We start from the raw sequence: 576,716 nt of genomic DNA on the forward strand, positions 1-576,716 counted from the left end.
TCCAATGTACAGAGCAGAAGGACATTGTTGGCACATGAGGGCATATATCAGATTGGAGGATGAGCAGCTGTAAGAGCCAGAGACAGTGTAGTTGATGCCATTGGGTCCTGTAATTGTATTCCCTGGGTAGATATAGGGGCAGAGCTGGCATCTGGGTCTGTTGCAGGGCCTGGTACCTGTGCTGGTGACTCTGCTGGCTGATTAATGATTGTGGGTGAGAAGTCGTTTAAGGTTGGGGGGGTTGTCTGTAGGCAAGGAAAGGTCTTCCACCCAGGGCTTCTGAGAGAGAGGTATCATTTTCCAGGATGGGTTGTAGCTCACTGATGATACGTTGGATGGGTTTGAGCTGGGAGCTATAGGTGACAACCAGTGGTGTTCTGTTGTTAGTTCCTTTAGGTTTGTCCTGGAGCAGACTGTTTCTGGGTACTAGTCTGGCCCTGTTGATTTGTTTCTTCACTTCATTTGGTGGGTACTGTAGTCCCAAAAATGCTTGTTGTAAATCTCTTAAGTGTGAGTCTCGGTCGAGAGCATTGGAGCAGATACGGTTGTAATGTAAGGCTTGGCTGTAGACAATAGACCGAGTGGTATGTTTAGGGTGGTAGCTGGAGGCATGTAGATATGAGTATCGGTCTGTTGGTTTCCGGTATAAGGTGGTATTTATCCGTGCATTATGTAGTTGTACAGTGGTGTCCAGGAAATGTACCTGTTGTGTAGAGTGGTCCAGGCTTAGGTTGATAGTAGGGTGAAAGTTATTGAAGTCCTGATGAAATCTCTCAGGGGCTTCTTTCCCATGGGTCCCAATGATGAAGATGTCATTCTGTTGGAGAGCCAGTGTAGTATAGCACACTATGTTGGGGATCACTAGTGTAGACAATACTGAGCCAGATGGACCAATGGGTCTAACTTGATATAAGGTAGCTTCATATGTTCCCACAATTTTCAAAGTACCAAAAGGATGTGGAGTCTGATCAGGAAATAAACAGCAGGAGAAGTACTGAAATCTTTATAACAAACACGGAGAAGTGTAAAAATGGCAAGATTTGCGATGCAGGAAAGGATTCAGACCCATTTGTGTTTAACGGCATTTACAACACAAATCTATCTTGTTACCAACAGAGCTGCAAATTTCAAGGCAAATGTAAATTACAGCATTTGCTGCCATTCACTTGCCAAGCAGTGAGAGAACTGGCTGGGGACTGCAGAGGGGAAAGGGAGGAGCAGAGGAGCTGCTAGTCATTGAGAAAGGATCTCTCTCAAGGGAACCATAAAAAGCCTCCCTTTGACAGCTGGGCTGAAAAGGTGGGTGCAAAATAAACAGTGCTGTTAACAGGAGCTGTCGCTGTGATTAATGCTGATGAGCTGTAATGAATGTGGATGCTTTCAGGCACAGCCCTTAGCTTCCAATTCAGTGATCAAATGTTCATAGAGAGAAAGAATGGGTGATAATTTTATTAGGGAAAGGGTGGGTGTTGAATGAGATTTCAGAAGAGCCCCTTGTTTCATTTTTTAGATACAATCCAGCAGTAACTTTACAACTGTGCTTTTATAGGGAGATGACCAGCATGTAGATCCTTCTGATTGCATTCTTGTCCTCGGAGCTTGTCTTTGTGTCATGGTGCTCCATTTTGGAATAAATCAAAGGGCTACATTAGCAGTTAATCTAAGACACCATTCTGGTGAAAGAGCTTCCTCAGAACAGAACCTTAGATCTGGTTGGTTTAAGATGATGTTCTTTGAATTCTGTTGGGACCAGTGTGTGTCACTAGTTTAATGCTTACTTAATGAGCAATGGTAATGTTTTCTGGCCCTTCTCTGCATTCTTACAACAGCCCTGTTCACATGTTACAGTGAGCCCATTTGCATCCTGCATGTGTAATTGTTTGCAAGGAAGAGCCAGCATGTGTTCACCAAGAATCTGTACCTATAACAACAACAACAAGAAAAAACTGCACTTATACAACACTCTTCTAAATACATTAGTGCCTCACCCAGAGTGGTGAACAAGTTAGTGTTTTATTATCCCCACAATACAGCTGGGGAGCTAGATCTGAGAGGAATGGCTTACCCAAGGCCACCTACTGAGCTCATGGTAGTAGTGGGATTTGAACCAGTAGCGTGCTGATTTGTAGCTGAACCACTTAACCACTGTGCTACAGCAGCTCTCAATAATAAACAACAAGAGCAAAACTGTGCTTATATACCTGTTTGCTAGATAGATTAGTGCCCTACTCAGAGGGGTGAACAAAGTCAGTGTTATTATTATCCTCACAATGCAGCTGGGGAGCTGGGGTTGAGAGGAGTGGCTTACCCAAGGCCAACTGCTGAGCTCATGGCAGTGGGGGAATTTGAACTAGCAGAGTGCTGATTCATAGCCCAATAACTTAACCACTATGCTACATTTAAATCACATGGTCAGTTGCACATATGTGAAATGTGGCATGATAATTATTCAATGCATATTATATATAAAGGAAAATCAGCTATACACACGTTGTATGTGAGTTCACTGTAACTTGTGAACAGAGCTAGTATAGGCTGGGAGGAATGAGAAGGAATATACATCACTGTCCTGAGGCCATGGACCAAGACAAGTTTTTCCAGAGCAACTGATGGCAGGGATACAAATAACACCCCCACCCTGCTGTGCTCCAAGCCCTAAGGAGATATACTTGCCCTCCTCATAGGTGAGGGAAGAATAAAATTAAATAGGTTCCTTTAGCCACATTGTAGATCCTTTGAGTGCTTTCAACTTGAGGTCATAATTTATCCTAATCTTGCCTGTCATTTCCCTCTTTCATAGTAAGAAAAACTACAGTAGCAGTTTCTAGGTTCAGCCACTAATGATGAAAATATAATGTGTGTCCATAAGGTGTAAAACAAATCAGAATTCCCACATGACTGCAAAATATTTTTGTGTATGGAAAAATATACCAATTTGTGGTTTGGGAAATTGTCTGAGAATTATCTGAGTTATAGTAGATAGCTAATCCTTTTATATGAATTTCTGAATAAGGATTTTGAAGAGATTTACAACCTCTTACAGGCTAAAGTAATGTTATTGGGGAAAGGGCAATATATTTCCTAGTACTTTATGGAATAAATAATAAACACAGGAGGGCCCTCAAGATGAAAAAAAAATCAATATGGAATGCTCTACCTACAGGAGATGCCACATACGAGGCATTTTAGTGCTGATTTAACTGGAAAATCCAATTACAAAGCCATAAGCCAATCACAATATCATGCCGTCCACCTAACAATCCTAAGGGTGTTTTTAACAAGTGATGCTAAAGATGCTATTTAGTTTGTATGTGTCACTTGTGAATTTCCTAATGCCAGACTGAAAGCCGCTTCAACATCCAGTATTCATTCTAGCCAATATAACCTGTTCATTTAATTTACAGATGTGGGAAATGCAAATAAACAAACAAATAAATATATTAAACTGATTTAGCTTTCACTAAGGGCCAATTTATACAAATGGTAGGATCAAATAGCAGAGGTTTTCCTTAGACTGAACCAAATCAGAAGGCAGGTTTCATACATGGACATATGAAACTGCCTTATCCTGAATTAGACCATTGGTGCATCATGGTCAGTATTATCCACTCAGATTGGAAGAGTGCTGTTAGAGTCCTATGTTGTCTGAGCCCTAAAGCACCTTATTTCATATGCTTCTTCTAGAATTTTATGATCTGTCAACAGGGGCCTGTCTCAATTCCATTCTCTAATGAAGTAAAATTATCAGATATCTGCCGGGGGCAGGGCCTTCTCTGTCATAGCCCTGGAGGAAGATCTTAAACTTTAATACTACTTAATGTTTTTTCTGGACCATTTAGCTAATCAAGCATTTGAGAACTGCAGATTTTACTATTTGCATTAGTTTTACCCCTGCTATTATTGGATGGGGTATATATTTAAATTTTGTGTGTTATGTTATTATGTTAACTGCCTTGCGAAACGATATTCAAAGTTGCTTTATAACTATAGTTTGGGTCCTACAACTCCCTTCTGCAAAGTGGGGAGTCTTGACTCTGCGAAGGATCCTTTATTCTTCAGGTGGAAGATTTGTCTCACAGCAGGGCTCCTTCCACTGGAACAAGAGTTCTCACTTAGCAGAAAGAATAATTAGATCCAACCCATGGTGAATAAATAAATGAATGGAATGCTCTACAGAGTTAATGTAATTGATTATTGGAAATGAGTTCTCCCAGGAATAAGGGTTGTCTGAATTGGGTCCTTGGACAGTGTTTCCAGTACAATCTTGAAGTTTGAGTTAGTCATCTGAATGCTTCAACAACACCCTTTCCCCTCAGAGATTAATATCAAGTTTTCAGTTAGATTCCAAATGTCAGTTTTGGCTTATTTATTTATTTGATTTCTATTCTGCTCTGCCCGCAAGTGGGCTCAGAGCTGATCACAACATTTTAAAATATACAATGGAATATTTTTTTTGCAATATAAACATTAAAAGCGTATCAATTATAACACAGCCATGCACATTTTGTTCTACCCCTCAGACTAAATAACCTATAGGGCAGGTGGCCAGTCATAGATGTTACAGAACCTGGGGGGGTGGCATATACTCCCCCCATGGCAGGAGGCTGATACAATACCTTAGGTGGCCCAACCGCCTCAACCACCAGATGCTTGGCAGAACATCTCGATCTTGCAGGCCCGATGAAAGGATAAGTCTGAATGAGCCTGCCTTGATACAGACAGAGAGTCCCACCAGGTTTTAGAATACTGAGCCTTTCTGTACATTTTAAAGAATCTATGCAACGTGAAGAATATTTTTGGTCCTCTTTATATTGTTCAAATGCCATTTAAATTGTTTAACATCTCTGACATGAAGAACGTTGCAGTGCAATCCAGTGGGTCCTTGCCTTGGCCCCTTGGGAGAACTGCTTTTTAGGGAGCAAGGCAAAGCTTTCTTATGCTGAGTCCACCTTTTTTCTCTCCTCTATTTGTTCTAAACAACAACAAAATCAAACCCTACTCAAGCATCTCAAATCCCTCGGTGGATTAGCAATGGTAATAAGCATTTGTAGTGAAGTGGCTCTTTCCGACTGTAAAGTGGAACTTCTCACTCTCTCAGTTTAATGAGTTTAATAAAACTTAATGAAACATTTTTAAACTTAATGAAGTACTTGGAAAATGCATGGAAAAGGGATGTGTGTTCCACTTAAAAAGGAAAGAGGCCATCTCACTTGAAGCAACTGAGGTCCTCTTAAGCATTTAATGTTCCTCTGAGGTTAATTTGTGTATTTTCAATGTCTTGCAAAGATAAGTGTACCCTAGAAAATCTTGTTAGAGTAATTTAGAAAAATAAAAACATCCTGCTTTCATTACATTGGCATCCGTGGAAGCTCAAGGGGCTTTTAAAATGATTTGTTAATTATTTACAGCACCTCCATATTAATATAAAAGAGGGTGACATCACAGGGAAACTCAAGAAATGAAGAGCTAATTTGTTCTTATGACCACTGTCTCACAGAATTCGATGAATCAGGGAATGAGAATGAGGGGTGGATATTTCAATACTAACATAAAATAGGAGCTGAAAATCTGTTTTCATTGAAGTAGTTGTTATAACAAATCTGAATTAATTACAAATTACAATGATAGGTAATATTTGCCAATGTTCTACTCTCTTAATTCAACTGCTTCACATTCTGTTATAATTCATAATTTCATAAGGAGAGGAGATAATGTAAATATATCCTTCCCTTGTCCCCGGTTACTGTGTTGAACATGGACCTACCTTATACTGACTTACTGCACGCAAAGCACATATACTCTTCTACTGAGCCATGACCCCTCTCCTGTATAGTTGCGGTGCTTGTGTTGGGATTGCAGTAGTTAGCCAAGAGTTGACATAGATACACATTTCACAGAGAGAGAGAGAGAGAGAGAGAGAGAGAGAGAGAGAGAGAGAGAGAGAGAGATGCCATGCCTTGGTAGTCAGTACAACTTGGGAAATGTAGTCCCAAAGGCCTGACCTTAATATTCATCAATAATCTTATTAATATTTTTACATTGACCCTCATGTAAAAACATGGACTTGTCAGCTAGGCTGTTTCCACATGTTGTTAAAGCAACTGGCTACTAACTGAATGCCGGCATTTTTTTTTACAGATTCCAGATGCCTCCGATTTCAAAGTGGAAGCAGGCAGTTTGTCTTTCGCCTGATCAGCATCCTTGACCTGGCACAGGAAAGAGTGGGGAAATCCCGGTCTCAGAAAAGACGCTGATCAGACGAAAGACAAACTGCCTGCTTCCACTCTGAAATCGGAGGCATCTGGAATCTGTAAAAAAAAACGTCAGCATTCAGTAAGTAGCCCGTTGCTTTAACAGCATGTGGAAATGGCCATTGAGTCTCATGTAGATGATGTGCCTAAAGTAAGCTACCTTCTAGTAAATAGGCTGGATCCAGCCAACTTTTCAGCAGGTGAAATAGAGTAGACAGTGTACCCTTTGATAACAACAAAAGGCTATGCTGGGGATCATGGGACCAGTATGAACAAAATCAATGAGGGCTGCAGCAAGAAGAGGAATTGAAATACCTTGAAAAAACCTGGCTGGATCTGACCCAATCCATTGAGCTAGCTATACGTAGTGATGCACACATATTTAAAACATATAGTTTTCTTTCAAAAAACTTGCTTCAGTTTCATTATATTTGTCACTAAACTAACCTGATGTCAAAATTCAAGATTCACTTTTGTTTGTTTGTTTTCAATTTTATGGGTTGCAGGGTGGCTAGTTTTCATAGATTTAAATAGTAAAATATTACTGGCTGAAATATTTAACCAAGATGAATTTTTCAGGGATTGTAGCCCTCGCCCAAGGGATCATCCCTTCAGACAAATATCCCTACTTTATAGAAAATTAAAATTCTTGTTTGCAGAGTCAGCATATAGAGCTATTTGGCAAACCAAGAAACCTAGGCCGATTCCAGATGACTAACCTTAAGTCGCTTCATGCCGCCCTCTTCCGGATCGCGACGGGGAAAATGCGAAATATCGCGTTTCCTCGCGCGAGTTTTGCGCGACGACGCGCAAAACTCGCGCGAGGAAACGCGATATTTCGCATTTTCCCCGTCGCGATCCGGAAGAGGGCGGCATGAAGCGACTTAAGGTTAGTCATCTGGAATCGGCCCTAGTAGCATGACACAGTGAGCATAAATAACACATTAATAATAAGTCAAGCAGGCAACAGGATGCTGAGACATTACCCAAACCCCGTACCTGCCCTGTGGCATTGGTACATGAGATTTTCTTGAAGGGGATCTGTTTTGAAACAAAAATTGCCAAGAAGGCAGAAATGTACCACACATCCCAGGAGACCTTGTGATGGCGGGAAGACTTATACCAATACCTACCATTTTCCAGTGTTCAAACAGACATATTTCCATTTGTTTGTGAAATATAAATATTGAATGGCAGTGAAGCTCCCACTTTGTTTTTCTTATAGTGCCATATAAATGTTTCTCTGTTCATTCATCTGCTTTGTTCCTCTGTTCTGTGCTAAAAAGAAAGCCATTTGATTTCTGATACTGTCAAACTAGCATCTTTTAGTACAGCTGACTTCACTTCAAACTCTCTAATACCTAAGAGAAATGAACTCGGTGAAATTCTGTGGAACAAAGACTATAAATACTCCCCAGAATGAAGTTTTCCTTCACAACAGTAGTTGACAATAAAAATGTGGCTGTGTGTGAGAGAAATGTCAGTGCTTTTCTTGCAACAGGAAAGGCTAAAACTGCTCCAGTCAGAGGCAAGTCTCTCAAATATCCTTTTTTTTAAAAAAAAAAATGAAGTCAGCAGCACTTCAGCTTCAGGCACCAGTTCTTAATGAAGTGTACATACACACTCACCTTTGGCTTCCTCACGAATAGGTCTTGTGGCACCAAGACTGGCTTGAGATTCACAGGTCAGATGGAATAATTATAGGAGCATGTATTGTCTGAGGATGCTATTTGTTTATAATTGTTATGGATTGTTAATATTTTTGTCTGTGCTCTGTAGAAAACATATCATTAACAGAATTTGTCTATACTTTCTCTAAAGGCAGAATTATGTGCCCAAGGAAACTCCCATCTTTAGTTTTCAAAAATGTCTTTAAAAGGGTATTTTCTAGAGGCACCAAAGCACAATAGCAAACTGGTTGTTGGGTGATTTAGGCTTACGGATCCTTAGGAAAAATAACAAGGGGCAAAACAATGAATCAGGGTAGCATTATCAATTAAATATTGCCTAAAATAAAATACAAAGTGAATTTGGGGGGTCCCTATTGGGAAAGTGAAGAATTCCTAGAGAAGCCAAAAGTGTTCTGTCATTCCTTGGAAGTAAGGTGAGGTGACATATCTCGGTTTGTCACTGGGGATAATTTCAAGAACATTTAAAGATTCTTTCTCATGCCAAAGCAACTGAAGAATTCTTTAAAAACTGAAGAGATTAAATAAGACCAATGAACATTCTCTGTCTTCATGTGATCATGTGAAATGTTAGTTAGAATGGTATGTTACATAGACAAAGATGCATGATTATACCAGATGGAAAAAAATACATATTTGATTGGGGAAATAGTTATGGGCTGTCTCTTTGTTCAAATTAATTATCCATTATTTTACATCAATGTTTCTTGAGGCAATCATGTATCCATATACGTAACCATGGGCACAAAATTAATTAAGCTTGCTTGTTTGCACTACCATCTTATTAGTTTATTTAGAAAATATCTATGCCACCTCCCTAAGGAACATGCCAGAGGCAGAATCTGCCTAAGGTGTACACTTAATAAAGTAGTAATATCTTCTGAGTAGACAATACCCCCCTAATGAGATTCTCTGGACATGCAGACATATTAGATTGGATTGAAAGATGATGTTATGCTGGTAGTTAGCTGGCACAATAGCAGTTCTGCTGGTGTAGAAAGGGAGGATGATTTCCTCCTGCTGCTGAGAAAATTGGAGGTGGGGGCTCAGAGGGTTGCAGTAAGTGTACGGTGTTAAGAAAGTCCCATGCCACCAGCTTCACTATGCTGGAAGTGGTTTGGTTCCAACCCATTGGCTATTTTCAGTCCGTCCTTCTTCCACAATTGGCCAAGTGTCTACTTTGCTCTGGAAAAATCGAGAGGCAACTTTATCCCTCACTCCTGTTGCCATCTTATCTCATGTTAATCGGTTGCATGGAACATCAAAATTACTTCATTACTGGCAGGAAATAGTGAAGATTTGAACTGACTATTGATAAAGATTAAAGAAGAAAGTGCAAAAGCAGGATTACAGCTGAACATCAAGGAGATAAAAGTAATGACTACTGAGGAATTACACAATTTTAAGGTTGACAATGAAGAAATTGACATTGTTAAAAATTTTCTATCCCTTGGCTCAATTTCAAAAGGGAGATTGCACTCTAGAAATCAGAAGGAGATTGATATTTGGAAGAGCAGCTATGAAGGAATCAGAAAAGATCCTTAAGGTAAGGATGTGTTGCTGAGACCAAGCTCAAGATAGTCCACATTATGGTATTCCCCATTACTACATAAGAATGTGAAAGTTGGACCCTGAAGAAAGCGGACAGGAAGAAAGCTTATTCACTTGCAAACATGGTGCTGGAGGAGAATTTTAGGGATACCATGGACAGCCAAAAAGACAAATAAGTGGGTTCTAGAACAAATCAGACAGTAAGAAAAGAGGAAGACCCAAAATGAGATGACTTGACTCAAAAAGGAGGCCAAGTGCTCCAGTTTGCAAGATCTGAGCAAGGCTGTTAATGATAGGATATTTTGGAGGTCTTGCATTCATGGTGTCACCATAAGTCAGAAACGACTTGATGGCACATAACACACACAACACCAAAATAGTATATTGGGATCCTTTTGTGGGCCAACCTGGAACAGGTATTTTTCTGATATCTGTCAGTAACCAAAGGGAAATTTCTCTACTGGGGTCTTGATAGAGATGACCTGTTAACTGAATATAAGCAGCCAGTGATCAATTACCTTTTACTTATCATGGTGGGTATGTAATTTTGTGAGAATCTAGCCATCTGCAGCATCTGGCAGTGACTAAAAAGAATTTTGCTATTGGTTCACACTTCAGATGAGTTGATTTTCCCCATTCCATTCTCATATTGGTCCAGAAGTTCTCTCTCGACTGTGTTTCAGACCTCCTAAATTCCAACTTACCTGCAAGAAGATCTAAAATGAATCATAGAACCAAAGGATATACAATTTGCTACAGTTTCCAGTTCTCATACCTTTCCCATTCTTTTATTTTATTCCTGCACATGTGCATATGGGTAAAACACTGCAAGAAAAAATTGATGAAAATTTATATATAATTGAATCAAGATTCCGTAGCATTCTACTGATGCTAACATGAACTCCTGTATTCCCCCACTCCACAAAAAAAAATACTGATTAGCAATCCAGTTCCAAGGCAATGATACCATTCACTCAGTTAAATAGTATCCCAGAGTAACAAAATATGAGGCTCTCTATTCTTTTATTAAGTGAGTAAATTCTAAGTTAGATAGAAGCAGCATATAGGAATGAATAGAAAATTTGTATACGCAGATAAGCATGAAAATAGTCAATAAAGAAATTTCCTACTAAATAAGGAATGGGAGACTCAAGATAGGGGAATCACACACTTAACTGCTTATTTTGCACAAAACAGGTAAGAGACCAAGTTTTACAGGCTTACTGGTTTGGTTTGAATATCCCCACTCCGCCCCCCTTGTTAGAAATGAACCCACTTAATTGTTGCATCCTTGTCCCATATTTACTCTGTGAAAATTATAGTTATTTAATTTACAAGATGTATAGCCTGCCTTTCTGCCTTTTCAGAGCCACCAAGATAGCTAATTGATCAAAAAATACTGATAAAAATATATCTTAAAAACTGTTAAAAACAAGCAAACCTACATCATAAAAAGATCCATGTGTTTTGTACACATGTACAAAAACATAAAAACAACAATTAAAACATGGGGCAGGAAGGAGGGATAACTGAGGAAATGTCAGAAGAAACAAAAACTTCTTCATCTGTTGGTAGAAGGTGGCAGCAGAAGGGGACAGATGTGTCTCCCTGGGAAGAGAGTTCCAGAGTTTTGGTGCCATGACTAAAAAGGCCCTCTCTTGGGTTACCACCTGCCAACTATTAGAAAGTGGGGGCATCCAAAGCAGGTCTTTGGAGGAAGACCATAGCAGTCAGGTAGAATCATAAGGGAATAGTTACACTTCAGTTATGCTGCTCCCAAGCTATATATGACTTTAAAGGTCAGCACTAGTAACTTGAATTGTGCCTGGACACAGATTAGCAGCCAGCCAATGCAGATGGGTCAAGACTGGAGTGATATGGTTCCTATGACCCAGTCCGCTCAACATCCTGGCTATAGCATTCTGCCCCAATTGAAGTTTCCAAACACTTCTCCATTATCATATCAGTTGCATATACATGGCAGAAGTGTGGTGCAGTGGTTACAGTGCCCAATTAGGATTAGGGAAACCCAGTTTCAAATCCCCAGTCTGCCATGATGCTCACTTGGTGACACTGAACCAGTCACTCTGAGCCAAGCTAAAAGAGATGAATTACATGCAGAGGAGCATGTGAGTGAAGTTGCAATGTTAGCTGGGAAGCAGAGTTTTAAAAGAGATTGGAAGGCTTTGTCAATTTCTCCTCTCTACAGAGCCAGGGAGATTGCTGCTCAGAGGGTTTGTTCATTTCCTCTTCTCCTCTTAGAAGGGGAAGTGAAACTGACAGAGCCTTGTGGGGGGGAGGCAAAGAGGAAATTAACAAACTCTCTGCCCAGGGATCTCTCTGGCTCTATAGAGAGGAGAAATTGACAAAGCCTTAGGATCTCTTTTAAAACTCAGCTTCCCTGCTAACATTGCGACTCCATGTGCTCCGCCTCGTGTAATTCATCTCTTGTAGCTTGGCTCTCTGTCTCTCAGCCTAAACTCAACAGTTTCCTGGGATAAAAAGGGGAAGGGAGAAGCATACTTGAGGATGGAACCATGGCTCAGTGGCTGAGCCTTTGATTTGCATGCAGAAAACCCTGGCATTTCCAGTTTAAAGGTGACGTGAAAGACCTCTGCCTGAGACACTGGAGAAATGTTGCCACTCAGAGTAGAAAATACTGACCTTGACAGAACAATAGTCTGACTCAGTAAAAGGGAACATCAAATGTTCATGTGTGTGTTCATGTACAACACCCTGAACTCCTTTGAAGAAGGGAGAGAAAAAAATGTAATTGATAGACAGATAATAGAAAAGGAGCGTCAATGACAGTAAGATAAATAAGGCAGACCAAAATGGACAACTATAAGAGAAAAAGATAAAAGAATGATGCATGGGCATATTGGCTCCTTCCCAATAGAAACTCCTGGCATATAGAAAAACTAATGTCAAACAGAAGGATTCTAACCCAGACCAGTTTTCTCTTTGTATGATTTTTTAAAGCCCATTGTCTTTTGTCAGAAAAGGTACATAAGGGGATTTGCCATCTGGGTCTAGGCAAATCTTAGCTTTAGGCCAGATGCAAACCTCTTATTGATCTCTTCTAGTGAGCTTCGTGACCAGGAAGAGGATATATTATGATTTTATGCTTTAGGGGAGACATATTATAATTTTATATCTTTATAAGGTTTGAGGGCATTGATTTGGATGACATCAGAAATCTGAATATGACATGATTAAATAGACAAGATGACAACACAAGAATATGGTGGCATATTTAATTATTCCTGACCTGGATGGCCCAGGCTAGCCTGGTTGTTGGACTTTTTGCAAGTGTCCTACGCTCAGTCATGAAAGAGTTAAATTATTATTCTGTTTGTTTAGTCAGATAGCTAGTTAGAATAGGACCACTTAGGCTTCAAGAGAAGTTCCCGCCAGAGAATGTGTGAGTCTTTAGTCTCAATGAGGGGATCCAGGATTGTCTATTGGATGAGCCAGTTTATTGGGGGGCAATTAGCTAACAACATATACTAAAGTTTTATTGCTCTTTGTTCACTTGTCTGCTACTACAGTCCACTTCTACTACTTCACTTGATCATGCAGTCTAAGCTTTTCTCTTTCTAGGACCTAGTGGATAATATCAAGATGTAGTCAGAAACTGTTTGTTGTTTTTCCTACCAAATGTACCCTTTTTAAAGTATTTTATAGAGCTAGAATCACAGAAGTCTGTCTACTTATTTCCATTGCGCTGTTATCAAACTCTGCAACTCTGCAAACTTATATCTAATTGCTGTGCAGCCGCCAACACCGGTCTCTCCAGATCTTGGAAGTTAAGCTAGGTTGGCTCTATTCAGTATTTGGATAAGAGACCACCAAAGAAAGCTACAGTTGCTACACAGAGGCAAGCAATGGCAAACCACCTCTGATAGTCTTTTGCCTTGAAACCCCTATGGAGGTGCAATAAGTCAGCTGCAACATGATGGCACACACAACCCTAATTACAACCATGTTTGATTTTTTTTGGATGAAATATAAGCTTGGAATTTCTACAAGATACAGGACAATAGTGATTTCCCCTTTCCTCACAAGTTATTTTATATTTTCTCAAACTGAGTAATCCTTGTAAATAGCATGTTTCTAATGACACAGCAATTTCGGATCTGCCTTTTAAAGCTAGAGCTAATTAAAGCTAATTTCTGGCTTCCGGTGTGCAAAAGTCCAGTGAATCAGAGTAAAGTTGTTTCTCATAGAAGCACTCAAATAACCACAATCATTTTTGCATCCTTGCAAATGAAGGTGTTCAGATAGAAGGCTTTGTCTCATCTAATTTGCTTCTATGAAGGCTCTTAAAATGGGAACCTGCATTTTCTGTGCCTCTTCTTATCCATGCATGTGCATCTTCCTTAAGATGCATGTGTTAAGCAGATACATTAGATGATTTGACCCATAATATATATGAACATATGAAACTGTCTTACGTTGAGTCAGACCACTGGTCCACCTAACTCAGTGTTGTCTATTTTGACTGGCCGTGGCTCTCTGATGACTCAAGGTCATCAGAAAGGTCTACTTGATGACTCAAGCAGAGAAAGGTCCACAACTACATGAGATTATTTAAGTGGAGATGCTGGGATAGGAACACAGGCCTTTCTGTTTATGTCCTACCACTGAGCCATGAATTCAAGAAGTTCTGATGGACAGGAAAAAGTCAGAGATATGAAACTGACATCCAAGCTTTCCTGTTCCTCCTCCCTTTTTCTCTTTATTGTGCTGTATGAAGGCCAGGGAGAGACTGGGGCTGTATTTTCCAGAGTTCCCGAAGGCGTAGCACCTCGTACGCATCACAAACAGCATCTCTAGTGCCAGGAAAGACACTCTCTTCCTGCTCTCACTAGCTCCCTTACAGGCTTCACCAGCAACAGCAGTAGCAGAACCACCACTAATCTCAGCTTGAATGAACGCAATACCATAAGCATCGTGAGAAAAGGAGATGGAGAAAAGGGGAGGTACGAAACCAGTTTTATTAAAAACAGAAATTTAGAAACCTGCGCAAGTTTTAGTTTAATTATATGATTAAATGTTGCTCCTTGAACATAGAAAGTGAGATGTCAAAGAGAATTATTCTAGCCTAGCTTTTTTATATGTAAGGCTTTTTTTTAACCTTCAGACAGGCAAGTGCTACTCTCCCACATATATGGCTGCTATCTGAACAGAAGGGCAAATTCCAGATCTCTATTTTGGTGTCGTGTATACACATAATTCTCATTGACATGATAAGCCTGTTTCTGAGCTGTTCCACTTCAAAGTGCAGCCAGTGGCTCACATGACGGAATGCTCATTTAAGAACTTCTCCTGCAGAGATAGATTTCTATGCAGAAGGAAACCAGTGGGAGCTCATATGCAAGTGTTGGAGCCTAGCTTCTATAGATGTGCTAGTCTTCTATATATGTAGTACGTTTTAAACAGAAAGAGCATTCCATCATATGAGCTGTATATAGGGTTACAAACATTCAGGTGGAGTATGGAGTTCTCCTGGATTTTAAATTGACCTCTAGACTGCAGAATCAGTTCATCTACAAAAAGAGGCAACTTCTGAGGGACAACTATATGGCATTACACGCCTGCTGAGCTCCCTCCCCTCCTCAGACTCCACCATCCCCAGCACTGCCCCTCAAACTCCAGGAATTTCTTGAGCTGGATTTGGCAACCCTAGCAGTATGAAACTGTACAACCTAGACACACATTTATCACCTCAGTGCAAAACTGAGATCTGGGAATTCCGATCTTCCTAATGCTTTTAAAAGAGAAATAGCAACAATGCAAGGTCGTGATCCCATGCTTGAGAGAGAAGGTTTAACACACACACACACACACCCCATAAGGTAAGAGCCATGAAGTAAAATCTATAGTAGAGGAAGAAAGGGGACTTAATCCTTCCTCCCTAGTGCAGAGCTAATTATGGCCTAGGATTGCTTTGATCTAGGAAACTGCACTGAGGAGGAAGGACTGAAATGTTGGACAGTTCCATTCACAGACCTTACTTTAAAAGAATAAAATAATAGAATTCAGCAGAGAAGAATGCAATCTTCTACAGAAAACCATAAAATGTGTAAGCAAGGGGGTACGTAGTGTCTCAATAATATATGTAAAAAGGATATTGGGATTGCAGTCAAGTAAGCTGAACATAGGGATGCTAGGTCCCATCAATGCCTGGCCGGGGGGGTGGGGGGAGAACTGGTGCTTACCTTTTGCCACTTCCTGGGTGCTCCTTGCAATGCAGGAAGTGATATTATCACACAGGCTTGGGAACTCACGCACACTTTGCTGTGGGCTGCTTTAGGCCCCAAACAGGCCCAGTTTGGCCCATTTGTGGCCCAAATTGGCCCACAGCAAAGCATGGGAGCACTGTCGAGGTGGCATGATGATGTAATTCCTGAGAAGTTATGTCACTGCACTGCCCTGGGAGGCCCATTTCCACACCTTTCATCCCTGCTGGCCAGGTAAGTGATGTTGGGGGGGGGGAGGCTGGAAGCGGAGGATCTCCTGCCCCCTCCAGGGGAATGGGATACTTAGTGGAAAATGAGCACTAGGATTTCATGAAGGTAGCTTTCATGCAAAGAAAATATTTAATAGTGAGAGCAATTTGACAATGGAACCACCTACAAGTGTGTGTATATGTGTGTATGGGGTGGGTGGGGAATCTCTTCACTGGAAGTATTTATATAGGAGTTGGATAGGCATCTGTCCAGAATTCTCTGGCTTTGAATGTAGCATGATGAAGTGGTTGGTGTCAGACTAGATACCCAGATTCAAATCCCCACTCTGCCGTGAAAGCTTGCTGGGTGACCCTGGGTCACTCAGTGTCTCTCAGCCTCACTTATTTCACAGGGTTGCTATGCACATAAAATGGAGGAGGTCACAATATTGTAAGCCACTCCTCATTGGGAGGAAAAGTTATGAATGAATGAATGAATGAATGAATGAATGAATGAATACTTCCTACATTGAGCTGGGAGTAGGACTTCTTAACCTGTAAATTTCCTTCCAATTCTATGATTTTATGATTGCAATGCCTAGTTTTGCCTCAATGAGAACTAAGGCAAAATAGGTACAGTTTGATCTTTAATAAAGGCAATATTTGATTCCTTGCCTAAAGCATACTGTTAACAATATATTTGAGAACTATGTTTAGAATTAAAGACACATTGTGTTTAGACCCTACAGTCATTTCTCTATTGTTCTATATAACCACTATCAATCTAAGTAAACTGGTGCATACGTACTGCAGGTGGGCATGCAGAATGAGTTTCCTTGTGTTTCAAATTCACTTATTTATGTCTAATGTCAGCCCTAGAATTGCTTATGTTCTGTTTTAGCATTTCTTCAATTCTGTATTGGATTCCTGCTACTGCTGTGACTTTGTAAACCTGTGTTTATCTACCTTATGGCATTGTTTATGGAATTGTCCTTGATATTGACTGTACTAATCTCACACTGTGCAATCTACCTTGAGTCTCAGTGAGAAAGGTGGACTACAAATGACATAAATAAAAAGTAAATAGATGGTAGGTAAACCTGATTCGTTATGTTCTTGAATGTTCTTAGGTATATAAAAAAGTCATGAAATATTAGACACTAATAGTGAAATCCTAAGCAGAGTTACTCCTGCCTAAGCCTGTTGATTTCAATGAGCTTAGACTGGAGTAACTCTGTTTAGAATTTCACAGTAAGTTCATGTTGGATAAAGCAATATTCATTATAGTGGCCCTACTAAAAATGGATTAAATAACTATGAAAACGTGCCAGTGAATCCAGCTTGAAAAGACAAATCTATCTGGAGTTGGTATGAGACCCTGAGAGTTGAGCTGTAAAGGTAGATAAAATCCTAAACCAGTGACCCCTAATATAGAAATAAGGACCATCCACAGCAACAGGGATCACATTCAACATACAATTTAAGCCTCCCAATATTCATTTTGAGGCATCGAGGAAGAGGATTATTCAAATGAGGAAGTGTACATGCCAATTGATGCTGCACAGGATTCCTAGTCAATCCAGAGCTTCACGTTGTTCCTTTCAGCCAATCAGCCGTGTTATTAATCATGAAGATAAGCAGGAAGTTGGACTTGAATCCCCGCAAATAACTAGTCAACACTATCACCAGTTCATCTCATGGGCTATGAAGTATGCATGAGGCAACCCTGACTGCTCCATGAACCAAAAGCCAGATTGGGGCAGTTGTTTAAAAACATCTTCCCTTAGTCCCTCCATCTCTGAACTCATCAATACTGTTTGGCCTGCAGAAATAGTTTGCCTCAAGTCACAGTGTTCTACTGGGAACTGACATTTTCTTTGAAGAAGCAGCTAGTCTCAAACTGAGAATGACTGTTCATACTCCCGAGGCTCTTTATGCATGGCTCACCCCCACGGCAAACGGAATGCTCACATCTCTGCTGATTCTGCATTGTCTAGTCAGAAACACCCCGCTTTGAACCTGCCATCTGCTATTAAATTTGTTTCTTTTACTGGTCTATTGTAATTGGGGGGTTTTTTTGTAGAGAAATTTTTTTAGACGGCACCTATCAGCTCTTCCATTGGGATTGAAGGACAAGGGACCCTTCCTGTAACTGAAAAAGCTATATCCAGGACTGTGAGATCCACATAAATAACAGCCAGGATGACAGTAAGGAGGAGAATCAGGTACAATCAAGCAGAAAAGCTGATTGATTCTGACTATATTTTCTGATCATTGCGGGAAATTGTTGAAGCAAAATTCTCACAGATAGATGACATCCCTGATTTTTGCTTAATTTTCAGTGAAATTTTTGCAAGCAGAAAAAAAAGTCCCGTTTCCATTGACTAATGAATAACAGCAAAAAGTGTGATAGAATTTCTTGCAGGCACACAAGGTAACCCATTACATGACATATCTGTGATATACACTCACACATATGTTTGCCTCTGATGTAAACATAGTCGTGAATAAATACAAACTGCTGCATTCAGTTCATTTAAAAAAATGCTCTGTGTATGGCATTCCACATGAAAAGTGTCCCCTGATCCTGAATAGAAAGGGAGAGTTCAAGACCCATAGTTCAAAGTCTTCTATGTATTCAGTGAGACTACAAAGACAGTGTGAGATCACTGTAAATCAGTAGGATATCACAAAAACCTAAATGTAATTGGTTGACTCTAAATAGACATTAGTTGTGGGGTCCAAAGAATGATAAGCAGAGCTCTGTTTGCAGGACAGATCTTTCTTGCCTCTGTCTTCTATAGCCCCCTTCAACTACCCATGTCACCCCCGACAGGTGGGGAAGTCTCTGGAACAATGTGGGGTGTTGTACGGGAGTGATACATCCTGAGGGAAAAGAGGAAAATCCAGACACCCCCCCCAAACACACACACACACAGTTTGAGTGAGCAGAAATATCTTTTGTTTGCACGAGGAATTTTGAGCTCAGCCTAGTACTTTTGTTGAGTACCCAAGTCTTTGTCTGTCATCCCCTTTTCTTTGCTCTGATTCTTATTGAGCAGTCAAACAGACTACTAGCTGTACATTTATTTCTTCTTTGTCCATGAATAAAAAGGCTAGAATTGTATGGCATTATCCATCCCCTGGAAGGTGCAAATGACTGTACTCAAAAAGTGGAATGTTCTAATGAGAGGTTAACAGCTGTGTGTCTCTCTCTGATGTCTTATCTAGCCCCTTACTTTTCATGGATTGAATTTGCACTATTGAGCCACCTGCCAATCCTTCCATGGTAGGGGGCTATGACTATGCAGGGGCAGACTGTGAAATTATTCTGTGAAATAAATAAATAAATAAATAAATAAAACTGACATTTAGAGAAGTAGCCTTAAACAACTCTAAAAGGGTCAGACTCACAACTCTATCCCATCAAGTCTATGGCTCTGGGCTTGTCCACAGTACCATAATAGGGAGGCCACGTCTCCCACCTCCTGCTAATTCTGCAGTTAGTTGTCTATGGATAAACCATAGAGTTTTGGCTGAATGCTAGAGTGTTGCTCCTACACGATGACATCACTTCTGAGTTATGTCAGAAGTGATGTCACAAAATTGCTCGAAGGATCCTCCTCCCCCATCTACCCAGGTTAGTCCCACACTGGTTGCCAGCTTCGGACTGGCAACCCTATACTATAGACACAATCCAGTCAAGAGTTAAGTGTGAAGAACCTGATTTTACTGAGCATGCATCCTTTGCACTAGATTGTGGCTCACAGGTACATCAGAGGCTCTTCGTGGTCACCAAAGTCACTACGTTAAGGTATTTCTTTCTAGAAGACAACTGAGTCTCCAAAATGCCTAGAAAATCTTAGTTACTTTTTACCTTCTTTATATGACAGCCATGGCAGATTTCTTTATATCCCACCAGACATTAAAACACTAGCTTTCAGTCCTCCCTATAATGGACAATATAATAATGTCTGACACACATAGGGCATGTCATTTTGCATCAACAGGAATGCTCTCATTTAGGACTCAAGAATGACAGGAAAAAACTTTTTTAAGTTGCTTTTTTTAAACCTTATCTATACCATATATCACCCCCTTCCCCTTCCTGCCAAAAAACAGCATGCAACATCAAGGATGTTATTCATTTTTAGAGAGGGGGAAAGAATGAATCCCACAGCATTTCTTTTTAATAACTGTTCAGCTACAAAATTTTATTGGTATCCTTTTATGTTCCCTCTAGAGGATGTAATGCACAAAAGCATTGCCACGGAACATATAAAATTACAAATGAAATTTATTGTAAAAAGTAGAATGTCTTCTAGACGGGTGTCAGTATTTATTTTCATTCGTAAAACAAAACCAAAAAAAAAATTGCAGGTATAATATATTCATTTGTCAGCAAGTTCATGGGTGTAAATTGCCATCCAACGTTATTGACTGATATAAGACAGATATTGAAAAGACAATTTAAATTTACTCTTCCAAACATAAACTGTTCCACAAAAGCACTGTAAAAACTCCGTCATGGTTTTTCTTTTTCTTTTTTTCCAGTTGTGCTTCACACTTATGGTTAACTACATAATTTGGTTGTGTCATAATCCACTGTGTTTGGCAATTTGGCATTGAAGGCCTGCAAAGCAGATTGAATTCTCACCACCTCACTGGTAGATAGCTTGAGTCTATGACGCAGCAGGCATGAGAAAAGGTCTAGACGACGTTGGCCAGGTGGAGAGAGTTTATTTACACGGTCCCGTATCTCTAACAGCTGCAAGAGTGCAGAGTCCTGGGATCCCTGAGTATAGGGGTAGTCCAGTTGCAAAATCAAGTCCCGGATTGCTTCCGGGTCAAAGTGCATGCTGTAGCCGAACACTTGGATGTTGTTGATTTTCATATAGCCCAGGTTCCGGGAGGGATCAATAAACTCCAGGGGTTCATAGTAAATGCTCTCGTTGCCATTGGGACCATTTGACTTAATGCGACTCCTCAAGTAGATGTGTACCGTTTCAAAAAACGTCTTCCACTTGTTTCCTAGAGTCAGCGTCCAGTTATAACACTGAAGGGGTAAGTCCAGTTTAGTCCGCTCCCAGTCTGGGAAACTGTTTTCATTGACAGGCATAAACCAACTCTCAGAGTGGCTACCTCCAAAAGGGTTGACGTAAACAGCCAGGACAGGCTCCAAGGTGCTGTTCTTAGTTAGGCAAATTTGAAGAGAGAGACCCAATATCATATGGACCAAGCTAGATTTGTACTTGTTACTCTTAAGGGTAAGGAGCATCCGTTTGCGCCAGGAAGGATCAAACCAACTGTTAAGACGCATGTCATTGCTGATGAAGATTGCGTGGACCTCAATCCGGCGGTCTGTTTTCTGCAATAAATACTTCATCTCCAAATCCTGGAGATCAGTCTCAAACCCAATGTAGTGCTCTGTTGAGTCTGCCACTTCAGGCTTGCAGAGCCCTTGGCTCAGCATGTACCCAGTATTGCAGGTCCCACAGCGGGTACGGTTATCAGGTGCACAAGTTAAGCAGGCAGAGCCATCTCCTACAATGCACGGTAAAGAGCCAAGGCAGGCAACCTGGTCATTAGGGCACGTGCATGAGTGAGTCTCTTCAGAAAAGCTGCCCAGAAGGCCATTTTCATTGCAGTACAGAAAGGACTGGATGCGGTTCAGCCAATAGGTTGAAGACCTGTGAAGGAAACAAGAAACTGATTAATACCAAATAAGATGGAAATATGACCAAACTTTTTAAAAACATCACTTTGAAGAAGAAAAATAGCATTTGAGATGCAACCTGGGAATTTCCACATTCAAAGCCAAGGTGTAGGGAATTCTTAGGCACTGTTTCCACTGTTTCTGAGCTGCTGCCAGCAGTGGCTCATGAGGTCATTCATGAAATAAAAAGAGACTTCTGCCTCTGAAAACTGAGGTAAAACTGAATATTAACTCCCTGACTGGAGAGACAGGGGCTGATGGTTCAGAACCATGTAGATGTGATATAGGGGGCCCATAATGGTGTTACTAGTCACAGGTCATGAGCTAAGTTAGCAGCTCCCATGCCTCTGCTGCTATGCAATGCCCTCCAGCACTGGCTCTGAGTTCCTGTCCCCTGGATTGCCATTCAGTGACAGAAGTTTAATATCCTCTGGTGAGCTACCTCACAAACCATCACCGATCTCAGTCCCATATACAACAGGAAGACAATGCTACTACTGGCCATGTCTAACAAGTTTGCTGTAAGGATAAGGAATTAACATACATGAAATGCTCTGAGGCCTTGATATGTACTATCTACATATTATCATGGTGTCTAGAATGAATAATCTTACACATTTTTCCTTAGGTGTGACAAATTACTCAATTCAAATTTCCACCGTAACTCTGTATCTGAAGAAAGAAGCTTTGACCCTCAAAAGCTTACACTCTAAAAATCTTATTGGTCTCCACTGGACTCAAATCCTGCTGCTCACCATAACTCTGTTTATAGATTGATACAATAGCATTGTTTGCTTGATGCATCTCTCCTACCTATTTGTATCACTAACTTCTGACATGACAGTACCAACCACAAGCCAACAAAACCTGCAGCCCAGATTTTGGCTGCTTACAAAACCAAACAAATAATAACAACAACATTCTATTTATATACCGTCCTTCAGATCAACTTAACGCCCACTCAGAGCAGTTTTCAAAGTATGTTGTTATTATCTCCACAGCAACAATCACCTGTTGAGGTGGGTGGGGCTGAGAGAGCTCTGGAAGAGCCGTGACCGATCCAAGGTCACCAGCTGGCTTCAAGCAGAGGAGTGGGGAATCAAATCCAGTTTTCCAGATTACAGTCCTGCTGCTCTTTACCACTACACCAACCTGGCTCTTGTATAAAATACAAAAAATACAAAAACAACTTGTGGGGATGCCTCTTTTCTCACTATTCCCTTAAGCTGCGTTATGGTAGTGGAAGTGCTGTCAAGTTGCAGCTGACTATAGGATTGCCAAGGCAAGAGACACTGGTTGGGTGGGTTGCCACTGCCTTCCTCTGTGTAGCAACCCTGGTTTTCCTTGGTGGTCTCTCATCCAACTACTAACCAGGACTGACCATGCGTAGCTTCTGAGATATGACAAGACTGGGCTAGCAAGGCCATCCAGGTTGCAGCAATGTATGTTTTAATAACAGGCAAATTCATGAATAGTCTATCAATGGCCATTAAATGCAACAGCTATATCAAACCTTCCTGTATATAGCAGGGAACGACCATTACCATTGTGAGAGCCAGTGTGGTGCAGTGTTATAGTGCTAGACTAGTGCTGGGAGATCCCACAGTGTCATAGATGTTCGCTAGGTGAGCTTGGGCCTGTCACACACTCCCAACATAATCTATGTCACAGGGTTGTTGTGAGGATAAAATGGAAGAAATGAGAACTATGTAAGCCACTTTGGGTCCCAATTTGGGAGAAAGGCAGGGTAAAAATGAAGCAAGCAACTAAACAATCAAACTATTTAACTGTTTATTAGTTGATGTTTGGTAAATTGTGACGGCCTATGGCTATAGACAATAAACTTTTTGGAACAATCAAACATTCCTGCTCTTTTTGTTAGTGTTCCTAGAAACATCTGCCAGGCCAGTGTTAGGGTGTTGGAACAGACCAACTTTGGTTTGATCCAATTAGCAATTCGTATGTCCTTGTGGGTCTACTGGGACAGAATTTAAGAGCCTTTCTACTCCAAGACAATCCCCCCCCCCCGCACTTTTTCAGTCTCACTGAGCACCTTGATATATCACTGGTAGTCTCTTCTTCAAGTTGGATTGTGAGGCCATACAAGTCAGGTGTTTTGTTTTTAAATAAATGAGTTTTTAATTTAATGAATTGGTTGGTAGAGACAGCATAGAAGTCAAGCGCAAAACATAAGCTGTTCAGGAAGGGACAATTTTCGACTCTAGGTTAGAGGCACGTGCCTTCTAATTTGGTGCAGCAATCTTTTCAGTTTGTCACAACTTCAGCTGCTACAATTTGCAAGTCATTGGTCTGACAGGAAACCAGCCTTTTGTTTCCCTTGGAACAGTAAGAAGTATTGAAGTTGTTCCAGGCATAATTCTCTGAATGGATTGTAGCACAATGTTCCTATTGTTGACTGGATGAACATTCTCTGTGCATTTTTTCTATCATGTGCAAAACAGATTAATTAAGATATTCCTTTATATTTGTGCCATCTCATTTCCCCCTTTCAGGTCCAAAATCAGCCAACAATGGGAGCGTACAATGGAATCTGGAAACTGGATTGGCTGAGCAGAGCTTCCAAGAAACAGACAATGCAGAAATGACAAGACTCTGAAACAGTGCAGAGAAATAGATCATCACTGTGTTGTTGCATATTCCAGATGCTTTTTTCAACCCTAGAGTGGCATGGATTGAACTGCAAATTTTGGCAGAGGCTGAACCAGATACTATTTAATATTGATGAGGAGTTTTGCATAGTCGTATGTTGTACAAAACCTGCCACGATGCAGAAAATACAAGAAGCCAAATTGCATTTGATTTAACAGACAGGTAAGTCAGCACTTAATGACTCCAGTGATCTACATTAAAGAATTGTAGATTTTCCTCTGAACTATAAACAGGATCTTAATAAGGAATCACAGAAGAATGCAAACAAATGCCAAAAAAAAAACCCCAACCCCCCCAAGGAGGTTTAAAAACATTAGGCCCCATTCAGACATTTATTGGTGTGGTAACAGGCTTTGTGATGAGGAAGACATGAGTTCATATCTCTCTCCTTCTCATGTATCTAAAGTAATGTGCGATGTGAGCATTCTCTCTATAGGCTCATATATAATTCTATTGTCTTCTGAGGTGGGAAAATCTTGTAAAATCAAATGACGGTATGTATGTACTCCCTCATGGAGTCACCGTCTCACACATTAACAACAAAAACAACAACTTTTGATTTATATACCGCCCTTCAGGATGAATTAACACCCACTCAGAGCGGTTTATGAAATATGTTATTACTATCCCCACAATAGCAATCACCCAGTGAGGTGAGTGGAGCTGAACAAGCTCCTACAAGCTGTAACTGACCCAAGGTCACCCAGCTGGCTTCAAGTGGAGGAGCGGGGAATCAAACCTGGTTCTCCATATTAGAGTCCCATGCTCTTAACCACTACACCAAACTGGCTGTTTACCTTACCTTACCTTACCTTACCTTACCTTACCTTACCTTACCTTACCTTACCTTAAGCTCACAGTTATTGTCTACAGGAACCCATGAAGATACTGGTCTTTGGTCCATCTAGCCTAGTTTTATCTATGCTAAATGGCTGTGGTTGTCCAGGGTCTCAGAAAGAAGTCTTTCAAACTAGTTGGTATTAGATCCCTCAATTGGAAACATCAGCAATTTTTACCTGTACTTGAACTAGGGCATAGTTAGGTCAATCTCTCCTATATATATACATTCTGGATACTTTGTTTCTTTACTATGCTATATTGAAATTGTATATCTCTAAATTAATGTAGATCTATATTGTATGTCTTCTGATTTGAAATCCTTGCATAACCAAAACAACAGTTTGAGTGTGTCTGAATAGCACATATTTCATGAAGTAATAGAATATGTTACAAGTGACTAGAGTAGTTCCTTGCTGGAACCAGGGACAACTATGAGAGAAACACTGGACACAAGAATATCCTTACCAGACAACTCAAAGAGTTTTACCAGAATCTCAAAGACCTCATTTTGAGTCATCTTAATGTTAGAAGGGGCAAGTGGTCATTGATAAAACCAACTCCCTATCTCTCTATAAAATCAAAACAAACAAAAATTCATGACTTGCCATCAGCAAAAGGCAAAATAGGGCACTGTGGTGTAGTGGACTGGGATCTGGGTGCCTGGATTCAAATCTCAAGTCATCCATGAAGCTCACAAGTCTAGTTGTTCCCTAAGAACCCAAACTGCTTCTTGGGGTAGTTGTGAGGATAGAATGAGGAAAGGAGACCACCTACGTTGTCCAGAGTGCCTTGGACACAGAGTGTGATAAAACATAGATTGACACTGTTAGTTCCTATACATGCAAGTGGGGGGAAATGAAGTAGAATAAGGACAGAGAAACTCAAAATGTCACACATTTTGTCACACTCATTTCCCACAGAAAACTGATACCCCCAAGACAACCCTGTACAAGGGAGAAAAGAGAACAATATATTATTGTGTCTATATACTGTTGTTAATTACTTCAAGAATAGCAGAGGCAGATACCAAAAAAATCATTAAAAGTACAATCAAAGAAATAAAGAATTTTTTTTGTACATACACAAGAGTGTGTGTGTACAGATACTTTGAGTGACTGTGACAGTGCACCGTCTATACAGATAAAATCCTAAGGCTTTGCTTTGAATAACACAATGTGGAATAAGCATTTTACCACAGGGAAACTGATACCCCAAAGGCAACCTTACTAACATGGATTCTGGGGTACCCAGTGGATGCCCCCCCAACCCACACATCACAAGGGCTAAGTTCAGCCCAGGCCCAAAGACCAAGATATTGGGGGTGAGATTTTGTGCCCTCCCGCCCAATGACATCTCACATCTTTATATGGTTGCTGTAAACTGCTCTATGGACAATGATAGGTGAATGTATAACGTGCTGCTATGTTTTTTATTGTTATAGCTGTATTTATATGGTGGTAATATATGTTTTAAATGAATGATATGTATTATTTATATTTTAATGGCTACTGCTGATGAATTGTGTAGTGTGTTTAAATTGTTGTGATCCGCCCTGAGCCCACCTGGTTGGGGAGGGTGGATTATAAATGTACGTAAATAAATAAATAAATACTGGAACTGCAGGACTGTGGAGGAATCCAGTGCTCCGGAAGCACAACTTCAGGCTACCCTGTCCCCCAGTGCATGGGGGAAAGTACCAAGGTTTGAGAACAAATGGATTGTGCTGGTCTCACTCTCTCCCCTTCCAAGCGTTATGGGCATGGCAATTACACTTGCTGTTCAGTATAGTTAGCCAAATCACTTTTAAATCACTTCAACAGGATGGGCTTCCATGCAAACCCTCAAATTTGATAAGAATCACAGCTCCTTGCCACTTATACCGATGTATATTGTATTGCTCTGATTTTATACCTCAAACCTACAGAGGGGCAATAAATTGCTATCAGGTTACAGACTTCCTTCCCTTAGAACTCGTTCAGGATATCATAGCCAACCAAGTTTAGCTGAGTCCTGTCACTAGCAAATATTCACATTCAGAGAATCCACCTACCCTAAGCCCCAGATAACCAGACTTCTATCTTCTCTTAGCTCCAGTACCTAATTAATCACCCATCTCTTGGTTTCCTGGTGCATAGTCAAGGAGCCAAACTTCCAATCCTAGCCTAAATTCATCCATATTGTCCTATCTGATTGAAGACACGTACCAAGTGTCCATATTAATGAGCTTCATTGGCATCTTGTATAGGTGACATATAGTATAAAGGTAGAAAGGTACTGTTCGCTTATCCTCCATGCCACAGGTATTTTTCATGCATCCTTTTTGTGTATTTTTAATCCACTCCGTCAGTGCCCTATGTACTTCATATACGCTTATATCAGGCACCCCTTTCGACCAGCCAGTACTGTCCTTTGCGATCCCTCGCAATAACTTTTTTGGAGTTCCACTTGCAAGTTTTCCACCTTGGATCCTTCACTTTTCACGACAGGCAGTAGGCGTTATCATCACACCTACACTTACACATACCCTAACATATTTTGGAACATCTAGAAACATGAGATCAATCATAAAATCTGCAGCATCCTGTTAGTCATGGCTGTGTATGATTTGTAATCATGTATGATGAGGGGTGTATACAAGCGAATATTCTTTTGTTTTATTATGTGTTCTTCATTGTATTCTTTTTAGTTTGTGCCTTAGTAGTGATTTCATTGTTTGTCTATTTGGTAGTAGTAATGCCCCATTATCTTGCTTGAGTGGTGAGTCTACATTTCATGATAGCATAAAGGAGGTAGTCCAACCTGCCCCCCTCCACTCTTCTCAGTCAGCTCTCCTTGCTTATGAATTGCAGTGCTTGTTAGGACTACTCATGGAACCCAATGGAGCTTGGTTGATATGTTAACCCTTCTGGTGCCAATCTGCTCTTTATATGTCATCAGAGGAACACCTCTGAGGGTTAGAGGACTGACACATGGTTTGGTACAAAATAGTTCTCTTCTAACCATAGCTCACATGCTTTCTTCACACCATGGTTCCAATCCCACATTTACGAAGGAATCCTGACTTATATTAAGTACAGTGTGTCCATGCACATAAGTTTGAACAAGGAGGAAAGGAAAGGAAGGGTGGAAACTGCCCTGAAGAGATGATGAGGAATGTGGATGGAGCACGCATAACTCATTTGTAAACAGAAGTTTGGACAATATAGCATTACACCTGCACCAACTCTATATATACTGTATTCTCCATGGAGATGGGCTATGGCAAAATTTCTACCCTCGGCTTGTAATGTCAGCCATTTTTTACTGTGTGAAATGGAGCTTGCAATTATGAGTTTTCTCTTACAGCATTTATCTGTGGCATCCTTTTGCTTGGTTGTTTTAGAATGCATCCCACACAGAAAACTATCACCCAAATTGCTTTTCTGCCATATATTTCAGGTCATTCAGTGACATTCTGCATATTGATCTTCTGGACTTGGTTAAATATTGGATGCATTAAAAATACATGGGAAAATAATGCTAGAAAAGATCACCTTGTGGTCATTCCTTTCTCCATCGAATATCACTGCATACATTCAAACTCAGTGGTTTTTCTTTACAACAAGTGTATCAAAATAGCCAACAACAAGTATGATGCTTGACCTGCCAATAAGTCATAGACAGAGCAATATCACATACCACAGGCACTCCTGGACTATCTCATCATAAATAACAATTCATATAGATAACAATTCATACAAATATTGCATCTCCAATTCAGAGGTATCATAACAATAAATCCGGGAAAAAGAAAACAGGTAAGTCTCTTATTACAAATACATTTCTATTAGTTGCATATATCTCCTTTATTTTTTGCAGATATTCCTGTGGACAGCGGACGATATTCAAAGCATTCCAAGCCCAAACTGGGGCCGTCTATCAGATGATGCAGATTTCGTCTCAAAGGACTTCCTTAGGGGCATGGATCTTGTCCACCGCAAAATTTACTATAAATACAAGACATACTTCTTAACCAATAAATAATTAATAAATAATTAATTTAAATGACCATGTCTACGGCATATTTTTTTACAAAACTCACCCATATTTAGTACAAAATATTTATATAACCTGGAAACAGCACTGATTCCTGCAACGGTGTGTGTCCCTGTGCACATAACACTCCCTCTTAACCCTCCTTCAATTAGTTCATTAAGAAAATTTAAAGAGACTTTATCATAAATGTGTACTATACCATCCAGAAATCATAGAAAACGGCTCAAGACTAATTCATTGTTCAAGCCACGCGATTTTAAGGTGTCTAGTGCATGGATCATTTGTGCCTCTTTCCATAGCAAAAGCTTCTGTGTATTTACATACAAACCCTTCTTTGCCACAAAAAGAGCTGCAGCTTTGATGCCATGTTCCTTATGCTGAAGTGCCATAAAGTGTTCAGTCAGAGGGGCTTCCAACATGTTATTCTGCATTCTAGATTGGTGCTCCAAAATACAAGTACAGAGAGATCTGATCGTACTCCCGACATACAACTTCTGACAAGGGCACATGATTTGGTAAACAACCCCGACAGTTTGACAGGTGGAAAAATGGTTGAATTGCAAATGTTTAACAGGAGATTTTAAGCTGATATGGTCACCCTCAATAATTAATGGGCAAATACTGCAGTGCCTGCACTTGTAATTCCTCTTAGGGGAAGATCTCAATTCCGTATCAAGGTGCATATCAGAATGGACCAAAAAGTCATTATAACTCCTGGTCCTCCTGTATCCAATGGTCAGATAATTCTCACAGCCCTTAATATCCATAAGTAGTCACCAATGATGCGAAACAATCCTCTTAATAGAGTTGGATAACGGGTTATATTCCATTGCCCATTTACCCTATCTACCTTGGGCACCTGTCTAGATACAAACAGACTTTCTCTGGAGACTACCGCAGCCCTTTGATCTTAACAAGGAGGACAGCATTTTTATCAAGCCTGCAGATAAGGGGGAGGAGCTGCAATTTAATATTGGAATATTAAAGTGTTAGATGGGCTCCTGTACACCACCACATCCAAGAAATTAATTTGGTCTAAATCAAAATTCCACGTATACTGGATATTTTCATCTACTGTATTAAGCCATTTACAGAATTCTATAACCAGCTCTGGACCTTGAAATAAAAAGAACAGATCGTCTTTGTACTGCCTGAAAAAAATGATATTAGTGAAAAAGGGATTACTCTGATTGCAGATATGTTGTTTCTCCCACTGTGCCATGAATAGGTTGGCAATGCTGGGAGCAGCCACACAACCCATCGCTACCCCTCTTATCTGAAAGAAAAAGGAATCTCTAAACCTAAAATAATTTTTCTCCTATATTAATTCAAGTAATTGCAACAAAATTCTGTTGATGGGGAGTGTTCCTCGTGTTCCAATAATATTAATTGGACCACTTCCCAAGCCGCCTCGTGCAGAATGGATGTATACAGAGAATTGATATCCATTGTTAAGAGGACCTGATTTTTAGCTATTGGAAAGCCTTCGACTAAGTTAACAAAATCCCTAGTGTCCTTTTTGTATGATGGCACTTTGACTACTGATGCCTGTAAGAACGAATCAAGGTAGATGGCCAGTGGTTCCAGAATGGATCCACAACCCGAGACAATCAGCCTGCCTGGCGGGGGATAGACATTCTTGTGTAACTTGGGGAGAATGTAAAACACCGGTACTCGAGGAGTTTCATTAATAAGTGCCTGAAATACAGCGTCACTAATTTCCCCCATAGCTACAGATTCATTGAGGACTACTTTGATCAGCCATCCAATATGTGCAGTGGGATCTGATGGAATATTTACATAGCTAGACTGATCACTGACTTGTCTCTCTGCTTCTATATATATCTGCTTGTCCAACACGGCAACTCCTCCCCCCTTGTCTGCAGGCTTGATAATAATGGTGTCATCCTTGTTAAGATCATTTAACACAAGAAAGGGCTGCCATTTTTCCACCTGTCAAACTGTCGGGGTTATTTACCTAATCATGTGCCCTTGTCAGAAGTTGTATGTCGGGAGTACGATCAAATCTCTCTGTACTTGTATTTTGGAGCACCAATCTAGAATACGGAATAACGTGTTGGAAGCCCCTCTGACTGAACACTTTATGGCACTTCAGCATAAGGAACATGACATCAAAGCTGCAGCTCTTTTTGTGGCAAAGAAGGGTTTGTGTGTAAATACACAGAAACTTTTGCTACGGAAAGAGGCACAAATGATCAGTGCACTAGACACTTTAAAACTGCATGGCTTGAACAATGAATTAGTCTTGAGCCATTTTCTGTGATTGTTGGATAGTATAGTACATGTTTATGATGAGGTCCCTTTAAATTTTCTTAATGAACTAATTGAAGGAGGGTTAAGAGGGAGTGTTATGTGAACAGGGAAGCGCGTCGTTACAGGAATCAGTGCTGTTTCCGGGTTATATAAATGTTTTGTACTAAATACGGGTGAGTTTTGTAAAAAAATATGCCGTAGACATGGTCATTTAAATTAATTATTTATTAATTATTTATTGGTTAAGAAGTATGTCTTGTATTTATAGTAAATTTTGCGGTGGACAAGATCCATGCCCCTAAGGAAGTCCTTTGAGACGAAATCTGCATCATCTGATAGACGGCCCCAGTTTGGGCTTGGAATGCTTTGAATATCGTCCGCTGTCCACAGGAATATCTGCAAAAAATAAAGGAGATATATGCAACTAATAGAACTGTATTTGTAATAAGAGACTTACCTGTTTTCCTTTTCCTGAATTTATTGTTATGATACCTCTGAATTGAAGATGCAATATTTGTATGAATTGTTATCTGTAAGAATTGTTATTTATGTTGAGATAGTTTGTATCACTTGAGAACTTGTATATTCATGTATTTAATGACATTGTTGCAATTAGCACTTTAACATTCTAGAACCTTAAATTTGATAAATATTCCTTTGAGGTTTACTCCGTAGAATTACTATTGGTGTGTTTTTCCCCTGGCAAGGGTTTTCCTCTCTAATAGTCCGATAAGTCATAGACAGCTAAACTTCATTTGTTCAAGGTTGGGGTGGGTAGGATTTTAATGGATAAGTCCAGGCCTTAGCTCAGAGGGCCTGAGAGTTTAATTTGCTGCTGCAAACTAAAACAGCTATTTATCTGGATAATACTTTAAAAACAAAAGGATAAGATTATTCATAAGTACAGTTGTGTTAATCTGTAGCAGTAAAATTAAACAGGAATCCAGTGGAATTTATTCTAGAATAAACTTTTGTGAGTCAGGACTTGCATCTGATGAAGTGAGATTTGGCTCAAGAAGGCTGCTATAGATACTGCAGTGTATACAGAAATACATATTATCCAGGACTCCAGTGGCACCTTGAAGAAGGGATGTGCATGTAACTGCCTTAAACTGAATAATACCATAGGTCCATAAAGGTCAGTGTTGTCTACTCAAACTCACAGCAGCACTCCAAGCTCTTGAGTAGAAGTCTTTCATATGACCTATTTTTCTAGACCTTTTAACTGGAGATGCCAGGAACTTAGTCTGGGATCTCTTTGCATGCCAAGCAGAGGCTGTACCATTGAGCTGCAGTTCTTCCAGAGCCCCTATAAAATTGGCCTTTCTTTCTAACAAGATGTGGTGGTAGCTTTGTTTATTAAACTGCAAATTATCTCTAGACAATGCACATATGTGAAGTTGTAAGGATATGTGAATTTACGTAAATGCAATTAATGATTTTAATTGGTTAAAAGATAAATGAACTAAAGTTCTTTAAGCAGAAGGTAGGACCAGCTAAAGCAAACAAACAAACATTCTTCTTGGTAACTAATTCCTCTGACAATCCATGGAAGATGTCCCTGGTCAGCTTCCATGGACCTTGGGTTCCGCAGGTCCATAACAAAGCACCTGCCTTAATTAGCCTGTGACCTTCATATTATTATCTTGTGCTGATCTTCTGCCCCTTATCTGAGGTCTGGCAGATAATGCCTTATGCTTCCCCTGGATCTCAGAGCAAAAAAAGAGACAGTTTAACCTTTAAAAAGGTAGTTTTCATTATTTTTAATTAAGCTCATCAAACTTAAGTACCATATCAGTCAGATAAGGAGCAGCTGTTTGCCAAGCTATCATGGTGTGCTCTTATCTTCTTAACAACAGATTTGCCCTCCTTGGTTGCTTATTGATTAAACAAAGTCACATACAATTTGTGAACCTCCTAGAAAGTTCATCATTCCTCCTTCTGGGGGATTTGGCATTTAACAGCAACACCACTGCTGGAATGTTCACAATGCAAATGTTCTTCCTTAAAATGCACTTTAAAACTACACACATAAAATATACAGTAGATATATCTTGCATCATCATATGTGGGCTCTGGACTCAGGGACTAGAGGCCCTCCTCCAATAGCATGGAAACTGTTAAAGTGATTCCTTCCCCAAGTTTTTTGGTAATAATAATTGTAGGAGGCCACAGTGCATGTCTGTATTGCCCTTCCTAGAAGCCAAAGCAATGCTTACTTGGGAAGGAGATCTGGCCTATACTTTGCTCATACAACCTTGGATTTCTGAGCTGACAGAATTGCAAGTGAAAAGGCTATACTGCAGTTGCTTCCAAGATCACAAAGTACACATGGAGTCAAACATTTTAAACCCACGCTAATCAACAGGTTTAAGTACACCTGGTTCTAGGCTGAACGGTGGCCAGCCACTATTTATAGAGCTAGACATTTCTCGGCAACCTCTATGATACATTGCTATATTCTGTAGACTCTATCATGAAATTACATCTTCTGTCACCTGTATTTCTACTATATTCTGCTCTTAAAAACTCGGCTTCTTGAAACGCTGCTCAAGTGTCATCTTGCATAGAGTCCACTGGATACAACCAACAAAAGAGAGTATCGTGGTGATAAGTTACTGAGCAGCAAGTTGAAACCATGAAATCTTAGTATGTAACACCTTACTATGTGACTTGCTGCTTGGTTAGAATCCACTGGATGCCTGGAAAATTCCCACTGATCGAATTTTAGTCTATTCCTCCTTCCTGTGGTGGATCTCTGATTTCCCACTCAGGCTGTGCGGGTACCCTATTCCTTGGGATCAGCATTTGGGGGGCATTTGGGGCCAAGAGGGAGGGGGAACACTGAGATGTTTCGCTCCTCTGATTAAAATTTTGCATGGGATTCAGCCTACCGTGATGAGCGCTAATGCGGTGCAAGGGCTGAATTAGCTCAACCCTATTTACGTAACTATTTCAGCTTAACCTGAGACTGGAATGTTACTCTGGGATTTTGGGGAGGTTTTCATTGCCATGATGGACAAACAACCTGGATTCACCATACATGATCAGTAGCATTCAAGGTACTTTTGCATCCATTATAGCTCCAGACATACACAAACCATCTTTGCCACCCTCACTCCTCAGTAGTACCAAATGAAAAACTATCCTATAATATTGCCCGTCACAAGTGCTGACCTACCACAGAGTCAACTAATCCTGTTAGTACCATAACTGTGTTTGCAAAAATGGACATGAAATGGGACTTCTCCACCTCCTCCCTCTTACTGTAGTCCCAAATCCCCTCCAAGTTCTACTCCAAAGGGGAGGAGAGAGGCATCCTTAGGTACACTTGAGGGAGAGCTGAAGCTCACAGAGAGAAGAGGGAATTGGAGACACTGCCAACCCTCCCTTCACAGAAGTTTGATACTTACCAGTGGTAGAATCACCTTTTAACATACCAGGATAGTTCCCTTTGAGGGTATAGTCCTGGAAGGCAGCTGGCATCCAGGAGCAAGATATGCTGAATTCTAATGCTGTTAGCTATTCCACAAGGGCTGCTCAACTCAGACCTGATAAATAGTGATAATAACTGACACATGTCCAGCCACAGCCTTCTCCTACCCTTGACTTGCACCTGGCCATAGATAGCAACTATGGACATAAGTTTGTCCATCATCTCCTCCCATATATGCCAATGTCCAGATGTGAGCTGAACATGGAAGGAGGCAATGCTTGAGTGACAGCCAGAAGGCAAGTTCAACTATACAGGAAATATTGCAGACTTCACAAACGATCACTAGTATTTGCAATGAGAAATTCACATAACATTGTGCAGATACAGTCATTTTCCTAGCCCATTCTGCTTTTAGTAGGAATACATGATTGCTGTAAATAAGGATTTAATCTTCTAGGAGTTGCATTTGATGCAAATACATAGCCATTCACATTTCCCAATGAACCTAGATAATAAATGATTCATTTTTACTCAGGTGCCATGAACATCACTTACATATAAACCACTGCATGACTTTTCTAAACTTGTCTTCATTTCACTTTCAAGGAATTTTTTTTTTATATCCTAACCTGCATAGCATACTGAAAGCAATAGACAAAACCTGTTCTGTTCTAACTTTCTCATTCTGAACTTTAAATCTTAACATATTTATCCTACTGGTATCAACAGAATTTATGTATACTTTCTGGTTCATCTAGTTCCTAAGACTTGGCTCAGAACAGTTTAAAATTATTGCATATATCCAGATTTAAAAGGGGAGGAGGAATCAACCAAAAGGCATCAGGTACTTGATCACCAACCAAGGGCCAAGTAAAGGCAATTAGCAACATCACTTCTCTGAGCCTTCTATTGAACTTTGACTGCTCACTTTCACTCACTTCCTTTCAGAACATCAGGAAGCAAAAAGCAACTCCCAGCATCTGAGAGGGTGATTCCTATTAGCTGAGAATGTTTCAGCTAGAATAGTCAAGGCCAGCATGGCAACCAGCAGAAGACTGGGGGGTGGGGGACAAGAGGGTGCGACAATGCAATGTCATTTTCTGAAAAAACCTAGAAGTGATGTCATATCTTTCTAGGAATCACCAGGAACTCTATGGTAAAACCACTGAGGTTTTGGTGATTCTTACAGAGTATTTTTTTTCTCCTGGAAGCAATGTCAGTCGTCTATAGGAATCACTGAAAACTGCAAGGTCATCATGCGATATCACTTCTGTTTTTTCCCAATAGTGATATTATGCATTTGGCATTTTTTCTCCCATCGCTGCTCTAATAGGAAATAGGATCTGGGGACCTGGAATCTGCCACCCTGAATGGGGATGGGGGGCACTGGAAGGCTTAGCTTCTGCTGCTGTCACTAACGGTTCTGATTGCTTGAATATCCTGTAAAGTCCTTCGGTGTTCCGTTCAGGACGGACTCTGTGAGGCTTTCAGACAATCAGAAGCATTGTTTGCAGTGGCCAAAGCCAGAGCCAGATCGAGGGGGGCAGGGGGGGTAGCCTGCCCCCAGTGCTGCCAAAGAGGGGGCACCAGGCATGGCTGTCAGCTGCCAAGAGCGTGCCGCAGCTTGCCATGCAGGAGGCTGAGTGTAGAGTTGGGAAGCCCTTGCCTGCCCTGTCAATGGGGTGGCTGGCTTGCCACACATGCAGGAGCTCCCAGCCCTGTGTTCAACCACCCGCGTGACAAGCCAGCTGCCCCAGCGTATGCCCGCACTGCCGCCGCCACCACTGCCGCTGCCACTGCCAGCTCCGCAGCGCACAGTGTGCTGGGGCAGCCAGCTTGCCGTGTGGGTGGCACAGGGCAGGTGAACCACGCGGAGGGCCTCCTAGCCCTGCACTCAGCTGCCCACACAGCAAGCTGGCTGCCCCAGCGCATGCTCATGCTCTCGCTGCTGTCAGCTCCACGGTGCACCATGCGCTGGGGTGGCTGGCTTGCCACATGGGCAGCACGGGGCAGGCGAACCATGCAAAGGGCCTCCTAGCCCTCTGCTCAGCTGCCCATATGGCAAGCTGGCTGCCCCAGCACACGCTCGCACCGCCACCAGCTCTGCAGCACACCAGGCACTTGGGTGGCTGGCTTGCCACATGGGCTCCAGGCTGGCCTGTGCGTGCACACAGGGAGGCCCAGCGTGATGATGTCATGAGAGTGACATCATCACACAGTGCTGGGAGTGCATGCATGCTGTGTGCTCGCACAGGCAGCCAGACAAGGATTGCACCGGGCACCAGCAACCCTAGATCCAGCCCTGGCCAAAGCATCTGGACACTCCCTAGGAGATCAAGAAAAAGTCCCATTAGGTTGTAAGGTGGCAGAGTTAGTGTTAAAAGGTAATTTAAAAAACCTTGGAGATTATTTAATTATTATCACATTTCCCAATGAACCTAGATAATAAATGATTCATTTTTCCTTTATTATATTACCATCACATTGCTGCTACTCAGATTTTCTGCATGAGGTACTAAGAAGTCTAGGACCATCCATGCTACTTTTAGACAATCTTGCATTCATTTGTCTAGTTTACAAGGGTCTGTTATGAATATGTTACCACTGAAAGGGGACTCAACACCGTAATCAATAAATACATTACATAGACTCAAAATGGCAGCTTTTCATTTGAAAAGAAATATATTACTTTTGACAATCATTTGGAAAAAAGCTCATGGATTCTGTTTTTTTCCATGAAGAATATTATCTATTCATTATCATTTGTTTCTGTTGACTAATACTGTAGAGGGTAAAGCTTAACTGGTCCCCCAAAGCTGTGTTAATAGGATTTTGCTTTTACTTAGCACATTTTATTGACTGTAGGTGTAATCCTTAAAAAAAGGCAGCCCATGAACTCCCTTTAAATGTCTCCTTGGTGAGAAGCAACAAACAGCTCTTGAAAGGATTAAATGAGTGCATCTGCTTTTCATAGTGATTTCTTAAAAGCTACCATTAATAATGGGAAAATGGATTCTAGAAGTCAACATTTGCCACTTTGAAAAAAGAAATTCCATTAAAGAATATGTTGTTCTGACAAGTGAAAATATGGAAACAACCGTTCAAATTTTTCTGAGGCAAATACTAATGTGTTGAGTAGGAGCACGCCCCGCACACACACACATTTGAAGGAATCTCAGCAAAATTGTTTTTAGTGGTTCTTGAGTACTTTTGACTATATGCTGCAGTCAGTTCCTTGGAAGAAATGAACAGCCGTAAACATGATCTTTTTTTTTTTTTTTTTGCTATGCTGATGATTTATTATTTGCATTAAAGTTCTCAGATAAGGCATCCCTGGTTGTGAAGATAACAAGACTGGAGTCCTGCCCACCAGCACTTTTTGAAGTCAAATTAATGTCTCTGTAAGGGAGATCCAGGATGTAACTGTTAATTGTTTCCACATAAAAAGTTCTATGATCTGTTCAGGACATGATATGAAGAATATAAGGAACTGGATTATAAAAAGTCAGACCATCAAGCACTATGACTTACATTCTACTGAAATGCATTGTGGTACCTTAGAGTGCAGATTTTATGGGGCCAAATCCCACTTTATCAGAAGCATAGAGTGGTCTTCTGAACTATATCCATGTGCAGAAGAAGCACCTTTCTACCCAAATAGTGGCAGAGGCCACCATTTCGCAGCCATTCACTTCCAAGAACTGGACGCATCAAACACTGGAGTGAGGAAGAAAGGGCTGCCTCATACAGCACAGCCAACAAGCCATCCCCTTCTCATTTAGCATTTCTTTCTTTCTTTCTTTCTTTCTTTCTTTCTTTCTTTCTTTCTTTCTCCGTCCGTCCGTCCGTCCGTCCGTCCGTCCGTCCGTCCGTCTGTCTGTCTTGGTAACTTCAGGGCCAAGCAGGAATTTTTTGGATCCCTATCTGATTGGCCATGATAATGGACTTTTTAAAAACCTGCTTCACATTTTATTGTTGTGGGCTTGGGTTATACAAGTAGGTCTGATCTGGAAGGGTTGGTGAGGTTCTGACTAAAGTTGGCAAGATTTATGTGGCTGAAGTGCGCTCTGACAAGCACCTTGAGATGTTCAAGGATGGGGGAAGCAACCAAACCAGCTACTGATGATCCCTGAGGTCTGGAGGGGGTTAACCCCCCTCCACATCAGCTCTCGAACCTTTGCCCAGCATGGTGTGAAGAGATGGGGTTGATGGGCAACTTCTCTCTGTAAAGTTTGGCACAGATGAAGAAAGGCAACAGTACAGCCTGTGGCCATGTCAAACTCGGAATCAGCGTGGTTTGTCCAAACATTGGCAAAACCAATGCTGCAGCATCTTAGGGAACCTGCAGAATGGAGGGGATTCAATTTATTGCACAGCTCTTATTGTAATTAGTAAACACTAATTTAACCCATGTATTTTATCTGGTGGCTTCATTTCAGGGTAGGAGGCCAATTGACTAGGGGCGAGGAATAAAGTCTGAAGTTCAGCTAAATACAAGTGATCACAGAAGACGGGTAATATTTCGAGGCTGAACTCGAATCAAGACAAAAGTTCTTGAATACAATACCAATTCGGAAGGTGATAATAAAATATTAACTCCAAAATGATTTTTAAAAAATTCCCTTGGTGTGATAAGGTCGCCCAAATAGTTAAAAGGTTAAGAAGGCAATGATGGACTGGAGGTGGATAATTGCAAACTCTTGTTGAAGAACCACGTCCTAAAACTACAGTTCTCGAGCTTTAAATACTTCCTCTGCCCTTCTGAGGATTTCCTGCTGGTAAGACTCAATGGCAATGAATCCCTGCAAAAAGGTTACATCTTCAGGCATGAATCTCATGCCCATTAACTTGCCAGTCAGAAATCCAATTTATCCAACTTCTTTGATGTCCTTCTTACACTGTCTTTGGTGAAGAATGGCTTTCTTGCATTTTCGTTTAATGAACATTTAAAGTTGCACAAAAGGTTTCAATTTAGGAACTTTTCTGCCAACTGCCACTTAAGATATTTTCTTTCAAGGGTGTAATCTCTTCTCTGCATGCCCAGCAGTTACCATGTTGGGCTGCTGGGATTTATGACAAGTTGAGAAGCTTTGCTAGTGGATAATAAAATAGACAAGCTTTGACAGCTTTACATACACTGTTGCTCTGCCTCTGCAACACATCCTTTCTCAACTGGCTACAGAACGGGAAGACCAATTCCATCTGTAATCTTATATTTTCCACAAGTCAACCTTAAAGTTATAGAACTGAAGGTTCAAAAAGATCCTTATCAAACTTCATGTTTAGATGAGCATGTTTAGGTGGCTTACTTCAGCTACCTTCCATCTGGGTTTCTTGTCCCTTGTCTTCCCTATCTCCTAGAGGGTTTTTTTTAAAAAAATAAAAAATCCATAGTCTGTCTCATGAAGTCACAGTTGTCCATAGGTGTTGCCAAGTAGGCCCCCTCCCCTGCTTTGAAGCCTGCTATGAACTGTGTTAGAGTTTCCTGCATCACTGTTTTACTGCTGCACCAAAGACTGCTTTGCACGTGTGTGCTCTGATACACGTGTCAGTTTCCTGCCTGCGCGTCAATTACCCTGCTGCTGCAATAGACTGTGTAGTTTACTGACTCCATGTTTGGTTAACTGCACAAAAGGACTCTCTTTCTGGGCAACCCTGCCCTGACCTGTATCTGGAATTCCCCGTGTGTGTTTGGACTCTGTTACAAGTGTGCCCCGTGCCTGCACTGCCATCTACCACGGACCGTGCCTGTTCCCTGCTTTGGACTGTGTTTTAAAGTGTTGTTCCCGCTGCCTCCATGGAAGCCTGCCTCATATGGGCCCAAGCCGCTGCTAGCAGCCGGGCGCCTGCCGGGGAAACCTCCAGCGAGCCTGGCTAGGCGCTCCCTGGTCAGTTCCCGTCTGGAGCCTCCCGCGAGCCGGTCGCCAAGCTTGCCCTTGCTACCGGGCAGCCTGCTATCCAGCCCCAGCTATGCCCAGCCGGCATCCATGTTCTCAGGCAGCCAGAAGACCCTGGGAAGAAGACTGCTTTGAGAAGCCATTTCGGCGAAGCGGGCACACCACGTCCGCAGCGAGAGCCCCTCGCCCCGCTCTGCATATCTTAGGAGCCGCCCCGGAGAAGGAACTAAGTGCCGACCATCCCAAGCACTTAGAGAATGCATCTCAAAGAAACCTCCGCATTCCAAAGCTGATGACATCAGGACAAGCCCTGTCCGCTGGAACATCCTTTCAGCCCACTTGGATTTCCCCCTCCCTCTTTTGTCCCCTCTTCCTGAGGTGTCACTTATCACAATCTGATTACCAAAGTGGCCCATCCAAGCCATTCAGTAGCCCATTAGACCCTTTGTTTTAATCTGTGAGAACCACCAAGTACAGCACCAGCACCAGGGTACGTTTTGGGGTATTTAAGCTGGTCTCTCAGACCACTCGGTGCTTAGGCCATTCCTATCCAGACTTCCTTGCTGTCCGTCTGTGGTCCCAGTGCTGGCATTGGGCCACCTCGCTGCCGTGTCTCTGCTTCGCTCCAGGATTGTGAGTATTTCCCTTACCATCGTTGGGAACCAGCTAATGCGAACGTCTCTGTATTTCCTACGCTATATTTCTTAGACCTTGTATGTTCTTTGTATGATTGTGCAAGCTAGGCTTACGCTACACTCAATACACGTGTTTGGACCTTACTCCTTGTCTGCCTCTTTTTCACTAGAGTGTCTGGGATCGGGACCTCCGTAAACATAGGTTATGATCCTCGCTTAATATTAATAGTTACAGACTGCTGCAGCTAATTCCCCATTATAATAAAGAGCAGTTCTGGTAACAGTTTACTGGTGGAGAATGCGGGCATAACCCAGTTCGTGTGAATACACGTGAGTCGACACGCGTGTCTTCAGCGAACTGACTTAGAGGAAAATTTTCCAGACCTCAGTGTAAAGAGCGCAATTTAGCTCAGGGAATTAAAAGTGTGAATGTGTGTGGCTCTAGCGAGCATTTCTATCTTGTGGGTTGGCTTTTTCCCCCATTTCCTCCTTCAGCCAGCTTTGGACTACTTGCCTTTTGTGGTGCACCGCGAGGCCCTCCAGCCGTTATAACCGGTGTACTGTGGGTGAGGACCTCTGAACTGGTGAAGTTCCTGGCCACATTCCGGGCCGCTTAAACGCGTCTATGTGGGTGGGATCCCAGAAGTAGGCTCTAGATATATACGCATATATATACTTCCTGAAGCAGCACATATAAAATTCTTTTCCGCCCTCCCCCGTCTCTCCTAAGTCCGTCCAAACCCCCATTCCTGCCAGCACTTAGGCTTCAATCCCCGCTCCGGAGGAAACGTGAAGGGATCGGTAGTCCGTTTGGTTAGTTAGCTTTGGGAATCTAAAGCCAGGTTCCTGAAGCCCCGCGGCAGCCGGCCGCACCGTGCTTGAGAGTTTTAAGGTAGACTCTTGGGCGCCTTTCCGCTTGCGAGTTTTAAGTTAGACTCGTGGGCGCACCTCGCTTGGGAGTCAGTGGGACTCTTGGGCACACTTTTGCTTGGGAGTTGTTAGAACTCTTGAGCGCTTTTCCACTTGGGAGTACAGTAAGCTTTACTCCTGAGCAATTTTGCTTGGGGACGTGCAGAGGCAGTCCTTGAGCGCTGTAGTCTTTTGGTCGAGGCTTGGAGACAGTTTAACCGTTTGTCTCTGAGCGCGAGGCCTGGGGACACTTTGAGTATAGTTCTTGAGCAGAGAGCTTGAGAGCAGTTGTGGCTTCTGAGCAGAGGCTTGGGAGCATTTCTGGTTGCCTGAGCAGAGGCTTAGGAGACCCCTTAGTTGCAGTTTCCGGGCAGAGGCTTGGGAACACTTTTTGGTTTTCTGAGCAGAGGCTTGGGGACACTTTTTGGTTTTCCGAGTAGAGGCTTGGGAGACCCCTGAGCTTTGGCTTCTGAGCAGAGGCTTGGAAGCACTGAGCGTTTTTGGTTCTTGGGCTTAGAGAGCTTGAGAGCACCCTCTGAGCCAGTAAACTTTTCCTGGTCCCGTGGCTTGTAGGCAAGCTTGAAACGGGAATAGGAATTTTCCCTTCTCCCCCGGTGGAGAAGAACCGAGTGTAGGACCCTGAAATACCCTTTAACCCTAAAAGTAGGACCTTAAAACCCCGTGGTAAAAACCCTTGAGGACCTGAGGGAAGGATAAACCTCCCAAAAGGGACATAGAGAGGAAGAAGTTGTTAAAACCCTTGAGCAGCTTTAATTGCCCCACCCCTGGTGTCGCTGATCCACTCTTTAACCTCCCCCGAGATCAGCCTTAAACTAAAAGGAAAAATGTACCGGGCAGCCCCCACTGTGCCCCGCCTGGAGAAGTGGCTAGTTAAGAAGGGAGATTGCCCCTGGGAAGCCGGTTCCTTCAAGGGACCCGACCCGCTCCAAATAGTTAGAAGCGCCTTCCAGGATTTTTGCGAGAAGGAGAAACCCAGGTCAAGTAAAAAGGATAGGTATGGAGCTTGGGCACTTTTCACCGCCCTACAGGACAGCGTGTCCCTAATTAATAAGCTACAGGTAGCTCAGGAAGAGCAGGAACAGGAGATAGAAAAGCTAAGGAGAGAAAAGAAGGAACATGAGGAAAAAGCAGCCGAGTGGCGTTCAGAACGCGTTAACTTCATGCTGGAGAAGCAGGGACTAGCCGCTGCCCTCCAGGACGCCCAGCACAAGGCTGAGGTAGCCACCGCTCGTGCCGATATGGCTGAGCACGCAGTAATTGAAGGTCAGGAGAAAATTGCAAAGTTAACCCATGCTGCCCAGTTCATGGCAGAGCAGAAAGTCGCAAAGATAGCCGCAGCAGACCACTCCGCTTGTAAGAGGGAGCTAGAGGCCCTAAAACAGCACCTGGGAATGCAGCAGGCCGTAATTTCCGCCGTGCATCCCGCAGCCCTCTTGGCCCTCCCCGAAGGTAGTACCGACAGTTGGTCACCTCCTTCGCCCCAGCCCGAGGAAGCTCCACAGCCCCTCCATCCGATAGCTACCAAAGAAATTGTCACCACAGACGATGATGGCAGGAAGACAGACCGAATAGTTAAGGAGACCCGCAATTGGAGGCCCAATGAGCTCCAAGCCATAGCGGACCGCATGGGACCCCTGAACCGAGATTCAGCTATACAATGGTTTGCACACGTGACCATGTCCCAGCCCTCCGCCAGTGGCTCCGATGTAGCTCAGCTGGCTCGCCATTGTGCCAGCCCCGAAATAGTCACCTCCCTCAACGCATATATTTCTAACCGAAGACTAGCCACTCGCAGTCAGTATGGTGCCATGAAAGAGTTGTGCGCCTTCCTGTGGCCCACCAAGAGTTTAAAAGCCCTGTATATTGCAGAGTCTCAAAAACCCGGAGAGGATCCAGAGGCATATTTAGCCAGGAAACAGCTCCTAGCCGAACTAGCAGACGAGGTAGATTTAGATTTGAGCGACATGCCGGACTTCGACGACTTAGAATTCAGGAGGGCAGTCATAGATGGACTCAACAGCACCACTCGCCTAGCCCTAGCAGGAGTCGAGCCCGGGAGCATTACATGGGGAGAGCTGGAATCCCGCATCAGGAGCATTGCTGGCCTGTTGCGAGAGACCGGCGCCATCCGCCATGTGAAGTCCCCGGCCTCTCGTAGGAAGGAAAGCGAGCCGATAAGTGCAGTTACCTATGCCAATCATGGCCCCCACTCTCAGTACCGACCACAGGGACGCAGCCCGTATCCGGAGGCAAGGGGAGGAATCCTGAGGGGAAGGAGCAGTAACTTTAGCCCGGGAAGGGGACCGAGGGACTACCGTCCGGGAGTTTCCTTTGCGCCTACCCCGAGTTACAGTTCCTCCTCCCAGCAAGGACCCCACGAGCCCCGACTACAGGATGCACCCATAGCCCCTTCTCACTCGCGAGCATCACACCCGTACAATCATCAGGTCTACCCGCCTCCAGATCAGTCTAATGCTTGGGAAGCATCGCAGGGCGACCACGAGGGCTACCGGGACCGCGGCAGCACGCCCCAGTCCAGGGACTCCCTCCGTTGGGAACTTTGGATGCGCCTCAAGAACATTGGAGCGAACATGGAGCTATTCGATGGAAAGCCCACGTCCGTTCTAATGAAAGCGATCATGGAGTGGGAAGACCAGCAGCAGCCCCCAGTACCTCCGTCGGCGCCCCCTTTGCCGCCAGACCCTCCCTTCTCGAGTCCCCCAATAGCTGCGGTTCGGGAACGCCCGAGCCCCAACAACCCCTTTAGAGGAAGCGCCGCTTCCACCGATCAGGGTGCAGGATCAGAATAGGGTTGCCCCGAGTCCCAGTCTCCCTCCGTGGGCATAGTTGCCAAACTAAAGCCGGACACATGGGGGAGACCGACAGTGAAGGCAGGGATCGGGACTCCCGGGGAAAAGAAGAAGCCTGCCACCCTTCTCATAGATACCGGAGCTTCACTTAATATACTCCGGCCCACCTTAGTCACAAAGGGCACCCAGACCCCCACTACCATGCAGCTCGCCGGTTTTGGAGGCGGCATGCAGGAATCCCCGGTCTGGCAGGATATCCCCCTTTCCGTTGGGAACCTGACCACCCGGATTTCGGCATGCGCAAACCGGGGAGAAGACGATGGACTTTTGGGCATGCCATTTTTCCGTGCCGAGGGACTGACCATTGACCTAGCGAACGGGCTCCTGTGGCGCATCCCGGGAGGCCCAGACTTTGTTAATGCAGTCCATCGATGCGCAGCCCTCAAGGCCCCCCTTCCTCTCGCCCCCATCACAGGAGACCCCTGGGTTCAGGACTTTCCCGAAGTGTGGGTGACAGACAAGGCCGAGTGTGGGATAGTGAAGGGCGCCTGCGTCCTGATTGAAGGAAAGGACCCCCCTCCCCAAAGACAGTACAAGTACCCAGCAGAAGCTGAGGCAGGGATAGCCAAGACCATAGAGGGACTCCTTGAGTGGGACGTCATACTCCCGATGCAGTCCATCTGCAACGCCCCATTGTGGCCAGTTCTGAAAGCAGATGGAGTGACCTGGAGAATGACGGTCGACTTCCGTGCCCTGAATGCCACCACCCCTCCAGTTGCCCCGGTTGTGGCCAAGTATAATGAGATCCTAACAGCCATTGCCGCTGGGTCCCGGTTCTACTCGGTCATAGACCTGGCCAATTCTTTCCACTCCATCCGGTTGCATGAGTCTTGCTGGTACAAGTTCGCGTTCACTTTCCGCGGCCAGCAATACGCATTCAAGCGGACCCCCCAGGGATTCCACTCCAGCCCCAGCATTTGTCATGCCCATGTAGTTCAGATGTGGGAACGCCTCCAACCCTCCTCGAGGCCCCACGTACTGAGCTACGTGGATGACATTTTAGTCCACGCCCCCACGGAAGAATTAGCCCGCCAAATCACCAGGGAAGTCCTGGAACTCCTCCGCGAGACTGGGTTCAAGGCTAGCAGGGAAAAGGCCCAATTGGTTCAGACCAGCGTCAAGTACCTGGGTCTGACCCTGGGACCCGAGGGTCGCACCCCGGACGCCCAGCGAATGGAGGTCATTTCCAAGCTGCCTGCACCCACCGATGTCCCCTCCCTCAGAGCCCTTCTAGGAACTTTTAACTTTTCCCGAGACTTCATCGAGTCCTTTGCAGACAAAGCTCGCCCCCTTTATGCTCTCCTCAAGAAGAACACTCCCTGGGAGTGGGGACCGGAGCAACAGACAGCCTTAGCCGAGCTAAAGCGCAGTCTAGCCGCAGCCCCAGCCCTAGCCCATCCAGATGTTACCCAGCCCTTCTTTATCCAGTTAGCAGTATCAGACAAGAGCATAGGAGCCACGCTCACCCAGCAGCAAGCAGGAACCGCTAGAGTAGTAGCCTATGCCTCTCGCAACCTAACCGCAGTAGAAACTAAGTTTAGCCCATGCGAAAAGACATGCCTTGCTCTGGTTTGGAGTCTGACCCATTGGGAATTTATCATAAGAGGTTCACGTACAATAGTTCAAACCACTCACACGCCCCTCAAATATATCCTGTCGGGAAAGATACAAGACGGACAAGTTTCAAACGCTCGCATAGCCCAGTGGACCCTGGCCCTGGTCAACCGCGGAGTAGAATTCAAAAAGGAAACCACTGAGCCACCAGCCCCCTATGGCCTATTGGTAACCGGGACCGAGCACGAGTGCCCCCTGGACCCGCCACCACAGGTTGTCTGGCCAGTCACTTGGGGAGTCCCGCTAGAGGAAGCCCGACAGAACGGCTTCACATGCTGGTTCTGTGACGGCTCCTCCTTTCACGTTGGAGGCTCCCCTCGGACAGGCTACGGCGCCGTGCGAGTGAGCGACGCCCATACCCTCAAAGGTCCAGCCCGCCCCCATTCCAGCCAAGCGGCTGAGGTGCAAGCGCTTCTGGCGGTGCTTGAGTTTGAGCCCCCAGAAAGCCCACTTGCCATTTACACAGACTCGGATTGGACGGCCAAAGCCGCCACGGTCTGGCTCCCGGTGTGGCAGAATCAGGGGTGGAGAGCCAGCGATGGGAAACCCGTAGCCCACCTACAGCTATGGCAGCAAGTAGCAGCACTCCTCCAGTCTCGCTCAGGCCCAACGCAGGTGACCCATGTCAAGGGACACCAGAAGACGAACTCAGAGACCGCTTATTGGAATGACCAGGCAGACCTTGCAGCCAAGGCAGCCGCCACTGAAAGTGCTCCCCCACCGGAACTAGCCACCGATTGTCCCCTCCGCCCTGTCACCACTCGGGCACAAGCCCGCAGCCAAGCTCAGGGGACCGCAGGAACACTAGACCTAGCACAACTGCAGCGATCTGACCCAGAAATAACTGACCTCCTAGCCGCAGGAAGGGATCAGACAGGGAGACTCATGATCAGAGAAGAGGAAGGCCTAGTTTGGGCAGTAGATGCAGCCGGCGAACGCCATTGGGTAGTGCCATTGGAAGTTAGGGCTGACTTAATTCAGTTTGTCCACGAGCAGGGACACCGAGGCAAGGATCTGACTCTGGAAAGGGTAAAAGAGGTTGGTTGGTGGCCTGGCATGCGCACCGAAGTAGCGCAATGGGTAGACAACTGTCTGTCCTGCGCTATGGTTAATGCAGACCCCACCGGACCTAGAGCTCCCCTCCAGCATCAGAGAATTGATGGACCCTGGGCTCGCATACAGATTGACTTTATCGGCCCCCTTCCCCCCACTGCTCGCGGCAATCGCTACTGCCTCACTGTCATAGACCCCTTTAGCAAATGGGTCGAAGCGTTTCCGTGCAAGCGCAACAATGCAGCCACCACCGCCAAACTACTGTTCAACAATGTCTTTTCAAGATGGGGCATTGTGCGAGTCATGGACTCCGATTTAGGCTCACACTTTATCGGAGAAGTTACACAGGAGCTTTGTAAAGCACTAGGCATCCAGCAACGGTTCCACATAGCCGGCCACCCTCAAGCTTCAGGCGCCATAGAAAGAACCAACCGGACCCTCAAGGAGGCTCTCCGCAAGATGGTTCGCTCCTCCGGGAGAGACTGGGATGAAAAACTCCCCATAATCCTAATGGCCATTAGAGGCACTACTGCAGTTCATGGGCTCACACCCCATATGGTAATGACAGGGCGAAGAATGCAGCTCCCGGAGGCCTTCTGACTAGATACGCAGCTCCCTTCCGATATGCAGCCCGTAGTGATTAATGACGCTTGGGTCCAAGACCTGCTCTCATCCATACACGCCGTCCACATGCAAGTGGCCCAGAAGTTGGGCACAGCTCAGAAAGATATGGACCGCAAATTAGGATGGGTCAGGAACCCCAGGCAGTGGGAAGAAGGGCAACTCGTTCTGTACAGGAAGTTTTCACAAAAGGCGCATTCACTAGCAGCCAAGTGGCAAGGCCCAGTCCCTATCACAAAAAGAGTCTCCCCAGCTGTCTATCAGGTAGCCATCCAGAGAAGGACAGGAGGAACGTGGCTAAAATACTTTCATGCCTCTCAATTAAAAGAATGGAAAGGGAAGCCGCTGCAAACCGCCCCTCCTGTGTACGACCCTGGGGGAACCTCCACCAGTCCAGCCCCCCTCTGCCCAGTGATTCGCCAGATATCCCTCCACCCTGGGCCAGAGATACCGTGTGTCCCCTTAGACCAGACCTTTGTAGCTTTAGAATAAAAGAAATAGTAGAATATGTAGATATCGGTGTAAATGTTAAAAGTTTTTCCAGTTCTATTCTTTGACCTCATTAGGCGGGCCCCACAGTTGGGACCCTTAGGAGAAGACACGGCAATCAAAGCCAAATAGGACCACCACCGAAAGTGATTCTTAATTGGATTTTAAGCCGCATGTTCGGGAAAAAAATTGCACAGGCAAAAGAGATTTGCTGTGTGTGAAAGTGGTTGGAGAGGCGTTAGCCCAGAGGTGCATACATTCTTTCGAACATAGTGGAATCACCAAATAAGGTGATCCCTGTATTCGAAAATATATCACCCGCCGTGCTGGTGAAGATCCCGCATCTACGTAGATTCGGGGTCTCACCTGCCAGACCCACGCTTTCGCATGATGGTCGGCTTTGGCTTTGAGGGCCGTGCCTCCCCTGGAAAAGGTCCCCCAGATAGCCCAACACCTCTCTTTTACTAATGTTCATATCCGTCATGGTGAGTTGCTATACGGCGCCACCACTTAGTACGCTTTAGTGCAAAGGTAAAAGACCCGCCAGTATTTTGTAAATATGTGCCCTCTGGAATGTGTTATTGAGGTGCGTTCGCCACGCACAAGGGGCAGCGTGCCTCATTTACATAGCCAGAATCCCCCGCGCCAAGATGACCCCCAAATAACCCAGACCCAGTGGCGCCGACAGATCTCGGCCGCCTCCGCCGCTTTTCGATAAACGCCGCCGAGCGCCCTCGGCTCCACTTCGGCCCTTTCCGCCAGCAGCCGCCCGCCCCACGTAATCTTTTCCCTTGCCCGTGCCGTACAAGGGAAAAGAAGGGGGGGGGAGACATATTGAAGTTTTATTAAGCCCTGCCAGGCCTTCCAAGTGAGGGCAACCCAAAAGCACCCCACACCCGTATGCTTCTTGCTCCGTGTGTTTTTCTTTTTGGCTCAGTGCATTTTTCTTTTGCTCAGTGTATTTTTCTTTTTGCCCAGTGTACCTTTTTTTTTGAAACCAGAAGATGGGGCCTCCCGAGGGAGTCCCCCCCAAAAATTGGTTGTCCTGCAAACATATGACGAAGGCCTATTTTTGAAAAATTAAAGCGAGGGCCCCCGTCTGCAGCAACCCTTATAGTTAATGGAAGCCGCTCTTTAGTTTTTTTCGCTTTAAAACGGCAAGGCCAGGCCGAGCCGGACCGATAGCTCTCAGCCCGCAAAATAAAAATAGCCCGCCGCCAAGCAAGGGGCACCTGAAGGCCACATAGCCTAGGCACCCAGGGACCCCTGGGGCGAGTTTGCATAATCTCGCCTAATGCACAGCCGACCCTTGCCCGACGTAAAGACATTACCCTCTGAAATATACACGCTTTAGAAAGAAACCTTCGCACAGGAGCTCCCCAGAGCAACAAGCTGGAAGGCTCGCTTAGTGCCCCTGGGACTTCTCGTTCGAGCCCCGCTTAACATACAGTGCTGGCAGAAAAACACCCTTCTTTTTCCCTGCTTTACTTCATTTATTTTGCTGCAAGAAACTCAGGGAGCCTGTACTTATATCCGCAGGTCTCCCCAGGATATTTTCACCACAAAAGGAAAAAGAAGGCCAGGAGATGAGGCACCTGGCTACTCTGTGTTTGCTCGTACTGGCAGGCACCCTAATAGAGGGACGCCCGTCCAAATTAATGCCCTACCCCCACTGGAGATGTATTAATACCCTGGCAGGAAATGAAATGATGGTCTGCAAAGTTGTGCAGCAGAGCAATATGACCACCCCCACGGATCGCACTAACTTCCGCAGCTGTGAAGAACAGTGGATCCGACCCCCAGAGCTTGTTATTTTATGTGTGGGAGTAAAAACCATGTCCCAAGAATTAGTATGTTACTCGCCTACTGACACAGTGTCACCACTTGCTCCGATTCCATGTATGTTTCTTCCCCGTATCAGGCCTGCCCCCACCGCAGTCCCGGTGGTAGACAAAAATACCACCCCTGCCAACTTCGAAACCTCGCCATTTGTCACTGAGGCTTTCGGACCATACTGTGAAGTTATTTTAGTGTCGGCCGCAGTATGGAAGGCAGGAGACCCCTTTAGAATGACCATCCTACTAGGCACTACTACCACTGAATCTGCATCAGTCACTATCACGCCCCCTTCAGGCACAGCTCTCTCCTTCGCTATAGAACGCTGGGAGAACTTGACCTGGATTGTAAAAGAGGAAGACCTAGCCAAACATGGCCCACCCGATTGGATACTGGTTCAACAGACGCCCGAATGCCAAACCAAGCCCCTAGTAGAGAAATTTCACCGGCTTGGGCTGCTCTTTGTAAATTTGACTCATGAACCAGGCAATTATTCCCTGCTGATCCGGACCCAGGAGACCCACACCATCCAAATTGACCCTTTGATTGCTAGCAATGAACAATTAAGCCAAGGCGGCACGCATATAGTGGGCTCCCATGTTTTGAAGACTGACATTCGAGAGAGAGTTCTAGTCCGCCCGCAAATGTCTCTAAAAGAGATCCGCATAGACTTAGCTGAACTAAATGCAACCCAGAGGCTGCCGCAGTGCGCTCCCTATCTGGAGGCCGGTAGCAAGGGTTGGAATGCATGGCTACAACTGTGGATCGATCCCTCTCCTTCTCTCTCGCGTGCCAGACGAAGCATTGCCGACTGGACTGCTCCTGCAGCCGGAGGCTTAGCAATCATGGATTCGGTCAACATAGAGACTCTCGCTAATAAGTTTGCCCATGTCACGACTAGCATCTCCGACTTAGGTAAACCGGTGGTGCAGTCCCTAAATTCCATTTCAAATGGGCAACACGAGATCAGCTCCATTTTAGTTAACTGGGAGAGTCAAATTGAAAGAGATTTTTCTCTGCTGCTCAAAGGAACACAGTCTTTGGAACGCAACATGTCAATAGCCATGGCATGTATGCAAGCCCAACAATTAAACCAGGCTGTGGCCATGGGGCTAATTCGGCAAGCCACGGACGGACATTTGCCCCTGGAAATTAAAAGATTGATTATGCCCAAATTGTCACCCATAGAACTGGAGCTTGAATCCTGGTGGTCTCTTGTAAATTCCTCATTCTCACCGACCACCCAGGAGCTTAAATTATTTTTATTAACGGCCAGTGCGCACGAGTCATTCCATGTGTATCCAGTCGTGCCTCTGGGACTCCAAGTCAGCGACACCGAAGTCCTCTACGCTCGCCACCCCGACCATTGGGCCCGTTTCACCCCGACCGGATGGCAGCTTGTCAGCCTCCAAGGGTGCCAGCATCGAGACCAGACCGGCTTCATCTGCCAGGACCAAGCCTTTGCACCTCATCACCCCTGTGTAACCCCGCAAGTAGACGCCCTCAATGAGTGCCCTTTCGAGGTCGTCCGGGAGAACAGCTCCGCTGTCGTCTACCTTGGGAAAGGATGTGCCTGCGTGCGGACGGCCTGCGACTTTGTGATCCTGAACTCGTTCCAGCTCAAGCCCGTGATCCCGGGAGTCAATCGCTGCTTTTGCAACCTGTCTTCGGTGGCAGCCTGCGACTTCACCTACACGGTACCGGTCTGGACCCAAGAAGAGATCCTGGTGGCACCCTCCATCTATCGTTATGTGAAGCCTGTCGCCCTTGGCATCGGTCTGGAGCTAATCCACGAGCTTCTGGCCCACCCGCAGCTCCACCGCACCCTCCAGAGCATCCAGAGGGACGGGGACACAACTGCTTTGGTTGTGTCCCACAACGGCAAGGAGATTTTGGATCTTGTCCAGCGGATTAAGACCACTGGTGAGCATTCGTGGTGGGAAACCCTCTTTGGCTGGAGCCCCACTGCCACTGGAATTTACAATTTGGCTCTGCACCCGATCGTTGTGATTTTGGCCTTTCAGGTTTTATTATGTGCCTCATTACTTTATTTGGGCTGTTGGAGCCGCCGACAGCTCCAGCAACTCCAACTATCCTACCGTCTGGACCATTACAATCCAGACCCACTCTTGCCCTAATGGTGATTCTTGGCGCCCTCCTTTAACCCTTGTTTGTTTTATTGCTTGTGCTGGTATGAACTATGCTTGTATTTTATTATGTGTACGGATCCTGAACCAGCCCCATGGACGCTCTGCTGCCGGACACCGCTCCGAGGCCCTCTTGTGGACTAGGGGGGGACATGTTTCTCTGCCTCCCAGCCCACGGCCCGTCTCCAAACGACCGCCAGCAGCGCCACCTCCATGAGGACTAGAACTGTGTGCCTGAAGCCCTTCTCGCCGCTCACCGACCCTGCTCTGCGGATTGTCGCAGACAGCAAGGGGGGGTGGAAGTGTGTTTTGGAACACATGGACTAAGTTTGCCTGTTTCTGTAAATATGCAACCCAGTCCAGCAGCTGTACTGCGGACTGAGCCGTCTGTGATCTTCGTTGCTCTATTGTCTTATGAATTTCTTGCCATTGCTTCTTATGAATTTTACTCCCATGAATTTAGCCCCGAACTAGTCCCTCCTTCTATCTACTGCAAGTGTGCCCATTAACTTTATCCCTATGAATTTGATTTTAACCTTTTGAATTGCCTTTTTAACCTGACTCCCTCCGCCGAGGTAATTCTAGCCTATTTATCGTTTTATGAATTTGGTTTTAAATGAGACCCCTCCTGAACGGTCTCTTTTACTGGGTATTTAAACATTGGTTTTAGACTGTCTGAATTTGGTTTTAATTTGACTGTATGAATTGGTCTTTTAATTGCAGAGTTTATTTTTCTGTCCCCTATGAGCCCTTCCGTCGCTCCCCCCCCCTCATGAATTATTTCCCCGCACTTGCTTTTATTATTGCTGCTTTTGTCTATGAAATCGGTTTTAACTTCCTGAATTATCATTTTAAACCCTATGTATCTATGTATTTATGATTTTAACCAGTTATGAAATAGCCTACCCTCAATGAATTATGCCATGCTTACACCTCTCACTTTACCCTATATGAATTATCCCTGCTTTTAATCCTATGTATCTATTTATGATTTTAACTATCCATGAATTGATCCATGTATATTAATTGCTCCTGGTTTTTAACGCTTTTAACCCACCATGAATTCCGTATAAATTACCTCCCGCCATGAATTGATCAATGTACCCAAACATGAATTGTTGTTGTTTATATGCATGAATTGATCATTGCTGCCTATTACTATGAATTACTATTGCTATGAATTATTGCTATTTATTCTGACGATTGCACTTAGCACACCCCCTGGTGTGAACCCAGAGACCTGCAGCCCATTGGCTGATCTAAATTGCACTTATTCGGTTAGGTGGTTCTCCAAACTAAATTTTTGAGTGACGCCTCCCCCTCCTTCCCTTCCCACTCCTTCTTCGCTCGAAGCTCGACCACCGGACATTGCCGACCACCTCACCTTTGAAGTCAAGTTCGGAGACCCGCGCGCCTGACGTCCCGGGGTCTCCGAGGGGGGGAATTGTTGCCAAGTAGGCCCCTTCCCCTGCTTTGAAGCCTGCTATGAACTGTGTTAGAGTTTCCTGCATCACTGTTTTACTGCTGCACCAAAGACTGCTTTGCACGTGTGTGCTCTGATACACGTGTCAGTTTCCTGCCTGCGCGTCAATTACCCTGCTGCTGCAATAGACTGTGTAGTTTACTGACTCCATGTTTGGTTAACTGCACAAAAGGACTCTCTTTCTGGGCAACCCTGCCCTGACCTGTATCTGGAATTCCCCGTGTGTGTTTGGACTCTGTTACAAGTGTGCCCCGTGCCTGCACTGCCATCTACCACGGACCGTGCCTGTTCCCTGCTTTGGACTGTGTTTTAAAGTGTTGTTCCCGCTGCCTCCATGGAAGCCTGCCTCATATGGGCCCAAGCCGCTGCTAGCAGCCGGGCGCCTGCCGGGGAAACCTCCAGCGAGCCTGGCTAGGCGCTCCCTGGTCAGTTCCCGTCTGGAGCCTCCCGCGAGCCGGTCGCCAAGCTTGCCCTTGCTACCGGGCAGCCTGCTATCCAGCCCCAGCTATGCCCAGCCGGCATCCATGTTCTCAGGCAGCCAGAAGACCCTGGGAAGAAGACTGCTTTGAGAAGCCATTTCGGCGAAGCGGGCACACCACGTCCGCAGCGAGAGCCCCTCGCCCCGCTCTGCATATCTTAGGAGCCGCCCCGGAGAAGGAACTAAGTGCCGACCATCCCAAGCACTTAGAGAATGCATCTCAAAGAAACCTCCGCATTCCAAAGCTGATGACATCAGGACAAGCCCTGTTCGCTGGAACATCCTTTCAGCCCACTTGGATTTCCCCCTCCCTCTTTTGTCCCCTCTTCCTGAGGTGTCACTTATCACAATCTGATTACCAAAGTGGCCCATCCAAGCCATTCAGTAGCCCATTAGACCCTTTGTTTTAATCTGTGAGAACCACCAAGTACAGCACCAGCCCCAGGGTACGTTTTGGGGTATTTAAGCTGGTCTCTCAGACCACTCGGTGCTTAGGCCATTCCTATCCAGACTTCCTTGCTGTCCGTCTGTGGTCCCAGTGCTGGCATTGGGCCACCTCGCTGCCGTGTCTCTGCTTCGCTCCAGGATTGTGAGTATTTCCCTTACCATCGTTGGGAACCAGCTAATGCGAACGTCTCTGTATTTCCTACGCTATATTTCTTAGACCTTGTATGTTCTTTGTATGATTGTGCAAGCTAGGCTTACGCTACACTCAATACACGTGTTTGGACCTTACTCCTTGTCTGCCTCTTTTTCACTAGAGTGTCTGGGATCGGGACCTCCGTAAACATAGGTTATGATCCTCGCTTAATATTAATAGTTACAGACTGCTGCAGCTAATTCCCCATTATAATAAAGAGCAGTTCTGGTAACATAGGGCTTCTGAAAAGTTTTAATCTCAGCCAAACTGACAAGTTTATCTTGCCTCAGAAGAATTGAACAACAAACATTTCTGATAGCTTTGTTATTTGAGAAGTTGGAATGTAGTTCACACTCAGTTTCATAGCACAATTGTAATAGGTGATGAGAGATCATCTTATTGTGTTTTCTTTGCCGTACATATGGTAACCAATAGTAATGAACTGTGTCAGAGGAACACACAGCTTCATGATATTATACAAAGTGTTTTAATTTACTAGACAATGCTTTGTGGGAGAGGAGGAAACATGAACATTGGTGCTTTCAGCCAGAGGTATTTTTAAATAATGCCATAAGGTTTTTCAGAAAAGGCAGATCCAGCATCAACTTAAGCCAAAGACAAACTGAATTGTGATTGAAAGGTTTACTCGCTGGAAAAAAAATCTTTTTCTGTACTCTTCCATTTTCTTTTCAGGTTGATATGACAATATAACAATATGTACGTAGTCTGGTTTCTAAATACCATATCTGTGCAAGACTGAAATAGACTTTTTCCCCAAAGGTGGACAGCTACACTGATTGGAAAGAAAGGGATAGTATGTCATTAAAGGTAAAAATAATACTGCAAAGGCTTAAAAATAATGAGAAAGACTAAATGTCATTCAGGAACTTAAGAATTCTTTGTTCTATTCACTTGTCTGATCAAATGGGCAGAAAAATGGAAAGAAAAGACAACCAGTCACAGGGAATGCTAGTTTGCACACACGATGAGTTCATTCTAATGTATTCCCCTTTCAAAACACCTTTCTGCCAACACTTGTGAATCTTGAGATGGATTCCATGCATCATTCTACATATATAAGTAATGCTTCTGCATACAAGATTTCCACTGACTCCCATCCTTTCCCACTTCAGACCCTTTATAGGCCCCCCACAACCTCCCTGAGAGTCTACCAGCCCCAAAGAATAGGATTTGGGAGAACATAGTAGGCCATACATGGAGGGGGGAAATTTTGGTTTCATAAGCATAATTGCATGTGCAGTGCCTAAGATCCCATCCCTTTACCACCTTTCCTACATTGTGCAACAACAAAGCGACAAAAAGTTGTGATGCTGCTTTTCCATTTACACAGCTAGTATTTATAAACTCTACATGGCAAATGGTGTGTTTCATTAGATTATGGTCGTTTCCACATGCTGTTAAAGTGATGGGCTACTTAGTGAATGCTGGCGTCTTTTTTCACAGATTCCAGATGCCTCTTATTTCAAAGCGGAAGCAGGCAGTTTGGCTTCCATGTGTTCAGCATCCTTTACCCGGCACAGGAAAGAGTGGGAAATCCTGTTCTCACAAAAGACTCTGAACAAACGAAAGTGAAACTGCCTGCTTCCTCTTTGAAATTGGAGGCATCTGGAATCTGTGAAAAAATGACAGCATTCAGTAAGTAGCCCGTCGCTTTAACAGCATGTGGAAATGGCCAATGTTAAAAACATGGATACTTGATTGGGTTTCAAATGAGTTAAAAATATAACAACATACTTGCAAATACTGGAAAGAGTACGGCATGCTCTAGGAAGCACTCTTAATTCTTGCAGAAGTATAAACATGGCCCGTGTCCTTTTGACTAAACATACACTCTACTGCACTTCCCAGAATCCTGTGCATGGATTCCATGGCAGACATGCAACTCTTCCATTGCATACAAGTTTATGTGGAAAGGGGGGGTTCCTGAAACTGGAACTTTTGGGAGAAAACACTCCAATAGGAAAGCAAGGATTGCCAACCAGCCCAAAGCTTACTAGCCCACAGTGGATGGAGAAGTTCTCTTCCCTACCTGTTGGCAGACAAGGGAGGGGAAAGCCAACTCTCAGCTTGTTTCCCAAACGTTTTAAAATGTTAAATATGTATCAGTGTAGTCCTAAATAGAGCTACTCCAGTCTAAGCCCATTGATTTCAAAGGAGTAAATCTTTTTAGGATTGCAATGTATATTTATGAAGAGAACACAAGATTCCTTGGAGCAGGGTAGGAGGATTAAGAAGTGAGTGTGTGGCTCTGCATATGGATTGGATGGCAGCAAAAATTCAGATCACATCCACCACATGTTCCTTCCCACTGTGAGTAGCAATGTCCTAGCTGTCTGCTGCCTTTCTTGCTCTTTTAAAAAATCCAAAAGAAAATTCCTTTTAGGTACAAGTAAAACAACAACAACAACAACAACAACAACAACAACAACAACAACAACAACAACAACAACAACAACAACAGTAGATTTATATCCCACCCTTCAGAACAACTTATCACACACTCTAAGCAGTTTACAAAGCATGCTATTATTATCCCTACAACAGTCACCCTGTGAGGTGGGTGGGGCTGAGAGACCTCTGGGAGAGCTGTGACTGACCTAAGGTCACCCAACTGGCTTCAAGCTGAGGAGTAGGGAATCAAATCTGGTTCTCCAGATTAGAGTCTCGCTGTTCTTAGCCACTACACTGAACTTGCTCTTCAAATGTTTTGTGCATTTGGATTCTAGTCTACATATATAGTCACAGCAGCCCTGACCTGGATAGCCCAGGTAAGCTTGATCTCATCAGATTTCAGAAGGTAAGCAGGGTCAGCATTGGTTAGTAACTGGATGAGAGACCTCCCATCCAGAGACCAGAGCTGCAGAGGCAGGCAATGGTAAACCACCTCTGATAGTCTCTTGCCATGAAAACCTCGCCAGGGGATGCCATGTCAGCTATGTCTTGAGGGCACACATACACACACACAGATAAGGTCAGAAAACTAGGTATTCCATGGATCAAGTTCATATTCCTGGCCAATGTACAAAATGTTCTTAAACTCTGAGTGAAAGTTTTGCTTTCAAAGTTGGACAGTCACCTTTGGGATGCAGGCTGAATTGTAATGACTTGCATCTAGCTGATGAATACTTGGCTTCATTGATCAATATAGGCTGCTACATGTAAGCATGCATGATTAATGATCACCAGATACAGAAACACTTCATGAATTTTCTAGAGTAGATAAAGACCACAAGTAGCTATGTTGTTCCACTGGAAAAAATTAACTAAAGGGATAGAAAAGCAATAAAGGTCATGTTTTTCTCACCCACTATTCAGGAATTTTATTTTGGATAGTTTTAGAGTTTAAGTTTTAGAGTATAAGTAGTTTTAGAGGTATAAGAAGGTGACATCCATCAAAGGCCTCAGGCACTGCTGCTCAAAGGGAGAGCAGCTGAGAGCCAAACTACAAAAGACACGTTACGTGGGACATGTCCATGCAAGTTTACCTGGGAAGTGTAATGGGAGACTGAAAATGTATTGAAAGTGCATTATTCAACATGTGTGAAAGCATCTTTAGAAGACATATAAACTTGTAAGTCAAGGAGAACACTTTAAACTATCTTATGCATAGAGTACAAACAGAAGGAACTGCAAATGTTAAGATTCTCCATGACAAGACTGTTCCCAGAATAAGGTTAACAATTTAAAAAGTAGACGTGTTGCAAATGCTTCTCTAGGTTTCTGACAAAGGGAGCTTTGACTCTTGAAATCTTATACTCTGAAAATCTTGTTGGTCTTTAAGGTGCTACTAGACTCATGTCTTGCTATGCTTCTCTAGTGTAAGAGATCAATCATCAGGACAAAACACATTTTATACTGAAGTTTGGGGACCAGCAGTTCTCTTCCCCCAAGGGAGAAGGCTAGGGAAATAGCTAACAGGCAACATTTTGCACAAACTACTGTCTATTAGGTTGAGAAGCTTCCTAGAGCTCGTGCAGCCAAGCTCAAGGTACAAACGCTTAATAGCATCCACGAGAGAGCTTTTGTTGTACCTTAATATTGCAAGCTAGGCAACTTTGTGTTCCAAATTAGATAAGTGCAAATTTTGACAGCATTGTGATTCTCTCGAAAGGTCTCCACGCCACATGGCTTTTGAGTTTATAAAGCAAATTTATGATGTAGTTCTGAGGGCAGCTGTTGGCACAGGACATGCCCATATCTTTGGTCACAACTGTTTCTTTTGTCCAGCAGGTTATCTTTATCCAGAACTGAGAATACAATTCTCATTCCACAGGAGAAAAACACTTTATTTTTGTGTGTTCTCTTGACCATTGTAATTAACAGCACCAAAGATTTATATGAAGTGCCATGTCATCAGTTTTTCCAATACTATTGGCTTCATTTATCTAGAATATCTGTAGGGCTCTATACCCAAATAACTAAGCTATTCAGGGGGGAGAAAGAGCAAGCTGTCTATGAAATCATTTTTTTCTCTTTGCCAAGATTTGCAGGTGGCTCTTTTAGAGAGATCTTTTATTACACTTCACTACTCCCCTTCAGGACAGTAATCTCTATTCACCAGAGATTTAACAGAGAGGGGGAATCTCTGTCTTGCCTTCTTTTTGTTCCTGTGTTTGAAGTTCACTATACCGTGAATAGCAACAGCAATTACGCATCATTTTTTTTTAAAAAAAATCAGGGCTGCAGAAATTTTGCATAGAATTTTTTTCCAGTTGGCATGGATGGAAATCTTTAACATAGAAAGGCTCTCTCTCTCATATTTCAGCCCTTACTGATTAGATCACCACAAACAAAATGGTGTCTTTTTTCTGTGTGCTTGAGATGATAGTCTAATAGCATTCTGGGACTGACACATCTTTACAGGGGGGGGGAAAGCTTTTTTTCCTCCTGTGGTGAGCAATTTTATGCTCCAGGTGAAGTTTCTCAGCTACTAAATACTGCTTATGTCTTCAGCTTGCAGTCAATCAATTAAGAAGAAAACAGTTCTAAAGGCTTTTAAAGCATTTAGAACAGATTTTTTAGACAATGAACAAACAGACCACACATTTCAAAACATGCTGTCAGGGCAATCCACTGGCACATTGGTGCAAATAGATAAGGAGTAAAGCTAACAATAAAGAGATAGGAAGCAACAAATGTTTGTGCTGTAACAGTGAACCTGCGTTCAGATCCCCAGGCATGAAAATGAGCTATAAAAAGCAGCCAGAAGGCCTACTGAGGAGATATCTATAGTCATGAAGACACATTAGCATTCTTTTTATCATGTATTTATTTATTTAGAAAATATCTACACCATCATTCCAGAGGTGCCTGCACAAAACAAAAGCTCAAAAAAACACAATTAATTTATTGAAATATTTATACCCCATGGTTGTTGTGGGGTTTCCGGGCTGTATTGCCGTGGTCTTGGCATTGTAGTTCCTGACGTTTCGCCAGCAGCTGTGGCTGGCATCTTCAGAGGTGTAGCACCAAAAGACAGAGATCTCTCAGTGTCACACTGAGAGATGTCTCAGTGGGGTTTATACCCCACTTTTCAGCCCACTTGGGACCTGTCACATCCTTCCTCACCTCAGCTGCCAGGTGAGGCTCTCTTGTTCTCTCCATGGTATGATGCCCCTGCCAGGGAAGCTGAGGTAAGGAAGGAGTGTACTCTATTCTTTTCCCAGTGGATTTGCAAAGTAGGTGCTGGAGTCTCTCTGTGTAGTGTGCCACCACCCCTGGATGTGTGACTCTGTACCTTAAAGACCTCCTTGTGCCAGGCCAGTTGCCTAGGGATACAACTGCCCCTAAGGAGTACTCACTTTAGGGTCTGGTCATGTGAGAAGACTTGTTGCACTGATCTCTATTAAATCACTTTATTACTACATGCTACAACTCTTAGATAAATAAAAGCAGAGACCAATGTTACAGGATAATGAAAATAAAGACAAAAATAGAAAACTTCTTGGAAAACTCTAGCACTCTAGATTCTAGTGCTAGACTTCTTGGAAAACTCTAGTGCTCTAGAACTGGCAGCCCAGGTCAAGCCAAGGGGTCACCCTGGACCTCTGCCTTGACCTGTCTGGGTGAGCCCTACTGCCCCAGGTGTGATCCAATATTGGAATGGTTTTGACCCAGCCGGCCAGGCAAAGGGTTCCCCCCCTTCAAGCTCCTAAAGCCTCAGCTGTACAGCATGAGGGAAGGACTTGCTCCTGGGGTTCCCTGGAGGTGGTCTGCCAGGTGGTGGTATACCCTCTGCCCTTGGCTGACCCCATTTCCCCACCGATGGCAAATTGCCAAGGGGGTGCTCACTGGCCCACTCCCTATTCCCAAACTCTCTCCTGCCCGTGACCACCTATTCAGCACCACCCTGGCCAAATATCTCAAACCTCGGCTGTCAGTGCAAGGTGGGCGAAAAAAAACTCTGCTTCTCCTTGGCCAATGTGAGGGAAAAATCCTATCTGGCTCTGTACCAGCAGCCAGCTAATGCTGCTCTGAAACAGGGTGAGGTACGTGGACCGATCGTGTGGAGCAACTGCCGAGCCTGGAGACCGGAGCAGCCTTTTCAGGTGTCCATCTCCGCACCCCTCCGGGTCATTCCCCAGATGCCCGGGAAGGCAGCCTGCCTGCCTCCTTCATCTGGGGAGGCAAATTCCAGCCCCTGGCTCAAGCCATGGTGCGGCTGCCAGGAGGAGACCACATTCTCATCATTCAGTTGTTCCTTTCTTTCATGGCAGGACCCAAAGCAGCTTATATCATGCACATCATCATTCACCCAACTTATCATCACAACTCTGTGAGGTTGGTTAGGCTGACTGAGAAAAAGGTGACTGGCTGAAGGTCACCAGCTAAGATTCATAAAAACAACAGGCTTAAAAGTTTTCAAGATTTTTAGACAGACTTAAATCTGTAAGCCATAAAATGCTCCAGGCTAGAAACAGATCTTAAAAACACCTTTCCAAGATGGAATCTTTCAGCACAAAATCTGAATAAAGATAAGCTTTTTGATCTGGTGGCTAACAGATAATAGGTACCAGGCAAGCTTCAATGGAGGAGGGTATTCCAAGCGTGAGGATCCACCAAGAAAAAGGCTTTGTCTTTGGCAGGAGCCAATTAGGAGGGAGGAACAGCTCTGGAAAAGGTCCAGAGTAGAGCTGATGGGCAGGAACAGCAGTACGAACTTAAAAAAGCCACGAACAGCCCAATCTACTGTTTGTGAACAAGCTATTTGTGCAGCCCCATTCTAAACGAACAGGTGGTCGTTGCAAGTCTTGTTTGTTGCTGTTTGTCAAGCCAGACAGTCTGGCACCTGCAATCAATTCCCATGGCAACTCAGGCAGGGATTGTCTGAACTCTGTCTGAACTTCTGCTGTTGCCCTGGAAACCCCAATCTAAGCCCAATTTAGCTTGATAGACAGGTCTTCCTGCCAAGTGTGGATTAGAGCTCCAAATTTGTTACAAGAGGAAAAGACCAGGGGGGAAGGGGGGCTCCCAGCTCTGGCTTTCAGGGAGAGACAGCTGCTGTTAGAGAGAGGGTAAGTGCATTGGAGCTTGAATTTTCTTTGTGTGTGGTGCAGTAGTGTGGTGCCTTCAAGTTCCAGAGCTGCTTCCAGGCTCTGGGGCCAAGCTATTATTTATTATTGGTACATTTCCTGCTGCCTGCTCAGGTAGGGTTTCTGGGAGTGGTGCAGTAGGGATCTTGATGGCTGGAGGAGATTCTGCTGGCTCCCACAAACAATGAACAATGAACATGTTCATGACAGGATCATGTTTGTTGTTCGTTGTTCGTGGATGGCAATGAACAACGAACACTGTGTTAGGTTTTTTTCTGTTCATGCCGATGTCTACTTATGAGCACCCCAAAATGCTACAGAATGGTTAATATCACCCACTGCACAGGTGCAAAAGCAGAACATACTCTCTAATGTAACCAAGTTCAAATGAATCATAATCAAGAAGCCCACGATAACCAAGAGGCATAACTAGACCAAGCAAATTATGAGCATCCATCTACAGTGGCTACCCAGCTGGGCTCAAATACCAAAAAATGCAGCTTGATTTGAATTGCAAGCAAAATTGCTGACGGGCTCATATGAGAGGCTCAGTTCAACAACAAACGTGCATCGAGAAGAAGCAGGTTCATGTTTTCGAAATGATATTTTGCAAACATTGAATCATCCCTAGAGCTTATCTGTGCGGATGCACCTATTGTGCTGCAGCAAAGAGGAGCCTGGAAAGTACCTCACATTTTAAGTGTTATTTCTGAAACTGCCACTGAATTTCCTTCCAAAGTAAAAGTTGATACAAGATTTTGGGTGGTGGTGGGAGGACCTGAGAAATTTCAAGAGAAAATAAAGATAAAAGTAGCAAAATTTCTCAGAGGCAAAACTGGAGGGGGGCAAGGAGACAGAATTCTAGGGGTACTTGTCATGTTAGCAGTTACCACAAATTTTGTTAGTCCTATAGGCGCTACTGGACTCTTGCTCTTTTCTACTGCTATAGACAGACTAACATGGATACCCATCTTGATCTATGGTCATGTTAGAGTCATATGATTTGCCTCGTTGTGCTGTTTCTGAGCGATATGGTGGGGTGGCTCAGCAGGAATCTCTGTCTGAGGGTTCATGGAAGCTCTCAGCAGCCCTGCTTAGAAGCAAGTTTCCGCATACCCCTTGTTATTTATTTTGACATAGCACATTCAGAATTTATTAGATCATGATTAATTCAACCCTTTAGATTTCTGTAACAACTAATTGGTTCTAACATCCACTGCCCTTTAACAATTACTCTAGAAGATGTCTAAAAACCATAGCCAGGGGTTTTGCAGACAATATGCTGATGACAGCAATCCAAACTGTAACAGATGGAAATCTTTCAGCTTAAATTTGGACAACCATCAGTTCTTGTCTCAGTTTCTTTTTAAAAAGAAAGAAAGATGGAGATGCCAAATAATATCTTCCATTGCTCAAGGTTATGGTCCCCTACCTCCACCTCCCAGTATGCTATGAAATTCATGAGCATTTAATTCAGCATATTACTCTGAATAGTTGTGCTTAATTTGAGTACAGAAACCAAAACCTCATTGTGAGCAATTATAATTTGGTCACCACACCAACATTGGCTCAGTTCAGACATAACAGAAAACCACGGGTAATTTGAATTATATCAGAACTTGGCTTGCATACCATAAAAAATTCCCAGATTGTCTTTCTATAGGCAGAAAGTACGGTAATGGAAAACAAATCAGAATGTGCAGCAGGGAAGTGGGGAAAGAAATGTATCACACATCCTAGGTGTTATCTTTGGAATTGCCAATAAAAATATTCACAAAATGAAATTTCATACAAATTCACACATGATATGAACCATAACTCACCATGATCAGCAGAATGGACCACATTTGGACAGGCACCCCAACCACAGTTGGATTGTGTTTTATGTCTGAAAAAAGCCAATGAGGCATAAACATGATACTATGGCCACCATATACCCTGACCTGGATAGCCCAGGTGAGCCTGATCTTGTCAAATCTCCGAAGCTAAGAAGGGTTGGCCTTGGTTAGTAATTGGATGGGAGACCTCCAGTGAAGATCAGGGATGCAGAAGCAGGCAATGGCAAAACACCTCTGGTAGTCTCTTGCCGTGAAAACCCCACCAGGGGTCACTATAAGTCAACTATAAGACTTGAGGGCACTCACCACCATATGACCCCCATATGGATCTACGGTAGGCTGTGTCAAGCCTCCTTATAGTTTCCCTCCTCTTTTATAAAATATCTGTTCTCCCCAGAATCTAGTGAAACAAAATATGTAACTGAGATTAGATGGCCAAAGATAATTCCTCCAGAAGAATATTCTTTAAAAAATTATTTTTGATAGAAAAAAATTGGCAAGTGAAGCACTGAAGATCCTCTCACAATGGCAGTGCAAGGGGAACTGAGGGAAGGGTGCACTCCTCACTCACAGTGCATGATGATTTCAGTAGAATAGCTATTGCCACATGTCCCAGGGGGAGGGGCACCCCTTCAGTCCACAGCAGCTAGAAATTTCTTTCTCTGGGACACACCTGTGCACATGCAGTCCCATTGTGGGACTGCATAAAAGGCCAAATATGAACAACTTCTTCTAGCCCAAGACAATTTGTGAATAATATTATCAAGAAAACGGAATTTCTTTTTCCAAAATTCACTTTTTTTAGATATAACCACAGATTCTTCTTAATCTCCTTTTCTGTTTTGAAAGAATAATTTCTCTCTGATTTCTATTTGTAGGTTTCTGCTACACCTTTATGGATCTTTTGTAACGTAAGCCCTTCCAGGTTTTTTTTTAAAATGTTACACACCACAGAGTGTTCTCACAGGAGGGTTAGGAAAGTTTCAGAAGACATTGCCTGCTTCTTCACATTTGCAAAATGAAGTTCAGAATTTTTATAGAACCTCCCTTCCTATCCCACCTCTTAACAACACTATTTGTGAATTGCTGTGTGACAAGAAAACAGGAAATCTTCAGTTCATTCAAAATTTATTTGGTTGCATAAAGGATTAAGATCATGGATGCCTACAATGGGGTGATAATTTGATTGACATTTTAAAAATGTGAAAAATGGCAACTGATTTTATTATATGAGAGGGGGGGAAATCATGTCCACCTAGCTGTACATGTTCTATAAAGACAGCCTCTTTACAAAATCAATTCTGTACTATTTTAATGGGAATCAATTGATAAAACGTCAATAATGGAAAATGATTAACTAAAGCCTAATGTTAAGTGAACATTATGATCCACACTTTCAATTGTCTACATACTTTATAAAAATGTATATGTTAAAATATCTAAATGACTCATAAAATATCACAGGAGTATTGTTGACTTCTTAAGAATCAGAGATTCACTGGAAAAAATATGGTTTCTCAAACCATATTGTTCACATCAGCAAAGTTTTAATGAGATTGACTCTTCCATGGTTGAGATGGAGACTCCATTTCAAACATGGGGGAAATTCAGTCATCTAAGACCTGTGCAGACATTTAAAGTGTACAAAAAAATTCAAGGGTGTATCGAGAGTCAGAATAATGCATTTTACTAACCTATATCGCTTTTATTAATTGACCACATTCTGTTCCACCTTTTAAATCAATTGGAAAAAGTAAATACAAGGTGAAAAATATAACAATCATTTAAAATTATTCAAGGATAGCCTTGTGGATCTTTACAGAAAATATTAGACAAATCATGTTGTGCCTTTAAAAACTGGCACGGTCTACAAAAACTCATCTTTATCTTCAAAGGTATAACTGGATCTTATTAAAAATTAATTATCCAATACATTAAAACATCACATTAAACCATAAAAACAAGATACAGCAAAAAAGGCCATAAAAAGCCAAGGATAATGGCCTAACCCTGCCTGACCTTCATACATTTGAGGCCCTGTCTTTAAAGGGAACTGCATGTATGTACCCAAATGAACATGACCCTACACAAACCATTAAGAAACTGGTTACAAATTCAAGATTAATATAGCAATCCATGAGTTCAAGCAGTTAAATGAATCCTCAGAAGGGCTGTCCCAGATGCCTTGCCATCAAAATCCCTCTTTTTTGAGAGAGGGATTTTTTTACATGGAGCAGCATTAAGCACCAGAATTTACCCCTAGCAGCCTGAAGTAGTGCAGTCTGTTCTACCTTCACATAATTCTACAGTTTAATTCATACCTAGGGTTGCCAAGCAAGGGGAGGGGGGTGGATGACATTGGGGGGATTTCTACAGAACTTCCTGGAAAATCACAGAAATGATGTAAGGCAGCTCTAGGAATCACTGGAAACTCCATGGCAAAAATTCCTAGAGTTATCCTGTTTCCCTTCTGGGTTTCACCAGAAGTGGTGTAGCAAAGTGGCTGAGTTCGCCATTTTAAAATTTTTTCTCCCACCACAGCTCCAAACAATAGCTGGCAAGTAGGGCTCCCAAAGGGAGGTCTCCTGCCATAGCAGGTGGCCTGGTAGCTCTATTCCTACTTCTTTCTCCTGTATGCATAGACCAGGCCTTAAATTTGCTGGTGTTCATGTGACCTTCAGAGTCACATGGTTGAAAGGAGTGTTATAGGCCATTTAGGACAGCCCTCTACTCAGTGTAATAAATCTAAAGCTAGTCCATCTTCCTCCATACCCCGTGCCCAGATTCGCAAAACTCTCTTTCAAAGACTCTGATTAATAATTCCTGCTGGCTACTAACCAGTATGGTCTTGGGAAAATATTTGGTTCTAATTAATTGAATTAATCATTATAAAAAAGTTAAGAGTAAATATCTACATTGATATTTATATCAAAATAAACACTAAATATGTATCAATGATGATATACATATTCAAATCTTTAGAGCATTCAGATCTAAGAAACTATCAGTATGACATAACCTTTGCTATCACCTTTCATCAAAAACTAAGCCATGTTAATAAGTTTAATTAGAGGCATGACCTTAAAGTTCATTATTATTGTTATTATTTCCTTCCTAGACTCTACATGGAAACTCTTTTTGGTGTGAACAGAACAACCACAGAGGAATTGACCTTTGCCTTATCGCTCATTCTTTCATCTTATCAACATTCACTTTGGTTGGAATTGGCTTTCTGATGTGTACCTGCTCTCTGAGATAGAAGGCTTTGATTTACAATGGTGAACTCCTTTGCATTTAAACCTGTAAACTCATGTTAAACTCCCACATGCACCAAAGGTAATGAAATGGATCAAAAAGCGTTTTATGGTGTGATTCAAAGTGATGCACATCTGAGGTGTAGTTGGCTTTGTTCAAGCCGGAGGCAAATTGTATTTTACAACTAATGTACGTTCCATGAAAAGAACACTTGCTAAACAAAGTGCAGCTTCGTTTTATTGTGACCATTTCCACAAGAGATGAGCAAATATTCCATATTTGTTTTCTATTTTAGATTCCTTTCTGTTTTTTGTCAACTCTTTTGGTTCTCTGATTTTTGTGATTGGTTTTCCAGATTCATTTGTATGAACACAATTCCTATGGCACTGGTAAGTACAATTTACATTGTTATCACTATATCTATAGCCAGAGGATGTCCCCCATGTAAATAACTAAATCAGTGGAACGTGGCCAAGCATGGCTAACATTTTGGGTTCTGTAACCTGGGGGAGGGGGATCCCAAGGTTTGCAGAAATAGCTTTAAAAACTAATATGGGAGTGTGACTGGCTGCACTTGAAAGCAGGTTTACTAAGTGCAGCAATCAGACAGCTGGGAGGGAAAGAGTTAACTCTTGCTTGGAACAGAGAGCTTGAGTGACAGACTGCTCCCTCCTCTCTGATTGATCACATAGAATGGTAGAAGGGCTGGGAGTTGGTTTCTGAGGGGTTGTTTAGAGAGAGAGTTTGTGAATGAGTCTGACAGGGAAGGTCAGACTGTTTCCCCGCTGGATTGAAGGAAGAGGAAACTCTTGCCTTAACTGTAACATCACTGTCCTGAAGAAGAATTCAATTTAAGAATTCTTAGTATAAGTGTCAGCAGATGCTGAAACCTGCTTGATACAGACACCATAGATCTGGGAGTGCGTTTTGGCAATAGTGATTGGGTAGTAGGTTAGATTCCCTTTCAAGACAAAAGAAGAAAGTTTATATCTTCTTAGGAGAAGATTAATTCCTGCCCCATTTCTAAAGAAGGGTTGATTCTGAGGAGGACCCTGGGTGTCTTGTGAAAATAGTTTTAAACTAACTTCAGGAAACCTGAGTTGTCATAGAAAAATCTGTGAAGAAACATTGTTGCTGTAACCAAAGTATTAAGTAAAATGCCACTCACTGCTAAGAACTAAGAATATAAGTTTCAAGAAAACATTTTTTCCAGTTTTTCAAAGTGTATTCTGTACTACCAACAAAAATTTTCCTCAGCACTTTCATTCCCTGACTGCCCTTATCCAATCCCTTCCTGTTAAATAAAGTTATTTCCTTTTGAACATTATACAGTCTCCAGTGCCATTTCCAACAAAAAGGAAGAGGGCTCCTGCTTCTCCCCATAAAGTTCCCAGGCTGGGCTAAAAAGCCAAAATTATATCTGCATGTCAGGGTGGGACAAACAGACTTTCAAACCACAAAGATTAAGAAGCTACTTGGGGCTGCTGAGCAAAAGCAGGCAAACTACATTTTGGCAGGAAAATCTGCCTCAGAGTGGGGGAGTAAAGTAGGTTCTGTCATAGGGAGTTACCAAAAAAATCCTCCATAAAAGATAAGCAAAAAAACCCCAAACTAAATTGCTGTAGTCTGAGTGGTATGTTCATTTGTTGTAGCAAATAAAAATGCTGCACAAATGATGGTGATATCCAGGAAGAGAAGATGGACACAAGTTGGTAGTCGTCACGTTCTGGAGGACCAGATGAGCTAGAGCTTAGCCAGAGGGGAGGGGGAAACCGGGATTTCTCTCTCTCTCTCTCTCTCTCTCACACACACACACACACACACACACACACACACTGCAAGTCCTTGTGGGCAGCCTCTTGTAAGTGAACTTTTTGTATGATGCAAATTTATTGATGCATATATAATACTGAAAAAAATATGTGCATATAATGAAGGGGGAGGGGAAACTGGTGCATGAAAACAACATGATGGGAAAGTAAAGGCACATAGATTTGATTCACACAAGGGGAAAACAAATCAACATCAGGATTGTCAGTTTGAAATGGCAGGGATGAGAAATTTGAAATTGTCCTTAATTTCTATTTCAATCTGTTGCATATGATAGCTCTTAATAAAGTGCAAGGGTCAGTTCCCCATCTCTCTTGCTGTCTTCTTCTTTTTTTTTTTTAGTTCTATAAAAATACTTTACTACATAACAGGGGAAAGGGTACATTTGGTAAGAAAGTAAAAAATAGCTAACTAACTGCAATTCTTCTTTAAAAACATCTGAGGCCTGGTTTAAATGTGATGCTGACAAGGCAAAATAACCTGTGTGGTGTTGTATACACTCAGTGTCTGGTTTAAACTGAGCTGCTGCTACCCATGAAAACCAGCCACATGGGCTTAGTTAGCACACTGGACATTTGTGGTCTGGGAAGGTGTTGCACAGTCATGCGGACTAAGCACAGGAAACCACTTTGCAGTAGAAACAGCCAAGTTCTTTTGCATTGTCATAGGCAGGCCAATATCTACAGGCAATTCACAGTTGGACACGCAGAGTGACTATCATAAACAAAAGGAAGTGAGATTTTTTTTTTTTTTACAAAAGCCATGCTCACAACTGCCCTGCCTGGAAAAGTGGACTTGTGAGAGTATGTTCCGTAACTCTTACAGCTCAATTCGATCTCTGCGTGAAGACAGAAATAGCACATGAATGGTGGGGAGAGGTGCTTCAACAGCAGTGCTGTTGTTCTGTAACAAACACTTATCTCCCCTGGGGTCAGCTCTAGAAACACTGATTCTGAAGGCTAGTAGAATGTGGTTCTGCCTGAACAGGGAAAAGGAGAACATTTCTTGGCTGTGCCCAAGACTGCACTTCTACTTCCCATGCTCAAAGAGATCTCCACATACGTTAAAATGTTTCTAAATTTTTAATTACTGAAGGATATTACTTGTATTTAATTCTGAACATGGCCTATGGGAACAGATAAAATAAATTAATACAACAGAGTCAGGTTCAGAAATGGGAGGTGTTTCTACAAACATGGGGTGATCCTCAGGTTTGCAGAACAATCCCAAAAGTAAAATTTGCAAAGACATGCTCATTCATACCCAGCTTTGACAATCTGCTACAACTAAAAATCCTATGACTATTTTTGTCACACATTTCCCTGGAATTATTCCATTATTTCAATGAGTCTTACTTCTAGGTAAATGCAGCCACGGAGATAAGATCGTACATGTTGAAATAATTACACACAGCTATATTTTGTTTTAATGGCTATTACTGAAAGCTGTTGACCATATAATGAACTTTGGTTTTGACTTACTTTGAGGTAACTTTGACTTACTTTGACTTACTTTGACATCGTGCAAATTTTGAGCGAGAAAACGCGATGTTCCGCATTTTTTGCGCGATATTTCACGTTGTTGCGGCAGCAGGTAAGCAGTGTGAAAAGAGCCTATGAGTCTCTCTACACAGGACTTCTGACAAGTGTTCTTCATGTCTCAAGAGATGCAATGTTAGCTGGGAAGTATAGTTTTAATTGACTGCCAAAGGAGATCGCTCCGGAGGGGACAGATTCTCTCACAGCCCTCCACTGCCTCTGGTGTGGCAAAGGGTCCGGCAAAGGCTCCGGAAGGAGAGACAGTCTGGCTCAGTTAATTCAAAGTTTATAGCAGCGAAGGCAGCAGGCCAAAGGCTCCGGAAGGGGAGACAGTCTGGCATGCTAGAGGCAGCAGTGGGCTGTGAGAGAATTGGTCCTCTCCTGGGCAATCTCTTCCGGCTTTGTCTCTTAAAACTACACTTCCCAACTAACATTGCATCTCCTGGCACTTGATGAACATGTGCCCAGGCGTTTCATATAGAGAGACTCTCTGAATCAGAGTCCTAAGCACTAAGCACATTTATCCTGAGCTAAAATTTCAGAGGGTCAGAAAGGGGGGAAACATTCACTTTATCTTACTCTTTTAATTTCCTCCAGGGACAATAGGGAAGCATTTTTCAATCCTCTAAATCCCGGCCATTTTGTTCAAGCTAATGGACTCATAAAACCTGTTTTCTGACTCATGCTGCAATTTCCAAGCACCACCACAAGAACTGAGCATGTGCATTTCAAATTGGTTCCCTTTACTGAGAGCCAAATTGAATGCTCTCAAAAATCCAAATGCTGGTGTTTGCTGAATTGAACATGGTTTGTTTGTGAACTTTGTTTAACAAACATCATCCTTTATATTCACTTGTTTTGAAATATATTCATTTTGGATTATTTGAACATGAGCAATTAATTGCTAAGATAGCTCCATTTTGCAAACATGCCAGGGGAAAATACTATTTGATCCAGTATTTTCTTGTCACATTTGCATTGTTTCTATAAAAATATATTTTGCTTGCATTTTTAATTAATCCACAAATCGTGCCGCTTAGACTTGGCACTGACTGATGCCTCTCATTGGCGACTGATTTAAACAGCATACTAATTAGTCTTATGCAGATATTTCCCAATGATATAGCACTGAATTCAGCAATGCACCAAACTCATCCTACAAACCATGGAATATCTCTCAGGCTAGCACTATAAAGCATGTGCAGATGCTTTGTAAATAAATATATGCAAGCACTATATAAAAAGAAAAACATTATATTGGTGGGGGTGGGGGGACTTGGAAATTCTTCTTAGTGTGATTCTGTGGGGAAATTGCTTTTTGAAGCCTTTTAATTTATCTGAAGTTATACCTTCTTTTACTGATATTACAGACCTACCTCCAATGCAATTTGCTATGCAACTATGTACAAATATGAAAATTTGGAGGCGGGGGGTGCTTTTACATTCATTATGTTTTCTTCCCATCCATTTCCTTTTAAACTTCCCCCCATTTCTACACTTTCATTCACAACTGTATTAATGCCTCTTTTAGGACAATCTAAGGTCTGTTTTTATGACATGGATGTGAAGGAGAGGATAGTGTGTGAGTTACCCTTTTCTGCTATTGTTCTTATAACTACTATATAAAAGGCTAAGTGTATTCAAGACAACTCATTTTCTACCCTGGTGTGCCACTAGAGGGTGCTGTTGTGGAAGGAAGCCCAGAAGAGGCAGCCAGACCTATAGAGAGCACACTATGGTGGGAAACCCAGGCTAGGATCAGGCGTGGAGCAGTTGGCAATGCCCGCACCCCTGCCTTCACCCAGCTGGGATCAGGAGTGGAGCAGGTGGCAATGCTGCCCCCGCCACCTTCAACCAACTGGGATCAGGAGCAGGGCGGAGGCAATGCCATCCCCCGTTCACCCAGCTGGGATCAGGAGCAAAGCAGGTGGCAATGCCCGTTTCCTCTTCACTCAGCCAAGATCAGGAGTTGAGCAGGTGGTAATGCCTGCCCCCCACCTTCACCCAGCTGGGATCAGGAGCAAAGCTGGTGGCAATGCCTGCACCCTGCCTTCACCCAGTGGGGATCAGATGCAGAACAGGTGGCAATGTCCATTCCCCACCTTCACCCATCGGAGATTAGGAGAAAAGCAGGTGGCAATTCCTGGTCTCTCCTTCCCGCAGCCGAGATCAGGAATGGACAGGAGGAAATGCCTGCCCCCTTCACCTACCTGGGATCAGAAGCAGAATAGGTGACAATTCCCAGCCCCCTTCACCCAGCGAGGATCAAGCGAGGAGCATGTGAAAATGCCTGGCCCCTTTACACTGCCAGGGTCAGGAGCATAGTATGAGGCAATACCTGTTCCCCCTTCACCCAGCCAAAATCACAAGTTGAGCAGGTGGCAATACATGCCCCTGTCTCCACCCAGCTGGGATCAGGAGTGGAACCGAAAGAAAAAGCTACTCCAAGGACAAAAGATCTAAGCCAAGAAAAAATCCTAGCGGTCATAACAATCTAATTATTGTAAAGTTTTATAAACCTTTTTAAAGTGCTACAAGTGCAACAGTGCCTAGCTTAGCAGTGATTATTAATAAATACAATAAATAACAGTAGGTAACAACACATATACCACTCTTTGCAAAGCCTTTACATGAATATCCAAATGGTGGGAAGAATCTACAATAATTTATCAGTTTCTTTAAACCAGTTCATTTATGTTGGTGCACACAGGCACTCAAGCAAGATGGTTAAACACTTGAGCCAGGAATGTAGACTTGCTAGATGGAATCAGAGAAGCAACAAGGCTGAAAATGCCACATCTATGGGTTTTGCCAACATAATTAGTCCAATCCCGTTTCGTGTTGACACTTCTTCACAGGCAAGTTTTTATAGCAAATGCTTCTAACAGTTTCACGCCACCACGTCAGTGTTTTGCACGACGGTCGCCAGAATCAGGTCCGGAGCAGGCAACAATGCCTCCCCCCCCACTTCACTGAGCCAGAATCAGGTGCAGAGTAGGAGGCGCAGAGTAGTAGGTAAAGAAGTCCTTTGCCTTCTTCACTCAGCTGGGATCAGGAGCAAAGCAGGAGGCAATGCCCATTTCCCCTTCACCCAGCCAAGATCAGGAGTTGAGCAGGTGGCAATACCTGCCTCTGCTTTCACCCAGCTGGGATCAGGAGCGAAGCTGGTAGCAATGCTTTCCCCCTGCCTTCACCCAGCTAGGACCAGGTGCAGAACAAGTGGCAATGTCCATTCCCCACCTTCACCCATCTGGGATCGGGAAAAAAGCAGGTGGCAATGCCCAGTCTTGCCTTCCCCCAGTCGAGATCAGGAATGGACAGGAGGAAATGCCCATCCCCTTCACCTAGCTGGGATCAGAAGTGGAGCAAGTGACAATGCCCGCCCCCATTCACCCAGCTGGGATGAGATGAGGAGCAGGTGAAAATGCCCGGCCCCTTCACACTACCAGGATCAGGAGCATAGTATGAGGCAATGCCTGTTCCCCCTTTACCCAGCCAAGATCACAAGTTGAGCAGGTGGGCAATACCTGTCCCTACCTTCACCAAGCTGGGATCAGGAGTGGAGCAGGTGGCAATGCCCACCCCCGCCTTCACGCATTTGGGATCAGGAGCAGAGCATGTGGCAATGCCCGCCCTCCACCTTCACCCAGCTGGGATCAGGAGCAAATCTGAGGGCAATGCCTGCTCCCTGCCTTTACCCAGTTGGGATCAGGTGCAGAACAGGTGGCGATGCCCATTCCCTACCTTCACTCATCTGGGATCAGGGGAAAAGCAGGTGGCAATGCCCACTCTCCCCTTCCCCAATTGAGATCAGGAGTGGACAGGAGGAAATGCCCGCCCCCTTCACCCAGCCGGGATCAGATGAGGAGCAGGTGAAAATGCCTGGCCCCTTCATCCTGCCAGGATCAGGAGCGTAGCATGAGTCAATGTCCATCCTCCTTCACCCAGCCTGGTTCAGGCTCAGAGCAGGAGGCAATGCCCAACCCCTTTCAACCTGCCAGAATCAGGCACCGAGCACGCAACAATGCCCCCCCCCACTTCACCAAGCCAGAATCAGGTGCAGAGTAGGAGGCAATGCCTTTGCCTTCTTCATTCAGCTGGGATCAGGAGCAGAGTAGGTGGCAATGCCCACCCCCACTTCACCCAGCTGGGATCAGGTGCAGAGCAGGCAGCAAGGCCCACCTCTTCTCCCAGTCAGGATCAGGAGTGGAGCTGGTGGCAATGCCTGCCCCCTGCCTTCACCCAGCTGGGATCAGGAGCAAAGCAGGTGGCAATGCCTTCCCCCCGCCTTTACCCAGCTGGAATCAGGAGTGGAGCAGGTGGCAAGGTCCTCCCCTTCACCCAGCCGGGATCAGGCACAGAGCAAATGGCAATGCCCACTCCTTCACTTGGCAGAGATGTTGGCCATGCCCACCCCACTGCCATCAACTGGCTGAGATCAGTGATGGAGAAGGGAATGCCCACCTGCCCCCTCCTCTTTGTAGAGCCAGTTGTATTTTTCCCATAACAAGCTTTGTTGCTAGTCCATTATATTTACTGTTCAAACCTCTGAGTCATTTGAATTATGAACTTGTTTCAATAAAACCATTTCTCCAGAGTGTGGAGAAACCACAACAGAAATCTCAGCTTTGAAACTGAGCCAACATAGTCTCAGAATTCAGTTCTATGCCAGTAACTTATGCCCATTGCATAGATATGACAAGGCAATGCCTTGGTCTTTTTATTTATGCATGTGTACATACATGCATCAGAGTCCTATGTTACTACTTACAATCTGTACAGCAACCGTCCCCCAAATTGTGTTTTCAGAATAGTGTAACAAAAATCACTAGGAAGTTCCAAGGGACAATTTAAATGATGCAAACAAATTACAAAATGCTTACCTATTTCCAGCTTTTACTGGTTTGCCTAACTCGGCTTGTATCCTTCAGATGAAAAAGCACCTGGCTAGAGCTACTGACAGTAAAGCATTGTCTCTCAGAGCTTTTTTTTTCCACTTGATTTTTGCTGCAGCTCAGCTTCTTAACTATATTGTCTTTTCCCAACTCTTACACACTGTCATTTGCCACGAGTCTCAAAAACTACAGGGGAAACCCTCCTTTAAAAAAAAAAAAAATTCCCTGTGTTTTATCAAACCACCATGAGTCTGAAAAAAATACCACAAAAGCTCAAATTAAAAAAGGGAAAGGAACATCCAACAAATTTTCCTATGTGTAAAGCAGATGAAAAAACCATGTAGTTAAGAAACTGAGCTACCACAAAAAAAACTTACAGTACAATCAGTTGTACCAGTCTAAGCTAATTAATTTAAATGAGCTTAAACTGGAGTAACTAGAACTGCACTATGTGTATAGAAAAGCCCTAAATTATTCAGTTAGAGATGAATTTATTCCAAGTGAGTAACAGGAAACTAAGTGAAAACTAACTAAGAAATAAAATGAACCGTTGTTTGTTAATTGTGTTATATACCATAATAAGGCTTTAAAAAAAAACCCTGTTGTAAAGATGGACATGAACCAGAAAAAAACCAAACCATGCAGTTCGTGGTTCATCACATTTCACGAACCAAGAACCGTGAACTTTCAGGAACCTGCCCTGGTTTGCGAACTGGTTCGTTTGGCTCATGAAAACATCACAGCCAGATCAGCAAATCGTCACTTCCGGGTCAGGAGAAGGTCTACGGAAGTCCATCTCCTGTTGCCTAGGAAACTGATTGATCAGGACCAGGCTGTCTGCAGTGACGAACCAAAAAACGAAGCAAGCAAACCAGCCTAAAGTTCATGGCGGTTCATCAGAAATAGGCTCTGATAAACTGCCAGTTCGCAAACCATGAACCAGCCCAGCTCGTCACGAACTTCGGTTCATATTTCAGTTCATGCCCATCTCTACCCTGTAGTGTATTATTCAATAATAATTACAGTACTATTTGGTACAACAGTATATTCACGTTATTGATAGATTTGTGAATATACTGTTGTACTAAATATTATTGTAAAGATTCCGGCTTAATGGTAACACACTAGCCACTTATCCTGACTCACAAGTAACCCAAATAATTAATAAAGTGCACATGCACTTTATTCCATATCTCTACAGTTAAATTCATCCTAAATTATTGCACTAGCCCAATCTGGTACATTCTAATCTCCACACAATTTATAATAGCAGGAATAGCAGTAAAAGTGTCTTGTGCATATAAATCTTTTATAAAGTTAGTCCGTGCATAAATATCCAGTAGTTACTGTAACCACTATTCCTGCTGGTGCTGGATTCTTCCTGCTTTCCTCCCCCCTCCCCCTTTTCCTTGCCCTCTTTCTCCCTCCCAGCCAGTCACAATCTACTTCTGCAGTAGCTAAATTAAGGTGGGCTTGGAGAGTGTGGAACCCCTATGGTGATTCTGATTACATCATAGGAAGCACCACAGGCTTCCTTGCTTTTTGAATTGGGCTTGTTATTCACAGATTGATCAGCAAATAGCTGCCAAGCTTGATTGCAATGTAAGCCCACCAGGGGGAAGGGGATCTGCCATTTTTAATAACGGTCTGGGAGGGGAATGGATATAAAACATAACGCTGGAGAATGCAGCAAGACACAATGCAAGCTAATTAGCATGCTTCATTATCTATGAAAATTTTCTCATTAAGTATGTAATTGTTAAGTCAAGTTTCTGGGTACAATGTAAAGATATTACATGTGCCTAACTCTCCCTCAGCTCAATAGCTTGGATCCGCAGTAATCTTCTACTGTCAGAAAGGATTTCCATGAGCAGAGCTGGACTTTCTTGCCTCCCTCCCCCCACTACAGCCCACTCTCTCAAAATGCAGCCCCAATAGAGAAGGGAACCCCACAAATAGCAGGAGGGGGAGACAGAAGTCTGCAGCAGGAGAGGAGATTGACAAAAACTGCCTCGATTTCTGTAAGAGGAAATTTTCCATAAGTTCCAACCAAATGTGACTTGCAACGTTTCGTATGAAGGCCAAAACATTCATGATATGAAAAAATCCATTATTTGGATTTTCCTTTTTTAAAAGCTAATTAGCAATCCCAGGTGGCCACTTTGCAGACTGGAGAAGGGTCAACAGGTGGGATGGTGTTTAAACGCTTCCTCCCATGCTTCTTCTATAATTTAAAACATTCTTCTAAAACTGCAGTCCTTACTGTCTGCAGAAAAAGACAGGCACACATGCCCAAACTTGTCTTTCCCCCCATAAAGCCTGAATTGTAGCACTGGAGGGACATTTTAAATGGGAGGTTTAACCAACACCTACTCACCCAATTGCCATTTCCACATGTTGTTAAAGCAACGGGCTACTTACTCAATGTTGGTGGTTTTTTTTTACAGATTCCACATGCCTCCGATTTCAAAGCGGAAGCAGGCAGTAAGGTTGCTTCCACACACATTGGATAATGCACTTTCAGTGCTATTTAGTGATCATTTGAAACTGGGTTTTCATGTGTAGAACACAAAATCCACTTCTAAAGGATAAATAAAGTGCATTGAAAGTGCATTATTCAACATGTGTAGAAACGGCCTTTGTCTTTCGTCTGATCAGCGTCTTTTCTGAGATCGGGATTTCCCGTTCTTTCCTGTGCCGGGTCAAGGACGCTGATCAGATGAAAGACGAACTTCCTGCTTCCGCTCTGAAATCGGAGGCATCTGGAATCTGTAAAAAAAACCCGCCAGCATTGAGTAAGTAGCCCGTTGCTTTAACAACATGTGGAAATGGCCAATGTGTGTGTGTAAAGTGCCATCACACTTATAGCAACTCCAGCAAGGGGCTTTCAAGGCAAGTGAGAAGCAGAAGTGGTTTTCCATTGCCATCCTCTGCAGAGTCTTCCCTAGTAGTCTCCTATCCAAATATTGACCCTGTTTAGCTTCCAAAATCTGACAAGATCAGAGATCTGACACGCTCAGGCTATACCATGGTGCTTTCCCTCCCACTCACCCAATGACCTTTCCCTTAAAACAAACAAACAAACAAAAAAACCCATGGAAGATCGTAATCATGAAACTTTCATGTCACCTCTGTTTGATCCTGAAAGTAGGTGTATAATAGGTATTGAACCTGTGACTTGTGAGCCAGGAAGCCCCTGTTCCAAACCTCAGATCAACTGTGAGCTCACCAGCAGGTCTCAGGCAACCCATTTTCCTTTTTTTTTTTTTTTGAAAATTTTTTTATTGGGTTAGAACATTTTTATTTTTACATTACAGTCAATTTTCCCCTAATTTTTCGTTTCTAACCCCCTCCCTTTCCCCCCCTTTTGTTGACTTCCAACAGCTTTCCCACCCTCTGTCCCTTTTCCCTTACTTCTATTAAATTCCTCTGTCTAAAACAGATATACATTCTCCATTATATTAAGCAGTACATCTTTAACTCCTTTACTTATTATACACCCAAACTATACGTCTTTAGATAAACAATTTATCCCATTTTCCAGTTTTGAATATTTCTATATAAACCTATATATCATAAACCATAAAAATTTCCCACATTTAAATCAAACAATTTGATTTGTTCTCTATATATTACTCATTTCAACTTTTTATGGTAATTCTATATAACTCCTCGCATAATCAATCAATTTAACTCTTCTGTACATTCAGTTTGGTACATATAAATCTTATCAAAGAAAGAAAATATTGTTATTTACTCAATCCTCATGTTTAAACCTTATCATTAATTATTCTCTATCAATGTTCTATCAGTTAACCTATACATATCTATATATATCTCAATCAATTAATCTAACTGCTTATAAATTCACCTTTCTCTTCCTCCCCCGGTAAAGTCACCCCTCTCTTTTATACTTTTATTATACTTCAGTAGTTCTCAAACTGCCACAGTTTTCCTCCCACCTCCCATTTCTTCTCCAGATATTGTTTCAGCTTCTCCCAGTCTGTGTTAAACTGCCCTGAGTCCAGATCTCTCAGTTTTCTTGTCATCTTGTCCATTTCAGCCATATACAGCAATTTGTAGATCCAATCTTCAATAGTTGGCACTTCTTGTACTTTCCATTTCTGCGCATACAAAAGTCTAGCTGCTGCAGTCATATAAAAAATCAACGTCCTATGATGGGCTGGAATTCCCTCCATTCCCAAGTTTAGCAGCAGGAGTTCTGGGTTCTTATTTATTTGAAACTGTAAAATTTCACTCATTTCTCTTATTATTTCCCCCCAGAACTGCCTAGCTACCTCACACGACCACCACATATGATAGAGGGAGCCCTCATGTTTCTTACATTTCCAGCATTTATTAGAAGTATTCAAGTTCCCTAGCGCAATCTTCTTTGGTGTCATGTACCAACGATAGATCATTTTGAAAATGTTCTCTTTAATATTAATGCATGTCGTTGTCTTCATTGTAGTTTTCCACAAGTATTCCCATGCCTCCATTGTTATTTCTTTATTGAAATTTATAGCCCATTTCACCATCTGTGTTTTAACTATCTCATCCTCTGTATACCATTTCAACAGTACTTGGTATACCTTGGATATTCTTTTCTTGTCTTCTTTAAGAAGGGTCTGCTCTAGTTCCGAGTTCTCTGTTCGTATGCCCCCTTTTGCAAAGTCCGAGTTGTATAAGTCTCTAATCTGTCTATACTGGAACCAATCATAGTTAGGTGATAGTTCCTCTTGCGTCTTTATTCTAAGTTTAGATACTTCAATCTTAGTTATTTCTTTGTACGTTAAACATTGTTGTTCATTATCCACAGCTCTCGGATCTATCACCTCATATGGAACCACCCACAAGGGGGTTCCTTCTTGTAGGTAAGTTCTGTACTTCTTCCAGATTGTATATAGACTTCTCCTTACAAAATGATGCAGGAACATCGAGTTGACCTTTACTTTGTCATGCCATAGGTATGCGTGCCATCCAAAAAATTTTTTATATCCCTCTAGGGCTAATAGTTTCTTATTCTTTAATGTCATCCACTCTTTTAGCCAAACTAGGCAGATTGCATCATGGTAAAGTCTCAGATTGGGCAGTTGCATTCCGCCTCTCTCCTTTGCATCTTGTAGAACTTTTACTTTCACTCGAGGCTTCTTGCCTGCCCAAACAAAATCTGATATTTTCCTCTGCCATTTTTCAAATTGTTTAGAGTCTCTGATGATTGGTATTGTCTGTAACAAAAACATTACTCTTGGTAACACATTCATCTTAACTGCTGCAATCCTGCCCAACCATGACAAATTCAGTCTATTCCATTTGATCAAGTCTCTCTCTATCTGAGTCCATAATTTTTCATAATTATTCTTGAACAAATCTATATTTTTTGCAGTCAGCTCAACTCCCAAATATTTCACCTTACTAGTTACTTCACAGTCCGTTGTTTCCATTAACAATTGTTGTTTCTGCTTAGTCATGTTTTTACATAGTATCTTTGACTTCTTTTTATTAATGAAGAAACCTGCCAAGTCACCAAACTCCTTAATCTTATCTATCACTTTTGGCATGTTCTCCAATGGATCTTCTACAATTAACATTATGTCATCTGCAAATGCTCTAACCTTGTATGAATAGTCCTTTATTTTTATTCCTCGTATTTCCTCGTCTTGTCGTATTTGTATCATCAGAATCTCCAATACTAATATGAACAACAATGGAGATAACGGGCAACCTTGTCTTGTTCCTTTACTAATCGTCAATTTCTTGGTCAGTTCATCATTCACTACAATTGCTGCAGTCTGGTCCCTATATATTTCTTTAATTGCTCTGATGAATCTTTCTCCCAATTGTAGCTTTTCCATAGTGGCAAACAAAAAATCCCAGTTTAAATTGTCAAACGCTTTTTCAGCGTCTACAAAGAAGAAGCCAACCTCTTTATCACAACGCTTGTCATAGTATTCAATAGCATTGATCACTGTCCTTAAATTGTCTCTTATTTGTCTGTCCGGCAAAAAACCTGCTTGTTCTTCCTCTATAACTTCCGAGAGCCACCCCTTCAGTCTCTCCGCCAATATCTTTGCAAAAATTTTATAATCATTGTTAAGTAATGATATAGGCCTGTAATTTTTCACGCTAGTCAAATCTTGGCCCTCTTTTGGGATCAATGATATATTCGCTTCACTCCAAGTGTCTGGAATTCTTTGATCCCTAAAAACTCCGTTCATCACCTCTTTTAGGAATGGTGCCAGTTCGTTGGCCATTGTCTTATAAAATTTAGCCGTAAGTCCATCTGGCCCTGGCGCCTTTCCTAGATTTGCGGATTGTATTGCCATACTTATTTCCTCGTCAGTTACTTCACTGTTCAACTTATTTCTCCAAGCTTCCGAGATCTCTGGAAGTTTGGTTTTCTCCAAGTATGATGCTATTGATTCTTTGTTTACTTCTTTTTTATTATACAGCTTAGCGTAAAATTTATAAAAGGCTCTGCTAATGGTAGTCTGCTCCAAATACGTTTTGTTTTCTTCACAAATTTTATTTATTATTTTCTTTTCCCTTTTCTTCTTTAATTGCCATGCCAAATATTTCCCAGGTTTATTAGCACCCTCAAAAGCTTTTTGATTCAGTCTTTTAAGGTTCCACTCCAATTCTTTATTACTCATTGCTGTTAACTGTTCTTGAAGAATTTTAATTTCCTGATGTATTTTCTTTTTCCCTGGTCTCTTTTTTAACTGTACTTCTTTGGCCTTTATTTTCTCCTCAATCTCTTGTCTTTTCTCCTCTTTCTTTTTCCTTGCTCTACCATTTAAGTCCATTAGTATGCCCCTTACAACCGCCTTATACGCGTCCCAAACTTTACTGGTTGGTACTTCTTTATTCACGTTGTATTGTATAAAAAACTTAGTCTCTCTTCTCAATGTTTCCATATTCTCACTTTCCTGTAACAAGTCCTCATTTATTCTCCAGGCTTTCCTTTTTCTCCTTTTTCCAAATTTCCACATAATTGGGTTGTGATCTGAGCCTACCATCGGCATTATTTCTACCTCCTTAGTCCATAACGCTAAGTCCTTTGAGGCCCAGATCATATCAATTCTTGATAATGTAAGATGCCTTGCAGAATAAAAAGTAAACTGTCTGGTTTTAGGATATTCTCTCCTCCATACGTCTTCGAGAGTCTCTTGTTGAATCAACTCAAAAAAAAGCTTTGGCAATAGTCCTCTTTTCTTTTGTGCTTTTGTAGTCTTTTTGTCTAGTTCCAAATCTGTCACTCCATTGAAATCTCCAGCAAGAATTATCTGGTCATATACAAGATCGTCTAAGTACTTCCTTAAGTCCTCAAAGAAGCTTTCCTTTGCACCGTTAGGTGCATAAAGTCCGACTACCAACACTCTCTTTAAGTTCCAATTACATTCCACTGCTACAAATCTAGCTTCCACATCTCTCATAACAAATTTTGGCTGCAGCTCCTCTTTTATATACAACACCACTCCTCTTTTTTTCTTGTTGGAAGCCGCTACAAATTCTTTGCCCAATTTTCCAGATTTTAAATATTTTACATCCTGTTTTCTAATATGGGTCTCCTGCAAACAAACAATATCACATTTTTGTTTTAGTAGCCAATGAAAAATATTTTTTCTCTTATTCGGTGAGTTTAGTCCATTTACATTCCAAGATAATACTTTACACTCCATATTCATGGTTTTGTTGGTAAGTCTTTTTCATTGTCCTTAATAAATCTCTCCATCTCCCGCTCAGATCTGATACGCTTTTTTGCCCCTCCAAACTCAAAGGACACTCCTTCCGGTAACTCCCATCTGTACCTAATGTTCATGTCCTTCAAAGTCTGAATTAACACTCTATATTTTTTCCTGTCCAGTAACACTGATCTGGGCAATTCCTTCATTATGATAATCGTCTTGCCATCAATCTCCAATGGATCTTGAAATTGTTTTGTCACAATCCTCTCTTTCATATTTCTAGTTGTAAACTGCACGATCACATCCCTTGGTAGTTTCCTCTGGGTTGCAATTCTCGAGTTCACACGATACGCCACATCTAGGATAGCCACAATTTCCTCCTCCTCCTTCCCCAGGTATTCAGCCAACACCTCAGTCATCTGTTCTTGCGCTGACTTCCCTTCAACTTCTGGCAGACCACGAAAACGAAGCTGCTTCTCCATGTGTTTAGTTTCTGCAACTGACATCCTCCCCTTTACCAATCTCATCTCTGTTTGTTGCGTTTCTATTAAATTCTCCATCGCGTCTTCTACTGTTTTGACTCTCTGTTTCGTTCCTTGTAATTCACTGCTAATCGTTTCCACGCCTTTTTTCACTTCTGACAGCTCCGACTTTACTGTCTGTGTAACTTCTTTGACCTCTTTAATAAGCTCCAATTTCGTATCCTTAAGTTCTTTCATCATGTCTATAAGTTTTTTGTCCAAATTTTCTATTGCCGATTGCCACTCTTTTTTCGACATCGTGGGGCTTGCTTTAGCTCGCTCCCACGAATCTGCTCTCTTCCTCAACTCCGTGGCGTATAATTAAACGTTTTCCTTTTTTTCAAATGTCCCAATCTTTGCCAAAATTAATTTTTTATATCCAAAATGTCGGGCGTCTTTTCTCTATGGTTTCTCTATGTTATTATAATCCAAGATGGCCTACTTCCTCTTCCGCTGAAGCCACGACCCTTCCACTTTCAAAAATGGCGATTCCCCACTTCCTGTCCTTGGCAAGGGCCGCTTCCCTCCAGCCACTCTATTGTTGTTACGCACTTCCTGTCTCCCGTCTTCCCACAGCAGGTCTCGCGATGGTGTCTTTTTCCCACAGCTCCAAAACCACAGGTATTCAAAACAATAGTCCGATTTTTGTAATAACTTCTTTAAACTTAGTCTCTTTTAAAATACAACTCCTGCCGAGTCTTCACCTCCTTTTCACTAGTCTGTTGCAGTTTAAAAATCTACTTTCTTTCCTCTCTGTTTTTGTCAATCTGTCCCGTTTCAAGAGATAGCGATCTTTACCTTCTCTTCAACTTTCTCGGGTTGTAATCGCTGTTTCGATCTTAAATTCTCCTCTCGACTTCCCTCCCCGATCGAAGCTTGGGTATGTAGGTCTTATGCCAGCCGAATTGGCCCCAAAATTGCCGCAGAGATTATAGCCGACCCGTCGCAAGGTGGGACCTCAAGGATCGGGGGGGAGACTCCTTGTGTAGAGCCCCCCCTCGTCCGAGATCTAGCTCACCCTAGGGTCTTGAGCGTTCTTTGCCTGCTCCCCACCTGAGAGCAGTCGGCCGCGGGTTATTTTCACCCCTCCGGCCGGTTAAAACGGCAATCCGGTCAGCTCCGCAAATGGAGCTGCGTTAGACCTCCATGAATCCCAAACCGGAAGTCGGCAACCCATTTTCCTCTCTGCTTCCCCTTCCTTCTCACCATCTGCAAAATGCCAACCTATTTTGTAAGACTTTCAAGGATTCCTAAGATGGAAGCAAATCATTTGGACACTTCAGCACTATATAAATGCTAATTATTATTGCTTTTATTCATTTCAATGGAACTTGTTAATGCCTAATGGGTGGTCTTTACGCCACATGCTCTAAGTTGCCTTCATTTTGATAGCTTCTGGTTTGCTTGCACAGATAAAGCTTGCTGTGATTAAAATTCCACACAATTGACAAATCAGAAGCAAACTTAAACCATTTTCATTCTCTGTTTGCTATGCCTTTGTGTTTTTTAAACTGATTAAATAAGACTTTTTGACAATATGCATTCATGAGATGAGCATGATAGGAAAGACCCAAATGCCTTTACAGATGCATTTTTGTTTTAAAGAAATATTTGAAGTTCTTTTCAAAAATAATTAACTAAGGCACATTCAGATTCACAAAACCAAGATATTCCAAATAACGCAACAGTATTTTTTTGATGATGCAGCCATTGCTTAGCTTAGCACTCTAATAATTCAATATGCATATTTGATAAACTTACCAAACATTACTAGAATGTAACAAAAATAACCAACAAAATGCCTGGAAAATGTGAGGAATGGTTGTGCTGGTAGTCTTTCAGCCCACATATGATTTTTTTTTTACATCCAGACCTCTTAAGAATTGTACACTTTGCCCCTTTCCTTAGTGTGAGGGGCCTCTGGAGTTGCCAACTCTGATTTGGGAAATTCCTGGAAAGGAAGGTGCTTGGGCAGGGGACGGAGTTCAGCAAAAATGTGCACTCTAGCGTCCACCTCATGAAGATGTCGTTTCTTCCAGGAGAACTGATCTCCATAGTTTGGAGATCAGTTGTAATTCCAGGAGAACTTCAGGCCCCACCTGGAGGCTGGTGACTCTATGCCTAATAGTGCAATCCTTAGCAGTTACTCAATTATAAATACACTGAGAGCAAAACTGAACATGACAGCAAATGCATCATAGCCTGCGCCATCCACTATATTATACCACTTTTTTGCTTTTGGGAAGAAGGCCAGCTCTGCCCAACATGCAAATTAGAGAGAGACTGGATAGATTTCCTAAATCAAAGAAGCAAAGTAATTACTCTAGAATTTCTGTCTTTGTTCATTTCCATACTCTACATCATAATCCTGCCTCAAACATCAATGATCAATGTTATTTCTCATTGGCTATCAGTAGTCATGTACACCAGCAACTCTACTAAGGAACTCTTCTTCTTCCAGTTATCAAATATTTGGGCTGGAATTTTTGGTCCTTCACCGATTTGGATTTTATCCAAGAATCTAGGAGTCAATGAGGTATTGTCTTAGTATGTGACATGTTCCAAGTAGTGTGGCTATTTGCAACTGTCCAGTTGTTAACCTGTCTATGTTGATATCACCTAGATGTTTAGTTAGCTCTTTTGGAATTGTACCTAGTGCTCCTATCAGTATTGGAATAACTTGTATATTTCTCCCAGAGACGTTGAACTTCAAATCTCAGATCCTAATATTTTGTTAACTTTTCAGTATCTTTTTCTTCTATTCAACTGTCACTTGAGTTTGCTATATAAGTTTGACTTTCTTATTTTCAACTATAGTAATATCTGGAGTATTATGGTCTAACTTTTTATTTATTTGGATTTTTAAGGGAAATTTTATTTTAAAAAGAAAAGATATAACAATAGAAAGTGCATAAAAAACTTACACAAACACTACATTTGAAATTAGTTTGAAACTTATACAAGCACTACATTTGAAATGAGATTAAAGTAATAGATACAATCAGAATTTATAAAAACAAAATTCAATTGAGTAATAACTCTTGTTCCCTCTCCTTGGTTATTTATACAAACTTTTAATATCAACTGTTTTGGTTAATCATGTCCCCATGTTTTATCTTCTTATCTTTATACTGAGTAACCTTAATTAATCTTAATCATGGCCTAAGTAGTCAAAGAAATCCTTCCATTTCCCCCCCAAATCAGCTATTGGTCTATTACATACGTAAGTAGTTAATTTGGCCATTGATGCATATTCATAAATCTTATCAATCCACTCTGACACATCAGGGCACATATCTGCTTTCCATTTTGCTGTGTATAGCACTCTTGCTGCTGTCACCATTAGAGATGGGCACGAAGAACAATATGAACTTTAAAAAGCCACGAATACCCCAATCAGCTGTTCGCGAACAAACTGTTCACGAGGCCCCATTCTAAACAAACAGGTGGTCATTGCAAGCCTTGTTCATTGCTGTTTGTTGCCGTTCGTCAAGCCAGACAATCTGGCACCTGCAATCCCCTTGGCAACCTGAGGCAGGGACTGCCTGATCTCTGTCTGACCTCCTGCTGTTGCTCTCAAATCCCTAAACTAAGCCCAATTTAGCTTGACAGGCAGATCTTCCTTTCAAGTGTGGAGCTCCAAATTTATTACAAGGAAGTAAAGAGCAGGGGGGAGGGGAGCACCCAGCTCTGACTTTGCAGACAGTGAGGGAGAGTCAGTTGCTGTTGGCATTTTGAGAGAGAGACAGGGAGAGTACATTGGAGCTTGAATTTTCTTTGTGTGTGGTGGGATAGGGATCTACCTCTTCAAGTTCCAGGGCTGCTGCCAGGCTCTGGGCCAAGCTATTATTTATTACTGGTACCTTTCCTGATGCTTACTCAGGTAAGGTTTCTGGGAGTGGTGTGGTAGGGATCTACCTCTTCAGGTTCCAGGGCTGCTGCCAGGCTCTGGGGCCAAGCATTATTTATTATTGGTACATTTCCTGCTGCCTGCTCAGATAGGGTTTCTGGGAGTAGTGTGGTAAGGATCTTCATGGCTGGAGAAGAGCCTGCTGGCCCCCATGAACAACGAACTATGAACATGTTCGTGAACAGGTCATATTCATCAATGTTCGTTGTTCATTGTTCCTGGATGGCAACAAACAACGAACACCATATTTGTATTTTTTTTCCTGTTCATGCCCATGTCTAGTCACCATTGTAACTGAAAAGGTCTCCCTGTTCTCTTCTGACATTATTTGGTAGGATGTATAATAGCATTTTTTTTTATTTAGCTCAAATTTGAGTTTTAAAATCTTCTGCAACTCTTCATGTATCTTTATATATGATAAAATGGGTGGAAATTTTTGGAGAAACTATCCCAATGAACTTATGGGAAGATCTAAGGACTAAAGATATAAAATTTACAGGCTGACAGTTACTACGAGAGAATTAGTACAAAATGTTTTTCAGGTAGTACACTACTCCTGAAGACATTGCGAGAATCAGTAAGGGTTATAGTGGACACAGACAGTGTTGGAAATGTCAATGCACGGATGCAACATTTTATCATATGTGGTGGACATGTAAGAAAGCGCAAAAATATTTGTTCGGATTTTGAAATCCCATAAGATCTTAGCTTTCTTATTTTCAACAACTTCTTTAGGCTTAGTGTTAGAGAATTTTTGTGGTGCTCTATTGTTTTCTATATGTGACTCTTGTGGTCTGAATTGACTATAGAACTTTTAAATAAACTCTTCTCTTTGTGTGCTTATCACCCCTCATTCCATCCTGATTTTGGTGGTAATAACATAAAAATCTTTCTGTGTATGGTCTGAGAACAAATGAAGGCTACATTTCCTTCCTGTCCTGTTCTCAGCCTTGAGTATGTTCTTCCTCAGCAATGAAGAGATAATCACTGAGTATTTCTGTTACATGACCTGAAAGGATACATAATCTTAACATCAATCTATCATGTTCCAACCATTATGAGACATTCATTTGATTGTTTATATATTCTTGTAACAATCCTCGGTACTATAAGCAATTGATGTTTATTTGCATTGTGCCTGTGTGATGGTATAAATGTAGGTGCTGCCTGTTTGTTGGCATGCACTCTGCTGTAATAGTATGTATATCAAGTTGATTTGAGAATGCACATCAGGTTGATTTGAGAATCAACTTAAGGAGTGCAACAAGCATATACCCATGTCTGGAAAAGTTTCCGGACTCTCAAAACTGGATGGAACCGGACTTCCGGTTTGGGATCCATGGAGGTCTAACACAGCTCCATTCGCGGAGCTGACCGGACTGCCGTTTTAACCGGCTGGAGGGGTGAAAATAGCCCGCGGCCGACTGCTCTCAGGCGGGGAGCAGGCAAAGAACGCTCAAGACCCTAGGATGAGCTAGATCTCGGACGAGGGGGGGCTCTACACAACGAGTCTCCTCCCAATCCTTGAGGTCCCACCTTGCGACGGGTCGGCTACAATCTCTGCGGCAGTTTTGGGGCCAATTTGGCTGGCATAAGACCTACATACCCAAGCTTTGATTGGGGGAAGAAGCTGAGAGGAGAACTTAAAATCGAAACAGCGATTACAACCCGAGAAAAGTGAAGAGAAGGTAAAGATCGTTATCTTTCGATACGGGACAGATTGACAAAAACAGAAAGGAAAAAAAGTAGATTTTTAAACTGCAACAGACTAGTGAAAAGGAGGGGAAGATTCGGCAGGAGTTGTATTTGAAAAGAGACTAAGTTTAAAGAAGTTATTAAAGAAATCGGACTATTGTTTTGAATACCTGTGGCTTTGGAGCTGTGAGAAAAAGACACCATCGCGAGACCTGCTGTGGGAAGACGGGAGACAGGAAATGCATAATAACAATAGAGCGGCTGGAGAGAAGCGGCCCTTGCTGGAGGGCAGGAAGTAGGGAATCGCCATTTTTGAAAAGGGAAGGGTCGCGGCTTCAGCGGAAAAGGAAGTAGGCCATTTTGGATTATAAAATTATAGAGAAACCATAGAGAAAAGACGCCCGACATTTTGGACACTTTAAAATTTAATTTTGGCAAGAAGATTGGGATATTTGAAAAAGAAAAACGTTTAATTTTACGCCACGGAGTTAAGGAAGAGAGCAGAGTCGTGGGAGCGAGCCAAAGCAAGCCCCACAATGTCGAAAAAAGAGTGGCAATCGGCAATAGAAAACCTGGATAAAAATCTGGACAAAAAACTTTTAGATATGATTAAAGAGCTTAAGGACACGAAATTGGAGCTGATTAAAGAGGTTAAAGAGGTTACACAGACAGTAAAGTCAGAGCTGTCAGAAGTGAAAAAAGGCATGGAAACGATACGAAGTGAATTACAAGGAACGCAGCAGAGAGTTAAAACAGTAGAAGACGCGATGGAGAATTTAATAGACACGCAACAAACAGAGATGAGATTGGTGAAGGGGAGAATGTCAGTTGCAGAAACTAAACATATGGAGAAGCAGCTACGTTTTCGTGGTTTGCCAGAAGTGGATGGAAAGTCAGCGCAAGAACAGATGACTGAGGTGTTGGCTGAATACCTGGGGAAGGAGGAGGAGGAAATTGTGGCTATCCTAGATGTGGCATACCGTGTGAATTCGAGAATTGCAACCCAGAGGAAATTACCAAGAGATGTGATTGTGCAGTTTACAACACGAAATGTGAAAGAGATGATTGTGACAAAACAGTTTCAAGATCCATTGGAGATTGATGGCAAGACGATTATCATAATGAAGGAATTGCCCAGATCAGTGTTATTAGACCGGAAAAAATATAAAGTGCTAATTCAGATTTTGAAGGACATGAAAATCAGGTACAGATGGGAGTTACCGGAAGGAGTGTCCTTTGAGTTTGGAGGGGCCAAAAAACGCATCAGATCTGAGCGAGAGATGGAGCGATTTATTAAGGACAATGAAAAAGACTTACCAACAAGACCATGAGTATGGAGTGTAAAGTACTATCTTGGAATGTAAATGGACTAAACTCACCGAATAAGAGGAAAAACATTTTTCACTGGCTACTAAAACAAAAATGTGACATTGTGTGTTTGCAAGAGACCCATATTAGAAAACAGGATGTAAAATATTTAAAATCTGGAAAACTGGGCAAAGAATTTGTAGCGGCCTCTAATAAGAAAAAAAGAGGAGTGGTGCTGTACTTAAAAGAGGAGCTACAGCCAAAATTTGTTATGAGAGATGTGGAAGCTAGATTTGTAGCAGTGGAATGTATTTGGAATTTAAAGAAAGTGTTGGTAGTCGGACTCTATGCACCTAATGGTGCAAAAGAAAGCTTCTTTGAGGAAGCATTTAGATGATTTTGTATATGACCAGATAATTCTTGCTGGAGACTTCAATGGAGTGACAGACTTGGAACTAGATAAAAAAACTACAACGGCACAAAAGAAAAAAGGACTTTTACCAAAGCTTTTTTTTGAGTTGATTCAACAAGAGACTCTTGAAGATGTATGGAGGAGAGAATATCCTAAAAGCAGACAGTTTACTTTTTATTCTGCAAGGCATTCTACATTATCAAGAATTGATATGATCTGGGCCTCAAAAGACTTAGCGTTATGGACTAAAGAGGTGGAAATAATGCCGATGGTAGGCTCAGATCATAATCCAATTATGTGGAAACTAGGAAAAAGGAGAAAAAGGAAAGCATGGAGAATAAATGAGGACTTGTTACAGGAAAATGAGAATATGGAAATATTGAGAAGAGAGACAAAGTTTTTTATACAATACAACGTGAATAAAGAAGTACCAACCAATAAAGTTTGGGATGCTTACAAGGCGGTTGTAAGGGGCATACTAATGGATTTAAATGGTAGAGCAAGAAAGAAGAAAGAGGAGAAAAGACAAGAGATTGAGGAGAAAATAAAAGCCAAAGAAACACAGCTAAAAAAGAGACCAGGGAAAAAGAAAATATACCAGGAAATTAAAATACTTCAAGAACAGCTAACAGCAATGAGTAATAAAGAATTGGAATGGAATCTTAAAAGACTGAATCAAAAAGCGTTTGAGGGCGCTAATAAACCTGGGAAGTACCTGGCATGGCAATTGAAGAAGAAAAGGGAAAAGAAAATAATAAATAAAATTTGTGAAGATAACAAAACGTATTTGGAGCAGACTACCATTAGTAGAGCCTTTTATAAATTCTACGCTAAGTTGTATAATAAGAAAGAAGTGAATAAAGAATCAATAGCGTCATATTTGGAGAAGATCAAACTTCCAGAAATCTCGGAAGCTTGGAGAAACAAGCTGAACAGTGAAGTAACTGACGAGGAAATAAGTAAGGCAATACAATCTGCAAATCTAGGAAAGGCGCCAGGGCCAGATGGACTTACGGCTAAATTTTATAAGGTAATGGCTAATGAACTGGCACCATTCCTAAAAGAGGTGATAAATGGAATTTTAAGGGATCAAAGGATTCCAGCTACTTGGAGTGAAGCGAACATATCATTGATCCCAAAAGAGGGCCAAGACCTGACTAACGTGAAAAATTACAGACCCATATCGCTACTTAACAATGACTATAAAATTTTTGCGAAGATATTGGCGGAGAGATTGAAGGGGTGGCTCTCGGAAGTTATAGAGGAGGAACAAGCAGGCTTTTTGCCAGACAGACAAATAAGAGACAATCTAAGGACAGTGATCAATGCTATTGAATACTACGATAAGCGTTGTGACAAAGAGGTTGGTTTCTTCTTTGTAGATGCTGAAAAAGTGTTTGACAATTTAAACTGGGACTTTATGTTTGCCACTATGGAAAAGCTACAACTGGGAGAAAGATTCATCAGAGCAATTAAGGAAATCTACAGAGACCAGACTGCAGCAATTGTGGTGAATGATGAATTGACTAAGAAATTGACGATAAGTAAAGGAACAAGACAAGGTTGCCCGTTGTCTCCATTGTTGTTCATTTTAGTGTTGGAGGTTCTGATGATACAAATACGTCAAGATGAGGAAATTCGGGGAATCAAAATAAAGGACTATTCATATAAGGTCAGAGCATTTGCGGACGACATAATGTTAATTGTAGAGGACCCACTGGAGAATATGCCAAGAGTGATAGATAAGATTAAGGAGTTTGGAGACTTGGCAGGTTTTTATATCAACAAAAAGAAGTCAAAGATACTATGCAAAAACATGACCAAGCAGAAACTGTCCGGGGTCTGAGCCCCAGCCCCCAGACTTGACAAGAGGGAACAGCAGGTCAACTGGTCAGCCAGCAGACAATAGGTCAACCGGTCTGACTGGCAAGCAGAGGGGGCAGCCGGGGGACAGCAGGTCAACCCCTCCCATGGGCAAATGGAGCCAGAACCTGCCTGTGCCAGGGGCAAGGGGCAAAGGCCCAGAGCCTCAGGAGGCAGGGGGAGACAGAAGGAGGCCAGTGAGTCCCACTCCCCTGGGGAAGGAAAGGGGACTAAGCAAGGCAGAAGGGGGCAAGGGCAGAGGGATTGGGGGCCCAGCAGTCACCCACCCAAAAACCTTACCTGAGGAGGAGAAGCAGCAGCAGCCCCAACAACCCAAAGCCACGCCCCAGCTAGAAAATAGTAGCCTGGCCCAGGAGTTGCCAAAAGCCAAGCCACTCCAGGTGGGGCTATTGGAGGCACTCTGCAGGAAGCCCTGGGCAACCAGCCAAGGAGCCGCAGCTGGACCCACCTTCAGCCATCAGCTCAGCCAGGCAGGCCGGGCTGCTAGCCAGGGGACTGCAGCTGGACAGGCCTGCAGCAATCAGCCAAGGCAGGGAGGCTGGGCAGCCAGGGAACAAGGCACAGCTGGTGCTGGTCAGTGGGGCCAGATCAGCTACCCCAGCTGCGACTGCTTGGTGCAGCCCAAGACCAGGCTGGAAGAGGGGTGGGACAGTAGAAGGAAGCCCTATAAAAGCTGGCTGGGAAGAGCCCTGGGGTGGTGGGTGTGAGTAGAGGGTGATGATGTGGAGTGAGAGCGGTGCGATGCAAGCGTGGAGGTTTGGAGGAGAGCTCTGGGAGGAAGAAGTGAAAGAGGACGCAGAGGGTAAGCAGGCCAGGTTGAGCAGGCCAGCGAGTGGACTGAGAGGGAGTCTGGGTGAGGTATACCGCCCCTCCTTCCACAGAGCAGGGTCCTGCAGAATCCCTGGCCCCCCTATGACGTCAGGAGCAGACCGCCCAGTGCCACGCCCAGTGGCAGCGGTGGCAAGCCCTGACAGAAACAACAACTATTAATAGAAACGACGGACTGTGAAGTAACAAGCAAAGTGAAATATTTGGGAGTCGAATTAACTGCAAAGAATATAGATTTGTTCAAAAACAATTATGAAAAACTATGGACTCAGATAGAGAGAGACTTGATTAAATGGAACAGATTGAATTTGTCATGGTTGGGTAGGATTGCAGCAGTTAAGATGAATGTGTTACCAAGAGTAATGTTTTTGCTACAGACAATACCAATCATCAGAGACTCTAAACAATTTGAAAAATGGCAGAGGAAAATATCAGATTTTGTTTGGGCAGGCAAGAAGCCTCGAGTGAAAGTGAAAGTTCTACAAGATGCAAAGGAAAGAGGCGGAATGCAACTGCCCAATCTGAGACTTTATCATGATGCAATCTGCCTAGTTTGGTTGAAAGAATGGATGACATTAAAGAACAAGAAACTACTAGCCCTAGAGGGATATAAAAAAATATTTGGATGGCACGCATATCTATGGCATGACAAAGTAAAGGTCAACTCGATGTTCCTGCATCATTTTGTACGGAGAAGTTTATATACAATCTGGAAGAAGTACAGAATTTATCTACAAGAAGGAACTCCCTTGTGGGTGGTTCCGTATGAGGTGATAGACCCGAGAGCTGTTGATAATGAACAACAATGTTTAACATACAAAGAAATAACTAAAACTGAAGCATCTAAACTTAGAATAAAGACGCAAGAGGAACTATGACCTAACTACGACTGGTTCCAGTACAGACAGATTAGAGACTTATATAACTCGGACTCTGTAAAGGGAGGTATACGAATAGAAAATTCGGAACTAGAGCAGACCCTTCTTAAAGAGGACAAGAAAAGAATATCCAAGGTATACCAAGTACTGTTGAAATGGTATACCGAGGATGAGATAGTTAAAACACAAATGGTGAAATGGGCTATAAACTTTAATAAAGAAATAACAATGGAGGCATGGGAATACTTGTGGAAAACTACAATGAAGATAACGACATGTACTAATATTAAAGAGAACATTTACAAAATGATTTATCGTTGGTACATGACACCAAAGAAGATTGCGCTAGGGAATTTGAATACTTCTAATAAATGCTGGAAATGTAAGAAGCATGAGGGCTCCCTCTATCACATGTGGTGGACGTGTGAGGTAGCTAGGCAGTACTGGGGGGAGGTAATAAGAGAAATGAGTGAAATTTTACAATTTCAAATAAATAAGAACCCAGAACTCCTGCTACTAAACTTGGGAATGGAGGGAATTCCAGCCCATCATAGGACGTTGATATTTTATATGACAGCAGCAGCCAGACTTTTGTATGCGCAAAAATGGAAAGTTCAAGAAGTGCCAACTATTGAAGATTGGATCTACAAATTGCTGTACATGGCAGAAATGGATAAGATGACAAGAAAACTGAGAAATCTGGACTCAGGGCAGTTTAACACAGACTGGGAGAAGCTGAAACAATATCTGGAGAAGAAATGGGAGGTGGGAGGAAAACTGTGGCAGTTTGAGAACTACTGAAGTATAATAAAAGTATAATAGAGGGGGGTGACTTTACCGAGGGAGGAAGAGATAAATGTGAATTAATAAGCAGTTAACAGATTGATATATAAATAGATATATATAGGTTAATAGATAGAATATTGATAGAAAATAATTAATGATAAGGTTTAAATATAAGGAGTGAATAACTAACAATATTTTCTTTCTTTGATAAGATTTATATGCACCAAACTGAATGTACAGAAGAGTCAAATTGATTGACTATGTGATGTGCTATATAGAACTACCATAAAAAGATAGAATGAGGAATATATAGAGAATAAGTCAAATTGTTTGATTTGAATGTAAGATTTTTATGGTTCATGATATATAGAAATATTTGAAACTGGAAAATGGGATAAATTGTTTATCTAAGATGGAAACAAAGACTTACAGTTTGGGTATATAACGAGAAAGGTAGTTAAGGATGTACTGCTTAATATAATAGAGAATGTATATCTGTTTTAGATAGAGGAATTTAACAGAAGTAAGGGAAAAGGGACAAAGGGTGGGAAAGCTGTTGGAAGTCAACAAAAGGGGGGGAAAGGGAGGGGGTTAGGAATGAAAAATTTGGGGAAAATTGAATGTAATGTAAAAATAATGGATTCTAACCCAATAAAAAATTTTTCAAAAAAAAAAAAAAACTGGATGGAACCAAATCTTTGAACTGTAACCAAGAGGCTTTGAACTCAAGATTTGTCTAGCTATTCCATTCAACGTGTGAATTCACCATTTTTTACTTCAGTGTTCCTCTTTCCCTGTTTTTCTTGCTTCTCAAATTCTTCCCACCTTTTGCTACTTTTTTATTGCCACCTTCTTCTGGCTTAGGAACCTGATCCTTCTTCCCTCCTTGTTCCCTTGGCTCTTCTGTCCTGCACTGCTTTTGAATTGGAGCAGCTCAGCCAATGACAGTCTTTCTGCACACTTCACCCACTGTGACAACAGGGCAGCTCAGCTAAACACTACTGGAGGTTTCAACACAATCACAGCTCAATCATTTTGTGGAACATTATATATAGGGATGCCTTTAAAAAAGATACCATGGGAATTTAGTGCTCAGGCACTAGCATGCACATATGTATCTTAAAACAACAAAACTGGGACATACAGAGAGGATTTTATGCTGCTTACTTATGCCTTTCTCCCATTAATACTCAAGATGGAATTTATGCTTGCATGATCACTGTCAGATATAAAATTGTATTTGATTGCAAATCTTCCTCCTGATCTGACAGCCCACAAATGTTACTTTGGCATATACAATGTAAAATGAAAATGAAAAGCCTGAAGATTGAATGAATATAAATTGTGTGATGCTTGGCTGCTATTAAACAGTGGAAAACTTTCCAGTCAATTCAAGATTATTATTTTTTTCAATAGAGCTTGATTTTTGATGCATAAAGTGACCATACAAATTCTGTCTATGATATGAAGACAATGGGAGGCTAAGAAGTTGCTTTACATGGGACTGAATTGGGACTGAATGCACCTGTTTGCATACAAGGCTTACTTCTGAGCCTTTGGGAAATATTAAGAATCTTTGCTATTGAAGAAAAGAAATTTATTCTGTACTTTTGAGGAGCTTTTCCTTTTCTTATATGAGTGGCCCTGAATTGTATTTCCACCTAGAAAGAATTTCATCCTTTTGAGCTGGAAGCTGACACAATTTTCACTCAGATAGTCCAGTATTTTCTTGGACTGTCCAGGGGAAACGGAATCAAAATACTGGACTCCTGGCAACTCTAGCTGTGAGGGAAAGAGGTGTCACCACAACCTGGGCTACACCTTGCTCTGCCGCTCGGCCCCTCATTGAGGCTGGACCAGGCCCTGGCCCAGAGGCTCCAAGTCAGTGTTCGTCTTCAAGCAAGAGGTGCTGTGATGGGACAGCTTGGGCAGCACTCAGCTGGCAGGATGGGCTCAGTGGTGTGGGATGCCATGATGGTGCTGACCCACTTCCTCAACAAGAGAGTGACTCACTGTGCTGCCTTCTGTGCCTCCTATTCCATTGCAAGGCCTTGCTCGAGCTGGGCACTGGCCCTGGCCTCATGGGCTTCATGACTGTCAGCCTCAGGTGCATTGCAGGTAAGCAGCAGAGGACCAGGTGGAGGTCTGGAGCACAGCAAGGGGAAAACGGTCAGGAAAGGGGCTGATCTGGGGGTAAAGTGAGGATCATGCACATTCTGTTCCACTGAGAATTGGGATCTGCATAGTGAAACCTGTGTGTAGGAGAAGCAGCTGGCCAGCCCAGCCTGGCGAGACTGCCTCAAGCCTTGCAGTGCATCTAGAGTGTGGCACCACACAATCCTTTGCTCTGTTGCTTACTTGTTTGCCCACCCCGCCCACCTGGTCTCCTATGCACCAGAAGAGAGGCCAGCCAGCCCTGCCACTTTGCTCCACAAATGAGCCAGCAAGACTATTGCAGTGGCAGTGGCTCTCCAGGGCTGGATGGGTAGGGGTGTCCCAGGAGGGTGAGCTCAAGGGAGTGCACTGCAGCTGGGCCCTCAGGAAGCAGTGCCCCCTGTACAAGCCACCCACGTGTGCTGGGTCCACCCTGTAAAAGCCACCCAGGTGCAGTGGGCCCAGAAAAAATCTACTCTGGTGAATCCACTATTTTTAAGATATCATCTGGCAACCCTAGTAGTGCTAGAAAAAAATATACTAACCAAGCCGTTCCTGCTGTTACTGTGCATACTCACATTGCCATCCTGCAAATCCATGAACTAAGGCACCATAAAGGAATGGTGTTTGAATTTGTAATGTGTAGATTATGTGCCATGCATACAAACTCACATGAAGTTCTGCACATTAAAGAAGACTGCAGAATGGGCCAGCATTGTTTTACTGGACAACTTTGGGAGAATGCACAGATGTGTGCTGTTCTCTTGCCCATGATGCAGGCAAACTGGTCACCACAAAGTGAAGCCTGATCCTCTTGTAACTTAAGCTCCTGCCTGTCATCTTACTTCAGGAAGGGAAGTGCCTGAAGGCCAGCAACATTTAGAAAAAATTACACTACTGAATAACTCCAAATCATTTTCATAGCAACAACACCTAATAGCATATCATTGGTCCCAGTTCAGGATTGAAGAAATGAAGCTTTGGCTCGAGTTCTGGCTTCTACACAGGAATTTTGAGCTTCTCTACCTGAGGGCCAAGCTACAAGTGATGAATGACACTTGAACAGCAAGTGGATTGAGTGGAGGGCAAGTGAACAGGGAGAAATACACTTGTCGTTCAAGTGTCATTCGTCACTTGTAGCTTGGCCCTGAGGCTCACTGGCTACAGAGAGAAGACAGTTTCTTAAATATATATAAGTATCTTGACTTTAAAAAAACAGCATAGCATTGCAGCAAATAGAATGTGAAACAAAATAAACTGGGCATCTCAATGAATCTAAACTTGTTGTCCTCTAAGGTTTTGGGTTTTGTACTCTGTGTTCCCCAGGATGGCTTCCTACCACACAGCAACAAAACAAACTCATCCATTCCTACTGTGAGCCTCCATTACTACATAAAAAGATCTTGCTTCAGCCATTGCAATCCTATTGCCATTGCATCTATAAGCAGCAGCACAAGGCAACCATGTGCCAGTATGGTGCAGAGGTTAAGAGCAGCAGGACTCTAATCTGGAGAACTGGGTTTGATTCCCCACTCTTCCACTTTAAGCCAGCTGGGTGACCTTGGGTCAGTCACAGCTTCTAGCTCTCTCAGCCCCACCTACCTCACAGAGTGTTTTGTTATGGGGATAATAATGGCATAGTTTGTAAACCACTCTGAGTGGGTGTTAAGTCATCCTGAAGGGCGGTATATAAATCAAATGTTTTTATTACATTTAACCATTTGGGTAACATTCAGAGGCAGTGCACATGCCCTACATGCAGACGGTCTCCAGTTCAGTCCCTGGTATCTCCAGAAAGAAGCTTAGGTAGCAGAAACCTTGCACAATCCATGGTGGAGAGACCCTGTCCCAATCAGAAAAGGCAGTATTTGGCCAGATTGACTAATGATCATATAAGGCAACTTTCTATAATCATTTACTGCTGGACTACTTGGGTAATGCACAGGGCAATACTATGCAGCTTTAACATACCTAACATTGCATAAGATTAGGCTTCTAATGACCAGAGGTGTAGGTAAACTGAGTATGAGCATATTCTCAGATTCTTATAAAGTCTATATGATTTATAGTAGACATTTAAAACGTTCTCAGCTTTCCATAAGAAAAATTATGCTCTTGATTTGGATTTATGGTTGCCATAAGACAGCAATCTGTCCCTCTACTGAATCACTATTGGTGTAGTGAATCATACTTTCTCTTGGCAAAGTTTCAGTGAATATTCTATCTACTATGACTCTCCTTGGCTTCAATGGATGCTGGATAGAATCCTAATGACAGCAAAGTTGTAAAATGGAGGACAGGCTAGGTAGTTAAGGGGATTGGGGGGGTCTTGTTTTTTAAAAAAACTATATTTGGAAAATGGCCAACCGAATCTGGGAAATCTGCACTACAGATAATTTAGGAGAAATGCAGTATCTAAGATTTATGGACCTTCCTTCAAAGAGCAAAATGCTTTTGGAGAGGAGGATCTGTCACTTCATCATAATGCATTTTTAAAGTCACCTCTTCATAACATAAAAGCTATTGTCATTCTTCTCTTTGGAGATAAAGTATAATTAGAGGGATCCATTTGGAATATATTACACACTGAAATTTCAGTAGGGGAGCCTGGGATGTATTTTACTTAGAGCCAAGCTACAAGTGACGAATTACACTTGCCTGGCAAGTGAACAGACGTGTATTCCTCCCTGTTCACTTGCTATTCACTTGCTCTCCACTTGATCAAGTGGAGCGCAAGTGAATGGCAAGTGAACACGGAGGAATACACGTGAATCTGTTTACTTGCCAGGCAAGTGTAATTCGTCACTTGTAGCTTGGCGCTTAGTTCTCAAAGAAATACAGACACATCTTTGGGGACACATAAACCTGAAAATGCTGGGTGTATTGATTAAATCAAAACACAATTTTTAAAATTAGCTCTTTGAGGATCACTTTCTGTTCATCATACATGTTCATCAATCACAAAATGACAGAAGAATCAAGTGATAAGTCAAATATGTGAACAAGCCCTCAAAGCTGGAACAACAACAACAACAACAAACCAAGTGCTTGTGTCTTTTTGGAGATATATACCTTATATATACCTTATAGAATGCTATGGATCCATTGGAGTGTTTTGTCCGGGGTCAGCAGCCCAGCCCCCGGACTTGCTGGCAGACAGCGGCAGGGGGCAGCCGGGAGACAGCAGTTCAGCTGCTCTGTCTGGCAAACAGAGCCAGACCCTGCCTACTCCAGGGGGAAGGGGCAAAAGGCCAAAGCCTCAGAAGGCTGGAGGGAGCAGGGAGAAGCCAGCTAGTCCCACCCACCATGGGGGAGAAAGGGGGCTAAGCAGGCTAGAGGAAAAGGGCCAAGGCAAGGGGAACAGGGACACAGCAACAGCCCAGACAGAGCCCTTACCTTCCAAGGAGGAGAAGCAGCCACCACAGCCCAGAGCCACACCCCGGCTAGAGGACAGCAGCCTGGCTCAGGAGGTGCTAGGAGCCAAGCCCCTCCAGGTGGAGCTGCCACAGACATTCTGGGGGAGGAGATGGGTAGCCCCTCCCAGCATCAGTGAACAGGCAGCACAGAAGCTGGCCAGGGCAGCTCCTCGCGAGCAAGGCCAGACAGGCTCAGCAGCACAAAAGCTGGCCAGGGCAGCTCCTCGCGAGCAAGGCCAGGCAGGCTCAGCAGCACGGAAGCCGGCTGGGGCAGCTCCTCGTGAGCAAGGCCAAGGAGACCTCAGCTGGGGATGGCTCGCATTCAACCCCACCCTGCCAGCAAGGCAAGGAAGCCAAGAAGGGATTAGTGGTAGGAGGGAAACACCTGAGGGAAGGCACAGCTGGGCCAAGTCAGGAGAGGGAACAAGCCTAGAAGGAGGGCGGGGCGGGGAAAGGAAGCCCTATATAAGGTGGCTAGGAAGAGCTCTGAGGTGGTGGGTGTGAGTGAGGAGTGATGATGTGGAGTGAGAGCAGTAGGATGCAAGGGTGGAGGCTTGGAGGAGAGTTCTGGAAGGAGGAGATGGAGGACACAGAGGGTAAGCAGGCCAGGTTGAGCAGGCCAGCGAGTGGACTGAGAGGGAGTCTGGGTGAGGTATACCGCCCCTCCTTCCACAGAGCAGGGTCCTGCAGAGTCCCTGGCCCCCCTGTGACGTCAGGAGCAGACTGCCCAGTGCCACGCCCAGTGGCAGCCGCAGCAAGCCCTGACAAGTTGGTGGCCCGTACGGGGAAGGTCGTTCCAACGCAGGCGCCAGGCGAGGGGATGCATCCCAATGCCACTGCAGAGCTCAGACCATGGCTAGAGGCACACCTGGACGAGGTGTGGAGGAAGCTGGAGGCAACCTTCCAAGCAGCTCAGGTGAAGCTAGCACAGGCGGTGGAACACCAGATACAAGCCTGCACCCCCACAGCCACTCCACCAGTGGTATGCGCATTCGCGTGGGAAATTAACCCACCAGCCGGCAAGGCGGTGCAGGGGCTGTGCGCCACCGTGAGAATAGGACGGCAGACCCTACAAGCCCTATTGGACTCAGGGAGCGCAGTATCAGCAATTCGTTCCCAACTTATCCCAGCTGACACCCCAGTGCATCGCTGGGTCCCGGTGACAGACGTGATGGGCCGCACCCAGCCGTACCCTATGGTCTGGATCACAGTGGAATACCTGGGAGCGCTCCGCCGCCTGGAAGTGGCCAAGGTAGCCCACTTACCGCTCCCTATGCTGCTGGGGAGAGATGCCCCGGGGTTCTCCAGGCTACTTAGGGAGGCAGCCGAGGGACTGGCAAACCCACAGGTTGCCCCAGCGCTGCAAGTGGAGGAGGCCCCCGACCCGGATGAGGGTCCCTCTACCAGACCAGGAGCAGGCCCGCAGGCCAAGGAACCAGCGGGACCCCTGGCCGACCGCCCCTTCCGCGAGGCCCAAGGGGCAGATGAGTCCTTACAGCGCTTGCGGGAGACAGCAGTTCGTGAAGAGGACCGAGTGCAGGATGAGCGGAGGTCCCAACGGCTTCCCCGCATTGAGAAGCAAGGAGGGGTGTGGGTCCGCCTAGCCCGTGCCCCAAACGGCCAGGGAGAGATCCGCCAGCTACTGGTGCCGGCAGCTTACCGGGCAGAAGTCCTCCGCACGGCCCATGAACACGCTTGGGCCGGGCATCTGGGGCACCACAAGACCCTGAAGAAGATCCTCGAGCAGTTCTTCTGGCCCTCTGTGAACGCGGACGTGAAGGCCCACTGCCGCTCGTGCCCCACCTGTCAGCGGGTGGCAGCCCGGCGCCCACCAAAGGCCCCCCTCTCCCCGCTGCCCGTCATGGAGACGCCCTTCCAGCGCATCGCGATGGACTTTATCGGCCCATTGCCACGCACGCCCCGGGGCCACCGCTTTGCCCTGGTGATTGTGGACTATGCTACACGATTCCCTGAGGTCATCCCGCTTAAGACGATGCAGACCCCGGGGATGATACGAGCCCTGTCCAAGCTTTTTGCCATGGTGGGACTGCCTGATGAAATCTTGACAGACTGGGGGGGGCCGTTCCGGGCCAAAGCCATGCGTCAACTCTGCCAGAATTTGGGGATCCGGCAGGTGTTCACCTCGGCATATCACCCTCAGACTGACGGTTTGGCAGAGCGTCTGAACCAGACCGTCAAGGAAGCCTTGAGGAAGATGACACGGGACAAGCCTCGACAGTGGGACCTATACATCGACCCCCTCATGTTCGCCCTTAGGGATACCCCGCAGGCGTCCACTGGCTTTAGCCCCTTTGAACTGCTGTACGGGCGCAAGCCGTGGGGGATGCTCTCTCGGCTGGCAGAACAGTGGGGTCCCCGCACCAGCAGCCCTGCTCCCCCCATACCGGAGTACATGAGCCAGCTCCGTGGGCGGCTGCAGCAGTCCCAGGCTGAGGCCAACCGCCAGCTGACCCACGCCCAGACAAAGCAGAAGGCGGCCTATGACCGGGGCGCAAGGATGAGGACCTTCCAAGTCGGAGAGAAGGTCCTGGTACACCACTCGGTGTTCCCACGGGAGGAGGGGGACCCATGGAGGGGCCCTTACCAAATTCGGAGGGTGCTGGGCCCCACCACCTATGAGCTGCAGTGCGGGCCAGGCCGACGCCGACGGAGAACCCTGCATGTGAACCTGCTCAAGCGGTGGCATGAGCGGCCAGAGGATGGGTGCGCCTTGGCCGAAGACCCCTTAGACCTCCCAGACAGCGAGCTGCCATGGACCGCTGACGCCCCGGAGTTCGAGGAGCCGAAGGTGGATCCACAGCTCAACCCTGCACAGAAGGCCCAGCTACAGGCCCTGTGGGAGCAAGCGCCCGGGGTCTTTTCAAGACGCCCCGGGGTCACGAACCTGGTGCACCATGCCATCCCCACCCAGCCAGGGCAATCTGCAAGGGCAACCTGGCGACCCATCCCCCGGAAGCAGTGGGAGGCGGTGGATCGGGAGACGGAGGAAATGCTGCGCCTGGGGGTGATTGAACCGTCCCGAAGTGAATGGCGCAGCCCCATCGTGTTGGTGCCAAAGCCAGACGGGTCGACTCGCTTCTGCATCGACTACCGGGAACTGAACAAAGTGGCCAAGTTCGACGCATGCCCCATGCCGCGGGCGGACGTCCTAGTGGGGCAACTGGGGCCGGCCCGGTACTTGTCCGCCCTCGACCTGACGAAAGGGTACTGGCAGGTACCAGTGCGCCTGGAGGACCGGGAGAAGACGGCCTTCGCCACCCCCCGGGGCCTCTTCCAGTTCCGCCGCATGCCCTTTGGCCTCCACGGGGCAGCGGCTACCTTCCAGCGGCTGGTGGATCAAGTCCTGGGGGACTGTCGGGACTTTGCAATGGCTTACATTGATGACATCGTCATCTTCAGTCCCGACTGGCCCTCCCACCTACAGCACCTGGAGAAAGTCCTCACCGCACTCCAAAAGGCAGGGCTGAAGGCCAACCCCAAGAAGAGCCACTTGGGATTCCAGGAGCTCAAGTACCTGGGATTTGTCATCGGAGGTGGACAGATCCGACCCCCGCCTGAAAAGGTGGCCTCCATAGGGGATGTGCCCCAACCACAGACCAAGCGTCAGCTCAGGAGGTTTCTGGGGCTTCTTGGCTACTACGGGCGCTTCATCCCCCATTTTGCGACCCGCTCAGCCCCCCTGACGGACTGTCTGAAGAAGGGCAGCCCTAGTCGCCTCAGCTGGACGCCGGAGCGGGAGGCTGCCTTCCAGGACTTACGCACTGCACTATCGGACACCACCAAGCTCTGGAATCCGGACTTTGAGAAACCCTTCGTACTGGCAACTGACGCATCGGCCTCAGGCCTGGGGGCGGTCCTGATGCAGGAGCAAGATGGAGGGAGGGTGCCCGTCTTGTTCCTGAGCCGCAAGCTCCAGCCAGCGGAGCAGAAGTATGCCACCATTGAGAGGGAGGCCCTTGCCATCAAATGGGCCGTGGGGGCTTTGCGGTATTATCTGGCGAATAACCCCTTTACATTGGTGACAGACCATGCACCCCTCCAATGGATGCACCGGATGAAAGAGCACAACCCTCGCATCCTGAGGTGGTACCTGTCTCTACTGCCATACCGGTTCACCATTACCTACCGCCGGGGGACCAGCCATAGGGATGCGGACTTTATGTCACGGCTCTTCGAGCCAGACCCCCCCGAGCCAGCGTCCAGGCTAAGAGGGGGGGTGTGTCCGGGGTCAGCAGCCCAGCCCCCGGACTTGCTGGCAGACAGCGGCAGGGGGCAGCCGGGAGACAGCAGTTCAGCTGCTCTGTCTGGCAAACAGAGCCAGACCCTGCCTACTCCAGGGGGAAGGGGCAAAAGGCCAAAGCCTCAGAAGGCTGGAGGGAGCAGGGAGAAGCCAGCTAGTCCCACCCACCATGGGGGAGAAAGGGGGCTAAGCAGGCTAGAGGAAAAGGGCCAAGGCAAGGGGAACAGGGACACAGCAACAGCCCAGACAGAGCCCTTACCTTCCAAGGAGGAGAAGCAGCCACCACAGCCCAGAGCCACACCCCGGCTAGAGGACAGCAGCCTGGCTCAGGAGGTGCTAGGAGCCAAGCCCCTCCAGGTGGAGCTGCCACAGACATTCTGGGGGAGGAGATGGGTAGCCCCTCCCAGCATCAGTGAACAGGCAGCACAGAAGCTGGCCAGGGCAGCTCCTCGCGAGCAAGGCCAGACAGGCTCAGCAGCACAAAAGCTGGCCAGGGCAGCTCCTCGCGAGCAAGGCCAGGCAGGCTCAGCAGCACGGAAGCCGGCTGGGGCAGCTCCTCGTGAGCAAGGCCAAGGAGACCTCAGCTGGGGATGGCTCGCATTCAACCCCACCCTGCCAGCAAGGCAAGGAAGCCAAGAAGGGATTAGTGGTAGGAGGGAAACACCTGAGGGAAGGCACAGCTGGGCCAAGTCAGGAGAGGGAACAAGCCTAGAAGGAGGGCGGGGCGGGGAAAGGAAGCCCTATATAAGGTGGCTAGGAAGAGCTCTGAGGTGGTGGGTGTGAGTGAGGAGTGATGATGTGGAGTGAGAGCAGTAGGATGCAAGGGTGGAGGCTTGGAGGAGAGTTCTGGAAGGAGGAGATGGAGGACACAGAGGGTAAGCAGGCCAGGTTGAGCAGGCCAGCGAGTGGACTGAGAGGGAGTCTGGGTGAGGTATACCGCCCCTCCTTCCACAGAGCAGGGTCCTGCAGAGTCCCTGGCCCCCCTGTGACGTCAGGAGCAGACTGCCCAGTGCCACGCCCAGTGGCAGCCGCAGCAAGCCCTGACATGTTTCATCATTATCATTAGCAATACCATCAACAACTTTTCCCATTGGCTATATTAGGACAACTGAGATTCTTCTACCAGTCTAACTTCCATTTGGCCCCCTACCCTTATCAGCAGTCATTTCACCAGGCAGCATAATTTGTCTAAGTGTTCTCTAATACTTAGTGCCCAAATTTGTTTCTTTTCCTCTCCTTTTTTTGGTCCCCTGTTCCATTTATGTGGTATGTATCACATTACATGTGTTATTCTGAAAGGCAATATGTAAATGTATCAAAAACGCCTCCTCTCACGATATTAAATGTTGCCAGGTGTCTTCTACTACTGGAAGAGCTGCTTCTCTGCTTCATCTGAGCAAGGGAGGACTGTTTTCAGATTGCATAACATGTTCCAGATGATAATATCCCATACTATATGGTCATTGTATTTCTCCCGGCATGAAGGCTAACTTCAATGCTGACAAAAATTCCTCACCAGTGAATTGCCACAGTCAGCCTCCACCTACCTCAGGCGTGAGGCCAAGGACCAGCACTTCCAAGACAGGGTAATTCTTCACAGCCAGGCTTAATTTTTGTTAAATTAAGCATTGTTTTTAGGTGGAAAAGTGTTAATGTGCTATCCATGCTTCCTGCTGAACTGAAAGGAGGAATTCAGAATTGCAAAGGATAAAATAAAGAAGAAAACCCCACAAAATCCAGGAACAGCTGAGAAGCCGAAGTCAAAATGCTGCAAACATTGTTCCCATTTCCTCTATGCCATTTTGTACATACTTATGAATCTAGGAAATATCTATATGTAGACTAAATAATTAGTCCTCCCTGGACATTCAGTAACCAATCTGAAAGTTGTCATACAACAGCAGCAGCAGCAGCAGAAGCAAAGTATTACAGGAAGGCTGGAGCAGGAAGCTCCTAAGCTGAAATTCATATGCATATCTGGCACTACTAGGATCAGGTTCAACAGGTCCTGGGAATGACAAACTAAGTACATAAAATAATAGCCCCTGAGTAGAGGTTGAAAGTATTTGCTAGAAGTTATCATCTATACTTGTCATAAGTTTGACACCTATAGTTGCTTTGATGGGATTCTCGACCCTTTTCTTAAAAAAAAATATTTTTTCAGCTGTTATCATATACAAATATAGGAGTAAAACCAGCTGTTTCAAAATGCATTAACAGTGTTAGTAATATTATATGGATCTTTTGATGTTCATGTTGTGAGGGTTCTGCAGGTTGTTGATAACTCGTAAATCATGGAGCTTTGGTGTATCTAATGAGTTTTCAGGAAGTTCAAAAGCTAAATGATATCCCTATTGTCATGATCAATATCATGTTATTTCCAAATGGATATTGTGCACTTCCATTACTGGGGCGGGGGGTATTTCTCTTACTGGCCAGGAGACAAGTTTCCAGGAGTAAGATGAACATCCTCTCCATGGCCCTTTTCTATCTGAGCACACGTGCTCAGGAGCACACACGAATCATTTTGAAGGTGAGTGTGGTCACAAGTCAAATGCAAGTTGGGGTAGAGGAAACCAACTTGTATTCACCATCTCATGTAATCTGGCCTGGACCTTCTTTTTACTGTAAAAGTCTTTCTTTTCCGTAAATTTCTGCAACACCTATATCATGGAATGTTGGATTCTCTGCCCTCTCTTGGCAATAACATTCTCTCCCTTCTCCTCATAGCATTCTTCAGTTTGTATCCATTTGTACGTTTCCTCCAACAAAGTAACACTTCTTCCATCTGACAAACCGTCTCATGAAAGTGTATGCCAGTAAATCTGTCTTTAATGTGCCACAATGCAGAATGATATTCTCCTAAATCTATTGTAGTAGAAGGGTGTAACTCTGTTTAGGATCACATTGCAAGTGATGCAGAAGTTGTTGTGCATGTTTTAGTTTTATAAAACAATAAATTGACTTTTGTGTCATTTTGATTTAGTTGTCTGACACAACACTGAAACAATAAAAATGGCATTTTTTCCTCTGATTCTAACAAAGCCTTTGTTTCAAAGTCAAAGTAAGCCTTTTTTTCACTTGGAATTGGATGACTGATGCTTCGCACTGCCAATCACTATAGACAATACTGAACTAGATAGACCAATGGTCTGAATTAGAGGCAGGCACAAACCAAAATACGAACCAAAATTCATCACAAACCAGGCAGATCATGGTTTGTGAACCAGCAGTTCATCAGAGCCCATTTCTAACAAATCACAACAAACTTTAGGTCAGTTTGTTTGGTTCATTTTTTGGTTCATCACTGCAGACAGCCTGATGCTGATCGATCAGTTTCCTAGGCAATGGGAGGGATGGGCGTTCTGCAGCCCCAGAAGTGACTTTCTTCTGCCCCAGAAGTGACATTTTCATGAACCAAGTGAACCGGTTCATGAAATGAGGCAAGTTCATGGAAGTTCATGGTTCGTGAAATGCAATGAACCATGAACCGCACAGTTCAGATTTTTCCTGGTTCATGCTCACCTCTAGTCTGAATCAATATAAGCTTAGTTCTTCAATAACATCCAGATTTAAGCATGTTGTGTCTGTCTGTTCATTTACATGATCCATTGTGTTACAGAGTAAATATTCTGGTTTCACAGGAGAAACTGAGACAGCCAACAAATCTCAAGAGACAAAACATGTCAAAGGTTCAAATAGGATGATGGAAGACATTTATCACCATTTTGGGTGATCTTTGAAAATTTTAACAGGGAATTGTCCAAGGTTAGGCGGTTGGCTAAAACCACACTAACTGGGACTTACAGTCGTATCTTACTGCTTTAAAACCAAGTCATAACAAACAACATACCTGCTAACACTATTTCCCCAGATTTCTTCATTCGTATAGCATTTTGCTTAATTTATTTTCAATCAATGTGCTGTTCTTGCTAAGCCAAAATGATCCTTTAACAAGTTTAATTGTTAAAAAATCCTGAACAAGTAATAGAAACAAATCAACTCAAGGAGCACAACCGGTGATGATATTTTCTAAAATTATATCTTGTTTGCTTCAAGATATGCTATATTCTTGAGTGTGTATGGCTGTATTAAATACACGTCTTAAGATGCTAGCTGCCCTTCAGTTATGTTTTTGTAGTGAAAGAGTAACAGTGGAAAACCTATTAACACACCTTAGGATATTAAATCTCTTTAAATGTCAAAATAGTCTCCTAGGTCAGTGATGCCAAAATGTTTTAAGACAGTTGTTTGTAATTTAGGTTTCCACTACTGACATCCCAGCCCTTGTTTGCCACCATTTTATTAATCTGCTTAAAACCCTCATTTAAAAATCACTGTTCTAGGTTGCTTGTTGTATTGTTCTTACCTTTGCCTTGGCAAGCTGATGAGTGGCTGCTTATGGCACCTCTTACTAAGGCTAAAGAGCTTGTAAACAATTTTCTGTGCCTTAAAGAACAGTTGTTTCGTGCTGGTTTCTAGTTGCTCGTAACGATGCTGGAAATTTGAATCCATTGTCCACAAGTGCATAATGGCAGATGTGTTGAGGAAATAGTTCATGGGCAGCCTTTTCATAAAGAACTTGAATTCATCTGCAAAATGGCAAAATTCAACACTCTTCAGTTATGCTTCAGACTTTTGTACAGCAAGACACCATTTATGCTGATTTTTTTTGCCACCATTAATGGATGACAGTACATGTGCAGGCAAATGCAATATTATCTGCTTTATATATCAGGTAAATATTAATGTGACATGAACACTCAAGAAATCCATGGCTCAGATTATCAATGCGACTTGCTGCACCATTTGATTTGTTAAAGATTCTCAAATTTATTTTAATTAAGGTTGCATTCTCATGCACACTAACTGGGACTTACCTCCAAACAAGACTGCCTAAAGCTGGATCCATATATCATTGCACTATCATAATCATTCACTTCCTGATTGCTATGTCCACACAGCAAGATGCAGTAAGTGAACAATTATGATAACACGACGACAATTCAGTCCCTGGCTAGGAGAAAAACATCCTGTCCCTTTAATAGAGCCTTAATATGTGGAAATGGGCAGGCAAAGCTTTTCATGGTTTGGAGCTAAATAAAATCACCTGCTATCAAGCAGATCAAACTGATATTAAAGGGCCAGCCAGAGGGAGTACCTTAAATGCTGGCAACCTTACACTCAACAATGCATGGATCTAGCCTAAGACCCCATTCTTTAGAGTGGAGATCCAATATAACAGAGTCTGTAAGAAATTTCAGCTGAGAAGTCCCATGTTTAAATCTCAATAAAGCCACAAATTAAATTAGTTCAGTTTGAGGGTAAGACAATTTAACAGCTTACTCTAAGGTTCACTCTAAGGATTTAATTATTTGAATTCATATAACACATTCACTGTTCAGAGTGATTCACATTCTTTAACTTTCAAATCCCTTCAAAAGCCATATAAAGTAGGTTTGTATTATGGGTGGGGGTGTGGGCAGGCTCAGAGAGGCTGGGTTGCCTAAGGATACTCCATGAGTTCTTGGGAGAAGTGAAATTTGAATCAGGAACTCCTGGAATCACAGCTCATTCTCTTAGCCTACTACTTCACACCATTTCTACAAGTATATATATATACAGACCTTTAAACTACAGAATGTGTTCTTTAAATGCAAATTATCTCATTAATTCACACTTCTATGAGCTAAAGAATAGAAATTTCCCGTTTACAGTGATCTCCTCTTCCAAATATTTAAACAAAAGGTTTCACCAGGATTCCCTCCCTCAGTTCTATTTTAACACAAAAAGACTTGCCTAGTGAATGTATTCACTATTGCACTTAGCTGCCTCATCACCCTTTCTATTTTTATTTGGTTTTGGTTTTGTATGATCATCACTTTGAGCTTTTTTGTTCCATTCATTTTGTTCCTAATTTGTTTCTTTTTCACAATTTTATGCCATTATCCAGTATATGCCATTCATAAGCAACCAACACAAAAATAATGTTGAAAAATGTGTTATTTAATGGGAAACAGTATGGAAATGAAGTCTCCTTGGTCTAACTCACACAACCCAGAAGCGAAATCAAAATAAGGATTTTTTGAGCTGAACTGGCAAGGATGAGAAATTCAATATATATCTATGTATATAAAGACAAGCGTCCTGACTGACTCATCAACAGCAAGCCCAAACCCCTGGACCTAGAAGCGTGAAATTTGGGGTGTAGAAGTGTAGTGGTGTAGAGGCTCATTATGAAGGGATTTAAAGAAATTTGCCCCCTAAGGGGGTAAAAAAGGGGTAAAATGTGTTTTTCCATAGGGATAAAGCTTCCCTGTATGACTGGGAGGCTGCTCATCCCCCTCTCCCCACCAACTGCCAACTCAGCCACTCTGCCCTGAGGTCATTTGCATATGTGGCCTTGATTGGTCATCATCCCAACATTCTAAACAGTATGCAGGACACATGCAGTACTCAGGACACATTCAATGACTCCCAGTCATTGAATGTGTCCTGAGGTAAAAATGCACCTCCCCTCTAGGTTTGCCAATCTCTCTGTGGGGCCTGGCTTTCCTGTGTGGCTGGCAGGCTGATGGGTCAGCTGTGGAACTCTGTTTTCTGAGGTAAAAATCAGGCAAAGGAAACTGCAGGTAGTTGAAGAAAGACAGTACAAGACTCCTGAATAGGGATTTTATATAAAAGTCAGTATGACAACTCAGTTTTTAAATTTCATGGGGAGATGGTGCACAAACTTTCTAGGGGCCATTTAAATGTGAACCTCTCACATGAACCTGCTGAAGTGCCCACCACACCACCTCTCCCTCAGTCCAACTCCACCTCACACTCTGACCCCCAAGAAAGACAAGGCTGCCATCATTAATGAAACACAACTTAACTCCCTCGAAGGGGCAGAAATGGAGTACAGATCTGTCGACTCAATGGTGCAAATGGATGATGCGGTCCACTACCCTGTGGAGTTCCTCAACATGCTCAACCCTCCTGGCTTCCATGTCCACAAGCTTCTCCTCAAAGTGGGGGATCCAAAGTGGGGGGAAAACCACCAATGAGGTCTACAAAGAAGTCCTTCATTAGAAAAATAAAGTTGTATGTATTTTTCACTTTATTTCTTGCACTATAATCTTTCCTTTTAAAAATCTCTTCAATAAATGTTACTTTTCAAAATTCACTTCATCAGTTGTAGGCATCAACAGGCTTCACTTTATTCGAACGCTTTTGTGAAGCTCAGGTACTATGCTATTATACTACAAACCAACTCAACCTGTCCACCCTAACCAAAAATGTTACTTACCCATAAATATTATAACTAGATATAAAGTAGTTAAATACTGTAGCGAAGCACGAGCATCAAGCTAGTCCTATTATATAAAAAGCTACGCGTATTCAAGACAACTCACTTCTTACCCTGGTGGGCCACCAGAGGGTGCTGCTGTGGGAAGCCCAGATGAGGCAACCAGATCTCTACAGAACATGCCACAGTGGGAAGTCCAGGCTGGGAAGAGGAGCGGAGCAGGTGGCAATGCCCGCTCCTGCCTTCACTCAGCTGAGATCAGGAGCAGAGCAGGTGGCATCCCCTGCTTTCACCCAGCTGGGACCAGGAGCAGAGGAGGTGGCAATGCCCTTCCCCAACTTAACCTAGCTGGCATCAGGAGTGGAGCAGTGGCAATGCCTGCCCTCCGCCTTCACCAATCTGGGATCAGGAGGTGACAATGCCTGCCCCCCACATTCACTCTGCTGGGATAAGGCATAGAGCAGGTGGCAATGGCCACCCACCCTTTACTCAGCTAGGATCTGGTATAGAGAAGGGGACAACGGCCATCCTCTGCCTTCACCAGACTGGGATCAGGAGTGGAGTAGATGGCAATGCCCACCCCCGCCATGTGGGATCAAGCTGGGGTCAGGAGCAGAATAGTTGCCCATCCGCTCTTCACCTAGCTTGGATCAGGAGCAAAGCAGGTGGGAATGCCTGGTCCCTCCTTCACCCAGCCGAGATCAGGAGTGGAGTAGGTGGCAATGCCACACCCCACCTTCACCCAGCTGGGATCAGGAGCGGAGCAGGTGGCAATTCCCACCCCTGCTTCACCCAGCAGGGATCATGCGCAGAGCACGTGGCAATGACTGCCTCCACTTCACTTGACCGGGATCAGGTACAGAGGAGGTGACCATGATTTCCCCTCTGCCTTCACCCAGCTGGGATCAGTGATGGAGGAGGAGGGAATGCCCACCTGCCTGCCCTCCCCTTTCTAGAGCCCGTTGTATTTTTTTCCCACAACGGGCTTTGTTGCTAGTTGTGTAATAATCCTCATATCAATCCTGAAAGTATTACCTATTGCTGAATAGATATTCTTTAATGGCAGTAAGGCTGAGAAATCATGGCTTGTCTAAGGCTGCTGGTGAGGTCCATGCAAAGCAGAAGTTTGCTTGTCTTCGTTCAGTTTCTTAGCCATTGCACTGCAGAAAGAACCAACCAGCCAGCCAGCCAGCCAGCCAACCAATCAAGTTGTTTTGTCCCATCTCTGTGTTAAGCTGTTCTTCTATCAAGCTGTCATAGAATGAACAACAAATGCAGGTATCATCCTGCTTCTAGAATGTCACAATCTTTCACTTTTATTGCTTATCTGGAAGTGTTTATAAAAAAAATAGCATCTCAATTTCAGTGTGGAATGGTTTTGAACCAGAGAAAGCTCCATTTATTTCAATGAATCTGGGGAGCAAAGCACACAATGTATCATCCCATGGCTTGTATCCTACCACTCTGCTCAGTTGAGTATGTAACTTTTCTCTGGCAGAGATTTCCTTCAGGGCAGGAGGCTCTTCCTCTCCATGAATGCTCCTTCTGCCACAAGGGTGGCTCCACACTTAGCTGAGCGGTAGATGCAGACCTACTTTTTTATCCTGTCTTTCCTCCAAGGTACTCAGGGCAGTTTAATGGATAACACACCTTCTTGCCAGAACCACAGAATCATTCCATCTCCTCTCTTCTGCACTGCTCCTCCCCTCCAATGTGGTCAAAGCTGTGCGTATGCATTGCCCTGTGAAGGAGATGGACTGGATCATTCCCTTCGAGTTTGTTTGCACAGAGTTTAGATTATATGTGTGTCAGGTGTGTGTGTGGGGGGGTATTTCCCATCAATACAAATGCAGCAACATTTATATAGATTTATATATGACATTTTTACCCCATCCTTCAAGCAGAGAGCCAGTCCACTACTCCATTTTGTCCTCGCTACAATATGTGAGGTAGGTTACACTGAGGGCGAAGCTACAAGTGACGAATGATACTTGAACGGCAAGTGTATTTCTCCCTGTTCACTTGCGCTCCACTCAATCCACTTGCCGTTCAAGTGTCATTCGTCACTTGTACCTTGGCCCTGAGAAGGGCGACTGGCCCAAGAGATCACTCAGGCTGCATCCACACACCATTGAATATTGTGCTATTGTTGCACTACAGCAATCATTCACATCTTGCATTTTCTTGTTCACACAGGACAATCCAGTTGCAAGTGACTGGCTAATATAACAATACTACAATATCCAATTATGTGTGGATGTGGCCAGCGATCTTCATGGTTAATTGAGAATTTGAACTTTGGTCTCTCTGGTCCTAGTTCAATGACTGCAGCACACAGCGTACCCCAGGCTACAGAACTATCACTCCCAAAGGAGTACACTGAAGAAACCTTTACTATCTGCAGGTATTTGTTTAAGGATAGCATACCTGCTATCAACATGACATGCTGTTTATAAGTGATAAGTAAGGTTTGTATTAAACTCATTTCCAATGCAAAACTGAAATGGGGCGGGGAGACTTTTGCCGAGAATAGAGCTTGTTAACGCTTAATGAAATCGTGTCCTGTATTCTTTCCTAATGAATATCACATTGTATCCAGAGTAATGAGAGATAAGGCTAATGTGAAGCCATAGTGCTTTGCAAATAAAAAGACACAGAAGAAAGGAAAGAAGTAGTATTTGCTTCATATCTTAAACTGACACATTTCATGAGCTGTGAAACTGCAACAGGGGCGCTTACTGCTCAAGGGTTATTAAATTTATTGTACCCTAATCAGCAAAATGCACAGGTACTTTTGGAATGTGATTAAGGGCACAGGAAGGAATTTGGACAAGAGGGGAACTTAACCATCCCATAACTACCTATCAATTAGAGTTACCAGGGACATTTTGCCTGAAGTGAGTTTGGAGGTTCCTTCTCTGATGAGTCATTTGAGCAATTTAAAGGGAAGCCAAAAAAGTTCAGATAAGATTACTGAGGAGTGTCACACTCACACATGCCTTTTACCTACTCATGTACTGCCAGCCTTCTTGGACAGATCTGTTTTTTGTGGATTCAGTGTCTGGGGTCAGGAAAAAGAGACTTAGAGATGGGAAACATTTAAATTTACACTATTAACTATTATAAATGTTGATTCCACTCCCTAGTCTCCTCCCCGCGAAACATACAACAAAGAGAAACTCATTTTAAATATAGAAGTGAGAGACCCCAAAGGACTCAGAGCAAAGGGGAAATCACTTCCTCCCTGATAATTGCTACCCTCTGCCTCCTCTCTAACCACCAGGTATACTTTCCACCCCTTTCCTCCCCGACCTTTTATTGTGTGCTTGCCCCTCCCAACTCTTCCTATCATGTACTTCCCTCAGTTTCCATCATATACTTTTCTCCTTCCTTTTCTTGAAACATCCTATACCGTCTCTCCTTTTTCTGCTTTTTTCTTTCCTTCCCACCCACCAGCCAGCCTACCTTTATCCACCCCTCTCTCTTCAGTTTTCCCCCATTCCCTCCTACTGGCAGCTAGGAAAACTGGCCTAGTCACATGGTGCCAGCCACAAGTGCCAGTGTAAAAACTTGTCCCCCCACAATATTTCCTCTTTTCCTCCTCTTAGCAACCCCAATATCCTCTACCTCTACCTCTACCTCTACCTCTACCTCCTTTCTTCTCTTCTTCCCACCAACCAATGCCCCTAAACTTCAGCCATATTATTTATTTATTTATTCACTTCATTTTTACCCTGCCTTTCTCCCCAATGGGATCCCAAAGCAAGTTATATCATTGTCCTCCATTTTATCTTCTCAACAACTCTGTGAGGCAGGTTAGGCTGAGTGTGTGTGACTGGTCCAAAGTCACCAGCAAGCTTCCATGACAGAGCGGGGATTTGCACCTGGGTCTCTCAAACCATGTCTGAAACACTAACCACTATACTGCAGTGGTTTTCTTGGGGTGGCTGTTGTTGAACAGTAGTGAGCAGCTGGGCCAAGGTGAGCCAAGGAAGTCGTGGGGCAGCAAGTCACCTAGTGTTTGCTGGCAGGCCTGCCCCAATGAGTCCTCTAAAGGAGGACCCTTCCCCCTCCCCGTGCCCTTTACTGACAGAAACCAAGGCTTGCACTTTGGCCTTACTGTTGTGGTTGCCCTGCAACAGCCACAGAGGCCATTTGTTTCTTAAAGTTACAGGTACTGCTTCTGTTATTTATTTTAAACAGTGCCTCCAAGCTCTGGATTTAAGTATCCACAGATGGAGCCACATTGAGAATTAGATATATTTATCTCTCTCTCCCTCCTCCCTTCCCCCCTCTGGGGCAGGGCTGTGGCTCATTGGTCCCAGGTTCAGTCCCTGACATCTCCAGTTAAAAGAATCAAGTGAGAGGTGACGTGAAAGTCCCCTGTCTAAGATCCTGGAAAGCCACTGCCAATCTGAGTAGACAGTACTGATCTTGATGGACTAATGGTCTGATGTGGGTGGTATAAACCAGTTTTGTGTGTGTGTGCTCTCTCCCACCCACCCAATTTTACAGTTGGACTCAGACCCGGAAAATCTGGTTCTAATTCTTGTTCTGCCATGGAAGTTTTCTGGGTGATCATGGTTTGTCGTATATGCTCAGCCTTACCTACCTCACAGGGTTTCTGTGAGGATAAAATGAGGAAAGGCTAAGAGAAGATTGGAAAAAACAAAGATAAAAATATACTAAACAGACAGATTACAAACACCAAGAGCATATCAATCAAAGTTTCTGAACCAGCTGGGGAGACATTTGGTGTTCCCTAATGATCCCATTCTGGAACCTTTAAAGCTTCTTTCAATTAAGTCAGGCCTTCATCCAGCTATCCAATTGTTACCTGCTCTAAGTGGCAGCAGCAATTTGAGGTCTCAGGCAAAGATTTTCCCCATCAGAGAGGATGAATTTAAATCACAAAAAGCACTGCGTAGAGTTGCCAGTTCCATGTAAGGTATTCCTGGAGTTTGAGGGATGTAGCCTGGAGAAGGCAGAATTTGGGGAGGGGTCTTACCAGGGTATTAAACCATAGAATCTGACCTCCAAAGCAATCATTTTTTCAGGGGGAACATATTTCTTTCAGCTGGCTATCAGTTCCAGGAGATCTCCAGCCGCCACCTGGAGGCTGGGAACCTTTTGCGGCCAGAATTTTGATTACTTTTCAATATCTGGAAAAGGTTTGAGAGAGTCTAAACATTGCTAAATTTGACTGGTCAGTGGCCTACATCTAATAATTAACTGGCCAGCATTCCAACACTGAAAAAAGGGACATAATACCAAAGTTTTAGGGAAAACTCGACAGCTTCCAGTGAAGACTAGCAGTGCAATAAGAGTTACTCCAGTCGAAGCCAATTGATTTCAATGGGCTTTGATTGGAGTAACTCTGTTTAGGATTGCATTGCAAGTGGTGAATTACTGTTCTTGCATTTAACAACCAGCAGCATAAGCAGTTCTTTACATTATCCCTGTCAAAATCAACATTTAAAAGTGTCTGCCTAGGTGGTCTTTTTAAATGGTCTTGTCTTGTCATTTTGTACAATACTCAGAACACTCCAGTGACACTATTTTTCTGCCTTGTTATTCACAGACAAGAAAACAAAAGAAAACAACAACAACAAAGAAACATTGACAGAAAACGGAGCTTGTTGAACACAAAAAATGTCCACTTGGGAATTTAATTGCTTTGTTTTTTAAAAAAATGTGCATCAAATTGTGTTGCATCTTATCACTTCTCTCAATGAAGCCTGTAGCTTTCAGTGCAAGGAACATGTTTCTAGAGAAACAACTTCTTTCATTGGAGGAAAAATGCTCTTCTGTTGAAGGACAGACCTTTTTTAAAAAAATGAACAAATGAACTTTGTTTATACCCTGCCCTTCTCCCCAATGAGGACTCAAGTGGTTCACATCATTCTGTATTTTTTCCTCATAACAAACCCTGTGAGGTGGGTTAAGTTGAGAATTTGTGCTTGGCCCATGGTATCCCATCAGGCTTCCATGGCAGAATGGAGAACTGAACCTAGGTTAGCCCAATCCCTTGTCTATTACTCTAGCCATTAAACTACACTATACCTTGTAGAGGGGTCCATCTGGCTGAGTAGAATGATAGGATGCAACCCCAAGTTTACTGGCCTGACCATGAAAGTGAATAGATGTTGCACATATTGGTCAGGAATGGCCTTGCTAAATTTGTCCAGACAGACCCCAAATGGAGGTTGATGCTTGCAGATCTGCAGAAACTCAACACAATCCCATAGGCTGTTTTCACACTGCTTACCGGCCATGGAACATTGTGCCAAGCTCCTGAAATGACAGCATCTTCCTGGTGCAATTTCCCATCATAACTCCAGTTCTCGCGCGAAATCACGCCAGGAAGACACTGTTGTTCCGGGAGCTTGGCACGATGTTCTGTGGCTGGTAAGCAGTGTGAAAACGGCCATAGTCCACCTTTCTTGCAGCAATTAAAGACGAAATACAATGTTTAAAAACAATGCAATAAAACAGTACATACCTCCAATAAATGCAATAAAACTGCCTAATTTTTTTCACAGACCTTAAAAACTATAACACTATTCTCTTTCTAAAAATTCTCTCCTAAAAACCCTTGGTTTTACAATTCTATCGAAGCCTTCCTGGTCTGACCTTTGGTGTCAGATGTGTGAGTTAAGGTATAGCAGCAGACCTTTAAGAAGAAGACCACCCCTTCCAACATGCCATATCATACATTTCTTTTGAAATTCATCTTTTTATTAAATGGGATTTGCCCCTTCTTAAGGTTACCTGTCAAAGTTCAAAACCATCTTCTGTGCAAAGAATTGCATGGGTTCTCTGGATATTGATCACTCTTTCTACGTGGAGGAAATTCTTCCCCAGTACAAGGGGGAGTAGGTGGGAGAGAAGGTGTGAGAGAAGACAGCTACCTGTGATTTCAGCTGTTCCCAGAACTATCAGTGAATTGGGACAAGATGGGACAGAGTTGCCAAAGTATGTGCTCTTATGATTAAAGTATCTGACTGCAAGAAGACAACAATACCACTCAGATATGGATGGCAAAGAGGTTTATTACATCATCATGCCAATATATCCAAATGGATATAGAAACAGAGAGACCTGTCACCCCATAGCCAACCTCCATAAACCTGTGGCTACAAATGTTAAGAATACCCGGGGTGTGTGTGTGTGTGTGAACTATCTTATTTTTAAGTACCTGTAAATAATCTTCTCCTATGCTAATTATCATTGTAAAATTTTAACACATTCAGGATAAAAAATTCATGTTTATGTGTTCACACATTGCTTCACAGAGTTGAGATTATAATTACGAACTGCTACAAATAATATTGCAATCAACTCAGCTCAACTGTAGGTTGAGGTTTTCATCTGTCTTGTAAATCTCTCTCACATTCTATTTCAGTCCTCTCTCATTCTCAGGACAGGAGATAACAATCCCCAAATACAAATTATACTAGATATTAAAAAAATGCATCTACAATATGCTAAAACACAGAGAAAAGCACGATAAACATGTTTAAATAAATAAATGAAACGGTGAGCATGTTTATTAAGAAATAACTCTCAATAGGCTTACTTCCAAATAAAGATCATAGTCTAAGTATTCACCCCTCAGTCCTCCTGGGAGAAAAAAAATGGAATCATTTCTGGAAGGTACTGAGGCTCAGACTTTGGCATTTCTCCAAGAAAACAAAACAGAGGGCTCTGTATGCCCTTGAAATTTTGTACTTGATTTAAGGAATTGTTTATGAGGTAATTCTAAACAGAGTTACATCCTTCTAAGCCTATTGATTTCAGTAGGTATAGAAAACTGTACCTTTGTTCTGGATTGCACTGATAAAATCTCAGCAGAGATTTCCCTGGATCACAAGGGAAGAGACCATGTTGAGATGTATAGCCTCCAGGGTATGCACCAAAGATCCCCCCTTTTATCTAAAGACCCCTAAATATCAAGCAGATTGAAAAAAGAGATTTGATTTTAGTAACCTCCAAAGTAGGTTTCTCTTGGTGCAGATACTTTTCTCTCTCTACTTATTCCTAAAACAGCACTCAAGTACTGGAGTATCCGCTGGTCATCAGCATTTTTTTAAAAAAAATCTTATCAGCATTCATTTCATTTTTCTGCCCTTACAGTGACTGACAGTTCTGTTTTACCTTTCCATTTAAAACTCCAGTGTGGTGGACTGTTGTTGAGTCCTTTCAAAAAGTGAGGAAGTCTTTCCTTACAGACCCATTGCATCCTGCTCCATCAATCTGCCATTATTCCCTATAGCGGTCTTTTTTGGGGAGGGCCGATGGAGTGGCTGTTTTTCAACCGAAGGACATCAAACTTGCAGTGGACGTCATGCTGCCCATCCACTAAAGAACTCCCAAATTTCAAGGGTCTTGGAGCAAGGAGTCCAATTCTATGGGCCCTTGAGCAAGGTATCCCCAGCCATCCTACATGCCGAGGGAAAAAAGGGCCCTGCTCCCACAAAGGAGAGAGAGGAGGACAAGAAGCAGGCCAGAAATTCAGATATGCTGGGCTCTGCATCTGGTTTGCACTGTCTGAGAGCCACTGGGCCACTGCCTTGGAAATCAGCAGAATCAATGAAAAACAAGATGCCTGATGCATTGCTGATGGTAAGCATCTGAACACAAAAAACAAAATGTATTTTTCAGCAAGGGAGTTTCATAATTCCCAAACATCCTGGATTGGAGTTACCATTCCAGAAAATCATGGTAACAACCCAAAGCAGAGATTTTTGTGTATATTTTTTGGCTGTAATGCACACCCCTAGTAGCCATGCTTTTTTAAAATTTATTTTTATTTATTTTTTCAATGTATATACCGCCCATCCCCAGGGGCTCTGGGCGGTGAACAGTTAAAATCAATAAAAACAAAAACTAAAATCAATATACAAATAATAAAACAAATTAACAAGGTGCAGTGGTGGGGAGAACCTTCCCCACCCCAAAGGTGGGAGGCCGACATGGCACCGCCCCCTTCAATTACCAAACGCCTGGCTCTTATCCTTGCTCTTTGTGAAAGTTCAAACTTTTACGAAGTCCCTCCCTTCGTAAAATTCCTGGCATAACAAACATGCCAAACCAAGCATCTCTCACCAGTTATGTATGGAAGCCTGCTATGGTCTTGATAAACTGGGTTTTTTCAGCCTGTTCTAGTTTGCAAAGCCAGTGGGGTTGTCAAACATTTGGCTGGTCACATTGCCCATCTGGTAGGTTACACTCAGCTTAGTGCACCATAAGCTATGCATGCCTGCAATCCTCAGATAAAAGCACACATTATCCCTTCCATTCTCATAGCTATGACTTTAATTGTAATCAGAGCAATAAAAGTTACAGAGGTCAAGTACCAGTTGCAGCAGCAAATTGAAATCCCAAACCCCAAAGCTTCTGAAATTTTATCTGCAATGAAAGCATCTTTTTCCAGTGGTCTCGAACTACACATGCTCAATCAAATGCCATCTTAATATTTTTCAGGCATCGTTACTTAGATTTAGGAAATATATACAGCTTTAAGAAATGCAGACTCTCACATTTCCGAAGGGCTGGGAAAACATAGCTATAAAATGCTGTATATTAGTTTTTATGTTGCGATGAGTTTCAGTTTCCGTGATGCATTATTGAAGTCATCCAAAGACAGAGGGGCCGGCTCTGAGAAGTGTGCATGTTTATTTGAAAAGAAACAAAGAAATAGCCTCCATTTGAGAAATGGTTTATTGTTTGATAGGAAAATGCAGTGAAGCTAAACTTTGAACTTGTGTTAATAAATCATTTAGACCCTCCGCTCTTAATACGTTTATTATCTAACTCTGTCGGAGGGCTGTGTATACGAATCAATGCATACTCTCTAGCGTGGATTTTTCCAGAGCTGAATCCAGTTGAGAAAGTCACTGTGGGACAAAAATGCCGTACATCATTAACGTGGCAGGAAAATGACATGACTTCCATGAATCATGGAGCTGTTTTCTGCATTTGGAATCCCTCCATACAGACAGCATGCTTCTGGAGGCAGCCATGTGGAGAGAGAGGAGCGGCTGGCCCATTGCATCCACAAATTCAGGTGCCAGTTACTCACAGAGATTTGCATGAGCACAGCAGGAACTATTTCTCAGCTGTCAAGCCACGGTGGCGTATTTCCAGCTGCAGCTGCCTCCCTGGTGTATCAGTGTGGTCACTCTGCATTATTTAGTATTTTTAAAAGAAAATTGTGTTTCGTCTTCCCATCCAGGGAATGAAATATTTAAAAACACATGTTTAACCTTAAATGGCATTACATGAAAACATAAAACAGCAAAAAAAAATGTTTTATAAAGGATAAGCATGTTTCTTCCAAGATAGTGGCAGGCATGGTTCTGAAACCATCCGCTTAAGAGAACTGGAGGCACCAGAATTTGGAGGTGTGGAAAGGGGAAAGTCTGTTTCGTGCAATGTAGTCAAGGAGAGGGCTGAAATTAGAAGCTGATCACTCTTTGTTTAACATGCTTTTTCCCCTGTAGAGCTCCTCACCCTTCCCTCCCTTTGGAAAGACTGTGGGGCAAACTAGCAGCTTTGAGGCCAAACAGGAATTTGTTATGTCTCTATCTAGGAATGCCAGTCCCCCACTGGGGGCGGGGGATCCCCTGCTCCCACCCTCCACCCCCCACATCCACATACCTGGCCGGTGGGGGGGGGGGTGAAACACAACTTCTAGGGTGGAGGGTAAGGCGCGCTTCTGCGCAGCGCAGCGTGTTCCCGGGCAGTGCAGTGGCCTGAATTGTGACCTGCGTGATGGCATCACTTCCCAGAAGTGATGTCATTGAGCAAGCCAGGAGAAGGATAAGGATAAGGTAGGATCCAGGTCCCAGATCTCTTGCCAGGGGGGTTGGGGGACCAGGCCACCCTATCCCTATCTGATCCCTATTTTTTTACCTCGCGTTTGTTGTTGTGGGGTTGGGTTTTATAAACAGTCTTGATACTGATGGGTTGGTGAGGGCCTAACTTGTGTTTGCAGGATTTGTGCAACTGAAGTGCATTCTGGCAAGCACCACATGGCTTTTAGGGATAAGGGAGGCGCTGATGGCTACACAGTCCCAGAGAGCTAGAGAGGGTTAATCCCTCAAAGCTGCCCATCAGCCCTTGAACCTTTGTCCTGCATGGTGTGAGGGGATGAAGTTGATGGGCAACATCTCTCTGTACAAGTTTAGTGCAGGTGAGGAAAAACAGACATGGCCTGTAGCCATGTTGAGCTTGCTGCCAGAGTGGGTTGCCCCTCATGTGGGCAATCCCAGAGCCTCTCTACACAATAATTATAACCACGTGTTCTTTATGTGTTGGGAGACTCAACATTAGCTGGGAAGTGTAGTTTTAAATGACAGAGCCAGCAAAGATTGCTCAGGAGGGGACAGATTCTCTCATAGCCCTCCACCACCTCTGGCGTCTCCCCTTCCAGAGGCTTTGCCCTGCTGAGGCTCAATTAATTCAAAGTTTTAAGCAGCAAGGGCAGGAGACTAAAAGCTTTGGAAGGGGAGACAGTCTGGCATGCGAGAGGTGGCAGAGGGTTGTGAGAGAATCCATCCCTTCTGGAGTGATCTATGCTGGCTCTGTCTTTCAAAACTACACTTCACAGCTAACGTTGCATCTCCTGACACTTGACGGACATGCACCTCTTTGTTTCATAGAGAGAGACTCCCAGTGAGCAGCCTTTTAGGCAGCTCACACAATGGACAGGGAGGGGAAGGGCATGCATTTAATGCACAATTCATACTGCCATTAATAAAACCTAGTTTAACAAATACATTTTGTATGATGTCCTTAGAAGCTGCCTTTTCTCCTCCTTTTCCACTTGTGGGAGGAGCTGTGGCTCAGGGACAGAGATCATGAGATTCATGACGAAAATTCCAGGTTTAGTTCCTGGTACCTCCAGCTCATTGGCCAGTGTTGGGAAATATCTGGCTATGCCTAAGACCCCTGAGAGGAACGGTTGGTCCTTTAATTGATGAGGCTTCGCCTGCTCAGGTCATAACCTTATGCAACACACGTTTTATCTGTGAATTGTTACTCCCAGATTTTCCTCAACTGTTTCAAGAGCAACTGCAAATGACTGATAATCAGCTGTTTTTCAATTGTAATGTGAGTGGCCAGCCCAAAAAAGGGAGGGGATAATAGAACTGTTTTTAATATTTTAATTTCTGTCTAAGGCAGGAGGTACCATGACCTGGATGGCCCAGGCTAGCTCAATCTCGTCAGATATTGGAAACTAAGTAGGTTCACCCTTGGTTAATACTTGAAAGGGAGACCATGAAGGAAATCCAGGGTAGCTAGTTGGATCCAGGTATCAGGAAGATTATAAATATTGGTATTCCCCTATATCCAGATCCTCCCATACCAATTTGGTATTTGGATCTAGTTTTTTTTCTGGAATTCCAAAATTAACCAGATCCATTACTTTCTATGGGAGAATTTTTCCAGAGGTCTGGTGTGGCTGTGTTTGAAGCAAATGATACCAAAAATGCAGCAAAGTGAGGGCTGCCTGTCCTCTAAAGACAGCCCCCTGGGCTTCAAGAAGAATGGGTCAAGGGATCTAAATCTATGGGCCCCTGAACAAGGCGGTGCCAGGTACTGTCCATGGTTTCCCAGGGGTGGGGGAATCCAATGCTGTTTCCAGGGTAAAGAAGGCTTATTCAAACACTTAAGAAAAACTACTGACCAAAAGCCTCCCAATGCAATGTGAACCAAAAAGCTCAACAGAACCAATACCAAGCCAGAGAATTCCAGCAGAACCAACCTTGCATAAGGCAGCAGAAGTAAAACATAGATAGAAAAACATGCACTTCAAAAAAATCTTGTTCTGAAGCTGCCTGCAGCCAGGCCTTTTATGTAAGCTACTAGCAACAAAGCCCATTGTGGGGGGAAAATACAACAGGCTCTAGAAAGGAGAGGGCAGGCAGGCAGACATTTGCCCCTTCCCCATCACTGATTCCAGCTGGTGAAGGAGAGGGGGTGGGCATTGTCATCTGCTCCACACCTGATCTGCCTGTTCTTGGCCATATGAAGGGGTGGTGGGCTTTGCTACCTGCTCTGTGCATGATACATGCCAGATAAAGGGGGGGCATTGTCTCCTGTTCTGCATCTGACTACGGCTGGGTAAAGTTGAGCAGGCATTGCCGCCAGCTCCGAGCCTGACCCCAGCTGGGTGAAGGGGGGTGGGCATTGCCACCTTCTCCTTGTTGGGTGAGGAGAGGAACAGGCATTGCCTCCTGCTCTGCACCTGATCCTGACAGGTGAAGGGCTTTACTACCTGTTCTGCTCCTGATCCCAGCTGAATGAAGGGGGTGCAGACATTGCCACCTGCTCTGCTCCTGATTCCGGCAGGTTGAAGGGGGGGGACAGGCATTGCTTTATGCTTGGCTCCTGAAGACGGGTGGGCATTGCCGACTGCTCAGTGGCGTATTCCAGCAGGTTTAAGAGGGTGAGCATTGCCACCTGCTATGCTCTTTATCCTAGTTGGGCGAAGGGAAGAATGGCATTGCCTCCTGCTCTGCTCCTTATCCCAGCCAGGTGAAGGTGTGAGATGGGCATCGCCACCTGATCCTCTCCTGATCCCAAATAGGTGATGGCAGGGGATAGTCATTGCCACCTGCTCCACTTCTAATACCAGCTGGGTTAAGGCAGGGGGGCAATGTCATCTGCTCCACTCCTGATCCCAATTGGGTGAAGGAGGGCAGGCATTGCCATCTGATCTGCTTCTGATCCCAGCTGGGTTAAGGTGGGGGTGGGCATTGCCACCTGTTCCTTTCCTAATATCAGCTGGATTAAGGAAGTGGGTGGACATTGCCTCCTGCTCCACTTCTAATACCAGCCGTGTTAAGGTAGGAGGGGAAATTCCACCTGCTTCGCTTCTAATACGAGCTGGGTTAAGACAGATGGTGGGTATTGCCACCTTCTCCCCTCCTAATATACCCTGAGTTAAGGCAGGGAGTGGGCTTTGCCATCTGTTCTGCTCCTAATAGCAGCTGAATTAAGGCAGGGGGAGGGTATTGTCACCTACTCCGCTCCTTATACCAGCTGAGTTAAGTTGGGGATGGGCATTGTCACCTGCTCCTCTCCTAATACCAGCTGGGTTAAGTATGAGGGTGGTCATTGCCACCTGCTCCGTTCCTAATAACAGCTGTGTTAAGGTGGGAGGGGAAATTCCACCTGCTCTGCTCCTAATACCAGCTGGGTTAAGGCATGGGGAGGGCATTACCACCTACTCCGCTCCTAATAGCAACTGGGTTAAGGCAGGGGGGTGGGCATTGCTATCTGTTCCACTGCTATTACCAGCTGGGTTAAGGCAGATGGTGGGCATTGCCACCTGCCTTACTCCTAATACCAGTTGGATTAGGGAGGGACATAGTGCCTTGCCTAGGCTTCCCTCCATGGCAGTGCCCTCTGGTGGTGCACCAGGATATAAAGTGAGTTGTCTGAAATACACTTACTCAATTATATAGCAAGATAAGACAATCACTGTGACTGAACAGAGAGTTAATAATAACATAACATAATAATAACATTTGAATTGTATACCTCCCTTTAGGACAACTTAACACCTACTCAGAATGGTTTAGAAAGTATGTTATTATTAAATTATATCCCTACAACAATTACCCTGTGAGGCGGGTGGGGCTGAGAGAGCTCTGGGAGGCTGTAACTGACCCAAGGTCACCCAGCTGGTGAGGAATCAAACTCAGCTCTCCAGATTAGAATCCTGCCGCTCTTAACCACTACACCAAACTGGCTATTCCATAATGTTGAGCTTCCCATAATGTGCAATACCATTTGCCTTTGAGACTCACCTCTTTCCACAGGCCCTTTATGCGCCTGTGAAAACTTCCATAGCAAAAAAATCTCTAAAACTCCTGCAACCTTTAAAATAATTGTCCCAGTTATATCTGAAATATTTTCGGGAATAATCAGGATTAGTATACTGATATAGATCTGGATTCCCAAATACACCCTGGGAATTCTGATATGGTATTTTAAACCTGGAAATACCAAATGGTATGTCCCTAGTTGTTATGCAGAGGTAAGCCACCTCTAAAGTCTCTTCCTCGAAAACCCTTGAGGGTTGCTATTAGCTCACTACAACAACAAAAGAAGCAGGAAGGACAGACTGTAGACTCATGAAGAACTACCCTGTACATGGTGGATATAACTGGATTCTATTTGGTCTCTTTATTACAATCTCATCAAAACTGTTTCACGTATCTTAATGCACAACAATTTGTGTGACTTTTAATAAGTAGATTTGCCAGGTGCAGCATTAGCAGGTGGCCCCTAATGCTTTTAGGGCTGAAAATGAAGTGATTACATTACGCATCATGGATTGGTTGTGCCTTTGCATTTGGTTACAGGACAAGAACAATTTAAATATTGGCTCTGTGAAGGAATTATGTATGTTGCACCTGTTTGTTTCTATAAAACAGAGCCACCTCCATGAGGAGGGGGAGAGGAGGAGGGAAATTGTAGCCATGGAAGCCGTGACAGCTTGGTAAATTTGTGGGGGGGGTTTCCCCCTCTTATTGATTAAATTTCTTGACAACCACATGGGGGAGTTAATTGCTGGAAGGCAAATTAACACCCCCATAAGATAATAGAGAAAACAATAATTATATTAAGGACATGAGGCGGGGGTGTCGCTGAGATTTTTCAAAGCCTAGTATGAAAAGAAGACCATTAGTTCGGAGGAGGGGGCAAATGGAATGAACTGTATTGATTAATGTCTTTCCTCTCTGTGATTATAAAGTATCTTCGGTTGCCAGTGAATCTTCTCATGACTTTTTCACAAGGAGTCTTTCAATTAGGACCTGGAATGAAACAGCCTTTGCATACAAAGTAGCCACCACTCCCAAGCTACTCATTGGTTCTCTTATAGTCAGAACAGTGATTAAAATGCACTGAATATACAAGACAGTTGCTCCTCTCTATGAAGGAAGAAAGACCGTGTTCAATTTCCCATATGTCCATATGAACTTGCAATTTTGTTTGAGTGTAAGTGTATTTAAAATGTTGTAAGTCGGTATGATCATATTTTCTTGTTTACCATCCTGATAGAAAGAAAAGAGAACCAGGCGGATTTTAAAACATCAAAACAGTCCTAAAAACTGATCTGAGTCATCTTCCCACAAATGCATTTCCAGTGTAAGAGAGTTCAAACTATATTGCACTATACACTGTACAAAGTCTTCAAACCATTGTAATGGGGGAAAGCCTCCGGACATTTAAGATTTATTTATTTATTTTGAATTATTTGGTTCTGATGCACTTTACCTGGAAGTTTGGGTCAAAATACAATTTAAAATATACTTTTTTGAAAAAAAACCCTATGAAATCAAATAAAGGGGAAACACATGAAAAGTTTCTTTATATTTAAACCTTACCTATAGTCACTAAAAACCACCTACACCATCTTAAAGCTTTTTGAAAGACATTCAATACAGATGCAAGAAATTCCAAAAGAACAAAGCTCAATCGGCAATTATGACGTTTTCGATCCTAACAAGTTCTGTGTTGTTAACTCTGACTGGCACCAGCTCCAAATCCCCAAGGTCTTGGGACAACTAAGATCCTTCCCAACACTCACTTCATGAGATCTTTTAACTAGAGACCCTGGTGTTGAGTCTTTTCTCTTCTGCATGCAAAACATGTACCTTTGAGATACCACCACTCTCCAAGAGGCAGAGAAACAAAGAGGATGAAAAGTTGTGAGCCCAACAGGAAGACACCGATGTGACTAACCTCTTTTTTCTGACTGAGATCAAGGGGACTTTTTGCTTGCCCCACCACCATTTCTCACAAACAACCGTGGCTTGCACCGAAGGGCAACAAACAAGCTCTAGAGGGAGTTTCATAAAGGCAACATCTAAAAATACTTAAACATTTCTCCTACATGGCTTGGTACAAGACACTGTGGAGGAAGGTTAGTGTTAAATTGGTAGCATATGCAGTGAGTTGATATAATCCCCATGAGCTAGTTGGTTTAACCCAGTAGGGCAGAATCAGCATCTAGAGTTGAGCAACTGAGGAAGAGGTTGGTTGCTGGTGAACTTAATAAAATTATATGTGATCTTATCACCTTGAATAAGGTAACTGGAATGTGAAAACTAATAAGTAAAATTGTGTGTGTTGGAAGGGGGTGTTATATTTAGTTTGGTATTATTATTGGAATCATGTTATTGAAGCCTGAGTTCCAGTTTGTTCCTTTAATCAAGAGGATATTATCAAAAGATTCTGGCACTTTGTGGACCAGAAAAGCTAGACTTTTACAAAGAAACAACCAGTTTCTTAAATGAATACAGAGACACCATTTGCTGTAAGTTCTGTTCTCTGTTACGCTTATATGTTCAGCTATAAAAATCTAGTTGTATTGTTCTGACTGCTGAAAGGTATCTTAACTTATAATTATCTTGCAAGTTTGGTTCCTAATTTAGCTCCATAGAACCTGTGCTGAAAGAGGCTACACTGGCAGCAATCTCAGAAATCACATCTGATGGGCAATTGTGCCTCAGTTCAGATGTAATGTTTATCCTATCCAAGGTTAGTTTGTGAAACTGCAATGGGGCATACAATCATTCAAGTTCTGGTTTACCTGGCTGGTATCTGGGCCTACAATGTAGTAAGAAATATGCCAGAGAATAGGTTTGCCAAGTCAGGCCTGATAACCAGCAGGAGACTGGGGAAGCATACAAATGGGGGGGGGGGGTCATTATCCAGTGGTTTTACCATAGAATTTTGGTCAGTTCCTAGAGAGGCATGACATCACTTCCAGGTTTTCCCAGAAGTTATATCAGACCATCAGCCAACATTTTATTTTATTTTTCTCCTAATTGGAGTAGTGGCAGGAAATGCCAGTTCGGGATCCCACCACCATTATGGAAGTTTGGCAACCCAACCAGAGATTGAGCAACAATGTTTATATCACATATATGTCTATATCACATTTTTAAACTGGTTTATTAACCAGTTAGTCTTAACTTTTATTTTGTTAAAATTAAGTGTAGTTCAAAGACCAACTTTGAGCCATTGTTTCAGATTTAAGTTTGATGAACTTTAACTTAGCTGAGTGGCTCACATTCCAAAAAAAAATAACCACAGCAGTTTTCATAAATGCAAAGTTTTTCATGACCTCTGAACTGAACCTGTAAGGCTTGTAGTTAGGGAAAGGAAATACTTGCAAGAAAACTTTGTAGGCAGCTTCTTTTGAGAAATGTAAAATGAGATTATTAATCATAAAACTATCGCCCCAGTTTCAGACAAAGCTCGTTGTGATTTGTTGAGCAGTTTTGCTATGGAGAATTATTTTCTTCCCCCAGCTGAATAGTTTTCAACTGTTTGGATTTGAAGTATCATCTTCATTCATAACTTCTCTCTTTAAAATTTTATATGGCAATAAGAAGAAAAAAAACTTCAGCGAGTTTCAAAAGTACACCCAGCAAATATAAAATGGAAACTGTAAATATTTTGTGGTTGATGGATAATCTATAAGAGTCGTTTGCACATCACTATGGTTAAATGGCCAATCTTGGAATCCAGTCTGAAGTGAGTGACTGGAAACATCAGAATCATTCTCTTCTGCTGAGCAGTAGGGAGGCTTTAATGAAGAAAAAAAGTTTAATAACACCCAAACGGGCCATGAAAAAGGGAAAGGAATGCAAGATGTGTTCTACCTCTAAATCCTTTGATATAATATTCAGTCAATGGCTGTAGCAAATTGTCTTTCCTAGTAGAACTTCCTTATGAATTTTCTTTATTGCTTTAAATCCCATCAGCTTAGTCAAGCAGTTTTTGGCAAGAGAATGTTAATAATTCAATCTCAGTGAAGAAGTGAAAAATAAAGAATGCAAACGGGAGCAAAAAAGGTAAGGCTATATAAATAGAGATTTCCAGCTGAGCACACTGATGAGGAGTCAAAGAATTCAAAGGGGAATTAAGCAGATTTCAGCCAGAGTTCAGATGTTTGGTGCTGTGTTCCAGGTAAACCTCATAGTGTCTGGATGGATCTGATGACAGCACATTGTTGAAAGCAAAAAGCACCCAGATTCAGCAGCAGGACACCCATCTGTTATTAAGGAGTTAGATATTGCAACCAATAAATACAGGGGCCATTTCCACATGGCTTACCTTATTCTGCAAAATAGCAAAATCTCATGCGAAATCTCACGAGAAGATGCTGTTATCGCGTCTTCTTGCAAGATAACAGCATCTTCTCGTGCAATAACAGCATCTTTGCACAAGATTTTGCATGAGATTTCACTATTTTGCAGAATAATGTAAGCCGTGTGGAAACAGCCAGGGACTCGGAGATAATTCACACAGAAAGCCAGTGCCAGTTCAATGGATGTACTTTATTCACAGCTATGGAAAAAGTTCAAAGTCAAACATGATTTTGGCAAAAATATTAGTATAAAGGGATTACTCAGCATGGCAATAAATGAGGGATTGCCAGCAGGAATGGCAATCCCATGTTGTTCCCCTTTCTTGGACACTAAGGGCCAAGCTAGAAATGATGAATTACACTTGAATGGCAAGTGAATAGACTCACATGTATTTTCCCCTGTTCACTTGCACTCCACTTGCACTCTACTTGCACTCCTCGTAATTGTGTGGAGCGCAAATAAACAGGGAGGAATACATGTGAGTCTGTTCACTTACCATTCAAGTGTAATTCGTCACGTCTAGCTTGGCTCATAGAGTGCAATCCTAAGAAGAGTTTCTCTAGTCTAAGGCCAATGAAGTCAGGCTTAGACTGGAGTAACTCTGCTTAGGATTGTGTTGATAGTTATGGAAATGTGTGTTAGATGGCATCACTACATTGTGTGGTCAACCCCATCCCCATTACAGCCAACAATACAGAGTACAGAAGTACATCACATGGTTGAATCGTATCTGTTACCAGCAAAGGATGAAGGTTGTCATTTTGGGAGGTAAATTCACCTTTGTCATCACACCAAATTTTGCTATTAATATATGATATTTCAGTTAGCCTAAGGTCGCTTCCACACATCCTTAATGAGACAGCCTGCCAACAGAACTTTGGCGGGCTATATCACTCATTACACACTTCATCGTTTCCCATGCGCAAGCAAGTCCTGACGATCCTGCTTTTTAAGCATTTTTTGTGAAACTTTTTTTAGTTCATTTTCATTTTTGATGCCAGTTTTTCCACTCAATTATCTAGCATATCAATGCATGTGAACACTTTTTTGTGCTTTTGAAGTGCCCTCCCACAAATCTCCAACCCCTCCTCTCGCCATTACCCCTCCCACACATGCGGCTGATTCACATGCACAATTGTATAAGCCCCCCCTTTTACTTTTTTAAATGGTCCTTGTGCTATTACAATATCTATATATACAAAGGGAATCATACTGCAGTGATTGCTACATTGGATCACTCAGCAATCAGACTTTCACTCTAGGAACAACATTGGGATTATAATGACATTTCTGATTTTATGTCAAACTAGCAATAAGGGTTGTTGTTTTGGAAAATACAATGGGCCCTAGCAGTGCTCCCCCTCTGCATGCCTCTCCCCATGGCATCAGTCAAGGGGGGGAATGGAGAAGAAAGCAAGGGCTCCCTCCTCCTCCAACCCCTTGGCTGCCGCTTGGCTTGTTCACGGCCCTCCCAAGGCCCCACAGAGGTGGCAGGGAACCCTGTCCTCACTGTTGTGGGACTTTGGGAGAGCCTCACCATGTGCTGAGCCTTCCTGCAGCCACGCTGGGTCCTTCTGGGCCTCTGGAGTCCCCAAGGAGGCAGCAGGGAGGCAAACCATTTTGCCCCCCACTTGCTTCTATCTCTGCATTCTGTGCCTCTGAGGGGATGAGTGAATGGTGAGCAACACAGTTTGCCTTTTATATAGTAGGATATGGAATTCTGCAATCGCACTACTCTAGAGTTTGCATATTTATTAAAAGCATTTAAAACTTTGAGTGGGAAATCAACGGTAGAGAATGGAGTACAGTTCATGCCCAGTTTCTATTGAAGATGAAAGACAGGACAATGGTATAGCGCAATTCCGCATGTGCTCCCCCCCACACACAAAAGGAAAGTTGGGTGAGAATGCATCAACAGCATTTGTGATGAGGCGCAGATAAAGAACACGTTTTCTGTTTTGCGACCTTTTTTCCCCCACGACAAATACCCACAAGCATGAGGATGATGCATGAGGAAGGTGAGCTCTTGAAGCAGAATGGGAAGACGTGGCTTTGGAACAGGGAAAACCCCCAAAAAATGGAGCACATGGAAGCGACCTAAACCATTTCTTGACCAGACACAGCAGTGCTCCTACAAGTCAGTCTGAGGATTTAAGAGTAAGAGCTCTAGAAGAAACTGTTAAAAGTAAAGTACAATTTCTGAGGCCCCCAAAGTTTCCCCTACCTAGAGAACCATTTGCACCCATTTCTGAACATGCTACATTCCATTAACTATGTATGCAGGAGAGCTGAATTGGCTGCCACCACTCTATGAAATCAGAAAGCATTGCTTGGTGGAGGAAGGACAAGCTGGAGTTCACAGGACTGGTGCATAGTGCAGGTTCTTTGCCTGGATAGGCTAGCAATGCCAAGCCTGCACCTCCCGGCGGCTGCACAGCCGGGTACAGAAGTTTGCTGGGCCGGAAGAAGGACGTGACAGACTGCCTTTTCCCGGGCATCCAGGCTTTGGCCAGGGGGTGGAGACAAGAGCCGTTTCAGGCATTTCCGCCCCAAAGGCTCCAGTTGCTCCATGCGATCGGCCCACCCTCCTCGCCCTGTTTCAGTACAGGATTAGCCGGCTGCCATTCCCGGGGCCAGGTAGGAATTTTTTGCTCTTTCTCTCAAATTGGCAAATGGGGGAAGGGTTTTTTCGCCTACCTTGTACTGGAGCTGGGGTTCAAGGTGATTTATGGCATGGAGCCTGGTAGGTTGTCCTGGCAGGAGAAAGTTGGAGAATAGGGAGCGGGCCGGTGAGCCCCCCTTTGGCAATTCCCCAGTGGTGGGGAAATGGGGTCTGTCAGGAGGAATGGTATGCTTCATGGCTACCATCACCTGTGCAGACTGCCTCCAGGGAACCCCAGGTACAAGTCCTTCCCTCATGCTGTATGGCTGAGGCTTTAGGAGCTTGATGGGGAGAACCCTTTACCTGGCCGGCCGGGTTTAGGCCATTCCATGAATGGCTCATGCCCGGGGCAGTGGGGCTCACCCAGGCAGGTCAAGGCGGAGGTCCTGGAGTGACCCTGTGGCTTGACCTGTACCGCCAGTTTGCCTTTGCCACAGTTTAGAGTTTTTGTTGTATTTAATAAAGCAGCCCTTTATTCCAATGCCTTGTGTCTGTCTCGTTCTTCTGACTGGGGTGGCAAGCATGGATAGATCACATCATTTGAAGTATTGCTGGCAATGTAATGTAGTATGTTTTTATCCTGCCTATGTTAAGCTAAGAGTCAGTGACTGGTTTGAGGTCAGCTAGCAAAACTTCAGAGCAGAGTGGGAATTTCAACTTGTCCAACACTGTCACTACTATACCACACTGGCTTTCATACTTAATTAATATGAAAGTATATGAACATCTACAGATAGTGAAAAAGGAAGTTAAACTCATCACAGATTTCATAAACCAGAAAGTGATATCTTTCACCTAGTGTTTAGATGAATCAGCTTAAAAAAATATATTGCTGTTCCTCAGCACAGTTTTTCCTCTTCCCCGAGGAGAAAATTAAGTGTTTTAATTCAGCCAGGATCCTTGAGACACTAATGAAGCATGCTAATTTGGGGTGAACAGCATCAGTATGGATTTTTGATAAAACAGCTGTTCATTTTGCAGAGCAAGTAACTAAATCCGAAGGCTACAAGACACAAGACTGAACACAGAAGATATGATAAGGAACAAACAGATGGATCTGAGCAAACAGTCCTGAAAGAACTGCTGTTTCCCTCAGCATGGAAGGAAGAGGCTAAGAAGTTTACAGGAAATACACAAACCTATGCCTGGGTAGGAGAGGTGTTAGGATCACTCCTGCTGTCTCCTGATCTCCATGAATTTTCAAATGTTAGCATCCACCAAGGCTGGGAGCAGGGACAGTGGGTGTGAACCTAACTCCTCTTCCACACATTCTCTGAATATGTGAAAAGAGCTTTCAATGTAAAAAAAAAATGCATCTCAGGTGAAAAAAACACAAAAGCAAGGAGAAAAGGGAGGACTCAATGGCCTCATTCAAACATCACATGACCTGTTTCTTTAATAAATTTGTAGTTCACCTTATTTCCCAGCTAAAAAAGTGAGAACAATTTGCAAGGTCACAAAAACAGTATTGATGGGTCCATCAACAAGATAAAAATCAACACACCGGTTACATTTGCAGCCAGATCTGCCAAAGTCATTTACCCTCCACCAAAGGCCCTCTGAAATAAAACCCTCTTACATACCTTCCTCTTGTACAGCAAGTGAAGGCAGGAAGTGAAAGCAGCTTCTTCCACACCCATGGTCATTTTAGAGCACTAGATTTACTACAGAAAAACATCCATGCATGTGATGAAGAGAACTATGGTTCTTGAAAGCTTATACTACAATAAAGTTGGTTAGTCTTAAAGGTGCTATTGGACTCTTTACTATTTTGCAACTACAGACTAACATGGCTAACTCCTCTGGATCTACAGGAAAAACCCTGAGACTTGACTGTTGTCATATGGACAGTCTTAAAAGGATACAACAAAAAGAATGTAGTCTGAAGAACACAGCTATCCAGTGAGAATATACTGGGAGACACAGTTTAAGCATGAGGGTCCCAGGTCATGAAGAGATTTAAAGGTAGGGTTGCCAACTCTGGGTTGAGAAATACCTGGAAATTTGGGGGTGGAGCCTGGGGAAGGTTAAGGGAGGGGAAGAAACTCAGTTGGGTATACTGCAAAAAGGCCACACTCCAAAGCAGCCATTTTCTCCAGAAGAACTAATCTCTGTTGTCTAGAGATCATTTGTAATTCTGGGAGATCTCCAGACCCTCACCTGGATGTTAGCAAACCAATTTAAAGGTAGTAACTGGAACTCTGGATAGGTCCAAGAGGCAAATAGGTAATAATAAATATGTTTGCCCACAATGGCTAGAAATGCAGCTTGTATTAATAATTACATGCTTCCTCCTACATCTTCAGTGTGACTGAAGGCTTCCTGATTGAGAAGCGTTGAACTGGACCAAATGAGCATTTTGATGTATTGTATGTCAGAGGACAGTTTACAAAATTTTATAAATACACGCAATCCTTTATGAAAAATGTGCTCAAAATATATTTGGTCTTGTATGATTTATAATAGAAATGTTCCACTGGCAAATGAAATTTTGTTCATTTATTAAAAGATACTTAATTTCTTTAGATTATTTTGATTCAGTAGCTGGTTTGTGTGTTGCTTGCAAGTTTACTTTCTCCCTTTCAGAAGCCTTGAATCAACATCCAGTTTGCTGCGACATCTGAATGCAGACAGCTGGGCAATCAGGAGTTTGTTTCCACCCAACAAAATGGGTTTTTAAATGCAGGGAGGAAACAAATTCCCATTTGCCTAGGTACCTGCATTTGGACTGCATAGTAAATTGGAGCTTGAATCAAGAGTTCCCACACCAGGAAGCCTTCAGCTGCATTCCACGCATGAGGGGAGGAGAGAGGCAGGAGGAAATGCCTGAACATAAGAACATGCTTTGGTTCTGCCTGTTTTGGATAAAGTTCCCTGTAATGTCTGAATGTGTTCATTCTGATTTTGAAATTTTATTAACTGATTGTTACAACATGCTTCTTCTTTTTTTCAAATTATGATGCAGGTTTTAGTTTCAACTGTATCTGTGTCGAATCAACTTATTAAATAGATTTCAGTTTTCAAGGCAGATTTTTTTTTCAAACTTGAAATCTATCAAGTTTTGAATTCCATGCCACTTGCACCTACCATTAAGGGTCAGTTTGGACAACTGAAACAGGTGACGGGTGGATCTTTGCAGAGTTCTGCACAAAAAGAAACAATTGTAGGATTGTTTCTCAACTCAGTTCATATATTTTCCATTATTAAAATATAGTATAGACAAAGCCTGGCCTCCCTGCAGATGCCTCAAGAGTAGAGATGGACATGAAATGGGAAAAAAAGAAATAAGAGTTTCACATTTTGTTGCATTCCACGAATCAAGAAACACGAACTTCCATGAAATTCTCCCATTTTGCAATATGATTCGTTAGCTTCACGATTCATCAGAACCTGGGTCACTTCAACGGCCCCCTTCAGACCCAGAGATGCCAAACTCACAGAGATACTTCAGCAGGATCTCTTCCACCCACCCTCCCAGTTTGGCCAAGATTGCAAAATGTTGACTGAAACCCACAAACCTGGGCCCCAGAGCCAAGCAGTAGCCCTGAGACTGGGCTTGGGGGGAGGGCCCCAAAACCACCACACAGACACCTGCCTAGGCGGGAGAAGTGCGCAAAATAAAATCAAAGGAAACAACAAGAGTGTGAGCCCTCAAAAGAGCAGAGAAAGAATTAAGAAGAAACAAAGACAAGCTAAGAAAAAATAAGGGAGGGCTCAGTCAAGCTAGGCCCCAGAGCCAGGCAAAGGCCTGAGACTAGGGTGGGGTGGGGTGGAGGAGAAAAGGCACCCACACCCAAAGACCTTCCCAGCAAGGACAAATAAGGAAAATAAGAAAGAGGCTTTTCAGTCTCTTTTGAAGCAGCCAAAACAACCAAAAGGGCACACTGGATACAGAACTGTCAACAACACAAAGCAATACCGGTGTAGAGAAACAATTCAAAACAATTTTAGAAATGCATACAAAATTTTTTACTAGTTATATTAGCTAAACAGCTAAAGTGCACAGACAAATGTATAGAATAGATATCAAAGTGATCCTATATATACGCTCAAATACAATATAGCAGTGTAATATAGTCCTCTGATACATGCAAAGAGTTCATAAATCAATAGTTTCCTTTTGCTTCAATCATATAGTGTGTGGGTCAATAGACTCTCATTTCTTCAGTCATATTCCAGTGACTCAGCTACGGGTTGCAGTCACCGGCACTGCTCTGTACTTACTGATTTGTTTGCGTCGTGGATGTGAATTATTGGTGTGGTGAACATCCAGATTACACATTACTGCCTGATGAAGTTTTGACCACGAAACGGGTATTGGAAATATTGCTGGCTGCAACCCGTAGCTGAGGAATATGCCCAGCTATACATTTGAATAAGTGTTCTGGATTTAATACCACCCTTCTGGCCATTGTGCAATATGACTGAAGAAATAAGAGTCTATTGACCCACGCACTATATGATTGAAGCAAAAGGAAACAATTGATTTATGAACTCTTTGCATGTATCAGAGGATTATATTACACCGCTATATTGTATTTGAGCGTATATATAGGATCACTTTGATATCTATTCTATACATTTGTCTGTGCACTTTAGCTGTTTAGCTAATATAACTAGTAAAAAGTTTTGTATGCATTTCTAAAAGTCTTTTGAAGCAGCAGCAAATCCAGCCAAAAGTTCCCAACTCCACTCTCATTCCAGATACCAGCAACAGATTCCCCCCCCCCCTTTCTCTTTGAGAAACATGAATTGGCCTGATTCGTCAAGAAATTTGATTCATATTTCAGTTCGTGCCCATGTCTACTCAACTAAAATTAAAAGCACGAGGCAGAGAGAGGTACTTTATATAACAAACGATCACATAGAGCAGAACAGGAGGTCTGTGGTTGGTAGACAGACCTGCCTAATAGGGTTTGGAGGGATACGATTAGTGTTCCCCTGGCTACAGAAGGGCCATTCCTCAGTTGCCTAGGGGATTAATCCCCCCCCCCACTCCTTGTTGTATAGGACAGAATGGAAGCTCTCCCGTTGGCAAGAGAGCTGCCTATCAAGGTTACATGAGCTAAGATTTGGGTTTCCAATGGCAACAAAAGTTCTGCAGACATTCCGGGCCTATGTTGCCTAAGGAAACAAAGGATCGGCACCAGCCCGTCTGGCATCATTAATTGTTCACAAATCAAACAAATCAGGCCAAAAGTCATCAATTTTGTGAAAACCACAGCCCCACAAAACACATTTTGTGAAACATGAATCAGTTCGAGTCATCACGAAATTTGATTCATATTTCAATTCATGCCCTTTATCTACTCAAGAGTATGTGGGAGACACTATGCTTATACCTTGGCAGCACTCACAAGTATATTCGCTTTGTGAAAATTGCAGCCTGCATGAGGCTGCACAGTACAAAACACAAGCCATTAAAAACATAAGCAGCATAAAAACTACCCACAAAACAGAGCAGATCAATAAAAAACTGAGATAAATCTTCTAATTAAAAGCATAAGTTAAAAGACATGTTTTAGTTTGGCATCTAAAAGAGTAAAGTATGCACCAGGCTAGCCTCAAAGGGGAGGGCATTCCAAACACAAGATGCCACCACAGAAAATGCCTTGTCTCTAGTCTCTACCTGCCTCAGAGTTGGAAGGCAGGGGCAGAGAGCAGGGTTTGAGAGGCAGATCTTAACTGGCAAGCTGGACAGTATGGGATGAGATGGTTCTTCAGGTTCCCTGACCCCAAGACATTTAGGTAACAACCAGCACTTTGAATTGCACTTGGAAATAGATGGGTAGCCAGTGGTTGCAAGTGGTGGCACAATGATGCAATCTCATGATTGCTTCATTGCATATAAACTCTTCATCAGCTCCTCTGATCTCCATTAACTGTTCTGGTCATGCCTTTCAAGAACCAGCCCTGACTGTCATTGGTCTTCAATGTTCCTGTCTGTGAAAGATGATCCATTGGACCCAAGACAGTACAGTGGCTCACAAATAAGAAATCAACATTTTAAGAAACCAAGCATTATAAGAAATCAACTTCAGACAAGTTTTAAAGACAACATTTATTCTGGGGGTAAAATATAACAAAAGAAGTCAAAAAAGGTGATGAAGTTGGTTTGCTTGCTTACAATGGAAACGATAGATAGTTCTAGAATGCTGCTGGCTCACCCTTTCTACACTTCTCTTGCTGCAGAAAATCCTCCAAAACATTTCTTATATTTACGAGAGAGAAAGAGATCATTCTGCTCAGAATAATGCAGGAATAATGGACAAGTACTCAATAAAGAGTAATAGGTATGGCTGTATAACTGCAGGCAAAAATCTGTCTCTCTTTCAGCCCCCTGTCAAATCCTTTACATAGCCTTGGTGAGGGATTGTAAACAGCTATGAGGAGTGAGAGCATGACAAGTTCCCTTAGAGGTATAACTTAGCCATAAAGGTCATAATAGTCTAGTGTGGTTAGATAGCAAGGTTTTTAAAGGTTGCTCTCTTCAAGACGTGAGCCTTGAAAGGGCAAAGTGGAGACAGCAGGAGGAGACCTTCATTCACCAAAGAACTGCTGTAGACTAACAAATGATGACTTACAGTCAGCCTTCCCCCGCCGGAAGCTCAGCAGCTTGGCTGGGGGCTGCTTTTGCCATACCAGAGGAAGGAAAGGCAGTTGGAGCCTTTCCTGGGCATCCAGATCTTTGAGGGCTGGGCGGAGCAAAAGGCATATAAGCCTGTTTTGCCCTCCCTCAAGGTGCAGTTGCTTCATTTGCTTGGCCCACCCACCCTCCCTATCGTAGTGCAGGAATACCCAGTCACTGTTTATCAAGGCCAGGTAGGACTTTTTTCTCTTTTCGCAATTGGCATACAAGGGAAGGGTTTTTTGCCTGCCTTGCACTGCGGGGTGTATTTAGGTAATTGGTATGGTGGAGCTGTAAATAGTTTGGCCACTGGCAGGTTACGAAGGGAAAACGAGCGGGCTGGTGGCCCCCTTGGCACATCCTCATTGGTAAGGAATTGGGGTCTCAGGAGCGGCTGGTAGGAACCATTTGCCTGGCCGCCAGGTGCAGCCATGTGTTTGGATGGCTCACCCCTGGGGCAGCAAGGGCTTGCCCAGACAGGTCAAGGAGGAGGTCCAGTGTGACACCAGGTCTTGACCTGTACCACTAGTTAGCTAGATCCCTTGCCATAGTGACAAGTTATGTTGTATTTAATAAAGTGACCCAATTTTATACCCAAGCTTTGTGTCTGTGCTTTTTTATTTCGACTGGGGGGGGGGTGCAATCTAATCCTGCTTCCCTGGGTCATTCCTTATTTCACATGGTCATCTTCTGCTGCTTTTTTTGTATGTTATTACAGCACCTTTAGTGGAAACATCTCATTTACTCTGTTGTTGCTGTCAACTGGACTGCTCAATCCAGTACACAGTGAACTGGGCTGAAGGATGGGGGTGAAAATGTGGGGATATTCAGGGAAGGGTGCAGGTAGCATATAATTCTCTTCCATGCAGCCTCCAGCCCTCCTTGTGCAAAACACTACAAATTGCAATTCTCCAGGGAGCCTGGGAGAAATGTCATCTCTGCCTTAGTGTCTTATCTAGTCATTAAACATTTTCCGAAAGGCTCCCCAATATTCTAAATGGCCAAATCCTATGCAAACATTTGTATGGAAACCTCCTAGCATGTGTTGACTTTCAATTTCATCATTCATTTTTCTGATGGAGCTGTGCAGTAGCTGTTTTCTCCTGCTTGTTCTGATCCTAACAATTATGCTCACAACTAATCCATCTCAGAAGATGACAGTCTAAGGATATGATATTTCATGAGTCTGCTTTTGCCTGTCTAGGTTTCTTTGAATTTCACTTCAGGCAAGATTATGCCAGAACTATACCTAAAGGCCTGGCTGCAAGCCTTCCAAAAGCCACTGGGAACTAGAGTTGCCATCTTTGGGTTGGGGAGATTCCTGGAGATGTGTGGGGGGGTCAAGCTTGAGTATGGTGGAGTCTTTGAAGAGGGAGCTCAGCAGTGATGTGAAGCCACAGAATTCTGCCGAGGGTGTGGTTTGTGGAAGGGAGGGAGCTCAGCATGGTGCAATGCCGTAGAGTACACCTTCCGAATTTGCCATTTTCTCCAAGCCCTGCTTGGAAGTTAGCAAACCTCCCAGAACCTCCCAGGGAAAGCTTTCATTTGGGCATCGATAATGCTGCCCAAATATCACATGAAATCACATGACATGTCTGGTTCCACAGGCCCTGAGGGTGACTAGCGTCCCCAGAATGTTGTCGCCCTTGTCCCCATCCATCAAAGGCCCTGCCCAATTGTCCCCTTTATACTCACTGCCCCTCGTGGCCTCCCTAAGGCGCCATTATCTCTGCAAGCCATGGTCCCTGTGCAACAGAATTATACTTGAAGCAAGAGAGAAGTAAAGAAAAAGCAACTTCAAACAAGCTATCCTCAGAGAAAAATAAACTAAGCTTTTGCCATTTGGCTTCCTCTTTTGTTCTTAAATCACTAACATCATGCATCAATGTTGTACAAAGAAGACAAAGTACAGAGGAACATAACTGTACGTTGCTAGAAGTAAGATTATAATCATGTTAATCTTGCTTATAGTAAGAAAGTATAGGTTTTCTCAAAACAGAAAAATGCATGAAATCTAACAGAGAATTTCCAGTTGTAGCTGGTGCTCAGAAATTCCTGTGTGCATGCAAGGAACTTTGAGTCTCTTATGAAATTCTACACTGGTTGGTTCCTATCACTCACCAAGTACAAAGCCCCCATGTTAGGATGCTATGTCAACCAACCCTAAGAGTTTCTCTTTGAATGAGCTTTACATAAACCAAAGTTATTCCAAATTATCCAAAGTCTTTTGCAACTTCCTCTTCACTTTTCACTAAATGTTTCTTTATCTGTATCTGCAACTCCTATCATCCCAGCCTTCAGTTATATTCACATTTCCTGCCAAACATTTATTCCATATTTCCCATCCTCACGCCTCCCACACATCTTCCCATTTCTCTTGCTGTTTCTCCTCAGGTCTGATCAGCACTTCTTGTTTTTTTCCTACCATATGGTCAGGCAGCTGGTCATGAAACTTATAAACAAAAGCATGGTAGAAGCAGTTCTTTATATGCCAGTATCCACTTCTTCCCCCATCCCAAATTCCCATTCTCTACGGAACAAGAAATCAAAAAGAAAGAGAGAGAACTACATTTCTCAAACATTTCAGGTCTGTGTGCAGCTGTTTCCAATAGCATAAGAGGGTTCCAGAGAACACAACAGCAAGATCTATTTCAAATCTGCCCATGCCTTTGTTGGGCAGGGGGTCAATCCAGAATGGATCCAGGATGAGCTAAAATAAAGCATGTAACCTCAGCCCCCCGTGACTAGTGTTAGCCACGAATCATTATCAATGTGCAGCTTGCTGTTATCCAAAATTAAGTGAAAGAAATTGAAATTTGCAGAAGTGTACTATCAACAGAAATATTGGGCAGGATCATGATGACTCTCTCCTGCATTTTATCATGTCCTTACTCCAAAGACCTCAGAGCAGTGCACATGGAACTGTCATCCTCACAACAACCTATGAGAACAGTTAGTCTGAGAAGTGACTGGCTCATGGTCATGCAGTCAGCTTCATGGCAGGATGGGAATGGAACCTGATTCTCCTAGGTACTTTTCACACTCAGATTTTAAAGCCTGTCCGTATCTGTTCCATGTGCCATGTTTGCAGGGGTTTCACACTTGCAAGCTAGCCCGGGAGGGCTGCGGAAACGGGAGAGGCTGCTGCAGCTGAGCCCCTTCTCAGCGCATCTCAGCTAAGACGGGGCTGGGTACGAGTCTGCTCACCCCTTTTTGCAAATGGAAGTTCTACCTTATCTATGAGAACAGTGGGGTGGGTGGTTGACATGAGGGTGGGCATGGCGGGGCCTTGTCAGTCAGCTGCAATGCCCTGAAAGCCCAAAACTGAGCAGAGGCTTCGAGGCTGGTGTGACGGACTCAGCTTCAGAAGCTGAGATTTCCAGTCAGTGAGCTATGATTGACATGCCCCCCCCCCAATGTGGCTAGCCTGAAATGGCAGTTGGGGATGGAATGTTGGGGAAGCTGTCAGTTAGGGTTGGAGAGTAAACAAGAGAGTGAAAGAGAGTTGGAGCCTGGCTTTAGACCAGAGAGGGTCAGCCAGAGAATCCTCTGTGAGAGGAAATAATGTTTGTAAAACACTTTTAGTCCTAGGACTAAAGTGGGGAGAACCAGCACTAACTCCTACTTAGACTCAAGAGATCTGGGAATTATAGAGGGGGCCAAGGAAGTGAGTAGAGAGGAGTCTCCCCTTCAGTGCCAGGAACAGGGTTATAGCTCATAACTATAATGCCTGCCCAGTATCTAGAAAGGGTTTGTCTCAGTGAAGCACCCTAAGGTCTGGAAAGGAGAGAAAGTTGTGCTGTATTTGTGTTTGAGTATATAGAGTGTAACATCTGAGAAGCAGTGTCAACCTCTGAATGAAACCAGCAAACTAGTGTTTGTTCTAAGTGTTTTGTGTCTCACACCAGTAAAGATCCTGTACAAAATTCTTTCTGTTTCTTCAGTTCAAACACCTGCCTACCTTGCCTTCTGTAAATAAACCTTCTGTTACCTTTTGAACCTCCCCAAGCCTTGGGTGCCAGTTTCTGCTAAAGGGAAGCACAAACCCCTGATCTGTTCCCTACTAAGACTTACCTGGGTAACCATTTTTAATAATTCTTAAGGGTGGGACAAGAAGGAAAGTTGAAGATTAACATCAACCATGCTACCAGAGGCTTCTCAGCCCAGTATACAACTTCATAGGCTTAAAGAGGAGAAGTTTTACCTCAGGGTAGGGGAAGGTCAGCCTAAGCATGAGTTGCACGTGGGTTTGTGGCAGCTGGTCTGTAAGGAATTACAAGAGGCCAAATCAAAACTGCTGGGAACAGCGTGAAAGGAACACATGCCAAGCCAAAGCCATTGACATCACCCCGACTTCTCAGAAATAGCAAAAGTGAGAAAGGGGTCGTAGTTTAAGATTCCATCACTCTGATTCTTACTAAGGAACTTTGCTCTAGCAGATCAAGTCCTCCTGCACCAAAACAAAGTACCTCACTTAGCAGAAGGTAACTGTAGGTGGTATCCTATACACACTGGTAGAAAAAGTTGCATAAATGTCATACCTGAGTCTTCAAATTCACTGTTGTAGGCATTCCAGGTCTCGCTTATGCGAAGCAAGTTCTCCTCCATAGCTTGAATATCCATGTATGGACAGTTGCATTCTGGGAATTTGGGGCCACACTGACACCAACAATCGTTGTCCTTGCAGATAAATTCCCCCTCTGAATTGCAGGCAATATAGCTCAGGGCTGCCTGCACGAACCGTTCTTGTAAATATTCAGGCAGGATGAGCTGAAGACCTTAAAGGGGTGGGGGGAGAGGAAACAATCTTACTAAGTCTTATGGTTTCCTTCAAACCATCGTTATAATCCTGATGATACTTGTAAAACAACCTTACACAGAAACGTACAAAAGTTACTAGCCCACATTTTTTGTACTTCTCCCACTGTTCTCAGATAATTATAACAGCCTGAGGTGGGGTAGAGCCTGTTCATTAGCGATTTACAAAAACCTTTCCTTTTACCTTGCTTTCTCCTCCAGTGCTATAACAACCCAACTAAAGGGGTATGCACACACATCAATTTTAAGTTTTGGGTGTTTTACCCCCTCCCCTACATTTTAAATAAGATTTTTCTGCAAACCTCAAAATTTCTGAATTCTAAGTACAGCCATGGTTGGCCTTTAATTATGCAGATTTTTCCATCTGCATGGAGGCTATTAGATAGCAGGATGCAGAAGGATATAGGCTTTCCCATGTGGAGAGCATCATACATCCCTCTAGGATGTTGAGAGTGTGGAACACGCCCATGTTGTTAGCCTCACCAACATTATTTGATTCAAGCACACTTCCTAGAGTCATGGCATTGCACCATGAAGAAACAGTTCTATGCTACTGGGACTTTGTATGAAGGAGGCCCAAGTCAAAGACTGAAATGAGTTCATGGTTTGTTATCTGTTGATAATAGTGTCAGCTAGTTACATATCTATATATGCTCCACATATCAACCTAAATCAGTAATGCTAATCAGGTAAAGGTTTTTTATGAAGTCAGCCAGAAATGGGAAGACAGGTTCAAAATTAACTGTGGGGCGTAAGGGTTATAGATACAGTTATAGAAGAGCTTCACTATGCAGCAGAATTCCAGTTATGCTCCTAGCATTCAAGGTAGACTTGGGAAGCTGTACTGCAGGAAAACCCACCACAGAGAGACAGCAAAAACTAAACAGAAGGGAAAGCAATCCAATCAAGTGCATGGTCTATATTAGCAGGTGTCATCTTGCTAGCCCTTCTAAGACCAATTTGCAGTTGGTTATGAATGAGTGACAGCTAATCTTCAAGCCGATAAGAGTAAAGTATTTGGTTCAAAATGCATTAGCTCCATTTAACTATATCAATCCTACAACCCCCCCTCCCTCCACCTACCCCCAGATCTGGTTCTAATATAATCTAAGGGCTCAAGGAAAGATGAAAATCATGGACTTTGTTCCATCCATAAAATGCAATTTGCATTTGAAAGGGGAAAAGTGTGGTTTTAATGGGCATGGTACTTCTCATTTTAATAAAGCAAGGAACCTAGTTTAAATGGCAAAACTGAACGGATGTTGAAAAGTTTCAAATAGCAAAACTGAATGGATGTTGAAAAGTTCTCTCTCTCTCTCTCTCTCTCTCTCTCTCTCTCATTCACACAGACACACACACAAACTTCCCCTGCATACTCTGCAGGCAAACTGAGCAGCAATTTGCATTTCATGTACAGAACCAGGACAAACAAATGATCATCTCATCTGACTGAGCCCCAAGGTGAGGAACAGGAATGTTTTACTCCCTAGACTGTCCTTCTAGGACTGAACCGCTTCAAAATAGAAGTGAAGGTATTTCAGGTATGAATGCTTCTCCCATAAAAAGTTAGCAGATCAAGGAAAAGGATAAGCTGGAAACCATGTCTCCGGGGTGCTAGTTTGCCATATGGGCAGAATGGTTCAGTTCAGACATCAAAGAAAACCATACTTAGCATGATTGCCTACAATCAGAGCACTCCAAAAATTAAAGTTAGGGTTCCTCACACAAAGGTGGGCTTAGTGATTCTGGGCCCTGGACAAAAGTCCAGATGGTGCCTCAGAATCTCTGCCTCCTTAACCCCAAGCACTGAGCAACCTTCGCTTCATTAGAGTAGAATGGATGCGGCCACAAGCCAGTAGCCAAAGTGGCTGGATATGAGCAGTTGATGCTGCAGCAAGTAAGCATGAGCAGCCATTGCCATAAGCTGGTGGCCTCAGCCCCATGGGAGCCTGCTCATCCAGAGGCCCCTCCACCCTCTTACTGCCGAATACCTCAATTGCTGCCCTGAAGCCACCATCACCCACCACAGCTTGAGAGGCCAGCAATGGTGGTGCCACAGAAGCTGATGGTTGAGGTACCTGCAGCCTGTATCTCCCCAGCATGGGGTCCGGGACAGCTGCCTTGTTTGTCCTGTGGCTAAGACAACCCCTGCAACCAAGCCAGGATCTGAAACTATTCTTTGAAATGATTTATTAACCACAATGAGTCTTTGCTCTGACCTGAATAGCCCAGGCAAGCCCAATCTTGTTGGATCTCTGAAGCTAAGCAGGGTTGACCTTGTTTAGTAATTGGATGGGAGGCCTCCAAAGACGACCAGGGTCGCAAAAGAAGGCAATAGCAAACCACCTTTGTTAGTCTCTTGCCTTGAAAACCTTAGCAGGGATTGTCCTAAATTGGCTACAACTTGACAGCACTTTCCACCACCACCAGTCTTAACTTTGGTTTCTTACAATGTAGAAATTTAGACATTCTATCTTAATCCTGACTCATTCCCCAGTGCTAGAACAAAAGTAATGAAGCCAAAATTTGGTGAGGCAAAGCAGGATTTGAGAGATCATCTGCAAGCTGAAATAAAATAACCATAAGTAAAATAAATCATGGTCTTCTATTGCACTAGAACCTAGTTAATATTTGGTGAGAGGTGTATTCAGATAGATGATCTCATCACTGCATTCTGAAAAGGTATAATGAATAAGTTAAGGGTTTCCCCCCCCCCCCTGGACTTCTGAATAACCACTTTGATAATAAGCCAAAGAACTGAATCAAAGATCATTCATACTTTTTGTTTTCCTGAAGAAAAGATGTTTCCTTATTTGTGAAAGCATATGATGCAAAATAGTGAAAGGAATTGCTTGCTTGCTGACAGTTGCTATTTGTTAAATTATAATATTATCAGTAAGCAGTTCTCTTGTTTGAACGATGTATAAAATGTGTTTTCACTGGTGTCCAGTTGACAGGCCTGTACACTCCAGGCAGCAGAAATGGATGTCTGCTGAGAGGAGAATTCTAAGGTCACCATGCTTAGTGGAGAAACACAATGGTTCCCTCTCTACCCAGATCCTAAAAGTACTATGGTCTAGCATCTGGTACAGTTGTGTTCCATCCCCACCTGCAATAGTTTTCCCTAACGCCTTATCTTTGTCCTTGACAAATGAATGGAGAGATGGCTTCCTTTTATTTTCTGGTGCATTGATCAGGGGCTCCAATTAGGAAGAGTAAGGGCCAAGCTACAAGTGACGAATGACACTTGAACGGCAAGTGTATTTCTCCCTGTTCACTTGCCCTCCACTCAATCCACTTGCCGTTCAAGTGTCATTTGTCACTTGTAGCTTGGCCCCAAGATTCAAGTGTAGCAATACCTGAAAACCAAAATTTCTAGTGCAGTGTCAAAGCTACCTTCATCAGGGGTATCTAATGAAGAAAGCTTTGACTCTTGAAAGCTTATACTATGGAAATCTTGTTGGTCTTTAAGGTGCTGCCAGACTCGGATCTTGCTCTTCTATGGGCCAAGCTACAAGTGACGAATGACACTTGAATGACAAGTGGATTGAGTGGAGGGCAAGTGAACAGGGAGAAATACACTTGCCATTCAAGTGTCATTCGTCACTTGTAGCTTGGCCCTGAGTCAGACCAGCATGGCTACCCACTTAAAACTAACAGCAAACAGGAAAGCCTTCAAGGCTCAACTAGACTGTACATGTAACAGTCAGGAATCCCTGACCTTACACGTGTCACATGTATCGTATACTTGAGTCTTGTCAAATAGGAAACAAAATTGTTCTCCCAGCAACAGGAGAGAAGAAAGAACAGTCTGACTGATAGTTGTGAGAATTGATAGTCATTTTGTAATTTGCACATATGCTGCTTGCACAGGTAACAATCCTGACTTTGCTGATAGGGTGTGCCGACAATGTAGAATCAGATTCTGGTGCTTTTAACTCATGCTGAATAGTAAAAAATATATAAGCCATGGTATAATTATAGGAATCTAATCAAGGTAGATGAAAAAAAATCTTTTTATATGGATTTTTATCATTTTGCATTGGGAAGGCACAGAATGGATCCTATGCCTTTTGCATTGATTCAAACAAGGCTTTTGCAGAAGAAACGTTCCATAGAATACTTCCTTAGCTGGAGAAAAAAGGTACCTCCCCCACAGAGGAGTTGAAAGTGGCACAATAGAGCATTTGTTGTAAAAATAACCAGGTAGACTGAGCTTACTCTTTAAAGTAATTAGGCGCATGCTACGATCATCTCTGCTCACCATTTTTGCATTTCTGTTTTTTAAAAGTCTTATTAGATGGTACATTACCAATAGATTATGTTTATGTCTGCTGCCATGGTTGGCAGGATATAAACAATTCAATGAATAAACAATATAAATATATATAATTGCACACAATGGAAAATGAATGCCACTTCTACTCTACTGCCTTCAGTTCAGCTCACAAGAAAATAAAGTGTAAGTTGCCTGTGTAATAAACATATTGTGATCTTGAAAGGCAGCAGTATTTGGTAAGGAGGGAAGCCACTGTGTGGTGATCAACGGGAAAGGGAAAATCCTGGTTTTTAACAAGCAACTGTGGGAAAGTAAAACACTAATGCCCTGCACCCACACTGAGGGCTGCTAGTCCCATTGCAGTCATGTACTTGCAATGGTGACTGAGATACTTCCATCTTTTCATCACTGTCTCCCAATGAGTGCTGATGAAGATCTTGTCCCAGAGGTAGAATTCTGACACAAAAAAGAAAGTAACCCGAATCTACCACAATAAAGACAAATACAATATGCCATAAAGACAAATCAAGAATCTTTTGAGTAAAATAATTTTTAAAGAAATGACCGGAGATGTAATGTTCTGAGCTATTAATTTCTTTTTTAATGTTAGGTCAACATAAATAAATGGTTTAATGAGCCCCCCCCTACAACAACAACAACAACAACAACAACAACAACAACAACAACAACAACAACAACAACAACAACAACAACAACAACAACAACAAGGTAGATTGGGTTTATTAATTAAAATAAGAAGGTTAGGAAGGCCCAACCTGGAATTTTCCTAAGAACATTTTCTTGGGATTAAGCTCAACTGACTACAGTGAGATTTACTTCTGAGAAGACCTGCTCATAATTTCAACAAGCCGTTTCCCACCCACAAAGCATCTCACCAGCCACTACTGTGTAAAGCTTCAAAGATACATGGTGATAGCTGATGAAAAACACCGTCAAAAAAACTTTCATTTTCTCTCTGTGTGTATTTTTAGCTGTTTTAGACTGTACTCCTGCTTTGTAATTTAACTTTTTTAAAAGCCTGTCTCTGTCAAATTTTTGATATACATTAAACTGATTTTAAAAAAGAAGAAGAGAAACAACTTCATTTGGATGCCAAAACATGTAAACTTCATTGGTGATTTAGGCACGTATCTAAATGTAATTTGGAATTTTTGAAAACTTTGGTTCGTGTGGAGCTCTTTATTCAAGAAGATAGGATTGACTCTGAAATCTTTTTATGAAAAACAACTCTTGAGCTGTGTTTTTGACTTTGACTGGGAATCCAACGGCACGTATCAAAACAGTCCTGTGATTGATGTAACAACCAATTTCCTAAACATTTTACTGACAAATATTATGTCGAGCACTGAGAGAGCAGCTTCTGAATAGCAAATAATTTCCATAAACATAGTGGAGATACGGGCCCCAATGAAAATGACAGGATCATCTATCAAACTGTTACATGCCCACAAATATGAGGCTTATAATGTGATATTCATGATAGGTTGCCCTATTACAGAAGGAAGGGGAGAGGGAATCTTGAATTTGGTATGTCAGTTCCATGGAAAGATGTTTCTCATTGCCTGATCTCATTGCCTGATCTCATTGCCTAGAGCACCCCCTCCCCATATTATTTTCAGAAATCCCACACCCTCCGTTTAATCTTGCAAATACTTCAGTATCTTGAAGAGCTTAATTAGGAGATGTGCCACTGTTGCCATGGGAAGGTGTTTCACTAAATGGTTCCATCAAATATTTCAAAGGCAAGAACCCAAGTGAACTTTAATGTAGCAACACCTGACCTTGCATCACTCGTGGGTGGGTTTTGTTTCATTTGTATTCAGTTATTTTGCTTTACTATTGCTCTTCTGTATTTTTAAATTTGAAACTGTAGGCTGATCATGGTATTCCAAATTAAAAGCCAAAGAGAAGAACTTATTGAAACTCTCTAGGCTTCCCTCAAAATTCCTTATCGGGCTCATGATCAGGAAGAACTAAATATGCCTCAAACGGTGCCTCAAACTGTTTTCCTTGACAACCTGGGCATGATTAGAACTGAGTTAATTAAAAAAAAAAAAAGCAATTCTAGTGTCTTTCCTTGAAACACCTCAGATGGTTTATCTAAGTAGGAACCTCTATGCAAATCTACAGTAGTTCACAGAAAAAGGTACGTTGTCTCCTTACTGGAGGACATCAGGAGGCACTGGTGAAAGGTCCTATGGCCACAGAACAGCACATTTGGCATGGCTGCGTTATCATCAGGTACCAGGTTCTGCTGTCCTTTTCATAGCTGTACATTGCACGATGCTGCAGCTGTGCCTTCAGCATCTCTGTCACTGCTTCCTGATGCCCTATAGTAAAGTCCCAACATCCTTCAAGTGAGGTGAGGACCCTCCCTGTGCCCCATCAAGGGATCTACTACTGGCATTAGGGTTGCTGGCCCCCGATGGGGGTGGGGGATCCCCTGCTCCCAGCCTCCTCTCCCCACCACCAATCACCTGGCTGGTGGGGGAAAAGGCACGGGAACGGGTCTCCCAGGGCACGCTCCCAGCATGGCACAACAACATCATTCTCAGGAGTGACACCATCACACAGGCCTTGGGAGTATTCCTGGGCTTTGTGCCAGGCTGATTCAGCCTGTTTGAGGGCCTAAATTGGCCCAGTGTGAAACCCAGGAGTACTCCGAGGGCCTGCTTGATGATGTCACTCCTAGAAGTTACATCATCATGCCGTGCCTGCAGCATACATTTGCTTTGCATGCACAAGGATATCCAACAGGTAAGTGCCACCACACACACCCCACTGGGAGGGTAAGGGGACCTGGCAACTCTAGCTGACATTGATGCTGACCTAGTGCATGTTCTTTCATAAAACATCTGTAAAATTTGTCAAAATGACTAACATGATTAAAAATTCATTTCTACATTTTTTAACTATCTGGCAAATGTTTATTTGAAACATGTATGCTGGAGCTACATCTGATCACCATTTTAAACTGGTTGCCCTGTGATTAACCAAATATTTTTGTTGAATGAAGCAGCACAACTGACTGACCTCAAGAGTGTCCTTAATTGGAAATACATGAATTTACTGTCTACCTGCCTAAAAAAACAGCATAAAACTTCTACTTGCATGCATGCAGACTATAAATTAAATTATAATGAAAAAGTCTGATGGTGTGACATATATATATATATGAAGCAATAATGAAAATAGACTTTGATATATTCATTTTAGGAGTATCTCATTTCTCAGATATGAAATTTATGCTGATTCAGTCCATCTGTCCAGTTAGCTCAGTAAGCCTACTCTGAACAGGAACAGCACTCTAGAGTCTCAAGCAAGAAGCTTGCATTCTACTCCTCACTAATTCCAGTTAAACTAAGAGAATTTCTAGAGTTAGTTCTGGAATTGGATCATATGCAGTTTGCCACAAGTTTCAGTTCTTTCAATTCACTTCTTCCTTTCAACGTTACCAACATTCATGTGCATATTTCTAAAACATTGCAAAAAAGTAAGTAACCTTGCTGTGATTTCAAATAAGATTACATCAGGATTCTCATTGCATCATGTTTTGCTAACATACACATGTTCTCCTGTACATTGTTAAATAATACACACAAAAAACCCTTTATACCACTGTACTAATAATTATGTCATCTTTTTTTTTTGCAATGTTTTATCATTGTGCATATCAGTAACACAGAGGCAGGGCCAGTTCAGTTTCATTTTGAGCAAGGTGTACCCATTGTCTCTGATATCTTCTGCTGGCTGGGTCTAAGTGAGTTACATTATGAGCCCAGAAGTGATGCTCATTGCCTCCCCACATTGATGTTTGCTAAGAGTGAGCATGAACCCCTGTGGTTCTCACTGTGATATCCCAAGCAATTGCTTGATTGGCAAGCTGGAGAACTAGCCCTGTATAGAGGAGAAAAAGATAAATATAAATGGAAGGGAAAGCTGTAGCAAACTGCAGAATGTACAACATTTTGAAACCAGTTTTAAAAACTGTAGTATATGTAAGTTTCACTTTGTAAAGAAGAACAGATCATTTGAAATTCCAGAAAGAAATCTGGACAAGGAGAACTTTGGAAGGTTACTACCACTGCAGCAAGCTTAGGATGTAGACTGGCCCTAGCAGACCTGCTTAGAGTGCCAGCGGCTTTGCATGCCTGAACTTTCCAGCAGAGCCAACAGAAGCTAAATTTCTACTCTCTTGTTTAAAGAAAGATTAGGGAAATTAGACATGTGAACTGCCCCTTGAAATGTACCATTCAGACAGAAGTTTACAGAAAATTACAAAGAACACTATAAATGTTTTCCTTCTCTGTAAGAAATTTGAACAAAATTCCACCCACGTACCTTGCAACTGAATCTTATTTTCCGGACTCTGTACCAGAACAGAACTGACAGAATCTAGGTTGTCATAGTTACTGCAGCCAAGAGGACCAGTCCGGGTTTCTGTTACCTAGTGAGCAAGGGAATGGAAAACCATTTGCTGCATTATACTGAATATGTTGAGTTTGCTGTACAAAAGACCAGGTATAGTGCAGTAGCAGAGCTCATTTTCACAGACAGATAAAAGTGAAATGGCATTTTCCCTGTGCAGATGTATTTTTAGCAATCTCTACCAAAACTAGCTGAGGCTTGTTTGTCAGATCTTATGACTGCTTTACGGAGCTGAGACACACATTTCAGCAAAATCTCAGAATTCATTGAATTTCTCACCTTTTTGTGTTTACTTTGGACATTCGTTGTTTAGTAACACTTTTAAAAAAAACTTTTAAAAGCTAAGCATAGGAAGTAAAGCATTTTAAAGTCCTATATGATAGGCAATTTACATTTTACTCTTCCAAAGAAGATTTAAAGGTGTTTTTGTTTAGCTGGATCATATCATTGAATCTTTTAGATGAATTTCAAAACAGTCTTATTAAGCTTCAGCTTGCCAATTTCAATGTTTTGATTTTTTTTAAAAAAATACTCTACCACATTCCAACAAGACTCACATGGGAAATGGGAGGAGCAGAGCTGTTTAAGAAGCTATACATTTTTTGCAAGCAAATTCAAATTAGGATTTAACTCAGAACTATTGACAACCTGGCCCCTCTCCACAAATAGGCCTGTTCATATTCAGTGGGAAAGCTGAAACGTAAAAGAGTTTAATAATACATAAATAAATAAACTCCACCTCTTAATGACCGAGTTGCAGTGGACTATGATCTAGGATGTGAGCCACAGATCTCCCTTCCACTTTCTAATCTCTTGTGGGCACCTTTGTGCCCATCCCTTCCACAGGATGCCATGCAATTTCATTTAATGTTCATCTTACAGAAATGGATAAGAACCACATAGGACGACTGTATAGGGTCATCACCACCTGAAATATACCGGCAATGTACTTTCCAGCCCCCACCATCCTTCACTTGCAATTGAGAATTGCAAGAACAAGCTGGCACAGGTGAGGAAGACATTCAAAAGTTTCTGAGGAAGCCCAGGCTTCCCTGAACAGAGTTTGAAAATCAGTGCACAAGAAAAAAAATCAATTATATGCTTTTAGATAATAGGTACTATATTTAAGCAACAGCTTTTTGCTTTTAAGAGTTACAATTCAATACGAGAAAATTTTCTACATCTGCTTTTCTTGCCTAGCTTATTTCACAATAAATCTGATAATCCAATATAGATGCCTCATAATATTCTCCCATTTGCAAGCAAAAAATGAAAATCAAGACATGACAATGGAATTTAATAATTTAAAAAGTAACCTAAAAGGAGTAGGAGAGAACAGAGCTGAGAAATCAGAGGCAAGTAAAAGTAAAGTGGAGTTTAATCCAGAATTCTCTGCTATAACGATTGATTGATTGATTGATTGATTGATTGATTGATTGATTGATTGATTGATTGATTGATTGATTGATTGATTGATTGATTGATTGATTGATTGATTGATTGATTGATTGACTCAGCTTTTCTCCCCAATGGGGTCCCAAAATGGGTGTCCCCCCAAAAAAACTATCTTCACAACAACCACCTTGTGAGGTAGTTTAGGCTGAGAGAGAGCCCCAAGGTTGCCCAGCAAATTTCAATAAGCAAATCCAAGGAAGGACCCTCTCAAATACAATCACCAAATAGAGAATACACATGAGTGAGGTAATAATCACACAGTATAAGGATATCCTTTGATATCCTTATACTGTATGATTATTACCCCACTCACATATATTCTCTGTTTAGTGACAGCGAATTTCAATGGCAGAGAGGGTTTTCAAACCTGGTTCTCCCAGGGCCAAACTAGACGTGCAGGTTTTTAAAGACTTGGGTCCAGGTTCCCCCCTAGACCCAACTTGGGTTCCCTGCAGCTATTAAGCAGCTGTGGGGAATGTCTGTTAAAAAATAAAAGAGAGCTCAAAAGGCCTCAGAACACTGCTGCTCGGGGAGGAGGGGCTCTTCCTTTCCCATCTCAAACCATTTTCCAAAATCGTAAGTGGGAGGGGTCTCTGATTTTGCTTCTCCACGTGGAGCATTCTGTGCATGCGGAACAGTAAAACCAGGGAAATATCTTCCCCTCGCGCTATTTTGACATGGGGAAATGGCAGTGGCATTCTTAGGCCATTTTGGCTCCCCTTTATTTTTTAACAACCATTCCCAACAGCTGCTGTGTGGCTATGGGGGAACCTGAGTTGGTCTGGGAACCCACCCAAAAAGATTCACCTAATCCAGCCGCCATTCGGCTAGCAGTAGCATTTTTCACTGGGGCAAGCAGCTTTCCTGATGTAAGGGGCTCGGCTCTTTGCATCACAGGAAGGCTCCTTGACCCAGAGGAAAGTGGCACTGTTACTGGGACTCGGGTTGCCAACTCTGGTTGGGAAATTCTTAGAGATTTGGGGTCAGAGCTTGGGGAAGGTAGAGTTTGAGGAGAAGAGGGAGGTCAGTAGGCATTTGATGCCATACAGTCCACTCATCCTCAGAAACCACCATTTTCTCCAAGGGAACTTATTCCTGTAATCTGGAGATCAGTTTTAATTCCAAGAGAACTCCACGCCCTCCCCTCCACAACTGGAGGTTGGCAACTGACTCATCAAACCCTCATTTATGACACTGGCCAACCAGATGCCTCTGGGAACAAGGGCCATTGGACTGACTGCTCTGTGGAACAGGGGGCTGGATTAGATGGACCTTTGATCCCACCCAGCAAGGCAAGTTCTTAAAACCTCTTCTTTTATTTGCCTTTAATGTCATAGGAACCCAGAACGTTGGTTTATAATGAGGATTTATGTGATCATATTTGTGCTTCCCATTCATTCTCATTACATCTTGTAACTTCCAAGGTAACCAAATAAGGGAAGCGTGGTCATTAGCATAATCATTACATGCTCTGCTTTTGCATATTCATGTTCATCCTTCATTCAGAGAGGCCATTCAAGACAATTGAATATAGGCACTGATTGCCACTGATTTATTATTTGGGGAGCAGAGAGACATCCTTGAAAAACTGTCCAATGGCTGCGAGTTAATGTGAGGGATAGGGAAAAAAGGATCTCAGTTTGCTGTGAAACACATCAGCCAGTTTGCCAACAAAAGCACTTTTAACATTTCATGGGACTATGACAAGACTATGTCCATACAAATGATACAATTGAAACTTAGATTGTGGACTTTTTCCATGCCTTCATTCATGCTGCCAATACTTTATGGATGTGTCCCAGTTGGGCAGTTGGGTTGCCAACCTCCAGGCAGGACTACAGAGAGCAGGTCACTTGGAGGAAATGCTGTATTGGAGGGTGGATTCTATGGCATTACATTCCACTGTGGTCCCGCCCCCACCCCAAACCCTGCCCTCCTTAGGCTCCACTCAAAATTTCCAGGAATTTCCCAAGCTGGAGTTGGCAACCCTATCGGGTGGTTAATCATCTCTGTACACCAATAAAAATATTCTTCTGTGCCACTGTTTTGTACCTGTGCCAGAGATTGCCTACCTGTGCTCTACACCATTACTGTATACTTGAAGACTGGCAGCTGAATGTGACCTAATTCCACTGGAAAATGTTGAGTTGTGGGGAAAGTCGAGACTAGATGCTCATGAAGCATCTAGTGTTCCTGGGAAACCCATTCCCCCACTTTTCCCCCTCACCAGCCAATTGAATGTTGGTGGGGGGAAGAGGGTGGGAGTGGGGGATTCTCCACCCCCACCAGGGGACCTGGGATCTCTCTGTTCTAGCTGTGATGGCCCTTACATATACAAAGTCAGCAGGTGGTGTTGAGTTCCTCCAATGATGAACACTGATGCATGGACTAGCTCTCAGGATGGAACAGTCCCAATTTAATATCATGGCTACAATCCAAAACAGAGTTTAAGATGCTTTTGCCCATAAATAACCATGTGCAAAGCTTTAACAAACCAGCAAGTGGGTCAGGCTAAGCCTGAAATTATAATGAGAATGACTTCCAGAGTGCCATCTCTGTCCTTCCTACCTTGGGGTTCCTAATAGTAGAAATGGAGACGGCACAGAGATGAGTAAATATAAAGTTTTTAAAATTACAAATCTTGGCTTTGACTGTCAAAAAGCAAGAACTAATTTATTTAATATCCACCTACCCCCTAAGTACCAATAACAGAAGAGGTGTAAAACAGACTGGTGTGAGACTGCTGCACTAATTCTCAAGGAGGCTTTTCCCAAAGATTGTCATAAATTAGTTTTTTCTGGAGGAGCAGTGTTTACTGTTCCCAGAAATAAGCTCTTAACTTTTGGAATTAATGAAAAAAGCCTACAGTTCTTACTCAGGGCCAAGTATTTCTCCCTGTTCACTTGCCCTCCACTCAATCCACTTGCTGTTCAAGTGTCATTCGTCATGTGTAGCTTGGCCCTCAGTTAAGGCTCAGACTCATGATGATGATGACCCGATTAGATGCGCAGTAAGTATTTGCCTCTCAGCCATGGGGCAGGACTGAGTATATGCTACATCAGCAGGCATTCACCCTTGGAAATGGTGGAGTTTTTTGCAGGTTTTCCAGCCCAACTGGTAATTAAATGTGCAGTAAGATTTAGATGTTGAAAGGATGAGAAAACATATTGCCGTAGATGTTCTAGTCACTGGTAACATTAACAATAGCAAAATCCACTGATTTCCCCTTCTTGGTCCCTTTCCAAGCTCAATGACACTTCAGAGGGGTTTATTTAATTTCTTTACTGTTATGCTCACTATTTCTATCACAAAATGCAGCAACATATGACAAATGGATGTTTGACCTGCAAAAAAAAAATGTTTCTGGGTTTCTGTCACGGTTTTGCATACTGGAACATAAGTGGGCCGGCCCACATTCACATAGCACTGAATGTTGTGCTGTTGTTGTACTAAAGCAATCATTTGCAACTACACTATCTTGTCCATACAGGAAAATACAGTTGCAAATAAATGATACAGTACAAAGTTAGGACAATATCCAACAATGTGTGGGTGTAGCTTGGGTCAGCCCAGTGATACCATAAGCTTTAGTGGAGAAGAGAAAATACAGATTGGCAAGGAAGAAGGTGGCCAAAGAGAGACAACAGATTTAACACAAGGGGAGGAGGCAGGATCAGCTACTAACTCATTTTAGCATTTGGTTGCCTACCTACAGGTTATGGCTGGAGATCTCCTGGAACTACAACTGATCTCCAGATGACATAGACAATTCCCCTGAAGAATATGGCTCCTTTGGAAGGTAGACTCTATGACATTATAGCCTGCTGAGGTCCCTCCTCTCCTAAACCCTGCTCCAAGCTCCACCCTCAAAATCTTCAAGAATTTCACAACCTGGAGCTGGCAACTCTACAAGCATATCTATCATTTCTTCCCTATAAGCCTATGGTGCTTAGGGTAACCAGCCCTGTGGTAGAGAGTAAAGATGGGGGATCCCCTGCTTCCAGCCTCTGTCTCCTGTCACCTCACACTTGGCCAACAGGAACAAAGCATGGGAATGATACAATGGACAAGTTCAGCTATAATAATTAACAATTAATTGTATGCCTAATATAAGCAGTGATTTCTTATGTGTTTGCAATAAGTAGTTCACAATTGCTTAGTAACTTCGAGAAACTGTGTTTCGTTACATTGAGTACTGAAAGCAAGAATTCAGAGATTTGTCTCAGAAGATAACGGTGTAATATCATTATTTGTTTGTCAGGTACATTTAGTCAGAAAGGGATTCTTAAAAGGTAACATACTCAAGACAATGGCTTATTCTGTAGGATCACACATGCACAAATGTGATATGAGCAGACTTTGCACAAAAATAGTGACATGCATGCTGAAATTTCTAACTGTGACATATACTATGAACCAATCATATTATAATTAAGTACACTGATATTGTGATGTCAAAAATGCTATTAAAACTCTGCTGCTCCAGGGAGGAGCCAGAGGACAACTATTTGGGGGGGCTTCTAATGCCTGATTTCCTCCCACTGTTGCAACAATGAAATAAATTTAACCTTCTTCTTATTGCTGGCCTCCAGTGTCTTATTGGGTGGGGCACTGGAGGAGATAGCCTTTTCGGGCATAACAAGAATGGAACTGGAAGCTCCTGTGTCATACTGGGAATGATGTCATTCCCAACATGATGTGGGAGTATTCCAGCACACATGTATTGTGTATATGCGCAAGGTAAGGCCACACCAGCACACAACCCAGTGAAGCCCCCCCCCCCATCCCTCAAATTCAGTACCAGGGGACACGGTAATCCCTTGTACATTTTACTGGAGTACAGAAAGGCCCAGCCCAGACTGCAATCCTCATTGCCATGAGGAAAAAAAATGAAGATAAACTGTAGATCATGCCTAAGGATATTTATAGAAACTTATGTCCTTGTATCTGTTTTCACGATCTTGTGAGATTTAGTGAAGCCAATTGGAAGCAGTATTAGATCAGCAATCTCAAGTAATATACTAAACTTCTGGGCCTCCTGGATCTATCATGTCAAGTACTACCAGTCCCAGAGTTCCATTTGTATAGGCAGGAGAGTGGGAGGAACACTTGGTGGAAGGGCAAAGAAAAGTACCATAAGACAATGGGAGCAAGCACAGCTGCTGCTTTTGGTAGGATTTGTAGGCCCAAAATATATGTGAGTAAGGGTCTAATTTACTCATAGTCACAAAGACACAAACTCCTTGCTGCCATGTCTGGTAATGCCTCTAAATACAAATCAGGCAGCCAGAAATGTAAGAAGATAAAAGAGAGGGAACAAAATAGAAGCTAAAGGATACTAGTCTATGCTCCAGTTTCTCTAATCAGTCATGGCCTTTCTGCAGTCAGGCAACAATGCAGTCATGAGTAGAGATGGGCACAAACAGAAAAAAAATGAAAATGATGTTTGTTGTTCACTGCTATCCACGAACACGGACTCACAAACAACCATGAACATGGTGCTGTTCACGAATATGTTTGTTGTTCGTTGTTTGTGGGGGCCAGCAGGCTCTCCTCCAGCCATCATCCAAGTCAAGATCCCTACTGCACCACTCCCAGAAACCTTACCTGAGCAGGCAGCAGGAAAGGTACCAATAATAAATAATAGCTTAGCCCCAGAGTCTGGGAGCAGCCCTGGAACTTGAAGGGGTAGGTCCCTATCCCACCACACACAAAGAAAATTCAAGCTCCAATGCACTCTCTCTATCAAAATGCCAACAGCAACTGTCTCTCCACTGTCTGCAAAGTCAGAGCTGGAAGCCCCCCTCCCCCCTGGTCTTTGCTCCCTTGTTGTAACAAATTCGGAGCTCCACACTTGAAAGGAAGACCTGCCTGTTAAGCTAAATTGGGCTTAGATTGTGTTTCCAGGGCAACAGCAGGAGTTCAGACAGAGTTCAGACAATCCCTGCCTAAGTTGCCAAGGGAATTGATTGCAGGTGCCAGATTGTCTGGCTTGATGAACAGCAATGAACGAGGCTTGCAATGATCACCTGTTTGTTTAGAATGGGGCCTCATGAACAGCTTGTTCACAAACAGCAGATTGGGCTGTTCGTGGCTTTTTTTTGTTCATATTGCTGTTCATACCCATCTCTAGTCATCATGAGATAAACTAACAAAGAAAATCAGTGAAGTGTGCATAGCCTTACAGATTATTTGAACACTGCCAGTGATTGTAGGAGAAGCTGAAGGACGTTTCAACAAGCTAGCACTCATCAGAAACTGCAGGTGTTCTACAGTGGGGCAAGAGGGGTTTAAGCCACCTAGTCATTTTGTCTATTGAGTGTGAACTTGCAAGAGCAATTGAATTTGGGAGGCTAGTTCATGATTTTACAACAGAAAAGGCCAAAAAAAGAAAGCATTGATTGGCCTAATTTTTGTAGCCACATTGGTCCATTACATGTTTGTTTATTTTTTTTAAAAAAAATAAAACATTGACAGGCTAATCCTTCGTTAGTGACCAAAAAGTTACAAAATAGTTAGAAATGTGTAGGTCTCTTAGGCTGGGTGTTATTATTATTATTAAACAAAAATTGCAAAACCAGGAATTTTTCAGACGTGTATTAAGTGTAACAGTAATTTCATCACTAAAACATGTTCATGGTTTTTGAGAATTTATGTATGGGATGAGGGGTTGGGGGGGGTACATTTTATAAGTCTGGACTTGAAAAAAGGAATGCTTAGGCCCTGGATGTAATTGTAATAAGAATTAGCTTTGACTTTCTTTCAATTCTTGACCTAGAGAAGTAGGTGGAAGTAGACATAACATAAATGTGTGGCTATCACCAAAAACAGCAGCGGAGATTCTGTAATTTCAGTCAAACATCAATTATACTCCAGATAATTTGATTCACAGAGAACTACACACCAGATAATTAGTACAATTATTGGTGTTGTTCCAGAAAAAATGACTTGAAAACCTAATCAAACCAAGGTAACAGAAGAAGCCAATTTTATTAGTGAAGAAGCATAGGAAGGAGGTGTGGAAAGCCCCTGAAATTATTCCAAACCCTTCCTTGCGTTAAGATTGTATCCGGTGAAGAAGGCAGAGTAATCAGAAGCAAGTCCGTGCTGCTCTTTTTTGTGTTATGCCTTGATTTGGACCTGTCTTCTTTGACACAATGGCAATTTGCCTTATTTACTGCTTTATATTTTAATTTGCTTTCAACTTGAGATAAATGGGTTTATAACTTTCAACTATGAGCCGTAAGGGGAAAGATAGAAAGAAGGCTCCTCTTTTTTACCCTGGAGCTGGTGTTGAATCTCAGGAAGAAGTAATTTCTCTGTTGAAAAATATAGGGGCTCAGCTGGAAAAAACAATCTGAGCAACTAAAACAACTTTCTGCTAACAATAAGGCAATTCATAAGTCGATTCAACAACTCTGGGAGTTTACTGAGGCTATTTGTATATGAGTTTAACAAATGAAAATTAAAAATGCTGCCATGGAAGACCGAACCATCGCTCATGAGATGGCTGTCTCGGCTTCACATAATGTTCTTTCTAATTGAATCTCTCATCTAGAGACTTATGTCCAGCAGCTAAATATTCATGTTCATGGATTATCAGAAGAGTCTGAAAAGACAGGACAGAAGAGGCTGATTGAACTCATGGAGGCACCACTTTGTGAGGTTCTGCAGCTTCCTACCAGTTTCAGATTGAACAAGTTAACAAGATTCCTCGGGCACCAAGCAGCATAAACAAACCAGCTCCTATAATAGTTCAGTTTCTATGAGTGGGGGTAAGAGATCACCTTTTAGCAAGAGAGAAACAGGTCTTATATTGAGGTTCTAATAAAGAGTGGATCATGCTTTATCCAGATTATACTGAAGATGTCTCAATATGACATCATCAAATCTCAATATTACATCAAAAGCAAAAGCTCTTGCAAGAGAGTTGAAACTGCAATCCTGAGTCACATATCCAGCCATCTTTTGTATCCAGTATCAAGATCAAATTAAGTTTTACAACCCTAAGGTGGCAGAAGCTTACGCCATCCATCTAAAAATATGAAGTGTTTGGCTGACTGAGGAAATATAAAAGGAATTATACGTATACAAATGAATCTGGAAACAAACAGCCTCCTCTCAATCCTTTCTCTTTCTTTTTTAAGAAGTTTTTTCCTTCATGTTTTGACTATGGGATCTAAGCATAACTTCAGCCTAGAGATTATAACTTTGCTTTTTGCTTTGTGTGTGTGTGTGTGTGTACATGTCTATCTTTTTCTTCTTTCCCGAAGTTTAGACAGAAATATGGTCCATAAAAATTATATCTCTATTTATATTTATAAAGAGGGGAAAGGTCAGTACCATGGAGATCTCTGGCATCATATCTGGGAGCAGAGATTTTTATTTTTTTATTTTCCCCCCTTCACTTTTGCTATGAGGTGGAAACTTTTGTAGTGGGCAGTTGCTGGATGATTTATAGAATTACGGATATACTTATTTTGTTTACATTAGTAATTATTTTGCCATGTGCACTTTTTTGCTATTTTTTGATAAATATTTTACTTATAATAAGTTTCTATATGTGACATCTTGCATTTATTCACCGATAAGAAAAGAGAGATTTATTGGTTGGATATACTATTTTATGGATTTATGTTCAACGTGATATCATGGAATTTTAAGGGCATGAGAGAAGCTACCAAATGCAAAAAAATTATCTCCAAATTGAAAAATCGTAATGCTGACATTGCTTTTTTGCAAGAAACTCATATAATGGCAAATGATAAAAACAAGCTGTGCTGAGACTAGGTGGGAGAGGTAAATGTTATATATTTGTCTACTCTATCTAAGAGCATGGCTATATTAATACATAAACATCTCTTTTTCAGGTTCAAGAAGTAATAAACTAAAGGGTCCCTTTATGATTTTGGTACTGAAAAGCTTTGGTGCTGTTATGGTTATGAATAAAGTATGTGGTCTAAATGTGAATTCTTCAGATATGTTTCATCAATGTTTCAGTAACTTGGTAGATCTTAGATATTATTATTTGTTAATAGGGGGAGATTTTAATGAAATACTAAATATAGCTTTAGATTGACATACACCTCCACAAAAAAAAGTTCATTGGTGAGATCTACAATTAAAAGCTAAATGGTTGAAATTGATTTGATTGAGCCTTGGCACATGTTACAACCAAAGGAAAGAAACTATACCTTTATTTCTTCTGTACATCATAACTGTTTTTGATTAGATTATTTTCTTGTTTTCACCTGTGTTGATACCGCAGAATAATTGTTATTTCTGATTATGCTCCTATTTCATTAGTTCTCCCCCTTCCTGATTGGGACAGAGCACCTAGCTTCTGAAATTTTAAGGTCTCTTTGCTCAATGATGAAACTTTTAAAACCCAGATGACAGATGAGCTTGCAGAATATTTTAATATAAACTAAAGAACTGTGAATACTTGTGCTATTGAATGGGAAACAGGAAGGATTATTCCTTATCAGAGGAAGGATTATTACATATGCATCTCACAAAACGAAGCTTAGAGAACGGGAAGAAATGAACATGAAAAATAAGTTGAAATATTTGTTAACTCATTTGCTACATCTCCTAATCCAGATCTTTACTGAGAGTTGCAAAAAGTTAGTATGAGTTAAATAATATATTGTCAATGAAAGCAGAATATGCTTTGATGTGCTTACGCCAGTCAGATTGGGAATGAGGAGAGCAAGCAGACAGATTATTGGCCCATCGTTAAAGGCAGTGAAAAACCAAGAATTATATTCCTACTAGCAACAAAGCCCATTGTGGGAAAACAATACAATGGGATCTAGAAAGGGGAGGACAGGCAGGCAGGCATTTGTGTCTCCTCCATCACTGATTCCAGCTGGTGAAGGAGCGGGGTAGGCATTGTCATCTTCTCCACACCTGATCTGTCTGATCTTGGCCATGTGAAGGGGTGGTGGGCTTTGCTACCTGCTCCATCTGTGATACATGCTGAGTAAAGGGGGCATTGCCTTCTGTTCTGCGCCTGACTATGACTGGGTAAAGGGGGGGTGGTCATTGCCACCTGGTCCCCGCTAGGTGAGGGGAGGAACAGGCATTGCTTCCTGCTCTGCGCCTGATCCTGATCCCAGCTGGGTGAGCTTTACTACCTGCTCTGCTCCTGATCTCAGCTGGGTGAAGGGGGGTAGGGATTGCTACATCCTTGGCTCTTGACTCCGGCAGGGTGAAGACATGGTGGGCATTGCTACCTGCTCAATGGCTTATTCCAGTAGGTTGAAGAGGGTGGGCATTGCCTCCTGTTCTGCACCTATCCCAGCTAGGTGAAGGCATGAGGTGGGCATTGCCACCTGCTCAACTCCTGATCCCAAATGGGTGATGGTGGGGGGTGGGTATTGCCACCTGCTCTGCCATTAATACCAGCTGGATTAAGGCAGGGGAGGGCATTGCCACCTGCTCCTAATACCAGCTGGGTTAAGGCAGGGGGGCATTGTAACCTGCTCAACTCCTGATCCCAGTTGGGTGAAGTAGGATGGGCATTGCCATCTGATCTGCTCCTGATCCCAGCTGAGTGAAGGGGGGTGGGCATTGCCAAGTGCTCCGATCCTAATACCAGCTGGGTTAAGGTTGGGAGTAGCATTGCCACCTGCTCTGCTCCTAATAACAGCTGTGTTAAGGTGGGAGGGAAAATTCCACTTGCTCCGCTCATAATACCAGATGTGTTAAGACAAGGGGCAGGCATTGCTACTTGCTTTGCTCCTGATCCCAGCTGGCTGAAGGGGGGTGGGCATTGCCACCTGCTCCACTCTTAATATCAGCTGGGTTAAGGCAGGGGATGGGCATTTCCACCTGCTCCACTCCTAATACCAGCTGTGTGAAGGCAGGGGGGCATTGCCACCTGCTCTCCTGATATCAGCTGGGTTAAGTTGGGTGGTGGGCATTGTCACCTGCCTCACTCCTAATACCAGCTGGGTGAAAGCAGGAGGCGGGCATTGCCACCTACTCCCATCCTGCTCCCGGCATGAGCTTCCTACCATGGCATGTTTTTTGGAGGGACATGGTGCCTTGCCTAAGCTTTCCTCCATGGCAGCACCCTCTGGTGGTGCACTAGGGTATAAAGTGAATTCCCTGAAATATGCTTACTCAATTATATAGTAAGATGATTGGGGATGATGACAATGTAATGCATACTATCTCAACTGAAATAAATTTGTAGTTTCAAAAGATTTACTCTGAATTGTATAGTAAGGGGAGGAAACCATCAGAAGAATACTTGGAAACATTTTTCTCTCTCTTAGATCTTCCATATTTAGATATGATCCAGCAAAAGCTACTTGCTGAGCCTTTGCATATGGAGGAAACTGAGGCTGTGATAATGAGTATGAGCACTGATAAATATTGTACAATTGATATAATTTTGGAATTCAAAAATATCAAAATGTTTTATACCATTCAATAGGGAACCTGTCCGGTCCTGAAGATTATTCACCCCAGGCCTTCAGTTCAGTGGTTTTGTTTTCCTCTATTGACTTACAGTGCAATCGTAAGAAAAGTTACTCCAGTCTAAGCCCATTGATTTCAATGGGCTTAGAATGGAATAACTCTTCTTAGGATTGCACTGTTAATGTATTAGTGTATTGGGCTGGATTCCAGTCAAAGAACCTTGTGAGGTCTGTGCAAGGAGCTGCAATTTTTCTGTCTCTCCCCTTTCCCCAGCAGCCATTTCTGATCCTGGCTCATTTATTTCCAGTGTTGCAGGGCTCGTATGGAATAATAATCATGTGAGATGGAAGGCTGCAGTGGGGATAGAAAGGGGGAAAAATTGCTCCCTGCTGCCCCTTCCATCAGTGGCACTCCACTTGTGCACGAGACAGGAGGAAGTGGTTTTGCCCTCTTTCCCTGTGCCAACCTCCCACCCACATGGCTATCACTCCAGGCGGGTCCCATGATCTCGGAAGGAAATTTTCCTGGCATTGGAAATGGCTGTGGGTCGGGGGAGGACAGCAGCTAAGACCTGCATCAGCACTTTCTCCTAATGGACTGGAGTATCCCACTCACTGTCTACGGTGGATTAGTTAATTAATCTCATGTGTGTTTTTTTCTTGCTCTGGTATTCTGCTTTTGTTGAATCATGCTGCTTTCATTTTGTATGTTTTATATGGCTTAAGGAATTTATTTTATTTATTTATTCATACCTCTCAGTTTCAAAGACGCTAACTAATCAGCAAAAACTATAAAGACACATAAGCAGCATAAGTGCTCAGAATTTTTTTAAAAAACAATACACAATTCATACATTTAGTTAACACAGCTAAATCCTCACAACAGTTTGCCTCCCACCAAATGCCCTCTGGAATAAAACCATCTTGCATGCCTTCTGGTCTGCATCAAGTTAGGGCACCCTCTTAACCCGCTCTGGTAGGCCTTTCCAGAGGAATAGGCCTATCAAAGACAAAGCCCAGGATCTGTGTGGGCAAACAGACAATCTTAGGCCAGGGTGCCACCAGAAGAAGACTGTCTAAGAAGATACAGTTTTACAATAGCCCTAATGATCTTTACTGTGGCTATGCTGTAGGTCAGATTGTGCTTTCGAAGGAGGGTCTTCACAATTTATTATATCAATTATATTTAATTTATTGTAAGCCATTTTGAGCCTTCAGGTTGAAGGGCAGGGTATTTTCCATAAACAAACAAATGAAAATTTTAGTTGCATTTCCCATTACAAATAAGAACTTTTCAGAGTGCATGACTGGCAGCAAAACCACCATGTTTTGTGCATAAGACATGCTTGTTGGCAAATGAGTACCACTGATAGTACATTTTCATGACACATCATGAATATCAAGGGTGTTATGAAACCTGTCCTGGAGGACTTACATTTAAAATATTAACTAATATAACCCATGTAATGTTTTGTGCCGCAGTTAGAGTGTCAGACTATGATCCTGGAGACATGGGTTCAACTGCCTATTCTGACATGAACCTTGCTCAATGACTATTCATACTCTCTTAGTCTGACCTACTTCATAGGGCTGTTGTGATGGTAAACAGAGAACCAAATCTACTGTCTTGCGATCCTTGGAGGTATAGTGGCATAAAATAATGTATAGGCACAGTTTTCCAGAAGGATCTTCTAAAGAAGGAATACAGCTCTTCAAATTGTTCTGGGAAATTATGGGGCTACTCAGAGCCAGTGTAATGTGGTGGTTAGTGTGTTAAGAGTAGGATTTGGGCAACCCAGGCTTCAATCCTCACTCTGTCAAGGAATCTGACTGGACCACCTTGGGTCAGTCACCTTCTCTCAGCCTAACCTACCTCGCAAGGCTGTTATGGGGATAAAATGGAGGAAGGGAGAATAATGTGAGGTGCTTTCCTGTTGGGCAGAAAAGAGTGATATATGCATCTAAATAAATAAGAAGAATTCTTAATGTCAAGGTCAGTCATGATACTTCATATTCAGCCCTTGTGTTCAGCTTGTTTGCAACTACCACAATTCACCTACAATGCCCAGTTGCCAACAAGCGTTCCAAGACACTCCCTCAGTTCATGTGAGGCAACAGTGAAATTCAGCAGGGATAGTGCTTGTGGAGCAGCAGGATAAGATACTGCCTTGCACAAACTAAGAGCATCCACTAGAATTAACTCCCAGACTCCTCTGCAGCTCTCAGGAATTTTGTAGCAGATTCAAAGGGATTCCTCAGCAGCCAAGTCAATGTTCCCTGAAGGCAGGTGATCTGGAAACCCATCCAGGTGGCTCCAGCAAGTGAACTGTTGCCTCCTGGGCTTGATGTTAGGCTGTGAGTAATTTCATGTACTTCAGTCAGACAAATTGCACACAGTGCACATGATTAGGCTCCTGGAGAAGCTTGCAATTTGTAACGTTCCCCCCCCCCTTTTTTCTTTTGCTACAAAAGCCTTCCAAGATTAAATGAAAGTGGAGATTTTAAATGACAGCTTGCCATTAGAGCTGCAAGTGGTCTTGAGCAAGGCACGGTCTCTCAGCCTAACTTACTTCACAGGGTGCTTTTGATAAAAAAAGGGGATAACTCCATGTGTGCATCCCTAAGCTCTTTGGAAGAATAGTAAAATAGTGATGTGATAAATACAATAACTGTGTGCGTCTGTCTGTGTCAGCAGCTGGATCAAGTGTTTGTGTTCAGCTCTACAGAATGCATGAGGTAGCACCACATTCATCACAGGGAACAAAAGGAAAAGGGGACAAAGGACAAGGGATTCACAAATAATACGATTATCTCCGTCCTACGGCTCTCGGTCTCCTCCAGCTAGGAAATAACAGGTACTCGAGACTGCAGTAGCACAGGGGGAGGAGGGCTCGTCCTCGTTTTGCTCACTCCACATTTCTCTTGCTTCCTGCCTTGTTTCACATGGTAGGGAGGGGAGGGAAAGAGGTTTGTCTACCACCAACCACAATCCATGGGTTAAAAAAAAAAATTGGCATGCTGTTTCTGTAAAGGAATGGCATTTCCATTTGCAGAAGAAGGACTGTTATTTTTGCGTATCCTCTCGTCTATCTAAAGGTTCACGCTTTGCCCCTATGCAACTCCTGAAGGTTCACTGCACCCCCACCCCTGAACAAAACTTCAGGAGGGCTCAGTGGGCTACAGTAGGGGGAGGAAGCTAGAAAGTTCCACTCCACAGAGTCCATAGATTGTTGAATGCACACCATTGCTATCAAAGGGTTTCTTCAATCCTGGATTGTTTTTATTATTGAAGGTTGAGAAGATGATAACTACAGTTTAATTAGGTGGTGCATGCATAATGAAATAGACTTCCACGAGAATATCATGGGCTAAATGAAGAATTGCCAGCATATTGCCAGCTAGGCACTTACCATGCCGAGACCACCCTGAGAACAAGGAGAGTTCTCTGAGAAAAAAATCAGACCTTTGATGGATGTGTGTGTTTTTACCGTGATTGCTGATTTTCGTGTAGGATGTTACTGGTTTGGAATACAAATCCATGTGGTTTTGAGGTTTTTGGAGTTTGGGACAATTATTTTCAATTGTCTGGGGCAGCTGTTTATAAAGATAATAGCACTAAAGTTGCACAGAACATAGTCAAGCAGGTTGAACAAAGTAATTTGATTTCACAGACTCCTAAAGTAGGTGTATTTCAGTGCAGAAGCACTTCATTCTACTGATTCCGGGGGGCGGGCGGGAGAGATGTGATGGTCAAGCATTGGCCTACAAGAGAGCGCCGGCTAGCCACTGACATTTTTTTTAAAAAAAACTATCTGCATTCATTTTATTTTCCTACTCTTACAATTACTGTCAATTTTTTTTAAAAAGATGTAAAGGTTTGAGTTTGCCATCCTTCTTTGTTGTTAGTTTCCTTTCCCAAAGTGAGGAGGGGGGGAGAGAGGGAGAACTACAGCTCTGCCATTATTCTCTATGGGAGACTTTTCTAGGGGTGGCTGGAGTGGCTGTTTTTCAACAAAATGACACCAGTTTTGACACCAAAATTGCAGAGAATCTACTCTGCCTATCCAATAAAGAACCTCAAGTTTCAAGCAAACTGGACCAAGGGGTACAATCCTATCAGTCCCTGAACAAGGTGCCACAAACCATTCTATCTGCAAAAGAAAAATAAATGGCCCTGGCCCCAACAAATGAGGGAGGGAAGGAGAAGGAGCAAGCCAGAACCACAGCTCTGCCAGGCTCTGTGTTTGGCTTGTGCCAGCCGGGATGAGCCATCTTTCCTTGGCCACTTCCTGGGAAATTCAGAGAATTAAAGAAAAACATCTGTTGCTGCTGATGGTAAACATCCAAACACAAAAAAATGTCATGGATTTTTGGGGGAGATAATTTTTTTTAGTAAGAATCTTGGATTTGTTTGACTGTTCCAGAAAATTATAGCAATGGCCCAAAACCAGAGATTTTCATGTATAATTTCAGTTCAGGAATTCTGGAATGCACACGCCTACTGAGAACCTGTAGCTATGATTGTTTAGTCCTGGATTAATCATATCAATAGTGATGCATAAGCCTTTGGCTTGGGAATGATAGCAAGGAGGTGAATTTTTTCTCAAATGATTCTCACCAACGTGGATTATCTAGCTGGGGGTACATACATAAGTCCCCCTCCCTATCAGTTGTGTGTAGTGACTCTTGGGCATGGATGGAGATTGAACAAATCTAGTTGTATAAGAGTAAAAAATCAGGATGACACACAAAAAACCTTCAGCTTCAGTGGGGAAATGGAGTTCTTCAATATCCAGGAGTTGCTCTGCTCTGAGAACAAAGGTTACTGCATAGATCAATGACAATTGAATCACATTCACAGTTCAATTGACTTTACCCACAGAAACAATGACTTTTAGTTTAGGCATTTTAAGGGATGTAGGAAATTTTTTTTTAAATGATGGAATTAATTGAAATGTCTCATGAATACTTTGTGAAAAAGTTATCTCTGACACTTATTGTTTCAGTCGATGGCTAAGAGATTGCATATATTGTGAGCTACATGGCCAGATAGCACAAGGATAGAGAACAATGGATGCTTTATATTTATTACTTGAGAATTATACCTCTGTTATACCTCTGTCTGATTTACCATTGGGTAAGGGCACAGTTGTTGATCTACCACTAAGAATCATTTGATGATCACATCCTGTTGTGTTCTGGACATTGTAGTCCAGAGGAGACATGGGCACGAACCACAAAAAAACTGAACCACGGGGTTCATAGTTCGTAGCTTTTTCACAAACCAGAAACCATGAACCCCCACGAAATGGGGCAAGTTCATGAACCAGTTCATGGTTCATGGGATTTAAATGCCCCGGCTGCATTTAAGCCCCACAAAAAGGGGCATTTGATAGTTTAAAGGGCCCTTTCCTGCCGCTTGCAAGCGCCAGGCCCCTTTAAACTATCAGCTGGCAGCCGGCAGGGGGAGATTCCCCCCCCCCTGCTGCCTGCCAGCTGATAGTTTAAAGGGACCTGCTGCTTGCAAGTGGCAGGGCCCTTTAAATGGCCCAAAGCCCACAAACCCCAGCCCCAGCCCGTCACTTACCTTGGCTCTGCTGCTGGGGTGGTGGAGGCTGCAGCCCAGCAGCAGTGGCTCTGGCCTTCTCCACCGCCCTGTGGGCCCGCAGCCTCTTCCCCCTCTTACTGTGAGGAGTAGGAAGGGCATTTTGGGCCTCTTCCACTGCTGCGCAGGCCTGCAGGACAGTGGAGGAAACCAAAAATGCCCTTCCTGCCACTCAAATGGCTGCTGTTGCAGGCGGCAGGAGGTTCCCTCCTTGCCATCTGCCAGCTGATAGTTTAAAAGAACCTGCTGTGGCAGGAAAAGTTTAAATGGCCATTTACCCGCCGCTCCAGTTCCGTGGAAGTTCATGAAAACAAGCTTCCACAAACCACTGGTTCGTGAACCATGAACCGGGCCGGTTTGTGGATTTTTTTGGTTTGTATTCAGGTTTGTGCCCATCTCTAGTCCAGAACTGGATCTACACATCATTGTCCTATTATTGTACTGCATTAAGTCACCTCCCAATAGCCTTATCCCCAAACGAAAATCCAGGAGGTGATTATAATAGCTCAATGATAGCACAATAATAAATAAGATGTGGATTCAGCCTCAGACAATACTTCAATCTAGCTAAGAGACTGACAGTTCAATCCTACTTATAGTCAGAAATAAGTCCCACTGAGGCCAATGGTACTCGTAAGTACATTTAGGTTGTTAGAATTTAATTCCAAGGAAGCATGTGCAGAACTGCAGCCAAAGCTATAATTCAGGATCTTCTCAGTTCAGGTCATGTCTCTGCTATGACTTAGGCCACTTCAGCTCTCTCTGATCTTTCCTACTGTGGGAATAATAATGCTAACCTACCTTACAGAGATTTTGTAAACATTTCTTATACATTGAAGCACTTTGAATATGATCAAAAGGTGTATGATTATCCATAGAGAACTAAGCCAATACTGTATACCAAGCCAATACAGTAAGCCTCTTTATCTCCAAACTACAGCTACAGATGAATATTTCTGATTTCTCTATTTAAGAGTAGAAATCATATAGCCAGTCAGTAGAAATGTTCCTCAGGTTCTCACCCAACAGTGAGAATTAGGAAACTAGTCTGGAGCATTCAGAAGAACAAGGATAAACAACAGGAAAAGCTGCTAACTCCTTTGCAAAGGAACAGGGACATACATCAAGCTGTAGCAAGCCACTTGGGGAAGGAAACTCACAAACCACTCAGAAAATGCTGCTCTTGTGTTAAGTACAGAATGAGATGTAGCTCTGTGGAAGAACATCTTCCTTCCATGCTGAAGGTTCCATGTGCCAACCAGTTCAAAAAAGAGGTCTTGACTGTAACAGGCATTGGGCCATTTTTTTCATTCATCTGGGGCTCAATATATTCCAGCCACCATTAAACTCTTCAATGCCAAGGTGGCCATGCAAAGTTTATATGGGGCTGGTATTTGGATGGATAAAATAGGGATGCCCTTTGATTCAATTCACCTTGAATGCCTACATTCCATCTCTGGAATTCTGAATTGTGTAGCAGGGGTGGCTCTCTGAGCCAACTTGGACAATCATCCATTGAGGCGCACGCTTGAAAGAAGGTTTTTTCTCTTAAAAGTTAAAATTGTACACTCTGACATCCAAGAAGGCTATTTCTGCTTGATCAGAGAGGACGCTTAACATTTCCTATTGGGATAAACATGTAGAGCAATGACTTCAGTTCCTCAATCTTTCCTCTGACTTCCTCCATTCATTCACTAGACAGGAAGCTATGAGCATGATCAAGAACCGCTTATTTAAGTATGATTATAATAGCATGATTTGTAGAGCATGATGTGTTTGCTCTGTTCAGTTTTGCTATTCTTCCATCTAATCAGCTTCCTGACTATCATTCATATCCGGCTGTTTCTCGGTATAGGCGTGCCTTTATGTTGGCATGCCTAAATGCCTTACCATTTACATGCCTTACAGTTGCATACTCTGGTACCCTACAATACCTCCCTTGCAATACTCTAGTATCGCAAGGGAGGTATTGTAGGGTACCAGAGTATGCAACTGTGGTGTAGGTAGTGAGAACACTCTACATCATGTGACTTTTGAACGCAGCTATTTTTCTGAGGCTAGAAATCTTTAAATATTTCCTTTTCTCCAAAATATAGATCATATGGAGACAATACCTCTTTTATTAGAAGATAATAGTAGACCCATCACTCAGTTACGAAATTTTATTTGCATGTGATTGATTTTCACAGCCTTTTAAATGCGGTCTAGGAGGAAAGGAGAAAAGGGGGTCTTGGGTAACAGGCATTAGGAAAACCTTTCTCATTCCTGGAGAACTTCAGCCAGTTAGAGTAGAAACCACTGAACTAAGCATGGCAATGTTCCTACTTAGTAACTTTATGTACAAATTACACATTCCCATTTGCAAATAAATGTCCCAAACTTGCAAAAGCAAGGCAGACACTCCCCAGCCATACACTTTTTCCTATGTTTAAAGGCTTACATATTAAAAATATAAAATGAATTTTGTGGGATAGGGATGGTGGAAGAGAGCTTGGTTCTCAGAAGTAGTGTTTTTTGGGGGGGCAGCTTCTTAAAAAAATACAAAGTACATGAGTAAAGAGTTATTTTTTTTAAAAAAAAATGCCAATTCCCTTGTCCTTGTAACATACAAAAGCAGCCATCCCATTCTTTCTCCTTTGCCAGTGCTCTGCTAAAAAAATAAATAAATAAACCATCCTCCCAGCTGCAAAATCCTGGATTAATTTTAACCAGTATATCAATATAGGATTTAGAATCCTTTAAAAGCTGCAAAGCCTCCAAATTATTAGAAGGGCATTTAGTTTCCTTTGTGGATCCGTGAGGCTTACAATTACACAGTGACTGAGGATGTAAATTATGATGTTTGAATTAATGTTCTTTATTTATTTCTTCTACCCAGCATGCCAAGATCAATATAGTGCCGAATGTCATATTTCAGCAGGAAAATTTTAGTCTGAATAAATTCCTCATAAATAGACTAATATATAAAGGGAACGAAGGAGGGGGAATAAAATGGAGCTCTTTAGACTATTTTCTGTGTTACCTGCGATGTCCGAGTCATTGAGTATTTGTTACAAATTAAGTACGAATGCAGCATTGAAAAGTCAAGTTGGAAAAATTTTTTTTAGCAAGGTTCCAGTGGTTTCCTCAAAGGTTTTGGGGAGGAAAATACCTAGGTATACACTGCATATGAAATAGGAGAGCTTCCATAACTACGTGTTGTGTTTTCAGGGCCCTGGAGGGAAAGGCCAAGGCTGTAACAACACACTGGTATAGAACAGTAATCTGTGTACGTAGTGCTTATGCTTTGCTGCTTTAAATTTCATTTAGAAGACTATCAGTGCCATTCTAAGCCGAATTACTCCAGTTTAAGACCATTGATTTCAAAGGGCGTATACTGGAGTAACTCTGCTTAAAATTGCACTGTATATTTATTTATTTTTATTTTATTTATATTTCAATTTATATACCGCCCATCCTCAGGGGCTCTGGGTGGTGAACAAGTTTAAATCAATAAAAACAAGAAAACAGCAATACTAAAATCAACATACAAAACTATAATGAAATAAATTAACCAAGTGCAATGGTGGGGAGAACCCCCCCATCCACCCCAAAGGTGGGAGGCCAACATGGGACTGCCCCCTTCAACCACCGAACGCCTGGCGGAACAGCTCTGTCTTACAGGCCCGGCGGAACAATAATATGTCCCGCTGGTCCCGGGTCTCCATTGACAGAGCGTTCCACCAGGCTGGGGCCAGGACTGAAAAGGCCCTGGCCCTGGTTGAAGCAAGGCGGGCTTCCTTAGGGCTGGGGACCACCAGTAAACATTTATCCTCTGATTGAAGTGGTCTCAGGGGAACATACAGGGAGAGGCGGTCCCGAAGATATGCCGGTCCCAACCCACTCAGGGCTTTAAAGGTAAGAACCTTGAACCTGATTCGGAATTCAACCAGAAGCTAGTGCAGCTGGCGCAGGACAGGTGTGATATGTGACTGGTAGGATATACCAGTCAGGACCCGCGCCGCTGCATTCTAGACCAGTTGTAGTTTCCGGATCAGGCCCAGGGGTAGCCCAGCGTAGAGTGAGTTACAGTAATCTAGCCTGGAGGTGACCATTGCATGGGTCACTGTCGCCAGGTCCTGGGGTGTCAGGTAGGGGGCAAGCTGCCTGGTCTGACGAAGATGGGAAAATGCAGACTTGGCAACCGCCATGACCTGGGCCTCCATCGATGGGGAGGCATCCAGGAACATGCCCAGACTCTTCACCACTGGCAAAGTTGCCAGTGGTGTCCCATCCAGGGCAGGGAGCTGGATCCCAACATCTGGCAGCCCCCATCTCAGCTGCAGGACCTCTGTCTTCACCGGGTTCAGTTTCAGCCTGCTGTTTCAACCATGCCGTCACAGCCTCCAAAGCTCTGGCCAGATTGTCTGGGGCCATGTCTGGCCAGCCGTCCTTCAACAGAAAAAGCTGGGTGTCATCCGCATATATAGTAAGAGACCTGATCCACTCCTGTGACCTCTAGGTTGGACTACTGTAACTCACTCTATAGGGCACTACTTTCGAAGACATCTCAGAAGCTTCAGTTGGTACAACTTTTAAAGCCCTTCACTGTCTTCGGACCTCATACCTCTAAAATGGCATCTTCCAGTATACTCCCATCCTCCAGTTATCTGTATGTCTCTCAGACATCCTTCTCTTTAGTGTTTCAAGTCTGTGCATTGTTTTTCAACTGTGTGTTTTAACAGTGTATTGAGTTTAATTTGTTTTTAGATGCTTATGATGTCTGTCCTTGTAATTCTGGAAAATAAGGTAGAGTATACATATATTTTAATAAATAAATGTTCTCAGAACTAAGGATCTGACAACAACAATACAGATTTTTTTTACTGCACAAATGTTCTTTTGGAACTATATTTTCCCTCAGGGACTGCACATTCCTTCCCTGCATCCCTGCTCTCACCTCTGGAACTTCTGGAAGCTCTGAGCTTCACGAAATCCAGTTTATATGGGATCTTCCATCAACAACAGAGCAATCCTAAGCAGAGTTGATTTCAATAGGCTTAGACAGGAGTAACTCGGTTTAGGACTGTGCTGCAAGTAACCTAAATGCCACCCTATTTATTCCACAGTTTCTAGGCTTTAGGCAAGAATGACTTTAGGCTTTAGAGCTCATAAAGATGAGCTTTACTTCTATGGTGTTATCCATACATAGTGACTCAGAATATCCTTTGTAACCCTGGGTTGACAACCTCGGTTGGACCCAGCTTTTCTTTGGACAGAGCTTGATGAATGGATCTTCGCCACTATTTCCTTCAAAATTCAGTGTACCACAATGTTCCCGCATTACTGAGTGTACAGCAATCACCACCAATCACAACCAGCTCCACCCAAAATATTCTGCCTCTGCACATGCCAAACGGTGCACTGAAAAGGAAGTATTGTACTTCTGAGTTTTTAAAAGTATCTGTGAATTATTTTTCATTTCTCTAGATTTATTTGCCTGCCAGTAGCAGTCTAGCTCTTTTTAAAATCCCTTGCTCCCTTCCTCCTTTTTTATTGGAAGTACTTTACTAAAGTATGCAATACTTTAAAGTATGCAATGAAGTATGCAAAGTATGCAATACCATGATTTTGAAATACCCAACATTCTTGTGGAACTGCTTAATGGAGTAGCTATGCTAGCATTAATAATTATACCTAGTATCAGCATCAAGCTCTGGTTTGGGTGGCCCATGCCAGCCTGATCTACCAAATCTCAGAGGCTAAGCAAGGTCAGGCCTGTTTAGTACTTGGATGGGAGCTGCTTGGATGGGAGACCACCAAGGAAGTCCAGGGTCACTATGCAAAAGCAGGCAATTGCAAACCACCTCTGTTCATCTCTTGCCTTGAAAAACCTATAGGGTTGCCATACGTTGGCTTTGACTTGATGGCTCTTTACACACACATCAGCACCAAAATTAAACTAGATGTTACATGGGAGATGCATGGATTTTATTTAAACCTAAAGACTATGGAAGGGTGACGGACTGAGCGGAGAACCAGCAGGGGAAGAGTGTGATTTCACCTCCTGTTATTACGTAGTCAGGCCAACAACACAATGTTAGTTCTCAGGGAAACTTGGAAGTGATGTCAGTTCTTTCTAGGAATCACTGGAAACTCTATGGTTGCCAGTGGTCCCCCCACCCCCAACTCCTGCTGGTTGCCAGTCCATGACATGCAGCCTTAAGAAGGTCCTAGCATCAATTCCAGATAAAAGATCTCTGGTAAAGGATCCCTGTCTGAGTTAAAGTAAACAAGATGGGCCAATCCACTGATTCAGTATAAAGCTAATTAAGAAGCTTGCACTGAGGAGACAATTACTTCACTTTGCCTGACAAAACACTACGTTCCTTATCCTTTTTTCATAGAGTACCCCAACCAAAAAGGATTACTTAAATACTAAATTGGTAAAAAAAATGTCACCAATAAAAAAGGAGGAAGGGAGCAAGGGATTTAAAAAAGAGCTAGACTGCTACTGGCAGGCAAATAAATCTAGAGAAATGAAAAATAATTAACAGATACTTCATCAAGCTCTGTCCAAAGAAAAGCTGGGTCCAACCCAATCTATGCTCACAGCTAAAATAATGCATGAAATGACTCTCCACAATTTCAAACCTGTGGAAAAGCCGCAGAAGATACCTTTCACTTTGTCTATATTATCCATACACTCTAGATTATTATCAAGAAATTGTTCTTGGCAGACTGTGTCAGTCAAGTTAAGGCAGAGAAGAGGTGACAACATGTCAGGGCTGCAGAAGCTAACCAATTTAGGGTTTTAGAGGTCAATATCAGAACCTTCATTTCCGCTTGGAAAGTTATCATATAGTCATTAGAGTTCCTAGGATGCCACGGTAAATGATCTCTTCATGCTCCCACTCCCTTTGTATTCTCTCTCCAGCAAATAATTTCAGATCAATTACCTGTGGCAGGTTAAAATTGATACTCTCAATATCTAGAAGTTGCAGGACAGACACCCGAAACATGAAGTTGCACAGAAAGTCATGTCTAGAGATGCACAAAACTCCCTAAATGAATTCTGCAGTGGAATTTGTTACCTTGGCAACCGATCTCTGCCAAAAATATGAGTGACCTGTCAGATCCTAGCTTACCTGTTTCTGCTGCTGCTGGTTTTCTGTGCACTGCCCTGCTTGCTCTTTTTAACATCACACATTCTCAATGCATGCATGTGTGACTGAGCTGCACCAGGGTATGCGCTTTTTATTCTATATGCAGCAAATAATCCTCACAGTATGTAACATAAGCATGCACAAGAATGACACTAATTGAGCATGCAACAAAAATAGATTGCAAAGTGGGACTTAAGATGACATGTACATGTACAATGTTATCAAGGCAATGCAAAAGAAAGAAAAAAAATAAACCTACAGCCAAAAATGTCACGGGCTGCAATTACTTCTTCTGTTTTAGATTTTAATGATATATTTAAATGACATCACTGAACATTCCTTATATTGCTTTTTATTAACAGCGCCTCTTATACATTGCAAAAGAAAAGACAATGTCAAGCATGAGTACGCAGACAAAAGGTTGGATCCAGAAATACAACACAAAAGGTTGGACCCATCAATACAAACACAAACTCTGTACTCTTTCGCTTGCACAAGCAAACTCACTGGGATATAATACAAGACATGTAATTACTTGCAAAATGTCTTGTGCCAGCTGAGATACAAATGAGGATACAATAAGTTTAACTTTGAGCAAGCTGCCAAAGCAGTCATTTTAGTGCATTTCCTCAGAGCTTCTGTTTGCCTGTGGAGAGAGACAGTCTGGTCCGGGAACCCAGACTAAATTCTTTTAAAAACATCATGTCTAGGCTGGCCCTAAGGATTTCTTCAGACTGGGATAGATGGACTGCAAAACCTAAACCAAATGAACAAACGGCTGTGCCTGCTACACAATACTGTGGCTTAATCTACTTCTTAACTAGCCAAAAGACTGCAATCTACAGGTTCAACATTTTTCCAGCAGTCAACACGAGGAAGAGCTTCCTTCTTACTATGGAAATAGCTGCATTTTCTATGCTTAAAAGCTTCTGAAGTGGGCAGGGAAGCTTAGCTACATTAGATCTTTCAAGTTTTCAAAACGACAGGTTGCCCGTTCACGTTAATGTATCTGTAAACTGAATATAGCCCTCAGGCGTCTGGCAAGTTGCCAGTGAGCTCCCCCGAGGCACCATAAGCATTGATTTAGAAAACAAACCTAACCACTTCAAACAGGGAAATGCATACATTAAAAAGTCTACTGAACCACTATTAGGGTATTTCATATAAGACAGTAATTGAGGCAGGCTTCCTGTCACATACTTGCATTTGGTCTGGAGTGGAAAATAACACCAAGTGCAAACAGTTCCTGTTTGCTTAGACCTTTCCCAATGTCAAGTCTGCCATGTTTTAAAGTGGCGATCTGAAGATTTGACTTGAGCACCACTCAGTTCTGACTAAAGGATGGGGCTTCAGGGAGACCAGGTGTGCCAAGGACCAGGGAGACCAAGGATGCCAGGCCAGGACAGGTGGCTACTGCAAGCCTATGAAGGTTTCTAAGTCAGTCTTGCTTGCTGGGAATGATTGGTCTCCTCTTTGCTACCCTGTTCTGCCCCCTCACCTGAGCTCAGTCTGAGATCTGGACCTCGGTCTCACACATGCAATGATGGGGAACACCCATGTCGAATCCCCTCCCAGCTTTTGTAGTCATGGATATCTGGATGTATGATGGAGGGTAAGACATGATATATGGAAAACAGAATGGAAAACTTGGAGAATGTAAGAGTCATCTTGCTGAATCATGCTGAACATCCAAATAGTCCAAGCGTCTATAAGCAACAGACTCCTACCAAAGCAGAGGAAAGCTCACACAAGCAAGATATACGTGTTGTTGTGTCCAGAGCTTTTTTCCGGCTGGAACGCGGTGGAATGGAGTTCTGGCACCTCTTGAAAATGGTTGCATGGCCAGTGGCCCTGCCCCCTGATCTCCAGACAGAAGGGAATATAGATTTCCTTCCATGCTGCTCCAGACAGAGGGGAGTGTAGATTGCCCTCCACGCCACTCCAGCGGCATGGAGGGCAATCTAAACTCCCTTCTGTCTGGAGATCAGGGGGTGGGGCCACCGGCCATGTGACCATTTTCACTGATGGCAATTTAAACTTTAAAAAACTCCCCCCTTGTTCCAGCTGACCCAAAGTGACATCATTGTGCGGTCCTAGGAGCACGCACGCACTTTGTGCACATGCATGTGGTACCAGAGGCACCACCTCCTGCCAGGAGTTGGCCCCTGCGCTGGCAACCCACTGAGTTCCACCACCTCTTTTCCCAGAAAAAAGCCCTGGTTGTGTCCATTGGAGAGACACCATAACAAGTTAGCTGTGATGTAACACATCAATATTTTTGCCATAATCTGGAAATATTTAATAATGGAAAAGATTGCAGACCAAATAAAAATGACAGAAAACACTATTTATGACTCCACCTTTCTCAAAACTTGGCAGCACATACTGGAATATATAGAGAAACAACATTCATCTATAGATAGTCAGATACATACCTCGTTCTATGAGTGGTTTGGATACTAAGAGAGTGCAATTCTCTCTTTTTTTTTTTTTGATCTAATGTCTAGTCACTTACACAATTCTCCATATGATTATTTGGCATAACTTCTAGTTGTTGTTTAGTCTGAAAGCTTACTGTTAATGTACAAATTGTTATTGTTTACTTGTTGTAGTTACATATGGCAACTGATTAAATAAAAATTTTAAAAAAATATTTTTGCCATGTTTTATCAATGCATCACTGCATGTGCATATCAGCACACAGCAGGGGAAGGGTGCAAATGGTTTATAGAAATTAAAAGCTGTGGCAAACTGCATGCGTACAACATTCTGTACAACATTCAGATTGAAAAAGCAGAATAGAATAGAATTCCTAATGCACTGGGTTCCACTTTGGGAACATGAGTGGGTAATTTGGAATGCCAAAATCCAGGGAGCAGTTCAAATGAGGAGAATGTTCAGAAGTATCTCTCAGCTTCAAGCACAGTGCTGTGACTCATAGTATAATGCCTGAAAATAGGAGAGTTGTCCAATTGCTAAGGAATTGGGTAACCCTCTCTATCTTCCTGTGCAGTTCTGGGAGGAACAGGCTTGCTGAAGAATCTGTCAAAATTTCCTCTCTTCTTGGTAGTTTGCAGTGCATCACAGGAAAGCAGGGAGAGCTTCATGACAGGACAGTAGTAAAAGGTAAAGGTAGTCCCCTGTGCAAGCACCGAGTCATTACTGGCCCATGGGGGGATGTCACATCATGACGTTTTCTTGGCAGACTTTTTACGAGGAGGTTTGCCATTGTCTTCCCTAGTCGTCTACACTTTACCCCCAGGAAACTGGGTACTCATTTTACCAACTTTGGAAGGATGGAAGGCTGAGTCAACCTTGAGCCAGCTACGTGAACCACCAGGATCGAACTTGGGTCATAAGCAGAGCTTGGGCTGCAGTACTGCAGCTTACCACTCTGTGCCACAGGGCACAGGACAGTAATTGTTAAGAAACATCCCAACATTGCTTAGGCAATCAAATGTTTCTGCTGCAAAACTTGAGAACAGCCATAGAAGGATGAGTTTCAACCATTATTTCAATAGCTAGGTTCTTATGTAACAGTTTGCGGTGATGAACAGTGATTTTACCAGCTGTTAGGAGCGGGCTCATCTTAACCAAGCTAACTTGGCCTTGATTCAGGTAGGCCTCAAATGAGTTAATGAAAGCTCAACCCCATACCAAGCTAAAGCCCCATCCCATGTCTGAGGATGTTACCAGGAAAATAAGTAAGTCCCCCTCCACACAAATTTATCCTGGGATATTTGGGATGGGAAGGGTACATTATGAACCAACACAGCTTCTTCATCTTTGGTGCTTTCAGGAATGGAGCAGAGACCTGGCTGGGTGTCTCATGTACCACAGCCATCCATAAGAGGCCTTGGATGCTTATGTCCTCAAACTCCCCACAGCACTCTTTGGCCCCCTTCTGTGCTCTGGGCAATGTTGACTTATTAGCTAGTTGCTTCAAGGACAACACAAAATATTTTGAGCTGCTACTCAGATCATCGTTGTATGGCTGGAGAGGAGGGGGTAGCCTAGCTTGGTCAGGTCACATAATTGGCTAGTTAGATTCTACCTAGAATTAGTGACAGAACAGTGAGAGTTTGGATAAGGTAAATTGGCAAGTGCCCTGAGGCATCCAGAGATGAACAGACACTTACCCCAATCTCTCCTAACTAGAGTTGTTGCCCAGTGGCTGGCAATTGGCATGAGTCTGGAGGACAGAGACAGGGACATGGGGAACAATGTTGCCATGAGTTTTCCCTAGAAGTGGCATTGTACTTTTCTAGGAATCATAGGGAAATCTATGGTTTTATTTAGAGTTTCTAGCAATTCCTAGAGGGCCATGACTTCCAGTTTTTCCACAGAAATGATATGTAACATCATTGTTATCAACAGTGATTTTTAATTTCATTTTTCTCCTGCTGGACACCCAAGCGGCAGTGAACAATAGGATATCGCCCACCCCCAATGGGTACCTGGCAACCCTACTCATAACTTATCAACCAACAGGAATTGATGAAAGGACTCTCTGGGTGCCAGGAAGCATCACTGGAACTCAAATGGTGACCAGAAGAAGGGGGATGTTGATGAGGTTGGGCCTGTCTTGGAAAATAATTTGGTGTACAGGCTATGAGAAACAAACCAAAGCACACTGCAGTGCTAGGGTTGCCAGGTCCCTTTAGTTCCCTGGTGGGAGACAGGGAGCCTGGCATTTGCCCAGACCCAGCTTCCAAGTCTTCACACACGCACTGCGCATGCGTGCCCATCAAGCATGATGATGTCACTTCCAGGAAGTGACATCATCATGCTGGGCTGAATTCCCCATGGGCCTGATTTGGCCCGAAACAGGCCCATTGCGGGGTGCAGGAGCATGCCACGGTGGGGTGCGGGAGCACGCTGCACCACCAGAAGTGTGCTGCACCACTGGGGGGGGGCACCCCAGAGGGCGTGCCCTCCTGGCCAGGTAAGTGGGGGCGGGGGGAGGAGGTGGGAGCAGGGGATTCTCTGGCTTCAGCAGGGGAATGGCAAGCCTATGCAATGCTGAGGTTTTAACAGGGGTGCACTTGCAGCTGAAGGCTTCCAGTTAGTTAGGCAGTGAAGGGTAAAAAAAGTTCTTGCTGTAAATCTTCCATTAAGAAAAATCCATTTTAGCCCCACCAGTTTGTTTCATGTCCTAATTCTGGGGGCAATAGGCTTGGGAGTGGTTACCATATGCACGTTCTTCTCTTAAGTGTAAATCACCATAGTAAATGTTTCGTTGTCACAGGAGAACCACCACAAAAAGAAATGCTGAAACATTACGAAAAGAACTTTCATATTCCTTCAAGTCATCTCAAATGTGTAGCTCAGTTGACATTAGGTGGTGATAATGATGATACAAATTAGATGCTAGATGTCAGACAGCAAAAAGAGAACATGAGGGTTTTAAAAATATATGAATAATGGAAAACCGTACAAAAGAACTTTCAATGGAATTTCCACTATCATAAATCAAACAGCTCGAGAAACCATTATCCATGAATCCCCATACAGTCTTGAAATGTATTTTTTTAATGAAGAAGGTTGTTAGTTTAAAATGAAACAGTATGTTATATAACTAGTAAGCTAGACTTTGAAATAAAGCATCCAGGTTTATTGCTGGCTGAAAAAAGCTGCATCGAAGCCCCACTTCTTCATTTCATTTTCAGGAAGTATTAAAAGTGTACTTGAACAATGTAAAGTGTGTGATTATGACAAGTGCATCACAAGAGTATATGCATCTGGAAACCATGACTGACTGCAGTTTTGTAGTGAGTGTGAACACTAAGTGGCAGACTTGGGTTTGCCCCAGGCATGCCAGGCCACAGGCTGACACCATCAGGAAGATTTGGGAGGAAGGGACAGAAACACCAGTGTCACACCCATGTGTACTGTCACTTCAGGTGAAAAACGTGAAGGGATTTGCCAAAACTTTATGGTTTGACAAATCCTAGAGCATTGCCACCAACATCATGACATCACTGCATGTTTAGACAGAATTGACATTGCACGCCAGTGTGATGCCGCAGTGCCCACCCCATTTTTTCTCCCCAAAGCCTTTGAGGCACCAGCAGGCAAAATGAGGGATTGCTGGAGACCTGGCATCTCTAAAGTTGCTTATGCACAGTGTGTGAAGTAGCAGCCTTGGCTATCTTGCTTGATCAACCAAGCTCAACTCCTAACTCAAAGGTTCATTGTCAACAATACTGGTAAATCCAGGACAGACAACATGAAGGAAACAATATAACAAATGCTTAACTAAGGTTTTTCCTGGTTCCTGTCAATCTAAGTCCAGAATTGTCCTGCCCTGGATTTAAACAGCTTGTGCAGGTCCACTATGCAAACAAGCTACCAGCTACTAAAGTAAAGCTGTTTTTTATTTCCTTTCTTCTCACACAAAGCCTGCTTATACTTAGAATGTATGGATTAGCCTCTTAAGGCAATACTGTATATCCTGATCTAGATAGCCAGGCTAGCCTGGTCTCATCAGATATTGGAAGCTAAACATGGTCAGCCCTGGTTAGTACTTTGATGGGGGACTACCAAGGAAGTCTTGGTACAAAGATGCAGGTGATGGCAAACCATGTCTGAATGTCTCTTGCCTTGAAAACACTATGAAATCACCATAAGTCGGCCGTGAGTTGATGGCAACACGCGCCCCCCCCCCCCCAAAAAAAACCCCAGGAAACAGGCAAAGGACCCAGGAAGAACAAATGATAGGGAAGAGCAGTAAGGTTTCCAAAACCATGTTAGGAAATCCCTGGAGATTTGGCGGGTGAAGTCTGCAGAGGGTAAGGTTTCAGAAGGAGAGGAACTTCAGCAGGGTATGATTCCATAGAGTCCACGCTCCAAAGCAGCTGTTTTCTCCAGAGGAACTGATCTCTGTAGTCTGAAGATCAATTGTAATTCTGGATTATTTCCAGGCCCTGCCTGGAGGTTGGCAACCTTTTGCAAGTGAGAATGAATTTGGGCAGGAATGGGGTTAATTGACTGATCTTCAGCCTCTTTTCAGCCTCTTACAGCTTTTCTTCTCTCATACTTTCCTAGCAAACCACAGAAAAACTGATAGCACATTTTCTCTTATATCTCTGCAATGTAAAGGGGTAGAGAAACGTCTTAAAATGAAATGTGAGAATTCAGAGGCAGATATGACTTATTTGGGATGGCACATTGTCCATACACACATGTGTGTATGTGAATATCTATAACAAGTAAGAACACAGTATTTATGGGGTGATACTGGAGAACTTTCCCATACCTTTATGGCAGTGGAGGCAATTTGAATATGGTGAAGCCGGCGCAAGGTGCTGTCCCTGTCGATGAAATAAGAAGCTGCAAGTTGGTGCAGAGTCTCTAGCGTCACCGTGGTACTGTTAATGCTGGGATCACTTGTTTCTGATCTTTTACTCAGCTTCCGCTTGTCCACGAAAATTGTGAGCGATTCCTCTCCTGCACAAGTGAAATACAAAAAGAATCAGAGAATCACTATTCCTTTGCTTTCACCTTATTTACGTGCATTTTTTCCAGCTCTCTGGCGAGGGAGTGGCTGGGATGCTAGCTTCAAGGCAGAGCATATGATCAGCATTCAAAAAGTCCCAGGATTAGTCCCTGATTCTCCAAACAAACGGAGCCTAGGCAACAGAGCTGAGAAAAAGCACTGATTGAGAACTGTGCAAGAGCCACTTTCAGTCGTATCAGTCAGTTCTGAGCTATGTGGACCAATGATCTGAGTCGGTGTAAGGCAGATTCATGTGCTCATATGTTCATAATCTCATTTCTACGCTCAAGCGTGTTATACATAAAAGGAAACCAGGCAAAGGCCAATCAGTAAGTGTGAAAGATAAAACAGTGATATCATTACCATAGAAATTAATGTGGGAGAAAACTGGGGAGTAATTCTTGCAAACACAGCCTTAATTTACAATTGCAAATAGATGCTTCTGCCACAGTTGATGAATCTTTCCTTGCCAGCTGTAGTCCACAACCATGAAATAGGCTTAGAAGACGGTCTAAACATTAGCTAACAAATGGATGTGATTTGGAAAACTATTCAAGGTTGTGAGTCTTACAGACTAAAAAGGATTAATCACACTGCTCAGCAAAAGGACAGAGGGAAGGGGAGATTGCTCAGTACCAGAATACACAGCTGTGAGCCTTACAACTCTATAAAAAAAAAAAAGAATATCTGCAAAAAATTCCAGAGGCAATTTTAATTCAATTGCCCCAGGCAAAATAAGGAGTGTGAAAATACAGTTTTGTTCCCTGCTCACATGGGGGAAAAGCTTCATATAATCCAATAATTGATTCATCGGATTAGCCAACCTTTTGGATTGATGCTTTTTGTTCCTTCCAGTAATGCCACTGTCTCAGCATTCATCAGTGCTCAAAGAGTGACATTCACTGCATAGACTGACCTTCGTGGACTATTTCCCAATGTCCTGGCTAGCTTTGGCATGTACAAACTGCTCTTAAGTGTAGATTTAATTCTTCTTTGATATATCGGTATATATTTTATTTCCTAAGATTTAGAGTAGCATCTATTTATGACAGGTTCTTTTTGTTGTGGTTCTGCTATTTCTGGGCAGAACTTGATGGCCCTCAAAACACATGAAAACAGCAGCCCTATGTCTAGTTCCGTACCTCTCTCTGCAATATGTAGATAGATCAAGATGGGTAGTCATGTTAATCTGTTTTTAGCAGTAGAAAAGAGCAAGAGTCCAGTAGCACCTATAAGACTAACAAAATTTGTGGTAGGGTATGAGCGTTGGTGAGTAGAGATGGTCACGAACAGCAATACGAATTTAAAAAAAGCCACGAACAGCTCAATCAGCTGTTCATGAACAAACTGTTTGTGAGGCCTCATTCTAAATGAACAGGTGGTCATTGCAAGCCTCCTTCGTTGCTGTTCATCAAGCCAGACAATCTGGCACCTGCAATCAATTCCCTTGGCAACTGGAGACAGGGACTACCTGAACTCTGCCTGAACTCCTGCTGTTGCCCTGGAAACCCCAATCTAAGCCCAATTTAGCTTGATAGGCAGGTCTTCCTTTCAAGTGTGGAGCTCCAAATTTGTTACAAGGAAGCAAAGAGCGGGGGGGAGGGGGGCTCCCAGCTCTGGTTTTGCAGACAGTGAGGGAGAGACAGTTGCTGTTGGCATTTTGAGAGAGACAGGGAAAGCACATTGGAGCTTGAATTTTCTTTGTGTGTGGTGAGATAGGGATCTACCTCTTCAAGTTCCAGGCCTGCTGCCAGGCTCCGGGCCAAACTATTATTTATTACTGGTACCTTTCCTGCTGCCTGCTCAGGTAAGGTTTCTGGGAGTGGTGCAATAGGGATCTACCCCTTCAGGTTTCAGGGCTGCTGCCAGGCTCTGGGGCCAAGCTACTATTTATTATTGGTACATTTCCTGCTGCCTGCTCAGGTAGGGTTTCTGGGAGTGGTGTGGTAGGGATCTTGATGGCTGGAGGAGAGCCCGCTGGCCCACATGAACCATGAACATGTTCATGAACAGGTAATGTTTGTCAATGTTTGTTGTTCGTTGTTCATGGATGGTAATGAACAACAAACACCATGTTCATTTTTTTTCTGTTCCTGTCCATGTCTATTCGTAAGTCACAGCTCACTTCTTCAGATACAGCTAGAATGTGATTCCATCTGTCCTTATATCTTGGAGAGGGGAGTGATTTCAGATGCCGAATGACAAAAGCTAGTAAATGACAATCCAATCACACCTCCTATTGTCATTCACCAGCTTTTGTCATTGGGCATCTGAAATCACTCCACTCTCCAAGATATAAGGACAGATGGAATCGCATTCTGTTCTCTCCTATCTCTCAAAGGTGCCTGAAAATATAGGAAGTTGATGTTTCAAAAATATAGAACCCCACTGTGGCCACTTCAACAAGGAGTAGGTTGCACAATAGTTTGGAAATGGCAGGCAGAAATAATGAATTAAATCCATGTGGGTCTTAGGAGCAACTCCGGGAATTATTTAAATAGAAATGCAAATCACCAGATCCCAATACTGCAGGCATTAGAATAGTACTGTAACAGCTTTCACTAAATGTACATAAATATGGCTTGAGAACATGTATTTTTATAATGTGTAATAATAGATGTTCCTATGATTAAAATGCTCAGAGCTGTTTTCTGCCTCAAGGCATATTTTTCTGCAGACATGTTTTAAAAGCCTGGCTTCCAATTTTCCTGTCTTATTAGTAATGAAAGGAACATAAACCTTCAATTTTTAAACCATGCAGAACTATTGTGAGATGTCACATGAAGGATGATGGTATATTTTAAGAAAGCAGCTGGCAAAATATATTGCCCATAATTCAGGACTTCTTCTGTGCACTGGGGCTTCTTAACTTTTGCCTGTAATGGCAAATAAAGCTTCATCATGAGTGTGAAAGGGTCTGCTTGTATACCCCAGAGCAAACTCCTGAAGTGTGGCTTGGCAATGAAGTCCCATTCCATTAAAAGAAACGAATGGCAGTTATGTCAATGGAATGCCATTTCTTTATATCATTGTCCACAGTTTGCCCGTACTGAGCTCCAGAAGAACTCTACTTTTATTTCAATGAAAAGGGGAGCTCTGCATGCCAACTGGAACCCCTGCACAGAGCTGCCCTATGATTCAGGTGAATGGAAAAGCCTTTTGCACATAGTCAGTGGCAGCACTGCCTCTAAAACACCCTCCTTGAAGCTTATGTAGTGCCTTCCCTGCTGTCTTTATGGCAGGTCTTAATTGAATTTTTATCCTACTTGATCTAGCATATTTTTGGCCTGTTGATTCAGATGTGTTTATGACCTGCTTTATTTAAGGTTATTTAATACTGCTTTGGCATTTATGACATCTTTGGGGTTGTTTTATTGCTGGAAATGTTTTCACTTTTTTAAAAGAATGTTGGCCATCTTGAGCAGGTTTCTGGAGAAGCAGCATAAAAATTCTGCAAATACCTAAATAAATATCTCTAGTAATATTAGTAGAAAACAATACCTCTGCCAGAGATCCTGAAGAATTGCTGTTAGTCAGAGGAGACCATTCTATGCTCAATGGATCAAAGGTCTGATGCAACAGAAAGCAAGAGTGTGCTCCAGAATTCTCATGCATGGAAAGAACTATAGAATCAAGTATATCATGCATGGTTTTGATCATTTTGTGATCACAGCTTTGTTAACATCCTGAATAAGTGTATCTGATGTTTGTCCTGTTTAGGGTTACTATTCCCCCAGTAGGGGTGGGGGATGCCCTGCTCCCAGCTTCTGCTCCCCCCCTCCACTTCTCACTGGCTAGCAGGGAAAAGGGCATGGAAATGGTCCAAAAAAAGCCTGAAACATGCTCCGGAACATTCCAGAACATGCAAATGCGGGGTTGTGCCAGGGGCCAATCTGAAAAATAATCAGCCTCAAATGCTAGATTTTTACCAAATTGGCCCACGGTGCAACCCATCACACCTGGAATGATGTTGCACATGAGAGGGGTGTGCATTATGAAATTCCTGAGCTTAAGATATACATAGAAATCATTGGTTCAGAGTGCTACAGTGATTTTCCAGAAAGTTAATCAAAATTTGGGATTCCAGGATTATGACCCCCTGCCCTTTCCTTGAACAATTCATGTTGCTTTTCCTCTTTGGGTGCTGCTACAGCAGGTGCTTGTGTTTGTCTTTGATTCCACTAATTTCCTGGGCAATGGCATTTCTCCATTCCAATCAGATCCTTGCAAGAATAATAATAAAAATGAATAATAACATTTGATTTATATACTGCCCTTCAGGATGACTTAACACCCACTCAGAGCAGTTTACAAAGTATGCTATTATTATCCCCACAACAAAACTCCTAGAAGCTGTGACTGACTCAAGGTCACCCAGCTGGCTTCAAGTGGAGGAGTGGGGAATCAAACCCAGTTCTCCAGATTAGAGTCTCTCCACTCTTAACTACTACACCAAAATGGCTCCAGCCAATCACCTTTGACGACAAGCCCCAGAGAACCACAGTTCTCCTTCCTCTGTCCTTTGTGGTAGAGGAGCCCTTTTTTTCTTTGCAACTATGATGGCTGGAGGCACCTTGTTCTGTGGTCCATAGACCTGGACTTTGTTGCTCAATTTGCTTCAATCTGGGGCGGGGGGGGGGGGTATTTAGTGAACAGGCAGAACTGGCTCCCCTGCAATTTTAATAGCATTTGGTTGAAAAACAGCCAATAAATCCCACCCCACCCCCCATGAGACAAGCCCAAGTGAGGTCTGCAAAGGAAGCTTTCCTCATTTTGTGAAAGGAAAGAAACAATACACAACAAGGAAGTTTGGCAAACACATTGTTTTCAGCAGAAAAGTAAAACAATATTGACATTCCATCAATATTACAACAGGAAAGTGAAATGAATTCAAACAGGTGTTTTTTGTTGTTGTCTTAATGCTTGGACGCTCCTGCAGGGCTGCTGCTTGTTCACCATTTTAGAAATCAGCATAAAGATGTGCCCCCATTCACATGCAGAGAGGCATCTACTGTTCAATATGCTTGAAACTTATGGTGTCATTAGATTTTAATTGCAACAATACATCATATAAAAACAGGAGGAAATCATCATCCAGAATAGAGGGCAAAATGAGATGTGAGGGTGGTAAATGTGTATGTTTCATCCCAGATCTGCCACAAGAATGTAGACAGTGCAATTTTTTAAGACCTGCTGGCAGTAGCTCTCCAAGGTCTGAGACAGAATGTCCCAGCTCTGCTTTCCACCCGAAATGCCCACTACCATAACATGGTCTAACCCAACATCCTGAGATTCTTTAAGAAGAGATGTCAGGAATGAATCTGGAAGGGAGGGACTGTCAGAAGGCAAATGATAAGGTAAGGAAAGATTCCTCACTGCACTCATCTCTGTGTCCCTGGGGCTCCTCACATTAGAGCTACATCTCCTTATTTTCTACAGTGTTACAACAGTTCTGAATGTATTCAGCCACAGTTGTGCCTAGTTGGTCCCTGAGATGGAAATCTATAATCAAGGATGAGGTATGGAAACTACATACTCACTGCTCTTTCGTAGGGCATGTATAACACGTAGACAGCTTAGTGCTTTCCCCTTCCCTTCCTTCCTCCAAGAAGCTTAGGGCACCATGCATGAGATTCACACTCTTTCCCCCCTCATCTTCTCAGTGCCTACCAATATAACAAGCAGTGAAGAAAATACTTCGGATTTTTAAGTTGTTAGCATGCATTTCTGCAATATCTGGATTCTGAAATCACTGGCAAAGTGCGCTCAGGTATTTTCCAACACAAGAGTTCTCATTATTTGCGAAGTGTGAAAACCACATGGAAGGAAAAAAAGATCCTTGGGTGTGCATCTCTGCAATTCAGAAATCACTGTAACAGCACACACTCATCCTCAGTAAAGTTCTCTAATGAGAACAAAGTGAATTCTTGAATGTCATATTAAAGCATATATCATGAGAATCCACCTATATCAATCACAAGAAGTAACCAATATCACATTACAGAACATTACTGAAGACATGAGTGATTTTTTTTGCTCTTCCCGATGGTCACTAAATGACAAAAATACATGCCCATGAAATTGCAAACAACAACAACAGATTTCCCCCCTTTGGTATTCCCATTCTCTGAAGACACCAGGGAAATTACTTTTGAAATTTTAGTCCGTGAAGATTCATTGCATTCAAAAGGAGATTATCAGACTGAAACCCAAAGAATGGCCAGAGAACAGAACAGAGTTGGGACACAATGGGGAGGGGCTGTGTTCAACCCTACTCAGAACAGACTCTACATGTGAACAGATTGTATGCACATTGCTCATCACATGATCAGAAAGCCTAAATTTTATAGGATTTTTACCACGTGTACATATAAAACCTATGTACATGTAACATATATGTATGCATTGTGATTCCTGAATGAATACAAGGTGTCAGAGACAGTCTAGGGTATACAATCCTGCTCCCTCCTCTGTTCATTCATTTTATGGGCATTTGTTGCATGAAGAAAGCTGGAACAATTTTAATATAACTCAAAATCTAGGGTGGGAGATCAAGAAATTATTATTATCTTCAAGAAATCTACTAGGGACTTCATTAAAAATGTATCTCGTATTGAAAGACATTAAAGCAAAGAACTGTAAATGTAAGAGCAACTTAGAAAAGATGTATGCAAACACCAGCATCAGAATTCAGTAAAGTTATATTTGAAAAGTAAAGCTATAGTAGTCATTGGATACCTCATTGAAATACAATTTTGATAAAATTTTAGGCCAAAGGCAACCAGAACTATAACACACCACCCAGAATTATGAATATGAAAACATATCAGACTGTCAGTTGTTGCCATTGCAATATGGTGTGGGCAAACTCTTCACATATGTGATGGAGTTGCAAGTATGCTGTTCCATATTGGAAAAAATGTTGTTGGAAAATCTGACTGTTCTGTTGATAATGAAACTCTATTACAATTCATGATTTTTCTGTATAATCTGAAATGAAGTGTTACAATGAAACAGAGTTAAATTACCTGCTATGTTGGATATCTATGATAGGGGAAGCAGGTGTCTCACTATAGCAGGAAACATTCCCCCCCCCCTCTACTCCCTGCTGCTGCCTGTTGCAGCAGAAGGAGAAATGGGGGGGGGGAGTACCAGTGTCACTTTTGGACATGTAACAAGTAGTAACGTCATGCATTGCCATGGTACTCCACAATCCCCCAAATCTTTATGATTTTACCAGAGAGTTGCAGAAGGAATTTGCAAGAGCATTGTAGTGGTGTGAAGTCACTTGTTACACAACCAGAAGTGGCATCACAATTTCATGCAGCCCTTAGCCCACTCCTAAAATCAGACATCCTAATGAGATTTTTGACCCTACAAAGCAGCTATGGAGAGTCGAATTTATATCAAAGTTACAGGGCTGAGCAGGAGGAAGTTTAACTCACTCAGTAAGATAACTTGCAAGTTGCAACTTCAGGTCAGTGAAAGCTAGTTGCTTGATAAGAATCCAGGAACTTGGAGTTGGTGTCAGCATGAATTGCTGCCAAATTGCTCAAGTAAACAGGTTAATCATATTATGACCATTTTTTTTTAAGTTGCTACATATTTTATTGCTTACGTAGCTAATAGTTATGTAAAACTATTTGCTTGTATGGTTTTCTGGGATCGCTATATGTCTGCCAGAAATGGCTCCAGTTTGTTTGTCTTTATCTTGTTCTCAGAGATGGTTTTTTAATTAAATCGATCATGTTTGTAACATCAAAAACATGGGGGAACCAGAAACACACAGTTTCCCTCTGCAGAAGTTTTGCAGAGTTTTAACCACTAAAATTCTGACGTATATTGTGGCAACTCAGGCTTTTGAAGTTCACTACACTCCTGCAAAAGGGGTGGTGGCAATGCTAACTGTGCTCTCATTGAAGCTGTATTGGGTTTTGGAGCTGTAGAGCACTGCGACTCCTTGGGGGTACCACATGATCGGAATCCCTACACTGATGCAACAAGAGAATGATTAAGATACAACCCTTATTCTGCACCCAAGTTGTTGGGGATGTTTACTGGGCATCTAGTACAATTCAGACAGTAGTATTTTACCCTCACTTCCTATCTCAGTGGCTCTGGAATGCAGCAATGGGCCCTTGTTTTATATACATACATGCCATCAAGTCACAACTGACTTATGGCGACCCCAGCAGGGGGCTTTCAAGGCAAATGAGAAGCAGAGGTGGTTTGCCATAGCTCTCCTCTACAGAGTCCCCTATCCAGGTACTGACTCTGCTTGGCTTCTGAGATCTGATAAGAAGGGGCTATACTATACCACCTTCCCTCTTGCCCGTTTCAACCCCCACCGCAATTCAGACATATTGGAATGCACAGCACTAGCAAGATCCAGGGACATGGAGAGGGAGAAAAAAGTCCCCGGAAGATTCTTCCCTCTTTCCCTACCACAACCCTCAGCTGTTCCAACGTCTACTAAAAAGCAGCAGGTTCAGAAATGGTTCTCTACCACTACTGGGTGGCCTTGCTCTTGCTACAATTTCTCCCATCCTTAATCTAAAGTCTCTCTAACTTTGTGCCTAGCTTTGTATTTGTTCTTTTGGAACAGCATTCTTCAGCCTTTGCAGACCCATGAACATTCTTCAAACCACAAGTGGCAAAATGAGCCCCGTAAGCAAGTGGCAGGAAGTCATATGACATCACAGCCTTATGACAGGAATAGGAGAAACCAGAGTTATAACCTGGCTTATGCAGAATGGGACTGTGCATGCACATTGCATTGGAGGACCAACTGGAGAGGGGAAAGAGAGGGAAGACAGGGGAGAGCTTTGGCAAGGCGGATATCTCTGACTTTCCCTGTGATAATGAGAATTCTCTCCATCAAGAAGTGTCCTTGCCTTACTGTTGTTCCTCTCAACATGCATGCAGAAAAAGGCAGGAAGCATTGGCATGCTAGTTCTCTACACATGCACCTGACAAATCTGTGCTTCCCAAACTGGCAAAAACAGGCAGCTCTATTTGGGCATGTGACTCAGCATATAGGGCCCTGTAACACAGTTGAACATGGGTTGAAGTTCACTGTTCTAGAACAAGTGGACCCTGTGGCTGCAATGGACAGCAGGACTCATTCTGACTTTTTGAACACCATTTGGCAATTTTATTAAACCCCAGGGGAAATGTTATTACCTCCATTAGAAGGCCTAAGATTGCAGGCCTTGTGCTGGCACCTGCTGGGAGACTGATGGAGGCAGGACCTAACTTATTGGCATTGTACAAATGCTGTGACACTCCAGGATTTACCATATACTCTATGGTTTAACCAAATTGGTCCCCCATTTCCCCCCACAGTTTTCTGGAGCAAGGGTGGACAATGGAAGGGTGTGAGTGCCCCTCCCTCAGGGGAATGACAACCGTAAAGCCACACAAAGAAACTACAGCCTGCAATGCTGATAACACAGTAACATATCACAGATGTCTTTGATTCATGAGGGACAATATGGTCGAATCCACATTCACCCATTACCCGCATGTTTATCGGATATCTTCCGTTTGCCTCCAATCCGCGATTTTTTCCTCTTCGTTCACATTCCTGCTTCCAATCCATCTTTCTCGCGCGTCCCTCTGGTCACACGGCCGCTCGAAAACCGCTTTTTTGGGCGGGACCTTTTTTCCCGCCCATTTTTTTATTTTTTTGAGCGCACTTTTCCGTTATTTCGATCTTGCCTTATAAAGAAACATCATTGAAGATAATAATGCCTCTCTTTCCCCCACTGACAGCACTGATGGCTCTCTCCCGTTTCTTTTTTTGGAAATTTGGAAGCATGTGGGAAGCTTTCGTGGGCATTTCCTATACAGGACAGTTCAGTGCCTGAATTTTACTGAAGTTTCACTTCCTTGGAGTGTCATTATTTCAATATTTCATAATTTCGATATTACAGTAATATAAAATAAAAAAATAAAAAACAGTTAAAAAGGAAGTTTCACGAGTCCGTTCTGAGGATGGATTCACCCCAAAATGATTTTTCAAACTACCAGATTTGATTCGGAAACAGCATAATCAATAAATCCAATGCTATGAAGTCAAAAACAGTCTTTTGTAGACTACGGAGCACTTGCAAGTTGAATCAGCCAATAGGAACTCTCGGAACAGTCGGAGAGGCAGGAAGGGGGGTGGTTTTTAAAAAAAAACGCGTAAATTGCGCATTGGCCCGTTCACGGCCACCGTGAAACTCCAGTTGAAAACCTGTGACCACATATTCGGGAGAAATGCGAATGAAATGCGTCTGTTTAATGAGGTAATGTGACCGGCACTCGAGATTGCGTGGGGAATGCGGGGAACAGGCGACTTAGAATGAATAATGTGGATTTGACCTATTAAAACAAAGGATTGCAACCTTTACTGGGTCCTGTTAGATGATAACCTTTGACAAATACTATCTGTGGCTTAAAGATATACCTCTCTGCTTTTTTTTTCTATGAAAGATTGTTGGTTAATGTTTGAATAATGTTACATTTTAATATAACTGTAATAGGAAAAAACTTAGCACTTTGAAGCCACAATTTCCACAGGATAAACCAACTAGAAACACCGCTAACCATATTATCTGACAATGGCATAAAAAATATTGCTGAGCTCCACTTCAGAACACCCAAGGGAAGTGTATTTTCTGGGCTTGTGAACAGAGTCTTGAGAACATTTCAAAGAGGGCCACGTGTAGGAGTTTCCTTTATGGTCCAAAGGGGATAGTCTTGACAGCCAATAGGTTGCAAAGGCACACAAAAGTCTCACCGCAAAGTCATTTATTTGCCAACTTTGCTTTCCCGCACAGTGAGTACAAATGTTTGGCAGCCCTATTAAGGAATCGAGAAGGGCACATTTTTCTCGCACCATGTAGACACAACAGAAATTAAAAGGAAATGTAGATGTAATTAATGGGAAAGAAAAGCAATTCTACTGGAAAGCAAAAAGACATGATTTTCGTACTACAGTATAATGCTTCATATAAATGAATTATCAGAATGGAATCTTACAACAGGCAAAGACAGCATGAGGGTTGAATGCCAACAGTTTATTTCAAAGGTCAGTCTACAGCTGGAAATGAACATGTACCCTGCTCTGACTGTACTCATTTCAAGACAACTAAATGTTACATGGATTTCTGGGTAGCTTTTCCTTGTTTTTTTTTTTAAAAAACCTGAAATGCAGCTTCTGTATGCTGCAATCAGAAACAAAGGGTGAGTAGGGAAGAGTGCTGCTTAACCTGCTCCCTGCCTACACACAACAATCCATACAAACCATGCGACAACCCAAGGCTGCTGTGATTGATAGAATGGCTTACAATACTAGAGATGAGCACGAACTGAAATATGAATCAAAATTAAGCACGAACCAGGCCGGTTCGTGGTTTGCGAACCGCGGTTCGTCAGATCCCATTTCTGATTAACCATCATGAACTTTAGGCTGGTTTGTTTGGTTCATTTTTTGGTTCATGACTGCAGACAGCCTGGTGCCAATCAGTTTCCTAGGCAACAGGGGATAGACCTCCTGCAGACCTTCTGCTAACCCGGAAGTGATGATTTTCTGACCTAGATGTGACGTTTTCACGAACCGGTTCGCAAACAAGGGGCAGGTTTGTGAAAGTTCATGGTTCATGAAATTTGATGAACCACGAACCACATGGTTTGGGTTTTTTCCAGTTCATGCCCATCTCTATACAATACCCCCCGCCAAAAAGCCAGAAGCATATCCTATTCCCTAGCAGGAATTATTGTTGCAGTCTCAGTGGCCATTGCATGAATATTATGGTTAAGGATGGTACTGTTCCATCCTCCTTTCTCTGACTGTCCACATGTAAGCATTCCAGCTGTTGGCTTTTAACTCCTCTCTTTTTTGAATTTCTTTTTTTTCCTCCTGTTTTGCTCTCCAATATGCCTTCAAATGCATATGGTACTTTACTATTTGATAAACAATTCATATGAATTTGGCTGAACCAATACTGCAGTCTTACACTGCACTCCAAGATTGTGTGTGTGTGTGTGTGTGTGCACATGCATGTGGCGAGGGGAGGAAAGTGGCTTGTTTGAAGTAAGGGAGATGGGAGGCACAGAACACTGGTTACTGAGATCAGCTGCTGATGTATCGTATCGAGAGAGTCAAAGACTGTTCAGTACTTCAATATATTACTAACACATATTAAATTATTATTTAGTGGGCAGCAAAATGAGAGGAATCGGGTGGGGAGAAAAGTCCATTCCAACATGTCACACCAATCTGAGTGGACAGATCAAAACTGGTGAGAAATTCAGCAGAAGAAAATTTCATGATTATTACTAGCTGTGGTTTCCTAGTTCTAGCTATGTTTTTAATTCATTTGCCTGCAATGTCACATGGAAAGGGGGGGAAGGGGAAATTTTTATGTTGTAGTTTTAGATGGGCAGCTGTGTTGGTCTGCAGTCAAAGAGCAAGATCTGGGTCCAATAGCACCTTGAAAACCAACTAGATTTCCAAAGTATGAGCTTTTGACTCTCAGTCAAAGTTGGTCTTTAAGGTGTTATAATGGACTTGTATATTTAATATTGAGTGGACACATTGTATACAGTTCACTAATGGGACTTCTCTCTATCACGGGCACGGGTCCTGACTGGTATACCTTACCAGTCACACATCACACCTGTCCTGCGCCAGCTGCACTGGCTTCCAGTTGAATTCCGAATCAGGTTCAAAGTGTTGGTTCTTACCTTTAAAGCCCTGAGTGGGTTGGGACCGGCATATCTTCGGGACCGCCTCTCCCTGTACGTTCCCCGGAGATCGCTCCGATCAGCGAATAAATATTTACTTGTGGTCCCCGGCCCTAAGGAAGCCCGCCTCGCTTCAACCAGGGCCAGGGCTTTTTCAGTCCTGGCCCCAGCCTGGTGGAACGCTCTGTCAATGGAAACCCGGGCCCAGCGGGACATATTATCGTTCCGCCGGGCCTGTAAGACAGAGCTGTTCCGCCAGGCGTTTGGTGATTGAAGGGGGCGGTGCCATGTCGGCCTCCCACCTTTGGGGTGGGGAAGGTTCTCCCCACCACTGCACCTTGTTAATTTGTTTTATTATTTGTATATTGATTTTAGTTTTGTTTTTATCAATTTTAACTGTTCACCGCCCAGAGCCCCTGGGATGGGCGGTATATAAATTGAATAAATAAATAAATAAAATAAATCATTTCTTTGTTTAGCCAGGCAGCCTATTTCTTGGCCCAGTGCAAAGAGCTACCTGGCAGAAGATAAAGGCCAGAAGGGGCCACTTTTCACCCACAACACATGGTGCCAACTGATGTCGGTCCTCTAGGCACCTGATTTGGGCTATTACAAAACACAAAACAGGACTTCTCAGGGCACAATAATCTGCAGTGTTACCACATGGGAATGTTTATGGACAATTCACACTGGCTGCTTCCACACACATTGGATAATGCACTTTCTTTAGTGATCATTTGGAACTAGATTTTCATGTGTGAAACCAAAAATCCACTTCCAAAGGATTGCTAAAGTGCATTGAAAGTGCATTATTCGACATGTGTGGAAATGGCTAATGTACAGAGACTTTATGACTGCCACAAAGACTGATCACATATGTGCTGGGAATGCTTTACTTCCCAGACAGGCATGGATCTGATTTTGGTTGGGCCTATAGCATATGTGAAGAAAGGATTTCAGCAGCCCCTCCCCCATGTGAGTATCATTTCCCTTACCAGAAATGGACTTAGGAAGCTATTTGCCCCATTGGGGACACTTATGTGTAAGTAACTATCATTAAATGGCTCTCCAGGACCATTTCAGATCAGAAAAACCAAGGGGGATGTTGAAGCCCCTTCTCCCTGCACATTATGGTCTTTATCAGATTTGCTCCATGCACCTGGGAAGCATGGAATTCCCAGTGCATATGTGATGTTAAGTTGTCATGGCAGCCACAAGGAGTATTATGTGAATATGAAGGGAAAAGCTACCTCCTGGTGATTCCTATATTTTATAAAAAGCACTTCAAGTAGAGAAAGCAAGTTATGGGAAATAAATTCAAGAGACTATGTAGATCTGTCTCGGCACTTATTTTTGGTCGCAGGGGGATTTTCCATATATCTCCGGAATGAAAGCATAGTGCACATCCATAAAACAGAGGAGAAAGCCCTCCTAAGAGGTTTTTACACAACACTATTTGAATGGGTGTTTTGTCAGTCACCTTTTCAAAGGGCCTTCAGTCTCTAAGCTTTAAGATTTCCACTACTATACCATGGGGCTTATGATCTTGGTAAATGCTCAAAACTGGTTGTGCTGAAGGCAGATGAGCTTTTAGAGCTTGAAGCTTGTATGGTTCGCGGCAGGAACTGATAGATTGGCAGCGCTTCCAGAAATTCCAGAACTATGGGCAGTTGTTAAGGCACATGCCATCTCTCACCTGGATTTGCCAAAGCTAATGAGATGACGTGACGTAACGCAGTACAGCAGAACTGTGGATATATTCCAATTAAAATACACATGCTGCAAGGCTGCCCCAGCATGAAGGTATTTTGATTCATTAAAACTCCTATAAAATCGTGTCCTTTCTCTCCTTTTAGTGCTGTTCAATAGTCACATGATGATAGCAGTACACACAACAGAGGCGCTATTTTACTCAGAGCTACAACCAATTCAAAATAGACTGCTCCTGATGTGGCAGATCCCTGTACTGTACCTGACAAGAATATTTTTATCAGCACTTTGCAAAAATTCTGTTAAGTTTTATACAATTGAACTGTCTGTCAGTGTGCAGGAAGGAGAGAGGCATTTGGGGAGAGAGGTGTGCACTTCTCTTCAGTGAGATTTTGATCTATCTGCTGTTTTCTGGAGGGAAAAAAGTTTTGATGGGGCTTAATGTATTGTTATCTTAAATGACAAAAGGAAGCTATATCTGGAAAGGACCTTTACAGAACTGATGCTGCAGTGAGATGTTATAGAACTCATGTAGCTGTAAAGAGTGACTGCCATTTTCTTAATATACAGCTGAAGCTTCTCTCACAGAAATGAATTAAAGAAATTTGTCATATGAATAAAAGGTGTTTGACAAGATTTGTCTGGTGGGAAGGCTACAAAATCACAGGAATTATCTTTAATATAATCACCCACCAAGGGAGAAACCAGTTTTGTTCAATTGTCACTTTTTGTTGGTGCCTGGGTGGGTAATTCTGAGCATTAATTATCTTTCCCGCTATATAATTCCTATTCTTTCTCTTCACTGGATTGTTTTTCCCTCCCAGCCTATTACCAAATGGATGGTGTCTCTCTCCCCCACCCCATATGCCCCGTTTATTCCAAATTCTATGCACGAGGGCAGTGCTTTTCAGAGCAGCATGTGAGAATTTAGGTATGCTGTTTCCATTAATGCTAATGGGAGGCGTGTGGCTAAAGATATCTGCACTCTCTTGAATATTTCTGTCTACCTGTGGTCTCAGTCACAGGAGGAATCATATATTCCACAATCACCTGAAAGGCTTGTTAGCTGGAAATTCTTCTCAGAACCAACTGCTACTGCCTTGGGGGTAGGAGGGAAATTGGACAATTTCAACTATAGTAACTATCTAAATGTGTTCAGTATGAACAACAATACAAAAAAGGGGAGGCACTGTTTGATCAGACCAAGGGAAGACTGCCACAAGTCTAGAGGAACAAAATTATATTTACATCATTTACACCCTGTATTTAGCTCCAATGGGGACCAAACAGCTTACATCATTCTCCTCTGCTTTCTTTTATCCTAAGAACAACCTTGTGAGGCAGGTTAGGCTGACAAGGTATGATTGCCCAAGGACATCCAGCAATCTTCCAGGGCAGAATGAGGATTTGAACCTGTGTCTCCCAGATCCTAGTCCAACACTCTAACCACTACACCATTCTGGATCTCAGGGATTCCTAGGCCAGGTGAGTCATATGATTCATTTTTATATCACATTTGGGTAGGGTCTGAATGGTGTTATAGGGAACCTAGAGGGGATCTCTCCAAAAACTGATCATGCAAACAAAAGAGAGTATCACAACAAGAAGTTAATAGAAAATCTAGATTGTGAAAACTGTGCAACCAAAGTAAATGAGATGTAAACTATTAATAAATAAAGTTTTTAAAAATGCATGGTGTAGAATCCATTCTTATTTGAATATGTGTATAGTACCATTTTACATATATTAGAGATCATATATTTACACAGAGTTAATCATTGAAGCAAATCAGCCTCCAGAGTAGAGATGGGCATGAACAACAATACGAACAAAAAAAAAGCCACGAACAGCCCAATATGCTGTTCGCGAACAAGCTGTTTGTGAGGCCCCATTCTAAATGAACAGGCGGTTGTTGCAAGCCTTGTTCGTTGCTGTTCATTGCTGTTCTTCAAGCTAGGCAGTCTGGCACCTGCAATTAATTCCCTTGGCAACTTAGGCAGGGATTGTCTGAACTCTGTCTGAACTCCTGCTGTTGCCCTGGAAACCTCAATCTAAGCCCAATTTAGCTTGATAGGCAGGTCTTCCTTTCAAGTGTGGAGCTCCAAATTTGTTACAAGGGAACAAAGACCAGGGGGGAGGGGGGCTCCCAGATCTGGCTTTGGAGAGGGAGAGACAGCTGCTGTAGGCATTTTGATAGAGAGAGTGCATTAGAGCTTGAATTTTCTTTGTGTGTGGTGGGATAGGGATCTACCCCTTCAAGTTCCAGGGCTGCTGCTAGGCTCTGGGCCAAGCTGTTATTTATTATTGGTACCTTTCCTGGTGCCTGCTCAGGTAAGGTTTCTGGGAGTGGTGCAGTAGGGATCTTGACTTGGATGATGGCTCGAGGAGAGCCTGCTGGCCCCCACAAACAGCCAACCACGAACATGTTCATGAACAGGGCCATGTCCGTGGTTGTTTGTGAGTCGCTGTTCATGATTGGCAACGAACAACAAACATCATGTTCATTTTTTTCTGTTCGTGCCCATCTCTACTCCAGAGTAGTGCTATCAAATATCCATCTTGAAAAGAGTAATGTGTAACAGTAAAGTGCTAGTGCCTTCCAATTTCATACCTATGCATTCAGTAAATAAATAAATATTGCACCAGCCCACACGCTATAACAAACAGGGGGGCTATAGTAGCGTAACAAGCAATACAGTTTTTAAAGTGACGTTACTCATGTAATTCATTCATAAATATATTCAAAAAGTCCATCCAAAATTTCCAGTGTTGCTGCAGAATCTCATGCTGTTCGTCCTTTTTCTTTGAAGAGGAAAAGTCAGATATGACTAGCTTACAGGTAGTTTGGTGCGTATTTTCCCGTTGCTTGAGCAAAATAAGGACGCTTTTCTAAGAGTTTCAGCAGTCATTGATATTATTGTGACTACTTTGAGAAAGATTGTGAAACGGGGAAATACGCATCAGACTACCTGTAAGGAAGCACTATTGAATAACATGGGACTTACATCTGAGTAGACATGTTTAGGATTGCTTCCAGAGTCCTTCAGGGCTCTCTTTTTCTGAGTCAAATGGCAAACATGTTCCTATTCCACCCTTTCAAAAACAATCCTGCCTGCCCCCATAGTTAAAGGAAAACTAATAGAAAAAACAAAGGTCTGTTTGGGTGACAGGGGTGGGGGGAGAATTCAGCCAATCATTCTGCCTGCCTGCACTTGGGTGATGAAGAAGCTTGTCAGCAAGAATCCCCATTTTGCAGCTGAACAATGAGGATCAAAATGAAGGGTTTGGATTTGCCCTTCATTGTGGAAACCAAACTACAAAGCACAAGGAAACATAAAAGCAACACCAACAACAAAATGCAAAGATAATAAATTATTAGCACTAAAGAAACAGAAAAAAGTGAACATGAAGTAGGATTGTTTTTAATGTAACTGCACTGCACTGGTTGGAGCATTCTCCTGCTTGGGAGCACTCTACTGACACTCTCCTGCCTGCTGCCACTCGCTTTCTATGGGTCCATTGTTGCATGTGTGTTGTCGTGCCTGAGGAAAAACTAAGTAGATCAATGGTTTGGACTAGGAGGGGGATAAATGGTTGATGCAGTTTTTGATTAAGTGCAAAAACAGCTGCCCCAGAGCCTTGTTTCCCCACCACCTTGAAAAGAATAGTGTTCATCTGCTCATGTGCAGTCAATGCCTGCCTTGCACATGCACAACAGGCCAAAACTTATGAAAACAGAAAAAAACCAAACAGATCTGATCTGAACTGAACTGAACTGGCATTAGCCCACTTGGAACAAACTTGTAAAGGAATAAAATTACTGCAGAACCCTGGGAACTGAAACAGAAATTTTCCCAATGCACACCCCTAGCGCATACACATTTTAAAAAATGCATCTAGTCAGTTTAAGTGGGCCTAGATGAACATCCCAATAAAAATATAAGTATGTATATATGGAAGACTGCATTTTCACATGAATCTCCTTAGCTTAGCTGGGGTTACCATCATCCCAAACCTCTTTCAAACACTGGCTGCTGTACAGAAGGAAGCAAAAAGAGCAAGGCAGAGTCCAATCTATCATGACACAGAACAAAGCAGTCAAGTTTGGTGTTAAAGGTTTTTAAATATATTATTATATTTTCTTCAATAAAAGGAGTTTGCTATTTATGTTTCTGTACCTAAAGCACCAAAATATCTTGGAGAGGTCCTGTACAATTTGTGAATGCATTCTCTTTACTTAATAATAGCAACATTAAATGGTGACTTGTATTTGCCATCACATATCAGACAGAATCAATAGAATTTTCATATCACCTGAATCACAATGCCTGTGTCAAAGCACGTAGAATGTTGAAGTGATAAAACAGGCAAAACCACTTCAGACTAAAGCTGATTTTTATACTGAACACTAAATTAGAAATCTGAATACTAAATTAAAAAGTCTCCAGAAATGGAGCAAGAAAAAAGGTTTGTCTAGAACCTTGCTTAATGATATGCCACTTTCTATTTTCAGGAAATTTATACAAACACATACACACATTTGAAAGTAATACTCCACACCTGTAGTTTGAAGTGGTACAGTCCACTCTGGTATCCCAGCATTTCACCACTCCCAGCCTATCTTGGGATGCCAGCATCCCAGTGTTTTGCCTGTTAACACTTTTAGGTGCTGGAGAGAGGAAAGTAGAACACATGCTGGGACCAACTGAGGATGATACAGATTTTACAAAAACTCTATGGCAAAACCACAGAGGGATTTTTTTTTTTGGTGAATTTTACCATTTCTAATGGCAGGATTTGAGCCCAGTGGAATCCTAGAGACCAACAAGATTTTCACAGTGTAAACTCTCAAGAATCAAAGCTCCTTTCTTCAGACACAACATGTAGTGATGTCAGTTCCACTTTTTACCAGAAATGATGTCAATGCAGTGGTGTGACACCAGGCCCCACCAGCATGCCAGGGTCTGCCCCCAATTTCTCCCGATGGCTTCTGGCTATGGCCTGACAACCCTCTCTCCTATCTCATTCAGCTGCATGCATAGGCCTCTCTGCAAAATTTCAGCTCAAAGTCATGACTAGACATGGACACGAATCGAAACACAAAGCAAGTTTCATGACGAATTGGGCTGTTTCATGTGTCACAAAACCGCGTTTTGTGAAGCCATGGTTTTCACAAAATTCATTACTTTTTGGCCTGTTTCATTAGATTTGTGAATGGTTCATAATTTCAGACAGGCTGGCATTGATTCCCTAGGCAACAATGGACCCAGACCTTTTGTTGCCACTGGAAACCCCAATCATAGGCCACTTACTCTTGATAGGCAGCTCTCCTAGCCATCTGGAGAGCTTCCATTCTGCCCTATATAGCAAGAAGCAGGGTGTTAATCCCCTAGACAACCAAGGAGGTGGGCTTTCTGTAGCCATGGGCACACTAATCTCACCCCTCCAAACCCTGTTAGGCAGGTCTGTCAGCCAGCCACAGACCTCCTGTTCTGCTCTATGTCAGGGTTTTTTTATAAAAGGCACCTCTCTCTACCTAGTGCTTTTCAGTCCTAGTAGACAGAAGGAGAGGGAGGACCTGTTGCTGGGATTGGAGTGAGAGAGGCCGTCGTCACACGGGCTTCTAACAGCAGTAGATTAGGAAGCTGAGAAAAAGAGTGTTTATCTAATGTTATTTCGTTATAGTGGAATCAAACACCAATTTTTTTTTTAAAAAAGTGGGAGGAGCTGCTTCTGCACCCATTAGAGAGAACGGAACAGAGTGCTTAGGTGTGGACAGCTGGGAGCGTGAAGAAACATGAGGTGACCCAAAGAAACGTTACTGTGCCAATATCAGCAATGACGCTATATGCTGTAAATTTAACGGAACAGATGCCCGTGTGACGACGGCCAGAGTGTGGATTGGAATTGTGCTTTTGGCTGCTGCTGCTTTAACACAGACTGAAAGAAGCCTCTTATTTCCAGCTCTTGGCCTTGCTGTGGGTGAGAGTGCCTTTTTTCCTACACCCCACCCTACCCTAGTCTCAGACCTTAGCCACTGCCTGGCTCTGGGCCCCAGCTGTGTGTAGCTGGGTGAAGGAGAACCTGCTGAAGTCTCCCTGTGAAGGGGGCCGTTGAAATGCCCCTGGTTCTGACAAATCATGAAACAAATGAATCACTTTGCGAAACGGGTCAATTTTGTGAAAATTCATGGTTTGCGATTTGTGAAACATGACGAAACACAAACCTCTTGTTTCACTTTTTCCCCGTTTCATGCTCATGTCTAGTCATGACATTTTAAGTGATGTGAATGCATGTGTGCCTGGTCCCTTGAAACAGCTAGGATTAAGTCACTCAGCTAACATTACAAGCAGCCACTTGGGTTCCACCCTAGACAGACAGAACTGTCTTTCCAGTAGTTGTTCATACCTCTTTACTTCCTCAAATTGGGACCTATGGTTTTATGCAGTTGTAGAGGACTCTTCTTAAAAATAATAGTAACATTTAATTTATTCTTTGATTTCAACTAAAGTTGAAGCCAAGAACCTTACAAATATCTATGGTTCTGAAGCACTACATGCACCCTTCTGATCGGAAGTCTTGAAGATTATACTGGCATAGGGATACCAACCTCCAGGTGGGTTCTAGGTATTTCCCGAAATTACAACTGATCTCCAGACATCAAAGATCTATTCCGTGGATAAAATGGCTGCCTTGGAGGGTGGACTCTAGAAACCCTATACTAGCACCACTCCCCTCACAACTGTTGGTCACATAAGCATATTTGTTTATTTTATTTGATTTGTATTCTGCCTTCCCTGCACTAGCAGGCTCAGGGCGGATTCCAATTTATAGAATAATATAAAATACAATATCTTTAAAACCAATAAAACATCTTAAATATTTAAAAAAGAACACACAACAAGCAATACAGCAGCAGGTTTTGAAAAACATATGGCAGCAGATTTCACCAGCAACCCCACCCAACCACCTCCAGAAATATATGACAAATGCTAGGTGGTACATATCCCTTTGTAAGGGCACAGATTTCTCTAGGTGGCCAGCAGGGAGTCCCAGAGCATCAACCATATGCCTGGCGGAACAGCTCTGTCTTACTGGCCCGGCGGAACGATAGCAAATCCAGCCGGACCCTGATTCTTTAGACAGAGCGTTCTACCAGGTTGGAGCCAGGACCAAAAAGGCGCTGGCTCTGGTCAATGCTAAACGGGCCCCCCTGGGGCCAGGGACCAGTAGCAGCTGTTTATCATTGGATCGAAGTGTCCTTCGGGGCTCATACGGGGAGAGACAGTCCTGTAGATATGCCAGTCCCAGTCCGCATAGGGCTTTATAGATTATTACCAAAACTTTGAATCTTATCCAGTACTCCACTGGTAACCAATGCAGCTGGCGCAATACCGGTGTTATATGTGCAGTGCAAGGCACTCCAGTGATGACCTGCACTGCTGCATTTTGGACCAGTTGTAACTGCCAGATCAGGTTCAGGGGAAGCCCTGCATAGAGCATGTTACAGTAGTCTAACCTAGAGGTGACCATCACTTGGACCACTGTAGTTATGTCGCGAGTTGAGAGATAGAGGCGAGTTGCCTGATCTGTCGAAGATGGAAAAACGACCTGGCAACCGCCATGATCTGGGCCTCCATTTTCAAGAAGGCATCCAGAATCACTCCCAGTCTCCTAACTCTTGGGGCCAGTGTAAGCACCGCCCCATCGAGTACAGGGAGCCAGAGTCCCGAATCCACATTCCCGAAACTCAAGTACAGGATCTTCATCTTTGAGGGGTTTAACTTCAGCCAACTCTGCCACAGCCATCCAGCTATGGCTTCAAAAGCATGCTCCAAGGCATCTGGGGCCGATCCAGGCCGGCTGTCCATCAGCACATATAGCTGGGTGTCATCTGCATACTGATGACACCCAAGCCCAAAACTTTGCACCATCTTTAAGATGGATGCTACATTGGACAGAAATACAACTCTCTGATCCAAATTTTCCCCCTTGTTCAAGTTGTTCAAGAGGGACCATGGCAGAGACTCTTACTTGACCAAAATCACTGTTTCTAATCTTAGAATGGCTTTATTTTCTCTGAGATTTCAAACTATGCCCTCAGCCATTCTAGACAGTGGGGGTGGAGCCTGGGGTGGGAGGGAAGGGGCTTCAGCATGGTATAAAGCCGCAGAGTCTTCAAAGCAGCCACTTTCTCCAGGGGGGCTTATCTCTGTAGTCTGGTGATCAGTTGTAATTCCAGGCAATGTCTGGGCACCACTGGGTGGTTGGAAACCTTATTCAGCAGATATAAGTGAAGCAAATGAGATTTTGGGCTGTATCAACAGAAGCATAGCGTCTGGATCATGCAATGTGATGGTATCTCTCTACTCTGCTCTGGTTAGACCTCACCTAGAACACTGTGTTCAGTTTTAAGCACTACAATTTCAGAAGGATATAGACAAGCTGGAATGTGTCCAGAGGAGGGCAACAAAAATGGTGAAGGGTCTGGAGACTAAGTCCTATGAGGAAAGCTTGAAGGAGTGAGGTATGTTTAGCTTGGAGAGGAGACAACTGAGAGGTGATATGATAACCATCTTCAAGTACTTGAAGGGCTGCCACATAAAGAATGGCACAGAGTTGTTTTCTGCTGCCCTAGAAGGTCAGACCAGAGCCAATGAGTTGAAATGAAATCAAAAAAGGTTTCAGCGAAACATTAGGAAGAACGTCCTGACAGTTAAAGCAGTCCTTCAGTGGAACAGGCTTCCTTGGGGGGGGGGGGGCTCTCCTTCTTTGGAAGTTTTTAAGCAGAAGCTAGATTTACTTATTTATTTATTTTCTTCAATTTATAGTCTGCCCTCCCCACATAGGTGGGCTCAGGGTGGATCACAACAGACTTAAAATACACCACACAACTAATCAACATCACCATTAAAATATATACTACAGCTATATAAATACAAATGTAAAACAGAAAACATGGCAGCACGTGTTTCTGATTCTATGCTGATTCTATGAACCTAGGTAGATCATGAGAGGGAGGGCAGGAAGGGTTATATCAGTACTTAGTTCTTGCGGTCCCTACTTACATGCCTAGGGTAAGGCCAATCACAACCTTGGGGTCAGGTAGCAATTTTTCCCCAAGCCAGTTTGGCTAGGGATCCTGATGGTGCTTTGCCATCTTCAGAGCTTGCAGTAAGAGTCACTGGGGTTCAGGGGGGTGGGAGTGGTTTACTGAATTTCCTGCATTGTGCAGAGGGTTGGACTAGATGACCCTAGAGGAACCTTCCAACCCTGTAATTCTATGATCTGCACAAATGGATGCAGAAGGGAAAACATTATGAACGGTTTGTGAAAGGTTATGAAATTCAAGTAGCATACTTTGTAACATTTCAGTGCAAAATTCAAAATGCAAGATAAGCATAATGAATGTTCACAAACAGCTGTAACCGTGTCCATTTAAAACCATATTGACATAATTAAATTTTCCATTAAATTCTATTTCAGCAATTACCTATGCTATGACAAATCTCTTAGCCTTTGAAGCAACACAAAACCCCTTTTTGTTTATAAGGAAGGAGAGCAATTGTAACACCCATTGAAATACTTCCTCCCATGGAGTTACAATCCCTTGCAATGAATTAATAAGTAGTATATATTTCATGGTAAGGCATTTTTAAAAAAAATTCCAGGAAATTTTAGGCTGTTTTCAATGAACCATACCGTGCTCTTTAAAAAAGTAAAATACCAGGGGAGGCAAATTTTTACCTTGCTTGAGGTGAAGAATAGTGTAATCTTATGCAGTTACTCCAGTCTACATATGCCAAAATAACAGACAGAAGCAACTCTTAATAGAATTGCATTGAAAATATCTCGAGTAAGTCCTGAGAACAGAATCCAGTCATGCACTCTAGAGAAATGGACTATCCTGGAAAACGAAAGGAGAAGTTTTGTGGGGTGTTCTCAGCTGGCAACCATTTGGAAATTAGGAAGGGAAAAAAAGGATAACTGTTATATAACTGTCTAGTCACTTCCGGGAGTAACATTGTTGCACCTTTTGGGAGCGTGGTGCCGCGCATGTTCCAGGGGTAACTGCCAGTGACGGACAACCTCAATGGGCTTGCCACCTCCCGCCAATCACTGGAAGATAGGCAGGCACCCGGGAGTTTGCATGCCACCAGCAGGCACCTGAGAACCCTATACTTACACGAATCCAAGACAACAACAATAATAGATTTATGGCTGCCAGCTCTAGGCTTGGAAATTCCTATACATTTTGGGGGGGGAGTGGACCCTGGGAGTGTGGGTTTGGGGGAGGGGTGGGACCTTAGCAAGGGATATAATACCATAAAGAGCATCCTCCAAAGCAGCCATTTTCTCCAGGGGAACTGATCTCAGTACTCTAGAAATCAGTTGTAATACCAGGAGATCTCCAAGCCCCAACCAGAGGTAGACAACCTTAAATAGAATTGTGGTGGCAGTAGTATTCTCCACTATTCTTTCTCCTCATATTTTAAATCTCTAGATAACCTGGTCTTATTTACAGTGTGGAACTGATATATTAGGAATCTTCAGCTGTTCCCTTTTTATTGCAAAATTTTGCACAACACATTCTGCATGGACAGTTTACCACAGCTTTCAATTCCTTTGGTTCATTTGACATTTCCACTACCACTGAATTACTACTGCATGTGTGTGCATTCATGAACAGCTGCAAAAAATGTCATCATTTATAACCAGATTTTTTTTTGTATGTGACATTTTACCCATACATAAGAAGCTCAGGGCTGTTTCCACATGGCTTACCTTATTCTGCAAAATAGCGAAATCGCTGTTATCGCGCGAGAAGATGTGATAACAGTCTTCTCGCGAGATTTCACGCGAGATTTCGCTATTTTGCAGAATAAGGTAAGCCATGTGGAAACGGCCCAGGTGAGCATCAGTAAAACACGACACAAAAAGAATCTTGATGTCATCACACACACAATAACTTTGAAATTGTTTTTTTGCCGAGAGAAATTAGACACCGATAATAAAAGGGGAATTAGATGCAAAAAGCTTCAGCAAACTGCAAGCATTCCCTTTTTAGGTTCTCCAAGTTAAATTAGAATCCAGGTGAAGTGTAACCCAGCATCAAATGAAGTTACAGAGCATTATAGGAACAGAATGAATGAGATCTGCTCATGCTGCATCCATGCATTCCATTGAGATTAATAGGATTTATTCCCAAACTTTACCAAGCTTATTCCTAAACCTGGTAAGTATATGTGGTATTTCATTTTATTAATCTCTGCTTTCAAAAGGTGCATGGAGTTTACATTAATAATTTCCCCAAAGACTAGAATTTTTTTTTTAAAATAATGAGTTACATTGCCACACAAATGGCAACTCAAGGTGGCACGGTGCCTTCTCTCATCATGGTGCCTTCCGCCATCACAGAAGTTAATCCTTTTTTACACAATTAATTTATACCTCCTGTCAAGTTTAAATGACTGGGATGAATACTTATTCAACTGCTTCATGTGAGTGACCTTACCTCCCAGGGTTGCTGACAGCAGGAAGTGTGTCCCATATTTCTTGATAAGGTTTTCTGTGATCTGCTGAAGGGTGGGCCGCCGTCCTAGTAGTCTTATGTTTCGGAAAAATTCAGGGGCGAGAGGCAGTGGGGAACCAAGAAAATTCTTTCTCTCAACAGCTAAGTTATTTACTTTCCAGCGGCCAAATTCTCTGGAATGAAAAACAAAACAAAGCCTCATTTAAAAATGCATCATTTAAATGTGTTTTAATTTTCAAAGAGTACCAGCTTGTTGCCTAGTTGCATGGGGAGGTCATTATTTTCTAGAAACTTTGCTTGACATGAATTAGAAACCTAAAATAAGCAACAAGTGAAAATAGGGAATATTTCATACGTAAAAAATGCTGTGTGAAGAAAAACAATCTTCTAGCAAATGAGTTGCTTAAGATTTGGGGGGGGGGGTTATGCTTCTTGACCATCATCCACAAAAGGTTGATTTTCTTTTTCCTGGAATACAGATAATTTTCAGTTCATTCATGAATGCCTTTTGTTTTGCTGTGGTGCAGAAGACAATGAAAATGTTACCTTCACACCATTTTTCCTCAGAGAAAAACTGCAGGCTAACTCTGGGTAAGTATGTTTTTCAAGCTGAAACAACTCTGGCTTTTTCTATTGTAAACAGTTTTAGCAGTGCTTAAAAAAAGCTTCCCCTTTCCAACTATTCCTAGGGGTTTTTGCGAAAATATTACTCATTCACACTCCCTAATTCTCTAGTGTCCCCAATAGCACTTATCGTGCAGACAAATATATAGCATTGCGGCATCATCACATTTTGGAGCATTATCCCAACTGGGTGGCATGTGACTTATAAGAGCAAAAATAAATGATAGCAGAGAACAAGACTGCAAAAAGAAGATTCACAAAATCTAGCCCTGTACATACATTTCAATTACCTGCTTGATCAACATGCACAGAAAGGGAGGAAGTACAAGCACTCTGGCCCACCTCCCTACTTCCACATCATCACCAGCTCATGATCAGTTCCTATGAATGGAGCAAATTACACTTCTAGGCTTGGTCTTCATAATGGAGCAGAATTTTCAATCAAGGGGACAGTTCGTACGAGTGCACCCTTCGTCCACATACAGATGCTATGCTCACAAACCAGTGATCATGCAATGGCTGGGGAGGCAGAGCCAGTGTGTTCAAACCTGCTCTTCTGCTGTATATATTGATCAAATGTGCAATCAAAACATATGTACAGACTTTACATGTTCCGGAGAGATGGGAGATTTGACCAACAAAATTTCTAGTTTTTGTTCCTGCCCAAATCAAAACTGGAGAATAATCAGCACAGATTGGTATATTTTACATTGATTCCATATCTGATGCTCAACTCCCCTTTGAGCCCAGATCATAGCATTTGTTTTAACTGAATGCTTCAGACTCACAAGAAAAAACAATGTTGAATACGAGGGTCAGTATGCATATTCAGAGTCATATAATTTCCCCTTCACACCATTTCCTTTAGCTATATTATAAACTACACCATATCAATTACTGCATTCCCGACGGGGACGTGCACAATCACACTGAGCTGAAACATATGAGCAAAAATCCCAGACGAAACATTTATTGCTGGCAATTATTAACAATAAATGCTATGGGGTGAAAATGTTTTTATTTGCCTTAACTTTTTGTCAGTTGTGTTGAAGATGGCCTTTGCTGTGGTTCACTTACAGTAGAAATTGTTTTACCTCTCTCTTTTATCTGCTGCTTCAGCTTGCATTTTTAACTTGCCGCTGTTTGTCCCCCCCCCATTCAAAATGAAGAGACAGACACAAGGCTTGGGTATAAATCTGGGCCATTTATTGACCAATGTTAAACTTAATAATGGCAAGGGCATCACTAGCGGTACAGGTCAGGTCCAAGGGATCACCCTGGACCTTCTCCCCAACCTGCCTGGGTGAGTCACCCATTGCCCCAGGTGCAAGCCATCCATGTGCATGGCTGTAACCCAGCCGGCCAAGCTAGTGGTTCCCCCCTTAAAGCTCCAAGCACCCCAAACAAGGGAGCCTGAAGGAAGGACTTGTACAGGGGGTCCTACAGGCAGTCTGTCCTCTCAGCTGGCAGCCATAAAGCTTGCCAACTGATCCCTGTCAGACCCCAATTCTCCACCAATGGGGAGGTGCCACCGGGTGCTCACCAGCTTGCTCTGTCTACCCAAATCTAACCTGCCAGAGAACCAGGTAACAGCTCCTCCACTCCAAATATCACTCCCACAGGACAGTATAAGGTAGGTGAAAAATACCTCTTCCCTGAGCCAATTTGGGAAAAGGAGAAAAAAATCCTACCTGGCCCTGGTAACCAGCAACCAGCTAATCCTGTTCTGTCATAGGGTGCGGTGGAAGGGCCGAGCTTTCAAAGCTGACCAGTCCCTGCGGAGGTGGAACTGCCCTTTATAGGGCCAGGCTCCACCTCCCAAAGACTCGGATGCCCAGAAATACAGGCCTGCCTCTACCTCCGTGCGAATAGACAAAAGTGGCCCTCGGCCCAAGTGCGTATCATGTGCAGCTGAGTGTGCCGTCTTTTGCTCACTGCATTTTCATGCTTGCCTATTCACATTCTCATTAATGATTTCATGTCTTTAATGTATTTAACAGTGCCATCCTAAGAATACTTTCCAGAAAATGAGCCCGATTAAGTAGATTTGAGTAGGAACCAAAAGACCTCAGATGGTGAGTACATGGCAGAGAGCCTTTTCAGTGGCAGTCCCAGAACTATGCAACAATCACTCCAGGGAGGGGGCACCTGGCTGCCACACTCTCCAGCTTCAGAAAGCAGCTGAAGATTTATTTTTTTAAATTTATGACAGCTTTTTAATGTGAGTTGGGCGTATTGAGTTTAAACTCTGTATAAACTGTTTTAACAGGGTGATCCTAAAAAGAGTTACTCCAGTTTAAGCCCATTGATTTCAGTGAACTTAGACTGGAGTAACTCTGCTTAGAATTGCATTGTGTTTTTAACTATGTTTTTTCATGTTTACATTCTTTCCATTTTACTTTGTAAGCTGCCTTGAGCACCTTTGGAGGAAAGGTGGCTAATAAATATTTTAAATAAATAAATAGAGAAATAAATGCTCTGTAGGCTAGGCTCTCCAAAGCCAGAAATTGACCACAAGAATAATTCCATCACCCATGTAGAATCACCTGCCATCATCCCTTGCCTTTCCATCTCACTATCTTAAACAGAGATATGATTACCTCTAACTGTTAAAATAATAGGGAAAGTCAGCAAGGAGCATCTACTGATCTGCCAAGACCAAACATTTATTTATTTGTGTTATTTATAGTCTGCCTTTTTCACTGAGACTCAAGGCAGTTAATACAGTGTCAGTCAATACAATCAATGGCTTGTATGTCCAACAAACAATACACTGGAGTATGGATTCAGAAATCTGAAAAACAAAACATAAATAATTTGACAACTGATAGTATGCAGTAGTATACTCGACAGGCCCTGCCCCTTTACCAACACATCTGTCTATCCATTTCTATCCACAGGCCAGACATATTTCTATAGTTTAAAACCCTCAGTTTTGCACGGCCAAAAGAATGGGAGTTTCCCTGGCCTCTTCAGGCAAGCCAATCCATAAGGTAGGGCCATCTTAGAGTTTTGCTTTTGGGTTTTCTTTTGAAAAGGAAAGATGAGGTCTAAACATGAGCAATGGCTAAAACTAGATGGTGTCCTTTTCTATACTTGTTGTAGCTCTCTGCAGTCACAAGCACTCAGGAAGAAATTGATTCTCTCAGGTGTGTGTGTGAAGTCACCCAGCCTCGTCATTTTGCTTTCTAATAATATTAGCAAAGCTCATCCTTAAGTGCAGACAGTTTTTGATTACCACTGAAAATAAATTATTCTAGAGGCTGCATTAAACATAAAGAATGACAGCTCCTGCTCACTGCTCCAAAATATATCAGCAGTTGCAATGAAAGCAAACAAGTCAATTAAGTAGTAATAAGCGCATCTTTTATTCATTTGCTTACCAATTAAGATGCAGCCAAGAGTTATTATGAGAAGGACACGTCGTCCTCAGATTCTAATCAAGAAACCATTCTTGTTTCAAAACATCTGTGGAAGCCTTACTTTTATGAGGCATGTCCACAGTTATGACATTTGCTCCAAAGGAAACTCAGAGTCCCATTCGTCACAAGAAAACATGAGTTTCTGTCCATCTCAATCTCGGTGAACAAGGAATTAACCACAGAACCAGATTTCACACAAAGTGGTGTTTCATACACAATCCAGCCTATAGCTAAGAGGAGATGCTACTTTATACAACATTGGCCATATTGTAGAATTTCCCTGTCATAAGTAGATTTGGACCTTTGTACACACATCTGAATGCTCAAAGGCCTCACAATATATATTGCATTAAGAGTTCGCTGGAGCACAGCACACATGCCCACTAATTTCTCTTCCATGCAAACAGGAATAACTAATATACACAGAAAACAGACTGTGGCATGCACAGTAGGCCCCCCGCCATGAACACACTCCAGAGAGTTCTTCAAATGAGGATTCAGTCCCCTTCATACAAAAACATTTCCTTGGTAGGAACCATGGCTCAATGGAAGTACACATGCCTTGTAGACAGAAACTCCCTTGGTCAGTCCCTGGCATCTCCCCTTACAGCAGCCTGAACAACGGATGTATAAGTAGCGACCAAAGTCTCTCCTTTTGTCTACGTGATAAAGATCCAAATATCACTACGTTTTTTGAGCTCTTTCCTGCAAGTAATCCAGCATAAAATGAAAATTTAAAAACTTTTATAATTAGAGAGGGTCTTGTAATCTCCCCTCCTTTAAATTAGTGTGGTAAGGCTTAAGGCTATGGGCAATAAATCGGTATCATTTAAGGGAATTAAAGGATCAAGGGTAAAGTCCTTGAGAACCTCTGCCAATCATAGTTGGATGACACTGAGCTAGTTGGACCTGTGACCTGACCTGGTATAAGGCATCTTCACACTATCCCACACCTCGAGCACCTTACATTCCCAAGCCCTGTTGCTTCAGGAGCTTTTCTCCCTTACCAGACCCACTTTAGTTCCTGTTTTATCAAGCTCTGTCACTTTCTGTATAGTATAAAGGGGAAGGCTCCCTTTCTTTCACCCATATGCATGTTTTGTTGTAAAAATTAGACACTGTTGTCCATTTTATAGATGAACAGATCACATGTATGAACACCAAAATATGGCTACTTCCATCATGTCTTGCTGGGCCTTCATTAAGCCTATTGCTGGCCTGAGGGCCATTTCATACTTTACACAGGCAAACCAGTTTGCCACTGAGTGAACACTCAACAAGGAATGCTGTCACGGTCCTGAGAAAAGTGCGTGCTTATAATACATGTTAATTGCATATGCTTTAGCTGCACACAAAAACGTATACCTGTTAGCCATATTCCTAACAATATACACTGTGTGAAGTAGCTGATTGGTTCAATTGTATCTACAATCTGAAGGGTCGCTATGCACCAAAATGAAATGACATTTTTAAAAACTGGAATAACTGACCATCAGTGCGAACCCTGTGACACAGAAAATCAAAGGCAAACTAGTACAATTATTCCAGTTTTTAAAAACATCATTTCATTTTGGTGCGTGTGAAAGCAAGATTATTTTCTTTAGTAATTTTTATCCCACCCTTTCATCAAGGAGATTAGGGCAGGTTACATTGTCTTCCAATCCTCTAATTTTCTCCTTGACAGCCACTACTCTGTTGGACAGAGAAAGAATGACTGGCCCACAGTTACACAGCAAGCTTCCAAATTCTAGCCCAGCAGTTTGGCTCACTTGATAAAAATAAAAGATGAAGTAACCTGGGCAAAGCTCAATAACATTTAAAACCATTATAGATAGACATATTAATAAACCCAAGTGCAAAAACATACAAAACAAAAACCCCAGCTGAATGGAAAGATTAGTGCCTCTCAAATGTCCTTCTAAATAAAACTTCCCTGAATACGACTAGAGTTGGAATTCTCCTAACTCATTCAGGAAGGCCATTTCGGAGGAACGAGGCTGCAGCTTAAGATCCCCATAATTTACTCAATGGCAATCTAAAAGCCTTAGATAAGGACATGTAGAGGAAATAAATAATGCATATGTGCACATTGATAAAACATTGTAAAAATGCAATCCAGATGTGATTGTATGTCTGTAAACATACCAAGATTATTTTGTCTGTACAATGCAGGTTTGCATCAGTAAACATTGCCAAAAAAAAAAAAATGGGTTCATCTTTGCTTGTTCTTGTTTTCCCAATGCCAGCATGTATATTGGTAATGCAAAGACAGGAAAAGATGCAAATGAACTCAAGGGACTGAAAGCTGTGGCAAATTGTGCATGCTTTGTTTCCAGAATTAATTTTAAATCTTGCTAGTTAAACTGGAATTCAAAAGGGGAGAAATGCTAGACAGAGAGAACCAACAGAGAATAAAAGAACAGAATGAGCAAAATATGTTTATCCCCCCCTTTATATAGTCTCTGAGATCCTCCTCCATTGTGCACCATTTCAGTTGCATACAACATCATACAACATCAGCAAGCCAATTCCAGCTATTCTTCTATACTCAGTGCTTGCAGGCTACATTTGAACGGGACTGGACTGGTACGTGGTGGAGGGCTCAAATATTATACCCCACGCACAGATCACCACCATGGGCTTTATGGTATCAGCCATGCATTAGTGACTATATTTCACACAGCCATAACTGACCACAGATCATGGATTGGGGCTACAATATTTAAGACAGTCCTTTTTTCTCTCTGAAGTACTCATAACAACTAATCCTGATAGCTAAAAATGATACAAACTCACACCAATTAAAAAAATAAAATGTCAGCCAATGCCAGAATACGACTCTAATTGAATGTCCTCTTAAACAGTTCTGCCTCACCCTGTTCCGTAAAACTTAAAAGAGGGGTTGCCTTCTTGACACATTTAGAAAGGTCAGTCCACAGTTTGGAGGGCAGTGACAGAAAGACGCATGATGGACTGTCTTCTATGTACAACACATTGCAATTAGGGATGCGCAACCACCTACCAGTTCAGCTCAGGTCAGTTTGCCAGTTGTGAACAGGGAGCTAATTTTTCAATAATCAGTTTGAGTATTCATCAGCCCATTTGTGGCTGTTAGTAGGCTGCTTCACTATATTCCTTAACGATGCAATGCATTTTATTTTATTAATATCCCGCCCTCCCTGCAAACAGGCTCAGGGCGGCTAACATCAACAAAACATCAATAAATGCAGACTTAATTGTTTATTAGTCAGTGTTTGGTGAATTGTGATGGCCTATGGCTGTAGACAATAAACTCTTTTGATTTGATTATCACCAATCACAATAGTTCAAATCCAGGTGTTGATAAATTCCATCGGCCTCTGTAAAAAGGTATAAACTCAAATTCTACAAATGCATTTGGCTTTTTGTGCATGTGCATTCTCACACAGCCTGACTGAGTTTTGCTACCTCCCCCTCCCCATCATCGCTGTGTAACTGCTCAGCTGGCATTTGGTTAAATAGCAGGCAATTGGTTAAACAGACAATTAGATCAGTCACAAATCATATAAGTCAGTCATAAATAAATGCTGTTTTTTAATAAAATCCTACCCTTCAGTGAACCCTTCTTCTAAGTAGCCGAGAGGAACGTTAATGGCTGCCAATCAGTTTGAATTGGAAGCATCTTTGCACATACAGAGATTTGCAAAAACACAGTGCAATCCTGTTTGGCAGGCATTCACAGCTGATTGATATGTCACATAGGTTGGGTGAGCAGTTTACTTGTTGTGACACCTTTGAATATAGTAAATTTTTACTGTTGAATATGTTTGTGATAAGATTTGCAGCATCCCTAATTATAATAGTCTGCGCATGAATTTAATGTACCATGGATCAGCATGACAAAGTTGGTCAGGTATAGATAAAGTTGAAAACATTGGTTTTAGTCAATACACTAGTAGGCAGCACTCATTGACAAAGAATTCTCCAAATGAAATTTCATTGTGCCATTTTTCCTTCTTCTCATATCCCACATATATAATGTGATAACTTCCTGTCCATAGACAAAATGTGAATTGATGAAGGGTCTCTGTGTTTTGTTTTGTTGAATCAGCTGTTCATTGTGAGACTATTGAGACAGTTATGCAATTAGCAATGTTAAGCCTAATTAGCAATAGCTTTATTATGTCTGTAGAGTGATATTGATATCACAAGTGTCAATATCAATCAACAGCAGGGGAAGATTCACATATTGTGTGAGAATGTTATTTGCTGCAAGGTCATGAAGGCCAAGGAGTATGTTAACTAAGGCTTCACTGATTGCTCAACAATAAAGATTTTTCAACAGAGCAGTATGGAGCTTGGGATGCCCTGGAAAGTCACCCAACATACCCTATACAGTCTGAAGCTCACCTCTTGCACAGCTTTTCAAGGGCTTTATACATCCAGTCAGTGGCTGCTTCCATACTATTAATTTATAGCAAAAACTTCTTCATGTTCATTGTTATGATCTCACCCAAACAAGGAATCTGTAGACTGTGTGATGATGTAGTTAGGCCAGGAAAAGCCAATAAAATTCTCCAGCCTTGACTACATGGCAATGTAAGAGCCAAGCTACAAGAGACAAATTACATGAGAAGGAGCACATGAAGGGAGTCGCAATGTTAGCCTAGACATGGGCATGAACAGGAAAAAAAACCCAAACAGGCTTTTCGGTGTTCATTCCCGATGATGAAAACGAACAGCCGACCAGACCTGAACATGTCCCGTTACTGAAAGTGTTCGGTGTTTGGTGTTCATTGGTGCCAGAGTGGCCCCCTTAGCACTTAGAGAGCCCATATTCACAGGGAATGTGCAGCAGGCTCTTCTCCAGCCACCACCCAAGTTTGGTCAAGATTGCAGTATGGATCTCAGAGTTATACATTCCCGGAGGGAGGGGGTAGAGCCCTAGCCCAACACTCTCAGAGACCTGACCAGATCAGGCGCTAATAATCAGGGTGAGCCCTCAGCCAAAGTGCCCATTGAGCTTGGCCCTGGGGCCTGGCAGCAGCCCTGGAACCAGAGGGGATAGCTCCCTAACCCACCCACCACACACAGAAAAAAGGCTAGCTGCAATGCACTCTCCCTCTCTCTCTCCCAAAAGGCTATTAAGAGCTCTGTCCCACTCCACTGCTTGCTGAAAGTGAAACCAGAAGTGGAAGCACAGTGCCCTTTTATAAGCTGAGGACTGATTGAGAAACACAGGAGGGCTGTGGTTGGCAGTCAGAACTGCCTAACATGGTTTGCAGGGATGAGATTGGAGTTCCCATGGCCACAGAACACCCCCTCCTCCTTCCCTCCCCCCCGGCGTCTGCTCCCATGTTACGAATTGTAACCGATTTGCAGCTCCATGTTTGGAAGGAAGACCTGCCCATCAAGCTAACTTGGGCTTTGACTGGGGCATCCAGGGCGACAGAGGGAGTGCAGACAGAGTTCAGGCCCTCCCCCCTCCCTGTTGCCAAAGCAATTGATTGAAGGCGCCTGAGTGTCTAGCTTCCCAAACGGCGGCCAAGCACAACGAATGAGGCTTGCGTTGACTGCCTGTTCGGCTGGAATGGCGTATCACAAACAGCCCATTTGCAAGCAGCCGAGCAGCCTGTTTGTGGGTTTTTTTCCATTCATAATGCTGTTCATGCCCATGTCTATGTTAGCCAGGAAGCTGAGTTTTAAAAGAGATCAGAACGCTTTGTCAATTTCCCCTCTCTACAAAGCCAGGGAGATAGTTGCTCAGAGGATTTGTTAATTTCCTTTTTGACTCTGGAAGGCTCTGTCAGTTTCACCTCTCCTTCTAAGAGGCAAACAGGAAATAAACAAACCATCTGAGCAGCGATCTCCTTGGCTCTGTAGAGCCCTTCTCGTGCTCCTCCTCGTGTAATTCATCTCTTGTAGCTTGACTCTAAGAAAGCCAGTTCAGAGTGAGGGCAAAGCTTCCTTAACCATCATTAGCTTCCATTTTTCTAGTTGCTTCTATCAGTACAATGCCTTTCCCAAAATTTCCTTCAACTCCATCTACCTCAAAAAACAGTTAAGGAATCTTTTGTTCAGTCAACAGTAGATTAATGTATAAATGCTGGTACCACATTAAGAAATAGCCATGCAAAGCTAGTATTGGATCATAATTTATTACGTGAACATTAAATATTTACAATGGAAGTATCAAATTTATTGATATTCACAATGTACTAAAATTAGGACTGCAAACTTTAAGTCGTATATCAGTCTGTCAATTTAGATCAATACAGATTGATGAGGGACAATAAATTTTAATCAGTGGGGCTGCAGGTGAAGGGCACACACCTTTTTTGTTTTAATTTATTTCTGCAGTAACAGTATCAATGATGATAAATCTCAATATTCCTGTCACAGTCTTCTTTTTAATTATGCATTTTCTTTAGCTGCCCTTTATCAATACAATGTTCCCATGAACACACACTCCTGATAACTACCCGATTCCAGCAATCATCAAGAATCAATTCAGGAATCAGCTTTTTTTCTAAGGCCTTCTTCATATGATTTACTTCCTCTACATTTCATTTTTCAGGCTCCTTCCTGAAAAAAGGCTGAAGTCTGGTTTTGTGTGTGTTTACTTAAATCTAGAAAATGCATTAATCTATTGACCAGCAGGGAACTAATGAAATGGACATTTTTCAGTCAACTGAGATATATATTCTTCAATGAACTGACAACCTGAATTAAAATAACTTGCCAAATGGTCTATTTTCACAACTGTACTGTGAATATAGAACATTCTGATGGGAAATAATAAATAAAATTAGAATTATCTTCTTTCCGTCAATTCTGTCAATAGTTATTTGCAAATGTTTTATGTCGTTCTTTTCCCTCATTCAAATCTACAACCCAGTCTTATCTCAGGGTAAGAGGTGGGAATTAAATTCCCAAGTGGCTGTCTGACATGGCTGTTATTATAAGTGCTTACCAAATGGATGGAAACCAAACTGTAAATCCTACAGTGCAGTTACGGAATGTTCGTGTACAAATATTACAAGCCAGGAAAGAATTATCTAAAAACACCTGAATGCTGAGTAAACTCATAAACATTTAGCCAATTCCAAACTGAGCTGAGGAGAGTGTGCCCATTTCCAGATAAAATAAAGCAAATCAGATTGAATATAATTCATTAAACCCAAGAAATCTCCCCTTTGAAAAGATTCCTTGTTGCAACTATCATCCACATGTTCAAAGGAGATATATATATTCCTGTTCCAAAGAAGCCATTGGTTAATTTAATTACAATGCCATGAAGTTTGCTATTGATTGGAAGAAAGCACAGTACTTCAAGAGAATTAATTGCACTTGGTAATGGTTTTGGAATAAAATGAGTTTTTGGAGGGCAATCAACAACTATAACATAGAGCAATATGCAGTTTGTGACAATCGTTTTGTATTGTGGAAGACACTCTGGATAAAGAAGGAAAAAATAATGATCCCTATTAAGTGAAGCAGAGCGTTGTAATAATGGCTTCTATTAAATGAAGCAGATCTTCATAATTCCTGAAAACATGTCAGTGCTATGAGTGTATTTTCCAGTTTTTAACTACTGTAGAACATATAGATGGATTCATCATTAATATCCCAATTCCAGTAATATGCAGTGAGAACAAGGAGTTTGAGAGTAAATCCTTTGCTCACAAGCATTATCCTACTCACTTCCACAGGATTCTTCATGTGCCTCTCTACATGTGTTGTACCACACAAGAGGATATGGATCTGACTGTACCACTTCAATCATTATTTTCCAGGTCTAGTCATAAAGCGTCTCCACTCAATGGCTTCCAGTTAGTTTCTAGACAAAGAGGAATGAAGTGTCTCGCACAAAATTTTCCATCTCATATGAATTTTTTTCTCAGCCACTGATAGTATGGGAGGAAGCAATGGGTATGGCCCAGGTTACCATCTGCTGGACTTGCACCACTTTCAGAGTCCACGTCAAATCGCAGCAGGTATGCTATCACTTTCTAAAGCTCGGCTTGGCTCCTCAATGGGTAGCATAGAGCACATGCTCAGGATGAACAGAAGCTTGTTGCCAACCTCCAGGTGGGGCTTTGAGTTCTCCAGGAATTACAAGGGCTCTAAAAGATGAAAGAGATCAGTTCCCCTAGAGAAAAAAGGGCTGCTTTGGAGGTGGACTCCATGGTCTCTCCCTTCCGCAAACCCTGCCCTCCTCAAGTTCCACCTTCCAAACCTTCAGGAATTTCCCAACTGAGATTTGGAAACTGTACTTGGCCATCACCATCAATCTGACTTTGGATAAAGAAGCAATTTGGAAATAATCTTGGATCTGAGAAATGTAGGGCTCAAAAGATTAGCCGTACTGAGAGCTACTGTAGAGTAGTGGTTAAGTGGCAGGGCTGCAAATCAGCACTCTGCTAGTTCAACTCCCAGTACTGCTATGAGCTCAGCAGGTTATCTTGGGTAAACCACTCCTCTCAGCCCCAGCTCCCTAGCTGTATTGTAGGTATAATAATAACATTGACTACAGCCCAGAAAATCCACAAAAACCAACATTGACTTTGTTCACTGCTCTGAGTTTAGCAGTAATCTGTCCAGAAAGGCAGCGTAAAAGCAAACTATTGCTGTTGTTGTATATGCAAACTAAATGGAAATCTGTGCACTTCTTTCAGTACAGAAGGTATAGGTTCCCAGAGAGTACGCAGTCACATTCTGAACCATCTAAACAGTCTTCAAAAGACCTACTTAGAGTGCTTTACAGCAGTCCAGCCTGGACAACCAAGCCATGCATATAGCTCATACTGAGCCATGCTGACAGCATACCAGTTCAAGAATATCTCACTGCTCTCCAAGTTAATTTTAGTACTCACTACCTGAGGCATTGATTGTGCTTAACTAGCTCACTTGAAACCTGAACAGCCCTTGTATGCTAAAAAGGAAAACAGGCAAAAAAAAACAAAAAACCACCTGCTGTCACAAATAGCAGAAAGAATCTGTTTTCCCCCCAATGCATATATGCTGTTTTGTAAGAAATTCCTTATTCAATCAACACTGGCTTCAGCCTTGTCTGTAATTTAAATGTTCCTTGTAACTCAAGGATGATGTGCAATTCTGACAGCAACCGAGCGGTGACAAATCCCTCTCACATGCAAGACGCTGACATAAACGATATGAGCAATCAAAAGGAAATAGGAAAGCGAGCAAGGAGAATCTTTCGCTGCATAGAACAAAACGTGGCAGCATTCTTGCCATTGCTCTGCCACTTCTCCATTGTCTAGGCCTGGCTGTGACAACAGTGGTCTTGAAGGCGATTGCCAAGAAAATTGCTGCAGAATGTATCTGCAAAGCCAGCCACGGAGGCAGAAATTAAGGTAGTTAAATCAAAGCATGCCACTTTGGCCGTTCACATACTGCCGTTTTAGGGAAGGCTCAATTTATCATCACTCGAAAGTTCAAAGTTAACCATTTGGATTTTTTTTTTTACAGGTTGTTTTCAGTTTGTACCAGTGCAGTTACTTTTATTTATTTTTTTAAATATGACTGCTTTTAATGATTCCCGGATTTTAAAACTATATGTGCAGGGGCCATAGGAAAGATCTTAACATCTACTGTTTTCCTATGGTCTTTTTTATTAATTTGGGGTATAATTTTATTAACTTTGCAAGTGGTTCTGAGTGCTTTTAAAGCAGAAGGGCAGGATGTAGACCTTATAAACAAAAGTAAACATAGAATAGTGTCCCGGCAATCTCACAGAAGAGCACCAATTTGGGTTACAACAGATACATATTCTGTCAAGAGTAGTTTGAAACCTTATTTATTGCATTGTAAGACATTTATTATCGGGACAGAGAATATGGGTACAAATTATTTCCACCATGAAATGAAATGAGATCTCACCCTAAGAGGTAAATTGTGTGAAAATCACAGATGTATATTTGTTGTTCTCTGTTCATTCGGAGGTTTGCATATACTTGCCTCCTCAGGCAAAGCAAAGCTCTGAAAAATCACTGTCACAGTTTGATTTCAGCTGGAAAAAAACTAGCTGTGTGTTTTATTATTATCTGTATTATTTAGACAATTTATATGTCGCATCTCCAGTGACCTGCCCCAGGCTGCTCAAGAAAGAAAAATAATATAGTAAAATCATAAAAATAACATTAACAATCTTACTATATAATTCAGTGTGTTTCAGACTCACTTTATACCCTGGTGCACCACCAGAGGGCGCTGCCATGGAGGGAAGCTTAGGTAAGGCACCATGTCCCTCCAGAAAACATGCCATGGAATCCCAGACCGGGAGCAGGATGGGAGCAGGTGGCAATGCCCGCCTCCCGCTTTCACCCAGCTGGTATTAGGAGTGAGGCAGATGGCAATGCCAACCACCCAACTTAACCCAGCTGATATTGGGCTGGAGCAGGTGGCAATGCCCACTCCCCGCCTTAACCTAGTTGGTATTAGGAGCGGAGCAGGTGGCAATGCCCTTGCCACAAACCCACATCCAACTCAGGCTTAGGCTGACCTTCCCTTACCTTGAGGTAAAACTTCTCCTCTTTAAGGACTGGGACCAGCATACCTAAGGGACTGACTCTCTCCGTATGTGCCCTAGAGAACACTCCGATCAGCTGGAAAACATCTGCTGGTGGTCCCAGGCCCCAGGGAGGCTCGGTTGGCCTTAACCAGGGCCAGGGCCTTTTTGGTCCAGGCCCCAACCTGGTGGAACTCTCTGTCTGAGGGCACCCGGGCCCATCAGGATCTTCTATCATTTTAGCGGGCCTGTAAGATGGAGATGTTCCACCAGATGTACAGTTGAGGCCAGCATGAGATCCTCACTGAGCCTCCCACCAGCCTCCCACTAAGTGGGTTATATAGTGTCCAACAGCTAGCTGCCCAATATATGGGTACAGCACGTGGCTATGTAGTGCCCATTCGTTTGCTGACCCACATATGGGTTGCAGTACATTATCTGTCCACTTCCCTCCCCCTGTATGTTGATGGGCAGGAATCTGAAATTGACCCCATCTTGGGACAGTTATTATCTGTTTGTTGATTTTATGATGAACTGTTGTTTTATGAATTGTTTTATTATTTGTATTATATTTTTATAACTGCAGTACCTCACCCTGAGCCCGCTTGTGGGAAGGGCGAATTAGAAACGTAATAAATAATCTTACTATATAATTGAGTAAGTGTGTTTCAGACAACTCACTTTATACCCTGGTGCACCACCAGAGGGCACTGCCATGGAGGGAAGCTTAAGCAAGGCACCATGTCCCTCTAGAAAATGTGCCATAGTGGGAAGCCCAGGCCAGGAGCAGGATGGGAGCAGGTGGCGATGCCCGCCTCCTGCTTTAACCCAGCTGGTATTAGGAGTGAGGCAGGTGGCAATGCCCACCACCCAACTTAACCCAGCTGATATTAGGATGGGCAACAAGGAGAAAGTGGGAAACCCACCCGGGATGGATCCTGAGAGACTTACTTTCACTACTACTGCAACAAATGTGCTTTATAATTATACAAACATACAACTGTATATTCTTCTAAAGGCGAACGCTCTCTCAACAATGTAACAAATGTGCTCAGCATCAAACAAACATACAGTGATACAAAATTACAATATAACAAGTGCAACAAATGCAGTACATTCTCTTGTTACTAAGTCCTCTACGAGGTTCATAGCTTATATATCAGTCCAAGGCAGACAAGGATAGCAAAGTCCTATTCCAACAGCTTTCCAGGAACAGGGCAAAGACTCCAGGCTCATGGAGGAAGATGGTAAGTATGCGTCTATTAAAAAAAAAATGTGTTGTTTCTTTCCTTTTCTTTCAGGTGTCTACCAAGATGTAACGCAGGTAGTACGTCATGATGCAGCCCTAGCTGTGGCTGGATGGCAGCAGATTTCATCGTATAGACTTCCTCAGGGGCTGTAGAATCACCTGAATCAGTACATTCTTTCTTGAAACCTGGAGGTTGACGCAGACACCCTGGCTTGATGCCTACATCACCCTCCTGCTTTTGTTATTTAGAGTGAATCAGGATATGGCAGTTGATAGTTTTCCGTGGATTTTTTTTTAAAAAAAAACTAAATTGAGTATTTTAAAATTACCTTTTTATTTTTTTTAAGTTTTTTTTTTTTTAAAAAAAACCAAGTCCTACATATTTCTGTCTCCATGATTAAGCATTTTGATTCTCTTTGAGTGAAGAAACAGAGCTGTACAAACCCGAACAGGCACTTTTGATTAGTCAATGTAAATACATTAGCGGAATACACAGATTCTAGTTTGTTGTTGTTGTTGTTTTTTAAAAAAAACATCAAGGCGGGAGTCAATTCATCCTTAAATAAATGTTGCATAACAGCAGATTACATTGTGCTCTTAGTTTGGGGGCAACCTTTTTGTTCTTTTTGTTTTATACAAATTGGATATCCAAGTACTCTGGGGGAGAGGAAGCCTGGTATGTTATAATATTTCCAAAGCCAACTGTCCAGATGGTCTTGGCTGCAGGCTCCTAAAATTAGCTGTATATCATTTCTGGCTTGCTATCTTGTATCACTCTTTAACTATTCCATTGATCTTTATGGATTTCTGACAAATGCCAAAATCATACCCCTTTGCAAGGGACATGACCTAATCTGGCTAATTAAGAGACATCACTGTAACTTTTCATATCTAGTCCAAAGAGAACACCTTTATAACTTGGTCACTTTCCCCCCAGAATAAACTTTCTGTTTTTGTTTAAACCAGTGACTTTTAAACTTGACCTTGGGGGAACTTTTTCAACAAAGATGTTGAAAAACGCACATCTGTCATGGGTAGGACACTTGCATATAAAAATTTGAGGACACTCTGTAGGATGTGTCCTTATTTCCGGAGAAGCAACAACTAGGCCTGTTGCTCTGGATGAATTGAGATGCTCCCAAACTGTGGCCAATACTGCCTTGGAGATTTGCATAAAGATAGGATCATTAAATGTGTACCAGTTGATCTGTTGTTAGTGATCTTTTCATCATGGTAGGGCTCCATGCCAAGGCCAGAGCATTTGAAAGCTGATTACACGGGGATTGGTCCATTGCCAGCACTGTACTGTTTTTTTCATGAAACTATTCAGCGAATGTCACAAACATACTTTACAGTAGTAGTTTTCAACCTTTTGTATCTTATATCCCACCAAGCACTCTGTAAATACATCTGGGTTCCATTATGATAGGGGGGAAAGTCCATTTTTTTTCTGATAAAGATAGTTATATGTTGACAGGCATTTCATTCATACTAGTAGCATTCCAAAAGGTCACAGATCTCTGGCAGGAGGGGGCAGCAGGAAATGATACAGGTAGATACGAAAACCCTGCATCTACCTAGACTAATTCTACACACCACTGATGGTAGGTGTATTATCATCTGAGAGAACTACTTGTTTGCAGCATACTAAGCAGATGCTCACTAAACAATGGGGATGTGTATTGAAATGTAGGCTGAAGATGGAGAGGTCTTAGCATGATATGCAGTGCATTAGCCCAGATTATGTACAACCCAGTCTGAAAGTTCTGAGCTTACATTTGCAAATATGCAAACAGTAGAGAGGACAGTGGCAGAAGATTGGTCTATTGCATGCTAAAGTCACAGTTGGAATGTACAAGAGGGGGCTTAGCAGTACATTTCTCAGGCCACGGTTGTAGGAGTGTGTGGGGGGGGTAGAATAGGTTCATCTGCCTCATTTTGTTCTCAACAGGCAAAATGTCTAATAATCCCAGGTAGACATAGGCACGAACCAAAAAAAATTAATGGAACAGCGGTTTGCGGTTCAGTGCCGATGACAATCTCGAAGTCGCGAACCGCAATGAACATTTTCCGTTGCCGAACTAGTTCGCGGTTTGTGGTTCATGGGGCACGGAATGCCCCCTGTGGCACTTAGAGAGCCCATATTCCCGGGGAGTGTTTTGCAGGCTCTCCTACAGCCATCACCCAAGTTTGGACAAGATTGCAAAAGGGATCTTGGAGTTACACCCTCTCCAATCCGAGCCCCCCAGGAAGCTCCCACAAAAATCCAAGCTCAATTACACTCTCTCTGTCTCTCCCCAAAGGCTAGCAAGTAGCAAGCAACAGCTCTGTCACACTTCACTGCTTGCTGAAAGTGAAACCCAGGCTGGGAGCCCACGGGTATTTATAAGCACAGGTCCCATTGAGCAATGCAGGAGGTCTGTGTTTGGCCATCAGAGCTGCCTATCAGGGTTTGCAGGGATAAGATTGGAGTGTCCATGGCTACAGAACACCCATTTCCCCCTCCCTCTCCTGGGTGTCTTCTCCTAACTTGTAACCACTTTGCAGCTCCGTGGTTGGAAGGAAGGAAGACCTGCCGATCAAGGTAAACTGGGCTTCCATTCAGGTTTCCAGGGCGACAGAAGGAGCGCAGACAGAGTTCAGGCATTCCCCTGGCTCCGTTGCCAGGGGAATTGATTGCTGGTGCCTGACTGTCTGGCTTCCCGAACTGCGGGCGAACACACCGAACCAGGCATCTCCCGAACACTGGTTCGTTTGCCATGGACAATAACAAACCGCCGGATCCAGATCGTGCGATCGCCAATTTCGTGGGTTTTTGAAGTTCGTAATGCAGTTCATACCTATGTCTACTCCCAGGACTAGCAATAACTAGGAACCTCTCCAAAAGTCTGTAAGAACTAAATTTAACTCTTTGTTATCTTGAAATGATAACAAGTGCTCTCCTTCAGCAACAGAACACTTCGTATGCTTTCTAATGAAGTGAAGAATTAAGGTGAGCAATTCCAGTTTCCTAGAGAAGATGATCCTCTGCTGATGATGGGTGGGGGAATCTTCTCTCTCATTCTCCTTTAAATGCGAGAGGGGTAGTTAAGAAGGAATCTTTTTCCAGGGTCTCTTTGTGGTTCTCAGCAGGGACTTCCCAAAAGATTGAGAAAAGCTAGGGCTTCCTAATGCTGATTCTAGGCATTTGAGGTCTGTTCCACAAATGGAAAGTTACAGGCTCCTCAAAAACCGTTCCCTGAATTGTATTTTGTCCCTCAGATGGTACTGGTCCTAGTTGGGCCAGCAAAGCAATTGTTCAGGAACAGACAGAAACATGCAAAAAATTCAGTTCTGTCCTCCACTCCTCCCTTGCCCACTGTGTTTCAATTCCATATTACCATGAGGAGAACATAAGGACGGTTAAAAGAAAAAGTGGCTGAAAAGAAAATCTCATCTTCACTGCATGCTATGTAGGTTTGTAGTTTTAAAACATTCTAACTTCAGAGAACCTTTTCCACATTATCTTGTCAAATCTCTTGAGGAACTTCTTTGCACAGCCAGTGCAAGGTGCCAATATGGGTCTCAAATTGCCAGCCACTAGGCTCCAGTGCTTTATCTACTGCACCACTGCCACTTTGTATCCACTGTGAGCATGTCAGGCTGGGATCTGAGATTCAGATATCATCTTAGATGTAGACCCAGCTGTACCTAGATATCTGGTCAGCTGACTCTTGGGGGTCAATCCCAAGTTACCATTTCCCCACTTCCTCATCCCCTACCACACTCAGTGGGGTGGCAGGGGGCAGGAGAAAACTTTATCACACAGCATTACAATGTCATTTCCAGCTGGAAAACACTGCTTGCCATCTTGGACTTAACTTCTGCCTTGGTTGAGTACTCATCTTCCTGTAGTTCCTAGGTGCCAAAGCTTGGTTATCAGAGGCCTGATATTATTTTTACATCAATTATTAACATATGTATAGCCTACTTTTCTCCCACACCAATGTGAGATCCAAGGCAAGTAACAATATACGTTAAAAAAATTAATACACCAATAAAACAAAAAGTATAACACCCAGAAAACATAAACACTTGATGCTAATTACTATAAGCAAGTCTGCCCCTCCAAACATAATACTTGTCCATATAGGTGTCACCATATATACTCAAGGATGCCTAAACTTTCTCTTTAAAAGCACTATTTTACCACATCCCCAGAACACAAGAAGTCTGGGAAAGTTTCTTACTTGCTGCAGAGGTGGCACAGGGGCCACCACCGAGAAGGATCTTGTAGAGACAGATGCTCAGCCTACCTTATCAGATGAAGGGCCTGACAGCAGTACGTGGCCAAAAGAATGGAAGTGCCACAAGGAATTATACCACCACGGTCTACCTAAGGCTGACCTGCACTGGGGAAAGGGCATGTTGCAACCTCAGCTGGAATGAAGAGACAGACACAGGCTTGGAATTAAAGGGCCGTTTATTAAAACGGCCATTAACATAAACTAGGCAAGGGCCAACTAAGCGGTACAGGTCAAGCCACGGGCTCAACTCCGGACTTTCGCCTTGACCTGCCTGGGCAAGCCCCAAAGCCCTGGGTGTAGGCCATCCCTTGAATGGCTGCAACCCGGCCAGCCAGGCAAGGGATCCCCCCATCAAGCACCTAACATCCCAGCCATACAGAATGAGGGAAGGCCTTGTGCCTGGGGATCTCCGCAGGTACCTGCCTGTGCTATGGTAGCCGTCACCAGCTTACCACACTAATGGCAGACCCTGTTCCCCACCCCTGGGGAAGCGCCACTGGGTGCTCACCGGCCCGCACCCTATTCCCAAAACTCTCCTGCCAGTGACATAACCAAACAGCACCACCACTCAAATGCCTCAACACTGCCATTAGTGCAAAGTAGGCTAAAAAAACCATTTCCCCCTAGCCAATCAGGGAAAAAAGGTAAAAAATGCCTACCTGGCTCTGCCACAGCAGCTGGCTAATCCTGCACTAAAAACAGGGAGAGGTGGGTGGGCTGAGTGCATTTAGCAACTGCGGCCGGGGGAAAGCAGAGCCGCCTGCAAAACGCTCATGGCTCCACCCCCAGCCAAAGCCTTGGATGCCCAGGAAGAGAGCCTGTCTCCTTTCCTCCGGGTGGGGCTGCAACGATCGGCTCCCAGCTCAAGCAGCTACGCTGCTGCTGGGATAGCCGCATTTTCTGAATAATTTTTCACCCTGTGATGCATACTTCCATTGGTTTATTATTTGTTTGTGTTGTGGTGAGGTTGCCAGCTCTGGGCTGGGAAATTTCTGGAGATCTAGTGATGGAGTCTGGGGAGGGGAAGAATCTCAGAGGGTTATAATTCCACAGGCAACCTTAGCCGTGGGAGTCAAGCAACACCAAAATACATGTACCCCTCAACTTATTCATATAAGTAATACTCCAGTGTCACTTCCCTTCATCAGTTCCATTTCAAAGCCTCTCCCTCAGTACTAATTCAATTACTCTACCCCTCCCCCATTCTAACAAGACTATATCACAACTTCCCTCTGAACACACTTTGCAAACTGCCGATGTGAATGAATAGGTTGGAGATCACTCAGCATATCATTTTAAAAAAATGTACGCTTGGTGTGGTGTAGTGGCTTGAGCGACTGGAGACCCGGGTTTGATTCCCCACTCTGCCATGGAAGCTCTCTGGGTGACCTTGGGCCAGTTGAAAACTCTCAGGGCCAAGCTACACATGACGAATGACACTTGAACGGCAAGTGTATTTCTCCCTGTTCACTTGCCCTCCACACAATCCACTTGCCGTTCAAGTGTCATTCGTCATGTGTAGCTTGGCCCTCAGACTAACTTACCTTGCAGGGCTTGTCATGAGGAAAAAATGGAGGAGAGGTTAAGGATGTAAGCCACTTTGGGTCCCCGCTGGGGAGAAAGGCAGGGTATAAATGAAATAAAATAAAAATTGATAACTAAAGCTAGGACAACCCTGCACAGCATGTAACCCACCAAGCCAAATGCAGCCTATACTCCATGTCTTGTGGCCTTCTGAGCATTCAACACACATACACCCTGCCACAGTTTTTGCTTGTGACAGTCTACCACGTGTGGTTATCAGAATGTTTTCAGTTTTTGGTCCACTTACGCATTTGTTGCATATATTACAATGTCTATAAAAATCCTTCAAAAGAATATCAAATTTGCCAAGTACCTGAGGGAATAAAACACAAGCTTGTCTACTGAAAGCAGATATGAGTGATTATTTGTGCTCCTCTAGCCCCCCTTTGGGTTAGCTTTTCAAGCTAATCTCAAATCATGCTCAATGAGCTTGTTTTCTAAATGCTACTGCCCCAGGTCAGCATTTTAAACAAAGCTCTCCATCTTCATTGACGTACCTGGCTAAAAGATTTTAAATAAACACAATATTTCAACTGAGGTCTTTTCTCAGTCACACAGACAGGTTTCTAGTGGAGGAATTGAGGGTTTTTCTTCGCTTTCATCAGAGAGAGAAGATAAAATCAGAATATAAGAAGAGCCTTGCTGGATCTGATCAAAGGTCCAATATCCTGAGCTCCATAGAGGTTTCCAGCAAAGCATGAAAGCACAGTCCTGATTCTGAATTCATAGAAGAGAGAGGTCTATCAAGCATTATTAGCCATGAAGGCTAAACAAAAAGCTCACTTTTTTTTTACAATCAGTTGCTGTGATTACCCAACAGAAATATCCCTCTGGATATTGGTTGCTAGGGGAGGGAAAATTGTGCCAGTTATTGCCTTCAAGCCTCATTTGTGAGCTTTCCAGATAAGAAGCATCAGTCAAACTATTGCAGAAAACAGGATGTTTGGTCTTATCCAGCAGGGCTGTTAGTATGTTCTTACTTTTATCACCTTCCACTATTGCTGTTACTGGGGGGGGGGGGTGTAATTTCATTGCACTAAGATAATTTTAGGTAGCCACATTAGTTTGCAGTAGAATAGCAAGATTTGATTCCAGTGACACCTTAGAAACCAACAAGATTTTTTTTAGAAAAAAGAGAGCTTTTAATCATTGGCCGTTTCCCCACATCTTAAAAATAGTGCCCCACTCACGGGACGCTGACAGCTTCTTTCATGCAATTTCCGACATCACCATTTCCAAAACAGAGGCAGGCAGTTATGATTCCATTTTTGTGGTGCCAGAAAAATACCACTAGTTAGGCCCTTGCCATGTTGACAGTTATGTTGTAATTTAATAAAACGGCCCTTTAGTTCCCAACTCTTGTGTCTGCCTCTTCATTCCAAATCGGGTGTGTGTGTGTGTGTGTGTGTGTAAATTAGCTTAATAGTATTATTACTAGTCATTACAGTTTTTCCCCTACGTCACTTCATCCTCTTCACATCAATCAGCTTATGATCTAATTAATATAGTCTCCTTAACATCCCAGCTCCTTATTCTTACTTACACCAATCATTAGTTCATTTTTCTTCTACATTCCCAGAGAGTCATCAAGGGTTTCCAATCTGCAATGTATATGAACAATACTTTTATTTCTCTTTACAGCTATGAGTTTGGCTGTCTCAACTAAAACCCACATTTTTTCAATCCAATCCCTCCACTGACAGTAAATAAACTATTTCATTATTTTCCCGTATGACATAAAAAACATGCTCTTTTCCCAAATATTTTATCCATATTTCCCAAAATATAAAATTTCAGTCCTCCTGACAATAAATTGGTCTTTAAAATTCTCATTAACATATATAATTATAGCCATTTTTTTTCATTTTGTTACCCCTCCATTCCACCAAGGAATAAAATAATCCTTCCTTCTATTCCCCTTTCCAGTCTTTAATTTACATACCTTTAGTCCTTTTTACTATTTTATCTAAAAGCAAATATCATCAATAATTTTATAGGGAGTTCTCCTTAGGAATTTAACACAATAAATTTGGGGCCCACATGTTTTCTGTTCATCCATTATTTATTTATACCCAAAGTTCTCTGCTCAAGTCCTCATAACTGTTCTGTTCTTGTTCCTCTTCTCCTTCTGGTCTAGGATATTCCTTTTTCCTTCTACTTTTTCAAGGATAATTACCCCCCCCCCCCTCCATTTTATAATAACTTTCTTCACAACCTGGATTATGACTTCTCTTGTTAATTTATTTTAGGTTGCAAATCTGGTATAAACTTTGTGCATTCCATTTCCTCTCTTTGGGTATATATAGCTATAAAAAGCCAGCAAATACCTCAGCCATTCTTTGCCTAATACCTTCATCTTTTCTTTCTTTGGTCTCACAAAGTCAATTCCTTCTCTCTTAAACTCTGGAAAAGTCAAATTATTTTGAAGCATAAAAGTCCAGTTTCATAGTGTTGTTTCTCATAAATCCAGGAGGTAATGTTATTAGACCAGAGTTTTATAGTCAGGAATGTAAAATATTTGCAGGAAAAAGAGACAGAGACTTTTCAGGGTGAGTTATGTTGTAACCCCAGCTTATCTGCCTTCAGAGTTTTTCTCCTTCACATTGCTTTTCGCCTTCCCCAGGCCAAACGTTTACACTTGCTAAGACAAAACATATCCTTCAACAAACACAGCAAAGAGTCACCCTACGTCCGTTTAAATCTTTCTTTTTTCCAATATAAATAAACCAAGCTCCTGCGTATATTCATTTCCTTGCTTATTTTTCAATATAAAAAGCACATTCAAATTAGACGAGAGACTGTTTCTCAGCCGTATAAACTTCCTTCTGTGTTGCAGGTTCCAGACTGTAGTTAGAAACTCAATGAGAAAATGTAGTAGATTAAGATTGGGAGGCGGTCATCCTTCACTCCAGCACAGCTTAAGTGATGTTCCCGGTCCTCGAAACTACAACATTCAGACCCCAACCCACCATGGTCCAGGCAGTAAATTCTTCCGTCGAACTGACCAAATGAGGCACAAATGGTTATCTTCCCATCATTCTCTGCTAAGAGTGATGAATGGCTGGAGATTATCTCTCCAGCAGACAAAAAACAGATGTGTTGTCTGTCCCACAGTCATGGTAGCTTCAGGAAGCCATTGCCTCCCGAAGGGGCTGGGAGATTTGATTCTTGAAAGATTGCACTCTGAAAATCCTGTTGGTTTCTAAGATGTCATTGTGCTCAAATCATACTGTTTCATTGCACTGTTCAGCTTTTTAAAAATTATTATGCAACAGTAGGGTTCTGATCCTCTATGTGGGGCCTGGAGTTCTCCTGGAATGACAACTGATCTCCTGAGAACAGACAGCAATTCCCCTGGATGAAATGGCTCCTTTGAAGAATGGACTAAAAAGCATTACACATTACTGAGTTCCCTCCCTTCCCCTTACTCTGCCCTTTCTAGGCTCCACTCCCAAATCTCAAGCCTGAAGTTGGCAACTTGATTACAGGGGTATGATGAGATGAACCTTTCAGTCTGAATAATCAAAGTTGTTGTAGATCATTGGAATAAGACTGGAGAGACTCAGGTTCCAATAACCAGCCTCAAAGCCTTTGGCATGACTTTGTGCCCGTCACTCCTGCGCAGGGTCAAATAAATTGTGACTCTGTGAGTTCAGTGCTTGCAGCATTTCTTACTTCAAATAATAAGCATATGGAGGCTTGATTTTGATTGGAACTGTGTTGTAATAGAGTTACAACTTTCTTCAAACACCATTTTCCCATCTTGCCTGAAAAGTCCTCAGAAGTCCAGTGTATGGAGGGTGGCAGCCCCACTCTACACTCAGATACACCAAAAGAACCTTCAGCATGTGGCTTTCTCACCCAGGCACCTCAGAGATAGCCAGCCTGACCAGGAGCTATGGGAAAAGGAGCAAGGGAGATAAGCCTAGAGGAGTACCAACAGTGCCCTCAGAGCTTTACAGGCCTGGGAGGCAGAACTTAAGCAGAACACTGAACCTGGAAACCAGTCAGTGGAGGAGGCCGGCAGTAGCAGGGGCCTTCTGAGGCCTGGAAGGCAGGCATAGCAGCAATTAAACATCTGCAAAGTGATGAGCCAGTGGTCCACAGGCCCAGATTCTGGCCTACCCCTGAAGAGACAGCATTGGGGAACAGCTCATCCCCAGATAATACTTTATTAGGCTGGCCCATGGAGAATCAAGGGTAGGGTTGTCAGGTCCCCTTACCCTCCGGACAGGAAGTTGGAGACCTGGCACTCACCTTACAGGTATCTGGGAAGTGGCATTCCCACACTCTGCAGCAGGCCAATTTGTTCCATTTAGGGCCAAATCAGGCCTGGTCCAGGCCAAAATAGGCCCACTGCAGAGAGCGAGAGCACTGCAGGAGTGGTGTAATGGGCCCTGGAGTGCTTCTGCACTCCTCAGAGGGCTGATTTCGATGCATTAGGGGCTGAATTGGACCTGTTTCAGGATGAAATTGGCTCGCTGCGGAGAATGGGAACAGTGCTGGGGTGGCACAATGGGCCCTGGAATGCTCCTGTGCTCAACAGCAGGCCAAATTTTGGGCTGAAATTAGCCTAGTACAGTGCACGTGAATGTGCTGCACTTCCTGGGAGCAAGTCCTGGGAGGTGCATTTGCCCACCTTTTCTCCCTCTGGCCAGGTAAGCAGGGACAGGGGGCTGGACAGTGGGAGTGGGAGATCCCCTGCCCCTAGCAGGGGACTGGCAGTGGCAACACCAACCAAGGAGGATGGGCAAACCACTCCCAGGGAGCTTTGGAGAGAGGCAGATGGCAAGAGGAAGAGAGCTGGTAGTGATCTCTGATAACCCCCTCCTCTCCAGAGCCTGAGGATCATCTGTGACTGGACTGAAAAAGGAGATGCTGGAGGGTGCCACAGCCCAAGATAATGAAATGGAGCAGGGGGAGTCTGATATCCTATTTAGCTCACTAGGACAACATGCAAACATATGGGCATCTGTATGAGTGCCCCAAAGAGGTAAGTAACAGCTCTGAAGAACCATTTCAGATTGTGAAAACAGAACTGGAGGAGGTTTAACTCTTCTTGTATCACGGTCTTGCTTGGAATCATGTCCCTGTTTCTTTGATATTTGAAGGGGGGGGAATCTATGAATGGAACTCCTGCTGTCGTGTCTGGTTTGGTTCTCAGCCTAACTTATCTCACAGGATTGTTAAAAAGATAAAAAGGCGAAGAGAATGATGTATATTGTCCTAAGCAACTTAGTGGAAGGAGGGAATAGAAACATGTAATAGAGCAATTTGTCTTCTCACTATCAGCTTGGATTCAGGAATCCTTGTTAATGCATTTGTAACACAAGGAAATAGAAGCTTGTGCATATACAACACGATTTAGGTGAAGGAAAAGAAGTTTCAAATTACGTCTCTACTATGCTGTTATGTCGCAAAAAACAATCAGCATGAAAATATTCAAGGAAAGCAACAGGGAAGGACAGGGAACAATAGATCAAAATATGTATGCCCCAGTATAATGCCACAGGAAACCTGTTACCAGGGATGTAAGAAAATCTGCATTGTTTGGGGAAAGATTAAATACTACTCCACAATTCCCCTCCTGAACAGCTAATCACTCAGTACTGCTGTTACATGAACAGACAGAGCTATATGTACACAGACCCAGTAGCTGTTTCAGCTGTTTTCGTCCACATCAGGGACTCTAGTGTTTCAATTACCTGTGACTAAGAGTTGCCAACCTCCAGGTGGAACCTGGAGTTCTCCTGGAATTACAACTTGTCTCTGAACTATGGGTATCAGTTCCTTTGGTTTTCCAAAATTGTGCCAATCTTTAAAAAGAGTGACAGGCTTGATCCTGCTAATTATTGTCCAATTATCCTTCTGTCATTGCTTGAGAAATTATACTCTTTTTTATGTCAAAGAGTACTGGACTGGATTTAGACCAACAAGATCTTAGACTGGGAACAAACTGGCTTTAGGAGAGGATTTTCCACCATTGATCACTGTTTAACTCTTGCTTATTTAACAGAAAAGTATACAGCCTCCCCTAGTGGAAAGCTGTATGTTGCCATTATGAACCTCAAGAGCATTTTTGACTCAGTGACCAGGACAAAGCTATGGGAGAAACTGGATGGCTCAACAGTTGATAAAAGACTACTCTGGTTAATTAAAATATTATATATTAATACCACCGACCAGGTTCACTGCGCTAGAAAAGGGAAACTTTCACAAGGCTTCAGCTTTGATGAAAGGCTTAGGCAAGGTTGTTTTCTTGCCCCATTTCTTTTCAGCCTATATAAAAATGATCTGATGTTGTGCCTTTCATCTCCAGAGTTTCATGCCCCCAGCCTGACATTGAAAGAATTACCATTGTTATTCTATGCTGATGATTTAGTCCTTATATCTCGAACTAAGATTGGCCTTGAGAGACTATTGAGATGTTTTTCAAATTATTGCCTAGATGGAGACTTGCAAATAAATTACAACAAATCTAACATCTTGGTTTTCTCCAATGGCAACTTAGGTCTCTCCAAATGGACTGCAGCAAATTCTGATATTGAGCAAGTTAAGAGGTTTTGTTATTTGGGAATTGTTTTCTCCTCAAACTTGTCTTGGCTCTCTCAGCTTAAATTTGTACTGAATAAGATTAAGCCTATGGCTGGAGCAATAGCTCGCTTCTTTTTCTACAAGGGGGAATATATATTCCAGGCGCAATTTAGGTATTCAATTCAAAAATAATTCCACAGCTACTTTATGGTGTTGCTATTTGGATCTTGGTGATTACAGAATTTTTTGATCATCCCCTTGCCAATTTATATGTAGGACTAGCAACAAAGCCCATTGTGGGAAAAATATAATGGGCTCTAGAAAGGGGAGAGTGGGCAGGCAGGCATTCGCTCCTCCTCCGTTACTGATTCCAGCTGGTGAAGGAGGGGGGTGGGCATTGTCATCTACTCCACACTTGATCTGCCTGATCTTGGGCATGTGAAGGGGTGGTGGGCTTTGCTACCTGCTCCATGCATGATACATGCTGGGTAAAGGGGGGGCATTACCTCCTGTTCTGCGCCTAACTATGGCTGGGTGAAGGGGGGCAGGCATTGCCGCCTGCTCCCCGCTGGGTCAAGGGAGAAACAGGCATTGCTGCCTGCTCCGTGCCTGATCCTGACAGGTGAAAGGGGTGCAGGCATTGCCATCTGCTCTGCTTCTGATTCCAGAAGGTTGAAGGGGGACAGACATTGCTGCATGCTTGGCTCCTGACGCCGGCAGAGTGAAGAAAGGGTGAGTATTGTCACCTGCTCAGTGGCTTATTCCAGTAGGTGGAAGAGGATGGGCATTGCCACCTGCTCTGCTCCTTATCCCAGCTGGGTGAAGGGAAGAAGGGCATTGCCACCTGCTCCACTCCTGATCCTAAATGGGTGACGGCAGGGGTGGGCATTGCCACCTGCTCCGCCACTAATATCAGCTGGGTTAAGGTAGGGGAGGGCATTGCCACCTGCTCTACTCCTAATACCAGCTGGGATAAGGCAGGGGGGGCATTGCCTCCTGCTCCACTCCTGATCCCAGTTGAGTGAAGGAGGGCGGGTATTGCCATCTGATCTGCTCCTGATCCCAGCTGGGTTAAGATGGGGGTGGGCATTGCCACCTGCTCCACTCTTAATACCAGCTGGGATAAGGCAGGGGGGCATTGTCACCTGCTCCACTCCTGATCCCAGTCGAGTGAAGGAGGGCGGGCATTGCCACCTGCTCTGCTTCTAATCCCAGAAGGGTAAAGGAGGAGGTGAGCATCACCAAGTGATCCATTCCTAATACCAGCTGGTTTTCGGTCAGGGGTGGCATATCCACTTGCTCTGCTCCTAATAACAGCTGTGTTAAAGAAGAGTGGAAATTCCATCTGCTCCGCTCATAATACCAGCTGGGTTAAGGCAGGGGGAGGGCATTGCCACCTTCTCCGCTTCTGATACCAGCTGTGTTAAGGTGAGGGTGGGCATTTCTACTTGCTCCACTCCTAATATCAGCTGGCAAAGGCAGGGGTTGGGCATTCCCACCTTCTCCACTCGTAATATCAGCTGGATTAGGTTGGGTGGTGGGCATTGCCACTTGCCTCACTCCTAATACCAGCTGGCTGAATGTGGAAGGCAGGCATTGCCACCTGCTCCCATCCTGATCCCAGCCTGGGCTTCCATGGCACGTTTTCTGGAGGGACATGGTGCCTTGCCTAGGCTTCCCTCCGTGGCAGCACCCTCTGGTGGTGCACCAGGGTATAAAGTGAGTTGTCTTAAACATGCTTACTCAATTGTATAGTAAGAAGATAATAGGCAGTCCTCAATGTGTCTCAAATGTATCTCTCAGGGCTGAAGCTAGAGCATGGCTCAGAGCTTTTAACTTAAGAATGAAGACCATATTTGCCACAGAAACAGAAGGTTTGCTTGTCTTTTCTTAAACAAGATGTTTACTATTCCACTTGGATGAAGATTGTTGGTGCCAGGTTACAACAGTTGGGGCTTGCAACCAAAGACACTCTTGTGTAGAGCAAATCAGAAACCGTATCTACTGTTAAGCATCATCTTATCGACCTTGATTACAATAGTACAGTCTGCTTGACCCAATTTCTTGGTATCCTACCTCCATGGTCCTTACCATCCTACATGAGAAATTTAGTGGCTTTTCATTATCTTCAGCATTTGCCCTCATTTGATTGTATGCGAACCCCTCTGAACTACTGAATGACAGATTTTATCATATTCCATATTCAGATCACCTTTGTTCTTGTATTGGGGATAAAATTGACATTTTTTCTCATAAAATATTGGAATGTCCTCTTTTTACTGTTTTTAGGAATCATTGGATTTTACATCTTTTCACTTGTGCTCCGCTTAATATTTTTCAGGGGGAATTTCTTCCCTATCTTATGCTGGATAGTGATCCAAATATAACCTTGTTGGTTGCTAAATTTCTGTCTAGCATATTTTCCTTTAGAAATTATTAGTCTATTAGCTATTGCTCAAGATCGTTTGATAACAGGAGTTCTGAAAGGAATGAAAATCAGTTTTTATTTTTATTTTTTTATTTTATTAAGTTTATATTCCATTCTCTCTGCAAGTGAGATCAGTTCCCTTGGAGAAAATGGCAGACTTAGAGGGTGGACTATATAGAATCACTTCCCCATTGAGCTCCCTCCCCTCCTGAAACTCCACTCTCCCTAAGAACAATCCCAATACTCCAGGAATTTCCCAAGTGGGGTTGAACTTTCACCTAACAGAACTTCCATGGACTGTCTGGACCAGCTTCAAAAGCCTCTTCAGAGACAGAATGTATTGCGATAATCAATATTGGCCACTGTGATTGACAGGCTTTTGGAATCTCCAGGCTTTATTTAGAAACTGGCCTTCTGCCTTTGCCACCATACCAGGACACATGAAAACATGAAGCTGCCTTACATCAAGCTCATCTATTGGTCCATCGAGGTCTGTAGTGTATATTTTCACAGTTGGATCCTGTGAATTATGAACACAGGATCTTTACACAATCCGCATATGCCATTTGAATGGAATGGAAAAGAATGTAATGTAGGTGGCTGCAATTTGAGGGGAAATTGACAGAAGTCACCCCCCTCCTTTGTGCACATGCATGAATGGATGAAGAGCTTGCACAAGAAAGTGCATTGCAGTGATTTCTGCCTATTTCCCTTTCTTGTTACTGCTATATATACCACATATGAAAAGTCTGGCCTTTAGGCATAGTTATGGGGGAGTGGTGGCAGCAGAAGATATTAGGGTTGCTAAGTCCCTTTACTCTCCAAAGAGGTGGAGAGTGACCTGGCATTTACCTGATCTTCCTTGTAGACACACTTCCTGGCACCAATGCAATGACATTGCTTCTGGGAGTGACATCATTGCGCTGTCTGTGGGAATGTTTCCACACTTTGCACGGGGCTGATTTCTTAAGAATTGGTTCATTTGGGGTCCAAATTGGCCCCAAGAAAAATGCAGGAGCATTCCTGCAGCTAGTTCAATGACATCACTCCCTGGGAGGCTCATTCACATGCCTTTTGCCCCCACCAGCCAGATAAGTGTGTGGGGGGGTGTGTGGAAAGGCTGGGAGTGGGAGATCCCTTGCCCCCACTGGGTGACTGGCAGTCCTATAAGACATCCATTCTATGAATTCCTTCCATTCACAGGCTTGGATCTTAAGGTGTCCTTTCACTTGAAAAAAAAATATTGAACAAGCAGGAGGTTATTTTTGAAACAGTTCCAATAGTCACTTAGCCTTGTATTTTGCAATACATTTGCACTTGTGATCCTTGTATCCTGAAATAAATGTATGCAACCAATAAAATAAGCAGAACCAACCACTGATTGTGCTACAGCACACAGAACACCAGTCACCAAGTGCAGCCGAACTATACTTCATCCAAGGAATGTTCCTCACTTACTGCACAGCCTCAGCTATGCATATGGGATCCAATCCATAGTTCCTATATGCAAAGAAAAATGAAGCAAGTTTCTTACCTTAATTATTCCATGTCTTCCCATCTGTCAAAAAAATGTAAATAATCCAAAATACAATAATTCTTCCCAAGATAACCAGGAGAGCTGAGAGAATGGCCTACTTAGGGAATGAACTCAGCTGCCCACATGCTGACAAAGATGACACTCAATTTTCTTCTGGAATAAAAAAAAAAAATCTTTACTTTCCTCTTTCCATTTTAAGGGAGCGATTTCAAAGCTGAAAAGTATTTTCTTTCCATTATGCCTATTTTTTTTATCCATACAATTTTATACTTTTACGAAATGACTTTGTATCCACCATTTTTAACAATCAGTTGCCATGATATTACTGCAATTGCCGTACCTTTAACTTCAGGCAGAGAAACACAGGAAAACAGAAATTCTGAGGAAGAGTTTGTGCCAAAGAAATCACTAAATCCATCACAAGGCACTTATTCTTGGAAAACTCCGATCTTGTGCCTCAAATTTGGTGCAAGGAGGAAAATGCTGGGCTGAGTCTCTTGAGGAGCAAAGATTATATATTTAAAATACAGTAACATTTTATAGCAAATCTGACAGCTGTTCTTGTGTACTGGGTATCAGGTTGGATCCAGAAAGTAGTGAGTTGAGGATTAGCAAGAGTCCCAAGAGTAGTCAACGGCCAAACTGTCCCAATGTTATAGAGAGAAGAATTTATTTTTTCCAAAATTCTCTTTGTTAGATATTGCCATTGAGTCCTCTTTTTCTCTCTTTTATCTCTGCCATTTCTCTTTGACTTCTCTTTGGAGAGAAATCAATATCTTCTTTTATAACTTCAAGCTTTGCTGTTGTTTTATGTTGACAACAAGCGGGGGGTGCTTGTGCAGTAGGATGAGAAGGTTTGGGAGGACATTCCGTCCCTGCCTCTTAACATCTACAGAGTTAAATTCTGAAATTTTGTATAACCTCCCCTTCTACCGCTCTTTGAATTTCACTTCGATCAAAACAGAACTGATAAGAAACAGACTCCAAATTCCTAAAAAGGAGGAAATAAACCAATTGCTGAATTTCAGGGAGAAACTGGGTAAAGAGGAATTAAGAGAATGCCTCTTAATGCTAGGTCCAACATCTCCAGCAATAGTACTTTCCATGGAGCATTCAAGAAGAATTGAGAAAGCATGAAGGAATTCTGTTAGCATGTTCCACTTTCTTCTGGGTTAAGGAAGATCCCTCAAATGCTGGAATTAACATTGGGGACCAGTTAAGGTAGGCCAGGTCTCCCACTATTGTAGGAGACCTCGCATTCTTCAGCCATAGATGCCTGCTGTCAATCAGCAGAGCAGTGTGGGGTAAATGACTGTGTGTGGGGGGGAGCAAACTGAACGTTTCAGGGGAATCCTGGATCATTGTGCCAACACAATGACATCACTTCCAGGTTTTCACCAGAATTGATGTTGTGGCATCAGCGTGATGCCTGTTTGCAAATCTCTGTCCCACTACCTCCTGTGCTTGGCTGGCATCCCTAGTACATGTCCATTATTTTTATAACTGAGTCCTAAAATATGTTGCTTAGGACATACACATCCTCAGTAATATCAGTGAACCTTATAATATGTGATTTTGGAATGGTGTCGTATTGAATCCAGTCCTTTCATAACCAGAGTGAATTCACAGAAGGGATCTTGCTATTTTAGCCACTACCCTATGTTAACGAGAGAGAGATACTAATTCCCACTTTGCACATCTCTAGTACACATTGCCTCAAAAGACAGATCTCTTCACTACCAACAGTAATAAAAGGCAGAGAATATAGCTGAAATATTATTTTGATATTCCCATACATTTCAAACTACAACATCACTTTCAGAATAAGCTAAAAATTGGACAGACAATTCCATGAGAAAAGATCAATATATAAGAAAACAAGGCAACAGTTTAGCATTACCATTTTAAGTACAGATACACCCCAGGCTGAGGAGGTTGTAAATCTGTTTGCATGCTACATCTAAGGTTATTTGCAATGCTAGCCTATGTGTTTTGTTTCCAGCATGTATTGGGATTTAATCTTTTGTAGCCAACATCTTCCACTAAAGGATCTGCAGTAAACCTGAAGAATCAACAACAACCAAGTCTAAAGCACTTGTAAGCATACATGGTTAGAACTCGTATCTTCAGATGGACATCAGTAATCCTGCAGCGGTTGCAAAGAACCTCCCAAAAACTTTCCCTGTCAAACAATTACGTTACATATCTTTACTGAGGGGTTCTATAGGATACACACACCAGGAAGTTTAACCGCATGAAGCCATCCATCATCCTAGACCAAGGATACCATTAAATTGATCCAACCTAAACCTTGTTTAATCTGCTACAATTTACATCTTGGAAATTCACATGGTCTTAAGACCCGGTCTTTCCCCTTCTTTTTTCCTGTAATCACCTCTGGAAGCATATGGGCTAGTGTTGTACTCAGCAGAGACTGCACATCAGTATTCACTGCACGAATGGAGCCTCCACATGAGAGCTAAATCTGAGTTTGAACATTTTTTCCCCATCACAGTGAACTGAAAACAAAACAAAGGGAATCACATGGGGGTGCAGACTATATCAAAGAGACATAAATGTTTTGAAATCATCAGTGAACCAAGAAATCACGTTGTTTATTCTGTTCATCTGATCAGGTTTCTACGTTTTTCTCTTCTGGAGTTCAGTAATTTCATTCTGGGTTGACTATTACACTGTGCTCTGTGTGCCATACAAAGGAATAGTGTGATTAATAATGCTCATTTCAACAGAAATACCTGATTTTATTGGAAAAGTGAGTTTCACATCTAAAAATAAATCAGAACAAACATCTAAAGCTCAAATTGCAGTATATTTGTCACTTTTTGTATATTTTCAAGATTTTGTTTACCCTTATTATTGACAAATACATCAATTGATATTCCATCCTTATCTGTACTCCTATATTTGAGTAGGTTTACGATTTTGGATAAGAGAACACTGGGTTGAATGCTATAAATCCATTCCAGTGGCAGTGAAGCCTTAGTCCAGCACAAGGAGCTTTCCACAGGCAGTCTTCTTCTGCCAGAGAAAAGTTACGTGCACCAGTGGAAAGCTCCTTGCACGAATAGAAAGTTCTGCTGCTTCTATAATATATTTATTTATTTACTTAATTCAGGGGTCCCCAACATGGTTCCCATGGGCACCACAGTGCCCACCAATATGTTTCCTGGTAGTTTTATAAAAGCCAAGTGTTTTTATAAAGTGGGTGGGACCAAGTACGGCTTCCGAGCAACAGGGTTTCTGACTGATATTTGACTGTGCAGATAAAAAGGCATCCTGTTAAGCAGAACTACTTCATGAAATGTTGAAGAGTGACTATTATAGTTATGCATAACCTCGCTCCCTGTTATTTTGTGTTTAGCTCTGCTTCCTGTGGCAGCCATTTTTTGACTGGCTCTGCCTCCTGTGGCAGCCAGTTTGTGGTTGCACCCAGTGTCATAATTCCAGTGGTGCCTGAAGACTCAAAAAGGTTGGGGACCCCTGATTTATGCATTTGTCATTGAGATTCAAGTGGATTATTTTTAAAAATGGAATAAAGAAAGACATAATGCATACAATAAATAGTGCAATAAAACTGAGTTACAAAATTAGAAAGCAATGAAATAAAACCAATATTTTATTAAATTAACAATACAAATGTTTGCATAAGACTTGACCGAATAGTTTGGGATGGCCTGGATCAAACAAGCATTTTTGCTGTCTATGACTTCAAAAGAAGCAAAGTACTTTTAAAGGAAAGGAAAAAGCAAAGCAAGAGCTCATTATTTCCCCATTACTCTGTTATAATCCTGTATGTGCCAATATTATGTATAGAGAACATGCTGTAGAGATGAGCTATATTCCCATTAAAAAGGTGGTTCACAATGGAAATGCTGACATACTGTAGCAGTAAAACCAGTGCCAACTGAAATTATGTAGGAATTAATAAGAACCAGAGAGAAAAGCGTGAAATGAAACTTCAAATAATCAGGCAGGATATATTCTCTCAGGAAAATTATGTTGGTCTTGCTGTGATTCTCTCATCTCGTGCAGCAAGAGGTGAATAGATTTTGCTCCATTTTAATCAAAACAGTTGCACCACATACCTACAGAAAAATTAGCTACCAGATATATTGTCTTGGCCCATCAGTAGGTTTTCTGAAGAAGCTGTTCCCAGCATCTACCTAAAGCAGGGGCATGACCGCTCCGTCCCAGCAGGCCTCCCTCAGTAAAAAAAAACAGAAAAACAAGCCTGAGCCTCTCCACCTCATTACTGGACCAGGGTATTGTACAGATTCAGAGGAGATTTTATGTCATTTATCTGCACATACACGCACACAATTACATTCCCTAAACAAATGCAACAATTGTCTTATGGTCAAAATCAGGTCTATACTTTAGCAACTGTATTATAAGCAGGAATTGGAGACGTCCCTCCCCGCTGCCCCCCACCCACCCAAGAAACCTCATTAATGATAGTGAAGTCCTGTCCTGTGTATTATTTTTTTCCAAAATCCCTTAAGGGGAACATCCATATTTGTGTCAAATTTTGCTTTAGGTAAATCGTGAGTCTGTTTCAAATGCCGTTGTGGTCCTCAGCTGCCCCAACTGCCTCACTCTTCAAGGTTTCTGCCCTGAATAGATCCTTTCCCAAGAACCAAGAGGGTATGGCTGTTGAAAAACTCTTTCTCAGAATCATAAAATGATAAGAGCTGGAAGGGACCCCAAGGGTCATCTAATCCAATTCCCTACACAATGTCCACTCCCCCAGTGACCTTGGCTCAATGCTCAAAGAAAGGCTAAAAACCTCCAGGCCCCTGGCCAGTCTGGCCTGGAGAAAAATTCCTCCCTGACCTCAGAATAGTGATCAGCACAGAAAAAAACACTGGCTCATCCCTTCCTGGCCTCCCACTAATGATCTGCTTAAGCTCATCTCGTGTCATAGAATCAGCCTTGATGACAGATGAGATAACTATCCTAACAGCCTGCTTAAAAACCTCCAAAGAAGGAGAGCCTACCACCTCCCAAAGAAGCCTGTTCCACTGAGGCTCTTACCATAAGGAAATTTTCCTGATGTTTAGTTGAAAACTTTTTTTGGTTTAATTTTATCGTATTGCTTCTGATCCAATCCTCTGGAGTAACAAAAGAAGCTCACAGACTTGCCTATGGGCTGTGTTCGCATTGAGGGCAAGAAAGAGGTGGAGGTGTGGCTGAGACAGAAGAGGTAGAAAGTTCATTTCCTCTTCCTGGCCAGCAACGTGGTCAGCGCTATTCTGGAAGATCCATCGGCAGGAGATGGCAACACCAAGGCAAGGGTTGGTGAGCAAGAGGGAGATGCTGTTGGGCCCCTGGGTGGTTGCGGTCGAGACTTCCAGGACCCATTGAGCTGGTCGCCTGCAGGGGCCAGGAAGAAATTTTTCCCACAAGATCCAAATTGGCCAGGCCTCTTGGGGTTTTTTTTCACCTTCTTCTGGGGGTCGACATCAGGAACCACTTGAGGGGGGGCTCCAACTTTACACAGCAGTTGGAGCATTGGCAGGAATCAGGCCTCTGGCCTGCTTCCTGTGGTGATTTTGAGGCATTGGGCTGGATCCAAAACAGGTGAGTGGGATAGGCAGCCAGTTCACCCCGGTGAATTGGGAGGCAAGGGCTGCCTAGCATGGCTGGCAGTGGAACAACGCTTGCCGTGGTAGACCAGCAAAGTGGGCTGGTGAGTTATGCATTGGATCAGCACCAGGGCCTGCTGATACCAACGAGTTATGCATCAAGTCAGCACCAGGGCCTGCCGATGCCAACGGGGATCCGTGCCCATATGCCTGGCCAATGCTCCACCCAGCTGTAAATCAATAAAGCTGTAGCCATTCCAACCAAGAGATGGTGTCTCTGGAACCCTCTGTCTGCACATATCACATAGGTGACAAAACAATTCCACTCCATCCTCTATGTGACAGACCTTCTAATAGTTGAAGATGGCTATCACATCATTTCTTAGTTGTCTCCTCTCCAGGCTACACATATCCAACATATCCAACTCCTTCAACCTTTTCTCATAGAACTTGGTCTTGAGACACTTCCTCATCTTTGTAGCTCTCCTTTGCACATGTTCCAGCTTGTCAACATCCTTCTTAAACAGCAGTGCCCCAAACTGAATACAGTGCTCCAAGTGAGGTCTAACCAGAGCAGAATAAAATTACAACATGTGATCCAGACACTATATTTGTATTGATGCAGCACAAAATCACATTCACCTTTTCTCTGAGGCATCATACTGCTGATTCATGTTCAGTGTATGGTTCTTCCCTACTTCCCTTTCTTCTGGGTTTATTACTCCAGTAGTAGCTGTCATCAACAAGAGAATCCCTCCCTTCATGCTTTTATCCTGGCTGTCTTGTACACTAAAATGTTCGTTTGTGTGTGTGTTCATGTCATGATCTGGCTGTGCCAGGAAGGCCTAGCAAGGCCTCAGAAGCCTGTTAGCAGTGGGTGTAGGCCTGTCTACACTTCCCAGGAGCCCCTGGGCCATTTTGGCTCCCTTTTTGGGCAATCAGAACACAAGGGGGTGGTGCTATATAAGTCTGGGAGGAAAAAAGCCTGAGTTATTTCTCCCAGGTAGCAGGCCAGAGGTTTCTGGTAGGGAGAGAGGCCCTCACCCAAGTAGGGTGAGAAGACAGGCCTAGCAAACAGAGGGACAGTGAGTTCAGTTGCGATAGGGCCTTTTGTTTATTTTACTTTCACCCATCTATTGTTGCTAATGCACCTTGTTTGTTTATTTGATATTAACTGACCTCCTTGTAAATAAATCCTTTTGTTTGTTGTAACTCTGCTGGGTCCTCATGCCTATTTATTGGCCAAGCTACAGAGGTCAGAAGGGTTGGGAGGGTACTCTGGGCCTTCCCAAGGGACCCTAAATCCCAGAGTGGTGGCAGCATAAGGTGGCTCACCCCACCTGAGGCATGACAGTTCATAAGGATGAGATGGAGCTTCTGGGAATTGTTTTCCCCCTCCCCTTTCAGCACCTAACAGAGCCTTGGTTGCCTAACAGAGCAGCTTGGCATAATGTAGATAGGATTTCTTTAAGGAGATAGTTAAATTCAAAAATTGTGAGTATGTTGTAACAAATAAACCTAGAAAGTACAGGTAGCTAGGAACAATCAGCAGATGAGTTAGGTAGAATATTAGAAATAAAATATGAAAAAGGCATCTTGCTAGCTAATCCTATAGTTACGAAAGATTTCAACTTCCTAGTCCTAGAAATGGTTTCAAGCTGGAGCATCCTGGGCTGGCACAGCCTTACATGGTCTGGCTTTTACCTTAGCAGTTTGACAGTCCAGTCTAACAGTTTTCAGATGTTCCTGTAGCCTGGGACTCTCCAGCTTAATCAGAAATCAGGTGTGCATGCTCAAAGTTTCCCTCTAAGCCTGCTTTTGATCATTCCTCTCAAAAGTCTAGATAGCATAGTGAAAGCATCAAGGAGGGAAATTAGAAATTATCCACTTCAACACTTCATAGCTTGGCCAAAAGGGCAAATTCTGGGATGTTACTTCCCTCAAATTCTGAGATGTTACTTTCCTTAAATCCTCATCCTAACCACACAGCTGGGCCTGTGTTATTCTGAGTGCACATTTTATTCTTTTATAACAGAGACAATTTTGGAATGTGTGGAATAGAATACACAAGCACAGGTACCTCTATCTTTGAAAAAATCTGGCTTCCCTCAAAGTTCCTCAGATATTTTGCTGGAGGAGGAAAAGCTAAAGATGTATGATTTCTAGAAATGTTTAAGCAATGGAATAAATGGAAATTGTGGGGAAAATTGAAACATGTAATACTTGGTTTCTTACAAAGCCTAAACTTTGCCGGTTTAACAGCATAAATGCATCATTTATAACTTGGTTAACATATAAAATTGTACTATTTCACATATTTATGGAATTTAAAACTCACTAAACCATCTTCATATAAGATTCAGCAAATAAATGGTTCCACACTGTGGGTGACTTTTTGGGATTAGTGGCCATTATTATGCAGCTACTTGTTACACATGTTGTGGATGTTGTGTGTGTGCTATCAAAACTTTTATTTAAAATTTGTGGTGGCACAAGAAAAAAAATCTGGCAAATCAAATGTGGGCTGCTCCATAGCAATAACTTGCTGTATAGAAACCTCCACAAGAGAGAACCATTTCAGCCATTGAACCCATGAGGTAGTCTTTTGTACGTTCTCATCTTCGGTCTTCCATTCTTCTGCCTCAGCCAGACATTCTGGAATGATTCACTCAAAAGAGTAACCAAAGTGATAGGGCTACCCCAAGAAACAAAGACACCATCTACATGAAACAAATACAAAAGTAAAATTGCCAACTCCAAGTTAGAAAATTCCTGGAGATTTGGTGATGGAAGCTTGGGAGGGTGGGATTTGGGTAAGGGAAGGATCTCAGCAGGGTTTAATACCATGCAGCCTGCCCTTCAAAGCAGCCATTTCCTCCAGCAGAACTGATTTCTGTAGTCTGGAGGCCCCATCTAGAAGTTTACAACCTTGTACAAGAGGTGTCTAGAACTCAACCTATTTGAAATGAAATAACACTTTTATTTCAAATAGGGAGAGCTCTTCTTGTGCATCCTCATTTGATGGATCTTGAATCTTGATGGGATAAACTAGTTCTATCATGATTTTTTTCCATACAAATGTTATCATGAGATGGTTTCTAAAAGTAGTCCTTCCAATGCCAAACATTAAAAAATAGCCTTCTGATGTCATGTTTTGAAGGTCAGCTATCAAAACCATCCAACTATTTTTATCCCTCTTTTCACCTAAATAGCTCAGGAAGAGGCACATAGTTCTCGCCTCCTCCATTTTATTCCCTTGACACTCCTTAAGTGTTAGAATAGGTGACTCAGCCTGCCTTTGGACACTGGGGGGCGCTGCATGTCTCTCTGAATGTAATGCATTAGTCTAGCAATCTGCCACTCTCTTGTCTAAGGGGAATGTCTACTGACTCTTCCTCTCTTGCCTCTGTGCCGCTTGGGAAATCTCTCTCTCTCCACATGGTCTTCCAAGAGGAAGGATATAAATCCTCCATGCTCCTCTATGGAGATTCTTTTGTCCACAAACCCACACCTACAACCTCGCTGCCTAATTTTCAGGCTGTGGTATTAGAATAGGGAATGTAACTCTTTAGATTAGGATCTTTCCCTTCTACTACAAGATACTGCTATGGAAGAAATGTACAACAATAAACTGTAAGTTGTATCTTTCTATGATTTTGTCTGAAGATTAATTAATTAGTACGTTTTGAAGGGTTTAAACACTTCTAACTAAATAACTCTGCTATGTTACTCTGCTAAGTTACTAAACTAAACCAAACTAAATATATATTCCCAATAGTAAGTAAGCTGATTAGGTGATGATATGAGCTGATGATTAGTCCAAAGTCACAGATAGACTGTGACTTTGAGGAATCGAACCTATTCACCCACATCCTAATCTCACACTCTAACCACTACACAATACTGTCCCTCCAAATGCTTATTGGTGCACTTATGTTTCAGGGCTACAGTATATGTGTTCATAACACATGACTGACCAGTCACATTTTGTTACATTTACAATACCAAAACAGCCTTCTAAAAATCTGATTATCTAAAAGTCTGCCTTTGAGGTTTTAACTCTGGAACAGGACTTCAAATACTGTCCCTTGAATGACACTCTATTGAAAAAAATTACATTATCTTCTCAAAAATGCTCTTTATCTAGAACGAGTATCTGTCACTTCCAAGTCTCTTTGCTGTCAAATCAGCAATAAGGAACGAAATGGAGGAAATGTGAAGAGAGCTTTGAATAGATAAAAGAATATAATTGTACTAGGGCAGAAATTATACACAGTGGTTTCTGAAAAAAGAAAAGCAAACAAGCATTTCAGCATTTCTTTTCAAAAGGACTTTCAGAAAGTCTAAAAATTCTACCTATGGGGAGTGCATTTTTATAAAACAAATTGCAGAGGGCTTAGAAACTATTCCCTTATCAATGGAATCTTGCTAACTGACACAAAATAAATGTAACATTTGCTTCCTCAGCCATGAGAAACAATCATATCAGAGATATCAGATAGAGAATGGTTGCATGAATGGGACAGCCTGTATGGGTAGAGGTGGATGTAAGACGGGAAAGCCTGGGTTAAATTTCAACTCACATATAGGGTTGCTGATCTCCTGGTGGTGGCAGGGGATCCCAGCTCCCAGCCCCTTCCTCGTGCCAACACCTTGCCAGTGGGGGAAAAGACACAGGAATGAGCCTCCTGGAATGCTCTCCCAGCACAACACAATTACCTCACTCCCAGGAGTGATGTCATCACACAGGCCCCAGAAGTGCTCTCGGGCTTCATGTCAGGTCAGTTCTTAAAGAATTGGCCCATTTGGGGCCTGAATTTGCTCAGTGTGAAGCCTGGGAGCACACCTGGGGCCTGCATGATGACATCACTCCCAGAAATGACATTATTGTGCCAAGCCAGGAGTGTGTGTGCACTTTGTGCATGCCCAAGGAACTCCTAAAGGTGAGTGCTGGTTTCTCCTCCCCCACTGGGAGGGTAAGGGGACCTGGCAATACTACTCATATATGAAGATTACTAATTCATTCTATGTAGAGTTGCACACTCCTATTGCCATTGAAGCCACAAAGCTTATAAGGGTCTGCCTAGAACAGTACTGTTAAGTGGCTCTGGAACAATTAATTATTCAGCCTAATCTTCCACCTGTTGTATCTCATGGCTGGGGAGAATCTCTGCTGTTAAAATGAATATATTACCAAAATTAAACTTTTTGTTCCAAATGCTGCCAATCCGTATAGATGAAAAGATTTTAAAGAACTGGCAGAAAAGGATAAATGAGTTTGTATAGAACAGGAAGAAACCAAGAATAAGACTTAAAATATTAGAAGATGAAAAATGTCAAGGTGGGCTGGTGGTACCAAATATCAAACTGTACTGCCAAGCGGTTGCATTAGTTTGGATATCAGACTGGATTATAAATCTGAACAGAAGACATATAAAGTTGGAGACAATAGACACCAAGGAAGGAATGACTACTTACGGATTAAGAAATCATTAAAAACTATTCAAAAGCAAGAAGAAGGCAAGAAGATATTGGACAAAAGTACATTAAGAGATGCAAAAGATATTGAACCCAGAAAAATGTTATTAAATATTTTACCTAGTAATATTACAAAAGCACACAACAGTCTTAAAATATATGGTGAGCAGTGAGTGTAGTATATGCAGCAAAATCGAAGACAGCATCTTGCCCAGATGTGACTGAGTGGATGAACAAATTGTATGAATATGAGTTTATGGCCAAATTAACCACTTATATACATAAGAGACCAATCTTAGATTTATTGTCCAATTTTTGACCATGTAGTTGAAAATTAAGAAAAACTAAGAATAGCTATTATTAAAGTAGAGCAACCATGAAATTAACATTTTAAAATTTTGAATATACATGTTGAGTGTGTGTAAGGGGATGGAGAGGAGAAATAGTTTGTAGTATAATATGCTGTTATATATTCTGTTTCTATTGTCTTTGTGTACTGTTATATATTTTGCTTATTTTATTTTATGCATTGTTTACTGTATTTGCTGTTTACTGTTTATTGTTTTCTTTCCTTTCAAATAAAATTTAAAAATAAAAAAATAAAATGAGATAGGCCCACTGTATGCTGTCCTCTTGAAGAAAGGGTGGGATACAGATGGATAAATAAACTTATTATCTCATGCTGCCTTATGTGATGTATATAGAATCTGTAAATAAATAAATGAATAAAAATATTAAAAACCCTGCTGGGGGGTATTTTGTAGGATTTTTTTCAGTGCTCCCCAAAATGTCTATTAGAAAATCCTCAGACATTTTCATGTTATGGGTAAAACCTCATCTTAAAAAAGCACAAATTTCAAAAAAAAAAAATATTTAATGCTCCCCAAATTTCTCAATTTTTCCATCAGAAAAACGGGAAAAAATCTTTACTTAATTTATAGTTCCCCATTCTTACCGAGACTCAAGGTGGATTACAAAACATAAAAATCAGTTCAAACAAGCAGCAGAAACCTCCAATAAACAATGCAGTACAAATAGATAAGCTGGTCACAGCTATAACTTCCTGCCAAAGATATTTTTTACAATTTCTTTGTGCCGTCCAGATTTCTATTATGTGCAAAAGTGGGCAAAAATCTCCTCAGATTTGCTAGAATCATTCAAAGGGTCAGAGAGCTAAGTAACTGCATGTGCACCATGATATGTTTCTATTTGTTTAACAGTTGTCAACATTCCCTCAAATAAGAAGTTTGCCAACAAGAAGTGCGTGAAGTAACCCTAAGAAATTTAAGTCATCATATCGAAGCTCCTCAGATTTATTGCCCAAATGGGAAACTCCCAAATCACCTTGAAATCTCACTTTAGAAGTGGAAATTTTGCTAGCTTCCCTCATAGTCCCACAATTGTTTCACTCAAGCAAAAGCCACAACATTCACCTCAAAATTTCACTTTGTTGGCAACTCCTATTAGTTAAGTTAAATAATAACATTATTTGTCATTCAATGTCTATGTTCACCTGAAGTAGAGCAATACCAAGGCTGAGAGAACAAGGGTAGATGGAAATTCTTTATACTTCATGCAATAAAACACCATGAAGCATCAATAATAGAAGCTTGGAGGTTCCAGAATGGATGGAGATTTTTCTGGTTTGCATCTGGCCTGCTGATTTCACAGGCAATGTTTCTCCATATCAAAACTACTGTCACTGAGATTAAGCTGGGAAGGAGAATAAACGTGACAAGGAGGACAGGGACTGGAAGCAGCTGCATAATTACATGCATATGAATCTGCCTCTAGCTACTTTTTATTATTTCCGCTCTTTTCTAGGAAGCTGAGGAAAAGAATTTTGTAACTGGTTCATGTAGATGGATAAACAACTAAGAGTGCTGAGGGGAAAATATTTATTTTCCCAGCCTCAGCAAACAAACAATTCAGAATGGAATAACCCCTATATACCCATTTGATACATGCTAAAAGCATAGCCAAGTAAAAATAGTCTGACATGAGGAAAGCACTTACTAAAGTGGACTTTTAGCAGGTGGATCAGATTTCTTGACCAGCAGCATAATCTGACCTGGGAATTATTCTAGGGATGTAATTTAGATATTTCTAGTCCAAGTATATATCCAAAAGACACCTTATCAGTATTTTTCAGATATACTCAGGTATCTGAAGCATTATTCTGGTTTTTGGAATACTGCTAATTAAGGCCTCAAAAATTCTGGAAATATTCATGAATATTTGGGGGCAGGATTTTAAGGCTCCCAGGCCTGTTTTCTTCCATTGTTTCAGGTTTCCCAGGCAACAGGAGGGAGGGGAAGAGGGAAGACCCTCTCCTAAGCAATGGGATTAAATGCAAGTGGGAGCACTAAAACTGCTCCCCCTTTTCTGGACTCAGTGTGTAGATAGTATTCCAGCAGCTCATGTGTTGGCACACAGGCTGCTAGAGGGCATTACATCCCACCTGGAACTTCTCACCAAAAGAAGTCTATCTGTTGGCAGTCATATGTGACTTGTACATCAAGGACAGCCTTGCCAAGGGTGGAGGCCAGCTCATTTGCTAGTAGAGATCGCAGGTCCCCCAGTGAGCTTGGGGGATCCTCCACTTCCACCCTGGCCAGTGGGGGAGAAAGGCGCAGGAACATGTCTCCCAGGTACACTCCCAGTGTGGCGCGATGACACCAATTCCCAGGAGTGACATCATCACGCCACCTCGAGAGTGTGCCCGCACTTCGCAGTGGGCTGATTTGGGGCAGGATCCGAGGCAAGAGTTAGAGGGTGGCAACTTGTTACTTCCACACCTGATGGTCTCTCTTGGCTAGGTTTTATAGCCAGGCACTAGAGGGCTGGGCTTGCAGCCAGCTGCTTGGGAGTGATCCCAGGACTACTCCTCATAACTATCAGCAAGCAGCTGGTGTCTGGCCAGCAGGCGTGTGCTTTACCATCTCTCCTGCAGGCTTGCTCTTTGCCTTCATCTCTGGTGCTCCAAGGGTGTGGATGATGCTGGAGGGCTAGGAATGACCAACTGGGTTTCACCTGTTGCCTCAGGGCTGGAAAGTGTTGGTGGCTCTGCCTCAGCTTCTGGCTGTTGGTCCTGATCAGCCTGCAGCTCTTCAGCTTGCTTACTGGTTCAGGCCTAGCTACCCAGGGCTCCTCTTCTCCTGAGGAGTCCTCTCAAGGAGTCCTCAATACTGCTGTGTCCTGACTAGCCATGACACATGCTATATTATCACCAGCACTGTAACTCAGTTGGGGTGCTAAGGCAGCAGGAACATTCTAGGCCCCAAAGAATTCCCAGTTACATAAAAAAGTGTGTGCCAGGATCTAAAGACTCCTCTGAAACTTGCATATAAACTGCATGAGATGCTCCCTACCAATCAACACCAGGGTGATCAACATTGGCTTTGTGTTGATTCTAGGAATTGGTGGTCTTCAGTATTAGTAGACTTGGGCCCTATCAAGCATGGGACGCACTGTGCTATGAGCATGTGATACCAAAGCCATGTGATAAGAAGGAAGAAGAATTGTGAACTCACTGGTTACAAGTCTGAGGCCATGTGAGGCCAAAGAGAGGTAGGTGGCATGGTGATTTTTCTCTGTGCATGAACACTAGCCGTTCTATAGGGGCTCATGAACCACCTGAGGGTCCTGAACCATGGAATGGACCATTGTCTTAAAAAACCTCTGGTCATATCACACATATCTTGTTTGAAGAGTTTAGTTTTCCAGGATGTGGAAACAAATGATGCAGTAATTTTGCTTATGGTATGAGTTTAGCCAATGCCAGTATGTGAGACTACCTGAGAACACTAAGTGGCTTTGAATTCTATGATGAAAGAAAGACTTTACAAACTTTAGGCTGGTTTGTTTGGTTCATTTTTTGGTTCGTCACTGCAGACAGCCTGGCGCCAATCAATCAGTTTCCTAGGCAACAGGAGATGGACTTCCTGCAGACCATATGCTGACCCGGAAGTGGCACAAAAGACACCACTGGGAGGGCAATATGTATAAATACAAATTGTAATATTCAAAAGTGCAAAGTGCAATAGATACCAATATACAATACAATATTAATACAAAATTTATACTATAATAACAGTAGAAAATGTATACAGCCAATATAATAGACAATTCATATAGCCTGTAGTCGTCTATATCAATTAATAATTCTAAGCTCACATGAGCCATTGCATACAATTGTAGGATAGCACGGCAAGGTATAAGTCTAGAAACATCACCAGTCCATTCCCATAAAGGGAGTAGTAAAGCCAATAGGCACAATTGGCGACGGGGTGCAGCAAGGCAACCTTTTCCAATACCCGTTTCGTGCGTCTTCTTTGGGCAATTAGCTGGTGAGCAAAATATGCAGTCTTTCCTTTCCTCCTTAGTGACTGACGCAGGTGCACGGGGATAATTTGTGCTCCACCTTTATACTCCTCAGGGCACCCAGTATAAAACAACAGTGCAGCTGTATTCTCCAATCAGATGCTGCAGCATTAATTGCAAACCTCTTGATCTTCTAGAAGTGGCCTTCTGCTGGCACAGAAGTGACGATTCACTGACCTGGAAGTGATGTTTTCATGAACCTAATGAACCAGTTTGCGAACCGGGGCAGGTTCGTGAAAATTTGTGGTTTGTGGTTCGTGAAATGCAACAAACCACAAACTGCACTGTTCATTTTCCTCCCGGTTCATGCCCTTCTCTAAGCAGGACTATTTCTTCATAATATGTTGTAGTGAAGAGGTGTGCATAACAGAAAAAATGATCCCAATTTACACACAGAATTTGGTGATTAAGCTTGTTAAAGCAGCTTCCAGAACACTGAATCAAATCCAGTAAACGAGGCTGTAATGACTCCCCCCACAGAAAAGATTGTATGTTTCATCTTGGTACTTACAGTGCAGAGGCTGCGCAGGCAAACCAGGCATTTGGGAACCATCTGGCAGCATCTTATTTTCCTTTATGGCAAATCTCTCTGCACATGCACCAATTGGCTCCAAAGGGGGGAGACTGAGGCCCAAACATTAACTCTGTTGGTGGGAAGGGGATGAGTGTGGCATGCATGACTGCATTTTGTTTTCAGCGCTTCCTGGGCAATGTGGTTATGGCATTGAAACTGAGTGGCTTGTAGGGATCAAAGGTTTGCTTTATAATAATAATAATAACATTCGATTTATATACTGCCCTTCAGGACAACTTAATGCCACACTCAGAGTGGTTTACAAAGTATGCTATTATTACCCCACAACAATCACCCTGTGAGATGGGTGGGGCTGAGAGAGCTCCAGAGAACTGTGACTGACACAAGGTCACCCAGCTGGCTTCAAGTGTAGGAGTGGGGAATCAAACCCGGCTCTCCAGATTAGAGCCCCGTGTTCTTAACGTCTACACTGGACTGCACTGGAAAGGACAGCAGCAGCCAGCATGGTGCCATCAGTGCCAGCGTCTCCATTGCCATCCTTTTCTGTGTGCTTTTATGAAAAATGCAAGGAAAGGCTGGCCCCAGCAACAGCCATGTGGGCATGTACACACAAGTGGGTTAGAGGAGGAAGGGGTCTTCTTCATCCTCTGGGACTCTGGCTGTTCCAAAGGGTCATGTTATACAGATTAGAGTGAATTGGGCGGGGGGAAGCAGTTATTAAAGGAGAGCCAGGAGGTGGAACTGGTTTTTGATATGGAGGATCCTTTTAACTATCTCCGTTGTTCATTTTTGCCATTATTGTTTTAACTATTGCTTGTATTGTAAGCTGCCCAGAATGTTTTTCAGCAGAAGGCTGTGATACAAATTTTATAAACAAATCAGTGTGATGGATAAAAGTCACCACTGAATAAATTCTTCTGGAAGAGAAAATTTTAAAAATGTGACTGCTCTCCTGTTTTTTAGAGGGGGAAATATAGGATATCAAATCAGAGAATTAGACCCTACCTCCACACAGCTTCAGCTGATGCGGAGGGGGTCTGCCTTTGCTCCACTGGGAGGAGGGAGAGCGAGGACTTTCCCGGGCATCCGGGTCCTGGCTGCGTGGGCGGAGCCGGTAGCCTTTGAGGCGGCTCTGCCTGCGCAGCCTTCAGTTGCTGCAAAAAGCTCGGAGGAGACGGACGTCCCTCTCCGAGCGGCTTGCAGCGGCGGCGCAGCAAATCGGCGGCGGAGGCAGCAGTAGCAGCAGCGGTGGCAGACGGATCGGGCGCTGCGAGGGCTGCGACTGCTGCGGGAGTCAGCGCGGTCTTTTTCCCGGCGCCGGGGACCGAAGCGCGAGGTTTTGCGCTGGCCGGCTGTGGGCTGCGTTTGCAGCAGAGTTGGCCGGTGCCGCGGGGAGCAGGGCAGCGGCGTTTTTTGCCAGCCGGTGGGGGTTACCTTTAGAGCCAGCAGTTGGGCCGGTTGTGGCGCCTTGGGTGTCCTGGGGCCTCGGGCAAGGGGGCCTTGGGAGGGCCGCAGCAGAGCGGCTTTGACGGTGGGGGCTCCTTCGGCGGGGTGGTATACATCAGTTCCCTGAAGTGGCCCATTGCTACCAGAAGGGTGCGGGTTGTTAGGTACCATGTCCCCATTCACCCCCAATGCCCTCTCCTATTGGTATAGGAGTGTTTGGCGCGCGCTGTGCCCCTTCTCTCACGCAGTTTTGTGGGATTCAAGGGAGCTAGGAGTTTGTGGGCCGGGTCAGGTATTGTGCGTTGGAGGGAGGCAGTTAAGGGGTCAGTAGGCCCTTCAACCCACAATTCGTGGGCGTGCCAGCTGGCGGCCATTTTGTGATTGCATTGGACTGCATACGGGCAGCCATTTTGGGTGTGTGGAAGTTATAGCCAGTAGTCAAGAGGTCCCGTGATGCCTGCCAAAAGGAGTGGTGGCCCTTCAAAGGGCAAGAGGCCTGCAGCAAAGGCCCCAGCAAAGAGGCCTGTTACTGCAGGGTCCTCTTCAGAGGACGAAGCCGAGGCCATTAGCCAGCAGGAGATTTTGAGGAGCTGGTTGCCTTGGAGGAGGGTAAAGGTGTCTCTGCTGGGGTGGTGGCTGGTAGGGATCAAGCAAGGCCTGTGAGAGGGGCAGCTAGGGATGCTGTTAATAGAGAAATATTAAGGCGTCTTTCTGCCCTAGAAGGTGCTGCAGGGACGGCTGCTGTGGAGTCCAGTGGACACAGCGTGTCAATGAGCCAGGGTGTGGATGCGGCACAGCAAGTGGTTGACCTCGAACAGGAGGCTGCTGTGGACCCTGCGCCGGGTGTTTTGGCGGTGGAGCCCATGGAAGGTGTGGGTAAGGATGTCACACCACACAACACTTTCCCTTGGCCTTGGGGGCATTGGGGGCACACTGAGTCATTTGGGAATCACAGGGCTGTGGCGGGCGGTTACCCGCAGTTGCCCATGCCATGGGCATCTGGCACTCAATTCACATGGGCAGGGCCAGGGTCAGGAATGTCTGGTGCTCAGCAGAATGCCACATCACAGGCGGTGTGGAGTGGAACAGATGTAGCTTGGGGACAGCCTCAGGCCGGGTTATGGCCGGGGTTCCAAGGTTGTCCTTGGGGTTTCTACCCTTATGCCCCGTTGGCATATGGCAACATCCCCTTTAATGCTGTACCTTTTGGGGACACTGCTCTGCCGCTGGGCGATCATTTAACCCAGGCAACACGTGATAAGATTGTAAAGGGTGAATATGTTGACGTTTTCCCCCTTCTTTTCTGGGAGTTGGAAAAGGACAAAGATGACTTAGATGACAGGGACAAGGAGAGGCTCAAGAGGAGGCGCGTGGATAGCAATTGGCACAATTGGCTCCCGGGGTTTTTAATTTATGCGGGGGTGTTGGTGAGGGCTCAGCCTCATAGGGCTGCAGCTGTCTTCCAGTATTTGGATATTATATACAAGGGTTACACTGGCTTTTCAGGTGCTGCTTGGATGCAGTATGATGAGGAGTTCAGGATGAGGGCAGCCCTTAACCCTAGCGTACCTTGGGACAGGATACACCAACAGCTTTGGCTGTCTGTTATGTCACCATCCAAGCCTAACCTGGGTGATCGCTCCGATAGCGGGCATGTGGTTCAGCGGTCAGCTGCACCTTCTGCGTCTACTTCCCGCTATGTTGCGGAGCAGCCGGTTCAACTCCGGCAGTTATGTTGGGAATTTGCTTTCAAGGGATCATGTTCACATAAGCCCTGCAGGTTTAAACATGAATGTCCTTCCTGTGCAGGATTCCACCCCTATAATTCATGCCCTAAAGCACGACAAGGGGGTGGAGGCTGGGGATTTAGTGGCGGGGGAGCAGCTAAACAGCAGTTTCCTGGTAAAGGGGCCCAGCCCAATAAGGCTGAAGGTCCTTAGAAGGCTTTTGCAGGCTTATCCGCGCAAGCAGGACGCGTTCTTTCTTATGCAGGGTTTTTCCGTTGGTTTCAGAATTCCAGTTCAAGGGGGCAGTTCCCCTTACATGTGTGCTAATTTGCGTTCAGTAGTTGGGATGGAAGATGTGGTGAGGAATAAGATTGTTAAGGAATGTGCTGAGGGCCGGGTGCTTGGCCCTTTTGAGGCTCCCCCAGTTCCCAACTTGAGGGTTTCCCCATTGGGAGTGGTGCCAAAGAAGGCGGCGGGTGAATTCCGCTTGATTCATCACCTCTCCTTTCCCGGGGCGAGTCTGTGAACGATGCTATCCCGGAGCATTTATGCTCAGTTCGTTACACATCGTTTGATCAGGCAGTCAGGGTTGTGCGCCAGTGTGGCCCGGGGGCGGAGTTGGCAAAATGCAACATTAAGTTTGCCTTTCGCCTTCTCCCGGTCCACCCCGATGATTTTGAGTTGCTGGGCTTTTGTTTTGAGGGAAAGTATTATATGGATCGTGCCCTACCTATGGGTTGCTCTATTTCGTGCGCAACATTTGAGTGTTTCAGCTCCTTTTTGGAGTGGGAACTGCAGCACAGGGCGCATAGCCGCAATTCCTGTCACTATTTGGATGATTTTATGTTCGCTGGGGAGGCTGGGTCTGGGCAGTGTGCCCGGTTGCTTCACATTTTCGTTCAATTGGCAGAGGAAGTAGGTGTTCCTTTGGCAGGAGAAAAAATGGAGGGTCCATCTCCGGTACTTACTTTTTTGGGAATTGAGATAGACATGCTGCAGCAGTGTTTCCGTCTTCCTACTGAGAAGGTTTCTGATCTCAAGCTTAGGCTCAGGGAATTTAGTGCGAAGCGTAAGGTGTCCCTTGTAGAGCTCCAGCAGCTTGTGGGACACCTGGACTTTGCATGTAAGGCGGTCTCTCTGGGTAGAGCATTTTTACGGCGGCTTTGTGATGCTATGTCAGCCCTGCGGGCGCCGCATCATCGCCTTAGGATTTCTAGTGGGATGCAGGAGGATTTGGACGTGTGGTCCGACTTCCTGGAGAGTTATAATGGGGTTACTTTCTGGAGGGAGGACCTGATTTTGGAGGCGGACCTTCAGGTCACGTCTGATGCATCTGGATCTATGGGTTTTGGGGTTTATTTCCGTAGACATTGGTGCGCGGAGCAGTGGCCCCTCGAGTGGCATGCCAGGGGCTTGGATAAGGATCTGACCTTTCTGGAGTTTTTTCCTATTTTAGTGGCTGTGCACCTTTGGGGGGAGGAGTTGGCCAACCATGTTGTTCACTTTTGGTGTGACAACATGTCTGTGGTACAGGTTGTCAACTCTTTATCCTCAAGATCTGAACGGGTAATGAGGCCGGTCCGTTCCTTTACGTTGCTTTGTCTCAGGAAGAACATTTTGTTTAAAGCTAAACATGTTCTGGGGGTAAGCAACGGGGTGGCAGACGCTTTGTCTCGCCAACAGATGGAGCGGTTCCGGCAGCTTGCTCCGGAGGCGGATCAGTTATCTGCGCAGATGCCCCCGGACCTATGGCTCCTTGGGAAGCCGAAGCATTCAGGGCCATAAGGCTTGCGCTGGCACCCAGCACGCAGCGCAGCTACGACAGAGCGGTAGGCCAGTTTTGGGGATTTAGGGCGGGGGAGGGCCTACAGCAGGTTTGGCCCATCCCTCTCGAGCATCTGATACGCTTTTGTGTGCATCAGAAAGGGTGCGGACTATCAGTGAAGTCCATTAGGGGCCAGCTCTCTGCATTAGCATTTGTTAGCAGAGCTCGGAGGGTTCTCAGAGGCCACGGGGGACTTTCGGGTTCGGAAAATGCTGGAGGGCTGGGCGTGCGAGGTTGGGCCTCACCCTGACCCCAGGGAACCTATATCGCCTTCTGTTTTGAAAGGGCTGGCCTCCACTTGGAGTGTTGTGGGCAGCTCCGGGTTTGAGGTTAAGTTATTCCATGCGGCTGCTCTCACAGTCTTCTTTGGGGCGTTGCACATCAGTGAATTAGTGGTGCAGTCCAAGACTGATCAGTCTGATCGGGCTCTTAGAGTTGGGGATGTTGAATTTGTGGATGCTGGGGTTTCCCTTTTGATCAGGAAATCCAAAACAGATCAGCGACAAAAGGGGGTTATACTTAAACTGGGGACCTGCGCAGACCAAGAGTTGTTTCCTGTTTGGGCCTTGCGCAGGTATATGCGAGTTTGGAGGGATGCCCCGGGGGTTTTATTCTGTCATGAGGATGGTTCTCCTCTGACGCGCTATCAATTTTGGACTGTGACGGAGCGTGCGCTGTCCAGGATTGGGCTCGTGGGGGTTAAGTTTGGAACCCATTCCTTTAGGATTGGGGCTGCATCCACGGTTGCAGCAATGGGGTATTCTGTGCAGGCCATTCAGGGTGTGGGCAGGTGGAGATCCTCAGCCTATCGGTCCTATGTTCGCCCTTTGAAACAGTTTTGAGAGTTTACTAATTGATGTTTCCTAGGTGCTGTGTCTCGCCGAGAGAAGCGTCGAATTCTGATCTGCGGGCACAGCATGGTGTTCTGGGCGGCTCATCAGGCCAGACGGTCTCCTGTTGGGTCCCAGCTGGGTCTGAGCGAATGGGCTTCAGTTGAATGGTTGGGCCGTTGTGGCCTTCGGTGGCCGGGTTTGTTACCGCTGTTATTTGGGCAGTGGCGGGGACCTATTCCACACATACTGGTGATTCATTTGGGGGGGAATGACCTTGGGTTCATTCACGGTAGGGCTCTGTCTCTGCAGGCCAAATGGGACATGCAGGAAATTTTGTTGCGGTGGCCTGGGGTCCTCATAATGTGGTCGGCCATGTTACCTCGCAAAGTTTGGCGCGAGGTAATGGACCGGCACGCCATCGAAAGGGCCAGGATGAAGGCCAATAGGGCCGTTCAGAAGACCCTTGGGGAAGGTTTAGGAGTTGAAGCAGAGTCGGCTGAGATTGAATCCCTTGAAGACGGAGGTCCTGCATGTGGGTCTAGGGTCCATGGGTGTGGGACTCCGGCTCCCTGCTCTCGACAGAGCGCTACTTACGCCGGTGTCAAGAGTGAGGAGCCTGGGGGTGGTCCTGGATGCTTCCTTGTCTATGGAGGAACAGGTTGCAGCGGTTGTTAGATCCTCTTTCTTCTATCTAAGACAGGCTCGACAACTCGTCCCCTACCTATCGACCCATGACCTCACAACAGTGATCCAGGCAATGGTCACCTCCAGATTAGACTACTGCAACTCACTCTACGCAGGGCTTCCCTTGGGCTTGATCCAGAAACTGCAGCTGGTTCAGAATGCAGCTGCACGGGTGGTTGCCGGAGCACCAGTTATGGCTCATGTAACACCTATCCTCCGTCAGCTGCACTGGTTACCGGTTGAGTACCGGGTCCGGTTCAAGGTTTTGGTGTTGACCTATAAAGCCCTATGCGGACTGGGCCCAGCATACCTTCGGGACCGACTCTCCCCATATGTTCCCCGGAGGTCGCTTCGATCAGCCACTAAGAACTTGCTGATGGTCCCTGGCCCCAGGGAGGTCCGCCTGGCCTCTACCAGATCCAGGGCCTTCTCAGTTCTGGCTCCGACCTGGTGGAACTCTCTGTCTGAGAAAACTAAGGCCCGGCAGGATTTGTTATCTTTCCGCCGGGCCTGCAAGATGGAGATGTTCCACCGGGCATTTGGTGGGGGCTAGGCTGTCCTCTCGCTGGCCATACCACTGAAGACCCTCCACCACCCATGCAGGACAATGCTGCATTTTAATATTTAATATTCTACACCCGCCAATTTTAATGGTTTTTATACGATGTTTTAATGTTTTTATAATGTTTTTACTGTTTTTAATTTGTTGTCAAACCGCCCGGAGCCCGTCTGACGGGGAGGGCGGTCTAAAAATGTAATTAAATAAATAAATAAATAAATATTTACCCCACCCTAGGATAAAGGCTGAAGTTGCCGGCCTGTATCGTAGTGACGGGGTTCATCTGTCGGAGGCCGGCAACGGAATTTTCCTCAACGACTTGCAGCAAGGGCTTAGGTTGGCCCTTGGCCAATAGTGGGGCGCAGGGGCCTAAGCAGAGGCTTGGTCCTTGCGGTGGCTGGATTGATTGGGGATTTAGTCAGCAGGCCGGTGAGCACCCTTGGCACTTCCCTGTTTGTTGGGAAGAGGGGCCTGCTAGGAGCGGCTGGTACTGCTTGTGACGGCTGCCAGCGCGCGTGGGCAGGCTGCCTAGGTTAACCCCATGTGCAAGTCCTGCCTCACTGCTGCACGGCTGAGGATTAGGAGCTTGGAAGGGGGAACCAATTTGCCAGGCTGGCCGGGGATCCTTGCCATCTCTAGAGATGGCTCGCACCAGGGGCTTCAGGGCTTGCCCAGGCAGGTCAAGGCAGGGGTCTTGGAATGACCACGTGGCTTGACCTGTACCGCTTTACTCTTGCTGCAGTTTTGATTAATGTTAACGTTGAAGTTAATTCAATAAAGTGGCCCTTAGATCCAACAACGTTGTCTGCCTCTTGATTCCCACTAGGGGAGCAAAAAAATTATGCAACAATAGAATGAAAAACACTCCAAGAAAACACCATTTTCATAGTTTTAAATGAGATATCTACATTTAGTAAGCACATTGTTACATCTCTGAAGAATTCAATAAAATATACCACAGAAAAAAACATGAATATAGTCTTTAGTCAACTGCTGTTATTTATTTTAATGCTGAAATTGTAAGTACATTGATTTGAGCATCTTGAAATATTTTCTCATCGCATTCGCTGAGGCTCCATTTACCTTGAATCCATGTAGCCTTTCCCCCTCTATTATTAGCAAACTGCTTACCTTTTAAAAAAAAAAAATTAAATGTCTATCTGCTAAGATCCATTACTTGGCAAATTGATGTCTTTGGGGGTCAAATGTATGAAATACAAATATAGACTGCAATCAAAAAAACATGTTCCAAGTCAAGCTAGAAACAACATGAGCTACCAAGGGAATAAAGAGGCCAGTGGCTCAAAGTAACACAAACTATGAAAACAGCCTCGGGTGTTATAATTCTAGGGATATCTGTATCCACTATGTAAATATCTCAGAGAAACAGCTGAAGTATGCAGTTTTGCTGGATATGAACAAGACCTTTAAGATCTCCAGCAGCAGCTCAGGATAGAGGTACAATTGTAAAGAGACAGAAAAATGAAAATGAAGACACAGTGCTGATATTTGTTCCTGGTTATTGTGCTACATTTATGCTGCACAGCATGCCTATAAGGGCTGATTCAGACAATATAAAGTCCTTATGGTCATTACAAGGATGATGTTTGTCATGTGCACTGGGAGTTCTGTGACTTCCAGTCATGTGTGGGATTCATTCTAATTGCAACTGCAGTACAAGTGGAGGAAGAGCTTTAGTCACCCCATGCCCAGTGCCATTTTCATGAATGGAAACAGCCCCTAGGAGCTGTTATTTGCTCTGTTTGAAAACTTATATGTAGTGGTCATTACACATAAACTTCCCAGCAGAGCATATATCAGTTCATAAAAATGGCATATGGGAAAGGATGAACCCCTTATCTACATGTACCATGGTCACAAGTAGAATATGACTAGAATGCCCAGTGTGTGTGTGACAAAAACTTCATAGTGTGCATGAGGACTTTATGTCCTGTGAATTGGCCCTAAGGTACAAGGACTGTGGGAATGAAGGTAAGACAATTTGAATTTAATGACAGAAACAAATCAAAGGACTGGGCTAGCCTTGTAAAGAGAAAATAATTCTTTCTCCTTCCCAAACAGACAAAGAAAACCTATAGTCAGGAGGTAGATAACAGGTAGAGCCAAGAAAAACATCTTCTAACAACATCTAATTAACCAAGTGTATTAACTGGAATGTAGTGCTGGGCATTATTACGTGACTTGAAAAAATAATTAAATACATTTGATGGAGTAGAGATTAACAAATCATTATTGCTAGAAAAGGAACAACTAATTGAGAACAGGAAAATGTATTTTCCTAAGTAGAGAGACTTAGTTAGATCTCTTAGTTAGCTCTCTTAGAGCTAAACCACATGAGATGAATTACACAAGGATGCTAAAGTGAAGGGAGATGCAATGTTAGCCAGGAAGCATAGCTTGAATTTCACCTGTCTCTACACAGCCAGCAAAGATTGCTCTTCAGAGAGTATGCTAATAATTGACAGAGCCTTCAGGGATGCAAAGAGGAAATTAACAAACTCTCCGAGGAGCAATCTTTGCTGGCTCTGTAGAGAGAGGTGAAATTCAAACTACACTTCCCGGCTAACACTGTGTCTCCCTTCACTTGAGCAACCTTGTTTTATTCGTCTCGTGTGTTTTAGCTCTTAGTCTCTGCCATGGAGACTTATGAACACTGATGATTATGACCAGGGGTCATTTCCTATAAAAAGAACTACAGGAACTCGTTAGCATAACGCATTAGCATATGCCACACCCCCTGACATCACCGGAAGTGTGTCAGAAGGCAACATCCACCCCTCAGGCCCCTTTCTGCAAAAGTCTCCAGGTATTTCCTTAAAGCAGAATGAACTCAAAGCAGCTTACCCTCCTCTGGAGAGCCAGCCCTGCTTGCACCCACACACTCACTCTCTCAAGTCACAAATGAAAATAAAGCAGTGTGAATTCCAAGCAGCTTGTGATCCTTCGGACCTCAGCACCACTCGGCTTGTGCTCACTCACTCATTTTCTCCCCCCCCCAGTCACAAATGAAAGTAAAGGAGCAGAGCAGAATGAATCCAAGCAGCTTGTGTTCCTTTGGAGCCCAGCACCACTCGGCATTCACTCATTTTCTCTTCCCCTCCCCCACAAATGAAAGTAAAAGAGGAGAAGGAATCCAAGCAGCTTACTGTTCCTTTGGAGCCCAGCATCACTCGGCCTGCACTTGGAGGAAACACATGGGCAGGGCCAAAACCCACGTGACCTCTTTTTAGACCTACCAGAACGCCATTCCTGTGCGTTCCAGCTCCAAATGAGCCCTGATTATGACATAAGCCATAAGCATGGCTGAAGAAGTGAGGCAATGGCAAGCCCAGAAAGTTTCTCCAGGTGATAAATTCTGGCAGACAAGTAAGTCCCAACAGTTTAAATATGGATATGTTATGAACAAACAAGTTTCCCCATGCAACTCTGCACAAGCTCAGTGTCTCCTGTAAACTCTGCTGCAACTCATGGAAAACAGCTATGTGGGCTTTGTTAGCATGGCAGAACAATATCTGCAAGGGTGACAGATCTCAGGTGTAAAGTGGAACTCATAATGCAAGGCAGTAAAAAGTCTTCTCATGAGAAAAGAAGGTCAGCTGAATATATCCCTTTCTCTTAGTCTCTGTTGAGAAAAACTCTGTGACCAATCATTGCTTATGCTGATATTGGCAGGCCACAGGAAGTCATAAAGCAGGATGTGCAAGGAAGTCTAGAAGATCCATTTTTAGAGTCAGTCAACTTTCAGATAGCAAAGTTGGGCAGAAAGAATAAAGGGTGGTCTTCTCTGTTTTTTCGCCTCTAATTTATGAGCTTTCTGGAGGCATCTGTGTAGGAGCCAAGCGACAAGTGACGCCTTACACAGGTTGGACACTTGTTAGCTTACCTCAAGTTTTGATGGGAAATGTAGGCATCCTGGTTTTATAGCTTGGCTCTTCATTACAGCTGCAAGAACAGGATGCCTACATTTCCTATCAAAACTTGAGGGAAGCTGACAAGTGTCCAACCTGTGTCAGGCGTTACTTGTAGCTTGGCTCAGAGTGGTGGTCTTCATCAGTGATTCTTAATGGGGAGAGTCTACCATACCAATCTTGGGGAGCACTCTCAACTTATGGGGTGTTCTTGATTTTAGGCATTCTTTTCTCCCCACCTGCAATGGCTTCTGGCAGCTAGTGTGGGGGGGGGTTGTTTTATACTACTCATCCCATCAGGAGGATAAACTTCCAGATTTTGGATTTCTTCACTGGACTGTTTAAAAAGAGGTCTACAGGAAATAAAAATCAAATCTAAGAAGATGCTGATTACCAAGCATAATGTCTCATTGAATGTATGCCTGACAGCTTTCTGTCATATGCATATATCATAAATATCCCTGCATACATAAAGATACCATGTCTAGAGACACATTTTATTTTTTTGGTTTGGGGAAGGGCATTCAATGGTTACTGTGCATATGAAGTGGGCAATAATGGATTAACAGTCCACTGATCTAGATGGACCTTTATTCTGACTAGAGATTTCTGTGGCACTTCCTTCCTGTCAAGCTTAGGTCACTAGAATTTTTTAGTGAAATGGAAAATGCATTCCTGTTCAGGGACTGAGTAAGCTGATATTTAACTGGCTTGTACTGCTGCTGTGTTGTTAGTTTACTCTGATAACCTTCTTCTCTTTTGTGATTTTTCTATAATTGCTTTTATGTATTTCAGAATGTTCTGTAATCCCTTCTGAGTTCTTATTTGGGAAGAAAGGCAGGGGATACATTATGCATGAATGAATGAATGGAAATGGCAATCCCTGTGCTTTTGGGGTTATGTTCATTCTTATGGAATTCAGTAGTCTGGAACATTAAGAATAAAATTTTGCAAAAGCTTAGCCTCTCTGTATTTAAGTGCCATATTTCAGACGTTTGAGAAAGGAAGAGGATGCAGAGAAAACAGATATGACACGTAGATACATTCATATTTCTTATGAGGAAACACCCCTCTACATGGAAAGTCTATGATTCATCAAAAACCTAAACTACACAGGATGGTGGCAGACCCTTGCCTTTACATCTAGAATTGCCTCATTTATATCTAAAGTAGCAAGAGGTCTCTTGTCTGAAGAAGGGAGCTCTGACTCTCAAAGGCTTATACCCTGAACATTTTATTGGTCTCTAAGGTGCAACTGGACTCAGATCTTGCTGTTCTACTGCAGACCAACATGGTCATCCACTCTAGGAAGGGATATGATTTTTTAAGCAAAGGTAGATGGGATCAAAGGGTGCATGCATATTTTGCCATAGCTTTCATTTTATTTCTTTTTTAATTCCTTCTGTCGTCCTTCTGTTTGCATAATAGACTGTGCACATTGATATAGCACAGTATTTACAACCACACAAGATAATGAGTTGATGAACACACAAGCAGATGAGCACATGAGAATGTCAAGATCGGGACATTAAGGTTTCTGACATAAACGGCAAGATTGTTATGCTGTTCTGTCAATGAGCATAAGGATTCACATGCATCAGTAATGGGAGGGATGAAAGTGAATGGAAGGAAATTGATGTTCCGACACATTGCACATATGCGTAATAATTAAGTTTGAATTTAAAAAAAAAACCAGAAAGACTGTAGATAGCCAGACACACAAGACTATATAATCCATGACCACATAATATGGATAAGCAACATTTCACATTCCTGTCCCTGGTTCATAACAACAACAACAACAACAACAACAACAACATTCAATTTATATACCGCCCTTCAGGACAACTTAACGCCCACTCAGAGTGGTTTACAAAGTGCATTATTATTATCCTCCCTTATGTTCAGCCCCTCTTATGTGCCTATTTCCCTCCGATCCTTATCTTTGTGCTTAGTTTAGATCAATATTAAAAGTGAAGTTATCTTTAACATATTTTGTATGGCACTTAGTGACTTTAAGCACTTACTAAATAGCAAATACTATTGGACTGAACAATTATTGTACATGGCAACAGACTCTCCATGTGACAAGTAGGATATATTGCCAATGAAACAAAGAAAAGATCTCCTATTGAATCCTAAGAAAGAAGGAGAAATAAACTACGCCAGATGTTTCAATGAAAGCAAGAGGGTTTGCTGTGCTGTGGCAGATAATGGTGATGCAGATCATAACAGTCACGGTGATGACACACTGCAAGTGCATTAGTATTCACAGTCTTGCTGATAGAAATTCTATATCTCCCATGAGGCCTAAATTATCATAATACATCAGCTGCGTTTCACATCTGTCCACTGAAAGAAGAATAAAACTGAACTCTTCCTTAGTCTACAGTTTTGCACTGTGAGGCCCATTATATCATTGGACTTTGCAGTATTTGCCACATTGGGTATCACTTCACCTACATATCATGGTATGGGATCTTCCCCCCTTGCATGTGATCTGGCACAGATGTGTAAATATTACAACCACAAAGACAATTGCATGTGTCTCTCCCACCCAAACAGCATCCTAGAAGGAGAGAGGCTTCCAACGGATAGGAAAGACCCATACAATCGGCCCTGCTTACATGATTATGATATATACATGTACTCTCCTCCATCATAGAACTGTTTTGCATCCCAAGGAACAAATTCCCATATTGATAGGATGAATGTGTGTGAATGAACCTGGGTCAACATGCAAATACCATTCAAATCTTAACTTTGGTGATCTTGGCGAAGTCCTCACACTGTATCAGAGAATTTTTAAAATGCTGCATATTCCAATGCCTTTACTTTCATAAATGGTTCATACAGTATGTGTGTAGGAGGAATAATCATGATTAGGACTGAAAAGGTTTGATTTTTCTCAGTAGTGATCATCAGTTACATTTGTGGGAGCAAAAGGTCACCTCATCCTGGACCCATTTAAGTCTGCTAAGCATTTCACACATGAAGCCATTGAAGAGGCATTAACCCCACTTTCAATGGAGTTCATTTGACCCTTGCAGACTCGATTAAGAGCCTGCATCCAATGCTCAGTTATATTGGACACAATGCTACTACCAGAAAAACAAGTTAAGTCAGCTGCAAAAATTCTTTCTACAACCTCATTCTAGCCTGGAAGATGACTTCTTACCTTGATGTGGCCAGCTGACCACCTGGATTCATGCTATGGTAACATCAAGACTTGACTACTGGAATGCACTATACATAGGTCTCCCATCTAAGTTAACTAGAAGACTCCAATTGGTGCAAAACACTGTGGCATAACTGTTATCAAGAATGAGCAAGAGCATGAACATCACCCTCATTCTGCAGTCACACCATTGACTACCTATCAGTTACTATGATCTGTTCAAGGTATTGGCTATAACATACAAAGTTCTTCACAGCGTTTGGTCTGACATACCAACAGGATGCCTCCCTTGCTACGTTCCTCCACGGCAACTTCACTCATCTGAACAGGGTCTCTTGCAGGTGCCACGCTGCACATGGGTGAAATCAACAGCAACCCATACACAGGCTTTCTCTGTGGACGCCCCTACCCTGTGGAACAGCCTGCTGGAGGAGGTCAGGAGAGCCCCCACTCTCCTAGCTTTCTGCAAACAGTGCAAAACCGAATTATTCAAAAAGGCTTTTGTATTGTAGGAAGGGGTCTCAGATGCTTCACTAATGAATAAGGGACCATAGACTTCACCCACAGATGTTGTCTTATGTACTATCTGTTGCTTTAAATATGTGTTCCTATGTCAGCCCTAAAATTGCTTATGTTCTGTTTCAGCATTTCTTCAACTCTGTATTGGATTCTTGCTAATGTTATGCCTTTGTAAATTTGTATTTATTTACCTTACGTCATTATTTATGAAATTGTCCTTGATACCATCTGTACTAATCTCACACTGTGTAATCTGTTTTTTGTCTCAGTGAGAAAGGCGGACCATAAATGACATAAACTAATCAACCAACCAACCAACCAACCAACCAAACTCTAGAGTCTTATCCCCAAGCTGTCTTTTTTGTTTTGTTTTTTAACATCCAGCCTGATGAAGACTTAGAGAGAACACAAAATCTTGCAAAATATATTGTGTTCTTTTGATTGGTCTTAATAAAAGGTATTGTATGGATTTGGGTTTGGGATTTTGCTATGGGCCAATATGGCAACCAATATTTTTTGTCCAGAATATTCTTATGGGGCTACTATTCAGAGGACCAGAACCTGAATAAACATTTCATGAAGCTTCCAACGGTACAGCTTCCCAGTCCGCTTTGGGCCATTGCTCTATTGAAATCATTTAATCACACATCTACAGCAGTTATAATTGACAGTTCAAATCAGCAGAGGATTTACCCTGAAGATCAGGTATCCCTCTTGGAATGCACTCTCTTTCTTAGGAGACCTGTTTCAGTCTACAGTGAAAGTGACAAGAATTTCAGGGGCACAGACAAGAGTGTTTACCAATTCAGGAATAAACATATTGATTTCATGTATAATTCATACCTAAGCCAGATAATGTATTAAGAAAACAAGGGGGGAAGTTAAGTTTGTATAGCACTTGAATGATTGTATACATTCCCTTTTTCAAGTTCTTTGGAAAGAATCCCGCAAAGTTTAGCTGTGACATTGAGTCTTACTGAAAGCAAAGTAATGGGGCATGCATTGTAATCTTAAACAGGTTTTCACTCAAAAATATTCCCCTCTGAGTTCTGTGAAATTTACTCTCTAAGCAGCATGCTTGGGTTTTTTATTTGAAAATGGATAAGTGCATAAATAAAATGAGCCAACTAGTATGCAGCCACTGGGTGAGTGGATAGGGGAAAGAACTTCTTTGACCCATCTGCCCTTTGGCAACTGGCTGGAAAAGAAAGTATGTTTCCTTCTGAATTTTACACCTTGAACCAAAGCCCCAGATGATGCAATAACAGTGCTATGGAGCTCACAGACACGCCTTGCACATCTACCAATCAAGGAGGAGCATGTCATGGCCATGCCACTCCTATGTCGCCTGTATATGGAATCAGCCAAAAAATGCTCACCAATGTTGATACAACTCTTTGATATCAACCTGCCCCCCTTTCCAAAGAACACAAAAATGAGACAATACAGGCCCCTCTGCTGTAAGGAAGGCTGTGGCAGACCTTGGAGGATCCCTATAGCGACCTCACTAAGAGCTGTATAGGTATAGGCTGAGATCTCATTCGGCCAACACATACCCTTTTGACAGGCACCCACAGTGAAGGAAGAATGGCCACTCCAACCAGACAGCCCATTTGGCAGAGGAAACTCACATGGAAAGCTTCTCTGAATCAAGGGGTTAGGTCCCAGGCAAGTTTACCAACCTGTGGGTGCGGCCTAAAGTTCTCTCAGAATTATAACTGACTCCCAGACCACAGAGATTAGTTCCCCTGGATGAAATGGCAGCTTTGAATGGTAGACTCAATTATATCACATAATAACAACATTCGATGTAGGCAGACAGATTCTTTATTACAGCACTTAGCCAGTACATTTACCATAGAAATTTAAGTGCACATTTTACAACCATTAACATTCGATGTATATACTGCCCTTCAGGACAACTTAACACCTACTCAGAGTGGTTTACAAAGTGTGTTATTATCCTCATGACAATCAACCTGTGAAGTGGGTGGGGCTGAGAGAGCTCTGAGAAACTGTGACTGACCTAAGGTCACCCAGCTGGCTGCAAATAGAGGAGTGAGGAATCAAACCCAGTTCTTCAAATTAGAGTCCTGTCACTCTTAACCACTACACCAAACAGCTCCACTGAGCTCCCTCCCCCTCCCCAAGCGTTGCCTCCAAATCTCCAGGAAATTCCCAAAATGCAGTTGGCAACCCTGGTCCCAAGGGAAAGGCTGCCCTGAGGAGTAGCTTTTAGCAAGGCACCAGGAAGCTGACAATAGGGCAACAATAAAAGAACGGAATATTTACTGGCCATTTCCCAAGAAGTTTATTGGGAGTGAGCTATTGCAGAAGGAGGGGTTTGGCCAGCAGTAAGCCAATCCCTAGCAAAAGAAAAGGAGGAAGCAGGGCTAGAAGCCACACCAGAAATGCCAGAGCATTCCTCTAGCCATACTCCCAACACAGGGAAAAGACATGGCATGGGGCTTTGGGACCGTTTCAGCCCCCTTCCAATGTGAGTCCCATGCTGAAGACAGCTGAGGCTAGTAATGAGAAAGGAGTGAGCATTTGAGGTGGACACGAACCAAAATATGAACCAAAGTACGTCACTAACCTGGCTAATTTGTGGTTCATGAATTGGTGGTTTGTGGGAGCTCATTTCTCACAAACCGTGACGAATTTTAGACCGGTTCATTTGGTTAGTATTTTGGTTCGTCACTACAGACAGCCTAGCACCAATCAATCAGTTTCCTAGGCAACAGAGGGGATGGGCTCTCTGCAGACCTTCTGCTGACCCAGAATTGACATTTTCATGAACTGAATGAACTGGTTCGCAAACCAGGGCAAGTTTGTGAAAGTTCATGGTTCATGAAATGCGATGAACCATGAAACTCATGGTTTGGAATTTTCCCGGTTCATGCCTATATCTAGTGAGCATAGATCCCTATCTACCAAATTCCATTAAAACAGAGACACTACCACAAAACAATAAAAAATGTTTATTCAAAAGCTTCAGGAATGCAGTTCTGAAGACGAATTAGATGGATGCGGTTGCCCAGTTTCTTGGTCTAGCAAGACCCTCGTGCCTCTTAAACTTACACTGACAGACAAGAGAATCACAGGGACTGCTGTTCCTATCACTGCATGACCATGACATGTACAGCTGTGGTGGACAAACAACCAACTATGTGTTAAGCAGCTTGCAATGGTGAGGGAGCCAGCCTGGAACAAACTCATAGCAGAGCAGCTAGGTGCACACCTGGTCACTGAAGCTCTTGGTTGTCATGTCAGTCGATAGCTGGCATGGTGCTGTGAATGGAGTGCAACATTTCCTTGATGCCTGTTGGAGAGCTGCCTGGAAAAATCCAAAACACAAACAAAGACAGTCATCAATGATGTTTAACAGTAGCAGCAAACTGCACTCGGGCGCAAGCACACTGCACATGATGCATGAGCTGTAAATCTGAGAGACTTCCAGTTTCTATTACTTCCATCCCCTCTCTCCTTGGTGTTTCTCACACTTTAGGATTTACCTGCTAGAGAATTTAGGATTGTCACTATGTCAATACTTGCCCATCTCTTGTAGACTGTTGCACTGGAAGACTGCAGTTTCTGTTGGGGAGGCTCTGATTCTAAAAGCCAAAAAGTATTGTGAATATTTGACCAGCAGCAGAAATACTTGGAACTGAGTGGCTGGCAGATATGTGGTGGTGGTGGTCCCTATTTCTCCCACTTGTAAGTGGTGTTGCACCAATATGACGTTATGCCAACTTTGTGGTGATGTTCTCCCAGTATTTCTCGGAGTGTGAATATGCTGCATTATGCATACTTACTGTGTGCCCCAACTGATAAGAATGGAAGAGTTATGGAGAAAAGACACAGTAGGTACATGTTGAGGGGGGGGGGGGGTTGCATTATCCCAAATTTGAGGCAGTGGATCCCCTTCCCTTGATTACCTGTGTTTGAGTAATTATTCTTGCATCCCGGTTGAAGGAGTGGAGGATTCTGTTTGGTGTTTACGTCTTGAGGTGGGCTACCTATAAAAATTCTGAACAGAGCAGTGTTAGCAATATGACTAAACATCTTGCACATGGGTAAAATCAACAGCTGCCTGTAAACGTGAATTTTCCCTGGTGGCCCCCACTTTATGGGATGGTCTGCTTGAAGAGGTTAGGAAATGTCTCACTCTCCTGGCTTTCCACAAAATATGCAAAACTGAATTATTCAAGAAGGCTTCTTACTCAGATAGGAGAGCTGTACTGTAAGGAAATGGTCTCAAAATGTTCCATAAGTAAAAGGATGGGGAAGGACCATATTACTATTATTGTTGTAAGTATGATAGACTATAAACTCTACTACTATTGCTATAAGTAATATAGCAATAATATGGGTAGTTCCTATGTTGTTTAATATGTCAGTCTTAGAATTGCTTGTACTCTCTTTCAGCATTTCTTCAGCTCTGTATTGGATTTCTGCAGGTTTTAAATTTTTGCAAATTTGCACGTATATACCCTATTACATGCCCTGACCTGGATAGCCCAGGCAAGCCTGATCTTGTCAGATCTTAGAAGCTAAGCAGGGTCAGCCTTGGTTAGTAATTGGATGGGAGACCTCCAACAAAGACCAGGGTTGCAAAGGCCTGGTCACCTCTGTTTGTCGCTTGCCTTGAAAACCCCACCAAGGGCTATCATAAGCCAACACTGACTTGAGGGCTTTCTCCACCACCATCCTATTACCTGCCTTTGAAATTGACTGTGCTGACTCCCACTGTGTAATCCACCTTGAGTCTCAGTAAGAAAGGCAGAATATAAATAATGCAAATAAATAAAGTAAGTAAATAAATAAAATGTTCTCTTCCTTGGCTGTTTGTACAAAGTGCTCCCTTCTTATGCAAAATGGGGTGGTTGCAACCACCCTCCAAGAGAGACTCCCTCCACCCTAAGGAGCCTTCCTCCAACAAAATTAAGTTGGATGTAGACTCCTTAAGTGAAAGAAGGTTTCATAACTTGTTCAGCGGAATAGTAGGACAGGATCCACCCCAGTGACCAATCACCTAAATACCTTCATGTGTGTTTTAAGCACACGGCATGAGGGCAAAAAGATGGAGCTTCACGTTGCATGTTTTACCATTGGAGTTATGACTCTTCTGAATGGGGTTGATGTAGTGCTTAGATATGTTGTGTTTGGCTGAAGAATTAAATCAATATTCTAAGCTGTGCTTAGAATTGTGCAGATGTGGCAGGAGGCAGGCATAGGGACTTGGCCACTGTTAGGATTGCCATCCTTCAGATGGGGGATGGAGATCTCTGGAATGACAACTGATCTCCAGATGACACAGACCATGTCACCTGGAGAAAATGTCTGCCTTAGAGGGTGTACTCTCTGGCTTTATACCACACTGAGGTCCAGCCCCGGGCCCAAACACCACCTTCCCCAGGCTCCATCCCAAATCTCCAGGAATTTCCCAGGCTGGAGTTGGCGACCCTGGCCAGTGCCTTTGTTCATACAATGTTATGCTGACATTGATAGCAGGGCATGGGCTATCAGAATGAGCCCTGTTTCTCCCCATCACTGCCCATTAACCTGGCCAAATTCTGACCTCATTCTGGCTGTGGTGGCACCATGTATGCATCAGCAGTGCACTAGGCTATTTTGTATCTTCACATGTCCTGGGATATCTTTCAGTTACACAGCTGCGGAGCTAAGCAATTTACAAAGTGGTTCTGCTGTGAATCAGCACTTTGCTGATTCGAATCCCACTGCTGCCATGAGCTCAGTAGGTGGCCTTGGGTAAGCCACTCCTCTCAGCCCCAGCTCCCCAGCTGCAATGTGGAGATAATAATAACACTAACTTGTTCACCGCTCCGAGTGGGGCACTAATCTGTCTAGAAGAGCAGTATATAAATGCAGTTATTATTAAATTAGCCTTAGGATTGTGCTGTAAATTCCTGAACTGACCTATCTTTTGTTTTTCCTCCATACCTTGCCCTGACTCTTCAGACAACAAATTTACCAGCCCTGTTTCTGTAGTAAAATATATGCCGAGCTGTCTAGGTATTTCAGGATTAATACTGTCAAAGAATCATCTGTTTCCTAATGGGGTTTGGGAAGTAGAATCTGCTAGAAAGAGCCTATGATTTATTTATTAAAACACTTACAGTATAAGTCAGCCTTTCTCCCAGACAACTGGGACCCAAGTGGATAACAATAAAATTTGTATAAGTTAGTATAATTTTTTAAAACATCAGAACTTTCCAGCAGGAAAAAAACCTCTTTAAAATAAAATGCAACAGAGATTGCCGTCTTTTGAGACACCTGAAGAGCAAACAAATTGAGAAACCAAAGGCTCTTCTAAAGAATTCTGTTTTTCAAGTCCTCTAGATCTGCAAAAGAGATGTGGATCTGTTACCCGGGAAATAGCATTGTTATGGGGAGGGGAAATTCTTCTTCTAAATTTCACCTTTTTACATACAGCCATTGGTTCCTCTTATTCTCTTTTTTCTCTTTTAAAAAGGATTACTCTTTCATACCACTTTGGAGAGAAATCAATGCACCTCTTTTGTAACTTCGGCCTTCGCAGTTGTTTCATGTTATACATCACAGGCAGCTGCTCAAACAGGGGGCCAGGAAGGTTTGGGGAGACATTTCCTGGTTCTAATCATCGACAGAGTGAAATTCTGAAATTTTGCAGAACCTCACATGCTACCCTTTCTCGAATTACTCTGAGATCAAGCAGAATTGCTTAGAAATGGACTCCAAATTCCTATAAAGAGGGAAATAAACTTATGGTTGGATTTCACGGAGAAATTTGGTAAAGAGGAATTAAAAGCATTTCTCTTGACAATGCTACTTGGAAGGCTATCTTATAACATGGAAGCAGCCACTGAAAATCCTGTGGATGAGCAGCAGCAGAATATAGCCCCACAACGCTTGGAATAACCAAAGGTATTATTGAGCAAAGCTGCTGCCAAAGTTCATATTGGAAGAGATGATTTTGTGTGTGTGCAGTCCCCAGGTCATGAAGGGATTCAAAAGCGCTAGCACCTTGAACTACACCAATGGACAAACAGCGCAAAGATTGTAAAGGAGGTGTACCATGATTCCTGCAGTCTGCTCCTGATGGCTGATGGGCTGCTGCATTTTTCACTAATTTCAGTTTCCAAATAGTCTTCAAGGACAGCCCCATGCAGAGCATCTTACAAAAGTCAAACACTGAGATTACTGTTGCATGGTCAGATCAGCAGTGGCCAAATAGGGGGAAAGCTAGGGGGAAAGCTTACAAGCCAAATGTAATAGGTAAAAAGCACTTCTTGCCGCTGCAGACACCTATTTCTCCAATACTACAGCTGTGCCCAACAGAACAAAGTTCCGTGGTTCTGTCACAGAAAATTGAACTGTATCTAATGTGAGAAGTAAGACCCATTCCAGAGGAGGTACCTTACTGACCATCATGACCTGAGTCTTTTCAAGTTTCAATCTCCGTTTATTCTCTTTTAGCAGCTTGAGCAGGGAAATCAGACATTGGACCAAGGCAGAGAAGGTTGCAGCCAGTAGCTTCTTTTAAAAATATTTAAAGCCAGGTGTCATATACACATGGATGACAATCTGCATCAAAACTCTGCTCAATCTTATTAAAGGGTCTCATGTATATATGTAGTAGCATCAGAGAGAACACAGCATCTTGTGACACTCCATACAACAGATCCAGTGTATCTGGTTCTTCACCTACCATCTTATATACTAATAACCCAATGGCCTTGATCTGAGGATACTTAAATCCAGAAACTGGAATCATGAATGGACAAGAGAGATCTTTTTACATACTTGAAAAATATTCCAGGTCTGCAGAAAAATCTGAAATCTAGAAAAAAAATATGTAGGGTTTTGTTATTAATGATGCCCTCAGTTGCTAGGCAATCGTAACAGTTTAGCCTGTATTCCAGGCTTAGTGTTTGTCAGAAAAAGGCAGAGGGAGGGGGGTGGGCCCTTTCCAGGGTTTTTTAGACTCTTGAGGGAAGACTTATTGAGGCCACCCCAGATGCAACCACCAGGAGACTTGATACCACAAGACTGTTCAACAGTACCCCCACACATACACACACACAAAGTAATGTAGTGTAGTGGTTAGAGTTTCAGAGTAGGATCCAGGAGACCCATGTTTGAATCACCACTCTGCTGTGAAAGATCACTGGGTAATTTTGATCCAGTTACACACTCGCAGCCTAACCTACCTCTCAAGGTTGTTGTGAGGATAATATGGAGGCAAGGAGAATGATGTAAGCTGCTTTGGGTCCTCCTTGTGGAGAAAGGCAGTATATAAATGAAGTAAATTAAGAAATACAGGTGAAGATGGTGGGTAGATAAAAAGTAAATTGTTTACTGAGTCGGAGAGAAGGATGTAGGGGAAAGAGGAAATAGTGTGGGGACAGGGGATACAGGGAAAAGTGAAGTATCCCCTGCAAGTCCTTCCATATTTCCCATCATGCAACTAGGCCAGCCATAAGGGAGAGGCTGCCTGGGGTAGGGGGAAAGGTGAAGAAGGGGGCAGACAAAGGTGGGTGGAAAGCAAGAAAAAAGGGAGAGGCTATGGAAGCCAAGGAAGGGAAAGATGACATGGTGGGGGAGGGGGAAATAAGAGCCCCCCCCCACAAGTCCTTGCAGGTCTCCACTTATCCCCTTCTATATCTGACCAATCAACCCTCCCCCCTTCAAAACTGGCAGGTTATAGTGATCACAGTCCTCTGGGACCTCCACATTTCAAGAAAAAAAATAATTCCTCACACACACCTGAAGCCAGAGAACATCCCCAAAATCTTATTACAACAATTATTCACCATGAATCCTCTTCAGTCCTGTCTGCCTGTTCTCTGGTTGTCTGTTCTGGGTTTCTTTGGTATAATGCTGCCAGAAAAAACCTTTCTCTCTCTCTGCCATTCCATTATTGCATCCCAGCCTTGTTACCTCAGAACTATTTCAAGTGTTTGCATTCCAAAGATAATGCTCAGGACAGGAAAGAGGTGGCAGTGATACTTCCTGATCTTTATGACTCTTCTTACAATTCTACATGACCTGGGAGAAGATAATTGGGTCCTTCTCTCTGTATTCAATCGTCCCCACTAATTCCTTCTTGAGATGATTTATAACAAGCCTCTCTGACATGATTTATGCAGCGGTATCTAAAGAAGAGGTGTTTCTTTAAAAGTGTCTTTCAGTTTTACTGCACCATCCACTATGTATTTCGACAGGTACCCTTCACAATGACATTTGCCACCATCCCATTCTCTGAATTTTAATAGACAAATAAAGAGAAAAGAAGCGGGGTTTTGCTAGTGGCATTTCAGTATACTTTCAGATTTAATCTGGAGATTGAACGAACACTACCAGTTTCCCCCATCAGACTGTTAATCGTTTTTAAATGTGCCTGTAATCGATAAAATAGGCCCAGAGGCCTAGAGAGCAGCCAGTATTTATAAACAAGTGAGTTAGAAACTCTGGTTGTTGAGGGGGAAATTGAAGTCAGCTAAAATATCCTAATTACTTTCCCAAAAAGCAGTTTTCTGATACTACATAGAATCTTAGCTTACATCTTTTATTCTTTGAGTGAGAAGAGAGGATAAAAGTGCCTTTCAGTTTGTTTTCATTCCGAGGACAAATGATACCCTGACAGCCATTTCCTTTTACATATTTTTTTTAAAAAAGTAGTGCCTGTTTCAAATGTCAAGAAAATATAGATTATTTTAAAATTTGATTTCTGCCATGAGAAGGTGTCTTAAATGCTTTAGTGAAGTGCAGAGAATAAATGAATGCATTCATCCACTCTCTTCAGAATATGGAATATGGTAAGTGTGTGACCTGCTATCACTCCTTCAAGAAATGACACCATTTTTACCAAAACTGTTTCAGCTAAGCTTATTTCTCATATCTTTTGCCTGAACTTCCCAATTTGCTTCAAATTTTCAATTTATGCAAAATTTAATATCAATCAGTGTGACTTGATCTTTGTAGAACAGGAGTTTGAATAGACAGCTTATCTTATTAGCAATAGCCATTTGCTGCTGAGATCATCCTTTCAGAGGAAAACATTGATAATTAGCTTGTAATTCAAAATGGACAGCATTTCAAGTAATTTTATGTCTGCACAGCAGAAGTATTCAGCATTTAGCCACTTATGATGCATGCTCACAGTTACTGGCTTAAATGGGAGCAGATTGGTTAAAGAGAACAGAGGGAAAGGGAGGTCTTATATCCCTAAATGAGGTTAGGAATGGGTGAAGCTAAAACTTGATCTATACATCCTGCAGAAGGAGGTGGTAGAACCCCTGTGTGGAGGGAGGTAGAATGGTCTGTACCAGGCAGGGTTTCACAATTTGAATATAATAATAACTATGCTTATATAATGCTCTTCTAGAGAAGTTAGTGCCCCACTCAGAGCGATGAACCAAGTCAGTGTAGTTATTATCCCCACAATGCAGCTGGGGAGCTGAGGCTGAGAGGAGTAAGACCACCTGCTGAGCTCACAGCAATAGTGGAATTTGAACCAGCAAAGTGCTGATTTGCAGTCCAACCACTTAACAGTGATGCTACATATTAAGTATTGTGATTAACAGCTCATAAAAACAACTTTATTGAAGAGTGGAAGCAGACAGACTGAAACCAGGCTCAACAGGAGCCAATTTATACTTAAGAAAACCACACTCCTTTTTAGCAACAACCAATACAAAGCAAGTAGTTAGAATCCTTTGTTTGCATGGACTATATACAAAGTAACTATTTACAGCACAGTGACTGGATTATAAGGCAACAGTTATGATTGGCTGTTACCAGTGCAAAAACACTCAATAGCCATGTAGGCCTCAGGAGCCTTTGTTTCAGATTCAGGCTCCAGCAACACACAACGCTACAGCAGAATCTTTTTGCCATGTAAAAACTCCTTACATTTTTTTTTAAAAAGTACATTAGTGCTTTCCCCTTCAATTCTAATCTAGCCCTTCTCATCCCATGCTAGTTTTCTGCTCACAGGAAATTATTAAAAAATCCGTTTCTTGCAATCTGAAACAATACAATGCATCCAACTACCACCTCAGCCCTCTGTTACCACATTTGCTTTGAAAAGGGAAATAACTGGGGGATGTGGCAGATACATTTCTCTTAGTCACTTTTCTGAAGTGAAATGTTGTTTTGCGAGTGACAGACAAGAGGTACAAGGATGGGGTTTCTTCTGTTGTCCTCTGTAAGAGCATTTTGGAAAACAAACCAAAACAAGAATTTGGAAGCTTATTCCGAGAAGGATTCAAAACTAATAAACTGGCAACCTCTCCCACATCCTATGATACCAAACTGATCAGCCTCAGAAATCTAGCTCTCTGTTGCCTGAAAGCTGCATCTTGAAGGTCTGCATGTTGTTGTACTGAAACCACTGAGACAGGATAACATAGCATTTGTGAACTTGTATGTTTCATACTGTTGTCAGCCTCCAGGTGGTGACTGAAGATCTCCTGGAATTACAACTGATCTCCAGGCCACAGAGAGCAGTTCACCTGGAGAAAATGGATGCTTTGGAGAGTGGACTCTATGGAATTATACTATGCTGAGGTCTTTTGCCTTCCCAAACACTGCCTTCTCCAGATGTCACACCCCAAATTTCCAGGAATTTCCTAACTTGGAGCTGGCAACCCTTTGACAATGAGTAGACATGGGCACGAACCGCATTATGAACCAAAAAACCCCACAAACTGCCTGATTGTCTGTTCGCAATCCAGCAGTTCATGAGGGTCCATGGCCAACGAACCAGCATTTGTTGGAAGCCCAGTTCTTTGTGTTCGCCCACGGTTCGTGAAGCCAGACAGTCAGGCACCATCAATCAATTCCCTTGGAAACGGAGCTGGGGGAATGCCTGAACTCTGTCTGCACTCCTTCTGTCACCCTGGAAACCCGAATCAAAGCCCAGCTTACGTTGATCAGCAGGTCTTCCTTCCAACCATGGAGCTGCAAATTGGTTACAATTGGTTACATGGGAGAAGACACCCGGGGGAAAGGAGGGGGGAGGGAGGTGTTCTTTAGCCATGGGCACTCCAATCTCATCCCTGCAAACCCTGATAGGCAGTTCTGACAGCCAACCCCTTGTACACTGGGCCAACATCAACTAGTGGCTCTAATTGTATTGAGTGGGAGTTTCCTGGAGGCCTCGGATTGCAGAGGGTATAACTCCAAGATCCATATTGAAATCTTGACCAAACTTGGGTGCTGGCTGGAGGAGACCCTGCTAAACACTCCCTGTGAATATGGGCTCTCCAAGTGCAATGGGGGGCATTCCGACGCCCAAGAACCACGAACCGATTCGGTAATGGGAAATGTTCGTTTCGGTTCATTAGTTCAGGTTCGGCAGCAGCATCAAGACACGAACCACAGGTTCATTATTTTTTTTTTGGTTCGTGCCCATGTCTAACCATGAGGAAGGCTGTTTTTGAAATAGCTCATGACAGGATATTGCTTCAGTGTCATGGAGCCAGTAGTCTGTCTGGAGGCCTCTTTGTTCGGTCTGAAGAAATAAAGAAAAATATAAAACTGAAAGATGCGGATACATGACTAATTGTTTGCAGCAGTTTTTAGATACTTGATAGCATACAACTGCCAGCTTAAATCCACTTAAGGACATGATCCAGCCTGTGTTAAGTCCCTTTTAAGCTCCACTGACTGTGGTGGGAGAGATATATGAACATGCTGGTTCAACTGAAATAACTGGGACTTAAAATTGCATAGCTTTTAGCAGAATTGTATCTCTTGTATGCTAAGAAATGCAATGATTGCACCTGAAGAGTCTGTATTTTTTTTTAACAATTTGTCTGAAATGTAGAGTGTAACTGATGAACTTAATTTCATAAGCCCCAAGAAAACTCTACTGCTAAAAATACAGAGAAACAGAAACCAGAGATTCTTCTTTCTTTGCACGAGTCTTGTTCCTGCCATTCATTCTTAGGCAAGAGATCAATGCGTCTTGCTTATGCCTGTACTGATGGGGAAATATTTTGTGCCTGGCTTTTTCTCACGCTTGTGGATTTGAAACTGAGTCTTAAATTAACATATAAGCTTAGACAGTCAAAGTGGTAAGATACAAGTGTGGGTGAAAGTGAAAAGCAAAAGCACAAACCAGAAAACACAGAGAGTGGAATCTGTGTGTCAAGTGAAGATGGAAAACATCAAGTTGGAAGCCAGTAAACCAAATAGAGTATTTCTTTATACAATACATCATAAGCCTATGGAATCCATTGCTCTGAGAGCAGAACCACAAGTGACAAAAGGCACAGATTGGACACTTGTCTGCTTCCCTCAAGTTTTGATGGGAAATGTAGGCATCCTGGTCTCGCAGCTTCGCTCTCTGACTGCTGTCCAATGGACTTTTCAACTGTCACTTGTCCAACATTCCGCCAAGCTGCCTACATTTCCCATCAAAACTTGAGGGAAGCAGACAAGTGTCCAATCTGTGCCTTTTGTCACTTGTGGTTCTGCTCTGAGAGTCTACACAAGGGACTTTGAAAATATATTGCATACTCATGAAAAACTGTCTACTGGCCATAGCAAGTAAAAATAAATATCCATCCTCAGAGGAAGTGAATTTTCTTAAGCTGTCCCCCTTCTTAAGTTCCTTCTTTTACCCTTGGCATCTTCTACCTGGGAAAACCATGCCCTTGTTGTGTGTTGCCAGCCAGCAGGCCTATTTGCATGGTGAGAAACTCTCCAGGACTTGTGGGGGGGGGATCTCATTTTTTCCTGTATCTTCTTCCCCATACAATTTCCTCTTTCCCTCCTCCTCATAATCCCCATATCCTCTCCTGTCCCTGCTTCCTTCTACTCAGCAACATCTGCACGTCAATTTTATCCTCACAGCAACCCTGTGAGGTAGGTTAGCCTGAGAATGTGTAAGTTAGCCTGTGGAATGTAAGATTTCACAGTAAAGGGGTTATTCAAATATCCTAGTCTGAAACTCCAACCATTACACCACACTGATTTTCAAGAGAAGACTGTTGGACAGTGAACCTCGGTGACTCAACCAAGTTACATGGTACCAAATCAACTGGTGGTTGCTGCCAGGCCAGGCCCTGAATCTTCCCTCAAAGGCCAAAACAACCCAGAAAAGAGCTCCCCTCCTGCCTTTTACTGAAAAAAATTGAGGCTTGAAGGTTAGCAATCCTGTTGTGGTTGCCTCGCAAACTCCACAATGACCACTCAGAGGGCATTCATATCTTAAAGCTTTAGGGAGTTAATCTCCACCTTTAAAAAAAATCAGATTTTTCTATAAACCTGGGGCTTTTCATGTTTGAGTAAAGACCTGTCTTATCTATTCATGGTCCCAGTCTCTAGATTTAAGCATCCACAGACTTGAACACATTGAGAAGTAGATATATTGTTGTCAGGGATGCCGACCTCCAGGTGGTGGCTGGAGATCTCCCAACTCATCTCCAAGCTATAGAGATTAGTTTCCTTGGAAAAAAGGCTGCTCTGGCGAGCTGACCCTATGGCATCACAGCCTGCTGTGGTCCCTTCCCTCTCCAAGTCCCACCCTCCCTGGTCTTCTATCCTCCAAATCTCCAGGAATTTCCCAACTGAGAGCTGGCAAACTGAAGTTATCTTAAATTAAGATCTTCATATTTCACTGTTCATAGGAAGCATTTTGGGTAATGCTTCATATTAAAAAGCACTTCATTAATTCTGCAGATCCATTACATTAGGTATGGCACTTTCCTCTATCTAAGGAGCCTTCCCCTGAAACCATGAATATCTCCCTCCCCCCCTCAGTGTTCCCTCAAATCTCCCGTTTTCTTGTTAGGAATTCTGGAAAATGCCATGAAGAACTCCACCTCCATTTTTTCCCTTTCACTTCTCTAGTTTACCTTGTTGCCCTGCTTGTGAGCTTACCCACCCCAGTAATTTCAACGTATACTTAATTATAAGAATTGCAATAAAGAGAGAGGATTGTGATACTTATATTTTAAAAGGAGAAGAGATGGAAGGCTGAAGAGCAAGTATCCTTCCTGTATCAGTTGATCTAATTAAATAATTTGCGTTGTGGGCAGGCTTACCATATGCCTGCTTTGGGTGGGCAACCTCCTGGTACTTTGGTCTGCCCACTTACCCTTGCACCCAGCCCACTGGGAGACATCTGGGGGGCAAGAATGACATTGTACAATGTGTTGGTGTGACTTCTGGGGAAAATCTGGGAGTGACATCAGCACATCTAGTGACATTCGGGAATTTCCCCCATACTTTATGGTATTGCCAGAGTTCCAGAGCATTGCCTAATACACTGATGTCACATCTGGATTTTCACCCATTACTGATGTTGATACATCACACAAATTTATTTCCTCCCCTTCCTTACCTCCAAAGTTCTTGGGGCTGCCAGGTGAGCTATTTGACATAATAAGAATAATGACCATAATTATAGAGATTAAAAATCTTCTTGATCAGGAATCCTGGAGAACCATACAAGATAACAATATAGAAATATGAGGAACGTTTTATACTTTCTTACCAGAATGTTTTCTCATCCACTTGTGAATATTCAGGACTTGGAGAGAAAACTATTATAAAAATGTTGCATCCATGAAAACAATGGTGTTTAGCCACTTTCCCTCTCTGTGCGTTCAGTAAACACATGGGGCTGTTGACTGTACTGGGATTGCGTGACCTTGGGCCAGTCACTATGTTTCAATCTAGCCTACACTGCTCTTGACCCAAGTAGGTGAATGTATCCCACAGATCAGGTATTGTGGCCTTCCAGGCACATGTCAATCCTCCCATTATTGTAGTCCACAGATGGTGACAAAACCAAGAGGACAATTCATTCATTCATTCATTCATTCATTCATTCATTCATTCATTCATTCATTCATTCATTCATTCATCCATTCATATTCAATTTTTATACTGCTTCTCTTCAGTTAAGATCTTGAAGTGGTTCACAACAATTACAACGGTTAAAAACAATACAAAAATATAATATTCAATAAAATCACAGTATTGGAAGGTATGAGGGTCCCAGACTGTGAAGGCCTTTAAGGGTTAGGACCAACACCTTGAATTGGATCTAAGAGGCTAATTGGTAACCAGTGCTGCTGCTTCAAAATTGCTGTTATATGGTGACTTGTTCAGCAACCTGATTGAGCTCTGGGTGGCCACCACACTTAGCTGGTGGCCTCTGATCAGGTCAGCGAGTCACAAATTGTGCAGGCCCACTTTACCTTGCTGCAAATCAATGGTATCAAACGGTCACAGTACAGCACTATTGTGATTCTTCATGGTGTCAATGACTACAAAAATACATTCATACTCTATGTTCACATACCATGCCAGTTCTTAAAATGAGAGAATTAACAACAGATAACAGCTCTGTATATGCTTGCTCGCAAGATACTGTGATAAACGAAGCATATGGTATGCAGTGTCATTAATACCTTAGCTAACAAAGCTTGGCTAATGGCTCTACTATGTCAGCTTTCAGCCTTGTTTGCTTTTGGAGAGCTCTCTAATTTTAGTGCCATTCCTTTTTCCTACAAGCACCAATACAATTTTGCTATTATTGTTGTTACTTGCCCTATATTAATTTGCACTGCACCTGCACTATTATTTTTAGATCATATCTAAATCCCTATAGGCAGGTGCTGACATTGCTTTGTTTCTCTTTGACACCATAGCTTGGTCTCCTGAGACTTGCAAAATGACATCATTTGGCCATAACAATTTATCATTGTGATGACATTTTAACAGCCCAAAGTGCTTGCATTACAATGTCAAGATGATAGAATGAGATAAAAAGTTACTCCTGTAAACGCTGAGAAGTTAATTTTCTGCATTCCATTTATTTTTCTCCCTTCTGTTAAGGAAAGGATCAAAGAACTAGATATATATAATTTATTTACTTTTAGAATTGTTGTTTAAGATAATCAATACTTTTTCCAGATGTCAGCTGGGGGCCCCAGTCTTATTCAGGAGGATGTTTCATGCCTTAAAATGGCAGGGTAGTTTGCATACAGTGAGATGTAAAGCAAAATTTAAAGAGATCCTGCCCAGACATAACATCTACAGGAACACTCGATGGAGGTAGCCAAATCAAATTCTAAAATACGTTGGTGCAGGACAATAAGAGCCATACTACCTGAGATGCCAGACATATGTTCTTCATGTGTCAAGTCTTGCAAGGTTCCCTGGGTAGTGTAGTCTTACAAAGAACAGTCGCTCCATGTGATTCTCTGCTGGGGGAAGAACAATGGGAGGGATTCTTTCTCTTCCAAAAAAACTCAGCTCAGGGTTTCCTCTAGGAGCTCGGGAGTGAGGGGAGACATAACAGGAGGCAGGAAATCCAGAGTGGCTTTTTGTAAGAGAGAGAGGGAGAGAGAGAATCCCCTCCACTGCTCTTCTCAGCGGAGAATCGCATTACAGATTCTCTTTCTTTCTTGCAAAAAGCCGCCCTGCCTCCTGTTATGTTCACACCCACCCACCCCCAAAGGAAAACCCGAGCTGAGGCTTTTTGCAAGAGAAAGAGATAAAATCCCTCCCATCGCTCTTCCCCCAGTGGAGAATGGCATCGAGCAGCTGTTCTTTGTAAGAATACACTACCCAGGGAACCTTGCAGGACCCAACACGTGTCTGGGTGTCTTGTGCAGTTTCCCTCTAATTCTCAGTGTGTTCCAGATACACCTGGGTACAGTCCCTAAACTAGGGATACAAAACCATGAATAAAATCTACCTCACATGTTGCTGTCTTCTCTCTTCTTTTCAGGCTGTGGAAGCAACTTTAACAGCTTTACAAAAAAAATCTTGCAGCTTGACTTAAAATTCCTTGAATGTATTGCCTGATGAGCATGGCTTTTTTTCAGCAGGAACGCGGGGGAACGGAGTTCTGGAACCTCTTGAAAATGGTCATATGGCTGGTGGCCATTTTCTCCGAGGGCAACCCACTGAGTTCCACCACCTCTTTTCCCAGAAAAAAAGCCCTGCTGATGAGTACTACTTGAACTCACTCTGATTTTTACTTGAGGTGATTTTCAAATGACAGCTCAACCCTGCTTTCAGTGGATGGCAGCTGCATTTTCTCATCCAGAAGTCTCTCTTCAAGAGATGGTTCCAAAGTACCAGTCACTTAATTTTAAGTCCTCTTAGGTACCTCTTAGGGGTGTGCATAATGGGGGGGGGGGAAGAGATGAAATTCCACACAGAACTCTATGGTTCAGCTCGTTAAAGCAGAATCTGGAACACTGAACCAAATCTGGGAAATGAGGCTGTAACAACTCACCCCACAGAAAACTTGGTGTGTTTCCTTTCAGTACTTACCATGCAGGTGGTGCACAGGGAGGCCAGGCAGTCGGGGGCTGTATGGCAGCATCTGGATTTCCTTAATGACAAGTCTGTGTGCACATACAACCAATTGGCTCCAAAGGGGAGAGACTGAGCCCTTAGCATTAACTTTGTTGGTGGAAAGGGGTTGCACATGGCATTTGTGAGTGCATTTTTTCCAGCCCTTCCTGGGCAATGGGGTCATGGAATTGGCTTTGATTGGCTTGTAGGTATCAAAGGCTTGCTTTGTAACAGGGAGGCAAGAAGCAGACAGCATGGTGCCATCAGTGTCAGAGCTTTCATGTGCTTGAGGAGAATCTCATTGGATCAATGTGTTTTTGGATGATGAGAAAAGAACAATGTGTGTGTGTGCACGTGCAGCTGCCCAACACTCACCTTGACACATGCCTTTCCCATTCCTCAAGCTCCATAAACACAGAACCCCATTGTTGCATGCTCTCAAACTCAGTGAGGTGATGGTTTAGAGGGAGAACTGTGTTTTCTGTGTGATTTTGTTGCTGTTGCATGCAAAAACAGCTGCCCAGAGCCTCATGCCTTTGAAAAGAAGAGTGAGTGTTTGTGTATGCATGGCCAATACATGAGCAAGGTACATAACTCACGAAACAAACAAAAAAAGAATGGATCAGTTCCAAGGTGGTACTGTCCCAGACAGAACAAAACAGTAATGAGACACGATTGTTCCGTAACCCTTGGAACTGAAACTGAAATGGATATGTTCTAGATGTACACCCCTAGTACCTCTCCCTAACAAAAGAAATGGTCAGAAAAACCCAAAACAAGTAGCCCTGTTGCTACCAGCCTAACCCAATCATCTGATTAGCTGTTATAACATATTGAAAATATTACCTACATTACAGTTAACATCCCAAAATCTTTAGGATTGATTTCATAGTTAACTCCCCTGCAACTGATTTTGTAGTTAACTCCCCTGCAACTGATTCTAAACAAGAACAATGGCTGTATCCAGAAAGCACAATAAATTGTGGTTTATGTAAAGTGGTTTAAGGCAACCCGTTTGTTGCAACATCACAATACAGTTGGTCTTACAAACTAGGGTTTGTTGAATATTGCCACACCAGAATTTGAAATTCATGTTTGCAGTGGGTTTTCTACCTATTATTTATACTAACTTGGGGTCTGTTATGACATCTGAATTTAAAAATCTCAGTTTGTTGAATCATGCTTTTCCATGTAACCATCTACCATAGGAACAGCAGAACAAGGAATATGTCCTTCCTGTTGAAAGGCCAGGGAGGAATCAAGACTATGATAGTTATCCCCAATGTGCACCTCACGAGTGCTGTGGTGCCCTGCAGTGGATCTCCTAGTACTCATATACTTCTTCCCTAAAGCATCCCTTCCCCAAAACTTATAGCTACTCCTGACTTTCCCCCACTTCACTGGAACAAGCACTAATATAGAAGAACTCAGGAGACCTCAGGAGAACCAAGTGTTTAACTGTGATGGAAAACAGCAGCTTCTATCATAGTCTCAAACCCAATAATTTTGTGACCTGTCTCAGTACCTCATGGCAGCCATTTTGTAATTGGCCAGAGTCCTCTATGGCAGCCATTTTGTGCAGACCTCAGTCTCAAATTCCAAACTGGTTCAATGAGATTGGGGACTCCTGAAGTATGGTTTATGCACAAATCAGGATTTGTTCCTCATGACTGCATTCAGACATCAGAAGTAGCTGCAATTAAACTTTGATCGCATTCACATAGCTTGCATTGATCATAGTTTAGAATCCTAGCTTGTGTGAAGAAAATAAACTCCAATGGATCAGAACACCTGCTTCAAATGAACTGGAAGTTGACCAAGCAGGAGTGCTGTGCATCAAGGTCAGCACACAGAGGTATGGAAGTGAGAGGATAAAAGGTTATGCATAAACACAGCAGGACTGATCGTGCAGGACTGAGATTAGACTGCACCTTCTCTTGAAACTGAATGCAGCCTACATCTAGCAGACCAGTCAGAGTTTACCGCACAAACTACAATTTCAACAAATGACAGCTATAATGATGTGTGAATGCAACCAATCTCCCAACCTCTATTTGAAGATTTCAGCATGTATATTGGATTTATTCCACTTCACTGAAATAAATTGGTATTTTTAGCAAAAATGGAGGGTGGTGGGAGAGTAAGACTTTGTTGCTGCTTTGGCAGAATCATGAATGCTTCTTTTATTCACTAATGAAAAGATTGATTGGGGGCTTTAGCAACCCAAACAGTTTCATGTGAAAGTGAGGGAGGTGGTAAATTGGCAAGACTACATAGCACCTCAATTTGAATGAATAACTTCTTAATTTTTTGTGTGTGAAAAGCACAGAGAAATATACATAGAGAGAAAAAGCATAGAGACATACATAGAACGAAAAAGGCACACTGTGCATAGCTTGTATAGAGACTCCTCCTAAAAGCCAAAAAATAAATGTAAGAAAGAAAAAAAATTAAAATGGCTCAAAGTTAAAGATTGATGTCCAGTCCAAAAAACGCATGGCTGCCAAAGAACTGCCAGCTATTCAAAATCAAATAGAAAGATAAACAGTAGAAGCAATTGATTCACCTCTGGTCACCCCCAGAAGATTCAGCTGCTATAACTACCACAGGTTAAGTGAAGGCCCATTATATTCTTCAGGCAGACACACTGAAGGGGAATATATACATAAAAGGACATTTTAGAAATCTATCTTCTTCACATATTCTTACATGCAGAGATCAGTACTGTCTAACACTAAAAAAAAACCCTTGTGCATTAAAAAATATAAAAGACATTTGCTCTTGGTTAAATAGAACAGCGCTGCTGAGTAGTAAGCAACCAGAGGCCTCTATGGAATGTGAGATAGCTCCCGGTCCCAGCTGTTTGATATCCATCCAGAGTTCTTTAACAAGCTATGGGACTATGAAAGGATTTTTGTACAAAAAAGATGCATGGGGGTGGACTATAAGAAAGGAATAGGGATACTGGAGGGATCTGGAGAATTAGAAAACACGTATCAGCCGCTGAACCATCTCTCCCCTGCTACATATTCCCACCATGTTTGGAAGAACAAGCTTGAGGAAAATGGACCAAGCACACACAGGCATGCAAGGGAGGCAATGCACCTCCCCATTGACTGAAAGGGGCCTCTTTCAAATTTCCCCCTAATCTGTGCTGCCTTGTTGTGCCATTGTTACATTCCCAACTTTAGCCACCAATTTCTCTATCCCTGATGAGAATAAAAGGGTATGAAGATCATGCTAGAAGCCTAGAATAGCTGCTTTAGATCATGCTACCCTAGAGCAAACATAGCAGCCACTTTATCCACCCAGCCTCAACTTATTTTATTTTTCTCTGTTGGGAGAGAGGATGTGGGCATGGAAAGAGGAAGAAGTGAAGCAACAGTCCTATATGACCTAGGACTTGCCTGCATGAAGAACTGCCTCTCCCAATATGAACCTGTGTACCACCTCTGTCAGGAACTTCCAAAATCTCTTCCTAATAAAACCCTCCCTTAGAGTCATTTGTCTGGCCACTACCCAAGGTCATTGCTTTAGAACAAAATTGTTTGCCCAAGGAAGAGAGGAAGGCCCATTTTGTCCCAGTTCTGCAGATAAACAGTGTGGTTCTAAGTTTTAGTAGGAAATAGGGTCTTTTTTATTATTTGCTTTCAGCCTCTTTATTAAAATCCAGAAAAAGAGACAGAAAGCAAGTGGCAAAAAAGAGCCTGTTCTCCTCTGAAAAGGAACATAACCTTGAAAGAGAACTATAAAGCCTGAAAAATGCCGGGCTCCTTTTCAATATAAATACAACCTTTTGTAGCACCTTTTGATATTTTCTTATTATTCCCCTTCCCCAACCTTTTTTTGGAATCTGCTTATTGAGAACAAGGAATTGATGCAGCTTTTTTACTATTATTTTCCCAGGCATAGGTCTTCACTAATAAAAGGGAAACATCAGCAGTTACTGAAGTGCAAAATTCAACTTGAAAATAAAAACAATTGTCAACTATGGCGACAGTTTACATGTATTTGTGACATTTATATCACCTCTTCTTTCTTTAAGCTAAGGTATCATCTTGTTTCATGATGCATGCCAAACTGATAATCTTTTGACATCGCTGCCTGCAAAATTCACAATTATACTCTCAGCACCATATCACATTATTACTACGTAGAAATGGCACATGGCTGAAAAGATAGGCGCAAAGGTCATAGTGCGTGAAGTTAAGTGATAGGAACATTCGGAATATATACAGAAGATCTGAAAAAGAATCACAGTATGCTATCTCTGTCTCCTCCTCCAGAAACATTCCTTACATGAAAATACAACACATTGTAAAACAGACAAGTAACAAAGCCCGTTGTGGGGGAAAAATACAACAGACTCTAGAAAGGGGAAGGACAGGCAGGCGAGCATTGCCTCCTCCTCCATGACTGATCCCGGCTGGGTGAAGGGGGGTGGGCATTGCCACCTGCTCTGCTACTGATCCCAGCCATGTGAACAGAGAGGGGCATTGCCTCCTGCTCCATGCCTGATTCCAGCTGGGTGAAGCAGGCAGGTATTGCCTCTTGCTCCATTCCTGATCCTGGCCAGATGAAGAAGGGCAGGCATTGCCTCCTGCACCATGCCTGATCCTGCCCAGGTGAAGGCACTGGTTGGGCATTATTTACCACCTCCTCTGCTCTTGATCCCTGCCGGGTGAGGGGTGGGTGAGCATTGCCTCCTGCTCTGTGCCTGATCCCGGCTGGGTGAAGGCAGTGTAGAACAAAAGGAAGCTCCCTTAGCAACAACCTGAGTAATCAAAGTGGAAACTAAGGGATACAGTCAGTCAGGTTCTGAAATTCTAGTGTATTAAAGTGGCAAGGTGCAATTAATAAATAACAATACTGTTATAAGCATATCAAATCACATAAACAAACAATGTGCAATAAACAGCTCAAAATCGGCCAATACAGAAATATCCAATGGTGCAATCAAGTTCATATCAGAGTTCAAAGCAGAGATGAAACATAGACAGCAAACCAGAGAAGCCGTGAGGACCCCTCGTTCCTGTTCAAGGTAAGTTCCTAGATAGATGTACTCTTCTCATTTTCTTTCAACAGGTGGAACAAGGAGATGGAACACTCTGCAGGACCGAGACCCGACAAGGAACCGGTCATCAACAACGCTTGTTTCTAGACTGCATCAGGAGCCATCAGACCTCCTTACCAAACATCTCTGAGAACTGCAAATGTATAAGAATTTCACTGCTGCTGCTGTTACAAACTTCAGCACGGTCAATTAAGAGAGGTGTGACAGACTGCCGCTGAAGTTTGTAACAGTGGCAGCAGTGAAATTCTTATACATTTGCAGTTCTCAGAGATGTTTGGTGAGGAGGTCTGTTGGCCCCTGATGCAGTCTGGAAACAAGCGTTGTTGATGACCGGTTCCTTGTGGGTCTCAGTCCTGCAGAGTGTTCCATCTCCTTGTTCCACCTGTTGAAAGAAAAGGTGAAGGCAGTGGGCAGGCATTGTCACCTGCTCCACGCCTGATACCAGCCTGGTGAAGGGGAGTGGGCAATGCTTCATGCTCTGTTCCTAATCCCGTCTGGTGAAGAGGGGGGGGTATTGTCCCCTGCTCCGCTTCTGATCCCATTTGAGTAAAGGGGGACAGGCATTGCTACCTGCTCCACTCCTGCTCCCAGCTGGGTGAAGGTGGGAGGTGGGCATTGCCACCTGCTTCATTCCTGATCCCAGCTGGGTGAAGGCAGGGGGTCGGCATTGCTGCCTGCTCCGTGCCTGATCCCAGCCTGGTGTTCCCACTACAGCTCGCTCTCAGAAGGGTGTGCTGCCTCTTCTGGGCTTCTCTCCATGGCAGCGCCCTCTGGAGGCACACTAGGGTAGGAAGTGAGTTGTCTGGAACACGGTTAGCCTTTTATGTAATAGGATATAGAGGCTTCTCAAGTTTTGGTTGCGTTTATGCAGAAATAAACAAGTCTGCAGTTTTAGGCACTTTGGAAAATGAACCAATAAGCAAGTGCACTTAGAAATCAGTAAGAAGTGAGGAGTTCTTAATCTTTTTTGCACTAGGAGTTTTGCTCACTTTTTGATACCACTAACTTCATTTCATTGCTGTATATGAGTCTTGGGATGTTATTTTCTCTTCGTACTTTAATGAACATCCATGCTGAACTTTCACTGCAAGATTATTTCAAGCACCAAACAACACCCTTAATTGTTAATAAGAAAAAGTCATTTCCTTACTTTTCCCACAAAGCAGATTGTTAGAGAGAGAGGATTATTTCAGGCTGAGCTTCTTCAGACAACTATAAAAATATCTTGCTAATGGAACTGTAAGAGTATGTGTCTGATGTATGCATGAGCCTTTGAAATCTGGGGCAGCGGGACCGGGAAGTTACTTCACTGTACCACATCAAAGCTTTACTACAGAAAAAATAAGCAGCTTCTTGCCAAGTTTTAGAACTGCTACACAACTAAAAAGGTTGATTCAATACAGTACAGTATCAGCTGCCTGCCAGAAAGGAATGAATAGATTTTCAAGTATATATTTTTTTTCCTTTTAAGGATCAAACACCATTGAATTATGGGATGTTAAGGTTTCCATCTTTCCCGGAAACTAAAGTTCCAAAGGCAGCACCTGTAACAAACCACTATTTATAACTGTCTCTAAATAGGAAACTCTTGAAAAAATTACAAAGCTGGAGAGGACCAATGGTTGTCCTCCAGAAAAACACTCATTTATTTCAATAGGACGTATGAAGGAGAATTTCAGTAAATTACACCTGGAGTCTGATGTGCAGAACATCAACATTTGCTTCTCCATAAAGCTGAGTCTACCACCCTCCAGGACAGTAGGCATAAATGAAAGAATCTGAGAAAATCAAACAGATTCATCTCTAAGTGTTACTTTTTTTTCCTATTTATTTTGTCAAAATTTTGTCACTGTGAAATCTTCTTTCACAGGAACCTTTGATCTTAGCCAAAAGGCCAAGAAGTGATTTCTTGGAGGAGAGGTCTGAAGGATCCAGTGGGTGTCTGATAAGCATGCTCTCCTAACCACCCTCCTAAATTCTTCCAGGGGCAAGGAAGCTTAATATTGACCGAGTTGCAGCCCACAGACAAAGTTCACAGACAGCCCCCCATTCTTTTCAGGCTGGCAAAGTAAAATCTTGCAGCTGATGGCAATTTTAATCCCTGTGCGGTGTATAAACTTGCACCTGTCATATATAGCTTTTAAAGAACATCCCCTTTTTTGGTAAAAAAAGGTATTGTTTATTTTTTCTAACCTTGCTCCAAAGGGTTTATAAAGCTTTGTATGACTATTTTGCCATTTGCCATTGATGGTCTTACAGATTCCTGCTTTGAATTTAATCTGACAATTCTGCATGACTCATTTCCCACTGGCTTTCCCCCCTCAGATTTATTATCCAGGTATATTAGGAGAGCCTAGCCATACCTCATTATTGATGGAAAATTTGTCCAGCAGACAGATCAGAAGTGACATTGGGTAGAGTAGACTCTTTGTTTCTTTCGTAACTTTAATCAGCGCTTCGTATAAAGCAGAAGCCCTTTATTCGGTATCATTCAGAAAACTGCAATCTAGTTTGCAGTATCTGGGGACTTGGAAAATAGATTTCCTTTTCTTTTTTAGCTTCCCAAACTCCAACCATCTCATGATGACAGATTATTTTCTTTAGCTCTCTATCAGCAATAGTATATTAACATTCAACAATTTCTCTACAAGCTTTCGTCCAGATTCCTCCCCCCACCCTTGGGACCTCATTGTGCTTGGGCTTAGTCAGCGTTCCTACATACGGCAATTTGCAAGCATTTGCTGTCATCTCTTCTTCCAAATTACCAATTTTTCTTTTGCAAATACCAAGCTGTCAAAACATACAAATGACCGACTATTTAGATGAGAAATATTCCTAGCAAATAGCGATGCAAAGATGGCTTTCAAATGGGGATCCTTATGTCACTCGCAAAAGTGTTGATAATTTCATAAATATACATAGGCTGCTGATGTCTAACTCTTCAAATGAGCAGTCTTAACAGAGATGATCTCAGAGCCAAATACTATTTATTCAATACTCACATACAGAATTTCTTTTTTCCCTATCCCCAGAATGTTAAGATGAAGCAATTTTTTTATCTTCTGCATGCTAAACTGCTAGAGGAACAGTATGGGATGACTAAGGCCCAGAATGAGCATTCCCAAGGGTTTTTGTGTGGAGTGTGTGTTTGTTAAAATCTTACTTGGAGGACAACTGTTCTCAGAAAACTCAATCACTAAAGACTGTTTCTAAGATTACTTTAAAAAAATATAAATAGACATGTCTAAAGAGACAGAGAACAGCCCAAGGTCACCTAGTGAGCTTCAAGGATGAATAGGGATATGAACCCAGGTCTTCTCAGTCTTAGTCTAAGGGCCAAGCTACAAGTGACAAATGACACTTGAACGGCAAGTGTATTTCTCCCTGTTCACTTGCCCTCCACTCAATCCACTTGCCAGGCAAGTGTCTTTCGTCATGTGTAGCTTGGCCCTAACACCCTATCTACTTCACCAAGTGAAACAGGGCCCTCCTCCTAATAACAATAACAGCAACAACAACAATAATATACTGCTTTTCTAGACAGATTAGTGCCTCACCTAGAGTGGTGAACAAGTTAGTGTTATTATTATCTCCACAATACAGCTAGGGAGCTGGGGCTAAGAGGAGTAGCTTACCCAAGGCCACCTACTGAGCTCATGGCAGTAGTGGGATTCAAACCAATAGAGTGCTGATTCACAGCCGAACTACTTAACCACTGTGCTACAGCAGCCTGTTGGTGGCACCCAGGATATGGAATGCCTTCCCAAGGCAGGTCCACGTGGATGGAGTCTTCCAATATGTCATTCAGAACAGGTTGCATTATTTCAGTGGGCTTTGAGGTTTAAAAGGCAACAGTTTTGAGTTCTTTCTTTTTTGTACACTTTTTGTCCAATTATTTTCAGATTTTATGCTGCTGGATTTTAGATTATACTGATTTTGTAATACTGAAAGCTAACTTGAGGACCTGTTAGGATACCAAGGTTAAGATACAAATATTTTCTGTATTAAGATGCATTGGAGTACTATAAGCTTCTCTAGCAAGGTATACATTCAGGATGGTATGTATGCTGTAATTCTGTAAGGTCTTGGTAAAAGTATAGAATGTAATAGTCATGAGCACAGAATTCAGCTTCCTGAATACTTCAGGTTTCTTTATTTTGTCTAAAGAAATGTATTTCTAGCCCTTATGGTTGTGAAGATGTGCACTGGCACAGGCATTGGTTATTTAAATCTCAAAAGCCAAAGGTGGCTGAATAAGATTCTCAGCCAAATCAGATTCTGGCAACACACATTATGAAACATGTATGCACATTTAATCTATTTGCCTAATTTATACCAGTTCAGGAATCACACTGTTCTTAACACATGACTTGGAATGCCTATGTACAGAATTTTCTTTTATAAGAAAAACAGCAACCATGGATTACACAGTGTTGCCCCCCACCTCCCAGTTGGAAGAGAGACAGACACAGGGCTTTGGAATAAAGGGCCGCTTTATTAAACACAACATCAACACTAAACTGTGGCAAGGCTAACTGGCGGTACAGGTCAAGCCACGGGGTCACTCCCGGACCTCTGCCTTGACCTGTCTGGGCAAGTCCCACTGCCCCGGGCAGATCCATTCATGGAATGGCCTCGGCCTGACTGGCCAGGCAAAGAGTTCCCCCCATCAAGCTCCTAAAGCCTCAGCCGTACAGCATGAGGGAAGGACTTGCACCTGGGGTTCCCTGGAGGCAGTCTGCACAGGTGGTAGTAGCCATGATGCATACCATCCCTCCTGACAGACCCCTTTCCCCACCAATGGGGAATTGCCAAATGGGTGCTCACCAGCCTGCTCCCTATTCCCAATCTTTCTTCTGCTCAGGGAAACCTATAAGGCACCACCCTTAAAAACACCTCAGACCCCTGCATCAATACAAGGTAGGCAAAAAACCCATTCCCCACCTTGCCAATTGGGGGAATAGGAAAAAATTCCTACCTGGCCCCAACAAAAGTGACCGGCTAATCCTGCACTGAAACAGGGAGAGGAGGGTAGGCCGATCGCATGGAGCAACTGCGTCTTTGGGGGTGGAGACGCCTTTACCAGCTCTGTCTCTGCCACCAAGGAAAAGGCCTGGATGCCCGGGACAGCCGTCTGTCTCCTCCTCCTTCTGAGGAGGCAAACTTCGGCCCCACGGTGAAAGCCGCTGCGTGGCTGCCGTGCATGGCCACATTCTGCCTACAGGAACTGTCACAGAAGTGATTATAAGTGGAAAAAATGACACAATATCCCACAGTATCCAGGATGCACACATTTCCACCCCTGCACTAGGTCCAGTTCATAATGCACTATAATAACATGAGAGCTGTGTATCATTTCATGCCACCCTAATAAGGTCTGTAAATGGACCAAAGGATGGACCGAAGGTGTGATTCCTTTGGGATGCAAATCTTAATACTCAAGAGACATTTGAATTGAAAACGTTCTCAGTGGATTCAACAAATCACATACATTTATCAAATTTGTGGCAGAAAAATAAAAGGTGCTCATTTACATTATTATAGATATTATAAGAGTATGTCAAATCGATAAGAAATCACATTTCCTGTGATGAAATTCAACCTGATAGTGGAGTGAGTGATGCATAATGTTAGTTCTACTAAGTTAAACGAGCAGGAATGAAGAATAAATGTTGAAGTGTTTGGGATGTTACCCATATTACAATGGCAAACAAGGGTCACAATTTCAATTTGATCAAAATGAGAAGATATTGCAAGTTCTGGTGATAAAGGAAATGAGACCAAAAGGATAATAGGTGATTAAATAAACTACGAGTTTCCATAAAACAGTGATTCCCAGGCTCTGAGAATAGCACGCAAGAGAAATAAATTGTTAAAGAACAAAGCTCAGTAAGACCACACCCACAGAAGAGGCTACTAGTTGCCTCTATGAATGATTTGGTGCCTTCCAATATGTCTGCTCTAGGGATGAACAATGATGTCATCAAAACACATAGCTCTGAATTCTTCTCTGGCTAGGCATCCAGGAACCCAGGAACCCAAAACTTTAACAAGGGAGTTATCATGGGGCGTTTGGGGGTAAATAAGGAGAAGTTTAAGTTTGGGTGGCTGGATCTAAAGAAGTAGTATCTGAAAGTAAATAACAGCTGGAGCTGTCCTGCAAAAGGGGTGGCAGCTCTCATTTGGGATGCCCTCTCCCATGAGGCTATCTAGGAACCTATCTTATTTTCCTTTAGGAGCCAGGCTGAAACATTTCCCTATAGCCAAGCTTTAAAGCTATTTAGGGTGGCCTGCTAGCATGCTTTATCACCATTATTTTAAACTGTTCTGTTTTGTGTGCTTTTATGCTCTTGCTTGCCTTAATTGGATATTTTTGGCACATTTTGTACTGACTTTTGGGATTTTTTGTTCTTACTGAATTCTTTTTACTGTTATTTACTCCGTTCAGTTTTGTTGTTTTAGTTGTGAGCCACCTCAAGTAGGTCCGGAAAGGTGGCATATACATTTTCCAATAAATAAATTAAAATTCTGATTGTATATACATTTACATTATTTTAGATAGTTATACCCTGCTTTCCTCCTGAATGGGCTCACAAAGTGACTTACCACCTTCTTCCCTCTTCCATTTCAACCTCAACAACCACAGCCCTGAGAGTGCCGTCAATCCAAGATTGCCATGATCTTCCGTGGCAGAGGGAGAATTTTGAACTTGGGACTCCCAGGTCTTAGTCCAAACACTAATCACTGCACCACACTGAGGGCCAAGCTACACATGACGAATGACACTTGAATGGCAAGTGTATTTCTCCCTGTTCACTTGCCCTCCACTCAATCCACTTGCCGTTCAAGTGTCATTCGTCATGTGTAGCTTGGCCCTGAGGTCCAAGTGTGTGATAACATACCTCAGAGTAGTGTGGAATAATTTGCTGAAAATGTGATGCAGAAACATTTGAATTATTAATGTGCACCGTTCTGGTTGATCTCAAAAAGGGAACTGAAAGCTGGAAAGAGTGCAGAAATTGGCAATCAACATGATCATGGGATTGGAACTCCTGCCCCATTAGGGCTCTTTTGTTTAGGCAAAAAAGGCAACTGAGGGCCAAGCTACAAGTGACGAATGACACTTGAACAGCAAGTGGATTGAGTGGAGCACAAGTGAACAGGGAGAAATACACTTGCTGTTCAAGTGTCATTCGTCACTTTTAGCTTCGCCCTGAGAGATAACATGGCAGAAGTCTACAGACTTATGCATAGTGTAGAGAAAGCAGAGAGAAATTTTCTCCTTCGCCCACAGAAGATAGGGGAATTCTATCATTGGTAATAGATTCCGGACAGGCAAAGAAAAACATCACTTCACAATAGGTAGTTGACTTGTGGAACTCACTGCTATGAGATGTGACAGCTTTTGAATAATAATAACATTTGATTTCTATACTGCCCTTTAGGACAACTTAATGCCACACACAGAGCGGTTTACGAAGTGTGTTATATTATCCTCACAACAATTATCCTGTGAGGTGGATGGGGCTGAGAGAGCCTGAGAGAGCTGTGACTGATCCAAGATCACCCAGCTGACTTCAAGCTGAGGAGTGGGGAATCAAACCTGGTTCTCCAGATTAGAGTCCTGCCACTACACCGAACTGGCTCTTAAAGGGGTTTGGACAGTCTTATAGAGGTCAGGTCAACTGATGGCTCTGAGCCATGCCAGCCTAATGGGGCTTCTTCACTCAGAGCATCAGATACAGGGGAGCAGTCAGAAGGTGAAGGCTCTGCTAGTAGAGTTCGCTGTGGCATGGGACTGTTGATAACATGATGTGGACTAGATAGATGACTGGTCATCATGATCCAACATGGCTATGATTAGGTTGTTATGTACAGTGCAAGATTTATCACCAAAGCTTGAGCAACAAAGCTTTCTAATTCCTCCCTATTTTCCCTCAGTATGGAGGGCTTGAAGCAATAACCACTCTTATTCCTCTTCCACGGCCATACCAGTGAAACTAGCTGGGATCTACCTATAGATTCTTCCTGCAGTTTCTATTCCCTTAACATCTCTAATTATTTTTCCAGGTGTCCTTGCAGCATTACCTAATTGCATCCCATTGTGGCATCAAGTCCTTTCTTTCCCCCCTTATCAACGCGAAGGAACATTTCTCCCATAATAGTATTTTATAACTTTTCAGCCTTGCCCAGCAGTTCAGACAGGCAGATTATTTTTAGGGAAGCTGCAAAGTTTGCAAAAAAAAAAAAAAAAAGCAATTGACATTCAGATTTACCATCTGCAACATCCGTGTCATATCAAGTCAAACGGCTCATATAATTGCCTCGACAATTTGTTCATGATGCAAAACGAGCAACATTTTCAGTAATTTTGTATCTGCACAGCAACAGCTTTCAACATGGTGGCTGGCCAGGTGGCTGTTGCTGACACAAGCTCGCATTTTACTGGGTTTGAGTACATGCATTCCAGGGTCACCTCTGGCAGGCCATGTGGTATTTAACATCAACTGTGTGAGAGTGCATGTGCGGCTTTGGGGACTGAGGTCAGTGATATTCATCAGTTGATGCCAGACGCTGTGTTGGTGCATTCTCAGACCTGACTGGTATGCAGTTCCCAGGCAACGGTGCAGGGACTCAAAAGTCCAATTAGCTCAAACATGCTTCATTTTAGAAGTCGGACAGGATACAAACAGGCGAGGAACACTGCACAGAAACAAGCCTCCATTCCAGCAGGATGAAGGCAATCAAGCAAGTAGAGTTGCCAACTCTGGGCTGGGAAATTTTTAGAGATTTGGAGTTGGGAAATTTTTTAGAGATTTGGGGGTTTGGGGGGCTTCAATAAGGTATACTGTCATAGAGTCTACTCTTCAAAACAGCTATTTTCTCAAGGGGAGCTCATCTCTGTGGTCTGGAGATCATTTGTAATTCCAGGAGATCTCCTGGCCCCACATGAATGTTGGCAACCCTGCATGCAAGCAAACTCTTTTGAAGATTGAAACTCTATCTTGTTTGGCGCTTTCCATGAACAGATGGCTGAAAAGGAAAGCCAGATTCAATGAACACTGAGTTAGTCAACATGCATGTGCCAAGTACTTGCAATCCAAACCCAGTGAGTAATGGGTCAGCTAGGCAGAACGGACAAGGCTAAAACTGGGAGACAAAGCTTGAGGCTCTCCACCACCACCACTCCCCAAGCTGATTTTTTTTTCAACAAAGATAACAAATGAAGTGCCATGATGGGAAAGCAGTGTGAGATCACAGATGTGCAGAATATTTTCAGTCCAGTTTTAAAAGTTCATGGAAGGGAAGGGTAGTCCTTTTTTTCCAATGCACAAGCTTCTTGCTAACAGTTCTTGAGCAAATTGCAATTCAAAACAGACTGGTGATTGAACATCCCTGATACATTTTCTTTTCAGAGAAGCCAGTGACCCAGTTTCAAAAAATGACAAATTTTATTCATCAATCAAGGATGACAAGATACAAGACAATTCTTTGTAACTATTACAGGTCCTGTCTCTAGAGTAACTCCTCACTCAAGAATACTCAGGACTGTAGGAATGGCATCAGGGGCAGCTTCTTCATCAACATCTCATCTCCACTGGCCTCTGGGAGATGTATACAGCATGCATCTTAGTATTTTGTTATATTATTATTTGTCTACGGCAGGATGAAGGCATGCTGATGCCCTAAAACATATTTAGTACAAGAAGTCCTATAGCATTCCCCTCCAAAATAGTAATTTAATAATTGGAGAGGAGGAGGGAATGATGTAGAGGATCCTCAAAATCTGAGGCCCTAAACCGTAGCTTGCAATGGCCCAGGCAAGCCCAATCACGTGAGATCTCAGAAAATAAGAGCCAAGCTACAAGTGATGCCTTACACAGGTTGGACACTTGTCAGCTTCCCTCAAGTTTTGATGGGAAATGTAAGTGTCCTGGTTTTACAGCTTGGCTCTCCATTACAGCTGCAAGACCAGGATGCCTACATTTCCCATCAAAACTTTAGGGAAGCTGACAAGTGTCCAACCTGTGTCAGGCGTCACTTGTAGCTTGGCTCTAAGCTGGATCATTCCTAGTCAGTATTTGGATGGGAGACCACCAAGGAAGACCAGGGTTGCTATGCAGAAGCAGGCCATGGCAAACCACCTCCGAATGTCCCTTGCCTTGAAAACTCTATGGGGTCCATATAAGTTGGCTCAAATTAAAAGCACTTTACACCACCAAAAACGGTAGCTTACTTAGCTTTTACATAAACCTAGGTCTTTATTTTTATTGATTGATTTTCATCCCATCCTTCTACAAAGGATCTCAAGATGACTTCTTTTAAATATTTACATATTTTTTAATTTATATTATTTATAGTCTGCCTTTCCAACTGATACTCAAGGTGGATTACTCAGCATGAATCATTACAGTCACTTTCAAAGTCATCTTTGTAATTGGGTATATACGTAATAGGGTATATACATACAAATTTGCAAAGTTTTAAGCTAGTAGGAAGCCAATACAGAGTTAAAGAAATGCTGGAACAGTGCATAAGCAATTCTAAGACTGACATATTAAACAACATAGGAACTGTTGAGCACAAACTACCCAATAAGATCATGTTTACAGCAAAAGTAAAGTCTATAGTCACTCCTTATCCTTTTACAGATGCATCTCTTTGAGACTGCTTCCTTATATTTCAGCCCTCCTCTCTGAGTAAAAAACCCTGTTGAATAATTCAGAGCTAAAGTACATGAGACGAATTACACGAGGACACTCAAGTGAAGGGAGATGCAATGTTAGTTGAGAAGCATAATTTGAATTTCAACTCTCTCTACAGAGCCGACAAAGATCACTCCTCAGAGGGTTTGTTAATTTCACCTCTATACAGAGCCAGCAAAGATTGTTCCTCCAAGGGTTTGTTAATAATTGACAGAGCCTTCAGGGAGGCAAAGAGGAAACCTCTGAGGAGTGATCTTTGCCTGCTCTGCAGAGAGGTGAAATTAACAAATCTTCTGAGGAGTGATCTTTGCTGGCTCTGTAGAGAGAGGTGAAATTCAAACTATACCTCCCAGCTAACATTGTGTCTCCCTTTACTTGAGCATCCTCACGTAATTCATCTCATGTAGTTTAGCTCTCAGTTTTGCATAGCTTGCGGAATGCCAGGAGTGTGGGAGCTTTCCTAAGCTCTTCAGACAGACCATTCCATAAAGCGAGGGTTACCGCAGAGGTTCTCCCTTGTTGTTTCATCCTCAAAATAGCCCACAGTGGTAGATTGTACTGAAATACCGTGATGGGTTCAAGGTCACCCAGTGAACTTCATGCTGAGAGGGAATTTCAAGACCCGTCTCCCCTGTTGTAGTTCAACACTCTAACCACTATGCAACTATGACTCCATTAATATTTGTCATGTAATACAAGATTATTACTTATCTATCCTCAGTTTTGGTGAAGCCCAATAACCTATTCTAGGGCATTAGAAAACAGGGCTGCCATTTTGTTTTATTCTGCTTTGAAGATCAGTATTCTCTTCTCAATTTCAGGAAAGAATCAATTTTGGACATATTATTTGCTGGGAATCACTGTGAGCCATTTTTACTGAACCTGAGAAGATAGAAAGTTAGGTAATTGCTCATTATGTCTATTTGAAAAACTCACCAAAATTTAAGATACAATTATTGCTAGGAACAAGACATATTATATGCATTTTCTGCAAAAAGCATAGGAATAACGGGAAAGACTGGGATCGATACAATTACATAAAATATCTAATAAACTAAACCTATTATAGCCAATAGTCTCCATTTCTAATTTTTGGCAAGTCTCATGATAGCATATTTGTAAAATTTATGGCAGTTATATTTATCAGCATTCTCTTTCATTTCCATTTTCTTGTCAAAGCATGAATTGTATTCAAGCAGCTACTGGAAATGCTGTGTGACCATGTACAGAAATAGCCAACATAGGTTCTCTCAAGGATTACGAACATACAGAACCAGCTATTATATTTTCACATACATCTCTGCTTTTCCTTATGTTAACATTGAATGTTCTGTATATTTATCTGTAAAAGGGAATATGTAGTTTCCACTATGCAAATCCGTATTATTGTTACATATTGCATCTGTATTAATGTGTATGACTGGCTTTGTTTAGTGTAACTTTTTTTAAAAAGATTTTTTAAACATAATTCAGCTCTATGATTGTTGTGGATTTTCCGGGCTGTATAGCCGTGGTCTTGGCATTGTAGTTCCTGACGTTTCGCCAGCAGCTGTGGCTGGCATCTTCAGAGGTGTAGCACCTCTGTAGCACCTCTGGTGCTACACCTCTGAAGATGCCAGCCACAGCTGCTGGCGAAACGTCAGGAACTACAATGCCAAGACCACGGCTATACAGCCCGGAAAATCCACAACAACCATCGTTCTCCGGCTGTGAAAGCCTTCGACAATATATAATTCAGCTCTCTCAATCACTTACTATTACTATCTTCTGTTGGTTTAATGACACATAATTTGGTGCATCTAGTTGCCCCATCCTCAGATCTCACAAACATATTCTAAAACCTGCATCCTGTTTGAGTCCCTTATCTGGAACACTGTATATCAACCCGTATCACCAAATAATGTGGCTTTCTGCATACAAATCTCTATGCACCCAGATGACAATCTATTTCACCATTTCATAACTATGATGTAAGTTCTGTGAGGTGAAAAACAGCTACATTTGATAATACTAGGTTCACATCAACAGAATAGAATTATGTTTCAAATTAATTCATGATCTCACCGGTGTCATTATTCTTTTTTACTTAAGGTTCTAAGATGCTGTAGGAAGGGCATGGATCAGTAGTATTAGGGCATCTCCTTGGCAATGCAGAAGGTCCCAGGTTCAATCTCTGGCATTTCCAGTTATGTAGCAGGTGGCTTTAAAAACTTCTACCTGACCTGAGGAGATCAGGTAAGAACTGTTGGCAGTCAAAGTAGACAACAGTGATTTTGCTAGACCAGAGATGCTTGTTCAGTGGCCTTCCTTTTCTATGGCTTCTGTGGCTATTCTGAATGCCATTCCCCAATGTGTACCCATCCTATGTTTCAGGAAAGTGGGCAAGGCCCTTGCTCAATGAGGACTATTATTGGCAGTCCACAGCCACCAGCTGGAGGAACGTAAAAGCTGTGAGCCTCTCTGAGGAGCAGGTAGGGTTGCCAGCCCTAATTGGAACCCCAGTGGGGGAAATTCCAGTTTCACACTGGAAGTTATGTTGAGTGTTAGAGCAAAACCAAATTGCCCCCTCCCCACTTTCCTCAACTGCCCAGCAGAATGGCAGCAGGGAACAGGAGTCCATGCTGGGAAATCTCTCACTACAGTGAGATGCCTGGCCTTGTATATGCAGCTCACGTGCCAGGGATGGACGTGTGGCTCTGTTGGTTGATTGTAATTTTAATTGTAGCTCTCTGTGGTCAGCCTGGTGGAACTCTCTCTTGGTTGAGACTCAGGCTTATTACAGTTCCACCAGGCCTGTAAAATGGAGATGCTCCACTGGGCCTATGGCTAGGGTTGAGGAGCTGGTGAACTATTCCGCTGACCTCTTGCCTGGACATCCTGGGATGCTCACTTTTACAGTTTTGATCTTAGTGGAGCTGCCATATCTGACCCCACAATAATCCTGAATGTATTTGCTTGATTTTCTAAAAGCCGCATCTTGGAAGCTTATTATTTATTATGTTTTATTGTTTTCATATTGTATTTTATAGTATATTTATTGTTGCCTAAATATGTATGTATTTATTGATGTTTATATCTTGTAACCTGCCCTGATCCTGCTTGCATAGAGGCTGGGATAGAAATCTAGTAAATCAAATCAAATCAAATCAAAAGAATCTGGTACTAGGAGATGTGAAAATCTCTGTCTGAATCCCTGGAGACTTGCTGCCAGTCTGAGTAGACAATACTGACCTCGATAGATTAATGATCTGGTTCAGTATAAGGCAGCATCATTATGCATTTACTCTGTGTATTGCTTGATTCATCAATGAACCAGTTTCAAACCAGCAGAATCAAGAGTTAAATTGGACCATAGTGTTTAAAATTTCATTTGGGAGTTGCATGTTTGAATCTACCACTATGAAAGAACGCTCTCTGCACATAGAAAATGAATGTGTCAAAGAGAAGGGTTCTAGCCTGGTATTCCGTCTGAGGGATCACCTATAGACTATGACTCCTTCCATGTTTATTTTTTAACCCTTTTGTTTTTTTTCTTGTCCAAATACAGTCTCCAGGATTGCTTTACCATGGAAGGAAATAGTGTAGAGTGGGGGAGCAGGGAGGGAAACTTCAACTCTTTCTTCCCTTGCCATTTTCTCACTGGAAAAAGACACCCCTGAAGTTATCATCTTTGACGGAAAATACAAATAGAAGCTACAATTGAAAGACTTTCCCTCATAATTTACAGTGTTACAGAAATTTTTAAACTTGTGTCAAGATCACATGGACTAGGCTTAGAGACTGCTGTATAAGATATTTTAATTGTTGCTTATATTAAAGATAATATTCTTCATACTGGTACCCTTTATCCGTGGACCCAGAAACATTACAAATACACTCTAAAAGTCTCAAAAGCAGCCATGTAGTTGTTTTAAGGTGTGTATGTGTACACACATGCTGAATTCAAACATAAATCCAGACAAGGTGTGTGAGTGTTTGTGTGTGTGTGTGTGTGTGTGTGTGTGTGTGTGTGTGTGTGTGTGATGGCACTAGGAGTATGCACCCCCAAAAAACAGTTGATCTGGATCCAGTTTTCAGGGAAATAACAAAAAAAAGTATCCTTCAAATTTGTATACAATTATCTAATCTGGTTCTTCAAGATTAGAGAATCCCAAATTTATTCAGCCATTATTCCCTGTGAGGAAAACTATCCAGTGGGTTGTTCCCCCCCCAAAAAAATTCCACCAAATTTGCAGGGAACCCGCTCCTGACTGTCCATTAAAGTCCTCCCAAGTTTCAGGATTGATTCCCGAGGTCCAGTTTTACAGCTTCCTGAAAAACATGTCCCTAGCCACTCTCCTTTGTTTCCTATGGTAGGAAAAAATTCCAAGTTGGCTCTCAGGCAAAATCACACAGGGGCAACGCAGCCACTGACCAAAGACATAGTACCAATGCAAGCTGAAAAAGAGATGGTCCAACAGAACCAAACTGAAGCAAGAGAATGGAATCTTCCCAGAACCAAAGTGAAGCAAGAGGACCAACATCAAAGCAGAGAATCATGTCAAACAAATGAATTCCATACAAACCCAACTGAAGCAAGGGACACTGTTGCAAGCTCAACAGAACCAGTGTCACTCACAGACAACCCAGTAACTTATGTAATCCAACATGCTTACATCACTTCCCGTGTGCCCAGAAGTGACATCAGTGCATCAAGATACTGTCAATATCCCTAAGCTTGTCAACTTTGGGTTGAGAAATTCCAGGAGATTTGGGGAATGGAGCTGGAGGGGGGGGGGTTCAGAGAGGGGTGGGACCTCATCAGGGCATAATGCCATAGGGTCCACCCTTCAAACCAACCATTTTCTCCAGGGGAACTGATCCCTACCATCTGGAGATGAGTTGTGATTCCCACAGGCCCCATCTGGAGGTCAGCAATCCTAAATATCTCGTTTCCCACTATCTTCCCCAACTAGCCAGCTGAGCAGTAGTGAGAAGTGCCCGCTGGTGGTGGGAGATCCCCCATGTACAACAGAGGTTTGGAAAGCCTGCCAGTGAGTCAAAAGTATTAGTCTGTTTTATTTGAGTTGCCACACACATAAGCCTCAGCCAGGCATCCATCTTGGGAAAGTCTGGCACTAACCCCTCCTTCCACAGGAACATGCCTAGTCTAACTGCCCAAGAAACACTGAAATCTGGCAAACACTGACATCTATTGAAATCAATGGGCTTAGTCTGGACTGGAGTAACTCTTCTTGGGATTTCACTGAAAATGTTTCTGCCACTCCGATATTAGGTGGCAACTAACAGGAACATAGATGACAATTATATTATTTTATATTTTGTGACATTGTGTACTGTATTAACAGAAAGAATTAACAAGCCATTCTAACCTCACTCTGTAACAGAGGATAGTACAGCTACAGAGATGCTGATTTTTTAATGTCAAGTTACAAAGCAGCAATTTTTTTTTGCCTACTTGCCACAAAGCCTCCAACAATGGTGGAAGCATCTGTTATGACAGCTAAAAGGAGATTAAGAAGCAAAGCTCAGCTAAAGAATGCAAGCCAAGTTTTCAAATGGTTGCTGCTTCAGCATTCACAAGTTAAACACATCAGCTCTCTTTGGCACCTTTTTGTTATATGGAAACCTAGTCAGCTTTACTACCAATTGAGCAATTTACATATATTTTCCCTGCTACCTTTCCTCTATGGGGTTGTTGCAATATTACAGCCACTACAGAAGCACTTCAGTGTACTAGTAAAATGCAACTAAAGTACAGCCACGTTATACATTCAGAAAAAGCACCCTGGGACTGTACTGCTCCAGAATACAAAGAGGGGATTGCATGTTCGAAACCCCTGCCCTCTACTCCATAGTAATAAAGTCAGGTTGTTAAGAAAAACTCTCTTAATTCCTCTTTATGCAATTTCTCCCTGAAATCCAACCATCAGTTTCTTTCTCCCCTTTTAAGAATTTTGAGTCTGTTTCTAACCAATTCCATTCCAATCAAAGAGACGATAGAAGAAAGAGAGGCAGGAAGGGAGGAACACTTTGTAGATACTCAGAAGCAGGCAATGGCTTTCCAAAGCTCCTGACCTCCTGGTAGGGCATAACCCTGTGGTGCACGATGGTTAAGTGGTTCAGCTGCAAATCAGCACTCTACTGGTTTGAACTCTACTACTGCCATGAGCTCAGTAGGTGGCCTTGAGTAAGCCACTCCTCTCAGCCCCAGCTCCCCAGCTGTATTGTGGGGATAATAATAACACTAACATGTTCACTGTTCTTAGTAGGACATTAATCTGTCTAAAAGAGCACGGTATATAAGCGCATTTGTTGTTGTTGTTACAATAAAACAACTGCAAGAGCCAAAGTTACAAAACAAATTTCTTTGTAAAGGCAAATGAAAGAGAAGAAAAATAACTCTTTAAAAAGAGAAAAAAGAGATAAAGAGGAATCGACAATTATATCCAAAAAAGTGAATTTTCAGCCAAGAAATTCCATTCATCATAATTCCAATCATAACAACAACAACATTTGATTTATATACCGCCCTTCAGGACAACTTAATGCCCACTCAGAGCAGTTTACAAAGTGTTATTATCACCCCATAATTCCAATCATGAGACGGTTCATACATTGCTTATGTACATTTCTTCTACGACATACCATATTCTACATGAGAGTTCTTGTCATACAACAGTGAGTGTGCTTGCAGTAACCAAATCCAGTGGTGAACATATGAAGCTGCCTTACACAGACTGTAATTCTAAGCAGTTATTTCAGTCTCAGCTCATTGAAATTAATGGGCTTAGACGGGACTAACTCTGTTTAGCATTGCCCTGTGAATTAGACTATGGGGGCTGGTATTGTTTGGTCCGATTGGTAGTGGCTCTACAAGATCTCAGGCCCTTTTAAGGCACCAATCACCTTGTAACAGGAGATGCAAGGGATTAAGGGAATCTCGCAAGCTCACCTGTGGGCATGATTGGCACTAAGTGCCGGAAGAAGTTGAGGTGTGGCTTCAAAGGAAGAAACATGACCCCACATCCTCTGCCAGGAGGACGGCATGGCCAGCACCATTCCAGTGAGTCCAACATCAGGAGCAAATGTCTTCTTCAGCGGCGAACATTTTGCTTCTCACATTGGCAGGCATGGCAGCAGGCAAGCACAAGGCCACCATGGCAGCACACTGTCCTGGCTCTGCCCCCAAGAGTGCAGCTGGGCCCCCCCTGCAGGCCCCACACAGAGTGCCTTCAGGCGCCCAATCATGTGTGAGCACCCCCACCTGGGAGGTGGGGCAGGCCATCCTGCGAGGCCCAGGGCCAAGAGGAAGAGGTTCAGGCAGCACTGCAGGGCTTCTCCCAGAGCCTCCAGTGGTCAGTCCAGGGCCTCTCCGAGACCATCACCTTGCTGATGGGTGGTGGGGGCAGACAAACAGTGCTGGTAGCTGAGCCAGCAGCTGCCCAGGCTGCAGGGGAGGCACTGAGCCTGGGGAGCCTGCCGCCAGTGCCCAACTCTAGCCACAGGAGGGGCCCAGAAAAAACAGGGCGAGTGACGTCCATGTGGGCAAGTGGCGAGGAGCCCAAAGAGGTGGCTGATCACACTCAGGAAGGCAGATGGAGGCAGTGGCGGCCAAGAAGGAGGACCCACAGCAGAAGTTCATCGGGGGCATCTGAAGGTGAGTCATCCTTGGATGAGGACTGGGAAAGGCGGGTGTGGGGCTACTGGGAGGCAGCGGCCTCAGCACGGGGCTTGCCCAGGTGGGCACACAGATGCAGGCACAGGAAACGGGCAGCAGCCAGGCAGAGCAGACCCCTCCCTCCAGTGGGTTCTGGGGAAGCACCTATCAGGTACCACTTGCCACGCAAGATCAGGAAGAACATCTTGAATGGGTTCTATGTGGACCTGTTCCAATTGTTGCAGGTGAGCAGGACGGCTGGGGAATGAGGCTGCAGCAGAAGGCGCAAGAGGGTTGACAGGGATGGCCCGGCCGAGCAGACCTTTGCCAGCTGGGTTCTGGGCTACAGCATATATATGGGGTGGTCTCCACGACCTACCCTGACTGAGCATGGCACCTCTGCGTAGATTGGATCCAAATGGTGGGGCTGAGCAGCCAGATACCAGGGGACAGAGCTCACACAGAAAGGAGCAGGGCATGGCCCCAACCTTCAGGGATGCCCTGCTGGGAGTTCAACACTGGCGGCTGCCACAGGTCCAACTGCAGCGGGAGGGGTGCAGTGGATACCAGGCAGTTGTGGCAGAGATCCCCAGGGCCCATTGTGCTGGTTGCCTACGGACACTGGAAGGAATTTTTCCCACAAGGGCCAAATTGGCCGGGCCTCTTGGGGGTTTTTTTGCCTTCCTCTGGGGACATCGAAGTCGTAAACCACTGGGGGAAAGGAGTGGCTCCAACTTTATGCAGCAGTCAGAGCGTTGGTGGGAGTCGGGCTTTCGGCCTTCCTCCTGTGGCAGTTTTGAGGCACTGGGCCGGATCCTAAATAAGAGGATGAGCGAAGCAGCGGTCAGCTCACCCCTGGCGTATGTGAGGCAAGGTCTGTCCAGCTTTGCTGGCAGCTGACAATGCTTGCTGCAGCACACCAGCCAGCGGGCAGGTGAGGCATGCATCGGATAGCATAGGGCCTGCCAATGCCAACGGGGATCCGTGCCCATATGCCTGGCCAATGCTCCATCCAGCTGTAATCAATAAAGTTGTGGCCATTCCAACCAAGAGATGGTGTCTGTGTGTGTTTATCGCCGGAACCCTCTGACTGCACATATCACATAGGGACCTTTTGCATGCAGAGTTGATGTTCTACCATTGAGCTCCAGCCCCACCTAAGATACAAAGCTAGCCTTTAAATACATTCTAGAATCATAAAATGCTCACAGCTTGTACAGCACATGAAGGAAAATTCAAGGTTCTTTAATATAAAAAGTAAGAAAACTTTTATTCTAAAAAGAAAAGGATTCTAAATTGGGCATCCCTCAGATTTCAAATCATCAGCTACGTGTTGCCTCAGAATATTTTTTTGACTATGGATAACACAACCTTTCCAATGCCATATTTATTGAATGAAAATGCTGGACAATATAAAGAATCTAGGTTTTATGATACAGTGCTGGTTGCTTTTCGACCCATTTTATAAACTGCTATAATAAAAAAATGAACTGTGTAACCATTATGATGACATAAAACCGCAAGAGAATAGAGAACTTTGTGTAAGTTTATGGGGCATTAAAATCTAGCACACAACATAGATATAAAATGCAGGTGTTAACCAAAACTTTGGGGGCTCTTCCCCACTAGTGTAGCATAGCTAGCATTGCTAGCAGGGGTATAATTCACAAAAACCTTGATAGTTGTTGGAATATTTCTGCAGAGCCCATCCCTGCTAGAAAAAAGCAAAACACTGGCTTAACAAGAAAGTGGTTCCCAGATAATCATAGAGCTACAAGGTCACTGAGGTTCATCAGGCAAGTGCTCTCTCTCCTTCTCTCTCTGGTCTGGATCCCCTCTTTAGTCCATATGAATGTATGGAAATACTCTGTATTAAGAGATTAGTATTGCTCACAATGTGGAAACGTGACATGTTTGCACACAGGAATATCAAAGTTTCAGAACACCGTGGGATTTGTATTCTTTTTCAGAGCAGCAGGGATTAGAACTGATAATGGCGTGACATCATCAAACTATAGGGCACATATTTTGCACATGAGAATGTTAAAGTCTCAGTGAAGGACATGATGTGTATTTTCTTTTAAAGCAACAGGGGCAATTGCCCAAACCTTGCTTATAGAGTTTACAATGCTTACTGAACCTTAACAAGGCAGTAGAATATGGTTCCTTTTCAGGAAAGATCATTCAAGAAGAGTTCTGGAGCTATGCAGAAAAAAAATTGTGAGATCTATTAAAATCAAAGGCATTTGTGTCAAGCAAATATATTTAAAACTGAGATGATACACCTTTTTATTTGACCAGATTTTTGTGTGGTTTCTTGGTCTTTGTGCCATATATTACATACATAATGATGCTCAAGACAAATGGTTCAAATATGGACCTAAACCATCTGTCTAGCTATTGAAGATATAAAAATGAAAAACATCATGTCTGCCATAAAACTGAGCCTATTGTGTAGAGCTGTAAACATAAAAACAAAGCTTATGAGGGGCTCAGCGTATTGAAAAGGACTTGAAGATTTTCATCTCCACAAAACATGACAGTTTAAGAGTATTTATGGTCCTCACAGCCAGGAACTGAGAGAGAAACACCTCTAAAGAAACAGCCTCTAAAGAAATTACTGAATGGCACACCTGTGTCAGCAGCAAGAGCTTTGCTGAAAACATTGAAAAGGTTTCATATTTGCCACGGGAAAGTATCATTGTGCACAGATGCAAATTGAAAAGGGAACAAGTGAAACTTTATCATATGAAAGCACACTCCTTGGCTCTCTCCTACAAAGGGCTCTCCTCTCAGCAATGCTAGCAGTCACGTCGGCATTTGCAGACAATGGCCACAGGAAAGGCAGAACTGCATTTGAGAAAGAACAGCCACCAAACACAGGACTTTCTATACCAAACGGTTTCTGAGTTATGGGTAACAGAATTGGTTTTCTGCATGCATTGAAGACCATCACATAGGAGAAGGGGAATAGGGCAAATATTCTTTTTCATTTATTTCTATATTTATGTATATCATGTCAATAGTTTCAGTTATTGATGGTTTTCTAGATTCTGTTGTGCTATGCACACATACAATTTTATACAGCATTTATATGCATAAGATACTAACAATGCACTGATTTATTGGGGTAGAACATGTGTACCTCTTACTGAATGTATAGATCTTTCAGAATGTGTATCTTACAGAATCTCATGCAGAAGAAATCCAGCAAACAAACAGAAAAACAGCATGAAAGTAAAAACAAATACATAGGCTCAAGTCACATAAAGGAGAGACAAAATTGATATGGCGATTTTTTGGAACTGAAATTACAGAGAAGAGAAATTTGCAATGTACCCAAATCAAAAGCAACTTCAGCATCATTCCCTTCCAGAAATGTAATTTTTAAAACTGGGAGCGGGCAGGATTTGGAGGCATTTTCAGGAGGAAGAGATGGGCATTTTAGGATAACCTTTTTACTGCCTTAACCATGTAAAATGAATCATTTATAAATGGGTTAGCATATGAAATTGTACTACTTAGCATATTTATAAAATTTTAAAGTAGATTTTTTTTCCAACCCCCCACCCTGCATATCCTTTGTATTCAAGAGAGAAAGTTGCAAACTGCTGCTCTCTGTGCTGTGTTATGTACTGTAGTTTTTGTCATCTCAGAGGTATGAAAAAACCAAATGCTGAAAATATAAAACATAAATGTTATAGTAAATAAAAGAAAGTGCATTATTTGGACAGAAAGTCTTGTACAGTCATAACAGGTTTAGCAGCATATTGAATATCTAATAATAATAATAATAACAGCAACAACAACAACATTTGATTTATGTACTGCTCTTCAGGACAACTTAACACCCACTCAGAGCGGTCTACAAAGTATGTTATAATTATCCCTACAACAATCACCCTATGAGGTGGGTGGGGCTGAGAGAGCTCTGGATGAGCTGTGACTGACCCAAGGTCACCCATCTGACTTCAAGCGGAGGAGTGAGGAATCAAACTCGGTTCTCCAGATTACAGTCCCTCCACTCACCAACCTGTCTATCTAGTTAAACTTCCTAATACTGAAAGAATTGAAATCTATCATTATTATCATATACAAGATAGCTTATTAATAGTGGACAAAATTAGCCATATTTAAAGAATAAATACTCTAGTATATGCAAGAACGATCATCATTTAATGATGTAAATTCTTCCTTAAAACCATCTCCATAAGAAACATGCTGAATGAGCAAAACCTTGTCTTAAAACGTTTCACTAATTCCAGAAGAGAAAAATATTTCAGAGCATTTTTTCAGTGCACTCCAAAAGTCCCTTTCCCCAAAGATTTCTGGTTTTCCTTTCCCCCAGCCTTCACATCTCTCTTGTTTTAACATACGAAATGCTTCCCATTCAGCACTGGAATTGCGATTAGGGTTGCCAATCGGCAGGTGCAGCCTGGAGGCCTCCCAGAATTACAACTGGTCTCTATACTACAGAGATCAGTTCCCCTGGACAAAATGGTTGCCGTGGAGGGTGCACTGTATGACATTATACCTCACTGATATCCAGTGCTTTTTTTCTGAGAAAAGAGGTGGTGGAGCTCAGTGGGTTGCCCTCGGAGAAAATGGTCCTATGGCTGGTGGCCCTGCCCCCTGATCTCCAGACAGAGGGGAGTTTAGATTGCCCTCCGTGCTGCTTGGTGGTGTGGAGGGCAATCTAAACTCCCCTCTGTCTGGAGATCAGGGGGCAGGGCCACCAGCCATGTGACCATTTTCAAGAGGTTCCGGAACTCCGTTCCACCACGTTCCAGCTGAAAAAAAGCCCTGCTGATATCTCTCCCTTTCTCCAAATTCCACTTCCCCAGATCCACCCCTAAATCATCAGGAATTTCCCAACCTGGAGTTGGGAACCCTAACTGTGGTCAGCCTTTTGGTCCTTGCAAAAAATCTTTCTGTTACTCTGAACATCAGAATTCTCTTAATCTAGTTTAAGGGCTGTTCCACACAATGATGTCATTCTTTGGAAGCCCTGTTATTGCTGACATTTCCAACACAGCAGAGTGGCAATGGGGTTTCCATATGGCAGGTTTCCTACATTTTCCCTCCCTCATTCCCCATGGTGGCCATTCCTTCCCCCCGCAGTATGGGCGGTGTGTGTGCTTTTTCTTTGTTTTTTATTTTAAAAAACCTGGCAAGTGACGTATTAATATATCAGTATATCAATATGCCAAATGCTGTTTTTTTTCACCAAAAAAATAACAACTAACAAACCCACTGATGGCATGAGGGGCAAGGGCAAATTACTCTTATCTGAGCAGGACCAGGAAAATCCATGGTTTCCTGCCCCATAGGGCAGCCAGCCCGGCTCTGCTGTGAAGTTCCCCAAAACTGTGCAGCAAAGCAGGTTGTAGGGAGACTGCAGAATAGTTAAGCAAAAACTGGGTGGTACACAAACACACCACAATGCTGTGGGACAGTGGTGAGGAGGGCGGATCTGTATTCCAAATATATTGAGCCTATGGCAAATAACCATTCTGGCACTAGCATAAAAATCATAAATTTTAATACAGTAGAAATGAGGACAGATTATTGGCCTTCTTATAATTCAGTCATTACCTAACGTGGTTAGCAAACCCTCCCACTTGGCACACACAAATCTTGGGTCACGGTTTTGTCTTAGCTAATTGAGGTTGTTCTACTGGGTATTGATTTTTTTTCCCTTGCATAGCATTTAAGTTATTATATTGACTTCTGAAAATCAATGGAGCACAGATGGTAATGTATTGACTAAGTGAAAACTAGAATACCTCCCTGGAATGTCAGCAGGGAAATTGCCTCTTTATACATTAATAAATTACCTTTCATTCACAGAAGTGTAAGAGTAGGGACCCTATCTATTGCAAAGAAAGGGCCTAGCAGGCTCCTACTTCACATATTCTGTTAAATTATGAGCTTTTGTGGACATCTCTTTCATGAAAATGCCATCAAGTACAAGATCGCTAAAACTTTTGACATGATGAGTAGAAGTCACATCTGGCACCAGATGTGGCACTAGAAATACATGTACAAGACATGTCCCTCCCCCCAGCCTTTGCTCTTTGATTTGTTGTTTGCCATTGGCCACCGTGGCCCCAAATAACTTCATGCGGGATTGTGCAATATACGCTGCTATGGGTGGGTTGTGAAATTGCAATGGCTTTTTTTATGCTACCAGTTTAATTGTTTTTTTCTGTATTTTTAAACTGATGTGCTCCACTTTGAGCCTGCTTGTGGGGAGAGCAGATTACAAATGGAACATATAAATAAATAAATAGATCTAAATAGATAAATAAATAAATAATCTCCAAGAACAACGGCTAGACTACTTCTTGGCAGCAGTGGAATAGCCCCATTACTATTAGAGTGGTAGATTATCATTTCTGCAAGGAGAGTGTATAGGGTTGCCAGGCCCCCTTACCATCCCGGAGAGTGGGTGGGGACCTGGCACTTACCTTTCTTTTGGCCCCAGCATGCTTCACTCGCATGCACAAAGCGCGCACAGCCTCATGCTGGTGTCACTTCCGGTGATATCATCATGTGGGTGCAGTAGTACATGTGCACTTCACAATGGGCCAATTTGAGCCTGTTTGGGGTCGAAATCGGTCTGCTGCAAAGCATGCACATTCTCTAGGGGCTGCACAATGATGTCGCTCTTGAGAATGATATTGTCATGCTGCCCTCAGGGACACACCCGGGAGGCCCATTCCCATGCCCTTCTACCCTGCTGGCCAGGTGAGTGGTGGCAGGGAGTGGAAGGTGAAAGCAGGGGATCCCTCACCTTCACTGGGGGAATGGGATCCCTAAGAGCACGGTATATTTTATATATTTTATTCCTTTATTTATACTCCACTTTTCTTCCCAATGGGGACTCCAGATAGTTTATATCATTCTCCTGTTCTCCATTTTATCCTCACAACCACTCTGGGAAGTAGGTCAGGCTAAGGGTATGTGACTGGTCTGAGGTCACCCAGCAAGCTTCTATGGCAGAGTGGGGGTTTGAACTGGGTAGCCCAGATCCTAGCCAGTCACTCTAGCCACTATACCACACTGGCTCTCAATATGTACTTGTTTGCCTTTATGTAACGTGTGTTTAACTTGTAGAGGTGGGCACTGGAACTTCCTAACTTGCTCTTTGCACATTTAGAGTTTGGGAATAACAGGGCCATGATTTTGGGAATCATCTGGGCCATGATGATACTTCTGGAATATTGCTGCCCATGTCAACTGTAGCATGAACTGTGTTAGGGAATTCAGGTGTACCTTCATTCTCTCATTTGGAAAGAGTCACTCTCACTGGCCATAGGTTAGCAAAAGAAAGAGGGATATATGGTGCCATCTCATTCCAATGGCAACAGAATGATGGATTTAGATTGGGAATGACTGACCAAACACAAAAATCTTCCTAACGATATATAAAATAACAATAATTCCAAGTCTGCATAGCAATACAAGGATGCAAACTTGCCTATTTTCCCCATAAACTGTTTTCATGCTTTATTTTGACCCCATTAAGTCGGTTTTTCAGAGATACTTCAGCAAGAATTGCCATGGTGACAGGATGGGAGAGATGAATACAAGGGCACCATTTCAATCCAGGGGAGGTCAGGTAGTAGTAACTAGTAGCTGTTTATCATGGTAGCTAAACACAATGTCTATGTCATATTACAAATGTATGAGCACTTTTTTTGTCTTTTTTAATGTGTGGTCAGGAAACCTTTTTTGCCCTGCTGTTTTCTTTGGCAAATTTCCCACGTATTTCTTTTACGCCATTGCCACAAAAAACAGGCATCAATTTTATGTTGATATCACTACTGAATGTTGTTAATATTGTCAGAAAAACAATGCCCCAATGTCAACCCCAGTGTGGAGAAATAATAGACGAAACTTCAATTTTCAATTTAGCATTTCCAGAAATGCTGAAAAGTTCAGTAATATACACATTCTTTTAGCATTTGTATGCTTACTGAATTGTGATGGGGAAACAATGTGCATTGAATGAATACAGCAGACACAAATATCTTAAACACACAATGGTTAGGGAAGCTGCACCTGTAGAATTTCTGCCTGGACATATCCCCCACCCCCCAAGCCCAATTCTAGTTGGAAGACTTAGAGTAAAGCATGGCTGCATTGAAGCCACATTTCTAAGCACGAATGATAGTAAAATGCATTTACTGCTTACGGGGCAAGGATCTTAAGGCTTAACTTACCATTCCTATGTTTCATAGAGCATGGGTGAATTTGTAAGCAGCTTAAATCATCTCTTAAACTTTTTTTTAAAATCCTAAAATAAACAATTAAATGGGCCAATGGACTTGGTATACATGCCAAAGCCTCAAATCCCTTCCCTTTCCAAAGGGGTTTGTTCTATGTTGATAACGTTGCTATATGTATTAAGAGATATCAAAAGGCAAATAATCACCACAAATGCCTTTAAAATGCATTGCTTTTTTGTTGAAGAAGCCTTGCTCTGGTGGCCAAAGGCTTGCTCCATTGAAGCAAGGAACCTCTCTTCATTGAAGGCAATGGTGGTATCCATTTGTATCTAAGAGCAGGCCTTCTGTCTGCCATGAAATCCCCACAGCTGTATTATCTTTCAGACTTCTGTTATGGAGGCAGGCATGTTATCGGCAAAGGTTTTATTGATATACAAAGCATTACAATATCTGTATCTCTCTCTAAGCTGCTCTTTATGTGTCTGCTCTTTGTAGCGCAGCCGCCATCATTTCACTTAGATCATTCAAGTTTGGAATTTTCGGTATTTAAAGATATACACAAACAACATGCATATGATTTTACTGTAAAGAAGGAAGTAAAGAAGAGCAGGAAGTATGTTTGGTTTTTAAAAAAACTAACATGAGGAAAGCTGGATAAGTATTTTGCTTGTCATATTTTTTAGCATTGAAATTTTTGTCAAAGGTAACATTGACAGACATTAGAGATATATTGTCTGGGTATGTGTTTAATTCTTAAAATGTTGTGAATCCATATACATTATTATATTGTGCTTGCAGCACATCTTACTTACTTCACGTGTCTAAAACAGTGATTTGCAGAACTGTCCATAATTTGACAGGTGAGAAAGGAGCAGTCCTGGTTTGTTTCAGAAATGATTCTAAATCAGAAACCTTCAAGCCATTGTTGCCGCTCAGAAAAAGATCCCCCCACAGGTAAGTTATGTAAGGAATCAAATCTTTCCCACCCTTCTGCTCACGGCTGCCTTCCCACCCAACCCACCCTCCCAGCAGTTTAGAGCGATCTCTTCTCCTCCATTTTATCTTTACAACTCTGTGAGGTTGGTTAGGCTGAAAACATGTGCCTGGCCTATTTTCTCCTAGGAAATTTCCATGGTGGAGGTGGGAGTTAACCCAGTTTGACTTCCTAACCACTACACCACACTGTCTCCACTTTCATCCTCACAACAACTCTGTGAGGTAGGTAAGGCTGAAAGGGCTGACGTTACAAAAAGGCACATAGAGCACCATTGTGTGGCATAATTTGATGTGGGGCACATTGTGTGGTCCTCTAAAATGTTTTTATATAATATGTGTATGATGCTTAGTGTTTTATTGTATGTTTTTATTATATATATTTATTGTGTTATCATTTGCTCTGAGCCCAATTGGGGGGAGAGTAGATTATAAATCAAATAAATAAATAAATATAAATAAATAAATAAACTACACCATCATATAGCAAAAACCTGCCAAAATCTCCAAGATAAGTTAATGAGAAATCAAAGAGAATTCCTCTTTTTAAGTGGAAAAGAGAATAAGGAACCAACTGCTATATCTAAAAAAGAAAATTTCAAAAAAAGAAATCGTCCCCCCCCCGGCCTTAAAACCCTAGAGCTAACAGGTATATTGCTTTTTGCAACTGGTACTCATGAGCATTTTACCACCCTCTTTCAAAGTATCTCATCTCTAAAACAAAGAATGATCTCCAGAACCATTTCTAGAAGCAGGTGCTTTAATACAACAACCCAAGAGGTGTCTTATTGGTGCCTACAGGGAACCCTCATTTAGAGCACCTCTACTGACCAATGTGAACAATAAAAAATTACGGTGTATCCACAGAAAAAAAAATGAGCAAGCAGAATTTGCAAGACTGCCCAGTGAGGGGACTGAGCTAGAACATTGCCATGTACTATAAATTAAACGTACATGAGACACAAGTTACTGCTGGGAATAAGCCCCATTGAATATAGTGAGACACAAGATGTAAAGATGCTTAATGCTGTAGCACAGTGGCTAAGTGGTTCAGCTGTGAATCAGCACTCTACTGATTCGAATCCCACCACTGCCATGAGCTCAGTAGGTGGCCTTGGGTAAGCCACCCCTCTCAGCCCCAGCTCCCCAGCTGCATTGTGGGGATAATAATAACACTAACTTGTTCAGCACTCTGAGTGGGGCACTAATCTGTCTAGAAGAGCAGTATATACGCAGTTATTATTATTAATTGTTATTATTATTAATGGGGGAAGGAAAATAGGGAACATGTAAAAAGGCCACCTTATCATCTATGGAAAAGAGACAAGTGATCCAACTGCCCAAATGGTGGGCTTCTTGAACCTATGCTAACTTTCGAAAGCAACATTCACCATCACCAAATGCTCCTCTCACAACTTCCTGCAAGTATTCCATCCTAGATCTAGAGAATGCCAACATTTTTGTCAAAAGTTTTTCTTGCTGATTTCTATAGATCAGGCTTCCATGAAAGACAGAGGAGAAAACTAAATCTTTTTCTTGATCAGCTGGCTACTCTATCTGGACCTCCCACTGCTTTTGAGACACTGATTGGTATTTCCTTGGTCCTGATGTTCATTCTGAGGGCAAAGCTACAAGTGACCCATTACACAGGTTGGACACTTGTCAGTTTCCCTCAAGTTTTGATGGGAAATGTAGGCATCCTAGTCTTGCAGCTTGGCTCTCCAACTGCTGTCCAATGGACTTTTCAACTGTCACTTGTCCAACATTCCGCCAAGCTGCCTACATTTCCCATCAAAACTTGAGGGAAGCTGACAAGTGTCCAACTTGTGTCATTCATCACTTGTAGTTTGACCCTGAGAAGCTACCTGGAAACAGGGTGAGATTTCCCAGCTCTGCCCCCTCCTTCCATCACATTCTGCTCTGTGGCATGAAATAAATTGATAACTCCCTCCTCCCCCTACCTCTTCCACTTCCTCCAGTAAGGGGCTCGTTTACCAGAGAACAATGTCGTTGTTGTGTCTTGACCCTCTCTGACCAGCCCTCTGACCAGGCCAGTGATTCAGACTTAGAGGGCTCAGAGGAAGAGTCCGAGGACCAGCAGGTTCAGGATGGGTCTGGTGCTGTAGAAGCACCATCTGACCATGTGCTAGCAGCACCAGAGCCTGCTCTGCCAGAGCCTGCAAGCATCTCCTTGACAGCTGTCTCATAAATCACCACTGGGCCCTTGCCAGGCAGGACACGAAACAGGACTCATAGCCCCTCCAGATTGCCTCCCTGAGTCCCAGCACCAGCACTAGCTCTAGCTGGTCTTACCTCAGAGGCCAGCCAGCGAAGTGCCTGAGAGACTCCTGAGGAGTCCAGCTGACCAGGTGCAGGACATATTGGAGTAGAAAGCCTCTCCACACAGATAAGGAAATGGGGCAAGGAATGAGCAGCAAATGGTGGGCTTTGGGCACATCAGTTGCAAGGAGCAGGAGGATGACAATGACAAGGGACTGGCTGCTGCTCTGCAGATCATTGTGCCAGGGTGAAGGAGCACATGCAGCCTAGCACGTGAGGCTGGCTGGCTTCACAGGCACAGGATTGGGGCATGCAGGGGAAGCTGAGCCAACTCCCAGCATTTGTCTCTCAAGGAAGCTAAGTTGTACCATGTCAGCTATCAGAGAGCCTCAGGTTAGGGCCCTCAGATCCTGACTCTGGGTCCCCTGGGAATTTTGTCCCCACAGACTCCCTTCTCTTGGTGGCCCTGTTTCAGAGGTGAGTCACAAGGGCAAGAGGAAGAGGGAGGGACTGGGAGAGGAAAATCAATGGCAGATATGTGAAATGGCCAGGAAATGCAGCCTGTTGCTCAGTAATGCTATGTATTTAGAAAGAAAGAAAGAAAGAAAGAAAGAAAGAAAGAAAGAAAGAAAGAAAGAAAGAAAGAAAGAAAGAAAGAAAGAAAGAAAGAAAGAAAGAAAGAAAGAAAGAAAGAAAGAAAGAAAGAAAGAAAGAAAGAAAGAAAGAAAGAAAGAAAGAAAGAAAAAGATAAGATACACACTTGCTCTCTGCAAATCAGTTTAAGATTCTTACATGTTTTCTTTTTCCTAGGGGAGGGGAAAGTAGCAGAGTGTTAATTTCTGAGTTCCAAAAAAATAGTGTAAATTGCAAAGGGGGTCCATTTCAAAAGGGTTGAGAACCACTGTCTTAAGATACAGATGAATTCTGTCTACAATATCTTGTATTGGTTCTACACAGTGGATGTATCTCATTGCAGAACACCCCAGCTCCACTGTGCTGCTGATTATACAAAACTATACAAAACACACTAGAAAAGAAGAGTCATCTTATTTTTTTATCTGCATCACACAAAACAAGAGATGGTATCCATTTGAGGGAGACAACTGAACTGTATCACTTCAGACTACAAGTAAGGTGTTATGTTTTTTACTGGTTCCCCACACACATTAAAACAAACAACCACCTAGCAAATCAAGAAGAAAGGGTATGTGCTTCTTTACTTCATAGACGGCAGGCAGCTTTTGATAGTGGGAAGAATCTGAAAATAAAAAGTTAGCGATCGATACAGTCCAGTAATCTACCAATGTTATCTACATAATGTATATTTATTTATTTTATTTTATTTTATTTTATTTATTTCAAATTTGTATTCCACCCTCCCCACAAGTGGGCTCAGGGCGGATACCAACATATTAAAAATACAATTAAAATGCAATAAAAATTCATATAGACTAGCTGCGGATTTTAAAATTTTGATACAGTGACCCTGTTCTGCATCTTTTCAAAGCTGATGCTTGGGCTGCATCCCAGAGGCAAAGTCACAACACCATAGCTCACTGGCAAAAAAGTTGTGCTAATTTAATGCTGCCAGAGTTGAGTCCTTAATGAGCCCTCTTCACACAGAATATAATTTCTTTTGTTACAGTAAAAAAAATGAGCTGATTAAGCACAGCACAATTAAAACACCATTAATTTCAATAACGTTCTTTTCAGCTGGTAATGGGTCTCTTAGATGGTTTTTCAAACTGATAGCTTTTCTCAGCGCACACATCCTTTGCGCTGGGAATGTGCAAACACTTGCCAAAATGCAGAAGCCTTTTGATTCATACTGTAACAAAACAAGCAAGTTTCTCTTAGCAGAATGTCCTTGGTGACAATCTTGGTAGCCTGTGTGCTTTCATTCTGTCATTAGTTTGGTACTGTAAAGAGTAACATCAAAGCATGAGATCAGATAATTGGAGAGTGTACCTAATTCACACATTCAGTGCACATCCATAGATTGCTCTGTGTTCAATCACTGTATACATTTTGAGTAGAGTTGCCAGCTTTGGGTTGGGGAATTCCTGGCGATTTGGGGGTAGAGCCTGGGTATGGTGGAGTTTGGGCAGGGGAGGAAATTCCGGAAGGATGTGATGTCACTATGTTCATGCTTTGAAACTGTCATTTTCTCCAGGGAAACTGATCTTTGTAGTCTTGGGATCAGTAATAATTCTGGAAGAACTCTAGGCCCCATCTGGACATTGGCAACACTAGGTGGCAATTGAATATGTGAACTGAGTGAAATTTCTATCTGAAACATTATGTCTGTGATGGCCCATTCAACTCTGTCAGTCATCACTTGATGCTACAGTCTCAGCTGATATGCACGTGAGGATTGGCTCCAACACCAACAAAACAGGAAGAAAGAAGCACGGACATTGGTATTGGCTAGATTACTTTTGCCAAGATTGGGCTCCATTAAGGGGTCAGTTCTGGTATTACATAAAAGATCATCTTAGAATCCTTCCTTTCATGCAACTACTACTTCTGATAACCCAGACCCAACTTGTCAAAAAATATCACATGTAGTTTGAATTTGGCCCACAAATGGAGATTCTTACAGAAAACTTGGCAGTTCAGATAAAGCTTGTTCCATTTTCTTCAGAGCATTACGTTTCACTTTTTTAGACAAAAGTTGCAGAAAAGGATAAATGATTTTATAGAACGGATGTAAACCAAGAATAAGTTTTAAAATATTACAAGATGAAAAAAAGCCAAGGTGAATTGGTGGTACCAAATACTAAACTGTACCACCAAGTGGCCACAATACTTTGTATATAAGATTGGATTATAAAACCAAACAGAAGACATATAAAACTGGAGACAATTGAAACCAAGGAAGGAATTCATAGTTAATTATCGATTAAGAAATAGTTAAAAAGTATTTAAAGACAAGATGGTACTTATATTCTGAAGGATGGACTATTAAGAATATGGTTTCAATGCAAAAATAGATTAAGTCCACCAATTTCACCACTGACATCACCATTAGGTGCCTATCAGGTATTAGTACGAGAAATAAAATTGATCACGTAAATTATTAATATACTAGCAACAAAGCCCGTTGTGGGGAAAAAAATACAACGGGCTCTAGAAAAGGGAGGACAGGCAGGCAGACATTCGTTCCTCCTCCGTCACTGATTCCAGCTGATGAAGGAGGGGGGTGGGTATTGCCACCTGCTCCCTGCTGGGTGAAGAGAGGAACAGGCATTTCCTCCTGCTCCGCATCTGATCCTGAGAGGTGAAGGTGAGCGGCAGGCTTTATTACCTGCTCTGCTCCTGATCCCAGCTGGGCGAAGGAGGGACAGGCATTGCTGCATGCTTGGCTCCTGATTCCAGCAGGGTGAAGACAGGTGGGCTTTGTCGCCTGCTCAGTGGCTTAATCCGGTTGGTTGAAGAGGGTGGGCATTGCCACCTGCTCTTCTCCTTATCCCAGATGGGTGAAGGGAAGAAGGGCATTGTCACATGCTCCACTCCTGATCCCAAAAGGGTGATGCTGGGGGATGGGTATTGCCACTTGCTCCGCCATTAATACAAGCTGGGTTAAGACAGGGGAAGGCATTGCCACCTGCTCCACTCATAAAACCAGCTGGGTTAAAGTAGGGGATGGGCATTGCCACCAGCTCTGCTCCTAATACCAGTTGGGTTAAGGTGGGGGATAGGCATTGCCACCTGCTCCACTCCTAATCCTGGCTGGGATAAGGCAGGGGGGCATTGTCACCGGTCCCATTCCTGATCCCAGTCAGGTGAAGGAGGGCGAGCATTGCCATCTGATCTGCTCCTGATCCCAGCTGGGTTAAGGTGGGCAGTGGGCATTGCCACCTGCTCTGCTCCTAATACCTGCTGGGTTAAGGCAGTGGGTGGGCAAAGCCACCTGCTCTGCTTCTGATCCCAGCTGGGTGAAGGGGGGTTGGGCATTGCCAAGTGCTCCATTCCTAATACTAGCTGAGTTAATCTTGAGGGTTGCATTGCCATGTGTTCTCCTTAATACCAGCTGGGTTAAGGAGGGCAGTGGGCATTACCACCTGCTCTGCTTCTAATAACAGCTGGGTTAAGGTGGGTAGTGGGCATTGCTATCTGTTATGCTCCTAATACCTGCTGGATTAAGGCAGGGGGAGAGCATTGCCACCTACTCCGCTTCTAATACCAGCTTGGTTAAGGTGGAGGGTGGAGATTGCTCAGTTCCAGTACTAATACCAGCTGGATTAAGGCAGGGCAAGGGCATTGGCACCTACTCTGCTTCTAATACCAGCTCAGTTAAGGTGGAGGGTGGGCATTGCAACCTGCTCTGCTCCTTATACCAGCTGAGTTAAGGAAGAGGGCAGGCATTGCCACCTGCTCCGCTCCTGATCCCAGCTGCCTGAAGGTGGGTGGGCTTTGCCAGCTGCTCTGCTCCAAATACCAGATGGGTGTAGGCAGGGGGGTAGACATTGCCACCTGCTCCGCTCCTAATACCAACTGGGTTAAGGTGGAGGAGCAAGCATTGCCAACTACTCTGCTTCTGATCCCAGCTGGTTCAAAGGGGGTGGGCACTGCCACCTCCTTCACTGCTGATACCAGCTTTGTGAAGGCAGGGGTTAGGCATTGCCACCTGCTCTGCTCCTAATACCACCTTGATGAAATCAGGGGGTGGGCATTGTCACCTGCTTCACTCCTAATATCAGCTAGGTTAAGTTGGGTGGAGGGCATTGGCACCTTCTCTGCTCCTAACACCAGCTAGGTTAAGGCTGGGGGCTGGTATTGCCAACTACTCTTCTCCTGATCCCAACTGGTTCAAGGGTGGGTGGGTATTGCCACCTGCTTCGCTGCTGATACCAGTTGGGTTAAGGAGGGGAGAGGGCATTGCCACTTGCTTCACTCCTAATACCAGCTGGGTTCAGGATGGAAGAGGGCATTGCCACCTGCTCCACTCCTAATACCATGCAACCCAAAAATGGCTGTTCCTGCAACAATACCGGTTGGAAAGAAGAAGGGAAAATTCCCTGCAGGAAGCAACGACACTCAATGTGCAAAATCTCTCTTATAATAATAAATATTTGATTTACAAAGTGCACGTGCCTCTTACTTCTTCAAACAGTGTTACAAATCCATTCATAACTACAATTCCTAAACATACAATAATCCAAAGACGGCGCAGTATACAAATGGACTTAGCTTTGGTAGAAACTCAGTCCAGCTCCAGTCCTTCAAATACTTCCTTTAGTTAGTTTGTTCATTCTTCTCATGTTGTTATTTCAATCCCAGGTTCTTCCAGGTAGGTGATACCGTTCTCAATGTTCTCAACATTGAGAACGGTATCACCTACCTGGAAGAACCTGGGATTGAAATAACAACATGAGAAGAATGAACAAACTAACTAAAGGAAGTATTTGAAGAACTGGAGCTGGACTGAGTTTCTACCAAACCTAAGTCCATTTGTATACTGCGCCGTCTTTGGATTATTGTATGTTTAGAAATTGTAGTTATGAATGGATTTGTAACACTGTTTGAAGAAGTAAGAGGCACGTGCACTTTGTAAATCAAATATTTATTATTATAAGAGAGATTTTGCACATTGAGTGTCGTTGCTTCCTGCAGGGAATTTTCCCTTCTTCTTTCCAACCACTCCTAATACCAGCTGGGATAAGGCAGGGGACAGGCATTGCCAACTACTCTGCTTCTGATCCCAACTGGTTCAAAGGGGGTGGGCATTGCCACCTGCTTCACTGCTGATACCAGCCAGGTTAAGCCGGGGATAGGCATTGCCACGTGCTCCGCTCCTAATACCAACTGCTTTAAGGTGGGGGCAAGCATTGCCACGTGCTCCGCTCCTAATACCAGCTGGGTTAAGGCAGATGGTGGGCATTACCACATGCTCTGCCCCTAATACCAGCTGTGTTAAGGTGGGGGTGGGCTTTTCCACCTGCTCCATTCCTAATACCAGGCAGGGGGTGGCCATTGCCACCTGCTCCATTCCTAATATCAACTGGGTTAAGTCAGGTGGTGGGTATTGCCACCTTCTCCACTCCTAATACCAGCTGGGTGAAAGCGTGAGGTGGGCATTGCCACCTGCTCCCATCCTGCTCCCTGCCTGGGCTTCCCATCATGGCTCGTTTTCTGGAGAGACATGGTACCTTGCCTATGCTTCCCTCCATGGCAGCTCCCTCTGGTGGTGCACCAGGGTATAAAGTGAGTTGTCTGAAATACGCTTACTCAATTATATAGTAAGAAGATGATAGACAAACATGGAAAAATAAAAACATGGTAAGAAATTCAATCTCAATGGGAAAATATTCCATGGTTGATATTAGAGGTGGGCATGGACTGGTAAAACTTCACAGGCCACTGGCTCATGGTCCATTAATTTTCATGGACCACGGGCCATGAACTTTTTACAGACCAGCCCATTCACGGACCAGTTCATTGGTCCATGGTCTGTCAATTCTGTGGGCCCTGGAACCACCCCCTTTACACTCAGATAGCTCAAACTCACAGCAAATCTTTAGCAGCCTCTTCTCCAGCCACTTTCCAAGTTTGGTCAAGATTGCATTTTGGATGTCTGAGTTACAGACCCCCAAAACAGCCGCCCCCAGAAAACTTCCAGTAGATACTAGGAGTTGCAAATGCCAATTGACTTGTATTGGCTTACGGCACCAAAAAGTTGAAATGAAGCAAAATCAGACAGAAAAGAGTGGAGGAAGAGCCCCCTCACTCACCACACAGACATCTTCCTAGCTGTTGCCCAGGGAATTAATTCTTGCTTCTTACTTGCATAGAGAAGAATGGGAGCTCTCTTGTTGGCAGCCAGAGCTGCCTATCAAGTTTTTAAGGGCTGCAGAAGGTCTGCAGACATCCCCTCTGTTGCCTACGGAATTGATAGATTGGCGCCGGGATGTCTGGACTCATGGACCATGGACTGATAGACTGGCCAAAATGGACCAAAGTTCGTGAAAAAATGTGAGCTCCATGAACTGTGTGTTCACGAACTACAAACCAGGCTGGTCTGTGTTAAATGTAGGTCCATTTTCTGGTCCATGCCCACCTCTAGTTGATATACCATCAAGTGGTGTCCAAACTTAAAAAAAAAATATCCAAAGGTGGTGGTTAATTAAAAGAAAAAACAGTGTTCAAACAACTAGCCAGTAGAGATCTAAAACACCTGTTAGGAAAAGTATATAAACTTCTATTGCAATATGAAACAGGACAAGAACAAGTTTAAAACTGCTTAATAAAATGGATGCAAAATTTTGAAGAAAATATTTCTGTGAGCCAATGGGAAAATTTATGGACTAAAGAAATTAAATTTACAGACAGTCAAATGTTAAGAGAAAATTGATATAAAATATTTTAGATGGTATTTTACTCCTAAGGAAATTGCAAAAAACTAATAAGGAGTATAGTGGACATTGCTGGAAATGTCAATGTATGGATGCAACATTCTATCATATGTGGTGGTCATGCAAGAAGGTGAGAAGATACTGGACAAAAATACCTGAAGAGATGCAAAAGATTTTCAAGTTCCACTTTGTGTTGGATCCTAAAAATATGCTATGTGATATTTTAACAAGTAATATTACAAAAGTACACAGAGAACTTTTAAAATATATGGTAATGGCAGCGAGAATAGTCTATGCAATGGAATAGAAGGCAGAATCTTGTCCAAGTGTGTCTGAATGGATGAACAAATTGTATGTATATGCGCCAATGGCTAAATTAACTTCTTATATACACAATAGACCAATTTCAGAATTTCAGGAAAAAAGGAAAAGTTTTTTTGACTATGTAGCTGAAACTTAAGAAAAACAAACAAAAAAAATAGATCAGTTTTTAAATCAATAATCTAAACTGTAGAATTTAAAATGTTGAACACAATATTAAATGCTGGATATAAAATGTCGAGTATAGTCAATTTTACTATAAATAAGTATGGGGCATGAGAGGAGAAATACTTTGTAGCTTTAATAGTCTGTTACATATTCTGTTTCTGATATTTTGTTCACTGTCTAATGCTATTTTCTGTGTTAAATTTATATATAGGCTAATTTTCTTCAATCTGCAATCTGTATCAGGGAAGCTATCAACTAATTTTAATGTACCTTTTTTCGCTCTGACATGCCAATAAAGGTTGTGTGTGTGTGTGTGTGTGTGTGTTTAATTTGCTTTGAAACAAGAACTCTCAAAGGACAAATTTTAACAACCCTATTTTTTTTTAAGAAAAAGTTCTTGAGCAAGAAGCCTGAACAATGCTTTCAGCCAACCCATATCTTAGTAGATAATACCTTGAGAACAAAACTTCAACTTTTAGTTGAAGTCTAGTTTCTTGTTGTCACTCTCCTTTGATCAGTGTATGATCTAAGCATTTTTCCTTTCTTCATAACAGCATCTGCTGCTAGGACAACTTGAATAATCTCTCTTTAGCAATCGGCATCCGCAGCTAAACACTGATTATACAGACAGTGTTGTTGTATGTGCTGGACAGAAATATCACCTTCAGCTAACTGTAATCCTTTTCTGACAAGCAAAAACTAAAAATTTCTGACTCCTGGTCAACCCAGACCTTCTTCTGCAGAAGGTCACTCATAAATTTATGAAAAGTAATCTGCATATATGGCTAAGGGGTATAAATCCAGAGTTCCAGACTCTGACACCAGCCTGCCCAACGCAGCTCTATGCTCTGAGCAGACAGAGGAAAAGTCAAGCTGAAAATCCCAACTGACCATGAAGAATTGAAATTATGACCTTGATTGGAGATTTACTCCTTTCTTTGTTAGCTTATTTTACAAAGATTACTGTTTCAGCACAAACCTATCACTTTGCCAACGGAGGGGATGGACGTTCTGCCATAAAATTATAAGTTTTCATCACAGCTGTGAACAGACAATAGATAGTATGTCCAATATAATACAAGTGGTTTTATGGTACTTGTAAAGAGAAAGGAGAAGTGTTTTCCACTTGTGTTAATACCGTTATCTAAATCAGAGGCAGGAACAACAACAAAAAATAAAGCTGTCATCCTGAACTATTAGGTTTTACATTTGTTCAGCAGCAGTGATTCCCACCATCCCTCCACTCAGATAAACAGAAGAGAAATTGGAATGGTAAACTTGACTCCATAATTACAAATATAGCAGGGAGAGAGAGAGAGAAATTTCCTGGACACCTGAGAAAGGTAAGAATCACTGCTGGGAAATAAGACATAGGCTGTTCCTACGTGCCCTTAAATGGACGGCCCACTCACTGAATACTGGCAGCTTTTCCTCATGAACCCAGATGTCTCCATTTGCAAAATGGTTGTGGACTGTCTGGCTTCCATTTTTTCAGCATCTTTTTTGGTAATGTACTTTTCAGTCCCATGTGCTGGCTGTTCCCCCATATAGTGTGGCTCATCTGGCACTGACTAGAGCCCAGGCCTTGTTCCATCACTACCCCTGTCCCCCACTCTGTGGTACAGTGTCCCTGAAGAAAGAAGAAGACTCCCTCATTGGAGATGTTTGACACTGCAATATGCCAGTTTAATGTAGAGATTAAGAGCAGTAGGACTCTAATCTGGAGAACCGGGTTTGATTCCCCCTCCTCTGCTTGAAGCCAGCTGGGTCAGTCACAGCTCCTCCAGAGCTCTCTCAGCCCCACCACCTGACAGGATGATTGACGTGAGGATAATAATAATACACTTTGTGTATCACTCTCAGTGGGCATTAAGTTGTCCAGAAGGGCGGTATATAAATTGAGAGTTATTAAGACTTGTTTGTTTGCCAGGGTTTTTGATGTGGGAGAACAGCAGACATAGTTTAGGTGGGTAGGAGGTATTGTTTTGTTTTAAATTAGGTTTCAATTTGTAATGCCTTAATTATTATTTGCAAGCTGACTTGAACCAAGAGAAAAGGCTGGGTAGAAATATTTAAATAAATGAATAAATAAAAGTCCAATTCAAAGTCTTCCAGAAGAGAAAACCTTTTAATTAAGTCCAGAATGCCTGCAAAGATGGTACTAGCCTCACATCCTGTGGAAGAGAGTCCCAGTGTCTGCAGGCAGTGGCACTAAAAGAATTCATATGGGTAGAATTGCCAGCCTCTGGGCTGTGGCTGGAGTTCTCCTAGAATTACAACTGATCTCCAGGCCATAGAGATCAGTTCTCCTGGAGAAAATGGCTGCCTTGGAGGGTGGACTCTATAGGATTATACTATGTGGTCTCTCCCCTCCCCAAACCCCACCCTCTCCAGGATCCATCCCCCAAATCTCCAGGAATTCCCCAACTTGGAGTGGGCAACCCTACCTATGGGACCTAGCCAAACAAATTGTTTTCAAATATATATATTTATTTGAATATATATTGTTTTGATATATAACTTTGAACATTTGACTTGGTCAAGTCTAAATGATGTAAAGATTCCATTCGTTCAGAAAGAAGAAAAAGACTTGGATCTTAAAATCATTTGCAAAGAATTAAAAACCCAACTATTTCCAATATATTTGTAGGGATGCCAGCCCCCTGATGGAGGCAGGGGATCCCCTTCCCTCACCTTTTGTCTCTTGGCCCTGCATACCTGGCCAGACCTGGAGCCACCAGAGCATGCGACAACATTGCATGCTCACATTCTCCAGAGGCCCTGATGACATAATTCCTGTTGAAAACCAGAAGTTATGGGGTCTCAGCAAGGCCAAATCAGCCCCAAACATACTGAAAATGCTATGTTTGGGGCTGATTTTGGCTCACTGAGACTCCGTAGCTTCTGTTTTTCAACTGGAAGGGATATAATTGGGGCCTCTGGATCATACGCTTGCATGAGGAAGGAGGATCAGGGTTCCCTGACTACCTACAGACCAGCTGTCCCCCACTTTTCAGGTAAGGGAGGATACTGTTACGCCTTAAACACAGAATTTTATTTTTCAGAAAATCTCAACATTGTTTGAAACCATTTTCAAAGGTGTTTTGTTTTTTTTAATTGTTGCTACAATCAGGAAATAGCTATTTTCTGGGAGAAAAATTATTTGTGTCCAGCTGGATTTGATTATTCTTGGGTGTACATTTTGTAAAGCAGGGCAGTTTCATTGTCAAGTCTACCAAGGTAATCTACGAGAAGGATGAAGAATCTCTTGGAACTGCAAACGGATGTTTGGCTCAACAAAGCCTTTGTTTAATAGACTCGGACGCTTGACTTTGCATGAATAAAGTGTCCGTGCTGAGTAAGTAAACAGCTTAGCTTTGATTAATAATAAATAATACGGTACGTTTATACAGCTTTCTGCCCCCTTTTATTTTACGGCCTCACAAAGCTCTTTTATAAACTTAAATTTATGTACAAGCTGCAGAGATGAATCACTTCACCCTCCACTGAAGTGGAACTACCTCTCATGTGAAATATGGCCACTATTAGTGGCTGGGTACCAGCACTTTAGAAGAACAGGAAGTGATTGGAGACTGCATTATCCTTTGGGCAAAGAATTCTGGCAGCCATGGTGTTTAAGTTCCATAACAAAAAAAACACTGCATTTCTTTTAAAGTAGGGTTATATTCCAAAAAGGAATGCCATTAGTAGCCCCCCCCCCCCCCGCCTTGATGTTTTGTTACAGGAATTCAGTTTCAGTATTTTGAGGGAGATTGAAACAGATGTTGCCTTTGTATCCAGTTATTTATATCACACTTCTCTGTTCAAAAAGAACCCCCAAGGCAACTAACAAATATAAACCATCGTACTAAAATAATACAAATATTAAATTGCCAAACAGGATGTAGCTCCTTGAGGGCTTAAGTGGTTTAGGTGTGGGGCTAGACAGACAAAAGGCTGGATGGAAATTTCTCCCAGGTTAAAGCCTTGCTAAATTCTTGCACATTTTAAATTTTAATAAGAATCCTGCTATTTTAAGCCTCTGTCTACTGTGGCCAAGGGTAAAAGCTACCAAGTCTAAACTCTCCATCCTCTAGTCATAAAATGCAAAGCTACAGTCAGTTTGACTTGACTTTCATCAAGCTTCTGATTGGTTCTTGGCCCACAGAACAGCAGTTCCTGCGAACATTTATTAGCCAGATTAACTCCTTTCCAGGCTGGTTACCTCTCATATTTCTAAACTTTGTAGCAAGCCAATAGCTATTGATTTTTCTTTAAAATGTATATCCCACCTTTCCATATTTGATAAAGTGGCTAACACTCGTTCAAAAAATCACCATAAAAACAAAAACACTGAAATAAGTCAACCCAGAGAAAACACTGGCATAAAATGAGCTTTGGTATTAGGGTTGCCAGCTAATGGTTAGTATCCGCAGGAGACAGAGGGTGGGAACATGGGGGAGGGGTTCCATGGTTGTCTGCAAAACGATGTCAGTTCCATGGAAATCTGGAAGTGACATCATGGCACTCTAGGAATCACTGGAAACTTTACAAAAAAACCATTGTTGGAGACATTGCGGGGGTGGATGGCTGCAAGCTGAGGCATCAAGCAGTAACCACAGGTTGCACCATTACTTGAGGCAAGACTGATCCCAGGCTGAAGCCAGCACCTCACATTAGGCTCAGAAGAACCACACCAATAGCCATCTTCCCACCAGTTCTGCAGCATCATCAGTGGTAGTCAGTGTTCACTGTAGGTCAGAGCAAAACAATTCATTTAAAAGCTCTTTAATTTGTTAGTGATTCTCACCATATAGCACTACATTAAAAAAAAAATTAAGTCAGTTGTCCTAATTGCTTTTTATTTATCCTGCTTAGTGGCCCAAACACAGAAATGTCTTATTCAAAGAAGGGTAGTTAAACCAGTGCATTATAACATTTAGCCATTTGGCAAAAAAAAAAATTGTTAAGCAGCTAAAATTGCTTTTCCTCACGTAGCTTAGTACTGAGTTTTGCGGTGGTGGTTGTTTGAAGACAACCTACTTGGGAAATGTTACCAGGGCTGCACCAGCAACAGCTACATCTAGGGCTAAAACAACTACTATACTGTATTTCAACAATGCAATTCTATGCAGAGCTACTCGCGTCTAAACTCAGTGATTTTTATGCCCATCCACATTGACTCACTGGGATCTTTTATTCCGTTTCAGCAGGCATCCACTTTGAAAGCTCATACACCATCAATACTCAAATACTATCAAATGTTCAGTTCCATTGCAAGTTGTCTAATTCTAAATAGTAAATAAATACTCATGCCCGTGATCGAAGAGCACTACTAAAAACCATTGCACAGCAGCTATCAAATACTATCATATACCAGAGTAGTCCTGTTATTCTGTCGCTGCAAAAATAAACAGAAGTCTGGTGACACCTTAGAGAATAAAACACTGTCCTTAGTAGAGGGGTATTTTGTTTTTGCAAAAAAAATAGATACTGAAACAAAAATAATCAGATGTCAATTCAGCAAATATTTAAATCATATGAAAATATCTAAAGCTTGCAGAGGAAATTTTTAGAACATCATTTACTTCCATTCTAATTATATGTATTTTTCTTTCTGCTCAGGGATAGCCTGCCCCCAAAGAGTTAGAAATATGTCAGTGCTTGGTCCACTGGTCTCTTTAAACATTTTGGCAAAAGTAAATAATCCAACTCTGTAAGTCTGAAAAGTGAAAACTAACTGGAGAATTATTAAAACTGCACCACTTAATCTATGAAAGCACATGAACAACTACATTACATTCAGAAGAGCAGCTGCATTGCCCTAGGGATTTAATCATATGTCCTTATACTGCCTTAAAAGACACATAAAATAAGCCTGCCTTAAAAGGCACAGACCAGCTGGGCACTCAGAGAGGCCTTAGGATTTTGTAGTTCTATTACTGGTACTAATTGTCCAGTGCAGTCATGGCATACTTTGTGTTTGTCATCCACATAATATATCTCACAATTTAATGAGTCTGCCTGGAATAATACACACTCTAGGACAATCCAAGTGCCTATCTTACAACATCCATTTCTTATGGCATTTGATGATACCCTGAGAGTGTAATCCTATTAGGAACAGAACCAAGTACTGTTTAGAAAAGGGAGGGGAGCAAGTTGATGCTTGTCACCTGTTCCAAATCATCTTATCATTCCTCAGAAACACCTGTTCCTCTAAACCATCAAAGAATCTTGAGGCACCTTGAGGATTAACACAGGGCATAACAATTCATGACTCAGTCCCATAAGCTTCCATGACCCAGATGCATGAAATGTTACCCTTATTTGGCAAGAATATATTTACAAGGGTATGAAAAGAATGGATATTATTACAACGTAAGCTGAGAAAGTCCAGCAGTCCAAAAGATAGGTATGCTGTATTACTATCCACAGTACAAATGAAAAAAGATCCAAGCCCTTTTTGAATATTCAGTTTTGGTGCTCCAACCATGTGTAACAAAAGTACTATGCTTGATCCACCTGATATGCATGGTTGTCATTTTATGTGAATGAGGTAATGCAAATATTTTCCAGGTACGTAAATCTCTGATTCATGTGAACAGAACACAAGATTGTTGATGGAATGTGTTCATACATACCGTATGTACATCGAATATTTACACAAAATGCCAACTGGGGCCGTTTCCATACTACTTACCTTCATCTGGAACTCCACGGAACGTTGCGAAAAAAACGCAGAAGATAGCGTCTTCTCGCACGAGTTTTGTGCGATGTCACGCAAAACTCGCACAAGAAGACACTACCTTTGCAGGTTTTTTATGATGTTCTGCGGAGTTCCAGATGAAGGTAAATAGTGTGGAAACGGCCCATGTGTATTGGGAGAATTGAGCATAGTGTGCATTCCCATTACATGTGGTTGGAGCATGCAAAGTGAAGTCTGAAAAAGGACCCAATAAAAACTGCCATGATATCATCAGAGTTGAGGTGGATCATTCTTGACTCTTGATGAACTGACAAGCCAAGAACACCAAGCTACACTCTTGGTGATACTGCACAGGAGTCTTAGTAGGTTGGGGAGCAACAAGAAAAGAACACTTACCAACAGCTAAGGCAAACAAGGCTTATTTTTCTTTATCTTGCTCAAATAGCATAAATTTGCTCTATGTCAGAATGTAAAGAGACATGGAATGTAATGGGTATGCACATTCAGAAGAATATACCCTTCCACTTTCTACAGCAACAATTTATGAGTAATAAAAAAGTACGTAACTTTGCCCACATGAGACTAAGTTCACAAAAAGTGCTAGAGTGAGAAGTATAAGTTCTTTTTAAAGGCTTAATTTTGTGCTGATCATTTAAAATAGCAATCTAATTGATTTTAATAAATCCCATGAATCAGTTAAAGCATTTATGATTGGAGCCTCTGGTTTTTTTAAAAAAAAAACTATTAGTTTGGTGCTGAATTTGTTATGGATTAAAATAAAAGAAAAACAAAGGCAACAAGGATAAATAACTACGAATTGATATTTGGAGAACAACACTGGACTGAAAGCAGCCTCTGTTTGCTTGGGGGAACAAAGCTCAGGCAGTTCCCTTAATTACAAATGTCCTTGTTTATCAGTATATTTATTTCCACTTATGTGGCAGAATGCTGCCAATTGCCCAATGGCTTTTTTTTTTAGTTCATCTAACAACAAAAGCTGTTTTGCCCACACAGGAAATGAGTGGAAGGAAAGGACAAAGAGAACCGAGAAATTAAAACAGGGACCTATGAGAGCCCATTGCACTGTTGGAGGTTGATGGCTCTCCTGGCCTCAGTAAGATATCAAAATCCAAATGGAAAATCTAAATGCAGGAGAGGATTGTATTGATTCAGTCAGGTGATTCTTTTACTAACTGATGGACAGAGGCCAGCAGTTTTGAGGAGAAAATTCCCTCTTAGTACAGTTTCATTCTCCGTCTTCTAGAGCCTCTGCTACTGCTCTTCCTTCTACAAAGGCCATGAATTGCTGGCCATCATTCAAACGCCTCTGAATTGGGCCATTCATACTGAACAGTTACAGTGGCACAATTTCCTGCCATCCCTTAAACATTCATGCGGATCCTCCAAAGGAATTATTCATGGCACTGTGTCTGCAGAATGTAAAACAACCTCTACTGTCAAGAAATAGAATCTCGGCAGTGACATTTTTGGGAACCGTTGAGCTTAGATGTCTCGGTAGCTTTACATACTACCACCTTACTACATTATCTATCATGTTTGGATTTTTTTTAAAAAAGAAGAGGGGGAAGAAAACACTCTGACTAACTCTTATTCATAACAAAAGTACAGGGACAATGGAGATCTTCTGTAGATACAAACAGCAACTTCCTGTACTTTCAGTTCCAGGTGTGTGTGTGTTTAACAAGATTGTGAAGGAAGCAGCAGAAATATGACAAGAAGCAGCAGCTTTTCCATTTGTGAGGGGAAACAAATGGATAAGAGACAGGTACTCATTTTTGGTGCATGGGTGAAAAGCAGCTGTGGAGTGACTAGAACTGAAAAAACAACCAGAAGGCAAAAGGTTAAACATATGCCGCCTCTCCCCCTCCCTCCACCAACTGGCAGCCTCACATGGCTGCCTTTCATTTTTTAAAAAGTCAGGAGATATAATACCATGTATCATCTAAGCTTGATTTTGGATTTCTTCAGTTCTTTCTGTTTTTCCTTAGCAGTAATTTTTGATTAAGGGGAGACAGAGACCTGCTAATGGGCTTTGCTCAGGGGAGTTTCTGTCAACACTGGATTAAAATTCAGATCTCAGGGAAAGGCCAAATGTGTACAAGAAAAGGTCAAAATCTTAAACTCATCATGAATTCAGAAATGTCTACTTATCACAAGGGTTGCCAGTCAGTCAGTAAGAGGGAATCCACGAAGAAGCTTTTGGAAGAAGGGCAAGTAGGACATGGAGACGGAGATTTTCTTTATGCCCTCCCACACACTTCCCTGTTCACAAATTTCTCATTTAGTAACTAAGGGCACCCCAGAGTATCTTGTAACCCCCAATGATGCATCCCCACAAGATACTCTGGGGATGCATCATTGGGCCTATTCAGAGTCTGTTCATCTAGATAGGCCATGTAACTTCACATCAGGGCTGCCAGTCACCCAGTAGGGGCAGGGGGATAAAACCTTAGAGGTTCTGGCAATTCCCAGAGAGCTGTGCCATCACTTCCAGGTTTATGCCATCACTTCCAGGTTTATCACACAATGGTGTGAAGTGACATCACACCATTGCCAACAGCAGCCTCCCTGCCCTCGCAGTCTCTACTTAGCATACTCTGTGGAGCTTGGGTCTATGAAAATAAGTTTCCTATGGAAACTAACAGAAATCATAATCAAAATGAATAGCTAAAACAAATAGCTTTAATAATGAATGTAAGTCAGTCAGTTTTTAATTATGGCCTAGAAGCTGTATAGAAGCAGAACAAACAACATTCATTAATTATCTAAAATTATTTCTCTGCATAGATCATTCATCCCAGACAATGAAAAAGGCTAAAAGTTATCAGAGAAAATTATACACAACATTTTCTCCATAACTTTGTTGTTGTTGTTGTTATTGTCATTTATGGTTCGCCTTTCTCATCGAGACTCAAGGCAGATTACACGGTGTGAGAGTAGTACAGTCAGTATCAAGGGCAATTTTGTAAACAATGAAAGTAATGGGTAAATAAATGCATGTTTACAAAGACATACCATTAGCAAGAATCCAATACAGAGTTGAAGAGATGCTGAAACAGAACATATGCAATTCTAGGAGTGATATAGGAGCACATATTTAAAGCAACAGTGCGTAAGGCGATATAGTGGTGAAGTCTATGGATGAAGTCGTGGTCCCTAACTCATTAGCGGAGCATCTGAGACACAATACAAAAGCCGTCTTTGAATAATTTTTGAATAATTCAGTTTTGCATCATTTACAGAAAGATAGGAGAGTGGGGGCTCTCCTGACCTCCTCAGGCTGGCTGTTCCACAGGATAGGGGCCACCACAGAGAAAGCCCATGTATGGGCTGCTGTTGATTTTGCCCATGGGCAGTGTGGCACCTGGAGGAGACCCTGTTCAGATGATCGAAGTTGCCATGGAGGATCATAGGGAGGGAGGCAGTCCCAAAGGTATGCCAGACTCAGGCCATGAAGAGCTTTGTATATGATAACCAATACACTGAACTGAGCAAAGTAATTGATAGGTAGCCAATGGAATGACTGCAGAATGGGAGTGGTGTTCATACTCGTGCTTGCTCCTGATAACAGTCACACCACAGTGTAATGAAACCATACCACTTTTTTATAAAGGAAATAATAGGGTGGAGGAGAAGGATTATGCACATCCCTATATAATATCTTCTAGATCTGACCTTCAGGAATTTTTGAAATCATTTTAAACCTCTTAGACCATATAATAGAAAAGACAAACCAAGGGTCCAGGGCATGTGGCTTGTCTTTAATGTTGCAATTCTAGACTCTCTTGCCATCACAGAATGCTACAGTCAGGAAAGGTATTTGAGATAATCCCATTCAACCTCCCTCCTCAGCTCAAGAATAGGCTACTACAGTATTCCTGAGAGACTGTCATCCAGCTTCTCCTTGAAGACTGTGAAGTGAAGAGCCCTCTACCTCTTTTCCACTGTTGGACAGGAAGTTTCTCCTAATGATTTACCAAATATCTATCCTACTATATAAAAGGCTAAGCATATTCAAGACAACTCACTTGCTACCCTGGTGCATCTCCAGAGGTCGCTGCTGTGGAGGGAAGTCCAGATGAGGCAGCCAGACCTCCAGAGGGAATGCTGCAGTGGGAAGCCCAGGCTGAAATCAGGCGCACAGCAGGTGGCAATGCCCCTCCACCTTAATCCAGCTGAGATCAGGAGCAGAGCAAGTAGCAATGCCTGCCCCCCTCTCCCGCCTTCACCTAGCTGGGATCAGGAACAGAGCAGGTGGCTCAACTTGACCACGACAATCAATACAGTTTTTCAACATCCAATCTACATCACCCAGTTGGTGTATGGATATCCCGTCAAAAGCCTACCCCAAGTGCAGGTGGCAATGCCCACTCCCCGCCTTCACCCAGCTGGGATCAGGAGCAGAGCAGCTGGCAATGCCTGCCTGCCCTTCACCCAGCTGGGATCAGGAGTGGAGTAGGTTGCAATGCCCAACCCCTACCATCACCCTGCGGGAATCAGGCATGAAGCATGTGGCAATGTCTGCTCCCCCTTTCATCCAGCCGGGATCAGGCGCGGAGCAGGCAGCAATGCCTACCCCTTCACTTAGCCTGGGTCAGGAGTGGAGCAGGTGACAATGCCCCCCCCTCACTCGGCTGGGATCAGGCACAGAAGAAGTGGCCGTGCCCACCCACCCTAACTTCATCTGGCTGTTATCAATGATAGAGGAGGAGGGAATGCCTACCTGCCCACCCTCTCCTTTCTACAGCCCATTGTATTTCCCCCCACAACGGGCTTTGTTGCTAGTTTCTTCATAATTCCAACCTATTAGATCTAGTTCTGTCCACTAGAGAAAAAGAGAACAATTCTACTCCATTCTCTATATGACATCCCTCCAGATATCAAAGAAAACAATTACATCTCCCCTGAGTCTTCGCTCCTCCAGGCTACACTTGTCCCTACCTGAGAGCAAGTCCCTTGTAACAAGTAAGAACTATTTCTAAAGAAACATGGAAAAGACTGGGCTATATGTTAATGACACAACTGTTAGCTGTTCTGATGCAAAAAAAATAATAATAATTAGGGGCCTCATAAAAAAGTATCTTTCAAATGCCTGCTATTTGCAAATTCTTGCTTATTTTCTCAGTTTATGTAACTTTGGAAGAGTTCTGAGCTATCAAGTAGGTGTGAACACATTATTTCACAACACCCTTTCTTTTTCACAGCAATCATCTTTCTTCCCTCTCTAACTTCCCTGGTATGGCTGTTTAGAGACATTAAAACTAATGATATAACAAATGCAGATAATTACATTGTAGGTGCATAATGCATCTTGGGATGAATGCATTATGGAGCTTGTGATAAGTAGCAATTTAAGGAGCCATGCATTATAAATACCCAGTCTCCAGAGGCAGCCAATACCCTTGTGGAACAGGCATGAATAAGAAGTGATCTAAAACTGTCTATTTAGTTTTATTTTCACTTCTATTATTGTCAAAAGGAATCTCTGAGTATTGAATGCTTCCTAAAAAAAAATTGTACATTTTTCGTCTTTCCGGAACACTTATTATGGCTCAAAACAAGCTGTGCAAAAGCTATCCCCCAAAAGCTGTTTTTTAAGGCTTCAGGTAAATGCACAATCCTTGCATTGGTCCACCAGGTAAGCACAGGAAAACTCCATGTGCTTCTGAACAAATCAGTCACAAAGCTTTAATGTTCATGTGATCAAGCTGCAGGAAGCACCTTTAAGTTACAGTTTACGTAAACTCTCCACTTTGTAAAACTTCCTCCCAGGCCTGAGTCTGAGAGGTCATTTGGGCTTCACAAGGAGGTGGACAGTTGAGGAATCTTTGTATCCTACATGTTAGAATCACATAGCCAATGATGATAGTCCATGAATCCCTTACTCAATTCAAAACATGTCCTATAAAAATTTAGTTACCTATCAGTAACGTTTAAAAATCTCTCCCCCACTCCCCATACAAATCTTGCTATCAGGGAGGCTAATTTGGGTTGCTTACAATGCCTTCCTAAGACCACTTTCCTGGAAGTAAGATGCAATTAATACCATGGAACTTCATTTTTATTATGTATTTATTTTATTTATGTCGTTTATAGTCCACCTTTCTCACTGAGACTCAAGGCGGATGTGTGAGATTAGAACAATCAGTAGCAAGGACAAGGGCAGGCATTTCCATACAGTGTCAAGAACATTTCCATAAACAATGTCACAGGGTAAATGAATACAAGTATACAAAGACATATCATTAGCAAGGATCCAATATGGGGTTGAAGAATTGCTGAAACAGAACATAATCAATTCATGGACTGACATTAAACAACATGAAGCACAGGTAGTATATAGGAGTACATATTTAAAGCAACAGATAATATGTTAGGCAACATAATGGTGAAGTCTATGGTTCCTAACTCATTAGCAAAACATTTGACATCCCCTCCCTACAATACCGACCTCCTACCTGAGAAAAAAGCCTTTTTGAATCATTTGATTTTTTGTTGTTTGTGGAAAGCCAGGAGCGTGGGAGCTCTCCTGACCTCCTCAAGTAGGGTGTAGGGGCCACCACAGAGAAAGCCCATGTACGGGCTGCTGTTGATTTCGCCCATGTGCAGGCTGGCACCTGCAAGAAACCCTGTTCAGATGAACGAAGCTACCATAGAAGGACATAGGGAGGGAGGTGGTCCCGTAGGTATGTCAGGTCAAGGCCATGAAGAGCTTTGTATCTTATAACCAATACCTTGAATTGAGTATGGTAACTGACAGGTAGCCAATGGAGTGACTGTAGGATGGGAGTGATGTTCATGCTCCTGCTCATTTCTGCTACCAGTTGCACTGCAGCATTATACACTAACTGGAGCCTCCAAATTAACTTAGATGGGAGACCTATGTATAGAGCATTACAATAGTTAAGTTTTGATGTTACCATAGCATGGATCCAAGTGGCTAGCTTGGCTGTGTCAAGATAAGAAGCCATCTTCCAGGCTAGAGTGAAGTTCATATTGATCATATTCACTTATATGTGTAACCCACTTTGAGTCTCAGTGAGAAAGGCAGACTATAAATGATGCAAATAAATAAATAAATATCTAATTTTCAACATGACTGAATCTATGGACACTTAAATCAATAGATTGGGGCCATGGACAGACAAGACAGATCTTTCCACAAATCTAAGAAAAGCCCCAGGTTTTTTTTAAAAAAAATCTTTTGAAAAATAGGGGGATAACGACTCACACCCAAATAATAGAAGCAATAACTGTAATTTTAAGAAGCAAATGCGCTCTCAGTGGTTATTGTGAGGATTGCATCACAATGCTGACTCATATCCAGTGTATGATCTCCTGAGACCCTTAGATCTTTTTCACATGAACTGCTGCCAAGACAAGATGTTCAGCTGTAATCCAGTTTTGGCCCATAGTTAACCAGAGAGTTTCAGGGTTGCTCTCAAGTCTACAAGACTCTCTGACCTGTTTCAAGACTAGAGATGGGCACGAACCAGAAAAAAACAAACCATGTGGTTCAGGGTTCATCAAATTTTACGAACCACGAACTTTCACGAACCTGCTCCAGGTTCGCGATCTGGTTTGTTTGGTCCATGAAAATGTCACATCTGGGTCAGAAAATCATCACTTCCAGGTCAGCAGAAAGTCACTTCCTGGCCAGCAGAAGTTCACTTCCGGGTCAGCAGAAGGACTGCAGGAAGTCCATCGCCTGTTGCCTAGGAAAATGATGGATTGGCACCAGGCTGTCTGCAATGACAAACCAAAAAATGAACCAAACGAAACAGCCTAAAGTTCGTGGCAGTTCATCAGAAATGGGATCTGACGAACTGTGGTTCGCAAACCATGAATCGGCCTGGTTCGTGCTGAATTTTGGTTCGTATTTCAGTTTGTGCCCATCTCTGTTCAAGACACGGATAGTTGGAAATCACAGCTAGAAGCAGGAATCTGCAGAAATCTTAAATCCTGCTAGTCAAATTCTTGAAACTTCCCTCAGAATTCCTCAGATGGTTTTGTCTGAGAGCTGAATATTGCCTAAGTAAAATTCAATGACAATATAAGAATGTGGTAGCCCTCCTGAATTTTTTTTGCTAGCTTTCTAAAAACCCATCCCCTCACAATTTCTTAAATTTCCTAAATGGAAATCTGGAATGGTTACTGCCAAGTACAAGCCAAGGCCTAAATTGCAAAAATAATAGTAATACTCCAGAGAAAGTATGGCATGACTACACCCCTTCAAAATAAATGCCATCTACATTTTTTTCAAAATAATATTCAAAACCATTATATTAATATTAGAAAAGCAACCTCCCCCCCCCCCCAAAAAAACACCTTAGGACTCAGACTCCATACTGGAAACAGATAACAAGCAACTGAACTCTGAATGTTTCTTGGCACTCTTAAGATAATCTTGTTTAAGATGTACATTTAACCAAAGTAAACATTTTTCTTATGGTTCCAGCTAAGTTCCTCTCAGTTAAATTCTTGCCTCTTGGTGTTAATCTTACAACAATCAAAGCATAAAATGAAAGATCCTCCAGGGCCATACCAGTGATTATTTTAATGCAGTTCAGTAACCATACGATAACTTTACAGTCTTACACTTTTCATTAGTTTTGTCAGTTACCATTTTCCAATACTCTAATAACCCCTTGTGTTAAAAAAATACCCTTCTCTGACACCCATGCAAAGACAACACCTTCCATTATTGCTTTTATAAATCATCTCATTTCCCTGGTGTGAAGTGGCACTGCACTCCCAGCATGAAGCAATTTTCTCTAATGTTCAATCCTCTTGAAAATAAACAAACACCAATGGGGACTTGAATGTTTAACCATGTGCTAATGACCTATTGATTTCTAGTGGATATAGGGTGCTTCGAGATAGTGCTTCCATCAAAAGCTGGAATAATTATTGTACTACATCCTGAAAGCAATATTTTACTAGTGCAAGGGCTTGGGGCTGTTGGCAAAGCTCCCCTCTCAACCCAGTTGAAAACTGTTCCTCCCTTGCCCCCAGTTATTCGGGCAAACAGCAATGACTGATGAGCATCATCTTTGTCCCTTTGTGATCTGTGGGTGGTGTAACCAAACTTCTCTGATTAGGCTCACATATATGCCTACATTTGTCAATAAATTTAGAAACTTAAAAAATTGAGTTCTGGGTGTGTGTGTCATAGCTACGTAGTGGAGCAACTGCTTTGTATGTAGTCTGCCAAAGGTCCCAGGTCCAATCTTTGACCCCTCATAAGGTTACCAACCTCCAAGTGGTGGCTGGAGATCTCCCGGAATTATATCTGATTTCCAGGCCACAAAGATCTCTCCCCCTGGTGAAAATGGCTGCTTTGGGCCGTTAGATTCTATGGCTTTATACCCCACTGAAGTCCCTCCCCTCTCCATACCCTGCACCTCAAAAATCTCCAGGAATTATCCAGCCTGGAATTGGCGACCCTAACACCTCCAGTTAAAAAAGATCAGGTAGCAAGTGATAAGATAGACCTTGACCTATGATCCTGGGGAGCTTCTGCCAGACAGAGTATACGATAGTGACCTTGATAAACCAGGAGTTGATTTCAGTATACAGCGGCTTCATCTGTTCATCTGTACTTGTGCCTCTTTATCAGAACAGCACAAGTATCATACCTCTTCCCTTCCTAAATAATATTCCCAACAAAATTCAAATGGATAGGTCATGTGATGGTTTGCAATTCAATATATATTTAATGGAATTCAATCATTCAAATAATCTGGAAGCATCTCCTCATATGCACAGTGATTTAAAGATTTCAGTAGACAGATGTGTGCACAGGTTTTAGGACACTTCAGGCTCTTAATTGTCCCATCCTTTAGAGCACTAAGGCTTAGAACCCAGGATCTGAATTGTTGTACAGATACAGAGGACTGACACGCCAATGGAGTTTGCTAGTGTAATACATGTAACCAGAGTTTTTTTTTCTGGGAAAAGAGGTGGTGGAACTCAGTGGGTTGCCCTCGGAGAAAATGGTCACATGGCTGGTGACCCGGCCCCTGATCTCCAGCCAGAGGGAAGTTTAGATTGCTCTCTGCACCGCTCCAGTGGCGCGGAAGGCAATCTCAACTCCCCTCTGTCTGGAGATCAGGGGGTGGGGCCACCAGCTATGTGACCATTTTCAAGAAGTTCCGGAACTCCGTTCCACCGCATTCCAGCTGAAAAAAAGCCCTGCATGTAATGTATTAGATGAGTCTTCCATCACAATCCTTAGAGTAAAATAGAAGTTATTTTCAGATTTTGAAATGTTTGAGATTATATATCTCCGAAAACTGTTCATATTGTGTGCACTTTTTTCTTCATTCTAGCAACTAATATTTAAAACATCCAACAATGCACTGTTATTATTGATGGATTACTCCAAATTATTCACTATTAGAGATATGATGGTCAAGTGGGAAAAAACTGAAGGGGAGTAGTTTTTGCCTTCCCCCTCCAAAGGACTATTTTTCATTTTTTTTTCTAACAGAAAAATGGGGAATTTGAGGGGGAAATGGGAAAAAAACTTCATATGAAATATTTTCTCTTTTAGAATGATAGAAATACTTTTCTAATAAATGTTTTAAAACATTTTAGCCACCCTTTCCCACCTCAAAATACTTTCTAAAAACTAATAATACAAACTATGTCATTCTGTAGAATTAGGTAATTAAAATTCTTATATACAACTCTCAGATCCTTTCATCTGCTTAAGATTCTTCCATCTTCCTACAATGTGGGGAAAAAACTGGTCTACATTTGGAAATATATGTATGAAAACAGGAAATAAGCTTGCATGGGAAAGGTTAAAGAAGTGCAATTCAACACTTCATTTTTCTGATGCCCATGGAGATAAAAATTAAAGTTTAGGTTTGAAAAAATATTGATCTTTCTTTCAGAAAATAATTCTGTTTAGAGAAAGAAACTTGAAGGAGCATTTATCGTTTAAATGGTGAGATGTGGATGTCTCATGGACAAGTTTCCAGATTTACTTGATAGACCTTAATTATGTGATTGGTTGGACTGCCAGCAAATCCCAGGTTTTTTTCCCCAGAGAAATGGAAGCAGTTGGAGTGAAGGTTGCTTATGGTATTCATTCCCCTGTTATCTCCAGCGAACAGGTGTTGCAGGTTTTCTGGGTAATGCTGGCTGTAGGAAGAGAATTCCAGATAGTAGCTTTCTAGGCTACTGTAGTGATCTTATTTTCTCCCTATTTTCACAAATGACAAAGCCCTTAGGATGCAGCTTCCATCTATAACATCAGTCTATTACAGCTTGAATAAAACTACCAATTATAAGCTCCATAAAAATACAAAAGTGTAATTGTATGTATTCTCTAAGCAATACACAATCCATTTCATGTTCTTAAAATAATGAAGATGAAATCTGATAAGAAAATAAATATTGTGCATATTAGAATTTTTCCCAGTATTTTTCCAAAAAATGGGAAGTAGTCACTTTTTTATTCCCACGGCTGCAGAAATTTTAGATCTCTGTTCTTAGTGTGCAATAGACTGCTATCCTCTATAGTTCATCTGAAGAAGCTTTTATATCAGAATGAAGAGAACGCTTATCCTGCCATTTTAGATTTCACTGGAGAGGGGGAGATGAAACACAGACTTCCCATCGTAGCACAACTATAAAGAGTAACCAAACAAGCCCCTTTAAAATGCCTGGTTCTTTTCAACCTTCAATATACCAAAGAACAGCCAAGTTTGCAGTGAATCTTGCCAAAAGGAAAGGACTCAGATGGGGCAAGAGTCATTTCAAGGTTGTCCTGTTTTGTGATATATGTAGAAGACTGAATGTGAAAACATTTGAAAACAAGTGCATTTTAAGAGCATTTGTTAGGATTGCTCTTTATATGTATCCATATATGTTAATTCTCCCCATCCTCACTCGAGAATCTTTGATAGGCTCTAACAAGAGCTACATCCATTGATAATGCAGCTTACCACCCAAGCTGCATAGGCCTTTGTATGACCTTAAGAATTTGTACTATTTAAGAATTATCTCCTAATCAATAACCTCTAGACACAAACAGTGTTGATTTGTGACTTTATCTAAGGTAAATGGCCAAAATCGAAATGGCGGCCATAAAACTTGCCTCTCAGACAGTGTCCGTTTTAGTGAGGAGCCAATAAATCCTGCTTTCTGGGCAGAGAAAGAATGAATAAATTAAATATACCACATGTTTTGCTTGCAGTCTGGCAACACTCCATTTGTACTAGCGAGCAGACATATGGTAGCTGCTTTCCACCTAGTCCAATGCAGGGCACTGCCTGGAAGTTACAGCTTTGATATTACACTGTGATTAAAGGAAATGTTTCTCTTAGGATGTTAAAGAATTAGGGCTGACACAGATGAGAAATATTTCAGCTGATACATCACTTGTGACACTCTACCTGAACCTGTGTGTGAAATACACTCTTTGCAACTGTTCCATCTTTCTGTATCCCTCAGTAGCTGTAGTATTCAGCGTTACCGACTGTTTCCATACAATTTCCATCACTGCACACACAGCATGGAATGGGTTGCCTGAGGCTGTGCATAAAGTATTGTATTTGTCCACCCTTTCAACATGCCTTCTCTTACTTGCTTTTCCAGGCAATCTGAAAGTTGAACTGGTGACTGTTTTGAAGATAAGGCTGAAAAACCTATAGTCATGGCAGGGAATCCTCTGGCCCAAGCTCCTGTTGCTTACCACTCTCCAAGAGGCAGTGAGAGAAATAAAACAACCCAAGCACCATCACAGGCATGGCAATATTTCTTATGGGTAGGTCTAGGTATTGTCAGAAATGCTATGATTTTACCATAGAGTTTCCAGCAATTCTTAGAGCTACCTGAAGCCACTTCTGGTTTTTCCCTGGAGCTGATATCATTATACCATGATGATGCCCCCTCATTATGTCTCCACCCCTATCCTTCCTGCTGGTTGCGAGGCTCACCCTGGAAGCCCTGTTTTTTAGCAGTTTGTTAATTTGCTGCTCTGGATTAGATGTTGCTGCCTTGAGCTATTTATGCTATATTTTACATTGTCTTTTGGTCTGTTCTGTAGAAGCCACTTTGCTTTGGGCTGATATGCAAATGCAGGATTGATAAATAAATACACAACCAAACTGATTACATTCTCATTACCTGTGGTTAGCTTAATTGCATATTAAATTTCCTAGTGAAAGCACATACAACTGTATCTGCAATGAAATCCAGATTCTGGATCACTGTACACTACCTACATGGTTGGCTTAATTGTGGATCGTACAGTGCATAGCTGCCCCTTATTTTCCTTCACAGTTTACAAGATAATGGGTTGGATCCAGCAAGCTTTCCATTGGTTAAAAAAAAGAGGAGAGGTCCCATCTGACCTCTCAAAAGGGGCTGTCCCCGCGATTATGGGATCTGCAGGGACAAAAGCCACGTGGAACAAAGTCTGTAGTAAAAAACTGGACAAGACTGAGCAAAAACATGCCTGGATCCAATTCAAAAATTTCAAACTTGCAGCCTTTTTTGTGGGGAGGACACGTCTGTTTCTCTGGCACTATTGTCTAGCACCTCTAGAAGTCACAACCACATTTGTGTTTTTCTGCTGGCCTTGTTTGGGGTTTTAATATTTAATAGGAATTATTCTGACTGCATGTTTCGACTTTCATCCACAGGACTGGCTCAGGAGGTGACTGTGCCCAAAGAATGGTAGCCCTGGCTTATAAGGGCATCTGAGTCACAGCTTGAAAAATAACAGAGGCATAGAAGCCCAGTGACAAGTCCTGACACTTTGAAGTGACAGGATTAAGCAGGTTCTTAGAACTGACTTGAGTTCAGCTCAGTGCACTAACTACATAACCTTGAAGAAATATGCAAATACCTGCAGGCCTGAAGTCAGAACTAGAAAAAAACACAAATCAGAAAAACGCTGTTTGTTTTCATTAGTTTGGAAATGAAAATAAACAGGAATTGAGTGACTGAACTAATTAATGCTATTCATTTTCTATTGTCTCAGTTGGAAACACATTTCCAGGCGCAATGTCTTTCTTTTGCAAGCAATTTGGATGAAATTTTGAAGATTTGTACACCTCAAGGAAAAAAAGAGTATGAGTTTTGAAGGCAATTAAAATAAAGGCTTGTACATCTTATAAAAGTGGCTACCTATCCAGAAAGCTACCTATCCAATTACCATTAGATGTAAGGAAACAGTTGCAACTGCAAAGGGGATTCTTGTATAAACAGGAAAGAAATGGTAAATTACCAAAGTGAACTGGAAGCATTTTTAATCATTCTGGAAAGTAAACAGGAGACATTTGGTCAATTATAATGGTAAAACAGCTCTTTTGTGGAGGAAGAGTCGAGAGGGATCAAGATATGGAACTGATAGGAAGCATTCAAATCAATAAATCATCAAAATAGGTCTTTTATTTTTGCAACATGTTTTTTCCTTTAATTGCCTGTAGAAGTTGGATACTTTCTCCCGTTTCTTTGAAACCTGGAAGAGATGATCCCTTGGATGAGTCTTACAGTTTCTGGGAGTTCTGTCCTAATTGGAAAGGAAATAAAGTTGCACAGAAATGTATTGAAACCAATGGAATAAACGATGTGAAAATGAAACAAAATTTTAAAAGGGAACAAAGACAGGACTACAAAATAAACCACTTTCACACCTCTAGTCAGAACTTCAACAGCCACTAGATTTAACAAAAGAGAGCAAGAGTGAGAGATTGATGTTCCATGGCCAGTAAGCAGTGTGAAAACAGCCCTAGAGAGAACGAAAATACAAATTTGGCATTTTTTTTTTTGGAACAAGGGAACAGTCTTCCTACAGATGTATAATACTTCCATTTTTGGTATTTCTCATCCAGCAAATAGTGCTTGGACTTTTAATATGCATATATGCTTACAGTTGCACTCTTATTTCTGTGTTTGCCTCCATGACCCAAGAATACAAGATGACGAACTAGGAAAATTGGAAGCAATTGTTTTTTTCCCAGCCTTCAATTGAATTCCACAATGGAATGCAATGCCGTGGTTCTGTTAAAACAGATCTCCAATGTTCTCTCTATATCCTGACTGAATATATGCAGAATCAATAACTCAAGGCCAACTGCAGTGACAGTTTCACACAACACCACATTTTCAGTTGGGGAGGGGAGGAGAAAAGGCTTATGCTGTATTTACAATTCAGGGAGAAGACCAAGAGGGAGAATCTAATGGTTTCATTGGAATGTGGCCAGGGCACAGGGGCTAGCACCTTAACTCTTACAAACAATGTCAGAGAATCTTTAATGGACCAAACTGGTCAAGACCTCAATTTCAAAGCTCATGGAAATGAAGCTCTCTTTGGCAGCCATCTGCTCCAAACAAAGTGTTGAGGCCATTGCTTTAGTAGTTATTGAGGGCAGTTGCACTCTCTCATGCATTAAAAGGAACTATGCTAGGCAGAGAATATTTCTCTGTCTGGCCTTTATTGACATGCACCATATTTGACCATTTTTATGTCAATAGCCATTTACATCATGAAACGATGATTTTTGTGTGTGTTATAACAGAGGTACAGGAAATATAAATACAACCTGCAAGCCTCCCCAGACTAACAACATACTTATTGGTCTTTGGGCAGAGGAAGGGCTCGTATAGTGTAGAATCCTTAGGGGGCCAATGTTCACCTACTCCAGGCAGAGGTTTGCTCCATAGCATGATGTTCCACATCCCATGATGAATGGAGCAAAAGGCTCAATGGGGGCAATACTCATCAAAGGCCCTGTTTGCCCAGCCAGTCACAAGGAGACTTGGAATTAGGGTTGCCAGCCTCCAGGTGGTCACTGGAGATCTCCCGGAATTACAACTGATCTCCAGGTGACAAAGATCAGTTCCCCGGGAGAAAATGGCTGCTTTACAGGGTGCACTCTATGGCATTATGCCCCACTGGGGCCCCTCACCTCCCCAAACTCCACCCTCTCCAGGATCCACCCCACAAATCTCCAGGAATTTCCCAACCTGGACCTGGCAGTTCTCCTTCCTTTTGCAGGCAGTCACTGCTACTGCTGCCCTGTCCACCCTAAGCTGAAAAACTCAGGGTTAGCTTGTCATTGGGGGAGGGGGGTGCTGAACAGAAAGGTTTTGAATCTAATTCAGATTGGCTTATACAGAGTTTTTTTTCCCACCTGCTCCGCATTGTCTGGAGCTGTAAAACTCACTCAGTGGCTCAGGGGCCACATGTGGCTCTTTAATATGCCATCTGTGTCTCGTCTGAGCACTGTTCCCCAATGCTGTATCAGTCCCAAGTTTTGGATTGCCAGCTCCGGGTTGGGCGAATTCCTAGATATTTGGGGGTTGAACCTGGGGAGGGTGGGATTTAGGGGGAAGAGGGGCCACAGTGAGGTATAATGCTATACAATCCACCCTCCAAGGTAGACATCATTTCCAGGGGAATTGATCTCTGGAGATCAGTGGTAATTCCAGTAGCATTCTTGAAGATCTTCAGGCCCCTCCTGAAGACTGGCAACCCTTCCCATATTTCAGGAAAGCTGACAAAGCCCATATCCTGTGAGACTTTTGATTATCAGGTGGTTCCCATTTTGAAACAGCCACCAGTGGAGGAACAGGTTAGCTATAAGCTTCCTTGAGGTGCAGCACTCATGCAAAGAATGGAAATGAATGTGGCTTGTTGGGGTTATAGCAACTGCAAACGCTGCTCTTCAGAAGCCACTGAGTGAGTACCACTGGTCTGGAGGATTTCAGTGTTGCAATAATTTGACTTGATCCCTAAGAATTGTTTTGCAAGCAAGATGGCAGGAATATTGCAGGTTCTTAACTAATAGGAAGGGGTAATGGGCATGCTCTAAGGCTTCTATGGATGAAGGAAGGTTTTCCAAACCAGACAATCACTAGACTGGGCAGAAGGGGAGAGGGTTCCTTTGATGACAAGCAGCATTACTCAAAACTTTATTCTAGAGCATGGAGATGGGGGCTTGGCACCTCTTGGCACAATTTTCAAGATCAGATTTTGATAAGCAAGGCTAGCCACAACTTGCACTAAAAATAAGGAAAATGTTTAATCTTTATGCAGATCAACCAACAATAAAATAAAATTCAACCCATATTTTGACCATGTTTCATTTTGACCATGCGTCATTGACCATATATTGAGTGGACCATATTTCATTCTTGGGGCAGGAGCAAAGACGTTTGTCTGTTTTTTGGAATTCCTGTCAGATGGGCCTGTCATCCAGTATAGGGTGCTGCACAAGTTTTGCCCACGTTGCAGCACTACACCCAAGAACTTTCACTGGGCTGAACATTCTTTCTGTCATGCTAAATTCATTGGAGGCTACATTCCTAACAGTTATCATCTAGGTACTGAGCTAGTTCATCCACTTCATAAAGCTTTCTCTGGACTATGCACTCCAAACTCCTATAAGTGTTTTTTTGGGGGGTGGGGATGAATACACCTTCACTGAAATGCTCATTGCACATATTAGGTATTTGGCCTTGCCTTTGACCTATGATCAGAATAATAATGTTATTCACACAAAGCAAACTTGTTAAAAAATATTCCCTTGGCACATATGCCTCATTCTGCAGTCACTCCATTGGCTCCCCTTATGGAACACAATTCAAGGTCATAACTATCTCATGCAAAGCCCTTCGTTGCTTTGACCCATCATATCTGTGCAACCACCACAGCAGCTTCACTCATCTGATCAGGCCTTCTACAGATACCGCCCTGGCACTTGGGCAAAATCAGCAGGTGCCCATGTATGTGTTTTTTCTTTGGCAGCCCCCACCTTATGGAATGGCCTCCCTGAGGTAGTCAGGATAGCCCCCCCTCCTGGTTTTCCACAAACGATGCTAACCTGAATTAAACACACACCCCAATGGGAACCTAAACTGGCTTCCAACATTCTCCTTTCCTCCATTTTATGCTCTCAACAGCCCTGTGAGGTAAGTAGAAAGACCAAATCTTCCACTTCAATAGGAAACCTCCCACACTCCACCCGCTCAGCTGGGTTGTGGAGGAAAAATATTTGGGAAAAAATCAGTGCCGTGCCAATAGCACAATATGACTTCTGGCAAATACCTCGAAGTGATGCCACCACACTGGTACAACACCCAAGGATTCCACCATAACTTTACCCCCATCCTCCTTCCACTGTTTGCCAGACTCTAGAGGGAGGTTAGGCTGGAACTACGTGAATGGCAGAAGTTCACCCAGCAAGATAGCTAGGTTTCCAAGCACTCTAACCACTATGCTACCTTGACTTTCTAATATTAACTGGCCTATTTTACAGGGTAGCATTTAGTATTACTAAGTGAATATACATCGAGCACTTTGAACATTATATACATCCTTTTCTTTCCATAAAAGTAAACTGTGACTTATTTGAAATCGTCAGGTCTAAATGTGTAAGTCCTTGATGTGTGGAAGCAGCCATCTGTGACCAGATAAACAGCTTTTCACAGGACTAGGTGCGAAAGACACTTTGAAGAGGTAAAGGAAGATGCTGTACAGCTTACGCTGCAGATATGCTAAGTAGCTCTCCTAGAACTCAGTTGGAGGTTTTATTATCTGTTTCTGCCAAATCGGCAGTCCTGCTCATTCACTACAAATCAAAGCTTCATATTTTGATTATTTCAGCCATTGAAATGGCATTTATCTTGCCAGTTATACTGGTTTTTTTTTTTTCCAAACTGGATAACTTTATCTCAAACACTACCAGCAATAAACAATGCAAATTTCTCTTTTGTCTCCTAGACCTTTTCTAAAAGGATGAAACCACAATGGCATGATCCTTCCTTTCTCTTCACTCATAGTGGCAGGTAACAGAGTTGCTGAGAAGTTCACAATGCTCATCAACAAAAGCAGAAATGTAGTTTTGGAAGTGCAAAAATATAAATTATCGTTACTCGTGGTATGTATGCTATAAGCGGTAATGAGATAAATTTTCATAATTTTCAGTTGGCAGGTCTAGGAAGGAGAACCTTTCTTGGAACAGCTATGCAAACCGTGCAACAACCCCAAGCATTTCTCTTCTAATCACAGCACAACGGCTCCTGTGCATCTTCATAGAATCATAGAGTTGGAAGGGGCCATACAGACCATCTAGTCCAACCCCCTGCCCAGTGCAGGGGGTTGGACTTCCCCCAAATGCTGTTTTTTAAGGCTCTTGTAATGGCTTGGTTCCTGAGCTAGCTTAAAGGGTACAATTTAGGGAGGCTTCCAAGCCTTGGGAGGAAAGGAGTTGTGCAGTTTCTAAGTTTGTCTGACTAATATCAGGAAGGTCTCCAAGAAGGCTGGCAACCTCCTGAAAATAATAGGGGGCTGCAACATCACTTCTGGTCATGAAACCAGAAGTGACATCATGGCATTGCAACTATACTCTAGCAATCTCCAAAAAAACTATATTTTAATAATCTTCTTCTTGTTGGACAAAATTTCTCCTGCTTCAGCACTGAGGAGCAGCAGGGGACTTGAGGTGGGGGACGGGGAAGGAGACCTGGTTCCCCTAAGCCTAATTTACTAGAATCCCATTATATGTTCTGTAAACTCACCCCATCTAGCTACTTTAACTATAGGCAGAGCTAGACTGAAACTTTTATTGATCATATAAGTAAGAGAAGGGTTTATTCAGGGTATATGAAGCTTAATCCTAGATCATTCTGGTTGGGGAGCTTGCTCAGAGATAGCACAGCTCTGTTCCTACTAAAGTTAGCTTAGGGAATGCAGTTTCCTAGAGCCTTAAAAATAAAATTCTGGGTACACTTCCTTCTAACATCTTAGCTTTAGATGATAAGACTGATGAAATGTTGTGACGGCACTTGAATGCATGCTGTACAATGGAAGTGCCTTTCATCATCATTGAAGCCAACATGAAATAGATTATTTAGGCCAAGTTCTATTATTTGTGCTTGGCTTAACTATGCATCAGGTGCCCATTGAAAAGCATGGATGTCTAAACAACATAACGCAGGTTCAATAATTATTGCACTTTACATGCTCAGTTGCATGTTACTGCAATGGGCTGAATTATGCACCCAGTCCTATCAGATCATTGTGTTGATCCAACGAGCTATTTACAAAGCTGCTGCTTATCCAATGCCTTTAATCAGACCAGTAAAATAAGGCTCCACAGACTTACTTTTGGGGGCTGTCAACTGACAGGTTTATATGCATAATTCATGTACATTCAGTCTTTGCTGCAGCAAGGAAGCCAAAGTCCCAAATTCACTTCCTCATCATGTCTCATGAAGAATGCACATGCCAAAGCCTTGCATGCATAGCCCCAGGAAAGGCCAGGCCAAGCCACCAAACAGTCTTCTTGAATCTCATATTTGTCTGCTACAAATGCTCTCTGATGGCTGTTCATTTGATAGGAATAAACAATGAATATCAGAACAAATGGGACAGGAAATGTTATTTGCGTAAAAATGGGAAACTAATCAAAATGTTATAGTTCAAGAGCCTTCCTTCAAATCTTGCTGCCTTCTGATTTTACAGTGAAAATGTATTCAAGATCCGCCACCAGCTTCTTTTTCCAGTTGCCTGGTTTTAAGAGATGCATCCCTTTAGAATGACATCTTTTGAAACTGGTTTTCCTCCCTCTGTTATGATTTTTCAGGCTATTTTCTCCTACCGTCAGCAACCCAAAGAAAAATGTGGATTTCATACAGCTACAGGGCCCAGCACTTTGAAATCACAGGCAGTTTGACATAAACCCATCTTCTCTATTTGGTATATCGTCGTTCAGAGCCAGCGTTCTCTCAAACAAACCCACTAGGTACAAATGGAACTTCTCACCCAAAAGATCTATTCCCATAGTGTGTTCTTATATCCAGCTGTCTGATTTGATAGAGGGGAGGAGGGTCTTGTCATTTTTATTTCTGCTAAACTGAGAACATCATTGAACTCTAGCAAGAATGAGACCTATTTTATTGCAGCTTCCTAATAAATAGTAATATTAGGAATACTTCTAAACAAATGAAGATAACCTAAGTAGATCTGCTAGAATTTTTGAACAGCAGACATTGACAGGTGATAAAATACCAATACTGTCATCGTCTGCATATCCAGAGGTATAAGAAAAAGCTTGGTCATATTACCAATTAGTTGGCACCCCTGACTATGATGGCTTTCAGTTGTTTTGAGACCCAAAGTGTTATTACACAGAAATTTTATTTTACTCAGAAGTTCTATTTTATACAATGGGGCCTACTCTTGAAATTGCAGCCTTCAAGTATGATATAGCCAAAACTAAGCATTTTAAAATATATAAATCTCTTACGGAAATCAATGGGACTTAAAAGTGCTTATTGCATTCTATATTGGATGAGGTCCAAATAAATAATAATCACTTGTGAAGCCAAGGGTCAAATGAGAATCCAAAAGAAGCCTTCTGTCATCACCTATGCATTAGAGTACATTTTGTCCTGTTCTGAAAGCATATTCTCCACCTCTGTCTACATTATTTAAGAAGCAACATAAACTATTGAGATCCACCCAGGACATAAATTAAAGAGCTTCGTAATTGCCCTTCAGTTCATAGCATCCTCTCAGAATACAGTTCAGATAAAGGCAGAGAAGAAATCTGTCTCTGTTGGAAGAGACAGTACCTTTCAGAGAACCAGCACCATTTTCCTTGGTATAAACTTGTAACCTCCCATCCCTGCCACACCTCATTACCGATCCATACACTCAATGTGTATGGAGAGAGCCAGTTTGGTGTAGCGGTTAAGAGCGCGGGACTCTTATCTGAAGAGCCGGGTTTGATTCCCCACTCCTCCACTTGAATCCAGCTGGCTTCAAGTGGAAGTCATGAAAAAAATGTCCACCTGATTTCTGAAACATTGGAAATAGATCATATCCTGTAAATGGGTTTGGAGTAGAGATGGGCACGATCCGCATTACAATTGAAAAAAACCCACGATAATGGTGATCGCGTGATCGTGAACCATCGGATCATCATCATCCATGGCCAACGATCCAGCGATTGGGAGGGGCCTGGATCGGGGCGATCGGGCTCAGATCAGGGATCCAGACACTCAGGCACCAGCAATCTATTCCCCTGGCAACGGAGCCAGGGGAATGCTTGAGCTCTGTTTGCCCTCCTTCTGTTGCCCTGGAAACCCGAATGGAAGCCCAGCTTTCCTTGATCAGCAGGGCGCCCTTCCAACCACGAAGCAGCAAAGCAGTCACAAGTTGGGAGAAGACACCCAGGGGAGGGAGGGGGAAGGGGGTGTTCTGTAGCCATGGGCACTCCAATCTCATCCCTGCAAACCCTGATAGGCAGCTCTGATGGCCAAACACAGCAGCCAAACACAAACACAGATGCCGCTAGCATCACCCACCGTTCCTGTATCGCTGGGAACAGTGGGGCGCCCCTCCGCTTTTGCCTCCACGATCCACGATCCACGGATTGGGAACAGGAGATGCTCGGTGCAGGTCGTTAAATCAGGATTGTCACCGGCGCCGATCAGCTTGATCGTTAATTTTTTTGGATTGTGCCCATCTCTAGTTTGGAGCCCAGACGAGCCCTAGTAAAGCACATCCCTTGCTATCGTTCCCCTCCCATGCTTGGGCCCTGTATAAAATACCTTGTTTCTCCTCATGTTCCTGCTGCATTGAGAAATAATGTGCTTTAAGTGGAGATGATGTTTTAGCTGGACTGGAGAAATCTGCTTTCAAATCCCCACTCAGCCACAAAGCTTAGTTTACTCTCTTCAAAGGAGCTACAAGGTTTTGGGCATTTTTTGCAACGATGAACTAGCATGGCTCCCCCTTAGGAACTGGAGAAAAGATGCAAGAGAAATATCTGAAATACAGAGAAGTCTGTTGGATAAGTAACTGAAAGACAGGAATTCAAATGCACGATCTGTTGTAAGTCCTTGCAGCACCTACAAGAAATTTGTAATGCTAGCTACTGCATTTCTGTCATCTACAAAATTCCATGTCTCTCCTATTTGTTATTGTTTCCATCTGTGATATGCAAGCAGCAGTTTATCTACTCTATAGGATGTCACAAGGTAAAAATGTGATGTGTACATTTCCTTCTCTAACTCTACCATGGAACCTGTCTGGCTGACAGGTGAAGGGACAGTGCTACCCAGGGCTTTTTTTCAGCTGGAACGCATTGGAACAGAGTTCCAGAACCTCTTGAAAATGGTCACATGGCTGGTGGCTCCACCCCCTGATCTTCAGACAGAGGAGAGTTTAGATTGCTCTCCATGCTGCTCAGTGGTGCAGAGGGCAATCTAAACTCCCCTCTGTCTGGAGATCAGGGGGCGGGGCCACCAGCCATGTGACCATTTTCTCCAAGGGAAACCCACTGAGTTCCACCACCTCTTTTCCCAGAAAAAAAGCCCTGGTGCTACGCTAGGAAGGGAGGTCTTACCCTGACTGTGATTCATACCAAAGTAACACTGCTCTTACAGTGGAAGCATAGCGTTGTAGCAACAGGGATATGGCTATGAGAAAAGAAGTGGATCAATGGCCTCATTCTTAGAAACATATTAAGATATCCATAAACATCAACATTTGAGTGTCCTCAATCCTGTTGAGCCTGTGAGCACTTTGGAAATTTTGAGGATGAGGAGGGGACTCAAGATGAGAACTCCAATCAGAAGATGTTAAGAGATTAAAAGCCAAGTATACTCCTATTACAGAGCAAGAGTCCAGTAGCACCTATAAGACTAACAAAATTTGAGGTTGGGTATAAGCTTTCATGAGCCTTAGCTGAATCTGAAGAAGTGAGCTACAGCTTACGAAAGCTTGTACCTTACCACAAATTTTGTTAGTCTTATAGGTGCTACTGGACTCTTGCTCTTTTCTACTGCTGCAGACAGACTAACATGGCTTCCTGTCTTGATCTATCTCCTATTACAGAGGCAGCCTTTTCCAAATGGGTGTTCTCTGCAAACACAAAGCGTTCTGGCTTCTTCTGAGGCACCGTGTACTTAAATGAGAGGAAAAACAGCACTGGATGTTTGCTTTGGGGGGAGCAAATGGGCACTAGGAAACCTATTGGCAGGCAGCATAGTGCCCCTGGGCACCATATTGGGGGACACTCCCTTAACACAATAATTGTCCATCTGTCCATCCATCTTTACTTAGCATTTATATAGAGCTTTCACACAGGACTGCTGAGAGTCACAATGACAAAATTTTCCTCTGGGCTTAGTCTCACATTCAGAACACCACAAACAAGATATTTGATTAGAACAGGCCTACTGCTACTGTCTCCCAGAGGTATTATGTACCTCTATTTCCCTTTTGTAGATACTGTTTTCAAATATTCCAAACACCTCAGTTTAATATATTTTTATTATCTTGATATAATGCAAACAAGAACTACATAAGCTAGGTCAGTATTACTGGAGTGTTGAGGCTGATAGAAATCAGCACAGCTAAAAACACTACTGTGTTCTTGAGGGGCAAGATTTGTACTGAGAATTTCCTACTTGTAGTTCAGTCTCCTTGCCCTTATGGTACACTTGTTCTCGGTTCTGCTCAATACCTGTACAATGAGCACGTACGGTATTATTAAATTCAGGCTGTGTTATCCCTGATGTTCTTCCAGTAAAATTGCTCCTGCCCTAACCTTTCTGTTGCCTTCTTTCTAAATCCAGGGTCTGTAAATCCAAACAAAATATTCAGCTAAGAGGACTGGTGGTAAGTGCACCTTCGAGAACTGTGCAAAATCAGACGAATCAGGGAGGCAGACAATGCTCCTGAGCTCCTGCTGATTTTGGCAGGCTGCTATTACTTGCAGTAACAAGCGACTTGGGAATCTTCTGAGAACCCAGAAATTAGTGAGGAGAATTTTTTTTTCCACAAAAGCCTTCACTGGAAGAAACTTGGCTCATCTCTTAATAGTGTTACTAATGCATTAGAAGCTAGACACTAACTGCCCGTGACCAGCATACAATATCAGCACCTCCAGCAGAATCAATCAAAGCCAAGGAAGATAACAAAGATTTGGATTCTGAGGCACTGACCGTCACTTTAAAACCAATTATACCAGAAAGAAACGACAAAAACCTGCAGGAAAAATGAAAAGCTGGACTAGCTTCGACTAGCATACTTTTCATATGCAGGAAGCATACAAGTGTTTGTGTTAACAAACAGTTGTTTCTTCTCCTGCCAGCTTTTCTGTGTGGCTTTATCCACCCCTTGTGACTCCTGCACAAAGAATACAGATAAAGGGAGACCACTAACAGCCTTGCCCCTGACATGCTGCCCTGCTCAAGGCTAAGGTCCAGGAGTCTAGGCAGGATGCTGGAGCCAATAATACCACAGCATGGATGTTTTCCTCAGCAGCAAAGGCTAAGGGTGAACTGAGGTTTTAAATGCTCTTGCATGGAGGTAGAGATACAGGCCCCTCCCCTCTGGGAGCAGACTATCATACCTAAAAGGCACCACACCTGGTTACAGCAGAGAGTACTGCAACTGGGTTGAGGTGATTCAGGGCTTTAAGAGGCTTGAGGGGTTGGTTGGGGAGAGACCTCTGCTTCGGCAAGCAGTCTCAGGGGTAGAGGATTCTTGGTCCAAGTCTGAAGCAGAAGGCAGGGCTGTATCCCAGGGTGAACAGGTTGACTCAGATTCTTGGGGCTTTTCCTGTGCATCAAAGGAGGCTCCTGGAGGTGTCTCAACTGTATCCCTCTGTGGCTGTATGAGGTGCCCAGCGGCCTCCTCCTCTGAGCCTTCAGCCTCTTTGCCTGTGAAGGCCACTGCTCAGAAGGTGTCATCATGAACCAGAGGAGTCTGTACTCTGGTTCATGATGACACCTTCTGAGCAGTGGCCTTCAACCATTCATGAGCTAGAACCCACCTTTCACCCCCAATCTATGGTATGGAATCCGTAAATCTACAAGCATTTGATGTCACAGTAATGTGATAGGAGGAGGAGGAGCTAGACCTACACTCTCATTAGCACTGATGCTAGCCCCATGGGTGGCAGAGGAAGAGAGAAACACAAGGCAGGCACTAGCAGATGTAGTGCAGAAAGGAATAAGCCAAGAGTCGGAGCCTTGGAGGAATCCTCTCCAACCCTGAGTCACCTCACCTCACTAAAATCTCAGCATGCATGCAAAGAGAAACTAGAGGGATTTATGCATGTGCACTTGTGCTGAGTCCTTACAAAACGCAGGAAAAATGGCAGCAGTGGCCTTCCAACCAAGAAGTTGGGACTGTGATACATGTGGGGGTCTTGACCCACAGATTGAAGACCACTGTACTAGTGATGATACAGGAAATGCCCAGGGTAAACAGGCTGAACCTCAAGGAAGAGTCAGCATCCATTTGACATCGCTCCAAACTCCTTGCAAAGGAGGTGGCTCTCTTCAGATTCTGTCTTTCTCCTCACTGCTTCTCATTCCTTCACCAGAGCCTTTTTTCATCTAGTCCCCTACAAGCCTTATTTTCCACTTCCCATTCCCACTCTGTTATTGCTATGGGAGCTTATTCTTCTGGTTTCCCTGATGCCTGGTGATTCTCCTGGCTGTCAATGACATTTTTCAGCTGCCTCCACCAGCCACCATCCTCTCAGTGTTGACTTTGCATCACAAGGGAAAAGGAGCTTCCAAATGAAATCCATAATTGAAGCACAAATAAACGGATCACACTCAAATCTCCCTTCTGGCAAAATGGAGCCATTGGCTCAACTTCAGATGTAACAATAAGAGACTGTTATGAGCCATATGCTGCCTTGCTTAGCAGCTTGGCCACCAACAATGAACACTGATTCATTGCCACAGCTGCAGAGATGTCCTTATTCCTTTCTGTTCTAAGAAGCCAGGCAATGCTCGAGAATGAGTAGTGCCAAAAGAGGGCGGAAAAGGGGCTTTCCATGGGTGACTGTAGCAGCTGTCAGAACCAATAGCTTTACAGTCACCTGGAGGCTTCTGATTATACAAAGAAGGGGTTGGAGTCCTGTATAAAGAAGCTCAAGGCCTGCTAGGGATTCAGATTGCACCATACATGCCTCAATGCAGGCTCAAAAGAAACTATTTTGCAGATCAGAACATTTGGTCATCAAACACATTAGAATCCTGAACATGGGTCCCCTCATTCTTGAATATTAAGGGAGAGGTTGTGGCTCAGTGGTAGAGCATCTGCTTTGCATACAGAAAGTCCCCAGTTCAACCCCCAGCATTTTCCATTTAAAGGACCAAGGAGTAGGAGATGTGAAAAGCCTCTAACTGAGACCATGGAAAGCTGCTGCCAATCTGAGTAGACAATATTGACCTTGAAGGATACATGGTCTAATTCAGCATAAAGCAGCTTCATGTATTCTTGTGTGATATTGTGATATCATTGCAATGCAGTAATCATTTCGCTCCTGGGCCTGCTTGCATGAGCAAGTTGATTAGGAGGTAAATGATTATGATAGCACAGCAACAGCACAATCTCTAACAATGCATGGATCCAACCTGAATTTTGCAAGGGGCAGCCTTGGAGAGCTGCAAGAATGTGCCGTTGCTTTGGGGAACTGATGCTGCTCTTACAAATTGATTGTCTGGGTATCTCCTGGTACCTCCCACAACTTATATATTTGAAAGGAAATATTACAAAACCACCAGCACTACAAGAAACCAACCCTGTCCAAGGACCACAAAACAATTCTCTAAAACTAAACATCAGTATCTGGAAAGTGATGATGGAGGTAACCACAGTAAAGATCTAATACTATCAATTCCAAAGAATCCAGAAATGAGAGAGAAACTCCCCATGAGAAAAGTCCATTGCAGGTACTGAGATAGATTATCATAATGATTGTTTCCAATGCAGAAAGAGACTGTCCTTATTAACTCCACTTGAATCTTAAATGACAGAACAGACTAGGCATTGAAAAGCACATGAAAGGGAATAGCAAATAAAAGAGCAAAGTCGCACATCCAAAATTCTCAAAGTCACAGCAATAATAGCCCCATTTCACTCCCAACATCATTCCAATCCAGTCTGTGACAGGGACAGGGAATCTATAAATCAGTGTTAAAGAAAGAATCTAACTGCAGCTGATGATATCCAATCTATCGTAATGGTTATCACAGTCTAGGCCAAATAGTGTTATATGATTTTTAATTTTTTTTAAGAAAAGTGTCCCAAACTTTACCTTTTATATAAAGCTCTTCATATCAGTGTTTTGTTTTTTTTAAGTTCATCTAAGTGAATTTTTATCCTGCCTTATGCTGACAATAGGTTAAATCTATTTCAAACACAAGTGTAACAATAACCTTCAGTTGGGACACTGGTTAAGTGAATGAAGTTAATCAAGAAGCATGTTCTTTAGCACAGTTTAGCTAAGTGCAATCCAGTAGCCTAGTTCCATCAAAGAGTTTCCACCCACGGAGTAGAACTTTTTCTCTCTGCAGCTCAAAATACAACCTGAAATTCAGAAGGCACTTAGGGGTCAAGTGGGAACGGGGAGGTGAGAAAGTCATACTACACAATAGAAAATCTTTCTGTTAATGGAAACACTCCAGTGGATCCAAGACACAGTCTTAAGCACACTTAGCTGTATGTTGGATTGTTGTCCAAATCTCTTTCAGTACAGGTGCAAGAACATTGTTTCAACTGTGGATGGAAACCATTTTGCATTAAGGTTCAGTTCCTCTCTCAGAGTTGCTGAAAAGTGAGAATGCGTTATATTGATCAGGGCATATTCACTCATCAGAAAAATACTTTAAAGGCAAAGATAGTATACCTCGGGAAATGTGCATCACCATCATATCCAGCTTGTGAGTTTTCAATGATTGTCTGACCCATGTTGGAAAACTGAATGTAGGAGAAGATCGACTTTTGGCTGGCTCCATCAAGATAATTTCTTGTATTCTTCGAAGACTTGTTGCAGCCAATGCATTCACAGTAGTCCTTTTCAGATGTTCAATACTGGCACTCAACCAAGCAGAATGGGAACACATGCTGCACTCAATCATCCCAATATGCACAGCTGCCATTTTGTGTGAATTGGTCAATGCATGCATTTTCCATACACATATAGCTTTAATAGATGCTGAGGTTAAAAAACCTGAGGTTCTGTTCTCACATACTAAAACTGTACATGCATAAAAAATACATGTGTTGACCTATTCACACAAAATGGCAACTATGCATACTGGGAGGGCTACATGTAGCTCACACTTCCATTATGCACAGCTGGAGTGCCAAAGGACTAGTGGTGCTAGATACTGAAATTCATGGATTCAAAAGATCTCACATGATTGGAGGGATGAAGCAAACTGTATCACTAAAGTTTGAAAGTCAGGAGGGGCCATGGCTCAATAGGAGAACACCTGCTTACTATTTACAAAGTTGCAGGTTCAATCCTTGATTATCTCCAGTTAAAAGGACCAAGTTGCAGAGGATCAGAGATCTCTACTACAGAGACCTCGGGAGAGCTCTACTAGCCAGAGTAGAAAATACTGACCACTGACAGATCACTGGCCTGACTCAATAGAAGTCTTTCATGTTTTCATGTGATCACAAAATACCCCTATTTGGGACAGTACTTTGTTATCCATGTCTCCTGTTTAGTTTCTACTATATTTTTAAAGACTGTACAGAATGGCCAGAAATTTATCTGAAAGCACTGTTGAAACTAATTCAGCCCTGTCTGGAACACTGCCTGAATGGGAGATCACTAGAGTACAAGTCCATTGTGGGCTTTTTGGAGGGAGAGCTGTCTTGTAATGCCATCCTTTTAACACAGAGGGCACTAAAGCACAGGTCTTAGAAAATAAACATTACTAAGTACCCAGTACCCAAGTACATGTATCTAGGGACACTCAAGTGAATCTCATTTCACATGTCCTACCTCCAACTTTCCATGCACTCATTCACACAGTCACACTTCAATTTGCTCCGCATGAATATTATAACAACAACAACAGCATTCAATTTATATACTGCTCTTCAGGGCAACTTAAATCCTACTCAGAGCACAAAGTGTGTTATTATTATCCCCACAACAATCACCCTGTGAGGTGGATGAGGCTGAGAGAGCTCTGAAGAGCTGTGACTGACCCAAGGTCACCCAGCTGGCTTCAAGTGGAGGAGTGAGGAATCAAACCTGGTTCTCCAGATTAGAGCCCTGCCGCTCTTTACCACTACCCCAAACTGAATACATTCACACGTTCGATATCAGTTCCTCTTCAACTGCCAAAATTATCAACTGCTAAAAGTATCAGAGCTTCCCCCATCTCCACATCCATTCATTGAAATGCAGATCTTGACACTTTCTCACACCTTAAAGAAATGCAAATGGACAAGTCAAAGGAGCCTACAGTACTTGTTCTCGCAGTGAAGGACTCACTTGCAGATGCGACCGCACAAAAAGCAGCATTCACGGGCACCAAGCAAGAACAGCCTGCACTTGAACTGAGGACCTCACATAAAATCCTGCACTTGAATGTCCCCAGGTAATTCAAAACATGTATTTCCACTTTCAGATAATGATAAAAGTTGCAGCTCTTCGCCTTGCTAGTAGTGTTGCTTTGGTTCCTGGGAGGGACAAAACTGGCACGGGAAGGAGCTGCAAAGTAGACTCATCTCATATGAAGTGAGGCTTCTGAAATTACCTTCATGGAGCAGGAAGAAGCTGTTTTGGCCTCCATGCTACAGAAGTAATTTTAGAAGAGTCCTTCAACATCCTCTCTCAGCATCCTGGAGAATGAGTTTCCATCAGTCCTGAAGTGTGCCAGAATTCATTTGAAATGAGGACATTCCGCATTCAGTAGGCTCTCCACTTCAAGAGTGATGATGGCCTCTGACTATATTACCTTTTGTCCACCGAAACAAATCTCTATAGGAAAGCAGCCCATTTTGATGCTAGCCAAAAGCAATTTACAGATTGCTGAAAAATTGGTGGGAAAAGCAGACAAGACTGTTCCTGCTATTTATTCCCTAACTGAAGAAGCTCTGGTGAAAGCAAAACAGGTTTCCCTTCAGGCACATTTATTCTTGCAGTGGCCCCATAAACGGAATGCAATGCACAGACAGCCACAGGAGAAGTCAGCAGCTTCCCCAAGGCAGCCTCAAGTATATTAACAGTTCTGTTTACAATGCATGGATCTGAGCAGTTACTTAAGACTGTAGCAGTGATTTTTATTCCTCCTTCCATCAATTACATTTGCATTCCCTTTACCATCCACGGAGACTTCCCAAGCACCATCATCCACCATTATCCACCCTTTGTTGTTTCATGCTTATATTATTTTACTACCATTGATCATTTTATTATCTGAAATTTAAATAAAACCAAGGCCAAAAAAATGTTCCTTTCCAGCAAATGATATCATGCATACTAGTATTATAGTTTAGTTGTTTCCAGGACAATAATCAAGGTTTTTCGTTTTGGCCAATGAAGCCACAAGGACTTTGAAATTGTCTTTGATTAGCTGACAGTGTACAATTCACCTGCATCCTCCTCTTTATCATGCACAGAATGTCATGGGCTTCAAGTCACGCTTTCCCTCTGCCCAGCTTTCTTTTCCAAAGCTGCAAATTAAGTTTTCCCTTAACACACTCTCAATCTGTTGTGAGTCTCCTATAAAGTTTTCCTTTACAGCATGCTGATTTTTCTCAGTCTTTTGGTGAAACCCAGCACACTTTTCACTGCTCAGGGGATCCTTTTACCTGGGGTGGGTTGCCCTTTGTAGAATTAAGAAAAAAGATGTTTAAAGAATTCCAAATCACAGGACCAAATATTAAAATTACTAACCGTAAAGCATGAATATGTATCAGTATGCAACAAAATACTAGAACAAAATCAGATGATGCAATAAACACTTAATAGTTCACAGCCCACCTGCAAAATATTTCTTTAGCATACTTAATCCTTATCCAAAACTACCAAAATCATCATAATTATCCAGACGTACTTTAAGCAAGAAAAAAACCCTATCTATCACTCAGTTTGGTGTAGTTTACTCACTCCATCAATCCAACAGAGCTTCATCCTGGGTCCCATCTTCTCTATCTTTTCTCAAACCCATGGCCTCTTTTATCTGCTGAATCTCCAGGGTGCTGCCATCATTTGATCAATTATTGTTCAGTGGTCTGAGTTCCAGGTTCTAGATTACATCAGCCTTCAGTTATATAAAGTGATTGTTCCTTAACTTTTGTGTGGTTATCTGTTCTGCCCACTTTATCATTCTTAGCCCTCTGTACCAACACTCCTTGGAGGTGGAGAGTGCCATCAGGTCATAGCTAACTGATGGTGACCCCTGGTGGGGTTTTCATGGCAAAAAATAACACAGATGGTTTGTCATTGCTTGCCTCTGCAACCTGGTCATTGTTGGAGGTCTCTCATCCAATTACTAACCAAGGCTGACCCTGCCTAGCAGCCAAGATCTGATGAGACTGGGCTTGCCTGGGCTATCCAGGCCAGGATACCAACATTCCTTAAGCTCATTCTTACCATATCACTTCAAAACACATTGGTTTTACGAAACATTCGATAAAAAGCACATATTGGCCCATATCATAATCGTACTTGTTCTAAGAACTCGCACATATAATTTCATCAAAACAAAATAGCAACATTTCACATCTAATAGGCCAGGAGCTTTTGAAACATTATACAGACTGAGTTATCAATGTCAGTTTTGGTATTTTGGTTTATTCCTTAATTTATTCCTATCCTGCAGTTGGCTAGTTGTTTCCATGATGGAAGCTGGTAGCTCACTCAGCTTGCCCTTCTAGCCTGTCCTAGCCTGCATGCCAGTCATACACTCTATGCAATGTCTGGATTTGTGACACGCATTTAATCCTTTGCATGGAACATTGATCTACCTTACTAGTGATGCTGAGAGGGTACAGGAGAAAACAACATGCACTATTCCTCTAATGTGTAAGTCAGAATGCCAGAATGCATGAACCAAGTGTATATTAGGAGCCACCTGTGTTCTATCATCTTTTAAAACCATTAACCTGGAGCAAATTCTACATGGTGGTCTCCATGCCGCAGCAGAATTGTGAGTAGGTTAAAACCATATGTGCAGTATCCAGATTTCTCAATATAAATCAAACTCATTGAGTGGTTGAGAGGTTTCTTTCAACCTTTGCGCCTAACATTCCAGCATCAGCACAGACCATTTGAAAGAGATGTTTCTAACTCTTCTTTCGTAGTTCCAAAGAAGTCTTCTTCTGTAAGGCCACCATTGACACTACCTTAATACCTTCCAGAAATGATGGAATTTTCTAAAATTGTTTAACATCAACTGGAAGACTGTGATATTACTACTTTGTCACTATTATTCATACTTGAATCTTCCATCCCTTATGAAGTAGTGGAGGTTGATGTGATGTGTATGCAAAACTGCTGTCATCTCTACTCAGCTGCATATAAATTTAATTCGATTTGAGGATGGTTGATTTTCTGGTACCTATAGGTATGTTAAATGTGTGCTATGTCTTTATTATGCAATATGCTATTTGAGTGTGACTTTTTTTAAATAATGCTGAGAAATATTGTTTCCATACTGGTGGGAGGATACAAACTAATTTGCCCATAGATTGGACAGAGGAAAGCATTGTTCAAAATTGTTTAAGAGTTATTGTTCCTTGAAGCTATTTGAGCGTGATTTCATTTAGGAGGGCTTCCTGCTGCTGCTAAAGATCTCCTCATTGGAATACCCAAATTGCTTAGGTTTGTTTTCCAAGTGGAACTGGGACACAAGGAATCCTCCACTGTTCCATGTTTAATTCTAGATTCTGCATAGAACACTGCATATGCAATATGGCACAGCTTCTAGTTCATATATGTATCTTCTCCATTATGTAACCAATGAGCATATGTAATACAGTGTAGCAATTAGAATATCAAACTACAGTAGGGGACAGCATTCCCCTATTCAACTGCATTGAAGCTCACTCGGGCTACTTACTCCCTCCCAACCTAACCTAACTGACAGGGTTGCTGAGAGGATAAAAAGGGAGAAAGGATCATGTGCATTGTCCCGAGCTCCTTAGAACTTAACAGCAAATAAATAGTAAAACAGTGCAAAAAAATTCTTGCTATTTTACACACACACACACACACACACTCTATTTCTAACAGTATTGTTTTTTATGTAGCAGATCACCAATTCAGGTGAATTGGTGAAGAGGTACTGCATGCTGCACATGATGCAGTTTTGGGCATTCTCCTGGTAGAGCCAAAGCTAAAGAGAAACCAAAGTTAAAGAGAAAGAGAATATAACACACAAAGAAATTACAGAGCAATAAAGGAATGTTATAAGGGAAACCTAGGTTTGCCAAATTTGCTCGGGAAATTTCTAGGATTTGGGAGTGGTGCCTATGAAGGGGGGAACTTGGGGAGAGATTTCACTAAGATCTATGGTATACCACAGAGTCTGCCCTCTGAAATGGTTATTTTCTCCAGGGGAATGGATTGCTGTAGTCAGAAAATCAATTGTAATTCCAGGAGAAATCTATTCCTCACCTGGAGGTTGGCAACTCCAGAGAAATCAGGCAATCTTGCCTTTTTTGGTTGAAACCTCTGTCTGGTCATTGAAAGAATTCTCTAGCTGGGACAATCCTTGTATATATTGGTGGAGATCCCTAAGTTACCCCCTGTCACTGCCCACCTTGCACACTAATTCCCCCAACTCACAAGGAGACCTTCCCTTTGAGTAACAGATATGGCACCAGCACACTTTGAGGTATAATTAAAAACAACTTGCATACATATCCCTATATTATAAATCATTTATAGTTTGGGAATCACGATTCACAACTAGACATGGGCACGAACCAAAAAAATTTAACGAACCAGAAGTTTGTGGTTCGGTGCTGTCGACGAACCCGAACTAGTGAACCACAGCGGACTTTTCCCGTTGATGAACTGGTTCGAGGTTTGTGGTTTGTGGGGCTCAGAATGGCCCCCGTTGGACTTAGAGAGCCCATATTCCCAGGGAGTATTTAGCAGGCTCTCCTCCAGCCAGCAGCCAAGTTTGGTCAAGATTGCAATAGGGATCTTGGAGTTATACCCTCTCCAATCCAAGGTCCCCAGGAAACGCCCACTTGATACAATTAGAGCCATCAGTTGACATTGGCCCAGTGTACAAGGGGCTGGTCATCAGAACTGCCTATCAGGGTTGGCAGGGATGAGATAAGAGTGCCCATGGCTACTGAACACCCCCTCCCCCTCCCTCCCCCGGGTGTCTTCTCCCAAGTTGCAACCACTTTGCAGCTTCATGGTTGGAAGAAAGACCTGCCGATCAAGGTAAGCTGGGCTTCCATTCGGGTTTCTAGGGAGATAGAAGGAGTGCAGAAGGGCGACAGAGTTCAGGCATTCCCCTGGCTCCATTTCCAAGGGAATTGATTGATGGTGCCTGGCTGTCTGGCTTCACGAACCATGAAAGAACGCACCAAACTGGGCCTCTAATGAACGCTGGTTCATTGGCTATGGATACTCATGAACCGCCAGATCATGAACAGAAGATCGGGTGGTCCGTGGGTTTTTTTGGTTCGTAATGCAGTTCATGCCCATGTCTACTCACAACTGCTGCAAGTTCCATCAATGAAGTGATGCTTTCACATGCACTTGCCCACAAATTCAAAACTTCCTCCATCTCTGTGTCCCCACTTTGAGAGACAAGGTGAGTGGTTATACTAGGGAAAGTCTTTTCAGCAGTGGCACCTCAACAGTAAAATCCTTTCCTGCAGCTGCTCACTTAGTGCCTAGTTTGTTTAGTACTAGGAACCAAGTAACTTGAGACTTTGGGTTGATTTTGGTTGTTATTAATGTGATAATGTTTTACGCCGCTGGTTCCTGTGTCTGCTGGTTTCACTATCTGATTTGCTTTTAAGTGCTGCTTGTTATTTTTCAACAAAGATTTTCTTCTAATCTCTCAACCAATAGCTTCTGAGGGGGCTTCCAAGAAAATGAACAGTGGGTGGAACAAAAACCAATCAATCTGAACTGAAAGAGCATTCCATTTACAAATAACATTATTAACTTCCTAAAAATTTCTTTTCTTTCTGAAATGCAATTGATCTGGTATCTAAGAAATAATATGTCCATCCATTCATCCTAGTTTATGAACCTGATATTTTAATTTGTTAATGATATTAACTCTGGAGTCTTTTGTATTTTACTGCTTTCCCTAAGCTTCTGTGAGAATCTTGCAGATAGTTTACCAGAATATCAAATATTAGGGAAGTTCTGAGCATTCACAGCTGGAGATGCCTACGTACTTCTACTCCCAAGAACAATTACTAGGAAAAAACAAATTAGAGGTTTATGGCATTATTTTAGTGAAAGCTTTTCTGGACTAGATCCTACTGCATTAGACACATGGGGGTAGATCCTCTGTTGGTAGGAAGACATATACGCATGCATACAGTATAGAGGGGGGAAATGTCATAAGCAGTGGCGGGGGGAGCCCATGAAAGCAAGAAATGCAAGGGTTTCTCTGGGAAGAGGGAATGAATAGTAACCCACTGTGAAAAAAAAAAACCTGTTAATCTATTACATGGTTTTTTTCTTGGTATTCGGAACATAACAGGATTTCGGGTGTCCTGAAGTGAATAGATTTTTTTTTTTGCCAATGATCACATTTGTAGACCCTTTAGAATCTCCCTGAACCAATTGACTTCAGCCCTAGTTTACCCCAAATTCTGCCACTCCCATCCACAACCTACCATGTTCTTTGTCTAAGTGTTCTAAAAATCAAACTTTTGTAACCTTATTCTCACTTATCTACGAAATGGGAAAAGCAGTGACTGACCTTAAAGATACATTAAGACAATGACAGGGGCTGTAAGTAAAACAATAAGAAGCAAACACAATAACATGTTCAATACTGTCGAGAAGATTGACATGTCAGCACAAGAAGCACACATCTCCAAGGGCTGATATATTGAACTAGCTGGATTACATGCATCTCAAACTTTAGAGTGTCTTTTTAATGGAAAATTCCAGAATCCAACAATACTTTAAAAGTGTTTGGATGCTAGGATCCAAAGATTCCAGGCACAACCAGAAACATATTCTCCATCATTTCATAAATAAAAATGGACTCACTTGCCATATCCAAGATCATATCAAGGAATACTGCTCAAGCAGCCCCAGCCCGGCCTCACATTGTTGAGGGGTGCACTCCATTTATTTATTCTAAATCATATTATTTTCCTTGCCCACTGCTCTGTTTTAAAAGGTACTGTTTGTTCTTTAATTCAAAGATAAACTGGAGGGAAACTCCTCATAATTCTATGACTGGCTGTTACCGCTAAAACAAGACACATTAAGAGGTTGTGATCTAGAACATCTTAACGGCCATGTGTATGAATAGGCATATGAATATAGCAATTCTAGAGACTCCAGGGAAAGAGTTGCATGATATGTGAAAAAGAAGATAGGTTTGGTGATTCTCCCTTTTGGCTGCAGCCTTTTGGGTAGAATGGGAACTGGAAAAAACCCAGTGCATACACAAACGCCACATAAAGCCCTTTGGATCTTGGTCACTATGATTAATTCTATTAAATACTGAAAAATCAGTGTTACTAGATTTCATCCTGGTATGTGTTGAGCAAAACATGCTGTCTTGGGTCTTAAATTGTTCATTTTCCCCCTTACTAGGGTTGACAGCTGGCTTCTAAAGTGCAGTCAATAGCAGTGGACTCTAGTGATCTTTGGAGTTTGCCAAACACCCCCCAAATGCATTTTTCAACATCACACTTAATGTGCAACAGACCTCTTAATGCCTCTGCCTACAGCATGAGAGTTCTTATGCAAAATTGACCTGCAACACAGTGCCCTCTGGTGCACAGAAAAAAAAAGCAAAAAGAAAATATTTTTTTACAATACAACACAGACTACAAACATCTTCTCAAACACCCTTTCAAGAACGAGTAGCTACCAGCATGTAAATGTAGGACACCAATACACAGAAAGTCCTTTACGATGGATCTGACAGCTCAAAGCTAAAATGGAATTGGAAAGTTTAGCAAAATAATCTGAAGCAAATAGGTGACCACCTGGTCAAATCCTGGTCACAAACTATACAACTGATAGAAATTTCTAATCTGATTCACTTTGTATAGTGTGCCAAGAACAATAATTTAAAAAACAGATACAAAGAACGTATCTTCTTTTTCTGTTGTGCCATCCTCTCCTTTTTTAGGTCAAGATTCTTTAATTTAACTTTACAGACAGACTAGGATTCTTGGTCCAGTAACACCTTAAAGACCAACTAGACTTCCAAGTTATACGCTTTTGAGAGTCAAAGCTTGTTTATCAGATGGACTCAAATCTTGCTCTTCTACTACAGACCAACATAGCTACCCATCTGAGACTAGGATTCATGTATAATTTATTATTAATAAGCACACAGAATGTTTTAATGTATATACTTTAAACTCTATCTTATTCATTTTTCAATCTATCCAACAGGCTACATCTATAATATACCCATTTTCTAAAGGAGAAACTGAGCCTGAGAGTTTAATGCTTGGCAAGGGCATTTCTCCCAGGGGCTCCTGTATCTTTAAGAGATGCATGACAACAGGAAATCCAAAGTGAAGCTTTTCCAATAATTTTGTTTCTGTGCCAGGAAAAGCATAACCAGCTATGCCTATCATGCAGCTATTCACGTTACAGGACTTTCTTGGCCAATTAAAAACAGACAAACAAAAAACTTGGTGATCCTAACATTCTTTTCACCTTATATGAGTACACTGAAAGACAGCAATAAAATAATTGTTTATCATAAAGATCGATAAAAGATTTTGCACACTGAAATATGGTCCAGAAATTACTAATGGTGTTTTAACATGGGCCCAATCTGGCACAGTGCAGTTTGTTCCAACTGGAAACCCCTTTGCAAGGATTCATAAGAGGTCTTTATAAAAGATACATTGACCATCTATATGCCAGGCATATGTTCCTCCTGCAGATCTGATCATCTGCAATTTAGGAAAAGAAGTCAAAGGGATTTGGATGTCACTGGAAGTTAATCATCTAGCTAATGGTGAAGAATTCGGTCAGTAGTTACCAGAAATCAGCTCCTTAATCTGTCACCAACATTGCTTTCAAAAAGGTTACAGAGACACTCTTCAGAGTCCACAGTGCTGAAAAGGATATAGCTTTGGAATGGAGACAGACCCACATATCATTTTTTTAAACCTAAGAAGCCTTATGTTATTTATACTCAGCAGCTGCAGATTATATCTCTGCAATTGCCTCCATTTTCGCTTCATACCTGTAAATCTTGTATCTTGTGCTAAACCCTTGTCGGCTTCTTTCCACAAAATCAGTGTATTCCGGGGAACGATGGAAGGGTCCCTTATCAGAGAGGAGCCAGTCGAAGGGGCTTGTGGCATGCTGATCTGAAGCAGCAGCGACCGCTAAAACCCAGCAATGAAGACTCAGGGCTATCCACTCCCATAGAGCCATCAGAGAGAACAATTCAGCACCAGCACTGCATCGCCATATCATGCTTCCGCTGGGGACTTAGAGTCTTCATTCTCTTAGCTGTCCCTTAACACCTAGACACAAGACAGAAGTAATTATGTCAGTGACACTTGGGAAACAGATCAGAATTTTACTTTCATTTTTGCTTCCCTTTAAAGAGACAGCGGGCAAAGGGACTAGAGGTAGGCGAGAAGAATACAGGGGAAAGATAGGGTCTCATGCATTCTCCTCTCCTGCCCCCTTTATCCGCTCTTGTTCTTGCAACTGCTTGAGTGAACACATGGCTGAATGAGTATAAATGTTATTGCGCACAAATATATGTGTGTTACTGTGCACAGCAATGTGCAAGTTTGTGTCATTCCAAGTGTAACCTCTAATACATCTGAACTCTTCAAGGTACTCTCTTAGGGACTTGTATCAAAGAAAATAAGAGGCAGTCACGGGAACATATATGGATACTCAAATAGACATTAAATGCATTTAGATACATAAAGGTATGAGTTTCAATTGTATAATACTCAAGTCACTCTTACAGTCCACAAACTGCGCTGCTTGACGTTCTTTGTACTGAGGAGAAACTCTAGCTTGAGATATTCCACATTGTAGGCCCCAGATAAAATATATAACAAAGACAGCTACAATACAACTACAAAATTATTATTTTATTTTTTTATTTATTTACTTAAATTTATAGTCCGCCCTCCCCAATCAAGTGGGCTCAGGGCGGATCACAACAATTTAAAACACACTACACAATTCATCGGCAGTAGCCATTAAAAATATAAAAATACATATTCATTTAAAACATATATTACCACCATATAAATACTGCCATAACAATAGAAACATAGCAGCACATTATACATTCACCTATCACCGTCTGTAGAGCAGATTACAGCAATCATATAAAAATGTGAGATGTCTTTGGGCGGGAGGGCACAAAATCTCACCCCCCCCACTAGGGGGGAGGGGCACCGCCCAGCATCACCCATATGCTTGGCGGAACAGCTCTGTCTTGCAGGCCCGGCAAAATGATAACAAGTCCTGCCGGGCCCTGGTCTCACAAGACAACATTAAATTCTGAAAATTTGTCTCTATTCCTTGCCGACCTTTATGAACCTGTACAGATCCTATAAAGGATATCTTTAAAGTGTTAGCTGACTCAGAAGCTTCCTCAGTTTCTTCTCAGGAGATGAAATCCCTGGAGCAGCTTTATCCTACACACCTAAGGTCTTTAAAGGCAAGACACACTGCTGGAAGCTGGTACAAAAGTTACACAAACATTTGTGAAATTGTAATCTAATAGATGGGAAGAGAAAGGCAAGGTCATAAAGGAGAGTCTCTGATAATTTAGCATATACTGTCCACATTAATGTGCCCTGTCCACAGTTTGTAAAATATACAACGTGTAAGGGCCAGTACAAAGCCATTTAAGTAAGAAGTGGCTTGCTGCTCTCAGAATTCTATCAAAACTAATCTGCAATATTTCTACTATGTTTGCAATAGAGTAGATTGATTTTGGTGATTTGTAACGTTAGTCACACAACAACACTTGCCAATGCTGCAATATGAAACGATAATAAACTGACAATGGACGTTCATCTGTTGAACCCCTCCGTATTAGTGCTAATGAAATCCCTTGCCCCCCAAAATTTGGCTTACATCCTCCATCATCTTGTTTTTTAAAGATCTATTAAAAGATGGAAAGAAAAGGTGTGCAATCTCTGAGCTTGTCTGAACAAGCTTCAGGAACCTTCCCAAAAGTTCCAGTGGGGAATGTAATTCTGGTTCTAGATGAAATTAAAATTGGAAGGAGGAAGACGATAGAAAAGAAAATAATGCCAAATAAAGGATTTTTTGTGCATTTTAAATCTTCAGTCATTTATTACATTCAAAGACCATTCATTAACAGAGCAATTCAAGGAGTATACACACACACACAATAAAAAGTATAGTTAAAAATTTATAAAATTTAAAAGTAGAAATATAATTCATTGAATCGGCACTGTACCTTGGTAGGTTCTGGCAGCTGCACAGAATCTCACGACTGTGTCTGAAATTCCAGGCTCAAGGTAAGTTAGAAGAAAGGAGGTGTACCATTCCTCCATTCTTACATTTTAAATCCTGAACCTTATATTGCCTTAATCTAGTTGTTAATACACAAAAAAGAGTAACTGTGATTTATCCTTAAAATATCCATCAGCGGGCATAGCTGAAAACAATGTTCTAGAGAACATTGCCGTACTTACTGTTCCTGCACTGTTTTAAAACAAATAGTCATCCCACCTTACTTCTCTTGGCTTCTCAGATGTTGTCCTGTAATGTTTTCAATCCTATATTTTGTACTGTTCCATCAAGATTTCTGTCTACAGTTTATGTTGCCATTTTCCCATATTCTGTAGGGGCTGCCCTGGGATGAATATTAGGCTCCCTTTTTTAGTTTTATTATCCACTCATTTGTTCTCCAAAAACAATCTTACATGACTACAGTTATATTCTTGAACATCATCTCTTGCCTTTCTCTCTTCTCTGTTCTCTCTCAAGAGATGATGGGCCATTTTCTTAAATTTTAAAATCCAGCAAAACTAATCTTCTCTCTTTCTTCTCCATCATTTTCAACAGGACTTTCTCTTGATCATGTTGTATATTCTCCAAAAGCTTGGGTTTTAGGATTCCCCCCCATTCTTTCTCTTTTCTTTCTTCCATATGTCTATGATTTTGTAAAGTCCTGCCTTTTTCAGCTGCTAAATTTATCAAGAAACTGCTCTTTTTTCTGTTTGGACATGACCCATGTTTCACTTTATTCACTTATTTTATACTGCATAACTAACATATCATTCTTTTTGTTCCCATTTGGCCCTCTTAGACCATGTAGCTCCTAGTTTTCCACTGGAAGTACACTCCTGGGGCAGGAGGCGAAAAACCTTTGAGAGTGGGCTGGGGAAAGCTGGGGAGGGCTGGGAGGAGCTCCCTGCCCTGTGCCAGCCAGCAACATCCCCACAGGAGATGTTGGGACTCGGAGCCCTCCCTAGGCTCTGCTCCCAAATAGGAATTTTCCAAGCCAGAGGTGGCAACTCTGCTTTTACTTGTGGAGGTGCCATGAATGCCAATGGAGGGAGGAGGACCTGGAGGGAGCGACACCATCACTATCCACATCCAGAGATGGCAGATTGTGTTCCCAGCTGGTGTACAGTAGCAGGCCACCCGAAAACCCTGCAATTTCAGCAACTATACAGTAACACCAACCTCCAGTGCAAGCACAGTACAATGCCGTATCAATTAGAAGCACAGAAGTGGTTTATTTTATTTTATTTTTAACAATGCAGTGGTTTTCTTAACTTGAAATTGGAACAGCGTGGTATTTATTTAATAAAGTCTGGCAGTGTGATAGTCTTTTCTCTAGTGATTCCATTTATGAAGAAAAACTTCCTACTAATTCACACTTAAATAGGGCACTACCAATTATAATCATTTCTAGCAGGCCACTGCTGTGAACTTTAACTTGGCAGTGAATGCCACTTTTGACATCAACAGCTTTAGCGGCACACGTTTTCTAAACAGAAGAGCTTTTTCCTTGAAAAAGATAAAATAGCTATACCATACCTACATGTTTCCTTATTTTTAGCCCATTATTAAAAATGCATCACTATTCAATAACTAGGCTTATTACACTTCCTCTAGATGGGAGATTAATAATCTAAAAAGACCCAGGGATAGGAAGTAAGCAGATGGGCTGCACGTAACTGATTGACTCCAGCAGGGATCCATAGTACGTATGAAGAAGGCTCATCATAAAAGTGAGTATATTTGTATTCTGGAAATGCAGCAAAAGAAACAGTTAAGCTTTCTTGCTGCCTAAAGAGCAAAGACTAAACAATTTACCGTTTAGCTCAGATCCTCTGGTCCAGTGATTTTCAGACTTTATACCTTCAGAGAACCATTCCACATGGAGGCTGTGTCCACACCTTTCTGGCTATTATTTTGGCATTGTACTATTGCAGTCATTTACAACTCAACTGTCTTGCCCTCGGGAGAAACCAGCTGCAAATTATTTCTATAGCTCCATAATAATATGGTGCAGATGCAGGCTCAGTTTTCTGTCATAAAACCTCTGTTCATAGGCTCCAAAACTTTCAGGCAGGTGTTGGTCATGCTTATTGAACCTCATTATTGCTGTGATGTCAATACAAATCTGTAGCATGGTTCTGCAGATAAGCTTTGAGACAAGTGCCAAAAGGCACTGCAAACTGCACCGAGATGCAGTTCCTAGCAACAACTTTAATGAGGTAAGTAAATATTTAAGAATTTGTTGCCAACACACCTGGAGAAAAAAGTCCTCTCTCTTTGATAGTCAATGTGTAGAAATGGACAGGTGAAGCTTTCATGGTATGGAGGTAAATAACATTACCTAGAAAATAACATTCCATTAAATCTCCATTTGCTGGGGGTAAAGTGTAGATGACTGGGAAAGGCAATGGCAAACCACCCCGTAAAAAGTCTGCCAAGAAAACGTCGTGATGCGACATCCCCCCATGGGTCAGTAATGACTCGGTGCTTGCACAGGGGACTACCTTTACCAAGCTATGAAGAGCTGGAAAATTGTAAATAGGTTGCAAAGAAGAAATCTTTAACTAAGCCTTTTGTACTTGGAATGCAGGCTCTTGTTCCAATAGGGCTGTCAGGTCCCCAATTCTGTTGGGAGAATTCCTTCCCAGCAGCTTTGGTTCTTCACCGCCACTTGGCACATTGGGAGGGAGGAGAATGGGGGGAGAAATAAGAATTGTATTGATACGGATATTGGGTTGGGTTTGATATATGAGCCGCTCTGTAGCCACCTTCTTGCACTGAATTTTGTTTTAAATATATTTTAATATGTTTTAATGTGATTTTGTTACTTCTTGTTACTTGCTCTGAGCCCACTTACAGGGAGAACAGGCCATAAGTCCAATGAAATAAATAAAATAATAATAAAATACTGCAATGTCACTTTCAGTGTAAAACTGGGGGGGGGGGGGTCCTAGAGCATTACATTAGCACAATTAAGGTTGCTAAATTCCTGGAGATTTAGGGGTGAAGGTTAGGGAGGGTGGGGTTGGTGGAGGGGAGGTACCTTTATTGGATATAATGCCATACAGCCCACCCCACCAAATGAGCTACTTTCTACAGGGGAACTGATCTCTGAAGTCAGGATATCAGTTGTATTTCTGTACGATCTCCAGACCCCATCTGGAGGCTGGCAGCCATAAGCGAATTGAAGGTGACATTTGGGATTCACATGAAGATGTGTGTGATCACATAAAGGGAAATAAAAACGTATGCCTATAAACAATGAAAAATAAATGAAAAATCTATTTGTAGAAAACATAACACAATTATGCTCCAGATATACGTCAAAATGTAACTGAATCTGATCACTATTTGCAAGAAATCCTAAATAGAAAAAAAATACATGAGACCTGGTAAGCATCACAGAGAACTAACACACATCCAAAACATATTACAGCTACTAGCAAAGCACATTTCAAAATATCTTCTTCAGATAATTAAAATGTCCTTGTCTCCAGATATGTGAAATAAGCTTGTTATTCTTCTACTTGAGGCCACCCAGGAATTCAAAATGCTAAAGATAACCAGTTTTCTCTCTCAGGTCCGTATACTGCAACCTTACCCTCTAAAGCCGCTGTTCTCTCCAGGGGAACTAATCTCTGAAAGAACACCAGGCCCCACCAGGACTTTGGCAACCCTGGCTCTTTGACATGTCACTTCTGAGTCTTTTGAGCACTGTTCCTCAATATGGCGCCTGCCCCATGCTTCTGAAAAAATGGTCAACATCCTTACCTCAGTTAAGGATCCCAGGTTCCCCTGTGGTGGTGGGGGATCCCCCACTCTCACTCTCCTCCCCCACCACCATTCACCTGGTTGGCAAGGAGGGCAAGTGAGGGAACAGGCCTCCCAGGCCACGTTCCCATGGTGGCACAATGATGTCACTCCCAGGAGTGACATCATCACACTGCCCCAAGAGCATTCCCATGCATTATAGCAAGCCAATTTGGGCTCCTGGGGCTGCATGATGACATCATTTCCTGGAAATGACCTCATCATTCTGCCCAGCGAGAGTACGCACATGGGGAGCAACAAAAGCGTGAGTGCTGGGTCCCCCCTCCTGCCAGAAGGTTAAGGGGACCTAGCAACCCTATCTTTAGTGGAGATTTTTTCCCCAGAAGAACAAATAAACTACAAGCCTCCCTGAGGTACAGGCCTCATGCTAGAAGTGTAGTATAGTATGCCTTTTCTTCCAGCTGAGGGAAACTTTCTATAATTTTGAGAAGTAGGTTTGTTTTCCTATGTAAACTTTCCCCTCAGCTGCTAGATGTTTTTATGGTAGTGAGTTAAAGGCTTTGGGATTTGTGCCATGAGTAGGGTTGTCAGGTCCCCCGGAGCCCAAACTGGGGAATTGGGGTGGTTGGGGAGCCCTTACCCTGTGCACACCAAAAGTTAAAGAACAGAACAGCAGCCCAGATCTCCCAACATTCAAAGGAGACGCCTGGCTGAACACATAAATTCAAGCTAGTTATGGCTTCAGATTTTGATTTTAATTCCCTGTAATGCTTTCAAGTACAAATAGGTTTTCATTAACTAGCTACAGGTTAGAATTTTTCACACACACACACACACACAGGATTCCACTCACACCATAGTCAGACTAAAGAGTGTGAAGGCTGCTTCTTCTCTTCTCTCCCAGAGGTAGAACTAAATCATTCTACCACACTAAGCGGGCAGAATTATACTCGCTGCCATGTTTCCATCCAATTTCCCAGCTTGGGATGGTGCCTGGATGCAAGGGCAGCATTCCCATAGGTTCAGGCTGTTTTACCTTTCAAGGACAGGAAAGCCTCTTATTCATCACAGAGAGATAAATGTGAGTCTTTGGTTGATGGTAATTGTGAACGAGGCTGTCTACAAGCAGTGAACTGCCTCCTACTGCTCTAGAAGATACACAATAGTGCATTTCAAAAGAAAATTGATAGTGGAAACCAAACTGACTTCCACCAAAGCTTGTCAGTCATTAAAAGGGTTGCCAGTTCCCCTTAATTAAAAAAAAAACTGGGAATGGGAATCCTGAAAGGGTAGGAGGAGGTGCTGGTCTTTGTGCATGAGCTCTTCAGTAGGCCCCAGTGACATCTCTTCCAATATGACTCAGGGCCAAGCTACAAGTGCCGAATGACACTTGAACAGCAAGTGTATTTCTCCCTGTTCACTTGCCCTCCACTCAATCCACTTGCTGTTCAAGTGTCATTTGTCACTTGTAGCTTGGCCCTCAGAAGCAACAAAGTCTCACCAAAATAAATTACTAGACTCCTGTAATTTAGACAATGACATATTTTTGTGAAAGATATGTGCAGAGCAGAGCACTCTGCTCTGCAGGACAGCTTTGGGATTTTATAGACTTTAATTTTTAATAATTTGTTAATTTCCACAATCTACTCCATTATTATTTCCCAAACATCCTACAATATAGTTGCCAGTGGTGACATTCTTTTCCTTACTTAAACAAAATGAGTCTATAATATCCTCACTCATGCTGGCAGAGCACAGAGCTTAAATGACAGGTTTTGTGTTTGCCTTCACCAGGAAATTCTTGCCCTACCTCAGAGAAGAAACATTAAACTTTTAAAATTAACTTCTCATAAAAAGATTGTCATTTTCTAAAGTACAACAATAGGTAGAGTTTACTCTTACGTGTGCTTATTAACTCAAAAAATGTTCCAGACCATTAAATTATAATGAAGACTAATGGGGCTCTCTCTTTTTTGTTTAAATCTGTACAGTTAACACCATAAAAATTGATTACTGTGTGTTTGCTGCATTTTCTAATAGCTTTCTTTCCTAAACCCTGGAATGTATTATGCAAAATAATATAACCCTAGAAATAACCTTGTAGGCTTTAGAACAGGGTAGTATATATTAAACAAGATATGTGCACAGTTTTTCATGAAATAAACCATGCATTAAAAATAAAACAAACTAGTACAATGTATAAACTTAATACCTATAAAAAGAGAATTAGTTTATGACATTTTAGATATAGCATTAATATAATTCAGAACTGTAATGGAAACATATCTTTTTTTTTTTTTTTTTAGAAAAAATCATTAATCCAATCTGATTATCATTCCCCTTGCTAGGTGATTAAATACACATAATCTGAATCTAAAAGAAATTTTCCAGGTTCTTTGCGATGTTCATTCCCACTAAAAATAAAAGTATTGAGTATATAACACACACACAGTATGAATTCTACACTTTGTACAGAAATGTAGTATCCATAAAAAATTCCACATTGGAGGCTGTATAAATCAGGATCCAGAGAAGCAGACACTCTAGTCCACCGTGTATCCTGAATTTCCCGTGGGTTTCCCTTTCATATCATTCCCCTCCAGAGACCAAAACTTCTCTTTGTACTTCTGTAAGTTCAAAAAGCAGCGTAGGGTTTTAGAACGAGAATACAATTACCAGCAGATGAATAGGTGAACCAACTCCTCTGAAAGGCATCACGTTTGAAGTGTTGTGAGATACTTTATAAATATACATACAGAACTTTGATGTCTTCAATGCTACATGAACACAATTACTTCTTACTAATTACTGCTTACTAATAGGGATAGAGAAGGTAGAGAAAGATGTATTTTTCTCCCTTTCTCACAATACAAGAACTCGTGGGCACTCAATGGAATTGCTGAGCAGTCAGGTTAGAATGGATAAAAGGAATTACTTCTTCACCCAAAAAGTGATTAACACATGGAATTCACTGCCACAGGAGGTGGTGGCAGCTTCAAGCATAGACAGCTCCAAGAGGAGATTGGATAAACATATGGAGCAAAGGTCCATCAGTGGCTATTAGCCACAAGGTATAGACAGAACTCTCTGTCTAGGGCAGTGATGCTCTGTATTCTTGGGGTTTGGGGGGGCAATCAGTGGGAAGGCTTCTAGTATCCCTTCCCCACTGGCAGACCTCCTGATGACACCTGGGATTTTGGTCACTGTGTGACACAGAGTGTTGGACTGGATGGGCCATTGGCCTGATCCAACATGGCTTCTCTTATGTTCTTATGTTCATAACGTAACATTTCCAGGAGTATTTCCGGGTTATTTTTTTTGGTTGGCGCATCCCTACTTCCCAGTCACGAGTTACAAAGATGGATGGATTTTGTTCATGCCACCCTCCAAATCTTGGTACTCAGTTCAACCTTCCCCTTTGCTTTTGCACTTGGCCATCACAGAAACAAAAGGCAGCACACCTGCAGAGGAAGTAGGACCACACCTAATTCAACCATGACAATTGGAGTTCAGTAAGCATCCCAGGAGAATCTTGACCCTGTCTAGTGCCAGCACTCAAGCCATTAATGCAGGACTCCAAGTCATTAACCAGTGTGCTTTCTGGAAATTGCACCTGTTGCAATTAACATTTCCCTTACCTTAACACGGGATCCATGTCCATGTGTAGAAATCCTCTGTTTCATTTTCCACCTTGGATTATTTGCCAAGTTGTATAAATTAAATAGTCTGCCAAAGTCCTATTTCAAGACTAAGACTGAATTAACATACACCCTTCCCCACCATTTCCTCCTTTATCTTATTTGGAATTATTGCTAGGACCATGGACTACCTTTCCTCCCCTTTGATCAGTAGTTGCACACTGACTCCTGCCTTTTATTCTTTACCGCTTTCCAAACCTGAAAATAAATTAATCTTTTGATTTTGTTTCTGTCTCTTAACCTGTCAATGAGGACAGAATCATTTCCTCAAAGTGAGCTTTTACTGTGTGTGCTTTTTTTGCCTTCCCAAGGTTATCTTTAACTTGAAAACTTTTTGGTGTCCCATCTGAACACAATGACTCACTAGTTGCTAATTGGTCATTTGGCTTTTCACCTTGCTGTTTAGACCATCATTTGGACCTTCAAAAATTGATAGTGATAGCTTTCTTGCTTCCTCTCCCTTACTTTATCTCTTTAGCCCCCTGCCTCCACTCTTGAGTAGAGCAATTTACGTAGCAGTTGGGTGCCTGGAATAATTGGCCTTTTAGTGGCTTCTGGTATTTAATATTGACTCCAAGTGCTTGATATTATTCTGCTTTCTTGACCTTTTCTAATTCTTCAGCTCAGGTATTTATATGATTCCAAATAATCATCTCTATGGGACACACTGCCTAGATGTGAAAGGTTTTAGCTAGGTGTTGAATCCAGAGCAGTAACTTTTTAGGCTTGGAGTGAGGGGTAACAGAAAGAACTTTAAACTTGGGTTGTTGTAGTGTGGCTTGGGGCTTGAACTGGAAAGTGGGCAGTATTATTTCTGGATGATGTGCTCAAGGTCTTTTCATCATACACTAACATATGCTGCAATCACCAAGTGATAATATTCGTGTATGACTCAGGCCATCCTCAGAATGTTCCCATGGATTAATCTAATGGCAACATAAAACCAGAATATAAGATCTTGCACAGTAAAAGATATCAACTATAGGTCTCCCAAAAGTAAAATATTAAAATGGAATTGGTCAAAATGTAATCATATTTTATGCCCTGCGTATGATCTTTACAGAAGCACCTGGTTTAATGAATCCCACTTGTGTAAACAAAAGATTAGTGGACTAACTGGGCATTGTTCTAAACTAGCAGTTCTAATCCTTATAAGTTTTGTATTTTTCCCATTAGGTAGTCAAGACAGTAGTTTCATAAGAAGGAATTTATTGATGCCAGCAACATGGTCTCCATTCTTTGGGCTTAGCAGAGCTTGTAAAATGTTATTTTTATCATGTTCACAGAAGAAAAATACTTCCTCTGTTTTTAAATTTTCTGCCTCTGGGGACTGTGAGGCAACCCAAGGAAGGAAATCTTTTCAGCTTTAGCTCAAAAACAGGTTTGCTAAAGTGTGACCAATATTCCAAATTAATTAAGAATGAAAATACTGGCATCATGAGTCTCCTCTTGCACTAGGGGAAAAAGTCAAGGCAGCCATACACTCTTAGCAATGGTAGTAAGATTAACTTGCACATGTCAGCTATTTAAACTCCGGGCAGCCCATACAGAAATTCTTCAGCAATTCTACTTCCTCCCTGTTTCTCCCAAGCATGATTCAATGTTCCCAGAAGTGGGGGAAGAACTATAGTAGGATAATGGAGGGCTTGTTGAACTTTAAAGGAATGAGAAATTGATAGGTTCATGCATTACTACTAAACAACATTAAGCATGGATTTGGCTAAGAGCTGTTAAGGTTTGAATTTTATTAGTTCCTTTTTAAACCCATCTATATTACTAGCCATCACCACAGTTTGCTCTAACGAATTCCATAAGTTATTTGTGTTGTGTGGCAGACTTATTTTGCCTGTCCTTTAACTGTTGCCAATCAATTAATTGGGTTGTCCCATGTTCTAAACTTAGTTGAGAGTTAAAAATAAATCTATCTTGTCCATACCTTTTGCAATTTTATAGCTCCTCCATTAGTTTAGAAAAAAACTAAGGTCTGCTTTCGATGAATTCTTGTGTCAGTGTTTGTATTATCTGATGACTATCAGGCCTTTTTTTCAGCTGGAACACGGTGGAATGGAGTTCCGGAACCTCTTGAAAATGGTCACATGGCTAGTGGCCCCGCCCCCTGATCTCCAGACAGGGGGGAGTTTAGATTGCCCTCCGCGCCGTCGAGCGGCGCGGAGGGCAATCTAAACGCTCCTCTGTCTGGAGATCAGGGGGCGGGGCCACTAGCCATGTGACCATTTTCTCCGAGGGCAACCCACTGAGTGTCCACCACCTCTTTTCCCAGAAAAAAGCCCTGATGGCTATAAAGATGAAGCAAGGAAAAGAATGACCAAATACTAGAATAACTTAGAAATTTTACTTAAAACCAAATTTCTGTGGGCAGAGTTCAAGAAATATTCCAATCCCTGCTTTAGAATTTGCTTTCAATAAATTTACTGCAACAGGATTTTTGCAAAAGACAATAACTGATCGCATGCCATTAGTACAACAGAGAAGCCTTCAAAGCATAAATACTAACACATACTAACACACAGCACAGAGAGAGAGAGAAACAAGAGGTAAGTTGAACTAGACTCTCAGCAGGCTGTCACATCTCCAACAATTTCAAAGTAAATCTGAAATTTAGGGCCAAATTTAGAGCCCAGGCTCAACTTGATTCTCTCTCCGCATAGCTACACCATAGCTATGAATACTCTTTTTTAAAAAAAGGAGAACCCAATTGAACTGGCAACTGTGACATAGGAGGACGAAGACCTCTTGCTTTCCCCTCTGTGCTATTCTTTCCTCCTTTTTGGCTGCTCCACATGTAAAGAGAACTTTAAAAACTGTTACATCTAGGATGAAATGCCAGGAAATGTTTAGCAAAGAAAAAAGAGTTGGTAGGATATGGGTTTCGTCAATTAAACCATTGTAATCTGTCTCAAGCCTCTTCTACTTTTAAATATAATTAATCTGACAAATAATCTCTTTAAATCTTTTAAAATCATTATTCAGGTGCGTACTTCTGCTTTTCACCGTTGAAAAGCATAAAGGAAGGAGCGATTTAGCAGATATTCTGACGGTGAAATCTTCCCACCAGATGAGTTAGCAAATGTTTAGACCAAAGGTGATCACCCACGTATGTATTTCTGTGCACAGCTTTTCCACTTTCTGCCAGTAATTGTGCTAGCCCCTCTAGCTTGATCATATAAGCCTTACAGGGTTCCTCCATGCAGTTGTGCCTGTGGACATTTTTAGGATTTTGAGAGCAGGGAATGGGTGCCACCACAAAATGAAGAACCAGGCCAATTAGCAAATACTTGCCATAAGGCCAATCAGAAAATGTTGTACAGTTGCAATTCAAGCATTACTCCTACATTGTTCTGCTATGAACTATATTCCTACTCTAATGGGGTGGAATGCCTGGATTGGCTCTTTGTCTTGGAAAAGAAGCAAAGAGACGCCAAGAAACCCACTGGCAAGTACCTGCTGATATTACAAGTAGTGGGCTCTTGTTTATTAGCTAATCTGTTCTCTTCTTTGAGATTATATTTCCTTGTCTGCACATGGGGGATGTTTTGTTTGACAATCTGCAAAGACAGATACTTCAGGGTGAGAAAATGAGGCACAGGCTAACCATGCTGCAGTCTCCTCTGCAGCCATGATAAGCAATATACTTGCTGTGAGAGGAAAGGGGCAACATTTTGCTTCTACATTCTGGAAGGAGGGCAGAATGCTGTAGAGCATAGTTGAAGCATATTGGCAAGTGTTCTCCATCACCACAACAAAAGGCAAGGCCAAACAAATAAGATGTGAAAGACCGATAATGGGAGAGGCCCTGTCTTTCCTTGTCAGAGATTAGAGAGAATGAGATTTCTAATATCTCTCAATATTGTATGGCAGTCATACTATTTCCTGTCTTCCAAATCCCCCTCCCTAAATTATACTAGTTCCCAGTAAGAAAGAATACAGGCACCAGAATTTTGGACTAGATGAGCTTTTGATCAGATTCAACAGAATGTTCATGAATAGTATGGAAGAATAACAACTCAGCAAAAGTTTGGAAAATGAAAATAAACTATTACAGGAGATACAGAGCCTGAAGGGAACAACCATGGGAGTGGAAAGGCTCACATAATAGGAAAGATAGGATAGAGATGAGTCAGCTTTGTTCAGCAAGGCAAGATACAATTTACCTCTCAAGAACAAAGAGATACGCTGGTTGCACAACTTACCCATACCATCATGTTAACTGTCAGCAATCTCAACTTGGAGCAAATAACGTATACAGAATAACAGTGCAATCCAATGAGATGGCCTTTTCTTTAGCATTTCAAATAGTTTGATAGCCAACATTTCCACAATGGGTACCAATGGCTAGAAAATGCATATACAAAAACGCATTTTCGGCTTTTGATGTCTTCTGGGGGTTGCTTGACATGCCCCAACTGCTGGATGGGGACTGCAGAGAAACTGAATGCTGCCAGCAAAGGAAAACAATCTGTATTATGCAGTTAGCTGGCAGCAAGCAGCCTCCGCTATAGATATACATAAAAAGCTTTTGTTAAATTAGGATCCATTTTTGTTTTAATTTTCTTTAAATGATTTTTCTTTATTATAGTTACGTCACGCATTCGTTTTCTTTTTTCTTTATTCATTTCCCTTTATTTCAAAGGGAAACACATTTCTGCCTGCAACTTTTTATTTTTCTATCTCCTGGGGATGAAAATCTCAGGGATGGTACCTGTCTCCTTAGGGATCCTGCCTGCAAAGTTTCAGTGTCTTCTTGTTTTATAGGCGATTAAAAATTTTGATTGATGAACTGTCAGATACAGCTGTTTGGCTATCAACAAAACCAGCTAGTGGGCACAAATAATATATAATAGCAGGGTCCTCTGCATAATTGCACCAGTTCAGGCCTAAAATGGGGGGTGGAGGAGGAGTTAGCCTGGCTTGCAGAAAAATACTGAAATAAATGTTATAGTTATACAGTGTTCAAGATGTTCAAGCATTACCTTCCTGGATGCCTCCTCTCTCACGTTCACTGCATTATTCTTTAAAAACAGATCTCCGCCTCCAGCTTTCTTTACTGGTAAACAGAAGTTCGCCGTTATTCCCAACCTACTGAAGCAAATAGTATTTCTCTCTCTGTATGTAAACATCTACACTACTTTTAAATGAACCCAAAGACACTGAAATATCTTAGATCCACCCTCACCCTTGATCTTTTACATTTCATCTGGTCTGGCTATTGTCCATGTGACGCATTACTGGTTGCAGTGCATATACATTAAGATATTAAGATACACACTGTGTAGCACCAAGAAAAAGGCAAGTGCTGCTTTTGCCTCCCCATCCCCAGTCTACAGCACTGCCTGCCTGTATGCCCGTGTGCGCAAGCAAAACATTTACTCTGTGCCTACCAAGTACAGCCTGAGAAAGAGCAGCCTAACAAACAGCACAACATTTTTGTGGGAAGATCTGTGTGTAACTGTGCTTATTAGTAAAGGTTTCTGACTTTACACATTTGCTCCTCACCCTTCCCTCCCTTGGAGCTCCTTGAACTCTAAGCCACACAGGTGTCAGAATAATAGTCAGATCAGAAGGTTTTTTACTATTGCCAACTGTTATGTCTGGATGTGATGGTTGTTTGACACAATGGATGTTGGGGGAAAAACTGATACTGAGTTCAAGATGGGCATTGTCTTACTTACCCATCTTACTTGCTAAAGCTTACTTGCTTTAACCATGCTCAACATTTTAATTTTAAAATAAGCACTATCTTCCTAAAAGTCTCCAGTTTCTGGAAAAGTGAGCTTTAACTATCAAAAGTTCATACATTGGAAATCTAGTTGGTCTTCAAGCCCAACCCAGATCTTGTACCTTAACCCTATTGTTGGTGTTGCTAGATGTTATATGACTGAGGAAAATAGGGAATGACAAAAAAACTGTTCTTTCAAGTGTTGCATTTTTTTCCCTCTCTTGAAAAACTATCTGTGTCATTTTTACATAATTCCAGCCACACAACTGGCTTCATGTTATGTTTCTTTATTAACTCTGTTTAAACCAAAGTAGAAGGGAGGGATAACATGAACTATGACATAAGATGCAAGGACTACTGAAGCTCAGACAAGAAATTGCTAGGGAAACTTAGGTGAAACATTACTTCTTGATCTCTTGATTTAAAAAACAGCCACGCTTGGCCAACCCTCTCACCAAACCACACAGGTGCTTGTATTTAAGGGTTGCAAAGTATGGCCACAGTTCATGAAACAGGATATTGAGTGGCATCATCATCAATAAACTAGCTGGAACATAAGACATGGAAACTTTTTCTAAAAAATCTAGAAGCACAACTAGCATGAATAAAATCAAATTTTACTTTTGAAACTGGATTCATTTGTCCAACTGGTGTTGGGTACCAGAAGGTGTCTTTTTGCTGAACATAGCTGGAAAATCATAGGGTTAACCTGACAAGTGAATATTTTCAAAATTTACATAAATCTTGAGGTACATTAATAATAGAAGGTGGCACCAGCATGTGGGAAAATGAGTATTTTCTCAATAGGAGCTCAAGACCAAGATCCAAGTGAGGCGCATGCACACATAGTACATGTGTGCTATGTATCTGGTGGTTTTGTCACAATAGTTTCTGCTGCCAAAAAGACAGACCATTTTTAAAAAGCAGCTCCTCTGGTCAGCAGAGAAGTGTTTCAATAAAAGCAGCAGGTGAAGCTATGACTGAGTCTATGTTCCTTGAAAAAACATTTCATGAAAGTTCGGTGTTTTTTGGTCACTCAGATAGAAGACTGAGGTTATAAACTCTTTGCTTCATGAGTAATTTTGCATGAATCACTGTTGACCTTGTCTCTTAAAGGTTAGCTGGCATCCTTCAGGTTGGAATCTCAAACACACCTACTCTAAATGAAATCAATGGCAGAAACCAGTTAACTCCTCTAGAGGTATGATATTTTCGCCTGCCAGAAATTTATCCCAGGAGCCTAATTTTAGACAGATCTGTGATTAGTTTCAAAGTAAGAAAAAGAACGGCAAAACTTATAGCTTAGCATCCTTTCAATGCAACTGGCTTCAGTCTCCGTTCCATATTGTGTCATGGAGTGGCTTTGTTCAAATCTGTCCCTTGTTTTAAAATTTTCCACTGAGAACAGTGAACGTTTTCATCTTCTGTGAAGTCCTAAAAGCATATAGATAAAAGTATATGAAAAATGTGTCACAGACCAGTGATGGCCAATTGCTGGCCCAGAGGTCAGTCCAACCCACCAAATTGTTCTTTCTATTCAAGATACAATACATTTTTGCCTATAGTTTCAGGCAAAGCATACTTTGCTTTCACAGCCCTATTTCTTTGGATTTTGTATGTAATACTTCTGTAATGAGCAATTATATATGTATATGTGTGTGTATATGTATATGTGTGTGTGTACTCAGAATCCTACTCGGGTCTACTCAGTGGGAGTCTACTTTACTGCAATGAACATATTCATTCAATTGGAGTATCATTGTCCCATCCTAGACTTCTCTAAGCTTTGATGGACTTAGGAAGATGTAACACAGCTTAGGATGACAGCCAGTGTAGTGTAGTAGTTAGAGTGTCAAGCTGGGATCTGGGAGACCAAGGTTCAAATCCTCTTTCTGCCACTGAAGCTTGCTCAGTGTCCTTGGGCCAGTCTTATATACTCATCCTAGCCTTGTCATTGCAAGAATAAAATGGAGACAAGGGGAATGATGTAAGTTACTGTGAGTCCCCATTGAAGAGAAAGATGGGGTATAAATGAAGTGATAAATAAAAATGGCACTGTCAAGATGCTTTTTAAAAAAAATCCTTCATTTCCCCCCTTCTCTGTTTCCTCATTTTTTTCCTCTACTTTTGCTTCTCTTCAGATCTCCTCCCCTTCTCTTCTGTTTCCTTCATTTTTCCCCTTCCTACTGTAGTTTCTTACTCCCAGATTTACCTTCCCTACCACTGCTCTTCACCAGCTCTAGATACACCATCCTTCTCCCTTCTTCACTGTTCCCTGTACTTCATCTTTCTCCTTAGTTCACTACAAAAGAGGTAATTCTTGTTCTATGTTTGAAAAAATGGAGCGGGGGAGAGGAAAATGGTGACAATTTTTTTAAAAGTGTAAACTGCTCCAGGAGGGACAATTTGTGTGGCAAAATATACTTCAAGCTCCTGAAGTGCTGTCTGGTGAATAGAAGTAGGCTTTTGCGTATATAAAAGCAGGCCATCGCTGTCAGAAGTTGTATTACTGTTAATGTTCCCAAGTTTGTTTGGGAAGAGACTTTGGTCTTCTTTACAGGTATTTATTTCAATTCTTAACAACCTTCTTGGCAGATCATGCAATATATGAAAGTTCTCTCTCTCTTGCAAGATCTTGCAATATATGAAAGTTTTCTCTCTGAGTATCTACTCAGACTCGCATCAACTCTCCAGGGTCTCAGGTAGAAGGATCTGAAAATTCTTTCACATCACCTGCTACGTGATTAATTTGGCAAGAGATAAATGAAGAGCAGATGCTCTACCACTGAGCCACGTCATCTGACCATTCTGGCCCCATATTAATGCAGGAAGCCAATTCCAGTGCTTCCAAACCAACAAGGCACAAGCTTTGCTATCCATGTTATCTGTCTAATCCTTCATTCCAACAGGTTATTTGCTTCCTATCATAGAACCCGTACTATTATCGGGCAGAGACAAGAATGCCAAAAATCAATATAGGTGAATGATTAACCCAACTGCTGACCCATTTTAGAAGAATGTTAGCTCTGGTTTGTATCCAACTATGTGCCGCCAGAGAATGAATGGTAGTTAAGTATTTTTAAGAAGGGGCAGCAATTTCTGCTTCAGTAGAAAGTGGAAATCAATGGAAATAGGTGTCCTTCGTTAAGAAAACTTGTGTCCTTAAATCTTTGGAATACATAGTTGGATGCAGACCATTATTTAGCAACAGCTTTTAAGCACCTCCCCCCCCCCCTCCACTATATGATAAGCATCTTGAGTCTGGAACTTTTAAAAGTTCATTTATATAATCATAAACTTTTAGTGAGCCTGAAGGTCAGAACTTTCAGTTCGCTGAGTAAACATTCAGTTTTTGACAAGGCCATCTGAATATAATTGTATCTCAAGAAGAAAGTAAATGCAACTTGATTTGGTTGAGATAACGTTGTCAAGTGGATCGTGTTGTCTACAGGCTATGATTTCCACAAGTTGTTCTTGATTCCCTGTACTATCTTTATAAATATATATGAATGCATTCTAATTCACTCATCTTCATGTGGAAAAAAACAATGATTGCTTTTCTAGTTTCATGTAAGTGGAGTGGTTGAGAAATTCTTGACCTAAGTCAAAATCTAACTTCATTCTATTTTGGGCTAAGAATCATTTTGATTCTAATGGAAGAAAATAGTCTGTTACATGCATACCAATCAAGAAGAGGCAGGTGGAATGAAACAGAAGTAGTTCTGGCCTCATAATTTGTGGTCTGCCAGGTGGATTACAGCCCAATAACTGTGTGTTGTGGGCTTCTAGATGACCCCATCTGAGTTTATGTATTATCTGACCAGCAATAGAGACATTGTGATCCAGGTAGACAATGAGTTCAGTTTGGTGGGCTTTCAAGTATCAGGGGCTACATTAACTGTTTACTCAGTGCATCTGAGCCATGTGTACTCTTCATTGAATACTTTCTGACACATTGCCCATTGAGAAATATCTCTATTTATAATGTAGCATGGTTGACAACATTACCAATTTTTAGTTTCAAAATTCATATTTGGCAGGTAAGTTCAAATGCTCTGATCGCTCTGATCTAAAAAACAAGACACAAACATTGACTGCCGAATGTCCTCTTATTCTATGAGAGGATGTCTGAACTACAGAGGAACCTCAACTTTTATTTATTATGATACTTCAGCTTTTAAAAAAGGACTCGGAATTTTGGGATAGAAGCTCTGCTGAAGTGCAGTAAGTCACTCCAAAGTAGACATGGGCATGATCTGAATTACGATTTCAAACCCCCCCCCCCCCAATTTTGGTGTTTGCGCCATCGTGACTCAGCTAATCGGTTCAGTTCATGGCAACCGATCCAGCAGTCGGGGGTTTGCTTGTTTGGGACTTGATCGGATATATCGGTTTCTGTTCAGAATTGCAGACACTCTTGCGCCAGTAATTTATTCCCGGGGCAATGGAGCCAGGGGAATGAGCTGTGTTTGCCCTCCTTCTGTCGCCCTCAAAACACAAATGGAAGCCCAGCTTTCCTTGATTAGCAGGCTTCCTTCCAACCACGGAGCAGCAACCCAGGGGAGGGAGGGGGAAGGGGGTATTCTGAAGCCATGGGCTCAAAGGAAAGGCAAAAGGCAGCGCGGGAGGCTGGGAGGCCACTAGCGCCATTCCTCTTTCCCCAGGACAAGGGGCGTGTGGGCAAGCCAGCCGCCCCTTGTCCTGGAGAAAGGCAAAAGCCAGTGCGGGTGGCTGGTAGGCTGCCTGCGCCGTTTGTCTTTCCCCAGGACAAGGGGCGCACGGTCAAGCCAGCCGCCCCTTGTCCTGGGGAGAGGCAAAAGGCAGCGCGGGAGGTTGGAAGGCCGCCCACACCGTTCATCTTTCCCCAGGGCAAGGGGTGCGTGGGCAAACCAGCCACCCCTTGTCCTGGGGAAAGGCAAAAGGCAGTGTGGGTGGCTGGGAGGCTGCCCGCACCGTTCGTCTTTCCCCAGGACAAGGGGCGCGTGGGCAAGCCGGCCACCCCTTGTCCTAGGGAAAGGCAAAAGGCAGTGTGGGTGGCTGGGAGGCCGCCCACGCCGTTCGTCTTTCCCCAGGACAAGGGGCACGCAGGCAAGCCAGCCGCCCCTTGTCTTGCGGGGCAGGTGAACGGCGCGGGCAGCTGCCAAGCCACTTGCACTGCCGCCAGCTCTGCAGCACACCGGGACAGCCGGCTTGCTGCGTGGGCGGGGGGGGGGGCGACCCAGGAGCACGCATGTGCAAGAGCCTGACTACGGTTGCCCTGGGCACTGGCAACTGTAGATCCAGCCCTGGGAATGTCCCCTCCCTGAGGGGAGGCGGCTCGTTGCCATGTTAAAACTCCCCTCCCTCTACTCTAAGTGTGTGTGTGTGTGTGAGAGAGAGAGAGAGAGAATATCCCCTCCCTCCCCCTGCCCTCCAGGCTGTCAGAGTGTGGAAAATAACTCTGGCAAGATTCAGACATTGTCAGATCATTCTAATCTAAATGACAGCTAATTCATATGATCATCCAAGGTTGCAAGGTTGCATCAGTCAGATGTGCTGAGTGCAAAGGTAAATGCTGATTGGATGTAAGTTATATAAATGTACTATGTGTACTGTGTATTGTGTGCCTGCATAGGTATCAGAGTCTGGCGAAGCACTTTGCCGCTCTGAGTTGTAAAGGCTATTGGACTGTGTATATATATCTCTGTAAATAAATCTGTATATAGTTCACCTTACTTGGTGTGGTCTCTGCTGCATCTAACCTGCTAGCCAGTAAGCTGCTAGAAAGCTTTGCATCACAGGCCTGGCGGCCGCTGCCACCAACCACTGTTCCTATATCGCTGGAAACAGCTGGGCACCCTCCCACTTTGGCCTTCCCGATTCCGGATCGGAAATGGGACTTGATCAGTTAGAATCGGTGGCCTGGGTTCGGCAGCGGCCAGGTTCCATGAACGGCTTAATCGGTATTTTTGGGGGGATCGTGCCCATCTCTACTCCAAAGACACAAAGCGAAGGAAAGAGTTTCATTAGCAATTTCCAGTTCTTGTGAGAAAAAGAAAAACACCACTGAAGAAAAGATCCTTTGGATGTTGCCCTCGCTTCTCTAAAAACAAAGGGAGTGCCAGAGTGGAGCAGTAGTTAATGGAACTAGGGGCCAAGCTACAAGTGCCGAATGACACTTGAACAGCAAGTGTATTTCTCCCTGTTCACTTGCCCTCCACTCAATCCACTTGCCGTTCAAGTGTCATTTGTCACTTGTAGCTTGGCCCTAAGAGAGCCAGACTCAAATACCTCAGCAGTCATACTCTCCTTCAACCCAACTTACCACAAAGGATTGTGGACATGAAATGGAAGCGTGAACTATGTGTGCTGTCCTCCTGAGCTCTTTCATGAAAGGATGGGATAAATTTGTAATGGAAAACAGAATCAATTTTTAAAAGAAATGTGTACATCTCTGAAGGGAGTAGCAATGGATTCTTTACCCTTTGGGACAGATTTGGGTACAACCTTCCACCCCTTTTAAAGGCAGAACAGTATCTAAAGGAACTAGATAAAATATTTATAGCTTCAGCAAATTTTAACACAGTAGTACTATTCCTAATCACCTTTGATTTATTATTGAGTGATGTTTGGTTGCACGCGAAATGCCATTACAATACTAGCAGTGCAAAGCTGATCACTGGCTGAACATGAGTCAGCAGTGTGACTTGGCTGTTAAAAAAGCTAATGTAATCTTGGGCTGCATTAACAGACATACAATGTCCAGATCACAGGAAGTAATAGTGGAATGTCGTTACATGTGACGTTGGCACAGTTATCTATGTACCTCACTATAAGCACTCAGATGGTGGCCTCAAACTATAAAGATCAATTTGCATTGGATGATCATTAAATACATTTTTAGAATGATCCTTTTATACTAACATGAGATGCAGCAAGGAAAAAAATCAATGGTTTCCTAGTATAAGGAATGCGCAAAACCCTTATCAAAATTCCATTAGCATGCCTCAAAATGTTTCAGGATGTTTCACCAAAGATGTCAGGAACCTGTTCACCTGAGGTTCTTTGACCATACCTATTCACAAAAAATTTAGGACATCCTGACTAAAATGTATCCTCTGGGATGTACCACAGAGTAAGTTCTCTGTGACCAAATCCAGGGGGTCCCATCTCTCCCAAAATCCCTTTACAAGGATTGCCTAGCAGGGTAGAAACTATCCAAAATCTTGGCCTTCCCCCCTCACTTCATGAGGATTCTTTCAAAACTCATTAGTACCCCCAGCCTCTTCAGACCAGAGTAATATCACTCAAGCATTCAGGCCTATACAGTTATTATTGAGTTTACTGAATAACTCCAGTTTAGAACCTCACCCGTTTCAGTAAATACAGAACAATAAAAACATGAATAACTATCAAACATCAATAAAAGCCTCTTCTATTTAGATGAGAAACAAAACATTAAAATATTTCTAACATTTCTGTTCTACCATAATTGGAAGTTTCCTAATCTAACTCTAATCCAGGCTATAATAACATAATGGACAACATTGCTCCAGGATTTCTGACCCTGCTGGAAAATAAGAAAGGCCTTACGAATGAATAATTTCTGAGGTGTAATTTTGCTTTGGGACTCTAGTGTCACTTGGAGATTTCGGACTGGCCAATGGGGAAATTAGTTTTGACGTTGCCCCTTCCAAGTGTTTTGTTAATTACTGGAAGTGAATAAGGCAGGAAATGTATAATTATCTGTCAAGACAGATGTTCTTAAATGATTGCTAATTAGCTGGGCGCTTTATCAGGTTGTAGCCTCATCAGGGAGATAAAAAGTGCATTACCTTGGAAGAGACAATGGATATAAGGCAACCCACGGGGACACTTTTGTGATTTCCTAGAGTGTGGTTCATCTAACATGTTCTCATGGTAGTATTTGTGGCCAGTCTGTAATTTACACATTGCTGATAAGTCATAATGTATCCAACAGTAGCTTCTTTTATCACAGGAAGAACCTCTGAATCATGTTGAATTTTGCTTTAGGTTAAAACCAGTGGCAACCCACGAATACAGATAGGTATGAACAGCAATATGAACCAAAAAAAGCCACGAACAGCCCAATCTGCTGTTCGAGAACAAGCTGTTCGTGAGGCCCCATTCAAACGAACAAGTGGTTCTTGCAAGCCTCGTTCATTGCTGTTCATCAAGCCAGACAGTCTTGCACCTGCAATCAATTCACTTGGCAACATAGGCAGGGATTGTCTGAACTCTGTCTGAACTCGTGCTGTTGCCCTGGAAACCCCAATCTAAGCCCAATTTAGCTTAAAAGGCAGGTCTTCCTTTCAAGTGTGGATTTGTTGCAACAAGGGAGCAAAGAGCAGGGGGGAGGGGGGCTCCCGGCTCTGGTTTTGCAGACAATGAGGGTGTGTTTAGGAGGGCTTTTATGTTAGCGAGGTTCAATCTCTTTCCCTCAGCAGTGGTCACAGGCAGATACGGGGGTATTCCGTATAGGGATAGACTGTGTGACTGTACTCTGAGGGAACCCGATTCAATCTCACATATTCTTTTTCGCTGCCCCAAATATTCTGTTATGCGCAGTTTATTGATTCGTCCTCTTTTTCCTGTGCAGAGGGATTTTTTGGATAAGGATCTAAAATTTTTCTTAGCTGACAAGAGTCCAGCAATAACTCTATCCGTTGCTGAATTCCTGGCTTATGTGTGGAAGTCAAGAGTAACATTTTATAAAGCCCCCTATGACTGTGCTGTATCCTGAGATAATTTTGCTGTCTGGGGACACGATTGTGCTGCCCTGTGAATTTATTTCACAACATTTCTCCTGTTTTGTCTGTATTATTTATGCCAATAAAGGTTGCTGTGTCTGACAATGAGGGAGAGACAATTGCTGTTGGCATTTTGAGAGAGAGGCATTGGAGCTTGAATTTTCCTTGTGTGTGGTGGGATATGGATCTATCCCTTCAGGTTCCAGGGCTGCTGCCAGGCTCTGGGGCCAAGCTATTATTTATTATTGGTACTTTTCCTGGTGCCTGCTCAGGTCAGGTTTCTGGGAGTGGTACAATAGGGATCTTGACCAAACTTGGATAATGGCTGGAGGAGAGCCTGCTGGCCCCCATGAACAGCCAACCATGAACATGTTTGTGAACAGGGTCATGTTTGTGGTTTTTCGTGAGTCCCTGTTTGTGGATGGCAACGAACAACAAACATCATGTGCATTTTTTTTTCTGTTCGTGCCCATCTCTACCCAGGAATTGACATAACCATGAGCAGAACAATTTGAAAATTTCCTATCAAAACTCTTCTGACTTCCCTTGAAATACTGAAGATGTTTCTCCTAAGGAAGAACTCCAAAATTCATTTTGAATGTTACTTCACACAAAATGTTAGGAGCATCTGTAATCCATCCTTCATTTACCATGTTCTAAACAAATGTCTTCATCTCTTACTTATCCCACTCTCCTCCAAGAAGTTTATGGTGGCCCAAGACCATCCTGTGAACTTCAGAGGTAAGATCAGAAATAAACCTTACTGCAAATGGGGGATAAATAGGAGTCTCACAACTCGGTCTTTTGTAACGTTTTATCATGCTAAACATGGGCATAACTACACTCCACGTTTACTTCATCTGGTCTCCAAGATGTCATACAACACATTCTACTAAGGGAGACCAGAGGAGAGGAGGCACACCTCCTGTTTTCAGAGGCAAACACATTCTCCTTTACATATACTTCCCACCACAATGGAGATGTGAACCCAGGTATCCTTAGTGCAATCCTAAGACCACTTCCTTTGGAGCAAGTCCCATTGAATATCTTAGGTCTTACTCTGAAGTAGACCTGCTTAGGATTATTCCCTATACCACTCAGCCGCTCTGTCATCATCACGAAAACAAAAACCAAGATTTAGAATGGGAAGCTTCCCTGGTATTCATAATGGACTTAAAACAATATTCTTTTGCTTGACTTCCAAGATGCTTTTAAAGTATGCAGGTAGTAAATGCTTCATTTACATTATGCTTCTAATGAAAGAACCATTAATTGACTTCGGACAATTACACTGTGGAATAGATTTATTTTGTGGTCATTTTGAAAAGCGTGGCTGGGGCTGCATGCTTTATACAAAGCAGCAGATTTGTCAGCCCTAAGTCGCTGGCGCAAGAGGGGGGGAGTCTGTCTCTTGGGAAAGGAGTAGCTCAGCATTTTGAAAGCAAAGGTGTTACATCAGAAGTGCAGAATTTTATTGTTCACCCAAAGTCAATGGCTGCAGCTATAGTGCCTTACTGGCATGTTACAATGCTCACTGATTCCAAGAGAAATCAGCAGAGCTTATGAGTCTTAAGTTAGCTAACAGTGTCCTGCTGGTTTTCCTTTAAAAATGAAATGGTTCCATTTGGGGGTGGGATTAAACAACGACAGAATGTTGAGAACTGGGGTGGAAGTCTGAATCCTCAACATACTGTCTCTGCAGATCCATTATTGTTGTTTGGTCGCATGTAGGATTTCTTGACATTTCCCAAGCACAGAAAATCGACTGAAATTATCAGCCTGTTTCTTCCTTGCCCCCCTACCCCTCCACTATAAGAAATTTTTAAGATTATAAAAATACTGATTTTTAAAAAAAAAAGATCAGTGAATGCAGCATTCTTGATTTTCTCCCGATCGTCCATTTAAAATAACATTGTTTAACAAAAAGGCATTACTTTGTCTCAAAGATAGGAAACAGAATGCTTTATCATCATCAAGTCAGACAGCGGAATATGACTGAAGACTGAACCAAACGATTATTACGTATTCACAATTCATGCGATTATATATTCACAAATTATGATATCAACCTTGGATTTTTGAGGGTAGGGAGGGTCAGTATAATGAAAATTAACCAGAGTAGCTGGAGTGATCACTCATATTAGAGCTCAGAGAGGTGCAAAGAAAAGGGATTGGCAGTTCAGGGAAGCACATATGGCCGGGGTTTCTTTCTGTTGTACCAGCTCTGCCTTCTGCAGTGAGATAGCTCCACAATGTTCATCTGCTTGTTTTCATGTCTCATACTTTAGATTCCCTTTCTTGGAGCGCCGACATTTCATCAGCAACCACCCGAAGCATGAAACACTGTTTCACTAAGCATATGCTGAAGTGGTAATAAAAGAATACAGGAAAGCAGGATTTCTTGCCCAAGCTAAAATAAGATTCTTAGAGAAAATGGTTCAGGTTTCCTACTCGGTCTATAGAATTATAATAGCTATGAAACTCAGCCAGCTTAGTAACTGAGCATAAGAAGGCTGTTCCTTTCTCTAGATGTATATCAGTGCAATTTATACATCTTGTACTCTCAAGGCAAGACATCTTCCTGGCATATTATACACAGGGGACCATTTTTCTCCCCTTAAATATTGGGAACGTGCTTCATGCAGAACATCTGGTACCTTTCCTGAACTCCAGTTATTCTCTTGAAATTACACCACAATGTACTTTGTCCACAAGATTCCAATTTTCAGTTTTATTGTTCAGCCCATTAAGGCTTATTTTAGAAAAGCACCCATTTGTCACACAGTGAAGAATGAGTATAGAGGGTTCTATTAAATCACAGGAGGGTCTATCAAATAATATATCAGGATAACTTTTCTCAAAACTTGAGAGCTGATAAGATGCTCCCCCACTCCAGATATTCTAGAGCTATTTTTTTTCTAAAGACAGATTACAAAATCATAGTGCTGGGAGTATCAGAAGGTCATCAAGCCTACCCTGCTACACTAATATCCACATACTACGTATACCACAGATTATTTTAATATGAAATGCAGTGTGCCCCAAATGGAAAGCAATACTGTGCACAGAGCTGACAGTTATACATCTGCCTGATTTTGTTTTGCAGGCCATTAATGTCAATTTGGAGGGAAGGTGGCATAGTATAGCCCAATCTGGTCAGATCTCGGAGGCTAAGCAAGGTCAGTATTTGGAAGAGCGACCACCAAGGACGACTCTGCAGAGGAAGGTACAGGAAAACTACCTCTGCTTCTTACTTGCTTTGATAGCCCCTTGCTTGTGTGGCCATAAATCAATTGAAATTTGACAGCACGCACACACACAACCAATTTAATTCAATGGGGCTTATTATCAAGTGTGCACAGGATTGCAGCCTTAAAGAAGTAAACTAAGGAAAAACAATTTCAGGTGGGTAGCCATGTTGGTTTGTAGTAGAAGAGCAAGATTTGGGACCAGTAGCTCCTTAAAGACCAACCAGATTTCCAGGATATGAGTTTTCAAGAGTCAAAGTTGATTAAGGGAGATTTGACTCTTAAAAGCTCATACCCGGGAAATCTAGTTGGTCTTTAAGGTGTTATTGGACCTGAACCTTGCTCGAAGGAAAAACAAAGGACTCCAAATCCTCAACTAGTTAGTTCACTTCCAAATAAAAGTAAGATGACCCTTCTTTTCAAAATTCCCACCAAAACCATAATCAGCCATTGGTTCATAGGAGCAAGTTGTGGAAATTCCTTGTTTTTTGTTGGAATCATCGTGTTGGTGCTATGTCTTATTTGCTGATGCAACAAAGACTGACTGACCTACATAGGATCAGGCCAGATTACATGAAACCATGTAACTCAAAACCATGAAACTCTAGTTAATGCATTTGTGTGAACATGGTCTACTTCATCAACTAATTAACTATTGTTAGGATCCATCAGATCAGGATTTGAAAACATAGCTAGGTGCCAATTTATTAACATCTGTTAGTCTTACAGTTTTGCATAGTTTATGATCACAGACATCCTGGCTTGTTTTCTGACACCTCTCTCTCTAACTAGAGACCAAACTCAATGAAAGCAGCATTTTTTTCGAGACAAACCAGGATCTGAAGGATCACTCTGTTCAGACATAACACAAAAGAGTAGTTTATTTTTGGATTTTATATGATCAACATTGATGCCATTGACTTTCACCTTAAGACACTGGCCATTTTCAGATTGCTTACTGGCCACGGAACATTGCACTGAGCATCTTCCTGGTGCAATTTCGCGCGAGAACAGGCCAGGAAGACGCTGTCATTCTGGGAGCTCAGCGCTATGTTCCATGTCCAGTAAGCAGTGTGAAAATGGCCATTCTTCTGAAGCTCACTCCGATATTCTTTTTGCTCCTGTATGACTGAGCATCAGAAGAATGCCTGTCTTGGGCCTTCCAAGTGCCAGCTGTGCCAATTCTGTAATAATACCTACCTTTCTGAGGTGCCAGGCAATTCCGAGTATCTGCCTCTTGATGTGTGCTTTAACACTGGATATTTTCTTGGGTCACTAGGTGCAAGTGCCTGTGCTACATTAAGCTACATTTCTAGGAATACCAGCACTTCCCTCTGGCCCTTATTCCTTCCTTTATGCCTTCTTGGGTTGCCAAATACTTCCCTATACAAGCAAGAACTAAAATGAAAAGTCCTTTTATCCCATCCATCTGCAACTTGGCAGGGAGAATCTCTTGGATGAAGGATTCACTTTCTAAGAACTTCATCCCAACTGGCTGGTGGGGAGGGGGAAGGTTAGAACTGGAAATTGCAGAAGAGGCCAAATTTTGAAAGTTGGCTGGTTTGATTTGAACATCTACATTTTGAGTTAGTTGCCTTTCTTATGAGAAGCAAACCCACGTGATCTGTTTTTCTCACCAGTTTCTTTTTGCCCATACCAAATAGTTTCCATTTAGATCAATGTGTTTTTCAACATTATTTTTGCATCAGTTGCATATAAATTGCATACAATACAAAAAAGGTACAAAGGAATAATCAACGACAATAATTAAAAAATGGGAAAACCGAAGCAGAGGATAGTGACAAAATCAAAAGGAAACAACGAATGGTGATACCACTTGATTTCTACTGGAAATGTGTTCTGCCTTCAATTTCATACAACCTGGTATCATTTCTACCTGAACTTTAGATCCTATAAATATTTATTTAGAAAATGTATATGCCACCACTGCAGAGAACCTGCTTGAGGCAGCTTGTGAAACTCAACATGATAGAATTATTAAAAAGCATAAAACCCAACAAACTATTAAAAACCCAGCCACAGCATAAAAGCAGCATAAAAATCTGGCATCCTAAAATGGTTCTCAGAAAACAGCACTAAGCAGACAACAAGAACAAAGACCAATTCCTTTATTCAAAGCCTATGTCAAAAGAAATGTTTGGACCTGGCACCTAAAAAAGACTAAGGTTGATGCCAGGTGAGCCTCAGGATGAAAGGTGTTCCACAGGCAGTGTGCCACCACTGAAAAAGCCCTGCCTCTAATTGCCACCTGCTCTGCTCTGCACGGTAATTCCGCTTTACCCAGTATCTCCCTGAAATCCAACAAACTGTTTCTTTCTCTCTTTTTAGGAATTCAGGATACGTTTTGAATCAATTCCATTTTGATCAAAAGAGAAATTCAAAGAGACAAAGGGGCAGTGAGGTTCTACAAAGTTTCAGAATTGCATTCTGCAGGTAATATCTTCTCAAACCTTCCTACCCTCCTGCTAGAGCACCCTACAGTGCATAACATTTTTAAGAAGAAAAGCTTGCAAGGGCTGAAGTTACAAAAGGGTGCGTGGAGATATAGCAGAAAGCCACAGAGTAATCAAAAAGAAATTAAAGAAAAAAAATCTTCTTTTGAAAGGAAAAAAGAATAGGAAGAATCAGTGGCTGTATCTTTTCAACAAGGGTTTTTTGGAAAAAGGAATTCCACGCCACATACTGAATTGCCATAAGTCAGCTGCAACTTGATGGTACTTACCACCACCACCACCACCACCATCATAACAATGCTACCTGCAGGTGGAACCAAGAGCACAGCAGAAGACACCTTCCGTGACTGAGAAGACAGACACAACTACGCCTTCCCGTATGGCATCACTGAATATTCCTGTGTAGGATCACTTATCATATCATTGACCTGGAATGAGGATGTCAGTCAGCGTGAGGGAACCTGGAACAGAACTGCAGAGCTGCTGCAGCCACATCAGTGGTAAGGTGACTTCTCCTTGCCCTGGTACCTTTGGGATGCTTTGGGGTTAGACAGGGTCTAACCCTTTGAGGCATGCTCAGGGCTGCAATCTGCAGAGAGACACCATATTGATAAGGTGGGAAGGGGCAATCCTTTGCCATTTATTTCAGACCACATCTGATAATTCTCTGATCAACCCCCACTGGTTCTGCCTACAAAATCAAATGCCCCGACATATTAGGTGCACACCCCCAAGGCACAAATGCATTTGCTTTAGAAGAAAAAAAACTAAGTGTTCCATATTATTTGGATATCATATCAAATCTCACAGGGTCTTAAAATTCACAGCATTGTTTTCTCAGTTTTAGCTAGTATGTACTTGGACCTTCCTGCCTCCCTGCTCCCACTAAAATCTCTTCCCTTTCGTCCCACTGAAATCTGAAATGGTGTCCCTATGGGCTATTCTTTCTGCCTTTTGGGACCGTATTAGACCAAATGTTCCATAATTCTGAAGCCACTTCATAAAATCCATCGAATTCTGTCTTCTTCTTTACTCCAGACCCCCCTGCCCCCAATGGCTTCTGCTGCAATCACAGGACTTCAATTGGGAACTTACATGTTAGTGTAAACCCTACTGAGGCTCCCATGAGTGTAAACGCTAGAGCTGCCCCTCTGGAATTGCTCCTGATTCCTCAAGTTATATGCTAACAACAGCAAAGGTAGCAATGGCAAGTAAATGGAAAGACAAAAAATGCCCAACCAGAGAAAACGGGAAAGATAAAATGAATGTGGCAATGGGAAAATTAATGCATTATATAAATAGAAGACCTATCAGAATTGCTTCTGATTCAACAGGTATAGATTTGGACTTCATGGCATATTCTACAACCTCTCCTCCCCACCAGCACTATCCAGGCTAAGCATGTGGACGCAAAGGGCAGGCTTGTGGGGCCCAATGGATTTCACTGCCTAGGAGGTGCGCTTAGGGCATTGCAACATCCGAATTAACCTGCCTGAGTCACTAGCAACATTTTGCATACACCACACTTCCTAAAAGCATTGTTCTCCCTTGCATACGGGGAAAACAAAAATTAAAAAAAAATCAAATGCTTACACTTCATAATGTAAAGAGCAAAGATCAAATCATGTAATGGCCTCCCCCCCCCCTCCAGCCTCCCTTCGAGGAGGAAGTCTCATTTTGTGGTGCAGCCAAGTGCAAAAAAGAAACGGTTCCAGACAGGGGTCTGATGGAGTCGTCCGGGGAAGGATACAGTTTCACACTTAATGACATTTACCCAGGAAAGACACACAACAGGCAGCAAGAGCCAGGGCACAGACTGCCACTTTCCTTACCTGCTTAAATGCCTCACGGGACACCACTGAAGCAATGTTGGGTTGGCTCCCTTCCTTTTAACCCTTCCCAGTCCCTAAAGAGTCTCGCTCCTTCAGGCCCTTCTCAAGAAGGTGGATCAGGATACGGAGGGACTAAGCAGGGACCAAAACCTTTCTTCTTGGGGAACTCAGCCCCTGGGCACCTCAGAAGTGTAGTAGAAATGCATCAGATTCAGCTAGATCTGCCCCCTGCAACTCGTATCCAGCTAAGACAAGCAAATGTGGGAGATGTGCCACAAATTGACACACCACGAAAAGAGCACAGGCTAGACTTGATAACTCTAGGTGACTCAACCAAGTGAGCCAAGTCATGAGCCGTAATTCAAAGCCTGGGTGAGTAGGGGAGACATAGGGTTAATATAGGAATTAAGCTGCGTAATACACCGAATAAGTGCAGGGGTATTTTTAAAGGACTCCACAAGGGCGGTGGATTTACCTCCTCCCTCCCCCTGCAAAAAGTCCTAAAAGAAGAATCCTCAAAGCGCCCCGGCTCCGCAGTGACTTCTCCAAAGCAGGTACTCACCGGGCCGGGTTTCAGGAAGCCAGGCGTCCGGGAAGCAGAGGGGCCCTCCAGGCCAGCGCGCATCCCATGGTAGCTCCGAGGCTGGGCGCGAGAAAGGACAGCAGCGGCAGCGCTTGCTCGGTGGCGGAGACCCAAGTATCCCAAAGGCGGCGGGGGCGCGCACGAGAGCGCGCGTGCAGCTGCAAGGCGGTGAGACGAGAGGAAGCTGGCGCCGCGTGTGTTGGGTGTGAGTGCGCGGGGCGAAAGGCGACCAGGGATGGAGGACTGTCAAGGCTGATCCGTTGAAGGCGAAGCCGGCGGATGCTCCTCGATCTTCGACCAAGAGGCAAGGCTGCTCGGGCTGAGCCGACGCGGCGATCCAGCCAGAGAACTAGGGAGTCAGGCTGGGCGCCTCCGGATAGATATAGCGGATTTCGGGCGCTGGGTGGGGGAGGATCCAGGTCGGTCGGGAGGAGGGGGGACTGGGTGGGCGCAGAGAAGAGCTCCACGGTCCCCTATGCGGGTTGCTGTGCACTCGCCCAACGGAACGGTATTTGCAATTAACTTCGTACAGCAAGACTGTATGCCTCGCCCCCAACTTCAGAGGCTTGGAAGTCTAATCCTGAAAGCACTAGCCACTAACCCCCCCCCCCCCCTCTCTCTCTCACACACACACACACAGATGGTCTCTCTGGAGATGCAGGGTGGATCTTGCTTAAAGATGTCCCCAAAAGCAAACAGAATGTGGTGGGTTTTTTTGGAGGGGGGGGGGACAGTCGCCGTTTTAGAAAGGAAGTTCTACTGAATGCTCCAGCTTAAGTCAAAGGGATCTCACCGGAGCCATGGCAAGTCTGTGGTAGAAGCAGGGAAGGCAGAGGGGCGCTTCACTGGCGACAAACTCCTGTCACCAGAGGAAGAAGTCGGCTCCTTCTCTCCCCACTCCCTCCCAACACACACGTGCTCACCCTGCCCCGCTTAGATGCCTCACGGTGGAGCAAACCCCGCCCCAGCTGTGTTTCGCTTCCCCTCCCGTCCTCCCAGTTCCTACCACCGCTGGCTGGAGAGATCAGCCGGCAAAGATGCGCCCTGCGAAGACCAGCCTCCAGCAAACCTCTGGATTGGGGGAGGGGCAGAGGGCTGTCCTGGTTTTCTAGCCAGCTGTTCCGCTGGAGGTGAAGGAAAGGCAGGAAGGCCGCTGCAGGCCGGCCTCCCCAGCGACGTGCCAACGGTAATCCAAGCGGTACAAGCGAACTCCTCCCCAAGTGCCTCCGACCGGCGCAACAAACGAGCGCCGCGCCTTATTCTTAGGCCCAGAGGCGGACGCGAAGCCGCGGAGCGGTCTGGAGCCTGCAAACATCTGGCTGCCAAAGCGACGCGCCCCTGGGCGGGAACTCCTGACACCTGCTGCGGTGAAGAGACGCCGCTCGCCCGTCTTCTCGCTCAGCAGCCCCAACAGAAGAGAGAGGCTTAGGAGAAGGCCCCGGCCAGCGCTGCCTGGGAAGCATCTGGGCGTCCTGCGCTCTGGGGTTGACAGCTGGCTTGGAAATCGACGTCGACAGTACAAATTGCCTCTCAGCCTTGATGGGGACGAGGGTTGCTGGATTTGGCCACCACGATTCGGCGAAAGGCCCACGACTAAGCACATCCCCGCTTCCCAGATGGAAGGGCTGCTTCTCTTCGGGGCATTCCTACGTGTCAACAGGCCATCGCCGACACAATTCTCCAACAGATCTTCAATGTTTCCCACCATTTCCAGGGCATTGCTTTACAAGAAAGTCGGGGAGGGGGACCCTCGTGAGAGGCCATCTCCCTTCCCTTCCTCCTCAAAAGCTCCCTTTCCCCGGGAGCCTTTGACACGACCCCTTCCCAACGAAATCTAAGCTCCTGTGACCCCAAATTTTAGCTGGGGAAACTCCTGACGGCAAGGAAGCTCTTCTGGCGCGTATAACGCACGTTGCACATTGATGAAAACTGCACGCAGCGTGACATACACCGGTGAACCAGTTCTGGTTCTACCGACCAGTCAGCCCCAGCCCCAGAATGCCACGTCGGTGTCTGTCCGGCCGTCAACACTTCTGCGCTCGGTCTTTGCTCCTCCACAAAGCCACGGTCCATGGTTTCTTCTCCCGTCCGCAGGCCGCTGCGGATGTGCCTGGTAAGCTGATGTGGTACCAAGCAGTGAGGAGGGCTGGCCTGGAGTTGTGGTGAGATCCTCCCGGCCGCTTGGCAGGAGTCACTGCAGAGTCACTAAGGGTCGAGAGCCTCCTGCCTCGCAGGGTTGTTGTTGTGAGGATAAAATGGAGGAGAGGCCTAGGAAGGAAGCTGTTTGGGGCCCTCACTGGGGAGAAAGACAGGTTGTGTAAATGAAGTCAATACATTACAGAGCCACCAAGAGGTGAGAGCCATCCACCACACGGTGTAGCAAGCTAACACTTTGCAGATGGTTGTCAGAATCCACTTGCAGGCAGGTGGGCGTGGAATTCACACGTACACAAATGCCTGCTGACTCGTGCCTTTTTTTCCTCATCCCTGCTCATCCCGTTTACCTTTCCTTTTGCCACCACACCTTTTTTTGCACCGGCCAAGCTTCCTCTCTGCAACCCACCAGGCAGAACGTGGCCAGGGTTGCCGTGCATCCTCGCCTGCGTTTTCGAAAGCCCCGGCTGTGCTGAGATCAAGAAACTCACCAATAATCTGGCCGGCCAGCTCCGCTGTAGCACACTGAGCATACTCACACCCTGCCAAGCCTTCCTCTTACTCCTACCGTGGAAACTTGCAAAGTAAAAGACACGTGAACCACAGACGGAACTAACAGGAAGGGATCTGGGTCATTCTGGCCTATTTTTTTAAAAAGTGAGCCACTACATCCGCCTTACTGACTTTGCAAGATGGAGATCTCTCCCCCCCCCCCCCACTTATTGTTATGCTCCGTCACCTCTTTAATGCCAAGCCACACAAGTCAAAAACGTCGCAAGCTCCTGAATGAGCCTTTGGGGATTTTATTCCCCCCCTCCCTTCGCTCCTGATTGGTGTGTCATTCATAGTGGTGGCCTTTCCCCCCCTCTCTCTCCCTCCCAGTTAAATAGTGTTGAAGTAGAAATGAAGCATTAACGCTAATGGGGATTTTCACTGCGAAGCGATGCCTCTTGCTTGCTGCCTGCAAACGCCCATTAAGACCCCATTAATTGCATTGATTTATTCGCAACGGATGTGCAGGAGAATGTATTCTAGTCTTTCCTCTCCGGCAAAGCACACGAGAGCCCCGTCCTCTTCTCTTCCACCCCCTCCTTGGTTTTTCACACAAAAGCGACCCCCTCTTGCCGTCTCTCATCCAATTCTTTTCCCTGCTGCCCAGATGCTGGCCAGCACCCACCCTCCGTCCTCTCCGCGCCCCAGAACATTGTACTGAGTGATATACGCCCCCCCCCCACGCCGGCGCGACAGATTTAACCGCCTGGTCGCTTTTGGGAAGGCGGTCAGATGAAACGGAATCTCTTACCTAGACGGCTCGCCTGCCTCTGGCGCGTTCTGAAGTGAATCGGATTGTATTCAAAGTTTCTCTTTCGCCCTGATCCCCAGGAGTCGAGCTGGCTCGGCTGCAGCTGCTGCAGTAGCCGTCGCCGCCGCCTCCGCGGAAGTGTAATTGACTAGCCCCGACTGGGATTTGGTTAATTACACAAGTTTCGTCTGAGGAGCTGGAAGGGGAAGGCCAATGCTAATAGTGATGACAAGGAGACCCAGAGCGCGAAAAAGAAGCTCTCTCTCTCTCTCTCAGAAGAGAGCGAGAGGCAGCTGCCAGCAACCACGCCGCGCCTGCTAAGCAAGGTGACTCGTCTTCCCTCGCTGGCACTGGCGAGTGGCAGAAAAGCTGGGAAGGACATAAGTGGGGTAAGGTGCAGAGAGGACAACGCGCCCTTTTACTTCGCTGCAACTAGCCCTGAGCAACTGGAGCCACAATCCCAAATCCCTAAGGCCGGTTAGAAGACAAGAGACCCACCTTGTTGACACTCTCGAACCACTAGAGAATGGGGGCGGCTCCTTTGACTCCGGGTTGATTAATCCGGAATAACTACCGCTCCCTGCGTGAAGGCAGCATCCCGCCCTTTCTGCGGAGCAAACGGGACTGTTTCCACATAAACGTCTACAGTTTGCAGGACATACGAATTGCTTCGCTGGGGGAAGCCATAGAGTCCTGCGCTGGACCGCAGCCAGCCAGAAGGGACTCGGAGCTGCGCTCCCACCCCTTGTGGCTTCTCCCGAGCATCTGACGATTAGAAACGGCGCAGCAGCCCCAGGCTGAAGGCTCACTCCGCCCTAGAATCCATCCTACCGAGTATCAGGGCGCTTCTCAGCAGGAGAGAGGCTGGGTTCGCTGGAGGAAGGAGCGGAGGTACCCACCCACCGTGATCGTGGGAACAGCACCCAAGAGAGTTGAAAGCGTTAAGCGCCTCGGAGACGTGCCCCTTTTGAACACAATGGGAAAGGCAGACTACATTTTGGGCTGCCCGCCTCGTCTACGGGCCGCTAATTCCTCTCCAACCGGGCTGATCCGACTGCATCCAGCCGATCACAAAGTTGAGTTAAAGAGAACTACGGGAAAGCGCGGCCAGGGAAGAGCAACAACGTGGTTTCCTTCTAACCCACCTGACCATCACAGGGCGAAGGGGCTCTCACGTCTCTGGCCCTGCCCCTTTGCCTCCTTTGGAGGCCATCGACTGGAACCAAAGAACTCCTAACATGCCCCAGTGTCCTCAATCAATCCTTACAACAACCCTGTGAAGTACGCTAGAATGGGGGGGGGGGAGTTGAAGCTGAACGCTGACGGCAGAGGTGAGATTCCTCTTCAGGCCTACACCTCAAAAGTAACGTATGGACAAACACGCACTGGCTAGCACCCGGTCCATCCTCCTCTGGGAAGGGGCTTGGCGGCGGTGGCGGCAGCTCCCTGCTGAAGGCACTATAAGCGGCAACCTCCTGGTTGGCCTCCACCAGGCAACCCCAGCTGTGAATTGCACACGCACCAGTTCGGGGTACACAAGCACGCACAGGCGCTCAGCCGGGGCACGGCACGCCCCCAGTCTGCTGCGTGCCGTTTGAAGGGGGAAAAGAAGACGAAGACAGCAGAAGAGGCGAGTGGGGGGCGAGACGGGAAGCTGCGGGCGCCGAGAAGATCGCTAGTCAATCCGAGCAGGCGATTCGGGCTGCCTCCGCATTCTAATAGGAGCGGAGGGGAGAAGGCAGAGAATCCACGACCCAGCGCGCCTCTCCGAAGCTCCACCCCAAACCTACCGCCTTTAAGGGCCCAACGGGATGGCCGCAGTGGAGTCTGGCTTAGTCCTCGGGGAAGGATGGTTTCCCTTCAGTTTCTCCCTTTTCAGATTCCAAAAAAGTCTTTCTCTCCCCCTTTCAGTCTTCAGCAAGGTGGACTCCCCACAGGTACCAAAGATCCTCCTCTCAGGATCTCAGGTGTGGATGTGACCTCGACAATCCAGAAGGAAACCAGATCTAGAAGACGACACCCACCCACCCCCCTCCCCAGACAGGCAGAGGGCAAGACCAGTCGGTTCGGTGCTGGGTCTCCACCCTCAACTCATTGGAAGCGAAGGCACACAAATGCAGATGTGTGGGGTGGACCCCAGAAAGGAACTAAGGAGGTCTTCGGGAACTGATAGCTCCAGATGGCTCAAGTGAGTGAGCCAAGGCACGATCCATCATACAAAGAAGGGACAGAAAGGGTTAAGGAAGGTTTATAGTAAAACGTGATGTATATGTACAGGAGTTTGGTTTTAATCCATCGCCTTTGTGGACTCCTATAAAATCCACCCCACCCCACCCGCGCAAAAAGTCCTAAGAGAAGAATCCTTAAAGCTCCCCGGCTCCGCACTGACTCCTCGAAAGCAGGTACTCACCGGGCCGGGTTTCAGGAAGCCAGGCGTCCGGGAAGCAGAGGGGTCCTCCATGCCAGCGCGCATCCCATGGTAGCTCCGAGGCTGGGCGCGGGAGAGAGGACGGCAGCGGGCAGCGCTTGCTCGGTGGCGGAGACCCAAGTATCCCAAAGGCGGCGGGGGCGCGCACGAGAGCGCGCGTGCAGCTGCAAGGCGGCGAGCGGAGAGGAAGCTGGCGCCGCGTGTGTTGGGTGTGCGTGTGAGTGAGTGAGTGAGTGTGCGGGGCAGGAGACGTAAAGCGATCAGGGATAGGACCGTCAAGGCCGATGCGTTGAAGGCGAAGCCGGCGGATGCTCTTCGATCTTCGTCCAAGAGGAGAGGCTGTTCAGGCTGAACGAACCCGGAGCAGGCTGGCAGGCGGAGAGCGCGGCAGTGCCGGAGCCGACGCGACGATGCAGCCAGAGAACTAGGGAGGCAGGCTGGGCGCCTCCGGATAGATATAGCGGATTTCGAGCGCTGGTGGGGGAGGATCCAGGGAGGTCGGGAGGAGGGGGGACTGGGTGGGCGCAGAGAAGAGCTCCACGGTCCCCTTTGCGGGTTGCTCTGCACTCGCCCAACGGAACGGTATTTGCAGTTAACTTCGTACAAGAAGGCTTGATATCAAGACGACGCGTTTGGAACTCGAAAGAAAGCGAGATCGAGAGAACGAAGTCCCCGTTACTTCCCTCCCCCCTCCCCACTCCCGATCTTTCCAAATTTTGTCCTTGTTAAGGAGAGAAGGGAGAAATGGGGTGGTAGCAGCAGCTGTCGCGTTGAACCTATGGGAAGAATCCCCTTTGCCAGGCTGGTTCCGAAGATGACTCAGAATTGAACCATAGGGGGTCCGATTTGCGCCTTTAAGCGTCTGTCTTTGGGGGAGATGCGGAAAGCTTGAGTGGCCACGGCTACGAGCTGCTGGAACCAAAAGGAGGAAGGCTTCATCTCCCCCCCCATCAATACACACGTGATGTCTCGACTCCAAAGTCGTGCGTGGTTCTTTTTTTATGACTCATGAAATTGACCAGCGTGATGAGGCTTCACTAATGTGAAACTGACCAACCTAGGTTTGTAAGCAAAGCTCTGAGCGACCCTTCCAGACGCCTCCGCCAGTTTATAGGTGTGTGACGCGGGTCTTTTCGAGCCTTCTTACAGTTCCTTCTCTCCTCTTCCTTTTGGCTATCTGATAGTGAAAAAGGAAGGGTCGTCTCATCATTGGCTTCCTGCAGCCAGATTCTAGGCATGCTTTATTAGGAAGTCTTCAGAACTCGGAAGGTAAAGCACAGAAACAGTCTAAGTAAATAGAAAATCGGTGCTACTCTGCCTAGGATTGCAGCTTCAGCAACATTCGGGGTGCATAAATTGGGTGGGAGGAAGGGGGCCGGAGAGACTTTGCCCCAGCAACGGAAAAGGAAAAAGTGCTAAACTGTCTGCTCTTCTAAATAGGAAACAGGTCCCCTGTGTGAACGGGGGGATTGTATGGAAGAACGTCGCACCAGCTGAGTCACTGCCTCTCCCCCCTTTTAAAGGATGGCATATGGAGAGGGTTTTGGAGGACGTGGGAAAGAAAGAAGGGGCTCGGTGCAGAACAGCCTCATTCCTGTTATATGTTTGCGTCTCCAACATCATTCCTACCTTCTCGCCTCTATTTAGCTTTGAACGGAGCCAAGGAAGGACACCCGATTCTCTTTTGCTTTGCTAAGAAAGCCATCGCTATGGAATCCTAGAATCCAACTCTTTCTACCAGGCTCTTAAAACGTTTTCAGTTGCCCCAGAGGCAGTAGATGCACCCTTCTCTTTCCACCCCCGTAGGGGCTGCTTATTAGTCTTCGCACCGGCATCTAAAGTCTACTACCTTCTGCTCTAAGGCATCCGTGATCCTCGGCCGTTGCCGCCTCCCGACTGCCGTTGCAGAATGCATAATTTTCAGCCCAAGAGAAAACATGACTGTGCAGATTTTTATGCCTTCCCCCCCAGTCTGTCTTTGCAGCTGGCGAGAGGAAACCCGCGTGCCTGCCGCTGTGTTTGAGCTTCCTCGCTAGAATATTGTTTCCAGCATTCTCGCCCTGACACCTGATAAGCATCAGAGACTCAAATGAAAGGCTAGAACGATACAGGAGCGGCTTGCTTCAAAGCGGATAGTACCTTCCCCCCACTCACTGCGTTTTTAGGTATGGCTGCTAGGATGATGTGCAGATTCAAAAATCACACACATTTCCGATTTCCCTGTTCACATTGTGAATGTGAGAATTCCAGTTACTCATTCAAAAAAATCGGGTCTGGAATGTAAGAAGTAATCTCTCAGTGCCATTGGCTTCCCCACTGAGCTGTTTTGGCAAGCATGAAACAGGAAGTTTGGCCAATTCTCTGCTGTTACCAAATGCCATTGCTTGTTAGATCTCAAATACTAGCAAACTGAGGCTACAATCCTGGAATTGAGTGGAGCTTAATTCTGAGTAAATATGCATAGGACTGAGCAATAAAACTCACACACATCCCACCTCAGCCATCAAAGGCAGTGAAAAACTGAATATTGTTACATGCCATCCAGGAGGGATTGAAACACCATTGGATGTCAAATGTCAGACCCCACCCAATTTATAGCCATGATCACCCACTGCAAGGGCTTTGGCCAGGAAGGCACAGATGAAAATAAGAGAAAGTGTATAGCGAATCTGAATATAGTCCTGTTGTTGAGTTATACTGCACTGATGTATAGAGGGTAGGCAGAAGTGTTGGCTCTTGGCCTACCACTTGTATCTGGAAAGTAGAAGGGATCTTATTTCCCATTGCAGACCCCACTTTTTATTTATTTATTTATTTTATTTGACATATCCCACCCTCCCCACAAATGGGCTCAGGGCGGTTCACATCATCATTAAAACACAATAAATTAATAGTCAACTTTAAAAACAGATTTAAAAACTTATATTAAAATACTCCGGTGCCATTATACATAGACTACTTTGGATACTAATAAAAGACCTGCATGAGTCATAACTGGGGGTAAAACGTGTAGCCGAGGGTAGTCATAGAAGAGGTAGCGATAAAAACACTTCGTGTTCAATGCTGTTCTTGAGAGCAGCTAACCCCAATCCAGAACAACCTTTTTGGGGGAGGCTCAATGGAAGGGCTGCTCTGTGAATTGGTTGTGGGGAGGGGAATCTAACCTTGCTCCCCCACCTTAGCTTGCCTATCTCTGCTCTTTTTTCCCTAATCATGTGGGGTTAGGTGGGCTGGGCGAAGTAGTAATGCTGAAAGAAAGTGCGGCGAGGAAGGGGAAAAGATTGTTTGCTCTTGCCCATGTGCGCCAGGTTTTTTTTTTGTTTACTTATTTATTTACTTTATTTATACCCCACCTTTCTCCCCAATGGGGGCCAAAGCAGCTCACATTATTCTACTGTCCTCCTTTTTATCCTCACAAGAACCCTGTGGGTGGAGAGAGAGTGACTGCCCAAGTTCATCCAGTGAGCTTCCAGGGCAGAGAGGGAATTCAAACCTAGCTCTCCCAGATCTTAGTCTGACACACTAACCACTACACAGATCCAGAGGAGTTAGCCGTGTTAGTCTGTAGTAGCAAAATAGAAAAGAGTCCAGTAGCACCTTTAAGACTAATCAACTTATGTATCTGACGAAGAGAACTGTGATTCTCGAAAGCTTATGCTACTGTAAAGTTGGTTAGTCTTAAAAGTGCTACTGGACTCTTTTCTATTTAGCCACTACACAGAACTTTTTGTCTTCTAGGGAGGACAGTCAGCCCCCATGTCTCTTCTGTGGGTTTAGAGAAAGGTTCCTTGCATGCCAGTTTATGCCTCCCTGAACTGGCCATGCTTTTAAAATAGGGAAACTTTCTCTGAACTGTTTGAAATAGGTGAGGTTAATTTCTTTGAGTAAACAATATAGTTTGGGGGAAATGATTCATTTATTTATTCATTTATGTCATTTATAGTCTGCCTTTCTCGTTGAGACTGAAGGCAGATTACATAGCATGAGATTAGTACAATAAGTATCAAGGACAATTCCATACAATATCAAGGATATTTCCATACTGTGTCAAGGACATTTCCACAACAATGTCACAGGATTTTACAAAGGTGCACCATTAGCAAGGATCCAATACAGAGTTGAAGAATTGCTGAAACAGAACATAATCAATTCTAGGACTGGCATTAGATAACATGAAGCTCAGGTAGTATAGGAATACGTATTCGAGCAACAGATAGTATGCAAGGCTATGCATACTATCCATTGCTGCTGCCTCGACCACTCCTTCCTCCATGGCATGGCTACCAGCAGAAGTCGATGGAAACACCACGCCACCTTCAGAAGTTCCCTCCAAGGCAGACAAATGAGACAGAATATCAGCCAAGGAAGCAGTCCAAGCAGCATCCCGCACAGGCCTTCCACCTGCATTCCCAGGGCCCCCAGTAGGCGGGGCACTGGCTTGTTCGAGGGCTGCGATACACGCCGTAATGGCCCGCCGCAGGAAACCATCCTCCTCCTCATTAGCAGACAAGGCCACTGCAGGCCTCTTTGGAGGGCGCGGGGCAGGCTGCTTTCCTTTGGAAACACCAGCTCCCTTTTTGGGGCCCATGCTGATCAAGGTCCTGGCTGAGCTAAACCCGGGTAATAAGACACCGGTGCAAGCCTCCCCAGCACAGCTCTTAAGGCAAAGGCCAGAAGCAACTCAGCAAGAAGGAGAATGGGCAGGTAACGGTGAACAACCATTACCTAAAAGGCTGTAAGCCCCGCAGGCTAATCAGGGTAGCTTTTGGTTAGCCAACAATCCTACCCACTTGCAAGCCCACAAAATGGCTGTCTCGGAGGCGAACCCCTCTGCTTTTAAAATGGCCTCTCCACCACCTACCCCCACCAAAATGGCCGACCTGTGACTGAGGCCGTCAGTATATACGGCCAAAATGGCCGCCGCGCAACGCCCGTACGCCTCAAAGGAAGGCCAGCCCGGGGGGAAAGCTGCAAGGCGTTGGGTCTGGGCAGGAAGCCCAAGCAGCCAAGGAAAGGCGGGCCAGCGGGCAAAAGCCCGCTCCAGCAACAGGCGCTCCCCGCCTCAAACGCAGCAAAGGAAAGGCAATGAAATCAAGAAGGAGGGGGAGGGGGGCTGACTATCCCTCCCCAAATACTAGTGAAATCAAGAGGGGGGGGCTGACTATCCTCCCCCAAATACAAAGCCTGATGGCGATTTAGGAGAGCTCCGCCGTCGATGCCCACAGCCTCGCAGACACACTCCCAAGGCCTTGTGCTGGAGAAATGACACCAACGGTCTTGCCTTCTCCGAGCACAAGGCGAGACTGTGCTGTGGAGGGCGGAGCGGCAGACTGCTGCCTGGAAGCTCCGCCCCCCACCCAGCTAAGCCCAGGAAGTAGGGCTGATCCTCTCTGGCTTCATCCTGCCAGGGAGGCAAATGGCTGCCACCAGCCTAAGGGGACTTAAGCCCCTGGCTGGAATGGCAGTATTTAGTGAAATCAAAATGTGATTCCTGTTGAAAGAAGAGGAAATAAAATACGCAAAACAAAGTTGGGTAATAACTATAATAAAGACAAAATGAATTAAAATGCTGAACAAATATTAAAGAACCGAATTCCTTTGAGTGCAGAGGAAGGGCAGGATCAAAATATACTAATAGGTGATGTACAGGGATCTAACTCATCTTACAGATGTAAAATCGTTTTTTGTTCCCACAAAGGGATTTTTCCCTGCATGGACAAATGATGCTGAATAATGTTTTTGTGCTGCTTTTATGTTTGCTTTTATCTTTGCTTGTGCTGCAATTGATCATGTTGCATTCCTAATGATTTCATTATTGCTCTGCTTTCAAAATGGTGTGGAGCAGCTTGCTGGCCATTAAGCACTTTGAAGGGCTTTTCTTCCTTTCCTCGCTGAGTCATGCTGTAGCACTATAGTGGGCTCAGTAGCAAAAGGAAGAATTTGTGGGTGCCTGGGATGCAAATTGCTGTCATGCTTGTGCTTTTGTAAAGGTGTGACAGAAAAAGGGCAAGAGTGGGAAGTGGGATAGCGTCAAAACTGAGAGAAGGGGAGCAGAAGCAAATCTATGTTGACAGTTCCTCTCTCTCCCCCTTCCTGCCGCTACCCTGGCAAGGGCACTTTTTCACTCTCTCCTGTTGATGCAGCTGCAGCTCTGTTGCTAAGGCCCCTGTGAATCTTCACCATGGCCTTGCTTTCCATTAGAACAGACTTTAGCAGACTCATGATTGGGTCTTCCTTATTTACTGGTGGCTTGCTGAAATTTCCCCTTTTGTTCAGCAGATGGTGGTATAAAATGGAGTCCTGATAGAAAACTCATGCCCCTTCAAAATGGCACTAAGAATATCATTACAAACCAGTAGGGGATCATTCAAGACTGAAGTGACCAGAAAGTCAGGGTTGATCATTTCAGATGGCTCACAAACCATCCAGTTCTGGAATGTGGCTTATTAGATTCTGGATTCCTTCCTCATCCACATTCACCTGAAAAGTGGGATTCTCACTGTGATACACAGAGGACAGCTTGTCATTTGAGATGGCTTGTGTAGCAGCCCAGGCTCTGTTGACGAAGTTATTGGAGTGAGCAGCATCTCTTCATTTTTCAATACATGCACCAAATGTCACCTCTCAGCCCTTGTTCTTTATTATTTCTACCCAGATATTCTAGGGCTGACTAAGAACATGGGTTCCCTATCTTTTGTAGTATACAGAGTCCTTTATGCATGTCATGATCTTGTTCTTCGGGGCAAGAGGTGATCTGAAACAAAAAACTCTAACAACCATTTTTGGTGCTTCCTCATCTACATGAGCTTCAACTATCATTTCAAGAGATGCTATGAATAGTTCCTGTGGTGGGTTTTATCAAAGACATGGATATTAATCATCAGTATATTTGAAATGTGTGTGCAGCTGCACCAATACTTCCCCACAGGGTCATCCGATGTCTTCACATTGTGTAGTGCTGCCTGAACAAAATAACAGATCTCCATGTCTTACTCACCATTATTGATAATAGTTTCCACCTCTTCTTGTGCTGGTATCCCGAACTCTCTTCAACCTGTTCTTTGATGATAACTGTAGTTTATCATTCAGTACTTTCAGAATGATCAGCTGAGTAACACTTGCCAGCACTAAACAACAGGCACTCCTCTTATAGGTCTGGATCCCCAAATAACTTTTCTGCTGGTGAAAGGGTTGCTGTGAGGATAAAATGGAGAAGGGAAGAATGTTGTAAACTGCAATCAGTCCTGATTGGGGATTAATAAATTAAATCAATCATAGGATCTGCATGAACAAAAGTCATCTGGAGGAATGGCTGTAGTTGAGAGGGGAACTGAGTGAGATGGAGTGAAAAAGCTGGTTGGATCCAACCCATATCACCTCCCAAAAACCCAATGAACAGAAAAATCTACAATATCAGCTGCAACAAGCATGCTGCAAAAACCCGATCCCTTGAATAACTTCTTAATCATAGAAATAAATACTTCTTCATATGAGGGTACGAATATTTTTTGTCTTTCTCATTTTCATTGCCAGCACTCACAGTTTGGTTGCTTCTTTTTCATCATCTTAATACCACCCATGAACAATTTTATGCCATTTTTACGCAACAGATTCCCCTACTCAATAATATTAACAGCTGCATTAATTTAATGGAGAAAATGCAGTGCTTGGAAACTGAATGCAAATGTAAAGATTCATTGATTTGATTCTGATAAGAGAGCAACAAAAGCAAAATAGGGACTTTGAACTGAAACTGTGGGACTATTAAAAATGATTAGCAGCCCTTGCTAATGGCTAATATAAAATAATCGCAGGCATAGAAGTGACCAAAGAAGTACAGGGTATACTGCAGCCATGCAGGATTTCCATTTTTCAAAGATACTATCGGTACACAGGCTGACCAGTCACCAAAAGTGAACTTAATTACATTGAGTTTTCAGCTGTAGCAACCATACAACACTGACTTATGGGGTAGTTTAAGAAATGTCACTTAAAATTATACCTTACTTTTCCCTGTGTAGTCTGTGTACAGGAATGAAACCCAGTAAAAGTGCTGTCTTCAGATTTTCAGGGTGCACATCATTTGTTTTGTGGAAATCAGACACAAAGTTAGAAATGGTAGCCAAGAAATCTTCATGGACAAAAAAATGATCTTTGACCCCAAATATCTCCTTTTAGATGCCAAAATACCTTCTTAGGGCTTCTGTTAAACGTCTTAGCCTTACTACTTGGTGGTTGCCATCTTATTTTTTTCACTTAGTACATTTTCTTCACCATTTTTGGAAGGGTTTGTTACCCAAATGGGGGGTCTCCTTGTGAGTTGGGGGAATTAGCATGCAAGGAGAGGCAACAAGAGGTGAGTACCTACAAGATCTTCACCTATGTATACAAGGATTGTCCCTCTAGAGAACTCTTTCAATAAAGAAGCAGGAGTTCAATTAAAAGGGTTTTTATTTATAAAATACTAATATAATCAATTGCACACAGAACACACTGCACACATACAGAGCTAACTAGAAAGCAGGGAGGAAAATTGGAGAGAATTGTGGGATTGGGTGATAGTTACCAGTCCAAATGAGGGTGTCTGTGAGATATATAAATACTCCTTGAAGCATTGAGCTTCAAGGCAGGAGGCGCTCAGACAGAAGTCTAAGGGTAGATGCTGGATTCAAAGGCATGCACACAACTATGGCAGAGGGGTAGTCCAATTATACTTTGGAACATACCTGAGGCAGGATTGCATCTTCTGCCCCAAAACAATAACTCAATGGTCATCTCTGGGAAGAGACAGAGAACTGGAAAACTGTCTTCAGGGTGAGACATTAAAACTGGGAAGGTTTGTTTAACCCTACCTGGGCAAAACTAAAGTTATCAGTGATGATCGATGACCCACAGTGGCTGGATAGATGAGGCTATCAGAGTTGTGAAGAGCCCAGAATGGGAGAGTGGATAAGAGGAAGTTCAGTAGGGTGTGTTAAGGAGATTAATTCAGGAACTCTGGGAAGACCCTATTGTCTTAGGATCTTTGCATATCCCTGGGGTGTGGGAGCTGAAAGCTGGTTTCACCTGATGACTCACATGTCAGATGTCAGACGTTCCCCCCAGTTAAGTGGTCATGGGACCACTTGTTTATGTGTGGGGAAATACCATTTTCTTCATTTATGAAGATGTTGGGGCACCTTTCAGTCCCAAACCAGGTTACCCTAAATATATAGCTACTACCCTAAAGGGAAGCTACTCTATCGCTCTTTCTGCATCATCTACCATCAAGTCACAATGTCTAGATTTTTGCCATCACGTCTTACGTAGCCCATAACGTGGAGTAGGGAGAACATTGAGACATGAGGTGTCATATTAGACATGGGAGGCATGGCATGGGAGGGAGGTACTTGATGCATGTTCACCATTATCAGTGGCAGCCGCACATTTAGGGGAACACCATTTAGTTTGTCCCTCAGTGTTCTTCAAGGGCTGACAAATGTACTTGGTAATTCAAGGCATTCAATAAGAACACTGTCCACTTTGTATAGAAAGCAAGGATAAAATCTCTGCTGAATACTCAAGAGAGGAGGGGTTGAAAGTTGCATGAATGGGATAAATCCACCGTGCCAGATTGAGTAAGCGTGCAGCAGTAGCTCTTCTAGGTAACATTGCCAATTTATTATGACAATTGGCAAGCCCAGAGGGGAGTGTTGTCTCTAAAGATGTGTTTATGAGCTAATGCTTTTCTCCTTTTTTTTTGTCCTTAGGTTTTATGCCAGCTCTAATGAAGTCTCAGCCAGAATGTTTTGTAATCATCTCATTCATAAAATAATAACCCACAGGAGGAAGTTCTTGACAAACTGTTACCATTGATGATGAAATTAAAATTGCCTCCAGAGCATCAATGAAGAATTTATCCAGATTCTCAGAAATCAATGCAAAAGCTCCATTGTTTCCCAGATCATCAAGGCTATGAATTTTTGCCCCTTTGACACCATTTTAAATTTTCTTTGTTGACAACCATATTAACCCATTTCAGAAAAACTGAGACAAAGAACTGTAACTACTGTCAGTTATGATGTCACTAGGAACCATCAAATTCCTTGTTAAAATTTCACTTCTTCTATGAAACCTATAGGCAAGCATGAACTGGCCATTTAACTTTATGGGAAAATTCCTGATGGGTCACTGCCTTGGAGAGTGTTTGGGGGGCTGGGAGCAAGCCTAGCCTAGACCTACCAGTGCCGGCAATCCTACAGGGGCTACTTGGCTCAGACCCAGACAGCAGCAATGGACATAACCTGGGTCTGAGCCATGGTGCTCCAACCATGAGGACCAGTTGGCTTGCTTCGGGGCTATTGAAACATCCCAATTTGTCCTCTTCTATAGCTCACCTTAGACAAGGCACTCTCTCTTTGCCTCGCCCTTCATCATACAAAATCTGTACAAAGAGATGAGCCAAATGTGATGTCATACAGGCTCCCAATCCTGTATTTCTTTCCCAACATTAATGCAAGGTCCAGAGGAGAAGCTATGCATCAGTGGTATGGTCAGGGATTTTTTTCAGCTGGAACGCCCTGGAACAGCATTCCAGCACCTCAAAAAATACCCACGTGACTGGGTATTTTAAAGAATTTTTAAAATGGATGTTTTGGCCATTTGAGGCACATTTTGGCCCAATTCAGGCCCCAAACAGCCAAGATTGTGCTGCTACCAGGCAGGAGAGGGCTTCTATATGTGGCAGCAGCTTGATCGTGGCTGACTCGGGCCTGATCCAGGCCATTTCGGGCCTGTTTCGGCCATTTGGGGTAAATTTCAGTCCAATTCTAGCCCAAAATGGTCAGGATCGGACTGCTGCCAGGCAGGGGAGTGCTCTCCCACATGGAAGTGGCACATTCCAGGCTGATTTGGGCCCAAATAGCCCCCCCTGTGGAGCGCAGAAGTGCTCCCAAGGCTGCCACAGCCTACGTGATTCCGTCACTTCCTGGACATGACATCATCATGTGGTCCCTGGGAGCGCGCACACGCAAAGTGTGCACACATATGGTACCGGTTGAGTTCTACCACCTCTATTCCCAGAAATAAAGTCCTGTAGTATCTGTTTTGCATAAGAATATCCCAAGTTCTGCGTCTTTTGTTAATGGGCACAAATGATACGAAAACCTCCACCTGAGAACCTAGAGCACCACTGCTAGTCAGAACAGACAGTAGTGACCTTGATGGACCAATAGTGTGACTCAGTATATAACATTCAAGTGGTCTTCATGGGGATGAAGGTATTTGCAAGGGACAATCACTGGGCAAAATGGAGGTAATATCCATTGTGCGTATTTACATTTTATTTATTATTCAATGTATAGCCCCACCTTTTGTCGGCAGAGTAGCAAATAAAGTAGCGGTAGTTACACAGTTCTGATTAAAGGTGTAAAAGAGTTTATTTAGGAACTACATATCTGATAGTAAAAAGGAGAGAGAGAGAGAGAGAGAGATGCTGTCTGTCTACCTACATCTTAGAGAAGAGAGTGTGTGCTGAGAGGATAGAGAAGAAGGAGGATATTGCCCTGTTTAGTCCAATAGGAGACAAGGCAAGGAAATGAACTTTAACAGAGAAGAGAGGTGCTGCCCTCACATTCCTATCTAACTGATCATTGTTGCCCCCTGTATGGAAGGGTCATCTTCTCTTATTCCTTCTTGTACACCAGACATTATTATTTTCGACACCTCTTAGGTTTCAAAGAACACTCCAAGAAGCTTCCAGTTCCACAATACTCATAAACAACACAATCATCAACCATTAAAACTGCAAAATATCCCAATTATGCTTGTAAAATCACAATATGAACTAGATACCAGCTAAGCAGCAACGTAAAATACCAGTAGCAGTAAGCGTAAAATGGTGACATTCCCCCTACCCCGATAGGCTTATTGGGTTTCCAGTCTTGCCAAAATGAACCTCCAAAATGAACCTAACTTGACCTCACTAACAAATTTGATGGCTACATAGCATCATTTTGTCTGTTTATTCAGATATTGATATCCTGGTTTGTTTGTTTTTCGCTCTCCAGTGAGAGCCAAAGCAGTTTATGTCATCACCCTCCCTTCCTCTGTTTTATCCTTCCAACAACCCCTCTGTGAGACAGGTCAGGCTAAGAGTGTGAGACTGGCCCAAAGTGCCACCAGTGAGCTTCTGTGGCAGAGTAAATTTGAATGCAGGTCTCTCACCATGCCACCATACTGGCTGCAATTCACTGCTTGAATCACCATCATCCAGGAAGCAAGGAAACAATGGTGTTGAAAATGTGAACATTTAAACAAATTAGGGTTTTTTAAAAAAAAAAAATTATACAAATTCCCAGTTCTTTTTAAAACAACATTTGCAAATATTTTAATACTTCTGGGGGAAATGGGGGGAAGTACATTGCAAAAATTGATAGGAATGTGAGAGCAGCACCTCTGTCAAAGGTCCTTTCCTTGTCTTGTCTCCTATTGAGCTAAATAGGGCAATATCCTCCTACTGCAACATTTGCAAATGCCCAGTTCTTTTTAAAACAACATTTGCAAATACTGGGTGCTTCTCTGTTTCCATCTGTTTTCTTGCAGACATTCTGTTGGCATTTTGTGGGTGTGGGTGTTTGTGTGAGCAAATACTGCCACCTTTTCAAACCGACTGCACACCAGCGTTAATGAGTTCTCTCTCTGCATGCTACTGTGCAATAATTCTTCATTTAAAAATCCTCTCCCCTGCATGTTTAGTCAGCAGAAATGGCGCCTGGCTTTTTGAGACGCTTGGGACGTAGAGGATGGGAAGAGGAAAAGCAATGCCCTTAAGCTGAAGTTATGACAAAGTCATTAAAATTAAAAGGACCAAAAGGGTTCGGTCCTTGCCTCCATTCACTGTAAGCATTTTTAGCTTGCATATTTTATTTCGCATGCCCACAGTTTGTGTCTGAGACACCCAATATTTAAATGTCAAAAGATGGCTTACTAATTAAAAACAACCTCCTGTTGGGTGAACTAGATATTTTTTTTTTTTAAAAAAAAAATAATGTCCCATACCTCTGTGACTTTAAAGTTCTTTATACTTTTTAAGGATTTATGGCACACATTTTTAAAAGTGGCATGTACAGCTGAATGGAGTATTTTCACAGTAGGAGGTAAAATACTATCTAAGTAGGTATTTTACTGTGTAACAGCCTTTTGACCTCCATAAAGATGAAATTCATTCATCAGTTTCTGATGCTCTGTGGAAATACTCAGTTCCAGAATCAATACCAATGAAAAATGCAAGCTTCAAGGCAGGGCTGGTGAAAGGCAGGGCTCATTTCGAGGGGGAATGTGCATGAACGCAGTACTGGCAGTTCCCCAAAAAGGTCACATGTCAGGCGGCCCCGCCCACCAGACTCAGCCATTTTGGGCCCATTTCAGCCTGGATTGGGGCCGAAGTGGCCCGGATCAGGCCTCTGACGGGAGGTGGATCACTCTCCCACTCAGCAGCAGCCCAATCCCGACCATTTTGGGCCCCTTTTCAGCCATTTTCAGCTCCTTTTTGCCATTTTGGGCCCAATTTCAGCCCTGAATGGCCAAGATTGAGTCCAAAACAGTCAGGATAGGTGATGTCAGAGTGTGGCATATGCAAATCAGTTATGCTAATGGCACACTTCTGGTGATGTCAAGGGGTGTGGCATATGCTAATGAGTTATGCTAATGAGTTCCTCCAGCTCTTTTTCTACAAAATAACCCCTGCTGAAAAGTATTCTCTTGCCCAAGCAGGGATACTTCTGTGGTGTCCTCCTACATGCTTCAACAACTGGCGATGTTGTTGGTCCAAGAATGAGTGCCACCCACACCACCAAAGGTGTTGTGGCTAGAGTGCCATATGAAATAACCATTGTTCCTTGTTCCATTTAAGTACTGTCTCCTCTGTCTTGGCAGTGGCTTTCTGGCATATCAGGAGACCAAAAGGTATTCTCCAGCACCTGAGATCATTTAAACTGGAGATGTCATGGAATGAATCTATACTTTTCTACATGTGACCAAGGGGCCCTTCTGTGCATCCACAGCCCATCCTCTGGTTTTCTATCTTACTAGTTGAGGCTGAAAACCATTTACTATTTGTGACCCAGTCTCTTCTCATTCATCTAACAAAGGAGATAGTAGTTATATTATAAGATCTGAAATGGGGCTCAGAGACAACATTTGTTGTTTGACACCATTGCAACATAAGCATAAACACACACCAGGCCTCTAATAACACTCTAGTAATACAGTGCAGTTCCTCCAACAAGCTGCTTGACATATACCATTGTCAAGTGCACAATTACTGTAAGTTGTTATTCAAGCATTCATCATTTGTCAGGTCCGTTGAGGACAATGACACATGAAAACAAGAGCTGCCAACACGTTGGAGTAATATATGGAACATAATGGCCCCCTAATTAGGTAGTTAACGTGCGTTGCTTACAGCTTATATCTTGAAAATAATTTGAGTGGCTGATGTTAACAGCAGCATTTATACTTCATGAAATCCTGCCAGCAGCAGAGCAGAGCAACAGGCCACCATTGATAAGCTGAGCTTTTTCAGACTTGGATGTCATGGTAGTTGTGAAGAAGATCCCTAGAACCTTACACCATTTTTAATGGTCTTAGGGCCAAGCTACACGTGACGAAAGACACTTGCCTGGCAAGTGGATGGAGTGGAGGGCAAGTGAACAGGGAGAAATACACTTGCTGATCAAGTGTCATTGGTCACTTGTAGCTTGGCCCCCAGACTCTTCCCTGTAGTATATGCCCTTCTTTGGGGCAAAAAGAAGACATGGAAGGTCCAATGCATGAGAACACACTAGTATTAGGACTGGTGCTATTTGTTCATAAATGACTTGGAAATGGCTGATGAGTGAGCATCCAGGTTTGCACAGGTGTGGTAATGGACTCTTTGCTCCAGCAAATGTTTGATCCAGACAGCTTATGGAACCAGTTCTAGTTTCGGTTTCATACATTAGCAGAGACCTTTTCAGACATTATGATCATGTGCACCAGGAGCTTGTCAACCATGCACATTGGACGCTTATACTTCCTATGATCCTCCCAATATGTGAGGTTGCCATGTTGTCTGATGAGAAAACTCAGATTTTGCACACACATGCACGCTACAAAAAAACCCTTGTTTCTTCAGGCTTCTTGTTTGCATGTAACAGAGTTGAAAATCCACATGTTCTTTCAGAAAACATGGTGACCACATATAGTGGGAGGATTGGTGCATAAATGCTGCCCCCCCTCAGTTTGTGTGAACTGTAACATCTGAAAAGGACATATGTCACATATATTTATTTGTATGCTGCCTCTCCAGACGTGCTTGAGATGGTTCACAATTAAAATAATAAAAACAAAATCGCATCAATAAAAATAAATAAAATAATTGTGTGCGTGCACACACACACACAATCACTATGTGTACACAGATGATGTTAATCAAGAGCTAGATGTCTTACACATATGGTAATGTGAAAGGATGAAAAAGACTAATTGCTATATGTAATCACAAAGGTTTATTTAATTCAGTTTGACCAGTTACAGAGCAAAGATGCTGGCGAGCAGCGCAGACAAATTTTGCTAACAAACTTTGCCAATATCTCTGCTTTTTACATTAACCGGCAGTGTTTTCCCTCCTCAGATCACCATTTGAACAATGAAGTCATTCTGAATTATGCCTTTTCTTAATGTGCACTTTGCACAGTAATTACTGTATCATTGCCTGCAACATCTTCGGCACCAGAAAATTAAACCCATTATATGAAAACACATAATATGTTGTCTTTGGGATTTTTCTTTTTGCGAACTAAAATTCCCGTATGCTTTTCTAGGCAAATCAAATCCCAACCCGGAATCTTCCTATATCAGGTCTTAAGTGCACTAGAATTAATTAAACAGGATCATGTCGGAGGGTTTTGGCTGCACATAAGTATCATTTTACAAAATTATAGTAGGTGCTATTGCTCATTCTTTCATTTATTCATATTTCATGCGGATGCATTAATCCTTGTCAGCAAACAAAGAGATGAGTTAATTGTATACAATGGGATTCAGGAGAGCAATCCTATGAAGGTCTACTTAGAATCCTACTCAGGTCTGTTCAAGAGGCATTACTCCCAGGAAAGGGTTCTTAACATTTCACTGATAGTCACTGAGGTTCTGGGATGTCCTTCCCCTTTCTGTCCCATCATTGCTACACATTGAATTGCTCACATTACGATTATATTTCATCCCACCCTTCCTCCAAGGAACTTAAGGTGGTCTGCACAAATCATCCACTTTAAGAACTACCCTGCGAAGTGGGTTAGGTTGAGAAAGCTTGACTGGTTCAAGCAGGAATTCGAAACCAGGCTGACACAGTAGCTTCTCCATGGTTCCTCCTCAAAACATTAGCACTATATCGTCTTTTGTTTCTAGGGTGATATGAGCCATGTGGGAGGAACCTGTGCTATGACTCTACAATGCACCAGTTTCCAGAGAGGGTTTCAAGTTTTCAGATACAGGAGGGGGGGAGCTTCAAAGAATTAATTGAATTTACCAGCCCCTGTTTTGGCTGTATATTGACTTTTGGAAAAGAGCTTCATTTTACCAATCGTTCATGGCTCTTGGAGCTGCTGTGTCCACCTCTCTGTCTGCTACTAGTTGCACTGTACGGGATTCTAGTCAATTGGAAGGCTAGATGGACTACCTGGAAAAAGAGGCTCTGTTTTCCTAACAAAGGCATTTGTACATGTCCTGTGTAGCTGCTGTGGGGGCCCAGTGCCTGCCTGCCTGCTGCCGCCACTGCAAGGTAAGAACCAAAATGAAACGAAACACACATTTTTTTTCATGGGAGGATGCCATTACAATTTGTTTTCCTGTATTTGGTTCACTGTTCTGGAAGCTGCTTTAACAAAATGAAACAGTGATTTCCGGGTAGATTTCTGACTCCTTTGTTTCGTTTTGCACACCCCTAGTTATTTCAGATATGCACATTTTTGCACAAGTCTTCCCGCTATACACACTTCATTTAATTACCTGGCCTGACCATCCATCACCATTGGAAAGAACTGATTTCATTTACTGTGTAGATCCAAAAGTGATTGCAAGGAAGAAAGAAATGAAGCTTCACCACCACGGCCACTGTGCAGCTGCAAAGCTGTTCAGTTCACAAGTGATCATGTGTCGCGCACAGGGCTGGGCACAGCAGGCAGGAGGCTCACTGGTACTGCAGGGCTGAACACAGCAGGCAGGAGTTCAGTATTACAAGACAGCAAACCAGGGTCCAGGAGTCAGGCCAGGTGTCAGGGTCAGGCTATCAGTCAGAGAGAGAGAGCGGCAGGCAGAAGAGTAGTCAATAGGCAGGCCAAGGTCAAAGTCCAAACAAGCAGTAGAGCAGGGTACACGAACGTCCAGGTAGCAGGGAGTGGCGAGCTGAGTAGCTTCCATGCTTGGTCTTCTCAGCGTCTTCCTTTATTGCTGTTCTAATGAGGGCCAGCTGTTGCCTCTCCCTCGAACAGCTCTGCCCGGCGTTGTGCTTGTAGCCGGCTACTCCTCCGCCTTTCCAGAAACGCTGCCTTATCTCTAAGTTTCCTCCTTTCAGCTGGCCCCAGAGGCTTGGATTTCACTCTTGCCCTGGGGGAGTCTTTGTCTCTTACAGCCTCTGTGGAGGTTTCTGGCTGTTCCTCGTCCCTGACAGTCTCTGCAGAAGCTCCAGGCTGTTCCTGCTGAATTCCCTCTGGAGCAGCAGCAGTAGTTTCTGACTGCTCCTCCTCTCCCACAGCTTCTGCAGGGGCTTCCGACTCCAGAGGAGATTCTGCTGGCCCTTCCTGCTCATCTTCTGAGGAGGACTCTGAGGCAGTAGGTAAGGTGGCCAGTCGGGGCTGGGGCTGACTCATGACATCATGGCTGCTAAACATCATCTATTTACTTACCAAAGTTGGTGACCGTGAAATTCATGGTATCTCTAAGTAGCACCCTCAAAAATGGCTGGCATTCTCCCCCTAATTGAAATAATGCCCAGTTCTGATATATTTAAATTTAGTGACTGTCCTATTATTGCTGTTGCTGCTGCACCACTACCACCGCACCATCAATGTATACAGTGCTTTACTATAAACTAACAACAGGTCCTTGATCCAAGAGCTTGCAATCCTAGACACAACGTTTGATCTCTTGGAGCTGGTTAGTTCTGGTCAATGGCAAAGACTGATGGATATAGGAGTTTCCATTACTTTTCTTGACCAACAAATCTTTCAATTATTGACCTTCTCACCATTGGCTAGGAAGAAATTTAACTCATCTGCCATTCTTGCCCTTGGGTACTCCATGTGGGCATTCCTTTTCCACATCTGAATGGATATGCCACACAGTTCTTCATGGCTTCACTCCTCTTTTTGTTCCCCTTCTTCTTACATTTGTACTCTAATACTTTGAAATACTCTTGGCCAGAACCTTCAGTCCTGCAGCTTCGTCACTTTTGGGCCACCAGAGGTCTCCTGTTCATTTTCCTTTCTGCCCTTTATACCTGGAACTCCTCCCCAAAACATAGATGGTGACACTGCTCTCTTTCTCTTCACTACTTAAAACCTGCCTGTTTTGTGAATCTTATGGCTTCCTTAAGCCCTGACTCCAGATGAAACAAAGACCAAGTCTGCTTTCTCACAATCATCTCCTCTTACCGTCACCTCTGCCTTCTTCTTTCCTTCTGCTGCCTTCCTCCCATCCTCCACACATTTATGCTGACATGCTGTGTCAGACCAATGGCTCACCTAGTCCAGCAGTTTCCGACAGAAGCCAGTTAGAAGCTACTGAGAAGTCCACAAACTGGGGCCACTGCCAATAGTTCTCATCTGCTGACTGCTCTCCAGAATATAACAAGCAGCAAATCATAGACCTATCCTCCATACATTTCTTCAACTCTTTTTTTAAGTAGGTGAGATTTAATTTATTCCCAGCTTTCCTTCCTTAATATAAATTGAAAGACTCTTGTGATAGAGACTTGTCTTTTGTTCATGCTATTCTGTAAAGCACATGCAGAGATTACACTACCAAATATTATACACAACCACCCACACCGTCTTTAAACTACTGGAAGATCCAGTAAAAGAAACACCATTCATTCTAGCTCGTTGCAACTCAGCCAAATGTATCAGTGCTGAATCACACACAATGACAGCATGTCTTCTTTCAGCCTTGTCGTCCCCAGTGCTCTGCTACCCACCGTCTGGGTTTTTTTTTTGCTTATGTTAGCTTGTAGATCACCAGACATATTGATGACACTGTATAAATAACAGTAATGATACAGTAGTTGGCAGACCAATCTAGCAAAAGACTCAACCGCAGGTTGTCCTCCCCTTCTGGAGGCCCTGGATATATTGCACTATGAAGTCTGTGAGCTTTGTAATTTGTGTTGCTCTCGGTCTCTCTTCTTGATTCTAGTCCTGATTTCTAACTAGCTGACCTTCACCCCTGGAAGTTTCTTGTACAGTCAGCCTCTGTCTGTACAAGATGTACAGATGTGTTGATTGCTGGAGCATACCTCAGCTATGGATTATTATGCTCTTTAACCTGCCCCAGCCTTGCTGCCTTCAAAACATCTATCTGGCAATAGATCAGGGATTTAAAGAGATTAGTGGAGGTGCCACTCATAAAGTAGTCATTGGAAATATTACCTTCTCAAATGATTTCTTTATAACTGGGTACATCACTTATCTTCTGCCACTGGCTTGGCCTTGGAAATTTGATAACTGCCTAGTCCATGAACTAGCTGAACATGGGTTTACCAGAGTTCCCACTTTACCTTGCCTCTGGCTTCTGTTGTATTATGTAAATACTAACTCTGGTTGGACCTATGTCTCACTATAGCTGCTTGTCCCAGCATTCATGTCATTCTTAAAATGACTGTTGGCTCCTCTCTTTTAGACCTATGCATTTATTTATTTATATTACTTTTTAACAGAAGCTGTGGAAGTAGTTTTGAAGAAGACAGACAGGTACTGAGAGATTCCACATATAATCCTGACGTGCTCTGGAATAGTAGTTTGCACTCCAATCCCATATTTAGTTTAGCCATGTGTATCTTGCTTCTGAACTAATAGGTTCTTGGGCCAGTTCAAAACAAATTTGAAATAAAGCAGTGAAAATTAATACTCCTAAAACAATAATAGGATACAGATTTAAACCTTAAGACTAGCACCTCTGCTCCATAGGATCTGTTAAAGTTAGCAGGTTGTAGTGGTTAGAGTGTCGAACTAAGATCAGAGAGAACCAGGTTCAAATCCTAGCTCTGCCATGGAAGCGTCCAGAGTGACCTTGGGTCATTTACACATTTTAGCCAAGTCTACCTCACAGGGAAATTGTGGGTATAAAATGGAGAAGAGAAGAATTATGTAAGCCACCTGCTTTCTTATTGGGAGAGAGATGGAATACAAAAAAAGGAAAGAAATAAAAGCAGCACATAGAAGCGGAAGAAAAAAATAACAGTGAATCTAAAAATAGATGAGTTGTATCAGAGGGAAATAACCCAGAAACTCCTCATGGAGGAAGAGGAAGGAAAAGAAATCCAACAAAATGCCCAAGTCAGCATTTTTTTTGTCCCAAAAATTCAAAAGTCAGGCAAATAGTTTTCCACAATTGGAATGGCACAACCAAGAAGGCCCTGCATCTTCTGAGGACTCCGTTCACTTCAGAAAAAGTAGAGAGGCTGAGAAGGGCCTCCAAAAAAGCTGTCAGCTGATGGGCAGGTTCATGTGGGGCCCATATTTACTTCAGAAGTATTCCCTATGATCTCACTGGAATCCATCTTTGTGTAAACATGGTTATGACTGCAGTGTAAGAGCGTTGATCTGGCAGCTGGAGAAGCCCAGAGTTGATTGGTGATAGAGATGAACCTCTTAGATTTCTACATGTCAGAAATTTACTTATGAGCTGATTATATACGCTGTACAATTTGGTCCCTGTGGTATGCTGTGGGATCTTCAGTACTGGTATAGAAAACTCAGTATAGTATCTACAATAAACCATCACTGAGTGTGAGAAGGACACAGGGACTTCAAATTTTTATTCATCCATAATTCCACATCAAAAGAAACCACTCTGTTTATTTAGCTCCGAAGTGGAATTAATTTGTTGCCTTACAACCAATGAAGATTGCTGTTTAAAGTGAAAAGTTTCTGATGAGTTCCAGTAATGGAAGCCACAGTAAGGTGCCAACATTAATACCAAGCAATTCACTGTTAAGAAAATCAGAAAAAAATGTATGTGCCTATGATACAAAAAGTATAGAAAAAATTAGAATTGAACCTACATTGCAATTAACTTTCTAAATCAGCAGTCTGAATGCAGGGGCATGAATGCATTTTTTTGAGATATTACATTTTGCAACAAGTTAACAACAGTTGTGTGGGGTGTTTATCATTTCTGCCGACAGATCCAAGAGCTCATTAGCTTTAGCAATAAAGAGGTATGAAAATATGCTTTACAATATCACAGACACTCATGGACGGTCAAGTGACACTATTCTTTCTGTATAAGTTAGCCAAGTCCTGTGCTTTTTTTTAAAAAAACATACCATAGCATTTCCAAGTTACTGATAAATTATACTCAGGGTGTACAGTTCTACATTTTGCTAAACTAGAGTCCAACAGATGGCCCTTTACCCTCTACTTTCTATGGCAAGAGAAAAAACTGATAAATTTCCAGCTCATTTTTAAAAAGTTGGCATGCTTATATCATGTTCTCTTGCTTTTAGAGACACAATGACATAGCTTGAGGGCTATTGAGATGCATCCAAGGGAGCTCCAAAAAGGTAAAATCCCCCACATCTTCAGCATTTAATAAAGTTTCAGCATCTACTAATTGTACCTTGTTGTAGAAAAGTGTAATTGATTAAGGATATAATGGGTAGTGAATTACTAAGGAACCCTAAAGTACTCTTGTTGGAATTTTACATTGGTTCTGATGATATGGAATATTGTATCAAAAATGTGTTACATTGTATTCAAGGTGCATGGTATTCAAGGTTACATGGTATTCATCAACAATGGATTGGTATAAGAGGATAAGACCATCTCCATCAAAGAGATTTATTTTTTAAAAAGACTTTTGATTGTTGAGCGCTGGAATTCAAAAATTTGTGACTATATACAGCCATATGATTTTTTTCTTTTATCTAGGAAAGTGTTTGATAACATTCCCTGACAATATAAGGCTGCCATTTTTAATATGCTAGGGAACATGCACCTCAAAAGTTAAATAGCAAAATAAATTCAATAGCTGCAACTCTTCCTGGTATTAATGTATAGTGGTAGGTGAATGTATACCGGCCCTGAGGCAGCTATTAAAGTCAGGAACAATATCAGAAAATGCTGGTTCAAATACAAAATTCCTAACCAGCCTGGATGTCAGCCTCACCAGCAGTTGAGTCATGTATTTGAATTTAATATCCCTTTAAAGTCATAGGATATAGTTTGGACCAGAGTTACCATGTAGCAGTTTTCAGAGCCTACTTTGAGCATTACCAATTGCTGATACACTGAGAAGGGTTGGCACAACTGATCCATCTGACTGAGAAGCAGATAGATTGGTGACTTGGGTTAGACCTCACCCAGAAAGACAATGGGTAAGAGCTGTTTGATTTGTCCCTTGTCATTCATTTCTGGATAGATTCTTTTTCTTTTTTGTGCTGTCATTGACATTGTGATGTAGTGTCTTATGTATGTGTTTAAACTGCTTTGAGTCCTCGTGTTGCCCAGGAAAGTAGCATAAAAATAGTAAAGATTTTAATCAGCTGCTCATGGTTAGTTCCTTAAAACAAATCTGGGAAAGCAGGAGATACCTGTTGGAAGGAGTGAATAAATACATACATGGCCACTCTGTCATCAAGGGATCAAGCCTTGTATCATCTGTGGGACCGTCTCTTCCCAAATGTTCCCCGGAGGACTCTCTGATTGGGAGAAAAACAGCTATTAGTGGTCCCTGGTCCCAAGGAGGCCCACCTGGCCATGATGAGATCCAGGGCTTTCTTGGTCCTGGCTCCTACCTGGTGGAATGCTCTGTCTACTGAGACCAGGGCCCAGTGGAATTTATTGTCTTTCTGCTGGGCCTGCAAGACAGAGTTGTTCCGCCAGGCTCATGGCTAAGGTTGGGCCTCCACCAGCTTGGGGGGGGGGGAGGAAATTTAACTGCCCCCTGTGAAAACTGTCCACCACAGTATGCACAGTATGCATGCAAAATATTATAAGTCTTCCTGATGCTGCCGCCACACAATACAAAATGTTGCTGTTTTAAATGGTATTTTAATATTTAATATTTATACAGTTGTAATGTTTTAAATTGTTTTAAAATGTTTTTAGCCACCCTGAGCCCGCTTGTGGGGGGGTGGGTGGGATATAAATATGAAATCATAAATATAAATAACTAAATAAGAGATGGGTTCCCTGAAAGAGGACCCACAATGGATTCATCACATAGACTTGTGCTCCCCAACTGTCCGATCAAATCAGCCTGGCCGGAGGCAGGGACACTACTTTCATCGAATGCGGTTTCCTTGTGCATTGGCTTTAATAGAAGGGTGACAAATGTTCTGCTTCTCATCTCAGATTTATGTTGGCATCCTCTTATGATCCATACATGCTTCCATGCAGGAGAATATTGCATATGCACAACTGGGTGCAAGCACATCTGTACTCATACATATGGAAGAGATGGTGCTGAATTGGGCAGGGGCAGAAGACAGAAAAGGCCTCAGCTCAAAAACTTTGAGAAATCTTGCATTCCGTGGTTAATAACCGCTAATTTTTAAAATGTATAAATACAAAGACTCATGGTTCCCAAGCCAACTATTCACTGACCAAACTCTGAACCTCAGATCTGACCCTGCTTAGCACATCTCATTTGGCATCTTAAAAACTGACTTATAAAATGCCATTACTATGTAGGCATTGATAACAGTGTCTCTAGACATTGGCTTCTGGCTGTGCGACCATGTTTTTTTCAGCCTGTAATGCCAGAAGAGACTTTTTTTATCAAGCTGATGGAGAGATTATGTGTTAAATTTAATAAACCCTTAGGCTCCTTTCTCTATTGTGCTCCATTTCAGGGCTCCTCTTATTCAGAAGTAGAATCATTTCCATTCACCAGTCGGCAACCTTCCAAATACATAAACTGCCCCTCCTATATCATTTGACGCAATTTGCATTGATTGACAGGTTTAGGTCTAAATGATTTCAATGAATTTTTTCTGTTTTTATAATATAAGTGGCTCAAGCAGACAAGAAAATCTAGTTAAGGAAGTGTGGGGAAATGGTATCTGAAGGAACAGAAAAAATCACTTAGCCATTGGCAAGGCACTATAAAGTATGTCATAAAAGCTAAAACTTTGTACACACCAGAACCACCTATGTTTTTGCTCATCTCATTCTGGTGGCAGCTATCATCATATCAGAACTGGTGACATAGGCATAGCCAGTACAGTAAGTGGTGAATTTTGTCTGCCACTATTTTTCAGCTTATCATTATAGGATCGCTAGGAAGATGACAGAGAAATCCACAGATGTGGAAGAGTAAGAAAACATTATGTTAAGTAATATTAGCATGACAAGCAGCAACAGAACATGTACATTCTAACCAAACTGCAGACTTTGCCTGTCTTCTTTCTTTCTTTCTTTCTTTCTTTCTTTCTTTCTTTCTTTCTTTCTTTCTTTCTTTCTTTCTTTCTTTCTTTCTTTCTTTCTTTCTTTCTTTCTTTCTTTCTTTCTTTCTGTCTGTCTGTCTGTCTGTCTGTCTGTCTGTCTGTCTGTCTGTCTGTCTGTCTGTCTAAAATAGGACAACTATTTTCATGAAAGTGAACATTTCAGGCAGCCTTTCAGCTGCACTGTTAAAATAGATGACTTACAAAAATAGGAAGTAAAGTGAATTAAGAATTCAGGTCAACCATACTGTCAAAAGTGCAAATAAAAATACCACAGTTAAAACACAACAGCTGCATGAACTCACCCATCCTTGCTCAAATTGTGCTTGGGGTACAAATTATGAGCTTCTTCCATGAACAACTGAAAAAAAAATGGGTTGGATCCTACTAATTTTTTCACAGGTGAAAGAGGAAGGAGAACAATGAAGACTCTGCACTGGTGATCATGGGATCTGTGTGACCAAAGCCACACAGGACAGAGGAGGGGACTGCAGTGAGGAGGGGAATCAGTTAAGAAGAAGTAGAAAAGCTGACTGGATACAGCCTGCTACTTTAGTGTGTTCTGCACAAGCTGGTGAAAGGTTTGGCACATGCTTTTCCCAACAGTGCTACCTGAGAATTATAGTGTGGGGACATTCAGGCAGCAGTATACTGCCCAAGCGACTGCACAATATTTCCATGATGATGATGACCTGGTGGCTGGACTGCAGAGTCAAGCCAATGCTCCATTAATTCCAGTGCCTTTTCAAAAACCTCTGGGCAGTTTCAGCTATCAGGAAGAAATGATAGTTTCCTCTCTGACTGTGAATAAGGAACTAAGTCATTCCAGTGGCTCCTGGCCTTAGTTGCCACTCAAATGAAGGCTACAGGTCAAATGAGATGTGCAGGTTTTTAAAGAGCTGGGTCTGGGTTCCACTGACCTAACCTGGATTCCCTGCAACCACACAACAACTGTGGAGAATGGCTATTAAAAGTAAAGGAGTGCCCACACGGCCTCAGAACACTATTGCAGGGGAAAGAAGAGCTCCTGTTCCCTCCCAAGCTGCTTCCCTGTGTCAAAATAGCACAGAGGGGAAGGTATTTCTCCATTTTTACTGCTCCACACACACAGAAGACTCCATAAGGAGCAGCAAAAACAGAGATACCCTCCTCCCACTCACTATTTTTAAAAATGGCTTGAGGGGAGAGGCAGAATCCTTCCCTCCCCCTGGCAGCTGTGCTCTGAGGCTATTTGGGCTCTCCTTTAATTTTTTTAACAGCCGTTCCCCACAGCTACTATATGGCTGTGGGGAACTCTTTAAAAACCTGCATGTTTAGTTTGACTGTAACTCTGCAATTACCAACATAAGACTTTATCACAAAATATGTGCCATTTAGGGGTTTCTAGAATGGGGGAAATTGGCAAAAATTACGCAGAGAACTCTCTGGTTCAGCTTATTAAAGCAGCTCTCAGAACTTGAACCAACTCCAGGGATTGAGGTTATAAAGACTCCCCCTCTCCCCCACCAAAAAGTTTGTGTATTTCATTTCAGTGCAGAGATGGCACAGGCAGACCAGACAGCTGGTGGGGGGGGGGAGATCTGACAGCATCTTGTTTTCCTTAATGGCAAGTCTGCCTGTACTCATTGTGCAACCAATTGGCTTCAAAGGGAAGACACTGAGCCCTTAGCATTGACTCAGTTGGTTGGAAGGGTATGTGTGCAGCACTCATTAGTGCATTGTTTTCACTGCTTCCTGGGCAATGGCATTGGAATGGAGTTGCTCGTAGGGATCAAAGTTTGCTTTGCACTGCCCCCCTAGTTGAGCATTTTGTTTCTTGCGGCCACCAGGACAATGAGTTCCAGTTTACAGTTCTATTTTCTGGTCAGAGTGTTCCTACATGTTCTCTGCAAACTACATTATTGAGAAGAGAGGCACAATGGATTTTTTCATTAAAAACATTGAAACCCGCAGGGCTCAATAGCGAGTTGGATCTGTCTTGTTACTTATAAATTTGTTCATTTTGTGTATTTTGTACTTTTGTAATGCTGCACTAGTATTTGTCATCTCGTAGAGACTGTCTGCATATTGTACATTCTTTGTTTGGATTGGCTATAACTGTTTACAATTGTTGGTTCCTTTAAATGAAATGAGGCCGTCCTCAATGAGGCAAGGTATTTAGTTCCGCCCCTTGGTTAATGATAGTGCTGAGAGAAGCCAATTTGACAGTGTTGATTTACAGATTACATGCTGCTCAGTTTTGACTTTCTTTGACTGGATTTATATCTTGATTGTGATAGATTTTGTGTATTATTTGGGTAAGTTATGTACACGGTCTGTGAAGAATTAAGGTATAACCTCTTACTACATTTATTTATTTATTGTACTTATTACTTTATAGCAAGGTGGAGACAGTTCACCCCTAAGGAGGTCCTAGTGATGAAACAGCGGAACAAGCCAGTGCTGCTTGTAGGGCATGGTGGCTCTGCCCTGTGCATCCTCTTCTACATCATCTCCACCTGTGGAATTACAAATGTGCCAGTGGCAAAAACTGGACTGTTTACTGGGAGCTAATTGAGGTGTTACAAACTGACCTTCCCAATGTCCAATACACACCAAATTTGCAGTCTCCACTCTCCGCTGAAGACCCCCCAAGTTTCAGAGAGATTGCACCCCAGGAAAGGGATCCATGGGTCTCCCCCTTTCATGTTTGTTCTCTTCATAGTGGCAAAAACTGGACTGTCTGCTGGAAGCTACTTTGAGATGTTACAAACTGACCTTCCCAATGCCCAATACCCACCAAATTTGCAGGGGACATAGTCCTCACTGTCCTCTGAAGACCCCCCCCCCAAGTTTCAGAGACATTGGACCCTGGGAAAGCCATGATCCATGGGTCCCTCCCTTTCCTGTCATTTTCTTTTCACAGTGGAAAAAACTGGACTGTCTGCTGGAAGCTACTTTGAGGGGTTACAAGCCAGAAGGAAAGCCAGAAGGAGTTCAGACAGTCCATGCCTACATTGCCAGGGGAATTGATTGAAAGGCGCCAGATTGTCTGGGTTTATAAATGGCTGATGAGCGCCATGAAGAGAGCTTGGAATGAACACGCTTTCACCAGGAACGAGGCCTCATGAACAGCTTGCAAACGGCAGACTGGGCTGTTCGTGGCTTTTTTTGTTGTTGTTCTTATTGCTGTTCATGCCCATCTCTAACTTCCACGCAGGCATGCATACACACATGGGTTTGACAAGAGATGGGTCTCTGACTCCTTGGCTGCCACAAAGGCTCATGTTATATAGATTAGGGTGAAAATGGGAAAGAAAAAAGCAATTATTAAAGGAGAACTGCAGTGAGGAGGTCCCAGGTATGTTGAGTTTTCAAGTGCATCCAGTGGTTTTCTGCTGCTGCTGCCCTTTGCTTAGGTGCCATGGTGCTAGCAGGGCCACTCACTGTGACTCTAAAGACAACAGGTCAAGGAGCAGCAGTAAGAATTTCATTTTACCCAGAAAATTTTGGGGCTTTTTTGACACTGTAACTCGCTTTATGCGAGGCTGCCCTTGAGCCTGACCTGGAGATTACAGCTGGTACAAAATGCAGCAGCACATGTTATTATGAGAGTGCCAAATAAGGCACATATAACACCATTTTTACGTGAGCTGCATTGGTTGCCAATGGAGTACCGGATCAGATTCAAAGTTCTGGTATTGACCTATAAGACCCTGTGCGGACTGGGACCAGCATATCTACAGGACCGTCTCTCCCCATATATTCCCCGGAGGACACTCTGATCAGGGCCCTTTTTGGTCCTGGCTCCCACCTGGTGGAATGCTCTGTCTGCTGAAATTAAGGCCTGGCAGGACCTACTACCTTTTCGCTGGGCCTGCAAGACAGAGTTGTTCTGTCAGGCATATGGCTGAGGCTGGGCCTCCACCGGTCTGAAACAAGGAGTGTATAAAATCTTAACCCTCCCTGTAAAGGCTGTCCACCATCCTGTTTTAAATGTGTTGTTTTAATGTACATGATTTTTTAAATTGTATTTTTAATATGTAGTTATCTGCGCTGAGCCCGCTCACGGGGAGGGCGGAATAGAAATCTGAAATAAATAAATAAAAACTGTTAAAACTGTGTTAAATGATGGGGTGGTGGCAGATGTGTGCATGCATACTCACATACACACTTGCACATTCACACACACACACAGATCAGTATTACACATGTAAGGAGCGATCAAGTCAGATTTTTTTTCTTTCTGCTTGTCTTCCTGTGATTTCTCCTTTTTCCTTTTCATTCAACAATGAGTTAAAAGTTTTAGTCAGAAAGGGAGACTGAAAGCCAGCAACCTGTCCAGTGTCTCACTTCTACTAATAAAAAATAGGGAGGGGAGAGAGGGCCATCCTCCCTCTACATCTCTTCCCTTCAAGGAAAAATCAAGATCTATACCTCCCTTTCTGTGAGATTTTATTCATAGTTCAAAGACAGGCCAGTGCCCAGCAGAGTCTCAGGCTGCTGCAAAGCAGATTAGGGTGAGGAGGATTCACCCCTCATTGTGGAAACAAAACCACAAGGCACAGAGAAACATGGCATAACAGCAGGAGTCAAAGGTAAATATTTATTGGCTTTGTCACTATCATAAAGAAGCAATGGATTTTTTTTTTATTTCACTGCACTGTGCTGGTTGGTAATGGAGCTCTTGCCTGTTTATATGCTGTGCTGTTGTGCTGTGCCAATACTGCTTTGCCGGTAAGCTTCCCACCATTGTGTGCAACCACCAACATTCACCTTCTTTTGGGTCCACTGTTGTGTGTGTTTTCCTATGCTTGAGGAGAAATTCATTGGATCAAAGGGTTTTTGGATGATGTAGTTTTGAATTGAACACAAATAGAGCCTCATTTCCCCAACTCCTCCCCTTGAAAAGAACAGTGTGTGCATGAGCACACGGCTCAACACTCATCATGTTGTGTACCTTCCCCAAGTATTCCTTGGGATCCATAAATATGGAACCCCTCTTTCAAACTCAATGGGTTGATGGTTTAGAGGGAGGACTGTGTTCTGTGCGATTTTGTTGCTGTTGCTTGCAAAAACAGCTGCCCCAGAACGTCATTTCCCCACCCCGCCACCCTGAAAGGAACATCATGCCTTTGTACATGTGTGGCCAAATCGTGCACAATGGGCTGAAACTAATGAAAATGAAAATAACCATATGGATCAATTCCAAGCAGGCACCAGCCAACCTGGAACAAACCGGTAATGAAATGGAATTATTACAGAACCCCCACAGAACCGAAACAGAAATAGAAACTTTCTTGGTGCAGTTCCCAGGTAAAAAAAGCACATATTGCAAGCACTGAATATTGAAACTTACAAGACCACTGTTTGCAAATTTCATCATCAGCAATAGCAGCAACAATCAGGAAGCCTTTAATCAACTATTACTACATGAATGAGGAATTGCTGATCACGCTCTCCAATATTTCACAGATGAAAACAAACAGACACAGTGGCACGCTTCTTCTACCACTATACTCACACTAAGACACACTGCCTGTTCCCGACTTTCCCTGCATGCTACAAAAGCTTGTTTTATAGAACATCAGAAGAAGTGAGCATTAATATACTAACAAAAGTTTCCTTTCTATTTATTTAAGAATGTTTAATAGATTTCCCCCTCCTCTTTTGAGCTGTAAGTGAAATATGTTGAGGAAACCTTTACATATCCACAGCAGCTAAATATACCTGACAGATATGCAAGCTGAAATTGAATCTCTCTCTGTGGGGGGATGGGAGCTACAGACTCTCCCTCTTTGGATGTTCTACTAAAAAAAGCAAAGAAGACCATGAACACATCATTCATGCATCTTTTCTTTGAGCTAGCTAAGCTTCCCTGAACACAACATCTGTCACTATCTTGAAAGCATGTAGTTTCTGTAATGTTGGTGAAGGTACCATAGACTCAGAATGAAAAAAGAAAAGATGCTAAGTTCTCATTGCCTTTTCTAGCAGTACTACTTCATGCCACATGAAATTCAGAAGAAAACCCAAAGAGGTGTGGGGCCAAATGCAGGAAAAATCACCCATGAAGAAAAGGTCAAAAAGATGGTCTTCTTACCTGACAATATGTGGCCAATAAAGGCTAGGTTTTGTGCTATTCCACCATTTAACAAAATTGAACATATAGAATATTAGCATATCAAGGATAAGGCCAAGCCCTTTTCTCCCTGACATTTAGCATTCTATGCAGATATTTATATGAGTCTATTAGTTTTATTCTGTCCAGTCTTCAGGAAAGTCAGAGAAGTGTACAAGGCTCTCTTGTCTCTCATTCCCACAAATAGTCTGTGAAGTTGGGTAGGGAGAGACAGAGTGACTGGCTAGGGCTGTGAACTCTGGCTTGGGAAACTCTTGGGAAAAGCAGCGTTTGGGGGGAAGGGAGGGAATCATCAGGGATGTGATTTCATAGAGTCTACCCTCCAAAACTGTCTTTTTCTCCAGGGGAACTGATCTCTGTATCTGGAGATCACTTATAAATCTAGGAGAACTCCAGACTCACTAGGAAGATGGTAACCCTATAACTGGCCCAAGGTATGGCCAAATAGGGCTTTGAACTTGGGTCTCTCCATTTTAGAGGTGCCATCCTCCAGGTGAGGCCTCAAGACTATAGATGTCAGTTTCTCTGGGGAAAAATGGTAGCTTTGGAGAGTGGACTGTATGGCATTATACCCGTCTGAGGTCCCTTCCTTCCCCAAATCCCATCTGCCCCCAAATATCCAGGATTTTACCAACCTGGAGTTGGCAACCCTACCCTAGTTATTTTTCAAAAATCTAATCATTGCACCCCGTAGGTTTTCCGATTTTCTGTTTTGCATCCTCACACATGATCCAAAACAGACACAGGTCAATCATCTCACTGCAAATCAGACCTATCTTACTGCAATTTACTGCAATTTCTTTGCAGCACACTCCCTGTAAATATGCATACTGGGTTGGATCTTGTGACTCCTTTCTCCTAAGTAAGGAAACCCTCTCCAGCAGAAAGATCCTTGCTCTTGCCCCACATGCAATTTTTTTTTTTTTGCAATTGGCTTAGATTGTTTCAAAGAGTTTCCACAACTTACTACACTGTTCCCAATTGTCTGCAGAAGATGTTAAGGTTTCTTTACGAGATGGGTGAGAAGGAACAACCAGAAAGAAAGGAAGAGGTATGGTAATCAGGCAGAGGAGCTTCAAAAAACCACGCAGAAGTGCTCCGTACATGTAGTTCTCTTCTTAATGATATCATAAAATACTATTCACATGTAGAATCAAGATTTCTGCATTATTTGCTAGACAGAGAACACCACAGATAGGTGTCAGAGTGTGTGCACACAACACAATAGATCAGACAATCCTCCCATAATGACCTAGGTCACACTCCTGCCTCTGTCATCTGTGGGATTGCCAAATGGCCTGTCCTGTTTTAAAACTACATTTTATGGGCAGGAGTCAGCAGATAATGTTTGTCACCAAACTGAGAAAAGCTTTATCACCTGCTAGCTTTTCTGCATCAAGGTGCTGTTATATCATAGCTATAGAAAATACTTTAAAAGTTAACCATTCCTGCCAGCATCCTACAGATTATATTGATACTGGTTAATATAGAATGCTGAGCCCCATGGCACAGAGTCGTAAGCTGGAGTACTGCAGCCCAAGCTCTGCTCATGACCTGAGTTCGATCCTGGCAAAAGCTGGGTTCAGGTAGCTGGCTCAAGGTTGACTCAGCCTTCTGTCCTTCCAAGGTCAGTAAAATGAGTACCCAGTTTCCTGGGGGTAAAGCGTAGATGACTGGGGAAGGCAATGGCCCTGTAAAAAGAACAAGAGAGAAAATTCTGTTTAACTAAAACTAAGAAGAAACTTGATTCTTGTCCAGCAGGTTATTTTTCAGTAAAAGAAATACGCTTCACACTAAGAATTTATTTGTGGCTTTTGATGAAGCTGTGAGCCTTGCAAAACGGGACGATTTAGCCAGGCAAGCCCATTGCCAATCTCCCCCCGGGAGCAGCCGGAGAGTGTGGGCGCTCCCCTGTCTTCTTGATTTAACCCTCGGTATTTATGAATAAAGCTTTGGATTGCAGCAGCGGTCTTTCGGCGTGTCCTTAGTGTGCCTTTGCCTGTAAAAAGTCTGCCAAGAAAATGTGATGCGACGCCCCCCCTCCATGGGTCAGTAATGACTAGGTGCTTGCACAGGGGACTATCTTTACCTTTACCTAATATAGAATGCACCATATATAACATTTTTGCAGGATTGTGACTGCACTACATCCTGTAATATATCCTTGGCATACATAAACATGTAGAAATTGTAGAAGCTATTTTCATAGATAGGAAGAATGGTGATATTTGTTTACAAAACGCCTTTATGTCAAGTTCTTCTGACAATGAGTAGTATTTCTTTCTGCCAAGTGGAATGTACTCCAAAAAGTGCATAAGGTCACATGTAGGAGGTCTTTGTGAAAGGAAAGTGACCATGCCTAGCCAAAGGTGGCATGGAGGTATTACTGCTCTGCCCCTTACCTTCAAGTAGCCTGTCTGCTTTGGGTGGGGTTAGCACTGTAGGTGCTGTGCTGTTCAAGGAGTTGATGGTGGGAGAGAAGAAAGTCTTAGGAATGAAAAGCATTTATCATTGGCTCCATTTTCAGCCAACAGGTTACTCTACATCCATGATCTTTGATCTTTCGAGATCCAGGATCCACTAAGTGACAAATACACAACCAGAAGTCACATGACATCCATGTCATGTGACAGGAAGTGTCAGATACCATGTTTTTTGATCACCCGTAACAAGGCCCAGGCTCAAAATACCTGGGGCAGGAAACATAAGCAGCTGATGTTGTGCGGAGAAGCTAGAGACTAGATCCATGGAGGAATCCCATCTACTATGGATTGATCTTGCCTCATTAACCTGTTGCTGTGCTCAGAGTGTGTGTGTATATATATATAAGAAAGGCAGGAGATATGGTGCCTTTGATTTCTACACATGGATGCTGGCAGTATATTCTATCAATGGCTGCTTGGGAGGGACTTTTCTTCATGGAAACTGACCCGTTATGTTGGGCTCCATGACCCACATGAGGACTTGATCTATGGAGCTGAAGACCAATGCCCTATATGGCTTCTAGCAAACCCCATGCATATATTTGAATACACCTGGCAAAGTAACACCAGCCACCTTCATGATCCTCTCTTTAATGATGGAGCTTCACAAGGCAATACAAGAGACATGCTTTGCCATTCGCAGTGCTACTTATTCAACATGTACTACAAATGCCACATATGTGTGGTTATTACTTGTGTGTGTTTAATGGCAGCACATACATGCCCACTAAAAGCAAACCTGGCTTTCTCTAGCCTTGTATCATTCATTTTTGAATGGGCCACTACCCCCCAAAAATGACAAATGCAGGTTGAATGGCAATCTTAATGACAGAATAGAGATTACAGAATTAAGAACATCACATTTCAGTCTAGTATTGTATCCTAAGTCAGATTTGTAATAAAATATTAGACATTGTGTAATGTAGAATACACTCGAGAAGGAAATGTAGGTCTTTTATCTATAATTGCAGATGTCCATCAAAGTTAATCTGTCGTCACATGAAGCACTAGCAACCCCCCGCATTCGTGACCCTATGTGTAACGTGGCCAGCATTATTTCCTAGAGAACATACTTTTGAAAGATCACAGAGGTTATAGCTGAGGTCAAATTCAGATAGAGTGAATTATGGTGTGTGAAGGAGGGGGTGAAAAATAGTAACTGAACGTGGCCAGCATTTTTCAGACCTGAAAGGAGAAGGCAGCAGCCTTTTGAAAGGGCTGTAAAAGCAAACTCACATTTTGATGGCAAGGGCTGAAATAAAGAAGGGTGGTTTGCCGACACTGAAATCAAATTGAAACATAAAGCAATAGCTGGTGTATTCCCTTTGGAACAAAATGGATGCAATTTAACTCATAAAGTTCAGTAGAGTAACGCTTTCCTTCTGCACATATATGCAAAGACTACATGTTATAGTGGCCAAAAAGAGCAGAGGGGTTTGTCTCTCTTAAGGATGCTTCCAAAATGCTCATTTGCATTTTTACCCAGGTGCTGGAGTCCCCAGTTTCTTGTATTGTTTCCAGTATGGATTCAATTCTTGTTTCATTGTTTTTTCCTGAATTGTACACACAGTATTTGCATTTTTACCCAGGTGCTGGAGTCCCCAGTTTCTTGTATTGTTTCCAGTATGGATTCAATTCTTGTTTCATTGTTTTTTCCTGAATTGTACACACAGTATTTGCATTTTTACCCAGGTGCTGGAGTCCCCAGTTTCTTGTATTGTTTCCAGTATGGATTCAATTCTTGTTTCATGGTTTTTTCCTGAATTGTACACATAGTATTTCCCTAACCTGGATAGCCCAGATGAGCCTGATCTCATCAGATCTTATAAGCTAAGCAGGCTCAGCCTTGGTTAGTAATTGGATGGGAGACCTCCAATGAAGGCCAGGGTTGCAGAAGCAGGCATGAAAACCCCGCCAGGAACTGCCATGTTAGCACTCTCCACCACCACATACACAGTATTGTGCTTGCATATTTTGTGGTATTCTGTTCTTTCAATTCACATTGTTTCCTTTCTCCACATCAACAGTGTGCACATGTCCATTGATAAAACACTACAAAATAAAGCAACTTGATGCATTCACCAGTATGATAGCATCATGATTCTTTTGATTTAATATGTTAGCATTGTAAACATGAGAGCTTGTATATAAGATAAAGCACCTAAATCAGGAATCCCCAACCTTTTTGAACCTGTGGGCACCTTTGGAATTCTGACGCAGGGTGGCAGGTGCACCCACAAAATGGCTGACACAGGAAGTGGTGCCACACCCACACACAGAAGCCCAAGTGCTTTATTTTTTTTAAAAAAATCACTGACAAAGAGGAATGAGAGAGAATAAAACCAGCATTGTGGTTACAGAGACAGCTGAAAAAACATTATTTTAATCTGCATAGCCAATCAGAAGCCCGACCTGGCACCACCCACTTTCTATAAATACTTTCTAAATTTTCTTTTAAAAAGTAATCAGATAGGATTGTAAACATACTTATATTAAGATTGTTTTTGTGTGATGTTTAATCAATATACAAGAGTGTATGTTTAGATTAGTTTTATTTATTTAGTGCATGTTTATGCCACCTTTCCAGGGAACCTGCCCAAGGAAATTTGCAAAATAAACCACAGTAAAAATGATCACACCCTTTAAAAGTCATTAATTAAAAGCTGGCATTAAAACCCCAGCTAGAGGGTAAAACCATAACATGAAACAGTTTAAAACTGAACTTTTAAACTGTCTGCAGACCATAAAATGGCATTAAAATCAATCTAATTTAAATTTGTTTATTGGTGAACAACCCCAAAATGTAGCTTGATGCCATCATATACATGACTGCATCAAGATTTCTTTTTTTGTAGTGTTTTATCAGTGAAAAAGTGCACATCATAGAAGAAAAGGGAAAGGAACTGCAAAATGTAGCAAAGCTGCATACACTTTAATTCTAGAATTAGTTTTATAAATTCCTGCATTTAAACTAGAAGTAAAAAAGAAACCATTAGTAAAATAAAAATATAGAACTGAAAGAAACCACTAATCTATCTCCTGCTCCCCCTTTAATATTTACGAAAGCAGAATGTGTAATCTAATGCTATTAGAATACACATTTCTCATAGGGATAGAGTTACGGTCAAACATGCAGTAAAGCCTAGCTTGTCTGAACATTGTCCAGTTCCATTGGGTTCCTAACAGCCACTTAGACATGAAGTTCAACATTAGATTGAACAATCCATGAAGAATGGCAGAGGGTGGGTGATTTATTTATTATTTCACTTGCATTCCCTTCCTTTTTTCAGAGACAGTCTTTCCTCCCCACCCCCATTTAAACAACTCTGAAGACTTCTTATCTCCTGGAGCATGTTCAGTCATCATCTAGTAATTTTGCAGTTATATTTTTTCCTTTACGAAGTAATTTATAAAGTAATATTTTTCTGCACATGGGGATTGTCCCCTGAGCATGCATAAACGACCTGATCTGTGGCTGGCTTGGTTTGGCTACATTCATGGTAGGCACAAACCAGCCACTTTACTATTAGATTAGAGGAAATAATAGACAGTATTTCTTCACAATATAACAGGATTAAAGGATAAGAACCAAGTCAACAGAGCTTCAGGGGAATGGAGAGCTCAGCAAGAAGGAGAAAGCTGAGCTGCGGATGCAGAACCTCTGAGACTCTACAAGTAAATTAACATCTGCAAGTTGTAGCATCAAATCTGGGATTAGAGTGAAAAGCTAACCATCTGTGCACCTAGGAGTGAAACTTACATGTTTGTAACTTTCTAGGTGTGTGTTTTAAGAGAGGGATGTATTAACTGAAAAATAAATAGACTCCTGAGCAGAATGTCTCAAGTGCTGAACAAGGAAAAGAAACTAGCAGCGAAGATCCTCAAGCAAGGCTAATATTTGTAGCTAGACACTTCCTTGCCATTAGGCATCAATGCCACAATCCACTTCTTCATCCTTCTTTAGCACACTATAATGTGCAAGATCTCTAATTAGGGTTGCCAACCACCAGGTGGGACCCGGAGAGCTCCTGGAATTACAATTGACCTCCAGGCTGTAGAGATCAGAAAAAGTAGCTGCTTCGAGGGTGGACTCCATGGCATTATACCCTGCTGAGGTCCCTCCCATCTCCAAACCTCATCCTTCCCAGGTTCTACCATCCGAATCTCCAAGAATTTCCCTACCTGGATTTGGCAACCTTGACTCTAATGGCTGTTCTTTATCAGTTCACAGACTCTAATGCTGTGGACAGGTTGACCTCTGATAACACCCGATGTTCCTTTTGGGCCCTCACAGGATAGCCTCAGGCATAAATATCAAGCTGCACATCTAAACCATTCCAGCCACCATATATCAGCCACACAAAAAAAGGAGGAGGAGAGTTTACTTAATAAGAAGTGAAATCTCTAGGTAAATCTAAGAGCAACTATAGATGTTTGTAGGAAGATCTGAGCTTTCCAGTCTGATAATCCTTGGATTCTAGTGTTACCCTAAAACTGGAGTTCCAAGAGGCGATGGCTGCTTCCACACACGTTAGATAATCCACTTTCAATACTCTTTAGTGAACATTTGGAACTGTTTTTCCATGTGTGGAACAAAAAATCCACTTCCAAAGGATCGCTAAAGTGCATTGAAAGTGCATTATTCAACGAGTGTGGAAATGGCCAACGATTGGGGCACCAGACCATGAATGAAGGAAGGGAATTGGTCCAGCAGGGATTCTATCCAGGAGAGTCTACTGGCTTTGTTATATATTCGATGCATTTAAGTGAACCTGCAGTCTCATTAAGAAAGGTAGATTTTAAGTAAGTAAGTAAGTAATGTTCCACCTAGGAGGTTGTTATTTGAATCTGCTGTTCCGTTAGTTTTACTTACTGTGTTTGTTACCAGATAAAAGATGCTTCATCATGTATTGAGCTTTGCTCAGATCTTAACAAAGAGAGCTATATTATTAATAGTGAATACCTTACAGGCTTTCCCAAGCTTCTGCCTCAGCTGCTGTCCTTCCCTGTTTCTGTAGCTGTCTTTGCAGCTAGGGAGAAGACCCATAACAATTCTCCCCACACCAGATGTCCCATGGTTCCATGTCCCTTCTGAGGATGATATTGGGCCCAGCATCCTAATGTTCTTGGAGAGGGACACAGCAGTTTCGGGCTATCTAGGGCTGCCTGGCACAGCCTGGCAACTGGCAAGAGTCCAGGGTGACAGGGGCACCATTAGCAATGGTGTGTCACCATATTGAGGACAACCTCTAAGTGATGGCATGCCTCTCTAGGAATGGCAAGAGACTCTACGGTAAAAGCATAAAGTTTCTGGTGATTCCTAGAGAGGACAGGTGTCACTAACTTTTCTCTCAGTAGTGCCATTGTCCTGACAGTGGATTTTTTCCCCTCCGGCAGGAAGATAGGGCTGCCAGCAGGAGGTCTCTCACCACAGCAGAAGGTTTATGCCACCACATCATTCATGTTTCTCATAGTCTGAGAAAGGCTATTGTCTGTACAAGTGGGGCAAAGTTTGTATTACTAATACAGCATAGTTGCTATTTTAAAACTGCTTTCCTTATTGCCATATTCCAAATCATATTGGTTACATATAAAAGCTCCAGTCATGTAGTTGCCTGGGTTGCCTGGGATTACTTCACCAACTTTCACATTTAGAACACAGTTATGGGACATCCATTTACCCAGGTTGAGATCTTATACCACTGAGTAGCACGTTGAAATACATTCACCACTAGACAGGACCAACTGGGAGGATCTTTCCCACTTAATCAGCATCCTACTAGGAAGAAGACTTTCCCCAATTGTGGCTCCTTTCAGTGCCATTTGCTTCCTAGCTGCTCCTCCCTTTATCAATCACATGAATGATACTGCTGCATCAGGGGTCACTTAGTCAATGAGATGACATCTCAACATATGCTAGGCCAGGCTATTCTTGAAGGCAGCATGAATGAAGAAACATATCTGCACTGTGTATTGAAAAACTGTCCAAGAAAGGAATTGGTTCTGCGGGTGGGGTATTTATGTGAAAGTTTTTAGTAGTTTTGCTTCATCTCTTCTTTCTGGATCAGAATGGCTTTTACTGCAAAGACCCATGAGACTTGGAGGGAGGTATCTTTTCCTCCTTTTTTTCCAACAGTGGCAGCTCCCACCACACCAGCTTGCATCCTCCTCTTCCTCCTCCTCCTCCTTTTTATGAGCACAAGTGGATAGTTCCAGTTGTCACCTATGTGCTAAGTCAGACTACGTTCCAGCTAATGACCACACCAGACACTTGCTTGGGTTAGAAATGGCCACAACTTTATTGATTACAGCTGAATGGAGCATTGGCCTGGCATCTGGGCACGGATCCCCGCTGGCATCGTAGGCCTGGCTGCCGACCGATGCATCACCCACCAGCCTCCCGCTGGCACCTCGGCACCCGTTGTTCCGTCGCCGGCCCTGTCTGGTGACCTTCTTTTCCAGATCCGTTGGGGTGGGCAGACCCGAAGGCCTACCCACCCTAATGGGATCCAGCCCAATGCCTCAAAAACCGCCAACCCATAAAGTTGTGACAGTGCTCCCCCCCATAGTCTTGTCTCCGCGGAGGGTGGGAGGGTGATCAGCTGCTCTGGCAGATGCCCTGACGAAAATGGCGCTGACCATGCGGCCAGGTCAGCGTGGGGTGGAGACTCCTACTACTACCAGTCCCGCCTCCACTCCGTCTTTGCCCTCGGTGCCAACCCCAGCTTGCCGTTGAAATGTCAGCATCCTTTACCATATTATAGTGTTTGTCCATTGAGGTACTTGTGGAGAATTTCAAACGCATCCAAAATGAAGGAAGAACACTGTCCTTTCAGCCTATCAGTTATGCTCTAGTCCTTCAACCTGCCATTTAAATACCTTTCACTTATGCAATTGGCATAAAGGAGCACACCTTTTGATGACTAAATAGATTGTATCTCTACTGCTTCTTTAAACTCACTACATGACCTTGTGATATCCAACTCAACAGTGTTGCAAATGATATTTGTCCTAATTATGGATGCCAATCACAATTATTTTCCATTACCAATGTTAACAATCAATAACTATGTGACATCAACTCATTATATGTGGTAGCAGAGAGAAGTCCTGTACCCTTTCTAAAGGTGCCATTGAAGTCTTGGACACAGCTAGGAGTACATGGATTCACATTTTACATTTTCTATGTTGCTGCTTCAATGAATCCTTTCTCCAACACCCCTTCTCTGTCATTGCCCCCCCATTCTTTTTCCTGACAAAATGGCTACTTTGAAGGGTGACTTATTATGGCATTAGACACCACTGAGGTCTCTCTCCTCCCTAAACACTGCCCTCCCTAGGCTTCAGACCCAAATTTCCAGGAGTTTCCCAGTCTCAAGCTCGCAACCTCAGAAGAGGAATTTGCTGCACAAAACAATTTTGCCATGAATAATAATAAAAACTTCTTAGCCAGAATTTCATACACTGAATTGCTCTGCACTGTCTAGATTTCAGCTTCCTCTTGCCTTTTTATAAATCTCTTTCCAGTGCGGATTTAAACATTTTTTTTACTGCATCAATTCTGCTCACTCTTAATTAAACAATCCAGATTTTTCTACTTTCCTCTTGAAAATGGAAACCGTATAGTATATTTGCTGTATCTTTTATTACTTGCCTTATGCCAGTTGGTTTGCCTCATTTATTTCAGATCCCCAATGATCTATTTGCCCCCTTCCCCCTTTTATGGATGTTTTATGCCTTGTATCTCCTCTCCATTGTTACTTTCAATTTGTTTTTTAATTCTCAGTCTTCAAGTTTGCTGACATTATATTTCCAAATGTTCTCTGGCTTGGTTTTTATTTGACAAATTTAGCCTGACTTCTAAGTCAGCTATAACTGCATAATGTTTGCTATCACAGTGAGCCCCCCACATATTGTTTCATCTTTAGTGTGATTCTCATGTCAGCTTCCAACAATTAAATGGTCATATTGATGGATTCTTCTTCCCATCCTCTGATATCTGTCCCTCTTTATGTATTTTTTAATGCCATGACATGAAAATTTTTATTACCAATTGATGAGTTATGGCAAAACTATCAGCCTATCTGGTTTATCATTATATGCATCATTGAGGCTTTGGAGTTGTATTGTTCTAAGGGCAGAACTAGATCTTCAAGATGACAGACAGCTGTCACCCTGTTCCAGCTAAAGCCTAGGGAGATTTATCATATGACATCATGTTGGAAGTTTCTCCACCTACATCACAAGCCACCAATAATGTGGAAGGAGGGGGAGAAACTCATAACCTCATTTTGTTAACAGTCCAACCTGCCCTCATATTAATAAGAAGCTTATGAATATGGCAATTTCATAAACCCCTCTCCTCATGTGTTTTAAACACAGAAATGCCACTTGGCAAGGCGGGAAATGACTACCAACTTCTGGCCAGGAGATGGGAAATTACTGGTATGTGAGTCCCCAGGCAAGACTAGCTTTCACCCCCACACTCATGGAGATGTGCAGAGATCCTAAGACAATAAGGTCATCCAGGAGTTCCTGCCAATCTTCTCCTTATCTGCTCTCCCATTCCGGTCTATTCAGGGCTCTTGATAGCTGCTCCCATCCAGCCATCACGAATCATCAATCATCATTTAACTTAAGTTTCGCCCAGGAAAGCTTGATCAAAGCTTTCCCAGTTCTTTGTCTCAGCCCAGAGATGGCCATTAAGTTATTGTTTTGGGGCAGAAGATGCAATCCTGCCCCAGGGTATATTCCACAGTATAACTGCACTACCCACTGCCTCACTCAGTGTGTGTCCTGGTTCCTGATCCTACCCATGCACTCTCAGACTGCATGTCTGAGCCCCCCTCTCTCTCCTTGCTACAAAGTGTTGGACTCTCAAGCTGCTCCCTTTCTGGACTGGTAACTATAACTCCCAAACCCTGAAACTCTATCCAACCTCCTCTCTGCTTTTTCTATGAAACTCTGTACATGTGTAGTGTATGCACTTGTATGATTGCTTTTGATACCCCTTTAATAAAAATCATTTTTGTTATATACACACTTGGGCCTTTCCAGAGTCCTCTGAGGGAAAGGACTTGGTATAAATTGGTGGAGGTGCCTGTTACCCCATCTCACTAGTCTGTTTCCTTGCATGCATGTTATTTCCCCCAACTCACAAGGAGACCCCCATTTCGGAAAAAATGCCTAAGGATTAGATGTGAGAAAATGTTCCTTATTTTTTTTTCTTTTCATTTTCTTTTCCATTTTTGCCAGTGATTTCAGTAATCTAGTCTTCAGATGTTGGTTCTGTAGATTTATTTATACTGTAGGTTAAATCTTCTCTAAATTACATCCAGAGAACTTCAGCTTCCCCCTCCCCCTCCTGAAGCTGTCCCAAATGCTTCTGCAAATGGTTGTTGTGGGTTTTCCGGGCTGTATTGCCGTGGTCTTGGCATTGTAGTTCCTGACGTTTCGCCAGCAGCTGTGGCTGGCATCTTCAGAGGTGTAGCACCAAAAGACAGAGATCTCTCAGTCTCAGTCTCTCTCAAAAGATCTCTGTCTTTTGGTGCTACACCTCTGAAGATGCCAGCCACAGCTGCTGGCGAAACGTCAGGAACTACAATGCCAAGACCACGGCAATACAGCCCGGAAAACCCACAACAACCATCATTATTAAATGATCTACATGCCAAACTCCTAAAATAAACCCATGGTTCTGCCTGGAGTTCCTTAATCTTCTTTTTGTATTCCTCCGTTTTCATGATCACTGTAGCATTGCCTTTATCAGCTGGTAGAATGATGATGTCTGGATCTGCATTGAGGGTCTTGATGGCATTTCTCTCCTTGCGTGTTATATTGCTGGTGGGAAGCTTTGCCTTTCGTAGAATCCTGGCTGTCTCTCCTCTTATTTCCTCAGCTTCCTCTTCAGGTAGATGACGGATGGCAGCTTCTACATTTGCAATGATGTCTTCCACAGGAACTCCTGGACCCCTCCACCTACAAAAAACTAAAACGAGATCCCACTTGCAAAATCACCAGGCTAACAAATGCGCTGATCAAGAATTCCTCACTACATCCCGACACGCACAGCAAACTATGCAAGACTGAAGCACAGCCACCTAGACTATATGGACTCCCCAAAATACATAAAGATTCAGTCCCACTCCGACCCATTGTGAGTGCCATTGGTTCACCGACATATGAATTAGCTAGACATCTGGCAGATCTCCTGCAGGACCACATCGGGAAAACCTCGTCTTACATCAAAGATTCAGCAGATTTCATCAACAAAATCAGTTCTCTGAAACTCAATCCACAAGACATACTTGTCAGTTTTGATGTCGTATCCCTGTTTACCAAGGTTCCAGTAAAAGACACTATTGCACTGATTAATCAGATTTTCCCAGAGGATGTAACAGCCTTATTCCATCATTGTCTGACAACCAGTTACTTCCAATGGGACAACGAATTCTATGAACAGATGGATGGGGTGGCCACGGGGAGCCCACTCAGCCCAGTTATAGCAAACTTCTACATGGAACATTTTGAAAAAACAGCTCTAGAATCAGCACCCCACAAACCCAGTGTATGGTTCCGGTTTGTGGATGATACATTCATCATTTGGAGCCATGGGGAGGAAGAATTGATGGAGTTTTTGAATCATCTCAACAACATCCACCTGAACATACAATTCACAATGGAGAAAGAAAGTGAGGGAAAACTCTCATTCCTGGATACCTTGGTCATCCGCAAAGCAAACTTTCAGTTAGGTCACAAGGTCTACAGGAAACCAACTCATACTGATCGGTACTTACACAAAAACTCCAATCACCACCCCCGACAGAAAAGAGGCATAATGAAAACATTAGTGGATCGTGCAAGACGGATATGTGAGCCGCGCTTTCTCAATGAGGAAATTAATCATCTAAACCACGCACTTCAGGCAAATGGCTACTCCAGAAATGAAATCCGAAGAGCAATCAAACCCAGGATGAATCAAACAACCAAGGAAAAACAGTCACCTACAGGAAAAGTGTTTTTGCCATATATCAAAGGAATTACTGATCAGATGGGAAAGCTTATGAAAAAGCACAACCTTCAAGCAGTATTCAGACCCACCCGAAAAATACAACAGATGCTACGATCAGCAAAAGACAGCAGAGACCCCCTCACCTCTGCAGGAGTATACCGTATACCCTGCAGCTGTGGACAAGTTTACATCGGGACCACAAAGCGTAGCATCCAGACAAGAATAAAAGAACATGAAAGACACTGCAGACTTGGACAGCCTGAAAAATCAGCAGTGGCTGAACATAGCCTAACTCAAACAGGGCACAGTATCTTATTCCAGGACACCAAAATACTGGACAACACTTCCAACTACTTTGTCAGACTGCACAGGGAAGCCATTGAAATTCACAAGCATAAGCAAAACTTCAACAGGAAAGAAGAAACCTTAAGAATGAACAGAGCATGGGCTCCAGTTCTGAAAAACACCAGGCCAACAAAACACTCCACACCCGACAATAGCCCTGCAGAGAAGATTAGCACATCAAGCACCAATCCATATGCAAAAGAACCGCCTCAGGATCAGGCCATAATTCCAAAATTCGTTACAAATTTCATTTTATGTGGAATTTTGATGGCAATCCTAATGTTGATACCACAACACACAGTGAGTTTGACTTAATGTTAAGGGAAATAGTGGGAGAATGAATTGTGTGGCTGCCATTTTCATTGGGCACCTTATGTCTGCTGCATTGCCTAGTTCTGCTGAAAGGTGATTTGAAATTAGAAATGCACAAAATAACCTGGACTTTTTTTTGTTAATTTTATAGAAGTTGTTTTTACTTTCTGTATAATTTCTCCAAATGTTTTATCTCCAATTTCACTTTTGGTTTTATTATAAAAAAAAACTGATAGCAGCTTAGATATGGGAAAGCCTTCCAGACATATTTCACTGATTTTTACTTCCCTTAAACATTTCTAGATGTGTTTTGGCTGAATAGACCCTTTAAAATATGGCTTGACGTTTGCTTTAGGAGAAATCCAGAACCATTTGTGGGAATAAATTTTTCATTGTTGGGCAGGACAGGTGAAATTTTATGGACTGTAATGTGTCCCCGAGTTTCACAGGTTTTGTCATTGGTGATGTGGCTACATATACACAAAGACTTTTTGCCATGATGTGGCACTGCAATATCCTTCTAGATTTCAGTTAATTCATCACAGGGAAGAGGAAATGGATTCTGGCACACATTCAGAAGTTCACTGTAGCTCCTCCACATGGAAGAGGAAATGGATTCTGGCACACATTCAGAAGTTCACTGTAGCTCCTCCACATGGAAGAGGAAATGGATTCTGGCACACGTTCAGAAGTTCACTGTAGCTCCTCCACATGGAAGAGGAAATGGATTCTGGCACACGTTCAGAAGTTCACTGTAGCTCCTCCACATGGAAGAGGAAATGGATTCTGGCACACGTCCAGAAGTTCACTGTAGCTCCTCCACATGGAAGAGGAAATGGATTCTGGCACACTTTCAGAAGTTCACTGTAGCTCCTCCGCATGGAAGAGGAAATGGATTCTGGCACACATTCACTGTAGCTCCTCCCCAGACCCATATTGAAGAGCAAGGGAATGTCATCCTGGTAGGAACCACATGGAGAGAACCTTGATGCTTCCTGGGGTTTCTCACATGATCTTGATGGTGCAGAAAGAAGTCATCCCTCTATCTTTACATTTTATTCTCATTCTTCCACCAAAGAGCTCAGGGTTTCACTCTGACAGTCTTGGGATTTTCCATTATATTCTACTGAACTTCTGGGCTGTGCACCCATTTGCTTTTTCAGCATGGATTCTTGACTGGCATCATGCCTGCCACTGACTTAGCTCTCAGGAAGAGTCTCTGTCATCTGTATTTTATTTAGCTCTATAAACCACCTTGCGTCCTGATAGCACTGAATAAATAAGTGCCTTCTGTTCTAATAGACCAGGCTCTAGGCACTATAAAAGAGATATTTCTTCAATAGAAAGAAAATATTACTGTCATTTTTAATAACACAATATATTATTAATACATGAGGAAGACAAATTGGCTGGTACTGAATCTGAGTTAAAAGTGCATATTCTCCTGTAAAGGAAAAAAGAGTGGCATTATAACAGAATCCCTAATATATATGGAGACTTATCTTGGTGGATAGATGTTATCAAGACCTGAAGAGTTATTACACATTATTACATAGTGTGCAACAGGCATCTTGATCCAGGGCTATTGAAAAGGGCTGTTTCATAGCATATATTAAAATGTTCAGTATCTTTCAGCTCTGTAGAGAAGAGAAAGAACAGGTTTCCATGAGAATATATATACTTAATATGCTTGCTTTCAAGAGACATACAGAATGATATATATAATACATTTGACATCATGATTGTAGTTGGGGGTGCTATCCTTTAAAAAAAGATATGAATTTTGTTCTATTGCGTTAGATTAGCTGGAGTTTACAACTTTGTAAATTACACAAGTTAAACATGGTTGCAATGTCCATTATTTTGCTTAATTTATTTTGCACTTTTCGCCCAAGCACATAATTTTGTCTTTTGGAATCTTTGCCGTTAGATTCAAATGTTATATTTTTAATCTGTTCCCAGATTGCCTGATGTTATCATCTTTTGTAATCTGCTTACTGATGGACTGAAATTTCTTTTTTAAAATCATACTTGTAATTGGCCTTGGTTCCCAGTGAGAAGGGTGGTTGACAACACCACCACTGGAAATCTTATTCTGAAACTTCAGCAAAAAATTGCCCACACATTCTTTCAAAGATAGCGTAGAAATAATCAGTTGACTTGGGCAAACCTCCCTTCATCTTCAGATATCTTGAGGTGCCAGGCAATGATTCCTACCTATATACTAGTAACTGGCACTATTGTTGCCCATCAAGTTCAAGCCTAGCCAGTCAGAAGACCAGGTCTATTTATTATGAAATAGCAAGGTGATTGGTCAGGCTAGCCTGATCTCATTAGATCTCAGCAGGGTCAGCTCTGGTTAGTACTTGTGTAGTAGACCTCTAAGGAAGTCCAGAGGTGCACTTGCTATGCAAAGGAAGGAATAGAAAACCACCTCAGAACTTGTCACCCTGAAAACCCTATAGGGTTGTCGTAAATCAGCTGTGACTTAATGGGAAAGGAAAGGAAAGGCCCCCTTCTGGGCAATCTGAAGGAAGTCCACAAAGTTTTGCTTGGCCCCTGCAAGGCAAGCTGAAAATCTTACATTATAGGGACATGGGAGGGGACCTGCAAAAGGAATGACCACCAGACCAAGAGCTGACTTAATCAATCAGTCAGTCAGTTTGGATATTGGCTGGGCAGCACAAGATTTTACCCCCACCCTGGCTTCATTTCAAGTACAGATACCAACAACAGCATGATTCTGCGTAAGCACAGAAAAAAACATTATTTCAGCATTGTCTTTTCACTCACTCACTCACTCACTCACTCACTCACTCACTCACTCACTCACTCACTCACTCACTCACTCACTCACTCACTCACTCACTCACTCACTCACTCACTCACTCACTTCATTCATTCATTCATTCATTCATTCATTCATTCATTCATTCATTCATTCATTCATTCATTCATTCATTCATTCATTCATTCATTCATTCATTCATATTATTTAAAGGACATATGATAACTATGGCCATATAAACTACGTATTCATTATGTTTATTGACTAATCACACCATTTCAGTCACTGTAGTTCAACAGAAACCTTTCAAAAACAAAATCCAATGGGAAGCTGCTGAACTGGAATTCATATGCAAATTTGACTCTGTCAAGCTGGGACTGAATAGAGACTATGAATGGTTATCTCATTATCACAGGTAACTGATTTCCTTTACAGAGGCGGGGTCAGGGGGAGTCCAGTGGCACCTGGCGTGGGCTTTCGAGGAACACGGTTCTCTTTGTCAGATGCATCTGGCGGGGAGGACTGTGGTTATCGAGGACTTGTGCTGCAGTGCTGCTGAACTCTTTTTGATTTTGCTACTACAGACTAACACGGCAAACTCCTTTGAATCTTTACACAAGCAAACTGATCCCCACACCAAAAGGAGCTGTCTGCATCTCCATATCAAAGGAGTTGTTTACATCCCCCCTCTCTTCCTTTCCCCCTTCCCCACCTCTCCTCCTCTATATTTGGCCAGTTTCCTTCTGCCCTCCATGCATCTGACGAAGACAACGTGATTCTCGAAAGCTTATGCTACAATAAAATTGGTTAGTCTTAAAGGTGCTACTGGACTCTTTTTGATTTTGCTACTACAGACTAACACGGCTAACTCCTCTGGATCTATGACCATTTCAGTTATTAGCCATGCAACATTCATGGCCTTAAATAAGTTAATTCTTAAATGTTTTGATCTGTAGGGGAGCTCTAGTCTTTTGAATGGGATTAAGATTGGGGCATAATATACATTCCCCAAATCTGAGGCTAATTTCTTATAACTGATGAAAGTGAAAATCAGAAAGAGAAACATATACCTGAGCCTGGGTGGTGTAGTGGTTAGAGATTTGAACTAGGATCTGGGAGGCCCAGGTTCAAATCCCCACTCTGCCTCAGAGCTCTCTGGGTAATCTTGGACCAGCCATACACTCAGTCAAATCTATTTTACAGGGTTTCTATGAGGATAAAATGGAGGAAAGGAGAATGATGCAAGCTGCTTTTGGTCTCCATTAGGGGAAAAGGTGAGGTTTAAATGAAGTAAATAAATAAATAACATATATACAAAAGCATGGGACAGATAACATAATTCCAGTTTTTCAGGGAGTTGAACAGGCAGGTTCTCCCTCTCCCTTTAAGTGACTCTCAGGGCCAAGCTACACATGACGAATGACACTTGAACAGCAAGGGTATTTCTCCCTGTTCACTTGCCCTCCACTCAATCCACTTGCCGTTCAAGTGTCATTCGTCATGTGTAGCTTGGCCCTCAGTTGTGATTATCATCCTACACCCTGTAGACATGCTCAGTTGCAATCAGGTTGGTTTTGTTTTCTTTTGGTAAATTTACCAAGTTACTTTTCCCCCAGCATACCACTGGAGACACCCCCCCCCAGTGTGTAGAAAGATCTTCCTTAACTGTGGGTGATCTGTTTATGCTGTTTTTATGGTCATAATGGGGACAAGCCACTTTACTATTAAAAGACGTGATTTACCACGATCCTCACTCCATTTAGCAGGCCAAATCCTTTGCCAACCATCAAGAAAAGAGAAACGAGTGAAACTTTCATCTGTTTATACCCCTGCTTATCAGCGCTGCAGTCAAAACACTGGTTGATATCATTCAGCAAGTTTCATTCAAAACAGCCTTGAAAAGTCTTGGGGGCAAGCATCTATCATAACAGAGAAAAGCAGAGGATTAAGGGTCCACTTACTTCTTTACAGGCTTTGCAAGGTCTGTAGTAAGCTGCTATCTGAAATCTGTGACGTCTCCACTTCATATTGCCAGGAAAACAGTTATTTATGTTTCTACTATGGAAAATAAATGAGAAGTTTGAGTTGATAGAGAAACCTATCCATGAACACTGCTGTTAATGAAATGGTTGCAGAATTAGCCTTCCACTGAGCAAGTGACAGTCTCCGCGAGGGAAGATGTTGTCAAGTACCTAACCTCAGATTTTCATTTGCATCACTGTCACAGGCTTTGTTTTATTCATATTAATTCTGTTGCTATCTAACATTTCATCCCTGACCCCTAGGAAGTCTCTGCTAAAACAACTGAAGAATTTTTCATCGAGGGGGGGAAAAGTTCATTGTTCACTTATGCTATGTAGTAATAATATTGCACGATGAGAGGTTCCTTTTCTTTTCAGCTTTCCTTCACTTTACAAGGACTAGATTAATAATTGTGTCTGCATTTATGTTTTTGTTCTTTAATTGGATCAGAATGCCACCATGCCCCAAAGTAGGTTGAATCTTACACTTAATTAAGGATATTATTTGTAAATATTATTCTTAATCTTACTTTTTTAATATTATCATGGCAAATATTATTTTATGGTAAATATTTGCCAGTTTTCAATTTCTGGAACAAAACTAGGTATGTTGATGAAGTAAAAATTATTTCTGAAAAGCACTCAAATTGGGTAAATATGCTGTTCTTTGTCATTGGCAGCCATCCAATCACACTGTTCCTCCAGCATTTGCATTTGTAGGGGCGGGGTTACAACTTCCAACAATTCTCCCCCTCGCTTCAGATCCCATTCATTGCCCCATGCCCTCCCTGATGTTCTGATGACTGCCAGGAGCAAAATATCAAAAATCTTAGGAGACTGCTGCAGGAGGGAGAAGAAGAAAAGCTCCATTTCCTACATTTGCAGATATTGGGCACATGCTTTTATTTCCAAATAATTGCTTTGTCCATTCCTTCAGCTGCTACGTTTTCTTCTTTCCTTTCTGCACAGGGCCCCACATGGGGAGTACATTTTACTGGGGCTCAGAGGTCCAGATAGGGGTGCCATTCCCCTACTGGCAGGAGGGGGGGTTGCGTTCCCCAGGGTGCCCCCTGGGCAGTGTGGCATGCCCCACAGCAGGCTCATTTTGGGCTGAATCATGCCCCACAGTGGGATGGTCCAGCCCCTTCATGAGCGCAGGAGTGCTCCCAGGCTGCCCTTTGACCCATGTGATGACATCACTTCCCCAAAGTGACATCATCGTGCAAGTGAAACCAGGACCCAGGGGCACAGCAAGGTAAGTGTCAGGCTCCCAATCTTCTGCCGGGGTAGTCAAGGGACCTGTCAACTCTAGGTCCAGAGGGGCCCCACCACACCCAGACTGCAATCCATATTACCATGAGGGGGAAAATAGAGGATAAACTGTAGATCATAACTGAGGATATTTATAGGTGCTTATTTCCTTGTATCTATATATCTGTTATACAGACTGAGATTTGCTGGAGCCAATCAGAAGCGGTGTTAGAGCAGTAATCTCAAGCAAACTGCTGTGCCTTCTGGGTCTATTATATCAAGAGTTACCAATCCCAGAGTTCCTTTTGCACAGGCAGCAGGGAGGGACATCTGGCGGAAAGGGCAGTGGAAAGAACCATAAGACAGTGGAGCAAGTGCTGCTGCTGTTTCTCGTAGGATTTGCAGGCCCCAAATACCTGTAAGATTCTAATTCACTCACAGTGACAAACTTGCTGCCATGTCTGGTGGTGGCTATAAATACGTATCAGTCTGGCCAGAAATGTAAGGAGGTAAAAGAAAGGGAATAAAGAAGCTAAAGGAAACCAATCTATGTTCCAGTTTCTCAGATCAGACAAGGCCTTTCTGCAGTCAAGTAACAGGACAGTAACTAGGGAAGCAGATGTACAAAATCAAGATAAAAATGGTTTTAATATAGAGTCTGAGTCTGCGGCAACTAATTTTCTGTGAAATGGGCACAGCTCGATGGATTCTTTGCATAGTGCCTGTCATTGTGGAAGAAGATGAAAGAAGTTTCAGCAAGCTTGCACTCATCAAAAACAGAATGTGTTCTACCACAGGGCGAGAATGATTAAGCCACCAAGCCATCTTGTCATTTTCTGGTGCAACAAGGAAGCACAAGCACGCTTTACATGTGTGCATCTCTGCCAGGTGCTCCCCCCTTGCTGGCCAGGTGAATTGAGGTGGGTGTCAGGGGGTTCCGGGCAGTACCTCTTCCTCAATCATTTGGGGTGGCAGTGGACAAGCTCAACCCCCAACTCCCAACCTGCCTTCCTTCCTACATTTATATGCATTTTTCTTCCTGAAGGGACTAAAGCACTTTACAGAAAATTCCAGGCTAACAAACTTTGTTTGTAATGTGTGTTAATGTGGTGCATTAAAAAGAATTTTTTAAAAGCCATTAAAAAAAACCATCAGTTTCCAGGTATAATTCAAAGTGCTGCTTCTCACCTTTAAGGCCTAAACAGCTTGAGTCCAGGCTTTGAGATATGTGCTTGAATATAGGTGGTCCATTTTTTCCTGAAAAATATCTGACTAGTATTTTTCAGTTATCCTCAGGTACCAGGCAGGTATTTGTGGTTTTTCAGGATACTAGTTAACTGAGTCCTGAACAATCTGGAAATATTGGGTATATCTAGGAATATTTAGCCATTCTTTACCTCCCAGGCCTATTTTTCTTATGTTTTCTTCAATTTTACAAGACTCCTGAGTAACAGGAAAGGTGAGGGAGGCAGCTCTCCCAGATAATGGGATCAAATGTTGGAAGAGCACTTAAAGTGAGTGACCAATAATTACAATCCTCTTATCCCTCCATGGGTCTCTGAGCATGGGCAAAGAAGATAAAAGCAATGCAGCTGGACTTCATTTCATGGCTAGATTTTTTTTGGAGTGCTGCTGCATTTGCTGCTACTGCTCTGGTCTCTGCCTTGGAGTGCTGCCTATCTTGTTGGAGATATTTTCCATTAAGAATAAGGTCAGTTAAGAATAAAATCTGTATTTGAATGATAAAAATAGAAGAAACACAAGAGCTTACCCATCTTTGATCGGAACAGACATTGCTCTGGGACAGCTCCTCTATACGTCAACTTTTTGCTATGTCAATCAAGAGCAGGCTTGCATGATGTGTGACGCCATGGCAGCCTCGTGAGGGCCTATAATACAGTTGTTTCCCATCTGAATAGTATCCCATTTACCCTCTTTTGCTAAGTAGATTCAAATATTTGCAGCTCCTTCCATGCAGAATAATGTGTGCATTTCTGGGGGTACAAATATACAGAGGAGGTAATATCTCATTTGCTATGTTCCCTTAGTACATTTGAGTCAGAAATGTGCATGAATTTTATGTTGGTGAATCACAATCAGAAATCACTAGCATAACTAGTAGGGTTCCCAGGTGCCCGACAATGGTAGGCAAACTCCAGGTGGTTTGCCCCCTTGCCTGCTGATCCGCTAGCAATCAGTGGGAGGTGGCAAGCCCCTGGAGGTTGCCCACCACTGACAGGCACCCAGGAACATGTGTAGCATGCATGCTTCCAGGGGGTGCAATGATGTCACTCCCTAAAGTGACATAATTGTGCCAGCTGCGAGAGTGCTCTGCGATTTGGGGCTGACTTTGGCTCCAAAGAAACCAAATCGATCCTGCACAGAGCGTGGGAGTGCTTCTGCAGCCAGCGCAATAACATCATTTCCAGGAGTGACATCATCATGCCCCATGGGAGCACGCACGCAGCATGTGTTCCTGGCTGCATGTTGGTGGCAGGCGACCTCCAGGGGCTTGCCACCTCCCACCGATTGCTGGGAGGGTAGAGGGATCTGGCAACCCTAATAACCAGGGAAGTATGTAGTCAAAAATTACTCCTTCCAATGGAACTTCCAATGACATACTCCTTTCAGTGGAACAGTCACATCATGAAATGAAAGCCTGTGTGGTTTTGCCACACTCAGCCACCAAACACGCTGGCAGTGCCATCCTAAGCAAAATTATGCCGCTCTAAGTCCATTGAAATCAATAGACCTAGAAGAGTATAACTCTGCTTATGATAACGGTGTGGGCTATCTTGGGCCAGTCATTCCCTCTCTGCCTAACCTACCTTCTAAATAAAATGTAGGCAAGAGGATTGTGCATCCTTGGAGGAAGGGCAGGATAAAAATATGCTAGATGATAATGGTAATGTTATATCACTGGACTAGAGATTGGTGATGGCTTATCAGTGGCTGGCTGTTAATTGCTTCATTCTTTGACCTTTTTATCTGCTGTGCAGTCTCCAATTCCCCTTTTATTCACATACACATATTGATCTTTTCCACAACTCCTTCAACTTGTATTTCAGCCATATCATATCATCATGCTTGCATTTAATTTCCACAGTATCATGTGTGCATCTGTCAATTTACTTTTCAACTATATAAATAAAGCATTTTCAATGGACCCAGTCATAGATATACTAGCATGTTTGTTACAAATAATTTTGACTTCTAAGAAACTTATTTTTTTTTATGTAGAGTTGAGCTATATATGTATGCTTATTGTTTATATACTTTATAACATGATATAAGTGGGTATAATTCTTTTTTTCAATAAAAGTGGAAATATAGAACATCTAGCTATTTAATTTGTTTTATGAATATAACTTCCTTATTTGGAAGGACCTTCTACCAGAACATGGTATAGCTAGATTTTTCTAAATTGAACAAACAGGTCAGCATAACAAATCAAGATAACTACTTGTTTATAAAAATGGACAGTTATTATCTAGAGAGCCAGTATGATACAGTACACAGAAATTTGAAGCCAGGGTTCAAATCTCTTTTTGCTCATTAATTTCACTGTATGAGTGAAATTTAAAGAAGGTTTCCTAAGTACAACAATCAGATAGCAGGAAGGGAAAGAGTTAACAATTTCCTGGAATGAGAGCTTGATTGACAGATTGTTCCCTCCTCTCTGACTGGCCAATGAGAACCAGCCTTCAGAATGACAGTTGGTTGCTGACAGGATTTTGTTTTCAGGGGGAGTGTATGTGAGTCTGATAGGGAAGGTCAGACAAGTTCCCCTCTGGAGTGAGGGGAAAGGTATCTTTTGCCTTAAGTGTAACATCATTGTCATGAGGAAGAATTCTAGTTAAGAATTTCTAGTATAAGAGTCAGCACCAGCTGAAACCTTACACAGCCATGAGAGAACTGGGATTGTGTGTTGGCAAGAGTGACAGACTAGTGGGTTGAGACTCTCTGGCAAGCCAACAGAAGGGTTATATCTTCTTAGGAGAAGATTAATTTCTGCCCAGGTTCAAAAGGGGGGTTGGCTCTGATGAGGACCCCGAGTAACAAAATTTTATTTCAGCACTTTCATTCCCTGACTAAACTTATTCCATTCCTGCCTGTTCAATAACATTGTTGTTTATTTTTAAACATTATACAGTCTCCAGTGCCATTTCCAACAACAAAGAATAGGATTCCTTCTTTCCTCCCATTAAATTTTTGGGGTAAGCTAAAAAGCCCAAAATTATAACTGCTTATCAAGAGGGGGCAAACAGACATTCAAACTACAAATAGAGATATGCTACTTGGGGCTGCTCAGCCAAAGCAGGCAAACTTGAATTTTGGTGGGAAAATCTGTCTCATAGTGGGGGAATGAAGAAGGTCCCTCATACCCCCACATAAAGCTTCTTGAAAGAAGGGGAGAATAAAGACATGACAAATAAGCTGTAAATGAAACATCAGCTGATTGATTCTAAATTGCAATAATTTAGAAAAGTTAGATGCTGCAGACATTAGTTTATTAAGCCTCAGTTTGCCTCTTTGCTGGTACAGAGTGCATTTATAAAGTATGCACTGGAAAATAGAGTTAGAGCAACCGAACATTCTTCAAGAATTCTTCTGGTTTGTTTGTTTGGATTTGTATCTTGTCCTTTCCTGAGGATGCAACTGCCTAATGAACCAACTGGCCATATAGTGGATCAACAAAAGGGTTGGTCTACCATTCCAAGCACATGCTAACTATTTATATGCAGTAATGGGAGGCTGGTCCAATAATCCATTCCATCAGTGCAATGGAAATGCAACTCAGAGTAGAACTGCCTGCTCAAGCAATAGCATTATATGTACTACAATACTTATAATGACTTGCAGGATGTCTTGAGCAAGTGGAAATGCATGTTGGGATACAGTAAGGTTAACTTAATGCAAGATGCCAGCATCATATTTTGAATATGCTTCCCCTTGCATGAGAGCTCTAGTGCATGCAGAAATCTGTAATTCAATTTCTATTTATTTTATTTATTTACTTTATTTATACCATGCTGCCAAGGTATCCGAGGCAGCTCACATTGTTTTCTCCTCCATTTTATCCTCACAACAACCCTATGAGAGTGTGTGACAGGCCCAAGGTCACCTAGCAAGCTTCCATGGCAGAGTGAGGATCTGAACCTGGGCCTCCCCAGATCCTAGTCTGACACTTTAACCATTGTACCACATCACAGTAAAGGCTGTCTTTCAATAATTTTTTCCATTGGAGGAAGAGCTTCCTCCATGGATAATAGGCTCTTAGCAGAGTGGAATCTTGGGATCTAGCCTTAGAAATAGAACATAAACTTTATCAATATAAACTCTAATTATCTGAAAAATGCCCTCACTTACAACTACTAAGATGGCAACTTATAGCTCGGTACATCATTCCCTGTAAAAGAATAAGATTTCTTTAAGTTGAGACAGTGGCAAAAAGATGAGTCTGACCCCAAGAGGATATCTGTAATAATAAATACAATATATAAAAAGTTTGCTAATCAAAAAGAGCTACATCCATCAAGCTGCTAGATCTGTAGACACATCAAGACTTCTTGATCACCCAGAGTTCAACTCTATTTTGAAAATGGCAGGCACTTGAATAAGAGATAGTATGCAATATAGATTATCAGAGGAAAGAGAAATAAAAATCCTTCAAAGATTCACGAAGTTGGTTACTGAAGAAATCCCCAGCTGTTGCTGTCTTCCATCAGCAGATGAAGACTTTTTAATTTCATCTGGCATTCTTCAGTGATCCTTCCTTCCTGCCCTGCGTTTTTATTGTTGTTAATGCTTTTGCCTGTGTATTTTAGCTTGGGTTTAATTTTTAATGATGTTTTTTGTTTGGCTTTAGTGGTTTTTAAGGCTTCTTTTCTGATGTATATTTTTAATCTGTTAGCTGTCTTTGTAGCCCTGATGGCAGAAAAGTGGAGTATATTTTTTTAAAAAACAAATGAATATAATGTGGCACAAAATTCCTTTGTTCCACTGGCTACATGAACCCCAAGTTGTATTAGATAATTAGTCCAGCCTCCATATTAGCAAGAAGAACAGATTGGACAATGACTGGTCTGACTGAGAAATGGGCTTTGTGGCATAGACTGCTGATTGATAACTACATTCCATTCAAGGAGAAGGAACTTGGCTGATACAGTTACCCACGCCAATTCCCTAGTAATACCACTGTCCCTACTGATCTCCAACTCCTTTGGGCTGTTTCCTGTATTGTCTCATTTCTGAAAATGCTCCTACAAGACAACCTAACTTAGAGTCTCTCTACACGAGATGCCTCAGTGCGTGTTCGTCAAGCGTAGGGAGATGCAATGTTAGCCAGGAAGCTGGTGGAGATCACTCCTCAGAGGGTTTATTAATTTCATCTTCACCTCCCTGAAGGCTCTGACAATTTCACTTCTCCAGTCTAAAAGTGTGTGGGATCACAACCAGAGGGCAGCAAGGAATGGAAATGGGCTGGAGCTGCCTTCCAGAGCCAGGCTTGGACCTGGAGAAGTTATAATGGGCTGAAATTTCCCTTCTGGTATTTCACAGCCCCTACACACAGCTCCAGTGTATAGCAAACCCTTTGCCCTGCCACTGGCTCTGTCTTTTTAAACTATTCTTCCCAGCTGCCATTGCATTTTCCAACGTGTCCTTTAAGTGTAAGATGGCTTGTATAGAGAGACTCTGAGCCAAGCTACAAGTAATGAATTACACTTGCCTGGCAAGTGAACAGACTCACGTGTATTCCTCCCTGTTCACTTGCCATTCACTTGTGCTCCACTTGATCACACAGGGCCAAGCTACACATGATGAATGACACTTGAACGGCAAGTGGATTGAGTGGAGGGCAAGTGAACAGAGAGAAATACACTTGCCATTCAAGTGTCGTTCGTCACTTGTAGCTTGGCCCGTAGTAGTGATCACGTAGTGATCAAGTGGAGGGCATGTCGAGGGCAAGTGAACAGGGAGGAATACACGAGTTTGTTCACTTGCCAGGCAAGTGTAAGTCGCCACTTGTAGCTTGGCTCCCTGAGTGTTTTTACTTAGTGAGCTTCCCAGAGGAGGTCTATGGAGAAGTAGGATATACATTTCTTAATTAATAAAATGGATAAAGGGAGTAAAGGGAGATACTGAAGAAGAAACTGTGGTTTATATGCACCTCTGAATCATAATTCATTTTTGAAGAATTGATAATCAAACAGAGATAAATCTAAGCGCTAGTGGCAAACCACACAGCTCTTGCAATTCTAGCAGTGCAGCCCTAAGCAGAGCCTATCAGTTGACTCAGAAGAGTGTAACTTTTTAGGAGTGGGAAAAACAAAACAAATGAACCAGAAATACACCCAGAAATTGCTGGTTTGTTTTTGAAGCATTTTCCAGAATTCTGAAACAAATTCAGGAAACAAAATTATAACAACTCCCCCCCATATAAAAGTTTGTGTGTTTCAGTTCAGTTCTTATGCAGCAGCAGTGAAGACAGGTGAGAAGGCAGCATCTGCAACCAAGGGGAGGGATTGAGCCTAGTGTAGCCTAACTCCATCAGCGGGAGGGGGAATGTGCTCATTTCACATGAGTGCAAAAGTATTGGCACTGAGTGGCTCCAATTTGCAAAAGGCTTGCTTTGTGTGAGAGAGAGGAGCAGCAGACTGCACAGTGCCATCAGCATCACCTCACTTATCCCTTTCTATGTGTTCTTATAAACAATGCAAGGAAATGCTGGCAAGCAACCAACATCTATGAAGGCATGCACATGTTAGTTTGAGGAGGAAGGGGCTTCCTCCAGCCTCCAACTTCTGGGCTGCAGCAAAGGATAATATTATGGAGTTTAGGGTGAAAGTTGGAAATAATAAAGAAGTATTAAGGGAGAGCCATATTGAGGAGGACCCAGGCAAGTGGACCAGGTTGCTGAACATTAAGTGGTCTGCTGTTGCTGCTGTCCTTCACTTAGGTGCCACCACAAGCCAACAATGACTGTAGTAATCAAGGTAATGTGTCAAGGAGCATCAAGAAACACTTCATCGTGCCCAGAAAAGAAGGGTGAACAGAGGTAGCAGGGCTGTGCACACTTCCACGAGGACACCAGTCTTTCCAGATCATTATTCCATGTAGATCAGTCTGGTTAAAGACAGGGTGCCATTCATATTCTTTATTAAGATTGTGGCTTAGACTTCAGTTTAACTTCTTCATTGTTCAACTCTGGGTTATCAGTTTTATTCAGAAAATGGATACTAGGCAACTGCCCAGTCTCCTACCTTTATTGGTAAAAAATAGAGTTAAGAAATAGACTCATTCCTCATTCTGTCAACGTCCAATTAACAAAACGAGAACACACACAGAGTCCAAATCTCACTGTGATGTACTATTTTAACAAGGACAGCAATCTCTGGTGTAAGAAGCAATGAGTGAAACACAACACTGATTCCTCATTTGAAGACAGCAGCATCCTCCAACATTTCTCTGCCAGTGCTCTGTCACATTTTGGGTATGGCATGAAACATTATGGCCTTGTCAAGTCAAGATAGATTGAGGGCCAAATACAAAGGATCGAGGTAATGGGGCATGCATGGTCCACTTTGGTCAAAAACACAGTAATTTCCAAAGAACAACAGGTACTCAAAGGAAGTCCCAGTCCCAGCACTTCTTTCTTTCTTTCTTTCTTTCTTTCTTTCTTTCTTTCTTTCTTTCTTTCTTTCTTTCTTTCTTTCTTTCTTTCTTTCTTTCTTTCTTTCTTTCTTTCTTTCTTTCTTTCTTTCTTTCCAGCACTTCTTTCCATTGTGACAGCACATCCACTGTGACAAGAAATCTGATGCTGAGCTTAAGGCCTTTATGGAAATACTTCACTCTTAATTTTGAAGCAGTAATGCTGTCCTGCTTCAAGCAGCTGCTGGGTCTGCAGAGTCCAGCTGGCCAGGCGAGGAATGTGCAAAGTCTGTAAATCAAGGGAGTAGTCAAGAACAAGCCGGGTCGGAGGGCAGAGAGACAGTTCTAAGGAGCAAACACAGGCAGCACAGTAGCAGCTCAGGGAACTCGTTGAAGCTACGCTGAAAGGAGCCCTCCCTCTGGCTTTTATACTCTGAGAGCATTCAGTCAGCTTGCACAGCTGCTTCAAATCTCCTCCTCTGAAGCCCCTCCTTCCTCTGAGAAGGCTGGCCTGTTCAGAGCCCGGAGGCGTGCAGATTGACGTCGGGTCTGTAAATCTCTTCTGTCCCTGCTACGCCGACATTGCTCTCAATAGTCTGGAGATATTGGAGGGGATAAGGAAGCTGGCTGCGTCTGAGCTGGTGGCTCTGGGTGGGGAAGGGGAGCTTCTGGCTGGGATTCAGCATCTGACCATTCAGCTGTGGTCGGCTGCTGGGAGACAGGCTGCTCCTCCTCAGGAGGAGCAAGGCTGTCAGCAAGCGTCAGCTGTTCCAGCTCCTCCTCCTCTGAGGACTCGTCAAGCTCAGGCTGTACTATGACAAATGCCAATAAAGTTGCTGAATTAATTAATTTTGAAGCATGAAGAGAGTTCTACAATTTTCTTTCTGGGTCTTTCAGTTCTGGAGTTCAAATCAGAATGGAGGATGGAGCTTGGTGATATCCACCTACATGGACTCTGGCAGGTGGCTCCTCCTGAGCATCGAAAGGAACGATTCAGCTCTCATAACGGGAGTGAAACATGGCATCAACAGGCAACAGCAGGCCTCATAAAACAGGATTTTTTTTAAAAAAAATTGCTGCACTGTGTTGGTTGGCAATGGAACATTCTGCTTGGGTTGCTGGCCAGCCACTGCTCTGCCAGTCAAGTTTCCCACCATTGTGTGCACCTGCTGACATTTGCCTTCTTTGGGGTCTATTGTTTTGTGTGTGTGTTTTGTGCTTGAGAAGAAACTCTTTGGTGATCCAAAGACTGAGGTTTTGGACTAAGAGGGAGGAATGATGGTTTGTAACAAAATCGCTATTAGTTAAGCACAAATAGAATCTCATTTCCCTACACGCCCTAGAAAATAACAGTATGTACCTGTGCAGCCACCAACACTCTCCTTGATGTCTTTCCTGAGTGTTCTTCAGAGTCTGTAAGCATCAAACTCTGTATTGTGTGTGTGCTCAAACTCAGTGGGTTGTTGATATGGAAGGAGGACTGTCCTAGAGCCTTGTTTCCCCAACCCCCTTGAAAAGAACAGAATGCATCCTCGCATGAGTAGCCAGCACCTGCCTTGCACTTACACAATGGGCCGAAACCCATGAAAACAAAAAAAAATCTAAATGGGTTAGATCCAAACTGGCACTGGTCAGCCCAGAACAAAGTAATAATGGAACATGGTTCATTCAGAAACCCCAGATTCAAAACTGAAATTGAATTTTTTTCAGTGCGCACCTCCAGTAACTTTATTAAGACTACATTGTGATTTTGTTAAACGCAGCACAGTGTGGGATAACAAGGGGACCTAAATTTACACTGTACTTTTACACTGCTTCTGGCCAGAAGCAGCATAGATTTCTGATGTCTGTGCTGCTGGTGACATGCCTGCCCAAAGTGAGCCACTTCTAAATCTCGACATCCTGCTTCTACTTGCCAGCAGACCATGCAGTTCAACATTTTGGCTTCCCCTAGCAGTTAGCAATATCTTCTTGTTGCTGAATGGAGTTCCTTCTGGTGCGATTCCTTTGGGTGTTTATCATTTTGGCAAGAGTACATGGCATGAAAAGACTCTCAGCACACTGAAAACAACTAACAGTCATTTTTTAAATAAATCTGGAAGACGTTTTGAGCTTGCTTTGCCAGAGCTGAATGACTTTCCTTTAAGTCCTGCTGAATTGGTGCTTCCTGCATGCGGGTTTCAGGATGTGTTTTTGTTGAGATAATGATGTCCTCAGCATTGGGTATGAGCTGCCCCTTTATAGAGGTTGGCATAGGCGGCCGCTGAGGTTTCACATCTTGAATGGCTTGAAAGGAACTAGCAGCTAGCTGATAAACCCAGCCTTTGCCTCTGAGCTTAATGCAGACATACAGCTTCTGGGCACCAACTCTCACAGTGGTGTAAATGTAACTTTCATTCTTAGGCACTTTCAATGTGAATGGGGAAACATCTGGCAGAGTGGGAGGTTTTCATAAAGAATGCTGGCTTGATACATTCAGTTTTCTGCATGAGTCAACTATATTTATTTATTCTCATTGTAGTTGTAGAATTTTCACTCATATAGAGACATTAGTTCAGGAATTAACTAATCCAACCTTGTACCAAAACAACTCTATTAGTTAATATATATATATTATTGTTAACAGCAGTTAATAGTAACCAGTTTGATATAGTGACTAGAGTAGGATCTGGGTAACTCAGACTTGATTCCCTACTCTGCTGGAAGCTTGCTGGGTGCCCTTGGGCAGTCACACTCTCTCAGCTTAATCTACCTTACAGGGCTGTTGTGAAGGAAAAAATGGATGAGATGAGAATGATGTAAGCCACTCTTCAAATCTGTGATTATGGAGAATTATTTTTTTATTATCAAGGCTGTTGAGGCAGTATACAGATGGAATATATAAATCATAAAATATGTAAAAATCATAAAAATATTTTAAACCAAGGAAAACAAGACCAGCAACAATTATCCAACACTGATGCAGTACAGTAAAATAATAACAGCAACAGAAGTACAGTTTCTAAAATGTAACATCGAATTTTAGTAGGATTTAAAATTATAATGAAAACACCAATATTAGAGACTTTTATTAGACCACGTACTTGCTAAAATATGTTTCTGCATTGAATGAACCATTCAAAATAGAAGGATAGCAAATACAGAAACTATCAGTATGGATTTGTTAACCCTTCATTTGACACATTTTAAGTGAATCACACCAGGAAAAAATGGTGTGCATAATGGAAAAAAGAGCCAAAATTACCCCAGAACTTGGTGGTTCAGCTCATTAAAGTAGCATTTGGAACACTGAACCAAATCCGGGAAATGAGACTGTGGGCCAAGCTACACATGACGAATGACACTTGAACGGCAAGTGTATTTCTCCCTGTTCACTTGCCCTCCACTCAATCCACTTGCCGTTCAAGTGTCATTCATCATGTGTAGCTTGGCCCTGAAATGACTCCCCCCTGCTGAAAAGTTTGTGTGTTTCATTTTGGTACTTACTGTGCAGAGGCCGCACAGTCAGGCCAGACAGTCTGACGGATGTCTGGTAGCATCTTGTTTTCCTTAATAGCAAGTCTATCTGCACATGCCACCATTTGGCTCCAAAGGGGAGAGACTGAGCCCTTACTGCTGACTCCATTGGCAGGGGAGGAGGAACGTGCATGGAGCTCATGAGCGCATTTTTTTCCAGTGCTTCCTGGACAATGGAGTTATGGCACTGATATTGAGTGGCTCATAGGGATCAAAGGTTTGCTTTGCACAGGGAAGGTGAGCAGCAGACAGCATGGTACCATCAGTGCTAGTGTTGCCATCACCATCCCTGTCTGTGCACTTTTACTCACAATACAAGGGAAGACAGGCCTGCCAACATCTGCACTGGTAGGGACACATGAGTTTGAGAAGGGAGGAGTCATGTTATGCAGATTAGTGTGAAAATTCAAAAGAAAAGGGAATTATTAAAAGAGAGCTGCACTAAGGAGATCCCAGGCATGTGGAACTTCTGCTGCTGCTTTCTTTCCCTTAGGAGCCGTGGTGCTCCAGGGTCACTCACTATGACTTAAGAAGTCTTCCAAAGATAGCTGGTCAAGGAACACCAGAAAGAATTTCATCTTGGCTCAGAAAGGCTTCTGGCAGGCTTTTTGGCATCTCTGATTAAAACTGTTAAACCAGTGTTAAATGACAGGGAGGTAGCAGGCATGTATATTGCACACTTGCACATGAATGCACACCCAAGTCTTTCTAGATCAGTATTCTACATGGAAGGACAGATCTGATCTATTTTTTTATTTTCTGGTACAGCGAGGGGAATCCCTCCTTCAGTTCCCCCCTCCCCATTGTTTCTTTTTCATTCAACTCTGGGTTAATCGTTTTAGTTGGAAAGAGTGATAAATAAATCCTTATGTAGGCCCCAGAAACCTAATTAAAGGATTCCATGTTTGGGCTGTTAGCAGAGTCTATCGTATGGCATGGAAAGCATGATTATAGGTGGTTGTGAGCTCGTTCTGCTGGCTGGTGTGTGTGCAGGAGTGAAAATAATAAAAGCATACACTTGGTTTATATGTAGAAAAGATATAAGAGTTATTTTATTGCAGTAACTCCATACTCTGATAGGAAAGGAAGAGAGATAGATCTTAACTACCTATCCAGTCTAAGAATGGATGTGGATGGCAGGGCAGGGCCTGCATCCATGCTGCCAAGATGGAAGGAAGAGAACGAAAGAGGTGTGGCCTGGAACAAAGCCAGGAAGAAAAGGGGAGAGAGGGAGGAAGTCAGGAGGAGGAAATCCTGAGAATAGCAATCTGCATATTAAAGGACAGTCAGAGCAGTAAACAATAGTAAACAGAGTGCCCTGACCTCTCTATCTTTCTAACTCTTTGGTTTGTCTCCTTCTGAAACCTGAGGAGAGAGATAGCATTGAATCCTCCTCTTCCAACAAAGAGAAACTGGCAGCCAGCAACCTGACCAGTCTCCCACTTCTTCTAGTAAAGAACAGGGGGAAAAGAGGACCTTCCTCCCTCTACTTCCCTTCCCGTGAAGGAAAAATGAACATCTAGTCATCTAGCCCTCTCTTTTTGTGTGATTTTATGCACAGTGCAAGGACAGGCTGGTGGGTTTAAACAGGGAGTCCTCCTGTCCCAGCATGGGCTCCTGCAGCAGATTAGTGAGAAGGATTAACCTGAATGGACCATCATTGTGGAAATGAAACTATAAGGCACAGGTAAAATGTATTAACTTTTTCACTAAATCAGGATTTTTTAAAAAAAAAAAATGCTGTGCCAGACTAATTGACAATGGAGCGCTCTCCTACGTGTTCACTGTGCTGGTGCCACTTGTTTCCCCCCTTTGTGTGTGCCTGCCAACATGCACCTTCTTTGGGGTCCATTGTTGTGTGATTTTTCATGTGCTTGAGGAGAAACTCATTGGATCAACAGGTTCTTGGCCAATGTGAAAAGTACAGTATGTGTGTGCAGGCGCAGTTGCCCAACACTTGCTTTGACGTGCCTTCCCCATTCCTTAAGGTCCATAAACACAGAATCCTCTTGTTCACCCACTCGATGGGTGAATGGTATAGAGGGAGGACTGCATTTGGAGTGAGATTTTAGTGTCCTTGCATGCAAAATCAGCTGCCTTAGAGCCTTGTCCCACTGAAAGGAAGAGCACACACAGGCAACATGTACACAAGGGGCTGAAATGGGGCAAAAAAACTGGATCAGTTCTGAGCTACCGCTGCCCCAGCTGGAACAAACTGGTAATGAGATCCCATAACTGAAATTTAAATGGAAACTTTCTAGATGCACACCCCTACCAGAAGTAGAGATGGGCACGAACAGAAAAAAAATGAACATGATGTTCATTGTTCATTGCCATCCACGAACAGGGACTCATGAACAACCACGAAGATGGCCCTGTTCACAAACATGTGTGTGGTTGGCTGTTCATGGGGGCCAGCAGGCTGTCCTCCAGCCATCATTCAAGTCAAGATGCCTACTGCACCACTCCCAGAAACCTGACCTGAGCAGGCACCAGGAAAGGTACCAATAATAAATAATAGCTTGGTCTCAGAGCCTGGAAGCAGCCCTGGAACTTGAAGAGGTAGAGCCCTACCTCACCACTCCCAGAAATCTGATCTGAGCAGGCAGCATGAAAGGTACCAATAATAAATAATAGCTTGGTCCTAGAGCCTGGCAGCAGCCCTGGAACTTGAAGGGGTAGATCCCTATCCCACCACACACAAAAAAAATTCAAGCTCCAATGCACTCTATCAAAATGCCAACAGCAACTGTCTTTCCACTGTCTGCAAAGTCAGAGCTGGGAGCCCCCTCCCCCCTGGTCTTTGCTCCCTTGTTGTAACAAATTTGGAGCTCCACACTTGAAAGGAAGTTCTGCCTATCAAGCTAAATTGGGCTTAGATTGAGGTTTTCAGGGCAACAGCAGGAGTTCAGACAGAGTTCAGACAATCCCTGCCTAAGTTGCCAAGGAAATGGATTGCAGGTGCCAGACTGTCTGGCTTGACCAACAGCAATGAACAGCAACGAACGAGGCTTGCAATGACCACCTGTTTGTTTAGAATGGGGCCTCACAAACAGCTTGTTCGTGAACAGCCGTTTGGGCTGTTCATGACTCTTTTTTGTTTGTACTGCTGTTCGTGCCCATCTCTAACCAGCAGCAGTCCAGTTATATCAATTTTTAAAATTTTGCTGGGAGGAAAAGCCAGTGATGGTGTCCCAAAATGGAGGTATTCAGTCACTTTGATTTCACCTAAAGCATGGATATCTTTTAAAGAGAAGCTTTGTAAGTCTGACCCCCCTACCCAAATTCTTATTGCAAAGTCTTTGTATTATCACTATACATCAAGTGACCTATTTCTCCATTTGTTTCACACTCAAATCTAAGAGGCTTTGATCAAATTTGGGAGGCCACAGAGAATCGGAGCTGATCCATTGCAGTCTATCACACTTCTAATTCATGGTATTTAGTTTGCAGACAGATCCTTCAGGAAACAAAACCTAGAGTCGCTTTTTGATTGCTGGACTTGGTTTCCAGCTGTCTGCAGGCAGTCAAATGAGGCTGTGTTTTAAAAGAACTGGGAACCAACTCTGTGTCAAGACTCTTTGGCTAGCTGGCTTGTTTTGCTATGGTATCCCTTGTCAATGTTGATAATCCAGAATCATTACTGCCAGTAAGAACTTCAAGCAAATTCATATTTAACAATACAGGTTTTTTAAGCATTGACTTTAACTTGCCAATGCATTCTTGGCTTCTCAAATAAATAAATAGTTGCTCGAATTAATGGCTTCAATTGTTTTACTGAAAATACATTGCTCTCCAGACAAAATGCTTTGGTGAAGCATTAAGTACCATCTCAAATTCCAGAGTAAAAGCTCTTTGAGTTTTATTTCCAATTAGAATGATTGAGATTGAAATTTTGTTTATTATTCCACTTTGAATAAATATTTCATATTTAACTGCAGGTGGCCTGGTGGATGACTCAATTTATTCCCAACACTTATAAAAACATTTTTTTTATTTTCCCACAGAAATACATATAATGTATTCAGATTTTGCAAGATCTTTTGGTTATTGTGCAACTGGTTTGACAGCTTTGCTGAAACAAAGTAATGTAAATCAGAAACAGTTACAGAAGATATTTAGATTTTCCTCTTAAACCAACAGGGTGCATGGTTGTAGTGGACTAAATCTACACACCTTACATCAGTTTTCTATCATCATAACTGCTGTGATTTTTTACAAAAAATCTTTGAGCTATAATATAAGGTAACAAAAACTACTTAGCTTGAGATTCCCTAGTGGGGTGGGAGGGAAGCTGTTTCCCTCCTGTCTTGCTATGGGCCCTGCAAAGAAGGAAACTGTAGCAGTGAGAAAAGCAGAATATCACCAATCCTCCTAGCGCATCTGAAAATGCCAAGCAGAACCTAGGCAGTGTTGCTGGCAGATGAAGAACGGCTCATTTCCTCAAAAGAAGATCAAACTTCCATGGGAGGTCCATTTCATGGGGCTTATGAAAAGGAAAACAGCACCAGCAGCAGATGAATAATATCTCACTGAGTTTGTTCTCTGCTCTGCTCTCAGAGGCACAAGCCAAAGGGCAACAGCCAAAGAGCTCCTGTCCCTTGGCTCTTAGCCTGAAGGAAGCCTGAGAAGGGAACCAAGAAGGCTCCTAATTGTGCTGAAAAGTGCACCACAATATCAGCCCTGTTCACACAGCAAGCTGTTTTAACTGCTTGTTGCTAGTGGATTTTTGTGCCATTTCAGACACAACCAGTTTGGCTACCAGTTGATAATGGATTTTTTTAACCTTTTCACAGAAAGCGTCTTCCCAGTTTGCACAGTTTGCAATGTGGAGTTGAGGGGTTTTAAGTCAGCAATAACAACCTTTCTACATTCTCAAATGTTCTGTGCACTTCTGACTTGCTGCAGTTCCCTATTTGAAATGGCTGTGGTGTTATAGCGCTGTGGCAGTGAACACTGGTGTCCCATGTATGGCATGGTTATGGTATCACCATATTAGTGCACTGGAAGTTCAAACCATTTTTTAAAAAATTGCACAGCACTGCCAGAAAAAGTGGTACAATTTGAAATGGCCACAGTGATTCACATACAGCTCATAAACGGCTGTAAATTCTCTTTGAAGCCACCTTTCCCACATCACTTTATATGGAGTCAGGGCAGCAATGGGTTAAAAAAGAAATGTGAAGGTTGCATCTATAGTACAAGAGAGCATTCAAGGCCAAGCATTACTTTTCTGGGTCCAATACAACTTGTAACACAGAGCTATGTGCTCATGCCATCCCATCCTGCATATGAGGCATAAAAGAAAAAAATCTATTATATTTCTGAAAAAACATACACCGTGATATTGAGCTTGAGCATTCATGGACTCCAGTGTACTCATTTCCCCCATGCTTGTACCCTAATACTTATGCTATTGGTGGCTGGGAATAAGCCAAATGTGAGGTTCTTGCAACACCATAGGGGTGACTGAATTTATATCCAGGTGGCACTGGCAGCTAAAATGAGGGTAACAGGCATCAGTTTGCCTGTCTCTTCCTCCTGTGACACCCCTTGGCCAGGTACAAGCTGAGCAGTCTCTCCAGTGGAAATGATGGGTGAAATGCCCAGTATTTCTGCTGCAGAGGAGACCCATTCTTAGATTGAGATGGAACACTTCAGGAACAAATGTTAAATGTTTCTATCTGCCATATCGTTGGCTTGGTCCAAGCCAAATGGCCTCCATAATGCTGGGTTCAGCTCAGCTTGCTAACAGCTCTGCAGGACAGCAACCCGCTGGAAACTTTCTCAGTAAAGCAAGGATCTCCAGGTGGAGCCTGGGGTTATATCCAGACTACAGATTTAAATTATCCTGGAGGAAATGGCAACTTCAGAGGGTGGATTCAATAGTATGCCATAGAAATAGAAGCCCTAGAGTAGGTACAGAATGAGGATGCTCTAGGACTTCTGTGTGTCTTATGATATATCATAGAGGCTAGGTAAAATAGATTGGTTGTCACCTGTAAATGCACTAAAAGTTAGAGGCTAGTTGGGGATTAAGAGAAAGATGGGGCTGTGTTGGCTGGTGTCCTCCTCATATGGGTCTTCAGAGTGGATTTTTACCTTTAACATTGCAAAAAACCTGAAGAGGGCTTTGAAAGGGGGGAGTGTGTGTACGTGTGCATTTTAAAGTTAAGTAGAACTTAACTAGATAGCACTGCCCTCACATAAAATAAAGATGTATGTGAGTTAAAACAAATATGACCCCAAACATGTTTTTTGGTTACTTCATGATAAATACATGTAGCAGCATCATTTTTATTTGTGTTATTAATGGGGAGAAAAAGTGGGAGGAAATGATACGGAGTGGGAAATTTAATTTTAATACTTGAATTTTGGTGGCAAGTAATTTCACATGAAGGGGAATACTTGGGGGAACGGACTTTTAACCTGGATGTGACATTACAGGACAAGACATTCCACTGCACTCACTCCCCAAACTTCACCTTCGCCAGCATTACCCCGGCTTAGGAAATTACCCCTTGGAATTTCCTAAGCAAGAGCTGGCAATCATAACGGCTTTGTCCCGACCCCTCTTTACAAAGATTTTCAAACCCGGATTGACCTGTACAAATTGATTCGTCAACTTAAGTTATGGTTGTTTTTTGGTGAAGGGTCCGTACCCTATGAAGTTCCCGCCCTCAAAACTAAATACACCTTTGTGCCCAATATTAATAACCCACACATTGTGACTAGAGATGGGCACGAACCGCATTATGAACTTCAAAAACCCACGAAATTGGTGATCGCGTGATCGCGATCCAACAGTTCGTGATTGTCCACAGCCAATGAACCAGCATTCAGGAGAGGCCTGGTTCGGTGTGTTCAGCCACGGTTTGTGAAGCCAGACAGTCAGGCACCAGCAATCAATTCCCCTGGCAATGGAGCCAGGGGAATGCCTGAACTCTGTCTGCACTCCTTCTGTCGCCCTGGAAACCTGAATGGAAGCCCAGCTTACCTTGATCGGCAGGTCTTCCTTCCAACCACGGAGCTGCAAAGCAGTTACAAGTTGGGAGAAGACACCCAGGGGAGGGAGGAGGAAGGGGGTGTTCTGTAGCCATGGGCACTCCAATCTCATCCCTGCAAACCCTGATAGGCAGCTCTGATGGCCAAACACAGACCTCCTCTGTTGCTGAATGGGACCCATGCTTATAAATAGCCGTGGTCTCCCAGGCTGGGTTTCACTTTCTGCGAGCAGTGGAGTGGGACAGAGCTCTTGCTTGCCACTTGCTAGCCTTTGGGGAGAGAGACTGAGAGCTTGGATTTTTGTGGGAGTTTCCTGGGGGCCTTGGATTGGAGAGGGTATAACTCCAAGATCCCTTTTGCAATCTTGTCCAAACTTGGATGATGGCTGTAGGAGAGCCCGCAAAACACTCCCCGGGAATATGGGCTCTCTAAGTGCCACGGGGCTGTTCTGCGCCCCGCACCCCACGAACCACCGGTTCGGCAATGGAAAACATTCGTTACAGTTCGCGACCTCGGGATCGTCGTCTGCACTGAACCATGAACCACAGAGTCAGTAATTTTTTTTGGTTCGTGCCCATGTCTAATTGTGATATTTGAAAATATGGTCCTTAAAGTAATTAATAAAGTTGAATCCTCTGTACAGTCTAGATGGCATAACATTACATATGAAGAGAGGGTGGCTCTAAAAGCTCTGGCTATGGATCCTGAGATCATATTTAAAGAAGCAGATAAGGGGGGAGCGATTGTAGCTCTCAATAAATCCGATTATGTAAAGGAGGCTATGAGGCAACTATCTGATGTTGATAGCTATATGCCCATTCCCAGCAGATTACTAACCTGATCAGAGTTACAGTGGATGAAGGTCTGTCATTGGGCTATATTAGTGAACAAATGCACAGAGCCCTTATTAATTCACAACCGAGGACACCTGTTTTTTATTTACTTCCCAAAATACATAAGCAGGGTTTCCCCCACCTGGACAACCAATAGTCTCAGGTTCCAATTCTATCCTTGAACCCGTCCAAATATATTGAAATGTTTTTACAGCCTTTCATGAAAAAAATGCCAACATTCCTACAGAATTCTAGGGACATAATTAATAAACTTGAGGGTGTGCTCCTTCCTGATAGGGCTGCATTAATTACGATGGATGTAGCCTTGCTATATACAAGCATACAACATGATGAGGCTAGGTTGGTCATGGAGGATACATTAAACTTACACCCTGAACTTTCTCCATCCACATATCTTTTTGTTTCAGCGCTATATTGATGATTTATTCATCATTTATGCAAATATTGATCAAGTAGAAACTTTTTGTAGATGAGAACACCCACATATATGCTTCAGTTGGCAATATAGTACACAGCAAATCAATTTTTTGGACCTTACCATCTTTAGAGATGAACGTAATCATTTGGTGATACGACGGTATACAAAGACTACAGACTGGGTGTCGTACTTACACTATTGGTCCTTTCATCCACATTACATCAGAAACAACATCCCTTTTGGGCAGATTCTGCAGTTAAAAAGAAACTCAACTCAATTGGCTGACTTTAGGGCACATAGCAAATTATTGGCTGAAGACTTTGAACTGAGGGGATATCCTACTAGTATTATTAACAGTGTCCAGTATCGGGCAGGATTGGCCAAATGTGAGTATCTTTTGACCTCACAGAAAAGGGAAGTTGGGACAGGAGTAAAATGTGTATTGGATTATACCCCCTATGCCAATGACATCAGAAGGGCCATTTACAAATTTTGGAACTTAGTGGCAGACATTTCGGGTTGTAAAGAATGACCTGTCATAGTATTCCAGAGGACTAAAAATATTAGAGACCTTCTAATCAGATCTGAATTCGTTTCTATGCCAAGACAGTACAGAGTCGTTTACCTGTGGGACACTACAGCTGTGGGATGTGTAAAGCCTGTCCTTTGATATTGAGTGAGCAGGATTTTCAAAGGTTAGCTGTAAGGGTGCCTCAGGGCTTTACCAAATGCAATACAGAAAACGTGGTCTATCTCATTAGATGTAAATGTCCATTACTATATGTGGGTAGTACCACACGCGTTCTTAAACAGAGGATTCTTGAGCATCAGTGTCGTATACGTAATGGTATATGGGAGGTTCCCCTTGTTAGCCACTTTTTGGAAGCGGGGCATAGTGAAAATGATTTTAGATACATGGTCCTATATACTTCCAAAGCCAAGCATCCTGAGTTTATTGCAACAGATATCCATCGGAAGGAAATGTTTTGGATCTACAGGCTTGGAACCTTGGCCCCGGGGAGACTGAATATTGGCAATGATTTTTCCTGTTACCTCTAATGGAGGACATTTCCAGCTGGTATGTCTTTTTAAATGATGTTTATTAGTGATTAGTCAGAGTTATATAAAATGGCTGCTGCTTATTTTTACTGCACATATACTCTATTACATCTCTCCTGAAGGAGTGGGACTGAGGCATATGTTATACAGCTGAAATAGAATGTGAGTATTGACTAAGATTGTAAAACAGGCTTGATGTATGTGCAACAGTGTACAACATTGTATTTTTGTAATTAATGTAGGCTTTGAATGGGAACAGCATCAGTATCCGTTTTTGTTTCATCTTGCAATCTTTGAAAAAGATTCGAAACTGCATTTTGCATAGGAACCGGTCCATCCATCCTTCTCATTGCAACATCCTCGGGCAGATTGTGGCTACAGACTGTTCCAGGACTCAAACGTTCTCATGGAGGAGCACAGTGCTCGTATGAACAATTAACAAATCTTAGCACCTTGCACTTTAAGTGAATACTCACTGCCTGCAAATGAATTGTGTTAGTAGGGACCTCTTACCTGTATGAATATAGACTTCAACATGTAGTACTTTAAGTGAAAGCTTCTTGTCCAGGCTAATGAATTGTATTAGCAATTGATACCGCGCAGTATTGTGGGTCACACATCTGGTTGTAATGCTCAATATACAGTAAGTAATAGTGTTTTATAAATCACACTTAATGACATTGCTGTAAATATATCTACTGTTTATAACCTTTATTGTGGTGTTAGTTAGTTTTCATGATAATTCTTTGGTTTCTCAATCATAACAGCAAGGCAGAAAGCTTTCACCCTTTCCCTTTCATTCCAGTCCCAGTTTTCTATTTGCAGAGAGTTTCTCACAGAAGTGAGTTTGTCCGAAGAATCATCCATCTGCAGTCTGAAATGATGCAATCCATTCTACTGCATCAGCATTTTCCCATCTCTTTCATCTGTGCCTCTGGCCTTAGTGTTGGCATTGTAGAACCAATATTTCAAATACTGGAAGATGATTTCCCTTCTGGGAATCTCCCGTGGAACTCTCCTTGGTCCTCCTTATTTTATCCTGCATTGGTACTAACCAACACATTCTTGCACTGAGTATTATTTATTCAGTTGCTCCCTAGATTTTCTCAGATTAAAGCAAGACTATCTGTGGAGGGTTTTTGTTCTAAAGGTAATGCCCTGCGCAACCAACAAACCACTCCCTGCCAACACGAGAGGTGCTCTCAGAGCGCTCTATCCCCATTTATATTACAAATGATTAACTATTCTCTTTCTGAAGCCTGGCAGGGCAGACAGCTTTGATCTTCACTGCCTCCTGGCTAAGCCTCAGGACTCTGTGGCTTAAACAGATCAGAACTTGTGATCCTGGGATAAAGAAAAGTTCTTAGCTCTCTGAAGATTTTTTCCCTTTAAAAACCCTTCCTCTCCATGGAAATAGAAAAAGTGATGCATCTGAAGTTGTGGTGTTTTAGCACCACAATCAGATGCATTTGAGGGTTTCTGCCTTTGAATTCACACCTCAATTAGAGGGTTATTGTATTTATTTATTTCATACATGTATAGCTTACCTTTCCACCACACAGGCCTTAAAGGTACCATTTCAATTTTAAGTAATTGAACAATACTAAATATTAGCAATAAAGCTTTATAAACCAGACAGCTTAAAAAGTAGAGACAACAGCAATAATAATTAGTACCAGTAGGCTCAGGTGAACAGATAGGGTTACCAACCTCCAAGTGGAGTTTGGTGATCTGAAATTACAACTGATCTCCATATGACAGATCAGTTCCCTTGAAGAAAATGGCTGCTTTGGAGGGTGAATGCAATAGTATTAGGAGCTCCCTTCGCAAATCCTACCCTCCCCAGCCTCGTCCTCCCCAAATCTCCATGAATTTCCCAAGCCAGAGTTGGCAACCCTGATGAGGTTGTCAGAAATGGTAGTTTTCTCATTATTTGGAGTCAGTTTAGAAGAGCATAAAGATTATAACTTCCATCAACTCCAGCAGAACGTTGTTGCAGGGAATATCAAATGGTCCCCTTCAGGGCTTTTTTTCTGGGAAAAGAGGCAGTGGAACTCTCAAAAGTTTTGGGGAAAAGAGGTGGTGGAACTCTCAAGAGGGAAATGAGGGGAACTGATCTCTGTCTGGAGGCACCAGACGTGAGTATTTTCAAGAGGTGCTGGAACTTGGTTCCACTGAGTTCTGGCTGAAAAAAAGCCCTGTTCCTCTAAAGACATTTCCCCCATGTCAGGATACCTCTCCTCCTCCCTTGTAAAGGCAAACTTTGTAGTTTGGACTGGAGAAAAGTGGTAATCAAAGGGTTGTTTCATCTGTATGCATGGGGACATTTTGAAAGCATCCTATAAAATGTTCATAAATGTTCATCACATATGTATGAATTATAAGCAAAGATGCTCTTTAAAAAAAACTGCTTGGTTTCAGGTGAAACACTGAGTTGTTCACCCATCATTTTATATATTGTCCAAGATTACTAGAGGCAATGTGTGGTCTCATGTGCACAATATATTGTGAATGAATGATTGCATTCAGGTTATATTCTGTTCATAATATGTGCATGCCCTTTTATCATATGACGATGACCAATCTTTCTACCTTTGATAGCCATAGCTGATTTTAAGACGTACTCCCAAATTACAATTCTAATAATTTAATAACCAATATAAATATTTTTTCATGTTGGCACAAAGTTTAAAACAGCTTACCAATAGTCTTACAAAGGAAATATGCTTGTAATTATATACTGGCTTTCATCAAAAAGGATTATGAAGACCATCACACGTTTAACAAAATAGCATGGTAACTGCACTCAGAAATAATTCAGCTCATCGTTGCAATAAAGACAACACCAAGATGAACTATGACAGCTTGATAACCACATTCAACAACATCACATGGCTATTATGTAGCAGAAGAATTAAAATCTATGGCATTTTAGCACTCAGACTTAGAAAAGAAATGAAACACCGCACATTTCAATGAGCTCTAAAACATGCAGGAACCTCTCCCCTAGATGATCATTTTAGTTGGGGTATTGACGTTGGAACCTGATAAGGCACCAAGCTAAGGGGCTTACGCTGGAGCCAGGGTCAAAGCAAAACAAGAAACCTACATCAGGAGACAGAGGACAAAACACGGGTTGGTGCCCAGAAGCTGTGCAGAGTCCTGAGCCAAGAGAGCAGCTGTGTAAAACAGATGCCAAGGAACTAAGCTGGAGTGTACTTCAGGAAGTTACACTGAACCAGAGACACATCAGAGGCTATGGAGGAAAACAAATGCATATGTATATCAGAGGCCTGGTGCACTGCATGGATGCGTTCAAGATCTTATATTTTCTTTATCTATAAAATAGAACCCAAGCACTCAACTGTTTACAAAAAAGGTTGCTATTTGGAATAGTCCCTACTTGGGTTTTAAATATAACTTACTCTGGGTCGGTTAGATTAAGCCTTGGCTTTGCCTATACCTTCTCCGCATACTTTTCACAGACAACATGCAATTGCTTGACCATTTTAGGGCTACTTCCTTACAATTGTTTTGTATAGCAGAACATCAAAAGTTTCTTCTCATAAGAGAACAAGACTATATGCTACCAGAGTTATTGACTGATGGGGACAATATTTTGGCAATGATCTGTTAGGCTACTCAGTGGAGTGTCTTTTGCATAAGCTGGCTATACATTTTTTGCTATCAACATGTTTAATAGTCAACATGAACACATCTGCAGATATTTAAATCCACAGGATAGGGCCATACATGCAGAAAATAGGTTTTCTTCAAACTTTTGGGACTCCCTCAGGTCTGCAAAACATCTGAAAATGGGTTTAAATCTTGCAAAAGAAAGGAACGTTGTCTCTCCATGAGCAGAGATGGGAGGAGGAGATTGTTATCTTATGAACCTGAATGCCAACTGGCAACAGCAGTCCCACAGCTGCCTCTTCTCCTCTAGAGCCAGTTTGGGGTAGTAGTAGTTTAGAGTGGTAGGACTCTAATCTGGAGAACCGGGTTTGATTCCCTACTCCTCCACTTGAAGCCAGCTGGATGACCTTGGGTCAGTCACAGCTTTTCGGAGCTCTCTCAGCCCCATCCACCTCACAGGGTGTTTGTTGTTGTGAGGATAATAATGACATACTTTATAAACTTATCTGAGTGGATGTTAAGTTGTCCTGAAGGATGGTAAATAAATCTATTACTATTACTATTACTATTACTATTACTATTACTATTACTATTACTATTACTATTACTATTACTATTACTATTACTATTACTATTACTATTACTATTACTATTATAACAACAACGATCTGGCGGATAGGGAGAAGGAACCAGGAGCTTTCAATGTTGCTATCCCCCCCCCCCTTTATTTTATTTTTATTTCATTTATGGTATTTATAATGTACCTTTCTCTCTAAAACTCAAGGAAGATTACGTCTTATAAGTCAATATGAGTACTGACTGGGACATTCAATAAGCAATACAAAAGGGTACAGTAACAGAAATATGAAAACAAGCAGAAATCCAATACAGTGCTGAAGAACAAAAAAAATGCTGAAACAAAACATAAAATAGCATGGAACTATCCAGTAGGAGCATATTTACAGCAACAGACATAATAGTACAGTCTACAGTCACCACCAGCATGTCTCTCTGAGTCATTTCCTTCCTGCACAGCTATAGCACCTGAACCAACCTCCTCTCTCTGCGGTGGTGCTGTGGGTGAGTGGGCAAAAAGGAAGACTAGAAGCCTCCCTCTCTCGCTATACAAGCCAAATGTGGTGGTGAGACTACTGGTGGGAAGGCTGTCCCACCAAGCAAGAGGAGAGAGGATAGACTGAAAAGTCACTGGAAGTGGTCAGGTGGAAGAATGGAGCAAAATCTAGAGCAATGGTGGTGGGGGGGGGGGAGTGAGAAAGTTGCTGCCACCAGGATTCTCCCTCCTGCATGAATTTCTGGCAGGCCCAGGGCTTCAAGTTATCTGTTTCTGTCACCTTTTCACATTAAGAGATTACACACATGCCCCTTTTCTGTCTTCAGAAATCCTTGCCACATTTTAAAATGAACATAAGAGCTGCTGTGTTGGCTCCAGACTTAATCCAGCACTCTGTTTTGCAACTAGATACTCTTTGCAAACTGAACCTGAGGGCTGTCCAGTGCCGTTTGTGCTCATCCTTTAGTGAATAGTGTGATTTTTAAAAAGGTTGGCCATAAATTCATATGCAAGGAAAGCAAACTTGTTTTGAAAAATTCAGAAAAATTGAGATCTTCCACACTTCATATGTAGGTAATGCTCACTTAATGGCTGCTTCAGAGATATTCTTATAAAACTTGACTTTCCATGAACAATGAAATTCACTTAAGGCCCCTGGACCATTGTCAGTAAAATAAAATGAATAACTGAATATATGGAAGTTGTCTATCTTTCCTCAATCATTTGAACCTAATACAACAGGGTTGTTGGGAGAAGACAAAACTAAAACCCCATATATGCTGCACTGAGCTCTTTGAAAGAAGGACAGATGATTGCTAAAGAATTATTGCTAAAGAATATTGGTCAATACGTAAAGCAAAGGACACTTGGATATTTTTAATGGGGTTTCAGTTGGAAAGTGGACCATATTCACACTGGCCTGTGTCTAGATTAATACACCTATATTTTGATCGCACTTGGTAACAGGAACACTGATAAATGTGACCCTTTCTGCAATCAGAAGTGGCACTGAGCATTTGACCACTTCAGAATCCATCTCCTCATTCAGATCTTTCTCTACTGTGTATTTAAACAAAGCTCCAACATTAAAATCTCTGAAGAAACTACTTGTAACTCCCCCACAGTGTTCTACTAATACATTTACTATAGACACAATTTCCCATCGTCTAAAAAGGACACTTTCACCAATTTTGTAAGCTTCTAATTCTAATGGCCTCTCATCAAACGATGACATCCCTGTGACTTTCATGAAGAAAATCCTTGTCTTAAAAAAAGAAACCATTAACACCCCAAATTGCTTTTCACATAGGCCAATCCTTATTTATCACGAAGGTCCTAAAGCTATTATCTGATGTTTTTAGTAAAATGAAAGACTCTTTGAGCTTGGATCTATACAAAATACTGCCATACTCTCCAAAGAATGGTTTCAAATAAGCCATGAAATAAGAATCAGTGTAAAGGGGAAACACAATGAGTTAAGATCAAGAGGGAAATGCCTATCAGATATTTGGATGACTGTTGTGAAAATTGCCTATGAACTTAGAATAAGCACTTCAGCTGACATTGAATAGAAATGAAATAATTACATTGGCATTTTACCATTTTCCCTCAAAACTGAAGCCTAGTTTCCACTTTATAGTTTGTATTTAGGTACAGATATTCAAGCACAAAAGCACATGTGCAAAGCAAGAGTAGTATTTAATAAATAATAGTAATAAATGTTCCTACATACCACTCTTCGAGATTCTTCTATTAGTGCCCCACTCAGAGTGGTGAACAGTGTTCTCATTACCTCCACAATACATCTGGGAAGTTGAGGCTGAGAGGAATTGCTTGCCCCAGGCCAACTATTGAGCTCATGGTAGTAGTGAGATTCGAACCTGCAGAGAGCTGCATTACTGTCCAACCACTCATCACTATGCTACATCAGAACAGGCAGAATGTATGTAAAGTACAAAGTAAAATATTCAGGTTTTTGGAAAAGATCAAGTCCTGGCATATGAATATTTTAAAATGTCATTCACTACTTTTCACTCATGCACATCCTCCTATTTACTTTATTATCTTACAAATAATAGTGTGTGGGGGATGGTGGTGGTGGCAGTGGTCAGAGAATTTAAGGTGGTATGACAGACATACCTGAGAGGTGCACACTCATTTATTTATTTATTACATGCCACCTTCCTCCCATATAATTCAAGATGGAGATCTACCAGTCAGACACTGATCATGGCCAATCTTTTTTAGCCTCAGCAGGCTTCTTTTACCACATGCCTTCCCACCATCCCACCTGCTAAACACGTTTTTACAGGGTTTTATAATGCTTCACAATACTGCAAGAACTGTTTGACTAGAGATGGAAAAGGTTGGAAAGGAACTACCAAATACACAAAGATAAGTTTTGCCTTCCAATATCATCTTCTGCTCTCTGAAAAACTACTGGTGGCCTCTAATTTATAATGACAAAAAACAAATTTGTGTCATTTTATTCTTAAATATACCATTCTGCTATCATCAAAACCTTGAACAAGTTGCTAAAGAATAGCATTATCCTTTCTAAAGAAACCTGCATTTCTGAAGTAATGTACACATAAATGGTATAACAAAAATCCAGTTTTAAGCCAGACATAATAATCAAGTAATACCCTAAAAAACCTAATCAAATCAGTAATAATAAAATTTAAAATCCAGACACGTAAGGCTTGGATCCGAACCCTTTTTCCCATTTCTGTTTTCTCGATATCTTAACTAAAAAAAATGGTATCTGCCTGGCTTGTACATGAACGGCTATGATGCTCTAGGGCTTGAATAGCTGTCTCTATCACACTGAAAGCTGTATCAGTTCTAAGAGATTGCTTATGGCCTATCAGAAGAGCACCGTACAAGCACAGCTGAGCTGTACAATGAAGATCGGATGCGGCCTGGGATTTGCTAGTTAATTAGATATCATTGTGAAACAAATTCATTCATTTCTTCTTAACTGCAAGTGTGTGAACATGTGTCACTTCCCATAAACTTCATTAGTTTTCATTACACAGTAGCCTGATAAAATCTGGATGGCCATTCCTACCTCAGTATCGATTAGTAATGCTACATCATTTCTGAAATACTGACCATTAAGCCTTTTGCAATAAGAGCTCATGAGCATGTTGAGAGAGAGAATTTTCCATTAATTTTGTTTTCAGTAATAACCCTTTCCCAATTGGAGACGCTGCTTAATAGTCCATAACTCCTGCTTTAGTAGGGGGAAAATAATAAATTTTTGCTTGGTAACTGAGTGAAGTGGGCTATAGATTTTTAATACACGCACCATTTACTTGGGACACTTTGCTCATGTGAAAGGACCACCCAATGTCATTATGTCAAATATGCATGGAAATTTTACATGACTTCTATCATGGAGAAACTGTATAGTGACATCAAGAGATACAGATTCGCTGTATCTCAAGGTGATCAATTGAATTCATCTATACATTAGTTTTCATTATGGAAATAGTTTCTTTTCTGTAGGACTATCATTTACATTTATTGTTCTATCAGATACCCTACTCTCTATTCTGACAGGCATTGGCTATATAAGAGGCAGCATGACATAATGGTTAGCATGTCGGACTAGGATCAGGGAGATTAGAAGTCTGCAATGAAACTTCTGGATGACCTTGGACCAATCATGTTCTCGCAGCCTAAAGCTTCTCACAGGGATGTTGTAAGAAGAAAATAAGGGAAGGGAGAACCATGTAAAGCATCCAGAGCTTCTTTAAGGAAAGATGGGATAAGAATGTAACAGATAAGAGATCCTTTTTTAAAGGGAGATGCCTGGAATAAGCATGCAAAGCATGTGTCTATAAATGTGTTCTACAATATTTGGGAAGGAGGAAAACTAGTATTATAGTTCGGGCATGGTAGCATGCACCTGTGTGTGCACACATATAAATATTTTGTTAGCACCGCACTGGATATTTACAAATAGGTGTTGAATTTTTTATTATTCTACTGAGATGTTCACAAAAAATGTGAGTGGATTCAATACTACACATAGTTACTGGCACATAGTTCAAAAGAATAGAGGCCACCATAAAGGCACCTGTAATCTACTTGCCCTATGTGATCCTCTCTTCTTGAAGAGCCAGTATGGTATAGTGGTTAAGAGCGGCAGGACTCTAATCTGGAGAATTGGGTTTGATTCCCCACTCCTCCACTTGAAGCCAGCTGGGTGACCTTGGGTCAGTCACAGCTCTTTCAGAGTCCTCTCAGCTCCACCCACCTCACAGGGTGATTGTCGTGAGGATAATAACAACACATTTGAAATCCGCTCTGAGTGGGAATTTAGTTGTCCTGAAGGGCTGTATACAAATCAAATGTTGAAAGGAGTTAGGTACTAGAGATGGGCACGAACCAAAATATGAACCAAAGTTCATCACAAACCAGGCTGGTTCGTGGTTCGTGAACTAGTGGTTTGTCAGAGCCCATTTCTGACGAACCACCACAAACTTTAGGGCAGTTAATTTGGTTCATTTTTTAGTTCATCACAGTAGACAGCTTGGCACTGATCAATCAGTTTCCTAGGCAACGAGGGATGGGCTTTCTGTAGACCTTCTACTGACCCGCAAGTGACATTCTGCTGAACCAGAAGTGGTGGTTTGCTGGCCCAGAAGTGACGTTTTCACGAACCAAATGAACCGGTTCGTGAACCAGGGGCAGGTTCGTGAAAGTTTGTGGTTCATGGTTCATGAAATGTGACGAACCATGAACTAGATGGTTTGTTTTTTTCTGGTTCGTGCTCATCTCTAGTAGGTACTATTGTCTCAGATTTTTTGTTTATTGCCTTTTTTCCAGATTTTGTATACTGAGATTCTGAGATCCAAGTCAGCATTCTAGTTTCATAATTCAGCCTCATATATAAGGATTACATGTAGAAGACTGCATAACCATTGAAATGAGAATTCTTTTTTTAAACACTGAAATCACAGGGCAGGACTTCAGTGATGCATAAAAATACTTTTAAAATAGTTCTGCAAGAAAGAAGAGAGAAGACTAAAAATGCTAGTGAGTCATTCATTAATTATGGTCCTATCAAAGCAACAGGTGAGTTAACATGTTACAACTTCTATAATGATTTCACTGAATAGCTGTCTTGTGCCTTGAAGATGAAGATATTGAGGCATGTGAGGTGAGGCTTACCACAGCCTGGGAATAACCTTCAAACAGTTAACCCAGCTGGTCGCCAATATAACAAAAAGGAAGTTATTATGTAACTGACTCCTTGCTGAGGACACAAAGAGAAGACCTCTACACTCAGGCTGCAGTCCTAAGCAAACTTACTAGCAGTGGAGGCAAACGGTGCTTGGCCTTTCTGAGAAAAAAGAAGAAAATTCATTTAAAGGCTAAATTATATTAAATTACTCAATTAATGATTTCTGTGTGACTTAGGCTAAGTCACTGAATAGTTAATCCTGATATTAATCTTGTCCAATTCCATAGCTTCTCTCTCATATCTGAGTCTTTAAGTTTCAAACTGGCTTCCCTGAGGCAATCATGGCAAGGGGGAAAGAGCCTGCATGCTACAGACTCATAGACAAGACGCCCTTACAATAGTTCTGAGTTCAGGGAGGGTCCATTTACTTGTTTCACTTTTCTGCCCTTCTTCTTTCGCCCACTTTGGTTTTCAACCAGTAGCTGCTGAGGCTACCAGTAGCTGTGAGTAGACATGGGCACGAACAGCATTACAAACAGAAAAAAACCCACAAACAGTCTAATCTGCTGTTCTCGAACAAGCTGTTCATGAGGTCCCATCCTAAATGAACAGGTGGTCATTAAAATCTTCATTCGTTGCCTTCGGCAGCCATTTGGCAAGCCAGACAGTCTGGCACCTGCTGCAATCAATCCCCTTGGCAACCAGAGGCAAGGAGGGACTCTGTCTGAACTCCTTCTGGCTTGCCTTCTGGCTTTAACCCTTCAAAGTACTTCCAGCAGAGAGTCCCATTTTTGCCACTGTGAAGAGAAAATGACAGCCAATGGGGAGACCCATGAATCATTCCTTTCCTGGGGTACAATCTCTCTGAAACTTGGGGGGGGGGGGGTCTTCAGAGGACAGTGAGGACTATGTCCCCAGCAAATTTGGTGGGTATTGGACATTGGGAAGGTCAGTTTGTGGCAGGAAAGGGCCCTTTAAACTATCAGCTGGCAGGTGGCGGGGGGAATCCCCACCTGCCGCCTGCCAGCTGATAGTTTAAAGGGATCTTTAAAGGGCCAGATAAGTGGGTTTGAGGGGAGGGGGACTAAGTGGGGGGTTGGGGTGGAGGGGTTCTGGCCCCCATGAACAATGAACAACGAACATGTCTGGGAACAGTTCATGTTCGTCCATGTTCATTGTTCATTGTTCGTGGATGGCACCGAACAACGAACAGGGTGTTCGGGGTTTTTTTTCCATTCATGCCTATGTCTAGTTGTGAGGCAATCTTTAATCAGTGGACCTTGGGTAGGGTAGGCCAAAGGTATACTATAGCCTGGCTTCAGATGCCCAACTTAATTTACAAAAATGTTAATACACAAGGGATACACAAGAGTATCAAATCTTGTATGATGCAAAAAGTGACTATTAGTTGTCATATGCTGGAATGGCAGACAATGCTTTTGAAAAGCAGGAGAAGTGTCAGTAAGGGGCTTTTGTATGGCATATAGGAGTTATCCAGATGTGCTCCCCCCACACAAGAAAATTGTACATGTGTGGCGAACACATGCACCACTATAATGTTGTAATGATAAGCACTATGCATGAGCAAAATAAAATGGCCCCACCAACTCCAAACTTTACCAGCCACAACTGCTTACTAGGGAGTAAGTGTCTTTGACCTCACTACTAGTATTTACTTCTCTGTATACATGTTGCACTGTACATGCCCCAAATAACTGAATAATTAATTCTGGATTCCACAATGTACTCTAGAAATTTGATATAGTGGAATGGAGGGCACCACAGCTGACAAACTCTTTTCAGAATAGAATCATATCTCTAAATTATATGTCAGGAATGCTTGCAACAATAGTAGTTTACATGCAATTAAATCCAACTGGATTGCATCCAGCATCCTCTCATATGCAGCAGTTAAATTTTGTTATTTTCTACTAATATATAGAAGAATGCTGCATTTCATGAACATATTCTGAGCCACAAAATGAGAAAAAACATAGAAACTGATCCTTTCTGACCTTCAAGAGTTAGCATCCCCAGCCTCCAGTTACGGTCACTACATCCAAAGTGTAAAGAAATCTATTAGGATCTGTTTTGGGCAGGAAATTGGAGGATCTTCCTGTTTCCTTTATAAGAACAACTCTGTGAGGTGGGTTAAGCTGAGAAATAGTTAACTGGCCCAAGGACTTCTAGTGAATAACAATATGAAATGGCAAGATCTGAGTCCAATGTTACCTTAAAAATGAACAAGATTTTTGGGGTATAAGCTTTTGAGAGTCAAAGCTCCCTTTGTCACATACCTGGTGAAGGAAACTTTGATTCTTGAAATTCCTGCAAATCTTGTTGATCTTTAAGGTGCTGCTGGATTCATATCTTGCTGCTGTATTGCAGACCAACAGCTATCCACCAGAAACTATCTTCGTAACAATTCTAGCTTATCTTTTGATACCACCCTGTAATATTTTCTGCTTGTTTTTAAACCTTTTAAGCTTGTACCTTTGGTTTTGGACCTTAAATCCAGTTTGTCCTTACTTTACCTTAAATTTATACCTTAGGAAAGCTCTGGTTCTAATAAACACTCCTTATGTTTCTACTCACAAAGAGCTTTGGTGTTCTCTACTTTACCCCCAAGTAATTACCTCACAAACACCTTCCCTTTTGTGTTTAAGGGGCTTAAAGAAAAAGCCAAGCCACACTGAGTACAAATAGATTCAACTTAAATCTTACAGTGGAGAGCTCATTCCAGCCTTGGGAGTTTGTGAGCTAGATGTTCAGGTAAAACAGTAATGTGGTAAAATTATGGTTTGTAATTGTAGATAATGAAATTTCCATATTAGGACTTAAATCATGTCAGACTCTAGGTCTTATAAAAAGCTGTACAGTGTGGAAGAACAGGAGCACACAAACCTTGAAGATCAATTTCAGGATGTCTTTATTGGCATAGCAAAGCTCTAAAAAGAATATAAAATAGAACTGACAGAACCTAATTTTCCTGTCATACGTGCACCTAGAAATGTCCCCCTGGCTCTTAGAGATAAGCTAAAAGAGAAATGAGATAGACTGATTGAGCTGGACATTATAGAAAAAGTGGAAGAACCCACAGAATGAGTTAATTCTTTAGTCATAATAGAAAAGAAAGATGGATCACTGTGGTATGTTTTGATCCTGAAGAACTGAATAAAAAAGTGAACATTTTCCAGTACCAACTAGAGATGAGATATTTGGTCAAATGGCAGTTGCAACATATTTTTTCTTCTTTGGATGCATCTGCTGCACTATCAGTACCCCACTTCTGGTACCATGTAACATTCTTTATGAATAACTTTCTGGATCCAGGATGCAGCACAACATAAGATGAACTTTTATTAAGTATTTACATAATTTGGATCAAGAACAAATAACAAGCCAGATCTCTTGGCTTCTTCTTGTAAAGCCCTCTTGGATGTGTAGAACCCATTAAGCACCACCCACTTAAAGTCACAGTATCTTCACAACTAGGATTGCTAGGTGTTCAGTTTTCATCCAGACAGTCCAGTATTTAAGGGGATTATCTGGGGAAAATGTTCCCCAGATACTGGATACCTTGCCACTCCCTTCTCTGGCAGCCAATCCTCCTGTGGCTGTGCAGCACTGCCACATGCCCTGGGGAAGTGGCCAAGCAGCCTAGGCACCCAGCCAGCCTCTTAGACTGAGTGGTGGCAGTGGGGGTGGCCAGCCAGCAGCTGGGGGCTTGGAATTGGGTCAGGGTAGTGATATTACACTTAATTGCACAGTTTATGAGTGTGTGCATGCTACTCAAGACTGTGAATGTAACAAAAATGTTACTGCCACACACACGCACACCCTCTCCCTAGGATCTGGTATTGCTCTGGACCCAATCTGGCAACCCTACACAACTTCCACAAAAGGTTTTTGCTGCCACCAAAGTATTTTTTTTTCTTAAATCTCCTTGTTGTAACTTTTAATATAGGAAGGTTTGGTACAGCTAGTAGATTAACCAACTAGAAAAAATGCCAAATATAGGGAATATATACAAGACTAAACAACAAAAATCCCCTATGCCGAAATTAAACCATGAACAACATGAGAGAATCCTTTTTTTAAAATTCAAAGTGTGTGCAGTGCAAATGTTACATACAAAAAATTCAAAAGTTCAAAGTTAATACAGTACAAAACCATTTCACAAATTCACAAACGCATACATTCCATCAATTCCATCTGAAGGAATTAACACAGATGTTTCTCAGAACAATGACAAGCTCCTCCTGAATCCTCAGCTCTAGACTGCTGTGAACTCAAGTGCAAAAAGTGCTGTGCAAGAAGCAAAAGATGAAAGTAATGTCCGTGGTGTTGCTCTATCCTCCAAACGACGTTCCTGCCCTACGGACAATCGGATGCTTCCCTTTCGCACGTAGTAATCACACGCTGTGCTTCCTCAGGGTCAAAGTAAAATACTAACTAGAAGAGACATATATACAAAGAATATGTATGAAGCTTAAGCACATACACCTCTCAAAACAAAACTCATAACAATCAATTTATAGCAGTCATTATTACTTACTATGCAGATTTCGGAATGAGAATTCTTTCAGGCTTCCACACAGATTGCCTGCTTCCCCCCAGATCAATATTTTATCTCAAACACTTGAACACTCTCAGGCTGCACACAGCATGGCTGTCTAAACCAGAATGAAAACTTTCTCCCAGCACACCCTTTCAAAACTCCAGTTCACTCTGCCCTCTACGGTGCTGCTACTGTCCAATCTCATTTCACTCCACTCACCCATCCAGCTCCCCTTCTTTCCTTAGAGGCCTGCATCTTACCTAATTGCAATAACTTTAAAAAACCCACATTAACTAGCAAAAATAAAATCTAAACTATTCAAACTAATCAAACCATTCTGATCTTCACTGTGAAATGAAGATTAGAACCTCAGCACTCTAACCAGCACACGGCACTAGTTCTCTGTTCCCTGTCTACCTTTACAAAAGGCTTTTATACATAATGCCATAACCCTTGCCCACTCACATGCACCAAGAGAGAAATACAATATTTCAGGCATCTCTGGATCATCACTCTGCTTCCAGCTCCACTGGAGCAGATTCTGTTAACCTTGAGGCACAAAAGAGTTTCTTTAAAAAAAAAATCATACGAATGATCTCACTTTATAGAAAGCTTCTATTCCCTCTCAATAAGTAATTACTTATAGGCATGTTTTAATTAGATTCACTCACTGGTGGAAGAGCTGCATATAGTTTGCTGACGCCGCTATTTGTCAGAGCCTTACTGGTGTTTATTTTATTAAAACATAATGTTCAGCAACAAGACTTGTGTTACTAAAATAGAATGGGGTGGGCGGAGGAGTAATCGTAGTTTAAGACTGGCAAGTGCTTATTATTCAACTACCCAAATTTTATTTAATTTTTAAAGGACTAGCTGTAATGTGAAATCAATTACAAGAAGGATAAAGTAGGCTTTCTCCGTAACAGGAACCCCGGGTTTGTATACAAGGCGCTTCACCTCACACATAGGAGGCAATCATTTCCTCTTATTCCCCTCATCTTAAAATGTTGTACTGTTTAGACAACAAGAAACCAAGGACTGGATCAAAACTGGATGGATTCAGTGAGCGGGATAGGGTTGCCAGGTCCCCTGGAGCTCAAACTGGGGGACAGGGGGTTTGGGGGGGGGCACATGCATTGGGAGTACTTACTTTGGAGCACTTCCATGTCACACTGGGAAGTGAAGGCCCTTACACCTAGATTGGGGGCTGATTTTATCAAATCATCCTTGTGTGAAGGCCATCTCTTCTAGTGCTGGCAATGACATCTTTCCTGGCAAAACAAGGAAGTGCTCCAGATGATGCAGGAGCATGCTACAGGCTCTCCCAGGCCCATTCCCTGTGTCTTCCCCACTCACTGGCCAGGTGAGCGGTAGCAGAGGTAGCAATAGTGGGGAAGGGTAGCAGGGGGGATTGGGATCCTGTCTCCACCAGGGGAAAGGGATCCCAAGAGTAGGAGGCAATTTTTGTATACACACAAGGGAAAAATACGTATTCAAACACTTCCCAACAGAGCTGGTATGGGAAAGGGCCCCACCCCCAAGCTTCCCTGGCTCCATCTCAAAGGAGGGAGTAAATGAGGTCATGCCAGGCCCATCCCTCACTCCACAAGCAAAGCCACTCTGGGCCTGTTCCTTCATCTGAAAGTGTGGCTGTGTTGGATGCCTCCTTCTCCACACATTATGGGCCAACTGCTGGCAGATTGTGCTTGTCTCTTTCTTGGGGTTGGGGTGGCCATGGTGGGAGAGGGCAGCCCCTCTCACAGCCATCTGACTAGCAAGATATTTTCTGATGGTCTTAATATAGCTAATCTAGCCCTACTTCTCAACTGGTATTTGGAAGATTACAAGCAGGTGACCTGCAAGGAATTTCAAGTAGCATCATTTTCCCTCCTTCACTACTTCCTCTTCCTCTTCCCTGAAAGCCCCCATTGCCTTCCTTCTTCCCTTCTTGCCCACTGGCCGAACCTACTTCTATCCATAGGGTTGCCGGGCACAGCCTGGTAATTGGCAGGAGACTGCACAAATTGGCCAGAGTTTTCCCTCCTGACTGCACATGCCCTGCCATGATGGCCTTGGATATGATCTCACCGTCTGCATTTTATTGCTTCACTGCAGCCTTTATTTGGATTGATGCCTTTTTTTACTTACTTACTGGTTCTTACATGGCCTACTATTAGGGTTACCAGGTGCCCACCAGTGGTGGGCTAACTCCCAGGGATTTGCCCCCTTATCCGCCGATCGCTGAGCGATCAGTGAGAGGGGGCAAACTACTGGAGCGTGCCCGCCACTGGCACACACCTCAGGAGCGCGCACCTTGCATGCGCTCCCACCCCTCATGCTGGCCGCAGGAACATCCCTGCACTCCCATTTGGCCCCAAACCAACCAAATCGGAGTGCGGGAGCGCTCCTGCAGCCGGCTCGATGACGTCACTTACAGAAGTAATGTCACCATGCATGGTGATGTCACATCTGGAAGTGACATCATCATGCCGCCGCCAGAGTGCATGCACGCTGATGTGCATGAGAGAGGGTAAGTTCCAGGCCCCTATCCTCCCGCTGAGAGGATAGAAGGACCTGGGAACCCTACCTATTCTTGTTCTAATATAAATTTTCACTTTGTGTTTTAATGCAGTTGTGACCCACTATGAGCCTGCTGGGTATAAATGGAATTAAATAAATAAATAAAACTTTTTTCAAATACCGAACAAATACCTCCCCCCTGCTACATTGTGCAGGCAAAGGCCTTGTGCACAGTATCAGCAAGAACAGTCAGCCAGCCTGGATGTCCTCCATGGATGCCCTCCATGCGGCTGCTGGGGCCATGAGTGGCCAGTCAGCCCGGGTGCTTGGCCAGTCTCCTGCTGCTGTGCAGTACCACTCAGGAATGGCCAGCCTGCAGCTGTGCAGTATCACCCCAGGAACCTGGGTGGCCTCCTATGGCTGTGGGTGCCTGCAGGAGAGTCCAGCTAGCCCGGGCACCCAGGTGGCCTCCTCAACACTCCTGCTGGCCTCCTGCGTGTCAGAGCCCTATCTGGTTTCTTTGGGGAAGCCACCTGGCAACCCTAGAGGAGAGGTTGCACCATTGCACCATTGCTGGGAAGGGCAAAGAACCATAGAGGTTAGCATTCAGGTAACCAGACCTTTATTCAGCCAGTGGATATAGTGGGAGGTGGGAGACTTGGCTTCACTCAACATCAACCTCTGCCTAATCCTGCTTCTCCTATGAGGCATCCCTCAGCCTCTCCCTATTACAGTTTGTAAGGCCTGTCCCAGCTACTAGCCCTGCCTCTCACTTACTCCTGCCTTTCCCATTTATCTCCATCATGCCTTTGCCCATGACAGCCACACCTGAGATGACATCTCTCTTCTCAAGGTTGGTATTCCCAGATTGAAATGGCCAACAAGCTGGTTAGAGGACTCCCTGTCGTCTCCACAGCCCTCCAAACAGGTGCAGGTGAGTTGCCCTTGTATGTTTGGTTGTTCCTGCCCTGCTCTCTGGCCACTCTCAGTGCCGAAGGGCATCCTCTATGTCTGGCACTAGTCACTCATTTTTCTTCTTCTTTTTTTGGTCTCAGCTCCACTTAGGGCCAAGCTACACATGACGAATGACACTTGAACGGCAAGTGGATTGAGTGGAGGGCAAGTGAACAGGGAGAAATACACTTGCTGTTCAAGTGTCATTCGGCATGTGTAGCTTGGCCCTTAGAATGCTGCTTGTAGAACAATGGACCTGTAAGACCCAGGGCTGATGTATATACACGCAGGGCTTTTTTCAGGGGGGATACACCAGAATAGAGCTCCAGCACGTCTTGGGCATTTGGGACTTGGGATGAGAAGGAAGAACATCATAATTACTGGCATGTATTTTTTTAGGAAAAAAAACACTGCACAGCAGAAAGGGGTGGTAGACTGCTGAGGTTGTAAACTGGGCTGTACCACTTCAGACTGCAGGGATGACATCACATTTTTTCAAATTTCCCTGACATTAAGAATCCCCCATAAAAGGTACCACAGCATGAAAAGGGTTAGGCTAGCACTTTTGTCCCTGTTGTATTTGAAGGAACATATGGAGCATAATTAAAATGTGAGTTTCTCCACCTGCCATCTGAAATGGTACCGTTTGTTCCATTACCTCAGGATTCTGCCATCTTATTCTGGTGTGTGCATAGACTAGGTCCAAGAGGAAATAACTGGACAGTCAAGAAAACTGTTCACACATATAGCCCCACACATTTTTTTAACTTAAAAAAAACAAAGAGAAAGAAAGGAAAAATGTGGAGAGAACATGATTCTTGGAGCACAGAGTTCCATTATTAGGTTATGGGAAAGCAAACAGATAAAGATGAGGAAAATGTTTGGCTGTAAAAGCAAAAAAAAAGTATTTGAATAAATGAGGAAGGCTGTGTAAAGAAAGCAACTGCAAAATATAACAAAGAACTACAGAGTGTAAACATTTGTAAGCCTGTTTTAAAAATGAGCCTGATATGAAAACAGAACACAGAAGCCAGTTTAAAGGCAGGAAAAGGAACAAGAGAGTAACAATCTTTCTAACAGAAAAAGAACAAGTCAAAGGACATTATTTAGGGTACAATGATACTGCTTCATTCTTTTAAAAAGTTAATTTAGATCAGAACACTACTAAGCACCCTGGAATGGCAATATAATAAAAATGGCACATTGCACCAAGTCAATCTTTAGGGTTAATGGCAACTAACATTGCTGAAGCCCCATGTAATTATTTTTTTTTGCTTATTAAATGACTTTTAAAAGTTTGTACATAGTGAGAAAATTGACAGGCGAGGCATAATATTAACTATCCCAATCTTTTCAAAAAGGCTTGCATCAGCAAGTGCAACATCCGTTACCTCCAAACCACCCTTGAAGTGACCTTGGAGATTATTTTGTGATACTAATGGAACACTGCATAATTGCCACTCTTATCTAAGAATTGTTCAGTTGAATACTGGATAATTGTGGAAAATAAATAGCTGGAGCTAAAAGCAGCTGTTTCCCCCCCCCAAGGAGGACTCCCCCTCCTCCTTCAATTACATAATGTAGAAAGGGAGGGAGCAGGCACTTCTTTCATAATTAAAGAAATTGTGAACTACTAAGACACCCTGTTCCCTTGGTGATTCAAGGGTTGTCTCTGGTAAACAAAAGGTTTATCTTCAATGTATGGAGAAATAGATATCCTCAAAGCAACATGCACACACACACACGCACACACACCTTTTCCTTCTGGAGACATAACCACATTAAATGGTGTTGTAAAAATTCTTCCGCCTTTGCAATGGTAGGATTCTGTATGTCCAATTCAGCCCGGGGGTGTGCAATTTTTTTTTAAAAAAAAAAACTCCAACAGCATAAGAATTATGTCATAATATTGCCATAAAACAAATCAGGAATATTAAATCAGCATAAAACAACATTCAGCCTAAAATGGGGGATCACCATGGCCCTTATTTATATCACTGTGAACACATCCAACTTCAGTGGACACATGAACATGAACAGCCCCTCGGTAGTTGTGTTCACTTATCCAAATGCATGTCTTCGTGAGTGCTTCTTGTTGAATGAAGCTTCTTACAGGCTGCTGCTGCCACCTCTCCAAAAGTGCATTACTTTCAACTCTACCCATCTAATCTACCCAATTCACCAAGACTTTCTCTGACTCTGGGTGGGTTTTTCCACAATCATCTTTATTTTGCTTAAGTGATTCTGAAGACATTTGCCTTAAAGCTATCATGACATTGAAAATGACAGGATACTGGATTCAGTTTCGTTTTCTCAGCCATGTCGGACACTCCTCTCGGCAGGTCTGAGAGGAAGCGCCCGAGCACCCTGACTGGGTGGCTGATCTGCGAAGATTAGCCCCCAAGACTCCCAGTGAGGGAGGCAGGGTCCGGGAAGCTGCGGGAAGAACCCCCCGAAAATCAATGCGGGGGGTAAATTGCCCGTTTGTCCCTATGGAGGCCGGCAGACGTGCGTGGCGCCTCGAGTGCTGCCGGGCTATGGAAAACGGCAAAGAACAGAACTAGGCGGAAGCCTGCAAGTAAGCGAATCCCTTCTGTTATTACAAGCGTACGCGAAGGAGTGGTGGGATCTGAAGCTAAGAAGGCTCGTTCTTCCCCTTCGCTGAGTTTCAGAATTTGGGCTGGCGGTCCCCCCCCCCTAAAAATGGCAGCGAAAAAACAAAGTCCCGCTCTGGGTAAGTCAATCTTGGCTACCCTGCAGAAGGGAGAGTCGCTTGAGGAACTGGTGCGCAGGGCGGTTGTTGAAGCCATAAAACCCTTTGTTGACAAGCTGAACGAAACAGATCAAAGGGTGGGCTTAATTGAAAGCGAAGTGAAAACCATTAAGGAAGCAGCGGGGGGGGGCAGAGAAGGATGCCCGGGAAAGTGCGTCACTCGTGAAGGCTATGAAAAAAGAGTTAAAGCTGGTGGAGAACCAGCTGATCGGGCTACAAGTGGAACGAACGCAGACAATTTTGCGCCTCCAGAACGTGAAAGAGGAGGAAAATGAGGATTTATGGGGTCTGGTCTCGGAACTACTGGCGACACCCATGAGGACAACTAAAGAAGAGGTTAAAAGCGCCATTTTGGAAGTCCGCCGGGCTTCTTCAAAATATGCAACGAAGCGTCAGCTGCCTCGCGAGATCACCATCGATTTTTCACCTAAAAGGATCCGAGACACTATCCTATACAATTCATACAATGCGGATTTGGACTTTTTGGGTAACAAAGTTAAGATATTGAAGGACGTCCCATTTTTAGTTCGGAAAAGACGTTTTAAGTATAAAAAGCTCGCAGCTCTTCTGAGGGAACGTGGAATAAAGTACAAATGGTTATTTCCGGAAGGAATCTGGTTTAGTTACAAAGATCAAACCAATAAGATATTATCAGAAGATCAACTAAGGGATTTTGAGGATAAAAATCCGGAATTTCAGTGCACCAAGCAAGAAGAAAGGGAGAAGTCTGAGGAGGGGGGGGGAGGAAACGAGCACTGCGGCTGCAGTTGCTCAGAGAGAACTGCGTCCGGGACCCAGGAGGGGGAGGAAAATTTAATTTGAATTCGATTGTAATTTGTATTCTGTATGATCAACCACTCCATCATTACTTTATTAAGCTATTTCTTTATTATGGCAGTATGAAGGGAAAGCATTGAAGTGTAGTGTTTAGTGTTTGTAGGTTACCTTCCCTTTTTTTTCCCACCCCCCTTCCCTTTTTCTTTTTTCTCCCTTCTTTTCCTTCCCTCGTGTTATTGTAATCTTTTGTAGTTACTGTTATTGTAGTTTGTATGTTAGGTATTGAAAAATAAAAAAACTTTCAAAAAAAAAAAGAAAATGACAGGATACTTTAAAAAGAACATAAAAGGTAAAGGTAGTCCCCTGTGCAAGCACCAAGTCATTACTGACCCACAGGGGGACGTTGCATCACAACATTTTCTTGGCAGACTTTTTACAGGGTGGTTTGCCATTGCCTTCCCCAGTCATCTACACTTTACCCCCAGGAAACTGAGTACTAATTTTACCAACCTTGAAAGGATGGAAGGCTGAGTCAACCTTGAGCCAGCTATCTGAATCTGGCTTCCGCCAGGATTGCAAGCAGAGCTTGGGTGGCAGTACTGCAGCTTACCACTCTGTGCCACGGGGCTCTCTAAAAAGAACGTATTTTTATTTTTATTTAAGGGAGGTCATTATATGTAAGAACCTTAATTCTTAATGCTTCTTACATAAGAGATTAATAATTTATTTATTAAATGAAAACACATACACACTCAGGGCTAGAGACATTTCTGCTGACTATGAAAAAAACCCTGGAAATGTATAAGCTGCACATAGCAGGAAGGGAGGTGATTGTCCTGGTGTCCATACAAATTGTGAAAAGAATTTCATAACATACACAAACTGTATCATCAATTGTGAGAAGCAGATATTGTAGCATCCTCACCATATGGGTAGATATTACAGAAAACTGGTTCCTCATGTGATTGTTACCCACCACCATAAGTTAAGGTTGTCTATATTATTTGCCTGAGTTTTGGCCAAAATGTTTATTTAAACCAAAATTTGAAGCAAATTTGGAAGTGACTCATTTGGTAACACTTCTGAGACATTTTGCAAGAAGTCAAAAAAGGCCCTGCATGGTCAGTTCTCAAGGAAATTTGGCCCATTTCTAACATTTACTCAAAGCATGCTGACATCTCCAGAGCTACAGAAGTGGCTGGACAAAATTTTCAGTGAGGGGGAGGGGGTGCTTCAGTACCCTGCATAGATATACCTAGAAAATCAGAGTATGCAAATATGGCATCTACTTCCTTGGCAGAAAGTGGCAGAAGCCACTTTTTATGGTGCAGAACGTAAACTGCCATAGTGCAGAATTTGTTTTAGTGCAGAATACATGTAGTCCTCCTTTTAAAACTATGTATTTAAAAACGCCTTGGATTTTTTAATGTCTCCCCTCTATATCCTCAGAAGAAAGCAATGTTCATAGAATACCTTCCAATACATCGCACCCATTATTCTCTCTCAGAATAAGCAGATTTACTACTCAAATGGTGTACGCCATGTCATAGCTGTAAATAATCTCTCGTCTATGGAAACAGGAAATAGCTTTGCTGGAAGCTGTCCATGTTTTGATTTGGTCTCTTGTTAGAGCTAACATTAATTCTTAAAGTACAGAGATTGATTGCAGATTTGTCAGAATTGATGCACTGAGGGAAGGAGAACTTGACAGGGCTGTGCTATCAGTGTCTTTGTCGCCAATGTGCCAGAAAATATAAGAAAAGGTAATTGAAATTGCATTATGGGGAGAGGTGAAACCTGACTCAACGGCTAGCCAGTCTGTCCCTTCTATCTCTTTGACATTTATCTGTTTAATATGAGAAATAAAGTTAAAACTTTTGGGATTTCTGGTATACATGGCGATTTGGTGTTTTGAGAAGGAAAAGAAATAAAGTTTTTAACTTGAAAAACTCTGCACAAAAGCCTGGCCTTCCTAATTAATGTATTTGAATTTCTAGCCACCCTCGGACCAGTTACAAACTTATACATGCATATATAATAGAAAATATATATAAAATAGAAAAAATGTTTGAGTAGATCAGATAAACCATGCAATATCTCCACACAAGCTCAACTCCAGAGCTAGAGCTTTGGTTCATGCATTCAAAATTCACCTTTGTGGGATACTCTGGCCTCTTCCACATGGTGAGCTTTACATTGGGCTCTCTTAGGGCCAAGCTACAAGTGACGAATGACACTTGAATGGCAAGTGGATTGAGTGGAGCGCAAGTGAACAGGGAGAAATGCACTTGCTGTTCAAGTGTCATTCGTCACTAGTAGCTTTGCCCTGAGTATTCAGCCTATGAGGATTGGATCTGCATGATTTAAAATGCCAAAAAAGAATGGACTAAAAAACACAAGAAGCACAGGTGAGAACTTTAAAATATCCAGTGGGATTTAGGGTACTCTGAAGAATTTTTGGGTCATCCATATTGCAGCGTTCCCTCCACCCCCCATAGTTGCAAGGTTTTTTTCCTTTGAGGCACCAATGTTTCAACATTGCTATTTAATTTTTTAAAAGTTCAGAAAAAAGTGTGATTAATTGCTGTTCAATCGATCAGGATGCAGGTGACTAAAGGAGAGAGTGAAAGGCAGGGCCAGGGCCAGGCCTCACACAGAAGCAAGCATTCCGCACCTCAAAACAGCCCCAGTTTGACTTTGCTGCGGGGGGAAAAAAAAGACATTGGGAGAGCCAGTTTGGTGTAGTGGTTAAGAGCGCAGGACTCTAATCTGGAGAGCTGGGTTCGATTCCTCACTCCCCCACTTGAAGCCAGCTGGGTGACCCTTGGGCTAGTCACAGCTCTCTGGCGCTCTCTCAGCCCCACCCACCTCACAGGGTGTTTTGTTGTAGGGAAAATAATGACATACTTTATAAACCGCTCTGAGTGGGCATTAAGTTGTCCTAAAGGGCAGTATATAAATTGAATGTTGTTGTTGTTGTTGTTGTTATATGTCCGCAGGGAGAAAAGCTACAGAAAAGCTGGGGAAAGATAGATTTGGTGGCAGATGCAGCTTTTCTATATGAAAAAAAGTCTGGGAAACAGTTTGGAGATTGAATTAAGGTATTTTGACCATGCAAGGAAAATTCTGTAGAGAAATTGATGCAGTATGGGTCCAGAACCTGAAAAAAACCCTGAATGGAAAATACCTCTGTCACCACAGCCATGCCGAAGATGAGCTGACAATTGTCCCCATTGAAACCTGATTGTGGCAGAAGCCTTGCTTGCACAATTTTACGCCACTGTCTTTTTTTGGGGGGGTGGCAACAAGCATGGCACCTGAACCTGCTTGTAATAAATAGTCTCAGAGAACCTTCTAAAGCCTGGAGAATAGTAATTTTCCATCAGATAGGATGGGAGGAGTCTGATGAGGTTTAAAGGAAGAACTCTGATACGAGAGATTTTTTAAAAGACACAGGAGACATAAATCCTGATTTTGGAATGGGAAAGGTTCAGAAACATGAACGACTTGAACAGAAAGCTCAGGAATGCGAGATGCATCACATGCCTGGAACGCTGGTAATTTTAAGATTATCCTGCTGCTTCTTAACTTGCTGTCTTACAGCAGAAAGTTTTAGACCTAGCAAGAAAGGATTGAGTATACTGATCATTTCATGTTTCCTTCATTTAGGAGTTCTTTACTATTTTTGTAAACAATGGCCGCAAATACAAATATTTTTTTTCTCTTTAACAAAATAGATGTTATATACACTCACATATAAGCTTAATATATAAGCTTAACTTGACCAATGATTACCAAGGCAGTAATCAGTGGCTTTCAATATCATCAATCATGATATTCTTCTGGAGAGGCTGGCTAAGCTAGGAGTAGGGGACACTGTGCTTTGGTAGTTCCACTCTTACTTGACCAGATGATTCCAGAATGTGGTACTGGTGGACTGCTGCTCGACCCCATGGAATCTATGCTATGGGGACACACAGGATTCCATCTTATCCCCATGCAAGTTAGTATCCACATGAAAGCACTGGGGAAGATCAACCAGGGATTTGGAGTAAGGTGTGCTGCCAATATGCAGATGACTCCCAGCTCTGTTTCTCCTTAACAGCTAAGCCAGGTGGGTCTGTGGAACTCCTGAACAGATGCCTGGAGGAGGAAATGGGATAGATGGATCTCGGTCCAGACAAGACTGAGGTGCTGTTGATCAATGCAGAGCCAGCCTGCCTTGGAGGAGGTTGCACTCCCCATGAAGGAGAAAGTTCATAGCTTGGCGTTGCTCTTTACCTGCAGTTAGATGCTGAGGTCTCCTCAGTGGCGCATGGCATCTTTTATCGCTCTGGCTGGTTTACCAGTTACAGCCATTCCTTGAAAATAGGATTGCCAAGTCTCTCCGGCAACTGATGTTGGGGGCAGTACTTAGCAGGCTTCTTTTTCATTGTACACACACTTTGTGCATGTATGCTTCTGCCTCGTGCGCAATGGTGTCACTTCCAGAAGTGACATCATCACTCTGGCCATGGGAGTGCTCCAGTGCAGCACACTGGGCTGATTCTCTAAGATACAGCTTGTTTGAGGCCAAAACTGACCCATCATGGAGCATGGGAGCACTACCACATCCAGCACAAGGAAGTCAGTTTGGAAAGTGATATCATGCCCAGCCGAGAGAGCTCCATGCATTTATCTGGGATGCCTGCTGGTGACAGGTGTTCAATGAGCGCTTTGCCATCTCCCTCTGATTGCCACAGATCGCTGGGCAGAGGGGCAAACCACTGGGAGTTTGCTTGCAACTGGTGGGTATCTGGGAACACGATTTCAAAAGCATGGTCAGGCCACTGTGATCCTGCTCTGATCACCTCCAAGTCAGATGATTGTAATGCACACTCCATGGGGTTGCCTTTGTAAACAGTTCAGAAAGTCCAATCGGTCCAAAATGCAGCAGCCAGGCTAGTGCTGGAGGGTTAATTGCAAGGATTATTTTCACCCCATGGGCTGAAAGATCTGTACTGGTTACCCATCTGTTTCCAGGAACAACTCAAAGTACTGGTTCTGATCTTTGAAGCACGGAACAGCTTGGGGCCAGGGAACCTGAAGGACTGTCTCATCCCATACTATCCAGCCTCCTTCTCAAGCCCTGCTCTTTGGGACCCTGCCTTCAGAAGTGATGGGGGTGGAGACTAGAAACAGGGCATTTTCTGTGTCCTCTTCCTTGAGGCTCACCTGGCACCTACCTTTTGGTGCCAGGTTAAAACTCATCTTTTTACCCAGGCTTTCAATTAAAGGTTTTAAACGTTTTTTAATGGCCTGCTTTTGTTTTATAAAGAGTTTTGTATTTTAATGACTTGTGTTTTAATAATGTGGTTTTTAATTGTAAGCTGCCTCGAGCAGGCCTCTTAAGAGGCAGCATACACACAAACAAATAAATAAGAAAGACAAAGTAGAGGTGCTTGTATGTGAAATATTCTTAAAAATTATTCTTAATTAGCAATATTTCCAAGACTTTGCTAATTAGGAGAATGTGGCAAAGGAAAAACTTGGGGTTATTAATCTGAAGAACATACTTTTAAGTCTCATGTCTAGAAAATTATACATGAATATCTAAATTGAGCAGAGAGAGAATCTTATTTCAGTAGGGGGCAGAATAAAGCCAGAGTGATGAACTCCCCAATATGGTCTATCAGTATAGAACCTGCACCAGTTGGTTTAATTCCATACAATTTCATGATAGAACAAGGTATTTGCTGGACCTGTATGTGTAAGTGAGGGGGGGATGCCTAAGACTTTCCAATTTAGTCATTTGTCCACTTGTATCTATGTGCCTCCCCACCCCAGTTGCTTTTCTACCTGTGAAGAAAAAAAGGAAGTAGATGATGATGATGATGATAGCACTTATATACTACTCTTCTAGACAGATTAGTGCCTCACCCAGAGTGGTAAACAAGCTAGTGTTGTTATTATGCCCACAATAAAGGCAGGCTTACCCAAGGCCACCAATTTAGTTCATGGCAGTAGTGGGATTTGAACCAGTAGAGTGCTAATTCACAGCCAAACCACTTAACCATTATGCTACAGCAGTTCTCAGATGCCGGAAGACTAACAATATATGGGGGCGTTATACATTATATCCCTAATGATAAGAAATGAGCTTCAAGGTTTTCTTAGATACCTTCTGAAATATCGTTTGCATATGTTGTATGTAATGTTGCTATAGCTATGTTTGTTTTCCCCTAACATTAGCCTCAGGCAACATTATATTGCACCTAATGACCTCTATAATGAGCATGTGACTAGCAAAGTATTGGAAATTAAAGAAATTAATTACAATAAAAATTTTAATCTTGTTTTGATGACACATAGTTTAATGTAACCTCACTGCATTCCCAGCAAACACATATTCATTAGAAATGTATATTAAGTAAAACAACCCTGGTATCATGATTAAATTGAAGAGACTGTTGAATTATAGACTGAACCGGGTTTTTTTTCAGGCTGATCACTTGGTCTGCTAATTATAAGCTTAATGTCGCTGACAATTTTGTTAGTATTTATATTACAGAAATGCACTTTTGAACTTTATACTCTGTAGAAAAGTGGGGCAGTGAGTCACATTTTTCATTTAATCCACATGCCCGTTGGTGAGGGTCACCAGCCAAGTGCTAGCAATAAGCAGGAGCTGCAGGAGGTGCGATATGCAAAGTAGGCATAATGACAATGCATCATCACCGTGGTGCCTAATCCCCCCTCCCCCCACCATTCTGCCACATGGCAGCAGACACGTGGGTTCAGGGTGGGAGGTCTCCCAGTATAGCCACTACCTCACCACCATACCCTTGGTTTCCACTCATCTTGGAAATCCATTAATCTCTGCCTGATTTACCAACTGGGCAGGGCCAACCCTGCAGAAAAGCAAAAAAGGGTGGCACAAGATGGTAGATGGGACCAGCCATTATTGATGGTGCATGTTGTAAAGTTGGTAATGCCAGGGCACTTTTGTGCACTGCTAATGCTAGTCCAATAATATTCATCTTATTAGATAGTTTTAACATGGCAGCTGCCTCTATGGTGCTGTTTTCTTCCCAGGACTATAGGCTTTGAATGTCCTGGGGCTCAAGCAGGGATGAACCAGGTGCTAACTTAAAATGTCAGCTATCTGTATATTTTAAACCCATACACGAACCTACTGGAAGTGATTCTCCTTTCAATTTAGATGCTGCTTCTGTTGTAGCTTAAGCACTTGCACAGTGCTAACTCAAACACGGTATTAAAATGGATAGTTAAAAGACTGCCTATCATCTAAATGCAGGCCTGAAGAATTACAGTCAAGACTTCGGCATACGGCTTACCTCTAATTCCCGCACACATTATTTTGTTAACTTACATAATATTGCCAGTGTAATTCATCTTGAAATAGAAAGGTGAAGGAAAGTGGGCCACATTGTAATAAAAAGAAAATTGTGTGTGTATATAAAGACATGGTGACAAAGAAGATGCTGCATTTAAGTTCCTGCAATGAAATAAAATAAATTATGATGGCTAAAGAATCTGAGTAATATCCTTTTGTCCATCTCAGGCCCTATATATTGTACCCCTGGATCCTATACAATTGAAATTTCTCATGCTCTCAAAAACATCCTCTTAATTTGGTAGAGGCCATAACCTTCCATAGCTCTATTTTCTATCTTTCTATTCTCATAGTAGGTAAGGATTTTAAAACTAATTTGATCTTCCAAATTGGTATGGATCAGATTGTCTCAATCTTGAAAAGAAATAGGGCTCTTGGCATTATCTCCAGGAAAACCTCAGATTCAGTTTGGACCCAACCCCCCCCCTCAATTTTAACTCTAAGATTTATGATAAACTATTGGTCTGATTTCGAGAATGCAGGAGGGGATGCTTTCCCTTTTCTTCCTTCCTCAGATCATCACTCTCATTTCTGTCACTGCAATCTTTGCCCAAATATTCTGGACTATGAGGAGTTCTATAATGTATTCAGGTAAGGATACCTTTGACTGCCATGCATGTTTACTGAACAGGTATTTTTGATTACAGGGATTTAGCTTGTCCTCCATTAGCTAGCTTTGGCCATGATAGCAAGCTGTAGGGAGACCATTCACACCAGCCAACGTGTCTTTCTAATGCCAATAGGTCAGAGCAGGTGGCTGTTACCCATATTAAAGTTCCTAGGTAGTCTTGCTAACCAAACTGAACATAACATAAACATATCAATAATCCCTAGGGATGTGTTGTACCATATACAAATCAAAAAACTCCAGTCTTTAATGCTGTTACTATAGAAAAACTGAATCAGAAAATTAGTAGTAAATAATGTTAGGAAATGTTTGGATCTGACCATTGCTCTAGCACTTAACTGTTTGGCTTAACATTCAAAGAGAATGAGTGAGGAAAGAGTTATTCAACAAGTATTTGACAAGTTGCCCTTAGTCAGTAATTGGGTGGGAGACCTCCAAGGAAGACCAGGGTTGCTATGCACCTCTGTTAGTCTCTCATCTTAAAAACCTCATCAGGGGTTGCCATGCGTCAGCTATGATTTGACAGGGCTTTCCATCTCCATGTGACAGGGACCATCCACCAAAGTTAAATACAACTTATGCTACCACAAAGACTGATGATATGATAGAGTTGCCAGCTCCAAGTTGGGAAATTCCTGGAGATTTGGGGGGTGAAACCTGGAGAAACCTGGAGAAAGTGGGGTTTGGGGAGGGAAAGGACTTTGGCATGGCATAATTCCATAGAGTCCACCCCCAAACATAGTCATTTTCTCCAGGTGAACTGATGTCTGTGGCCTGGAGACCAGTTGAAATTCTGGGAGATCTCCTGCCACTACCTCGAGGCTACAAACAAATTCCGGTGTAGAGGAACTACAAGGTTCCACAATTTCTTAAGAATTTTTTTGTATATTTTTAAGTATTTTTAAAGTGCCAAGTGCTGATATTGTGCAAACCAATCCAACTGGTAAAGTTCAACCAGATACATATAAGTCCAACAGGTAAAGCTGGGCTGAAGAAACACTCAGCTACAGTACCATCACTGGATCTTTGGATTTGGAGGTCACTGCATTTGTGCAATATACTGGGAATTTCATCCTCATGTGTTGACTGCATTGCTCATAGATTGTTGAACTTTACCAGTTGGACTTATATGTATATGGTTGAACTTTACAAGTTAGATTGGTTTGCACATTGACTGTTTATTTGTATTGTTTATTGTACGCACAATATCAGCACTTTGCACTTTAAACATACTTAAAAATATACAAAAAGTTTCTTAAGAGATTGTGGAACCTTGTAGTTCCTGTACACCGGAATTTTTAGTTTCTGGATTTTGTATCCAGTGGTGCCCGTCTTTTGTTAGACTACCTGGAGGCTGGCAACCCTATGATAGGACCATGTTTTTATACCAGTCACATTTTGAGCAAGGGAGTTGGGATGAATTTGCTTCTTTATATGTTAAAGCAGCTTTGGACTGATAAAGATGGATCTCAGATTTTGCAATGTCTTTGACTTCATTTAAAAGCAAACATAGCTTTTCCTGGGAGAAACTGCCTCTTCATCTGCTACTCATTCTAACAAAGGGGACGGGAAGACTGACAACCTACATGTAAAGAAAGCAGGGTACCAGGTGGATCCATTTTGAAACAAAAATGGAGTATACAGATGAAGGACACTGAAGCCTATTTCTTCCAAGCCCCTTATCTTGCTGTGCTCTGATGCTTCAGGTATTTTTTTCTCCAGTTGTGCTCATATCCAGTGATGGTGCCAGACTGGAAGAAGAACTTAAAGCTCTAGAGAGCAGTGAATCTGGGTACAAGAGACAAGGATTTTAGCCACTCTTGCTTACATCCTGCCCCCTTTTGTTGCTGAAAAGACCTTGTGTCAATTTACATACAAGCCCCCTCCCCTCTCCCTTTTTATGCTTGGTATGTCTTTCTTGGGTTGCTATATTTTGCCTGCCCATGCTCAGCAGTAAAAAATTCAATTGCCTATAAAATGGGGACACTATCTCCTGCCTGCCTGAAATTTGGCAAGGACAATCCCTGAGAATGTCATCCCAATTACAATGGAAAACGAAGAAATTGCAGTCAGAAATGGGTTCCCCATTGAAAACAATGGAAAAGAATAAAGAATAGCAAAAGAAATGAGCACAAATAGTAACTATTTTAAAGACAAAAGGATTTTAAAAAAATGATCTGAAAGCAAAAATGAAGAAAAAATAACATGTATTTTCTAATTTTGGCTTGCTCCATTTTTGCTTCATTCTCCAACCAACTGCACAGTTCTGCAGAAACAGTATCTTACTATATAATTGAGTAAGCATATTTCAGACAACTCACTTTATACCCTGGTGCACCACCAGAGGGCGCTGCTATGGAGGGAAGCCTAGGCAAGGCACTATGTCCCTCCAGAAAATATGCCATGGTAGGAAGCCCAGGCCAGGAGCAGGATGGGAGCAGGTGGCGATGCCCGCCTTCCACTTTCACAGAGATGGTATTAGGAGTGAGGCAGGTGGCAATGTCCACCACTCAACTGAACCCAGCTGATATTCGGAGTGGAGAAGGCGGCAATGCCCACCCCCTGCCTTCACCCAGCTGATATTAGAAGCGGAGCAGGTGGCAATGCCCACCCCATTTGAACAAGTTGGGATCAGGAACAGAGCAGTTGGCAATGCCCACCCATGCCTTAACCCAGCTGGTATTAGGAGCAGAGAAGAGGGCAAAGCCCACCCACCCCACCTTATCCCAGCTGGTATTAGGAGCAGAGCAGATGGAATTTCCCCTCCTACCTTAACACAACTGTTATTAGGAGCAGGGCACGTGGCAATGCCACCCCCAAATTAACCCAGCTGGTATTAGGAATGGATCACTTGGTGATGCCCCCCCCCTTCACACAGCTCGGGTCAGAAGCAGAGCAGGTGGCTTTGCCCACCCACTGCCTTAACCCAGCAGGTATTAGAAGTGGAGCAGGTGGAAATTCCCACCCCCCATCTTAACACAGCTGTTATTAGGAGCAGAGCAGGTGGCAATGCCCGCCCTCCTTCAACCAACTGGGATCAGGAGTGTAGCAAGTGACAATGCCTCCCTGCCATCACCCAGCTGGTATTAGGAGCAGAATGCAAAAATAGGGACCACCCCGGTGCAAGCACAAGCAAAATTACAGACAAAATCAGGGCTGTGAAGTGAAAACTCAATGAATACACATTAAGAACACTCAAATTATCAAAAATATAGTTATAATGTGTATATGCAAAATAATCCAAATACTGAAGTAATCAAGATGTGAGTATTACAACAACTGTCCCAGTAAATACATCACAAAAGTGCTCACTGACACAAAACAGTGAAAGAGGGGGTGCACGCAGGCACCTCCTAAGAATTATATTGTATATTGTATATTGTAACAATTATATTGTTGTAATACTCGCATCTTGATTACTTCAGTATTTGGATTATTTTGTATATACACATTATAACTATATTTTTGATAATTTGAGTGTTCTTAATGTGTATTAATTGAGTTTACACTTCACAGCCCTGGTTTTGTCTGTAATTTTGCTGGTATTAGGAGCAGAGCAAGTGACAATACCCTCCCCTACCTTAACCCAGCTGGTATTAGTGGTGGAGCAGGTGGAAATGCCCCCCCCCCGTCATCACTCATTTGGGATCAGGAGTGGAGCAGGTGGCAATGCCCACCTTGCACCTTAATCTGGCTGGAATCAGGCACAGAGCAGGTAGCAATACCCTTCTTCCCTTCACCCAGCAGAGTAAGGAGCAGAGTAGGTGGCAATGCCCGCCCTCTTCAACCTACCGGAATAAGCCACTAAGCAGGCGGCAATGCCCACCATATCTTCATCCTGCCGGAGTCAGGAGCCAAGCATGCAGCAATGCCTGCCCCCCTTCAACCTGCCAGAATCAGGAGCATAGCAGGTGGCAATGCTTGCACTCCCTTCACCCAGCTGGGATCAGGAGCAGAGCAGGTAGTAAAGCCCTCCACCCACCTTCACCTGTCAGGATCAAGCACAGAGCAGGAGGCAATGCCTCTTCCTCCCTTCACCCAGCAGGGAGCAGGTGGCAATGCCCACCCAGATGGGATCAGGCTTGGAGAAGGCAGCAATGCCTGCCCCCCTTCACCCAGCCATAGTCAGGCGCAGGATGTAAGCCCCCCCCCTTTACCCAGCATGTGTCACGAATGGAGCAGGTAGCAAAGCCCATCACCCCTTCACATGGCCAATCAGTGACAGAGGGGAAGTGAATGCCTGCCTGCCCGCCCTCCTCTTTCTAGAGCCCAGTTTATTTTTCCCCACCACGGGCTTTGTTGCTAGTAGGTATCATTAGAGGAGCTGCCTTTTTGAGAGTTGCCTACACCAGTCTGTCCAAATTATGCTCAGTTTCTTTTTACTTTTGAAACCCCACGTATTCCAAGATCAGATGAGTTTTTCTTTCCTTTGTCTTTGAGCAAAACCATAAACAGCTCTGCACTGTTCTCAGCATTGCATTTTCTTAATTACAAAACTGCATTTCTGTTGTTTTTTTTCCACTCCAGTTACAATAAATTCGACATACTTTAAAAACAACAACTTAAATGGAAAGAACTAATTTTTTAAAAATGCTTAAATTTAAAGGCCAGATTTTACAAGTGCTTTATCTTACACACGAACTTTTGATTCCTTTTTTAGTTTTGAAAAGTTCATTTTAATCTTATTGTAAAAAAATCAGAAGAATCAAAGCATATGTATACTAATTCATCACTTGTTTCCACATTGATAGAAAAGAGTCCAGTAGCACCTTTAAGACTAACCATCTTTACTGTAGCATAAGCTTTCGAGAGCCGCAGTTCTCTTCGTGAGATGCGTCAGATGCTCCTCTGGATCTACTTCCATATTGATGTCATCCTATCCTTCAGAGCTGTTTACATGACATTCTCAGGTGTACATGTAAGATATTTTCAAAATATACATAAAAACATCAAGTGTTAATGTGACAAACACATCTTTGTAATACAAGCACATATGTAATACAGGTACAGTTGTCAACAAGCTGCATCAGCAGATGGCACCCTGTGATGACACAGCAGCCATTTTATATGGTTCTTTAGATGTCTCAAATGGAAGTCAACTAAAAAAAAAATACCATAGAGAAGCTGATACCCCAGGGGACAGCCCAGCCCATAAAGCAGTCAGAAGAGTAAAGGGAAAATAGAACTTGAAATGACTCCAACCCCTGAGAATGGACTCATAAGAGGTGTGGAGGGACACTGGCAGCAGGGAGTGGGGAACTGCGCTATCACCACCACCTTGCATGTGCAGAGGGAAGAAGATTCACTGGTTGGTGTTACTCACTGATGGGATGTGGTTGATCACTCACATGCACAACCCCTTTCTCATCATCAACACTCAACAGCCATCCTTCCTGTATGGGGGCACGAAGCTTAATCTTTTAGAAACAGATAGAGTCATTATTAAATGTGACACTGAGAGATCTCTGTCTTTTGGTGCTACACCTCTGAAGATGCCAGCCACAGCTGCTGGCGAAACGTCAGGAACTACAATGCCAAGACCACGGCAATACAGCCCAGAAAACCCACAACAACCATCATTATTAAATGATCTACATGCCAAACTCCTAAAATAAACCCATGGTTCTGCCTTGATTTGGACAGATCGCAGTCCGTTACACTTTGCCAATGTAATGATACAAAAGGGAAATTAATTTTCCTGAGATCACTAGGGAAAGGAAAGTGTTTTGCATTTACAGCCTCCACTCTTGTATTGTAAACACAGCAAATGGAAATGTATCAGCAAAACCATGATAACATAGCAATTTGTATTAATAGCAATTTGTATAAATGAATACAGTATCACTCTGATTTTTCCTATATTTCAAAACTGTCAGGCTGTCAGCTTTCACCTTCTAAGAGCTCATTCAGAATATTGCATCCTTTCTGCACTGCACTGCACTGCACTGTAAGGGAAACGTCAAACTCCAAGCTCCAGAGAGACTGAATTCTGTCTCCGTGCTATTCTTATGGTCAGGTTCTTCTCAGTTTCCCAATGCACAAATGATCCAACTTCCAATCTTAGCCCAATTTAACTCAGAATACCCAACTGATACAGAGACTTGTACCAAGCGTCCATATTAATTAGCTGCATTTACATAGTTCATAATTTGCCCAGGTATAAAGGTAACTTAAAAGGAGTAGTTTGTGGCTCTGTCTGTCCCTTGCTGATTGTTTTATTCACTCTACATGAAAATAACCCTGCCTTATTTGAAAATCTTTTTTAAGTTTTGCAGAGAAAAGAATCCTGTCCTCTCCTTCCTCAGGACAGATCATATAGGGTTTTTTCCCCCACACTCACACTTAAACATGATAAGAAACTCATGGTTCCAAATCTCATTTTAAGCAGCATCACTGGCATATAACAGAAATAATTTCCCCTTTCTTATGGGATGCATGCAGGTCAACATTTCTCTTTGCTTATGTCTTTTTATAGTAGTTTTTCTAGTCATTGCATATCTATTCCTTTTGTATGTAATTTTGATAAAGCTTCTGTTAGATCCTAGAGGACGGAGGCTAGTAGGGGTGTGAGGAACAAATATCAAAAGCCATAAAAATCATGGGGAAATGGTTTTTTAACCTTACTTCTGTGTCTCTGAAATGGAGATGCTGGTCTGGGTTGCTTGATGGAAACCCATCCTCCAAACATTTCATGATATTTTTAAATGTTGAATGCTTTCAACTGTACCGCCTCATCGCAGCAGCATACAAGCACTTCTCAGTTTTCAGAGTTTGTTTAGATTTTTTTGGTCCCCCCCCCTCTCCCAAGACAACTGGCCACATTTATTCCTTCCAATGTGATAATACAGCACAGAACTGTCCCCTTCCAAATATGCTTTTATGCATAGAAAGGACTCTTTCTGTTGCCTTTATGCACAGAAAGGTAAGATGTGGCATCTCTGTGTGCCGCGAGGCATCGTCAGGAGGTGGGGAGGGATGAGCCTCTTCTCCCTGCAAAACAGCAAAGGGTCATGTAAACTTAAAGGGACCTCAACAACAAAAAGTATATATAAAGCAGGATTTCCTTTCCAAATGTTGTTGAGTAGCACAAGCTGATGGTGCTGCGTTCCTGCTTGGGTGCCAGCCTGCCTCTACTGGGTTGCTTGCAGTTTCCCACCACAGGAATCAGTGAAATGACGAGCCTGTACCATCAACACCCATCTATTTCAGGGAAATGCAGTAAGTTGGTAGTTTAGAGGAAGCACTGTATTCTGTGGTCATAGACGCAGAGGAGTTAGCCGTGTTAGTCTGTGGTAGCAAAATCAAAAAGAGACCAGTAGCACCTTTAAGACTAACCAATTTTATTGTAGCATAAGCTTTCGAGAATCAAGTTCTCAAAAGCTTACGCTACAATAAAATTGGTTAGTCTTAAAGGTGCTACTGGACTCTTTTTGACTGTATTCTGTGTGATTTTGGTGCTATTGAGCACAAAAACAAATGACCCAGAGCCTCCAACTGGTCTTCCCTCCTCTTCTCCATTGAACAGAATTGCCTTAAAACTCATAAAGATGAAAGAAAGCTAAAGAATTTCTAGTCCAACCCAGTGGCTTCCCACTAGAAAACTACCGAGTCATGATTAGCAATAGCAATTCATTTGACAGCCATGGATACAAAAATGGAACAGTGATTTTCAAAATGCACACCCTTAGAGACTAGCATATACATCTTCCTTGCTAATGAGAAGTTGGAAGTCTGACTGTCCTTGTTGCTGTTTTCCAATTTTTGTAGTCTGGACATTGATTGTTGCATTTATTGCTATTACTTTATACATTTATCTTACTTTAATAAGTCCTTTTTAACAATATTAAAGGAATTGTCTCAGTGATTTCTTTGTGGTTGGTCAGATGAATGTTAATTCACCCATCAGATCAAACTGTAGCTCATTATGTTGTTTTTCTTCAGTAACAAAGACCAGTGCCTCCATGGGGTCTAAAGTATATATTGGAAGAATGATCCTCACACATATGTTAACTTCTGTGGTTCAGGTTGCTCTTTGGACAAGCTCAGAGGGATGCCTCCAGTGGCCAGAGAATGAACTTGGATAGCCACTTGTGGAACAACCCTGTTGCACATACATTTAGTGAAATGTGAAACAGCCTTTTTGTAATAAGATTCTCAGAACTACGAGTCACTGATGGCTTACATTGTTGAAGTGGGGTGGCCAGTAGGGGTGTGCGCTTCAGGAATCCAATTCGAGTAAAATACCTGCATCGAATCCGATCCGGAAAGCTTTGGGATATCCGAATCAGGACCAGCATGCTGGCCCCGATTAGGAAATCCTGAAGCAAAGCTTCCTGAAGCATTTGTAATGCTTCAGGAAGCTTAGGGTTTAATGCCCGTTTCCTCCTGCCACTGCGAGCAGCAAGGAAAGAGACATTTAAACCCCTGAATCAGCTGCTAGTCAGGGGATTCACCAACAAGTGGCTGAGTGCCGGCGCCACTGTCGGGCCAGGAAACTTCCCTTATAGTTTAATGAGTTCTTATTTAGTTTTTCTCTTGTTTGTTCTTCCAGATGTGTGAGAACAGTTCTTCCAGACAGCTCTCCCCTACTCTGACTTCAATCAGTTGTGAAAAATCACACATCCTACATGAGGCTGGAATACGTCAACATTTTATTGCATCATTACAGTGGAATATGAATGAAGTTGCTGAGTTTGAAGTTGGAATAGAACCGTTCTCACACATCTGGAAGAACAAACAAGAGAAAAACTAAATAAGAACTCATTGAACTATAAGTTCTGTAAGGACTAGTAACTTACTTGCATTTAAATTGTGTATATCGAGTCGTGATCTCTGCTACATTTTGTTTGTCTTGTCAGGGCTTGCCGCCGCTGCCGCTGGGCGTGGCACTGGGCAGTCTGCTCCTGACATCACAGGGGGGGGCAGGGATTCTGCAGGACCCTGCTCTGTGGAAGGAGGGGCGGTATACCTCACCCAGACTCCCTCTCAGTCCACTCGCTGGCCTGCTCAACCTGGCCTGATTACCCTCTGCGTCCTCCTTCATCTCCTCCTTCCAGAACTCTCCTCCAAGCCTCCACCCTTGCATCTTACTGCTCTCACTCCACATCATCACTCCTCACTCACACCCACCACCACAGGGCTCTTCCCAGCCAGCTTTTATAGGGCTTCCTTCTACTGCCCCACCCCTCTTCCAGCCTGGCCTTGGGCTGCACCAAGCAGTTGCAGCTGGGGTAGCTGATCTGGCCCCACTGACCAGCACCAGCTGTGCCTTGTTCCCTGGCTGCCCAGCCTCCCTGCCTTGGCTGATTGCTGAAGGCCTGTCCAGCTGCAGTCCCCTGGCTAGCAGCCCGGCCTCCCTGGCTGAGCTGATGGCTGAAGGTGGGTCCAGCTGCGGCTCCTTGGCTGGTTGCCCAGGGCTTCCTGCAGAGTGCCTCCAATAGCCCCACCTGGAGTGGCTTGGCTTTTGGCAACCCCTGGGCCAGGCTACTATTTTCTAGCTGGGGCGTGGCTGTGGGTTGTTGGGGCTGCTGCTGCTTCTCCTCCTCAGGTAAGGTCTTTGGGTGGGTGACTGCTGGGCTCCCAATCCCTCTGCCCTTGCCCCCTTCCGCCTTGCCTAGCCCCCTTTCCCTCCCTAGGGGAGTGGGACTCGCTGGCCTCTCTCTGTCTCCCCCTGCCTCCTGGGGCCCTGGGCTTTTGCCCCTTGCCCCTGGCACCGGCAGGTTCTGGCTCCATTTGCCTGTGGGAGGGGTTGACCTGCTGTCCCCCAGCTGCCCCCTCTGCCTGCCAGTCAGACCGGTTGACCTGCTGTCAGCTGGCTGACCAGTTGACCTGCTGTCAGCTGGCTGACCAGTTGACCTGCTGTCTGCTGGCTGCCCCCTCTGTTTGCCCGTCAGCCCGGCTGACCTGCTGTTCCCTCCTACCAAGTCTGGGGGCTGGGACCCAGACCCCGGACATGTCTAAAGTTGTCAATACAGTTTAATTTATGACTGTTAAAGTGTTTCATATGATTGTTCTTCATTGTTGAAGTAATTGAGGGTACTTTTTTTTTTAATTAAAGAATTTTCAACATATAACAAGAATAACAACAGCAACTGCATAACCATAACATGGTGCTATACATAGTTAAGCGAAAGCAAGAGAGTAATAACAGCAGTTTACACAGACAAGTTAGATAAGAAGTGTACACCTTTGTCAACTTCTGAATACAGTACAAGGTAGGTGCTAGCCTTGTAGGGGGAATGATAAACAAGCAAAGCCAGTATATTACATAACAAGCCTATAGTTCAAATCTCAGGGTTTATAACCGTGTAGTGGGGAAGCGAAGAGACCAGCCATGAATTCTGGGAGAGAAAGTCCAAGAAAGGATACCATTTCGAATAAAACTGTGTAGTTTTAGAGGGGTTCTGCAGCAATTTGATTCTGTCTGCTATCTTATCCATCATAAGGTGATCCCACACCATTCTGTACCATATATCAAGATTGGGGGGAAAGTGTGATTTCCACCTAAGTGCAATCGCATTTTTTGCAGCCACCAAGAGAGTTCTGATCAAATCTTTCCTTATTTGGGGAATTGCCAAATCTTTCCAGAGATCCAGAAAAACAAGTTCCGGGCGTAGGGGTATCTCATAAGTTGTAATACGAGAGATTTCACGGAGAATCGTCTGCCAGAAGTCAGCTATATAGGTACACTCCCACCAGCAATGCGAGAAAGTACCTTGCCCTCCGCACTTTTTCCAGCAAAGGGAAGATCTGCCAGGATATATTTTCGCTAGTTTTTGGGGGGTGAGGTGTGAGGTACCATCTGTAGATAAGCTTGTAGGTTTGAAGTCTCACACTGGTGACAGGGGAATTAATCAGTGCAGATGCCCAAACTTGCTCTCTATCTTCCTGAGATAATTCTGTCCCACAATCATGTTGCCATTTGTTCAGCAGTGCCTCATTGTTTGGTTTTTTGTTATCAATCAGTATGTGATAGAATTTTGATAGGAGGCCTTTACGAATAAGTGATCGGGAGTCTAGAAGAGTTTCAAGTGCAGTTATCGGTTTGGCCATTATGCTTTTTATATCCAGTGCATTTAGAAGATATCTCAGTTGGAGATAGAAGAACCAAGGGATTTCCCTGTCCACTTTAGTGTTCAGTTCTACCCTGCTTATGATACCGTCCTTAGTAGCTACGTCTAACAACCTTAAGTCTCTTAAGTCGTCCCAAGAGCGTAGCGCTGTTATATTGTGTTGGTGGGGCATGCCCTTATGGGCCGTGAGTACTGAAAAGTGGGATATAGCCGGGAGGAGGACCTTTTTGTATCTGTCCCAAAGTTTTAAAAGTGCCTTGAGGAATATATTGTGGTGTACTGAGGGGGGACGTAGGCTCGGCGTGGACCAGAATGTTTCCCTCAATGTTTTTGGCTGGGAGAAGACTTGCAATATACCAGCCCAATCAGAGTGCCCGGTAGGATGCAGGATTTGAAGGACATCTGACAGCCTGGCTGCGTCGTAATAGAGCCCTATGTCAGGATAATTAAAGCCTCCTGCCGCCCTAGGGGCACACAGGACTTTAAAAGCTATTCTGGGGCGCTTGTTCTGCCATAGGAATCGGTTGAAAGTTGTCTGCCACGGGCTGATAATTTTACTAGAGACGTCGATTGGAATCGTTCGGAATAAGAAGATCAATTTCGGGAGGACAAAGGATTTTATCAAGTGGTATCTTTCATACCACGCCAGATTTTGCTTGTTCCATTTGAGCAGGAGGTGTTTAATTTCTTTAAGCTTTTGAACATGATTCACTTGGAGTAGTTGAGCCGGATTAGATGGGATATTTATACCCAGATAATGAAGGTGTGTTTTAACCCACTGGAAATCAAATTGCCGTTTTATGCTACTACATGTTGCCTCGGGTAGATTTACAGGCAGAATGGTGGACTTGCTAGGATTTATTTTCAAGCCAGACACTCGCCCAAATTGAGAAAGTTCGTCATTCAGAAATTTTAGAGAATCAAGTGGTTTAGTGATAAATAGTAAGATGTTGTCAGCAAATAAGCAGAGCTTAAAGCTGTGGTTATTAATTTCAATGCCTTGAATTCTCCTATCAGTCCTTATTGCCTCTGCCAGGGGCTCTATAGCCAGAGCGAAGAGGATAGGGGATAGGGGGCAGCCTTGGCGCGTGCCTCGGTGGAGAGGGAAGGAATTGGACGCTATATCATTTAGTTTAATTCTCGCATGGGGGCCCTCATATATTGCTTTGATTATTCGTAAAAATTTAGAACCAAAGTTCATTTGGGAGAGAAGCACTTGTAGGTATGGGATCTCAAGGGTGTCAAAGGCTTTTTCTACATCCAGTGAGAGAAACATGGACTGTATATTATGATGTCTACTGAATGTCAAGATATTCAGTGCCTTGTAGATATTATCTGAGATGTCCCTATTGGGAATAAAGCCAATCTGATCCGTATGAATATAGTTTCCAATAAAGGAGTTAAAACGGTGGGTAAATATAGAGGGGAAGATCTTATAATCAACGTTTAGTAGGGAAATAGGTCTGTAAGATCCGGGGTTTGAGGAATCTTTACCCTCCTTGGGAAGCATAGTAAGTATTGCCTCAGACCAGGTCTTGGGGAGGGTCCCTGAGGTATATACATCATTACAGGCCAGTAATAAGGGTGGGGTTAAGACCAGAGCAAACTTTTTATAAAATTCAGCCGGGTATCCATCTGGCCCTGGGGCCTTATTGCCCTTCAGTCTTTTAATAGAGTCCAGTAGCTCCGTAGTGGAGATTGGGCTGTCCATTATACTGCTATGTGCCAATGTCAATTTCTTGATGTTTTTGTGGTTTGAGAGATATTGTCTGATCGCCATATTATCAGGTTTAGTTGATGTATATAAGTTCGCATAGAATGTTTTAAACACCTGTAATATTTCGGGGGATTTAGAGAATACCTGTCCTTTGGCGTCTTTTATGAGCCTGATGTATCTATTGATCTTTTTCTCCTTAACTTTCCAGGATATACAGCGTAAGGTCCTAGGGGAATGATTCCAGTGTGTCTGCTTCAGAAACAAGAGGTTTTTTTGGATTTGGTGAGTCTCGAGAGACTCCAAGGCCTTACGTTCGTGTAACAGCTGCTTATAGATTTTTTTACTACCTCTTTCTTTGTGCAGATGTTCCAATTGGTGGATTTTATCCATTATAAGTTGTTTTTGAATCCTTTTCTTTTTATTTAGGGCAGCAGACAAGGCTATAAGTTGCCCCCGTAATACAGCCTTAAGAGCATCCCATACTGTTTGGGGTGATATCATGTCTGTCTGATTGTCTGTAAGATATTGAGTGATATATTGTTCAATTTTTAACACATTGTCTTCATGTAACATTAGGTTTTTGTTGAATGTCCAGTGCCTCTCCTTTTCATGCGTGTTTTCCAGGGATAATTTACAGTCTACCCACGCATGGTCTGAGTAGTCTATGTTCCCTATATTTGAGAGTAGTACTCTGTCAATCAAGTCTGGTGACACCAGGATGAAATCAATCCTGGTGTAGATGTCATGACGGGCCGAGTAGTACGTGTAATCCTTAACCAGCTTGTTCATTTCCCTCCATATATCTACTAAATGGAATTGTGTGAATAGCGTGTGCAGTTTTGTGTCTTGGCCGGGACTTTTGGGAGCTCTTGGCATTTTAAAAGTTTTCTTACGGGCAAATGAAGATTTATCTAAACTGTAGTTTGCTACATAATTAAAGTCTCCTCCCAGTATTACCGGTCCCTCTTGGAAGTTCTTCAACTTTTGCAGAACCTCTTCAGTGAATTCCAATTGCTGTGCATTAGGCGCATAGATTGTAGCTAGTGTGAGTAATTGCCCGTTTACCTGGCCCTTTATAAACAAGAACCGCCCCCTGTGATCTCTTAGAGTGGCCTTATGCACAAATTGGGCCTTCTTGTTAAACAAGATGGCCACCCCTCGGGATTTTGAAGAGCCCTTTGCATGGTATTGCATTTGTATCCACGACGCCTTAAGTTCCGCCTCAAAGTTTGCATGCAGATGAGTTTCCTGTAGCAGGACTATATCCACATTAAGCTTTGCTAGGTTTGACAGAACTCTCTTTCTCTTCACTAAATTATTTAGCCCCCTCACATTCTGAGAAACAATATGAAGACCTGGTTGCGGTGCCATCTTGAAGAGGAAAAAGTCAGATTAGTAAGGATAACCCTTAGGGAGATGTCTAATATTTTCGATCAGGGATCGTGTATGTCTTGATCTCTAGCGGGAGTTTTGGAATGACTGGCCCAATATTCTATGGAGGATTAGAGTAGTACGGTGAAAGATACCTTAAGTACCAAATAAAGAGTTGATATACAGGTGCAGTAAAATTCAGCTAAGAAGATTACTATCTGTTACTAGGCAATCAATCAATCAATCAATCAATCAGAAATTCATTACTTTAAAAGCAAGCATACAATGAATTCATGGTCAAAGAAAAACCAATTAATCCAGAGTAATTAACAAAAACAATCATTCAATGAGTTCATGGATAGAAAAGATTAAAAATCATGGCATTTAGTATAAATTCAGTAGAGAATACCATGGGTGAAAATCAAGTCGCTATGGTAATAAATTATAGTATTTAATCAAACCCCTTTGACTCTTTGAGTACGTTGGCAGCTAAAACAGATTATCAGCGAGCAAGATATAGAGCTGTGCTTTTGAAGCAGGCTGCAGTGTTAACTTTTCCTGACTAATAATACACTACGTTTCAATTAATTCTGAGTGTTCAATAAATTATTCAATTGATTAGAAATTAATTAAAATTCTCTCTTTTTTTTAATATCCTATTGGGGAGCTAACTAACTTAATGGATTTACCCCTAATACTAAAACACTAACTTGCCTTAACTGTCAATATCAACTATATACAACAAGCACACAGCACTTTACTATACTTTATAGTTTCCTAAGGTGCCCTAAACAGTAAAAAAAAGAGAAAAGAGAAAAGAAAAAAAAGAGAACAAAGAAAAAAGAAAAATTATGTATATACAAATACAACAATTGTGTACTAAGAGAAGTAAGAATTTTCTTCAGTATATTGAGAACAATAACACTAAACTTGCTAAACAGCCCTCAGCAGCCCCTTGAGTATTCCCTGCAACGGGGCTGCTGCAATTAAACAGTAAGGAGGACTGTCTGTGGAAAGGGCAAATAGGGAAGCAACCCCTTCAATCCCACCTTACCCACCCCCATCTGCTAATAATCACAACAAGATAGGGACGTTCTAACATAACACATTTAGCCACGTATCTTACACTTGAAAGTCAGGTGTCCCGAACAGGTATTTTACTATTCTTCTGAGGAGACATTGGCAGGCTCCGTTTTCTCTTTTGTGTGTTGGTTTCTGTCTCCATGGCAATCTCTATGCCTAAATCACGAAGGAGGCGAAGGCCGTCCTCGGGAGTGGAGACCAACTGAAGCTTGCCATTTATCTTGAGACGCAGCGTTGAATTGCGTGTCCAACCATACTCTATTCGGGCATTCCTAAGCTCTTCAGTTATGGGCTTGAACAGTCTTCTCCGTTCCAGGATCTCCGTCGGCAGGTCTGTGAAGACGCTGATCCGTCTGCCATTATGGGATAGGAACTTTCGTGCCCTTGCTGTTTCAAGCGTTATTTTCCTTACTTTCCAATCCGAAAAGACGGCCACAACATCTCTAGGACCTCTTCTCTTGTCCGGATTTTTGGGACCGACTCTATAGGCTTTGGTTACAAGCATTGCAGGGGTTTCCTTCAGTTGTAGCTCTGCTGTCAGCCAGCCCGCCAAAAAGTTAGAGAGGTCTGTATCCACGGCAGTATTCTCCTCTATCCCCCTAAATTTTAAATTAGAACCCCGCATTTGGATTTCCATATCCAGGATCTTATTTTGAATACGATCATTTTCTGATTGCAGGGTGCGAACCTCTTCCCTCAAAACGGCATTTTGGTTAAGAGCCTGATCTGATTTTAAAACAGCAGAGTCCATAACTATCTTAAGGTCACGCAATTGTTGAGATAGCGGCTCCATCAGATGGGTAATTTTGTCGGAGAAGCTCAGCTCAAGCTCTTGCAGCAGGGTTTTCAATGCTGGGTCGTATGAAATCGTTTGCATTTTTTGCGCCTCAGCATTAGCCCCGACGGCCGCCATGTTATTGCTCGCTCCTTCCCCTTCCCCCTCAGCACCTTCGATCTGCGATACTGGGAAGTAGCTTTGCAAACTTTTCCCTGCCTTATTATTATGTTTCTTAGAGGATAAGTCTTGCTTACCCTTCATGCTACGATGTGTAGAACGTTTTCTGAAGCTGTTAATGGGGTTTCGAGGTGGAATTGAAGCGGAGCTTCAGCTTTAGGTGTCCATTCCTCTCGGTGCCAACGCCACGCCCCCCCAATTGAGGGTACTTTAAAGACTTCAGCTACTATACAATTTCTAATTTGCCTCCTGGGGTTTCCCCCTCCTTTTTACATTTCAGCAGGTTCAGAGGTATCCCTTGTTGTTTGGTGGTCTGCTCCTAATAATAGCTGGGTTAAGGAAGGAGGGGAAATTCCACCTGCTCCTCTCCTAATACCAACAGGGTTAAGGAGGAGAGTGGACATTGCCACCTGTTCCGCTCCTAATACCAGCTGGATTAAGGCAGGGGGAGGACATTGCCACATATTCTGCTCCTAATACCAGCTGGGTTAATATGGGGATGGCCATTGCCAGCTGCTTTGCTCCTAATACCAAGTGGGTTAAGGTGTGGGATTGGGCATTGTCAATTGCTCCGCTCTTTATACCAGCTGGGTGAAGGCAGGGGTATTCATTGCCACCTGCTCCACTCTTAATATCAGCTGGGTTAATTAGGGTGGTAGGCATTGGCACCTGCCTCACCCCTAATACCAGCTTGTTGAAAGCAGGTGGTGGGCATTGCCATCTGCTCCCATCCTGGTCCTGGCCTGGACTTCCCACCATGACACATTTTCTGAAGGGACATGGTGCCTTGCTTAGGTTTCCCTCTATGGCAGCACCCTCTTGTATTGCACCAGGATATAAAGTGAGTTGTCTGAAATACGTTTACTCAATTATATAGTAAGATGTATAGCTTTCAGAACATTAGCCTCTCTCCCCCTTTCCCCTCCTAGGCCTTTCCTCCAGCTTGTTTAGTGCATTCCCTTCTTATATGATCTTCAGTACTCCAGTTCCATGGTAATAGACTCATCCTTGGTTCCTATGCTACAGGAAGAGGTTGCTTGCTGACTGCAAGTAGGAATAGACCAGGGCAAGATCAGCCTCTAGCCTTTTGGCTTTCTCTCCACCCCATAACATTTCTATCATTTGTTTTCACTGTTCCTGATAAAGGTAAAGAATGCACAATTCCATTCCAAATGTATTATAGGTCAGTTCCCAAATTCTCCTACATGAGCTCCGACTCACAAAACCTTAAGTTGAAATAGTTTTTGTTAGTCTTTAAGTTGTCACTGGACCTGTTTAATTCTGTTCTTGAGAGCAAGCTTCATAGCCATCCCAATTTGTTCTCCAGGCCCTCCAATCTCTGTTGTTTAAATTCAATGCATGAGCCAATCTCTTTGACCTTTGGGCTAGTATTGTGATGTGCATTATTCTTTAAACATTTTGCAGTTTAGGAACTGTCCTGCTATAAATTCGGAATGGAATTGTTATCTTTTTACCTTTACAATCAGGGGACAGAGGCAGAGCAAATGAGGAGGAAAAAACCAAAATATATTGAGCTACCTAAATGTATATACGTGTTATCGGTCTCTCCTGTCATGGCTTTGCAGTAAATATCCCACCCAACATTAATCTCTTCTGGGACGAAAGGAAAGCAAAACAAACAAAGAAAAACCCCTTTGGCTTCCAAAGGCAGCAAAATAATTACCGATTTTGGTTGTTTGGCTCATCTCCTCTGTTTACCACATAGTTTAAACTATTGTGCTATGTGATTAATGATTTACTAAAATATAATCTCCTAGGATTACTTTGCTTTGTCAATACACCCGAAAACATGGCCATTCTTTCTTCAGGATCTATGAAGAGAATGATCTGTATTTTAAATGAAATTTAATTCATCACTTCCTGCATGAAATACAGGTATATGAGATGTGGTTTTTTTTTAATGCTTGTTTCCTCTTATCTTTCTGCACTTTTCATTACAGAAGGAAAAAATAACATTATCCATCTCTGTGAGGAAACACAATCCTGGAGATATTACCATACCATCGATGTCATTAGGATTAAACGTTCTTTCAGTGTTCCTCCTTTATTTCAATAGAGCCCATTATCTGTTTGTGCTAAGTAAAACAGAGCTGAAAAACAACTCTGCCCCAAATGCCATTTGGTTTAAATAGACTCTTATCCCTCTTCTTTTTATTTTTTCTTGATGGAGAAATTGTCATGCTAACATACTAAATATGTTTTTTCTGAGATTAATGTATCATGTAGGTTGTCCCAAAGAGGAGATGGAAATCTTTATTAATAAAATACTTAGCAATGCAGAAGCAAAATGGCAGGACATTCTTTTCTTTCTAAGTCTAACAGAGATTCCACTTTCCTTCAAATAGTGAATTGTGGAAGGGGAATATAATAATTTCACAAATAGCCATAGTAGCATCACAAATGCAAATTGGAAACAAATATCTATGCTATCCTCTATTAGGTGATGTCTGAAATGCTAATAATGTTGTGAGTGCATGTTGTCAACTAACTGGGAGAAAAAAAAGACCCAACATGCTTTTGTGCCTTACAGAAATCAACAGGTGAAGACTTCCACAGCATGGCCAAAAATATTTCCATCTGCTATTGCAGACTCTGCATTAGGACTAGAGATGGGCACAAACCGAAATACAAACCAAAATTAAGCACAAACCAGGCCGATTCATGGTTTGCTAACCATGGTTCATCAGATCCCATTTCTGATGAACTGCCATGAACTTTAGGCCGGTGCGTTTAGTTCGTTTTTTTGTTTGTCACTGCAGACTGCCTGGTGCCGATCAATCAGTTTCCTAGGCAACAGGGGATGGACTTCCTGCAGACCTTCTGCTGACCCGGGAGTGAACTTCTGCTGGCCTGGAAGTGACCTTCTGCTGACCCAGAAGTGACCTGGATGTGATGTTTTCACAAACCAAACAAACCAGTTTGTGAACCAGGGGCAGGTTCGTGAAAGTTCGTGGTTCGTGAAATTTGACGAACCATGAACCACATGGTTCAGGTTTTTTTTCAGTTTGTGCCCATCTCTAACTATGACCATCACTCCCATTCTGCAGTCACTCCATTGGCTACCTCTCAGCTGCTGAGGTATTGGCTGTCACATACAGAGCTCTTCACGGCCATGGTCCATCTTATCTGCTGGACTGCCTCTCTCCTTATGTTTGCTTATCTGAACAGGGCTTTCTGCAGGTGCAACCTTGCAAAATAAACAGCTGCCCATACACTTGCATTCCCTGTGGAAACCCTCTAATTTATGGAACAGCCTATCTGAAGAGGTCAGGATATCTCTCACTCTCCTAGTTTTCCACTTACCTATAAAACTGGATTATCCAAGAGGATGTTTTAGGTGGGAGGGAAAGGAAGTGTTCTTACTACTATATACTGTCTGTTGCTAAAGTATGAATCTACTGGATAGTTTCCATGTTGTTTAATATGTCCGTCTTAGAATTGCTTGTGCTCTGTTTTAGCATTTATTTTTTTTTACTAAAGAATTTTATTGGATGAGGTGATATAAAATAGTTGGTTAATACATACATCTTATCCAAATTAAACCTTTCTAAATATATGACCCCACCCCTCCCCTCCCCCTATTCTCTGTTGACTTCCAACAACACTCGAACCCCCCGTTAATTCATAGAGATTATTATTACACTATATTACAATTATATTATGTTAACCATGGTAAAGATCTTAATATATATTCCCTTCATTAAAGTCTTATTTAATAAAGTTTAAAATCCCTCCAAAGACCACAGTTGTCCTATAACATCGCATTTCTTTTCCAAGTATTTCTTAAACTTCTTCCAATCTTCCAAGAAATTTTCTGGATCTTGCTCTTTCAGATTTCTACTTAATTTGTCCATTTCGGCCATGTACAACAGCTTCCTTGTCCATTCTTCAGTATTTGGTACTTTTTCTTTTTTCCAATATTGAGCATATAAAATTCTTGCTGCTACTATCATATAATATAACAATGTCTTATCATTTCTATTGACCTCTTCTAAATGTAAAGATAGTAATAACATTTCTGGATTTTTAGCAACATTATATTGTAATATCAAGGACATTTCAGCACATATTCTGGACCAGAAGTCTCTAGCCTTTTGGCAAGTCCACCACATATGAAATAGAGAACCTTCATGCTCCTTACATTTCCAACATTTATTCGATAACTGTTTGTTAGCCATGGCTAATTTTTTCGGTGTTAAGTACCATCTATACAGCATTTTATAACTGTTCTCTTTAATACTGGTACAAGTTGATATTTTTAAGGTATTTTCCCATATTGTTCCCATGCTTCCATCGCTATCTCCTTATTACAATTTATGGCCCACTTTACCATTTGCACCTTGACTGTCTTATCTTCTGTAAAGCATTTCAATAACAACTTATACATTTTCGATATTGCTTTACTATTATCCCCCAATAATAGCTCCTCTAATTCTGAATTTTTAATTCTAAAACCATTCTTTCTATGTTCTGAGTCAAATAAATCTTTAATTTGTCTGTATTGTAACGAACCATATTTAAATGGCAACTCCTCATTTCGCTTAAGTTTCATCCCATCATTTTCTAATACTGTTAATTCTTTGAGGGTAAGCCATTCCTTTCCCTGATATTCCATATTTGTGTTAATTACTTCAGCTGGAACAATCCAAAGTGGTTTCTTTAGTTCTATAAATTTCTCGTACTTGAGCCAGGTTGACAATAGATTCCTTCTTAGGTAGTGGTGCTGAAACATTGCATCCATATTATACTTTCCATACCACATATATGCATGCCATCCAAATAATTTATTATATCCTTCCAACGTTAATAACTTGTGATTGGTCAAAGATACGCATTCTTTTAGCCACACCAAACATATTGCTTCATGATAAAGTCTTAGATCAGGTAACTGCATTCCTCCTCTTTCCTTAGCGTCACAAAGAACTTTCATCCTGACTCTTGGTTTCTTTCCTGTCCAGACAAATTCTGATATTTTCCTCTGCCATTTTTCAAATTGTTTCTTATCTTTCACAATTGGAATTGTTTGCATTAAAAACATCATTCTGGGCAGTGCATTCATTTTGATTGTGGCAATTCGGCCTAACCACGACAAATTTAATTTATTCCTTTTATCATGTCTCTTTCAATTTGAACCCAGAGCTTTTCGTAATTATTCTTAAACAAGTCTATATTCTTAGCTGTCAGCTCTATCCCCAAATATTTAGTTCTGTGTACCACTTCACAGTTTGTTAATTCGCTTAATTCTTGTTGTTTCTTCTTAGTCACTGTTTTAGCATTTCTTCAACTCTGTATTGGATTTTGGCTCATTTTAAATCTTTGCAAATTTGCATTTATATACCCCATTTTATTGTTTATTGAAATGTCTTCAAAATTGAATGTACTGATTCACACTGCATAATCTGCCTTGAGTCTCAGTGAGAAAGGGAGACTATAAATAACATAAATAAATACACTTCATAACATATGGTTCACTATTGAGTGATTCAAGCTGGAGGCTTATATATGCTAGGTTTGGATAAGCCCAGAGGTTCACTGTCTGGCTGGATCAAAGTATGACCTCAAATGTCTTTGTCTGAGTTTACACCTTGTATTTTCTCAGGTGATATTTGTTGGTGTGCCCTCATTAGCTGGATTCCTGAAATTGATACCACACACCTCCAGATTGCCTACTTTTCCTCTCTATCAGTCTAGTAGTACATCATCTAATAGTTAAAAGCAGGTACTAAGCCTATATTTTATTTGTATTGCTTAAAATAGTTATCTACCAGATATACTCTTAGCTATCCAGTTCCAAGGTCCACTTCCAAAAATTCAAGGGGATTTTATTTATTTATTTATTTATTTGTGTAATTATATAGTCTTCCTTTCTCATTGAGACTCAAGGTGGATTACACAGTGTGAGTCAGGAGAGTCGATTTCAAAGATATTTCAATAAACATGTGATGGTGGTGGCGGTGGTGGAGAGTGCCCTCAAGTCATACTTATGGAAATCCCTGGTGAGGTTTTCATGGCCTGCCTCTGCAACTCTGGTCTTCATTGGAGGACTCCCATCCAATTACTAACCAAGGCTGACCCTGCTTAGCTTCTGAGATCTGATGAGATCAAGCTCACTCGGGCTATCCAGGTCAGGGCCAATAAACATATAATATGGTATATACATGCAAATTTGTAAAGATTTAAAATCAGCAGAAATCCAATATAGAGTTGAAGAAATGCTGGAACAGAGCGTAAGTTATTCTAAGACTAACATATTACACAACATAAGAACTAGCCTGTAGGATCATACTTACAGAAACAGTAGTATAGTCTATAGTTTACTTGCAAGTACTTTTTTTTTCACATTCCCTCTTGAAGATTGTGGCCCTTATCAAAATTTCACCCAGATTTGCAGTCCATGTTCAGCACCAGAGAGAAAGTATCTAACCCTTCAACCTCCACTTGGTTTACTGGTTACTATCTTAAAATGTGCTCCTTGCTTTATTATTAGTGTTTGAAAAGAAAAAAAAGAAGTGTTTTTTTAAAGAGATACATCCCTGGCCCTTTGTGATACTTTTGAAATGCCTTGGCTTGATGGACTCCTGAGGACACTCAGAGCTCCTGAGAGTGCACGACTCTTGGGTAGCCTGTAACATAACAAGCACATCAATAAAGCTGTCAAGAGATCATTATAAAGCCATGGTGGTGGTGAAGAGAGGACATCTATTAGTAAACAAAATACACATTTCATTTCTCGTCAAATGTAAAGCAAGTACTTCTCCATATTAAAAAAAAACTCAGCTGACCTCATATTAATAATATAACACTAATGTATTTCTTGTATGTTTTAACTGAAGAAGAAGCATCAATCTCACTTATCTATTAAATGTCATAAATCATCCGATTGTTAAAGGGGAAGCTGCCTGGGTGAACGTATTATTAAAATTCTGCCACGAAACTAAAGAGCAGGTTGAGATGATTTCTCGGCATCTGAGGGAAGTACATCTCTTCTGTGGAGGATGTTACTAAATCGTAGTCGCATTGAATCCATAATGTGGCTTGTGTACAGGAAATATATTTCCTACATTTTTTGTCATAGAAATGAGCTAAATATTAGATGAAAAAAATCCAAGAGATCAAAGCTTTTTGGGTGGGAGCATCAATTTTTTAGCCCAGTTAGTTCAGGATATCCGGAGTAGTTGGCTCTGCAGACAGATGTCACAACTTCTGTTCAAACAGTAATTTCCTTACTTCAGTGTTTAAGATATATAGAGAGAAACTGATAGAAATTGATTAGTGATTTAAGTTTTTGTGTTGCACAAGAACTCAGAAATTAAAACACTAAGGTCTGGTATTCTCCAGCATTGGGAAGAAGGTCCCTTCGGAGTAACCAATCACTCTTCAAGCAATTAAAAGTAGGTAGAGGAAAGATTTCTCCATTTGCATTTTTATCTAATTCTGTAGTCCATCTTGACTTTTGCTTTTTTTTAAAAAAAACTCAAACCTGCTAAACCCATTGAAAGCAATGGATTTAGAAAGATGTAACTCTGTTTAGGATTGTACTGCAAATCTCTGAAGATTTTAAGATGTCCCATTTTATTGAATGTACTTTTCAGTGCAGGGGCCTCTTAGCACACCCTGTTCTAGGGCCACTTCAACCACCAATGCACTCCTAATCAGAATAGCAAAGTTATTTTCTGTTTGATCCATTTCTGGATTTAGCGTCTTTCTTATGATGGTGGTTTCAATATTGTATGCCTGTGATTTGTAGTCTTTTTCCCCATGTAGCTCTGGGTTCCATTTTTGGGACAAAAGCCGGTAAAAATGGTGTAATATATCAATATTAACAAATGGTAACCCTTTCATCAATTATTATCTTTCACTCTCCCATATTTCCTTCTCCTTTTTCAATCCTAGTTTGCTGTTATCCCCAGAGGCAGCAACATGTCTGTTTTGCTAATGAAGCTGTTAAAGAGCTGGGATTGATGGTCCTATGCAGAGCAGGAATGACCCTGACTTAACAGGGGTGGGGGAGGAGGCAGGGAACTGCTATGACATTCATAAGATATAGTCACTCTGCACAAGCTCAAAGGACTCCAAATGGGAGATCTCCCTTCTGCAGCTCACCCTACTCTGCCCTGTCCTGCCTGCCCTCCCTTTCATCCTCTAATGCTTGTTGCTTTGGTTATCCTTGCTTTTTACATTAGAGGCTTTGTTGCGACTTCACTTGGCAATCAAGGGAATCAAAAGTGAGCACCACTGAGCTGCCAAACCAACCAGACTCCTCAAACACCCACCACTACCACAAAGGCAACTGTGCAAGAAGGGCATCAGGCTCAGTAGAAGAAAGGACTGCTGTAAAGCCATTCAGAAGCTCCAAATGACCCCCCCACACACACACACACACCTCTACTCCCCCATAAAACTACCGGCAGCAGGTCTTCAAGCATAGGTTGTCACTCTAATCCAGCGATGGCACTGTGTGGAGCAGGAAGCCCTGGGTAGGGTGGGTGAAATCTAAACAGGGACCGAAATTGTATAAAATACATAGCTTTAGAGCAGGTGACTTTTCCTCTCTGTTTACACAATGGTGAAGAAAGGCCTGAGTATTTTTCCTACTTCACAAGCACCCTCCATGTAAGTGGACTGAAAAGCATCCTGCACAGGAGAATTAAATGGCCCCATTGCAAATGGACGTTGGAAATGTTAAGCACTGAGGACATCCAGCTAAGCATGCCCAGCACACAGCTGTGTTTTTCCCAGCTATGGAGGAGGGCCTTTCAAGCCCCAAGTACACAGATTTCTTCTCCCATCTACCAGGCTCATCCTTTTCTCAGCGCTTTCCTAGCCTGGGAGAAGGAGGAGAGAAGGACATGCTCATCCATGGTGAAAAGGAAAAGGAGGGTGACTGGCTAACCCCCTGTTTGAGGAAGAGGGGTACGATGATGACTGAAGATGTGGAGGCATAGGCCAAGGGGAAAAGAAGAAGGGGAGGGGTGCAAGGTGGGGGTTAATTGTTCCTTGCTCCAAACACAACTCACTTCACATTAAAGAATCACCCCAAAAAATTGCTGTCAAAAGCACTTTATTTCTGTAACTGCTTTAGGTTACACAGTAGGAAGGCACAACAGAGCAGGAAAGCAGTGTACTACACAAAAATAACACAACTCACTTCACATCAGAGAATCACACAAACACAATTGCTGTCAAAAACGGTGAAGTGGGTTGTATTATTTTTTGTAGTACATTGCTATCATGCCCTGTTGTGCCCTCCTACTGTGTAACCTAAAGCTGTTCAAAAAATAAAGTGTTTTTGCCAGGAATTGTGTTTTTGTGATTCTCTGATGTTAAGTGAGTTGTGTTATTTTTGTGTAAGATAGTGCTGCCATGCCCTTTGGTGTTCCCCCCTGCTGTGTAACCTAAAGCTGTTCAAGAAATAAAGTGTTTTTGACAGGAATCGTGCTTTGTGATTCTCTGATGTTATGTGATTTGTGTTATTTTTCTGTGTGGGGGACTGCTGGTGTAATGTGTCATAATGCTTTGCCTACTTGTACTTTGGAAGGGAGAAAATAATTTTTTAAAAACTTTATTTTGTGTTGTTCTTGTTTTATTCTTTGTTGTGCAGTGGGTTCCCATCATAGGGAACAATGGGGCTGGCTGGCCAGCCATCTCTGTAGGTGGTGGGGGAATTTGAGGGAGGGTGTCTGTGGTTCAGGTGCTCTTTCACAGGGACCAGCTGGCACTCAGAAGTGTGCCCACCATTGTGGCACCCCTGGGCTGTGCAGAATTGCCCAGGGAAAGAGAGTTTAGAAGTTCCCAGCATAGGGAACAAAGGGAGAGGGCTGGCCTTTGCCAGCCTGTTCCTGGGGTTATGGGTGTGGGGCAGGTGGGGGTGGATTTGGGTCTGTGAGGGGCTAATGTGGGGATTTGGGTCTGTGTGTGGCAGCTGGGGGGAATTGGGTTTGTGTGGGGCTGTAAGGGGTGGACTTTAGGGGCTGAGAGGACCTACTTGGGGAGGCCATGAAATGGCCCCCCCAAGTGGGAGCAGTCTGAGCCTTGGTGGGGGTGGGAGGAAGGGTGGGAGAAGGGCCCCAGAGGGTTGGGGGGCATTTTGCATGCAAAATGCCACCCCTGGCAAGACAAGCCTCCCCCAGCTGTCAGTGGTAGAGAATGAGATTAGAGCACCTACTTGGGGAGGCCATGAAATGCCCCCCCCCAAGTGGGAGCAGGCTGAGCCTTGGTGGGGGGTGGGAGGAGGGGTGGGAGAAGAGCCCCTGAGGGCTTGGGGGCATTTTGCATGCAAAATGCCACCCCTGGCAAAGGAAGCCTGCTTCTTCATTTTTCCCCTTAGGAAATAATGAAGAAGATGAGCAGCAGCATGCTAACAATATGCTGCTCCTTCGCTTTCTTATGGGAGGATAGGGGGACCTGCTTTGGGGGGGGCCATAACATGGCCCCCCAAAGTCCAATAGGTCTGAAACGTGGGGGGTTTGTAGAGAGGCGTTAGAGGAAGGTCCCCACCAATTTTGGGCTGATTCGGTGGGAAAATGCCTCCCCCAGACGTCCGGGAAGACGCCGGAGGCATTTTCCCATTGAAAAAGCCTAAAGCCGAAAGCCGAAAGAAAGCCGAAAGCCGAAAGCCGAAACGGCTGGCCGTTTCGGCTTTCGGCTTATACGAAAGAGAATCCTCTTTCGGCTTTCTTCTTTCAGCTTTAGCCGAAAATTTTTGGCTTGCACACCCCTAATGGGGACTATCGAGCAGTCTGTGTGTCTATGGTTCTCCTTCAAAATACAACTTCCTTGAGATAATTCACAATGACTTGTGGAATATGGAACGTCTAGAGCTCCAAGTGAGGGGAGGGTGGAACCCATTGTGATGGATTTTTTAATGCACCATGTAGCTCATATAATCATTTGTCACAATCAACACTTGTAGCAAGTACTCAAACCATTGCTAGACATGTGTTTAGTGCTTTCATGTATGCCAGATCTTAAACATAAAATTGGCAAAGTTCCTTGAAGTTAGTTCCTGAGTTCTAAGCATGGCTAAGACCCTTACTGAATTCTTTCAGCATAGCACAGACTGACAGATTCAGTGTGCTTATTTCACTGATCAGCCAAGTAAAATACAACCCACAAGGCATGAATTGGGAACTGTCAGCTGTTTGAAGCTTCTTTCCTGCTTCATAGGCCTTAGCAGACAAAATAAACAGGAAGTATCAATCTCCTAATGAGCCACCATCTATGTCTGATGTGGCAAAATGGGAGAGTCTACAATAAGCAGACCTTTGATAACACATTTACATCTTGATAATTTAGGGCCAGATGTTAAGTGACTTCACATCATTATACAGCTAGATTATTGTCAGGGAATAGGATTGTGTTGACTCTTGGACTTATATTGGAATAATTGTTTCCAGCAAATATAGAAGCTGGATTCTGATTTAAATTATCTTAGAGAGCCATCCTAAGCAGGACTACTCAGAATACAACTCAAGTCTATTCAATGGAGTTTACTCCCAGGAATGAGATCTTAGGATGGCACATTCAATCAGGGGTTGTTATACTGTCTGTATGCTTCTTTTTAAAGTAATAGCTTTCTCCATCATCCATATAACATGGTGCTCTTTCATTATCAGAGCCATGAACAACGGCCTATATAGAGAAAACGGCTCGGTTGACTTTCATCTATAATTAAGAAGTATGCCATTAATAATGTGCAGAAAACACCATAATAATGCAGAGAGGATTGCAAAAAGCAGCATACGAGTAAGGAAAAATAATGATAAACATTCATTAGAAATCTATTTGTCATGGTAACATGAAACGGGGAGAAGAGTAATGGACTTCAAGTAGTTGCCTTGAACTTCTCAACAGAACGGCCTGTTTGCTGTCCTGCAGTTTAAACAGGATATAAATAGAACCTGCTTTACTCAAGCACTCTTTGTTCCATTTTTATGAAAACTGGTTTCTTGTTATCCAGCACAAACTAAACCAGAGCATCCTTATTTTTTTCCCCTAGCTGCTATCATAGTGACAGCGGTTAGTGGCCATAACATGCAGACTGGGTAACAAGGCCATAACAATGTGGAAGCATTTCAGTAACCAGTCAATGGAGCTTTCCACTATAGAAATAGAAACCCAAAATGGGGAAGGACTTTATATTGTAGAGATGCACATTAGGGGAGAACTGTAAAGGAAACAGAGAAGGAACAGGGTTTCACAGGTCCATGCGGGGTCAGCAGAACTGGGAGATTAAAGTCCCAATCCTACAGAGCACACTTGAGCACAAGGGAGTTAATAAGCTGCTACCATTTCCCCTGTCTAAGGGCCAAGCTACACATGACGAATGACACTTGAACAGCAAGTGTATTTCTCCCTGTTCACTTGCCCTCCACTAAATCCACTTGCCGTTCAAGTGTCATTTGTCATGTGTAGCTTGGCCCTAAGTCCTGGCACAGATGCTAGGGAAAAACGAGCCCCTGGCTTTGCCAGATTTTACCTAAGAGTCAGTGTTGCTGAATCTCCACAAAAAGTCACAAAGGAAGGTGTGCCGAATCTGGCCTGGGAACTGGTTTAGGTTGAAGTCAAGGATCAAAAAACTACCACATAGATATGAAGATTTTTGTTATTAAAATATAGCATAAAAGATTATATTTGGAAAATGTGGGGAAAGAATAGATAAAATGACAAAAATAGCTAGACCTAACCATTATACATACCAGGCAGAGTCCTTGCCAAACTAAACCATGAGGGTACTCTGCAGGTTTAACAAAGCATTCTTAGTTTCAGAACCAAAGGCAACAAAACAAGTTGTAATCCAGAAGAGTCTTTAAGACACACACATAGAAAGGCATGTTTTAAAGGAGCAAAATCCATAATTTACCTTTCCAATTTAGCGACCAATCAGTGATGCTCAATGACATGTGAGTTTAATTCTGCAGCTACATCAACTTGCATAACACTGCAATGAGCATGCATCTCTCTGCTCCTGGGATTTGCAGCTGGGCCAGATAAGCCTCATTAGCTAGGCCCTTTCGGCCTTGTCTCTCCAACCTTGAACAGGCCTCCTTAGTAGGACCTTAGTAGTAACTTTTAGGAAATACTCTCATCATAATATCATTTACCCACAATTCATTCCAACTGGCCAAGCAGGCTGGTTTCTTTACAGGACTCACAACTAGGGTTCCCAGGTCCCTTTACTCTCCTGGCGGGAGTGGGACGATCCTTCAGTGTTTTCTCTCACACGTGCTCCTGATACAGTGCAATGCCATTACTTCTGGAAGCGTTGGCATTGTGCTGCACTGGCAGCACTCCGATGCTTTGCACCTGTTTCTGGCCCAGATCAGCCCAGTGCAAAGCATGGAAGCAGTCCTGGAGCCTGTGCAATGACCTCACCCCTGGGAGTGACATAGCACTGCACCAGGAGTGTACTCAGGTCTGTTCACCCGCCTTTCCCCCCTGCCAGCCAGTTGAGTGGTGGAAGTGGGCAAAGACTGGAAGCAGAGGATCCCCTGCCCCCACCAGGGAACTGGCAATGCTACTTACATGCTCCTATGCTAACCATGCAAGTGTGCTATGTTGATTGTGTGTGCCATTGTGCTAGATGTGCAGTCACCTAGCAAACTCTGATAAATGACTTGGTAATCACACAATCTGATAACTGATCAGTCTTCGAGGAGATATTTGTAACTGGTGATTATGATAAAAGTTGAACCAGCAGTACTTTGGGAGTTTGGGTATCCCTATTTCTGTTCCCATATCTCACAGAGATATGAGGCATAGTTTCTTATCCTCCAGAAAATATCCCTACTGACTTCCAGGAATCTTAATGGGGTCTTATCTCATAGGCAACTGAATTACTTCTTTCTATAGAAGAATCTTATTCTATTTTACCCACAATTCATAACTTTTTCTTGGAAGAAATCAGGACAATATTTTTCTGCAAATTCCATTTTCAACAAGACACCATAATTTAAACAACTGGGCTGTTTACCAAAGGAACTATTTTCACTTCATCGCCTAGCTTAGTCAACTGTTCTGTGAGACATATTGGCTGACCCTTTAGTTTGGTCATTTTTATCTTCTCTGCATACAGCCCAGTCAGTCTTTAGCCATCCAAACATAATCTGTCACCATCTCTCTGACCTTCAGTATGGTGTTTTCAAAATAAGGCATTGCAGCATCAGCAAAGTAGCTTAGCATCGGACATTTTCCATTGTGTTTATATGATGGAAAAGGCAGGACTGCAGAGAGGTGACTCCTGGCCTAGGGAAAAGTATACTTTTGTGGCCCTGCTCCTGCACACACACACCCCAATACTAATAGTGTGTAGTGTATTTAAGTAGAAGCACTACCAACGTAATAAATGTACAATACATTTAGTGTGTAGTATTTAATCACGATGAATCCATTGACATAATGGATTCCATGCTGGATCAGACAGTGGTCCACAGTCTAGTCTGTGTTTCACACAGTGGTGAACTCAGTTGCCCTGGAGGGCTAATTAACAGGCAGGCAGGCAGGCAGGCAGGCAAGCAGGCAGGCAGGCAGGCAGGCAGGCAGGCAGGCAGGCAGGCAGAGAGATAGATAGATAGATAGATAGATAGATAGATAGATAGATAGATAGATAGATAGATAGATAGATAGATAGATAGAAAGGCAGGCAGGCAGGCAGGCAGGCAGGCAGGCAGGCAGGCAGGCAGGCAGGCAGGAAAGCTTCCTGTTTGACTCTGAAACCCATTGCCTTGAAGGTCAAAGGTTAGACAGGCAGGATATATTTGTCCACCAGATGTAGACAATATGAACCAATATATTGAAAACCCTTGGCCTTGTGGACAATGGACATCCTGAGAAAATGACATGATAAACAGCAGGCATGCATGCTTTGTTATCCTACTTATGTTTAAGTTATTTAAATCCCGCTGAAGTCAAAGGGGAAAAAAAACAAAAGGCATGATTCTCCTTGAGTTCACTATTAGGCACCTGTGTCCACAATTTGAGATCTTTCCCACAAAATTTGGAGTCTCTTGCACAACAGAAATATCTGCACATTGTAACTGTACACTGTCTGTTCACACAGTATGACTGTTCATAGTGAGGAAGGGTGAGGTAAAGGCAAGATGGTGTTACCAGAACTGCTCTTTTTGATGGGGGAATTAGCTTGCAGTCTGGGTTTTAATTTAGTGCAGATCTTAACCAACTATACCGGGGTCCCTCTCCAGAACACTCGTGTAATAAAGAGGCAGACTAATAATAATAAAACGTGTCTTTACTAAAATGGTGATATGTATGCCTAAGTTAGCACACACATACAAGATACATACAAGATACTACGAAACACAGAGTAGGAAAAGTAGAGACGGTTGCATGAGCAGGAGTGCCCACTTGAGAGTGACGGAACTGGGTATACTCACCAAGTCATGGTGTGGAAGGAAGACGTAGCAGTGAAAGGAGGTGGTCTAATGCCTGCACTAGATCCAATTGAGTGACAGCAAGGAGTCTGGATAGGAATGGCACGCGCCTGGCTGGGAACAGAAGAGAAATGGCACATGCAACCTCATGGCCAGGGAGGCAGGCTTAAATACCCCAAAACGTACCCTGAGGCAGATGCCTTTCCCTGTGGTTCTCAAAAGGGGAACAAAGGCTTAATGGCTCTACAACTACCCTTGATGGGCCACTTTAGTGTCTGATTGTAAGAGTGTGACACCTCGGGAAGTGGGAACAAAGGAGGGGAGGGGAGTGCCGGGCGGGTTGATTGGATCGGCCTGGAAGCTGGTGTTGTCTTGATGTCATCAGTCCTGGAATGCGGTGGCTGCATTGAGATGCGTCCAATAGCTGTTTGGGACAGTCGGCACTTAGCTTCCATCTCAGGGCGGCTTCCAGAGATATGCATATCAGGGTGAGGCTGGGCTCCATGGATGTGACAGGAGCCTGATCTGGAAATGGCTGCCGCAGAGCACACAGTCCATAGTGGTTCTTCTTTGCCTGGGAAACATGGCTTCTCCTTTGGCACGGCTTGGGCTTGCTAGCAGGCTGCCCAATGACGGGGGCAGGCTCAGTGACCATCCTGCAAGGGGCCTTCTGCGGGAACTAGCCAGGGGGTGTCTGACCAGGCTCGTGGAGGCTCCCTCCGGCTGGCACTGTGCTGCTAGCAGCATGGCTCTGGGCCCAGGTGAGATAGGTGCCCAAGGAGGCAGGAAACAGACATAGATTGTACAGTCCATTGCAGCAGTGAGAACAGGAAATAGGCATGGGCAATGGTGCCCCAAATCGTCTGATTTCTTCTTGCCCATTGATGCAAATAGGCATTAGGCCTCCCATTTACCTCCCAAGTGGAAATTACCAGCCTTCAGCCCCAATTTCCTGCACCTGAGGAATTGAGGCATGGGAGAAAAAAGAGCCTCCACAAAGTGATGTTCTACCCTAGAGCATCACCCAGAAGTGACATCAAATCTTCTCCAAGCTGTACCCTTTCTGGGCACCAAAATCTCCCAGCATTTGCCAAACTAGCATTGTAGGCATTTTACTTGGTGTGGTTGATTTCTCTTCAGTTCTTTCCTTTGCAGTCCTACACTGCAGTGCACAGGTGAAATCCGTACCTGGCATCCCTGAGGATAGTTTCAGGTGGGCAGCTGTGTTGGTCTGCTGAGGAAGATCTAGTTTTGAGTTCAATAACACCTTAAAGACCAACAAGATTTCCAGGGTAACCTTTTGAAAGTCAAAGCTTCCTTTGTCAGATATAAGTAGGTCCTGAGTTCTTACTTCCCAGTTAGAAGATGGGATAATCTTGTTGGGTGCTGCATCCTTGGGGTAGAGGGGGTTAAACTAGTCCTGTGGGTTTTAAAGAGTTGGGATCAGGTTCCCCATACCCAACTCAAGATCCCCACAGCCGCACAACAGCTTCTATATGGCTGCAGGGAACCCAAGTTGGAACCTGCATGTCAAGTTTGACACCCTGAGGTCATCAATTCAAGACTCAACATAGGTTTGATCCCTAACATTTGTCTGTGGCAAAGAACTGTTTCATTGCTTCTAGAAGTAGCCTTTACATACAGCAAGCCATTGATGAACCCATCACCCCTGAGGTTTTTTCAGAGCACTTATGAAAGAATTAGGTTTGCACTGCAGTCATAAGAGAATGAAGGATCCTCTTACATCCTGGTCTTTATTGCTTCTGAGTAGCTGAACACCAGACCAATGAGTCAAAACCTCTTTTATCAACAGCAACCATCCATTCTAATAAGTAGCTTATACACTTCCTAAGCTGAACAGTAGAGATAGTGACCAGCTAGCAGTTGGTTAAATCATGTATTTTAGTGTTTATTAATTTATTCCAAAAGCTAGTACAAGCACTGCTTTTTACATGCTTACAAATAGTCCTCTTCATTGCTAGGTAACCTCCCTTCAACCATCACTTTATGTGTGAAAAGTATGATCTCAGATATGGCCGGCAGCAATTACTAGTATTACAATAATTAGGGAAAGTGCACCTGTGATTAAATTTCTGCAAGTCAGATCACACATGATAGCATGTTGCACTTTCACATGCAAGCACGTATTCAGAGGAGTCCAAGTCTGCTTTTATGGCTGGGGGAAAAAAACAACCACCATTTTTTGACCACTGTCTCATAGTAATTCACAGTTCAAACATCTTGTTATTCATATATTCAATACTGAGACTTTTTGTCTGCATATTATGAGAATAGCATATTATAACAGGGCTTTTCTTCCAATTGAAGAACCCACACAGCCTGCTATAATTTTGGGAACTAGGTTTGCTTTGAAATGTAAACCTTCCCCTCAGTTGCTAGATGTTCTTATGGTAACTTGTGTAAAGGCTTTGGGTTCCGTGCCGTGAGGGAAGTTTTGTGTGAGAGTACAGAGTACAGAGATCACTGAAGCAGATTTATAAAAAAAGATATTATATTATATTATATTATATTATATTATATTATATTATATTATATTATATTATATTATATTATATTATATTATATTATATTATATTATATTATGTACAGGTTGTTTTAAAGAACAGATCATCAGTCCAGGTCTTCCAACATTCAGAGGAGAAATCTGGCTGTGGCACATAAATTTAAGCTAGTTATGGCTTCAGATTGTGATTTAAATTCCCTATAATCCTTTCTAGTACAAGTAGGCTTTCACTGACTAACCACCAGGTTAGAACCCTTGACACATGCAGGATTCTACCAACACCAGCCTGTTCTTCCCTATGAGTAAAACTAACGGTTACAAGGGCTGCTCATTATTACCAGACACAGGCCTCTCACAACTCTGTCCTCTTCCAGAGGTAGAGCTAAACCCCTTAGCCACATTATCAGGCAGTTCTACTGTTGTTGATACTGTCTGCTCTCCCCTTGAGGCAACCCTTTACTGCTAGTGTGTTTCCCTCCAACATCTCATCCCTCCTCAGAAAGGTGACTGGATACTGGGCCAGCAGCACTCCCTTATGCTTAGGGAGCAAACAGCTGAGTGGATGTTTTACCTTTTAGGGTCAGGACAGCCTCTTGTGGTCACACACATTTTAGTGTGGGCACAGCACCCACATAGAACCATTAGCACAAGGGGTTATTAGAGCCCTGTTTTCCCCTCCCTCTTCTCTATGTATGTGGACACGTAGCACACAAACTATTATGGAGATCAAGAAGTCTGTGCATAGCTTATATATCTCAATGCTGCTCTTTCTTCAGTCTGATACAATTTCCTTAAGTTTGAGTAACTTGAACCTGGGTAGGGTAGATGGGAGATGCACACACAGACATCCTCATGCACATGGCTGCTCTTGCATTCGAAGAGAGAAAAACCGGACACAGTTGTTTTTTTTTAATTATCTGATCCTTTGTAGAAATATGTCCATGACAGGATGGCACATGATATATGCTTATTTGCTTTTTGCAACAATGTGAAAATATCTGAAGTTAAACATTGTATTTGAATAAGAACATCAATTTAACTAAACAATGAACCCAACTGGTTAAATACTGTTAAAACAGTTAACTCCTACTTGCCTATGATATCATATGAAATATGAGATGAGATGAGAATACTCCAGCTGAAAGCATAGGGAAAAAATAGCATCCACATCAACAAGTATGCTAACATTTAAGTATTCCACAACCACTGCCTTCCTTAGTCACCTTGCCTTGATCTTAATCAATATTGGATAAGGGCATATTTGGGTTTATGAATAAAAACCACCAGACCAAGAGACATGAAAACACTATAAATTAAGGAATGCCCTTCTGCTATGTATTATTTTAGGGTGGGAAAACAGCAGCAGCTGAATAAAAACAGCCTGTATATAATGACAGGTTTCAAGTAGACATTGGAAAGAAAGATTGTGTTCCTCCACCTAATTTGCAACAGTCAGACTATGGGACTTTGTCCTTCGCCTTTAGGCCTTATCCTGTAAACCACAAGTACTGTTATAGAATAAATAGTTGTACTTGGTGATTACACTGTACTTGCTAAGTGAATAAACTATGAATCAGTATAGTGTAGTGTTAAGAGTGATGAACAAGGAACTGGGAGACTAAGGTTTGAATCCACATTGTGCCATGGAAGCTTGCTGGGTGACCTTGGGTCAGTCATACACTCTCAGCATTACCTACCGCAAAGGGACGTTTTGAAAATGGTGCAGAGGACAATGATGTACGCTTGTAAGTAGAGATGGGTACGAACCTAAATATGGACCAAAAAACCCACGAATCAGCCCGGTTTGGGGTTCACGAACCAGGTTTCGTGGAAGCTCATTTCCACGAGCTTCCATGAACTGGACTACTGCTTCATTTGGTTCGTATTAAAGGGCCAGTTTAAATGGCCATTTCCCTGGGGGAAATGGCCATTTAAACTTTTCCTGCCACTTGCAAGTGGCAGGTCCCTTTAAACTATCAGCTGGCAGGCAGCAGGGGGGATCCTCCCCCTCGCTGACTGCCAGCTAATAGTTTAAAAGGACCTGCTGCTTGCAAGAGGCAGGGCCCTTTAAACAGCCCAATGCCCAGCCCCCACCTGCCAGCCCCCACCCCTACCCCCCCAGCCTCCCCAATTACCTTCCATCTGATGCTGGGGTGGTAGAGGCCTCTTCCACTGCCCTGCAGGCCCATGTGGCAGTGGAAGAGGCCGAAAAGGGCCCTCCCACCCAAATGGCAGCCACGACTGTCATTTGAGGGGTGGGAGGGCCCTTTTCCATCTCCTCCGCTGCCCTGTGGGCATGCAGGGCAGCAGAGGAAGCCGAAAACGGCCTTTCCACCCATGGCTGCCATTTGAGGGGCAGAAAGGCTGTTTTTGGCCTTCTGTTCTGCTGCATGGGCCTGCAGGGCAGCAAAGGAGGCCTCTACCACCCCAACATTGGAGAGAAGGTAAGTGGGGGGCTGTGGCTGTGGCTTGGGGGGTGAGGGGATGTGGCTGCTTCTGTGGGGTGGGGGTTGATGCTGGGGCTGGGGGCTCAGGTTTGGGCTATTTAAAGGGCCTTACAAGTGGCAGGTCCTTTTAAACTATCAGCTGGCAGGCAGCAAGGGGTATTCCCCCGCCTGCCAGCTGATAGTTTAAAGGGTCCTGCACCTTGCAAGCTGTAGGAAAGGGTCCTTTAAATGATTAAATGCCCCTTCCCATGCCAGAAAGGGGCATCTAAACCCACAAACCACGAACTGGTTCCTAACTGGGCCAGTTTCATGCCAGTTCATGGTTCGTGGAAACCCCACGAACCACGAACCCTATGGTTCAGTTTTTTTCTGGTTCGTGCCCATGTCTATTTGTGAGCTGCTTTGAGTATGTGTACGCACACAGTCATGAATAATCTATGACGTAATTGTGTGTGAGGGGATAATCTTGTGCCTGGGCTGTACCACTTTAAATTACTAGGGCTCACGCAGAATACTCTTCCCTGCAAAAAATACCCCACAGCTATCCCTACTTACCATGTATAGTCCTTATTTTCTCGTTCCTGACCCTCCTAAATCACTCTCTATTTGTCCCCATTTTGCACTTACAGATGTCTTAAAATTATTTTTGACTCTAAACACAATAGTAAGGGAATAAGACCCATTGGATGCATATATTTCTCTCATCTGAAATCACTTGTAGGCTTTTGTATGCATGTGTTGTTTATGTCATACTAACACTTTGCTCCTAGGTATTTGGGCAGCTATAATTGGCTGTTATCCAGTTATATTGCACACACCCTTAAAAAAAAACCTCTCAAAATCTTCATATTTTTATCAGTTTTGAGAGAATAATCCACTCTGAAGCCCCAGAAGAGGATGCCAGCAGCAGCAATCAATCTCATAGTTCCGCCTATCTTCAAGGGCACTTCCAGAAGTGACATCACCATGCTTAGCTGGAAGCATTTACATGTGAAAAAGAAGCCTGATAAGTATTCCCCCCCCCCCACCCCGCCAGTTCCCAGAGACACCTGGCAACTCTACCTTTAGGGAATAAACAGCTATACACTACCATTCATTTAATAAAAGCTTGTGTGTGTGTGTCCCTTTATTGATATTGTAGTGGCTGGAGTTTAACCAAAAGGAAAGGAGAGGTCAGAGTGTGGGGGTAATATGACAGCATTAAGTCCAGAGAGCTGTTTACCTCAGAGGTCTCCCCCCCTCAGCTCTCCCTCTTTTTCTTTCCTCATCATATCAGGGCTGCACCACCAATAAAACCAGTGACAGCTCAAGCCGTGCAATACAGTATACAACAAGAGTGGTAACAACCAGGTGCTAACCATCACATCAGCAAACAGCTTTTTCTCAATCCCCATCTGACTTCTGGCCTGCCGTGTCTTTACAGACAAGTTTCTCCTAGACTTGATGGTATGCCACATATAATTTCTGTCTTGACCCTAATAATTCTTCTGCCACACCTATAAATATCTTGTCTATTTCTGACCTTTAGCTCAACTTTTAACTCTTCCATTTTGCCAACACACCTGAACATCACCTCAGCAAGACTTAGGTCTAAGAATTTGTTCACATATGTAGGAGAGGAAGTTAGAAAGAACAGACTGGATGGCACCAGGTTGCAAGTGGTGGGTCACCGTATTTTGGAGTGCACTCTTATGATTAAAAACTTCTTGCCAAACAAAAGTAGGACAGCAAACAAGAAAGGGAGTATAAACTTTCTCTCTGCTGTGCTAGTTTTCTATGTGCAGGCATTTTTTAATGTGAAGAAACATTCTGGAATCCATCATTTGCAGTCTGAATTTCCTATCTATGTAAATCATACTCAAATACTAAGCTAAAATCTCTCCACTGGAGTCCCCTAAATGTACAATATTGGAATAATAATACTGACATACCTTGCAGGACTGGGAGGAAATATATAAAATGACCTTTGAAAACAATACTTTCTTACACAGATAATTGGGCTGTGCTATAAGGAAATGGTTCAAAGAGATGCTTTAATAAAAGGATAGGGACTGTAAACTATATTACTGTGCACTATCTGTTATTATCAGTTATCATTTCAAATTGCTTACGTTTTGTTTCAACATCATTTCAGCTCTATATCAGATTTATGCATGTTTTCAAATTTCTGAAATCTATACCCTACTATATTCTTTATTAAATATATCAACTGTTGGTTGTATTGAATTATACTGTGTAATTTGCTTTGAGTCTCAGTAAGAAAGACAGACGATAAATAGCATAAATAAAGTATTAAAATTCTTTTTGTTTTGCTTCCCATTCTGGTGCTTTTAATGGACTACAAATTCATATCAAAATTTTTCTTCTGTTGAAAATCTATAGAAACTCTAGTTGGAATGTGAACATCCTTTATCAATTGAAAAGTTGATTATTCAGAAATCTATGCAATAGAACTTTTATTACAGTTTCGCATAAGGTTTGTTAGAAAGCTTTTTTTAAAAAATTCATTAGCTTATGATTTTCCATTTTCATTTGTTGTATGAATAAGACAAAGTTTTAATTAAACAGGAAACTTGGCAGGAATGCACATAGTTATTAATCTGGTTGGGCGCTTTTTGCTATTTAGGTAAAAGTGGTTTTCAGAAAATTATGAAACACATTCTTAATAAATGGCCACTAATTATGGAAGTTTAATAGAGCTTGGCTTCTAATGCTTCAAAGATAGTACATATCTCTTTTGATTATCTGCATTTTTCATGGAGTTATAATGAGCTTTAGTTCAATGAACAAAGAACATCTTAATACTCTAGCCCTGTGCACATTTGATCTGGAATGAGGTGTGAGCATAGAAGGAAGATGATAATTGCACCCGCCATCCCTGTCCCTTCTTTGCACCCAACTGCCAGTGTGTTGTAGTGATTGAAATGTCAGACTAGAACATGGGAGACCCAGCTTCAAATCCCCATTCTACCATGAAGCTAGCTGAATGGCGCTGGGCCAGCCTCTCTCTCTCAACTTTAACTCACACGGTTGGTGTGAAGTTAAATGGGGAAGGGAGAACCAGGTACCCTTTCTGTGGAAATTTCTGGTGAATCTAAAATCTATAAGCAGTTGTTAGGCCAGTTCTGAGTCTGTACCACTCCTGACACTAAAATAATGCATGTACAGCCAACAAGAGTTAATGGGAAAAGTCAGCCATGATCATGAGAACCCTTAGAATGGTGATTGTGTAAATCACTCCATAGTGAATAGGTTTACTACTTACCTGCTTACGGTGGGTCATCTCTCAGGAATTTGATCCATTGCCTCCTTCTACTCACAGTGGCAGTCAGAGAAAAATAAAGGAAAAAAGGCTCTAGCCTAGCTGCCAGCATGTCCATTCTGGGTACAATCCAGAAGTAACAATGGTAGCTCTACACTACAGAGTAATACCATAGAGTTGGGGAGATGCCTAGAGCTATCATTGTCACTTCCAGGTTGGACCTTTCTATGTTCTCAATTTAATTGTAATAGGCTGCACTAAGGGTGTTTCCCCCTTCCTGCCATAACACCTCAAATGAGGTTTGACACTTAAGAGTCACACAGCAACTTGTTTCCAATTCAAACGATACCTTCTTCTTGTTTACATCTATTGTAATGCAAATAGGTCCACTGTAGGAATTTTTGTTCCAGTTAAAGAGTAAATGGTATAGGCTACATTTTCTCCTATCTCACATCAACCCAAAAAATAAAGAAACAAACCCTTCTGAGGCCAGTTGTTTGCCAAGAGGGGGCTTCAGTTTATCCTCATTCACCCTCTGGTATTGTTTATGGAAATGTCCTTGAAAGTGACTGTACTAATCTCACACTGTGTAATCCACCTTGAGACTCAGTGAGACAGGCAGACTATAAAATGACATAAATAAATTAAATAAATACATACATATTTTGTATCTTGAACACCATGACACACCAGCTTTATACACAATAAACAAGTTTTTATTCAGCTCTCACTTGGACTGAGCCTGCATTTCTAGTCAGCCTCCTAGTCTGGCCTCAGCAGCCACCAATTTGCTATAGGAGCCCTGAAGGGCTCGCAAACACGCAAAGCAGAAAGCTGTCCACTAGAGGCTGCTTGTACACATTACAACAGTATCATCCATAATATCACATATTCCCCATGTCTCCACCCCTTCACTCCTCCCTCTGGTTGCCTGGTAACCCTGAATCTGAATTTCTACAAATGCTGTTCTCTAAGCATGCTAAAGAGTTACCTAAGCTGTCCAATCAAAGCAAAGCATTTAAAGACTTTTAAAAGAGTCATCAGCAAGTGATTTAAAAGTAAAGCAAGACTATAAACTTAAAGCCACTGTGGAGCTTCCAAGTATAGCCCACAGGAAGTGTCCAAATATTAGCACTTTTAATGTTGATTTAAGAATTCACTCTTAATCACCAGAATTATAAAAACAGAATGACAATTCTAAAAGAGATTCTGAAACCAATCATTCTGACCAGATTTTGGGGATGACAAAAGCCATCTTATGTTGTGATGCTCTTATCAACAAGGACTGAGTACACCAACCTGGAAGGAAGGGAAGAGAGAAGCATAGATAGCAGCTATATGAGAAAGACAGGTAAACTCCAACCCACACTTCTATTGAAATCTAAAATCTTCTCCTATGCCCCCCCCCAAATCCCAGTGCTCCCAGTGGTAGCAATGGATCCCCTGCATCTACCTTTCACCCCCCCCAGTCCTGCTCACCTAGCCAGCGGGGGGAAAGGAAGGAGCAGGCAGCCTGGGAGCACTCCAGAGATCCTACAGTGATGTCACTTCCAACAGAAGCAATGGTATCTATTTGGGACAAGATTATCCCCAAACATAGCAAAAACACTGTTTGGGAGCTGATTTGGCTCCAAAGAGATGCCATCACTTCTGGTTTCAACTGGAAGTAACATCACTATAAGGTCTCTGGAACATGTACGTATGAAAGACATGGATTGAGGCCCACTGCCCACCCCCTCCCACTCTAAATTTCTAGGTAAGGGGGGATGACAACCCTACAGCTGGGTCAAGTTCTCATTAAGTTGTGAGCATGTGTCTCTTGACTAGACAGGGGCATGAACAGAAAATAAAACAAATAAGTTGTTCATTGTTCGTTGCCATCCGCGAACAACAAACAGTAACGAACATGACCCTGTTCACAAACATGTTCATTGATTGTTGTTTGTGGTCCATTAAAGATCCCTTTAAACTATCAGCTGGCAGGTGGCAGGGGCCACGTGCAGGGGGCAGGGCCCTTTAAACATCCCATAAACTGACCTTCTCAATGTCCAATACCCACCCAATTTGCAGAGGACATAGTCCTCACTGTCCTCCAAAGACCTCCCAAGTTTCAGAGAGATTGCACCCCAGGAAAGGCATGATTCATGGGTCCCCCCACTTTGCTGTCATTTTCTGTTCACAGTGGCAAAAATGGAACTGCCTGTTGGAAGGCAGCTACTTTGAGGGGTTACAAACTGACCTTCCCAATGCCCAATGCCCACCGAATTTGCAGGGGACATAGTCCTCACTGTCCTCCGAAGACCCCCCCCCCCAAGTTTCAGAGAGATTGCACCCCGGGAAAGGCACGATGCTTTGTTGTCATTTTCTGTTCACAGTGGCAAAAATGGCACTCTCTGCTGAAAGTACTTTGAAGGGTTAAAGCCAGAAGGAAAGCCAGAAGGAGTTCAGACAGAGTTCAGTCCCTGCTGTTGCCAGGGGAATTGATTGAAAGGCCCCAGACTGTCTGGCTTGACAAATGGCTGACTAAGGCAACAAACGAGGCTTGCAACGACCACATGTTCATTTAGAATGGAGCCTCACAAACTGCTTGTTCGCGAACAGAAGAATGGACTGTTGTGGTTTTTTTCCGTTTGTAATGCTGTTCGTGCCCATGTCTACTCTTGACTACACATTTGGATTGCTAGCAGGGCTTACACAATTAAGTGTTCACTGATATATACTTCCTTACATTGAATCAGACCATTGGTCTTTCAAGGACAGTATTATCTGCTGTGGTAGGCAGCAGTTTTCCAGGTTCCCTACTTTCAAGTCCTTTTGGAGATGTCTAGAGAGTGACCTTGTGCATCATGCAAAGTAGATTCTCTACCACTGAGCTACAGCCCCTCCTTCAAGGACAGCATTTACTTGCCAGTTTCAGCAAGTCCCATCTATGGTAGTTTGTTTGTTTATTATTATTACGGCCCTTAGACCAAAAATAAAAAAATCTACACATATTTGAAACATTACATATTTTAGATTAAAAGTTTAAAAACAGTTTAAAATCAGCTCTGCCTCTAGATATCATAAGATTTTCTTATCCTGAGTATTGCCTTTATCATAAGATTTTCTTATCCCGAGTATTGCCTTTATCAGATAAGAGAAACTCCAGTTTAGCTTTTTGGGAGAGATCCAGTTTTCCCCATAACAGCAGAATAATAAACTCATTGCGTGCCAGCTTATAATACGGACATAAGAAAAACATATGTTCTAGAGTCTCAACCTCCCTTGTCTGGAATGTAAAGAGCCTTTCAGTAAAGGGAATATTCTTGTATTTGCCTTCAAGTATGGCAGAGGGAAGAGCAGAGCACCTAGCAAGAGTGAAGGTCCTTCTGAACCCTTTTACTTCCAACGATGCTAAATAGTTTGCAGGTTCCACAGAGTATTTGATGTTTACCCTAACCTTTGTATTGGAGTGATCAGGGTAGATGGTAGAATTACAGAAATACCTCATATGATCTGAAGCATTGTGTTTGTGAAGGTGATACAGTGGAGGATATTCCTAGTTATTTGATTGTCCATTAATGAAACCAAAAAGAAAAAGTTCTCTTCTCAATTTCCATTTTTTTTTATTCAACTTTTTGCGACAAAATAAAAACAAGATTTCAGAGAGAATTAGATCCTGTTGAAGCCTAGGGCAGGATGTGCCTATAGGAAATCTGGCGATGAGTCTTCCTTGTTCTTTCTCAAATTATCCTTATCCCTGGCCCAAAAGAAAGATCTGCTAGAAATATTGTACCAGTTCCAGGTCCTACTTTGTTCAATGGCTAGACTAGCCCTGAAAAACTGCCCAAAATACAACTCAGTGTGTATGGACAAGACATAAGCAGAAACTGCATGAAGTTTCAGGATAGAAGTAAAGAGATAAGACAGACACCCCAGAAAATGATGTCACTATGAATGAGTCAGTCACGGAAGATGCAGCCATAGATTGTGAGAGTCAAACAAAATGAGTGATTGCCCTGTTTGCATCTACAGATGAAGACAGGAATTGGCAATAAAAAGCTGGTCTGGATATTCTGTTTGGCTAAACCATTTTATTTTAGTGTGTTTTATTATCAATGTCAAGATACTTAGAATGTCATTGGAATCTCTATGTACATGTTAAGTGCACTAGAGAAAGCTCCATAAAAGCATTATAAAAGCATTCATGCTCTGGTGACCAAATCTCATTTGCAGGCAATACTAATGTGGGGTTATTATGATGCTGTCAGGGCCCAATACAGCTTTTCTTTCCCCCACTAACTTTAATGGGAGCTGAATCAGCCCATCAATTAAATATTTCCAGACTGAATGGCCTGACATCCGTACCCTGACTGTTGCCAGCACCAGATGCCACAGAGTCGCATGCAATAAACCAAGAACTGTCAGACATAAAATCATCAGACAGACATCCAGGAACTCCTTTTCCTCCTAATCCGTAGCATTTAACTTTTAAAGTCCTCTTGCATGAAAATTATTTTCCAAATGTTTAATGGCACTGATAAGGTTATATATTCTGAACATCTGCAGGTACCTGGCACGCAGCTCAGCAGTTTTAATATCTTAGTTTTCTGCTCCTCAAACATACCTGCATGAACTTTTTTGTCCCTAAAACCTGGCTGTGTGCAAAACATTATGACATACATTCATGTAAACAGTTTACAAATTAACACCCATATAAATTAATTCAAATTAATATAAATTAATACAACTTAATGAAAGTAGAGCTGCAAGAAGACTCAAATGACAGAAAATGATTATATTGTATAGCGTTATGCTGAAGATGGAGAATAGAGGCATACTGGGATACGGCCTGTGGTCACATTTGACATTCTAACACAGAGTGTTGTGCGCAGCGACAAAATGGCTGCTACAAAATGGCTGCTGGAGCTTACCTTCAGTCACACAGTGAAGACATTTGGTGGACACCAGAAAGGTATCAGCAGGCACAATGGTGCCCCTGGGCACCATGTTGGGGACCCAATATGCTGCAATATTTTAAAGGAAAGTCAATTTATATGCATAAAGGATATCATCTGATAAAATACCTTTTGTTTACTGTAATTGCCAGTCAAGGAGCAAAGTCAGTTAGTCCGACAACATGAGTGGTTACAGTGAGCTATCTCAAATTAGGTCTTTTGCACATCACAAGAGCATGGAATTGGCTTTGAATTAGCACCATGCTAAATTTTCATGAAATTCATTTTATGTGAATTTTCTATTTCAGGGGTTAGGGCTCACAAATAAACCAAATCCAATATTTTTGCACTTGTTTCCAGCTATTGTCTGATATTGCCTCAACACTATTATTTGTTTTTACTTAAAAGGGATTCTTTATTGCATTGATCCTAGCCAATCAGTCCAAAGTGCTGGTTTACCAATATTTGTTTTTATTTGAAAGAATTCCTTCATTACGTTAACCATAACTAACCATCCTAGAACACTGGTATGGAGAACATCAGATGGATGAGTGTACAAAAGATATGCATGTGTCTTCCGTTCTGTTCAACAACCTGCATATTGCAATACCATTGCACCTGTGTTCTTAGAACCAGCAGTCAAGAAGATAAGAGAGAAGATTCTACGGAACCATTCTGATGATCTCTCTTCATGCTCATTGTTCACATGAGAATGGATATTGGCCGTAATGTTAATTTTATTACAATAATTGTTTTTACTCCCTCTCAAATTTTACAAATTATATGATCTTTATGCTTCTTTACTCTATCTATTTGTCCATCTAGCTTTCTCTTACATTGGGATGAAGAAAGCACACAAGTTTTTTATACATAATAAGATTGGTGTGTGCAAAAGTCACTTTGCAGATTTCAGCCAGGATGGTTGAGGATAATTCCTCATGGAGATACAAATTTAATAGCATCTCTTCCTCGTTATTCCATACAGGACTTGTCTGAACGGATTCTGAGTTCCCATTATTCCCCATCACACTTTTCATTTTAGTTCTTGAAGAAGTAGATTTGTTGTTAGGATGCGCTTGTTTCCAGAATGAGCGCTCATATAGTCTCTGGCCTTTCTCAATGGTAAGCCAAAGTCTGGGTTGTATCATTTCAGATTTCAGGATGTGTGTGTGTGAGTGAGTGACTGAATGTTCCTGAGTATAACAAGAAAATCTCCTTATAGGTGAAGGGCTGTAGTCTAAATTTCTCTTTAATATCTAGATTGCATAGATTAGCACTGGGGAATGGCAGAGAGGACACCCTGAATAATGAGGAATTGGAGAGGGAAAGTTATTCTTTAATTCAGATGTTTGCATATTGTGTTAAAAATATGTGGCGAAAATGACACTGTCCATCAATTTTGATGGGATTGTAAATGTTGTGGTTAAATCTCTTCCACTGATATCAATGACAATGAATAGTTTTAACTGGCTAATACTTATTTTCCTTAAATCAGTTAATCATTTAGGACAGGGGTTCCCAATCCTTTTGAGCCCTGAAGGTGTCTTTGGAATTCTGACACAGTGTTCTGGGACAATGGCAAAATGGCCGTTGCAGGAGGAGGAGCCAACTGCAAAATGTCAGGGAGTGAAGTAATACATAACTCTAATAATAATTCTGCAATATTTGAAGCAGAAACTCTATTTGACAGGATGCCTTTAAATGAATATACTGTTTTAGAATATTTTCTTGCATATACATACAATTTACCTTCATTCACTCAGTGAAGATCATTGTACTATGGTGACAGCTGCTCCCAAACCAGTGAGAATTCCTCCAAGGCAAAAGCACCATCTAGACCCACCCACTTTCTAAAAACACTTGGTGAGTGCAGGGACGGTGTTGGTGGATGCCATGGTGCCCACGAGCACCATATTGGGGACCCCTGATTTAGAGACTGTATCAAAGTCAAGTTTAAATATGGAGGTGGATGGAAAAAAACTGGATCTGGAATAAATTTTATACCCATGAATATGACTGCAAAATACTTTCAGAGCATAAATCACTTATCCACTCAAGCCATATTAATAGTCTATAAGATCATTACTAAAATACTTGAAGATGGGTAGTCATGTTAGTCTGTCTGGAGCAGTAGAACAGAGCAAGAGTCCAGTAGAATTTATAAGACTAACAACATTTGTGGTAAGGTATGCACTTTCGTGAGTCACAGCATACTTCTTCAGATATGTATCTGAAGAAGTGGTATCTGAAGAAGCGAGCTGTGACTCATGAAAACTCATACCCTACCACATATTTTGTTAATCTTGTAGATGCTACTGGACTCTTGCTCTCTTCTACTAAAATACTTTTTTATTATTGATATTTTATCACAATGTTTCAGCCATTTAATGGGCCAGTATGGTAGGAAAAGCTTCTAATCACTTGATAACAAGTAAGTCATTACTACAAAACCTCATGCCACTCTAAACCATTTAATCTTAAAGATACCTCCCTTATTTGGTCTTTATACTCTGCTAAGGCTCTGTTTGGCTAATAACTACACTATGCTCACAATAATTGGTGGCAGAAAATTCTATGCTGCCGTCATAGGCTTTAAAATGGGCTCTAATATGTGTTGATTCACTATTTCACACATAATTTTATTCTTGATTTTACCATCTCACTGCTTTCAACTCCTTAGTAAATGGAAAAAGAAACCCAGCCTCTGATAATTGAGACAGGAAGTAATGGTAGCTGCTGTGTCATCTGCCCAAACTAATTTCCTGTTCCAGGAAGTCACTGAGATTTCAAACAGCCATGTCAATAGAAACCTAAGTATCTAGAAAGTAAGTGGAAAGTATCTGGAGCCGTATCAGATGGTTCATCATTATATCTGTGCAGGTTGCAAAATTATCCCCCGCTTCCCACACACAATGAACACCTCTGCCTTTAAGTAAGTAACCAGATCTCCTGATCCTGTGTGGTAGACTTTTAGGTAGCATTCCACAAGCAAGAACATAAGAAGAGCCCTATTGAATCAGACCAGTGGACCAGCAAGTCCAGCATCCTGATTCACATAGCAGCCAACCAGTTGCCCTAGAAGGCCAGCAACAGGGCATGAAAGCCAAGGCATTTCCCTGTTGCCTGCTAAAATAGTATCCAGAGATTTACTGTCTCTGAATGTGGCATTTTCCTTTAATCTCCAGGGCATAACTGGATTGTCAATGGTAATAGACTTGAACAAGTTAAGCACTTTAAATACCTGGGTGTCTATTTCCAATCCAATACTACTTGGACCTTCCACCGTAGGATGGCTATTAATACAGCCAAAGTTAATGCTGCAGCAATATCTCGCTTTTATTTTTCTGATCGAGGTAACCAATATGTGCCTGCTGCTCTTAAAGCCTTCAATGCTAAAATTGGAGCTCAGTTATTGTACAGGGCCCCACTCTGGATTGATGCTATTGACAATTCAGTTGAACGTGTTCAATCTAACTTTCTGCGTAAGATCATGGGGGTTCCTATGTGTGTTCCATATGCTGCCTTATGCTTAGAGTGCGGTCAGAATTTGTTGGCCACCAAGGCATGGCTTCACACTATTAAATATTGGTTGAAACTCCATTTTAATTCTGATCTCCCCAGTTATACGTACAATTTTTTATCTGAATTTGCCAACTCTAGTTGGTCAGCCTGTATTGAAGCTAAAATAAGTTCCTTGAACTTATCTATAGAATCTTTATCCCTGCTATCTGAGTCTGAGGCCTTCTCAAAAATAAAATCCAGTCTTTTGGGATTAGAGTTACAAACTTTCTATAGTTCTGCTAATAGAACTTGTTCTCCCCTAAACTTGGGGATTTTCCCTAATGTAAGTCTCCCAGCAGTATACCTTTACCAACTCCTGGCTCCCAATTTACATAGAGCCTTTTCTCTGCCCAGATTTAATGCTCTTCCTTCAGCCATTTTATCTGGCAGATTTCATGGGATTCCTTATTATAGCAGGTGTTGTCCTTGTTTGTTGCACTGTGTTGAAACTGTTTCCCATGTTCTTCTCCAGTGCCCTTTTTATTTGGTGCCATGCCGGGATCTTCTACATCCTATATTAGCCCAACTGTCAGAGTTTTCTGATTATTTTAAGGTTCAGTTTGTGCTTGACAACCCAGATGGAGAACTAACTGAAATAGTAGCTAAGTTTCTCTACAGTGCCATGGCTATACGCCCTGACAAGTAATATTCTGTACTGGTTTTGCTGCACTGTTGCCCTGCTCCTATCTGTATTTTAATCTCATTTTGTATGGAATCTCTGTATTTAAAATTTTATATTTTATATATGCCGATAAAGGCTTGCTTGGCTTGGCTAATCTCCAGGGCTAGTAGTCACTGAATAACCATGGATACGTACAATACCCTTTTAAAGCTCTTGGTTGCATTGGATTCCACAATTAAATATTTGTTGAGTATTTGTTGAAGGAAGTGTTTCCTTTTGTCCATCCTGAGTCTATTACCCATCAACTTCATCAGATGTCACACAAGTTCTAGTATCATGGGAGAGGGAGAAAAAGTTCTCAGTCACTATCCACTTTCTCCACCCCATTCATTACTTTTTAAACCTCTATCACATCCCCACACTGAGTCATCTCTTTTCTAAACTGAAAAGTCTCAGACTCTTCAGCCTTTTCTCTCCAATTCCTTCAAATATTGTTGCCCTGCGTCATGTCAGTTCAGTTGTGCTTTTTTGGGTGGTGGTGTTAAGAGACCCTCAATTCTGTTATGCTATAGTGATGAGAAGGCAACTATTAAATGCTCTTTTACAGTTACATTTTTGTAGCCATTAAAACATTTACCTGTTCAATACATTCCATCTTCTTTTCTGCTCAGCATTAGAGAAAAGAGCCTGTAATAATTAAATATGTATCACCGATATGTATCACGGTCATTCTGCTATTTCAAGACAAAAAAATATTCTTCAGTTCCAGATTGTTTGAAGCATTTATTAAAGTCTTGACAGGGTGTAGTAGTAGGTTGGTGATTCACAGATAATGGAAAAAAGAGGATATCCCTTCAACATTTTTCATGACTAAATGCTTAATGTTACATTCACAGCTAAGAATTAGATGTTAAAAGCAATTAAATTCTTTCCAAAGTGTTGCAAGCCAAATTTAGTGATGCACAGTGAAAAATTGATCAAAGGAGACTCATTTCTGAGGGGAAAACTTTATATAATTATGTCTATGAAACCAAGAGTGACTGGTACAGTTTTTTTTTCTGGGGAGGGAAAAATGTACTTCTAGATTTTGAGGAATACAATGCACTAAACCAAATACTCATGACTGAATATACATATTTATACAATTCTGTCCCCAAATGCAAAGCAATACACAGAGATCCCTATACCTGAAAGTCTTCCAATCTCAATCAGCATCATGAGAGGGGAAAGTTGAGGGAAATTGCTGTGCTTTTTTCTTACCTTCCCTTCCTCCTAGGAAGCTCAGCATTGCACATGTAGTTCTTCCCTCTTCCATTTTATTTATTTATTTATAATCCATCTTTCTCACTGAGACTCAAGGTGGATTGCACAGTGTAAGTCTATTTATTTATTTATTTGATTTATACCCCACCATCCCCATGAATGAGCTCAGGGCAGCTCACATCATCAATAAAATACAATAAGTTAATCATCAACTATAAAAACACCAAAACGGTCACTAAAATACTCCAAGTGCTGTTATACATAGGCTACTTTAGATACTGATCAAAAACCTGCATAGATCATAGCATGTGAGCAGAACGCATGGCTGAGGGCAGTCATAGAAGAGGTGGTGATCTTAGATGGAATAAGGGGGGACACCCGCTGGTCCTCAGCCAAAAGCCCAGTGGAACACCTCTGTTTTACAGGCCCTACAGAACTGTAATAGGTCCCACAGGGCCCAGATCTCCAGTGAGAGAGCACTCCACCAGGCTGGGGCAGGGCAGAAAAAGTCCTGGCCATGATGAAGGCCAGATGGATGTCAACAGTATAGGACATCCAATGAACAATGTATTAGGATTTGGATTGCAAAAATCCAAAAGCAAGCAGAACTCTGAAATGAAGATGAAAGGACGTCCAGTTGCAAAAGGGACATCGAAAGCTGTGTGACACACATAATAGGAACATGAAACGTAGTAAGTATGAAAATAGGTAAGCTAGAAATTGTAAAACAAGAAATGGAACGTTTAAACATTGCAGTCCTGGGTGTGAGTGAATTAATGTGGACCAACTCAGGACACATTCAGTATGAAAACTACAAAGGGTTTTGCTGCGGAAATGGACTCAAAAGAAACGGTGTTGCTCTAATAGTGAGGTGAGACATAGCACAAGCAGTAAAGAGCTACAACGGAAAGTCGGCCGAAGTAGTGTCAATCAGATTTCAGGTGGTTAACATAACCACCATTTGATTTTATGCTACAACTACGGTTGCTGAGGAGGAAAAAACAAAAACGTTTATGCAAGTGTCCAAAAAGAAATTAATCGAACACCTAAACAAGATATGCTGATAGTCATAGGTGACTGGAATGCAAAACTAGGAGATAAAGCAGAATCAAACATAGTTGGAAAATTTGGACTAGGATCACAAAATGAAGCAGGAGAGCGGCTCATAGAATTTTGTGAAGCCAACAACCTGTTCATTGCTAATACATGCTTCAGGCAACCAAAAAGATGGTTGTTTACGTGGAAATCATCAGGTGACCAATATAGGAACCAAATAGATTACATAATTGGAAGCAGAGGATGGAGAAGCTCTATTCTCTCGGTTAGAACAAGACAAGGAGCTGAATGCAATACAGATCATGAGTTGCTAATATCAAAAACTAGAATAAAGCTGAAGAGAAACACTAAACGAATCATAATGCCAAAATACAATCTAAACCATATTCCTGAAGAATTTAAAGACCAAGTAAGGAACAGATTTGCCATACTAAGTTTAATTGATCTTGAGCCAGAAGAACTATGGGCTGAAACCAGAGATATTATCAAGGAAGAATGTGCGAAGATTATTCCTGTAGCCGAAAGAAAGGAGAAGCCTAAATAGATGACTGTGGA

At 42.7% G+C, this 576,716-nt stretch overlaps 1 protein-coding gene across 1 annotated transcript; it reads right to left on the minus strand.

The window, feature by feature from the left end:
• Positions 1–20,176: 20,176 nt before the first annotated feature.
• On the minus strand, positions 20,177–417,148 carry BRINP3 (BMP/retinoic acid inducible neural specific 3). Its single transcript, XM_054979213.1, has 8 exons — positions 416,947–417,148; positions 384,596–384,881; positions 214,659–214,849; positions 188,459–188,649; positions 155,480–155,585; positions 146,562–146,798; positions 110,628–110,850; positions 20,177–21,634 (listed from the first exon to the last, which is right to left on the minus strand). Exons 2-8 carry the CDS (start codon positions 384,829–384,831, stop codon positions 20,518–20,520), a joined length of 2,301 nt encoding a protein of 766 aa, XP_054835188.1. The 5' UTR covers positions 384,832–384,881; positions 416,947–417,148; the 3' UTR covers positions 20,177–20,517.
• Between the last annotated feature and the right edge of the window lie 159,568 nt (positions 417,149–576,716).

Source organism: Eublepharis macularius, chromosome 5 (genome assembly GCF_028583425.1).
Source record: "Eublepharis macularius isolate TG4126 chromosome 5, MPM_Emac_v1.0, whole genome shotgun sequence".
Classification (NCBI taxonomy): Eukaryota; Metazoa; Chordata; class Lepidosauria; order Squamata; family Eublepharidae; genus Eublepharis; species Eublepharis macularius.

Bases quoted from the DNA above. Each gene is read 5' to 3' on its own strand.
- BRINP3 (XM_054979213.1), bottom strand. From the start codon at position 384,831: ATGATATGGCGATGCAGTGCTGGTGCTGAATTGTTCTCTCTGATGGCT. The intron at 155,586-188,458 runs GTATGGGAAAGT...CTTGCTCACTAG, and splicing joins TTGCCTCCACTGCCATAAAG to GTAACAGAAACCCGGACTGG. The intron at 110,851-146,561 runs GTATGACATTTA...GCCATTTTGCAG, and splicing joins CAGTGAATTTGAAGACTCAG to ATGAATTCAAGTTCTTTATG.